The sequence below is a fragment of the Bombus vosnesenskii genome, unplaced genomic scaffold, assembly GCF_011952255.1.
Source record: "Bombus vosnesenskii isolate JDL3184/JDL3185 unplaced genomic scaffold, Bvos_JDL3184-5_v1.1 scf7180000013270, whole genome shotgun sequence".
NCBI lineage: Eukaryota > Metazoa > Arthropoda > Insecta > Hymenoptera > Apidae > Bombus > Bombus vosnesenskii.
This window is the reverse complement of record NW_022882928.1, coordinates 514,525-1,091,240: the sequence shown is the minus strand read 5'-3', so window position 1 is coordinate 1,091,240 and position 576,716 is coordinate 514,525. Positions and strand designations below refer to the sequence as shown.

The 576,716-nt window shown below is 46.5% G+C and overlaps 10 protein-coding genes across 22 annotated transcripts; 4 read left to right on the top strand and 6 right to left on the bottom strand.

Moving 5' to 3' along the window:
- Positions 1–105,347: 105,347 nt before the first annotated feature.
- On the top strand, positions 105,348–334,677 carry LOC117230934. 5 transcript variants are annotated; one of them, XM_033488865.1, is made up of 9 exons: positions 105,348–107,219; positions 147,908–148,229; positions 262,305–263,639; positions 277,647–277,824; positions 300,397–300,509; positions 319,645–319,891; positions 326,924–327,035; positions 329,504–329,845; positions 329,926–334,677. In XM_033488865.1, the coding sequence occupies exons 4-9, from the start codon at positions 277,663–277,665 to the stop codon at positions 330,510–330,512; spliced, it is 1,563 nt and encodes a 520-aa protein (XP_033344756.1). In that variant the 5' UTR covers positions 105,348–107,219; positions 147,908–148,229; positions 262,305–263,639; positions 277,647–277,662; the 3' UTR covers positions 330,513–334,677. The 5 variants fall into 5 exon arrangements, with proteins under 5 accessions (XP_033344756.1, XP_033344755.1, XP_033344759.1 ...); XM_033488864.1 differs by lacking the exon at positions 147,908–148,229; XM_033488867.1 differs by lacking the exons at positions 105,348–107,219; positions 147,908–148,229 and adding an exon at positions 165,002–165,392.
- Positions 334,678–342,017: 7,340 nt separating this feature from the next.
- Positions 342,018–344,764, bottom strand: LOC117231072 (tubulin--tyrosine ligase-like protein 12). The gene is made up of 2 exons (XM_033489143.1): positions 344,461–344,764; positions 342,018–344,351 (listed from the first exon to the last, which is right to left on the bottom strand). Exon 2 carries the CDS (start codon positions 344,328–344,330, stop codon positions 342,474–342,476), a length of 1,857 nt encoding a protein of 618 aa, XP_033345034.1. The 5' UTR covers positions 344,331–344,351; positions 344,461–344,764; the 3' UTR covers positions 342,018–342,473.
- A 598-nt stretch (positions 344,765–345,362) lies between these two features.
- On the top strand, positions 345,363–348,040 carry LOC117231071 (RNA-binding protein 34-like). Of its 2 annotated transcripts, none has more exons than XM_033489141.1 (4): positions 345,363–345,506; positions 345,728–347,134; positions 347,221–347,528; positions 347,612–348,040. In XM_033489141.1, exons 2-4 carry the CDS (start codon positions 345,772–345,774, stop codon positions 347,807–347,809), a joined length of 1,869 nt encoding a protein of 622 aa, XP_033345032.1. In that variant the 5' UTR covers positions 345,363–345,506; positions 345,728–345,771; the 3' UTR covers positions 347,810–348,040. The 2 variants fall into 2 exon arrangements, with proteins under 2 accessions (XP_033345032.1, XP_033345033.1); XM_033489142.1 differs by having other exon boundaries at positions 345,386–345,510.
- LOC117231077 (cysteine-rich DPF motif domain-containing protein 1) lies at positions 348,012–350,845 on the bottom strand. Its single transcript, XM_033489152.1, has 2 exons — positions 350,573–350,845; positions 348,012–348,445 (listed from the first exon to the last, which is right to left on the bottom strand). The coding sequence occupies exon 2, from the start codon at positions 348,442–348,444 to the stop codon at positions 348,034–348,036; it is 411 nt and encodes a 136-aa protein (XP_033345043.1). The 5' UTR covers position 348,445; positions 350,573–350,845; the 3' UTR covers positions 348,012–348,033.
- LOC117231074 (putative transferase CAF17 homolog, mitochondrial) lies at positions 348,489–349,980 on the bottom strand. Its single transcript, XM_033489148.1, has 2 exons — positions 349,820–349,980; positions 348,489–349,714 (listed from the first exon to the last, which is right to left on the bottom strand). The coding sequence occupies exon 2, from the start codon at positions 349,664–349,666 to the stop codon at positions 348,569–348,571; it is 1,098 nt and encodes a 365-aa protein (XP_033345039.1). The 5' UTR covers positions 349,667–349,714; positions 349,820–349,980; the 3' UTR covers positions 348,489–348,568.
- Positions 350,846–350,975: 130 nt separating the features above from the next.
- On the top strand, positions 350,976–387,949 carry LOC117231070 (unc-112-related protein-like). Of its 2 annotated transcripts, none has more exons than XM_033489138.1 (8): positions 350,976–351,498; positions 383,029–383,262; positions 384,151–384,419; positions 384,755–385,174; positions 385,758–386,186; positions 386,337–386,549; positions 386,613–386,849; positions 386,932–387,949. In XM_033489138.1, the coding sequence occupies exons 1-8, from the start codon at positions 351,360–351,362 to the stop codon at positions 387,130–387,132; spliced, it is 2,142 nt and encodes a 713-aa protein (XP_033345029.1). In that variant the 5' UTR covers positions 350,976–351,359; the 3' UTR covers positions 387,133–387,949. The 2 variants fall into 2 exon arrangements, with proteins under 2 accessions (XP_033345029.1, XP_033345030.1); XM_033489139.1 differs by lacking the exon at positions 350,976–351,498 and adding an exon at positions 361,278–361,296.
- Positions 387,950–388,044: 95 nt separating this feature from the next.
- LOC117231075 (testis-specific serine/threonine-protein kinase 1) lies at positions 388,045–390,147 on the bottom strand. Of its 3 annotated transcripts, XM_033489150.1 has the most exons (5): positions 389,771–390,132; positions 389,581–389,693; positions 389,150–389,323; positions 388,424–389,089; positions 388,045–388,341 (listed from the first exon to the last, which is right to left on the bottom strand). In XM_033489150.1, the coding sequence occupies exons 2-5, from the start codon at positions 389,662–389,664 to the stop codon at positions 388,168–388,170; spliced, it is 1,098 nt and encodes a 365-aa protein (XP_033345041.1). In that variant the 5' UTR covers positions 389,665–389,693; positions 389,771–390,132; the 3' UTR covers positions 388,045–388,167. The 3 variants fall into 3 exon arrangements, with proteins under 3 accessions (XP_033345041.1, XP_033345040.1, XP_033345042.1); XM_033489149.1 differs by having other exon boundaries at positions 389,581–390,132; XM_033489151.1 differs by lacking the exon at positions 389,150–389,323 and having other exon boundaries at positions 389,581–390,147.
- An 83-nt stretch (positions 390,148–390,230) lies between these two features.
- On the bottom strand, positions 390,231–391,515 carry LOC117231078 (40S ribosomal protein S25). The gene is made up of 3 exons (XM_033489154.1): positions 391,423–391,515; positions 390,742–390,834; positions 390,231–390,549 (listed from the first exon to the last, which is right to left on the bottom strand). The coding sequence occupies exons 1-3, from the start codon at positions 391,423–391,425 to the stop codon at positions 390,286–390,288; spliced, it is 360 nt and encodes a 119-aa protein (XP_033345045.1). The 5' UTR covers positions 391,426–391,515; the 3' UTR covers positions 390,231–390,285.
- A 212-nt stretch (positions 391,516–391,727) lies between these two features.
- On the top strand, positions 391,728–395,981 carry LOC117231073 (zinc transporter 7). Of its 4 annotated transcripts, XM_033489144.1 has the most exons (3): positions 391,848–392,031; positions 392,709–392,883; positions 393,291–395,981. In XM_033489144.1, the coding sequence occupies exons 2-3, from the start codon at positions 392,852–392,854 to the stop codon at positions 394,381–394,383; spliced, it is 1,125 nt and encodes a 374-aa protein (XP_033345035.1). In that variant the 5' UTR covers positions 391,848–392,031; positions 392,709–392,851; the 3' UTR covers positions 394,384–395,981. The 4 variants fall into 4 exon arrangements, with proteins under 4 accessions (XP_033345037.1, XP_033345035.1, XP_033345036.1 ...); XM_033489146.1 differs by lacking the exons at positions 391,848–392,031; positions 392,709–392,883 and adding an exon at positions 391,728–391,751; XM_033489145.1 differs by lacking the exon at positions 392,709–392,883 and having other exon boundaries at positions 391,851–392,031.
- Positions 395,982–396,133: 152 nt separating this feature from the next.
- On the bottom strand, positions 396,134–558,134 carry LOC117230936. 2 transcript variants are annotated; one of them, XM_033488870.1, is made up of 11 exons: positions 557,775–558,134; positions 545,183–548,774; positions 438,431–438,621; positions 436,988–437,177; positions 429,912–430,520; positions 428,763–429,676; positions 423,726–424,015; positions 413,441–413,789; positions 408,122–408,434; positions 399,548–399,757; positions 396,134–398,657 (listed from the first exon to the last, which is right to left on the bottom strand). In XM_033488870.1, exons 2-11 carry the CDS (start codon positions 548,699–548,701, stop codon positions 398,019–398,021), a joined length of 7,224 nt encoding a protein of 2,407 aa, XP_033344761.1. In that variant the 5' UTR covers positions 548,702–548,774; positions 557,775–558,134; the 3' UTR covers positions 396,134–398,018. The 2 variants fall into 2 exon arrangements, with proteins under 2 accessions (XP_033344761.1, XP_033344762.1); XM_033488871.1 differs by having other exon boundaries at positions 423,732–424,015.
- Positions 558,135–576,716: the final 18,582 nt, after the last annotated feature.

The following is a 576,716-nucleotide window of genomic DNA, read 5'->3' as shown; positions in this document are numbered from 1 at the left end:
ATTCGTCACGTCCGAATCATATATCGCACCATGGGAATTCGAAAAAAACCACTTAAAACGGCAGAAAGAATAATGGCAGGCAGCACGAGACACCCAAGAGCAGGCGATAATTTAGATCGCTTATCGAGATAGAAGACGAAGAGCATCGCGAAGGGAAAGGTGCGAACGCGTCGGAGAAAATGGAAGCCGAAGACCACGTGTCCGTCTGATTTCATGTATCAGTGAGACTTGCGGTCTCAGCCGTGGACACGAGTGTGTCCGATCTCGACCTGCGATACTATCTGCGTTTTCAACGCGCTTCGTTCCGTGTACCGTTTTCATTCCATCGTGTACAGCCATCGCCTTATCTCGTGCGACCAATCGGTTTTCTTCGGCTCGAAACACCGATAAACCGGCCGAACGCTTTCAAAGATGAATCTATTCCTCGGATACGTTCGACAGATGGAAAACAGTTATCGAGCTACTAGGACCTGAGGTGTTTGTCCGAGATAGGGACGCCAGACGATGATATCTCGTGGTGTAACGTGGCTGGAATGGGGGATGGGATTGAAGTTTACTTGCGATCGTATCTCCGCAGCTGGTTATTCGTTTTTGTACTCGAATGTACAGTAAATTGCGTTGTTTGTAGTTACGGGCGAAGAAATTAATTTTGGCTAGAATAGTGTTATAGTGTAATTGGCGAGAGAATCTGTATTTTAATCACACCCATCGGTATACAAATAATTCGCCATAAGCAAAATTTACATGCTAAATGTGCAGCCCAGATAAGAAGCTCGATCGTAAAGCTCGATCGTTTGCTCGATGATAAAGAACGTGTCGTCGGTTAGAGACGTCAAGTTACCGAAAGATTTTTCCCGGCCGGCGTCGTTTTCCCGGCGGACGTTCGAAGTTATAGTTAGCCTCGTAGCCGGTTACGAGGAGAGTTCGCGTGGCGCGTCTAACTTCCGGGGAATCGTAACTTCGTTACCGTTTCGTAAGCAGGCCGGAGTTGTCTCGAATTAGTCAGCAACGTTCCACCCCCGTGGGATTGAATTAATTGCTTTTAAGAAGTTCGCCATGCGCGTCCCGTTAAAAAGGTCTGACATCCTCGCGTGAGACAGCTCGACGTTGCTTCAGTCGTCGTCGACGAGCGATTGATAAAGTTATCGTCATCAAAGCCGGCAATTCATTCGATTCTATTCGCTTTTAAAATTATCATCTGATAGAATCTTTTTTCGAAGAGATATTGGCTCGAATCTTTGCATAGCTTGGGAAATCTTCGAGTATGTTCGAGTTGGTGAATATAAACGATAATGAGTTAACGGGTCGAGTCGTGAAAAGAAGGGCGAGTCTCGCAGGACGGCAAGGAAGAAGAAACGGAGGCGGTGCGCTATATGTTTTGTCCCATAATTAGTCATTAGACGTGGAGCTTGCGAGAAACAAGAAGTTCGTGATGATGATGGTGAGGAACACGCTACGCTACAAGCAAATTGCTCCATTTAGAAGAAACAAACGAGTAACTATCTCCTGGAGAAGCAAGAAAACTACGTGTTCCTTAATCCTCTTATCGTCGAGTATTGATCAAACGTCACGTGCTTCAAACATTCTAGTTTAATAAGCAATTCTCGACGGATACTAACGAACGAGAACACGTTTTGTAAAATACAGTTCTTTTTTTCTTTTCTTTTTTTTTAGAACAAACTGGAGCAGCTTTGACGATTCCCCTAAGACACGGGGTTGAAATCGCCGGTGGAAATTAAATTTGGTCGGAAAGAGATGGCCAACTAACAGCAGAGACGAGATCTGGCTGACCGCCAGACACGTTGGTTCACGCTGAAAAATTACTGCGGCTATGACAGCTTTCTTTTATCGCTTCCTAAGCCGAATTGCTTTCTTTCTTTTCGATGGTGATCGATCAAGACCGCGAATATGGAGTGGCCGCGTCCCTCCAAGAAAGGAGCAGAATATTTACCAGTTTCTTTTCTCCGCTTTTCTGTCTATCCCGGACACATGGGCCCATTATTTGTTGCGAAAGCCTAGCATTTTACTCCTCGTCGGCCCAACCTGTCTACTATCTTCTTTTCTCTCATTCGTGTTCCAGTTCTGTCGGAACTATCTATTTAACATTCATGAAAGACATCGTTAAATAAAGCGGAGGCAGTTTGTAACTGGACCGTGGCAAATCTTAAAATACTTGTAAAAGGTTTCGTCACAGTTAAACACTAATCCCACTCCATTCAACCTTCGCTCCTTTTCCGAGCCGTCTTTCACCTTTACTTTAAATAGTTTGACCAAATTTTCAACTACTCGTGTGGAAAGTTGCGACTTTTCCATCAATTCGTCCTCCGTTCAATTCGACGCGAGATGCACTTGCAGCGTATCAGATCCATTCTCGACCAGCTGCTCCGTCGTATCAAGATCAATGAAACTATACAAACTACGAGTCGACGAGGTTCTCAGAAAGATACCATCCTGTCCTCATCCCACTACCAACTCCCGAATCGGCCACCGGTATCGCACAGAGGGGCACGTTTGCTAGATTCGCTTGGACCCCAAATCGGATACGAAAATCGTGGGATGCGGTCGGTAGCGGGTTGGAGTGGGGTCGTAGAAAGCGTCAGGAACGATAAACGCTCCGGAAGAAGGGGTAGAGCCGGACTGGAGGATGGAGAACATGCGCGAGAAGGAGATTGATTAAAACGCTACCGGAGTTCGGCGTTTTCCTTTCACCGCTGGTTCCGTTTGTCGGCGACGCTGGTTTCGCAGCCTCCTTCTTCGCTTATCTGTCAACACTTACGTTCGTCGATACCACCGAATAATGGCTACAAAGAGAAAGAAAGAGGGGAGAGAGAGAGAGAGAGAGAAAGAGAAAGCAGGGGTTGGTCATTGGAGGCCAGCGAACCAACCCTGACAACAGAAGCTAGCCAGCGGCTAGATGAAAAAAGTTTCCGATCGAATCGAAAAGGCTTTATTATCGATCAGCATGGGGGCACCGCGCTCTTTCCAGAAGAACTTTTCCCACCCCGGGACTCGTATGCGAGACCGTTTACCCTCTGTAGCCAACCACACGGCCGTTGCTCGCCGAGTCGAAGCGAACGGTGTCTTTGTTTCTGGAGACGGCCCCTGGCGGTTTCCAGATTTCCAACACTGTCGTTTGGAGTTTCCTAGTTGATGGCGAATTGATATTGTTCTTCGACCGAAGGATTGCGTCCCCGTACGTGAACTCTCGGACTCCAGACACCTAAGCGTGCTATCTTCCCCGCCCTGCGCTTTGTTCCACTATACGCTATACACTTTTCAACAAGTATACCTCGGTACCAAGAGACACCTTATCTGGTTCCTTCCACGAACTATAATACATCAACGCCGACGCATCGATCAACAGCCGACAAAGGCGAGACCCTTTCCGTTAAAACCATAGCGGACTCGAAAATCTGGCCATCTCTGGTTCCTCAATTTTCCTTCACGTCCATCGAGGATCATCGATGAAAGGGATTCGCAAAAAAAGGCAGCCATGGGGGACCATAAGCTTAGTCCTCGGGGAAAACATTCCGAGGTTAAAAGCACGATGAATAGGTCGATCGCCTAGAACTTTGTACGCGAGACGGTTACAAAGTGGTCTCGCGAATGTTTGGGCAGTGGGGTGGAAGGGCACGGCGGATCGCATATATGCTCATCTACTTGGCAGACCTCAGCGAGAGAAGCAGCCGCGCGAATGAACCGCAAGTAGTCGTGATCCGACAATACGCAGACACGCGACAACGGGCCTCATTAACACCCCAGAAATGATTTCTTCCTTCTCTCTCTCTCTCTCTCTTTCTCTCTCTATATATATCCGTCTTACCTCTGGTTAATCTCTTCTGCAGCGCTCCTCCGGTTCTCTTCAGGCGTCTTCTCGTGCAGAAACGACGTTGGACCTTGGTGAATGTATATTTCTAGTAAATAATGTTGTTTATTTCCATCACTGTGTCCATATGCGAGTGCTCATCTGGAAAATGTACGTAGAGTTTGTATTTTACGTTTCCTTCCCTCTATCTTCCATTATCGCAGCAAAGGCTTTCGAGATCTGCGATTTTATAGGATGTTTCATGAACTATTAAAAAGAAGGAGGAAATTGTTTTACGGTTATTTACCGATTCGATTCGATCTTAAATAGAACAGGTGAGAACGAAATATATTTGTGCCATCCATTCCCATAATTTACCGCGCCAATTAAACCAAACTACCTAAAATACTTCCTTGCTCCTTCTCGATCCATTCGTCTTCTCGTGAAAGATCCTCGAAATCGTCCGTTCGAGAATTCGCTCCGGAGTCAACATCCACACCAATCGATACTCCTTTCATTTTTGTAATCGCTTTCGCAGTTTCCGTAATTCGGAACGAGCTTCTTTGTTTGTCTGGGGAATTAGCAGCGTCTGCTGTTCGACGACAGAGACAGCTCAATTTTCGTTCAAGCGCGAGGATGCTTTGGCGTCGAATAAAACAAGAACGGAGTGAGTGTCGAGCGAACACAGCGGAGTTCGCCGTGAATTCGAGACGTAACCAAATACCAAGCTCTCGCTCTCTTCTCTTCCTCTGTCCTGTGGGAGGGAGCAGCAATTTTCTTAATCCCAGTTGAGAGGCGGGAAAAGTGGAGCGGGATTTCCGCATCGCGAAAACCGTCAAGTCAGCTGATCAGACGGAGATGACTGTGAAATTGAAACGGCGTTCGACGATCGTCAGGCTAACGCCGCCGATCGCCCACCTGGCTTCCGGCCTATCTGCCCGATAAACTCTTATCTCTTGACTCCGCTCCACGAGAACCACTCAGCTGCCAACCCGTTTTCCAATGAGATTTCTTAAATAATTTCGCAGCACGAACAAGAAAACGTGATTTTCCGATCGCTTCCGTGTTTCTTTCCCTGTCGGGAAGAATATTCAGCTTTGTAATCTCCTAACACGGCTTTATGACAGTATATTACGTTTAGTTACGGAAATAAAAATAAAATACACATACACATACACATACGATACAAATGCACATTCATACAATTTTGCAAATATTCGAATATTTTCGTAAGCGACTATAGCTTTCTCTTGTTTCTTCAACAACGCGTGAATTGATGTACCGCTTGAAGCGTGATAATGGAGCAATTATAAATAATAATAACGGTAGAGGCGCAATGTCGATCGGGTTAAATGATTATTATATTGCGTGAATGGATGCAAATAGTCGAGCATGAAAACGGACAATCGGGGGTTGATCTCGATGGCAACGGACATATTTTCGTGGGTGTCTATCAACATTCCCGCGATGGGAACTGTGTCAAATATGTAGAGAAGCGAATGGACAGCAATCCAGGTCATCGACAGCTGTTCCCTTTGCGAGTCTAATATTCCAATCGACCGACCAGACAAATGAAACTGTCCTCGATCAGTAGTATAAGGCTTCAAGCTCAAAGGAATATCTACGATATCGAAGCCTACGGACGTGAATATCTCTTTCACTTTGACAAACAAACAAACCTGATCCTGACATCACTCGACCTAGTTGAACTTATTCATGCGTTCCTATCTTTTCGACCCATTGTACTTTCAAAGGAAGAATGTAGAACGCGTAAAAATTGTTCATAATCGAATTTAACGAATTACAGGGTGGCTTGATTGAAATATCCTTTTGACTGAAATTACCCTGCTTCATTTTACTCCCGTTTTGGTAGTTTGAGAACGCTCGAAATATCAAAGAAGCTTGATTATTGGTACAGCGGATGAGGAGAATGCGCGTGTAGAGCGCATGTAGTGTCAGTCAGAAAACGAGGGGCGCGTTGGAAAGTCCACGATCAAATATTCAACAGACGCTGAGCTGCAAAGTGCCAGAAACTCGTCCTGGTGGCGCTCTCCCCTGGGAGATCGTCAGGGAGAAGCGAAAATCCGGCCGGTCGTACCGCCAGCTCCAGCAGACCGACTGGTAGAAGAAATCTCTTCTTCGTTTCGCTCTCTGTCCGTCCCTCTGATATCTTCAATCCCCGCCTCGTCCTTTGTTTTCGCTGTCCGAGTAAAATATTAAGACACGAGAGGAAGGGAGATGCGGAAGTTAACGCGATGCCAGCCAGCGATTCGATTATCGAGATTGCTACGAGCCGCATGAGTTTGTGAATATCAATCTCACGAAACCGACCACCCGCTCCATCCCACTGTTACCGTTTCCTGTGGAAGTTTCACTTTTAATTCGCCTTCGCGACCATCCTGCGCGCTGTTACTCACCGCGACTGACATTTGATCCAATTTAACATAGCTGCAGTCCATGTACTGGGTGTTTCCAATCGAATTTCCTGTTCTTCGGACTGTAGTCAGTTGACTTGTATCGACTTGATGAGGTTACGTTTTTCCTATAAATAAATAAATTTTCCCTATAAGCTGCTTGCAGGTCAAGAAACTATCCTTGTGTTTAATGGTCGCAATTTGTAGATATATATTCTTAATATTACTTCTCTAAAGAGCAAAAGAATCAATGTCACAGACACAAGACATACGAGATTAAAATCAACAAGTCTCAGTAGATTATCTTACACTAGCCGCGATGTAATTTTCTAGAAACACCCGCGTATTTTCACGTATTCGAGCGTGTTACATGGAAATCGTTCGGAGGGACGAGCGGAGGAAGACGAATAAAACGGTGGGACAGAGCGACTAGCAAGAGAAAGAGAGAGTTATCGTGGTAGTGGAGATTAGCCTGTAGCCTCGACGGCTGAAAACGGACTCTGCTTTAAATCTTACATGAGGGACGTAATGTCAGGGAAATTCAGAGATGTGATCCATTAGCAACAGCGGCTCTTGGGCAAGGAAACGAGGGGGCGCGTGTCCCACGAGAAATAACCGTAATCGCTATTCCCCCACCGTATACCAGCTTTCTCTCTCTGTCTCGCCTCTTCATGGTACATAGTAAGACGAAGACAGACGAACGTGCACGTTTTGCTTCTCCCGTTTACATATTCACGCGAAAGGGGGTGGTTTCTAGGGATGGACCGCGTAAGCTGCCGGCTACTTTCCGAACTGCGGTAAGTAGTGGCGCTGAAAGTGGCTTTCGAACCTCCTCTTTCCGCTGCGATGCATCTATCGACCGATAAATGTGTCTCTTCGAACCATCCCTCCGGCAGGAATTCTTGAAACAGGAAGGTTAAAACTTTGATCGAAGAAATAATTCGTAAATTCGTACTTCACTTCGAATTGATTGAATAATATCAAATTTCTCAAATAATTATTATATTTCCAGTACTTTTGATTACAATTCCTCGGTTGAAAGATGTCTATTGCTTGATTCTAACCATTCTAACTTATATCGCAGATCTTCGTAAAGGTTTTTCCCTTCTTTCGTTGTAGCGAATTCGAATTAGAGTTGAGAAATCAAATTAAGAAACGGAGCGATTGAAAACACGTGTCGTCACAGCAAAGAAACAAAAGGGGGAAATTCCCCTATTTTTATTTCCATAAACGAACGTCTAGCGGATATTCTATCCTACACTCGCGTTAGGCGAGAGATTACAAAGCCCAAGATCCTTTTATCGAAACGTACCTACGCTTAAGGTTCACACTGGCACGAAGGCCATAACATTCCGCACGATATTCGTACAGTGGCGAATTTTGCACCCCAGTGAAGTCCTAGCTGACGACAAATACAGCAGCCAATCGTTTAATGCCTCTATATGCGTTTCCTTTGCGAGCGTTCATTTTTCGAGAACGGCAATCGCAATAGAATGCGGTTTGGAAATAAGAAAGGGATGCAGAGGGTGTGGGGCACAAGGAGGAAAGAAAACCAGAGCGAGTGGCGAAAAGGAACGAGGAAGTCAGAGAGAGAGAGAGAGAAAGAGGGAAAGGAAGCGAGATCTTTCGCTTTATGAACGATCGGAATTTAAATTGCTTTTCCACCTACCAACCCCCTTTCTTCCGACCTCTTCCTTCCTTCCTTGGCTACTGCTCTCTCGGGCTGGCGAAGTTTTCATTCCTTATAAATCCCAATACCCTTTGGTATCGGCCGCGAGAAAAAAGGCGGAGAGCAAAGTAGCAGTCGCGAATGGAATATGAAAATATTTGGCGGGGACCGGTGTGTTCTCCCGCCGCCTCTTTGTACCTCGCGGCTGCACGAACCTTGCTGCCGCTAAATTGTGCTCCTCCAGGGTGGGTTCCGCGTCGTTTCAGTCGAAGATCGTCGTGGTCGTTCGTGACGGAAACGACGTTTCCTCTCCAACTGTCGTCGATCCCATTCGCGACATCTTTTTTCCACAAATTGGAACAACCCATAAACGCATCGACCGTTTCGATAAATTCCCTAAACGGCTGTACGATGGAACAACCACAGCGGTGCGCTACGTTGGAAACGCTAAATCATCGTCAAAGGAACGAACGCCCGCGGCCACGCGATAACTCGAACCAGTACCGGTTTGACGTGGCCAAAAAGGAGAAGCGCGAAAGAACTGGCCGCGAACCGTGCAATTATAAACCGTTCGCGAATGTAACTTGCCACCGACAGAGCAACGTCTCTCTCGAACGGTTGGTGGTTACGGGGCGAGTAACGAAAGGACGAGGCTGGTTCTACCGTTTCGGAGCCTGGGGCACAGAATTCTCCGTTAGGAGACATCTGGTAGCCCGTAATGGCATTGGAAGCGGTTCGGAATTAGCGTAAAAATTATTCGTCACAGATCGACCGGTGTCTGTTTGTTTCCATACGGAGCGAGGGTTCGTCGTTTGGTTGAAGCGGCGCGCGACCAAACGCAACGCGACAAGAGGGGATGCTTTGTCGCTGGATAAACGCGGAATAAAGAGGCCTGTCCCCGAGAGAGACCTAGTTCCAGGGTGTTTCGCCTACCTGCAGCTCGCCGATACAATCAAAAGGAAATAGGCAGTAATACATTGGTATACAGGGAATCAGTGAGCTGAGTTTTTCGTCGGTATTAAATGCGGATGGCCAAACGACGAGGGATGGATCCTGGTGAGGCTCAAGGAACCGTAAAGCGGTACTAATTTCCGAGGTTTAAACCGATGGGCTCTCTGTCAGAGAGAAGCAAAAAGAGAGTGGCTCTGTATGGAGAGCGAAATGAGATTTTCTCTCGAAGGGAATGTCACCGTGTCCTTAAGATAAAGAACAAACCGGGCAAGGGAGCACCTGGCGAGCGAGAAGGCGAACACAGGGAATAAGAGGAAGAAGAAACCGTAGGGTGGTGGGGGAGGACTGTCCTCCCCGCTTTGGCATCGAGCATGCTGCATCAAGCCGCTGGAAACGTCCTAATAAAATCAGCCGAATTAATCTAATCTGGACGGCGATCCCTCAGGCCTCTGGCACAAAGGATCGCTGCCCTGAGCTAGGTAATTCAATATGATTCGACAAACAGTTTAACTGGGATTACGTCTAGTGTAACTGAGCGGAAATAATTGGCCCTGACTCCTCTCTTTTCTACTCTTGTCCCCTTTTCTCGCTGGTGAAAACTCCCGACGACCTTTTCCTTCTCTTTCGAATCACTTTTCTAACCGATTGTGTGGCTCGCCTCGACTTTTGCCCTTTAATAGCGAATTAATGCAGCATCGGAAGTAAAATATTTTAACAAACAGAAATCATAAACATGTTCTCGATATGGAGAGGTTTAGAAGATTTATGTGGCAGGAATGAACGAAAACGAGGGGAAATACTCTCGCTCCTCGACAGTTCTGTCTATCATGGATTACGGTAACCGAAATTTCTCTTCGCGTCTAATAATCTCGAACAAATTCTCAACTAGAATTCACTCGATCGAGGCAAACAGGAAGTTCCGGCGAACGAAAATTTATTTGTGCGTGATCTGCCTTTAAGCCGAAGGGCGAGTCTCGAAGCGTTGCCCGCAAAGCCAACTAATAATCCGACTTGAATCTCTTGTCCGAGATTTTCCTCCATGCGATCTTCAAAACGAGAATCTGTTGACGGATATTAGTTGGTGGGTCGAAAACATCTTAAACACTCCTTGCGACAAATCCTTACAATAAAAGAAAACCTGCGATAATCGCATTTCTCTAGCTCATTATGTTTCCACGATGAAATCTTTGAACTTTCTCCGAGTGACTATAACTTTATGCGTTGTATTCCTTGATAATTGTACGTAATTAATCGCATAATTATTAAGCGTCTAAATCGTGTACCTCGAATAATCGCAAAAAATTGTTCGGTGAGAGAGGTAACTGCATTTCCTGAAACAAAACCGCCTGCGTGAGAACAGCCACTTGTCGGTTGTTCAAACTTTTCCTTACCTGGTAGCTACTGCCCTCTGAGAACCAGCTGTCTCGTTATATTTCGCTCTAACGACCGCGAACTCTACTTGGACAAATATTTCTTCCTTTTTAACTGCCCTGGCTAACATACTTTTAGAGCGTAAAAAGAAGAGAAAGAGATTCGTCGATTAAAAATTATTTAAAGAGCCGATTTTCGTGGGCGTGAAGACGATCCGGGTCACAGTAAGAACCATTGTGAAACACCTTCGACTTCTTCGACTCGCGACCCTTCTCGTCCACGCCTCTTCTGTGTTTCACCGGTCAAATCTCCACCGGCGATCGATCGTCGTTGTTTGCCGCATGCAAAGCATGATATCTTAACGAGAAACGCAGCCATTCTTTGCAAGCTTGTTCTCCAACCTCCGATACGATCCCAAGAACACGTTTCACGACATTTAAACCAGCCTTGCCAAAGGTAACACCTTATACCAGGAAACCTTAGACAACCCGATGCTCGACGTACATTTATATTGCCGAATTGCGAGCCATTTCGATAGGCAGAAAGTCACTTGTGCCCACCATCGGCCGTTTCCATTCCGTCAATCCATCCTCGACCCTCTGTCAAACGAAAGGAGGATCGAACGACGCGAGAACACGCAATCTTGTCGACACGGAGCGATCAGCGGTCCCCGAGTCGAGTCAGGATCGCGCCGCTGTAAATCCTAATCTCACGACAGACTCCGTGCAGCTTGTTAATTAGACGTCCCGACGCTGCTTCGATAAATAACACCAGGGCTCCAGGCTGCTAATAGGGAGAGGCCAGGCTTCCATAGATAGAAAGCGAAAGTGAATCGCGGGGCGAAAAAAGAGAAAGTTGAACTTGGTTATGGGACCTAACGCCGAACTTGTGGCCTATTCTTCAATCGTATAACAGCTTTAGAGGAATAGGAACCAAATCTGCCAGTTTAAATAACATTAATTATACCTAAATCTGGTTCGTGACAATGCACGTAAGTTTACACGTGTTACGCGTAACTTTTAAAGTTATGATTTTCGCGTCGTAAAACTTGTACCTTCAAATTTTCGTTCAAAACTATCGTATCACTTATAAAGAAAAAATCACAAGTTCGATGTATTCGGAAACAACGTTCAACCAAGAAAAAGACTATCTGATCGAAAGAAGGACGAAGAACGCCAAAAAGTCGAAAGTATGGCGAACCGGAAGGCGAAACGCGGTTTGCAGGTGGAGAAAAGTTTGAGTAAAAGGTCGAAGGTGTGTAGCTGAAGCCGGCTGATTAACTTTTTCGCGTTTTTTAATCTCCGTAAATTATGTAGGGACTGGACGGTAGGTGTGCCTCGAGCGTCAAAGAGTGCGGTATACGCCAGCGGGTATATACCGGCCACTGAGTGCAGCTGAATTAGCAAGATCTATCTCGCTGGTCGGGGGTGTGGGTGGCAGATGCGCCTCCACCCTTTGACCCTGCTGGACGCGACACAGAGTTCAATTATATTTCTTTTCCTCGGCTCTTTCTCTGTTTAAAAAAAAGCCGGTTCTGTGTGAATCACCGTTGTGGAAAAATGTTTTCGAATTTTGCGGCGCGTACTTTGATTCGATATCGTCGATGTCTCTGTTTTTCGCACGCCTGACGGTCGTTGGAAAAAGGCAAGCGGGTTCTTTGAAGCGATTTTGAGACCGTGCTGCTCTGTGACGCGATTGCACTTTATGAACTTCTATCGCGGGGGTTGTTTTGTTTTAATCAGAGGGTAGTTTTTAATATCGTGAAATTGTTGAAGCTTCGTAAGATATTGTGTTTTATTAACGTTGGTCTCTATGAGATTCTACAGAGATTAATATAAGGTTTACGTATAAAGAGGATACCAAGGGCTTAATAAAACCTCTTCAATTTACAGTCATCATAACTATGGAGCTAAACCATCCAAGAATGTCTTAGTCTCCCCCTTCAACGAGGAAAAGCTCCAAAGATGTTCATCCAGAAAGATAAACAAGCCTATCCGTCTCGATAAGACACGACGGTGTTCTCTTCTTGTTTCTATCGTGCCATCGCTATTTCTAAGGGCCTTCTCAAGAGCAGAAGGGCGCCGTGAGGCAGAGAGAAAAATAAGTCTCCTTGACTGGAAGAATAATATTCGAAACGACGCGCCACCATGGCTGCAATGGTCCTCGTCAAGCCTCTGTCGCCTTCATATTGGTATTTACACGTCTCGTGGGAGTACAGGAATTTTCTTTTTGCACGATGAAAATATTTCGTCTACAGTACATGTATATTTCAATCAAACTCCATTTTATCGTATATTTACTTCACGAAAAAAATTACGCTGTGCTTCCAGAAGCAAGTGCTCGCAATTCCCCTATGTACTTTAGTCTTTAATAATTAGATGGCAATGACGAGGTTAACTTTGGTAGAACAAAGACTAAAATGTCTCTCCAATTGCAAAGAGACCTGAAAGCAAATTTAGCCTCTACACTTTACCCATTTGCTCTTTCCAATTATTTCTTCACCGCGGCGAAAAATCTAATTAAAATCCAGACAATAACTCGCCGCAACCCCACCGGATCTCCGCGAACCGCACAACTATTTAGCTTCGCCAAACTGATGATCAAACCATCGTGCACACAGCAAATGCGAATCACCGGGATAATCTCGCCGATACGGTTTCCCCTCCTTAACGAATGATCGCACTGAACCGACGATATTATTTCCTCGTAGCATCGCGAATCGGTCGTCACCGGGCAATTCGGTGCGCCGGTGGATTCGACGCAATCCAATAACGCGGGCCAGCCTCGTTTATCCTATTGCAATTACCCTTGCAAATGGCGGTCGGTGTTCGCCCGACGCAGGAGCCCCGCACGAAGTTTCCGCACGGGGTTTCGCGATTATGAAAAAAGGAGCAGTCGGTTGGATGTTATTAGCCGGTGGGATATATTCGGCGTAATAAGCCGGCTTGTTAGTTCTTTCTTATTTGAATTTACGCTCGTCATGGGAACTGGCGTAAAACTACGCGTAAGGGAAGATGGCGTCGCTTCCGGCGGAGAGAAGCAACCACTAATGCAGTCGTCCATGGTGACCGACCAACTTGCATTTCCAGCGAGTCCGTGACTCGTTTCAGAACTATCGTGGTTTCAGGTATTGCAAGTTAGCGGAAGTTATGCGTTCCTGGCCAAACTTATACTCGCAAACTAAGACACGGTGGATCATGAAAATTGATCGAGTCGATGGAGAGACGGTGGGCGTAGCGGTTTCGAGCTCTTCCCGGAATTGAGTGGTAAAACTTGTGGCTCCCGGAAACGCGTAACTCGCGATACTTCTGCTGGACCAAGTACCGATCACGCAGCATGTACGATGTGAATTTCAGATGGATCTCGAGGCAGGAGTAGTTGATTTGTTGCTATGGGGTCTGGGTTGAGTAATCGTCGGGAAGAAGGCGCTGTTTACCGTACCGCTAACCAAGAAAGGAGTAAAACGAATCGTCTATAATCTGCTCCCTTTCCTTGATAGATTTACGCGCTGCACGAAAATCTAAAGTAAATCTACAGTGATATATCGATCGAACGAAGCAGCAATTTTTATCGGTTACGATAGAACAGTGTTTGAAAATGTACTTGCATGCGCTCAATTCGCGAGCTGGAAGGAGAGCATTGGAGCAATTTCCAAGACAACGATCTCGCGATCGGTGTAAATATCGTGGCAGCCTGTTTATTGCTCGCATATTGTTCCTAGCATTTCTTTCCATCGAGGACATCCGCGTAATTTCCACGTTGCTGCGCTATAATGAAGGCCGTATAGATGTAGCATGTCTTTCCATCGACGCGATATATGGGACTGGCGAGCTTGTAATTTCAATCGCAATACGTCCCCTGTCTGCCATTTACTTTTGCAAGCGAATCGTGAATCAAGACGACCACCGATGGAGCACGATTTTCTCGCTAGCTGGTTGCTACGGTTCACCGTTAGTCGACAAGCAGGACAAACTCGAGTGACTATGTAGATATTTCCTTTCAACTTCTTGTGACATATAGAATTATAGCGGACGCGTTTTATGACGAACCGTCGTTTTGACAAATATATCTGAGCAATGAAATATGTATATAGATTCTTATAAATGTTATCCACGACGATTCGTCAGCGTCCACGGTAACCACAGCCTCGAATCTTTCAAGATACAGGCAATCTAACTAATTACCAAGATACATACAATTACAATTACTAATTACAAGATACTTCATACCGTATGTACTTTGGCTAATCGTCCAAAGGTAAGTTGCTCTTTTTTCAAAACGATCTTCGCGATCTTTATATCGCTACGTTTACAGTGGATGCTGACGAATTGTCGTTCAAACGTTCAAACACCGAAACGCATACATTCGTAAAAATCTATACATATTTAGTTGCTTTGACGTATTCAATTCGTTGAAGGACGCATCCAGTGTAATCATAGTTGAACCTTAATCTATTCTTTAACCAACAGCCATAATCGTCGTGCTGCTGACAGATACCAGTTTCATCCTCACGTTCTCGTGTTCACAGAAACGAGTCCTGACGGTCACGAAAACCAAAGAGTGTTCCCGACAATCTCGTGGGTCGCGGAGGAACAAACGAGGATACGTGTTTGCTGATCCGAGCCACTCGAGCGTGACTGAAGCGCGGGGACATTGTGCGATTGTCGCGTTACAAAGACCAGACGAGAGCTTAAGGCTGCCTTAGAAACGAATCTAGCTTTGCCGGCATAAACAGTTGTGACAGATGCCAGGTTATGTAAACAGGCCCGACCGATTCTCATGCATTGTGTCACCATGATCGGTCGGGGGGGACCGGCGTGTCGTTGCTCGACCGTTTTTAACCGGGCCACAATGCCGGGATTTGCGAAATACGCGTTCAGGCCGAGCCTAGACCCGCTCCTCGATCGCTCGACCGAATCAAGTTCGATCTGTTCCTTGGCTTTTCCACTTGGTCGATCGCCGAACGTGACACGGTCATTCGTGTTACAACGTTTAACCGCGTTTCTTTGATGTCACATATCAGTTTCTACAATCTCTCGAACATCTTAAAGAGATCCTTTGAGACTTGAGATGGAGGAAGCTTTTGAAAGGTCTTGAATTTGGTTGAGAAAAGGGATCCGGTACGTGTTGAAATAAATAAACGTTACAGAGGCGAAACATGACATGGAGATAGAGCTTCCTTGATTTTCTGATCTTAACATCGCCCTATGATGAAGCAGGGGAATTTTAATACGACGCGATCCACAAGTTTGTCAAAGTTTGATGCATGTGCCAAGGGTGTGATTATTAAGGCAAATAATATTTAAATATGTAATAGTTCTCAGTTTAGTGCGGTATATATTTGTGCAACTATAGGCTACTTCTAAGATTATGCGGATTACAAGAAGAATACAACGCGCAGAATTGGAGGACGTAAAATTCGAAGAACTCGCAATCCTCTACTTAAACGTTATTTCGCAACACGGAAGTGGAGACTTCTCCGTTGCACGCGGAAGAAGTAGTAATTCGAGCGCGATGTACTGCAGCAAGCAAAAAATTAATGGCACCAGCCGAGGGTGAGCGAAATGACGAGTTCGTGAGACTGATTTCAATTTGAAGGCAGCGGCAGTGCAATCGAATCCGTGGCATATGTTGCGCGTCGTTTACCTCCCAATTTCGCTGAATCACGCTCGATTATGGACATCTCAATGTTTCATATCTTGCGGTCGCCGGTTTCGCTGCAACGGACATCGAAAAAGAGAGAAGAAGGGACCGGTGATCGCAGAAAATTAGAGTGGCTTTCGAACAGGTTCTCCTTCGAGCTCGAATTTCGACAATGTTCCATCCGAAGCTCCAGGCTACCGAACGACCGGCCACCTGGCTTTCTGTTTCGCAAACCGTTGACCATGTTTGCGCATTATTCGTCGCCGTAAACATTCGTATCTGTAGACTTCCATTTATTCACCACATCGAATCGGCCAAGAAAGTTAGTGATTAACGAATCTTGTTGAACTGCAATCGTGATACGATCGCAAACCGAAGGTTGACTTCTTTCGACGAATTTTAAGACGAGGGAGATAACGCGGTTTTTCTTCGATTATAAAAAGCAAACACAGAAAGATATCATTCGCAAAATTCTCAAAATTTGTAGCAGGTGTCGATTAAAAAAGTACCAAAGATTGTAGCTGTCGATCGTACGATAACCACGCACTTTCTCCTACAACATCAAACAATTGGAGGGAGTATACGCGTGAAACTCGATCACCGATGCATCTCCACTTTAACTACCAAAGAAGCTACCAACATTGTTCGCGTTGACTCGTAACATCCTCCATACATCACCCAGGCTCTTTTCTACTGCCGCACAACCCAGTTACCCAACAAACACGATAAGAAATCAAGAACGAAGCCGGGGGCCGGAAGAATCCCCACGACCACACCTTGACTGCCTCTGAATGGCTTGGGGCCAGGCGTCCCGCGGTGATGTAACGAGGCACACGAGGCTGGCCCTGAAAATTAGCGTGATTTTCATGCTGCATCTCGTCGCGATACGCGAACGGACGTTCCAATTTGTTCGAGGCGAAGGGACTCGGGTCGGCAGCTGGACTCGCTACGAGCGGTGTAAGCGAGCGATAACGCCTCGCGTGGTTTCCCGTGAAGACGATTTACCACGTGGCGTTGGTGGATCGCGCTCGGAATCAAACGTTTCTTCCTCAAGAGGCTCGCGGGAGGCCATTCCGGGAACCGCGAGAGTCGCGATGCTATCGGTCCACCTACGTGGCCCACGGCCCACCGACACCTGCGAGAATTCGCACGGTAGGGATGGCTCCCGTATGTGTAATGTACATCGGGACCTGCTGCATATATGTATGTATGCATTACAGTTGCATACATGCATAAGTGATCGCGAATAAGGATCGCTCTAGCGATGGGAACGAGGCGTCTTTTACGGATTCGACTGTGGCAAAAACGGCGTCTTGTCCGTTTTTGCCACAGTTCTTCGAACTATATTCTCGATTTTCATATCTTTTCTTGCTGGACCTAAAGTACGCGATATTTTCTCGTTCTTATTACGTAAGTTTGATTATTCCGTGCAAAGCGCAAAATTATATTGCCGGACGTTGAAGCTTGTATGACCGAAATAATTCTAGCTTGTTATGCTTATGAAGGAGTTGTTTATACTGGCCCGTATTTTTGGAACAGAGAAGAGTAAACCATGCGTTTCGTTTGTTACGTTCGCGTTTATTTTCTAGAAACGTAGAAATGTGTAAATTTTGCGGCTTGCAAGAATTCCACGTATACGCGGAAGCGGAAAGTTTATCGAATTCCGTGGTGGTGCATGTCAAAGGACTGGGATTCCAGGGGAGCATTCGCGAGGAAGCAGCGTCCAGCCCTCCGTGTCTTTAGAATCAGCTTCTCGATACAGGTCGGTGGATCTTCGATGCGTTCATTGTATAGACAACAATGAGGCCGGGATCACGACGAGCACGCTAGAGTGACGATGTTAATTAAAATTTCAGAATGTTTTCGAGCGCGGAAGCGGCTCGAGATTCATAACACGCCAGCGAAGCCGGTGGATGCGACGACTCTTCCTGGCGACAAAGGATCTTCACGGGCCGTGCTCTCTTCTCTCCTTCAACGAAAACGTATTTTCATTCGGAGACGATCCAGCTTCCCGCTCCTTGTTTCAGACGCACGCCATTGTCGTTAATCGTCGTTATTGCTTCCCGTGGTTGAAGTTGTTAAACGTTTTCGTTGAGAAGATTGGTGGCAGAAGAAGAATAGGAAGAATATCGTCGCCAATTATGGGCAAAAAACACGTAGCCCTTTCGAAAAGGGATCATCGAGACGATCGGGGATTGTCCGCGTTCACGGCCCTTTATCGACGTTCCCATTCTATCGTCTTTCAGCCCTTTAAAGGCGGTGACTTGCCACTCTCACCGCTACGGAAGACCTCGGTTCGTCGACAGGGCTGTACTTTATGGGGGAACGAGCAATCTGTCTTCATATTTACCAATTTCCTTCTTTTCCATCGTTCTATCGACTCTGCTGGTTATCGTGGAAGGTTATTCGCGGTGTCTTTAGGCGAAAGACGCCGTACCCAATGACTTTGCGAACTTTGTAATTTAGGTTCACCACTTCGAGACACTTTCAGCAACCTCGGATCATCGCGACTTCTTCAAAGAAGAAGGGGAATTCTCGATATCGGCGAATATTCGAGAAATTGCTTGCGTTCGAACAAAAGTTCCTCCGAGGTCGTGCCACTCTACGGTTTCGTGAATAGAGAATTCAATTCAATATATGATAGAAATTCTTTGATAAGAATTACATCCTGAAATTTCGTCAGCATATTGAAACTTCAATCGTCGAACAAGCTAACCAATATTGACGAAGATTTCCCAAAGTCTCGATTCGTTCGAAAATAATAACTCGGATATTGAGTGATATTTTTCCAGTAGCTGAACACCCACGGAACCATGTGTACGAAACAACTCGACTACCGGAGACAGTCTTGTCAGAATACGTTAGCCTCGAATACGTTAACCAACCAAAATCTTTAATTTCGTTTACTATGCGACGAGTAAGATAGAATATGTGAATTTTTGCTTACGAAGCAGCGAAGAAGGGCTCCTCGGAAGTTATGTACGGGTCTGTCGGACGCACCTTAACGCCCTCACCGGTTCGGCACCTCGAGCACAGCAGGTAGTCGATCCATCGTGGAAGATCGTAGCGAGAGATTTCGAGGCGAAAGAGGGAGGACTGGCCTGGTTCTCGCGTCGCAACGTAACGCCGAAAAGAGCGTGCATAATACGGGTTCGGCATTGTCCTCCTCGAATGGAAAGGCAGAGAGAGAAACGAGAGGAGGGAGTTAATCGTATTGAAAATTCGCGCCCCGTGTCCGACTCCTCCCCGACCGGTCACGCAGTGACGAATCCTGACCGTAAAATCGCGGAATCGCTCACGAATTTACCGTACCAAGGATCGTTCCTTCCTGCTTTTCACGGAAAACCCGACCGTGACGCATTTTTCTAGTCGCTTCTGCTAGTACCGATGCACGGTTTTGTTCATTTCCCAGCTGCAACGTCGTTTTCCCCCTTCACGCTCGTTTTATCCGATTCACGTCGGCAGATGCCGAATTTCTAAATCGTAAATCGTCGACGAGATCAAAGTGCGACCAACAGACGCGATTGTAGACGGATATTCGTCTTTGGTATTGTAATTCGATGTGTATTGTGGAGGTGTTGGATCGATTGGAAATGACGAGCTTTGCAAGGAATTTGTTTCTTTATGGATGTATCGATGTTCTTTGTAGGATTTGTGCATGTCAGAAAGTTTCATCTCTGACACAAATATCATCGTCCATTAATATGATAGATAAGCAGAGGAGACCTATCATCATCGTCAACTCCGTAGGACTAAAGCAACGGGGACGATCGGACGAGGATTCGCGCGAATCGATCGATCAGATCCTTGCGATTTTTCCTTGTCGCGTTTAAGGACGAGCAGCCAGTCTACGAAGACTTCGGGAAATGTAGCGAGAATACGTGACCGGGCCACATCGAGAACTGGAAGAAATGGCGGCGCTCCTTCGCGAGATTGCCACTGGTTAAATTTCGAATTCGGCTACCGAACTCGCTACGTGGTTATCGCCGCTTCCAGCTGGTTGGATCGCGCCGCGGCTAGTCCACCCACGCCGTCTATTTAACAGTACCTACGCTTCACGTCCACCTTCTCCGGCGAATCGGGATAAAGGATTCTCGCCGAATTCAACGGATGGAGCTTAACGATACTCGATGCTTTACAGCGGATATCCAACCTACAACTTTCAATGGTTTTCGTTTAACTAGCCGCCTGTCGATATTTGCTCCGCACGCATCAGCTTCACATTTTCCACAGTTCTGCTGCTTTCGTAAATCTATAGCCACGTGATTTCTCATTTTATCCAGCTTCGGTGGATTCTTGATTGATTTAAAAGCAAATCTCCGAATTAATCTTTTATGATTTATTAATTACATGACAAACTGGAACTTTATTATATTTCAGTACATTCTTTCGTTTTCACGTATAAGATATAATATATCATTATTTTACGTTGTGATTTAATTCGATAGAAACGTACCAAGATACGTTTCTTCCTTCATACACAAGTAAAAAGCTTTCAACGTTAGGTACTTTCTGAACAATTTATTGATAAAGCAATTTATCGATAATTAAGTCAATCCGCGATCGCATTGTTGAAAAAGTGCTATCAAAAAAATGCAATGATAGCGAGCATCACGGGAAATACACGAAGTACATCGTCATCGATGCAAGTCCTTCAGACATGACGCGTATCAATCACAAACCATCACCGAAAAAAGCTTGGAGCGATGCTTTTCCACAAGACTCTCTCACGCGATCGTTTCCATTTGTTTTCCCCCAGCGTTTCGTTGGGATAGAAACGGAAATTCCTGCGTTCCGTCGACGAGGCACGCGTTTAAACGTGCGCCAATTGTACCGAACAATAAGTTGCATTTTCCAGTGCGCCGCGGGACCGCGATTCGGTGTTTGCCTTCCGCGGTACACGAGTTACACAGCGTTTCGCCATTTTCCCTCCATTGTGGCCAGCAAACTTTTCCACCAGCGAACAAATAACCGCCGCCGGTTTTTAATAACCGATTGTTCGAGTTGTCGGAACAAAAGCTCGCTCTGAGTGTTAATTGGGCGGCGATATCGTAGTAAAAGACTAAAACGTTATGCTATCGTACATTTTTAAATTCTTATTTTTTTGCGACAGTTAACATCGAAAGTCGAAGGTAGAAACTTGTGATTTCAATTTTCGTAGAATCGTGACCTCGAATCTACTTTCGATAGAAAACGAAGAATCACGGAAGAGTCGAATGCCGTTATCTCGATTCGAAGGTCAAGAGTAAAAGTTTTCGCCGAGATGTCCGATTTCAAGTTTCTTAAGGTCGCGGGCTCGGGTCCTATCGACGAACAAGATGAATAATCGATGAAAAAATCGGAAATTGTAACCTTGGAATCACAAAGATAAAATGAATCGTCGCCAATATTCTGGCCTAGAACTGTAGCAGATCGCGAGCCAGACTTCGGTATTGATAAATGGCGAAGGAAAATACACGAGTCCTATTGGAGCCGTCCATCTTCGACCGATTCAAGGGAGGATAACCCAACGCAGGCGTAATTCGACAATTTAGCGGACGAGTACGGCTGTGTCTCACGACCGATGTTAATCAAACGCAGGTGGCAAATGGCATCGATCGCGGAAGGCCGATTCCCATGCTAAGGAAATTATTCCCTTGTATGGCAAATTCCATTAAGCGTCCCTTCGATTAGGCGCACGACGGATGGATCGATCAGCGCAAATATGCCGCGTAAACAAGCCACGGATTTGCTCCCAGGGAATCTCCAGAATCCCTTTGCGATGGACACAACCGGTTCGGCGAACTGACCGACCGACAGGATCGAATTTCTGCGTACAGTCGATTCGATCCACAAGGCGGCTCTCCCATCTCGATTCGTTAGCTCTGCGGCTTTTCATTAACGTCGACAAGTCCTCTGCTGACTGTTTGCGGCTACCCCGTTCTGTTCGTCACTCCTCTGCCTTATTATCCGACGTACGAACGTTAATACGAAGATATTCCGCGATCTTCGTCGTGCTTGGCGGTTCTCTGACCGGAAGTATCTTCTTGAACGCGGTTCGTCTTCAAAAGCAATTCGATCGTTCTTATACAGTTTACCTTTTCGTCCATTCGTCATCTACCCTCGAATTCCAGGAAGAATGCTACGGGAATTCGTAGGAGCGAGGACGTCATCGTACCAAGAAGACGACAACGTTCACTACGTGACACGGTTCGTGACCAAAAGCTTTCGAGGTTCTCGTGTGTACACTTGATACCGCCAATCATGCTGATTGTCCTGATTGTATCCCTGAGCCGTTTGCTCGGCGTGGCCTACGCGCAATAATTATATTAGCTTTGATGGTAGGGACTTCGGCCCATCCCACATATCCTCCCAGGCTTGGTCGCGGTCCATCGGCCCTGACTGACTCATTAGCGATACTCCAGTCAAACAGAAGGGACGTAGATTGGCAGAATCAGGCCCCCAAATTTGCCGGGGGCCGGCAACAATCTGCGGTTACCTACGAAGGGACCTACGAGGATCAAAGACGTACCCCGTTTGTTCCTTTATAATGGCTCGTTTCGTATTCCAACGAGAATTTCTGCTACGCTTTTTGCAGATAGTAGCCACCATGTCATCCGCCAGAGTTCGGAACTTTTGCGGCTAATTTCAACAACGCGCTGTATTTTTTGACCAACTGGTACAGTATCTCTTTCTATCGCAACGCAAGATGGCAATTTTCTTCCTTTCTGTGTTTCTCTGTACATTGCAAGGAGACGCTGAAGCGTGTCCATTCAAATTCTTGGGTGGCCATGGACCTCGCGACCTTTCGCGCTCGTAGAATTTCCGTTGTCCTAGGCTAAACACTCTTCGTTCTCGTGTCAATTACTCCGATGCAAAAGTTTTCGAAAAAATTCCTTCATTCCCACGATATCTCTTAACGCAAAGATCGTTCCAGCAGCTGACCAATCAGGAAGCATTCCCCGCTAATCACTCGTTCAACTTGCTCCTATTCATAGAGGCGCGCATCTAACGAAGAATTCCTCGCGTTATCTCTAACACGCGTACACACGGTGTCCATAAACCAACGGCGTCCGCGACAAGCTTTAAGCTTAACTCGCTTGTTCTCCCTTGTATCGGACGTATAGGTGCGTTCCCTGGAGGATCGCCGACGAGGCCGTGTCCTTAGATAAATGATAGGACACAGAGGCGATGGCGTGCGCGTCCATAAGTCCTCCCCTTAACAGGAGAAGCTACTCGCGGGGCCGGATCGGCAACGGACGCGTCGATATGCGCCGTTTACAGGTGGACAATGCCGAATAATCAGCGAGCGTAATGGAGTGCGGCCAGCAGAACAAGAGGGGGAGGGATCGAGGTGAAAGGCCGATAGCGAGACTGTACACTGTACATTGTACACGCCGAACCTGTACAACCGGCCAATACACTGGCGTGCACACGCGTGAGGACCCGTTAGACGCGCACGGCATGTTATTACAACACGCAGCTCCTCTATCGTATCTCCAGTTCGCACGGCTCTTAGTCTCTAATCGCTGCTCTCGCATCTGCACCTCCGAGCCAGGAAGTGCGTCCATCTGGGACGCACCGTCTTCTCCCCTGCCATTACGTCCTCTCGCTTCGACTCTGTACCTCAATCGCATCCCTTAGATCCGAATTTTCGATCGTTATTGTCAGAGCAAGATGGCTACCGGCTATGATTGACCGATTAAATTCGACCGTTCGAATCGTGAACGTGTTGCAAAAATGTTACAAGTTTCGATTTTTCGGGTAATATAATATAAGACTTTTGAACGGAAGTAATCGTAACGTCAGGTTTCACATTATTTGCCATGATCATCGACGATATCACGAACCGTATTTATAGAAAGCAACAACCTTCAATCCGATCTGTTTCAGCTGCCTCTTCGTCGTTCCTCATTAACTGCTTTCCCATTCATTAGCCGCATAATAAATAGCTAAATAGGTGCTCGATATCTCGACGTCAATCGCGCAAAACTGTCCTCGATCAAGCCACTCGACGTTACCACGATATCTTTTTTAATTGGATTAATGAAATCCGAACGATTGGATCGGTACATGAAGCTTTTGTAAACCACTCCGCACGAAATAAGTCATAAATAAAACATTCGGACCCATTGAAATAATAACGACGATGGCAAACGTGAAATTAAAGATACTTTTAATAAGTTGCGCCGATTCACGACCTGGAGCGATCGAGCGAATCTTGGTTCCTCCTCGGCGTCTACACGCGATGCAGGAGTCTCTCCCTGCTGGGTGGGAAAGAATTACATTGGAATTCGACGATCGCCACCACGGCGCGGTCCGTTTTGTCCCACTCCGTGGCCACCACTTAATTTCCTCCTCCTTTCGCCCCTTCTTTTTTCTGCCGCCATTCTGGCCAGGCTACTTTTTCACCTCGAGACGGGGATCCTCTACGACCGTCCGCTGTCGCATTGTCCTTCGCTCGAGGAAACTTTAATTGGCCCAACGACAGATCGATTTGCCGGCATCGCTAACGAAATCGTTACTCCCACCGATTTCTATCGCGACAGTCGATCGATACGTCCTCCTTCTTCGCGGATACCTTCCGTTGGTTTTATTGGAACGCCACTGAAAACAATGGAGAGGACGTCTTTACCGCGATCGTGAAAAATTGCTGGTGCTAATTTGTTGGTGCAAATTGTTGCTGGAGAATAGTAATGAAGCGAGGATGAGAACGGTAGGTACAAAGTGTCCCCTTGTTTGAAAAAAATGGGATGACTGTTTAATAGAGAGGAGAGAATTTTAAACGAGCTGTTCTTCGGTCGATTTACTCGCGAAGACAAGGCGACAGACGTGAAGTATTAACAGGAGACGAGTTATCGGAAATCTTTGATACGATACAGAAAAGTCCCGATAAATCAATGGGTAGATTGGCACAAAAGACAGGCGTTCCCGCTTTTACAGCCGACGGTGCAGCCCGGATAAAGCTTTAATACAGTAAACTGAATTAAATTCCCTCTCAGATTTATTTATTCCTTCTAGCTTCCTTCGAGACTTTTCTAACGATGATTGATCAACAGGGAAACACGTCGTAAAAGAATCCCGATGCATCGATTCAGCGATGAAAGAAATACCTAGCAATTTAATCATGACGATCGTTTCATTTCAGTGCCAATGGAGAGTTTCAAAATATTTAATATAACACGTGCAATATGCACGCAAAACCTTTTCAAGTGGAAGTGTTGAAAGGAACCGATCGGATCTTACTTTTCTTATAGGATAAAGTACTCGTATTCGATGAACTTTGTAAGAGAAAAATTTCACAGGATGTTTCTATCCTAACAGAACCAGCTGCAGAAGATACATTTCTTAAAACACATTTACTTTGAACGATCTTCGTTTCTGCTTACCAAGCGAGCTATCCGTGTTGGAACTTAAAGTTCAAATCTCAGGCTTGCCGATTCGTAAATTACGACGCACTCAAGTATGCTCGTATCTGGAATATTTTCCCATAACGTTGTTATTCCAATTCCATGTATTTCCACGTAGCTGGCATTCTTCGGCGAAATTCCAACGGTATTCGAGAAGCGGCGAGCTTGTTCTTTTTAATGTCGCGACTGTCGCTAGCATCGAAGGGTAGGACGACATCTTCCGCGGCCGGTTGCCGAGCGTTCGCGGCACGTCGCGCACATCGATAACGCGCGATCGCCAATATGAATTCCAGGATGATCGCGTCGCAGAAATTGCTGCTTCGTTCTCGGTGTATCCGTAAGCACGGAGACCACAGGTGGATACGATTCGGGGCGGGTTAAAGGCGGCGTGAATGGCTCGTTTGAGATTACTTCGCGTTAATTCGCTGTACGGAATGCTCCATCCCGTACGTGTTCCGATAATAAAATCGATCGCGACCTATTACCCGGCTACGAGTTTACGAAGCTGTGACGTGTATCGAACGTGGCTGATTCCAGCTCAGAGCTTAAGTGGATCAACGGTCAATTACGAAACATCCAGGCTTTGGAACCTTATAACGAACGAGTGTGAAAGATCTCGAGGAATTAGTATGGAAATCTTCTAAAGATTCATCGGTTATTTGAACGCCAATAAATAACATTTAATTACCTCGAAAGACATTTTAAGATCAATGAATTTATCACGAAGCGGATTACACGCTTAAGCGAATGAGAATGCTTGCGCGATCAACTGTAGTTACATTTATGGGTACAAGTGGAATCTCGGAGATACGCCTACCTGAATAAGAATTTTCTGACCATCGTAAGATATTCATTGAAACGGAGTGAGTTTTACTCGAAACATTTCTTGGAATAACGAATAGTCGGTGCGACAGATGCGTGTAAAGCTTCAAGCAGATCACCGTGTATATTGGAAAAGTCACGTTCTACAGATTGTTGTAATATGAAACAGGTGCGTTCTAAGGATTATCGTATACCGTTGTATAATATACCGTTGTATACTATTCGTAAATATCGTATCGTATAACGTTACGCACGAGTGGAAGGTAAATCGGATTCACAAAAGATGCATAATCAAAGACTTAGGAATACACGCGGAGCGTAGAGAAAAAATTCGCCTGGAACGTTTTCCGCGCGAATCGACGTTACAGCAATTAGAAACGCTCAGGTAGATATCGGTTTCCGGGCCGTTTCTCGTTAGCAGTAAACAGGCAGGGTCGCGAGTCTAGGAGGAGGATCCATCAAACTCGGCCCTCGTCGAGACTCGTTCCCGCGTCCTCCTTTAATTAAGCGAATTAATTAAACGGAAAGCGGACCATAGTTTCGAAGGAGGCGGCAGCTCGCGAGGCTTCCTCGTTAGAATTTCGAAAGAGAGCCGTCCTGTAAAGGAACAGCCAACGGCATCGGAAGAGTAAATTCGAAACGTTGGGCGCTTTGTATTCTCTGGAATGAACGCGGCAGAGGCACGGCGGAGGGGGCCACCGGGAGGAAGAAAAAATTTGCGATAAATAGGAGAAAGGCGAGGGAAATAGAGGGAACGAGACGATGGTCGTTCGAACGAAAACCGCAACAGGGCTCGTTTGAACGGCGCCCCATTAACGAGGGAACGAAGAGCGCGCTCCGCGAAGTCATCAGGAAACTCGTCCCGCGCGTGCCCTTTTAATTACCGCGTTCCGTTTCCGAGAAGCAGAAGCACGGCACGCGCATTTGCATTCACCGGAAGAACTGTTTAGAAGTTACTCCGGCACATTGCACGGAAAATTCCACCACGGTTATTTAATGAATAAAATGAGAAACACGAGGGGGGCAGGGGGAGGTAACCCGCGAGCGAAGTCGCGGAACCATTCGCGTCTTACAACGTTCAGACACCGTGGAGACGACCGGACGATGGAACAGAGGAGAACATAAGAAGAAAATGCTACGAAAATACCGGAGGAATCTGTTCAGTTTCACAGACTAAGACGCGAGATTGCATTTTAATAGAAGTATTACCTAGAGCTGCTTGAGCGTCGTCGTTCACCTGTTCGCCCGGCTGGTAGCCGAACTTCTTCTCTAGTTGCTCTAGACGGAGCTTTGCGTTTTGTGGTTTCGTAGATCCCTAATAGAGCCAAGAGCGACCAAGTCGAGCGTAGATTGGCACACCGGCGATCATTGAAACGCGGTAACGTGCCGCGCTCCTCATTTAAAAACCGAGAAGAGAAGCTAGCAAGCAGCGCTGTAATCGGTGCAGGAGATTTTGATTTTATACCACCGGTTTTAACAATATCGTTGAACCGAAGCTTTCGTTACTCGTATTGAAAGCTTGGAGTCTATCTATCCTGCACGAATCCGAAACGGTGACGATTTGGAAAAAGGAAGAGAATCCTTTCGCAGTTGTTTTTAACGTTGGCGGAGTTGATGCGAGATATGAATTTTTATTCGTTTATTTCGCTTTACGTAACCATTCGCGAAATGTATGCAAACTTTGCATCCAGTCGCAGAACGTAATTAGAACGGGACGTGGTGGAGACTTACCTACGAAGATCTCCTGGAGGGTCACCAAGTCCCGAGCATTAGCGTGCCGCGCAGATTCGACAATTAGAGATACTTTTCCGCAGCATCGTAATTACGTTTGTTGCTGTGCTCGTTGGCCACCGTTCAAAACTGTATTCACCACTGAAAACTAGGTCCCAGTTAACCGTCCAAGCAGCTCAACGTCATCGTAGCAGCAAAAAAAGAAACTCGTTTTCACTATCGCACAACGCTTCGTTTAATCACATATTCGTCGAATTCTTCGATCATGAGACTCGGAGAAATAACCAAGTACGGAGGAACGAGCGTGGCTAGAGCTAGAGAGGACATTCGTTGATCCCCGACGATGATTAACTTGCACGAACTTGAAAAAGTTAACGAATCGCTGACTAGTGGGTTCGCGGAAAGAAATTCCTGTGTACTTAAGCGGCAACAATTCGGGCGGCCAGCAACTAATTCATGGGATTCGAAAGTTTATTTCGTGGTCGACTTAATTTCTGGCCGTTGCCTGCTAATTGCCAGGCCAACTTTTCCACCCGACCCGGGGGTGTCGCTGATCTCCCTCGTTTCCGCTCCACTGTTCCGCTTCCCGATTCGTTGCCGGACACGCGAGACTCGCGCACGCTTTCACGGGAAAACTTGGACGCGTGACTGCACGTAATCCCTCGAGTTTTTGGAAAACGCCTGACCAACCCTTTCCTCCGTTTCGAGGAACTCGAAGGTGATCACGCGATCACGCGTGATTTACTTTGCAACCTCGGTCACTACCCCTTATATCGGTGCATGAATCCCGAAACCTTGTTTCGTTCGTGGATTGATCGTCCGAAGAATGCTTTCAGGCGATTTCTTTGCCTTCTTCTTACTGTTTTGTTAGGAATCATCGAAAAACCATGCTGGACAGGATCAGCTCTTAACGCATCCTCTAAACGATCGTCTCTTTTATATCCTGTTTCCGTTCTCTTCCCACGCATTCTCTGGCGATAATCTTCGCTCGATACCAGAAACGTCCGCTCGAACTCGAAACTCGGAAACTTTTCGCCAAATCGCGGAAGCTTTTGTCATCTAACGCGATACGTTTGAGCGCGTGTCGTAACTCTCGCGTTCCTCGCGAGAAGGGCGCACGAGCCATTTGCCGGTCTCTGTTGTTGGGAGAAATGTTTCAGCCGGAGCAGCGCGTGGAAAAGTTTGATCCGGTGCTCGGGGTGGGATCGTAAAACGACTTTCACCGTAGAATTTCGGTTTGTCAGATACGAAGAAAGGGTGGTGGAGAATAAGGAAGGGAACAGCTGGCGACTTACGGTCGGCGATTTCGCGTCACGGAGAGCTGATTTACTGGCGACCGCTGTCTTCGGTTTGCAGCTCGCGGGGAAAAATTCCGCCGCGACGCGATACTCAGCTCCGCTGACCGGGAAGAGGAATGCGATTGATTCGACCATGTCGCGTTTTATTACCTCCAGGCGAAAGATAACGGCGAGGCAAGAACCGGCCCGATCCTTGAAATTACATTTCCCGGAATCCGTCGCTGTATTCTTCCCGATGGTTGCAGGGTATTTCGGTGGTCAGTTGGAGGAATCGGTGGCGATCTATTCGATCCGTGACCTCTATGACGGAAGATTCTCGAGCAGTCGGGTTTCTGACGTTTTTGTACGTCGCGATCATCCTAGTCAAACACTCCATTCGCGTGCTTTTTATTCGTTCTTTTGAATTCACTTATAAATGCGTTATTCGTATTTTGTATTCAAATACATACGTTCATTCCCTTTCGTTCGCTCCTTAATGACACTACTCGTATTTGCACTCATTTACTCAGCCGTTGTTACGTATACGAGTATCTTCATCTATAATTCTGTCGTACTTCGTTTCGTAGAAAGCAATAATCCTATCTACGTTCACTTACGCGACCGTTTACATTTATACGCGATAAACGCGTATCTCGATCCATTTTATTACTAATTTCTATGTAATATTTCATTTAGTAATATTCACTACTGTTCTTTCACACGATCGCAATTTACTTTTCTCTGTTAATCATCAAACGTAATATAATTCCGAATAAAATATAAATATAAAATATAAAATATAAAAATATAAATACGAATAACATGTACATGCGGGTACGAGGCGATTCCTTGCGAAAAGATAAGAACAAAATATGGAAGAAACTTTGTTAATTTAAGGTTTAGTTTTCGAGATTCAAACATAAATTCAAACGTAGATTCAAACATTCAGTCGAATAACGAGACCATCGGTCGTCTTCGATCGAAAGGGACGCGTTCCTTCGACCGGAGAAATAGATGACCGGTTTTGTAACGTCGATTTGATCGGGTGCTCAGGCGTGCTTGCTGGTGACCGGGGGTTGAAACGAGGCGAAGCAACGTAGGAATCGAGAAGGACGTCGAAACCGGCATACCGGAAATTGCTGCTCGGAAATCCAATTAACGAGCGTGCATCTTTTTCATCAGTCGATATATATTGGTCACATTGAAACGAACGCTTATGCTATTGGAAGCTGGTCGCTCCGATTCATGCAGATCACAGAGCCATCCGTGTAACTACTTTGGACTTACTTCCTTAACGTGCTCGACATGGTCGTCTCGAACCGCTTTAATTATTTTATACAAGTTAATTTGCGTGACCGTAGTCGCGTACCCTTCTCCAATTATCGATCAAGATCGTTTCGAAACTTTTTAATTATCCACCGATTGCTATTCGCGTAAGAAACTTACGAATTTTCAATTTCAGAAAGTTCGAAGAAAAGTTTAACTTTGACAGGAAAATCTTCGAAGGCATTACTACAATAATATTAAAATAATCATAAAAATTTGGTCACTGATTATTTGATTTCCCAAACGAATATTATTCTAACGGTGGAAAGAATACATTTATAAGTCTTTACGGCAAAATCGTAAATTACTTCGATACGTAAACATACGCGAACGACGGTGAAATATGACCGATCTTTCAAAGATTTTTCATCGATCTGTCCTAACTCACAGATCACAGCCTGTAACTATTCGTCCTCGCTCGGAGATTTGTCCTCTGCCATGTCGCCGCGTTTATCCCGGTTCCACGTTCGTCCATCTGCATTCCTGTTCCAGGCGTAGGCTGGAAACGGTAGCTCCGTGGAAGTTCCAGGAATCGGCGAACCAGGCATTCCTGGACGGCTCACGGGGGTTCCGTTCCATCGGGTTCTATCGGGATAAACCGTATGCTGCGGGGGAGTGAAACGGGCGGAGGAAGTGGAGAACGCGAGAATTCCTTCGACCATAGAAATTTTGCATTCCGAGGTCAGACCGCGCAATATCTAGTTCCGCGTTCGTTTCAAAATCGATTCCCTGCTGCTCCTCTCATCCAACCGCGATGGTTCCTCTCCCCCAGTGTGTAAACTGAACCGAGTCGGTCGAATTTTCTTCACGGGGAAAGATTAAAAGATCTATAGAAGGACCATTACATGGTCGAATTAATTCGAAACGTATCTTTTCTTCCTTTATTCGCGAACAGAGGTAGGTTGGTCAGGTTCGAGTTGGAGGAAAGCTCAAGGTCGTTGTAAGAAGATTCTTTCCAAGGGGAGAAAAAGAAATTCTTCTCTTAGTCTCTGATTATGAAAACAATCCCTCTTCCGCCGAGCCATCCCCTGACGTGGCCGCAGTCACCGGCCGAATCAAGCCGAGAAGGGCTGAAATAATATTGACGCAGTGTTTTACCTTCCTCCGGATCGAGCCTTCGTTTTCTTCGAACCGCCGTAATAAAGAAAGATCGGCCCGGATGAAATCCGAACTGCGTCTAACGGCGGCGAGAATGCCACGCCATTAATAATCCCATTAAACCGATCAAACACTGCCGGAATAAATCAATAATGGACTTTTATCCGCGAACGAATAATATTTGCATCCCCGCTCTACTCGTGTTTTCCCTTTTTATCCTTTATATCCTGTCTCGCTGTTCGCCCGTGGCCAAGTCGTTTCGAAATTTGTAAACTCGTCGCCAACAACCTCGGTCATTTACAATTAGTTCGCAGTTTCTCGAAATTTTTGCCGAGTTTTACGAAGAAGCGTGCCATCGATGGGGTAAAAGCGAACCGTCGACGGGGATGGGGACGAATCCGAGATGGAAGAAACTGTTCCAGAAGCATTATCCCAAAGCAAAGCTCGTCAATCTCAAGATAACAACTCCCAATCGCCGGAGAATCGTCTCATCCCTCGATCTTAAGATCTCACGCAAACAAGAAAGTGCTCGACGGGTTCCCCAGCCAGCGCAGCGGCGCGTCTCGAGGAGGCACCGCAATCGATTGCGAGCCGATCGGATAATGTCGCTCGTTAGTCGCGCAATGGCTGTTTTATTGGCGTCATATCGATTCGCAAATAATGAACGCTCGCGGTTTTTACCCTGACCGATCATTCGACTATGGAAACTCACGGTTCAACCACCGTATCGACTCTGAACCTCGCTAATCGCAGAAATGAATTTTATAAAGTGCGATATCGAGTTCGTTAATCATCGATAACCGCTCAACTCGGCCCCACGGAATTCCAGTATCGTTGGAAACGTAACTACTGGCAAGGATTCGGCCATTACGTGATTTAGCAGCGGAAACGCGGTTGGCCGTGGGCCGAGAGGCTGCCGGGAACGCGCGACGAGAGCTTAAAGCTCTATCTCCAAGCGTCCAACGCGATATGTGCAGCATTTCCAACGAGCAGAAACTGGGCTTCCTATTTTATTCTCGCTCTTTCTTTTTCTTTTTTTCTTTTTTCATCTTTCGAAGGGACGAAGGAAACTTCGCATTTGCAGCGTGAGTAATTTATCGTTATCCAGTGCCTCACGAGTGGACGCTTACCAGAGGAAAATTGTACGTGTGTATGTGTCACGTGTTTTGTATAAAACAGTTTGAAATTTCAATAACACTGTAAAAAGTATAGAACGAACGTAACGATACGTAGAAGAATTTGTTGATGAAATGGATAGAATTCGTTGGTGCTTCAGGCGATTGCTGGGTCATTGTATAACAAATGGGAAAGAGTATATGGCTAATTAGGCAACGATGATTTATGATATAGATTAGGGAATTTTAATGCTTTCGAGGGAAATCGGTGGATGATCTTTGAAAACCGACTGAGTAATGTAAAACGGCGTGTGGTTTCGATAATGGATTTTAGCGATATACATCAGGATGAATGTGGTTATTACGAATGGTTATTATGGAAGTGAGAATAAAATAAAGCTTATGCAGAGAGTTTTTTAAAAATCGGTTAAAATTTATGTACGTATGGATTATTTTAAGCACGAACCTCGATAATGGTACGAAGCGAAGCTCGTTCTTCAGCAACCATTCCCTCGGAGCTTTTTTTTAAGCTGTGCCGAACAAACAGAGTGGCGAGATAACAGGTCGAACCGAACGATTTTCAACGTGGTTGGTGATTAATCGGATTTCGCGCGGCATGTCTGCGAAATTTGCCATGGCATTTATCAAATTCCACCTTTAAAAACGGATTTGTTACAGCGCGGCCGGCTCGTCGTCCTGGCGAAACTGGCATAATTCATCCCGTATATCGGACCGTGCTTAATTGCACGTAACGTGACCAGTTAACGATTTAATTACGGCATACCGATTCATCCAAAACGGACGCGTTTTCGATCCTCGGTCGAACTCGACGACGTTCGATCGATCATCGCGAGTAGACAAGAATGTACCATACAAAAGTCGAAACAATTATTGATAGCGATACTCATTGGTCCATCAAACATATAAATAAGATTCGAAGTTTACGATTAAATTGCGACTCGTATCGAAATCAAAATCGAGATGTATCAGCTCTGATCTCTTTCATTCCGATGTTTCCTTTTTTTTTCTTTGTTTCGTCGAACCACTTGGCATCGCGGTACGTTTCCAGAATCGGGGCAAGACGATCTCGTTAAACCGAAATTTCCGGCTAATCGATTTACATCGATCGAAGAGGAGCCGAAGAATGGAGTAAGAACGGTAGAAAGCGTAGGACAGAGAACGGACGAAGGGAGAGACAGTGGTGAGTTAAGGAGGCGACAGAAAGTCGAGAAAATGGTAATAGACTCGATTACGCGAACGAGCTGAGTCGTACGCGACTCGATCCGACTTGGTCGCTTTGTTTCTTTGCATCATACGGTGTCGCGGTTTGCTGCCTGCAAGTAGATTTGTCGATGATGTTTACGAATCGCTGATACAGAGTGACGCTTTGCGCAATCATCCTGGGACTAAAAAGTTCAGACTGAGAATGTCTAGGAATATTCGTTATGATTTAGTGATACACATACATTGTTCAAAATAATTGTGGAATCGTTCTCCGTGTCACGTTGATTCTTATATTTACTTCAGGTGAATACAAATTTGTTTCAAGATTGTTCTCTTTAGTTTCTTTAATATCTTTAATACAATAGAAACGTTCATAACTTGTCCTAATTAATTTAAGCGGTACATTTTTTATTCGAAATTTCCGGAACGTCTCTACGTATTTTATCGATGCTTTTATACAGACGGAAAGTTCAACAGCGAGGAAGCTGAGCTAATTTGCCATTCAGAGATAGTGGTAGATAGATAGATAAAGAGATAGATGGATAGATAGATAGGGAGAGAGAGAGAGACAAGTTACCCCTTTTTTGCCTGACTCGAGAGGACACGAGGGCTACGTTTATTTCCAAGCCGAGTCCGTCGGTCGAAAATTGGCGCAGGGCTTCCGGTATACTTCCTTCCGGCTTTAACGCGTTATTAAGCAGGAAATTTCTGCCTCTTCCTGCCAGCTTCGCGACATAATTCATTCCTCTTGGTTTCCCGTCGGCGGATTCGCGTAATATCTCTTCTCCGGCAACGATCCTTCGAAAGCTTTCGTTTAACAACGTTTTCCCTGACGTACCGCCAACGAGATACGTCGATCGCGGCGGGATCGACTCTTCAAACGACATTTGGCGTTTCGAATCAATTCCGATACTTGTCTCTCTCTTTCTCTCCCTCTCTCTCTCTCTCTCTCTCCCTCTGTCTCCCTCTCTTTTTCTTTCTCGTCACGATAAAAGCTTCCTCGATACTTTGAAAGCGTAGCCGATCATTTAAATATTCATGCGAACGTGGAGGAGTCTTAAAGCGAGCGTAACCACCCATTGAAATAGGAAAATAGTTCCTTTGTACGCACAGACGCTGGCGAAGAAAACTGCAGACGAGTGCTAGTTCCCTTTTTACTTTGAGAAACGAATTCTACAGGGTGTCTCTGTGACAAACGATCGAAATTAAGTGTAACAGTGGAAATCCTATTATCGTTTATTTAAAATCCCTTCCACAGTTTCTGGCAGTCCCTATACCTATCGTTATACATTGCAAATCACCAGCTCTAAATAACGAGAAAAATGATGAAAAGTTCGTTTGCATGAAAATCTCACGATAGTGCAAATCTAGAAGCCCGTCCACCAAGCCTGATCCATAATGAATATACAAACAAATAATATTAAAACCTCGGCAGAATGTTTGACTATTCTAATATGCAAAATGAAGCGATCTATTACAATGAGATTAGTATCGGTAAAACCTGATTTCCGCTAAACATCCGCTTCGTGTTCCTAGAAATTCGGGAAACATTTTGCAGGACACCCAAAAAGTCAGCGATCACCGAGTCTTGTCGCCGGCCATTTTCCGTGGAAAAAAGCAAATTTTCCGGTCTCTGGGCGCGCAAGCGTCTCTCTGTCCGCCGCGAAACATTATCGAGTGCGTCTCCACTCTACTCTGCTGCTGTGCGGCACGTACACAGAAGCGCACTCTCCGACAACCGGATCCGAGCGAGTCGAATTAAAAGAGGGATTCTTTTGAAACGAGCACGCCAGCTTTTACACTTCGATCCCCTTTTTGCGCGGCGAGGACGCGCGCGCGGAACCTGCGTCGCGTGAATACGAGAGCCACGGACGCAGTGGCGGAATAAAAAAAAAAAAAAAAAAAGAAAAAAGAAGAGGAAGAGAAAAGAGGAAAAAAGGTGAGCTCGTTTTATTCCGAAATCGAAGTAACCGTTGTCGCGAGGTCGCCATGACCTGCCCGCCTTTTTCCCCTCCGCTTCCCCCTTTTTTATGCCCCTCCGTTAAGGGTGTCCATGCCGGGAATCGTCTGAATAGATGGAACGAGGGAGTTCAGCTTTGTTTCGCTCGATAGAGAATGTTAGGGTTTGGGAATGGAGAATGGACAGCGTTAGGAGGCGTGGCTGATTCTCGAATAATGTAACTTCCATTCTTTAGCCGGAGTTTTCATTCTCTATATATACAAAAATACTCAAAACGAATGTCACGATGTCTCTTACAAATGATACATTCGTTTTCAGAAAATGTACGCTAGCTACAAATTTCCAAGTTTATAACGTTCGTCGAACACGCGATTAAAATTATTAATTTCTATATCTACGGATAGCAAGAGATCAATACGGACGGAGTTAACCGTGATTTCTGCGCGACTCGAATGTAAATGCAGCACGAAGGCTCGTTGCAAATCAGTGTCTAACAACTTCCGAGTTCTGCTCGATACCGTACACGTGTTAAGATCTGCTCGAAAACGGGACGATTGAAAAGCAAATATATTCCCGTATTACTCGGAGGAAACTTAAAGGACAAAGCATAAACTCACGAAACACGAGCTCCGTTTCTGAACCGATGGGTGTCAGACTGCGAGGAAGATAACTCGTAAAGCCGCACGGTTAAGAAAGACCTCGACTCTCTCAATTTTCGTCGGATGATCGTTCGCCTAAGTCGCTGACTCGTGAGAACAACCTTGGGCAAACGTTCCGAGTTGAAAGCTTCCGCGCGGATCGCGACCGCGCGAACAACGCGAACAACGCGAGGAGAGCGTGAAGGGGTTCAAACGAGGGGCGGAGGTTGCGGCCGACTTGGCGAACGGATGCAAAGTTTACGAAGTTGCGCGGTCGTTAGTCGTAGGTCGGACTATCTCGCGTCGGGCTCGGAAAGATAAGGACTCGTGAACCGGCGCGGATGAGCGAACTTCTACGCGGAAACTTGTCCCGAAACAGAGGCAACGTCTCCCCTAAACGGCACTTGCCGGTCACGGACGCAACGTGCAAAGTTGTCATTTGGCTAGCCGCATATTTGTTCACCGACCGAGCGAAACATCGGCCTTGATAATCCTCGTCCTGTATCATCCTCGTGCCAAGCACCAGGAATTATCCGATCTTTATAGCAGCTCTCGTAGACGAGAGAGCATCTGTGGAACACGCGTCGTCTACGGTCCATGATATAGAGACGTGACGATGCGCTAGAGTTATAGAACTATCGGGAGACAAAGACGTCAAAGAGTGGGAAAGGTTGGCAGGAAACTGATTAAAAAGCGATCGGTGCGAGAACAAAACGTAATTAAAAGAGATTAGCAAACAGAGATGTTACGGGTCACCGTGCAAACATGTTGTATGTAATTATGCACCGGGCATTATTGCGGCACCGTTAGCTCTGCCAGGGCTTTTTGATTATATTTCCAGCGAGTATTTTCCTTGGACAAATACGCGTTATTTGTTCGACATTCGTTCGTTACGCGCAAACAATAAAGTCGGATCGGTTGTCGTACCGTCGTTGATATACGCGTCCAGTAATGGTAGAAGCCAATTAAAGCCGCTGCTGCGATTACGACCGTGTGTAAGCAATTTTTCCTTCTAATACGACGATGCAATACGCAGAGTCCAGGAAGAGTGGAATCGGGAATCAATCTTCCGTCGATTCCATCAGGATTTTCTCGAGTTTTCGAGTCTTTTGATTTCAAAGGCGCAAAGGAATTGACAGAGTGCGGCTCGTAGATGATCCGTCGCGCACATCGAAGAAGAAAGACGCGGAATGGCGTTGGACAAACGTCGGGGACAGCGTCGGAGAGGGTGGATTCAGTCACGTAACGTCGCGTAAACGCATTCACGTGTTCGCGGGTTTGATTCTGTATGGATAGCTGCAGGTATCCGTGCGCCTTTCCGTTCGTGAAGACGAAAGAGGGAAAAGGAAAGGAGAAACTGGGCCGAAGGGCGGATACGAGTGTTGCGCTAGTCGCCACGGGGGTTTTCACGCGAGAATACCGCCACTGGATGACTTTGCGGAGACATCAGAGGACACGGCTCGCCTTTGTGGTCGAGGGTGTCTTAAGAAGCCGGTGCCGACAAACGTCGGACAATCGATGGAAAACGCTGGGAACCATTCTCGAGCCGATTCGTGGCTTCAAATTGGGCCACCGGTCTTCTGAGAGGCCGCTTACAGGTGAAACGCACTTGTCAAGTTACGGAGTTAGAGTCCGCTGGTCGAGGTTTTTGAGGAGCATCGCACGGTACCGCCTCTAAGAATTTCGAATTGTTGCAAACACATAAAATATGCCCCGAGTGAAACGCTTTAAGCTTATTTCAGTCTCTGATCTCATTTACGAATAAAATAGCAATAATTGAAATGAGGATTTCAAAAATACACACATATAACAAAAATATCAGTCTTTTGGACGAATTGCTCCAGATGTGCAAATATCTGCGGACAATAGTCCGTAAGGATGATTTTAGTACGGGCCGAGTATCTTTGGAATTTGTCCCAATTTTACGGTGTGTATATCTTATACAGTTTATAGATGTATTCGAAACTCGAAGATTTATATCTCGTCCGATATTTCCCTTTTTCTCGCCTTTCCTGTTTAACCGATAAAGCGTCCAGGAGACTGAGGAAAGAATCGATTTCCTGCTATTGCCATTAAGTAAAACGTCGAAAGAACGTTCGCGCTCCAATGGCACAGGTTTCAAGGAAGGATCCGGCGAAAGGATCTGAAAAGGACCAACCAGGTCGGCTCGTAAAAGGGAACAGTCATCGAGATTCGCCGGCGAAAAGTTGCCAAGACCAATTTCCCACGGACAACTTGCTCGGATATTCGGCGAATATTGATTGCGTGTCAGCCCTGAGGCGTTTCGTGGCTAGTTTTGATTGCAGTCTCGCTCGAGCAACTTCTATCTTTTACCACGTTTCCACCTATCGAATATTCCCGTTACCTTCTCGCGAGAACAAAAGGGCTCAAACCTTCCGTTGGTATTTTTAACCACGTCACTCGCACGTATTCGTCTCCGCGTGGAAATTTCAAAGGAAGAGCCGGTATCTCTCGAACGAAACAACGTGTCTCCAGAGGGTTTTTCCAACTGATTCGATCCGACAACGCTTTCTGCCCATTGGTCATGCGATAGTAACCGGACGTGTGACCAGAATACCGCACGCCATACCTCTGCAGCCAGTTCCATTATATTTGCCGTAGCGGAAACGATACGCGTTCGAGAGGAGTGTAACGTTGCCGTGAGTGGTTTCGAGAGGCCTACTCCGTTCCGATCACCTTTCGCACGACCTTAAATTCACAACGCGATTTTCTATGTTGGGACACGTGTGTCTGTCTGGTAGTTAACTGTCGAGAGTCGCGTTAAAAGACAACGGGACACTCGATTATAGCTCGCTGCTCTTGACCATTGCAAATTTCTGTAATTTCGTTTCCGGTTTCTCATCGAGAAGCTTCTCGAGAATCTGCTGGAGAATGCGCGTAACTACGCTGAAATTCAAACAACGAAACAATTGGAACGTCATCAAAGGCCTCCTTAACGAAGGTCGCGGAACCGGAAGATGGGAAGCGATACCATCGCCGAAAGAGTCAGAGGGGAAACTCGTGAATGGAATTGAAAAGCCGCAGATGTACAAAGACTCGGGTTATGGATCTATAAAGGGTGCGAAAGCTACGATCGTTTACGTTAGGGTGCAGCTTCTGCCGCGTTTCGGTCCTCGTTATCGCGTCATGATCGTCGTTTAAACGCGAGAAAGTAGCGGAGGACGGAAATTGGTCGGGCGTGCCGGAAACGACATTTTTGCGACGCGAGAATCTTCGAGCAGCCAGCCGGCTAGCAGACGCTAGGAGAGGAAGTCCTTTTCGAGGATGGAGACGTCGCAGTGCAGAAAGTAGTGGTAGGACCAGCGTACAAGCTTCGGGGAAAATTGCCGCAGTAAGTTACATTCGTGTCCGTTACACGGCATCCCTTTTCTGTTACATTACCGTGACTTCCGACAGCTACGAGGGAGTAGGGGGACCAGGGCGAAGTATCATAGAATCCGACGACAGTGTATACTTTCGATTCTATATGTCGGACGGAAACCTAAAAACCTTCTACGAAGGGTAGAAGCTTTCCTAATAATTTAGAATTCCAGAGCGTGTCCTTCGTGCAAATATCGGAATTCGAACGCATCGTGTTATTCGTTCTCGAAAGAAGATCAACATCTCCATAAAATGCCGTGGTGTCGGCACGGCAAGACCCTCAGCGACGAAATAGAGAGCGATCAGGAAAAAATGTCGGGTTATCGGGCGGGAATTGGCCGTTAACCGCGTTCACTCGGCTAAGCTCGTGTTCGTTATCATCCGAGTCTCGCTGAAAGCATGGCGAAAAATAGCGGGGCAATTAGCTAATAAATAGTCAAGGTTGCGGGGGTGGATGCAGAGGCGAAGGGTGGAAATAACGACAGAACGTTCTAGCAACGTCGATGTCGGAGGTTATATCGTCCTGTTTGCCGACGCCGCGCCGCTTCTATACGACGATGATAACGTTAAATAACTCGTTACGAGGTCTTGCGCGCGCGCTGGCTTCGACGATAATGCGGCGGGGATCCGCGGAGGGGCTCGGAAAATCGCTTTGTATGGCTCGTTTCAGCTAACGCGCAGCTACGTGCCTGTCTGCATCGCGACGCCCCATAACTGTACATAATAGCGGCGGGGAATACGCGGGCTTCAATTAATATGGATATCGACGTTTCGCCGGAGTCACGATGACATTTCACCTCGGCCTCGATCTCGACCTCCGTGCGCCGACACGGCCTGTCCCTTTCCATTATCTCTCGCGTTCCACCGAGGACTCGGTTCAACGATATCGAACCGTCGATATACATACAGTGGCTCATGAAAGTATTTAAACGTTTGCAGAAGCCTTTTACAAATGTGTTGGATACGTTTGTGAGTAATACGCAACCTTTTGAAATTTTATTAGCAGCATAACGAGGGTCACGTATCGTTGTTACATCGGAAAGATTTGAGACGAATGCGAAGAGATGTATTGTTAGAAATGGCGAGATATTTGTCGTAAGCATAGATCATCGAATATTTAGGCAGTTAATTATTCACTAGATTAGCAAGCCGCAATGTTTAGGTATTAGTTACATAGCCATATAATCACTGTAGATTCATGTCTCACTACGTTATTAATGAAATTCCAAAACAAAAAGGAACTCTGCGTGGAAGCAAAGAATTCAATAAATAAAGTAGATGCAAGTAGGTACATACTTGCAAATGATAACTTTTCTAGCTGTACGCGCTTGATTAAAACGGAGTCTTCCCAAAGAATATATAAGTTTTAGCATCTCCTCGTAATTAATATTCAAGTTTATTCTGTAACGAGTAAAGCTGCGGATTTCAATCGTTCCTTTGTGCAAATCGATTGAAGTCGTGAAAAATAAAAGACGGTTAGCGAAATGGGTTAGTTGTAACCGACGATGCGAAAAAACAACATAAAGGGTCTTAATGCTTTTACAATTATATCGAATCGTCGTTGTTGCTCGTTCAAAGGCCCTTAATAATCCGGTCGGACATACGCGTTTTCAATTTCACCGACACAGTTATTCGTCTCTTCGCGTCATTTCTATACACGTGGACAGTTTTAATATTCCGGAAGAATATTATAACAAATAACAACGCGAAATCCCTGGAAATAAAAAAATTTCCGTCTAAATCATGAAAATGACAATCTCCTCTGTTCTATGTCGTCTGATCCGGGAAATTTAAAAGACAGAGGATATCGAACAAATGATCTTCGTTTAATACGACGATAATTCGAGCGTAATTCGTGTCGATGTGTCGCAAACGATCGAACATAGCGTGAAACACGAAGATCGAGATGGCAGCAAACTGATCGACCATTAAGCGCGACGAGATTGAATCTTCGAACGGTATCGGAGTTTTCACGCGTGCAAGAGACGCGTGAAAGCTCGATTTCCAGCGCGAGTCACGAATAACTTCGTTACCAGCGTATGCAAACACCTCCATCGCGAACATTTAAATTCTCGGCGTATAAAGAATCGAAATTATGGTCATCTATTTCTGCCTGCTCCCCTCTGCCGCGCCCGCGAATCCATGATCCATCGCTTAATATTTTACGGATAGATCGGAACAGTATAATCAAATATTTATTAATATTGGAAATTACAAATGCGAGAAGCTGTTGGTATTTCCTGTGGTTTGTATTTTTTTTTTTTTGGTGATTTCGAATGACGTGCAGAGAGATTCAATCAGAGGTTATTCTTCACTTTTACGACGCTCGTCTCGTTCGCGTTTCCCAAGAGTTATCGATTCGACCGCAGCCGGAAGTTCCAAACTCCGTTCATTTACTGGTGTCCGATGATGTTTCGATAGCGTTCGTTGATCTCATAAAAGACTAAACTTAGTCAAAGTCCTGTTTACACCGAAACATTCGATTACTATTTTCACTGAGAAAGAAAATATGGAAAGAAGAAGAAAGGTTCCTTCGATTTTTAACCTACGCAAAACGCAATGTCAGACGGTCGGTCTCGTTCGAGTTCATCGAACTTGCCATCGAAAGAAGAAAAACACGGTTGCCGCGAAACGTCGGTTGACGAATAATCGGAGGCACTCGAAAGACGCGAAGAGTAGCACACGGCGAGCGTTGGAACGGTTAGAAATAGGAGAATAGAAATCGAAGAGGACAGATAGAAAGGCAAGGGGCGAGGCTAGGATCGATGAGGAATCGAGAGTACGGTGCATCCTCCGATTAATATTGACGTACTGGCTGCAGTATCTCTATATCTCTATTGAGTATTCAGGGTGAGGCGACGCGTTTGATTGGCGCCTCTGGGGTCATTTCGATGGATGAATGGTTCCTCTGTGTTCGACCCTTGTGTCGTCGTGGCTTGCCGAAGGGTTTTGGCGAAAAAAAATAAATTAAAATAAAAAAATAGATTATAAAAAAACAGGGAAGACGAAGAGAGGGATGGGCTGGCAGAGAAAGTGAAAGAGAGGGAGAGAAAAATTGGAATGGAGCGTAGATAGGAGAAAAATTGATTGGCCCTTCAGGACGCGCGCTGTCGCATTCGCGAACGAGGCCAGGTACGCGGTGCGTTCGCACTGTTTGTCCTGCGGGCATTCCTGCGTTCGACTAATTTTTCCCCTCCCTTTCACCGATTTCATCCGTCACGCCGTTCCTCTTACCCCTCCTGCCTATTCGAGATCACGAAGAACCTCGGAAAAATGGGAAAAAGCCACGGGGAAATGGGAATTGGGAGCAGAATGTCGGTGAATATAGGACGCACCTGCATTGTCAGACGGGCCGCGTCGTAAAGCACGTCGCGCTGCCCGACGGAATATTTTGTCGGCGAGAAACAAAAAAGGGAAAAAATCGGAACGCTCCGCAACGGATCTTCTGGCTGTCGCAGCCGTGGACACGTTATTACCCGCGAAAATCGCGAAAAATTGCCACCAGAAGCATGGACGATCCGGTTTTGCGGAAATGTTTTTGTCCACATAACGAGCGTTCTCTTTATTCCCTCGCCCCCTCTCCGTTGTTCGGTCTCGATCGTCTTTGGGGAAAAGGGAGTAGTTCTTAAAGAGCGAGTCTCAGGTGCACCGGAGGAACAAGAACGCGTTTGGTGATCGTCGATGGGAAATATTCGGAAGAGCACCGGTTATCACCGATCTTATCGATCGTCTATCTCGTTGAATCGGTTTTTCCAGATAAACCGAAGTGTTCGGCTGCTTTCGTATGGACCGCGAAAAAGTTCCTTTGTATAAAGTCTCTATCGAAACTGTGCCGCGTATCTAACGCTTATGCGTGTAGTAGCATACTTTAAAAGTAAATGCTTAAATTTTGAAACGATACGGAAGCAAGGTAAGAAATGAGTATGATGCAGGTACGCGTGGTTGAGTCGAAACGCAAATGCTCGATCGGCAAAAGGATGAGCACCCTCTTTAACGAGGACAGGATTGCCTACGGTCCACGGGATAGCCAGGGGATGTAGGTAATTAGACATCCAGGTGTCCCCTGCTTCTTCGCCGCCCCACGAGCCAGGATCTTCGGCGCCCATTGTCTGTTTTCGCATTCACCGATTCGATCACGCTAGGCTAACTCCTCTAACGACCTGACGCGTCGTGTCATTAATGATTCGCCGAAATCGTTGATCTCCCGCTATTCCCACCGGCAGTGAGGGAGAACCGCAGGTGCGAAGACGCTCGAGTTTTTCCCCGCGTGACTCAACCGCAACTTTTTCTATGCGGCTTGTCGAACCGGTAACCGTGAATAAGCTGATCCTTTTGCATACCAGTTTGGGTACGAGTCCTCGGCAACGTTTAGACATCGCTGCTTCCATTTAGTCGGAAATTTCAGACAAAACGTTGTCGCCTTTCTATTCATACAGAGTACGATGGTGGTAGAAATATCTTTATCTGTACCGTTCCCTTCGCCTATGAATTTCTTCTCTGGCGTTATTCTATATTTATCCCAGGACAGCGCCAAGATTATGACAGACGTAGAAGAGTACGAAGATTAGATAGAAGTAGATATTTTTATTCATCATCATCATCATTTATGAATTTCTGCCCTGATGTCATTACAAAGGTAGACTTTTTCTACTCTCCCTTGCCAAAGAAGCTCCCCAATTTCCTACATAACACTATATCTGGGAGACTAATTTCTCAACCCTCGGTGAATACCACCCCAGAATCTTCCCATTGCTTCCCAGTTCCCTTAACAATTGAGTCGTCTTCTTTATATATCCCTGGTCGGCGTTAACGCAGCTTTGCAAACAGCATCCCACGAACAGTGGCCAATAACTTACCTTCCCCTCGGCATTCTGCGCGCGTCAAGAGAGCCATTCCCTTCCTTTTCATTTACCCCCGTCGCGATTTTTCCTTGGTGGCCAGGCGTTACTGGGGCCAGAACGACTGAAGAAAACCGGACAGAGGCCGCAATTTCTGACGACTACGCGATCACCGCAGGCTTCCGGCCGCGTTCGATTCACGCTTCGACAGCCACGTGGAAGGAGCGACGTGAAAGGGGCCTGGAGAGAACACACGGTCCCTCTCTCAGATCACAAACACTGGTCATTGTGGATAAACGACGAAAACACGTGGTTTCGGCTTCGTTGAGCTCGAGAGGTTGGAGCTCGTATCGATACAATGACTGGCGTCACGCTTCAGGGCTCTCGTCGATGCACCGCTGACCGAATGATCCGACCGTGATTTACACGGTGTACTGTGTTTGCACACTCGCGCTCTTGTACTTGGAGCAAATGTTTTGTCTCGTTTCTTACGCGAGAAATTCCTTTCTCGCGACAGTTGCGTTCGAATTAGTGGCGATCTGTTCGAGAATTACATCGCGATACGATTAACCTATGGCCGAGAAGAGGATGTTGTTGCGCTATCTCGTTAAAGACAGGAGCGTTCAAGTGCCTTAATACGAATCGAACATCGAGCGATAAACGGCTAATTATAGTCTCTGGAAACCGCGTTCTCTCACGGAACCGTTTAACTTACGCGAGCTGTTATCGCTAGTTAGGGGCATTTTCGAGATATCGGAGTTTCGCGGGTTGGCGTAACGAAACCACACGAAAGGAGAAGAGAACCACCTTTGTGTCGGCAAGAAAGAAAGTTAATTCTTTTTATGTCGGCGACGACGTGTACACAAACCAGTTCTCGGTGGAAAGGGGGGCGATCGTCTAAGGCGTCGGCAGGACACCTGGTCCGTCCGATAATGGCGTCCCGCAGATTCGTCGCAGTCCTTGGATCTAGTTCTGTCTGGAAGGCCACGTCCACGGTACAATTATAAGCTTCCGCTTGGTCGACCATCCTTCCCCACTCTCTCGACCCTCGTTCTTCTTCTTAAATTTGCCTCCCTCGCGTTCTACCGTTTGTATTATCTGCGCTATCCCAGGAGCCTGGGCGGGGCTCTCGGACGATATAATCGTCACGGAGCAACGAATTTGTAGCTAGTCTAGTAGGAACAGGATGAATTGAACCACTTTTGTAGCTCGCGACATTTTATACAAGCGGTTAGCGGCATAATGGACGTCGGTCTGACTGAAAACTACCGGTGACGGTTTTATCGAGACGAGAGAGACGTTCCTTTGTCCGGCGGATGCGACGACAGGCCGTTTCAGGTGGGGGATTTTGCGATCCTTTCTTCGCCGATCGTCGCTGTAGGACTCTAGTGGCGCTTAATGGTCGAAAAGTGTGGAAACATTTGTCTGTTGAATACACGAACATCGGTATCCCTTTGAAAACTCTAAATGTTAATACAGTTGAGAGTTTCTTTAAAGTTGATGGAAAGACAGACAGAAGACCGATAGCCTTCTCGTCTTTCCATAAATTCTCTTTCACCGATTCACCGTTAAAAGAGACATCGAGGGATGAGTGCGACGGTCGATGTCGGTGTCGAGGGCAAGGCCAAAGCCACGACCGTCTCTCGAATCGGCAAATCGAATCAGGAAGGCCGATTAATCGGACCGAGCGAACGTTAGCGGAGTCGAGTGTGTCTGCCCGGTCTTATTATTAATCTATGAATTAAGCTCCGTTTAATCTGCGGCAGGGTACGGCGAGCCCTTGGACGACTCTCGAACAAGGGCCATCCTCTTCTCCTCGTCTCCTTTGTACCTTCCGTTGTCGAGGCTCTCGGAGTCGCGGAACAGCATCTGGAGCCACTCGAACCCCTTTCGAATTATCCTCGAATCGGCCGTGTCAATGGAATCGCTCGGCCCTTTAAAGGGAGAGAATCTACCGCGAGAATCCAATTACGTAATATCGTGGCTGCGGTTCGCCGAAGAAGCATCCGTGATTCTCGATGACAGAGGACGAGCTACGGATGAAGTTGAAGGAGAAACAGGGAGAGAGAGAGGGTGAGAGAAAGAGAAGGAGGGGAGGTCCGAGAACCTCCGGTGAACAGCTTCAGCCTGGCAGCCTTCCTACCTCGATGCAGTCTATGGGACAAGCCAGATGAGAATAACGCGCATCTCACGCTGTCCTGACTCCATCTGCCTACGTGGGTGCCGCACCGTCTCCACCGTGCGAGCTGGTTTCCCGAGGAAAATCGCTCGATCGTCGATACATAAACCAGCTTAAGATCTTGCTCTAAGATAGCCAATTCCGCGTCTATTACCAAATTATGAGAATTTTCATTTTGCAATAGCGAAATTAGCTATCTGAAAAATTAGGTGACGCTCTCTACGATTTAGAATTACGAGTTTAAAAATTAACAGTACAACAGGTTTCGAGAAAGTTTTATCCGCACGAAGATTTAGTCTCGATGGTCGATTTCGTTTATTCATTAGACACGAAGAAGCTCTTACACAGAGTACGTGATACATTATACGAGTAGAGTGGAGTTTGGCCTTTTAGCAGAAAGTCGCCGATTTTTACGTAACGACGCGGGGCGATGCGGTCGAGGGTAGTTCCGCGTTATCGGCACCGTAACGCACCGTTCTCTCCGGCTAAAAGCACAATCGGCCATCCACGCCATCATTGGCGCCCGTTATCGTAACATCGGAGGATTCTGCTCATCGTGTAACTTCGATATTGCGCGTGCCACGTTGCATGCTTGTGCCTCGAACGCCACCGACTTCTTCCTGACAAACTACCCGGCAAAGTTCCAACAACTATTTCCCCATAAGGTTGTTTCGCGCGAAGAGAAATAGTTCGATGGAGGTATATGTTTTAGATGCGCGAGAGACCCTTCTCGAGAAAGTACGTCGCAGCACGAAATCAATCAAAGATCTCCGGGGAGCTAGCGCGAATTTCCATAGAAAATTTTCCAACTCCCGATCCAGCCGTAGAATAGAATCCATCGACAGCGTGTGATCGCTAAAAGTGACTTGGATTTTTCCGTTAACTGTCGTCTATTTCACCCGATCAAAGATCGTTAGACCATTTCGTTGTACGAAAGAAACTTGCCCGTTTAACAAGTTCGAAAAATCGTAAAATAGATCTTGAGAGAATTTTCACGAAGTAGAACAAGACGGAGAAAGACGAAGCGCAAGAAGATACGGTAATTAAATCGATATCGAGAGTCTTTTATGCGATATCTTTGCAAGGACTGGTGCCCAAGGGTAACGAGAGCGATGCTTCGAATTACGAAAGAAGCGACGCACGAATCGCTACCAATGTTATCCTCTTTCACTCATGCTCCGCTTTCCTCCCCAATCCCTGTAAAGGCTTTTCTTCCAAAGCCTTCTAACCAGCCTCCGTCGCGGATCGCGCCGGTTTTGTTCGATGCAGCCTCGGACACGCGGGAATCTTGCGCGGGGGCTTCGCTCCGACGAATTAATTTCCTTTGTGAGCTCTCAAAGAGCTCGTACTGCGGTTGCTTTCGAGAACGACGAGGTAGGAGGGGTTGATCGCGGAAATCTCGGAAGAGGACGCGAGGGAGCGTAGAGGCCCGAAACGAACCCTCCGACAGACAGGTTGCACCGAATAACTTTTAAATACGATTAAGATTGCCGCTAAGAGGATGATATTCCATTGAAGTCTGCCTATCTTGCCGCGGCTTCTGTCGATCATCGTGCGTTGAAATCCGATGCGATGGACTGGAAGACGGAAACCAGTTCCCTTCTTTGGCTCGCGGTTCCGCTCAATGGAAGCTTTAAGCAGACCTTCCTTCCCCGGGTAGATAGGTCGGATGGCTTTCTTTGTCGTAAGTTTTCGGAACGATGCTTTAATTTGAGAATTGTGATGTGGAAGCTTTGCGGTATTCCGCTCGACGGTTGTAACAGTATTTTGTATAATAGCGAGTATACGTTGTAGAGTCTCGCAGATTTTTAGACATCATCTTTTAACGAAGATCACGGATGGGCAATCTTTTGTAACATAGGTCGCCCAATAAGTTTGTATCGTTCATCTCCCCCTTATCCTTAGAATTGCCGAATGAATTATTCAAGTATGAATTATTCGAGATTTTGGACGTATGTTGTACCAATGAATGATTGCTGTTTTACATAACGGTTCACTATATCTGTTACTTAAGATTGTGGAACGTGGTTGTGGATTTTCTTAGAATAATCGTTGCTGTATCGATACGTCTCGTTTATAGATTTTTAACACAAGAAAAACTTGATATCATAAGATCGACCATCTTGCTCGTTCATCGTCCCGTTTTGATAAAACACATATTAACCATGTAAAGCGTACGAACCATTCGTCACGCGAAAAGAAGTGTCTTGTCCATGAAGTTACTCACAGCCAGGGAACGTTACTTTCGCTTGAGAAGCTATCACCGCGGATATTCGAAATCCAGAAACCGAATTCCCCAGTGAAAAGGCTGGCCAAGATATATGATATCGAGGCATTCGAGTGATCCCCAGGCATTGGAATCGCGGTTGCCGATACGGGGGTTTGTACGATCCCCAACAGCGGGGAAGAAGCGTTCCCGGCATTGGAACTCGCGAACGAGAGGATGTTAGTGACGCGTGGCTACGTCACGGCGCGGCGAAATTGCTTAATTTAGCATGGAACCCGGCGGCTACGGGGAGGACGAAAGGAGGAAGCGCGGAAATCGCGTCGAGAATGCGCCGCCGGCGAGCTTTAAAAAGCCTCGAATTGATATTGAGACGAAATTGGCCGAGGGAGAGAGAGACCGCGGCGAAATTACCCGCGCGAATCGTGCTTGATGGACTCGAGCTCGAAATTCGTCGACGATCAATTCTCCAGTGTGAAATTCATTTTTCCTACACAGGAAATAACGTTGGTAGAGAGTTCGGTGTATTTAATGTTTTCGAAAGGTGAAAAATTTTGTATTCGAAAATTCGTGGCCATTAACTGGACAAAAATCGTTCTCCGGATACGTGGCTGTTGCAATTTAGCCGATGAATTAATGATTTTGATTTAAAGACTAGTTTGTCCACTCATAAAGTGGGTATTTTTGTAAATACTTATTACTATACACAGTACAGCTAGGTATTTAAAGGTTTAATATTACGAAGCTGTGTAGCAGAATTTTATTTCGAAAGCGTAAATCGATGCAGAAGTATCCAACGAACGACGTTGTTCATTCGCTTTACGAAGATGTAGCGACTTGCAATTTCGAAACGATGGTTCACCGTGCGAATTACTCGTTTTCAAAAGAAAAAAAAAAAAAAAGAATGGAGAATCGTCCTCGACGATGTTGAAATCGGTAAAACAAAACATCCGCGAGAAGGACCGCGTTAACGGGGAATGTACCTCGTGGGAGTCGAATCCATCGAGTATCGATCTGTGGAAACGCTCGCGCGGAATAGATCGCGTCGTTGGAAGTCTGGCGGTCGCGGCGAAAGAGCGCGACGCGTTGAAATATTTCACCGGAAGTTGGTACGGAAGCGTGGCACATACCTCTCCTTTGAGAAGCCGGGGGAACGTTCGTCGTCGTGCACGGTTTATTCGCTCGCAGTCAGCCCAGATATCGGGAAAGCATTACGCTCGATGGAAGGATCGCGATGCTCCGCTGCAAATTCATAATTCATCCACGGAGGAAACGACCGAAAACGTTCTTCCGTGTTTACGCGCCGCTTCCTGTTTTCTCGGAATTAAGATGTCTCCTAAGACACAGGCTTCGATCCGTTGGGAATTTTTCACTCTCTTACTACGATTTCCAATTGAACGAAATGAAACATTAACGAAGCTCGCCATTTTCGATGGATGCGCGATTTAGTGGGGAAAAATTCCGAGGGAAGTAAAATATCGAAGCACGAGTTCCGTCGCAACTTTCGGATCATGCGAAGGTATCCTGGCTTGGCGTTACGTACGGCGCCGACCTTCCACATCCGAATTTGACGTCTGTAGCGTGCTTTAAACCAGCGTCGATTCATCCGCCGCGTTTCGATTTCAGATATCGAGCAGTACATCGCTCTTCTGGATTTCTTCCGTACCGGAGTTTATCATCCATTTCAATATCTCTTCCAATCTTCCAACCAACAAGGATAAATTTTTATTTCTTTTTCTGTACGATCAGCTTGGACGCGAGCAATCCTCCAAACGAGTTCATCAAGCAAGTTAGAAGGTTGGATCGCAAAAATTCGTTGGATCGATCTGCTTTTGAAAGCCATCGATTCCATCCGGTTTCAATACGAAGCTTTTGTCCATCGTGTAAGTATAAAGCGTGTAGCTATCTAAAAAGCGGCAAGAGAAAGCGCTCATTAAAGAGCAACGAAACGTTAAGAACACATTAGGACGCTGGAAACGCTGCTACGACCAATAAACCGCGACCCTGTCGATTGCAAGCGGGTGCGATGCGGCGGGGCTATTGCGAAATCCACCACGGTACGATAATCGGCTGATATCAAAGGATCGTTCTGGTCTGTCGGGTCAGCTGCACCTGTATCGATACATATGCACCGGACAGCGGTCGAGTTTTGCGGTCGTTCATTACGCATGAATCGATCCGTTCTGAAATGCCACTCGAGAATGAGCATGAGCCACGCGTCTTTAATTAACGATCGTTTAAGGCTAACCGTGTTGTCGACAGATGGGTAACTAGATACCGTCCACAAACTGGAAATAAAATCTTTTCGAATATGATAAATAAATATTTCTCCATTGTAAGAATGTTTCTTCGTAATCGATCGTTTCTATTACAGCATCGTATACATCGTATTCCATAATATAGCCAGCGTATTGTTAAAAACTGACGGGTGAAAGACTACCTTTCCAGTGTCGATATATCAAAATCGCGGAAATGGGCGAGAAAAAATCGACGTGTAAAAAGTCATCCACCCGGATGCACAGAACGAGACCTGGCAGGACCCTCAAGAAGGGAACTTGTTTTCAGCACGTTCACCCCTAACCACATCGACCGATCGAGCGAGTTCTTGCTCGTTAACGCACGACAGCCTTGCAAGAAAGGGTTATCGTTATTGTTAATTACCCGCTAGAGGTGGGGTTGAACATTTCCTTCGCTTCCGTGCACTCTGGCAACCTAACTTCAACCAAAATTAATTTCGCCCAGTCTCTTATGTAAATTGGACTTTACAGTATTTATACTGTTACAGTATTCGATACGCCCTTTCCAAGGTTCAAAGATCAACCGGACGATTTTTCACAGTGCAGAGAAATTCGAAATATTCCCGGAAGCACGGGACGGATTGTTCGGAGGCTGGGCGTAAATTAGCGAGGCGTTGGCCGAGATTTTTTCCTCTTTTCCTCGACTCCTTTGTCCCAGAGCTGCAGCCATTTCCCTGCTCTTTAGGTGGCCCTTCTTCCTGGTCGCTTTGTCGTTCAGGAGAACACGGCAGGTCCGTGCAACTCTACTAAAACGATTATCCTGTCGCGTTCGCGAGAGCAAACGAGGCCACAGCTCGAGCGAGAAGGGCTCCCTTTGATCGGCGCCTTAATGAAAGGATCGCCACGACGACGTCTCCGACCGGTGACCAAACTAGAGGGGAAACCCTCGGTTCTAAGGACCGAAAGACTGCCCATCGTAAAATAACACTCCCGACCTAACGACCTCTCGCCCTATCTCGTTTTCTTCTTTTTCTTTTTTTTCCTGCCCCGCCACGACTCGCGCACTGTATCGCCCTTTCGAGAAGCCAGGCGCCTCGGTCAAAGGCCCATACCCACTGGATAATTCGATAATGCAACCAGTGGGTGCGCGGCCACGCCACCCGAACAACCTTGGGAGTGGCGTGCAACGAGCTTTGATTCGAACGGTCTGAGATTACAGAGAGGAAAATTGGATACCGAATTCCTATGTGCAAGTAGTTTCCGATGCTGCAAGAAAATTAGCCGACCGGGTCAATTACTTCTATGAGAATAGAATCCGTAATCGTTCTGACTATCCATAGAAGCAGATTCGACGGAAGATGTGAATGATGACGGAAGTGACGGTGATCCGTTGGAAGGTTAACAAAGTTTCGTGCGATTCGAGCAACGTGCTCTCGAGCTGGAGACAAGGGCGTGCCGTTTGAAGCGCGGCCCTGACAAATTTCATAAACTCCTACTTAAAATCGTAATTATTATTAACCTCGTTAGGCGAAGGGCGCGGCGAAAATGAGAGACTTTCACGCAGCGAGGGAATAGTCCCCCGAAACGCGGCGTCGAAAAGAGAACCACGCCGTAGGAGGAGGTACGCGAGTGAACAGTTCCACGGGGTGTCTGGCGCGCGCGTTAAGCGATACATGCTCTCACCCTTTGCTTCTTTGTGCGGCGTGACAAAATTTAACGGGCCGCTCTTGTAAGCGCGCCATTAAACAGGAGGGGAGACTACCCCCCGTCGTCGTGACGAAAGCCGCCAATTTACGCTGTGCAGTAGCTACAGAGAACCGCTGTTCGAAGGGACCGTCGTGGATGCGGGAAATCTTGCGGGACATAATGGAAAATACGACAGGGAAGGGGAGTTGTCGGCGCCTTTTGCCTCGATTCGACGACCGGCTTTTCCCGGAAAATATTCCTCGCTAGAGATTCGCGCGCGTTTCTGACCGTCTGGCTGCTGCTTTCGTCCGAAACCGCAAGATCTAGCGCGGCTCACAGCGACGCGCTTCAAAGAATCATAGCCATCGAACAGGCTGGATCCATAGAAAGGTACAGGTTGAAAAATAACCCGGAGGCCGTGGATTAAAGCGACGAAAAACGACGCCGGGCAACGAGAGCAAAGCCAGGTGGCTTTGTGCGCTGGTGTGTCGACTGGAAGCCAGCCTCGGAAACGACGATACGTTCGAAGCTAATTATCGTCGGCTAATTAACGCGCATTACCATCGCTGGCTGGCGTGCGGCAGCGTTCGTTATCGCCGGTGCGCAATCAAAAATTTGGGCCACGCCGACGGCCGATTGCCAGCCGGGAGATGTAAATTGCAGCTTCCGTCTCTCGTTATCGTCGCTGCGTAATGCTATCTGCTGTCTCTCTCTCTCTCTCTTTTTTATCCTTCTCCATCTTGTGCCCCTTGTTTTCCTTTCGTTCTTTGCACTTTTTATTCCCTTTACTTTCGTTCCTTTTTCTGTCTGTTGTGCCCTCTTTTTTCGGTGGCACGTCCTGCCGCAATATTGCGTCGCGAGATTTATAGCGACACGGCCAGAAAGGACGCGGAATCCAGTGCGAATCGACGGCTTCTGCGTCCGTGCATCGAGCGCCGTTCGCGATATCGATATGACAAATAAACGTACGAAATCTCCCGTTTCGAAGCTTTCCTACCGCTATATCGGGTTTAACCAGCACGGATACGGACCCGCGTATACTCCCTGCTACCAGACAAATCCGGCCCGGAACAGACGCGCGCGGATTTCCTGCTCGATCGCTCGAGAACGATACGCTCGCGATCGTCCTGGAATTATACGCGTTAGCGCCACGGGATTTTGCGTCTATCGACCCTCGACGATGTCGACGACGATCGCGGCGTAGACGTGCGAGTTTCGTTCGCGTAATTTGCATTGGCCGATCGTTAAATCCTAATTGTACCTTACCAAGCACAGTTTTAATATACATCAAGTAGAAATTACATTTTTATACTTTTTTTTATCTACCTTAAAATATTTATTGGACTTCTCTTGGTGCAATTTTCTACTGAACGTTTCAGGGAAGTTTCTAAGCTTGCAAGCAGTCGCTTAATACGCCGAACGCGCGCCTTCCAGCCGATTACTCGATTTTTCCGTGTCGAGGTATCGCGATTGTCCCGCGTCGCCGCGAATTTTCCCCGCGATAATTAACGGAGCCCCGTACCAGGGAAATAAGCGATCGCGATCAATTACGATGCACGCTAACAGCGTAACCGATTTGAGGTTTCATTAACTCGAGCAAATTCGGCGCGCGTATTAAGCGCGCCTATACGCGCGCCACCCGTGTGCTTACCGCAGTTTCTGCCGGTTCTCCATTATTTCCGAGTGCTTCCAGCGGTAATTCCAGTCTGGAGAGAACGTTCGACTGCAATTATAAACGCGCCCTGCTGGATCGAATACGAATATGTCTGGGCTACCCCTGTTTAGGCCTAAACAATGAAAAGGTCCTCTAATTTCGCTCGATTCGATTCTCCTTTGCCTTATTCCGTTTGTAATCCTTCGTATTACTTCGTAGTAAAAGTCTTCTACCGTAAAATAAGCCTGTTGAAGGTCGCTCCATTCTGATCCGTTCCACTCTTCGTTAATTTCGTTAATTTCATTGCATAAATCGCGATCACGCGAATGTGAGGAAAAATTATAAGGCAAAGGGTCAATAATCGAGTTTCTTTGCTTATAACCTACGACATGGCCCTAACCCTGAACGGAAGTAACCCAGAAAGATGTTAACGCCGAGTTGTCGTATTTTCTCGGCTGATACGGCCAGCCGAAAATACGATATGCGAAGATTTACGAGGCGGTGTTGGACTGTTTTATTAGAGCCGTGTTTTTGTGTCAGCAGCCGTTGTCGATCACAATATCGGTCGTAATTATCGCCGGTGGCCGGCATTATCGAAACGTATGGTTCCAATGGTATTCGAAACCTGAAGGGACCGAGGCTCGAGTTGGCGCACGGTGAACGCGAAATTCGACGGGGGAATGGCAGTGCTCGGATATTGGCGAGTTCCTCTGCACGGCGAAATATTCTAACCGCTCGATGCCCGATCGAAATAATTCAGGGTAGACGAGGCAATAGCAGCAGCAGCAGCAGCAGCGGCTTTTAGTCGGAAAAGCTAGCATCGAGAGTGCGTTTCAACCGCTCTCTTGAAATTGTTGCGATACAGTACTCGATCAACAAAAATATCCGAGGAACGTTCCCGCTGATTAACTTTTATCTCTATAGTTTCTATTTGGATCTGCCTTTCCCTCGTTCTCATTTTTCTCGTTGACAGATTTTTTTTTCAATTTCTGATTCGAATGTAAAAAGTCTCTGATAAATATTAATGAAATTCTCGGATGGCTGTTGGCGGATTTATTTTGCCGCTGGATAAGCGTACGAATGAAACAAATTATCGACGGGCAAGCTGCTGCTTCGCAGCACGAATCTCGTTATTTTCGAACCTCTCCGGCTATTTATTGATATCGCTTTCGGATATGAAGCCATCGGCGGTAAAACTAATCGCTTTGTAACTATCCATATTGACAGTGTCCGCTGCAATTGCATCCGTAGAACCGCAGCTGCAAGGTTTTGCGATTATAATCCGGACATACTTTGCTACTCGCGATATCTTCGTAAGCCGCGAAAAGAATTGCACCAGGGAAACGAGTAGTGAGATTATAACTTCCTTTTACGTCACTCCGTGTTTCGACGTCAAAAATAAGCTACCAGGCAAAAACGGGAACATAGCGAAATCGGGGCAACTTCGTTCCGCGGAAGTTACGTCCTCTAAAGACAGCGAAAACAATGGACGATAGCAGTTTGAAAAGCTGCTTAAAAGGAACTTTAATTAGCGGCAGGGAAATGGAAAAAATTTCAAACAGCCGACAGAAAGTATTTGGTGCACGCTGCCGAAACTCGCCCGAAATACGTCCGTGACTATGCTCTCTCGTTCGAACGTTGCCAACCTTCGAAATAATCGTCGGCTGACGTGTATCGGCCGAGTTGATGTTAGAATTCGCGGCAAAATACGCGGAAAACTCGATATCGGATCAGTTCGTTTGTTCGACGAGAATGTTCGTTGTGCTTTATCCGCGAACTATTCCGGTCCTCTTTTTTCGTTTTTTCATGCATCGGAAAATCTGCAATTCCTTTTCGATTCTTTTTCACTTCTAAAATAGCTATTATTCTCCGAAAGAAAGAGGAATCCTCGGAAACGGCGAAACCTTTGTCTAAAATCAGGGTAGAGGAATTAAAGAAATCGAATATAAAGGGGAAAGCGTGTTGCATGGATACGAATGTTGAATTTCGTGACAAAGCAATGGGGTATCGCGGCAGGCAGCGACGACTCGTCGGCTGGAAAATTTAATTTCCAAGACTGTGAAGTCCTGGTAAGCGTGAAAAAAAATATGGCCTGGCAGGACGAGCAAAAACGAGGGGCCGCGATGTACGAGAAAGTAGCTGGCAATTTTCCGCCGTCGAAATACCAAAGACACGCGGCCTTCGTCGCCCCTTGCGCGTTCGGGAATTCCGCCGCTTCAAACGACCAGCTATAGATCTTTTAATATGACGCGACATAACCTTCTGATTGTGGCCCATCAATTTTTTATGTACTTCTCCCCACATGTTAACCAGCTATTTACCTCGGGATTCGAGGGTGGAGCACGCCTGGCCGATTCCACGAATTTTCTCTTCCCTTTCGTTTTAGAGGGGGTGGTAGCCGAGCAGAACGAATCACGGGGAATTTTATGGATCGCCATCTGCTTTGTACGGTTTTCTTTCGTCTTGGAAGCTAAGGATCGAGGCGGTAGAGTATATTGGGAGCGCGAGATGAGCCCGTTTTTCTCCTCCTCGAATCAATTGCCGGGGCCCGAACATATTTATTAGAAACAATTATCGGAAAAGAAAACAACAGGGTCGAACTTTAGCTGCCTTATTACTTCGCTCGTTGTTCGTTAGCCAGCTTGAAAAATCGCGGAGAACGTAACGACCGGCCGTAAAATTTCGTTCGAGCCCCAGCGAACGTTCTTCTCCGTGGGGTGAAACTTTCCATTCGTTAGGCGGGGGTTAGCTGCGCGAAAGGATTTGTTCGAGGAGATCGGGACACGCCGCTTGTAACGCTTTCCGCTAAGAGATCTACCCCGAGGAAAACGTAGTGGCGATCGTACGTTAATGCTTGCCGGGTGAACGGCTTCTAATCGACGATTTCACCCGCAAAAACTACTCCTACCGATTCCGTCTTGCCGCCATCCCTCGAAGAATCGCCGCGATAGAAAACAAGCTTAACGTTATTTTTCCCCGGAAACCGTTGTCCGTTTTTTGGCCGCTCCGATCGTCGATTTAATTTCTTTCGGGCCTGCTCGACCGGACTAAATCCTTTGAACTTTGTTGGCCAGCTCGCGACGACGTTTCGTTAATTACGCTTCGAATTCAATCAGTCTTCCGCCGAACGATCTCACAATCCCTCGAGGTAGACTTTCCTTTTTTTTAAGAAAAGAATTGTTTCCCTCTAACGAGCTGCTTCTTTTCTTACGCGGAACATTCGCAACACTTGGAAATCGTCTTGCGATCGAGATAAGAACGATGGCGGCGATTCCGCGCCACCGGAAAACCGCTTTTTCCATCGAGCGGTATTATCGGAAATCGTAGCAGTAATTACGCTTCGATCGACGACGACCGCGATTACGAGCGGGAACGGGTAATGAAATATGCCGAGCAACCGAGGAAAACGTCCTCGAGACGACCAAGGAATCAACGCCTGTCCATCGAAAAATTGATTTACCGTTGCACCTCCCCTCCGACTCGATAAAAATTCCGCGATGTCCGTTCGTGCCTCCAAGTAATTTCACAGGTGACTCGACTTCGCGGATAGGCAACGTTTCATCGTCGCTTGGTCGACGTCAGCCGTGAAATAGACGCAAATGGCGTTGCCTTCTGTTCGTTGACGCTGGAGCACGTGAAAATCGATTTCACCGGTGTATAACTTTGCTGGTCTCCAGATATTCAATCAAAGTGAATCGCCCTATAGACAAGGGAATACGTACTCGAGCCCTCGAAATTTCATTTTTGCCCATAAATTCCGACACGTCCATGGGGGAGGGAGGCAGGAAAAGGAAGAAAGAATGCGCAGTTAAACACACACGCTCGATTCTCGAGAAACGCTGGTGTAGCCATGGCAGTTTTATTTCGGTCACGTTTCGACACAATCAAATGTGCAGTCTGCGTTGGGGCCACCAGTACAAAAACAGCAACCTCGCCAGTCACCACCCCCCAGCACCGACAAATAGGAAAAACATCGTAGGATAAACTTTAGCGAAAGGGAAGCGAAAAGGCGGGGGTGGTAGATGGTCTTTAGACGCGCGAAAAATCCAGAGGCACGATCCGCGTTCGTTGAACGGCCAACCCTTAATCTGGGGAACGTTGGATCCGGACGCGGGGAGAGATTCGACTTTTCGCGCGAGAGAAACTTTCGCAATACTCCGGTGCGTTTCTCTATTCCAGCGACGCCCTTTCTGCGCTATCAAAATTTTCATTTCTCAACTTCTCCCTTGGTTCTAATTTTCCTCGATTCGCTAAACGAGTCAGCGTTTGCAAGAAGTCGTGCTTGTCTCTCCGCGTTGGAAGGTCGCCGACGCCGAGTGGAAAGGGATTCTGCAGCGGATATTTGTGATCGATCAAGCATAGAGAGGACAAGTTTAAAGAAAAAGGGACGACGTCGTTGCTTTCGCAATAGTTTCTTCGCGAACGTTCCTCCGCCGTCTTTTTCCTTTAACGAGGAAATTCTAGAAGTTGAGTAGGAAGTTACAAGAAACCAGGAAGAAAGAAGTTCCATCGAAACGAACCATTTCTCCGTCCGCGTTTCTTCGATTTTTATAAATTTCTAATTTAGGAATCGACGACTCGGCTTCGTACAAACGAAGCAGCGAGAAGAACCGACAGGCGGTTCCACTAAATCTGATCTTCCTGGGCAACGACCACGTGGCACACGGTACGAGCAAGTTATTACGCACTCGAGCGACGCCAAGCCGGCTTCAATTCCGAAGGACGTGTCTAATGGTAAAGCCTCTTACGAGGAATAATTAAACATAGTCGGTCCGAGCGAACAAGCTTCGGAGCAAGATCGAAGCAACCGTCAAGCAAAACGCCAAAGCTTGGTTGCAAGGCGCACGGCCCTCCTCCTTTTAAGAGGATTTCTCCCATTATTGCCGACTGACCGAACGGCCGATCGAAAAACCGTCAGGCTGATACTACGGCCATTAAATATTCAAGCTGGACGCTGATAATTAATTTGCCGGTCTCGTGAATTCGTAATATCGAACGAGCAGGTTCCCTGACTCCTTTCTAATATGCATAGCCCGTTGATGTGAAATTAATTTTCCCACGTGTCGTCCAGATTTTAAGCTGAAATCAATTTCGTGGAATATCTTCGATTTAGTGGGAAAAAGCGTAACGATGTTTCTACAATAATAAAAGGAAGAAACCTACGATATTTCAGCCAAGCGAGACCAAGGTGGAGCGGTATGAGAAAGTGGCGGAACTCGTTTAAACGTGGAGGAAGTCTCGAATCTCTTTCTGGCGAGGAGAAATTAAAACGTCGCGTCGCCAGGAGGAACCGACCGAGTCGGCAGACGCGACAAAAGAAAGAAACTGCGTCGGGAGGAGAGAGCCGCGTAGCGGAGTCAACATTAATTTGCGATCGACGTGCATAAATCTCCGTTAGGGCGCGCGTTTACGAACGCCGCGCCAAAGGGGGAGGCGAAACTCTGAAAAAAGAAGGAGCAGGGTAAAAAGAAGAAGGGTATACGGTGTTTACCTCATCAAATTCTCATCTGTCGGAATGTCGACGAGCAGAAAAGGAGGAACGAAGATCCGGCGGACGATCGACTCGTCCTGTTGGCGCAGAAAATTAACAAACAGGCGAAAAAGCGTGCGAAGGAAAGCAGGGAAGTGGAAGAAAGCGTCGGAGGAAGGAGAAGCGCCGGATAGGAATCGAAAGGGGGCGGAATAAACGAATGAATCGACACTTTGGTAGACGAGTCGAAACGGTGGCGATAAATTACGAAATTCATCCGTCGACAACGCCCATGGCGGATACCTCCTGTTCAAGTGGCTTTGGCTGGCCATCGATCCGCGACGATCGGCGCGACGATGAATCTCTAGAAGCTGGCGTAAGCTATCGTTGTCTAGCACCAGTTTCGCTATTCTACAGTTGCAATGGAAAAATTCGTATATTGGAAATCGTCCGAGAAAAAGGAATACCTTCGCCATTGTTAAATTCGTCGCATTTTCCCTTAAAATGAAACGTACCGTTTAAAGGCGAATTAACAAACTACGATTTACGCTACTACACTTTGGATGTGTAAAGCGTGAGGCATTTTTTGCTCGCTTCAAGACTCCAGCACAGTTGGAAAGTACGATGGACTATCCGGTCGCATTCCACCGCGCGAGTCCCAACGTTGACACGGTTTTCGAAATGTCCGAGGAAGTTGGTTCTCACGGTCGAGCAAAAGAGAGCATTGAAGAGGGCACGAAGGAAAGAGCCGATCTCGATAGACAAAGGAGCCATTCTCGATCGCTGTGACGTCGATAGGGGAGGAAGCTGGACGACTCGCGTCTTCCTCCGGGGAATAAAAGGCGCAGCACGTCGGAGATCGTCATAGCCAGTGAAAAATAAAGGGACACGGGCAAGAGTGTCCCTACAAGATAAATGAACCAGCTGGCGTCACGGGTGAAGGCTATGCGACCACTGAATACATTTCCTGTGCAGATATACAGGTAAACACACGTGACCACGGTGGAGAACCGGCATTTTGAACGCGACGTTCCTCCTGGTGCATACTTAAGCGCCGACGATTGCTATTTTCTCCCTTTCTTTCTACGAGAACGTCTCTGTTTCCGGATCGAGTACGTGATGTCGTATATCTTACCACCGGTAGTAGTTTAATTCAGCAGGTTAGACATTGAACAGACATTGAACTAGTGTCATTGGTCGAAACGGTAAATGCCATGTGTCTACCAAGAAGTCTATCCAACAATAAGAGGGCAAGACAGACGTGCAGCCCCTTATTTGCTCGATTTAAGGTACGAGTCAAAGGGTTGACATGGTAACATCCGATGGAACCGGCCTACGTCGCCAAGTCGCACAAAACTTACCTTTCTACCACTGAAAGTCTAAAAGGGTATGAAAAAGAAGGGCGGAGGAACGTTACCCCGTACCGCTATCGAATTACATCGCGATCGTACTCGTTAAACATCCCTTCGACCGGTCGAGCCCCTTATCCTTTCACGGTAACACTAATAATAATAACGACGGCCATAATAATAAGATCGTCGAGCTGCGTCACGAGGAGTCTTCCCGGATAACAACCCCCTTTCCATCTACCTGCGTCCCTCCTCTATCGAGCCCGCGAAACGAAGTTAAACGACAGGACCGAAACTCTCCAGTCGAGTGTCACGGGAATCGAGAGACGAGAGCGCGGAGGGACAGGTATCCTTGAGGGATGGGAACGACGCGAGCGACGAAGAAAAGAAAACAGAACCAACAAGGAGAAAGGGAAGAGAGACGAGTGACAGGCAACGGGGTGCTCGTGTCTATCTTCATTAGAACGTTCGGTGCATTCATCGTGAGGAGCACGGAGCAGCCGGAGCGAACGAGAGAAAGGGAGAGAGGGCAAACTCCGATGGAACACACAACAGAGAAAGAGAGAGAGAGAGAGAGAGAGAGAGGCAGAAGGAAAGGAAGGGTTAGAGCTGGCAGGTTAAACCGCGTATATTGTATTCGAATTTCGTATTCCTATTCCGTTAACGCGCTGAATGCTCCGCGTACCTAAACGAACTCGTACGTGCATGTATAATTTTACGCGATTGTACCGGGCTGGGCGGCATTGTGCTCCGAGCTCGGCCCCCATTGTACCCCGAGGAGCTGTCTGTCAAAACTCATAGCGTCAACCGACGGTGCTACTATTAAAGACATTCATACCCTGGTTTTTACGCCGCGTGCCTCCCACCAGGCTAGACCGTAACGCCGCCACGACCATATTCCACGAGAATAGAATATATTAACGGGTATGGCTTGTCCGTGGTTCCAGGGCACCGGCCAAAGGACCACCGGTACCTGCACAGCGCTTGAACGTTTCCGCGGAAGCGTAAACGTTTATTATAGGGAAGCGAGGCCCGTGTATCGCGACCGTGTTCCGGAAGCCGCCCCGTTTGGAAAACTTCCAGCTCGCGATGAACTGCACGACGATAGCTATCTGCCCGTTTATGGGCCAGAAAATGAATTTTTTCGGCCAACCCCTTCCCTCGATGGAGTTGATCGTGCATATTAATTTTTATTGGCTGGTCTCTAGATACCGATCGATGATGAAATGATTTCCAATTTCTAAAGTTGATCGTGAACGCGACGAAACGGTATTGATTAAATTTTTCGGCAACGACCGTGGTTCATCTGGGGGAGAAAAACGAAAACATCGATTATCAGAATACAGTTAATTCCGCCTTTAAAAACCTCTCGTCGTTTTATACGTAATTTGTTCAAGCAATTCTCTAACACAGTTCCACACACGCGACTCTCTTTAATACTTTGACGCGTCTCGTGCTTCAATATCGCTCTGTTATTATTTGGTCTCCAAATTATGAGCGTCATAACGCGTTAATCGAAAGCGTCCAGCGTAAATCCGATTAGTTTCTTACGCGATCGATTCGCCTATGTCTATGTTGGAATCTCCAACGAGGCGATATTTGGATTAGAATACACAAGACACAGAATACAGGCTCTGTGGCCAAAACAATGTCTGACCATGACCGTTTGACCGGGCTTGGAGATACGGTGGCCATCCATTTTCCATGGACGCACATGTGGGACTGAAGACGACGTCTCCAAGGAGGAAAAAACCAATTGAACTCATGCTATTAGCCATATCGGACAAGATTATTTCAGTATTGCTTTTTCGTTTCTTACTTGGACAAGACGTCGTTTTATCATACGCACCCTTCTTCCATTATTATCGTCTATCTTATAAATATTGTACTGTTTTTTTTTTTATTACGCGTTAATCATTTATTGCGTTCCCTGCGTTATCAATATTTTTGACTAAAATTATTCCATGTAACACAGTGATATCGTGATATATACAATCTATTTATAGCCATAATTATCATTTCATTGCATCGTGTCTGGGATTAATGATCCTTGAGCAACGTTGCACCGTAACCGACATTAGCTTGTTAACCACGGCTCCTGTGCTCTCCAGACATTCTTTGCGAACTTAGTTTTTATACTGCAGCGCGTTATCTAAGAATTGGCGCTCTCCTTGTAGCTGAAACCCATCGCACGCTTTATGGCCGATATAATTGGCTTAATCTCGTAAATGCTAACAATTTCTGCGACAAGCTTAACCTTTTCTCCGACTCTTTAACCACCTTTATGCGTTCTGCTCACACCGCTGTATGTAACTCTTAAAATCGCTTGCGTAATCTTCTACGAATTAATCTTTTTCTCTTCTTCTTTCGCTACGTTTGTCTTATACTTTATCAATACCTATGTAATCGTGCATTTTTCGTAACAAACAAATAATAGCGATAGAAAGAGAGGCGAAGTCACCTTTCGCTTTCGGTCGAGCATGGCCCTCTATGGTGAATCCAATAACGAGAGGATAAGCGATCGCTTATTAACGATTCAGCAATTTCTTTAAGTGGTCGCACAGAATTATCGTTATTAGCGGTCGGTAGCTGCGCGCCGTTAAAAAAGGACACGGTGAACGATGGTGTTTCTCATGGCGCAGGTGTTATCCGCACCATTTCTGTTAACGATCGTGCCCGATGCTATTTTATTATTCGTAAAATATTTGTGGCGCATCCGTAGAGACGGCCGGTGGTGGTGAGATGGCGAGGGTGGGTTGGGACGGAGGAAGGTTGGCGTGTTAATTAATTTTTATCGCGAATACGTATCGCGCGAACGATTGGAATTCTCCACTGTACAAACGCGAGTGCGCGATTCCCGCCGATGTTACTCGAATAATAATAAAATTGGTCCTGCTTCATCGATCGGCAAAATGTAATTGCGAATAATTGCGAAAGAGCCGAAACCTTTGGCCGCGAACGAGCCGCTTGCTCGAAACCCCGTGACTAATTAAACATCGCGCCCCGCGAACGCGGAAATAAAATACAAGCCCGGAGAGACTTTAAAGCTTGCCTTTCTCTTTCGCTTTTCTGCCCTTTTTCCATCCCTCTTTGTTCCGTGGCCCGATCCGTTGTTATATTTTCAACGTTAATTCAATTAATTAACGAGGCACCGAAAACCAGAGAGAGAGAGAGAGAACGAGTGAGAGAGAGAGAACGAGTGAGAGAGAGAGAGAGAAAAAAATAGAATTCGCCTGACAAGTAGCGTACTCGATCCCGCGAGCGGAGAAAAATCTCGGACAACGTATCGATACGAAACCGGAACGACGACTGTAATTACTATGATTGAGCGGATAAAACAATCGACGGCCAGGCTCGGTTACGGCCAGGGCCAGAGAGATCGATAGCAATTTCGTAAAAAGGCAGGAAAAGCGTGTCTCTTTGTTCCACGTTCGCTGCGCAAGATCCGGGAAGCGTAACTTTTCCACCTTGTCCTGTCACCCTTGCCCGTGGTGGGAATACGTCGTGCGGCTCAGTTTTTTATTAGCTCCGTTGTGAAATAAATTAGGGGTGAAATTATAAAGCGGCTTCCTGCCACGTCGCACCGCCCTCCACTGTTCCTTCGAACGTTCACCGACAACAGCAACGTACAGGCTTCCCGTGCTAGCTTTGCCGCGTTCCAGAGGGTGTAGCGAGGGAAGAAAGAAAAGAGGCGAAGACAGAAGGCGAGGGAGCACCCTCCGAGAATCTGAGCCCATCCATAAGGTTAACCTTCCACGCGATGCCGTAAAAAATCGCTTCCACCCCGCGAAAGGATGGGGTGAGGTCGGCTTTTCGGGGGCAGATCAGTCCCGGCCGCGAGCAAAGAGGAAGACGGATATTTCCTCCCGCGTTGCCTGCATCCACCCCGCAGGACACCGGTTATACGTCAATGCCGACGTGCGAGGGCAGGACGAGGCAGGCAACACCCTTCGAAAAATCTCATTTCGCCTTCTACACGGGTTAACACCGAAAACACGTGCTGCCGACTTATGAACTTCCATTCTTAATGGTTCATGAAATTGCCTTATATTTCACGTCCGGCAAACGCGGACACAGAGCGGAACGAATTTCAGAGGGTTGCACCGGTGTGGAGTAGGCGACCGAGACGAACGGCCGAGCTGAAGAAATATTTAAATTTCGCCTTCGAACATGGCCCACGCCTGTTCCAAGTTGCGTCAAATATGTATTTAACCCCGTGACTCGCCCACATGAGGTGTGGTGTTTGCATTCGATTAAAAGCCGTCTATTTTTATCGCGCGATGGCGGAGCGCCTTTGTGGATTCTTAGATGGATCGAAATTGTACGTTGAACAATTTCCAAACACCTAATTTTTTACTCCGATGTAGCGATACATCTGGGGAAACGCGCGGATTGAATCTTTTTCCTCGGCGAATGGTTGGAGCGGTGGTCGAAAAATGGATTTCAATGGCGCAATAATTTCGACGGCCGGTTATCGGTGGCCGATCGGTCGGCTGCGTCGAAAGATAATTCACGGCAAACTAATTTCACGAGTGCGCATGTATGACGGTGCATCCGAAAGGTCAATAAATAATGGCTAGATCGTATCGTTCGCGCCGGTTTATGAAGTGCCGTTTGTTTACCCGCTAAGCGTGTATGTCCAGATGAAATTCGAGCGTATCAGTTACCGGTGGACGCGGCCTCATTCCGACAGCCCGAATTATTTACCGCTCAATTTTTCCCGCCCTCGAGACCTTGTCGGAGTGGTGTAACGCTGGATCTATCCCATTCCGAAGATTTACCACGAAAACAGACCATTCGCTGGAATCCAAAGCCACGCCAAAGCGCATCCACGCTTCGTACAACCGTTCCAGATAGCTCGCGACTCGACGATACATCTTCTCTTGACGACGTATTGCTGATAATGATCAGCCGACGAAAAAACATCCAAACGTTTCCTGTGCTTAGTCGTTCGATTCTATAGAGATAAACTCGGTGGAGTGTTCGATACGTGCCGCGATACAGCTTTTCCCACCTTCCCGTGGTATTTTCGCGTGGATCGAGCAGCTAGCACGCGTGGCCGATTTTCAAGGGTCGGAAACGATATCGTGACCGTATTAAAACGCGCGGAACGCCATGAGACCGGCAGAAGACCGGCAGGAGAACAGCTTATTAGTAAAAAGCATGACAAACGACTGGTGGTTTACCCCGGCTTAGCCTCGTGGACCAACCCCAGTAGGGTCGTAACCGGCATGCAACACGGTGCAACAGTGATATATGGCGATTTTTAGTCACGCCTTTATACAGATATAAATCCCTCCGGTTAACGTGTAGCTCCCCAGATTCCCGTAAGCACGCGGCTCCATATCATTGGCCTGGCCGCCGTCGCCAAGCGACGAGAGAAGTCGTTACGCGGTAAAGTCCCCCTCCGTGGACTGGAATTTTCGCCGATTTATCGCGCCGATTAACTACTCTGGCCAAACCTGTCCGCCGTTGCTTTTTATCGACCGAAGACGGCCGAAGGCTTTGATACCATTCTCGTTGGAGAAAACGCGTGCTTTGCACATTAACGCGTTCATTACGAAGTTACCGCTTTGTTATTTCGTATGTATTTCTTTCCATCGAGACAAACAAAATGGTATTTGTTCGTTGAAACGCGAGAGGACGGAAATATAGTCGGCGCTCCATTAATGACTTTTGCACTCGTAAATCTCGGTGAAAAGTTTGCAGGGTTAACAGGCCGGAACGTATAACTCGAACGTTGATGATACGCATCGGAGAGAGTTGGTCAGAGTACATAATTTTTCGCGGCAGACCTTGAATCCGCCAGCGTTATAGTTTGGCCTAAACTTTCGCAAGCAACGCGAACTAGCACTACGAACTGTCCCACTTCGCAGCGAGATTCGAATTGCACGAAGCAAACCTCGTGTACCTTATCTGGCGCGACAGGATCCCCTTGCCGCGGCTAAGCTCATTAATCTTCAGGAACACGCGGTGGAAGGCAGCCGGAAGTCGGTGAAAACAACGGATCGTTGCCGCGATCACTGCGCCACGATCTTCGGCCGCTAACAGGCTAATTCGCTAATCCACGAGGGCTCGTCCTCGATCATCATTATGCGCGATTTGTCGGATAGTCCCGAAGGAAGGTGGAAACGGGACCGTGCGAGGCAATGATGATTAATACGCTGCCTCTTCAAGCGGCGAGCTAATCCTCGCTGGAAATGGGGCCAGGAACTTTAGAGTAGCGACACCGTTTGCGAATGCAACGAAGAGAGAAAGACGAAAGGAGACAGAGAACGGCAAAGAGTTAACGAGCAACCGTGACGGGTATTTGCGTGTCGAACGAAAACTTCAGGCCTACTAAGTGACGACCGGATGGGAACGACACTCCCCCGAATTTAAATACGGTTTAACATCTCTCCGGTGCTATTTATTGCGGCGCTTGGTGTCGATTTGCGACCGACCAATTATGGCAACGCTAATGGATCTCGAGGAGGAACCGCTGTAAATCACGAAATTGAGCATCGTCCAGAGTTTGCGAGGGAGCGACCTGGCTCGGAACGAACCTCCGGGCCCCGGGCCCGCGATCGTAAAATCGTTGTACCTAATGGTCCCTCGTGACTCGAAAGGAACAGTCTTGCTGGTCTGCGTCCTCACGCAGGTGTACGGCGTCGATTTTATGGCGCGTTCTCTATGACCGTCATTAACGTTATAATTAATGTTTAATAATGTGTTTAATAATTCACGTAAAGCGAGTGAGAAGGCATTGAGAGGCCAAGAACAGATAGAAATCGAAATCGTTTAAAAATCAGTCGAGGAAATTACAGAGATTGCATCATCGACAGAAAGCCTCTCGATATGAAGTAGATGTATTACGAGCGTAACCTTTCCGAGATAAATCTTTTCCCGAGGAAATCTGGCATGTACTTTTGGAAAGCGAAACGAAGATCGTAGCTACTTTAAAGAGAAACCATCTTGGCGCTCGGCAATTTGGAAAGGATGTGCTAGACAAATTTTCTGGGAGCAAAGTCTATAACGTGTCTCTTTGAAAATACACGCATTTAAGCGTGACGCTGTAACAAAAGTCTGGGAAGTGCAGCCCTTGACCGTGGGAGGTACTCTATTGAGCCATAACTTCGCATCAGGAGCCTGTCAACGTCCCGCCGTTTCGCTTTCTTCCTCCATTCTGTACTTCGAACTACAGAGCGTTACGTCAACGCGAAACACTCGCAACCTTGTCTTACAATTGCACGTTACCAACAGCGAAGATTATGACAAAGAGATACTTAACTCGGAGAAACGAGAAATCGATGGCTGACCCCAAGTTCTACTTCCATGGAACTCGTCTCGGTCTACGGGTGGTAGGGAGGTAACGATGTCACGGTGTGTTTTCGAACGTTTCAGGTAGCTTTGTTCGTAACGATTGCCAAGCTCGTAATCACCGTTCAATGCCCCGACACCGACTATAATGGACACGGTAGCGACTCCCAACTACGAGTGATTTAGGATCGCGGAATGAAACTAGCAAGGTTACGACGGTGCTGGATATTTTACGGGCCGAGGGTCATAAACGACGCGCACCGATCGTGCTACTTTCTTACCAGCGACAAAAGGAAAAACGCTTTGTCCTCGGAACGAAAAAAAACTTCCGGCTGTGTCACGCGCTCACGAATTTTTGGGGAATTTTGTGTACATTTTGTGTACAACGGGTTGATATACATACATCGTAGATCGCCCATGACAAGACCTCGAGTACACAGCTTTTATTTCTGCGCCAAGGAGACTTGGGAGAAAATGATCTTTCTCGTAAATAATTTATATTTCTCCCACGATTTTCTCTTGCGTTATGTTGATTCAAAGCTATCGCAACTGGTTACGAACGACACAGACAAGAGCGATCCGTATCTCCATCAATTTGACGTAAATGCTACAATTTACTACTTGTAAATATCGGACAATATGTATTTCCTTAGCGTCGGAAATAATAGGATTAAAGAAGGGTGAATAACAGCTGAAAACACGACCGAGGTAATTTTAGCTTGCAGTTGAAACAACGTACGATCTTTGCTCGCTGGTCGTTTCTTTATTTTCCAGAGAAAATTGTAGAGTGAAATGGTTGGATATCGAATCGCGGAATAACCAACGGTGGAAAGTATCGGGGATAACGAAATTGATTCGCCTATAAAAGACGCGGATTTAATTTTAGTAGAATTCGTTGGCGTAATAGCGCGCGGATTTTAAGCGGCACGTGCACTTTGTCGGAGGCAACGGGGCGAGTTTCCGCCGCGATCGTACGCCAACTTCCTCCGCGATCGTCTCTGTTTCGTTGAATTAACGTTTATTAGTTTTCTCGTGAGCGGAACGCGAATTCCGCCGGTTATCGTTTGGCTTCGACTGCGCTAATCCAGAGGCAGGCACGCGATGCACGCGGCAACTATTCCGAAATTTCAGCAGCTTCCTTTAATCTTTCGTTTTATTTGAAAATCGTTCCCTACTCGGTTCCACCTCGCTTCCATCTCGCTTCCATCCTCGATCCGTACTTCGTACCATGGTTCCACGCTTTAATAACCTCGCAAGCTCGAAAACATCGAAGCGACGACAGCTCGAGGCCGAGTCCTTCCGCGAAAACAATTTCCTGGATCCCTCCGGTTACCAGATACCGCTATTCGGTTTCAAAATCAACGCTCGTTTTCGGAAGACGTAGAACGGCTTGGAAAAAGTTGGGATCCCTTGTGCCATGTGCCTCGTCGTGTTTCGATCGCACAAGCACGTGGCAACCAAAAATCGCTCGGCGTTTCCTTTCAGATGATCTGTACCACGTGTTCCAGGACTCCACCCGAGGAAATTAACGGCTATTAGCGTTTCCTGTGGTCCCTTCAACACTCTCCTGAATTACAACCTTGTGGATTCTATAAATCAAGGCCAAACTCCCTGACAAGCGATTAACTCACGTTTTCTACCGTACGTTTCCTTGGAACGCGATCGAACTTTGGACAAATTCGTCTTGTCCATGTGTTACATGCAGCTACGTAATATAAACCGTATAAACACGTAGAGTGCGCAAATTTCGCGACACGAAATTCGTTGACTCGAGCAGAGGCAACGGCAGTGGCATTATTTTACAGGTTGAACCGGGCGAGCGGGCTTTAAAATAGCCTGAGAGGTGGGCAAACACGGGAGCCGTTCGTTTCGTACAACTATGCAGCAATGCTTTATCGGATAGGATTGATATACGCGACGAGCGGTGTGCGCTCGCAGAAACAGGATAACCAATTCAATGAAGCCATATTTTATTAATGCTGCCGGAGAGAAAATACTAAATCCATACAGTGACCTCGTTTGAATCGCGAGCGCGCGCGTGCGAGAAGGGCCGGGATCGTGCGCCGATTATAAAAGGTTACAAGGGGGGGCGGGCAATAGGACGGGCAGAGGAGCGAATCGGCGCGGAACGCGAGCCGGCTGTTGGCGCGAAATCGCGCGGCAAAAGGGAAACGGTGATAAAGCGACGGTGACGCTTTTAATTCGAACCTCGAACGGTATTTGATTTAGCCTTTTACCGACGGAACGAAAACTCCATTGCGGCCGTATTATTTCACGTGGACGCGCGAACGCGTTGTAGTTTTTACCTGGGAGCAACCTTTGTCATTAACTCGGTCGGCCAGCGATCTTTGTTCGCGAGCGGTGCCGCGAAAATTTACTCGCATCGAGCTCCATTTTTCCAACTTTTACACCAGCACGCTACTCGATCACCGGCTCGATAAAGATTCACCGCCACCTCTGGTTGGTTAACGATCGGCGATGCTCGACCAACGCCGTTCTGATTATTTTACCATTTCGTGATCCGGTGCCAACTTTTGCGTCCCTTTTTTTGCACCAGTTAATGAATTTGTAATAAACCATCGAGTTTCCCTTTAACAATTCAACTGACCGAACAACCTCGTGAACTCGTTTGCAAATCTGCAGATTCATCCGCTGTAAAGCGCAATTGCGTCGTAACTTTTTAACCAAATCCCAGTAACACGAGCCGCGGCATAATTAAATTAACGAAAGCACCGGCTGCAGATGCGGAAGTTGCTTGCTCGCGTTTATCCAGCCCGTTTCCGGGAGAATGATCGTCTCTCTTTACGACTACCACGTGTTACCACGAGGAGACGCCGCCTTTGGGAAGAATGTCCCGCGACGTTTCCTGGAGCTTCGGTGGCTGCCACCTGTCCCGAGATCCTCCGGCAACGAATTTTGGCTGACGAAACTAGGGCCAGAAGATCTGGAGATGGATACGGAAATTGGGGAAAATCTCAGACAGCCGGTGGAATATAGCGTCACGGGGCGCGCCACGTGCCGGATACGCGAAGAATACTCGCATGTTTACTCGCTCGACTATTACCCGAAAGTTGGAATATCGGTCAACCACGTTCCACGTTCCAGACAACTTTCTGTGCATTTTCCGAACCGAAACGTCGCTCGTGACCAATGGCGGAATACTATTGAAACACGAAGATAGACGAAAATAACAAGATTTCGAGGATAATGGCTCGAATGCTGATTCGAGTTTCCATGGCAGGGAGGTAGCCATTTGGTAGTTAATGTGATTTTAAATCTGACGATCAGGGGTCTGCCGTTGATTCGTAACGAGAAAATAAAGTCCGAGCATCGAGGCGGATAATACGATTGCGATGGATTAAGGTGCTCTAGATTTTCATTGTGAGCGCTCGGTGAGAGTTAGGTTTCGCAGTAGCCTGCCACTATTTTGAGGACCTATTTGTGTATACACCGGATTTGGAACATTATAATCTTTTCTTATACAAATGGGATTAGGGTCGAGTTTCGAGGTAAGGATTTAGAGGAAAAGAAGTCGTCGACAGATTGGACAGCATAATTAATACCGGCAGTCACCTGGCAGACGGGTGATCCACGTAGATTCGTCGTCCGATAGGTTGATCGTTTGGACGGGGAAACACGCGACACCTGCTTGAAAATAGCGCTTCCAGCGACAATTTTCTTTTTTCCATTTAGACGTACAAAGACACGAACCACATAGAGGACACTCCTCTGGAGCCGGGAAATATCGCAGGCGGGAAGAAGCGACGACGTAACGCACGTGTTTCTTTGACCCTTGCGGTTCGCCAGCGCTCGAATGTTTTATAAGGACACCCGTCGATAAATTCACGCGGAACGCAGCCGCACTCCGCCTCTGGGCTCGATAAATTATCCCAGGGATGACAGAGACGTTATAATCCGAGGATGTAATAAAAAGACTGTTCTTGCCGCCGTTACTTAGCAATAATTCGCGTCCGGAAGGTCCATAGGGGCGAGAAGGGGCTGTACCTTAGACAGAGACGGTACGATGAAAACGGGTCAACCAGGCTGGAGAAAGATGGAAGAAGAAGGATAGAGAAGACGAGGGTAACTAGCGCGGAACTCTGGAGGATGGAAAAAGGCGAGCAAGATGGAAGAAAAAAGCGAGACGAAGGAAAAACTAGGAGAAAAGGGAAACGAAGTTTTAGGAGGAGGAGACGAGACAAGTCGCCCCTGATGGAAGCGGCGGTGTCGGACAGATGTCGAAGAGAAGAACGCGCACAAAGCTGTGGACTATCGACAATGAAGAGCCGTCATGGATCCAGCCATACCAAAGAATCGGCGGATGATTTATCGAATCGTATTTGTAGGTAATACGGGAAAACACAATCGACCAGGGTCCCTCTATCCACGATCTTCACGGAAAAGGAACCGAAGAGGGTACGCGTTCTCGGTGAACTATGTCGAGCCATTGTCGCGTCGTTCGGCGATTGACCACGGACGAACGTCTTCCCTTCGATTTTTGCATCGAATTCCTTTGGAATTCTTTGGGGCGCGATCGATAGACTCCTTGGTGGATTCTCGCAGAATAGTCGTTCTCTCGAGTTTACGTAAACCAGCGAATCGGAAAGGAAGATTAACCGTAGGAAATCATGAAATGTACAAAGTCGAGAGCAGTCGATGAACGGTCGACTTGGTAATTGTTTAAAATAGCACGGGACTGTGAATTCGCCTCGGGGCGGCGTAGAAAACTCTGATTGACTGTTAATCGCGTTTCGTCGCGATCGTCGAGCCGCGGAAACGCCTGGGAAAACGAAATTCCCAGCCGACAGTCAATTATGAATCCGCGGCGCCGTTCATACAACCGCGTAATCTCGTTGCGAAGATCGCGCTGATAAGAACGCGGATCGCGGCTGATTGACTCGCGCAATGCATCCTTGATGAGTCTAGACACTCCGCTTCATGCCTCCGGCTAGGCTCGTCGCCTCGAATCTAATTAAAACGGAATATATTAAACCGTACTTTCTTCTCCGAGCCGATCGCTCGATCCGTTCGAATCTTCGAGCGGTAGCGCGTTGTTTGCCGTGGTAGAAACATTTGGAAGAAATAATGGATCGTCGTTCGTTCGTCGTCGTTCAAAAATTCAAACGCAGCCTACACAGCTCCGCTTGCAGACTTATCCGGTTTATCGAAGAATTCGCGCAGCAATTTAGGAACGAAGGTATCGATGTCGTTAGGATAATATCGTTTGTTCTACGCGCGTTCCTAAGAGTCCTTAATGAGGCTGTGGCACGTCTGCCGTCTGGAGTCTCAGGTATCCGGCGCGGTGGATCGACAGCGCAAGTGGCACAAGTATGCAAACTATGCGGACGAAGTTCTCCGTCAGCGACGATACACGACCGTGTCGAACGTGTTCCTTTCGCTGCAGGGGCAAGAGGTGTTTTAATGAAATAGCCTCGTTAAATTCTCTGCCGTACACGAAGACGGTCACTGCCATTTTTTTCCTTCCAACCGCCTTCAACCTCTGTTAACGCTTCCGTTAGCGACGTTTCCCTGCTTTCGGAGTGTTCTCGCTTGCGAGTAAACGTCCTAATGCGTTAGCAGAGCTTAGAGGAAGACTCGTTGTTTACCGAGAATGGGCCATTTTCGGCAGGATCCGACGTTTCAGCGAGAGTAGCCGCTCGAAATAGAACAAATTCGAGCGGTAAATACGGCCGCGTTTAAAGCCACGACAAAGTCGGTCACTCGACGAATGGCTTCGCCTCAACGATGTATAGGATGCCCTCCTTCGTGAAACAATAGCCGCGAGCAGGCGACAGTATCTCACGATAACGGTAACGACAATGGCGATACGCTCTTGCTATCGAGATTGCTGCGTCACTGAGATGCTTCCGTCCTCGCTGACATCTGCTCCGATAATGACACCTATTGGCGAATCCGATGCCATCCACTGCATTCCAAGATACTCCTCGAGATCTCATCCGACACATTCCTCTTCCATCGAATACGCTCGACGAAAGACGCGTCTATTTAATGCATCGAAGCGAGACATTACAATCGCAAAACGATAATTTCCAGAAGGAGTTGCACGAATCGAGACCGTACGTTACAGACGATTGTCTCGGTAAACAATGCTATCGTAGCTTAATATCGTGGCATTTGTTTCCTTCCTGCAGAAGGGAGGCCGAGAGACGACGAGACAGTGAGAATCCGGAGTAAACAGGGCGCAACGAGGTCGAAAACTTGGACCGAACTCCGACGAGGTCAGATATTAAAACAACTGCAGAGCCGGCGGGGTTAGGTAAACGGAAACTGTGACAGTTGCTTCCAAAAATATATGAAATTGCTGGCTCGGCTGCGAGAACTGCTCGCGCGAATTATGCGGGGATTATTAAGTCGAAGAAGGCAGGCTCGTTGAACCAGAGCTGCCTGTTTTTTAGCCGCCGATCTCTTCAACCAACCCGTCTCCGAGATGGAGACGCGCCTGGGATTCAAGGGTTGGCGGTTGGAAGAAAGGCAGAGACTCCGCCCTCTTCGGGACATCCAATTTCTCAAAGAAGTTTACGGCCATAGAAACGAGGAAAATTGCCCGTTATATATTAAAGACGTCTTTAGAACGGTAAACAGAACGACTTCCTGCGGGAAGTTATGCGACAGTCCTTGCCGGAGGATTATCAGGCGCGTCTAGGCTGGCTGCTCTTTGACGAAACGCCGTCGTCAACCCCGTCGTCGACGAGCCTGAGCCACACGGTTCCCTTGCAACGCTGGTTCTCCGCCTAATTTTCTACCCCCGGGCCGCGTTCTGGCGGTCGGTTGCGACGCGACCAACTTTTCGGCAAAAGGATATGAGATATCCGGATGAAAGGAATCCCATCGAGTCTGCTCGTTCCCCTCTTCGTATCACCATTTTTCGCCGCGCCATCGAATCAGTTCATGCTGTACCTTCGTCGTTGAAAGCGAGCCTCGAACGACTCGTATCGTGGCCAATTACAACGTACAGGCGGATTATCGAAGAATCGTTTGCACGAGTGACGGCGGTGTTGTTGTTCGATAGTTAGAGGGAAAATTAGGTGGCGGATAAAGTGGCCGCTCGAGGCTACTTGAACGCGAACGATATCGTTGCGACGCGGAAACGTCCACCGGTATATTCATGCTTGGAACTCTCGCTTTCTTTTTTACTCGCGCTTCCAAGTTTCCGAATTCCGAATCCTCGAGGAACGATACCCGGCCAAGGATACTCGACAAGTTCTCGAAAAGACGCGAGGGACCGATAAAAAGTCAGTCCGCGAGAAATTCAGGGCTGGCTAGAGACAACTTAAAGACTCTCGTTTTATAACGCCGAAAAGGAAGAGTTGGCGGTGCTGCAAGTGCTATTCCAGCCGAAGTTAAACGCTCGTCGAACGCGTTAATGGATGTTTTCGCGTTTTCTCGGCGACGACGAAGCAGCAGCAAGCTAACTGTTTTTCCATGATTTCTTCGTGGAGAACGCGCTCTCGCCTGGATGCTATTAACTTCGTCACGAACAGATCACTCTGGCACGCGAACGCTTTTCCACGTAGCAGGACGTTGATCGATCGCCCCTAAAATTCGCTGAACAGAACCAACGACCAACCTGTACTCGTTGCTCGCGAGATTTTCGCCACTTCGAATCGGTTAAACGCGTCTCGAGACGTTTCCTTTCCAAGAACCCAGTCGTCTATTCCTACGGATTTAAAATTTGAATAAAATCATCTGCCATCCACGGCTCGTGTACTCGATTCTCCTCCGACGGAAGCAACTACCGAGAGCACGTATCTCGGATCAAAATATTAGCCGCGTTGAATAGGTCACGGTGGGCGGTGGCCGACAGAAGGAGGAACCCTCGTAATATCGAAGTCGTGTAGCACGCGTACAAAGACGGTGCTCGGTAGGTCGGGACGCGGCGGTGACGTTGGAGCCAGCGGCAGCCTGACTTGCTCCGGAAGAATCCACGTAAACGTGGATCTGGAGCAAAGGGAAGGGAAGGAAGGGAGAAAATTGTAGAAGCACAGAGATATCGAGAAATCACCTTCCATCTCTGAACGCGACATATGAGATGTAGAAGCGAGAGAAGGTCTAGAGACTTGGAATTTTATTTACTGGTGCTACAGGCGAGCCGCAGTTATCGCAATCTCCAATTCATAAAGCTCACACTACGCTTATTCCGGGTGTACCTTTCTCAAATTTTCCATGAAGGTTTCATCATTCGGTTACACATTAGGGTAAGGTGGAATTATTCGAATCATCCGAACTTCGACGTTTCAAGAATCAACAGTTTGTACGCAGTAGCCAAGCTTGCTGGGTATTACAGGAGGCATTAGGAGAAGACGAGAAAATATCGCGTATCTTAGGTTGAGCGGGGAGAAAATATGACAAACGAGAAAACAACTGAAACGATCCTATCGTACTTTAACTTCAAATACAACGCCGTAGTTATTTTCGAAGAATTCCGGGCATTCCTGTGTAACTCGGCAATTAACTGGAGCAATGTGTGTAGGAGAAAACTCAGCGACGCGAGAACAAGGGTAAACCGAGGGAAGACACCTCGTAACGTCAGCCTGTCTGCCACGTAACCGCGATCAGTTGCAGCACGAGGCTGGCAATAAATCGTGCGGCAAAAACGAAGGGACGCAGTTTTCCCGACGCCACAGCCTGCTCGCGGACCACGAGGATCGGATGGCATCGCGAAGAGAAACGCGTGCACGGGGAAAGGACAGCGGACGATGCGTAATACGAATATAATAATTTATGGTGTATCGAAGTATCAGCGCAAGGTGTTGCCAGCGGCCCCTTCTTGCGCTGCCTGTTTCAACCCCCTTTCGCGTCGGCCAAAGCCTTCCTCCGCATTATCTACGCACTCCATACGTACAACCACGTTGAAACAGCTCGGCCTGACGTGTCTGCGAGGAAACTAATGCGCCTCTCCGGTGAACCCGTCGTCCTGGCTGATTCGGGATACCGGATGGATTTTGCTCGGATGACGCGAAAATCTCGTGAGCCTGGCTTTTGAATCCTGCTGACGAAGATTAAGGACTTGAAAGTTGGAGATCGCCGACACAGACACGTAGTTCGGATATTATTGCGAATAGGTTGATGCGTTAGTGGCAGATTTGGAGATCGCTTCAAAATTCATCACAGATTACGAACGCATGGTAACTGTAGAAAAATATACGATAAACCGTGCGATCTACGGGACAAACGGCAGTTCTCGTGTTCCGTCCGATAGGAATCTCCTCGAAATCCTGACAGCGCCCGAAAAATTACACGAATTTGAACCGCGTATCGGCCGTGTCTTATCGACGAACAGGAGACACCCAGTACATCGAGGTATCAGGCGCACCGCGACATCGAGTACTGATCAATGCCAGGGGCGCGCGACAAGGCCAGATAGAACGGTGAAATATTATTTCTGCGCGACGAGAGGAACGCGGAGGGGAAAGAGAGGAGTCCGCCCGCGTGTTGCAGCGACGACGGTGAGCCAGAACGTTGCGTATAAAGAGAAAATTGCGACCGGTTGCACGTCGATGGAGCAACGGGGATCTCTCGAAACGTCGCGTATCGCGAATCGAGCTAATTATGCGTGCTAAATTTACGACGGCCCGTAAATCAACAAGAGACTCCATCGCGTATTACTTTCATCCAGCGACTGTGTACGCGCACTTGGATGCTCGCGCGCTCCGTGCAAAAAACGCGCCATAAATATCGTTAAAACGGAAGCTGGATAATTGTCTGCTACTCGCTCTCTTTTACGCGGAATCCTGTAAAGTTCTGTAATAAATTTCGCCTCGAGTGTCGCCCGGCCGTTACTTCTCGCGCCGCCAAACGTAAATTTGTAAGCTTTTTCTTTTATCAACGAAGGCGCCAAATGGATAAAATTAGGCAACGTTAAAAAAAGGCCTGACGCGTTATTCAACTCGTAACACGCACACACTGACCGGTACATCCGGAATTTCGTTTCGGTCATAAAAATTTCATCAGCGCGCCGGTTCGCGCTGGTATCAGCGGGAACTTAGGCGCGAGCGTAACACGCGGCCGGAATTAATTTCTCGACCTCGGAATGGCTAATCTGCATATTACGAAATTAAAAAAATTCTCCACTCTAATTCACCCGCTGCGATGAATTCTAATTTGCGGATTCAAGCGAGCCGGCTTACCAGGCGTTTCTTTGCGCTACCGGAGAACTTGCTGATGAATCGTTTTCCGAGCGCGTGCTTTGTTTAATTCCCACCGTGTACAAAAGGGGCGATGTTTCGCGAGAAAGCCACCGCCCGCACCTTTTCCACGTTTCCCTAGCCACTGGATCGCGCAGCTATTAACGCGAGCAACCCCGCAGATCCACCGTCGAACGGTTTGCTGCTTCGACTCGCGTTACATCCTCGTCAAACGTTCATCCTCCTGCCCCAATGAATCTTTGGCTCGCGTTAACCAGCGCAATTTGCTTCGTAATCTCCGGTCCGTTGATTTATAAGCGACCCACTGACGCGTACGTATTGTCATATTCGCGGGGACGAAAAAAGGGACCGGGTAGGAGATTCGTTTTTCGAAAGCCTGGTTAATCCACGTCCATTTAATCCGTCGCAAAATTCTATATAGTTACATTTAGTCCGTATACGCGTTACACCCTGTATATAGAAGGAGGGTAATAAGTTACACTGTGGATTTCGATCGCTTCCCTATTCGCTTCGAGGATCCTAGCGGAGTAGCGTTTGATGTGATTCGACCGTTTGGGGATTTGGGATCGCACGCGACCAAGTAAGCCTCTGCAGCGAAATTGTCCGCTCGTAAAGCACGCCTTAATACATATTATTGGCGTAGCCACCGCTTGTTCCTGCAGTGATTTGGGGCAACTAGGGATAGAGGATAATAGAGTTGGTGCGAAGAGAAAGGATCGATAGGAGAAGAATATTTAGCTTCTGAACGATAAAGAGAATGAGTAGCTTGCGATAAGTTTTTTGCAGGGTGTATTTCCATGCCAGTGAAGTTGCACGTGATTTTTAATAAATTGTTACCACAAAGGAGAATGTAGGGGAGAACGTGGTGGATGATAGAACGATAAAACAGGAAGACTTATAAATGAGAAGTCTTCCGAGTACAATTTTCAAAGGATCCCACGACATGTTGCGTAAGTATGATCGACGAGAGTTGCATAAAAGATAGAATAAACAAGCGTTTCTCGTTTCCAGAGAAAAATATCCACGTAGAAAACCAGAGAAACGAGGAATAATCTGAAAATGTTGGAAGCGTGCAAACGAACGAACGATAATAACAACACGATAAAGGAGCGTCCTTCGTTGCGATTTCGGCCGCTGACTTTTACCTTGCTTCCGTTTTAACCGTATCCATTGCCGGCCGTTTAATTAACTTAATTCCCAAATAATTTATATTTTCCAGTGGACAGGCGTGAGAGTAAAGGGGCGCGGGGAAAAGAAGAAAGAATCCTACTCGTCGGACACGAGCGTACTCAGCTGGAAATTGGTTCGAAACCTGTTCGGAAGTATGTATGCCACCCACTGCTGCCCACTCTGCTTCTCTCCCCCCGTCTGTTAGCTCACGCAGGATTATCACGCGAACGACCGAGCCGGCGAACGAACGAGCCGCGAAACTTTATTTGGTTTATTACCCGCGTCGGTGTTTGCGCTTCTGCCTAGCGTCGAAATAGAGAACGCGCCTCCCGGAAGAGATATTTAATGCTTCACGCGCAAAATGGAACGCGGCTCGGATTATGCCGCGATTTAATCTGCGAATCAGCCGAGGAATTTTTTACGATACCTCGAGCGACCGGTCGTGTCGGGAACAGGCATCGCGATAACATCCACTGAAACCGTATGCAGATAATCATAAAGCGTTTCCCAACGTTTCCCGGTTGACACGCCATTTCGTGGATTATAAAGATTAAATATTTCGAACGTTATTGCGTTCGCGCCGAGCCGAGCCGAGTCGAGCCGTGCGCCACCACGCTATGAGAACGTTCGCTCGGATCGTCGACGCGATTCTCGTCGGTGGATCGACTCGATCCGTGCAATTTTTCGCTGAATGCATGCGAAAGCGTGTCTGCCCTGTCTATTACGATCGTTGGGATTATCGCCGACGCGAAGGATTGAATTGGAAAGTTGAGAGAGCAATTCTAGATGGGTCTGAATCGCTTGGAAAGAGCTGTGCTGGAAACCTAGCGATCTGTTCGTTAACGCGAGACAGAAAAGATCGACGTTACGTTGCATCGCTTGATTCGACTCGTTCGTAGCCGGCGATCGACGATGAAACAACGAGTCTTTGAAGTCTTAGGGAGTAAGAAGGTCAGCCGCGTGGAAATACGGTCAGTCGAGGAGTCGGCCGGAAGTTCAGTGGCGCGGCAAGACATCGCAGCAGCAGAGTAGTGGATAAGAGGACAAGTTGGAGGAAGAAAAGGGAATTCACGACTAGTATCCATTCGCCGTGGAATAGGATATAGGTTGTCGAAAGGAATAGTTTGTGCGCTCGAATAGTAAAGAGGTGGAAGTGGAAGAAGATTCAGAGAGGAGGGTGCAACGAAACGTAGAACGCGGTCGTTTGACTTTCGCGGAATCGAGGGGGATAGAGTGCTAGGAGTTCTTTTGTTCTTTGTTCTACTTCCAGTCACTGAACGTTCTTACGAACGGGGTGTCCCTTTCTACGATTTGACAGTCTGTTGGAAATAGTCGTCGATGCTGCTACAGAGAAATCAGATTGTCCACTTGTTTTTCATGTACTCGAATATTTCGCTTTATCGCATAAAGACAGTAAAATGGAGGAAACGTTGGAAGATAATTATCTCGTCTGACAGAAATGCCTTTTTAGAAATCTACAAAACGCATTTGTATTCCATCTTTTAAAAGAGATTTTCCGTAGCAAAGAGTGACAGCACGTTGATCGAATTATTGGGGGAACAGAAAGGTCGAGGGAAAGAAGAAAGCGAAACAGGGATCAAAGCGTCGAGGCTAAGGGGGTGAGCCGTCGGACGAGTGGCAATCGCAAGGAGAAAGAATGGCACTCGGTAGTTGGTCACAGAAAAACTGACGTATTTTTTCGTTCGCGAACAATGATCGCCTTAAACGATTCTCATCAGCGTTTTACAAGGTGAATATTCAAAAAAGCAGGCCTGTCGTCTTTGGGAAGACAGCTCCGCGGTTAAGAACTTGAAAGGCAGAGGGTGGAAGACTCCGAGGGCGATGGTAATCCGTCAATGGCTATAGTGGCCAAAATCCACCGGAAAAGCGACCGTTTAGACGCGACGCATTGTGCGGTCGAGCGATGGGATAAATTTAGCGTGAAAATATGAAAACTCGCGGACGCTCTTGTGGTCGTTCGACAACGGAACCATCGAGTGGTCGACGTTCATTGATCGACAAATAGTCGACGTACGGGGTGTTCCGAAAGTGAGGATAAGAAATGTCGTTCGTATCGACCTTTACTACGAATCGCTTATACCCAGGTACATCTCCTGGTACACTTACTCTAAGAAATACGAGAATATCGCGCGAAGTGCGATACGTACTCGAGCTTTCAAATTTTATAACGATTATTACGTTTCCAGATGAAAACGGAAAACAACAAACTTCGCGTCGATACATTCCACTTTCAAGACACCCTGTAGAAAGACGTAGCTAGGATTGAAACTCACCGGAACAGCGGAAAGAAGTCCTTTGACCGATCCCCATCGCCTGTTAATGCGATTAGGCGAGTGCGTGCTCTTTGTGAATATGCGGATTTTCAGCTCTCCGCGTTCTCTCGCATCTTCGATCCCGCTTCTGTCCCTCTCTCTATCGACCGGTGCAGTCACGTTTCGAGTTTAACGAACGCATCTACGTCTGACCGGTCACGGGGAAACACCTGAAACGACGACGTCGCTTCACTTGCTGTAAGTCTGATTACGTCGTTGGAAAAATTAGCTGCAGGGCCAGTGGAGCTGAACGATCGTTGTATTTGCGATTGCGCTAACCTGTACACAAAAACAGACGAACTTGTTAATCCTCTCGGTGTAAGGCAGAAAACGTTACGCGCCATTGAACCGCGTTCAACGAAAAATTGACATTCATTGGAAACTATTTTGGCGGTTGCAACGGTATCGATGGCGGAGAAGAAATTGAAACTGCCATCTTGACCTACTTAAACGGATAGTTTAGGTTTAATTGGAAAGTCACATGTACAAAAGGAGACGAGCGTCCGCTTAATCCCTTTCTTCCTCGAGGCTTCGAACCAAAGGAACTCTTACTTAATAATCCTCCGCTGAATGACCCTTCTGTAGCTCCTTTCCACCGTTCTTCCCCTCGTCGATCCCTTTCACGATGACCGTTTGCTTGCTCCGTTTCTTTTCTACCCTTGGCGATCGAGCATCAACCGTTCACGATTTCGCCTTGTTTCCCTCGCAGTTGTTTTCTTAATTACACGGAAGAAAGAAGAGGATCATTGGAAAGACGATTCCGTGGAGCAGGCTTAAAAGCCTGGCTCGAAGGAGGTCGTTTGGTAAGAGAACGAATTAATTAAATCCCCGTAGAAGTCATCGGAGGAGCGCTACCCCTGAAATTGGCCGGAACGAAAGCGTTCTCTTGGTTCGCCGCGTCGCGTCGTGCCGGCTCGACTCGGAGCCCGCCGGCACTGTTACGACGACTGACTGGCAAGCGAAAAAAATAAATAGCGATCGCGAAAGAAAACAAATGGACACGGTGAATCCATGCATAAACGTACGAATATGTGGGCGGTTGCTGTTGCCGGCCGATATATATTCTCGGGCCGGGTAAAAGTTAATTAAAAAACGTAATGAAACGCCACGAGCGTATCGCCAGGGACCACCGATAATTACCTTCCTCTCCCCGTTGCCCCGGCATCCATTTCTCTCCCTTTTCACGTTGCTTCTCGTTGGTTGTTTCGTTTTCACGAATCGCCAGGTGATCGTGTTGCACCGATGGATGTCTTCATGCGTGGCGAGCACACGCTCTCACCCTGCGTGAAATATATCGATGTAAATAATAAACAAACGCACGGATGGCGCCTACGATAGCGCCGCATCCCCCGTTTCGCTAATTTTCCATTCTCATCTGCCACGCGTCCTACCGCCCCCGCGTAATTTACCGACCCGACTAACTACCCGCTGCCTCGACACTCGTTTCCATTCTCCCGAGCATGCACCGCACATCTCTACCCAAACCAGCCCTCGGTCGTCGCTCACCTGCCCCGCTCAGCTTTAACCCCCCGTGCGTCGTTATATTTCCATCGTTCATTAACATTTCAACCGGCATGAGAATCCATGCGCCATCGATACGAACCGCGCGGCTGCCCGACACGCGTAATTCGATTTCCGTGCGACGCGAATAAAGTTTGTAGATGAAATAGACACTAACGAGGGCGCGGCTAATAGACGTTTCGAACGCGCCCCGCTCTGGGCCCGGTTATTCCGCGAATTTGTCCGATCCCCGTGGCCCTTCACCACCCCCTACAATCCTCTTTCAGCTGCACAACTGCGCTGTAAAATAATTTGTTGACCGTCTGTAAGTAAATATTTCACCTACACTCTGGTCGGTCAACGGCCACGGGGCTAACGAATATTTCGAAAAGCGACCACACTCTCGACGCGAACCGCGTATCGCGCGAAAATAGAACGGGAAAATTCAACTGGTTTTGTTTGACGATGACGTACGCTCGCCGCTGCGTTTCCACGCTCGATCCCCGCGTCGCGTGCGCGCCAAATCGAATCTCCGAAAGATTGTTCGAATCCTGAACCACGCTTGAGTGGATTGTCAAAGCGTAGCTAACGTTCGACGGTCTGCGAAGTTGGAAATTTGCGGCGGTTTAAGGTCGACGAATGCCGCATTCGATGAGAGGCGATTCGTTGTTTTAAACGTTTCGAACACTCGTTTCATCCGAACTTCTCTTCTCCAAAGAAAGCTTCTTCCTTTTCAAAGAAGAAACGAACGAAAGAGTGTTGTTCTTTTTGATGGCGCGTGGACGAGGTTCGCAATGGTCGCCTGCAACGACGATTTCCGTCGCGATTTCACGGTTTCACCAAGTGGACGAGTCTCTACGGAGCGGTATTCCGACGCCTGTTTATCGCCGGAGGGTGGCTGAGTGAATTAACCCTCGGCGAAACGGTGGCGAGAACGGTCCTTGAAGTGGCGAGGCCGCTGCTCGAGCGGTGGCACAACGTTTTACGCGCTAGGACCGGCTTAATTAGAAAATGCTTGACCCTCGTAAAGTCTGGACCGAGCATCGGACGCGTTCCCCACCGTGAGACTGCCATCAACGCTTCCAGTAACACCGACCTACGCGGTCACCTCGTGTCTTTCTGCGAATATTATAATCCCCCTGGGGAAAAGGATGCTCTTACGCCTGCCATCGTCGTAATTTCTTTCCCTACCGCTCGCTCGTGCACGTAAAGCGTTTGAATTCCTTCGTTAACGGTCGCTCGACCCTTTGCAAATTTCGTCTCTAAACGCTCAAGCCACACGGACGCGCGATACACCACGCTCTTCCGACCGTTTTCACCGGATGGTCGTGTCCGTTTCCTGTTTAGCGTTCGCACGGAATACGTCGTTGCAATTTGTACTAGACGTTGTTTGGCAATAGCCTGAAATGCAGGGTAGTTCTTATCAGGCGTTAACGCTCGTGAAATGCAAATTCTCGTTGAACGTAGAAACGTGTTGAGACGAAGCTCGCGTTCGACACTCGTTTCGTTACACCGTAAAATATTCGATTGTTTGGAAAGTTCGTAGTTTCTTTCGCCAACTTGTATCGCATAACGAATCGTTCGAGCGAGTAGAATGGTAGTTGGATATAAAGAGAACGAAGGAGAAATATTTGGAATTCCTTTAACGGAACGTTCAACTCTGCGTGTAACATTCATCGAGTATAGCAGTTTAACGTAATTTCTACAAAACTTATTCAAAAGTTATATGCAAGCGATCGTTTCGATCAACTAGGTAGAAATTTTCTTAACTTAATACTTGCTTAAAGATATACGTGTATATATAACGCGATTAGACGAACAGCTTGGACAAAAGGGATAATTAAAGCGAACGTTTTATAGGAGAAACGTAGGCGAGGGTTCGTCAAAGAGACACTAGTTCTCCGCGTAAGATCGACGTACCGTCGTCGGCATTGTTTCGAAGACGCGAAGGACGGAGACGAGGCGGGAATCGCGTTCTCGTCGTAGTCTCGCGGAACAATGGCATCGATAACAGGCTGTACGCGACCGAGATAATGCGAACGACTCGCGGCGGAAGTTGTGAAGGGCGGACTCGTGCGCGAGACATCCAGTTAATTACGGAACTACGGGGACAAGTTTTCCCGTGGAACCGGCTAGGAATCCGTCAGCTGACGCCACGACAGATGTCCTCGTGCCAGCTCGGCTCCGTGCCCGCCCCCTTGCTGCTTTCGGTAATTCTGACAATTTAGCGATTGTGTCCCGAGCATAATGGGGGCCCGGAGTTGGCTGGGACCCCACGAGCTGGGGGTGTGGCACGAGCCGCAACGATACACACGGAAAGAGGAAGAGAGAAGAGACGTCTCTCTCCTTATTGTGTTTAAAATCGCTCGTTCACGAAACTGCGCTTTTGTCCAGGCCAGGAAACGTGGGCGCGATTTGTCCTCCCTGACAAGATTATATTAATGCTCGTTATATTAAGGCAACTGTGCCCATTGAATCGAGGGACCGGGTTTGCCAAGACTGTATTTGGGCAGAGCACTGCTGGGAGATTTTGCGAGACGAGGGATAGGGTAATGGCGATCTTCTTTCGAGAGCAATCGTCCATAATCCAATGATCTACGAATGGAACTCGTATATACCTTGAACGCTCTTAAATCCTAGTTTAACGAACTTCGTACAGTGGCCATAAGAGGTATCGGCTTTTCCAGAAGAAACTTGATCGTAAAGTTTTCCGGAAAGGGGATGGCGCGGGCGATCGTGTCACTGTCACGGGGGTCGGTTTCGTGTGTCGCGGTGATACGGGCAAAGCGTACGTTTACGGAACTCTATAGCCAGCTCCATTGTCACCGTCTCCATCGATCTTTAATCCCGCGTTAGAGCAAAACGTATCGATTGTACTTTTGTCGTGCGACGGTCGAGCGAACGATCGATCCCACACCCTGCCAACAGTGCAAACGCCTCCCTTCACATTCGCATTCTTCTGCGTCCGTAGCATTTTCGGAGGGGCCACGGAAACGTGTCGCTAACTGCACTCCGGCATTATTAAGGACGCGTCCCGCGATGCCATTCCGTCGTTCGTTAGCAGCCAGACGCACCCTTCGTTCTCCGACGCCCTTTGTACGCCTTATGGCAATTTATCGGACCAGTCAATCCCCGGGCCTCAGGAATCTCCATTACGTGCCCCCCCTGTAAATTACTCGATATCGCGATAAGGCGGTACGTCTTCCCCGCGTCGCGTCGCTTCCAGAAATATCGGCGATCGATCATCGTGAACCGATCGTCAGCCCTTTCATTAGCCCGCGGAATCCGACTTATCGCGTTAACGCAGCTGCCATCGGCGGCGTCGCTGCATTTCTTACACCCTCCCTCGCTCTCTTTCGCTCGAATTTTTCGTTTACCCACATTCCTTCCTCTGTTATCAGGCTCGTTCGGTTATACGGCTTCTCCTTTTTCCACGTTTCGCCGGTTTCCACGGGGCAATTAATCGAGCAAAGTCTTTTTTCCCGAACCGCGGTTATTTTTATTGGCACGCCGCGCCGTTTATACGAACGTGCCCCATTTTCCGGAATGGAAATAGGCTGCCGTAAGTCTGACAAATTGTTCGAATCTCACAGCACCGCCGCATCGATTATTATTACCGTTGACCGTAAATAACGCGTTTCCCTATAAGTATATGAAATTAATAATTGTTTTTTTCCTGCCATCTCCGGCTAACGAGAAATCGCTTCATCGGAAAGCGATAACGAGCGAACGGTATTGCGCCAACTTTTCCATAATAATCGTTATCTGACTAACTTAATCTAACAGCTATTGCCACTGTTACACTGTATCGTTTGTGCAAAAAAGCTCGCAACAGATCGTCCGAACAGTCTCGGCCAAGAGAAACAAACGGGAAAACGCCGAGGGTGTTTAAGACGCGCGAAAGCTGGCGCGACCACGTTTTTCAAGCGGTAGGTAAATTTAAAGAACCACGCCGGGATGCCTACGGTTTCTTCGATTATGTATGCCAAGTAGCTATAGTGTCGTGCATACGGGACACGGCGCTGCGCGGCGAGCAGAGCCGTACTTCTCGAATCGCGTGTATATTTATGAACCGGAGGGCGTGTGCACGCGCCGCTGCAACGACGCCAGCCACCTTCTAAAAGAAAACAGTTATTCTGGAAGAGAGTCCGCGCACGATCCTGTTTACCGCTGTTTCCCGCGATGAAATATTTAGCGAAACATTTTCAGAAACAGCCGGTTTCGGCATGCTGGAAATCTCGCGCCGCCGCAACCGAACATCTGACGTCGTTCGTATTCACTAGAAGCGTCGCGAAAAATGACTGGTTATTTCTTAGACTTTGCAGGTTGATGTAGGACGTACGAAGCAGCCGAACGCCCTCGAAATCGTCGTTACGTGGATGTTTACCCACGTACGAGACTGCTAATTGAAAGAACTACGACGCGTTTTTCAGCCGAATGCAATCGACTCGTTGCTCGCCGACGGGAACAAATTAGCTCGTGCATTGGTGTTATCGTTGTGTACTTTTCGATTGCCATAGGTATTACGGCCGTGGGCTGGAAAAACCATCGCCGGTTGTACAGCGTTTGGGTTATTAATAACTTGGCAAGTAAATGTTTACGCGACAAACAGCGAACTTTACGCCTGATTCCTGTGGAAAAGCGATACTACGAAAACAGATCGAATGGCGTGGCACGGTGGAAAAGTTGGGAACACAGAGTGCAAGTTGGGGATTGAGAGAATCGGGGATGAAACGTACGGGAAAATATAGGATTTTAATTTGCGTTAACAAAGCGTCATCGGCTGACAAATAATAACTCTATTAATTATGTGGCAGCGTGTCCTTTGGGTCTCGCATCTAACACGCTCGACTTGGCCGATAACGAGTTCAATGATATCGACGTCTCGTACCCGTCTCGTAACCGACCGTGTTGGTTTCGACATTAACGTTTCCCCGTGGATGGCGAATACACGCGAGCGCGCGTAAATACACTGCCAGCAGCCCGGTCCTATTCGCGGATCGAATCTCCATTAATTTCGACGAGCCCCCGTTCCGCTGGAAGCCGCAACATTTTTCCGCTCTCTCGACGCTACGCCCCGCGGCTCAGTTAATTTTTTTTTTTTTTTTTTTACCCGGCAACGAGCGGTCGCTATTTTTCCGCCGCGAGATCATACGTTACCGAGAGGAACAGAAACGAACGGCAGAGGGAAAGGGCAAGAGAGAACATAGAAGAGAGGGAGCAGGACAGACGATAATCAATCGATCGTTTGTCAGAATCGCCGGCAACGATATAATTGATTTCTATAGAAAAATGATTGGCGGATAATGAAGCCGCGTTCGATTGATCCGATGCAAATATAGCGTCGTCGATCGGCATTCGGTTAAATATATGCGGGCGTAATTCCTAGAAATCGGAACTGTGATTGATAATATATTTATTCGAACAATATCCGCGGTTAATTAGGTCATAATTAGTAATGATTCGATAACGGATTCGGGATAAATTTGATTACGCTACAACAATTTTGATTAGTAAACCGTCGATACGCGGCTGCGATAATTGTTTGTTATGCGACGTTGACGGGCATCGATTTAAAAAAAGATTCTCTAACACGTCGTTATATCGTTCCAAAATTTGTACTATTTTCACTCATCTCTGCTATCTTTGCTAATTTTTCCTATTGCCTAAAATCGTCGATACACGCGATTCGATTACTAACGATCTACATTAACGAACACCAATGTACATCTCGATAAGCAGATTCGATTTTTTGCCAACTACGATCATTTGCCGAATTTTTCGTACAACGTGCCATTATCGCCAGCTAGTTATTCCGTCGTAAACGATGTCCGTGGCTGTACTGTCGGTTCAATTATGAGCCGTGCTACGGTTTCCAAATGACACTCCACGGTCCAGCCGCTTGTTGGCTCGAACGCGCGCGCCGCCGCTCGCGCTCACCGATTCAATCTGCATTATAACCGGCTGTTCCGATATGCGAGGCTGTGTGCTCGATACCTGCCCGTATGAACTGCGGCTACAAATAGCAAACTACGGGGTTAAAGCGGCAGAACCGACACGTAGCAACCCCCGAACTCCGATACGGGCATTACGCGACACGGATTGCTAGAATCTTCGATCAATCGAGCCGGCGAGCTCGTCGAAGCGATTCGACGTTCCAGATACGTCCAGTCGATTCTATGCACAAAGGCGCGTCGAAATAGAAATTTTGTGCCACGGAAGATCGATACGTTCGTTCCTGCGATCGTCTCAGTTTCCTTCGACTTTTCTTCCTCCGGCATGAAATACGCCATGCTTAAATCCGCGATATTTTATCGTCGAGCGACAAATACGAAATTTTCGGACAACTTTCGACAAACCTCTTTGTCATCGTCCACCGAATCGTTTAACGAAACTGCTGCCGGGCGTATGAAAAGAAACTCGGACTGTTTCGTTCCACGGAATCACGGCCAAAGAAAACGCGAAGCAGTCGGAGAAATAAACCGATGATCGAAACAAAGAGTCCGCGGGTCAGACAGTTTGCAGTTTCGAGACCGCGAGCAACATCTAAGCCAGAAACGCATAGAGGAAGAAGGAGGAAAGATGAGAAGTTGAGAATACGGTGGACGAGTATCCACGAGATGCGCGCGGCGCATCGAATTGAAACTGCGCTGCCAAATGGGACGCGAGTACAACGTGAGCCGCGTCTTGGCTCGCGACGGACTCTGGTAAAAGCCAATAATCCTCCAGGCAATAGAAACCCTTCTGGATATTCCGGCGTATTACTCGGGTTCCGTTCTCCGCCGACTTTCGCCGCGGCGGAACAATCGCGAGGCGTGCACGATTGCACGACTTTGTGGTTATTTGCGACAACTTTTGTCGTTGCCGGTGAAAGTTTTCACCAGGAATAATCTGTACAGCGATAGAAAAATCACTTTGCATATTTTATTTTGAATACAGTGTCTATTGTCTTGGCGATGTTTGTCAGACATAGAGATACCTCGTTAGAGACGATCGTTTCTGCCATCTTGATAAAGCGTTTTATTTGAATGAAAGACTGGTGCTAGCTTGCTCCTCAGAGTACGTGTATCTGCGAAATGAAAAAAAGAAGCAGTGGCTCGTTCCAAGTTACCGTACTTCCGCCAGAGAAACAAACAGATCGCATTACCGTTCGAAGCTGGAGAATGTTTCGAAGCGTTCTCATTTCTTCATCCGGAAAGGGAGTAGCGTCGCTTTCGTTCCAGCTTTCGGCCATTTGCATGTTCTCGCGACGTTCGAAAAAATATACGCGCCAATATTCCGTATACGTTGGAGATATGGGCGAAAAGTTGCCAGAGCAGGCACAGCCGAGATGGCCAAGATCCCGAGATTCCGAGAAAATGGAACGGAAACGCGGAACGGATGAACGGCGGCTTATCGATCGGCGGAGTCCGTTAATAGTTTCGCGGGCTGGCTGTTCCTTTCATCCGCACAGAGAGAGCTCCAGAGTCTCTTTCTTTGTTTTACACGAGGCATAGAGTACCGGAGGATGGCGATGATGCCGGAGGGTCGAGCAGAAGCGCACACAACCGCCACTTGTATCCATTACGGCTCGCGGAGTTATGAGGCCGACGTTTATTGGCTAACTTGTAACTCCTTGCAGCCAGTCTGAATTATTCCCTAGTCCTTGCAGAAGCCTCGTAAGTTTATTTCAATTTGGACCCGTCCCGTCTCCCCCTCGTCACGTTCCTCCTCGTCTCGAGCCCTGTCTTTCTTTCCACCGTCGTTTCCGCTCCGAGATTTATTACGTAGCGGCAGCTACGAATTTTCACGAGGTCAATGCGAGCTCTGGTCAGAGAGGGAAAAAGAGAGAACGAAGCTAGAGAGAAAATGGATAATGAAAAGAATATTATCTCGCGAGTCTTAATTCGTAACACCTTCAGGTCTAGGCGGTGCTTTGAATCCAAACGTTCTCTGGCTGGCAGTGGAACATAGGCAGCGTCGCGTCTCCTCGTAAAGCGTACGAGTTTAAAGCGAGTCGCGAAACAAAGAAGAGAATTTTTCTGGCCCGTGGATACACCGGAGGGACGTGGAAAGGAACGCGTAGACAAGAAGAAAATAAAGCGGAAGGTGTTAGCGAAACGGGAACCGCTATTATTCCAGCTGGTGGACTTGTCTGCGTGCCAGGTTCATCTCCTCTGGTGGGGAAGACAGCTACGCTCGTTGAGCTCAGATTGGATGGTAGTGCGTCTCTCGAGGGTTCGAATCTCGCCGTCCCTGAATTTCTTACAGGAAGTTTTTCCGAAAATTCTCCATATGGCGAGCTTAGGACCCCCCTACCTTTCGTATTATAAGACAATTAAAAGGCCATATACTCCCCCATATACTGTTAATTGTCCCACTCGTGGAGGTTTTAGCCGGTAAAAATCCGGTACTACCTTGTGTCTCCTCCCCCGCAGGGAACAAAGGTGTCTATGAAGATTTCCTCCACGTAAAAAAAAAACCTTTTTGACGGCAGGAGTACGAGGCTGTTCGCTTCTTTCGCGAGCAAGTTATGATGGTAAATGAGCGGGCAGAAAGGCAGAGAAAAAGAAGCTCTCACCCTTATAGAGTACCGTAACGGAGAGTGACACGGTGGCCTGTCCGGAGGACGGTCAGGTGGCCTGGGGCCGCGCTACCGCCGCCCGCCTCGGGCGATGACTAGCAGGGAGGCTAGCCTAGGGGCAATGGCCTCCCATAACGCCACAGTTAATCAGTTAGGTAGTTTACAGGATTGGCTCAGCGAGAGGACGCGGGAAGTGCACCGCCAGTAATTCGCAAGAGGTCCCGGGGCACTCCTGTCAAACGCGTGTAGATAGGCCATCGCGGAATTTTAGTCGGCAAGAGTCCGACACTGCTGCGCTGTTTCCCCAGAATGCAGCGGAGTGTCCATGAGGATTTCTCCAGGTACAAAAAAGGAAAAAAAGTTTATCTTCTCTAGAAGCGCATGCTGTATCTTTTGCCTCAATAACGAGACAGTGTCATGCATCATCCTCCCTTTTCCTTTTGTCGAATATACCGAATTTACGTCGATCAGCGGAGCGGTGTTAATCGAGAAACGCGGAAATACCAGGTCGGTGCGAGAATCTCGTCGACGCTTGTATTCCTTCTGACTTTTTCAACTCTTCAAACGAAAACCTTCGCCTCGCTAGGATTAGACGACGCCTGGGACACGCGAGGTAAATTCATTTCCAGACTCGCAGAGGTAATTACGCGATAATTAAACCAAGACAAAGAAAAATTCTCGGCCATGAACGTGAAAGACAAGAACCGGAACGAGCTCGAACGTCGTGTCGTCGAATGGAGAAACGTGAACTTCTATAACCTACTTTCCGTTGTCCATAGAAGATGTAAGAAACATAAGAGGTACCCGAGGAGGCCATTAATTTTGAAAGACATTATTAACCGCAAAATCGTTTAGAACGCTTTATACCTATCTTACGTTCAGGGAAGAACTCCCACGGGATCGTTAGTTACTTCTCAAAGATAAATATCCTTTTACCGATTTATTTTTCATTCGAAACTCACGCCCGAAAGCGACGAATAATAAATTTATAATTGAAGCGGAGAAAGATGTTTTCCGAGATTCTTCTCTCCTCTCTCTCTCTCTCTCTCTCTACCTCTCTCTCGCTCCTCGCGCCAAGGTATCTGCCGTGGCCGACAAAGATGTAAAGAAGTTCCTCGTCCATCCGACGATTCTTTGGCAAACGACTCGACAATAAAAACGGCAACAACGAAGCTCTTTCCACGGGAGAACTCGAGTAACATCAACGACTCTTTCTATCGTACCAACTCTCCGGTGCGGCTTCTTCGCGGTCTTTAACCGCCGCGATATTTTCCACGGCGAAGTTTCGCCGGAGCAGCCACGACGAACTTTTCCCCGAGTATTTCCGCGAGCGGCAGAGCCGCGAGTGCCACAATTATACGGTTTCCCTGGGTATAAAGCTTCTCGAATGAAAGAGGCCCTCCACGTCGTATGTCGCGGTGTAAACAGTTTGCAAGCAACTTTTTCACGAACCAGCCCATTGTGTCCCGGATGTCTCGCGATTTCATCGTCCAGTCCTTAGAAAAATCAACTGAAAGCCGAGATCGACGCTAGAGAAGAAGAAAGAGACACGAGATTTCTCGATGAAAGACAAGGGAAGCGGGTGGTCGTCGGGCGACCGCATTCACAGAAATATCACGAAGTTTCGTAACAACTAGGGGTTGATTCTCCGCGTATCTTGGCGACGCAGTCGTGAACATGCGAGTTTATCGTTCGTTATTAGCAAATGTAGCGCGTAAAACGAGGGTGCATCGAAAGGTTGATAAAAGAAGAAGAAAGGGGAGGGGCTGGGAAACGAAAGGAGACAGAAGAGAAGACGAGAAACGAGTGAATGTGAAAGAGACGTGAGTGAGAGCGGGGTGAGTCATGGATGAGGCTGATATCGTGTGCGCCGAATTTTCGTTGCTTCCACTTCGCTAGACATTGAAAAACTCGAGGAAGAAAACTAAGTCTCGGCTCGAGAATCAATTATGCGCCGGAGAATAAAGGGAACGTAAAGAGAGACAATCGCGTACATCCCTCGAGAGAGAAGTCCGCCCATGACAAGACGACAACTCGAGTGTAATTTGTTTCTCGTGGAGTCAATCGTGCTTCCTTTTTCTCCCATAAACTATCCTACAGGCACACGCGTCAGGTAGTTTCTTAATACACGAGTAAGATCGCAGAAGTCCGTTTATTCTGTCCGGCGTTTCCCGGAGGACGAATACTGAAACACGGATCGAGCATAACCGAGTACAATGTACAGAACGTTTCTCGAAGAGTGGCCCGAGCTTAACCAGGGAAACGCACCACGCCAGACGACGCAGCCTTCGCTGATGTCAGTCAATTTCTTGTAAATGTTGCAAAATCCTACAGCAAATAAGACGAAACTTACCATACGTGGTTACTCCAGCAAACCTTCGTACTCGAACGTACAACCGGGCTCTGATCGATCCTGTAGACCAGAGGAAAAGCACGGAAAAGGGAGACGTGACGCGGCCAATGGTCAGAAGATTGGCTGGGGAAAAAATGGCAATACCTCGGAGAAGAGCGTTCATTCGGTATTTTATCACGCGGAGGCCGGTCGGTGGCGCAGCAGACGCGCGATTCCAAGTCCTTGGGGAAGTATTCGGAGGGTTTGGCGGAGGAAATCAGTCGGGCAAGAAATTAAATATTACCCCGAGGAGCGAGGGTGAGCACCGCGAGTTTCGGTGATCGGGTCGCCGTGGAGGGAATTCCATGTCTCGAGTGCTGGCCACCAAAAGGAACGGTCTGGAAGGGGCAGCTTGATACCGCGATGTACGGGCTGTGTCACCGTATCCCACGGGTATCCAGGACAAATAACATCCTGACATGGACGCGGCAAACAAGAAACCGCTCTTCCCCCGTCCGGGCAACCCTGTGTCTCATCTTGGTCCCTTTAAAACGCACCTCGCTGCGTCTCTATTCGTTCGCCCGAGAAATATCGATTCGACACTCTCTCCCCTATGGTTTCACGTCGAAACGAGGCAGCTTCGTTTCGTGCCGGTTCATCCGGTTGTCCCGCGCCGAGAATCCAGCGTACGCAGTCGCCCTGTCAATGTGATCGATCGTCTTAGCCGGTAGTTTTTGCTGCGACAATTTTCGTCGGAAATTAATAACATCCTGCCGGTGATTTATTCTACGCAACAGACTCGCGGCCGCGCGACCATTCCGCGCGAGACTCCATATTAATTATGCGCTTAATTAGGAAGCTTGATTAATCGCACGTCGCTGCAACAAGCCGGCGTAAGCGAGCAACAGCCGCGAAACGGGTTAGTTTGTCGGAGAAAATTTGCAAAGACACGCGCGACCGACGTGAATTTTGGGGACGAACGATGGCGGAATGGCGTGGAATCGAGCGGAAGGTGAAAGAGCCACGGCGAGAATGGTGGTAGAGCGACGCGTTATCCGCACTTTACGGTTCCGTTGTCTGGCGGGTTTAACGGGCGGCTCAAAGCGCGGCCACGTTTAAGCCGGGCGACAGAGAGGATTCTAATTAAACCAGCCGCGCGGTCCTCCGTCTCCACCTGTGTAGTTGCAGTTATTGTTGTAATTATCGTCGACGCGTGCACTCGCAGCGTGGCTGTTGCCGCCGTTGTTACCGCTCTCGCTCCTCCCGTTGTTGTCGTTCTTGTTGTTGTTATTGTTTGTTGCGAAACTTCTCGATCTCGCCTTGGCTGCCGCGTTCATCCCTCGAGTCCCCGTGAGCTTGCGTTTATCGCGAGTTTCGGTCTACCACCAACTTCTCCTACGTATTCCGGTAACTGGGTTTGCCACGGCACCTCTAGTATCGTCGCGCTTCTAACTATGCTCGAATCGAGTCGTCCACCATGTGTTCGTCCCTTCGGCGAGCTGGTTCGTTGAACCTGCCATTTTTTTCGAACCGCGTGTTATCCTAAGCGCGCTGTGGCGTGTACTACTACCGTGGCGATTCAAAGATTAATTCGAAAACGAAAAAAATATAAAAATAGTAAGTTCACGTTTTTTGTTAAAACCTTTCTGTTCCAGAATTGTGAATACCGAATGGCACCACGTCGCGTTATTCTATACTCGCATCGCTTCGTATAACGCGTCAAGGAAATTTATCAAATCTCGAGAGGTATTCGCCGAGACAGGAGATCCTTTTTAACAGGCGTCTATCGCGCAGCTCTGCGTAATACAGCGAGTTTACATACGCGCGGACGTAAGTAACACGGTTTCGCGGGTTTACAACGTGTTTAGCGCCGTTCCGTCGCGACTCAAAGCAAATGCAGTTGACGAGCTCTTTGTCCCGAGATTGTACGCGATGTCTCAGCTTCCTTCGTCGCCCGCGCTCTCTCGCTTCTTTCTTTAGTATGGCGCAAAAGCTCTTTGACACTGCACGCAAAGAACGTCTTTCGACGCGTTCCGTACCACAAGCATAGATAGAAAGCGATGAGGCGTAGATACAATACGCAAATACCCAAAAATATCGTTCCTCGAGTTTTCGCGCCACGAGAATGTTCTATTCTGAAACCGGATTGCTCGTAACGACGCTCGATTCGTCCGATTCTCCGTTGATAAAGTTTGAACCTACGTTAACACTTTCGCACGAACTTCGTAAAGCGTATTCGGACTTGTTCATCGCGTGTAAAGGGAATTTCGGCCGTTTCAGCGGTAAATGGTTGAGGCAAACAGCGATGTTATTGTGGCTGAATATCTGCTGCACGATGCGACGTGGACAATTGTCTAAGATCTTATTGTTAGACTCGTAAAGGTCTCTGCTCTGTAGCGAGAATTCCAACGCTAATAATCCACAGTTCTTGCAAGCACAGTGGCTGTGAAATTCACCAGGCACTAAACCAACGTACCAACGACACTCGTCCGGCGCAACTTTTACGGTTTTTGAAAAGAGATCGGGTCGAGGCAACAAAGGTAGCTCGTGAGGGAAAATGGACGCGTTTCCACACGGAAGAACAACCGCGAAATTAATCGTGCGACGCTCGAACCTCGTTTTACGGCGTAGTCTAAATCGGCAGCAGAGAATTGCGAGCGTGCCGCGCGACGCCGATTGCGGCCGACGCGACGCTAAAAACTTTATCGCCCGGCAGCGTCGAATTGCATTAACTCCGTTCACCGGAAGCGTCGCTCTATATACAGCTTCATCGAATTCGGTGACGAATACCCAGGGGGAAAAGTAGCCCAACGGTGTCGGGGATAGGAGCACTCGTCTCCGTTTTCTCTCTTTCGACCATCACCGCTACCCTAAACCAAATCCCTCGCACGATCGCTCTGCGCGTCTTTTTTCTATCTCTTTCGTTTTTCTTGTTTCTCACTTTTTCGCTCCTTCCGAATCGCTCTTGTTTTAAGCGAGAGAGTCGGAGCTGCGGTTCTGACCGAGCGAAAGTTTTCGTTACTGTTCCGCGGTACGATCGTTACACCGGCCGTGTAATAGAATTTGTTGGAGAAGTTGGCCGCGCGAAATACCGTCTCGTAAAAAATCGAACTACGCTTACGGCGAACCTTGGTAGCCACCGTTTCTCTCTCTTCTCCTTATCGTTTGCTGTGAAACTGCGTTCGCCGAGATCCGCCCGATCCGTTTCGAATAGTTTCGCGACCCGAGTATTCCTTGTTGTCGATAAATTCAACGGCCACTGTAATCCTTTGTTCGTTACTTTCCCCAACTGTTCGCCGATCTACGGATTTTACTAAGAAAAAAGACCGGCGAGGAATCGTTCGTTGTTGCCAGAAACGGGATGATAGAATGATTTACAGAGACGTCGGCTTTAAACGGGGGAATTAGTGGGGGAAGGGTGTGTCGTCGTATATCCGCAACATCGATATTCTGGTTATTGTTACGATACGTTCTCCCGTCGCACCATTTTCATATTTTATTCTATCAACGATATTAATAACTTCTAATTTAAGGGAAAACCAATTTCCACGAGAATTAATCTTTCATCCGTGGCGCGCCCTTTTATCCCCACTCGCCTCCTCTTTAGGGGGTGGCGTTGCCAGCCAATAAAATTAATCTCGTTCTATCGACTCCCAATATGAACAGGCTTTCAGAAGACCGAAGCGGTCCCCATATTAAAATCCATCGTCAAAAAGAAAGCGATCTTCCTTTGAACGAATTCATCGTTGCGATAGAAAGACATTGCCACGACACGTGTCGGCGACACGGCTCCACCCGACCTGCCCATCGACCTGCCCATCGACCTGACAGCCAGTCACGTGGCTTGAATCTCATCAAAGTTTCGTTCTTGGCGCGAACACCGAGCACCCCCGCGGTGCCCAGCGGTGTTTTCCCTTGGAAGAGCGCGTCTACGCACCGCGGGATACCTTCGACACCCGCGTTCCTCGATTTCCGCAACGCAACTGACATTAAACGCGCTTCCTATTAGCCGCACTCGTAAATATTCGCGCAGACCGGGAGCGAACGGTTATTAAAATCGCGGGATCAACGTTAAGGACATTAATCACGCGCGTGTAAACGGTGCCGGCAAGCGGCTAACTCGTAGGGGATGGGGCTAACTCACGGCTAATTTCTTTCTCCAGGGGCTGGTCATCGAGGGGAAACGACTCGCGCGTGTTTCGTGGGCGGGGTGACGTAACGATTGCTCTACGAGCTTTATCGACGATAGAAGGCCAGAGATAAAGGACAGACGAATCAATTAGGGGGAAAGTTGACGAGCTTTATATCGTTTCGCCGGAGAAGGGTGCAAAGTAGCCCGAGTGCTGTTGTCGCTGAAGGATTCCGTGTTTCGAGACTCGTAACAACGTGCATCGACGGGTACCGAAGTGGTACTTTGTTTCCTTCTCCGTCGATCAATCGAACAATTAAAACGACGAGACTCGGTCGGATCGTGTGGGGTTTAATAGTCCTATCTCTACCGAGTTAAGTATTTTTTTTTTCTTTTTTAAGTAACCGTATTTCCACCGATGGTTCGCCTCGATGGAGGGTACTTCGCGGCTTTGTCTATATCACATTGCTCGGAGAATACGAACGTGAATAACCCTACCGAAAGACGAGGAGGAACTGCAAAGTCTGCCTGGAAAGAGAATATAATACCGTGTTACAAATGCTCGGCAGATTCTCGCGTTTCTTCCCAGCGTGCTCTTCTGCTCTTTGTGTTCCATCAATTTCGCTGCTCGGACCACACGCCATTAACTCCGAAATTTAAATGTACACGAACGTTTAAGCGCGACGCAAGTACCATCGCTCGCGCTCTCGGTAACGAATCGCGAAAGGCTTCTTAGGCGACGAGCTCGCGGAACTTTTTACATGACATCTGGCGAACGTAGACGCCGCAAGGAGAATTGTAGGCGGTAGTTGCTCGTGCAAGAGTCATAACGCGACATCTGGTTGGAATGAGCGAGATTCGAGCTCCGGGGGTGGATAAAGACGACGCGAAAGGAGGAAAGGGAGGTTAACGGTGGGGAGGGGGAGGAGTGGCGCGCGGTCTCGTCGAGAGAGTACGTAGTTTTTGGCGCATCTGCATCGGAGCACGAGACGGTTCACGCGACAAGAAGACGAAGAGAGTACCGACGACACCGAGACCGCATTATCCCGTGTGCAAGGCATTACGTTCTCGACGCTGGTACGTGTCGTACCACGAAAAACACCCCGTCTCCGTGCTCTCTCTCTCTCTCTCTCTTTACCAACGACTATGCCATGATTTTCGTAGTTTTACACGCCCTGCAGCTCGCGTAATTCGTTTATCGTCGCGCGATGACGACGAAATAATCGCCTCGTAACGTATTCCTGCGTCGTTCGGCGTGGCCGAAACTCGAGCCGCTTTTTCGTGGCTCTTGCCACGGCGTTTAATCTCGCGGTCAAAAGAGGAAAATATCTCGATCGTTTATGCACGGATTGCTTTCGTCCGTTTCCTTCTTGCGCGACTACGCGGCCCAGACGCCGTCTGACAGCGGCAATTCCGACGTCTCTGCGCACACAGAATTCCGTGGCCGGGACAGATACGCGATGCGCTCACCGTGCTGGAAACCGAAAGAATGCGAAATGAACAGGGGATTCCGTTTATCTCTCAAATAATGTCATCCGCTCCGTGACCGTTTTTATCGAGTAACGCGCACGCGCTCTCCCCGCGCCGACCGTACCGTCTCGCGTCCCGATTCTGTCACGGGAAACGTTACCTTCTCTCGGGAACATTGAATCGAATCGGGTTTACGCTATGCGTCGAGACGTGTGTCGCTGGTTTTCAAAGTACCCAATCCCTCGCTCGAAGAAATTCGAATTTAATTCTACGCGCGAGTCGAACGTTCGAGGACGAATCGCTTCTAATAACCACGCTTCGGCGCACCGCTTAAGAATCTCACGAGGCGTCTGCCGCCGATTCTCTTGGAGAGTCGTCTGCCGGCGAGATCGCTCGGATTTTTACGACGCTCGCCCGGAACAGATAACAACGTGACCGGAAACGCGGCATTTCGACTAATTCGAGCGAATGACGGAAAGCGAGATAACGGAAAATAGGAGAAAGGGTGGCTCGCTACGGACGCGACAACGGTGTGTGGGTGAGTTGCCAACTGTCGCTACACCGGGCCTCGTCGGGTAATCACGGGGCTAAACTTTCTCTATAAATCACGAAACGGTTCGCGGATGTGCCGTTTCTGCGGCAATGGACGGAAGAAGACGAACGGACGATGGCGGACGGGGAAGGACGCCAGTAGGGAATATAATGGATATTAATGTCGCTTCTATGCTGATTTCGCCCGTGGCCGTATACGCGCATCGCATCTTCCTCCGTTCTCGCGTCTCTTTGCTGCGAATTTCTGCATTCCCGAAGCATCGAATCCTGGTTTGCAGACTATTCGTATCCTATCGTTTCTCCCGTTTTCTTCCGTTTCTCCGCTATTTTTCATGCATAATTCTGCTTCTCTGTGCTGCCTTTTTCGCTCGACTGAAAAGTAGCTTTCCTCCATTTTTTCATTTCTTCTCGCGGCTTCTATCTTCCGTCCTTTTCCTCTACATTGTCTCCTGATTTTTTCACCTCCGTTTGGAGACTCGTTCGATTCGAAGGCCACGGACTCTTCCTGGGAATCCTTCCGTCGGGCGAGCTCTCGCAGAATTATGGACCTCCGGTTCCGAGAAAAGCCAGCCATCGAGATTTAGGTGAGGTACCTTCCTAACTACGTGTCACTCGATCTGCACTCGGCGAGACGACGAAGCTGCGCGCGCTCCGCAACGCCGACTTCCGTTCCCCGGAAACGGAATTATCGAGGCCGCAATGACGTAGAATTTCAATTTCGACGTTTTAAACCGAACTTATCCCTGCCCATTTATTTCTCTCCTCGCGCCGATTCTTCTTCCTCTCTGCTGTCTTCCGTCTAGGCGACGGGACGATAAATTTCGTTACCTTTGGAACTCGCCAGCCGCCGAGCTTTGTAGCCATCAAACGGTCTTTCATCGCGACGTAGAGCGCCCTCGCGGCACCGCCGCGTAATATCGTTCATCCCCAACGGTTTTCATTCACTGGCCAAATTGTGGCCAATCCACGGCCATTCGTGCAGCGAATTAACCTCGGCAACCTCGCGAGCGCCCTTAAACCATTTCCGCAAACGCTCAACTTTGTTCCTTGGCGCTAAGCTCGCTCGGGTAATTTTATCGTTCGTCTGCCAGCCAGCTGGCCGGCTTCTGCTCTCCTCCTTCGTGACAACTAATTTATTTGGCCACGGGAGAAAGGAACCGGGGGAAACTGGGCAGGCGACGGGAAAGGGACAGAGAGGGGAAACGTTGGATCGAAAGGTGGACTACCGCGAGAGAAAAGGATTGCTCCTCCCTCGCCCAAGGAATCGATCGAGCACTCTTCCAGATTTCGCTCCTCCGGAGCCGCTCTAGCCCGTTTTTGTTCCCTCTTTTTGCCCTTGTTCTCCCTCGATCCGCCGCGCCGCAGGAAATTTTCTACCCGCCAACCGGTTAGTTACAGCCTCTTCTTCTTTCAAGACGATTTCGTGGGATTACGTTATTCGAGTTTAAAGGACACACGGATTAAGCACAGTTGTTCTCGAACGTTGATCAGCGGTGAACCGGTGCGCCGGTTAATGTAAAGTATATTAATACCCAGGGGACGGACATCCAGGTGTATGTAGCCAGCAGGAACATCGCATGTACTTGCTAGTGAATCCTCGTTGGCGTCTGGAACACGTGTTTCCAGCCACCTCCGCGATATTAATTTATCCGAAGAACAGCGGGCGAGAGTATCGGCGAGGCGCAACCATGTCGGAATTTACATTGACGCGGATTTAGTTAATATCGAACCTGGAAACGAGTTTAATTAAGGCTGGTGTATGCGTACGAGCGTGGGTACGATGTCCCGGGACAACAGTCGGGTGTGAAAAAGTGGAAAAGAGCCGTCGTCGAGTTTCGAGAACGTTCGGATGTTTGCGGAAAGAAGCGTAAAAAAGGTTTTTGGTAAACACGGCGCCGGTCCCTCAACGGGCACGCGATCGCGTTTAATCCGAATAAAAATATCATGGCGAATGCTGTCAAACAACGGGACATTTTTATTCGGATTAAGGGAGGAGAGAATGGAAGAGAGGACGGATGGTTTGCGAAGCGTCGTGTAATAACATCCCCAAATAACGGTGGCCAAAGTTTGCCCGGCCGCTTTTGTACCGGTCTGTACGCGCGACAACTTTCCTGAATTATTGTTTCGGTTTCGCGAGATAAGCCTTTGATAAACCGTCTCGTGATAAATGTTCCTTCGACAGCGTGGCGACGACGCGTATCGCTGAATCGTCGATCGGCCGAGAACGGTAATGCGGTTTTTTCCGCGGAAATTGAAAAGTTTTCTTCCACCTTCTCCCTCCCTCCCTCCCCTCTAGGGGCGCCCGACCTGATAAAGATTTCGCTCGCTCGCGGCTCGAAGAACGCTTTGGGGCTCTGCCTCCGCGAAAGATGAGATATCAAAATTGTTTTAAAGTCCCGATCGAGTTGACGAGTGTCTGCGGAGGTTTGCGACGAGAAATCTTATCGACGATATAAATTCGCCGCGTTATACAGTTTTCGTTCCGATCGCTTCGAAAGAACCTCCATCCTTCGGGAAAAAATCCTGTCCCGATAGTGCGCGCTCGTTGTTTTTTATTTTTTTTATTTTTTATTCTTTTTTTTTTTTTTGCTTTATTCGAAGCGTTTAGTTGCCTCAATATTCAATATTCAATAAATCAATATTTTACTTAGCCAACGCGTGTTCGCCCTACCATCGGCACGCAGTGTGCGAAAAATTGGGCTCTGTATCACGGATTACGTGTATGAGCCATCGCTGTGCCTCGCAACCACCACCACTCTCCTCTGTTTTCCGTCAAACTTTCCGATAACTAATTCCATTAACCTGGTATAACGAGGCTGTAACTCGGGATTCGAAGGTGTCTGTTGGAAGGGCCGATTCCGGCAAAAAGATCGATCCATCTCTCTTAAGAGGTGATTGATTCGACGTTGAAATCCAGTATCGCGAAGCTTTACCTTAATTTTAATTTTTAAATCGTTGCGATCCATTCTCGGGTCAACACACACGCGGACCGTTTAATAAACCTCGAACGTGACGGAGAAGCACGCGAATCCCGATTCGAAATGGTAAAACGACGATCGAGTCCACGGCCACTTTCTCCATCGATTGGGGCCGTCACTGGAACGAGTTTCTTCACGGCGATGTCCACTCTCGTAGCCCGAGTGTCTCTCGCGTTCTTCCCATCGTAAATTCGACGTGCCGCCGTAAGGACGCGACGGTTTTATCCACGTTCAGGTGAGAGACGAACTCGTATGGCCGCGATTCCCTTGGACTTTCACGCGCGAGGTGGCCGCGACGCGTGGGCGTCCAACAGTTTTACGTTTATGGCGTGGCAGCGGTCGGAGCGCTTCTAATTGCCGAGCTTGCTACCGAAACCGCCAATAGGATCCGTAGAGCGGAAGTCGTAGCATCGAACGTCGGAAGAGGCGACCATAAACTGTAGTTTCTATGCAAACGACACGCGCAATGTGCCACTAAAGGCGCCGTATCGACTCCGCTTGTTCCCCGACGTTTGTTCGTCGCGCGCGCGTGAACCAACGCCGAGAGAAATCCGATGAAAATTCGCGGCAATTAACGTTGAAAGTTTTCCACCAGATTCTCAACCAGGTCGCCGAACACGGTCGGCCAAGTAATCGAACGGTCATCCCTCGGATTGGTCATTGCGACAGCGTTTTCTAATCGGCGACTGTTTGCTACGAAATCGACTTTCCCCGTTCTCCGCTACAGCCGTTTTTCATCTCTTTTTTTCTTCTTTTTTCTCACATCCATGTGAATTTTGCAGAATTGTTGCAAATATTCCACGAGAGCGATCGCAGTGACGCTTGGACGAAGCGAAAGCTCGGCGATCAACAGGGTGGCTTCGGGGGAAACGCGTCCCGAGAGATCTCGAAGGGAGATGGTAAACGAAGGGAAATGGTGAACGAGGGGGAGGAACGAAGGGAAACAAAACAGCGGAGAAGAGCAGAGGAGAACGATCGACGAATTCGTAGGAACCTTTTAGTCCCGGCGGGCCACGCCAGAACAGATTATCCATCCATTATTTTGGGGTGCTTACCGAGGGAGCGCATCGCAGATCGAGAGAGGGTCGGACTCGATGGAAAGATGTGGACGGTGAGCCGCGAAAATCCGTGTGGCGGCGCTAGAACGGTCAAGTTTTCGAAAGGACACGCGGCGGATAGATTTTAAACGCGTACGCCGCAGTCTCGTTATATTCCGGTGTGCTGCGCTCGATTCGTTTCCGTCGGTCGAAAGGATGTAATTAATATCGTCGCCCGGCTTTCGAATTTGCGACTGCGCGCAGTCCGTCTCGCTCTGGGCCGCTCGCCCTCTCGTTTCAGCCCGCGGCTTGCCTCCCTCTCGCTCTCTGTATCTCGCTCCGCCACCCTCCCGTGGGGGTGGCTCTCGTCGCCGAGGTTCGAGCCTCTCAGTCGTGCCGAGAACCCGCTTCGTTGCGGGATCACCTCCTCTCTCGGTGAGCTTACCTTTGGCATTCGCGTTCGCCAACACTTTCGTCGCGACAACAACCGCTCTGACCGGCCGATCGCGTGGCCCTCGACAGCTCGCTGGACTCGTGAATCTCTGGAAACCTCGTGTTCCGTTGTTGCATCGTTCGATTACGATCGCCGATAAACACGGTTTCGATTTCGTTCCGCGAGACCCATCGCGCGACGAGATGTTGGAAATCCCGGGGACAGGTTCGACTGGCGTAATTTGACGCGACTTTCGACCGAACCATATCTGCCGTTCGTTCGTACCAGCGAACCAGAGACTGTGCAGCGGCGTGGAAAGCGCCCCTGTTACCAAAACAGAGCGTAGTGGCCTGGAGTTTGTTAGGTGGGAACTCGACTGTGGCGATTTCGCGGATCCACGCCTCTCTGTTCCGGGTTAACGAAGACAGCCTGGCAAAGCGGTAGATAAAGCTAGCGGGGATCTTGCGCGACCTTTTTCCGACGGACGAGGAGCGAGCGTGGAAGAGAAAAAGTGACCGATCGATCCCAGTAATAAGGGAACTTTGCTTTGGGAGCGGTAGCGGCCCGGAGGGACGGTGGTGAATCCGTGGAAAAAGGATCTCGCCACCCTAAGGAGAAGAAAGTGGACGACCCTTCGTGGAGCTCGCGCTCCTTCCCCGTCTGCGAAACTCTTTTGAGGAGAAAGAACGATCCTCTCGGGAAACCGCTGAAGCGCATCGGAGAACCGTAAGAGACCGTTATCGAAGAGACCGGGAGCGTCGAAGAGCAAACGAGTAGCTTTGCCTTTCTTCTTTCCCTTTTACCTTTAAGGGATCAAATCGCCTGATCGTCCGTCGTCGTCGCCGATCTCTCACGATTTTCGTCCTCGCTCGCAGCCGATCGCGGGGCCCGTCGAACGGTGAATTCGATCGATCCAGTTCGGATCGTTGAGATTTCGACGTACAACTCGCACGACATTCGAGGCACGCCGTACGTAGCGCACAGTGGGTAATTAAAGATACGATTAATGGCCCGACAATTAAATATAATTAACTCGAGCGACAGGATACGCGGTGTTCGGCTGCCAATTAGCGCATTAGCGCCTTATCGAACATCGACCGATCGTCTGGCCACGTTGCATCCTCTCGACGCAATAAAATCGCCGTAGTCGACGGACCAGCCTAGAGTTAGACGAACGGGCAAGAAGAAAGGGAAGGGATTGGCGAGAGGTAGCGAGATCTGCTTTCGATCAGCGGATCCAGTGGAACGACGATCGAGCTACCGCGTAACGAGGATCGATTAACGGGTCTGACAGCTGCACGCGTTTCTCTCGACCGTTGTCCCATGTAAAAGCAACGACGATTCGTACGAACCTTCGACGATCAACCTGGAGATCGTCGAGCCAAGATAGAAATCTTGGAGAATGGAACGCGTCTGATCCGCTGTGCAAAGTCGGCGAAGGTTTTCTGTTCCGAGTCGAGGAAGAAAGAAACGCGACGAGAATAGCGGAACGAGTTAGGGGAAGACCTTGAATCTTGGAGAAGTTCAAAGTAAAGGAACGAAGAGACACTTTCGGAAAACGAACCGGATTACGTGGTCGAGAATAGAGGGAAGGGAACCCGCTGTCCGTCGCTGGTTTTCCGTGGAAACGTCGGCAACCCTGAACTTGACGGTTGCACGCACGTTGTTCACCGAACGATACGTCGCGAGATCCCATAGAGAACGAAGGAAAGTCAGCCAAGGGGAAAAGTGGACACGCCAACTGTCACAGCGAAGAATGCTGGCAGCGCAATCGTGACAAACGGGGCTTCCGTCCAGGATCGAAAGGTAAGTCGCTGCGACGTACGTACTTTATTAGCGGACAAGATTGGCTGTAGGCGCGCACCATAGCCATGCCGAGAGAAGAATCGGAAAAGGAAGGGGGAATGGGACGGGGAACAGACTCTCACGGGAAATGCCGGCGAAGCCCGAAGCAAAAATTTCTTTATGCGCTAGCTGGCTGACTTGGCGACCTTTCGCTCGTCTCCGAGGAATTTCTCGGTCTATTACTTTCTAACCCTCGACGACCGTCAGACTTTCCAGAGTATCGCCCCCGTAATAGCTCTGCGTTATTCTTTCCTTTAACCCGAGCCGTATCTCGCATTTCATCCTGCAATTTAACCATTCTCGCGTGTTCTTTGAAGTTGGACGAACCCCGTTGATTGCTCTTCGGAATTGCACGGGAGGTTAGTCTTTTCCCTTCTCCTATTTTTTCTTCTTCTTTTCTATTTCATTTTTTTATTTCGAAATTAACAAGACACAAGGAGAGCCGCGGTCATTCGACGATCGAATATACACGCAGGACGTGATGCGAAACGGCGATGCACCGCGTATAACGTTTATAGGCAAGTAACCACCTAAGCGCTAACCGTGTCTAACGCAGCTTAACTTGGATGATCAAACGAAAACTTCCCGCGCAGCGAAGTTGTCGGTAATTAATAATTTCGAGAACATCAAACCAGGGAGTACTTTCGTATTTACAATATATCTCCGACTAATTCGTATTCCACGGGGACCGGGACTCTCTCTCGGTTATGGGTACTTTCCAGGAAATACGTTTGCGTTTCGCTCTTCAAACAGGTTTGATTTTCCCCGCTCCTCGTCTTGCGCTTCGTCTTCCCACGCGACCAACTTATTCCCAAGAGAATTATTCTTAGCAAATTATTCCGTTTACTCGTATCGTTAAGCTCGATGATCGCGAGAGGCTGATGCCTCTCGAATCAAGTTTAACTCCCCTGACCGATCTCCTGCGGCAACGACGATTAATTATTTCGTCACCGATGTCGCTCTAAAGAGGTTATCGAATCTCCCTCGAGTACTTAGTAACTTTACGCTGGTGGCGCGAAGAGGGTGGCTTTAGCCGGTCGTAAAGCCGTAGAGAGGCTCAGATTTTGCGAGTCGGTCTGGCAATTCCGGTGCACCTGCGTCCGTCGTGCGCCGCCGGGGGGGCCAGACAGGGAAAACACTAGATACCAGGCGCGCAACAGAGAAACAGAGAGCGAGAGGCAGAGAGGCAAAGACCACGAGGAAACGGTTCGAGCGCATTATTAAGGACCTCGTGTCTTCGCTCATTACGCCATCCGAGAAAACCGCGCCGTACGTTCTGGCTTATCTCCATTAGGCGGACCCGAATTACGTAGATATCGTATGGTTTAAGTGCGTGCGGACGAGCACCGACATAAATACTTGTCCGTCCCCGATGAGACCGGGTTCGCGGCACCCAGACCGTACGCGGAAACTTTGTAGAACTGTAGCGTGATAAAGGGCGACGATTAAAGACGTCTTTAAACGTATTTCGATCGGGCAACTTTAACGAGAACGGTCGCTCTGATTGCCGCCGGGGGAAACGTCGTGGAATTCGTTAAGGTATCTCGTAACGATCGTGTTCGAAAGATTCGGTATCCTCGTGATATTACGGTTCAGCGACGCGACACTGAGCAACGCGACGAAATCAAATGGAAATACAGCTCGATGAAAAGGAAGGAAGAAAGAGACGCGTGGCGAACGACAAGGGAACGCGTAGCTTTGCCAAAGAACTCGGTACTCGTTAGAGCGCTCGATAATTGTTTATCCGTGCGGCTGTCAGCGTGATGGCGTGGCCGGCAACTGCAAAATAATTAATTAGAAGTCACCCAAAGCGCGTGCCGCGTTCCACGGCAGCCCGTTCGATTTGGATAATGCGTTTCCCGTGGCGTGATTCCGCCGCTGCTTTCCGCAAACCGTGCAATTTTTCGAGACACTCGACCGGCAGAAATTAATTTCGCGATAGACATGACAGACACAAAGCGGTGTGCAGCTTGCGCCAGACTAATTAGCAGACAAACGATAATCGAACGCGATTTCACTCGCGTTTTGCGTATCGTCTTTATTTGCGGCACGTAATGCTACTATAAATTATTTGAATCCGGCGCTCGGTTTTACACCTTCCAACGTAAACGCTTACGTACGCATTGGCGTTAATTAACCGACGCGTCCTATTTTCGTCGGATCTTTCTCGGAATCGATTCACACTTTCGAACGTATTTGCGTAACGCGCTCGTTAATATTCGAATTTTCCCGCGCGGGTAAATAGGAGACAGCGACACCCACGCGAGTCCTTCGCACACGAGGGGAACGATCGCTTAAAATTCCGTGGCCGTGTAAAGAAGCATGTAAATAGGCTCGTCGCGTGTGACTTACTAATTCTCGGCTCACGGTTCCATCAAAACACCACTCTGTTGCGATATCGAACACGATCTGCCGACACTGCGCGTATTTTCCCTTCCGGCTCACCTATTCGCTCTGGTCCCGTCGACGCTAAATTCATCAAATTTTTCATCGTCGGCTCGCCACGGATTGCAGGGAAAATCTGAGAAATAAACGGTTTCCACTTAAGCGCGGCCATCCAAGTGTCCGCTGGTTGTTACTCGGCTCGCTCGGCCGTTGATCCGCCCCGAGGTCGCGGCAAGGTGTAAAGACGCTCTTAATCAAAAGCTTCCCACCTCTGATATTAGTCAACGTCATCCGAGCTTCCTACCGTTGCCGTCGTAATTTCATACTGCCTCCGTGGACTCTCCGCGAGTTCAAACGCTAAGTTACCGCATAAATCATTGCTTTATCGCGCATCCTTCTCGTCAACGGTTTTTTAACGCGCCGTCGAAAGAAACGAATTAATTAGATATCCGCGTAACGGCGAATATAATGGGACACGCGGTGCTTCTGATCGTACTTCCATCCGCGCCGTTAAAGAAAATTCGCTTACGGAGGGAAAACGAGTCTCTTCGGGCTTCACGGAGAGATTTCACGGTAGCTCGCGTCCCCGAGACACGATAACGATCGCTGTTCGAACGACACGCTATCGGGCTTCGATTTCAACCGGCAGAATAACCGAGCTCGCGGGAAACGCTCCTGGCGGAACGCCATGGCGAGCAAAATGAATATTGGCGGAATCGTGTATATGGCAATATCCACTAACGATATCCACTTGTAAGAGGTGGAAGTTAGGTCGCGCGAACGAATTACGTTGAAAATTCCAGCTACCGCGTATCTGGCGAAGCGGCAGCAAATTCCTTGACAGAGAAAATTCCCGAAAAAGAGGATCGGCATGAGCGGGCATTCGTTCGAAAAGGAGGAGAAAGAAAAGTAGAAAAACGAACAGGAAAGAAGTAATTTGGGCTGTTGATTTTCGATTTCGGACAGCGTGCAATTAAATATCCCGCGATGGAAAGCAGCGTGGCGTCTGCCATTAGCGGAGAACCAGTCGCGGAATATATCCGCTAGAACGAGCGGCGAGCCAACGTACGAAAGGGAAGCCCGACGGAAAAATGGGAGGGAACGATGGCCCGGAAGCGACCCAGTTCTTGCTGCGTGGCGCGTCAGATAAATTGGATCCGAGCAGTTTTATCGTAAAACGCTCCTTCCCTGTTCTATCGACGGTGCCGCGATGGCCCGGTCATCACCGAGAAAACTTTAACTTCGGATCTCGAGGCTGGCTCGTCTGGTCGCGACAGCCTAGCAGCGATCTCCTTTGCCTCTCCGCTCCCTTCACCCTTCCTCTTTACGAGTCAACTTTCCTCGCCTTTATTCTTCCTTTCCGCCATCGTTTTCCTCGCTCTTGGCGATTCGCCGACCACGTTCCTTCCATCTTTCTTTCTTCCATACACTCGGACGCGTTCCTTCGCAGACTCTCTTTCGTCGCTCGACTCGCGCGATCGTTTCACGCCCCCGCCGCCCTCCACTTCCAACGACCAGTACAAATCGACTGTCCTAATTCTCGCCACCGTTGATCGCGTTTCGTCTAACAAACCAAGACTTGCGAGCTTGTTTTCGAGCTACTCTCTACCGGCTTCGGATAAAATATCGTCGTGTTTATTTTCGCGATCACGCGCGAGTTGGCCGCTATGATTCGCGCGTGTATATCGTGTTCGAAGGCGACCGCCTGTCTCCTTGTAAAATAGGAGGTCGAGCTGCGCTGCTGGCTGATTCTCGTTGGTAAAGGCCGCGCGTTAATCCAGCGCTAAGTATTATTTAGTGGCGGCGGCCGGTGACAAGTCGATTTAATTTATATCTCGCGCGGGGGCGGTCGCTCGCAGGAATACACGACGTCTCACGAAACATCCACGCGCGGCGGACCAACGTTTACGAGCTCGTCACGTCTCAAAGACGCCTTTGGAGGCGTTCCAACACCTCATCGTTCGGAGGTCAAAACCCTCGCTTTTATATCGCGATCGAGTCGGCAGGCACGAGGGAGAATCGGAAATTGTGCACGTCCCCCTGCGTTTAAATTATCCTTGATCATCTACCGAAACGCCAGAGACAAGAAATACAGCGGCGTCTGTTTCGCGAATTTCATTTCAAGCCCACTGTATTTTTCTCTTTCTTTTTATGAATTTTTACGCTCGTAAGAAAAGGCCACTGCCGAACGCTGGAGAATCAGCAGCTGCCACCAGACAGAACCTTGCGTTTACGGCGTTAGTTTTTGCGGGTCGATGGACGCTCCCGAACAGATCGCCGCACGCTTCCCGGTAATTATGCAAATAGCGTATCGATTACCGGTTAAATCGCGAACAAAAATAATGCGAATCCACGGTCGTCTCGTGGTCGCTTATCTCTTGATTCGTACCGAATCGACTACAACGTTGCTGTCGGATACGCGGAATTCTTTAAACGATGCGTTGGAAATTAGCGTGCGGACATTAGCGAGATTCGTGATATATCCGTGAACGTCGGCTGGAAACATAACGAAATGAAACACGTAGTTGCAACGGTTCGTTCTCTCCAACTTCCCTTTCGGACAACGTGTAATTTTCGAGGCATGGAAATGTTTTATAATATTATGACATAGACAAAGGCAACGAGGGGTAAGCTGAACGATCGAAACGGCGAAAAAGGTAGGTTCAACCTCCGCAATCAAACAACGATCACGCCCCTTAATGACCGAGTGACTGCTGTTACTCCTTCGTTCGTTTTGGGGGTGGCTCGTGGCACGGGGTTGAAACAGCTGCGAGTGACACCCCCCACTTGTACACATCTCGTCCTGCCGTTATTTTCTCTGTCTCTCTCGCTCTCCACAACCCTCTCTCCTCGTTTCTCTCTAACTTTTGCCGCTGTCAGAGCAACGCGAGACCCCAACTCGCCGACACCGCTATGCATAATTGCTGCGTCCACCACTATGCCTAACCCTCGCGGTAGAAATTTGCATTATCGGTGCGCCCCGTACTTGAGAGGGCGGGACGATGGATCCTCCGAGCAATCATTAAGAAATCAATCACACGCGGGCCGATTTTATCGCCACCATGAACGTCGTGTTCGCTGTAAACTCCGGCACTCTTCTTTTAAACGGGTTCGGATATTTTTATAGCCTCGTAAATCATAGAACGAAATTTCACGCGACCTTGAACTTGCAGTGGCTCAGTAAGCAACGAAAACCTTGCTTAGCTTGGATCGACTTTCAATCGAAAACGCGACTTGCGTATTTCTCATTTCGATGGAAAATCTAAAGTTTCGCGTTGCTTCAAGCTAAGCAACGGGCATTTCGTTGCCAGCAGCTCTTAGCGTTCTTAAGTATTTTGTTTGAAATTTACTTTAACTAAAAAATAAGACAATTTGAATAAATAAAGGAGGAAAGAAATTCGCGTAAATACCAGTTTTATTTACACAATTTTTGTATTTTGTAATTTTTAAGTGTACGATATACTTTGAAACAATTTCCAGGATGCAATCCTGGTTTTCTTTCGCGCGTTTCACGAAAGAAATGTGGGACTGAATGAACGTCGAGTGGCACTCGACAAAGGAGCTGCTGAGATAAAAATTGATGTCGAGTCGTACTCGACATAGGAGTGTAAAGGGTTAATGAACAAGCAAACGGCGGTCTGCGATAACACGATACGGTTCTCGCGCAGCGATTTGCGTTACGGTTCACGTTGCACCGTTAGCTCGCTGACAAATCGCTAGCGAGCGGATGTATAGGAAACCGGATTTCGAAAAGAAGCGGAGCCACGATGTTCTCGGGGGAAGCAGCTTATTCGAAAGCAAGCAGCAGTTCCATGGACTGCGCCGAAAACTTTCGTAATACTCGAGCGAGTGCCGGACCGAGATTACGAACGTTATTTATTTCTCGTCTGTCCGTCCTTTGCAATCGGACCCCTCGAGATTTAAGTCGAAGACGCTCGGTCTCTCACCGTGGGACGGTCTTTGTTGGACGATCGAATGGCGGGCAAGGAATCGGAACGAGGGAAACTCGGAGCGATCGCGTCGGAAGCGCGAACACGAGTGTAGAAAGTAAAGATGAATTCGGCACGACATCGTCGAACGCGATCGCGCAAAGACGATGGTATTTATGGAAATTGTCTGTGCGATCGTATTATCCAAGCACTGGCTTCTTCACTACTATGTTCCACACTTGTGAAAATGACTCGTTATCTCGATATATACTTCTGACTTTCTAGTTTTTCGTTAAGAACGCGCGTCTTGTGCTTCCGCGGCCATTTAATCCGCTGCTAACTCGACTTGCGACATCGTAACCTCGTCTTGGACGATCGAGTTTCTTTCGCTCGACTCGAAATCACCAGTTGCTTCGACGGATTCAGCGTTTCCTCGCATTCACACGCACGAAAGGATCGAAAAACTCGAGCCTGTAGAAGCGCAACGCGCGCAAGCACTTTGATCCGCGATAATAATAGTGTTTTCCCAAACAGGTCACGAAACTATTCGAAAGGGGTGAACTTTTTTTTTTAGCGGCAGAGCCCCCGCGCAACGCAAACGAAATCGAATTAAAAAGGAGTAATAACATTTGCCGCGGTCGTTAGGAGCAGTGCAAGACCGACATCTGTCGCTCGATGGGGGTCCGGTGAAACGTGGAGCGCGTCGATATACCCATAGATTAGACGCCTACGTTACAGTGCCTCCCCCATAGTTGCGCGATATCGTGGAAGCTATGCAGTGGCACCGTAGGGTAGCGCGGTCGAACGAAATGAAACTGATATGTATGGAAATCACTCGCATCTCTATGTATGAGCTGGAAACGTTACGTTACCGTATATAATACACAATTTTATATGTTTACACGCGTGTGTGTGTCGAACCGGGCATCCGCTCTGTTATAGTCGACGTTTTAATCGATCGATAAAATCGACTGGCTGAGGGAAACGGGTCGTCTAGCCGAACACGGTAGCTGCAAGCCTTTCGCTGCCGCTGGATCAACAAGTTCATCCTGCGCTTATTTTCTCAGCTCTGGAAAAACACGGAAATAATACGGTTCTCGGTGTGACAAGTTGATTCGAAGATCTAGCAAGTTCAACATGGAATCGCGAGAAGTTCCACGCTGCGGTTTCGGGGCTAGGAACCGAGGCGTTTTTGTTCCCGGAGAACTTTCCACGCTTTCTTGCGAGAAACGTGGCCGCGAGAAGCGACCACGGTGTTCGTTGCAACCTTTGGCACGGATTTTGAAAAATATTTCCTAGGCAAATTCGACCTCCGTCGAGAGGATCGATTTATCGCGCTGCATAAGCGAACGAGAAACGCAGAGAGACAGAGGAGCAGACAGAGGTGGGATTCGCCGATTGCCACGCCGGTCGTGTATGTACAAGCGGCGGGACGCGAACAATCGCGCACAAATCACCCGTAACCATCGCGCGCGTGGCCATCAACCATCCTGGCTTGCAAAGCCGCGATGGATCCTTGCATCGCGGATCTTTTGTCCGCGGACAATCCCGTCGATTCCCGGTCCCATGTACCCTCTCGGTAGCGTGTAAACGCGACAGGAGTGGCGCTTTCATCGCTCCAATTCGCGTGCTGGAATTTCAGTCTGCCGCCATAAATCAAACGCTGATTATTTCCGCGGCCGGTGTTCCGTGTGTGTTTTCGTTTTGCCGTGTGTATCCGCACGGCGTTCGGAAATCGCTTCCGTTAGGAGATTCGCCACTTTACGACGTTCCGTAAAACGCTTACGAGGTCGTTCCTGTTATGCATGCGATATCCCTGTTTTCCTTACGACACTGTTGCGATTCGATGGAATGGACGCGCGTATGCGTTCGCGGAATTCAACGTATCAACGGGTCTGTTTGCGCACCAACCGACAAGGATTTCTACGGGCCAGTTTCGAAGTTGCGCAAGATTGTGCGAGTTACGTTGTTTGGTCACCTCCCGCCAAGAATCTGCAAACGGTCGACTGAAATCTAGAAGACGCGATAGCGTTATTTGCGTTACGATAGCTGCCGCAGCAGCTGAATATATATACATACTTCTAGCGTTACGTATAATGCGACTATTTAGCTGGCGTAATTAACCGAGTATGTAGGGAAAATCTATCCGGCTCACTCTGCTCGCTTGTATACGTTTTGGGGTTACGGGGAAATGGACGAGGAACGGGAACGGAGCGGAGCGGAAGAGGCGGCGGTCGAAAAAAAGCCGAAACAATTTCGTCGATGGAGCGTGTGTAACGTATTGCATACGTTCCCATGCCTTTCCTGGTAGGATCGGTAAATAACTTTCCCGTTACTCTCGCTGCTTTAGGCAACTAACGAACGTGAAATTAACCGCGGCCACCCGGTAACCTGGGAAATAATCAAAGTAACGACGCTTGAATGCTCGAAATCGCATCGTCGTACGCCTCTTCCTCGTCGCCGACGTCCGTGGTATACACACGCTCGTCCAGACAGTAATTATCGACCTCGTCAAAGAGTCCCTTTAACGCGGTGGTACGCGCAATTAAGTGACATAAGCGACGCCGGCATCCCCGGGTCCGCGCGCTCCGGTCGATCCTCTTTTTAATCCCGCCGGGTGGTCCTTCACGACGTATTAAGAGATATCAAAGCCGCTAAATGATTTCCCCTCTACGCCACTGCCTTCCTACCCTCGAATTTTCGTATTTATCTTTGCAATTTTCCTTCTCCTTATCTTCCCTCTCGTTTCCCTCTTCTTCGCCTTTTTCTTTCATCGCGATCAGACGAATCCTGTCGTAAAAGGGTATAAAAAAGAAAGGATATACGGTCGGCTTGCCGAAATATCCTGGCATTCTTCTTGCTTTTACAGTCTCGAAACGACTGTAATCTCGCGTAGATGTGTAAAACCGTCTATCCAAAGTAAACACTGGTAGGCAGTGGATCGATGTTTCGTCGACAGGCTGCGATATCCCTATCGAGGCGAGGCGACGCGTATTCGCCTCGCTCCGTAAATATTGCTCGTGAGCCAAACGATTACGAGTTATCGGTTAGACAGGTCGCGGTGTCGACTATCGCCGTCTCGACGCAACGGTTCCCGGTAGTCCAATCGTTTATCACAGTTGCTACACATGAGCGCAACTTTGTTATCGGAGTGCAAACGCGCGCGTGTCGCGATATCCGATCGTTCCTCGAGGTGTTACGCTCCCGTTGCATTCCGATCTGGCCGTGTCGCTTCGAGCCGATCGTCCACCATCCGACCAGGATGACGTAATCTCGGTCCGTGCGTTATCGGAACATCGGGTCAGAATTTGTTACGTTGAACTCTGCCCTCCTCCATCGCTCTCTTTTTTCTCTGACCGGAGCTATTCGAGCGTGTCTCTTGTAACTTTCTGTTCCGATCTGTGGCGATTGGAATTACGGTTGGAGAACGAGTGCAATCGTTAGATAGTCGACGAACAGAAACAGGATCAAAGTGGGAAGAATACGGTTCGCATGGAAACTGCTTCGTTACGAAGGCGTCGAGGCTGGCGAACCCCACGACGCACTTTTCTTCTGGTCTGGCGAACAAACAGCTTAAATAAACGCACGTGATTGGATCCGATGTATGCGCATCTGGCTACTGAACGACAGGGGAAACAACCCGCTTCTTTTTTTTTTCTTCCTTCCCACCGAAGGAACACGCCCCGTTGGCCCGCTTTTTCCACCCCCTTGGAGTAGTCTGGAGTAGGGCACTCGGAAGCACGCGGCTTCTTTCATGCGCAAATTCGCTCACGGTGTGCCGCGACTCTCGGCATCCCCCTTTTAAAATTACTGCCGCCGACTGTGTCGCGCGATCACATTAGATTACCCATCCCTTCCGCGAGCCGCCACCCCTCAGTTGGCGCGGGCTTGCAACCGGGTCGTTTGTGCGCCGAACAAAACTACTTTGTACATGGATACACGTAGTTGCTGCGAATCGCGGCAGCTGGGTAGACGGAGGACAAAATTCCCTCTGGCTCCTCCTTTTCCTCTTCCTATTCCGAGAGGGCGCGATCGCAAATTAACGAAATACGAGCATTAGCGCAGATTGTCTTTATTTTTGCTGACGTCCGCTGCTCGGTTGAGGGGACTACGACAAATTCACGAAACTTTGGACCGCTCTAAGCCGGATAATGGCTCTAGATTTTCGCCAAGATCGTAGGACAGTGTAGCGAAATTTTCCTCGATCTTGGTTTCAATTTCGACTGGCAAATGCCACGTGACAAAGAATTTCGTCATTTTTCGAACGCGCGAAATCACCGGTCTCTTGACGCGAAACATGCGCGCCAGGGTGACGCGTGTCGTTGACTGAAAGGCAGAATAACATTGGATTACCCATCCCCATCGACGACGCCCTGCTGGCAGCCCCGTACTTTTTACACCCTCTTCAACTCGCCAACCACCCCGGAGCAGGCACCCCGGCGACCAAACGCGCGCGTGCAACGTCCATGTTTCTTGTGGCGCGTCGTGAACGAGCGCAGCAAAGGGAAAACAATCTTTGGCGGAAAACAGCGCGTCGAATAATTTATCGGTGGTGGGCTGAAGTTGCAGGGTGTACGAGCAGGGGCCACGACCATCTTGTTATCTATCACCCCGGATTCGCCCTGCTCTTTCTCCGTGTACCCTGTCTGCTACAGGCCTCTGCAAACCAACCGCCAGCGTATGTTCTCGGCCTGACAACTTGCCAGCTGCTGGTCCGAATTTTCCACGGAGAAAGTATTTCTTCTCGGTGCGCGGTAATTTTCGGAAACTTTGCAGGCGACTCGGGCAACCCGCCACTTTTATGTTGGCGAACTATAGCGGGGAAAAAGTTGTCGGGCAGCGAGCGATAAGCAAAACGAGGAGCTACGAACAGAGTTGGTGCAGGATTTTAATTCGGCCGGTAAACGAATGGATTTGGTTTTCGCGCGAGCTAAAAACCACGTTCGTACGTTTTTAATCCGAGTAAAAATTTGAGGACGTCGCGCAACTGGATTTGCTGTCGTTCTTCCAGTTGGCCGATGGCACGTCGTTTTAGAGGCGGTCTGTAATCGATGTTGCAGGCGTGAAGTTAGGTAGCGCGGTCGACTAGCGGCATTAACTTTCCGCGTAGGGTTATTTACCACAAGAGTTTGTGAGTCAGAGGGCGAAAGGGCGCGGAAAGAGAAACAGCGGGAACCGACGTAAACGGGAGAATAGAAGAGTGAAACGGCGATGGAAGATGAAACGAAATGGAAGACGGTAGAGAAAGACAGAGAATAGAAGGGTAGGTTGGTGTCGACGGTGTGCATTCCTCGATCTAGTTTCCTCTGGGGACTGGAAGGTAGGGTGGAGCGATATCGTGCAACAGAACTAATCAACGCGAGGCAAGAACGATTTCTCTCTCGTTCACCCCTGTCGTTTCGAATAAAAAATAGTTCCGACCGATAATATCGCTCTCGGGAAGATAGACTTTTTTCAGTTTCTCCCTCGGTTCTCGTCCCCTCCTCCAACGGTCTGTTTATTCTTCCAACCCGATACGGGCAAGCTGCGAATTCCCCGAAGCACTGAAACGACTCGTCTTAAAGCCGCTCGAATATTTTCACCTTTCGGATTAACCTGTCCGAGAGAACGAAGATTCTCGAGACTGATTAATCGGCCCCGTTGTCTGCCATCAGACGTCGTTCCTTCGCTCTCCGATGAACCCTCCACGCGCTGCATACCCTTAGCCACATCGCTTTCGAAAGCAGACTCCGCGATCAAAAGTTCCATCGCGTCGCGTTAACTAGGAAATTCGCTCGAAATGACGGCACGCGAATACGGGTCCAACTGGAAATCGATTTTTTATTGCCACTCGATCATCGTGTAGACGATTGAAGTGGGTCGCTGGGTCGAAACTTCCTGCTGGTTCTCTCCATCGGCCTTTCTCTCTCTCTCTCTCTCTTCTCTCCTATCCTTCCTATCCCTCTCGTCACTCGTTTAACTGACACATCGGCGTGCTTCTCTCGTTCACACGCTAATTCGTGACTCAGTCGGGCAATTAATCAAGTTCATTCGCATGGCGCTCGACTCCGCCGCTGCAGGTTTGGTTAAGTTCGTCGTTGCAACGGACGCGCAGTAACTCGACGATAACTTGGGCTCTCGTGGATGGAAGTGCCCCCAGGAACCAAGCAAAGCGTGGAAAACATCAAAAATGTTGCGTTCACGCGCGCTACTTCGCAGATACTTTGCCAAACAACTTCCTCTGCGTACTCGTACTTCCTCTTCGAGATCCTGCCTTGCCACTTATTTATTTTCATTCTTAATTATAGCAGCTTTTTAAGCACGAAGCGCTTTTGAATTTTCCAGATATCCGTCCAATGGTGAACTTTTTAATCTTTCGGTGTAATTCAGGTTTGAAGGAGGGAAAAATCGAAGAGACGCGCAGCGTAAGAAGTTAATACGAGGATCGTGTAAACAGGGTCGTAAAGTTGTTTGCTCGTGGAGATCTTCGAAACGACGTAAGTCGAGAGGTACACATATAAGTGGAACACGATGAAATAAATCAACGTTCAAACGTGTGTAAGAAGTCTGGCGCTAGGATACTAACAAAAAGTATGTCGTACAGAAACCAGTAACGAACAGAAACAGTTGTGTCCGGCGTTACAAAGATGGAACGAAGAGGATGATTGGAGTTAGGCCGGGGAGCAAGGGCCACGAATTACGAGGCCATAGGTAGCGGTGGAGCGTATATGAATGACGTGGCTGATCTCTGACATCGGTAACGTAGCTTTAGAGACACTGCAGACATCAGCTGCTGTTTCTTAAACATCGTTCAACATGTCAGCGTGAACACGCGTTCCTGCACCCGTGCACGCGTTCCGAGAATTCGACGGACCTGCTACACGACAGGCGACAGTCGATTAATCGATTCACCGTGACCTCCCACAACGTTTCTTCCGTTATCGACGTTTCACATTGGCTCGATTCAACCATCGACATTACTCTGATTCTCCTATTTTATCGTCGCAGCTGTAAGTATACGAGTTTCCTTTCGAATCTTCCGTGAACTTTGCGCAATCAAGAGACCGATACTTCGGCACGATAACTTTGTCGTTCGAAAAATTAAGCTTTTCTCCGATAACTCTACATCTCGTTTTTCGCATCCGGGAATTTCCATGCTCTTGGACGAGTCTGTGGTGGAGAGCGACGTTGATCGGTTTGATTACCGAGAGATTCAGCGAGGAATCGAGTGACCTAGCAACAGTTGGATACCTTTTTATCGCGAAAATTGTCGTATCGATGCGCAACACGGTGGTCGTTAAGATGATTCGCGTTAGTCCTCGTAATGCACGCATCCATTAACAGAACGATGCATATAATCGATGCTCTATCGAGGCTCGTTCGTATCGATACGATGGCCGAGAGACGGGAAGTCGATAGCGACGAGCTCGCGACACGCCAGGTAATTTAATCGTTTAAAAAGTTTCTCCTCGATCTCGAAGGAATTTTCTCGCGGCTTTGACGTAGCGCCGTCGAGACCGCCCGAGCCTGTCTCCTTAAATATTTGTCGATAAATCGAGAGAAAAGCCTGACAGGAAATTTTCCGCGTTCCTCGTTGTTTCGAAACAGCCCGATACTCGGTCGCGACAACCGAGTTTACCAGACATTTTCACGGAAAGGTACAAGTTTTACGAACGAGTCGAACGGATCGATCGTCGTAATTATTTGGTAGAAGCTTTGGCAAACAAACGAGCGTTCGTTGGGAGAAAAGCGAAGGAAAAGCGAACAACGAGCAGCGACTGCGGCAAGTAAGTAACCCGTAACTCGGGTGAGAGTGAAAAAGTTGGAGCGCCGTTAAAAATAACGTGGTCCTTCCTGGCCTGGCTGCCCGGCAAAACTATTGCCGCTCTTCATTCTGAGATTCCACGGGAACCGATTGGTCGACGACTAAATATACCAAGCCGCCGCGAGTATAAATATTTATAAAATAGCGCTGGCAGATGCTGGCTGGTTTTAGTTACGGCACTGGACTCGCTTTCCACGCGTCTCTCGTATAGTTATTACCACTGGCCGTCCTTATATTGGACATGTCGTGGATCACGACCCGCGTCGCCAATTTCTCATTCACGGGCGAACGCGTAAACTACACGGAAAACCTCTACGGTGTATAGAAAGTAAACGCGAAGTTTGAAATATGAAAAGGGGCGGAGGTCCGCTATTCAATTTCATCGTGGTCTTTTTATCGAAGCGGCAACTTTCCCAAAACAACTTGTCCACTCTTGGTCGACTTAGTCCCGTTCTCGTAGACTCGATGCAACCTGAACGTCCGGGATAACCAGGAGAACAGCTATCTGTTAGCGTTACCGTTGTCGCCGGTGCCGTTGCTTTTGGATGCTGTTTTATCGTGGGTGTGTGTACTCATTAATAATTTATGTTGGAGTAACCGTTACGTGTACCGGACGTGCCGTGTTCCGTCCTGACTTTACCCACGCAAATGCCGGAGCATCGGTGTACACGAATTTCAGATGAGAATTTCAACCGGCAGCCAGTAATTTTTCTTATCCAACAAACGGAGGTTATAGTCGATGGCAGACGTGGCTTCCAGCTGGGGAGCCACGAATTTGTTGCACGAATTTCCGAATAATTCAGAGACCGTTCTTTGTTCCAGTTTCTTAGTTCGTTTTACTTTTAGCTCGTTTTACATTTAGTTTTACTTCGTCGTGATCCAAGATGTTCGATGATAAGTTTCGAGGCTTAGGTTCGCGATGACGAAGCACAAGTACGAAACTTGTACGACACACTTATACCGCCTATTTCTTGCTAATTCTCTAATCAGCGTGACTAATCTCTCCAGTAGGTTTCAACTGGTTTCACTACGATCTCTTTTTTCAACAAAACGCCAGCTATCTTTCATCAACGAGCATCGCTTCATCGAAGGTCCGATCAGTTTTCGTTGTAGCATGACGAACGAAGTTTTTAGTCGAATGTATAATGCATTGCTCTGTGGTGTACTTTCCTTTCCAAAATAACCGCCGATTCTTCCGGATTCCGTCGTTCAATTCCGCGAACGTTTCCGCGCGATTTATTCGCACGCGGTTTCATCGGTCTTTCGGAGGCCTATATTTCATTTTTAATATCACGCGTATGGTTTGCGGCGATATATTTCAACACCGGCCGACCATCGCGTGGTGGAATCGCCCTTCGGATCAACCCGATTCCCGATCGCTTCATCCGCCAGTCGATTCGTTCCGACTCATTATCGATCGATACTTTCATCGCAGCTGTGTACTTCTATTTTTTCCGCTTCTCTGCTTCGGCACAGAAGCGATCCATCTCGTAAAAAAATGAGTAAATAATTACATAGGCAGTGTGCGTAATCACCTGTCACGCAACACAACGTTAAATTTCGTGGGAACGATAATTCGTAGGCGTGAAACGGCATAATCGCGCGTAATTAAGTGGTTTGCTTCTTAGCACGCTTTCTTGGACCATCGGTTCGTCGTTTCGGACACTCGTCAGCGAACATTTGCGTTTCTCCATGGAACGAGCTCACCCGTTTATTTGGTTTGCTCGCGAACGTTACACCAAGTACGTAACAGTGTGTGTACTTACACGACAACGTGTACGCGTTGTTCACGTATATGCGTGGAAAATGTAACAGCCAACGTTTGCCCGGTGCTTCGAATAACGAGCTGGCAGCTGGTGCTGCACGGAATCGATAAACACCGCGGCGAAAAGTCGCGATTGCTACGCGAAAACGCGGGCGTCTGCGATTAAGGTGTAGGTGCGATGTCGTGAAAATTCTCTGTTGGAAATCGATGAATGGTCTTCGGCAGTGGCAGCGTGTGATTATGACGTAACGAAGCTCGATTCCCCGGCAAAACACACTGCAACTCGCTTCTTCGTTTCCGCCTTTCGATCGAACCGCTCGCGACAATTGCCGCCAGGTAATTTTCAGCGCGTCGATTTCCCCCGATCCATGGCGGGAACAACGCAATTAACTTTGCGGGACTTTGTTGTTCCGAGAAATGTCTGTCACCGAGATCGCGAAGGTGGACGATTCAGCAACTGTCCGAGTCCATGGGGACGCTGATTTTCTTAATTAAAATCGCGAGACTGCCAAAGACGCGAGATCTTTTCATTTTCAAGTAAGAAGCGAACTTTTATCTCGTGAGAAACGGTAAATTACCGCTTGCTTCGACACAACCCGGATTCGAGTGTTTGCGACTTTCGCCGATCGTAAATCCGCGAGAATCTGCTGCGGCACGGCAATCGGATGAAATTAATGCTCGACAGAATAATTCCCGTGAATTTTTTTTTCTCTTTATGCTCGCCGCCCGGCGAACTTCCAACGCGAAGATCCTTTTTGTTCGAACTTAATCCCGGCACCGACCGGAGAAGGGAAGTTTTCTTCCTCCGGCTGCAGCCACCCCCGGTTGCAGAGAGAACCTTCGGAGACTTTAAATTTCGACTTCGCCAGCGCCAACGACCGAGAGTCGAGCGTTCAAACTTTTCATCCCTGAACCATTACTGGATTTCGAGCACAGTTTAATCTCGTCGTTTACGTGGAATAATCGCGAGACGCCTCGAGGATGTGCATTAAAAGTCATACTTTCCCCCTTGGAATTCCTCATCCTTGCCGGTCTTCCTCGAGTGCTTCGTCGTTTACGATCCTTCGGCTCTGTGCGTAATTTCGCCGAGGCGAGGCAAAACATAACAATCGAAATTTCAATATTTCGATAACTCGTACGATATGCGATCACCGACTACCTGCAGCGATTCAGCGATACTAATTTCCCCCGCGAGGAAACATCGCGACAAACATCCGCGCAAACGCAACTAGCAGCAGGCATAGGCGATTTTACGTGACACAGGACCGCCGTGTGCCCAACGAATTCGAAATTGGCGAAACCAAAGGCGAATCGCGGCTCCAAGCTTTCGACGTCTTCGTTTACTAGTTTTCCATGTTGACGTAATAAGAAGAGGGGTGAACGATCGGGGAACGTGGAAGGAAAAAAAAAAAGAAAAAGAAACACGTGATTCGAGTAATCTCGTTATTTTCAGTCGAACGGCACCGTAGCGAACCACGGACGAACGAAAGTTATTTCGCCGGTTACGACGTCCGTGAAAACCAGACTCGGTTAAATGGAAGCGTAATTGACTATGAAAAACAGCATCCATGGAAAATCGAGTGGATCTCTGCGGGGCTGGCTCGGTGTCGATTCGGTTTCGCCCGCTACGTCAAAGAATCGCGTTCCATTTTCTCGATCACCGGATCGTCCCTCCCTCGAGCTTTCGAATTCCAGCAAGGAAATGGCGCGATATTCGATTATCCGTGGAAAATTCGGCGTGATTGCAAGCTGACCGGAACAATGGCAATATTTATCGAGGCGCGCGATACGCTGCAACGTTTACAACGATAACGACGGTGCATTGTGTTATAATAATACATGCTGATGCATAGACGAGAGATAATGAAGGGCGAAAACAAAGACTCGTTCTACTTTTTCAGAGCGTTCTGTTGGACGTTACGACCCGCATGTCGGCGTTCGTTCTCGTCCAAAATTATCGACTCGTTCGACCGGCCGCAAAATTCTCATCCGCGAATTATCCGCAAAGGTGGCGCGTATTGATATGACTCCCCGATGCGACACTGGGCGCAATTAATCTAATGCACGAACGAATATCGGCGTTGCGCGCCAACGATACGAGTGACAATGACCGGTCCGCGGAACGGATAAGCCTGCAACTGTACCGTTTGTACTTCCGTACGACCGCACCCTGGCCGATCGCTTTGTGAAAGCTATCCATACGCATCCGTGATCAAGGTATCAGCGACGATTTTATCCGACGAAAATCTATGCCGAGGACACGCTGCTCGATTCCCACTCGCCACCCATTCGCCCACTCACCCAGTGGCGTGCACGGCTGAGCCACCCAATGCTGCCAGTAGCCGGCCACCCTTCTCTGTTCAACGAGTTTAATCGCGTCCTCTGGCGCGCAGAATCGTATAATTTTCATGGAACAGCTTCCGCGTTATTTGAACTACTTCAAGCCGCGTCACTGGCTGGCCTTTGTTCACTCGATACGGAAAATTCGATACTTTTGGCGATTGGAATCGAACGTTGGGAAAATTGCTCGCTGCCTTTACCCTGTCACCGTGGCGCGGCTAAATTGCTCTTCGATTAATAAAATATATGTCGACGAGTATTCGAGTGGGTGAAAAATTGCAGTGGCCGCGGTGAATATGGAGATATGGGCCGTAATATGTACGGCGTTTGACGTTTGCTCTAAGCTTGGCGATTTCTAGATTTCGCCGCGGTCGAGCAAGGAATCGATCTGTTATTAATTTTAACCGATATTTTCGATAACAATACGAACAACGAGGCTCGTGCCAATTCCCAGCCGCGCTCTTTCATTTTTCTCGCTGTTGTTTTAATCAAACTCAAACGTCGCTTTTTATAATGGAAAACAATTCCTTTTGGAACACCAGGCCGACGCTTTTTTCATTAAAATTGCACGTAACTGATCCAATCGACGGCCGTATGTAGATCGTTCTTGTTTCAACAATTCAACATATACACCATAATCTCGACTTGAATTTCTCGTTTAGATTGTACGTAGCATCGTCAAAGTCTCTTTCTTCGTCGACGTTTACAACTATAAATAGATATCTGTCAGCGAACGAGTAATAAATTCACGATTATGAGCAGCGTTTCGTCGAAACGAGGGGTAAAGTTTGCGACGGTACGTTGCACGACTCCGCTCTCCCCATGAAATTAATTTCTATTTTGCTGGTTGCAGCGGCACTAAAATGAGCCAAATTTGCCGAGCGTAGCCTGCGGCTGCGTCACGACCTGCCTACAGACGAGTGGCGAGTTTGATTTTTATCAAGTGTATCGAGCACAAACGGAGAGCCCGAGGCAGCGAGCCACCGATAGTCCCCGTGCGGCTAATGGTTTCGCGTGCGAGCCAAAAGAGGAGTAGCGACAGGATGTGGCTGAAGCCAGCGAAAAATCGCCAGGACCAGAATGAAATTGCCGAGTGCAACCTGCTACGAAGCCACCGCATCGCATGAAAATCGAACGTTGTTCGTTCTGCCAATGTCGCAGATGCGTGCACTGTACACCGGCCTCGTATATGTATCGTATATTATAGATATGTGCGTAGCGCGTATATGAACATTTGGTCCAGGCAACAAAAAGGCAAGTCAAAAAACTCTCGAAGCGGAACAGGCTTGCAACTCGATCTCTCTGTTTTTGTTTCCTCGTTGGCCCGGAAAATTCAACGTGACACACTGAAACTCAGCGAACGCTCGCATTCCAAATACCGATCCTTGCAATCGGAAATAATACACTCGCGAGTCTTTTTTCCCTGAAGGATACGCGTTGTCTCGTCGTCTAAAAATTCTTCGATGTTTCGAAGGGAATATGGAACGAGGATGAGAGACTGGGTGACAAAGAAAACTTTAATATCCGTCAAAATGCAGCGCGATAACATCGTGACCGGCGAAACGTTCCGATCGAATCAGACGCGGTCCGTTCAAACTGAAAGATGCGCGATATCGTGAAGCGAAGTTTTTCCTCGCGACGAGACAGAGATTTATTTCGAACGGACGACCGTACGAAGAAATTCGTTGGTGAATCGCGGCGAAATGAGAAGAAGCAAGATCGAGAGAAACGCGTTAGGTCCTGGAAGAAGAGATTCCTTTAACGCGTTTTCTCTGGCTCCCGTCAGCTTTATCGCTTCGAAGAATCGTAGCACCGTGTATGAAGGCTCGATGCAGTCAAGGGAACACCTACGCTGCTATCCAATCTCGCGTTAGTGGATTCGGCTTGTTTCGCGCTGCGATATGTTTCGAGAAGAAGGAACATCTGGCAAATAAAGCTGGTTGTTGCGCGATTGTATCGTCTCCGGACCATCCTTCAGAATAAAGTGGACCGTTTAAACGCTTCCATTCGATCTTCCCTCTTTCAGCTTTCCTCTTTCGTTTCCACTTTGTAGCGTGGTCGCAGACCGTCCTAACCGTTGTTGGAATTTCGCAACAATGTCGCACCGTCACGCTCCTAAGCCGTCAAAATGCGAGACGTCTGGACCAAGTTGCAAAGAGTTTTGACATCTCGCAACTTCGCCACGATATCGCGCAAAGTTACAAGATGCTCTGGGGCATAACGAAATCTCACAATTGCGTTCCACGTACACACGACGCGGTATGTCTCGACGTTGCAAACTACCCTAGGACAGTGTTAACAGTGTACGTTGACATCTATTTTCCTCGATGTATAGTTTATAGCTTTCCGATGCGATTCCATTCGCGGAGAATATCTTTTAATTTCATTAGAAAGCCGATAATAGATGCGCGTAGGTCGAAAATCGGTCGATTTCACACGGCTTTTAAATCATTCGCAGCGTCGTATCCGCTCGGGAAATCAGCAGCCGCCGGTGCTGCTTGTTTCTGTCGGGATTTTACGTATGTCGTTGTCGCTATCGGCGCTCGCACATCTCGAAAATCCGAACACGCGCACGGCGCAACGGCACGGCGTTAACGCGGATATTAATGTAACCGTGTTCGTGCTTGCAGGCCACTCGCGTCCCTATATAATATTCGGGACTGACAGTAAGTGCTAACTCGTCGCCATTTCCTCGGCACCGACCGTGCGGCGAACGACCACTATTCTCGAGCTACGAGTTGCAACTTTCTCTCTTGCTCACTCATAGTCGGTTCCGTCGCGTTTTCATCCGCGCCACGTCGTGTTTCCGGTATCGCAAAAAGAGAAAGAGCTGTCGCGACACCAACCGAAACACCACCGCGTTCGCTCGCTGCCGACACTAATTCTGTAACGAAACTGTTTGCACCTCCCTGCGAGCTTCCTTCCATCGCTGCCGCCAGTTACAACCTTGTCTCCGCGTAAATTTAGTCGTTCGTTCGTTTTGATAGTTCGGAATTGCCCTCTTTCCGAGTCGAGACGTCGCTCAAGTTACCACCTTCCCTTGGCCATTGTTATTCAGAAAGCGAAAAATGTACGTGAAATGGGAAAAAAATTTTGCTCTCGCGTAGATTCGTCTATTTTGCGTTCGTAAAAATCATGGACGAGTGAAATAGGCGCGTTCGCGTACGTCGCGAGTTCGTTTCATACTCGAGTTGCCGTATTCTCAATTATGTGAATTTTTCGTTTGCTTGGAACTCTGTCGCGTTGGCTTCATTTCGGTCAATTTTACGGGTCTTTCAGCGCGACGCTCGACTCGAATCAGCGCGTGCACCCGGTTTAGCTGCAAAATTGAAATTAACGATGGAAAAAGCTTGCATGAAAATGCGTCTGAAAAACGAGCAGCAGTCCGGTTCGAGTTTCGAACAGTGGCTCAGGAAAACGTAATTACGAGACGCATAACTGCACGCCACGCGACTTTCTCTCTCTCTCTCTCTCTCTCGCGATAATCAGCCTTGTTCTTTTAATCCGTTGGTCAAAGATTCGCTTCATTAGTCTCGCGTACCATTGACAAGCCTTTGCTCCTTGCTCGCTGTGTTTTTGTACCTCGTTTCCGAGTCATTCCGCCGAAACGAACTAACTTTTCGTCTAATTGAAAACTCTAGCACTGTTGCAACGAGGTAGTTGTTTAACAGTTTTCCGTTCGTTTTCTGTGAAAACGATCCGCGTTCAAAAGCGGCCGTTGCGGATTTATTTTGGCAATCGACGCAGCGTGCGTAGCGCGATGGTATAAAACGATGTAAAACGATCACCCGCGAGATTGCGAATGTTGCGACACAGAGACACGCGGTACTGTGGAAAAACCGACCGCGTTAGCCGTCGAATCCTTCGTTTCCTTATCTCGCGGCACACGACGAGTCTTCGCAAACGATCGCTCGTGCAACGAGAACTTCGCCGAGTTCTGCCCTTGCCGCGATTTCACGAGATTGTCGGCTCGTCGAGTTCCGAAATGTTTGCGATAACGACGACGGTTCGAGCGTGGCGTGAACGAGACGCTGCCACAGCGAGAGAGGTCAAAGCGATATCGAGGTGCGATTTTCGCAGCGTCGACAGAAGTCGTACACGATCGTTGAACACGAACGCGAGCTGCTTCATAGCACACGGCGAAACGAGACTTCCCGATACACTTCCTTAAGGAGTTTCGATTCTCCAGTGGCTTAACTCGCCTCTGCTCGCACGTGCCACGCTTACGGAATTCCTTTCGCGATTTTACAAAAAAAAAAGAAAAAGAACATTGCTTCTTTGTCAACGTATAAGTTCGTAACAGGCGACAAACGCGCCAGATTTTAGCGGAGTAACCAACTCGCTCGCGTCTTGCGGCCGTCGTAAGCTGTTAACGGTGGAACGACGGTCAAAAGAACTAATTTCCAGCAGGCTGAATGCATCTTTGTTTGGCGCGCGCGCGCGCGCGGTAGTTATGTTTTTGTAAATGGATTCTCTCGGTCCGCGGAAAGAATCGCAACACGCGCGAATAAATTCTCGACTGGCGGCTGACGCGGCCCGGTAACGAGACACGTTACACAGCGAAAGCAAGTTAGCCTTTTGTGCTCCGCGATGAGATTCATAAAATCTCGTCGTCCCTTTCGTTTCGCTGGTTTGATTACCGTCGAGGGATGTGCTCGCGAACCTCGGCGCGACTACTTTATTTGCACGTTGTTCGCGCTGCTATCGCGATGAGAGCTGGGGAAAAAGGGCGCAGGCACGCGGTGGGAGCGGGCGCGAGTATAAATCCGGACAACGACGTGAAACGGGCATAAATCTCCGGTTCAGAACAAAGACTTTCGCAGGCAGTGTTTGCACAGAGTCCGTTAGGCAAACTCAATGGCCGAACGCGAACGACGGCCAACGGACATTCGCGCTTTTTGTTCGTCCGTCCGTCTTCTTCCTGCCCTTCGTTCCCTTTTTTCTTCGGCCATGTCGTCGTTGTCCTTTGCCTCTTCTCGCGCATCTATCTGGCTCCATGAGCGCGGATATTATTTTCTCTCGTCTCACCCGCGCCCCTCTCTCTTTTGCGTCCGTTCGATGCGGTTAACAGCGCGAAACGACGATTTCCAACAAAGCGTCTCGCATCGACAAACCTACTACCAAGAGCTTCTCCCTTTTTCTCTGTCCACCGTCCTTCTCCCTTCGATCGCCAGTCTTTCCAGCCCAGCCTCTGCGACTCTTTTTTTCTCGCACTCGTTTCGCGACACAACCTCGGACGCACACGTGGCGCACGTGATAAAATGGGGTAAGGCGGTCGATTTAAGAACCACCCGAGCCGCCACTTCCCCGACAATGGGCTGTTTAGTATCCCCCTTCGTTGCAATTCGTCCTCTCCTGTTTAGTCGCGCCCCTCCAAATTGAATTGTCGTTTCTTCGAACGGAGAAGAGCACTTCATCCAGCTTCCACGAGCGATTCCCGGCCGATGGAAAGCCTATGCGTGGCCCTGTCTCGTGGTACTCGCTCTCGCGCCTTTTTCCAGCCCCGCGTCACCTACTCGCGTTCCTTTATTCGTTCCATTTGGTTGCCTTGCGGGGAGAGCGGATAAAGCGACCGCTCCTTCAATTTGCAAACGAGGGTGTATCTCGAGGCGTTGCGCGCACCTCCAAGCCCAACAGGGCTGTATTCGACGGTTAATTTAGGTGTTGTGTTTCCTCGGGGAGTCGTTTACCAATGTCGACTTGTCTTCTCTCCCCTTAGGTCATTCCCATCCATACGTCGTTGAAAAATACCATCCACGATGGGGCACTGAGGACGACGAGACCCATAACGCGTCGCGCGATACTTTCCAGCTTAGTCGCTCCGTTCTTCTGCTTTTCTATTTACACGGCCGCCATCTGTTCGATTTGACGAGACTCTTGGGCGGAATTTAACCCGGCGATCTCGTCGTCGTCTGGGCAAAATCCTCGCCTTGTTTCGTTTCGCGATGGATAAGCAGCGCAGAGAAATGACGAAGCGTTTGAAGCACTTATCGAAATGACGACGCGCGGATCGATCTTCTCGACACGCGTAAACATCTTCGAATATCTGCAGCGCGATCCTTACGTCGACTCGTGTCTCGTATTATTCGAGCTCACCCTATTTGCCTCTTAAGTGGCGCGTCCACGCCACGGGGCTCACCCTCCTAAGGACTCGTCTCGTTGCTTCCCGCCGATCAAATGGAGTTGCGTCGGAAATGTCACGCTCATAATGCCACTCGACTTTGATTTGATCTGAACGCCAACGAAAACCACTTATACCTACTTTCCCTTCGTTACGGGCAATCTTACGTCCCAGGAAACGTACTTTGCGTCCTGTGGGAAGGATACGGTGAACGACGAGGCGAGACACTTGATAAAAAGAACAACGCCATACGTTTACTCCGACCCTGCAGAAATTGTTATCATCCCGAGATATCCGCGACGCGGTAGATCGCGCATTTCCTAATTTCCCGACAAAGCTGTGCTTATACGTGGAACGAGAGTAGAAGATCCAAACGAAACCACCGCAGGGAGTAAACGTTAAAAGGGAACACGAAGCCCGATGAACAGCTCGGAAGTGGTTGTTCTGAAACTCACGGCACCGCTCTAATTTCAGCTCGGCCTGTTGGAAAGGAAGACGCGAGAAACGGTCCCCGCGACCGAACTCTCAGCTCGACAATCGTGTCTCGAAAGAGTGTCGTCGCAGTGCGTACGTCGCATTGTAGGAGCTCATTGTAGGAACGCATTGTACGCGAGTTTCTGTTGGCTTCTCTAATGACTCGGGACTGTCTCGCGACAGCTTTGGGTCCCGCCACCAACGACGCACTCACCGACCGTGATCCACTACCTCCAGACTCTCGCTGGCTCTCTGTTCAACCCCTTCTTTGTTTATGCGTCTGTCCTAATGCGGCCGCGTAATGGCGGAGTTATGTTTTCGGCGGCCACACACGAGACACCCTGACGCGCGCCTCGAGGGTGTAGCTCTCGTTGCCAACGAGCCACGAAATTCTCTAGTCGCTATTGTTACTTCGCCGAAAATTATCTTCTCAGAATTCTGCTCCGGTCTAGCCACGTTTTCCTCTTTGCACCGTCAGACGTTCGTTATCATTGCGGTCGCTCGCGTCTCGCTGCGCCGCCAGACAAACGCGAGCTTCGGCTCGTAAACGTTTGTCACGGAGCCGAAGCGAGCGCGTGCTTGCGTCAGGTAGACGAATAGCCCAGCAAACCGTTTCTACGACCGCGTTACCTAGATTCTTCCTCGACGTAATTAACAGCATTCGAGTATTTTTAGCGGCAGACGAGTCTATCGCAAAATGTTAACGCTGGAAAGCGCATGTCCGTTTCTCAGGATTTGTATTATTTTTTCGCGATTAGCTCTTCCCCGCGGACGTTCGTTTTCGTCGCGTTGTCCCGGTTACGGCCCGATAAACCAGAGTTTCCACCGAGTTCGAATTAAAACTGTAACTTTCCATTTAAATTGCGCACGCGGCCAATCGCGCCGCGCTGAATTCCACTTCGCCACGGCTAAATTTGAAGCCGCCCTTGTCCCCGCCGCGGGCAACCCGCGTTATTTTGTCCGCCGTCCTCGTCGCGGATTATCACCAGTAATAATAATCAATTTCAACAGCGAGGCCCTCTCGGTCGGTCGGTCGCTCGGCTTTATTTGCCGCTCGTTGTCGGCCTGACGACGCCTACGATAGAAAACGAGAGCGTTGCTCCGTGGCAGCTCGCAAATCTTTCGTTTCCGGCTCAACGCGTATCCAGTTAAACGACACCATCGCGGCACCGCGGACACGGAACGCTAACTCGTTCTGAATTATGCCCTGCGTGTGACACCGAACTCCGCGTCGTTTCGTCGCTCGCCTACGATCTTCGCCAAGCTACGAATATAGACTACGGAGATGTCGTCGAACGATCAAAATTTAACTGTACCGAACATCGTGTAACAAGCATCACGCGTGCACGTGACAAATGAATACGACGCAGGTTGCTTATAGCTACAAGAATTGCGCGCGAAGTTTAGATTTTGTTGAAACCAGAAGCTGAGGATCAACGGAGGTTAAGATCGATTACTCGTCAGAAGATACATCAACAAGCTACTCGTAATATCGTAATTCGAGAAAAAACAAATATTACGAACGCTTTTGATTGGAATACAGAAATGTCCATGGTGTACGTGTCTCGTTATCAATCACGCGACTCGTTAAACATTGATAATCCATGGCAGTATTTCCCGACGACCTAGATAATCGACGTCGAGTGGATTAAATTCAGATTAAGATCACCGCTTTCCACGGCAGCAATTATAAGGGTACGTATTCCTTTCGGATTATTCTTTTGCCGGTGTACCGCGATGCTCATTGTCCCGAGTATTAAAGAGAGAATCTGGAAGAAGGAAGTGGCGCGATTTCCCCGTTTAAGTTGGTCCCAGTTCGCGGAGAATGGCTCTCAGCGCTTAGCAACCGAGTAATTATTTTATAAATATTCCGCTCATTAAGGCGATATCGGTTCGCCGATTCCAGCTTCCTTCTCTCTTAAATAACTTCCCCCCGCTTTCTTGCTTCTTCGTCGATGAATCGCAGAAAAGATTGGCAAATCCCAAAAAATTGTATTATCGTGGTACTTCTTGTGCAAGCTAACGAACGAGTCGTCGCGGACTTCCTTCGTTTTCCGAACACAGCATGTGGTACTTTCGTACAATACAATTTACTCGATCGATACTCGGCCATAGGACGACGAGGCATATTTTCATGCAACGCAACGACGCGTATTTCCTTCGATTCACGCGGAGGAATTAGAGCGGAGGATAAAGGCGATTCGACCGTTCGAAAGTGGATTAGAGCAGCGAGTAACGTTGGAACCAGAAGAGTCGACGGATGCGGGCGTATTATCCATAAGACACAATGTCGTAACGATACTTTACGCCTTCCAGTTCCGTACGCGAAATTCCTCGTTCCTGGGTAGTTTCGAGTTGGCGAGCGGGAGATTTCAATATCCTGCCCTTTGATACCCTTAAAACTCGCCACGTTCAGTCTCCAGATATCTCCAGATACGATCCAATTCCCCGAATAGAGGGCTTGAAACGAATGGAGGTAGATACACCGAGTTACGTGGCCTCAGTCTCTTCCTCCGTTTTCTACCTATATACTTGGCGAGTGCCAGCTACCTTATCGTCCCCGACACAGCTTTTGCCCTACCTATGAAACACCTGAATCCGCGATCAGAGATTTAGCTCGTGGTAAGAGGCATCGGGCCAGCATCGAGGACGCGACCGAATTTATTTCACATTTAAATAGTACGGCGTTATTATTAAACAGGTGGAGGGTGGCGTACCGCGTGCACCGCCACACACAATTATGCAACGAGACTTAGAGGTTCGAGGGATGTAGGAAGACGCGTTAACGGAAATTCTAAAGGGAATTGGGGAATCGGTTGCTCGCGATAGAGAGATGCTTCGTGTAGGTTCGAATGGCTCGATTCGATGCCGCGATCTCTCCGAAGGATTTTTGATTTGGGTCAAACATTCTCCTGCCGATTCATTTTCCCTTTTCCGTTGATTCCATCGGCGTCGATACCTTTACAACGAATGTATCACGAATGCATCGGCCCAAGTCTGGTTTTCGTCGGTCGGTTACGACGATACATCCATTCCGTCGTCGAATCAACCGAAAAGATGTACCTTTACTGTTCGAGGATCACCGAGAATTTCACATCAAAGTGTTCGTCCATTGAAAGGCTCCGACTGTTTCCATCGTTTAACCTCGATCCACTTTCGCCCGATGAAACGGCCCGCGAGGAAACGGAAAATCAGTAGCGAGAATCGAATGGGAGTCCAGTGGATGTAGCGGCAATGGCAGCAACGAAGGGCGAGAGAGGGTGGTGGTAGTTGGCCAGGGTTACCGGGCGAGCTAACTTCGCCGTCGTTCTTGGGGGGAAGGAGGATAGTGGCACCCTTTGTCGGCCGGCGGCACATTGTTTCCAGTGGCCATAAATCGTCTCGCGACTCTCCCCGCTAGGCTCGAGCTTCCTTCCTTCTCACCCTTCGCTTAGAGAGGCCAGCATCTCTTCCTCCCTGATTTTCTTTACCGTCGTCTAGCTCGATCTACGACGCCGGCCAGGAGGGTGAAACTCGCGTTGCAACCCTCTTTCCACTAAAAGCGGTCTCTCCGTTTTACCTTGACCGTACTTGTTTACGCGACAAAACGTGAACATCGCCGAGTAAAAACTTTCTTCGACGAAAACGCCCTCCGTTGCTTTTAATCCGTTGCTCTTCCATTCCCCCGTCACCGTTTCCTTCGAGTCTCTCTTCAACTCGTAGCCTTCTCGATATCGCCCGCACTGTTTCCCGTATGCTCGTATCCTCGAGTTGCAGCGTTCCATACACCGTCTAAATACTTACACTACAAAACATCCCCCCATGGCAACATACGTTGGCTCATGTTCGTATACATCGTCAGGCCAGCCGAGGCTAACCTCGCGTTAGTCTCTCCGACGCCATTTCCTTCAGCTAGCGTCGTCCCTTAGGTGGCATCGCGGTTTCTGCCAACCTTCCATATACGGCTTTCTGCTCTTCGCCTGTTCGACGTAACGTCACTTCTTTCCACCCCCGGGGACCAACTTATCGACTTGGAAACAATATCTTTACCTACGGGAGATCTTCGTATCGCCACTATTTACGTTGCTTACCACCTAGAACGCGTTGTCGACGACGACCAGCTACTTCTCTTTCTGTTCTAGCGCTCTGCGCTATGTCGACTCGCGTTCGTTCGAGTCATACTCGTACTCTTGCACATCCAACGTTTTCTGTCCCTTATATCGTAATGCGTATTTAGTTGGATTATCCGATAAAATATCGAGTCACGGAAAGCGTGGAAGGGAAACGAAGTCATGAAGGATTGATAATTCATAGCTGTTCGCGAGCGAGGATCCTTATCTGGGATTTCCACGTTTTCAATAGCGAACAATACAGGCAGAAGGCTGTTTGCAGAGGCGCGTGCTTGTTGGGGACGGCGAATCGTGCGACTTAAATCCGGAAGGGTATTACGCGCGGTCTCTTCCCTTTCGTTCGCGTCCCACTCGACTTGCCACTCGAGGGAATCAGAGTCGCGAGATAACGCCTCCTCGTGCAGCTGTTGCCATAAGGGTTGCGTGAACGTCTCGGTCAAAGTTATCTCGCTATTAATTCGATCGGAGCCGCTATCTACCGCTGTCTGCTCGCGTGGATCACGATCATTTTTCAACCGGCGTTTCGTCGCTGAACGCTTCGATTCCGCTTGTGGAAATTTCTGGTCGGAAACGGTTTCGAAACGATCGCTCGACTGGCGACTGTCACCCTCGAAATTCGCTCGCTTCGATGCCAGGGAAATTTATCGAACTTTCGTCATTCGATTGGATGGCACGGTCGTTTCGTTTCTCTGCCGCGAATATAAGCTTCTCTTTTTTACGGTTAATCCCAGCCATATCGAACATTTCTGGCGTGCTTCTCCGTTAAAGAAAGGAAAAGAAGAACGGGATGAAAAAGGGTGAATTCTTGTAGAAAACGAAAGACGATTCATCGACGTACATCCTTTGCAGGAGAAATCGAAGTTGCATTCTCTGGTGCAGACAGACGCGCAAACTTTGGATTGGCTGTGATCCAGTCGCATGGTTTATTAGATCTCCCCGCGGGCCAGCCAATCGATGCATTTCGATATTGTAGCCGGAGATTTTATTTGCCTGCCTTTAGACGCTCATCCGTGTAACATCTTCCATCTTATCGAACCGGATTTCGCGGAAACAAGCACCGACGTTCCTCTGCACGATGGTCCAAGGAAAGCGTAGCGATTTTTCGTTCTCGATAATCGCGGAGAAAAATCGTAACGACGATTTCCCAGCTTCTGTCTCTTCGGTCTCTTCACTCTCCCCGACTTTTTTACCAAGATCACAACTATCCCCGATCGCTCTGTCTTCGTCACGCGAGCCCACGTCTTTGCTACGCTCCGCTTTCTCCTATAGCAACCCCTTCGCGTTCATTTCCTCCCACGGGTGGCCGGATGCGGAACCACTCGGAAAGGCGATCCTAAATTTTCTGCCGGTCGGTGGGTTTCAAGGAGATGAAACCAAGCAGGACCCCGGCATAAGAGTCGAAGGACGACTCGGTGCGTAATCACAGACTCTGCCCTCGAAAGGGGTACACGAGCGTGAACGCATACAAAGAGGCAAGTCGACCGAACTTCCTGGACCGTGAGCTGTCTGCCTATGAGCCGTTACACGCTTATGGTCCCGCCGCGGATATGCAAAGCCGGGAAAGCCAAGCGGGGACGATCAAACGTGTGCGTGTAAATATTCATTTCGACGACAGAGAGAGGTGGAGAAAAAGAGAGAGAGAGAGGGAGGGTTGCGTGGTGAATACGTGCGAGTTTAGCAGGGCAGAAGTTGGCCAAGGGAGGGTCGGCCGACGACCGAGGGCTTAGATTATACCGCGACAGAGTTTGGAACCGGCCGTATTGTCGGGGATCTCTGGGTACACAGAGATAATGTCGAAGCAACGAAGGGTTAGCGGTTGTCCTACATGGCGAACCGTGCGACGATGATCTCTAGCGACTCTCCGTGGAAGGGTACACCGGTCGTCCTTCGATCCTTTCCCTGCCACGCAATCATCTTTCGACCCTCGGCGAGGATTTCACCCGCAACCCACTAATTGAAAGCTTCTACCACATCCGCGAAGAAAGAAAGAAGGACCGGTGTGTAGCTGAGTCTCGTTCGACCGACGTAATTGTTTCCCAGTAGCGAGGAAAGCGGCTTTTCCTTCTCGTCTGTTTTCCCCTGTTTCCTCTTTTCCTTCCTTCAACGACTTCTCAACAAAGACGCCAGCACGCCTCCGGTTGCAAAGCGAAAATCCGAGAGGGTGGCGAACGCCGGCAAAGCGTATCGGGAGCGTAAACTCTTCTTTAAATTTCCACTCTTTCTTGTATACTCTCTCCTTCCGCCGAGAGCGGCCAACCGCTTTGTTTCTCGCGGTACAAACGATTCCACCCAGAGAGCTGAAGAAATCGATATAACGACGCGTCCAGTGGGTCGCTGATTTGTCGCGTGAAAAAAAAAAGATAAGCACGGAGAGGATAATCGAAGATTACCAGACAGCCGGAGATATCGTTTTCTTTTTTTTTTTTCTTTTTTCTGAATTCTACCGGACTTCCCCGCGAAGATTTTCGAAACTCGAGTTCGAAGCAAGCCGTCAACGGCGGAGAATAGACGGAATTTCATGGAGAATCCGAAGGAACGTTCTATCGGTCTTTGGGTGTTGAATGGAGAAAGAGAAGTTCTTCTATTCTTCGAACAGGTGACGTTACTTGCGCGAAAAATCCGCCGCGAAACTTTTTCCTCGCCGCGGTGAAGGTACTTAAAGTCCCGTTAGATCGCGCGAGAACGACGTGGAAGTGAGTTTCAAGAAAGTTTTCTCGAATGACCTGCCACGTACACGATCTTTCTTGTGCACGCACGCGTGTGGCTATTGTACGCTGTGTTTGCCATTAGAAATGAAAGAGGGTAAAACGCGCCATAAATTTCCAGTCCGTTTCAACTTTAAGTCCTTGTCGAATAGGGGGGAAATTTTATGCATTCCGAAGTCGAGTGCCTGTGCCACGTTCGCTGCAGGCAAAAGAAAATTCGCCGAGTCGAAGAAGAAGGCGAAACGTCACGTACCAAACCAGACGAAAAATCCTGAGCAAACTACTACTACCACTACTACTATTACTACTGAGCACCGAAAAACCGCACCGTATTTCTAATTTTGCCCTGTCTGAATTTCTAAATGGAGCCGTGAAATACAACGCGGACAATGCTCGTACTCTCTCGCGCTTCCGTATCGCGGTTAAGCAGGAAGAGTCGCGCAAAGAGCAGCTTCGAAATTGCGAATCTGGAACGTGGTTGGTTAACTGACGTAGAATCGTGGGACGTGGCAAAACCGCGCGACGCTCTGCGAGTATGTACAAACAATTGCTACACGATGGACAAATTGCAGCGGGCCGTGACCGTAGAAAAAGTTTCAAGTTGAAGCGGAAAATTCAAAACTGAGAGATCCATAATATTGTGCCTTGGAACACTAACTGTGTTTCGAGTTATAAGGTCTAGAAGCAAAAGAACTTTGAATATGTTGTCATTGCTGTTCCTTGTAATCTTCAGCTGCGAGTGCAGCTGCGAGTACGTACAAACTATTGCTACACGATGGACAAATTGCAGCGGACCGTGACCGTAGAAAAAGTTTCAAGTTGAAGCGGGAAATTCAAAACTGAGAGATACATAATATTGTGCATTGGAACGATAACTGTGTTTTGAGTTATAAGGTCTAGAAGCAAAAGAACTTTGAATAGATTCTTATTGCTGTTTCTTGTAATCTTCAGCTAGAGTTACACAAGAAGGTTAACTTTCTGTGGTGACATCCCTATGAAATTATTATCGTTTCTTCGATTGCTATCGAGACATTGAGCGAGCAACGATTAAAACCGGCACACAATATCTTTGTATTTGTACTTACACTTATTTTGATACATCTGACTATTACAAATTGATCCACTCGTTGCTTTATCAAGTAAGCCTACACGTTACGATCAACTGAGAATCTTCGTGCTCGCGGAAACGCGTAAATGGTGATGGCTTGTGCGAGGGAAACGCGAGAAGAAGCAAAGAGCTGAAGGGGCGACCGTGCTACCTACAAATGAAAACATCTCGCCCCCGTTTCATCGCGCTGCGCCGGGAGGAACGTGTCCCCGGGACACGGGATACTCGGGAAGGAAATTCCAGCGTCGACTCTCTTCTGTGTTGACGAGCACCACGAATAGAAAGAGTGGAAGAGAACGAGGGCAAGAGACGTCCACGGGGCATGCAAGTTCGTGCAAAGTTGACTTAAAAAGTCAAAAGTAGAGAAGGGGAAAACGAAGCGAGCCAAGTGAACGAGGAAGAACGAGGAGCGGGCGAGCGTACAGCCGCCGTCTCTATTGGAACAAACTCTTGTTATTCGAACAGAAACCGCTTCGAGCATGGTATATTCGATAAAATTCACGGCACTGTGCTTCGCTGCCGAAGCAATTACGCTCGCGCTTACTCTACGCGATCTTTCCCAAAGAAATCTCTTTTACTCTTTCTCTATCCTCGTTGTTTCGAGTGTCCCCTCGATCGAACGGGAAACTTCAACGAGCATTTGTACGTAACGCGATTGTTATATTTTCTTCTTGTTTCTCTAGCAACAACGTTTCAGCCGGCAGAGAAACTTGAGGCGACGCGGCGCGTCTACGCAGCTCGCAATTAAATCTCCACCGTGAACGATATCGCGCGCAGATAACGCCGCGACGTACGTCGCATGTTTTCGCCAAGTGTCGCGACGCATTTACAACGCGTCGCGGTTACGAGCGATAAGCCGAGTTACGAGTTTCGAATGGATGGGCCCGCGTCTCTGCAGCCTCCGTTACCCACGATCTGCTAACCGAACCCGTGCTTATCAACCAAGTTGCGAATAATAAAGATACGCCGGTTTGCGCGTCGGTATCGCGTGTGTACGTACCGCGTTCGTCGTGGTCTTGCCTCTGTTTGTCCTTGTTGAAAGCGATTACATCAAGGCTCTTAATTAATGCTCCTTATACGAAACATTAACCACGTCTTTCAACGTTACATCGGTTCAAAGCCCGTCACTCTCGAACGCTCCAAAGCTATCGAACGGAGGCGAAAGTGTGCGTGTCTACAGATAAGATATCGCGATTCGAAAGATTCGAGGCGTAAACGCGTTCCCCTTTTCAACTACTCCCCCTGTTAAGGTTCGTGAAAACGGACCGTCTTTGGATATAAAATCCGGCCTGTTCTTTGAAATCTCTTCGATATTGCAGAAACAAATTGCTCGATTTTGGTAGAAGGAAAGGAAAACGTATCCTGTTAGAGCATGGAAACGTTGGTGAAACTGATCAGGTGTCTTTCGTAATAAACATAGACGCAGCCGGTGTTGAAAGAGGCTTGCAACGAGCGTGTTCGACTCTTGCATAATGCAGCGGCCTCGGTAATGCACATTTTAATTACGTTAGGTATGGAAGGTTGGGCCGTCAGCCGCTGGTATATAGAATGCGAACACTTCTGGTTTAACGGCTACGTATCCGCCCATTATCGGTCCAGCTACACGGAAAATCAAATTCGGATCCGCATTAGCCGGCTGACGAAGGTTGCGCGCGAAGAGAGACCTGACCTCGTATCCAACCCGGTCAATGTTCCATTGCACCCGGTTAGTTCCACTTTGTAATCGCGTAATCGAGTCAAGCACTGGGAAAAAGTCGCAACGTGGCGGTTCCAGCGGCGGGAAAGTCACACCGCCGGAAATTCTTAAAGGGGACAGAGCGGCCAAGCTTTCGCGCACAGCCTCGAAATCATTTTGTCCAGAAAGCTTTCGCCGCAATCCCGTTGTATTTTCTGCAAATTCCAGAATTCCCCGGTAAACACCTGGATTGGCGAAGTAATTAACCGCAGTTGAACGAAAAGTTTCGTCAAGTTCGGTAGAATGTAAAATCGATTCGCGCGTAAATGCCGCCGTTCCCAGGTAAACAGCGTCGGTTTACCCAATGCTAAGGCTGGCTTATAGTCGGCCGGATGAATAATTAAGCGATGGACCTCGTAATTCTTAACGCTAACCCTCGCAACCCTTTCTGTTCGTACCTTTCGTGTGGCTCACGGTAGCCGGAGTTTCGCCACGGCGCACGATCAAATATTAAAATCTCGGCGGCGAAAGGCCGCAGCTTTCTACGACTTGGCCCGTGTCTAGACGCGAAGGGTTGCTTCCAGGAAGTCGACGCGGCCGATTCTCGCGTCTCCCTCTTTCCGCACTTTAATTTCTATTTATTGATTTTCACGAATGACATAAATTTCCGCTCGTCAGATAAATTTTCGCCCTTCCACGGAATCTCCCAGTGGACGAGTTGTTCCGTGTTTGAATCGTTAAATTTCAACAGATCGAATCTCTTTAAAGCTGTGATCGTGTTCTCTCTGGCAGAAGCAAGTAGACGAAACTATTTGGAAAGTTAGAAGAAACATGTGAAAAGCCAGATTATGGTCAGCTTAGCAAATTGTTTGATACGACGCTCTGTCGCGCCTTAAAATAATTCCGCTTCTTTTGCTGTATGTTCTTTTCTCCTTTTTCAATCCATCTTCGACGCGCGTTCTCCCTCGCCAAGCTGACTGCGAATGGTCGCGTTATGATAACGCAGCAACGCATCGAATCGTGAACGGAAGAGAGTACACGAGCCACGTGCAAGCAACCATAACGGAGATTAGCCAAAGCGCAGAACGCGTTAACGCAGTGCACCTAAATCGAGGGTTTATCAAAATAATTATGCGTAGTGGTGAAATAATAACCGAACTGTGTTTCTTGCTACTGGTTTGTAGAAATCTGAAATTCTCTTTAACATGCTTAAAATAAACTTACCGAAAATCTTTTACCGTGTCATGCATAGAAACTCGTTTATACAACTGAATCTACTGTAACAAGCTTAATGTACATAAGTACACGAATAGTGCGTGACACGAGCACGTGACCATTAAGCAAGACGTTATCGTAATACCGCATTAGCGCGTAATACCCAGTGCGGATATTATAATAAGCGGCCCTCAAGAATTCGCTCATTACACGTCCATAAATCTTCTGCCTTGTTTCGTTCGTTCAACAACCATTTTCTCGTATCCGTGTTACGTGGTGTGTTTTACCGGTTTAAGCACGTGGTAATGCTCCAACTGTAGCGACATTTTCGTTAATCACATTCGAAACGCGAATTCGACTCGACATTCTGTCAATGACTCATCATTGGAAGTTGATCCTGGCGTTAAGCGGAGATGGTGAATTTAATGAACTGTAAGCCGTGCAAGGACTGTATATTTGGAGTTGCAGGAGTAGCCGGTTCCGCGTGTATCGAGCAAGTCCTACGGCAGAACCAGGCCGTTCATAGAGAGAAGTTAGCCCTCGTAATTCAGAGTTCACGAGGCATTAGCATTTAGTGGCAAACTGTGTACACTAAACACGGATATGGTTTCATCACCGACGCTGTCCGTGTTAGTATCTGTATTCCACGATTCATGAGATGAGCTATCGGAAGGTCGTTTATGGGTTGCCACAAGGAAGGTCGACCTTTGGTACGGCCGGACTGCCTTGAGTAGCTGGATACAGCTGTTGTAGCGTTCTATCGGCGCATCAAATGCCGCGTTAGTTCTCTGAATTACTGTAACGGTAACTGGCTAACGCTCTCCCCGCTTTCTATCACCTATACGGTGTTCAATAACGAACACGTTCTCCTGACAGGCAGACATCTACGAGTGTTCCGTAGCTCTGGGCTTTGAAGCTCGACACGATTTCACCTTTACATGTTGCATGATCTGAGAAACGAGAAACGCAAATTTAATATTCCCGCCAGAGCGTGAACTGTCCGATAAAGCGGCCGGAGCTGACAAGCTAGTTCTTCGTTAACGTCTTTCACGAAATTCTTGAAACAAGCGCGGACACCAAGTTCGCCCCATAAAACCAAATTAATCCGGATGGACAAGGATATTCGCTCGGGTCGCGCAGCCTCGCAGATCCTCGCAATGGCAAACACACGGAGCCGCTATATCATCGGACGCGCGACACGTCAACACTTAGTCCCAAACTCTCGGTCTACGAAATGCGAGAGCGTTTCCGGCGGATGACGTGTCTCGTTGCCGTGGAATATTGGACACGGAAGTGCAGCCAGCCGGTATTTCGCGAATTGCAAAGCCAACCTAGTCGGAAGTCAGGCTACAACTTACCCTTTCGCCACAATGCATTCCCTCGGGGCAGCTCGTAGCGTCGTTGCGTTTTCGTCGGATTTTAGGATTCCCGTTTACCTCGTTACCATCCGCCACTTATATCTCGAACATTGAAACGAATTTTTATCGAGTGGAAGCTGAGCGTTTCGAAATGCGCTGCGTTCGGTGGAAACGAAGAATTACGTCGTCGTCGCGAAGAAACCGAAGTTGAAACCCGTTCCAACTTACCGAAAGACGAGAGAACGTAGTCGAGATGCGTGCAACAGGGCCGTCGCTTGCTCCCGCCGATCTCTTTCCCTGTCCTACACGCTGCGCCGTGATCCGGCGACCGACAAAGCTCGCGTATCGCGTGATTCGAGCAACGAAGAGCAGTTCTCGGTCGTGAAACGTATGCCACTACACGCGACGCTGAAGAATTCGCCGTCGAGAAGATTCCCAATTCTCTGGCGAATGCTTTCGGTTCGCGCAGAGAAGCAACCATGAAAATATTGCATGGCAACAAATAAGAACGTGCTTCTGACATTTGTGGAGTGTCCCGTGCTCGGTATCCAGCCTGCGTACATTTCCCTTGCAACGTCAAAGGCAACGAGTTTGACCTAGAAACAGAAACTCGAGCTACTTGCCACTTAAAAAAATTTGCCAAAATTGCTTCATCGACGACTCTCTCGTCGGAACATTTGGCGAGTTTCTGCGCGAGTAACGTTTTGCTGGGTAATTCGATAAAAGTAGCGTTCGCTGTTCATCGGTTAGGAAACCGTACGCAAGATTTCACGAGCCAACGATGCCCGATTGCGTGAGGAAACGGTTCGTTCTCAAACAGGAATACTCAATTAATCTTGCAACTCGAAACGAGACCGAAGGCCGTCAAACTCTTTCCTCGAGCACAGAAACATTTTACGTGATACTAATTAGTTACGGGAAGTGGAAACCATTAAAGTATCGGTCGTGCCACTTGAAGAATTTCTTCGCTTAACGAAGCTTAATTAGTCACCTCATTATCCTGCCGCGCGTTCCACAGGCCTTAACTTCTTATAACGTTCTATTTTAAATTTATTTGCCGAACGGCAGAAGGCGCGACCAACCGTTCGGTTTCGGCCTGGGTGTTCTCGATCCGCCGCGACGTAACTTTCTACCGGGGACAAATTACCCGCCGAGTCTGTCGATCGTCGAGCAACCGAACATATTGCTTTCTAAATTTATCCGGTTACGAGTGGATCTCTGTTAACGAGATCGCGTCGTAAGCCAAACACACTTTTAACCGCCACTACATGCTGGGTAAACATCGTGTGGTATGGATCAAAGCGAGTCGGTCTATTATTTGCCGGCATCGGTAAACTAACGCGACATGGCCAAGGGTGCCACGTAGCCATCGATCATACTCGTAATCTCGTAGATGTAAGCGATCAGATGGTACAAACGTTTTAATTAAACTCAGCAAGTTGTCCGTCGAAGACAAATATAGGTGGCCGTGCGTTAATCGAGAACGTATCTCCATCGTTCTCCCCCAAAACCAAACGATAGTTTATCGGCTAAGCGTTTTTTCTCCGGCGTTTTAATCTTACGGAAAGCATCGGGTTCGGGCAGGCAAGTCGAAATAGTCGATAAGGGGCGAAACGTTATCATCGATCGAATCCGTTAATCAAGATAATTGTCTGATAACCTACACGCGGTTTTAGGCAATCTTTCGGCGTTGCACTTAGGAATAATTGCATTGTTGTACGTCGCACCTCGTGGATAGGAGCCATGTTGGTTTTAGTGTCGATGCTGATGACGCTGGCCAAAGGGAGAAGGGGAGCCAGCAACCGGGCAGGGTTTCGAACGGCTGGCTGATCTGATTATGTTAATGCATAGCGGACTCTCGATTGATAATTGCATCGGGGATCGCGGATGCGGAGAGCTTGAATGCCATTCAGCCTACACTTCTCGTTCCCGGGAGTGATTATCTATGCTAAACGCTTGGCTCGTTAATCGTCATACGCTCGAAAGGACAGTCATGTGCGTGTGCTGCGTGGCTCTTTTTTTCGCTCGCAAACGTTCGATTTATCGGGGTGCCTGTCGCAGCGGACAATCAGAGAGAACCGTACCATCCTGCGTTTCGTTCCAATTCGTCGGCAGCCGGCAGCCGAGCTTCCGGAGAAATAATCTATCAGCACTTTGCGCACATGTCATAGCCGATAGAGATCAGAGCTCTAACGTGCAAGAAGTTACTGTCCTATTACTTACACCTCGTCGTTTCATCGTGTCTCAACGTCTCGCGCAACACCTGTCGTTTCAATTTGTCTAACGACGATCCGAGGGTGCAGTTTGATCCACGTTGATTCAACGCGCGTTTAACGAAGTTTTGCACGGCCGAATTTCTACGGATAGAGGAAAGCTCCGAACTTTTGTTCCCATTCGAATGACAGTCGGCCATCCGCGACGTAATTGCGGTCAGGATTTCGGTGACGATTCGCGCGTTACGAACAAAAATGGCCGTGAACCGGACCGTGCCGTTAACGAGGAAAGAATTAAAAATAACGGTGACCTGGTTGGCTCGTGCGCTACCGGGACACACGCGAGCGCCGCGTCTGTGCACGCGTGCCAATAAACGGCAGCTTTATTGTTCTGGAAATTAGGGGAATCACGAGTAATGCGGTCTTTTAATCGCACGCTGCATTGCGGAAAGTGCGCACCGGACTTTATCGCCGTTTTTACTACTCGCGCGACACCGGCCGCGAACTATAATTTAAATTTCAATCGGACTTCAGCGTCCGCAGAGCGGCGCGAATTACGAGACGCTTCGTAAAACAGGCAGTGGAACGACGAAATATACCGATGTCGCCGTTAGTGGTGCCATAAACGCGGAAACTGCGCACTATCCCGTCCGAAAATTATAGTAATTGTCGCTAATTTGACTGTTTAATTAGTCAGCAACGCGACAGAAGTATGCGCCGGAATTTGTCAGGGTTCACACGCGTCCGGCCGTGATACGCGCGCGATCTCTCCGGGATGACGTGTACGCGCATCAACTCATCGTCCCCGCGATTATTTAAAATTCCAACGAAACTGCGATTGCTGCGTCGGTCGTGCTTTAATCCGTCAAGCTTCCGCGTCGGGTCCATCCGCTGCGCGAGTTTGGAATTCCCGCGCAACCGAAGATATTTCCGGAGCTACGGCTTAACTGCCGGAAGCCCGTCCGAACGAAACGTTTCTTGGAGGGCATTTTCGACCAGAATCGAGGCTTTATATTTTGCGTTCACGGAAAAAAGAGAGCCTTAACATCGGTGAATGACGTCAGAGGGGACGTTGAAGCGGAGAAAGAAAATAGTATCGGAGCGACACACCATATTACGTACCGCAGAGGCCAATGTTGTATTTCGCAGGGTGCAACTTGGTTACCTCGGTTGCATTAATTTACCCTTTGTACACAATTCTTTTTTCTTTTCCTCTTTTTAGCACGCTCGATCGGTCAATTTCGAATGCAAAAAACGCTGGTGAATCGAAGCAATCACTGGCCGACAATGTTTGCGCAGTTAGGCTGACTATGCGCATTGTTTTTGCGTTCTTTGTCTCGCTTGCTTTTCCCGTTCTTCTTTTTTATCTTTCCACGTACAGGCGAACGCGCGTTCGCGTGCACACACCCCCGCACACGGTCACTCTTTTTCTCTTTGTATCGTTCTAGTTTGGCCGGGCACCGTTTATTCTACTGTTACGGGCTGTTTAGCCGAATCAATCTCCCGGCAGCACGTGGCTCCACCGACGCCTCTCACCCCCACCCACCCCCTGCTTCGGTCTCTGGCCGGGGGAGGAAATAATTAAAAGTTAGTGTTTACCAAACGAAAGCAATCGGTTGCCCATCAACGGTAACAACTGGATTCAATTATAAAACTAAACGCGCCACCGCTGCCGCTAGCATCGCCGCATGCTCCACCCCCGTCTGCTGACCGAATCGAAGGAAACTGAACGACGCGACGAATCGACGGATATTTCCATTACTGCAGAAGGTAAGTCGAGGGAAACCTGTTAGACTTTCGCGAGAAGACGCAATGGATTTCTGATCCATCGCCCAACCCTCTCCCTGCTCGTCCCATCGAACCTCTTTAATTGGAAATCCACGTGACAATGGCACGCCTTCGTCTTCGTCCACCTTCGTCTCTCGTCTTTATCCCCTTTGACTCTTCTTCCTTCGTTTTCTCATCCTTCTCGCGTACCCTTTCTATGCGACTTCTTACTCTGATACTACCAACACCACCACCACCACCACCACTGCCACCGCTTCCTTCATCTCCTCCTCCTCTTTATCCGTCACTTCTTTCTCTTCTTCCGCTCGGTCGAGAACGAGAACTCGACTTTTCTCTCGAGAGAGGAAAGTCCAAATCCGAGAATCTTCAACGACTCCGATCTCCGACGGCCATTCAGTCCGTCTCGACTCAATCTCTGGCCGTCGAAGATTACTGGAAAATTTCTCGTTTCGTTCTATCCGCGCGGCGTTAGGTAAACCCCTCCATGACGGCGTTGCTTTTCTTCCAAAGGTGAAAGTGTTAAGACGAGAACGAGGAAGAAAAGGAAGTCACGTCGGGGAGACTTAATCTCCGTTCGATCGGGTAGATCTCTAATCTGCTTTCGAACAGTGATTCACGACTTGGAAAGGGCGTCGGCTAACTTAAACAAATTAATTGGAATGCCGCAATCGGCTTTTTCTTCTCTGTAATCTCCCTTCTTGTCTTTTCTCTATCGCGCACTCGATGGCTTTTTGTCGTCGTTCTGCGAACAAATATCATAGAAATCATCGGTTTTTCTCCGTTTGGTGGAATAACGCGTCCAAGTGGTTGGTGTGCTGAGGTCATCGGCTTAGATCGTTAATCTTGCGATGGAAAAGATTGCTACGATGCTGGTAGAGAGAAACGAGATTGGACTGCTCGTCGATAGACTGCGTGCCAACGATCCAACCGCGTTCTCCCAAAAATCTAGCGGCGTGTGAATTAGGGTCGAGAGTGAAGGATCAAAGGACACGTCCAATTATTGGCTGTCGCAAACCTCGAGAGAGTAATGGTGGGAAAAGTGCGTAAATCTATCCCTTGCTGGAAATCTTTTCCTTCCTGATTGTTCGTCGGTATACAAACAGGAAATCCAGACCGGAAAAGCGAAACTTTTGTCGTTTCCTTTTTTTCTTTTTTCGGCTGTAACGTACGTTCGAGAGAAAAACCGTTGATTAACCAAGAGAAAATTGAAATTGCGATGTTTCGATTTGTTTTCTCTCCACCTGTCGTGCCCGCATCACGCGAGTTTCGGGTTTTTACGATTCTCGTCTCTCGGTAAAGTTTGTTCAACTTTTTCACCGATGTAAACGGCACAGAGCGTTGGAAAATGCAAGAAAATAAAAGCGAAGAGAAATAAAGGAGAGCGAAAAGGAAGAAAATTTTTCAGAGAAAAAGACCGCGACGAAACTAGAACGTGGATACGTAATATTCCGGGATCGCGAAATAGAATGAAACGGAATAAAAATAAACGGCGACGGGGATTACAACGGAGCGATACGCGGAGCCGATATTATGCGGTATTTAAAACTCGATTATTGAAACGCTCGCAGGCCGAAACAGCAAATCCATTTACCCGATTCCATCGGACACAATGTTTTTCGTACACACGGTCAAACAAATCGTTAGTTATAATTCGAACGGTTACGCCGCCGCGTGGTTTACATACCGATCGCAAACAGAATTCCGATTTGTAATGTTGGAACCGGATCGAACGATCGTCGGCTGCATCAAACGAACGTTTAGACTGTTGGAAAATCGCGTCGTGATGCGTTCTAACGAATGAAAACAGGTAACGCGGTTATTGTAGCCAGGCTCCGGGCGAAAATATCAAACGGGCGTCGCTAACGGAACAGCGCAAATTTTCCATCTTTAAAGGGAATCTGTTCAATGCTTTATATACGCTCGCTCGTTCGCACGCGTCCTGGTTTGTCAGATTCGAAGATAATTATAACAATGGCGGAATTCCCATTTCTACACCAATTCGTGGCTGTGAATGACAAATTACTTATTACCATCGCTTCCGTGTTTCCCCGTGATCATCGGCAACGACTAAATTGCGACCCAAATTCTCCGGCCGACTAATTGAAACGGCTTCCTTTGAAATTTACCGTCGAATTTCCTTTGCAGAATTTGCTCCAGCTCGCCTCCTGCTCCCAATCCCCCAATAATATGACACGGACAAGGTAAACGTGAGCACAGCTCGATGCACGATCGGTAGCACATGCCACGCGACAAAGAACCGATAGTCGATCACGGCGTGTCGATAATGGGCCGTGTATTTGTGTGCTCGGTAGAGCGAGAAAAGCGTGGGTGGCGAGAAGAATCGGGCCGGTTAAACCAAACAGCAGAGAAAGAAAAGGAAAAAGGACGGAAGACGAATGAAGTACATTTCTAGTGGAATGTACTGTTTACGTACATCGTAACACGCTTTCGTGTTACCGACTTTGTACTTCGTCTCCTCCTTGCTACGCTCGAAATTCGGAATTTCACACTTCCGAGTATATTATTGTCTTTATTTATCGATATACGGCTGAAGTCTATTAATGTGCATAAGCTGAAGCCTGCGAAGTTAGACAGCATATACTTCTTACGATCGCGGTTATACTCGATCGAACAAAAAATCCAGAAAATGCTTGGAGAAAGCGAAACTCTTGGAAATTGGAAATTTACGTTCCTAGGAAAATTTGTCTTCCTAAAGTAAATGGCTTAGGATTTATCGATCATTTTCTGCCGGATACGGGAGAAAGAATGACACCGCGAGAACCAGTTTCGGGTCGAAACGTGGCCACGTGACGTCGTTATAAAAGTACGGGCCTACAGATCCGTTCAGGATGGAACAAAGATTTTCCTGGCACGTGTACTTCATGAAGAAGATCGTATCGCGTATTATACAAGAAAATGAGGCCTCGTGGTAAAGGACGGTCGATGAGAGCTGCAGGTTCACGTGGCCCCGGCGACGAAATAACGAAAACGATCGATCAAGCACAGCTTCTCCGGTACGCTGGCTCTTTCGCAACTTCATGCGAAATATCGCAAAGTTGCAAAGACTGGCTATTACATTTGGCTTGATAAAAGTTTAAGAAAAAGGGAGTATCCTTTATATTTTCCCGATGGTATCGATGGCCGGCTCGATACCTCTGGGAGCAGTCGATACACAAAACGTTGCAAGTATTTTCACAGCTTCGCGATGTCGGACGTAGTATAGCTTTATTAAAGTAAGAATAAAAAGAGATCGTATCGCGTTCCCTGTTTCGTTCTCTTTCTCCTTTGGCCGCTTCTTTCATAAAGTCACGAAAGAAACTTTTCCAATCTCACCGTTACAAATACCAGGTTAATCTACAATTGCTCTTCCTTTTTACGCAGACGGAATTGCCCGGGAAAAGGAAGCGCAACTAGATTTTTTAGACCCTTGTACGTGCATTCCTTGTTGTATTCTCTTCTTGATACCTCTTTCAAAATTTTTGTTCTTTTCAAATGGAACGAACCGAATTGTAGGTTAGATTATTTAAAAGACGAGAATCCATTGTCTGGAAATCGAGATCGTTTCCACGTGCCACCTAAACAAAGCGAGATTTCTTTCGAAAAGGACGAGAAGCGGGGCAAAAAGAACGATAAAAAACAGTCTGGTGATCGATGGCCGTCGATTCAAGAATGCGTAGCATCCATAGCCGTTTCTTTTGAGGTGGCTCATTTCCTTCGCGAATTCTCTGTCGTTTTCTGCTCCGGCGAGTGGGCCGGGCTTGGGAATGTCGCTTAATTTTAGCGCCGCTAGAGAGAACGAATGGCGGTCTGTGATCTCTGCGGGACATATATTTTCAAGTCGACGGAACGCGTCGAGTGTGCGCCACTGAACCGCAACGCCACGCGTCTCCGATGTTATCGGTCTGGTCGCCGACTGGATATCATCGGAAAACTATAAAATTTACCTAGCGCCGCTCAATCTTCCGTAGAATCCGCGAAACCACGGCGTAATTTATGCCATATGATTTATAACGTGTAGTTTACGAGTCCCGCCATTCTCGCGCTACCTCAAATCCTTTCAAACGACGGCTCGGAATGGAATCACGTGCGTTTGGCACGCCAAGAACGCTTAGACAAATATTCCACATAAAGCGGTGTATGACACACGTTTTGGAACGTAAATGCTCGTTACCGCGATACGATGAATTGCCTGAGAATTGCGCGGAAAACAAACTTACCTCCGACGATCCTTTTCAACGAGATGTTCAAAGAATAAGTTTATTCGGTTAACCAAGTGTTTACGCAGCGTTCCGCGTTGAATCGAGTTGTTAAGAAGGTCTTTGATTCGGCGGCAATGTAGTCGGAAACGCAATTGTTATCCGGTTAGGTGGTAAACGGCGGAACAAGTTGAAGTAGCGCGGCGTAAAGGGCGTCTGTGGTTGAGCGGGCCGAGAGAGAGGCGACGAGTGTCGCTCGAGGCGGACCGAAAAATTTGAATGCTCGTCGCAACAGCTGCACCGAGGAGCATCTGAAGGTGAGACAGAATGCCGAAAATGTTGGCCGCGTTAACGAGCACCCGGGGAGACGTCGACGACAAAACAATTCCGCGGGGAATGCGCCAGCCCTAACTTTATTTATCGGCCGGCCGAACGTAGCCGACGAGGATCTTGCGAGGCGTGTCCCGCGGACCGCGTATCAATCTCTCCGCCGCTGTCTTTGATCTGCTAAAATAGCCTGAGCCGTTGGCAGAGGTTTAACGCGCGGCGAGCACGGGGTCGACGGGGATTCAGCCGATTAAACCCGGCCACCACGGAAAACAGAAAAAAATACCTGAGACTCGCAAGAACCGTGCGTTGCGAATACGAGCGAAGTGAGACGAAGAGGACTACGTTACAAAATTTAGAAGATCGTCTGCTCGAACGTTTATTAAGAGACAGAGTGTCGCGAGTTTGCTGTATAATCGACGACTATTAGTATCAAGATAAGAAGAATAGAAAAGAAGAATCTCCGGTATAAATTATCGAGAAATAATTTTCCTCGTTTACCGATACACAGAGAATGGTTTATTTCGCGTTCTCGATCGAACAGTTCCTGATACCCTCGCAAGCCGCAAGCCAAAAGAATGAATCAGTCTACGACGGGGACAAAACCAACAGGGGCGGTGAGGGCGCGGCCAAGGAAGAATAAGAAGAAAGGATCGAGCGTGTTCTCGGTAACCGGCTTAGGTCGATGCAATTTTCGCAAGGATCCATTAAGGAGCTGGCTGCAATTAGTGGGTGCCTTAACAAGGCCATTGTCGCCCAAACCCTTCGCTGTCTTCCGCCAGGATTCCCTCTCGGCCCTTCTATTCGGGGACCACGCGATTTTACTTGCGGATTTAATTTGCCTTTTTCGTAGACACCCCCACCCGAACGAAACGTCCGTCAAAGGGGTGGCTGTGGACGAGCTTTCAGCCGGGATCCAATGGGTAGGATGGGTAGGGTTATCGGTCGAGCTATATCGAGTTTCATTAAGCGCATTGTGCGCCTGCTGGGGGTGGCTCGTCACACAGGGGTTGGAGGTGAATGTCGAAAAGGAACGGCGGGGGGAAAGGGCGTGGAAGGGTTGTCACGCCAACCAAATGACCTCTGCTGTGGGGGGGGGGCGAGGGGTGGAAAGACCCGATGCTCGTGGCAAGCGGTAATTTTCTCTGTTTACCCCATTGTTAACGTACCGTGGCCAGCCGTGTGCGACGGTGGCGCGATGTTGAATTAAAGGTATACCTGTGCAACGGTTGGACCTGCATTTGCATGCGTTTACTCTAGCACCCTGCGTAAAGTGATCGTGCTAAGTCGACCTCTCCACGCCGTTATATCGTTCGATCATATTTTCGCTACACGATACAATTCCTGCAAATTCGAATTTATTAAATCGTCGTCATTCTATCGCAATGGATCTGTGTATATTCGAAAATGTTGTATCGCGCATGCCTATCCTCGTCGAATTTAAAATACAAGCAAATGATGGTAACGAAGTAGAAATACGGAGTTGACGGTGCAAAGCGAATAGAAACGAGCAGAATATCGTAACGTGGCGATTCAGTTGACGAATCAGAGGCACGATCGTCGGAGCTGACGAACAAAGGGAACAAGCGGCGCGTGGCGATAGAGGTTTTTCAGAGATTTCACAACGTTTGTATAAAGCAAAGCAGATGAATCGCGGAGCGCATCGTGGGAAGAAATCTCGGTAATGGGTAAGGAGAGCGAAGTACCTGCTGCGTTACTCTCAATGATGATGGATCTACTTATATCGTGCACCGCGTCCCGGAGTGGATCTCTGCTCCGTGTTAATGGGTGGTGCGCCATGAATGCAACGTTCCTTCAGTCGTCGTGCGCTTAGCGAACGCGTATCGCTCTAATTGTGAACGATAGTGCACCGTCGTTTGCATCGCTCTACTTGTCTACTTTGATAAATACCTCGGCAGATTCGCTGTATTAAATCGCGGAACCACGACCGGTCGTCTCGATAACGATAATCGATATCAGCTTAGCGCCGCTATTGCTCGATAAATAACGTAAACGTTCCTCTTAATTAATTCTTAGCCATCTCGAACGCGGGACAAACATGCGGCCGACCATTCTATCAACGAATAACAAGTGCACCTGGCGCGAATCACGCTAATAGAGAACGACGCCGCTAACAGAAAAGCTCTCTGACGCGATTAAAATAAACTCCACCTAATTGTGACAGGTGTTCGTTAAACTGACGTCAAGTTCCGAGAGATTAAACATCATCGCGGCTGAATTAACAAGCGGTCTGACGCGATAAAAATGAATAACAACGGCCGCGAGACCGTACGAACGAGCGACATTCGCTGGTATACGCCGCGCTGGTTGATTGTATCAATTAGAACTCGCCCTGAGCTTCTTTACACAATTAATCTTAACGCAAAGTTACTACCGCAAAACGAGCAGCACGTAATTGTCCGAATGACGAGTGAACAGCTCGAGAGACAATTATACGGGCTCACTGGTGCCGCACCTGAAAATGTTGCTTTTTCCACGAATTAAACGCGACCGAGTCGAGATAAAGAACGACGCACGGCATGTATGCCATAAAGAGAGCGAGGAAATGCGGAACAGATTTTACGACTGTGCTCTATTATCCAGCTAGATAGAAGGTGAACGACACACCCACGCCGAGCACATTCCTCGGCGAGCTCAATTAAAATCGCGCTTGCTTTTCTCCCACAATGTAAAATCCAATTTTATTTCGCGATAGAACAATTTCCACCGTAAATCCTTCTCCTTTCTGCTAAATGGGCTTCTTGCGCGACAACCCTACGGTTCGTTCGAATATATTTGCAAATGACCGGATAGCTGGGGAAAAAAGCCGACGACACGCACGTTTAGCTATCATGGAAGAACGCACCACGCCATGCTGAGTCAGGATGTCTCTCGTGGCGATGGGAGCTGACCGCGGCTGGTGGCGTTAATGGATTTGACAAGATTGAATTATAGGCCGCTTCGTCGCCGGCAATACGCTCGAAAAGGGATCAGGCATCGGTTCGCACATATCGGCGGCCCATTCGAAAGTAATGGACCGATCCTGGAGGGAAAGATTCGGCGGACACGCGACCGCTGTCGATAATTGCTCGGTGTCGAAAATTCCGCGTCGATATTTCGATGAAACGTGGAAAAGCGCTGGAACCCGAGGGGGGACTGTAATGTAACCAAGCACTTTATTGTCAGAGATTTCCTCCGTTCGAAAGGGATCGACTTTACGCGATCACGATTCCCATCTCAATGGAATTTTTCAAGTTCCCCGGCTTGTCGAACCGAAATTTACGGAGTCGAAGCATCGCTTGAAAATACGTTTTGATATAAATCTAGTGATTCCTGACGCGCTATATTAGCTTGCTGCTTAATGGAGAAGAAATTATTTCTTAGGAGCATCTGGATCAAGATGAAACGCACCCAAGGAAATTAGAACCTTTCTCGGTAATTAGGAAGGCCGCGTGCAATTTCTCAACGAGACAGAAGGTAAAGGCACTTGCTTAAGAGAATGAGAGCCGAAGCACGACATTCAGTAGCAGTATTTCAGTTACTTTCATTAGAGTCTCGCCTCCGCGAAAGGCGTTGGGAGATCGGCCAGAAGAGAGGCACTCTGACCTCAATTGGCCTCAAACAATTTGCCTGTTGAATTAGTCTTGCCAGAGTTCTGCTTGGTAAGGCCTCGATACCATATGCGTGCATTTCGGCTGCATCCAGACCTTACCGATGTAATTTTCCTATTGCATTAAATTCTCGAGTAACTCGTGTCGCCGTTGTCGCTGAATCGCCACACAGGTTGAACGAACGAAAATTATCGGCTCGTTGCATCTTAAACGAGGAAGTTAGCGTATCACGGCAGCCGACTTCCTCGCAATTCCCCGACAGAAAAGGAAAAACATCGTAGCAAATAAGATGATACTAGGAGCGTAATTGAATCGTCGTTGAAGACGCAACACGACAATGCCACCGGAGGAGATTGGCACCGTTAGCGCTGTATCGCTTCGCGGCATGCGGGTAGAAGCTTATTATTGTTTGATTAACAACCCCAGGAGTTTGTGATATTTCATAAGCAAGCAAAGGGTTGCGCAACGAGATTGGATGGCAAATGTACACACGTACATATACAGCCGCCGGCCTAAGCGCAACGCTAGACGTTTGCGAATTTCCATCCCTATTTCTCTCTTAACGTACGAGTACGTAAACGTAACGCATACCATCCCACCAAAGGTACACAGACTTCCGTCCTATTTTTGCCTGTATCACTGGCAATTTCCCGCGATTTACCACGTCCCTCTTTTCCTAACATTAATTTCGATCAAATTCGAACGAAACGAGGTTACGTTTCGACTATAGATTATAAAGTTCGTTGCTAGAGTATAAATTTTCCTGTTGACTTCCTGTTCGCTACTTTTTTTTCCCGAATACGCTTCGTGTAACGCGGTAATCGATTTTTGTACGCCAACTAGGCGCAGTATAAACAAACGGTCAATGCTGTAACCAATTGTAAGTAGAACATGTAAACGAATAAACACGAAAATATCAATAAACAACTTCGAAATGTAAACAAACAAAGCTTAGAATGGCAATTCTCAACTGTTGTCAAACCAATTCTACAATGTAGGCAAACGAATAAACTCAAAATATGAGCAATCGTGTTAAGATATGTGTAAATGGATCTTTCGAATCCGTAGTTGCAGCATACGAAATATGTAACGTCGGTCGGTATGTTACATGTCTATGCATAGAGTAGTGTAAAAGACTAAATGGAAAATCGTACGATAACGGCGGTTGCACGATGTGTATTAAATAAAATCTTTGAATCCCGTGCGAAAATTGAAACTAGAAACCGTAGAGTGGAAACCATAGCGTTGCCACTGCTTTAGGCGTTTTCCTTTTCAACGACTGTAAAGTTAAGCGAGATGTTACCGAGGTCTGGCGCTGGATTTCGCTGGTTGTTACTAGCTTCGCTCGAAAAGACCTCGTTTCCTAGCTACTTCGCTCTCGAACGTTTCTATATTCCTAGGAAAGTTGCGCCATACTTGAGCTCGCAAAAATCCTGCCAGTACACACAGCTACCACGGCTGTTTCTTCGTGTTCCATCCGGCTTCAATACCATTTTCGAGAGTCCTCCACGATTTCTTTCCCTTCCTGGTCCGTTTCCATATCTAGGGCACTCCGTCGTGAATCGCGACAGTGCATCGACCTCGCAACATCAAACCCGCCACGAGGCTCGATCTCCCGTGTTTCTCTTCGGTCGAGCACCCAGACTCTTGAATCTCGGACATTAACGCTTGGCAATTTTGTCTCGCCACTTGACTACTTTTACGTGACGCTTAAAGAGTTTACACGCCGGTGTAACTTTAAAAGTCCTCGGTATACATCTTCACGTTCGCATTTGCGCGATACTGAATAATCCATAAACGTCAGACCGTGACATTCTTACGGTTGTTTTCAAATTTGAACTCTCGTGTTCCAATACTCGTGCAGTTAACGTTGAGAGAGGTACGAATAGATCCGATAAAAGCTTCTCTAATCGCGTTGACGTTGCACGGTTTGTCGCAATAATTCACTTGCTGATAGCCAGAGGGGTTTGTGAATCACGAAGTACATTCGCGGAATGATACGGTTGAAGAAACCGAGTTCGCAGATTTAGGGGAAGCACAGGTATTGTTAACCAACCGGTGGATACATTAATTCTACCTTCTTTCCCTTCAAACGAAACCATTGGTCCCTTTAGGGGAGTATGTTGACACGAATTAAATACCAGTGAGTGACCCGCGACACGGTCGTTTTCTACACTTTGTGCCACAATCTGGACGCTTGGGAGCAGCGAATCGTTATTTTGCCAGTTTAACGAAATAATTATAAAAGCCTTTGAGGATGCTCACCGGCTACGAACACATAAAACCGTTGATAGACCTATACTCGAAAGTGATAAAATGTGATTCTCTTGCATTTCTACAGCCTCGTTTTCATCCAGAAACCTTTAGATCGCACCAACGATAACAAGTTGTATATTTTGTGATTTTGTGACTGCAATAGAAATCGGGAATGAACGTCTCGTCATAAATGTATCGCGTATACGAGAAACAAAAATAGTTTTGACACATCGTTAACCGTTGACTGAGCGCGCACGCCATGTAAAAGCTCATACGTATTGCGACTTATAAGAAGCAGATTGGCAACGAGCCAGAAACTATGCGGTCGATGGTTGCTTTCAAATTTATGTTTCTGTAATATCCGCCATACTTTGGCTCCTTACCCTGCGTTCGAATGGTCTTTTTGTTCGTTCGCAGACCACCCCAGGTAAATTGACGTTTCGCGAAAGAAAGTTGCACGGCAAAGAACGACGTGTTTCGTGGAACACGGATCGCGTTTACATTGTCGATGAAACATCGATCGAGAATTTCCACTTAATTCTTTTACGCCGCGTCGACGTCCGTCATCAATAAAATTGCGCAGATTTTTCATAATATTCGACAGTGAAAAGTATAAACACCTGGCAAGTTTCTCCCTATCGACAAACGGAAATCTGAGAAATGGAGTTACACCGTTTCTCGATCTCGAGTCGTTAAATATCATTGGAAAAGTAGGTCGTGTCGCGAGAATAAGAAGAATCGCTTGCTTCTTAGAAAATAGAATTTCTGTGGAAAAGCCATATCGGTTCTCGAGAGGCAAAAGGTATATCGAATTCGCAGCGATAACGAGTCGTCGATAAAATAAATTTGACGTTACAATTTATCGATACGTTCTCGTCCTTTCGTCATTTCTTCCTGCCCCTCCCTTGCCCGTTTCTTAACACAGGCTGAATACAGTCGACGCGAAATCCTTCACGGTGCCGCAAACTTCGGCAAAGAAGTACGCGGCTACATGCACACGATCGACTTCCTCATAATATTATAGAATCTCGAGGGCAGGTAACGAACCAAGTACTTGTCCCATAAGTAAATCAGTGTAACAAGCCGGTCTATCCACCGTTCGAGCGGAAGCTCGCAACGCTTCGAGCCGGAACGAAGAAACCTCGAACTTCTTTCATCACGCCTCAGCGAGTTCCTGCAATTCGATTTAAGGGTCGATCCCGTTTGAATCACGGCTCCGACGACAAACGAAATCTGGGCCGATGACGAATTTAGAATTTCAAGTGCCACACTGACTCTACAATCTGAATACTTATGACACCGCAGAGATTTTATAAGGTATTACGATCACGGTAAATAATGCTCTCTCGAATCAAGCTCTTGAAATGAAAAGCTGTACCATTTACGATCGATACCTATGTAACGATACCTTAAAAGGATACTAGAGATTCTAACGATTCAAGATTAATCGCGAGATTAATCGCATAGCCTCATGTGGCCTTTTGAAAAGTTTGCCAGGACTGCAGGACGAGCTCGATACCCTTCGGAGTGATAAGAATAGAGCCGCAGAGAAAATCGAAGGAAAGACGAAGGCGAGGTTGAAATAAAATGTGAGGCCATAACTATCCGGCTCCGTATATCTTTCGGCAACGTTATCTATCCCGGTGGTTAAGCCAGACGCAGACATAACGCCCTTCCTTGGTCGTTGGTCGGCTTAATCCGCAAATCCCAGGGACATGTCCCGATCCATTGGCCCGGATATCCTAGAACGGCGGTAAGTAAAGATCCGAACCCTTTCCCTCTTCCCTGTTGATATAACCTTGACTCGTCGCCTGGCGCCAGACTGCGAAAATAAGGTGATCGAGATCGGTGCGCCTTCGCTTGTAACCAAAGGACCATTTAAATCTATCGAGTTGAGTAATTTACGAAGACATCGCTTTGATCCAATCTCAAGGGGTGCATCCCGCGTGGATCTTTACCCTTTTAGCGCCACCGTTTAAGCGTTTGCGTCAAATTTATCAAAGGTTATTCGCCTGGTAGGAGCAGCACGAATGCTCTGTACGCTCGCGATCTATTTCGCGATCTAATTTAAGTCACCCCGTTGACTTGGCGTTACTTACGACCGTTAATAATTGCCGTTACAACGTCCAGAATAGATCATCACCGTTTTGTGGGGTAAAAGAGTTCGACGCGACAACGCAACGAAACTTTCTGTCGGATCAACGCTATATTTGATAGCGCTTGGTAGCGAAAAATATTTCAAGTTATATTTATTCAGATATGTGTAGTTTTGTGTACTACACTAGATTAGCCGCGTAGTAATGACACACATATATGAGTATGAGTGTGTTGGAGTGTGTGCGTGCACAGCGTCTCGTAAGACAGACGAATACAACTGTTCCGTTGGCAGTGTGGTATAGAAAATGACGAGGGAAAGAAAGCGCTGAGACGCGTGCAAATATGTATCGACGAAGATCTTGTAAATCACATATTAAATAAGCCTGAAACTATTTTGATATCAATTGTAAGTGTATACATATAAAGTATTCCTATACATTTATTTCGGCGATTAAGATGCATAATTCTCAACGATATTTGATACAAATTATCTGTTTCGTTCGGCGCTGCTTTGCGATTCACTTGTACCTCTGAAGAATACACCAATGTACGTAAAAGTCGGGAAACTCGATTCGAAATGTAATTTCAATGACGGGGAACGCTTCCTCTTAAACGTGAGGAATACCTTATCAAGCAGGAGAACTGCTCCGACGAAACGACGCTTCTACAGTATATTCGACCTAATAACTTTCGATTGCGAATGCAAAAGACCTATAAGCACTCGTGGCATGTACTTACCGTAACCGAGCAAGTTTACCGCATGTGCGAAGTTTCTCGATCGATATTATCAGGAAACTTGTCGATGAAATTAATTGATGCTAATACCGTAAAGAGAGCCACGTCATGGTTATTAGCTGGAGAAGTCGCCCTAATGGCATACTTTGAAGCACTTGAACCGCCAGTCGCCGCCAGTAAGATATATTTTAGTCTCATTCCTCATTCTCTGTGCGTCGCATTCCGGCGAGCTAAGTACCCGGACAAAATCTAGCGAACGCTAGTTCTAAGCCTGTCGTTTAAAAATCCCGATTTTCGACCCTCTACGATCGTTCTACCTTCGTACCTACCAACTAGCTAACGGTTTTTCGTAAATAATCGGTGGATGAATAGAAAAAAAATTCACGAAAGAAACGAAATTCGAATCAGGAGATTAAGTGGCAGTTTAAACCGCTTTTACCGAACGATGTCATTTCTTTGCAACACCCGAGCTAATCTGCATAATAATATCGGCGGCGATTAAAAACGTCTACGTGTATCCGCAGGGGCTGTAAATTAATATTCCAGTGAACTTGAGCAAGTGGCTGGAAATACTCTCTCGGACGCGGCAAGAAACTCGCTAAGTCCCGAGGGTTTCATTAAGATATTTCGACCGAGCAAACGAGCCTTGCTTATTAGAGTTTTCGGCATTAATTAGTATACGACAGAGACGAACTTTGAGCGCCATTTGTTTCGCGTAACAGCCCCTCGTTACTTTTCGCTTCGAGTCGTGCAAACGCGTGTCATTATCCGCCATTACCAACGACTTTCTTCCCGACGTTAAAAAGCATACTTAACGAGCGTGACTTAACACCGTCGCCTTTCCTATACGATGGCCCTGCACACAGACGGAAATATTATCAGAGCAACGTTGAGTTTTGTTAAAACGAAAGCCTTCGGAAATCCTTGGAGTTTCTTCGAGCCAGAGCCGAGTTCAGTCAGTCGGCGAATCGATGGCTTTAATTAAGGAAACGTCTTACAACGGGATGGCTAGGTGTGGCTAGGTTAATGCCCTAATGTATACGCCACCTACATATGCCTGTATTCATATTCGTACATGCACGCGACACGAGATTACACTCACAAAGGACGCCGCAGAACCGACGCATTTCGAGCTGTTCGCAATGCTCCTTACAGCAATCGACTTAGCAGGAATAGTGCTTTCCATCGTGGCATACTCCGCCGATTCGCGCTATCTGCAACGGTAACTTCTCCTACAATCTCAATCGCGATGTAATCCTCCGAGCGTGAACGTGAAACGGTAAGAAAAGGAAAATTCGGCAAGGGAAAGGAAAAAAAGAGAATAAACGGAGTTTTGTGAAATGAATTGCTTATCGACCAACACCTCGCGGTGGCCTATAAAAGTCAGCCAGGTCCTATCTATCCACCGTACAATCTCCCGTTGCCTGGAGGCTCTTACATCGGTTTTCGATCGTAAAACTATTCCGCGCTAGATTTCCTGATTTTATTTACGCTCCGTAAATTGAATCGTCCTTTTTTTTTTTAGCACTGACAAAGGATCGTGTAAATTCGTTTACATACGTACAGGTGAATCGCTGTGTATTTAGATCGATGGAAACACGACCATTCGCTGGCTGTCTAGCGATAGCAAGGTACGATTTTATCGACTCTATCTACGTAGGAACATCGCCTTCAGTGACGTTATTCGACACTCAAATTCAGGTTTCCACGGAATCGAGTCCGAGAGCGATTTAATCGACATCGACGGCAGGCAGCCGATCTGGACGAAGCCAAGCAGCGAAATTGGCCTGCATCGGGGGCGATCAACAACGGTGCGTGAACGACGTTGTACACGCATTTGACACGCACACCAAGGGGTCCCGTGACGTGTCGTACCGCCTTGTTTCCCACGAGTCTGTTGGAGGAACGGGGGCAGCGTTTGAGGAAGGACGGAGAGATCCTGAGAGAAACACATCGAGAGAGAGAGAGAGAGAAAGAGAGAGAGAGAGAGAGTAATCCGCTTAGCTCGTCCGCGCGCATGCTATGCAACGTCTCTCTTACATTAGAGAGAAGCACCACGAGAGTGCATGTAACATGACCGGAGATATCGAGGATGGAAATAGAGAAGTCCAGTGCGGCGGAAAATCGTGGAACATCGTGATTTGCACGCGTGTCATACGCCTCTCAGAGACGATGATTCATCCAGAATACAGAGCAAGCTAATTTCTAGAGATTATGACGCTTGGAAAGATCTCGTCTGTGGATAATTACGATAATTGCCCTTAAAGGTGCGGCTTCTCTCTTTGCTGATTTTCAATCGGTGCGATGTAGCTACATATACGTACGTACATGCACGGTGTGTATCAAAGGAGGAGAAATGGTTACATTGGCTTCGTTCCAGTTGTCGCAATTTTGTATCGTACGCTGCCGGACTAGTGGCGAATTTTTTTTTCTTTTTTTTTTTTACCGTGTATTTAAGTCAAGGGAATGATGACCAAAGGGTTATCGAGGGGTCGCGTTATTAGTGGACTCAATATCCTGAATCCAGTCCGATACCTTCGGGGTATTCCACGCAGTTTGACGCCGGATATGAACGACCGATGTCACGTCACTGACAACGATAGATACGTTACAGGCCGTATTTCGACTATTTTGATATCTGTCAGTCGGCACGCCGGAGATCTGACACCTGTCGAAATTAATCGAGCATAGCGAACACGATCGATGAGAAATTTCTTCGAGTAGAAACGATTTCCAAAACGTAGTACACCGTGTGTTTTAACATTCAGCCTTGGCATACCAATTTTCCGATCGAATTTATGTATCCGTATCTCGGGAGAAAAGAAATATGATAGCATAACACCGGGTAAAGGTACACAAAGAAGCAAAATATCGAGCGAGCTACATCATACGCTATCAGTGATAGGTTAAGACTCACGTTCGGACCACATTGTTCAGGTGTTTGCTTCTGATAAGCTAGGTTATATGTTTGCAAATATGTATAACCAAGAAGAACAATTTGTAATGAATCAAAGACAATTTCATCGTTTCTGTATTCAAATAACTCTACAACGTTGTTTCTAAATGCATATCTCTCGGATTTGTCGCCATTGTCGTGGCGCTAGGTGCAAACGCCATTAAATCGTATTGTTCTTTTGTGCTATGTATATTTGATGTACAATACACAATCGCGACGCATAATACTGTATATAATTATTCCGTACTCATCTCAATAAAACAGACGTCTCGAAATCACGATGCATTACAGTATTACACGATACCACGAACAATTACAAAGTGATCATCAAACACTGTATTATATTGTACGTAACTGTGTATCTACATGGGAGTACGCATGCGACGCACCTGCGATCCGTAGAAGAGAGTTGGTAGCAACGCGAGAACGCAGGAACTCGTGTTTTCCGTTCCATCCATGTTATATTCAACTGTTCACAAAGGTTACGATGGATCGTAAATACATTTATGCCGCTGCGTGCTCACACAACCGTTCAACCACGTTCGTTTATATACACGCACACTATCTAATGTTTCACAGTTCGACTACACGGGACACGGTATTCTAAACATACGGATCGCGTAAACATACTTCGACGTCTCAATTAAACTTAAGCTTCGCTACACGAGCGCGCGTCAATCGTGCACGATTTCACTGGAAACCGTGGTGGAAGTAAGAGTCGCGAAAGTCGACTCGAAGCCCTTCGAGTCGTAATTCACGCCATCTCTCGTCCTAAAAAATAACGATTCGTCGTTTAGTTCGATAATAGTTTCGCGCTTTCTACTACCGTAATCGCGTAATTAATTCAACAGATGGGAAATAAGTATGTGCGACGTATAAATAAGAGTGACCACGACAAACGAGGAGGATGGAAAGCATTCCACGGACGGCGTAGTGGCGTAGGAAATGAATAAACATTAACATTACGGTGAGTTTTGTGATTTTATTGTTCGCAGCTTTTCTGCCACCATGATGCATATGGCGTCATGCTCGTTTTCGAACGTAGCTGCTTTTATCTCACGATTCAATTCTATATCTGACCTATAAACCCATAATTAGACTTCGTGTGCACAATTGCACGTTAAAATAAACATGACTTTTTATCGTACATAATTGTACGTTTCTCATTTACTTGTTTACCTTCCCTGGGAAATGGCTCTCTGGAAACAGTTCGATATTTATCCGTTTTCATTAAGTTGTATTAATTAATTTCCATCTGCAAGAGGAACGGGAGTAAAGGGAAGGGGCTGAAGAGAGAGATGGAGTTGATATCAAAGTTCAGGATTGCTATATTCCACTTCCCTTGTACCCGATGTGAAATCTATTTCGCCATAATTATACAATACTACGATAGCGTATATATATCGTTTAATTTCTCGTAAGAAACAGTCTTGAGTCGGTTTGACTCTCGAGTAAAGAATTAACATGAAAAATACAAATTACGTGCATATGTATATACATATACGTAACACCGACTGTGTATCCGATAAAAGTAATGGCGGTATTCCATTGAGCGTAATTCCGACGGTAAATACTAGGTGGGAAGTCAACGATTGCGTGATAGTCGTGATATCTGCCACTAGACTTTCATCCTCTGTTCGATGTACACGAAAACGAGCGCGGGTAATGGATCCATTCGTGGCATGTAATTCGAGTGTTTCGCATTATCCACTGCAAACTCGTGTTCGTGTACATCAGCACGAACTGCATTCGGTGCAATGGGCCGCAACGTGCAACACAGCCTGCGCCAATGCATTGATCTTGAATCGGTAAACTGACTGGAACTGGTCATGAATTCCCATGATTCCGCGTCGATACGTTTTATCGTACGTAGAAATTGTTTTCGCTAGCTAACGACCGTCCGTCATGAAATTTCTGTGCTCGTAAGAAAAGCCATAGGGTGAATACCGAAGGGGGCTGATTTGCATGAAAATGTTCCGTTCATGATAGCTCTATGACCCGTATGTATAACGTATAAATGCGAAATTACGACCAACTGTATTTTATGACCCCCCCCAAAAAAAAAAAAAAAAAAAATTCCATAAAACTCGCTCACGTTTCTGTTATTGGATTATTTGATTTTTTAATTTGCAACGAACCACTGTATGAAATTTGTTCACGATATTTCAAAAAATATCGATGGTCAATCTTAAAAACGTATAAAATTTCCATACGTTCTGATTGTATTCATATCGTGCAAATGAAGTCTATAATCGTAGTATAATTCGGAATACATTTTTCTTAAAACGGTAATTTCCCAACGTTCGATTCGATGTTTAGAAATTACCTGCATATCTAAGGGATGCTAGCAATTACCCCGCGCAACTATAATATGCCTTGTATGTATGTAATTGCTCCGGGAAGCGAGAAAGTGAATATGTCCGCAGACGTGTAACATTTAGAGATTACCTGGGTGGCCTTAATAATTGGCTAAAGGCATCTTATAACGCTATATATTACGTGTAATCGCTAAAACGTTATTACTGGAAAGTGCTTGAAATATCAATTTTCCACAACCTCCTCGTATCGAAGATTGATTAAATTTAAAAATTATACTTATATATAATGTATACAAAGGTTAATGAAACATAATGAAACTCAAATTTACTCCCACTTGAGATCTAACATGAAAAACCTAACGATAAAATGTTTTTGATTAGAAAAGGCGGAGGAGCTTGGTGAAATCGAAGGACATTAAAGTCAGACTAAAGCGAAGCGTGGAAAATTAATCCCTTGCGCAATTGCGCCGTAAAATGGCTGGAGATTGCGTTTGTCTGTCGTAAGGGGAAGGTGCAAATCCGCGTGGGAGATGCTCGCAGGTTCGGAATCGCGCAACCGTGCTTTCGCTCACGCACGCGAACATAACGCACCCCTGGTCTCGCGCCGTCGTAGAATTTGCATATTTATGACTGTTTATAATGTATAATTGACGGGAATCCGCATACCATCGGGCTAAAGCTACTGGGCTGAAGGCTACACTGCCTTCTGCGAGCCGCCAAATCAGATTACCGGCTTTGCATTTTGGCTCGACCTCGGTCACCACCACCACCGACCGCGACCTTTCCCCGTCTCTCACTTCCTCTTTCTCTTGCTCTCCCTTTCATCCAAAACTCGGTCTCGCGACTAACGCATTTTTCCCCTGAATATTCTTCGGTCCCTGTTTGCCAATTGGCGCGAGGGCCAAACCACCGCTGATTTCTTTCTTTCTTTTTGCAACTTGGTCGCCGGTTGAGGGTGCAATTAAAACCGACGCGGCGCGGCGCGTGCACGGAAGTGGTTAAGGTCTTGACAGAGCCAGGTCGCTTTTTCACCTGTCAAGTGCCTCATGGACAGACGTGAATTTTACAGCCACGCAATTATGCAAGAAGAGGAACCGCGCGATGCCCAGCTGCCACTCGCGACTCGTCAACGCGCGCGAGCACAGCCTTCACGCTCTTAAACGTGATTATCAGGACGATGAATTATTCAGGAAGCTGTCGTATAATTGTTTGTTGTACCTCGTCGAGGTAGAAGACTCGTCGAAATCTTGGACGTTGCATCGTGTTAATTTATTTTCGACCTCGTGTTTCGTGAATGAAGATGTGGCTCTTTGTTGTTGCGCTGGTCAATCTTGATAATGTCCGTCCAATCCGGAGGTGGACGCACCTTCGTACTGTCCTCCAATCAGCTTATCCGGATAAAGCGTTGCGACAAGCGGCTCCGACAAATTCACGCGTGACGTTAGATCACCGTCCGACATCTCTTCTAACACAATTGCTCTTACCATTTCACGGTTTCCTGCGTTGCGGTTTAACTCTGGATTCTCTTTGACGTTTCTCGAACGTTGCATTCTCCGCATTAGATCCTCGCGTGCCAGCAAAAAGCTTAATCCATCTGCAAAGGAATCTTTGTTTTTGCAAGTTCGTTTTCAGCTCCATTCGCAGCGCTCGAGAATCCGGATAAAGCTGCTATCGTTCTTCGCGTGGAGCTCGCGAACCAAGCTCTAAAATACACGCGATTTCGCCATTGCTGACGCGAATTTCGCGAGTAGGAATCAAAGTTGCTCGTCTTATTTCACACTTACTACAAGCGAACTACAGTACAAAAATACTACGTCTCCTTTAGTTCGAGGCGCACAACGTTCTTGATAAAAGGTCGCAGGCAGCTAATTTTCTGGTTAACGAGAACGACTGTTTCGTACGCGTGAAGAACGAGCTTACGCGCCGTTCTCTTTGCAATTTCTGCACTACGACCGCTGTAAAGTAGCTTACATCGTGTCCGCGCTCGAAAACTTTAGCTACGTAACCTCTGACATCACCTACTTTGCTAAAGCGCTTTCTGGCCAACCAATTTCTGCTACCTCATCCTCTACCGCGTTTCGCGGTCTCTTCCATTGCGCCACAGTTTGCTGGCAACCTGAAAAATTTTTGCACTCGTATCTGTAGCGCTTGTTCTGGCTTTCACAGCTAAGAGTGTGTATTTTTAAGCGAACGTGTTTCCGGCGATACTTTCAAGTTTTCGCAACTACCTATCAAACACGGCGCTTAGATTTTGAATGATTTATCGTTGCAAATGTGGTGTTTGAAATTTTGTCTACGAGGCTGAGGTTTGCTCCGCGTGAAAATCCATTGCTACGAAAATAAACGCTACGAGACAAAGATTGGTAGAACTACAATGGATGCAAAATTGATCATTCAAATGCGTCAAGATGAAGAACGCCGAGTATTTCGTGCGACTCTCTCTATTCAAAGGTAATAAAACGGATAATAAAATACAGAATGGCCAGAGGTAGTTGATGGTATAACAAATTTTCATGGCTAATGCCAGCACGCGCCCAAGAGTGTGTTAAAAGTGAGAGGTGTAAATTTCTACATCGAGAAACACGCATAAATGTTGGAGCATACAAAGAGGAGCGAATGAAATGGACGTGTACGTTATGCCGAGAACAAAACTTTTGACGGTCGAAATCGTTTAACAAACATTTCGCGATAATGGAATTTCATAGCCGATTCATCGTCAGTGCGTTGCAGCGGTGAATTTTTTTGTACTTTTGTTTCAATGAAAATTAATGGATAACGCGTACGATTCGACGATCCTGAAAATGAGCATAAATTTCACGACATTATACATGTAGCAACCGCCGCACGTTCCGCGGATGCAATTCACCGCATAGAATCGCGGCGTAAGCTTGTGCAATCGGAAAAAGCGTGCGTTAAAGAGGAAACGCGTGCGGAATGGCAACGAAAAAGGGGAAACATGCGAATTGAATAGCTGGCCGAAGCCATGCGTGATATAACGTGGCGACGAGGTCCGAACGGGACACGACAAATGGCTCGCCATTTGCGAAATAACGCATCGATAAACCTGCTGGCAAAACGAACGTCAGAATCGTTTCCTCTAGCCGTTTCAGCTTCGCCTCGGCTTCGAATTCGCCGTCGATTCATTTGAATAGGAGGGTGTGGTCACATCTTTCGAGCAAGAAAATGCTCGGCATTTCGTATTCATCCATAAAGACCATGACTTCCCAATGAGAAGCGCTCTTTCCGGAAACGCTCTTGAACTTTCATCGATCGTCGACCCCTTGCCATTATGTGAACGATTTCCTCGAGTTTTGCTTTCTGCCAATAACTCCAATGGACCACCGAAAATTTCCCCAACCTTTTCCGGTGACATAGTCCGAGCTCACGTCGAGAAAATCTTTGCTTCTTCGCCCTTCTTCGCCCTTCTTTGTCCTTCCTCGCTATCTCCTCCCTCGCGGTAACGTCGAAGTCTCAGGAAAATTTTCCAGCATAGCCCTCTTTGTTCCGAGAGGTCTTTGTCCAGCCAATGGAAATATTGGCCGCCAACCAAATTGCGTGGCTCTTCGTGTCGCATTCGGCAGTACGAAGGGAAGGAGTGGTACAGGGAATCGAAAGAGTGCTGCACGCTAGCGAATTTGAAAGAGAACGAGAGAGGAAGAGAGGGTGGCAACGGGTGAGAGAGTCAGGCTGCGATACGGTGAGAAGGAAGAGAAGGGTGAAGGTTGCACGAGGTAGACATGGGCGTGCCAGGCACTGTTTGGTCTCCAGAGAGAATAGAGAGGGTGCAAGAGGGTCTGGTTGCCGGAGAGTGACTGGATAGATCGGCGTCAAAGAGGGAGGCTGATGTATATGCATGCTACTCCTGGGTCAACGGGATGGCCCGAATTACCATAAACACGCTAGATAGTAGGCTAACTGCCGCTGTACCTCTTCATCCTTGCCCATTCTCCACCCTCTCTGACCGTCTACCTCTTTCGATTCATCAAACTCCGTCACGAATTTCTGCACTCTCATTGTTTACTATCGAGACAAGTTTCGCGTTTTCATAGCCTAGCACGCTGTTTATCCCTTTTACGACACGTTGCACTCCATTGCGTACACCTTTTTCATTATCTCGCTAACTTCTGACAACATTTCCATTTCAATTTTAGAAAAGTTTCCGTTACATTTACCGAGAGAGCAGTCGCAGTATTTTAATGCTCGTGTTCGTCTCATCGTCGACTCGTACCTATAGAAAAGTTAAATATTTATAAACGTACAACTCGCGAAATTGTCAGGTTATTACAGCTTCCAAATTACAGACTTCGATTATATATTCTATCTGCCGAGTTTCACGATCATCCGACTCTCACACTGGTAGCCTCTATTTATCGACCTTTGCCGTAGCAGATTACAGGGATCTGTCTCCTTGGTGTTTCTCTCAGTATGCCGGGCAAAGGGCAAGGACAGCCTTTAACGTGCCGTCAGCTTTATTCGTTCCACGGCCGCGTTTGATCGATTCTTCCGTTCGAAGTCTCAAACACCTAGTCCAAGTTGTTCTTTGAACCCTCCACTGACCTGTAATGGAAGAGAAGATCCGGTTCTTGGACCGTGGACTTTTTCATGGTTCGTGGCTGATATCGAATTTAATATTCGCTTCGTTTGCGCTGTCGCGTATTAAAAGCAGGATCAAGTGGCAAACATCAGAAATCGACAAGCTGTTTTACACGTAAAAGAAGAAAACTCTGACGGACGAGAAAATTCCGTGAACGCAAATTCGAGAAAGTAGAGGATAAAACAACGTTCCAATGGACGCGTTGTTCGCGAAACGCTGGAACGAACTGAATCTGCATTGGATCTGGCCGCAAAGTTTATTAGTAGAACCGTCCGAAGTTGTCTGTTACTTTCACCTTGCAGTTGCACGTCGTTGCACGCACAAATCACCCGGCGCCACACTCGATCGGTTACTTTCCCACAGGAATCACCGACCGAACGCTCGCGAAACAGATAACACGATTTGAGACTACTCGGAACCGCAGAGAATTCGTTCGTTCTCCACTTGGCAACTCTGGTTCTCTACAAAACCAAGTTGCACGACGCGGTCACTTTTTTTTTATCCCTTTCCTCTTTACGATTTATTCGATCGAGTTCACGTAAATCTCGTCGACGAAAATGCCGAAAGATATTATTAGGAATAATTCCGCGATATTATGGCGCTTCTTCGACAAAGCAATTAGCCCGAGGATCGATAAACGCTGTATCCGGCGCGATGCCAGTGACTCGTGTGTCATTCGAGCTTTTGCGGGCGGAAAAGATAGTCGCTTTGTAATTCGTATTGCCGTTGAACGCGTTTAATACAGAGGATGAAGCAAAGCGGAACCATTAAAAGGGTAGTTGAAATGGCAGAGCAAACTTGCCAAACGTTCATTATCTATTCGCTAGTTGCTTCGGTCCTGTGTTGTCCAGAAATCGTTTCCCAGCTAAACCGATCGCAGCGTCGTATTAAAAACGCGTTCAAGGTCCTTGGTGAATTCTTTTGTTTCGCGATTAACTAGTGACTAATTAAAGAGAGCGTAAGCAAGCAATCGCCAGTGATTACATCTTTTCCGCGTATCTCGAGAAAACGAAGACGGAAATTTCGCAAGGAAAAGTCCAAGGTCTCGACGGCGCTCTCGAATGTTAGTTCGACTCTTGGCGGAAAAGCGCGAGCAGCGAAGCGTGTAGAAAGCGTTTCAACGATGCCTGGCGTTCACCAGATTCTCGGCTGGGTCAGGAAGGGAACTCTAAGGAATGCAATTTTCCTCGGATGTACTTTGTGCTTTCCGTCGTTTTCACGATGAACTTTCTCGTCAAGGCCGATTACCAAGATACCGAGGCCACGATCGATATTGCGTTCGCGAAACGGCCACATTCTTGCACGGTCAATTTCGATGATCTATCGACCGATCCTTGCCCTTAACAAATTTCATCCAGCTCCCTTATTTATTACCCGAATTCGCGATCGAGAAGAACAGTTAAATGAAGAACGATTCACAACGTGAACAATCGTTCACAGTACACTTGTGCTTTAGTAGCCGTGAATAGTCTTGCAAGGGATCTTCGGAATTCAAAACGGCGAGAATTTCATTCCACAGTCTCGTTTCATAAAATTTCACGTTCACGGACGTCTTCGATGGGCTCCCAGAAGGACACTCGAATCGCGACACCTTGAATTGAATATTAAATCAACGCGCACGACAAAGCGCGACGAACTTGGTATTATTTTTACCGAGAGATCAGGGTGTTTCCCATCTCTTACTTTCGCGTGAGAATTAGCGCGAAAGAAGATGCGCTACCGAGATGAAGTTGTTATTGGTAGAATTATTTTAGATTAAACTAAGGGAATAAAAGCTCGGCAGGTCTAGGTAGGGCGAAGAAACGAGAGGAGTAAGCTTGAAAGACAGGAAACTCGGAAAAGCAGACAACGAGGAGGCAGACAAAGAGTCTGAGACAGAGCCTACCCGGATAAAACCGCGGCCCCCTGCGCATATTCTCCGGACGAGTACGACGAAGAACGAAAGACGAGAAAACGAAACGGCGTGCGACGGAAATCTGATATCCGCGGGGGTGGCAAGACTTTTTAAAGTTATTTAAATTAAATAGACTGTTGGGAAGGTGGAAAAGGCACGAGGGAGGGAGGAGAGAGGAAAAAAAAGAAATGAGAGCAAGGAAACGTGGAGGGTGAGATAAGGGTTGATTGTAAAGAGGGTAAAGGTCGAGGCGAAGAGAGAAGAAACCCCGTCGGTATTGATAGCGACAACACCCCCGGATAAAATATAACGCGCGTCTCAGCGGAGGGAATTAAAAGGTGTTTCTGCCCCCTTTTAACGGCCTCGCCATCGTCCTCCGACTCGAATACGCAAAAAGCCAGACCCCTTCGAGGTCGATGCCGGAAGAGGGTTCTTCTTCCCATTGAACGCCGCTGTCGGCTATCTCGGTTCTCTGTTCAGTCTTCCAGGATGGAAGAGAACAACAGATAATAACTCCCTTTATACTTCTTAGCTGGTACATCCTTGGGAAACGCGAACACCCATCAACGTTCACGAAATTACGATCTCTTTGGCCCTATTTCGATACTTGACGAGTCGTGGCTTTGTTCGGTCCGTAGATACCATACTTCAACTGTATTAGAAGTCAGGATTGATTTTCGCGAGACCTTTGTATCTCGCCCTGCACGATCCGTTGTACGTCCCTCGTGCGACTAATCGATTTCACCGCGTCCATTACACGCCGCTGGTGTACAGACTTCGTTTCGTATGCCTGGGATTCTCGAGCCGCCGGCAGAGTTCGTAAACTGGTGTATGCTTAGCGATCCGAGTAACCTGATGGATCGATCATCCATTTCCACCCACTCCATCCCTCTGTCGGCGTAAATAGGATGGTATTAAGTTCCCAATAAAAGTGGGAACGATTCGAGAACGGCGTAATTCAACGTAGATCTCGAGCTGCTCTCTAGAGGCTAGGCCTCGCCCCAATCCGTAGAGTTCCAGTTACACCAAAGTTTCGGCGGCAATAATGGACGCTGTCGGCCCGAAACTTCGAGTATTGTTTTATCGCTTTTAATACTCACCCTTCGGATAACGCAGAGCAGGTACCTATCGCCTCGTCCGACGTTCCACAGCCCTTTCCGCTCTTCGTCCTTGCCAACCTCGCCCTAATCCCTACCCTGTCTTTTTCTATGGCGGTGCTCCGCGATAAGTGATTTCGTATGCACGAAAGCGGCCCGAGGTTCCCTTAATTTTAACGCTCGTAAAACCCGACCCGTGACTCACGATTGCTCCGACAAGCAGGCAATTTTTCGGACCGACTTCTTACACGTTACCCACTCGGCTTACTTGATGAGCAGTCGTTCGTGTACTAATTTTTCGCCAGACAATTTATTCCGTCTCTCCGGAGGTGTCGCGACTGTGTTCTAACAAAACTGATCGTTAAGACAATCAATGCGGGACGGAAGAGCGAAACAGTGACGCTTCCTCTGAGCTCGTTCGAATTCGAGCGAAGAAGTAATTAAAGTTGGCTTTCCTAATTAACGTTGCAGTATCCACCGTCGTTTCTCCGTAGCATCGTTCCTAATTGCGCATTGCAGCACACGGCTCGATATGAGCAGCGACCTGACGAGGAAGGCAAGTGAGACGAAAGGAGGACGATAAATCAGGTGTAGCGATCAGCCAGCAGCGTGACGAAAACCAGTCGCTATTATCGCAGATGCTAATCAAATAAGATCCACTGAAAGTGCCAAAGTACCATTGAAAATTGACCCCATTCCAGCGTAACTGCTCTGTGTGTTGGTAATCGCCGATAGAAAAGCTCATCGAGTAGCGCTTCTCGATGGAATCTCGCGTTTGATCGCGGACATAAAACAATGGGAGGTGAATCCTCTCGTATTAATTGAAAAGCCGCGGTGGGGCGCAGCAATGAAGGGACCGAACGCGGTCGGCGTTTCCGCATTACGCGGATAATATTTTGTCCGGAAGCGGCCGGGTGAACGTCACCGACGCCGCTGGCCGTTAATTTTCCCGAGTGTAGACCGAAAGGGCAAGTGCGAAACGTGTGTGTGGCCGAGAGGGCAAAGAGAATAGAAGAGAAGGAAGGACGAACGAGCGAAAGGGGTACAGGGGACCGGGGAAAGAGACGAGTCGGTAATTTATGGTAGAAGTTTTGATATACTGCGCATTTAGGGTAGAACTTTAAAATATTAAAATAGCTACGGCGATACGATAGAGGCTTGAACCGCGACGGGAGATTTATCATGCGCGGGAGATATCGTCGTGTATAAAGGTTGCGACACAACAGCAACACCCACCCCTCCGACTCTCGAACGCTGTCTCTGTTTCTCTAACAGTAGTCGACACCGTGACACTTTGCCGTACACTCACACCTACTACTTCTCCTCTATGCCCATGAATACATCGCTGGGTTTAGCTTGGTTCGAATGCGATTTCGCCCCCATCGTGTCTCGTCGCGGAGATTCATACACCCGTGTTACCCGATTCATCGACCCTCCTGCTAGCGCGTGATATTTTAGAGCCGAGGGGGACCCCGAAGCACGCCCGTTCCTTGACCGATACCGCGATCTAGACGACCGATCTCCAACGAGAGACCTTCCGTTCATAAATTCACCAACCCGTGCCAAGATATACGCTTTATGAATATGCGTCGCCGTAGTTGCTCGATAAGGAAAGGTCCCGAAAACGACGTTATCACGGTGCACGTCGTTGCGTCCTCAATGGTATTCTTTGCGTGACGTTTCTCGTGTCGGACGGCAAACACAATGACCCACTATCGAACCGTATCGGAATTACTCGTTCCAATGGAAAAGATTCCCGGCCGATTAGTTGTCCGAATGATATAGAAAAGTTGCTATATAGTTGGCAACATGTCGCGATGAAAGAGTTCCTTCGAAGAAGAAAAGCGTAAAATTACGTAATCGATGATCATCGACGGTAAGTCATGAATCACGTGGCAAACGACGTGACCTACTGCCACGGTCTTAGTTATACGCGCAACCCTTGGTAGTGTATGGTACAAAAAAAAAAAAAAAAGCAGCACCCTCGAGGAACGTAACCCTACTTGGTGTAGGGTACGTGCGGGCTGAAAGTGCAAGCCAGAACGACGATACCGCGCAGCATGTGGGGCCGCATATGGCGCGTGGCTTGCCATTGTTAAAGGCGCGGCTTACCTAACTGACTTTACGGTTGACCGTAGTTCCAGGGAGAATCCAAGCTGTCCTCCTGGGGCCCATGTGTGCAAGGTGTCCTGGAACGATTCATCGATAACTATCGTTGGTCGCAACTCTCGTTACGTTTTTACCGCGTTCGTTCTACGCTGTCGGCAACGAGTTCGAAGAATGGATAAACGCGTTTGCTGCTGAAATGCTTTCAATCGTTTCGCTGGAAGGGACCCTTTAAAAAGTCGGATAATTTTTCGTCGTTACGTAACGTTACTAGTATCTGGGTTATCGGAGTAACTCTCCCCTCGAGAGGCACGTACGAAACGAACGCGTCGAACGGTTTTGTGATTTCGTTAATTAAATCGATTCATTTACCCGTGAATTCGTTATTATGCAACAATCTTGCCAGCAGCCTCGCCGGGCCAATTCGTAGAGAACGATCGTTACCCCGATTGTGTGGGGTGTTGGAACGTTGGAAGTCGGAGTTAAGAGAGAGTAGCATCGCGAACAGTATTTACCGGCAAAGAAAATCGTGCTGCCGTTAGTTGCAGGGACGCGCGTCGGGAATTCCTCTTCGACTTAATTGCGTACCGTGCATCTCATCAGCGAGAAAGACGGTGGATCCAACTCGGGGCGCTTGGGAAACTGTACCAGGAAACAAATTGCAGTTTTATCCAGCGATAGTTTTCATTTCTCGCGAATCACCGATCGCTCGGGCGAACAATGCGCAATTCGACGCGAAGCTTTTTAAAGTTATCTCCCCGATGGCGCGGAAGGCGACGCTGCCTGCCAGTTGGAAAGTATGAATACTAAGGGGTGTCTGTAATTCACGGGGAAGGACCAGCATAGCAATCAGCGATTCTCTCGAAAAGGAGGAGGAAACTAGGACGCGGGACATTTAAATTATGCATTCCTCCTGAAGAGGAGGAACTCGATAGCGGTGGGAACGAGATGAGGTGAGGAATGGAAGGAGGCGGTGGTAGTTGGAGAATCGAGCACGCGGCAGCTAGAAATCGCGCTTGCATAACGGATAAGCCTGCGAATCGATATACGCGTCGCATTCCCTTTGCCTGAAACTCAACAGGCTCCGTGGAATCGCAGAAGCTCGAAGCGGGAACGCAGTCGAGTGCATCTTGTTGGTCGATTATCGGCTACGTAACCAGAGCGTATTTAACTCGTTACCGAATCCTCAAACCGCTGCGTGCTCCTCCGACGTACAAACAAGAGCGAGCGTTCACCAGGAATGACGAGAAGAGGGGCTCGAATAATCTCGAACGCTCCACTTCGTTCTTCGGTTATTCTGCGCGGCTGTTTCCGTTAATTAAGAGCAGTACGTAGCTTGGCCGCTCTCGCTCCGTTGCCTCGCAGCGCAATCGCGTCTCTCCTGTTTCCGCCGTTGGATAAATAGGTGTCCACTTTCAGGCATTAGGAATTCCCCGATGTCCCTTGTAATTTAATCGCCGATACGATACGATGCAGGATGGTTACTCGATAAACACACGAACCGCGTTTACGAACCGACGTAAAAGGCGTTCGAGTAGAGGCAAAAACTTTAACACGATGGCGAAACGTCTATTTATCTACGACTGAAAATTCAACTTTCGTGTCGTGTATGCTCGAACTGTTCCCGTCTCTTGGCCTGACCAGCTCTGTTTTGATGGTTAATGCACTTAACTTCCGGATAATCAAACGAACATTGTTTGCCGAGTTACGAAACGCCGTACCATGCGAAATAGAGTTAGAAGCCGCACACTGTGTGCAACCGCGCATATCCTTTGGGACACCGAGAACCGGTCCATCCGACAAGCTGTACGTCAAGTACATCACAGTCCGGACAACCGAGAGGCGGTGGGACCTGCGGGAACCTGAGGATATTTGAAAAGCGTCCTAGGCGTCCCCCTTCTACGCCAAAGTTCCGACTTTCCTCCACCTCCTCGCGTCTTTTCTCTTCCGTTCGCTGTTTGTACTTTCGGCCGCTCGTTGGCTTTTCACCGACTGGCTTAACTCGCGTAAACCGAACGACGATAACTCGTTTAGAAAGGTCACTGTCACAGCGCACGCGTTACTCGCTGGTTTACGCGGCTTAATCGCTAGAGTTACGCTTGAAACCGCGTTGAGTGGTCGCTCGTAACTTACCGGAAGTTTGACGATACAATTTAGCGGTCGGATAAGTGGATTATGGAGCGTTCCCTGTCGCTTCCTGGCGATTGGTTTCCTTTTGTATCGCAGAGATGCGTGACGTACGCGTGAAAATAAACGATATTTCATTTGGATCGAAAACTCGATGATCGTTCGAGCAAGAAAGAGGAACAATGAATGAGAGAGGGTGGGACAGGAAATATTTGCCAGTATTATATAATGGGAAGATAGGAGGAGGAAGGAAAAAGGAAGTTAACGGGAGGAGGAAATGGAAAACGAGCTCGTTTATCGGTGTGAAAGGGAGCACGGAATGGCGAGAACAGATTGAAACACACGGTGGCTTTATGGAAAGCAATGGGAAGGGTGCGTGTATCAAGCTGGTTATCGATAATCGAAATTATCCTGAATTATTATTAGTTTGTGAGTTGGAAGCGATGGCTCGATCTGTCCCTTCTACCGGATTCCATTAGATTATACGATACTGTTCCATCTATTCGGTCAGGAACGGTCGTCTATTAGCTAAAATCCATTTTAACCCAACGAAAAGCGAGCACGCATTCGCGCGCGCAGTGACGCGACCCAACTTACGAGCGAGTGGATTAACGGAGAAGTAGGTTGTCGGCGAAGTTTAGATTACGTCGAAGTTGGGCTCGAGCTACGTTAATTTGCGCCAAGCGACGATTACAATAACGTCGCTGATCTCTCGAGATTTCGGCCGGCAGGTTTCCGCGAAATATCGCGCAAGTACGAAGTGTTGCGGTCCGCGGCTGTTCGTAACTTGCGCGCTGTATGTCACTGACGCCTTTGCGAACTCAACGATTTCAGCTAGCTACCAGTTATCAGAAGTTACCGTCTCGCCTCGATAACAATCACGCTCTCTCGTCATTTACGAACCGAGTTCTCGATCGATGGAAATATTCCGCTCCCCGAAACATCCGTTCGTGCGGAATCGGTAACGCGAAACAAAGGAGGAATATAAAGCGGCGGAGCGTGGGTTGAAATTTTTGAAAAGCGTGTCTCGAAACGGTAATAACGGAGCGCGGGCCTGTTTTATATTCCTTCCCATTGTTCCCGAGCGAAAGATGCGTTCCGCACGCCATATCACGGCAAATTCGTTCGGGCTCGTTCCGGCGGTGAACGGTATGGCCAATCCGACCGCGGCCCTCGCCGGACGACAGTTTAATACGCATCAAATGGTCGAGATGCGCTGCATGGGGTAGTAGAATGAAAAAAAAATAGGCGAAAGCATTCCCCTTGGTATATAAATCGCGATGGCGTGCAGGATGACGCGTACGTGCCGACTTTACACGGAACGCGAGCCTCGATTGGCGTTTTGATTTGATCCCGAACGTGAATTGGGTTGAACTGGCTCGAGCTGGCGTATAACACGGGGACACGCGAACTCGTGGCGTCTCCGAGACGTTCGATGTCTTGGAAGGCGCCGCTGGCTCCGATCTAATGGAGACGTTTCCCAGTACGAGACTTGATTTACAATTCGATCGGACTTAGCAATAAGTTTCGTCAGCCGGTATTACCTGTCAGGTGTGTCAGCGGACCGATTGCCTCGACCGCTATTTTGTCGTACGATCGATCGTCCTAGCACCCCTAAACGAGCCGCTATACCTGCCCAGGTGGAGAACGGATGCCGTTGGCATCCAACAGGAACTCGATGCTTTTGCCACCGGCTAAACTTGTATCGATAATTCACGTTAGCTTCCACTCAAGTTTCGCGAGGCTTGGAACAAGTACTTGTCGCGGTGGTTTGGACGGTATGGCCGACGGAAATTTACTTCGTTAGGAATTCGATTGGAACGTTCTTCGACGTTGAACACGACGACGACGCTTCGATAAGGCGCATCGTCGGTCGATAAATTTTTGACCATCTCGAGTCGGGTGACATACGTAGCCTGTACGATATACCGAGACATGTTGGAGTATTAACGAGACATTCTGCTACCCTGGATAAGGTCTACAGCATATCCTGGCCATGCTTTCAAGCTCTTATCCTCTCAAAATTCTGTTAAGTCGCCGATTAAAATGCTAGAAGGTACAAAGTTTGACAGTTAACCGACCTATTTTCACGATACTTTTATTAATTCATTTAATGATCATACGATACAGCATGTGCAATGATTAAAGCACATTTATGATAGGATGAAATTGAACTAAAAAATTCCCAACGGAGCTGAGAATCGTTCCCGATGCAATTGACACTGCAATTACATAATTGTTAATACAATTGCACGAGTGAAACAGTATTTATAAGCTCTCGTTACTGCGATTTGCGTTGAAAATTCTACGTGTTGGGTATTGATATCCTCTCTCAAACTCTCCAAGCCACGATACGATAAAAAACAAAATGTCCTCGTAGTTATCGTTTCCATTTTCGTGGCAATTTTCGATTTCCCCTTCGATCTGCAACGATTTCCGTCGATTAAAATGCACGCCAACACGTCCAGGACCACTGAACGGAAATACGATCAACCTGATGGATTAGGTCGCTACCCAATCCAGCTAAACTCATTCCGTTCGAAATTCAAGCGCTGAAAGGAAAATTAAAATCTCTCTGCTAATTTGATTATCGTTCGACAAAATAAACGTACGCGTCCATACCTCTACGCTCTTGGCCAGTGATTTTGCTGCGAAAAACGTATCATCGAAGTTAGAAAATAATTACTTTATACGAGCTACGGATATACACGATGTAGTACAGCTCTGCGGCATTCAAGATGGAAGAGGAACGAGGAGGACGAGAAACTCCTTTCGCAAAATTAATTCAGGATTAACATTGACCTCCCGAGTTTCGATCGGTGGTTGCGGCCATGGTGGTGCCAGTGGTCACCGGGATATCAACTATGAAGCAGACCGCGATACAGAAGCAGCTTGGTTACCGTGCACCGTGACCCCTGTCGTTGTACCGTGTCACGTGCACCTACCACACGTGGTTGGTGGCTTGTCAGTTCTGCGTTTGACAGCGTACACGTGCTAGCTTTTCTCGTGGATGTCTCGTAGCGTGAAGTACGATCACAGCGAACGCGAGAACTTTCAACGAACTCCTGACTCCTTCGAATAATCTAGAATCTCCGATTTACAAATGAATTGTTATGGAATTAAAGCGACAAAACTTGGATGTACCGACGTTTAATTGGCGCCTGTTACACGGAGCGCTGACAATTCCCGTAGCCGCGGAGATGTTCCAAAATAATGTCGGATTTTCCCAAGGGACGGTGGGATCTAAATGGTCGGTTTCGAGAGTAACGGAACAACGAAGGCAAAGTCAGGATGTCCCGATGGTTACAAATTTTTCAAGAGAGCCACGCAACGAAAGAGAATGGGAATTTTGGTGCGGTGTCGCGGCCCTAGTGATAAATCCTGGTGAAAGATGACCCTCGGTGCTCCTGGGACGAGGATTTCCTGGCGCGCGAAACCGAGTCCTCGTGCTGTCTAGCCTGAGGGGTGATGGCGTGGGGGTGGTGTCGTGGGCCAGCAGAGGAGGCTTTTGACTCTCTGCCAAGAGTCAGACACTCGCCCTCTGCTCTTCTGGCATCCTGGCATCGCACGCATCGGGATTAGCGACGTACAGGGCCAGACTACGTTAGGATTTATGAGTGAAACTCCGCTTGACCGCGGCAAATGGTAGGAGGTAAAGAGAATGAAAAGGAAGGATGAAGGAGAGACCAGCGCGGATAGGGATCGTGGCTTCGCCGAGAGATGGAACCGGAGAACTCGTAAAATTTGGCATCTGGCACGGCTGCCTCTGCTTCTGCTTGCCTCTGTTCATTCCTACCAATGTACCTACTTCTTTCGCTCCGGTAGGCTCGGAATAGATTCCCCTCGGAATGGGTTAGCTCTCGCATCCTCCGCTTTTACGATTGGGAATCGGAGTTCCGGTGTTCCACGCTGTCTGAAGTCAAGTGGTCCTGGACGAACGTCTTTATAGACTTTCTTCTTTACCTCTTCCTCTTTTCTCCCTTTTATTTCGTTTGTATTTGGTGCTCTAGGGGACCCTTCTCGAGTATACATATACCAATTCGAATTAACATGCACACTCGAATGTTTTTTCTGCTCGAACCCTGCTCTCCTCGTTTTAGCTCTTCCATTTTCTATACTCGTAAGGTTTTCGAAATAACCGGACTGCATAACGCTCCTCGACGATGTTTCGCGACGAACAGTCTCTACCGAAAGATATCGGAGTTCTCGCGGAAAATTCTCGCGGAACTCGTTTCTCTTGAATTTCATCCTTCGCTTCTGCCTCTTTTTCGCTTTCGAATGTTCTTCGCGGTGTCGGCTTAAATCGAGCCGCGGCCACTTCCATTCTGTCTCGCGCGAACTCGATCCTTTGACTCTTCTTCTACTTCGATTTCTCTCTTTTCCCGCTGAAAGCGACTTAAAGACTGCGCTGGAATCCAGAGAGGCGTTCTCGAGAGTCTTTGCTTGTAAATCGTAGCGGCGCATAATAGACAAGCGGCTACAAGTCGAAGCACGGCTCGTTTCACGGCGCTCCGATCGTGTTCGAGTATTTCAATCGCTTGTTTTACCTCGAAAGGCATATTACGATCTTCCGATACTCCGGTAATACGTGGCTAGTAACTTGTCGTACGAAGCAACAGAGGTCGGAGGTCCAAACGCTCGATCGCCCGATCGAGGTAGATTATTCCGCAACGTGACTGATTACTCGCCGATCGATCGATTTATCCAGCCACCGCGATCCGTTCGACTGAATTTTATCTTCCGCGTTTACGATATTCCTGGCCTCCAAAAGCGCTTCGATGTTCGTTAATGCCAGGCAAATTCCGGCAGTCGTATCTGGTTGCAACGTTGAAAAACGAGACGTTCGCGTTGCCACTGTGCTACAGTAGGGATAATTCGTTTAAAACGCCTTAACGAAGTGACTGCAACTATTAAGGCCGGTTTCAATCATCGACACTTGCATCGGCCATCTGTAGATAAAATCTTATCGTTGAAAAGATGACGACATTAATTGAAGATAAATTTTAGAAGCGTGGAATTATTCGCGACATCCGAATCACAACCGTCGATCTTCGTCCCGGAGCTAAATTTAATTTCGCTGTCTCGAGGATCGTCGATCAGGGGATAATTTAACGCGTTTGAAGACTCGTGGGCGGGGAGGTCGTTCGGTAAGATCGATGGCTCAGCGATGGACTGTCGGAGAGAGGATTCTAGAAAGCGTACAGGCCACGCTTATAACTTTAAAGTGTAAGATACACGCACGAAAGCGTATTTACCCTCGTCACCGTGTACAAACATTCGCATATAATTGTACGCCGCGCGACTCTGTCTTTCGCACGTATAAAGTACGCGTTTACCTAGGTTTACGTTCGCGCGGATGTTCACTTACGCGCTAAGTGGCGAGACACGAGCATTCATGCCAATTAAATCCATTACGTGTGAATTCAGTGAACCATAAGTTACTCCATTTTCCTTCCATTTACGGAGAAACTCTGTTGCCGCTTGCTAGAAACGAGCGAGCATAGTCGCAACGCTGTAGCAAAGTAAAGAAGCCATTCACTTCGATCGTATCTTAGCCAACGATTCAAAATAGAATTACGAAGTTCGTTCGTTCTGGTATTAAGGAAGCAATGAAACCATCGATTCGAGATGTTTCGAGATCATGCCGAAGCGTTACGTTTTACATCGGCCCCAATTGGTCGTTCATTTACGACGGTGAACGACCAAAGGGCGTCTACTCCCGAGGAACGTAAACCACTTTATCGCGATCCTATGTATTTTCGCGAGCACTGCGAGATATCGCGTTTTAATCGAGTCTCCTAAATCTCGGAGGAGAATCATAAAACAGTTACGTCGCCATTAACCTCCGCGAATTTAAGGAAATTATCTTCGTTTAACGTGCATCTAACTGCGCTCATCACGATGGAAGCGATGTGAATATCCTCCTCTCGCTTATTTATCCGGCCGAGCCAATATATAACCTGTTTCCCGAAGCTTCGCTCCGTTCCATGAGCCTTTGACACCAGCATCCAGCTTAAATGGTTGATCGCGAGCCAAATACTTTCATCCGGCCGGCGTCGTGCGAACGTTGACGTTAATTACATCGAACAGCACGGTATCTTGGCGAAGATCGAAGCATTAAGCGCAAGTTTATCCATCGTCGCGTGATGCGAAAAAAGAGAGCATGGGGAACGTTCGTCTCTCGTGTTGCCGAGAGACCGGAGGGAAAGCGGAAGATGCGGAAACATCGGCACGGGACGTAGGTAGCTCCGTAACCCGAGCACGGCTTCCTGGGAAATGGTCCGTGAGCCTTCCTCGTGTATATCACAGCGTGCACATACTCGCGAGCTCACCGACCACGTACAAGTCTCCACGGAGCGTCTTATAGCTCGTGTATCTTGCGTTGAGACTTGCCACATCGTCGACCGTGCAAACTGCACACACTGGCGTAGACACTCACCGAACACCATCCCGAAGTAGTACGCGGTTACACTCGCTGGTCTACTCTCTGCACTGTCTGTAAGCATACGGCTGTAAGCGCGCATAGGAATACACGAAGAAATATCAAGGGACACGGCGTATTTATTCGATATGGAGTTATCGATGACTCCCGCCACCGGGGGATGCGGCTATCCCGGTTTCGTTGGATTCGGTATCCTTGGAATATCTGATAGGCAGCGAATAAAGGGATTGGAAGCTGGAAGTTTAATATTCTGACGAGTGATCGTGACTCGGTATAGTGAGAGAACGGAGAACGGTTCCTTAACGATTCCGAGAGCCGGAAGCTCGGAAAGGGTAGACGAAAGGGTGAATTCCGCAATTTTGGAAGTCTACGAGCCAAGAAGGTGGCGAACTGCTTGAGAAAGTTACAGTGGAAGAATCAAGTTGCTGGAGTGGCCGGCACAAAGGTATGCGCCGGCTCCTCAGCGGTCTGACGATGAGGTCCTCTCGATTCGAGGAGCAATTCTCGTGAAAGGGAAGAAGCTTAAGTAACGTCTAACTATAGTAAACGTTTCCGATGTGTTCTGTGGTTATAATCGGGTCTCTGTCACGCCAACAGCGATTATTAATTACACCAGACGGTGGCCAGCGACCAGCTGACCCGGATTACGTACATAGTCGCGAAATTACTTTGGACGTAATATATTATACGGGGAGATATTCGGAGCCTCAACTGGAGGCAAATGGCGGTGTAAATATAGCAGAACGTAACGTTTATAAATCGTCGCAGTTTGGTCGTACCAACGCATTATTCGTTTCTCGAAAATTCATCAAGTCGAAACTTTTTCAAGGCTTCGTCAAGGCGTTGAATATCGATAGTCGAATTAATTAATGAAAATCGTACTATACGCGAATGTTTCGATATTTCAGTAAGATTTTGTGCGGGCCGAGGTAGCCGGCTGTGTCGAGGCATCTCGGCTGGTGCATGCGGTCACAATGTGCGACACAATACGCGTTATATTCTCCTGCTGGGACCGGGGTTTATTTGCACGCTGGCCTTGTTGGTTTTTCTGATCTGTTTTCTCGCGTACGGTCAGTCATTTCCGTCAGCGAGGGCCAAACTGAAGACGGAGCCAGTGTTCTGCACGTGTACACGTACGCAGAACGTGTTTCTCGGTGTACGTGAATCATCCTACCATTCTCTGGCTCTTCCATTCTCGCCCTCTCTCTCTCTCTCTCTCTCTCATTGCCGATGTATGCAAATCCTGTCTGCGAACTTGCTAAGTGCATGCGCAAGTGTATTAGGAAGACGATAAATTGTAGATCGAGTCAAGGAAGTGTTACGGAACTACGGGAAGTTCCGCGAAATTGAGTCAACCCTGGTATTCCGAATTTTACCGATAACCGTCGTGGCGTCGATATCTTTGAGTACTTATCTATGTTGCGCCCTTCCTTGATAGCCGTTTGAACGGAAGAACGCACCGTTTCAATGAAACGCGAACGACCGCGACACAGTTCGGAAGACGCGCGAAATCAATCGCTTCGTTAAAAAGCTAACGACGACCGCGAGCTCGATACCATTCCGCGAGACAAGGACCCTCGGCCGTAGAACGCATTGTGTCAGAAAAACGGCTCGTAGATAGAACGAACAAGATTGACAAAAATCTCGAGATAGAGCCACGAAAAACGACCATCCACTTCCATCGATTCCTCTATCATCGGCCAAGTACGAACGCTTTAACTTCTTCCTTTCGCGCCATTGTGCACGGCGCTCTTTAAAAGTATTTTACCGTCGTTCACCATCTACTATTGTCGTCTCGTACATACGTGCCACAGAGCCCGTGTGTACATGCCAGATATAACGGTCTGTCGCGTGTAAGTGCTATGTGCATGGAAGTCGCGCAACCGATTGAAACTTGCCGACTTTTCTCATCGGGTGGACGTTCAAACAGAAGCGAGCTTATCGTGGATATCGCAGAGAAAGTTTCGAACAGAGCCAGCTTTTCATCGTACACCCTATCGAGCATCGTGTTATCGCGATATCGACAGCCAGCGCTTTAAATTCCCGAAACGATGAACACCGGTTGCGATGGATCGACGTTTGCCCTGTAACACATCCGTTTTCCTTCTCGATGACCCGATCCGTTTTCGAACTCAACCAACGTTTCACCAGGGGATCCTCGGGCAAACGTTTTTTCACGTTCCGCGTACAGATTCGCTTGATAAGAGGGAGAAAGAAACGAGATAAAGCTAGAAAAGAGTCGGTAATTTACGTAAAGATGAACGTTTCAGTTAAAGCATATCACAAAGAGTGAGTGAGTGAGAGAGAGAGAGAGAGAGAGAGACTGGGGGTCGAGGAAAGTAATTTGCGAAGGTTAGTAGGAAATCCGATTTACATTTAATGCGAGACGAAAATCCCGCGGACTCGAAACCAACGGACAATTAATGCGTTCCGCAGGTACGCGGAGGGAAAAGGATCGTTAAAGCGTGAAGCTTTCGCCCTCGAGAGAGCAAGAGGTACGCAACAGTAAATTTGCATCCATTTCGAAATACATGTCGGTCTGTCGGTTCGAAAGGGACGAATGGGGGAGAGGAAAGGGTGTCGGTGGATAGCGCGCGAAACCTCCCGCCTTTTAAGGGGAGACTACTCGGGGAATTGAGTAGAAAAGAGGGAGCGCTTAATCGGCTTTAATTGCAAACATCGCGGCGTTTCAGATTCCCGCGAGCATTTCACGGTTTTGAATCGTTGCGCCACGCTCTAGCTAACCCTCGTGTCTCCTTCCTTTTTTTTCATGCTGCTGTTTTATTCGTTCGACAGCCGCGATCCGAGCGACGTCTACCTGCCGCGCCATTCTTTCTGCTCTCGATTTTTCTTTCTTTTCGTTTTCCAACAGACGAGCAGGCAGACGAATTGTCGCGCGATGTTTAAACTCATCCGCGATTCGTATTAATTTATTCGTACGCCAAGGGACGCACGGGGATGAAATTTAATCAGACGAGCATCGACCGACACGGCTATCGAAGAAAAAAGCTGCTTGAATTACGCGGTATTCAAACATTCATCGTGGCACGCGTGTCCGAGCGCTCGTGCATCGACGAGAGCTTCACGAAATATCTTACAAATAATTATTTTAACGTACCGCTGCTTGTTACAGTTGTAAACTTCACGTAGCGATAAAATGGAGAAAACGGACGAAAATCTCGTGCACCGTGGAACGGGAACCGAGAAAGTTTCATTAACGTTGAAACGTAGTTTACGAGTGCCTAAGCGTTTTCACGACCGAAATGTGCTCGTGATAAAACACTTTTATTCGATTCGAACCTTTTAGCCTAAATTTCGACGATCGAATTAGGGAATAGAGTTTGTAAGAAGAATATATTCGTACGTAGCAACGCGTAAACCAGCGAAAAAACCTGAAAATTTCTTCGAATCGAGACTCGACATAGAGAGAGGAAGATAGGAAAGAAATTCTGTACTTTGCGTGACAGTGAACCGAGACGGGAGGTCAAATTCGTCAGCGAAAACGCGAGTAGGAGCATTTTCTTGGACGAATAACGCAACGAACGTTTGTCTCGATTTAGTCTGCTTATACGAGATACTGTAAAACGTGAATCGAACCACGTGTGGTGCCAAGAAAGCGGTAGGATGATGCGAGCGAAGAAGAAAAGGGAAGAAGAATAAGGGTGGAAGAACAGAACAGCATTCCACCTCTGCCCCTCCTGGGGGAAATCACATGCTTCCAGGTTTTATGAGTACTCCCACTTTGTTGGCGACCCACGGGAAAGCCTCTCCCCTATCTTACCCGAGACCCCACTTCCCCCGAACAACTCGTACACCGTCTTGCTTCTTCCCCGCGTTTTTCTTCCATCTCGTTTTCCCCGTACCGTCTCTGTCTTCTCTCTATACGTTTTGGTGTTTGCGTTCTTTCTTCCTTCGCACTCGCTCGTCTCTCGCGGGAGTACGAATGCTTGATCCTTTGTCTTGCCGGATTATGTCGGCGATACGCTTCGATGTTTAAGACGATCCTTCTTCTGGCCCTCGCGAAGCAAGGGGGTTCTCGTAACCGCGACAACGTAAAGCCCGATCTTTAGGACTACTCCCCTAGGTGAGCGACTCTCGGTGTCATCAAAGCGGCGTGGTTTTATGCGAGAACCTCGGAACGATTCACTCTGTACCAGAGGCTTACGAGTAGAACGCGCGGCGGCTTTTACGTTCTCCTGCAGGCAAGAAGTTGAAGCGATGTTGAAATTAAAAATTCTTCCGACCCCGGACGGTATTAATAATTTCCAAGACGTAAGAACGCCGCGTTACCAGCAAGGATCTCGCTGTAGATTCTTCATCCGACTTTTAAAGAATATTGTCTGTGCAACTAAAGCTAAATGCACGTTCGCCAGCGGCTTTATAAAGCAATAACACGACAGGTTAACTGGAGACGGTGATTAACGTTGCGATTAATCAGCTCGTTCGAACGCACGCGCCGATTACCAGGCCTTTTATCGAGCGACGCACGAAACACAGGCGTCACGAACCTGCATCCGTACGAGTCTCGTTGCGCGCATTTCGGGAACGTTCGATCGCGCAAACGATAGAAACTCATGCTGACGAATCGCCAACATTTCGTTTAATTTAATTTCAACGAAACTGAGTTGCCCGAACGCGAAATAAAACATTTCTCGCGCCGTTCTTATCGATTTTCCTGCTGATATTACGCGAGCAACATAGAGCATGTTCGGATACCGTGAAGACAGCTGGCGCAGCCCGGAGAAGGGCGGCGATAGAAAAGGGTGGAAAATGGAGACGGAGGCCACCTCGATGGCATACCTACGTGTACCTACTCCATCTCCAGCGGGGCGTACAGACCGACGGCTAGAATATCGATTGACTACCGTATCCCGATAGATAGCGCGTTCCGGCTCTCCGACCGATTCCACTTCCTCACCCTCTTTCACCCTGCCTGCACGCTCTTTCAGGATTCTTGGGTTGCTCATGCATGTTGGTCGTTCACACCCTTGCGTCTCTGCCGCCCAAAGCCTTCGCCGTTCCGATGCTATTATCACCCTTCTCCAACCTTCTTTCTCCCGCTTGCATCTTCTTACGTACACCCGACTACGTTGCTACTGGAAGTTTGAAGCTCCACGCTCCGATGTATTGTATCCCGAAGAGGTGCTTTACGCGTCCTCTTCTTTTTTTCTAACCCCTCGTTCTCGTCTTTTTCGGCTGACTGGAAGCAAGCGCCAGCCCTTAGTCCGTTTACGCCTTTCCTCTCGCAGGATCTCTGAAATCAAGCAGAACATTTTAACGCCGTTAGCTTTTCGAGCTTTCGCACATTTTTCACCATTCCGTCTCGCATGATCGGCTCGCGCAAGTTCACGATGCCTGTCGAATTTTCCAGGTAATGGACAAAATACGTGGAAAGTAGAAAGGCAAATGTTGGCTTTTCCATAGATGTCGAGGATGGCTGGTAGAGACCATTCGACGAACACGGTTCAACTTAAGAACTTAAGTAATCGATCTCTGGGGCGGTGAGTGCTGCTACGTTGCTACGCTTTGAAGATGGGCCTGAAAGGAACGTTAATACGTGGGAACGTGTACATCGACCCTTTAATTTTCGAGGAAATTCGATCGCGCTCACTGGCCTCGTGAAATAATTCATTGTTTAACGATGTTTGCCCTCGCTTCCATCAGCGTGTTTTAATGAAAATTATACACGGCAAATATTTGAGAGGCGCGTTCATATTACAGTCCCTCTGACACATTAACGAGATATTTTTTAAGAGATGTTTTTCATCGAGCAACCGCACCCCACAACTTGTCAGCTTGCGCGCGTAAAATACGCCGCCCACCCTTTTGTACCGTAGCCCGTGCAAAGTCGTCTGTATATACACGCAGCATCCACGAGCGAAGTAGTTTACTAAAATCTCATCTGGCTTATCGAGTCACGCTTGTTCCGTGCGTCGCGATGTAACCCGCGCGAGATTCTCAATTCCGCCTACGTCGTAATCGTAATTTCGCGTTTTTTAACCTCCGCGAAACGCGACGTGACTCGCGAACCGTGGAACAAAAACGACGAGAATTCGTCTCTCGATAGAAAGTTTTCAAAGCGCTACGCGAATAGAAGCTCGCGGTGTTCCTTCGAGTAAAACCAAGCGACCGCTTTTCATGCTACTTTCTAACCGTACGTTCGATCGACGAGTGTTTTATCTCGCGTCGTCGACAAGAATTTCAACCGTATTTTCCAACTTTCCTGCGCGAAATAGCGGGTTACAAATGGACACGGACGGGTTCTCGCGCGCGCACGCTTCTCTTCGCATAGCAAACGTTTACGAGTTCGCCACCTTTTTCCGCGGATACATTTCCACGCAATGATATCAGGGCTACGACACGGTCGAGAATAAAGAGTTATAGCATATAAGTCTCAGCCGTATTTTTCGTTCGAAGAAGCAGGATATGCTCGGCTTGCACCGGTTGCGCCAGGATTATCGTTCGGACGTTTTCCGTCGGCGTAGTAGCGGCGGCCGATATCGGAAATACGATACGTGTCTTGGTTCTCAGAGAATTCCAGATCGAAAGTTGTTTCGCGCGAATGAAAGTCGCAGCTTCGATGCGAGAACGACAGACTTGGAATATCCAAAGATACAGAGGAAAGGAATGCATATCGTTCTCGTCTGGCCGGAATTATCTTTAACGCTAGGAATATTCGGATGGAACTCGGTGAATTCACATGTTCTCTTTCGTACGACCCCTCTAAGATTCGATCGCTTTCGAGTCTGATTTTTATGCCCCATTACCACTCGGCTGTCTCTTCGAACTTGAAACTCGAATCAGCGAGCTATTGGAAAAACCCGTTCGTTCGAAAATTACGATCTCCATCGCGTACATTCGCTCTCGCGGTGGCATTTTTCTCAGCTCGAATTCCAGCTTCGCCGGGCCGTGGTATTACGAATAAGCATCGAGAAGGAATGGTCGATGATCGGCATAAAACCACCAGCTTCACGGAATTCCCTTGCTATGCGGGGGATTCGAACGACGGCCTTAAATTCGGCGAAGTGGTTCGAAGTCGATTGCGAAGGGTAAGTTTGGATCTCTGTTAAGAGGTGCAGAAACAGAGGTGTCATTTCGACGGAACGTCTTCGATAAACGTTCGAGGAATTAAGAGCGGTCGGACCAAGGATGAAAGTATGACGAAGGTGCGAGGTGGCAAGGGGTGGGTGAGTCGTAGGGAGGATGGGACTGGCGAGCGTGCCTCGAATCGCTTATGATATTGTTCCTCCAACCCCGTAGTTCCGTTCGTTTCGCCTTCTTCTTCGTCGCAAAGTCTGCCCCGAGCTTCTGTTCTCTTTCTATCGTCGGCTGGATAGGATTATCTCATAAACCGTGGCGCCTTTTTTCCTCTTATCGAATAATCAATGTCGCCTGCAGGCAGGGAACACGTTCGCCTGACTGGCATTTTCAAGCGGTACCGACGTGTACCGCTTCGATCATCATCCGATCTGCGAACTATATTATTCTCGTTCAAAGTTCTTGGTCGCTCGCCACAAATCATTTAAAGTTTCATCCACCACGACGTCCAAATGCTAGTTTAGATCGACTTATCGAAGGACAGTGTCCCGAAATACCCGCGATACTCCTTTATACTCCTTTGATTAATACAAAATGTACCCAGTGCGGCAATTTTTAATCGGCGTGCACTGTGTTCTGGCCGGTGGAGGCTGGTAAAGTCTGGAAAACGAGACTTTACGCAGGGTTGACGCGTATAAACTTTGGCACCGTCAACTTCTCAGCCTCGCGTTTCCTCTTCTCGCTCTGCCGTGGGCTTTCAAAATCACTGCGTGCATAAGTCATGCTGCTCAAAAACTTCCGCGTCACCCTTGCCGGCAAAAGTACGCAGAGGGGTGAGGGTCACGATGGATCGCGATAGAACAAAGCTCGTGATATATAGAGCGCGTGGAATTATTTATACAGACTATTCCGCATCGAATCAAAGTCTATTCAGGATCCCCACTTTTCTGCAAATGATACGCATTTTTTCCCAGTTGCGATGTATCTTATACGAAAGTTGAACGGTGCAGGATATTTCCAGCCCCGAAGTTCAACGACTCTCTTCCCCTACGCTCTATCCCCTGAGCTCGCGCGAGGGCTGCGAATATAAATTAGGCGAGGAGAGAAAGCCGTATGTTTTAGACTACACGGAAACGTTAGCCGGCTTCGTGCGCCACGAAGGACGTATCCGGAACTGTAGCCTGTCAAACGGGTACGAATATTGAATTCACGTGGTAAGGTGGAAATGCGTTCTCGAGAAAAATTGCGTCGGACGGCGTGCAAGTTAATTTACGGTCTGATCCTCGAACGAGTTCGAGCTTCGAATTGTAGTCGCGCGGCGCCAAACTAATCGACCGACACGTCCTTCTCCGCGTATCTATCGAACGAGCGAGGCCGGTTCTCTCTTTCTCCAACCCCCTTTGTCCGCCATCTAACTCCCTATCGCCTTCCGTTGCGGTGTCAGTCGTGCGAGATGGTGCATAATCGATGAGTAACAGACAACTTCGCACTTTCGCGCGATATCGCCACGCGGGGAATCTACTCGCCGCGTTACACTGTCTTCTTCATTCTCTCCCATACACTTTTATCCCGTAGATTTTCATGAAAGGCGTAATTTTCATTAACTGACGTAGCTTCTCCCACAGAGATCGCTGAATGTCGGATTTAATAAATCGAGTTCGGAGATGATCGTCACCGAGCTGGTTCCCCTTTAACAATCTCCTTCGCGAAAAAGAGGAGGAGCTGCGCGCCGAAGTTGCTGCACTAGACGCTCGTAAAATATAGTTGTTTGAAAGGGCAAAGGAAAAGCGAGGCTTCCTTTCATTTATGCGAACCCCTCGTGATAGCAATTAGTAATGGTAATGACCAGGCACGTGATACCGGCGCATAATTAATCCTATTCGTTAACATAATTTTGCATGATAACCGTCTGGCCGCGAGTGCATCAGTCGGGCCGGATATCTCGAGCTAACTCGCTAGAAGTTATCTCGGACGAAGCGGTAAAAAATTATCATGTAAAACAACCCGCCAGCCTCACCGGCTGCGAAACCTTTGAGGCTCGTAGCTCTTTAGATTCCCTGTTTCTTTTTCCTGTTTTCCCTACATCCACGCCGTTTTGTTTTGCCACTGGTCAATTTTCTCTGGCCGTGGCCCGTGTATGTTTCGTGGCTCGTTTGCTGGCCATTCGACAAGAGACGTGTTGCATCGCGATTGCATTCGACAAAGAGTCATCGGTTCTCTTTCTCCACTACGTCTCTGATAACGCCTTTGTGTCGTTGCCGCTCTGTTACGGAGTTCTTCGGCCCGATAAACAATGTCTGCGAATGGGAAGCAAGAGGGACGAAAAATGTGTGATAGATCGTTGCACGCGTGACGCACTCCGCGCCACAAACGTAGCAAAGACTCTGTTGAATATATGCATTATAACTCCATATGGTAAGTTCGTGGAAAGGAAAATCACCATCTATCGTGTTTTGAGGTTGTTACGTTTTAACACGCCGAGGCGTTATAAACGCGAGGAGCGGCGTTTTTATGTTTGCTTCGAAGAAATCTCTCGTTCGTGTAACGAATGACTAAATTAAACCGAAGAGGGATGAAACAGGTATAACAAAGTATCGCGGTATCCTAAAGGTAAATTATTACTTTGCTATGCCGTGCGCACTAAATTATGCGAAATCGATTATCCACGATGCGGAGGATCCACGCGCGTAATCGTCCATAAACAAAACATCAGCTTTGCGTCCAGACGATTACGCGAATTTACATTAATTCGATGCCGTAATTTGACGCGGGAACAGGTTTCCACCATGTGCATCCCATCATTTTCTACCACCGTCTTTCATGGCGCTCGAGCAGGTAGCGTTCGCAAGAAATCCACGGGAAGAAACCGTTGAAACAGTAGAGCAGCGTGACGACGAGACGTTACGAATGAGAGCTACCATCTACGAAATGGCGTGGACCTCGTAACGACGAAATGGACGAAATGAAAAATCGTGACGCTATGCGGAAGCATCGAGCTACGTTTATGTATTGAATCGCATCGGTGAAAGCGCTGCGAGCAGCCTGTCTGGAAGGTGGATGTCTGCGCGTCGCGACGTCCTGAAAGGACCTCTCGGGATGCATCAGTCCACGCAATGTCTGCCGATTGGTCGAAGGTCATGTAAATGAAAGTGTACGCTTAACTCGAGCCTCGACAAGGAAAGGGGCGGCTTTACCAAAGGGGGAAATAACAGTGAAAGACGGGGGAGCAAGAGGGGCTGTAAGTTCGTTGCGAAAATGAAATTACCGCACCGTGAAAGCAGTGCTTTGCATGAAATCGGAGGAAGAGAGAGGATCGCAGACGAAAGAGTAGAGAAGAAAGGGAAGACGATGCGACAACATCGTCGGTTTTCTTCGTCCCTTTTCTCTCCCCTTCGCCTGTCCCTGGCCATTCTAGTCCCGTTGGCGTCGAATAAGTGAATTTTCGCATACTTTAGACTTTTTCAAGAGACACAGGATGCGGCACAGGTCGACGTTGTCTCCTCTCGTTACCATCGAACACCAGACGTCTGCCTTTCCTCTTTGTTCCCTCAGGATCGCGCCGATATAAATGTTTTCTGCTCGGCTGTTTGCTCTCCGAGCCGATGTTTGTCCTGCCAATCGCAGCCGCGTCCCTCTCCCCGTCACCATTTTCCAGCTGGCAAATAAAGGTATTGCGAAACGTCGTTCGAGTCGCGCCCATATCGAAAGTCGAATTCGCAAACATGTTCGAGATAATGTCACGGATAGATTGCCGAAGGATCTCGTGGGTCGACTGCGAGGATAATGCGACGGGAGTGAGAACTCTGATCGAGGAAGGACCCTCGGAAAGACACGGTCGGAAGGATGGTGTAATCGAGGGCGACTTTGCATTTTATATTTTCCAATTTGCAGCGAGTTGTCTGGGTCGTTCGAGAAGACGGCCTTTCCTGTCCTCTCCGCCTTATCCCAAGATCGCGATAACGGTCGCACCGGGAATGGTAGTTAGAGCCGCGAATAGAAAGCGAGAGTGAACGAGAGACACGCTCGAGCGAACGAGGAAAGAGCAAGAGAGTTTGTTAGTAAGTTTTATAGACAATCAGTCGACTCGTTAACTGGTAACTACGAGACCCCTTTCCGGCTGCGTTCCACCGTGTTATTTCCATTCGCCTCCTGCTGCCACTCTCCGCCTCCCTTCACCCCCGTCTTGCAGACGTTAGACAGGCCATTCTCGGCCTATTTGACGCTCCCCTTGTCCCGTGAGGGCAACCCTCTCCGATGTTCCGCGCACGAAACTTCCATCCAACTTTGCAACCTTGTCGGCTATGCTAATGTCTCGGAATTACCATACCGCGACAACTATGCGAAACAAACAAGCGAAAAATTCTATTCCGAGTCGACGAGATATAAAAGGGGATGTCTAGTTGTTACAGTGCAGTCGTGTACCGTACTCCCGATCGATCTTTTTCGCTTCTACAGGCCGAAAGATTTACAGAGGCAAGCTTTCACGCTCTAATTTTCCTCCTGATTTTCTTAACGAAACGTCCAGTTTCACGGTGATAGATTTACCATCGAACCGGCAGACGATCCGACGATAGCAATTAATCGTGATTAGACGATAATACGCCGTCGTGACGCCGCAGATTCTTTTACCGTTGTCATCGTTCATTGTTCCACCAAGCAACGGTCCATAATGATTTTTTTTTCCTCTGTTTACCCCGCTTCTCGTCTGTTTTCGCCAAGATGAATCACACGAGGTCTCGTTCGTCGGATGGAAAAAAGGCACAAGCCAAGAGACGTTAGGAACAATATTCGGCGCAAATGGATACAAACGAGGTGATTGGCCCCAGCCAATCCATCACCGCGTGCCTCCTCGTTCCGCTCAACTTTTTCCCCTTCGCACCCTCTGCTTGCTTCTGCTCGTTCTTGCTTTATCCCTCCTCCGTTCCCCGTCTCCTGCCCCTTTTCTTCTTCCCGTTCTTTCTTTCTCTCGGGGGAAGAAGGGTCGCGTGGCTCGAAATAAAACACATCCATCACCATCCGTATGCAGTGTCTGTCGATAAACAAGCACTGAATAACGTTATGAAGCCGGCCTTTCTCTTTTTCCACGTTTCTATAATGTTCGATGGGCGAGCCACGGCTCGTATTTACGCGTCGCCGAAACAATGGGTCTCGGCCGCGGAATAGAAACGCGTTTATCGCTTTTTGATGCATTCGTCGTTAATGCACTTGCCGCGTAATTTCGCGCTCGCCTTGTGGTTTTGTTCGACGAAATTCACCCCTCGCCACGATCGAAATTGATTCGCGTTTCTTCGTCGCTCCACCCCCGTCTCTTTTTTACCTTTCGCCCTCTAGATGGTTGGATAAAAAGTGGCTGCACGGTAAACATCGCCGTTTCCGTGGGATCGAGCGGCGTCGTTGCCGCGAAGGGACAGGTGGCATTTTCGACGAAACCATGAATTACGGGGCAACGAAACGCGAACCGTAACAACTTTACCTGGTAGTTAATGGTCGGTTTTACACGTGGTGCGTGACACTCGTGTCCGCGTTTACGCGCAGTTCGCGCGAATGATTTCTCTGCGTGGTCGTAGCCCCACTCTCCGGTGCGACCAAGCGCCACGTTTCACTTGCTACGGACCGGCCTCGTGAAACGGCGGAACGAAATAAAATTAACGAGGATAGATTTACGATGGCAGCTTCCCGTGGCCGTTTTTCAAACCGGGAAACGGTATCGGGGAGAACGGAATTGCGAGAAGTCCAAGTCGTAAGTCGTAACAGTTATAAAAGGCTGATTTCTTTCGTTGGTTTCACGATACTCCGTGATTAACGCGAGTGTTAACGGCGGAAGGTTTTTAAAAAATGGACGAATCAAGATCATCGTTAACAAGGAGAATATAACAGAATTCTAATTATTATCCGCGTCTCGCGTAGGCCACTCAGCCTTTCCGCGGCGGAGCAAAAGTTTCCTTTAAACGGTGCGGGGTGAGTGGTGAATTTTTTATCCGCGGTCCGTTCCCGCTAAAGCAACAGTTACGATTAACTCCGCCGCAAAAGTTCATACGCGGGCCGCTTCACCTTTTGGGAGACACATTTCATGATAACGGCGCCGAGAAAAAATTCAAATTTAATTTGCCCCGGCCGTTGTGCGAGAATTACGCGAGCCCCGGGTAAAAATTAATTCCACGGGAATTTCAGCTGCAAAGGGCGAAGAAAAAAGTACCCCTCTTTTTTCTAGTCTTTTTTTTTATTTTTTCTAGTTTCTTTTTTTTTTTTTTTTTTGTACGCTATTTCAACCCGGAGGCGGGAATCCAGCCAGTTCGATTCTCCGACCGGCGAAGTCGGGATATTTCGCGTATCGCGGCCGTTATTCGCGGTTGATTTTCGATTAAAATTCCTCCGACACGTAACGGGCTTCTGGTTGCGAATAATCTGGGTCGGTCCACGTGGGATCGTCCTTCTACCCTCTGTCCGCGGCATTGTTTGTTGTTACATTCTCGGCAACGCGAAATCGCGATAGGCGCGCGATACTCGCCGGTTCTCGCGATTTACGAGTGGCAAAACACGCGAGCCGCATTGAAGTATTTCGATGCAAAGTATCAGATAGCGTGACAAATCGGCAAACCTGGATTTAAAAAAACTCGCAACACCGTGAATCGATCGTGCAACGGCGATTGTAACTCTTGAAAACTGGCCGCGATAAGGATCCCGGCTACGCGTAAATCGCAACGAAGCAGAAACCAAATAAAGGTGAAGAAATCGTATAGACTGCACCGCGTTGGTTAAAGTACTCTCCGTTTCTCTAACGAACAAGGACGGAAATTCATTTGTACGATCGGGAAATCTGCGCCAAAATGGGTAAGAGCGTAGCACACGTTATTCAAGGACGGTGGATGTAAATTACGAATTCTCGGAACGGTCGTTTTACTCGATGAGAAGACCGAGCTCGATTCGGGGTTTGGTCGTACACTCTTTGCGTTCGCCAACTGTCGCAGATTCGGCAACGAGTTTACGTCCGGATGGACACGTGCCGACCGCCCTCGCATTGTAGTCGAAGAGAACGAGGACGACCACGTCGCAGTGGTCCGCGAATTTACCGTGATCCATATCCCTCGTGATACATTCTCCGCGCAGATATGTAGCCCGCCTCCTGGTCGACGAACGGGAACGTTAACCACCGACGGTGTCTTTCTCTTCTCGAAATTCCCTCGGTTTCCTCGTTTATCCCCCTTTTACGTTCGCTGACAAGCCCCATCTTCTCCGTCTCGTTGCCCGTTGTCTCGCGGCAGTTGCCAGAGCAAGAGACGGCCTCTGGTATTTCAACGAGTACCCCTGGCAAGCATCGCATCTCATTTACATGCATTAAGGAATAGATCACTACCGCGAAGCGAAGCGGCGAGAGGAGGACAGAGACGACGCAAGAGCCACGACGATAGGCACGGCGAGTCGCGGGGGAAGTTTTGTTGCCTTGTAACCGTACGTTGCGCGCGTGTATACCAAGCCCCGGGGAATGCTCGAATGAAATTTATATCGAGAGAAATACGAATAATTTGTCACGAGTTCCCTTTGAATTTACTCGAATTCGCTCGTTTGTGTACGTACGCTTTCTTTCGAACGAGTTTCGAAAAACCGTACACCGCGTCGCTTTGCCTTCGCGTCGAAGAAATCAGGAAGCAACCGGCAAGTTTCGTAATAATCGACAGCCAGGGTTCGTGCGACGAACGGGCGGAGAAACCGTCGCGCCTCGTCTCCAGTAGACTCTCGAGCACCGGGATAAATAAGATCGAATAATTTCTGGATTCGTGCTAGGCGGAGCGCGACAGAGACACGCTCGATAGAATCGGGGAGAGAAGCGTGCCCGGCGTAACGAAGTTAACGTACACACAGAGAATCACGAAGGGAGGCAAATCGAGAGACAGACTCTTATTCCGAGAGGAGTCGAGCGGCAAGGAAGAAACTTGTTCCGGGCTACAGTCGGCTCTATTGTCGCGAATTGTGCCGTAAGACGACCGATTCTCGGCAAAGTGACTTCCATCGTTCCGTGCAGCGAAGATCGGTAACGAGCTCTCTTGATTCCTTCGACAAAAGGAGCTGCTCCTTAGCCCGAAGACAAAACTTTCCTCTTTCCGTCCGCCTATTCCTCTCTCTGTGCCTGTATGCCCTTCCGTGTTCCGCGCCGACCGACTCGCGAAAGAAAGGTGCGAGTCTGCCTCTGCGTTTACGTAATTGCGAAAACAGCCTCGAACTAAGAAGTTTCCGTGCCGTTATAATTGGCCGATCGACCGAACCCCGAGATGCGAGAACCAGAGACAAAAAGGGGAAGGGTTGGATCGACGCGGGGAACAACGAGGAACGAACGAGGATGGGGAAGTTAAGGAACAGGGAATGAGAGTAGAAGGGGATGGTAGATGGTTGAAATTGCAGTTAAAACAGTGCGTGCAGACGCTGGTGTTCGATGCTCTGGCGCGGCGCAAGATACGACTACTCGTGCCGGGCACATCGTAAAGACATAGCCGTCGAGAGTGTACGTTTCGATTAAACTTCTCAGACGGCAGGAATTATCGCTGTCGCGCGATCGTCCTCGAATATAATTCGTACGTGATGGTTATACGTGTTCCTTTATGCGGCTAAGTTGGAGAACAAGCCACGGGCTAACGCACGATCTACCGGCACACTTTCGGCTATTACGACCCTCGTAATGGACACTGTCGATGAGGTAACGACCGTTCCATCGAGCTGCAGACAGCCGCGATTCTTCTCCGTACGAGACATCAGACCGTAGTTGTACGCTATCGATCTCCTCCGTCTCTCTTACCTGACATCGTTAATTTCTTCTAGTCCGATGTTCGCTGAACTGCCGTCAGCCACGGAAAACTCGATTATAATCGTGTCTTGGATGGTGAAACGCGCCACACCTAGGATTCCCTGATATCTCCTATTTTCGAATTACCATTTTTATGGCACGATAACGTAGATCCTGCGGCAGAAGGCTCCCTCGTGCATATGCATGAAGTTGAAAAGCGGAATCGTACTTAAGGGTACCGCGTTGTTCGATTTACGAGAATTATCGTTCGATCGTGATCTGTTTGCGCGCGCTACTTAAACGTCCCTGTAAACGAGTATAGATACTAGCGTGAGACCATCGAAGAGAAATCTTCAGCGGATTTTCAACAGCCACCGTTCGACGTCCATCTTACGAGAATTAGAATCCGTTCCGTTTATCGACCAGATCCAACTCAAAGTTCATTTCACCGAATCGTGTTTCGGGTCGTTCTTCTCTTCTACTGCACTCCGGCTAATCCTCACTGACTACGGTGGATTCACAGCGGCGATACTTTCCCCTGTCTTTCCGTTTTTATGGCGTCGCGCTGTCTATTCTCGTGGAAAACGGAATAACGCCGGGAACGGAAGTCAATTCGATCGAACACGTTACGGGAAAGCTAACAACGGCATATCGGCACTGGTTATGGTTCGCGTGGGATTGGTTTCATACGCGTTCGAGGACACTCCAACTCGCTCTTCATTCTAGAAACTTTTCAGAAGCTTCTTGGTTGCAAGAGAACGCGGTAGCCTAGATCGGATTTTAACGCTTACGTCTAATCTTTATCTTCAAGAAGCTAACCAAAGCGACACGGAACTCTTGGTTTCCTCGATTAGTCGGATCTTTAATGGCGATACACGGTCTGAATGGCGCTTGAAGATCATACTCGAGCTCGTGCACAGGCGCGTAAAACTCGCCGGTTTACGCCGTTAATCGCGGTTTTACACGAACTCGAATAGCCCTTGAAGAATAACACCGGTGAAACTGCTCTTCGCGGTCGTGCGCGTTCTCTCTCTCTCTCTCTCTCTCTCTCTCTCTGACATTCGTTGGCAGGGAGATCGTTTGTTAACGGCGCGTACGCTCCATAACCGGATAACCGGATTCGTACTGTTACGATGTCGGCTTACGTCAGGAGGAAGATACTTACTTCACGTCGGTAATAACGGCTGGCATAATAGATACTAGTTGCCGTTCACCTATCTGTATCCTGAATAGATCTCGTATAATGCCGGTTGGGTTGCGGCCGATACTACTCGGTTACCGTAAACCATAATATCTCGTAATGGTAAGGCGTGGGAGTGGCGTATATAGCGATATCGAAGGGGGAGTGCGCGAAACGAGAGAAGTTCGTAAAGCGGATGATGCGATGATAAAGGTGAAAAGAAAAGATCCCGATTCGAGGGGTTAGGTCCTGGGGTGAAAGAACCTCGAAAACGGTCTGAAAAAGGTATCCGAGATACTTTCTTAGGGCGTGGAGTCGGGGTTTTGCAGTTTTTTCACGAAATTTGCATGCGATCTAGACACCTCCGTAACTGCGAAGGCAAGATATTCTGAATAAGGGATCGACTTGTTCGCGCGAAAAAAGGTGGAGATCTCGGTTCTAGGTGGACGCGCACCGTCTCCACGTGGGATACGATCCAGAACGATGAAATATTCAGGAAATTCTTTTCGCTTCTCGGTCGATCCGTGCATCGACGACCGATCGCGGAGATGTTAGGAGGATTTCGCCTAGTTCTCAGCACCAAGCAACTTGCAGATACTTTATAAAGTCGCGCAGCTGAATTAAAAAGGTGTATTGAAATTACAGACCCTCTGTGCTCTTGCTCTTTTGTATGCAAACTGAAATGGCTATCGGGAAAATAGCGCGTGAAGAACGTGCGAACGCGGGAAACCGGATTCGTTTGTTTTTGGAAAAAAAGGCACGCGGCAGTTCATCGTGACGAAGTCACGGAAGCGCAAAGAGCAACATTTTTCGTTGTCCGCGGAACGGAGAGACGTGACGGTGCAACCTGAACGTGGCTGGACAAAAAAACACATGCGCACGCAGACACACGGCATTCCCGTCGAAATTTTCGTACCCCTAATTTATGGGTCTAACCCGGTTCCCTTTTGTCGTCGCCACCCCCTCGTGTACTCGGGCACGAGACTGCTCCCGCGGTGGCAGTTCCGTCGCCCTGGGGATTAAAATAACGCCGCGCGTGCCGAATCTGCCCGAGAATAACGCGGAAATAAAGAACGGTTGAATTAAAAATTAACGATCGGCTGTACGTCACGCATCGAAGGAATCCTGCGAATTAAATTGCCTTCCATTCTACCGGCGAAAAGAGAACAGGGGTTGCCCTGTGCAACGCCTCGTACCACGTCCAACCCCTAAAATAAATCGTTCTTCCCCGGTCCTTTCCTATTCCTTCCCCTTCCCTTTGCTCGAACGCGGACGATCTTTACCTGCCGAACGACCGAAACATCTGCATCGGAGGCGCGAAAGAGCGGCCTTTCTCCGCGCCAATCGAACGATACACCTACGAGGCCAATTAAGACATCCAATTTACGGAACTGCCTTAAAAGGGTACTCGGTGGAATCGTTCGGCAGAACGTACGATTATCCCGGTGGAAAAATGCGCGGCCGGGCTTTTTATCCTGCGTGGCGCGGTTCGTTAGTCGTTTCCCGCCTTTAAGGGCTGTGAATAAAGCGAACGATAGGCCAGCAGCGTTACCTAAAATTTTCTTTCCATCCAGCCAGACGTGGGAGGAGGCGAACTCTTTAGGAAACCGGTGGGTTCTCGAGGGAGCTGGTTAAATTCAGCCACTCGCGGAAGGAGACTTTCATTGAGGTGAGCCAGCCAGTGGCCGTTACCGCGTCGGATTGCACGTAGATATGTATATGCAAGCGGGCGAAGCTCGAACCGGCTGAAGCGGAATGCGCATATGAAATTTACAGCCACTATAACGCAGGAAATGCGCCCCCGGCCACCACCCTCGCTTCAGTCAGCCAGACCCGAGCCTACAACCGTTCCGACGTTTCTCCTCCGCCTCTCTTCGCCCCGACTTCTCTCCTTACATTCCACTCTCCGGTTCCGTATCTTTCCTTCTCTTGTCTCCGGCAACGTGCCCGGCGACGACGTCACATCTGCGGGATATTTCTCCACTGCCACGCATACGATCGTCAAGAAAACGTCGAAAATTGGAGCGGAAGGAACCTGTCTACCGCGAATTGTACATAACTGGACAATTTTAGATAATTTTATATTTTGCTGTATCATACAAGCTCGCGTTCCGAGCGTACGTTTGCCAAATTACAATTGCGCGATAGTCGTTTGCCAGTCATTGATCGTACCGTCGGGGATTGCACTGTCCGTTTTCGCAACTTTCGTGTTTTCGCAGTGTGTTGTCTGTATTTATTCTTCACAGTTCTCCGACTGAATTTTTCAAGCAGTTGGCTTTAAAATGCTGATTCCTCAGCGACATCGGAGGCGCGAGTTCAAGCGGTACAAATGATCCTTCCGCGCCCAGTTGCCGTGGTCGACGCTCATTTGAAATGCGAAATAGCAACGGGAAATCTCCACAGAGCTAACGCGTCTATTCATTTTTCATTACGATCGCTTAACGTCACCGCTACGTCCTCGCACCTCTTGTATATCTATCGTTTACGTAATTTGTTTATTTGCATTTCCATTTGTCCTATTTACGTTTGTGGCTGTTCCTAGCGTATATACAACGTAACGAATCAAAGTAAATTCTTTGTTCCTGTAATTATCGTAACATTGCCTTGCAACCAACCGATTTTACGATTTTACGATTTTACGACGTGTTCACCAGGCTGAACCGAAAAAGCGGCACATGGACGAACAGACAAGCGCGGAGGATTTGAAGACTCGGGGGAGGGTAGTTGTAGGACGAAGGTCTCGGCACCTCGTAACCCGCGAGAAAGTCAATTGACTCCCGCGGGATTGAGGGATTTACGGTAAAGACAAGCAGAGTCGTAAAAAAGGCGAGGCAAGGGAAGGTGGTTGCCGCGAAGGCGGGCGGCGGCATCGTAAAAGAAAGAAAACTTAATATCCTTCATGGTTCCCGTAGGCTCGACTATCGCGCTAAATCTCGAATCCGGTGCGCGACGAAATTCGTTTCTTTGTCGAGATGATGAACAAAGCGGGAAACAAGGGAGGACGAAAAATCAATTTCCCGTCGGTGCCGGTTGGAGCGTAATCTCGAGCCAAACGCGACGGCCTCGGCATATTGGTTTACGTAAAACGACGAGTCCTTCGCTGAACGGCGAGGAGGCAACGATACGCGTAAAATCCTAAACCTCTTAGCGGATGCAAGATGGTGGCCGCAGAGATCGAAAGGGGAGCGCGAGAGCTTTCGACAGAAATTTGATTTTCGGTATTTGCATTTGCGCGCCGCGTTCATGCCGCGTTGGTCACGGTTTCGCCTTGCTGTGGGATTTGTTTCTCGAGCTACGAGCGCTATTACGCGACGAGTGAACCGTGTTTTCTCGCAAATAGTTTAAAGTAAACGCGCGCTGCAACGCACCAACTCGAGAACGTTCGCCGCGTGCTTTGCCAGCCGGTCCCCTCTGCCTTTATTCCTCGTCTAAACATCGACTAAGCGTTTTCTCGTTTAATTTCGCGAAACTTGCCGACGAACGTGTAGCGCGAGTCAGAGTAATTTTAATTCAAAAAATTAAGAATAATTTTTCAATACGACGAATACTCTGAATTTCTCTTGGAAACGTTCTGGCAACGGTTAACCGGATATTCTGCTTTATACCTGACGTGTTTCGAGTAGGAACAAAGGCGTGGACGGGCGCAGATTACTTCAATTCGCTCGGGAACGAGTGCTGGTCGGACGGGAAGTGAGAATTCTCGGAAGAACGAAGATCTGGCGCACGACGGATCTCGTTCACGAGCTCCGCTTTCTTTTCCATTCCATGCTATTGGCTGGGTGTCGGTATTTTAACCAGCCGGCTCTAATCGTCGCGTCCGTCTGTCAGCACCTCGTAGAGAAAAGGTCAGCACGAGCTCACGAGCGCCACGATGATACGACGAAAACCGTCGCCTCGTGTCGTGCTCGGCTGAGTAACGAAGTCCTCGTGACCGTGGCTGTCGTGGCGGAAGAAGCGGTCAGCTGTCTGTCAAAAATCGGCTTCCGCGAGCGTAAAAGCTACGAGAAGTGGCGGATCGTCGCGTCCTTGAATTAATGATGAACACGAGCTATTCGAGTTCCAGCCAGGTTGGCTAAAAGCTTTCTATTTTTTCCCTGGTCGAAGCTTGGCCCAACGCGGGGCGAATAAACGATCCAGGGAAAAATTTTGCGTCAGAGCGAACAACGAATCGGATGGAAGATACAGCAACGAACAGGAGCTCGCACGGGTAATTTCATCAGGGTCGTACGCAATGAACGTTCAGGGGTGCGTAAACGAGAACCAGGTCCTCGTAATAAATCGCGGCCCATTACAGAGTCATCGCGGGAAATATTCGACCAGTCGTAAATAAATAGCGCGGGATCGGCGGGGCGCGTGCATATTACCAAGCAGAAATCGTATACCGAGGTCGATCGGCTCGTAAGATCTTGGCGAAATAGAATCCTCCGCGCTTAAACCGCGTTTTATGGGACATGGAAGTTTTATACGCATCCCTTTATCGCAGGGCGAATAATTTCGTTGCTATATGTAGATCGGAATTACATCTGGATTCGTATTCCGTACACGGTCGGAGTTACATCGTCCGGCAAAGGAAAATAAACTTGAGCGTGAAATTTTTATTCCGTCGGCCTCGATCCGCTTCGTTTCGGCCAGCATCCGAGCCGATAGCCGCCTCCACTCGCGCTTCGGTTCTTGCGGTTCGTTCACCGAAATCGTATTATCCGGCGTGTCGGCTGCCCGATACATCTGGCTCACTTCGATTCATCGAATTGAAATATTCACAAACCGAAATGGATTCCACCGGTCGTTCTTTAATATCCTTTGGTTCTAGATGGGGAACTGGCGCGAATTCGCGCGTCAGAGGGAGCCTGTATTTTTAGCACGGATTTAGTGGATGCGGCTACATTAGCGATCCGGCTGAGCCAGCCGAGCTTCGAGACCCGCTTTCAGTTTCATCGGTCCATTGACAGCTGGTTGACGAGGCGTTTCAGAGGGTGCTTCACCATCTAAATATAATGTCGCCGCGAACGTTCTGACAGCTCAGTGACACGCTCGCTGTAGATAGAGTCGAAAGCTAAGGGAGACGGAGGCTAACGTCTGCGGAGCCGATGGTCGGGCTAATGCGTTGTCAGATGTTGCATGCGCCTACGCTCCTGCCATTCCTCTCGCCGCGTCCATTTTTTCTGCCGGTGGCGCGCGATTAATGCCACCGATTATGGAGGAAGAATAGCCCCTCGTGGCTTGGAAATTGATTCCCGACAGATGCTTCTGACTCTCGAATTAATTTCCGCAGCCTTGTGTCAACGAAGAAACGACGGGGCTACGAACCCGTTATCCGCGGCTCGTACGAGATTTATGCGCGGTAGATGATCGCGGCGATTGACAAGACGGGCGTCGTGACGTCGAACGAGGGAACGGGACGCGTCATCCTCGAATAATTTGTCAGAGTCGTGGCGATACTATAATTTCATCGCGTCTCGTCATTCGAAGACTTGAGTTGGCAATAATCGTTGGCTATTTGTCAACGAACGTCTCCTCCTCGTCGCTCTAACCTTATTCTCTACTATTCGGCAGCGGAATTTTTACGGAAAAAGGCTTCGCGTCGCTGTAACGAGAAGAATCGGAGAAACCATCCGGGAATGTTAGCGTTTTACGGAACAAATAGTCTCGTTGGATAGGGTTTTTATCCTTGAGAGGGAAGTAGGTAGCGAGAAAACACGCGCGGAACAAACGAACGTAGAGCGAACGAACATCTTGGATAAATTTTGCGGTCGGATAAATTTGAGCGTTTCGAAAGCACGTTACGCACGAGTTTGCCGGTAATCAGTTGAAGATGTAATTAAGGCCCGACTTCTGGAACCGTTCGGAGAAAGAGAAGGAAGGCAAAGCACGGTTTCCGTTGGTGCTCTTGGTAATCGCATCAATCGTAATTGGCCGAGAGTTTAGCGCTTAAAGGTGGCCTGCCGCGTTCATAGACGTCTGGCTACGCGGCACGGAAAAGCCGATTTGTCGGTCAACCCTGGCGAGATCGATTCCGCAGCAAGGGAAGAAAAGTAATGCCGTAGGAAGGCGACTTTGCTAAGGGGGCCATGACCTTTCTCTCTTTCTCTCTTTATTCGCTGGTTCCAACTAGAAGTGTCTTATACGTGATTGGCTGCGTTATTTCCGAGCCATCTCGCTCCAAGCTCCTGTCCGGTCATGCGCTGCTGGATGTGTACAAGGAAAATTGGAAGAGCTTTCGAAAAGAAGCCAAACGGTTGTAGAATTCGCTCCGCTCGGAGCCAAGTCGCTCGCCCGCTCGCTATACTCGCATCTTCTTCTTTCGCGATTTTTCAATTTCCGCGTATTTCTCGAATCGTACTACTTCGATGTGTTTACCCTTCACCGACTCTTGCTCTCTCTCTCTCTCTCTCTCTCTCATTCTATACACGTCACTGTTTGCCGAAGTTGCGACGTCGAGGCAGAAACGGAGACGAAATGGGAAAGTTTGCGTGTTTATTCGCCTCACTTGTCCCGCCTAACGATTACAACTAGTAAATCGCTCGCAGTTACTATTTTACCGAGTATTCGCGCGATCTCGATAAGTGCATTAAAGTGACTGGCTGCAAGTAAATTACCGATTTCCGATAGACGCGTTTATCCCAAGTTTTAGTCCTCTTCAAACCACCACCCCTTCACCCTTTTACCGTGATCCTTGCAAACATCTATAGTCACATCTTATTGCATCCGTCCAACTATTTCCCCAGTTAGCTTCGACTCTGAAACACATTCCTTGGCTGCAGGTTTCCTAGCATGGGGATAACTCTGGTTTATCCAGGGAAATTGAAGTCGTTATATTCATCTCGTAATTCCATTTCGCTAACTGTTTGCCAGTACCGTGGTGAACGTTTATACGACTGCCTTGGAATTCCAATCATCGAAAGCGTGCTGCTTCATGTTCCGCTTTAATATACCGCGCATCCGGTTTTAGCGCACGAAAATTTTCGAGTTTCGCGTCCGTTGCACCGAGTGCTTGCGGACCTTGGTATTGGCGTGAACCGCGAACGAATTTCGGCCAACTCGGCGAAATCTTCTAAGAAGAAATAATCCAGGGATTCCTTTGACCTAGATTCCGGAGCTCCTCCCGGTGGATGGTCACGTATATCACGTCGATATGGTCAATTGGCACGCCTCGTCGAATTCCATTGTCTTCGGTGGCAGGCGAAGTTTCCTCGCGACTGTTACAACTCCCTTCGTACCCGTAGCTTTCAGCAGTGGTCGTAGTTTAGCCGGGTTTCTGGCGGAAACGTTTCGAGAATTCCCGGGGATTTTTCGTGGAACGTGAATCGCGGCTTTAAGTACAAAACGTCGATAATACCCCCGGTATGGCCACGCCGTCGTTCCACTTTTCTTTGCGTCCAACAAGAACGAAGAGAGAAAGAAAGAGGGAAAAAGGAGGAATAAAATTACTCGAACTCAAAGTCGAGGTTCTGCAAAGTAGACGGCGAAACTTCTTCTCCATCCACGCTGACATTTTCCGACGAACGAAAGTTTACTGTCTACTAGTCCCGCTTCCTGCGACGCCTCTAAACGATTTTAAACGGACAGAAAAACGTACAGATACCCACCTTTCGACATTTTACGCTACTTGTCTTCTGCTCGAGTAAACAGGACGTTTTAACCGAACGTTAATCCACCATCAGCCGTAACAGTACACTTTCCGCTTCTACGAATTGGATTCTCGTGCAGAGAGAATTAACGAAACGGAACTTGATAGCATTCTTATTGTCGGATAAAATCTGAGCTATGCTTAGCAATTTCCGCGACGCGACCGTGAATTCGTCGGTCGCCAGAAGTTCGATAACGATCTCGAGCACGCGTGAAACGTTTTTACTCGAGACAGGTCGGATTTTAACACGGCACCACTGCCCGCTTACGAACCGACTCGCAGAGGCTCGCGTTAGCCTTCACGTTAGAAGGAACGTTTTTGCTGCCACTCGTTCCCTCGGGAAACCGGCGGAGAAAGTTTCCTAGCGTGCAACTGAGCGAGTGCTTGATTTAGAATGCAAGAAACACCTGTTAAGACGTCCCGTTAAAAATTAAACGTGCGACCCAGTCCCATTTCTCGAGTCGAAACGTCAGTAGTTGAAAGAGAAAGGTCGGCCTTGCTATAGGTAGGTCAATAACTTGCTGAATCTTTTTCCACCGTGAGAATCGAACGAAGGAGATTGTTTGGCGAAAATTGAATTCCTTTGGTCCGGCTGATCAGCTTACTTGGAGAAACAACGGAAGGAAAACGCGTTCCCGCGGTAGGATGAGCTTTCGACCATTGTTTCCTGCTCGGCCAGCGGATGAACAGAGCAAATACGCGAGCTAATTTACAGCGATGTTTGCTCGAAAATTCGCGCTGCACCGCGAGCGGTTTGACGCGCGGTTGCTTCGCGGTCGTCGCTCTGAGGAATTTCTGCTCGTTTGCTTAAAAATTCCATTACTCCAGGTCGCTGTAGCCAGAATTCTCCAGGCCGCTTTGTTTGTTTTTATTAATTAAAATCAAACCGACCCTGTCTTCGTTCTAGATCCGATCAAATCGGTTCACGACCTTCGTAAACGTTTACGTGATTTTAGGCAGCGACCACGCTGAGCAAAATTGAATTTTCCGTTGCCAAGATAAATCGAAATTTCGAAATAATACACGGCGGGATGGCCCTGGGAACCGGACCAGACCACCGAAAATACAAACGATTCTATTAATTCGTTACGCGAAATTGTTCAATCCCGACAGCACAGTGCAAGTAGAAGACGAGGGAAAAGCGGAAAAACTCGGCGTGCCGATGCGGACGAGTCTTTTATTACTGCATGCATTTAAATACAAAGCATCTGCCGGTCGACAGCGGTGAGCTTACCACTTGCGTAGAATTCATCGGATGTACCTGAAAGAAGCTCAGCGCGAGCCGTGTTGCGTGGATGCTCTTTGTGCAATTCGCGTGCCTCAACCCCGGCTGCGCCTCCAACCCACACGCCCCCGTTCTCTTCGTTTTCCCTTCGTTTCCTCTTCGTTCCTTTCTACGCGACGTCCCGACGTTATTTTTCTATCTTCTGTGTTTTTCTTTTTTTTTTTGCGGCTAAGTATTACGAGTAGGAAGAGTCGGAGGTGGAGCAGCACCGGAAGAACGGCCCAGGATCTCTCGTTACATAGGTAGAAACTCAAAGAAGCTGCGGTACAGGCGCGAGCCATCGAGCGTACGAGCGGGCGGAACGAGCACGGAATATTCCACGAGCGAAGGAACGCCTCGACGGGGATGATCCGCGTTAATAAAGATAAGAGTAACGCCGTGCCGGTTCGCTCGCACGGGGAGAACAGCGAAATTAAATGTTCGCCGGCCGCGTCTCGGATTCGTAACGAGCTGCTATTTTTTAATAGCGGGACGAAACACGGGCTACGACGCATTGCCGCGGAAACGAGCGTGGAAATTGTTGAACATCGCGGATTGAATTTCATCAAGAGGCCTTTCAGCCCCTTAGCTCCGAAGGTTTTCGTTGAATGGGGCTCGTTCCGGATTACTGTTATTATTTTTCGTTTATACGTAATTCGTATACGAACATACAAGCGACACGTTGAAGAACTTTTATATGGAAAAAAAATATACCGAAGAACGAGAGCTTCTCCTTAATATCTTTCTATTTTTTTACGTTTCGTTGACTATTTTCTCGTTTCAACAGCGACATCGAATTTCGTTTCGCTATCCGTATCGAGCTTCCACTATCCTAGCGGAACGTTCGAGGAGACCAATCGCACTAATCCATTTCACCACTCGAATGCTTACTCGAGCGAGCTTTCAAGTGTGCGCGCGAGCTAAGCCGAAGGTTATGGTATCTGTATCCCCGGTAATTCGATTGATAAGGCGCAACGGGTCGATTATGCGAGTAACGAAGCTCGAAAATGCTCCACGCTTTGTCCCGTGTCTCCGTTTCGATCCTTTGAGGATCAGATCCTCGTTAGATCTCGTTCCTTTCACCACGTTGATAGTGCAAGATGGCGTAGTCGAGTTCGTACGACGCGCAAAAAAGCCAACTAATTACGTACGAGCAGGGGAAGGAAGATTAATCGACCGATTCGCGTAAGCGCGAACGTTTTAATCGCCGTCGGTGGAGATATCCGAGAACAAAATCATTTACCGCGATGCTGATCGAACCGCGTGAAAGAAAAAATAGCGCTGACGGAGACACGAAATAAAAAGTAATTATCGACTGTGTCACTCTCGAGGCTCCGAATACTTGTCTCCTCTCTTTACACGGCCGATCGGTTAAAACGAAAACGAATGAGATGAGAAGTTTGAGAAAAAGCACCGGTGTACGGCTGTTGCTACTGCCCCTCCTCAGCTTCATCAGATATTTCGTCCGCTTCGAACCATCTGGTTCGAGTATTTACTTTCGATTTAATTCCTACTTTCGACACCTCGCAACCTTCCTATAACGTGCGTAGTATAAATTGTAGCCTGTTTCGCGTAGCAAAATCAACTTGCATCGTTTACCTGGAATTATACCTGCAGAAAGAAACAGGTGACTCACATGGCGTCACACGGTAGCTACTTCCGCTCGAGCATCGAGAATTCCAGCATGGTCAGCGTTTAGACACGATCTGTAACGGATGTAATAGAATCACGTAGACGATTCGCCGTCGAACTTGAATACTCGTGGACGCGCATCCACGTCCCGAAGGTCACTGCAAAACAGAGTAACGCGATGCTCGCAAAACTGCTCGTAACGTAGTTAGCGCGGCAGAGTCAACCCATTTGCCGCCGCTAATAACCCGGCCCGGCTGAAACGCGAGCTACCAGTCGCAGGTACAGGTTAGCTCGTTCTACCTGCTGGTCTCGCGTGTTCTCACGTGCTTATCGCCCGTACACCGTGCTGGCTATCTGATCCGCCTACTGGACCTACCTCCGTTCTCCGATGTAGACGTCAGGCCCATCCGCTGCTATCTGACGGCTCGATGGAAGCTGGATCCATCGAATGGAGTCTACGAAGGTGTTTGACGAAGCTGTCGTAATTCGAGGGTCTCGGGTGTTACCGAGGTGTCGAGTTAATGAAACTTTCTTAGCACGTCGAACGAGAATTTTGTAAGATGCGAAGCAGAACGTGAGAGAATGCGAGAATTCAAGGTTAGAGAATTTTCACCCAACGAAACGTGGAAAAATATTTATGGGCGTGTTGCGTGAATTGCCTGTACAGCGTAGGTGCAATGGAAGTGAAGGAAAAAGCTTGATAGAGTAGTGTTTGAACGCTTGTTAGCGAGCTACCGTGAGTCTACGAATCCACCTACTCCATTCCCCGTTTACCACGCATAAAGAGACACACATGAGATGGTCGCGCTAATTACCAGCGCATAGATCACGACAAACCTCGCCGTGTTTCACTTGGCCGAGTAACAAGTTAATTAGAAACAACGTCGCAAGTCTCCAACTTTGTATCGTTGCATCTAGTGCTTGTCGATAAGCTCGTGGTACCATTAGCTTGTATTCTATACGGGGCAATAGTCGTGACTTTCGAAAAGCTTGAGACTTACAGGAATTTGGCAGCGGTGCCCGAAGACAGCGGATGAAGAACATTTTCTTGAAGCTATCGCGGCCATTCGTATCGATAATACTCCTCCGAATCGATAAGGCACTTCTAGCCTGCAGCTTATATGCGGCCGTTTTTCGACCATAACCGATAAGGCGAATCTTCCTCGACGAAGGGTAGATTACCCGAGGCAGAAGCAGAGGGAACTCGGTGGTCGTGCGAGTCGATAAACGAAACGTCGCTCTCGACGTACGCGCGTTTTCCTAGCTGAAAGCGTAACCACGTTACGCACGCTAATGGAGAAGCTAGACTCGCGAATTCAACCGGAATGTCTCCGGTCATCCAACAGCCTCGCCGAGCGATAGCTTCGAGATACACTTAAGGCTTAATTGAATTCCGACCACCGGCAACTTCGGACTCCACCCTTGGACCCGTGCTTGCCTAAATCACATTGCCATTTACGGACAGGATGAAGCGAGGAAGGAGGAAGCGAACTCCCACGATCGATGAATGAAATCGTCGTTCGCCGGAACCGTCGTATAACGAAGATCGACGATCCTCACTTTTCCTCCCCCTGGCTGGCGAACTTGCGCGACCAGACCGCGGCGAATAGAGGAGTTCCCTGTTCTCCGTCAGGCGTGGTTGGCCTCGTGATCGGTGCAATTTACAATCGTACTCGAAAACGTACTAGAATTACCATCTTCTCTGGAGGAACGTGGGATTAGTTAAGATATTCGGTGGAACTGTCTGAAAGAGGGTGGTTGGTATTGTTCGTGGAAAATCGTGAAGCCTGAAACGGAATAGGCCAGCGAGTACAGTGAAAGACTACGTCTCACTTTCGTTGCGACGTTCGTGCAGAAACAATGTCCTCATTCCATTTCTTTTCGATGTCGCCTTCGCGTACGAAGATCGATGGAAGAGTGCCATACGGCTATCGTCTCTCTTCATTCGATCTTCCCAATTCGTGTACAGAGCCTCGAAGCTAACTTACAGAAGGATCTCAAAGTATTGAAAGGGGACAGTCGAGAAACCCTTTGAAACCCTGCAAGATTATGTCTCAAGGGGTGGCGATTTGTCGAGAGCGGCGCGAAAGGAGTCGCGGCCACCCACTCGCAGCTGTGTCGAGATAAAGAGAAGTGGTCGCGGTTACTTCCGCTTTACCCGCGCGACTGTAAACCACCGAGTAAACGTGTTGCTTTCATTGGCGCGATAAAAGGTTATACAACAAGCGGACCAGCGCGAAAAGGGGTGTCGGCATTGACTCCGGAGGAAAAGCACCGGGAGAGTTTCGCTCATTAGCGACGGCCGAGGAAAGAGAAGGTGAAAAGAGGTGAAAGAAGCGCGGCTTGGCTTTTCTCGGCGTTGAATGCCGCGCGAGTTAGAACGGCCGCGTCACCCTTCCAATCGACCTCGTGATTACTTATTAATTACAGAGCGAGAGCAACTAATCGTTCCGAAGATTCAAAGGGAAGCCCGGCACCGAAATTGGAAGTGGACGAGCGTTATTAGAAGATTCATTCTCGCGAGACCAGCCGGTGTGAGTCAGCAGGATATTTCAGGGACGAGGATAGTTTGCCAACGACATTCCGGTCTCACGCTCGGTTACCCTTCGACGATCTTGTCCGGCGCACAAGCGGACACTCTGTCGAAAACGAAAAGCTCGGCGAACTTAATTAATTAACGCTTCCGCGATGCATCGTTTTAACGAGGCGCGTGTCGAAGATAAATTCACCAAGTTTCGTTGAAAGTGGCACGGTGGTACTCGGGCGCTGAAAGAACCCGGGGCTATTATCCTTGGTTTCACGCTGGTTCGTCTATTAATTTCGATTAGTCGGCTCGGTAGCTTCCATTCTCCGACAGGGCAACGTATCGTGGATCGACCTTTTTCTTCGTCCATTCGTTCTTCGATTTTTATCGCGTTACGAATCGAGGCGTGGTTATGGCGTTCTGTTAACTGCAACTTTCCATCGTTGACCGATCATCGTCGGTCTATACTACGATAAACACGACGTATCCATGAAATGTAGGTATCTTCGGCAGCGGAACCACGCCACGGCCACGTTCTTCTTCTTCCTCTTTTTCTACTTCTCTTAACGATGTTCAGCGAAAGAATAATACGAATCCCAGAAGGTTCCGCTTCACGATCCACCTTCTCCTTTTCTCGTTATCCCCGCGGCTTTTCCCTTTTTCTCCACCGCCCCGTTTCTCGTTCGCGCGGCACAGACTCGATTGTGTTTTTCCTGCAGCTGCCTCAGCCCGCCGAGAAACTGCCGGGTACTCTAATCGCGTTCCTCTGCAACGCCCTGTTTCACGTTCCGTGTTCGATTATGCGAACGTCGCGTTTACGATTGCGGAAGATCCAAGTCCTGAGAAATTTTGTTCCCTTCCGCGCGGTGGTTTCCAAATGAGTCATCGTGTGTATGCGTGTGTATGTGCATTCCGGTTTCTTAGTTCGCATAGGAAAAGAGGATCGAAGCTGTTTTTCCACGCGCGTCAAACGCGCGCGCTTCTAAATCTCACAAAGCGGCAACCGAAGGAACCGTCGTAGTCCAACGCGAGGTGCCTCTTCCGAACGATAGCAACGTCTTGCTATAAAATCCGAAGCATCCTGCAAATATATCGCAGCGTCTTTGACGGTTCGAGCAGAAGAGGAGCGTTTGGAAGCAGCGGCTTTGAGCCGCGAGAATAAGAGGAACTCGCAGATTCTGACGTCGAGCGTGTTCACAGACTCGTCAAACGTTTTCTCGTCGCAGAATTTCCGCGTGACCTGTTTGCCTGTCTGCCCAGGAGGTCGCTCGCTTTGAATACAGTCTCCGGTGTACGCGAGAGAAGAAATGGAAACGAAATGGAGGCGAAATTTCATTTCGAGTAACGATAAACTCATTTCTTGCTTAGTTTTACGTCGTTGGCTAGTTTATCCCGCGGAGACGTCGTTGCGCGTTTCGTATCCTTGTCGAACCGTGACATGATCGAGAGAGGAACAGCGAGATGCGCTGTAAAAGCAAAGCAAAGTGTTGGTTTACGTTCAGACAGTAAACGCTGCTCGTCTTGGTCGAGACGAAGTTACACGTTACACGTTGCCGGGCTGAGGTGCCTAACGGAAACGAGCGAGTGCCATTCTTTGCGAGGCCATTTCGTTGCATGACACTCGCCCGCCGTGAAACAGCCTATCAAACGTTTTATGACACGGCCCTCTGCCGTCAGGCATTGGCGCAATTACGCGTGCACGGTTTTGTCACCAAGCCAAAAGTCGATCGGCACAAAAATTGAATGGCACGGAATCCCAGGTTCGCGTCGCTTTACGACGCCAGATGAAATCGACGGGTAATTGATTCGCGAAAGCCAAAGGCCAGTATCGCGAGGATTTTCATTCTACTTTTACACGCCTCGGCTGCGAGATTTTGGTTCCATTGAGAAGAGATTCCTTTCGCGAAATCTCTTCTTTCAGAGCGAGCCTCGCCGCTTGTATGAAGTCTCGGGAGAAGAGGCGGGGGAATAATTGATTCGGGAATAGTTGATAAAAATAGCTCGACGCGAGAGCTTTTCGCCGGCGGCGGAGCTCGATCCATTCAAATCGGCGCGGTAGCAGCGGCTGTAAAGATCCGATAGGGAACAGACAGCGGAGTCGAGAGAGATCCGATGTCCACGGAAGGCGGCGAGATGCAAGTCCGATAAGTGAGAGACGCTTAGGCGAAGCGAAACGAGGATTATCCAAAGTCCTCCGTTGAGTCCCGTGGGATGCTCGCCTCCACCTTCCCACCTTCGCTTCGGCCCGTCTAGACGAAACGTGGTAGCGCGGTGGAAAGGGTGAAAAGGAACGAGCTGACCAGTCGAGAAACCAGTGATCCACCGTCGACACCTACTCGCTCGTACCAACGAACGAACCAAGTGGACGAAAAGTGGCTCGGAGATTCTGAAACGTGAACGTTCGTTGGGCTCTCGCGTTCGGGGCAGCGACCACCGAAAGCCGGATCCGGAAAGAGAAACGTACCGAAGGGAAAATAGAGAAAGAGAGAACGAGTTTCCCTGATAGATTACGCCGATACACCGACGCCCGTCGATTCGTTCTCCGAATAGAGATTCTCGGTTCTTTTTATTTGTCCAGCCTGCGCTCGTTCAACGCCTCGCTAATCCCGCAGTTCGTTTCGGCCGGAGACCGGCCGAGGGACAGCTGGATCGGACTACGCATTTCCGCGGATTAATCCGTCTAGACGTTTCTTCCGATCGTGCCATTGTCTCTTGCAAATTTCATACCCGATTCGTCGATTATTTATTGAAACGGACAAGTGGAGGTGCACTCTTTCCATCAACCTCGAATCCTCCATACCCTAACACAGAACTGCGTGTACCGTGTACCACCTGTAGTGTTGCCGCGAAACCACCGGAGTTTCCATTGTTTGGCAAATTCTCAGGAATGTTGTGAAATCGAGTAAATCCGGTATTAACAAACAAATAGAAAATATAAACAAATAAACAAGAGATGAAAAATACAAACAGACGAAATACAAGGTAAATATCTAAAGCATACAGTGAATATAGTATCGCCGTATGTTACCTATTTCTTCCAACTATGAAGTTGAAGATACTTTGAATTTGGCGCGTGACGTATTAATTAAATCATCATCGATCCATCTATTGATCTCGCGATGAGATCAGATGCAGTACGTTATCGACAGGCGAAGCGAAGACGACGTGTCGAGAAGAAGCGATCGATGCCCTCGTTGTTACCCTGTTCGCACTTTTCCGTGTTTTCGCTGTGTGCCACGATGTTCGCAGCTTTTTTCCACTCGCCGCGTATCCATACGCCGAACGGAGAAGAAACCACGCGAGAAACTAGCAGAGCTGATCCTGCTGAGGCAGCATCTGCACTCTCGCCGCGTGAGCACCGCTCCTGTTAGCGCGACCGGCCTGAATTCACCACGTTGCAGATCGTCGAGTACAGCCTCGAGATATCGTCGCGCCGCATCGAGTGTATCTCGTCGCCGCGACAACGATTCATCGCGGTAAAAACCCACGTCCGTCCTGCGTCGTTCGTATTGTTTTTCCAGGCAACTCGCGATAATAACAATAATGAAACAGCAACAGATTGTAGTAATTAAGAAGCGGGTTTCTACTTTACGAAGCCGCGCTTCAGAAAATTATGGGTCTTTAAATCGGAATATCCACCGGTTGACAAAAAGTATTTCAACACTTGCCGATTGAAAAGTTTTATGTCCGTGTTGTATATGATTATGGAGAAGCGTGATGCCAACTGGACCAAGTAAATGGTCGATGACGAACGATCGTTGTCGTTTTAACGACAGCGTGGTGCGAGCGAGCGGGCCACTTTTTGCCGGAACAAAGCCGGTACTTTTCGCGGTAATTGGAATGAATGGAAAGGTCGATGAAGCGACGGAAGATCGTCGCGGTGATTCGAACGAGACGAAAAAGGAAGCGGGTCGTGACTCGATTTATAGATTCGAAGGGAGAGGTCGAGCGAAAAAAGCGGCTAAGATTCGCTTTAATTTCACCATCTTCGAGAAACCGAATAATCGTCGCAACCAGCCAGACGGAGCTACGATCTCGATCGACCAATTAATTTCACGACGCACACCGACACGGCTGCGAGGTAGCCTCGACAACTCGGACTTCTTTCACCCGCGAAACACCTGTCCTCGAAAGCTGCAAAGATGCCATTACGTGAGCCCCGATGATGAATGTAACGCGTTCATTCTCGATTCGCTTTCGCTAAATTGTACGGTGAGATTCGACGCACGTCGAACGCAGTCTTTGAATTTTGCAAAAAGCCTATCGCAAATCGATTATATCGCCCTCGTTTTGATGGAACGAATCAGAAAGTAATTCCATTAAGGTTCTTCACAGCCACGCGTTCATTTCGCAGGAGTTTCAGGCGCGATAAAAACGATATCACGACGCTTGAAAGCCAATCCGCGGTGATCGGGAGTCGTTCATTGACAGGCTTCTCGCTACTTTTCCCCTTCCAAACAAGCACCAGTGTTTCTTCTAAAGCTTAGCTTTGACAAGTTTTCGCCGAAGCTCGGAAATTTCTTCGTTTCTGAAACGCTGGCGTGAGTGCAGCTTTTACTTTGCCCTGTTTATTTCAATCGAGAACAAACCCGAAGATACAAGACCTTTCAAGAGAAAGCTAAACGTACATTTTCCTCTATTTTATCCTTGCAAGCTTCTTGCACCGCCAATTTAGAAGTCCCGATATCGTTTCTTGGGAAGAGCTCGCGGGAATTTTACGCGAAGCATCGAAGAAACGGGATCTACAGTGGCATCCCGTTAAGCCGCCTAATATTTTGTCACGATCTCGTTTAATGGAAGTTTGAGAAAGGAATTAACCCGATTTCAAAGCCGCATATTCCGAACCGAGGCAGTCTAAACGTCCACTAAACAAAACTCGTTGGATGTGGATGACGCGGCAACAACCAAAATCTACTTTTCATCGGTCTGTGCCCCTAACCGTACTAGCTTTTCTCATCGAGTTAAACCAATCTTTCGACTTTCAATTTTTCCTACACCGACAACAAGAGAAGATACAGCGCAACACGGTATCGCGTTCCTGTCGATCAACCCGCGGTAACAGCTCGGAGAAGTTAGCCATATTAGCGCTAAGTCGAATCACATTAAGAATTTTCTAACGTTACAGTTTCTCGCTACGAGATAATGTCAGACGCGATACGCATTTCGTACGATGTCTGCCGTTATTAAAACTTACATTAGAAGGTTTCGGGCCATTAACTAGGATCGTATAGACCTCGAGCTTGGCATTTGCCAAAAGTTCAGCGACAGGGCGGAAGCCTCGAAAGCATCCAACCCACGATCCTCGCGATAAACAAGCGTCGAAGAAGCAGTGTAAATTGGCTGCAGTTGGTTGACAAGAGACGAGAGGGGCCCGTGAAAATATTCGAGGTCCTATTAGTCTACGGAGAGTCGGTCGGTGGAGCGCGTCGCCGCGGTTTCGTACGCTGCCGCTCGAAAATACGTTTCCAGCGAACCGATCCGATCGTTTAGGCAAGCGGCGCGCGCGACCCGGGCCTCGTTAGTTCCGGAGAATTCGTCTTTCTTCCGCGCAATTACGAGCTCGCCTTGGAACGCGGGCTATTACAAAGCCGGCTCGTTTAATTCCCGCGGATAAATCACCAACAGCCCCGAACCAGCTCGTTTCTTTCGGCCGTTCGAGTCCCACCGCGCAAGGAACGTGCTGCTGAAAGCCATTGTCTCTCGTTCGTGCGTTGGAGAACAGAGGACAGAGCGGTCGATGGTGGCACGCTCGCCAACCATTGCTGAGAAAGTATATGGAGCGTAAGAGAAACGTAACTATTGGACGTTTTATTGTAAATCGTACTACTCGGTACAACGTTCGATAAACTCTGGCGGCACGATCGGAACGACAGGTTCTCTGACCTCGTTCCAAAGTGTTTCGAATAAGCGACTGATCGCGTCGGACGTTCTCAGTTCGTTATTGGGCAAATCGGAAGGCAACTCGCAAGGGAATTCAATATTCTCTCAGTTGCTGCTAAAACTGCACGTCGTTTCGAAAATTCCTGGCATAAATTGTATCGATGAAAAGGAGGAACCAATCTTCGATCTCACCTGTGCGATTGTCTGCCCTCGTCTAATTTCTGAACACTTTTCCCAGTTTCCATCGATTGGATAACATCTGGAAATAGCGTGCAGTTGACACGATCCGCAAACATCTCTTTCCCTGTACGTTATCGAGCCGCGACAGCAAGTCGTTCCACGCTGCTTCGTTTTGTTTTACGTCGTCGATACGTTCGATCCTCGAAAACCGACGCGATTCGCCTCGTGACTTATCTCCTTTTAACTTAGCTGCCGTGCCTTTGGTTAACTAATTCCATTATCAGGCCAAACCGTATGAAAGCGAGACGATTTTGAAAAATAATCGAAGGAAAAGGAAACAGGAAACGTTTTTGGGGCTACGAATCGTCCAAATGGAAGCAAAGATGGAACACGGTCGATCGGTCACGGTATCGATGGATCGCGGGACGCACGAACTTTGGAGGAAGGCCGTGGAAATTTATTACCACGCAGATAGCGTCGCGCGGCCTGAGAAACGGATTTCCAATAATTTTCCACAATCTCGTGGACGCTGGCAGGCAACGTCCGCGCCCGTGTCACGCGACCGACTCGATAGCTCGATTCCGTGAACGTGCACGCATTCGTCGAATCCGGGACGCTCGTAAAACCCTGATCGACGGTACGAACGGGGAAACTCGGCTCTTATGTCGTTTCCAATAACTTGTCGGAAACGCGCGCGATACTGGATCTGGATATTTACACGTTGGAAGTTGTACACGACTGGACATTTGTACCGTGAAGAAAGAAACTTTCCGAGCCGGAATGCGTCTGTCCGGATATAACAAGGATCTGGCGAAGCGATATCGGCCAACTTGTTTCGAACTTTTGACGTGACCGTTCGGACCCTGTCCGTTCCTCGGTCCGACGAGCTTTTCAACGAATCATGGAAAATTGGGTTGGCCCGAGTTTCCATCCATCGAACGCATGTTGTGTTCTCCGCTTCGGGACTGGATTAACGTCAGAGCCGAGCAACCCGTGCACTCGCTGCACTTCCGACGGCTGCCTGCAGCCGAATACGTATCGATGGAAACGTCGATCATCTTCTGTCTCGTTGCAAGTTACGCGCTCGGTATTTCGCGATGATGTATCCGAATTATTCCAAGGGATGGTGTTCAGACGCTTGGCAACTCTGGAAATTCAGCGAATTCTACTCGCGTTGTTTTCGTCGCGCTTTCGATCATCCGTGGAAACGGAAATTACGCGGTATTAGTGCGGTATATCCCGATAAGCAAGAACCAAAGGAATGGAAGGCGAACGAAGCGATTACCAGTGGCGGTCGGCAGACACCTCGGTCGATTTTCCAGCGATATCGGTTATTGCGATAATAGTCGTCGCTAATCCATCGATTATCGTTAGCGTGGCAATAACATTACCGGTTTGACAATAATTTGATATATCACCATTGGCGTATCCCCCAGGGGTGGCCAGAGCTTCCGATTCTACGCGCGCCATCCCCCTTAACCGCTAACAGACGGTCGACTCGATTGCTCGATATCGATCGGCACCGCATCAATATTACGCGCAAACAGGCTGCTCCGACTGTTGCCGAATTTATCTGCACGATTAATAAAGCGCTTAATCACGCGGCACCGATACGATATTATTGCCGGAAAATTGTTTCGCGGTGGTCGTACGGCAGCGGACTATCCAAAGAAGTCGTCGCTAGGAATCGGCGCGAGGGAAGGTCGATGTCACGGCTCGATGAATCCTCGACGTTAGGATAACGTCGCATTATGCAATTACGTCGTTGCTCCGTGACACCGATGCGCTCATTGCGTAACAACGATTATTCGTGTTGAGGTTATTCGATGTGTAACCAGAGAAAACTCGTGGATAAATTGTAAGGTAGACAATATATTTAAATAGAAGTGTAATTATAAGTAAGAATACAATTTGAGCTGGTCCAGATCCACACGCTAGCTGTGTTACTGTTTATGGTCTGTCTTCGTCGCAGTCTTTTGTCTACACGCTGTCGATGGCTTCGGTGCTTGAGAAAACTAAAAAAGACCAGATGTAGAGTTTTCTTAGAAGTGGTGACCACTTGAACAATTCGAAACCGACGACATAGCGCGACAGGAAAAATTGCCGGTCGATCGATCACGCGCATTGTTGTACATTTTTGGAAACTTATTCTTGAACCCGATTTCCATAATTCTCCTTATTATCCGGCGCTTTCGTCGCCGAAACGTCCACGTTGTTCGACGATCTCGTACATACGGTAACGTAAACTGCGTTGATAAATCTCGCCACAAGGATACGAAGCCTCGGCGCTACGATACGACGTAAAAAGCAAACCGAAGGAACATCGGCTTTGAATCTCGGTTTATCAAATTCCGGCGAATGGGAGTAGATCACGGCAGACAGATGCCGGTTTTCCGTCGGCTCGATCGGTAATAAACTCCGGCTCTCTTTGCTCGCGGAGAGTTACCGCGCAACAAGGATATCCGTAATTTATCGGCGACTTTTGCGTACACCGGTGAGATTTGCGATCTTCATAAATCCGGCGTGGAAACAACAGGGCGGAAGATGAACGCACAGATATGAAGTACGGGCGTGCACGGCCTAGCCGGTGCAGCATCGATAAAAATACCCGGATATCCGAAAGGCGAGTCGAAGATCGATGGCGCGGCGGCTAACGCGGCACGACCGTGTCATCTGTTTCGGTGATTGGTTGCACGGCGAAGAAATTTCATCGGAAAGCGAGAAACGAGAACGACCGCTGGGTTCGACGCGATACGATATATCGAGCGGAGACAATGGGACTCTGCTCGCGTCGGGAGATCGCGCGGCGGGCATCCACGAGAGGACGGACGCAGGAAGAGCGTGATAGAGCGTCGTGGCGAGAGAATAATGCAACGATGGCGTGATAGAACAGCGACGACGACAACTGGGAAGCGGAGGGTTGTCCGGGACGGGCGGAGAATGGAAAAATTTCTTGGCCCCGCATTATCATAGAGATAGCGGGAAAATTCAGCTGGGAAATAATAAAAAAGAATTAGAATGGGTGCCAAGCGCATTTCCATAATTCGATGACGAGACCTCGGAGAAGCGCTCACCGCGTGGTGCTCGGCTAGCCGACCGAGTCTCGGCGAAGCTAGCTAACGATGAATAATGCTTCCGAATGCGAGAACCGTGACGTTCCCGGGAAACATCGAATCGCTTCGAATCGTTGTTACGACGTACTTCGTGTCGTGGCGCCGTACAGCTTCGGACGATGCTTTATCGTCCAGTGGAATAAACCCTTCAACGTGGAAGAATCGCGGAATAAAAGATACGCTCGCTTCGAACACCGACAGGAAGATTGCAGCTGGGATCGATGCGTCTAACTTTCCACTTTGATAACCTATTAACTTCGACTGTGAATAGACGTGCCTTTGCAATCGCGAGAGGGAACATTTCTATGGAATACGGAAGAGGCACTCGTACGAGGTTGTAAAACAGAATAGACCGAACTGAGAGAGCGCAAACAGGTGAAAATTCCTGGGAAATAGGAAACGGGCGTGGAGGGATACTCGGCTGATAGGGGATCCTAGGAAATTAGATATCGAGGACAAAATGATCCTAGCTTCGGTGTCGAAGGTCGATTACGCCTAGGGTTACCCTCCGCGGATGGAAACCGCAAGCGAACAGATAGCTGCTGGGGGTCGGAATACGGTGACGATCGATCCTCCAACGACTCCTCGTGTCTCCGTAGAATCGCGTAGAATAGACGAACCACGCGTGTGTATACTATATACACGAACCACCGTTGTCCGCGCTCTCGATCAAACCGATCTGACCGGGCAAATAAAATCCTCGCAGCTCTACAACGATATTTTTTTTTCCTTTTCTTTCTCGACGCGCCATTACCATCACCCTTCGTCCTACGCGTTCCGTAATGCACCTTTCGTGTCAAGCGAGGACCAGCGTCAAAGCGTCAAAGCGGCAAAGCAGGAGCGATCGAGTCCACGGTTCCATCGACGAAAATCACGCTTTCCATCTTCTTCTCGCGTCGCGGCCCATTGTGCACGGCAGAAAGGGCTCGCCATCGGCGTACGAGCCTACCTGCTTCCCTTGGGATCGAAGAGGATCGAGATATTTATTCGCGATCAATAGGCGATCCCTCGGCAGAAGGGTTCCCTGGTCAAGGTTCCAGGGTATATCGGTTAGTCGACACACGGCCGGATTCGACGGTCCGCGCGTCGAATATAATCGCCGGCCGGAATCTACAGGATCTCTGACTTCAGGAGTAAATAGTGAAAGCTCGAAAGGGCGAGGAAGGATGGCGAGGAAGGGTGACGCGGACCGGTGAGAGCCCGTTAACCAAGAGACGACCTAGGAATACTATACGTGAGTCGAATCACCGGATGAAGGGGATGAAAGGAGTTTCTCAGATAAAATCGGCACGTTCCACGGCAGAAACGAAGAAGGGCTCGAGGATCTCGTTACCCCTCGGCCGCCGACTCGCTCTCGAGATTCGGAAACGCTTCTTCGCCGAGACGGAGATGCTACGGACAGATACGCTGCGGGGGGACGGGCAAACGGCCGGAGCTATGGAACCAGTGGCCAGAGTCCCCGTTACCGCCTCTACTCCCCCGGGAACATCTCCGATTCACGGTTGCGACCGCGCCGCGTCCGGTCACGTAACCAATTATTCAATAAATGGAATCCGGGCTCGCGGCCACCGAACCACCACCAACCGCACCGAATTATTTCGGATACGTTTTGGATTATACACGACTAATTGCTGGTGCACCGTCGAAGCGTTGAATTTTCAATCGCGAATTTGAATCTCTCAGATTATGCATTACGTATAGTGGACAACGAAAGAGAGACAGTGGAAATTGAATAGACCGATTAATCGGAGCTGGAAAACGTGTGAAAGAGAATAGAGGAGAAATAAGAACACCCCGGTCTGTTCTCTGTCCAGGAAGTAACGATGGTCCGCCTATCGGGCCGTGTAACCAGTCGTTTAATAGCTACCGCACGCGGAAGCGTATTATACAGCGTTGTTGTGTATTATGCGAGAAGGTCCAGCGCAGAATACGCCAGCCTTTAAGCATTCAGAATTCCTGCACGAGGAGCGTGTATGCGCGTGTACGCCGCGCGCCTGACCGAACCGGCGAGCACGCGGAGGGTGGGCGATCGAAGAAGCAGGAAGAGGAACGGCGGGGAAAAAGAAAGGGAGAAAGATCTGCACGCTCGCGAGGAAGTACGTATATGTAGAGCCCGAGCTCGTTAAGCACCACCGACTTCCATAACATTCTTCCATGGATATTCCATAAAGGAGCGCGGCGTATCGGCTCCCTGCCGATGTTCCATGCCCGTACACCGCAAGACCAGGGTCTTGCACCCCCATAGAAATCCATTCTGTCGCGAAACCGCGTAAAAATCGTAACGAGCCACTTCCGCGGAATCTGTTGAGGGCTTATTAACGAGCGCACGATAGTCGACGCGTTTATCTTTCGCTGCTGCGCGCGCGTCCAGACGTATTCCCCTTAGAATCGTCGACTCTGTCGCGATTAATACACACGCGCGTTTTACATTCGCACGGACGCGAATGGTAGATTTTTTGGCGGCCTACCCCGCGCACCTGCCGCTAAATATGGCGGCGTGTACGCTGCGTGGAATGCGACGGAATTCCACTGACCGGAGGCTGGAGAGTACGCTGCGGTCTCGAAGGCCACAAAAATGTCGCACGCCAAACGTTTTAAAGTTCGATTTGTCGGCCGAATCGCGGCTTTCACATCGTCGTTTCTGCTGTTATTTACAAGCCAACGTTCCATCGTTACCCGTACGCTTTGGCGCTTTTGTGCAACGCTACGTGCGTTTTTCATTCTTTCTTTGCGCTCGTTAGTCCGCACAAAGACAACTTTGTCGTCCGAATAACTTGGCTAACGTCATTCCCGGTATGGAGGTACGCAGAGCTTCCAAATAGCCAGATTTTTTTACCAGGGCAATTTTTCTACCTTTGTCCCGATGGGCATTGTCGATTCGCTCATCCGGCTACATCATCTTCGATCGATTGGTTAACTATCGGAAAAATTGCACGAGGCGTCTGTAACGAACGGTGCACCTTATTCTACGATCAATGGGAATAAAATGGACGTGGAAAGGGACGCATTAGCCTATCAGGTTTACCCATCCGTTTACCTGTCTCACGATTCCTGTTTCCTTCCTACCATTTCTTTCTCATTCGCCATGAATCTTCTAGTTTACGACCAAGGAATATTCTAATGTAATGGTTAGCCTTCGCGTTAGAAAGTTTATTTGCATAGAAATTTCAAATGAAACGCCGGCCACGAAGGCGCCGTTCCAACGCTCCTCAGACTACCGGCCATTTCCTTGAACAGAGCACAGACTTGTAGGCTGATTATTAGGTTTGTCACGACGCACGTCGTACGGAGCAGCGGTCGCCGCTACCGATCGGATCAAAGACGCCAGGCGTCGCGCCCACAGGACAGACAGCCGGCTTCCACTCGTTTGATCTTCACCGGCTGCGAACGGAAGCGTGGCATCGTGTCGACAAGCGTGTCCCTGGCATACGCGTCGGTAAACTGACCGTCTCGTTGACTTCTCCCACGCCAAGTAACACGATCAGCACAGCGTGGCACGCGTCCACCATGTTATTTCGACGAATCAAGAGGCCATGCGGATATTTTTCGGCTATGGTGTCGCGTGGCCTCAAGAGCGCAACGAATCGCGTAACACGCTCTTCAAAGTCTCGTTGGAGGGTTTCAACCGAAAAGTGTGTGACGAATGCTCGCACCATGATCCTACAATACCATTTTGGTCGAGTACGAGCGACAGTCGAAGAAAGATTACAACTGTTTAACAAGAAATAAAGAAGCAATTGAAGCGGTGGCAACCGTCGACGTATAATATCCGCGTAAAAGCTTGTGTACGACGTCAAATTATCGACAAACGATTCCCAGGATGTCGATGAATAGCGGACGGAAAAAAAACGTCAGGAAATATTTGCCAAGCCTCTCCCAATGGACGAAACGTGGACGCGACGGCGTGCATGGCGTTTGAGCACGTTCGAGCGATTGGCGCGAACGATTCGGTCGGTGCCAGATTCGATTAGTCGGTGACAATGAGCGCTGATGATCCCGCGTCTCGACGCGAATTGTCCTGGCACAATGGAAACGACCTTAGTGGCATGGGTTCGCTCGCGTGGCAAGGGTCTGGCGAGGGTTGAAATCGGGGGATGGCAACGCCACGGCCAGCCAGACCCCCATAAAAATCCGCAGCATATGTCCCTAGGCTCGAGGACTTCCTAGCCAGCCCCATGAAACCATTGTGAATCCACCTGATCTCCGGGATTGCACCGACCATACGTTGCCTCCTAACTGCTCCCTCTCCCCCTTTATCTCTCTTCCTCTCTCTCCCCGGGCATTGTCACTACAAATACGGCCAGATACGTGCACATGTGCTCGCATTATGCGCGCATAGGCGTGTGTGTACCGTGCGCATCGTGCGACGTATGTACACGCGCCACGTCCGCGGGGGCAACTCCGATTTTCCAATTACCGGTCGCCGTATGACAATTGGGAAATCAATTGGCCGGAATGGAGGAATTTTTGTTTTCATCGGCCGCGATTAAACCGACAAAATAACCGGACCGTTCTGTGAAGAGCGGTCCGTCGAGTGGCCGATTAAAAGCGGAAACGAGCTCGAATCGGCCATGATATTTTTCGCACACGTTGCGTGAAATTACCACGGCGAATGGCGTTTCCACTACGATACGGGAAAATACGAAAAAATATCGTCCGACGATCCGACTGGTATCATCGAGGCGCCTCTCCAAAGGCCAGCTACCATTATTATCCGCGCGTTTTACCATACGACGCGACAAAAACAGATCTTGACTTTTTGCCAACGTATTTGTCGCTAATAATGCGTACGCGATACCTTTTTCAAATTATTCATTGAACTTTCGACTGTTTTCTTAATAAGCCATTTGGTGGCCACGCGATATAAAATGATCCAAATGCCAAGCATTCTTTTAACGTGCTTGTAAATTATAACAGCAGAAAAGTGTCTCGTATATCAGTGACTAATAAAAAACCAGAGTTAGTTAGAGAATGAAAAAGGCTGGACTTTTCTTCCTAAGCGAACGCAGTTACGTTTTTGCGATCGGTCTGGATGCACAGCGAGTATAGAGAACAGCGTGCGTGTGCACGGAAAGGGGAAACAGATGTCCTTTCGCACATTAACATGCATGACCGTGCCGGACCGATACCCCACTCGATCAATTGGCATAATTAATTGCTGGCGGCCACGGAGCCCGAGGTCGGCACGAGAACAACGAGCAGCGATCGTTCGAGCGGCAATAGGATAAGCCGGCGAGGGGATGGGATAATCTGAAATCGAGAAAAAGGTACAGCTTCCACTTATTTCGAATCCAGTGGTGTAACCGAATAATACTGCGCTGTAAAAAAAATTGTCGTTACAATTAACGATGCATCGACGGAGAAGCGTTCAGAAGATTTTCCGCTGTGTTTAAACGACCGCCTCATCCCTCGGCGAAGGGTAGCAGGTTGACTCTAAAAAAAGCTCTACAGCAATTTGTAACCGCGTCAGTCCGGTGGAACGTCCTGACAGCTATGTCGCAGCGCCGTAAAGGCAAGTATCGTTTCGACAGCTGGATACTGGCATGTTCGTCGAGGGTGAGTCTCGTCTCTCCGCGAGAACATTACTCGCATATGGCGACCGCTTCGCGTCACCTGCCGTTCTACTCCGCGGAAATCACGTGCGGGTCGATCATTTGAATAATTGATCGTCCATTCAGAACGGCCGGAACGCGCGTTCATTGATTTCGCTTAATGTTCCTGTTCAGATTGCGGCGGTCGCTTCCTCGGTGCCTCCTAGAGAATAGCCGCGTTTATGTACGGGGGTGTGTCCCGTGAAACGAGAAATATATTGCCAACGCCGATCCAACGGAATGGAGGGGAGAAAAGGAAAGAAACGGGGTCCTCGTGGAACGAGCTCGTTATTAATACATTATCGCGGCACGGTTGCCCGCTCGTCCGCGTCCGTTCGCTCGTTTTTTATCCCGCTTGGGCGCGTACATATTTCACGGAGCGTGGAGTTAGCTAGACGAAGGTCCGTCCATGGCCAAGACGAAAAATAAAGGAAGCAAAGCGGCGAGTTACGCTCTTATGAAATTTTTAACGAGCCCGCCGCCACCGGCGGAAAGTTGGATTATAGGTAACTAAGCGAAGACAATGATGAATGGGCGAGGAATCGATGAGCGGAATATTAATAGTAATGCGAGTCCGCATTGCGGTCGCGCGAGGAAACTTTCCGCCACCTATCCCGACGAAAGAATCTCTACGAACGCCGCTCTATCTTTCCGCACGCAATTATCGTCCCGCGTTTTTAATCGAACTCATCCTCGAATCGCCACTTCTCTTAATCGATTTGTCAGAGTTTGCCAACTTCGTGATGGCGGTTCTTGAATTTTGACGAAGGCGTTGAAGGGCGGTCGTATGCCGTCTGCTTGAAGAACAAGCGAATAGCGTTCATTCGGCTACGTATTTTAACACGTTGAATCGCGCGTGGCAAAGTTAAAGTCAACACGATGATACACTGGAACGAACAGTCTACGTTTGAGAAATGATGAGATTTATATTCGTGCGTACTTGTTCCAACGAAGAGGAACGAGAAATTTTCCAAAATGACGAAAAAATACGATTCTGCTAGAAATGCATTCAGCGTATTATTTGGGACGATAATAAACCACGGCCGGTGGTGCACTCGAAAATTGCTACGAGTGCGACGAATTCGACCATAAATTATGCTCATCTAATGCAAATAACGGCGGCTAATAAAGAGGAATGGATCGAAAAGTGGGCTAATTGGCCCAGATCCGCGGCAAAGAATCATGACCCAATTTCCTTGGCCAGTCGGGCAAAAAGATACGTGTCCTTCGCGGTCGAATCGCAATCCCGCGGGCAACGACGCTCTATTCCAAGAGATATAATTTCCGAGAAATTACTTGGGACACATAGAGTGACGCGCCAGCGTGTCAAAAGATCGCGTGGAAAAGCAGGACGAGCTTGAAATGTCTGCGGGTGCAGAAATAGCCGGCCATCCAGCGAACGTCTTCGATGGCCAATGCATTATGACGTCTTTTCTTCGCTCGTAGAATATTCAATCGAGTGGGAACGTCATAGACGCTGTGTTCGTCACGGCTTATGACGCACCGGATCAATGCAGGGCATAAATGGTCGAGTCGTGGAACAAACGTGGTTCAAGCGATGTTTTTCGCGTGAACTTAGACGTGATTTACGTCGAACACGATAAAGTCGAGGCTGGGTTCGAACGAACCTTTACCTTTCCATGAAACGAACAGCATCGAACGAATATCAAAGTTCAGGCGGATAGAAATACGAATCTCTAGAAGTTCGACATTTACGTTTGCGATGAGCGAACTGGAAATACAGATGAAAGATCACGGGAGAAAATCACGCGGTCCTGACGAAGCGAGCAACTTAAACGTCCTTAAACGAGGATCAAAGGGAGCTTCCCTTGATGACAAAGTAGAGGCCAGATATGGTTAACGAGATTTCGAAGGTTTATTTGCGCGGGTTGCCTCGTTCCAAAGTTTTCGGCCATTTCGATGTAACGTAGTGGCATATTTCGAATCGACGAACACGAATCGAGGGAACGTACAAGGGAAACAGGGAAGAACTTATCAAGAAAGAACTAAGAAGTCGCATGATCGCTGTGGGCTTAACGACTCTTAGCTTAGACGAGGGAAAAAGGGCGCGGAGAGGAGGAAAACCGAGAAACTTCGTGTCGCTGGAAGGGACGAACCGTCGGTTCCTCGACGTAACAGCGGGCTGTGTTCTCGTTAACTGCACGCGATTCCTTTTCCTCGAATCGCCTATCTCTCTGAAATCGACGTTCACCGTTTCGCCTCTTTGGTTTCAGTTGGAGCTACCGCCGCTGGAATAATTGCCAGCTATTACCGCGAATCGCCGATAAACCCGGCTCCGAACCATAGAATCGAAGTTATTGCGGTTATCAGCGTTTTGCGAGGATTAAGGGCGACGACAATGAGAGAATGTCGATGTTACTGGGTTAGCGAGGCGTCGCATTTATTTGCACGTGGCGTTTATTTGCACGCCGCTCCGGGCAAACAGAGCAGGAACGCGACGAGAGACGAGACGATACCTTCCGCGCGACACGTTACACTCCGTATTTAGATATCGTTAGAACAAGTTGTCAGAACCAGTTCCTAAGATCCACGTAGGTGGGCCAGGAACGAGCGTAGTGGCTCGAACCAGTGGTCCTAGAACGACGAACGCTTGGCAACACTGACTCAGCAGGTAGATTCGACAAAGTACCTTTTGTCTACGCTCGTGCGTTCGTCGTGTTCCTCGGAATCCTCTTCGGGGCGACTCTATCGCTTCGAGGATCCTCGTCGAACGAGATGCTTTCGAGGGATTCGTCCGAATTTTGCCGTGTTCCACTAATCGGCCAAAGGAAAGAATGTACAAACGCCTAAACGTTTGACCAAGTGTTTCTCGTTAGTAGACGTGGAAGTAACATTCTTAGGTCGAAACATCTTTCTTATTGACACGCGTCAGGAATTCTCGATTGCACGTGGAACAATGGCACTCCGTGTTCCTGCTGCCACGATGACAGGTCGAAAGACACGAAACTAAAGGCGTTTGTCTATACGTTTTATCCGGGCAATCGCGTGTGTCTTTTTTCCGCGCGATATCAAGAATCCGAGACATTGTCTGGCTCATCGCACCACGTCGTAGAACGAGGATTAGCCGGTCTTTCTTACGGTTTTATACTTGCCACAGAAACCAACGTTCGTGTCCAGGCTTCGGAGCTGCGACGCGGTTTTATTGGCTCGGTGGCGGCGTGTTCCACGCGGAAAAACAATCGAGTGCCACGCGCGGAAAACTTGGCTCGTCTTAACTGCCAAGAGCCAGCGCGCTTCCTCGCTGCTTTTACCCAGTCTCCGACTCCTGGCAGACACCTCTTTTGTTCCTCACTCCCGGAGATTCTTTTTCCCACAGTGCCCGACGCTTCGACAATAGAAATCGCGCGAGGTCGCGACCGCTAGGCCGTTTCTTCGATGTAGACGATCCACGTCGCTCTCTTTCAAAATCTGCTCCCTTTTCGTCGCGTTCCAGAATCTTTCCCTTTCCTTCTCTGTCTTTCCACCGATGCAATCCGGTCGGTGAAACCGAGAGAAACCGTGGTTCTGTGTCGCGGTAATTTTGTCAAGCAGAAAATGAACATCGAAGGTTCTTTAACTTTAGTCGTCTTTGGATTTCGTTCGCTGGATAAATGATAATAACTTAAGAGAGATGCGGAACAAAGATTTAAGGAAACTTCGTGGACATAATAGAAGGAGGTTCTAATCAATTATTTCTGACTCCTTCTGACTGATCGGAAGCTGATCGAGCAGCAAGGGAGGATTGATAGTGTGGCAAGTTATTAGGTCAGAACGAAAGTTCTAGCTGATTGGTTTTTGATGTTAACGGAAACGAGCTTGCGTAAATGAGAAGCAATTAATCATCGACATCGGCTTCCTGTTTTCCTGTAATATCGCTTTTTCGCCGACTTTTTGGCTCCGCTTTGCCGAGAAAAAGTTCACCAACATCGCAAAGTACTTCCACGCAAAGAAACATCAACTTTCGCTCTCCGAGATGCTGAGAATTAGTTGTCATTACTTTTCCATTTATCCCCTTGTCGTTTTCTCGTCCGATATCGTATCAATTACTTTCAACCATAAAAATGTCTCCACGCGTTGTCTCCGATTTTCTTTACACGTGGCTCGGTCAAACGCGTGCAAAATCGAACGATAGCGGCCAGATGAAAGCACCTGTGTTTTGAGAATATTCGCGACTCGTGGCGACGAAAGTTCCGTGGCTCGCAGTATTATAACAAAAAAGAGGTTAATCTTGCACAGAGCGCGATTCACCGTCGTCACTCGCGAACAAACCAACGTATATTTAAAGTCTTTGAAATATGCATCGCGTCTCCCGAGATACCTTTGTGCGGCTATATGTATGTCGGCAATTCTCATGTTGCGATATTTACGCAAAATCCGATTACGATTGAAATTCGCTTGTATATTCTTAGATGTTGCAGGTAGTCGTACTCCCGCCTGCTTTCTATGCGCCAGGTATTAAGGATATTCTCGGTAAACGATCGATCTTCGTAGAAAGTTCTGGACGAAAGGTCGACTGGAATATTAAAGTTTCATTACTGTTGTCGATTCGTTTCCGTTCTTAATCGCTGCTGATTACGGATGCATGAATCGCGATACGTGGAAAGGTTATCTATCACCCGCCGTATTCTCATCGGATCGATGCGGTTCTCTTCTAAAATACCAACCAGCTCGAAATAAAGTCGTATTCATACCGGAAACGTCAGGCGAGTCGAACGAGTTGTCCGCCAATCTTGCAAGATGACACGTTTCGTTACGGTCGCGAGCAATGCCATTTCGGGAATCCAAGCGAGCACGCGATCGATCGACGACCGACAACGCTATATCCAGGCAAGAGCCCCCGGGACCACCTACGCGCGATGCGGAAGATCGATGTATTCGCGTCTTGTCGCTTATTTATTTCTGACCTGGTCACTGTTTAAAGAAACATTAACGACACTTGGATACGGAAAACCAGGCTGTGATCGATTCTTCCAGTATACGAGGAATGCTCTGTCAGCCGTCGCTTGGCAATTCCATTTTCCGCTACCTCGAAATCGATAAAACGTACGATGGAGCGTACGGGAGCGCGACGAAACGACAGCAAATACCGGGAACAGGTCGGAATTGGTCGTTGAGAGACGAGAGGTCGCGCGTATTTTTGAGAGCGTCGCGTCAGGGCTATCGCTGACGGATATTCGAAATAACGACGTCGCGGCCAGCCTCCACGGAGTACATTTGGCCGCGACACGGCCGCATCGTGTCGTGTGACGCGCTTTACTCGACGCGTTCTGCGGTCAGGCCGAAGCCTAGCGCGGCCATTGTTCCTGCCCTCGTACGTCGTCAAAGCTTGTCAGCTTAATTATAGGCGGGCCACCGCGTACGAGCCGTTGTTCCAACGCGCGACACGCATGGCTCTCCCGTCATTGCGCCAACGATCTGCGATTGACGTGGCACTCTCGCGATGAACATCGCGTCCGTCAAAATGCTTATTATTATTACGATTACCAGAAGGGCGACGCACGAATTAATCGGCACTTGGCCGCTGTGCTGGATCCGCGTACGAGCGATCAATTCGCGGCGACGATAGCGTCGATTTCCGTGAGACCAACGAGATTCACGAGAATGACGCAACCAATCTTCCATGCGCGGCCGTTTATGGTTTCGAACGCTCGTTACAAAACGATGGAACGGGGCGTGACACACTTTGCCAGTTTCCAGGCTTGCGAAAGTTTCTTTCGAAGTCGCGCCAATCCCGACGAGTCAATAGGCTCGAAGAAAAGCGCCTTTCGTCGACGTGTGTACGACCAGGCATCGGTGAATCTTATCAAGATCGGCCCCGCGACACTCAAAGGTACCGACTCAGAGGAACCACTTGGCGAAATGGTCGTTGGTCAAACAGAAGTCGACCCAGAAGAAGTCTGAAAAAGGGCCGAGTGGACTGGTTTAACCGGGTCACAGACCGACATACTCGCTTCAGCCGCAGCGCCATCCGACAACTTCCGAATCCAAAGTTTCCAATCCAACCCTGCCGTTAATTAACAGATCCTCCTCCGATTCCAAGACAAACGTCGCGTGTGCTTACCGTGAAAGTCGTGGAAACTGTAGGATGGACTAATGGCACGAGAGTTGGAGCGGAACAAAGCCAGGAACGAGTGGGAACTGCGAACGATGTACGGTACCTGGTCCTTCCAGACGCTCTGTTCCATCGCGAGAACTCGCGGAAATACGCGGTGTGCGGGTGACTCGCGCGTGTTCGCGTGGCGATGTACACGAGGCGCTGATACTTTGTCGTGGCAAAGAGGAGGCGCACAAAACGTTGTCTCCAGTTTTAAACGCCTCACGGAGTATATTTAGCCGGCTCTGTCACTGGCAAACGACGGTGTGCGCCTGATCCCGCTTTGGGAGACAACTCGCGACGTTGTTGGCTTGTCTCCGAGAACGCGTACGCTCCAGCGAGCTTCTCGCTTTCGTCGACTCCGAATGTTCGTTGTAGTTAATTCGATCGTGCTTGTTTAGACTCGTCCGATGTTTCGTCGTTTCATCGTTTCACCCGTTTACGATCCGCCGACGCGACAGCAAGGGATCACGAGAGTCAGGAAACAGACGGATGGACAACGTCGTGTTCCTCGGGACTATTACTTAATAGATCGTTCAGCTGGCAGTCGGAAAGCAGATACGTTTACAAATCGCCCCGTCGCACGGAACAGCGGTAATACATTATTCCCGATTCCCGGCCGACTGTCGTCGATCTCGCGGCACCCACGCAAATAGCTACGCCGCTGGACCAGTCGTTACAACGTTCATTACTAAATTGTACGGTATTGACACGGTTAGGCGAGCGGCGCTCACGCTCGCGTCCACGCGCCCGCCCATCGTCGAACCTTGCCAGTCACCGAAATAGCACGATGAAGGCGAGATAAAGTCAAGCTTCTGCGAGATACACGCGTAGAATGGAAAAACCTATCGCGGAAGGAACGTTCAGTGTCGCGTTTAATAGATTTAAAACTCTGTTTGATCTTGATCTTTGATGTCGAACGAGACAAGAATAATTTCGTGGATAATTAATTGGATCGTAAGACGAGGACTATTATTAACAGTAGAACCATTATTACAATTACGAAAGCAACTGGAGCGATCGTCGAATATTCCGAATAATTCTAAAGAATTCCATTTCAAAATTATCGTCACAGTGACAAAAGAATTCGTGTAAAATGTGCTCGCACGGAACAAGTTATTTAAGTCGATCGTCTCGAATATCTAAATTCGTGTAGATGTAGCTACCCGTGACACGACCGCGACAGCTGGACACGCGTATAACCAGCCGGCTCCTAGTTTCCACGTATCGTCATCGATCTTCGCTGAGATCGCGTCGCGGTGCTCCTCTGTTTGCCCGCGTGTCGGTGTGAGCGGAACGCGATCCTACAGATCGGTGGTGTGTACATTTGGATCGACGACTGCGTCGCCATGGCGTCGGTGATTTACGCGCGAAGCGGAGGAAATGAGCACACTCTGATCCACGGCGATTCCGTGTAGCTTTCTGCTTCACGCGATAACGTTGTTCTTTCTGATAACGTAGAAGCAACAAGAATCCAGCGTGTCGGATTCCAACTAGAAATCCTTCTTTCCACCGACGCATCGATCCAGCTGGGTTGAAATCTTCGATGCTCGGGCAACGAGGCGTCGCCGCCGGATCAAAGCTTCTCTTGCTTTTCACTTGCCACTGTACCACGCATCGAGAATGAGATCGATAAGAAATTACGTTAAGAGGTAGAGAGCTCACTGCGAAATTCGGCGACCGCCTCTCGCTGGTATTCACTTTTGAACGAGTTTGCAACAGCTCCCGAGATTACCCATATATCGTCGTTCCGCGTTGATCTCCGCGTTCATAAATCTACTTTAAGCCCGACGGAGGAACGTGCCCCGCGGTAATTTCGTTCCGGGTACGTCGTCGCGAACTGAGACGTCACGCCGCCGCGCCGACCTGGCAGCCTTTCCACGGAGAGCTCGGCTAACAGAGACGTCCCGATACGCTCGTCGGAACCGTGAAAATTGCCCCGTTTACGAGTATGGTTCTCAGTGATCTCTTTTATTTTCTACCTGATGCTCACCGTAAAATCACCGGTCTATGAAGCAACGTACCGATTATATTGTGCGAAAGAATGAAACGAAAGTTATAGCGGAGAACAAGACGAGAATGGAATATTTCTCAGCCAGGGATTAGACGTTTATCTCTTAGCATCTGATCCCGATTCGTTCGAAGAGTAGCGAGTTGTCGCGTTCCTGCATGACTCGTCGAATCTTGTCGCCCGACCAATTCACGCCGTACATAGCACGCCGTGAAAGAATCGCAAAACGAGATCACAGCGCGTCGAAAACGCAGTGTCCCATTCGACGAAACGACGAGACGTTAAACGAACGTAACATTGACTTATGCGCGTGGTGTTGCTGGAAGACGCGCGTCGCGATTCGTGTGCGCTTCGCCTAGCCTTGACGCGAATAAACGCGCGACTGGTATAGTGGTCGCTTTGTCCGACGAAGAAGCAGCAGCAGCAGCAGCAGCAGCAGGAAGAGATACAGAACTGGCGATATTGTCGCGCGATTTGATCGACGAAAGGGTCAATGGAAGGATCCGTGGTGTATCCGTTGGCGCGATACAAAGCGCGCAATTGTAAACGTCTCGCGTAAGGTGTAATTTATTTGAAGATTAAGTCGCGAACGTTGCAAGCGCGTAACATCCGCACTTCCCGCACGAGCTCCATTATCCTCCGCACATCTTTCAATGGAAGTACGGAAGCTTGTCGCAAGGACCAAGCGCGACTATCACTGGTCCCGGTGACACGACAACAAGTCATGGACCCGCGAAGGTGGACTACGGCGTGAAACGGAAGGAACGTTGATTTATGAACGGTAGCCGGTCACAGTGTGTACAAGTCTCGTCTAATCGCTACAATACCCGCTGGCTGTTGCCTCTGTGCGCCATTGGAAGATGACAAACGCCGACCGACAAACACGTCGAACGGAACACAGCCGTATGGAACGACGTCGTCCCCAGGACGGAATCATTAATCCTTCTAATTGCCACTCGGAGGCCACGCCGTGTTTTTCTTCGCGGTTCCGGTCTATCTTTTCCCTTCGCTATCGGTTTCTTTCGCTCGGGTCTCTTTCGACCCGTTCTAACCGCGGAACCGACGAGGACGAATGCTGTCGAGGAGGATGGGGGACGAAAACAAACCGTGGCTTCTTTTGACCGATTCGGGTGGAAGGGAGAATTAGGGAGAGCCAGGGATATATACTATATACCCGCAGCTTGGTAACACATTCGGTCGACAGATGTAGGATTGTTTATTTGATTAGCACGGCCATTAATCAGAAAGCCCGGAGCCACCCTGAAGCGGAGGTGCGTCCTATTAACGAGCTATAGGAGCGTCTGCCTTTCTCTTATTGCAACCAGAATACCAGGGGAAAGCGAGTGGAATCTACCCTGGCCCCGCCAGACAGATATGAAAATGCTTTTTACGTGAATCGTGCTTCGTTTCGAGCTTCCTCTCGATTACGCTCGCGTGATGTCTCGCTTTGTCGTTATGGGGGGCAAGACGCCCCTCATGGTATATTTATCGCGTTTCTCTGATAAATTAATACGCGGATGAAGATTGGATTGGATAGGAGAGTAGATAGCTGCTAACAATAATTGGCGCTCTATAAGTGGAGCAAGTCTCGATTAAAAATCGATATCGTGGATAAAGTTTAATCAACAGTCCCTCGTGTTTTTATTCGACTCGCATCGTTGGAAATGGAGACGCACGAGGTTTCCAAACGAACGACGTTTCCAGATGTCAGGAAGCAATCGCGTTCCATTAAGTTTGAAGCGCGCGGGCAAACATTCGATCGGCTTTAATCCAGTTCGACGCATAAATTTAGCCGTTTCGGGGACGGCGGAAGCGAGTCGTTTTCTTCCGAAACTACGGCGCTCGTTTGCGAACAGAGACGGCGCGCACGGCTCGTTAAACGACAGCCCCTATATTTACACGACCTGATTCTCGACCAGCCACCACAAGATTCGACCGCAACGAATCCGAATCCGCCGGTTCGTCGGCGCGACGGGACGCTGCGGTTCGCGCGGAATTTTTTTCCGTCGGTGGTCGCGCCATCCAGACGAGAAATCGAAAATTCTACTGCACGGTTTCGTGCTACCGTGAAAATCACCAGCGTTCCTCGTTCCGCGGCTCGGCGCGGCCGCCAAAACTCGATTCGACATGTCCGAAACTGCATCGGTGTTCGCTCGAGCCTGAAATTCAACGTTGTCTCTCGTTGCTTTAGCTATTGCTACGTCCCCTATGAAGAATGAATACATACTTGATAAAGGTACGCTTTTTAACGTTTGAAAAGCTCGGTGTTTCTCTTACGGTTGCTTCGATGGATGAAAGCGGCTAAAAAGAGCGGCAGGAAACGCGACTAAGAAGCTCGCGGCCGACAATTCGAACGAGTTTAAACGGAATCCTCGAGACACGGAACACGAGGGGTGGAAAAAGGTGGAAAACGCGGCAAGGGCTGGCGAAGACTGCAAGCAGACACAAAGAACGGCGTAGCACGGTGGTTAATGAGTCGTCCAGTCGCTCTTCTTAGCTTTCTGTTCGCGTGGACACCGAACGAAAGCCCCGGGCTGCCCTTTGCGTCCCTTAAGACCAGAAACCTACCCCCTTGCCGGTATGAGAACCAACGGAATCGTGGACGAGGAAAGCAAGGAAAAAGACAGAGAGGCCGGTTCTGTGTCTGAGGCTTATATATCTGCCGGAACTAATTGTCCCATAATTCACTCTGTCCGGCAGTAACGTTGCTCTCTGCTTATCCGCCGCTGCTTCTTTCCTTTCTTCTCTATCTCCTTCTTCTTCTTCTTCTTCAGCGCCTCCTTCGTCTTCTTTTTTCGTCGCTACTGCTGTTGCCTCCTCTTTCTTCCTTGTTCTTTCTTTCGATTCCAGCATCCCCCGTGTACGCAGCAGACATTTGGCTTCTGCCTCGTTGTCTTCCCTCGCGCACCGCGGCTACACAGACACGACCGTCTCTGTTTCCTGCTCGGTGTCTAGACCGATTATTCTTCTCGCGGATCTACGCTCCAGTCACCCGATTTTATACTCCTCGAATCCGATACTCGATAACGTTTAATCTGTGTATATATCCATCCATATATATGTGTTTTCAAGGCGTTAATTTGCAAGCGAATACGGTGTCAGAAACCGTAATGCTTGAGGTGGAACAAGACGTTTCGAAAACTTTGTTTCGAAATTGATTTCGTTCCTTGTAACCTGCAAAGTCTTCAGCCACCGGTCCACAGGCGCATCAGATTTTCCGTAAATTCGCCATTCGCTTCGGAAACGCTATCACGAGCCGTTACTTCCGTGAAGCTGGCCAGACGACCGACGCTAATGCACTTTTGCGGCTAACTGTGGCGCACAAGGCTCTTCCTTACCCAGAATGCCACTTCCTCTTCCTCCGAGCCACCCTCGGACAATCTAAGGAGAAGCGTGTCTGCTGTTCTCGCGGCGCGCCAACAGACTCGACTTTTCTCTCCGACGACCCGTACGATCGATCGGCTTACTCTGCCGATTGACCAGTTTGTTTGCTTTCGTTAATTCGTCGAGCCACGTACGGCCAGTAAAGCCTCGCCGAAAATGCAGAGCACGTTGACCGCGCGTGGCTTCTCATGACGAAAGCGCCACTTGACCGGTTCACGGATTAAATCGTTTCGCCGTTAACTCGATTTCCGCAACGTTGAAACTTCTTCAACTCGCGTATGTGATAAAAGTAATTTCAGAATCGCTGTAAAAGGTAGCAACGGTGAAAAAATACAGCCTTGAGTCGTTAAAAAAGCCAAAGTGGTCTCTACCTCTTGGAAACTTAATTTTCTGAAACACTTCACCGCTAGGCAAACACGTCATTCCAAACAATACGGCGGAATAACTGACGAAGCGCGTTCACGAACGCTCTTGCTGAAAAGTGTGCCCAGTTCTACGTTCCGAGGGCTGCTCTTTCCTCACGGAAGGGGATTAAACTGGTGTCTCTGTTCCACCTGGGTCTCGTGCAGCCTGTCCTTGAAGACCAAGTCCGTGACTCCGTCAAGTTTCCGCGAAGTTCAACCGACGACCTTCCCCGATGGACGAGTTGTCCAGAAGTAGACGCGGCGGACAGATACTCATCGTTCATCCACGGCGTATGAATAACGTAGAAGTTTGCTCAGCGTGGAGGGAAGGCGGACGGGGATCGAGGAAAGGACGGAACTGAACGCTGGCCACGTAACTTTCATACATAAGTAAGCGAGACAGGACTATGAGGCCAGCGATCTCCGGCGGAGTTTTAGTTTGCGCTGCAGTATTTTCTACGGGAAAGTGGCAGACGCCCCTGTTCTTCGCCAGCGGTCTTAGCTCGACGCCGTCATCCGTGAAAATATCAAACACCGAGAGACGGAAACGGTCTGACACGGCCGTTCTTCCTTCTTCATCTTAATAACATTTTTCTACCAATCATAACCGCCATCTTTAATGGAACGCTTTGCCGTGATTGTACAGGCGATTCTTTTTCGTTTTGCCAGAAATATCCCAGAAACGAACGCCGTGACTCTTTTCTATCCTGTCTAGAACAGGCTGCGTGATGCTGTTCCTCCGCGACTGTTGCACGCGACACAAATGTAAACATCGGCCTAATATCGTACGAGCGCAGTCGTGTTCGCGTCGACGTATGTACATCGTGGCCTACCTGTCCACAGGTAACGCGCGCGTATATTCACCGTGAAGCGCGTACGTCTTCCTTGCGCGGAAAGAAGATCCTAGCGGCTCTCGCCAGTCAGCTTCTAAGGAGGACAATGGGATTAGCGTTCGTTCGCACTGTACCTCTCGTGTCCGTCCTTCGAGAAAGTCAAGAACGTTCGCTTCCAAGAGCTCGTATCCCAAGGTCTCTCTCGGTGTGTTTCTTTGAGAAACGTCTCCTACCTCCTCTTCTTGCAGGATCTTCTTCCGAATGAATTTTTCATAACAAAGAATCGCGTGCATCTTAATAACTTCTGTCGCTTTGTGTTAAGATCTTTTATTACGAAAGTTAAAAGAGTTGAAAGACAAACTATCCACGTCGATTAATCATCCCTCCTCCCCGTCCCCAGACGATTTACGTATCGTTACGGTTTCGGGTCCATTTATTTCACGAACTTTCCAGACGAAATCTTGCACCAGGCCATAGAGCGCGATTAATCTGAGCACTCGTGTCACAAGCTCGTAGTCCACGTACGTAGCAGACACGCATACGCACGCTCCGACAATACGCGTTGGTCCGTCGGGTTATTACAACGACGTAACACCGATATCTCCGCGGAATTTCAAACAACCCTAGGGCTCGATGCACGCTAGGTGCGAGCTCCATGTTCGCGTACGTACGTCGACCGAGGCAAGAGGTTTCCTTTGAAAACAGAAGGAACAATCTCTAGTACCTGGTAATTCGTTATCACGCAATCTCGGATCTGTGGAAGCTGCGAATTCGTTGTCGTGGTTTCTCCAGTGGATGATACGTTGTAGCTGGAGATAGTAGAAAGAAGATTCTGTGTTTACGAACGGGGAATCTGCTCCGCGTGGCAAATAACAACGAGGAAGTTAAAGAAAAAGAGGAGGTGGAATGGAACTCGTTGACCCTTTATCGCGATAAAGGTCAGAAAAAGATGATTAGACGGGAAATTGGAGGTTGGTGGACGATGGAACGCGCGAAGTTTCTTGAGTTCGAAAGATGGAAAAGTCGCTGGTGTTATTTATAGCGAAATTTAGTCGCGAAATCTAGCTGCAGCTGCATACTCCGGCAACGCAAGAATAATATCTTGATTTATTCCGACGACGCGATGGGTCTGCGGCGCGAGCAAACCGAAGAAAAACGGAGGACCAGATGCCGGTTCGGAAAATCCTCGATTTTCTGCTTCTTTTGTCGCAATAAACTTTTTCTCCAATCGACCGGCAACGATGGGAGGATCGAGCGAACCGTAATTTTTACCACAAATTTGTCTCGAGGTTGTCTGAAAATATGAATGCGCACGGCGGAAGAGTTTCAAGCGAAAATTGAAACATGTTTGTTCGATTAGGAGCATCCTCGATAAAATAGAAGAAAACGAAGTGACAAAAGATTCAGCGTGCTCCAGGAACTTTTATTCGAACCAGAACCATCGACGTAAAACTCTCCTTATTCCTGACAGGGTACTTACTCAAAGCTCTCGAAGAATAGGAAGAAAGTCTGGAAATGGGATAGCCAAGGTGATAGGCGTTATTTCTCGATGTCGCAGATTAGACTGACAAAGTCGTCGAGATGCGAATAACTTCGTCTCTCTCGTTCTCTCTTTGCTCGATAAGAAGCTTCCTTTGGTCTATCGAACGACCGCGCGATTTTATGCATGCGTTCTCGGGCCACTTGAAATTCCAAAGGAAACGAGTGAAAATTGCAAAAGAATAACTCGATTAATTGCTCGTCTCCTGTTATGTCCGAACAAACTTCTCCGCGATTGTTATTGCCGCGGAACGTCTATCTCCGAGGTCGGAGAGGAAAGAAAATCTCGGAGACAAAGCTCGGTGGAAAGAACAGGCTCTTCCACGTGCATCTTTAAATTTCCCTTCGCGTTCCGCCGACTACGAAAGAACCTCTCATTTGCAAATACCGACTCTGCCGCCGATACAACGTCTTTCTGTTACGTCTCCTCGAGATCGTTTGCTTTTTTCTTGTTCCTAGGCAATGCAATGCCTGGATCCCGGTTCGTCTTTCCTTTGACGAGTGGGAAGCGCGTCCTCGACCCTGTACCAAGCAACGGTTTCCTCGATTGAACGGTAAACGGTATTTTCCTGTTCCGAAGAAAAGATTTCTGGCTCGTGTGGCGAATACGCGTCGCAACGCCATCAAACTGCGAAACCGCTGTATCCGATCATCATCGTTCCAAGAGATACGAATGGAGACCAGTTGTGACACGGTAGCTATCGTGCTAGCTGTATCGGTGCGCCTCGAAGAAGACTAAGTTGCCCGACTGGCCGGGGTCGGGGTCACTGACTGAAAGATAGACGTGGCCCGGAGCCACGCGACAACCATATACCCCGGTTCGTGTTTACCGTGTGTCCAAGTCTCGCACGCTCCTGTCGAGCGTGGCTAGCAAACCGCCCGCAGACTATGCTGAATTAACTAACGTTGCCTCTGATATTCCTGCCTGCGGAACTCTCGAGTACATACTCGTTGCCGACGTCGTGATCGAACGATGATTTCCTCATAGTCGGGTCCCTTACACATGCATTTTCCCGTGAATATTGTTACGGTAACGTTCCACGTTGCTTCGAGTGTTTGCAGATCTTCGCGAAACATTAATAAGCTTCGTGTTAATCCGTGACGACCGCTACGATAAATACTGCAACGATGTTCTTTTATGTTTCAGGTAAGCGAAAACGGAGATCTGACAAGTTGCGCTGCCAAGTAAGTGTCGAGTAAGTAACTGTCGAAGACGCGACAAGCGAAAAGGCGCGAGAGCGTATTAAATTCGCGTGGGAGGACCAAACGGGTATCATGCAACAGACACCGGTTATTAATGGACCGCGTAACTGGTAGAACGCGATCGGCCGTACGGCGATCTATCGTACGATAGAAGGGAGAAACGAAGCGTGTAATTATTCCGACCAGCGATTCGTAGCGAGATCGCTAGCTCTCTAATGCTTTAATAAAGACGCGGCGTGACGTTCCCCTTGTCTCTGCCACGAGGAAACGTCTTATTTTAGGAAACGATGCCATGTGGTAAACCGGTCGGCCCCCGGGATATCCCACTTATTCTCCTTCTGCATGAAGACATTAACACGCGAAACCGGTGATTACCAGACTAGACAGCCGGTGCTGAAACAGAAAGAACCAATCGGGGGATCGTGCAGACGCGACACCGATACTCGTCACATTCCCGTTGATAATACCATTGGTCGTTGCATTGCGTGGCCCACGATCGACTAGGGTGTGCCTATGATCGGAACTCACGCAACACGAGTATTTATTAAAGCTACCCTTAGCCTCCACCCCCTTCTGCTCGCGTCGTTTCCTCGAAAAGCGAACAATTTCGATACCATGCTGTGGAAACCGTGACTCGGTTGAATCGTGTCTCCGAGCAAACACTATGTGTTCGTCTCTTTTCATCTTCTTCGTGTTGCGCTGTATATAGTTGGGTTAGCGGACGGTTCGCGTGCGTACGAGTACGAGCACGGTATCGAGAGTAATTAAGCGATTATCTCATCCGGTGTAGACGCATCGCGCCGTAGCATCGCGTTCCAATTGCGGACAAAGACCAATAAAGGCTACGTTTTTGTTCCGGCCGTTCCTCCCGGTGCCGACCTACGCGATGCTTACTAGCCACGTTCGTCCGACTCTCTTTCTCTTTTTCTCTTCTACGCCTTCGCGTTTCACTCCGACCTTATCTCCTCTCTCTTTCTGCCGTTCGGTTTATCCTTTCTATTTTCTACCCTGCACGACTGCTTTCAAACTAGACCTCTCTGCGGATTCTAATTCCTTTTTTACGCGGCTCCCTCCATGCAGACGAAGATAACGCCATGACCACGCTGCTGGCTGTAACGAATTACAACGCCGGAAAGAAATATTATTTCTGCCGCGGAAACGTCCATGCCGGAATTCCAATTACCGGCCAACGTTATTATTGTATTTTACTAGGCTCGCGCGCGTTCCCCGGACCAAACTCGGACCCGAACCACGAAAATTCTCGAATTTTTCTTTCGGCGACCAAAACGCCGCCGCTTCGTGCGTAAACATTCCCGATAGAATTAATATTCTGCGAAAAGTTTGTTTTCGAGAGCAATTTGCGAAAGTAGCCCTGCTTCGCGTACTCTTTCCTGGCAATTTTGCCCGCGAGATCCCCACACCCTCGTTGAAAAGTGTTCTTTTTTTTTTTTTTCGTTGTCTGAGAAAATAAAAATTCGCGGGAAACATTATCGTTGCGCGAGCGAGCGTATTATTTCGATATTTACGCACGTAAAAAATGTTACACAGCTTGTCCGTAAACAGCAACGCTGCGTTCCTATGTTTATCGCATTCTACACGCTGTAACTTTTGGCGAGGATGAAGGGCGAGAGAGGATAACCCTCTTCGGGCGATTCTCGAAAATATGACACAGGACGCATAAATTTTCGCTAACCACCGTGCTCGAAACACAATTTCTCGTGGTTTATCGTTGCGGAAGAGCGACGCAAGAATACATCCAGTCCTACAGCTATCTAACTCAGTGCTATGTATACAAAGTCGAACGAGATAGGATCGGAATTTTTTCCGAAAAACAATGTGAAACGCGTTTTCACCGTGATTGTGGGTTAACCGGTCGCGTGCAAGTCCGTGCTCGAGATCGCTCGCAGCCATATCGTGTCGTTTAAGCGAGAGATACGTCTTCTACCGCGCGATACCTCGGACAACGTGGGCTCTCGAGAAGCCCATTAAAATTTTTCTGACCGGACGCCGATGACGAGGCGTCCGTAGGACAAAGAAAAATCAGTATCGAAGACGAGGTGAAGCGTGGAACAACAAGCGTTCTACTCTCGCCTCCTTTATCTCCGACATCTCGCTTCCGAGAGACTTTCTCCGCCTATTCGCGGCCTGGTGCTACCGATCCGTTGCTTTCGATCCGAGATACACTCCGACAAATTACAGCTTGCCCCGAGCTGCAGGCCGGGAACAGTCAACGTCGAACCTGATAATGTCATTATCGCGTTACGGCAATTCCCCGATTTTTACCTGGTCACGGAAACGATCGGTCATGGTCCCGGCTAGACGATGAACCTGAAAACTAGAATTTTCTTATTTCTCCGCGGTACCCTTCTGGACACGCCTACTTCTGGGATAACGTGTTACTTCTAACTGTTACCTTCTTTCAACATCCACCACTTTTCCTTTTGAGAAATTGACTCTAAACACAAGGTTGCGTCGATTGTCCCGTGGCAGACACGCTTGAAATCGCATAAACACGCTCCATAGGATGTACAATATGATATATAATTTTATTCGCAACACTTGCAAATTAACAGTTCTTTATTCGGAAAAATTGTGTTGATTTGGACGCGCCTAGAGAACACAACAGCTAGCCACAATTTTAGTAACGGCAAGTGAAAATATTTTTCGTCTAGGCGCGTCACCTGCCCAAACTAACCGAGAAAGCGGAAAGCATCCGATCTGTCGGAAAGAATAACCGCGAGACCGAACGTAGGAAACACGAAACGCGCGGAACTTGCAGGAAGCGGGAAATCTCATCGATTAAATCTGTTCGTTATTAATCGAGCGTGCTGTGACTGGCTCGCTCGCTGGTCAATGTTCGGTCCGTTCGGAGCGTCCTTCCTGAAAGGAATCGGCGTATCCGTGTGAACTTCCTTCCGATCGTGTGCAGCAGCTCGTCAACGATAGAACGAGATCCGAGTAACGAGAGGTCGAACGCGTCCGCTGGTCTACGGCAGACAAGGAGAGAGCTGGCGAGGACAGCAGGTCGAAGAGAAAAGTCAGGCAACCGGGAAGAAACGACGACAGAGATAGTAGGACGAAGAGAGAAAGAGAAACGAGATCTAGTACGCCCGCCATATGTCACGGGGTCCTTACGTAGGTATCCTGCACGGTATCTTATCTTCCGCTTATGGCCGCGAGAGTAATCCGAGCGGAAGACAAACGCGCACGAAATAAAATCCAGACCGGTTCGGACCAACGAAACGAGACTTCCTTACCTTCTGTTACCTCCTGGCCTGACGAGAAAAGGGAAACGTTGCCGTCCGTTTCGAAACTACCGCTTCCTAGTCGGAATTACGAGTCCCCGGCGCTCTGTCGACCCGATGACACTCTCGGATACTCGAAAGTCGTCCAGGAATTCGTCGGAAAGAAATCGCGGAACACGATCTTTCTGGAGTGAAAATACGTGCGGTCCTCTATCGATAAAGTTCACGTGTTATATGTTCAATCTGAACGCTGTCTCGTAACGTGTCCGCAAGTTTCAACCTTCCTCATCGCATTCACATTCTATTCTTTGATTTTCACTTCCTAGTTTATCGAATCGTTTACCATTTATTGCGAGGTTTAGAATTTCTACTAATTAAATCGTCGTGTATCACACACTAGATACTAGACAGATATCGCACGACACGATCTAACCCGAATATCAAGCATTCTGTAAGTCGCGCAACGTGTGAACGTCTGAGTATCTTTCTCCCGGACTCTAGCTCCCAGTAACATCATTCTCCAGGATAGTCCTCGACGATACAAATTATCGTGCTCCGTACAATTCTCACACGAGCCACGAATTACGAAGGAAAACGAGATCGAGCCGGGATAAACGAGACTTCGTGGAATCGTCGACCCAGGGCCGGTTGAACCAATTCGTACAATCTCGGCCGCCAAATCTGAACTCGTGATAACCATACGCATCGTGTGGAATACGAAAACACGAAGAAACCTCTTCCCAAACTTCCGTTATGGGTTACGACACTTTTCAAAGAGCGAGACGCATCTTTCCCTGGCCGGCTAACGAGAACAGGATGTTATCGGTGCATCTCATTAGCAGGAGCAGGCAGAGAAGAGATGGTCTGGTTGTTGTTCGAAATTTGTGCAGCCGACACCTGTTCCTGTCAAGGAAGCCGGAGCTACGAACTTTCCACGCGTCGCTCGTTTCGCCTCCGCTCTCTCGGTTTCAAACCGCAGTCTGTCGAGGACAGTCGAGTAATTAGCGGGCCGAACAACTCGAGGAACACCAGGTCTTTAACGCGTGGCCGATCGATTACTACTCCGTGACTGTCACTTTCTCGGAGACAGCCAGTGAAAAACTGCCAGGTCTCCCGGTGACGCTTCGGCAAACTACCCAAAACATAGACAGAGTTACACAGAGCGAACAAACGTCCACTGAAATACACTAGCAATTCCATTGTAAGTCGTTGGATCTTTTTCTCGTTTTTTTCATCAACGATATTGGTTAAGGTTCGTATTTCGTCGCGGAACGATGTCGCAAGGAGAAACTGTCTGCTCCTTTGTACTCTTTCTCAAAGAAATCCTCGCTGGTCGAATTATGCGTGAAACAGTAAGGCGTCGATATTGTATGAGGATGGCGATTGGTAAGTGGCTGGCTACGGAAGAGAGCGAAGGACAGTATCACGGTGGAGTGTCCTCGATGGAAGATTCTTTGGGAATCAACGAGTCGCACGTGCACGCGCGGCCAGTCCTCCTCGGTCACCAATGACCAGGAAGAAAATTACAAATATCTGACCAGCAGGAACTCGGGAACGTGCTTCTCGCCCGAGCCGTGGCATTATCGTTGTCGGTGTGTATACTCGGTCGGTCTCCGTGGTTCGCACGTTTCGCCCAGAGACAACGGAGAAGCACACAGGGAGTTCGGCTATAGAATGTTCGTATATTCGTACTCGCACGTGCGCCTTAGACGACGACGACGATTCCTTTTATTATACTTTTCCTCTTATTGCGCTGTCCCAATCTTCCTCGCGCGTTTCACCTATCGTGGATCGACATGATATTAGATATGATTTAATTAAACGAACTGTCTCATCGCCGAGAAAATTAGTAAGTTCCAGCCACGGTGTTTCTTTCAACGTTGCGACCTCGTTGTTTGTCCGATTATACGAAGTTTCCATTGGTCGAATGGTCTTCTCTTGTTTAGTGAGAGTTGCTTCGCGCCAGGCATTTGTCTCGTCCGTTTTGAGACTGAATGCGCAACGGAATCGTTGGATTCCGTGGCGTCCTGCGATGAAAGAAACAGATGCGATCGAGGGAAATTACTCGGCAAACACGACCAACGATAGGACGCGACATTATTTTAAACGCGAATAAAGTCACTGTGTCGCTCGGGTGTTTCAACTAGTTCGGGTAATGAGTAGAACGAGTAGGAGCTTCCGACCTGGAAATGACGGACCTATTGTTGGCGGATTGTTGGAGAAAACGTGCGCCAGATAACGGAAAAAAGCGGGGAAAGTTTCGTTGCGTGTCGTGGCTGCGTATCGATGTGGTCCGTATGGAAAATCGAAAAACGGCGCGCAATCCGATCAAATGGAGTCTGTGCGTCGTTGTTCGAACGGTCGATCGATTCGGTCGAAAACGAAATTCGGTGTATCCGGACTCGTGATTTCGGTGGACGTTCTAAAAGAGAGGCGAGCTGCCACGGTCCTCGTTCACTCGCCAACCATCCAGGTTATTCCAGGGATAATAACGGTCATAAAAAATAATAGGGTTCGAGGTGAATCCTCCAACAGTCCGGATGATATTTAGAGGATCTAATGATACCGAATTTATGGGCCAGGTGTGCCGCAATCCGACGCGATTTCAGCGCGAAACATCGTGCAGAGGTACGGTCAAAAAAATAAAGTTAACGTTTGATCGCGTTTGTTTCATCTTCCATTATATAAATCACAAGCGAGTCGCGTCGTCGTAATTCAGTCCCTTTCTCTCTGTGGAGTCTTACAGACGTGACAAAAACGGAATTGTTCGCGATGGATAAGCGGTCTGTCGGTCTTGCAGCGCGTGTCCTCACGTACGCGACCGGCCAATTCTTTTCGTCAGGAACGTCGAGGAGGTTGATCCAAAACCCTCGAAGAAGAGAGTTCAGAATATTAATGGCGTGGCCCGTGAAGGGTGTAGCGCACGTACAAGACGAGTTATCGCCGAAAGAAAGCGGTCGTACGTGGCGCTGGAAAGGTAGACTTGCTAGAAACACGAATCTTCCGAGACAGGTAGACCGGATCTTGGTCGGTTCCTTATTCTTTCGCAGGGACACGGCGTCGGCTCGTCCGTCTCTGTGTCCAAACTTACCCTTTGCAACGTATTTGTTTCTACTTTGCATCCGTCGATGAACGAATATCCCGAAAATCCCTCGGTACTTGGGAGGAGTCGAGAAAGTTGTATTTATTGCGGAATAGACTGGCCTCCGGTAATCCTTTCATAAATAACGAAGTATTTACGTAAGGTTTCCGGGAAGGTGAATGGACCGGCGAGTTTCAGATTATGGCCAGCCACGGTCGTCTTCCACGACAATGGCTGCTCGTGTTTTCCGTTTCCTGGCCCGTTCGGTGTCCGCCTTTCCTCCGGACCCTCGTCCTGGCACGAGCCTCTCCTTCGCGCGTTCGCTTATAAGGCATACGCGGTGGCCGTGGATGTGCGCGAACGCGACCAAAGAGGGAACCTTTTACGGGCTTTACCGTGGCATAAAGCGTTCGAATAGACCGGCTTGACTCGAGAGTTTCTTCCGTTTGCTCGCGTTTGCACGGTCGCGCCAAGCTCCGTGTGCATGCGATTTTATCTACGCACACTCGTTTGTCGAGATTCAGACGAGGCTGGAATTCGACGATTCGATTCGCAGAGCGAATTCGTTGCTGGAATGTATGAAAACTGGGAAACCGATGGAAGATGGACTATCGCACCGGCTGACTCAGAGCGAATGTAATCGAAATCAAACCAACACGAAAAAATATAGGAAAATACGTAGTTTTACGAGCGAAACAATAACAAGCTGTTCTCCTTTCGCGTTTTTTCGTATTCCAAAGTACAATATGTGGCGAGTTACGTTGCGTAACTACGATATCCCATTTTTTCCAACAACTTCCCATTACCCGTGAATATCATATTCGCGCGATTCGTTTTATCACGCAGGAGACCACGGTATCGGGCGCATAATAACGTTCGATCGGTAGAGTATTACGTCCGCATGAGATCGGGCTACATTCTGCCCGACGCAAACTCAATATTTACCGTCCGGTTCAGCCTGGTGACTTTGGTCGGCGCAGCGTCAAGCAGCACTCGAGGACTCTTTAATTAAGTTGGATCGCCGGGATGGACAATCAACATCGAGGTTCCCGCGGTTCTCCCGTTGCTATTATGAAATTTGCCGCGAACCCCGGGAAACTAGGTTGGCGGAACCGACAGCAACAACAGCAAGAGAGAAAGAGAGAGGAAGAGAAAGAGAGAGGCAAATCCCATACCGGCCGGAGCGGAATCGTGTAACAGCGTGTACGCGCGTGCGTTTCGGCTTCGGCCTTGGGAACCAGTCCACGGTTTTGTCACGCCAGCTACTTCGTTTGTTCGCCGTTTCTCTTTGGTCAGGTGCGCGTCTGTCCTCTCCTTTTGTTCTTCCGCTTGCTCACTTTTCCTTCTTTTCTTCGCCAGACATTCTCGCTGGACGCCAGCCACTTTCCACGTTGCCGCTCGAACGATAACTTCTTCTGCAGTTGGAGAAATCCGCTTGTTGTCAATACTGGCACGAATCCTAGAGATGACTGACAGCAGGCAAACGAGCGAACGAACGGAAGCGTAATTCGGCCAACGGTTCGAATATCACGCCGACGATAATTATGCGCGGCAAGAGCTGGCTGCGGGCTCATAAGCGGCATGTATCGACGAAATTGACCGGGATTATTCGCATATCCCGGCATTTCCAGGCCGCGTCCAGATACGAGGATATTCGATCGAACGTGTCCGCGTTCGAGCTTTCGTCGATGATAATTGTCTGGCGTTTCGCTCAGCTCTGCATTGCTCGTTACGACGATTCATTATCGAAGGAACATGGCCGTACGGTCATCGACGAGAACCAGAGAAACGGTTCGCTCTCGAGGAAGAATTCAACGAAATAGAGTCGCTGCTTCTCCGGATAGAAGGATAGACGAGCGATGGATTAAACGATCGTTTAGCAAGCTGACGCGAGGTTCGGATGAAGGAAGCCGCCAGGGTGGCGGTGAGATACCCGAAAAGCCAGGATCCGATACGAGCCACGAAAGGTGACGGCCCGGCAGGAAGGTGCCAGGACCTCAAGCTGAGAGCATAATGAGCGACCGGCGAGTAATGAAGACCGCTCAATCTCCTCTCGGAGCCGCGTGCTGTCTCTTCAAAGAACATACTCCCGTTCCCTTAACTCCGATCTCGACCGCTAATCCGTTTAATCTCCGGATAATTAATGACCGTAACGCTTTAATAATTCTTGGCCTCCTGCGGCAAACGTGGTAAGCTACACCGTTTACGTCGAATGCAATCGAGCAAGTAACGTGCTACGAGCTTCTTCGAATACGAATTAACGTTCGAACAAATCTTGTCATAGCGGTCGACATTAATTTGCATTTTCTCGCAACTACGCACAGAATAGTTAGCTTTCGATGTTTCCTCCGCATCTGTTCTATGACTGAAGAAACTCGAGTTTTGGATGCAGGTGTTTTCAACGTTTCCTCCGGACACGACGCAAAGGGGACATCGAAGCAGGCCCCTGTCATCGTCCCAGGAAGCCGTTTACCGCTCACAGTTTACACAGGATTTTCGAACGAGACGGCTTTATCCATGTACAAGACGCGTTTACACCGACGCCGCTGTATGGGGACGTGTTTGTAGACGAGGACCCTGCCTAAATGCACTCCGAAATGTTTGCGCAGACTCTGTTGTGGTCTTTTACGATGAATTTCTGTATATGCAAATACGACAGCCCGCGTGGTAGCCGAATAAACGAGAGGCCCTGCGAGAGCGTTATTTCCATCCGACCTGGACGACGCGAAGCCGTTTATTACGAGCGGAATCCGGCACTCTTGTTCGCGTTACGAATCGCTGATTCTTGATCGCTTTCGACGGATAACGAGGATTCGCCGTAGCATTTTAAAGCTAACGCAACTGTTCCTTGGCTATCAAAATGCAGATCGAGAAAACGGCGAACAGATGTGTACATGTAAATGAACGATATCCCGATACGTGGAAAGGATACGCTTTGCAAATTTCTCTTAGAATTGTTTAAAAGGTGAAATAATCAGACAGCGAGAAAAAAAAAATGGGTGAACGCAAAGGAACAAGGAGCGTACTGTTAAAACAAAGTACACGTACGTGTAGACTGAAGAGGTGTGCGTCTTCAACGAGTCGACGTATTTCAACAATACAAATCTGAGGGAGTTAGAGCGAAGCGAATATAGGCATCGGAGTGGATCGAACGAGCCGGCATACCTGACCGCCAATTATCTCCGCGTCTCACCCAACTGTTCGCCTCGCTGCCTGTTGTTTTTCGGACGTTTTAACGGAGCTCCACGGTCAAACACCGGCCTGCGAAGATAATTCAGATATCATCCCTTCGATATATCTGGCAATCCCGGTGAACGAGGATCGACCCGTCGACGGTCGAACGAGGGGATGCCTTAGGGGCTCGCGTGCCAACTGACGTCTCCCAAAGCGGACCAGATTATAAACTGCGGATCGCGGACCAACCCCGAGTGCGAGTAGGACCACTGCATCAGTAGCCTCGCTGGAAAAACAAAGAGGGAGGAGCATGGTGCGAGACCGAGCGTGAGATAAACAGGTTTTCCGTACGAAACTGGGAATTCCGAGACGAATTCGGGATGGCTGGAGAAAGAGGGCGAGCGAGATAAACGCGCGAGAGAGGCAGGAGGCCTCTTTTACTTGCCAGGAGCCTCCGGTTCCAAAACCCCGGAGCTACGGCCGAGGGATTAAAGCGTTAAGAGAGCACGCCGATCCCAGTGACGGCGAGGCGCGAAGCCTCGCACGCTCGAATCGATCTTCAGGGATTTCTCCTGCGTGGCAGGGCTCCGGTGTCCTCGATCATGGGGACGAGACAGGCTCTCGAACTCGGATTCACCGAGTGGATGGGCTTCTTCACGGCCGATTAAGTAGCGACGCTCGTGTATCGAACGAGTCGGCGAAAAGCTTCGTGGAAATTTCGACGTTGATCGCAGCTTTCGAATCGACAGATTCTTCTCGCGCGTTTCCCATCCTGATGATTCTTGACGAGAAAAATTTGCGAACTGTGGTAGAATGAGCGAGGAGAGAGGACACAGAAGGAAAAATTCCGCACTGCGTAAACGCTCGATCGTGGAAGCTCGTTTAAGAGAGGATTTAGTTGCTTGTTAGCTTTCTAAATAACGTGTGGCGAAGATTCGAGCGAGAAGCGGCGCGCGGTAGGCGTGCAAGAACGATGGTCCAATTAAGGATGTGCTGCCGGTTACTTTCGGTTAATCCGCGTGAAGAGCGATCTCCGGGCCGAAACTCTTAACTTCTAGAAAACTTTCCGGTTTCATCGCCCGGCGAAACTCTACCGCTTCTCCTCTCAGCCGCGAAAGCCACGAATTACCCACGGTCGTTCGGTGTGTACCCGCGGGAGAATCTCCTCACGACGCCTGGCATCTTTAATTAAACGTAGCTTTAATCGTTACACCTTCGAGTTTCGTTACACCGTTGCGTCCAACAAAGTGCGCGACAATAAACGTTCTTTCGTTGCAAAGACTAGTCTGTGGCTACAGCGGATGCATAATTTCCGTTCTAACGTATAAGACGCGTCTGAATAGCACGCATTCATAGAAATCTATTACGCGATCAATTCTAGAAAAATTGCAACTAAATTTTATTCAATGTCGTTGTCAGCTTCCTCTTTTTATTCGGTACGACGTCATCGCTTGATATATTTTCAAGACCTACTACCGATTCGTTGATCGTCAATGTTTAAGACCTTGGTGGATAGTCTGTACGTTCAATAAAAATATAATCGTAGAAGAATACATTTTCTTATCCCGTAAATTTAGAGCCATGTGTACGCATATTTCGCTGCTTTGACGTATCAAATTCGTCGCATACGTTCGCTGTAACCGTAGCCGAATAAACCGGGCCTCGAATAAATGCTGACCTTTCAACTTCCAGCCTTCGGACTATCCTAAACTATAATACGTACGCAGTAGCAAGGGCCGTAAGTATTGTTGCACGGTCGACCATCGATTAGGCCTCCGGATACGACGTGCAACTGTGACGAAATCGTCTCGACTCGGTCAACCAACTTCCCAGAAGGCTCGCATATCCGAAAACGGATATGGAGCCAGCAAGTGACTGGCAAGCGTTACGAACTCACGGGAGTGCGGATGCCCGATTTCGTCTGGAAACCCGAAAGCATTGTTCTCCGTGTTCCGGCACCCCGTTGAGGCACTCATCGCGTCCAAAGCTCTTCAAGACGTCCTCCGGACTCTGACTGATGGATTTATGAATTTACGGTCACCCCGATCCACAGGGGGTTAATTGGTGGCAGCGTGAAGCGACCAGGCCGGAATCCAGAGAAGAAGAGGAAAGCGGCGACGCGGTGGTGCACGTGAATCTCCTTTCGTTTCGCGAGCAACCGGTCCTCGCGATAATTGCCGTCATTTCCTAAGCATCGTCAAGGTCGGTCCTGAAACCGGCTCGCCTTTTATGCCACCATCTCGGGTCGTTTTCCCGGCAGACCTTTCAGCTGGGTCATCGTAATCCTTTAACGACTAGTGATTATGATTCATTAACCGTTTCGTTCTGTCCGAATGGCTTCGCTCCGAGAATTAGATCTCACCGAGGCAGAGTTATAATTGCTCGTCCAATCTTTCGCCATCTGGACATGCCGAGTGTGACAGAAACGTTGTCGTTCGGATCTCTTTCTGCGAGAGATGGCGCACGATCCAGTGGGAAATTAACACGGGAAACGGATTTATCGGAGGATTAAAATGCTTCTCGGAGGTTGTTGGCCATTACGAATTTGGAATTAATCGAACGAGTTGAGAACCGTTGAGAGATCTTCCTTCGAAAGATTGGATAACGAGATGCGTAAGTTTCTCCTCGTTAAAGCGGCGTTCACACCGAACGAACATGGAAGAACCGGTCCTCGCCGAAGTTCGTAGCGTTGGAAACGCGTGGAGAAAAAGCGACGGGGCCGTTTCTAGGTTGCAACGCCTAGCATTTCCATGTCGAGATAAGCTAATGAGACGTACGGCGGTTAGAGGTAAACACGCTTCAAGTTTCCATTCCACGTAACGCGACTGCCATTTCGGCTATTGGACCGCCGATAGCGACGCTCGTCGAAAACCGACTTATCGTCCATTCTGGTCTGGTTTTTTGCTCCTTCGCCTACCTAGCCCCGGGTAAATTTTTTAATTCGTCCGGTTTAGTCACGTGAAACGCTAGAATACTTAGTACACTTAGTATAAATAAAGGCAACAGAGTTACAAGATATCAAGCTCTATGCTCCAAAAAAGATTAGATGGAAGAATTCGAGAGAGTACAACGACAGTAGCGTTTCGCAAAATTCAGCGTACGAGCTGGAAATTTTCGGTTACGTCACGTTCACGTCACAGCGTAACTCGAAATCCTGGAAATAAATCCGCCTGTTCATCACGAATCCAGCCCCTTTCAAGCCCCGTTTCTCCTTTTTTCAAGAGCGAGAACAATGGAAAAGCGAAGGAACGGATCTAAACGCGAGGCGGTGCATCGCATTTTTCTTGGTATATTTCCCGAGCGCGTGGCAACCGGACGTTTTGAAATTCATCACGAGAGCTACTTCATATAACACGGCGGAATGAATTATGTCGCGGCGTATCTCGCCGCGGTATCTTCGTTTTTCTCCGGTCGTAATCCTGGCCAGGCGCACGTGCCGCTGAATTCGAGGTTTAAATTCGCGGCGACGTTTCGAGTATGCGACCGCGGAACGTACGAGCTGCCGGCGCGTATCTCGCCGTGAAATAATTTCGCCAACGTGGCACCAAACCTGCGCACGATCGCTTCACGCGTTCCACGGATATATTAACAGCCACTTTGCGTCGCGCTGATTAACCACCAGTATTCCCAACTTTCCTTTCGACCGTTCGCGAATTAATCATCCGCCACTATCAACTGAATTCTAAGTATCTCGACGCGCTGAAATAGTTTTCGGTCATCGTATTTCGATTTTAGTCGTCGAGAAATCGAATTGGAAAACGCGAACGATGGATTGTTCGGTTCCTGGAGATTGCTTTACGACGACCTGGTGAAAGCGGAGATAGATCGCCGTTCCTCCATCGTCGAAGGCAATAAACACGGTAATAAGCAAAGGTCGAGAAATTTACGTCGCGGCCGATTGCGTTCCCCTTGGACGTTCGAGTGGAAACCGTTATCAGGCCAAACGAGTAGATAGCGAGCACTACGAACTCGATGGACAGTCTTCGCGTTTATCGTTGTTCGACTACGTTCGCGCGGCACTCCGCGGACTGACGACCCCTGCCAGCCGAAGGTATACGCAATTTATTCCCGGGCGATAAATCATCGTCCACCTACGTTCGTAATTTCTTTTTGGATCATAAATCAGTTGCCCGTCGGAACCCATACGGAGACGTTCGCGTAACCACCACTGTGCGTGTAGTCACGATGCGTGTAAGTACGATGCGCGTAGATACGGCGAGCGAAGAACACGTGGAAAGAACAGCGGATACCGGTGCATCGGTTACACAACCTGTCCGCTTTTTGCCAGCATCGCGAATACTCGGAACGAAGAAAAATCGCAACTGTTTCGCGCGATGACCGTTTATTAACACGTCAACCAGAGAAAATTCATGGAATCTGGCATACTCTTCTAACGGATCTCATATCGCAGATGTCGGGAAGAGTGAATAGTTTGTTTAGTATTTTTAAGCAACAAAATTTACGACGATTCAAGTTACAAATGCTATTACCGATCGAAGGAGATAAAGAAACAATCTCAAGGGGAGATACGATCTTTAGATAGAAAACGATTCTCATCGACGTTGACAAAGGGGTTAAAGAAGCCGCTCTGTAAATGACCGGGAAGAATTACCAGAGGTATACCGCTCGTAACTCCATTAATATCAATTTTATTGTCGCGATCAGGGTAGCGCGTGCGCGGGTCGTCATGAGTCAGGCTGTTTATAGCGACGATATTTTAATGATCCCTTCTCGTCTCGTTCACGAACACGACAAACAGTTGGGTCAGCGTTCCGGTTAACACGGTGCCGCCTTTGAAGATCGAACAGCATCGGGGAAAATCGTTTCGGCGTCGACACGGGTTCGGGACAGCACGGCTCTTTGTACCGGTGCTGTTTAATCTTATCGACGTTCCCGTTATCGTCTTTACACGATCTGGTACGATGTCCGTATCCATTGCTGTGGTAATCGCGTTCAAACGTGAACGTGGAATCGGTCCTGACTCTCCACGACGCGTCCCATGTTTATTTAAAAGCAGGTAACGATCATCGGTGGTAATCGAGAACGTTGATCACCTCGCTCGAGCAAACGCACGCGGTCTGACAAGGAGTTCGTCGACCGATAACGCGTCGATAAGTTTCACGACGAGTTTCGGAAGAAACCGTGGAAAGTCGGTGAAAAGCGCGGTCGAATCGAACTCAGCGAGTATACATACTTTGTGATTCGAGAGTTTCGTGCTCACCGGCGTTGTTTCGACTTTCCAGCACCGGCGAAAGAATGTCGTTCGAAGGTATTAGCGCTTTATCGCTGGTTTTTCCAACGAATTTCCGAGAGCAACGAACTTCACGTTGCTCGACGCGGTTATCGCGTGTTTTTGTCGAAAGGTTCCTCTCTCCAGAGATACGACAAGTTCCTCGGTCTATTTGCCCGGCTAGATATACCGGCTATCTCGCGTGTTTTTGAGGAAGGTTAAACAAACTTCTGACGCCCGAAAACCGACGAAGATTACCCGTGTTTGTCGAACGATGCATCATCCCTTGCAAACAGACTGCGCAATCTTCCTTCACTATGGAATCTACTGGCGCGGCTAGCCCGAGAACCGTATTTGTTCGCGTTAAAACTCTTAACCAAAGCATCGATTTCGGTCCGTCTGTCGAGGTACGCTGATAACGCTCGAAAGTTTCCGCTGTCCTGGTCGTTTTTGCTAATTTTCGGAAGAAAACGAATATTCCGCGAACGATCTCGTATACAAATACGCGCTACCCTCACGAATCGTCCTGTTACGTTGCCGTGTCGAGAGAAGCATTGTCGTGCCTCGCGAAGCAAGACGAATCCTTCCCTACGACGCAACGTTCCTACCGACGATAAATCGCGGAACAGAGCACGGCAACGACCACTTACGGTACCACGGTTTCCGTCAAGCCGTGTCCACTTTCTCACGGAATGCATTAACGCCTTTGCAGCGACACGCAAAGGCCCGTCGACGAGCATCCACTCGGCGTCACGGTGCACAAGCTCCAGAAGGATGTTTAGCAAACACTCGGAAAATTCGCTGCATCACCTTTCGGCTCGGCGTTCGGCAAACAAGCCTCGGTTGGAGCGCTTCCAGAAAAGCTGTCGCCGCTCGGAGTAGGCGCCGGCGTCCGCCCATCGAGCATCGTCGACGAATAATCTGCGCGAATCTGGCCCGGCTCCGCGGAATCCGATCGCTATCCGCCTCTACCCGCTCTCCAAAAGACCTTATTCGTTTCTTTCGCTTCTTTTTTTCGACCGATGACTCTTTCCATCAACGTCTGCGGTCGACGCGCGGCGGTTTAGGTACAGAGAGAACGCGCGCAACCCTCTGGCAAAACGCGGGCCATTTACCGACGAACAGGTCGATGACGAGTACAATATCGCGAGTAATACGATAACCACAATGGACTATTTCGGCATCAACCTGTTTCGCAAAGCCCGTTTGAAGTTACCGACGCCAGGCGCCGGGGCCACTCTGCTTCCCTTTCGCAATCCACCGGCCCGAACGAAAGGATTTCTAAATACTCGTTGGCGGTATTTGCGGATGTCCGCCGGTAGTCCCCGCTAGGCCTCGAAATACCGCTGCCTGGAAGCATGCAACCGCCGTGAGAGTAACGAAGGGCGTATGAGGACAGGGGATGCGATGAGGATAGGGAAAGAGGGAAAGAGAGAGATCGGATGAAAAGGAGGAGCGAACAAACGACGGGACCTTCTCTCACGGGGCGCCTGCAATCCGATCCTCAAAGCCCATCGGGTAAATACGCCTACGCTGGCCAGGCGTAGGGGAGGGGGTTTGGAGAAGGAGCGTTTAATTAATTCCGTTCAATATGCCGGTACACCGCTGGAACATAGCCGGCAATTCCGGCTGCGTTTTCACGATACGTCCGCCTTGTTGCGTTTATATGCGCGTAGGAGCGCGTGGCTAAGTGTTTGGTCAAAGCAAGCCGCCGCCCCGGCTCTCTAACCGCGCTCGTACGCTACGAGATGATTGGGCATTTGCTCGATGGTTTCCGGAAAACTTGGAATCGCTGGAGAGCGTTGTACTTTATTCCGTTAAATCGACGTAAATCGCGATTGACAACAACAGAGGGAACGAGTGGTAGTGCCAACGACGCCAGTTTGGTATTCCAACGACGAGAGCTCGCAGTCCGGCCGTAGGAAGATTGCGGGTGTTCGCGATAGGAGAAACGCTTAGCTGGCCATGCTCCTGACCCATATCTTACGCGTGAGTTCCGTTCCTCTTTCACACGCCACGCCACGCTCGCTATCTCGTTGTCAGTGTTACGATAAGCTACAGATGTTTCGTCAAAGAAACTTCTGATCCTCCCAAATCCTTCGCGAAAGCCTACGCGAACCCGAACTAGTAAAAGAGCTTACAGTGTCGCGCGGTGAATCGACACGCGATAGACGTTAAATACAGACTCGTGGAAAGAACAGACAGCAAAATCATCCGTATTGTTTCGAGCTAAACGCTCGCCAGTGCAAACAGCAACAACGCGCGTCACTTTACTCGACGACTTTGTTTCGTTGCAGCCCCCGCGGAATTACCCCGACACGGAGAGTCCTGTCATTGAACCCGGTGAGCGACTCGTCGGCGCATTGTGTCAGCCCGTCGACACGAAACAACCCCCGTGAAGGCAGCACGGGACGGTGGAGGGCACCACGGTACAGGCTCGTAGCGAAGGGCGTAAAACCACGGAGAGAAGCTGGACTCGTTGCGTGCACCCTCCTGCCTGCGTGGTGCAGCTTCTTTTTTTCCAGGCCGAGTCACCGTTGTGTTCACGCTGTAAAAGGACGACACCGGTTTCCATCCTTGTCCGGTGTAGCATCGCCACTCCACCCCTTGGCGATCTCGCTTTCACCCTCGTGAAAGGAGTCTGCCACGCAGAATACGAAGAAAGAAGAGTCGCGACCCGAAGGAGTGGGGGGTTGGTAGCGCAACGCGACGAGAGTAGGGAGACCAGGCATCGGATGGGGGTAGCTGGCAACGTGGTAGAGGAAGCTTTCGGTGGGAACGGTGGGGGCAGAAACGAAACGAAGCCTCCGAGCGGTCGGGCGAAACGACGAGCAACAGTGTGCCGCGCGCCGCTGACAAGCGAGCGTAGTTGTTGAGAGTCTAGTGCGAGAGATAGCGCGTGTCTTGACGAGTTGGAAGGTGTTGCAGGGTGGTGAGACTGGCGTGCAGGAACGTTTCGTGTTCGGTCACGCGGGTGCGTTCGAGCTTCCATGAACACATGTTCCGCAGCAACGTCGGAAGCGCAAGGGGACAGCTGACACCGGAGGATACGAGCTCGATCGTGCCCGTGGAAGTCTTCGGCTTGTGCGAAACGGTGTGAGGTTTCCCATGGTGGGTTCCGTGCGTATACATACTCGACGTGTCTACGAGTGAGAGAAGGGAATGATCGACAGTGCGAGGAATAATAGTGTAACGTTGTCGACGACGGTGGTTCTGGTTGATCATCGTGTTCGTTGACAGCGTATGGCTCGCGATCGCTCGACCCCGTTGATTCGTCTACCGTGCAGATTCGTAACGACGCTTCGGCAAAAAGAGCCGCCGACCGGTGACTTCTCCGCAAACGGAACGAGAGCACGATCGACGAGCAGGGACGGTCGTCGACGGGTGATTTCGAGGAAAGTGATCGTTGCCGTTGAGACACGCTTACGGTGCTTCAGTGATTCGTGAGAGCAAGCGACAGAGTGATCGAAATTGGCGCACCGGATATATCATTTTGCGAGTAAAGAAAGATCGTTGTGTTTGCTGTGATACGAGTGGTGCGCGGAGAAGCAAGCTACGAGAAGAAGGGTGTCCGTATTTTCGAAGGAAATGCGCTGCTAGCAAATCGGCAAGGTGTCGCCCGAATTTTTGAGGTAGGCATCCTTCTCATTATTGCTCTTTGCAAGCTCGAAATAATAGCTGGTGAAAGCGACGACAGAATATGAGAACGGACGGGGCTACAATTATTCGTGAAAACGTGCGTGAGTGGTACGGTAATTGCGTCGGGAAATGGACCGTATCGTCCAGGTTGAAAGCCCGTTACGCTGAAAACGTAGCTTTCCGAAGTGCGTGCAAATTACGATCGGTGTATATCGCGTCGGCACGTGGACCTCGACCGATACAGAAACCGCAAAGTTGCCACCGTTCCGTGAGATTTTTCTCCCGCAAGAGGATTACCCTGGATACCATTCTAAAAACCGGCTGTTCCGCCGGATATCATCCGGATCGTAAAGGCCTTACGATCGTGTCGGAGCACGGAGTGGCACTAGTCGTTGGGCAAATCGATTTTGCCGTCCGTCGGATTCGCTCGATGTGAAAATTTTCCAATTTATCCGTCGTCGGGATCATGGCGCGTTACGCAACGAGTACTTTATTTCAATTTAAAACGCTTCCGTCTTTCTTGTAACGATTGCGTCACAGCGACGCGGAGTTTCGTCGGCGTTCGCGAATTCGACGAGTTCGCAGCGCGAGCGTGGTATCTCGCTTGGATCCGGAAGACCGACATTTTTCCGCGGTTAACGTAAAACGATATCTCTGCGAGCTGCGGATCCAATTCAACGTGAGACGCGAGCGGACGATGGCGCACGAAAGGAAAAACGAGCGAAACGGTGAAAAGAGAGGCGGAAAGGTGGAGGATATAGAGAAAAATTCCGCGAGCGCGTGTCTCGTGGGTGGCAGAGAAAGGCAGAACTTAATGCAGCGAGCAAACAAATAAAGCATCTCCGACGGGGATTGAATAGAGTCGACGTGCCACGGAGATCGATATTCGCGACTCGCAGCGAAACGTCGAGCGAGATTAACACACGCTACCGCGGAAATACGCGTCGACGGTCCCGCGCACTCTTTCGCGTTTTTTCGTCGTTCTCTTCTCTTTTTTCGTTTCTGTTCCTTCTCCGACGAATTAAATCGGCACCGTCGTCGGTTCTGCTTGTTCGGCCTTTTCAATGGCGAGGGCTCGTGTTCGTTCACCTGTTGGTTAATTTCCATCGAATCACGGGTATGTTTACTCTCGATTACACAGCATAATGGAGAATTTTCATCGCGATAATTAAGCGAATCCAGGGGCCACGCAGCGCCGGAAATGCGCTCGTTCCATTTGCGAAATTACCGGAACCGTGTCTGTCGGGACGAAGCACTAGCATCGTGATACTTTTCGGACTGGCAACCGTTAAAACGTGCTCGCCGGTACGCTCGAAGAGGAACGTTTCCGCCGCGATACGATTTAAACGAGTTACGACGAACGACGCGAGTTGCTCTCTATGCGCGCGAGGTCATGCCACCGAACGAACGCAGATGAAATTAGAAATAATCTCGAGACTCCCACGAACTCGGTCAGGATCGGGTGGTGTAGCGAGCACGCCTGTCGCTGACAGTTATTAGGAACTTATGGGGCGAGAGTTCACGGCGAAAATTCGAGCCAGACCAGCACCGGGGGAGTTCGTTTTCTGTTCGAGACGCGGCACGGTTTATTTTGACTGCGCACCAAACCGCGTCTCGACCCTCTGCGAACGTCGCTTTTTCTTCCCATCACTTTGCGCCCGTTTCTTCTTCGAATTTCGATCCTCTTCCTCTTTGCGCGTATGTCTTTTTCGAAAACGATCACGCGCCGATAATTAAAGGCAGAAAGAAAACCGTATACGTATGTATCGTGAAAATCGTTCTAACGTTGCAAAGCTTAAATATTGATGGACATCAATGGGTCTCTAATTGCAGACAGGGTAGCTCGATTGGAATCAGATTTCCAAAGGCGATCGCAGTTGAAAAAGTTGCTGGTTCATATATACATACAGTAGAACAGACGATACCGCGTTAGCTAAAATCGAGCCGGAAATATAAACTCGTTTGTGTTCGTCGCAAAGCATCGTGTAGCGCGTTAACACTAGAACTACCGATAGTTAACAGCAAACTATTTTGTACCAAAACCAGTGAAAATGGTCTGGTCTTTAAAAAATACGTAATAATAGAATATTTGTATATTTATTGATTATTACTTTCTTACAGAAGGAATTCCATGTTATGTAATATATTTTTAGTATTATTAATCCATCTGGGACTATGATCTCTGAACGAGGGTTGACAAATTTATAAAATCGTAGAACCAGTCATTTCGACTGCTGTGATATTTCTAACGTTAGGTCCAGAACCTTCCTGATAACTGATATCATCGTATTGAACGATACGCAGTGAAAATTTTAAAAACGCGTGGGCAAATTGTACAAAACGAGGAAACTGTTCTATTGGAGTTCGATAAACAGATCGCAAGACCCTTTTACGCTTCGACAAGTACCAGTCATGTTAACTGGCATTGGTATAAGTAGCCGTGATACAAAATTATTTTGAGTTTGATTACATAAAAAACAAGATAAAATTCATTATATTGTTCTTTTAGTTATCGTTGCGAAAGTCGTTGCATCATTGCGAAAAGAAATATAACACGAAGTAGGAATTTTAAAATAGAGTTCTAAAACCATTCAATTTGACTGGTATGGTAGTTCTAGCGTTAATCCGAGAGAGACGAGCTCGATGACCGCTTCAGCATCTAAATCTCTCCGCCTTCGTTTCCCTGGCAAAATCATGGGAAAGTTCCCGTTGCTTGGCGGAGAGAAGGCGCGTCATAATCGAGCGTCAAATTCGTTGAATAAATCCACGGTTGCGCGTAAATATTCCACGATGAACTCCGCTCGAAAAGACGAGCTGGTCGCGCTCTTGGCGATGGATAGTCCATGGGATGGGCGGCAGATGGAAGCACATCACGGCCGGTACACCATCGGGCCACGCGGGTCGACTTTTCGCTCAGAGCCACACGTTCTCTTCGATGACGCAAACAACGAATACCGAAATACCACGACGATAGTCGTTATCGCTTTGTAACGTTTGAATTGTTCTTTTTCCCGATAATACCAATTGCCACTGAAACTCGTCGGTCTGACGCGTCACGCAGGAATGTTAATGTTTTCTCGTTTCTAGAACAAATACCTAGCTAGATAACGGTCGAAAGCTAAACGACTCAATTGACAACGCGAGGGAACGAACAGCGCTGCCCGAGCCTGCTGGAATTCCTCGTTTCCGATGATTCGGTAGAACAGCGTTGGTAAAAAATACGAGACGTTAACGAGCCACCAGTTAAAGGCTGATAAACCGACGTTCCAGTTGCTAAACGCTGCAACGAAGGTTCTCCGATCGTAAACTCGGTTTCAAGCGAAATCTTGCAGGGGTTACCGAACCGGCATGCAACGCACAGACGCCGGCGACACCTGCTCCCGCACCCTCGTGTCACCGAATACCTGATTAGCGGGGGAGGACTCTCTGGAAGTCGGTACCCTTGCCGGAGGGTCTCGGTTTAATAAAGCACCGCGCCGGTGAGAAACGCGAAACACGTGCGTGCAAAAGTTCTCCCCATGGGGCGTGTAACGACGTTCCACGGCCGAAAGAGGAAGGAAGGAAGGATGGAAGAAAGTTACGAGGGTGGTTACGAGGACGCACGAGTGGAGGAAGGTGGCCGGGAGTAGTTTTAGATGTCCCGTTGCCTTCCCTTCTAACGCGATGCTTTACTCGCAAGCGGTGAAATTATACCGATAGATCCGCGTCAAATGGAAATACGATGGCGTTGGTTCGCGGGGCGCAATATCGGTAATGGGGCCAACGGTTTAACGACGGAGTTTGGCGAAAGTGGCCCGGGGTACGCCGTACTCCCTGGTCGCTCGCTAAACTTGGATATTGGAAAATTGAGTTAACTTATGCCAGAGTAGAACGATTTTCTCCCGTTACCGTGTACGGCCATGATTTTCAGCCGTACGGCCTCTAAATTCGCTTCGCCGGATTCGTTTGATCGCCAGCGCTAAACGATATATCCACGACGACGTAGAATGAATCCTGCAATCGAGAAGGAAACGAAACGAAACGAGAGAGGTGGGAACCGACGACCCTCGTCGTATTTCGCTGCTTCGTATAACCGCTGACCGAAGAGGGTGCGAACTTTGTTTCTATGGGCCGCGAACAGGGGAGTTTCGCGACAGTTTCGAGGGCTGCGAGTTTCTGGGAGGCTGAACACCGGCGTTCCACGCTGGCGACACTCGTGACGAGAGTATCGATGCCGGTTGAGAGACGGGATGATCCTGCGAGATTGCCGACTGTCATTTTAACCCCCATCGCGCATTCTCTTCTGTCTTCGCGTGTCTACAAACACTCTCTGTCGCTGTATCATCGGCAAATCGATGGCGACTCGTCAAACTACAAATATTTAAAGAGCACTCGACGCGCGGAATCGTCGATGACTACGCGTAATGCGTTTCATAAATTTATCCCGAAACTCGAGCGATCGATATCGATGATCTCGATGCGATCTCGCGGGAGAGAACGAACGATCGCTAGACACCGCAGTGGAGATTCCTACCGATTTCTTGTTCCACGCTTTTTACGCCGTGTCGTTCGAAGACGATACGAAGAAAGAAATCGCTGGTATTAAATCGCGAAGACTTATAGGACACCGTGACAAACGTCGTTTACACGCGCTTTATTTACGACTCGCGTCGTCTACTTGCGAATTCGCGCGAACGCGGATCGTTACGAGGGAAAATTATAGCGCGTAGGCGGCCCGCGTATTTCCCGATGCCCACAGATTTACGGATCGTTAAGTCTTACGAATTTACACGTTTCTTTCCCCCTGACCGCTATTTGCGGCCATGCCCAGATTTTATTGTACGCTGGACGCCTACGCTCGCGCTTACGTTCACAGGCGCCGCTATCGATCTATCCCGTCGAGGATCGATGATATTTCTTATCTTCGAATACTGACAGACGGTATAATAAATAGCAGGTATAGTTCTTTCTTCCTAGCTACGTACATGATTCGGAATATAATAGAATCCGTCCATTTTGAGATAAGCGGGGATCTTGGCTTTTTATTGTTTTTACTGCCACGAACTGGAAGAGGAAAATTTCCAAGACGGGAAAGAAGAGTCGACGCGGCGGAACGATCCTCGGGTACAAAGGAATCCAATGAAAAATTGCCTGGATGAGTTCGAAATATCCCATCGTCTGCAATTCGATGGGGTTGAAAGCGGAAGGTGAGGTATCCAAGAGAATGTACGATTTTCCTGGATATCCTCGATTCGACGTCGGGTAACGTGTCTGGAAAAGGACAGACGTTTGGTGGAACAAAGAGAAGAACTGTGCGTGAGACGGTACGCATCGCGGCAACGCGTAACTCCGACGGATCTTGGGAAATGTTACGAACGAGAAAGATCGCCCGCCAGGGAATAGCGGTGGGCGCAGAGGTTATTTCTGAATTGCGAAAAACTTTTAATAGCTTTCTGATAGCTTATTGGCCTTATAAATACTTCGGTACCTCGCGTCCTATCCGACTGTCGGCTCTTCTTCTCCTCGATCCGATGCTACTTTTTTCTCATCTCGTCCTCCATTGTGTGTCCACCTCTGCCCCTAGGAGACCTAAATCCCGAAGAAACTGGAATCCCCTGCAGAAGAAATTGTCGCCATTATTTATTTATTAGACGGGACAGATCGCGCGCGATGCACCGCAGGTATTACACGAGTCTAGGAAGCGGAGCGGTGAAATATTACACGCCAGACACGCTCCTCGCAGTCAGGGTCGCTTTAAGCCTTTTCACGCGGCAGGTAATTTCGCGTCCGCACCTATTCAACCTCCTACCCCGTCGTAATCTGGTAAAAAGATTACGATCTTCTAACGGAGAATTAATGCCGGGGGAGAAAACGACGGAAGCGTTCCATCAAGAAGAACGAGGCATAAAGGTTGATTAGTTATTCGATTAGAGGAATTATCGGTGTTTCTGCCTTTCAACCGGTAGTTCCTCGGTACAAAACTTGCCTCGGTCTGGCAGCTTTCCCAACGACAGTTTCTCCCTTCCCTCTCTTCCTCTTAAAAGAGACACAATCCCACGAAACAGTGGCACTGAATTAAAAAAAAAAAAAAAAAAAAAAAAAAGAACAAGGAAGGAAAAGAAAGGAAAAATAGTGCAGGTCAGGCCAGACAGAAACGAACCGGAGGATCATCGAGAGCAGCCGGTGTCGCGCGGCCGGAATTATTAAATTCGTCGGTGTCCCCTAATTAAAAGCGAACCACGGCCGATTCGGAATCGCACGAAAGTTAGGCGGACAGCAGCAAGTGGAAAGAGCAAGAGACAAAGGGAGAAAAAGAGAAGAAGCGGAGAAAGGGTTGGTCGTTGCACGCGCGCTGCCATCGCAGAAATAATCGAGTGCTGCGGGCGTAGCCGCGCCCTTCGCTCGACCCTTCGTTTCGTAAGCGCACCGCCACCCTTCCTGCCGTCCGCGTCCACCTATAAATAACGTCCCTTACGCACGTTGCAGCAATTTTCTCGCGGAGATACCGCCGGAAACGATCCCGGCTGCATGCATAATCATAATGAGCGGGGCCCGGGCGAAAATTCGGCTGGAATAATTGCGCGTCCGGGCCGGTGCGCAAGGAACGCGACTGCCTCGTTATCAGATGATACGAAAAATGCTCTCGTGCGAGAGTCTGCCCTCTCGTAACTCGCTAATAGGCATTGTCAGGAGCCGTTCGTGCGGTTAAACATGGCCTCGGTACGCTGGAATCGCGCGCTGCCTCGGTTCTAGCTTCGAAATCGCGGCAGAGTCGCGGTTAGACAGGAGCAAAAACCGTCAGTGGAAAGTTGGACGTTCCGCGCCGGTAGTCGCGCATTAACGCGCACTGGTAAATGGACAGAAAATGTGGAATTCGCGCGACAGGCGTTCCAGGCGTGGATCGATACGATTTTCGTTTATAGCGCGATAAATATTTATTACACGCCAGGTGTACTTCGCTATGGGAACGTTTTGCGGGGACATAAAACGTACCTTACAGCGTGTGATCGAGCTTTTTGTGGCGCCTCGTGGCGTAGCCAGCCTCTAGTCGCAAAATAACGATTTTCACGCGAATTAACTTCTTCGCTTGTTACCACATGTACTGTATACCTTGACGTCGCACTCGTTCTTTCCAGTCTTGAAAAGTACCTACTCGTTGGACTCGTCCCAGTCGCTCCATCTTAATTTCCATTCATTATACCAGCCCGATCTCGTTCGATCAAAATAAAGCCACTTAAGGTGCAAATTCATCAGCCATTATGGGCGATCGCATTATCATACGCGCGACGAGGCTCCTTGGCGACACAGAATGTCGCGCGAGATAATAAGCCGGTACACGGTCGCGCCAGCGCGAAAGGGTTTCATCGTTGGCAACTTGCTCTTGGCAATTATCGCCAATTTCAACCATACCAGTCGCGCGCCAAGGAACACCTATTCCGATCTTTATTCGCGTGGTACAGCGAGCTTGCACGTTCAGTCTCCGCGAGTCGCGTCGTTCGGTGTGGTCCGACCAGTTGAAGCCGGTAATCGGCGATCCTCGTATAAACGAGCCGCGAGAAAGAAGGGAAGAAAGAAGGAGACGCGCGTCGGTACAACGCCGCTGGGCCACGGGGAAGGGAAGATTAACATAGAGATGAGGTCGTCTTGAGTCTTTTCCGCGTGAGTTATGTTCCCGTGACCGTGCACCATGGCTACATGCGCAAGTCTGCTCCTTCTTTCTCCCTTTCTCGTGCGTGCATGACGTAGCGGAATTACGTTGCATTAAACATTGCGTCATAGAACACCGGAGCTCCTTTTATCGTCGTCGACTAAGAAGAAGCGCTCCGGGGGATGATATGTTTCGCTCGTTTCTCGCCAGCAACGCCAGACGTACCGATAACTCGGTTACCGTCCTCCGGGATTAATTGCCACTCCGGATTAGCTCCGCTGGCGAACGAAGAAAAGAATCGTTGAAACGGACCCATACTACGCGCTGAATTGCAGCGAGTCGCGAGCTCCTCGAACGATTTCACGGGACTGGGATTCGCGGAGTCGGTGGAAATTTTCCATCGGTCGAGCAGAGTTTCGAAAGAGTCGCCAAGAATGGTAAATCGGAACCGCGTGCCTCGAAGCTCGGCGAAATGGATCTTCAGCGTGGGTCGAGCACGCCACGCGTCGTTCGCGAGGATAACAATTGATGGCAGACTCTGGACGCGAGAGAAAGCGGACAAATTGGGAACGCTGTGGGTGGAGAATATCGTTCAAAAACGTTCACCTTTGGCCTTTATGGTCTCTCCGATGATATTCCGAATCCGTGGCTCTTTGTGCTGTCGAGAAGATACTTTTAAACCCGTAAGTGTTCTCATGACAGAGAGAAAGGCGTATATAGATGGCTGAACGAGACGACAAAGTCGACACCATCGTTGGTATTAGTGGCGTGCCGGCTGTTTGCAAACAGCAATAATCATCTTTGTGACGTGTATCGGGTGCAGCTAGGCACTGCGTGTATCAGGAACAGGGAATGCGTGCGTTGGTAGAGTTTGTATCACTTAACCGCTGGCGGTGGATACGGAGCTCGGTAAGCGAAGCTAATGCTGAAATAATGCGACACTGTTCGGTGTTCGCCGCGCGTATGCCAACCGAAAACGCAAATGCCAGTCCCCTGTCGACAGACTGTACGCCTACGCGAGCCGATTTCCGATCGTGCGCTTCGACGCTTTCCACAGCATCGGGCCAACGCACCGTACACGTTTCACGTTCTTTATTCTCAATTTCAGCCGCAGCCGTGCTAACTCGTGCGACGATTTAGTTACTTTATTGTTTGCAATTAAACGTTTGCTTGTTTTTCCTTTTAACCATCGACAGGAAATTATTCGGTCGTCACTCAAGACAGAAGAAACGTTAGGCTTTCTCTTTCCTACCTTTTCCGTTCTCGTTCGTTAACGAGCGTATTTGCGCAATTACCACGGAGACCAAACGCACTTGCGAACCGTTGTTTCGCTGGAGAACATCGAACGAGATTAACGCCGTTTCTGCGGTTCTCGGAGCGGAAAGTATTGGATTCCTGACCGCTGTAATTGTCTGTTGGAGCAGACACGAGCGAAGGAAGAAACGCGTCACTGAAACCGTACTTTACGCTCCAAGGTCCGCTCTCGTACTTTTTTCCCATTGCCTGCAGCTTATAGCAGTCGCGATGAACTTTGAAGCTCGTCGAATCGACGTTGCTCGTAAATGTTTCAAAGTTCTCTGCTCTCTCCGCTGGTAACGATGGATGCAGCGATGAAACGAAATACCGTACCGGAGCCGGAGAGCGCAACGATAATAATTAACGCCCAAAGTTTCTGGCGTCGAATCGCGCGTCAAAATCTCGAGACGTTCCAAATTAATCTCGTCTACTTTCGCCGTCCCTGGGGAAACCTCGTCTCTCTCTCTCTCTCTCTCTCTCTCTGCTTCTTTCCTTCTTCCTTTTTCCACCAAAACTTGTTCGCGAAAGGCTAAATTATGGATCAATGAACGCGCAGGCATTTGTCTTTTCCATAGCCTCTTTTTTAAACGATTATACGAAAATTTTGGTAGTTAACAGTCTCGAAAATAAATTAACGCAATTTCCGCAACGTTGCAAGGTTGCGTTTGATTCACAGTAATTGGTTATTTAAGCGATTGCTAGAACTCATTATCATCGGAACGAGCCAAACATCTTTATGTTCTCTACAAATTTCCAGTCGAATCTCCGTTTCGTCGTTGAATTTTAACGATCGATTTTCTGAATCTTTCAAGATGCTTCGCGTTTAATATATGGCGATTCGTTTCGTAAATGAAAGCTGTTCGTTGTCCAACGAAGTACGTTAAACGAAGCCACGGTCAACTATAAATACGAGTCACGGCGACATTCGTTTCGGGAAAATGGTGAACGTGGTGAATTTCGGTGCAAGGGCGGCAACGTTATGAAATTTCGCGCGACGCGGTTCACGAAATCTCGCCCCTTCCCACCGAATGTCCGCTATTTCGTATCGCGACCACCGTTCTTTTTCCATGCTACCGTTTCAGTCCCGTCACACCGCGAATATATTTTCCTGCGTGTCGCTCACCAACGCGTAAGGTTCGTCGGATTTTCATAATGAAATTACCACGCGTGTCAGTGGCGCGAAGACACGGTTTTACGTGCTCGTTTTGGGCCATGGCCAAGACCATCCAGCAAAAGTCACTCAACTCTCGTCATTTCATCACGGAGACGTTAAAAAATCTCTGTTTGCAAAAGAGGGAGATGGTCGAGATCGTTTGGTTACGTTGTATAATTCCAAACGACGCGGTTTTGTCCAGATTCTAATTTATACGCCAACATAATCTAGTTACAGAAACTTTCTCCACTAGCTTTCAACGATCGTTCCGCTTCGAATTTTTTCACCGCGTAATCCTCTTATCGCTTCGACGCAGCGGTTTATAGTGACACTTAATTAACGTGATAATTACTTCTGGCCTGTTCCTGCTACTATGCACATGTATCGGTATTATTTATTCACTGGCCATCGCCATACTTCCAAATCGCGTTTCTCTCCGTCAAAATTAGCCATCGCTAGCTAGGCTAGCCGCTGCTCTATTCGTATTTATTAGCGTAGCGGGTGTCGGTACAACGAGCGTGAGCCGGACTGTGCGCTTTTTTTCAGGAACGGCCACTCTCGAGCGCACAATTTCATTAGGACCGACGTCCGCTTTCCTGTTTTTCGCGCATCATTTCTAATTCCAGGGCCCGGCCGAATTTTCAGCCGCGGTCCGGCTCCAGTCCAGCCTTGGACGCGTCGTTGTTCCAGACTATTTTGAGAAAGAGGTTGTCCCTCGTGGCTCCTAGACGCGACCGGCGAGATTTATCGCGCGAAATCGCGCGGCGCACTTCCAATTAACCCTCGAATAAATTTTTGCTTCAGCCTCACTTTTTTCCCCGTCAACGATGCTTTCTCTTCTGCTTCGAAATACAATGGATGACATATTGTTCTTTGCCGCGGTTCCATTGATCGGACGCCAAATTCTCGATAATTCCATTTTACGGCTCGTAACTTGTCCTTAAATTTATCAAACTCGGTATCAGATATTTTTCTTTTTTTTTTTTCTTAGAATACAGAGACAGGAAAGAAGGTAGGGTAAGGGTGTTTGGTGGCTTTTACGCTGGTGGATATCAGACGGTGTTTTTCTATCTGCGAAAAGCCGCAATCCCATCGGGCTTCGTCGGCCGACGAATATTTAACGCGCGGAAGACGCGGTTTCCTGTTCGCCTGGAAAATACCGATAGGCTCCGCGAGACGGTATTGTGCCGGTCTCCGCCATTCAATTTCCCCGTCTGCCACCACTCCCCTATCTTGCTTTTGTATATTTTGATCCGCAGACCCTTCGTTGCGCGAAAAGCTCGTCGTGCAGGCGCTGGTAAACTACATCTCTCGCGACGTTCGGTTTCTTGGCAAATTGCGCGAGGTATTCTTTGTTCCAATCTACGGTGGCGCAAATTTCGCCGACCACGATTTTAACCTCGCGCGGATACAACGGAGGAATTCGAAATTATTCGAAATTGTACGGCGTAATCGTATTTTCACGTCGAGATTCCATCGGTTGAGTTTCGACGCTCGTGAAAACGCGAGAACAGAATGCGATCCGTAGCACGGCGAGAAGCGGCGCTGGAAAAGCAGCGTGGCGACGCCGTAAGGGATTGTATCGGGCAGAATTAAATAAAAATCACGCGAACTGGAGATTTGGTGAACGCGGAACCGAGCCAGAAATGAGATGAGCGCTTCACGGCGCTCGCTTGGCTGCTCGTCCGCATTCTGCTCTGCATATGAATGAGAGGAGAACGGAGGTCGAGAGCGAGCAAGTGAATGCTGGAGAAACGGAGACGCACCGTGGGGTTCCAACGTCGCCAGCGTCGAGCTGGAATATCGGCCGAGCCAAGAAACGGAACGGAAGGAACGCTGCGTTTATTAAACTGAGCGCGGACGTGTTCCTCTTTTGCTTCCTCGACTTTATCCACCGACACGGCGCTCCCCCCTACTTCCCTCTATTCGATCCACCTCTCTCTACCCATTCTTTTGCCTCTGGTCTAGCTACGCCACGTGCAAAATACTGGCCCGACACGCTCTTCATCATCGATGCCTTTTTCTTTCCGCCGTTTTCGTCTCTCTCGCTCTTCTGGTTACACCTTCGAACGAGCCCTAACTTCCGTGCAAAGTCGTTTCCAAGCGAATGTCAACGACATCGTGGAGCCTCGGTCTGTTTCCACGCTGCTGTCTCCAACTTTGCTTTCGTACAAATCATCTAACCTACCGAGGGTTTGTTTGGAAAGGGTTGCTGGATGTTTCCTTTTCAGTTTTCCTAAGCTGGCGAATCGAGTTAAACGTTCGAACGATCGTCAGTCGAAACTTGCAGTATGACGGACGAAGGTTAATAGGTCCCCTGTTTTGCCAAGCCCTAATGGAGTATTTTTTTGCGTCTCGTTTTCGTGAGTCATTCCACTTGTCGACTCGAACGAGCTACCAGCGGGCAAGTGTTCCTCGAATACGCAAACGGCTTGAGAAGCGTAGAGTTACGCCGCAGCCGGTGTCCACTTGAACAAGAACAGTCTCATTATACGAGAAACGGAGAACCTCGCTACATTGGACTTAGCGCGTGTTAAAAAATACGAAACTCATCGCACAAAGTACTGCCGCGTCGTGTCACCCACCCACGGAGTTTCCGGCAGGCTTTCACCGTCAGCGTATCGCTACGTCGATTAAAGAAAGTCAGAGTGCATGAGGGGAGGAATCAATCAGCGAAATCACGCGTTGGATGACGAATAGAGGTGGCGTCGTATCGGCGGATCGTCTATTCCGTCTCGATGATATACGCCGTGTATCCTCGGCTAGAACGTCGCGGCGTCGGTGCTTACGGGGAGGCCGAAACAATTAATCAAGAGAATACAATCGTGTGTGCCCGGACGAGGGAGGAGGAATGGGAGGTAGCGAGCAGACGAACCGCTGGCGTGACTGATTCATTATGAGACTGTAATTAAGTCCCTGTATTAGCATACCGACTAGATGGAGACCGTTCCACAACCAGTCGGCAGCGGCTGGAACGACTTGACCCAAAGGTGCTTCCTATGCTAACGAGATACCTCCCCCATGGGGAGGGGTTGTATAGACGCGTGTGTGCGTTTGTGCATGCGGTGCGTAGAAAAAATAACACGTTTACCCTGTTGGCGCACGAGTTGCACCGGTCAAGAGTTTCCCCTCTCTCTATTCTCTGGTCAGCGGCCATTAGAACCGGCTACCAGACGCGTATCTCTTAATTAGCCGGCGAAATCCACTCTCCGGCCGCCGCTGGGAGCCTGGCCCGTTATCAATTTAACCCCCGGCCGCGAACTTTCTCGGTCAACCGGCATTTCTCTTTTCTTTTTCTCTCTCTCTCTCTCTCTCTCTCTCTCTCAAGCCTGGAATCTCCAGTCTCGTGCTCCGGTTCTCCTTGCTTCGCCTAGACCACCGCCGTAGCCACCGCCTGTTTTCCCTCGACGATACCCGTTGCTAACGAGTTTATCCGACCGACGGCCCAGCGCTGTCCCTTCCGTTCCGCAGCTTCTCTTCGACGCTTTCTTTTTTCCTCTTCGTCCGTTCTTTGCTCTCCGTCTTTGTCTCTCGTTAGAAGAACGTCCGGTTCACGTACGTACGATCGCTGTTCCACCGAATAACGAGATTTCCGCGAAGCGCACGTAGATTGTTTTCCGTGCAGGCGTTTTGCACGGCATTCCAAGGGTAGACAGGTGGAACATCGAGGGTAACTCGGTTTCCAGGGTTCCGGGGAAAACGTTCGACCCGCGAACAACTCGGGCTCGGAGGAGAGAAAAAAAGTGAAAAAAAAGATCGATGCCGCGCTAGTTGGAAGCTACTTCTACACGCGAGAGGAAAAGAGGAAGAATAAATTACGAGAGGCGGCGCAGCCTTGGGGAGGAGATAAAGCTTCTCCCACGTGCCGATTAATAGTTCTGTCAATAAGATTAATCGAGCGTTGATTTTCCATGTGGTTTTCAGCACGCTGAGGTGGAGGATGGAGGAGCTGGAAACGCTGGAGAGCACGGAGTGCCCTGAGTGCCCCGGGCCACCCCCCGAGTTCCGGTTGCCGCCACCGCCTCGGCCACCCTTCCTCACCGACGGCACCTTTTGCTCGGAGGAGCCCCTCACCGAGATCGAAGATTGCGTCGCCATTCCGGTAAGTTCGATTCCTTCGATTATCCCTGCCGTTACTCCTACAACGTTTCGTGAATTCTCGCGAATTCTCCAATCGACCAAAGCCATTGTTCGATCATTGGCGAGCGATCGTACGAAAACGTCGATGTAGGATTCTTATCGAGCTCCTTACGGAACTTCGTACGATTCGTACAACTTCGTACTTGCACCTGTAAAGGAACTGTGCCGCGTCGTGGCACATCACCACGTTCGTTAATTCTTGATACAACCCGCGCCGTGCATTCGTAACTCTCCTGTTTGATCTTGAAGTCTTACGTTGGTTTGCTTCGGTCATCCATCTTTGAGAAAGTTGGCGTACCTCCGTCACCTATCAAGTACTCCCCGGCGTAATCCACGCATCCGAAAGTATCTACTCGAATATTCCATTTTAGCTTCCATTTTGTATCCTAACGGTGAACCGTGAAACGCGAGCAAGGCAAAGTAATCTTCTCCTCGAAAAGCCATAACCCAGGTCGATGGAACTAACCGGCGGCCACCGGAATCGGGAGTTTGATGAGTCCGGTGGAATAGAAATTCCTGAATAGGGCGGTCGAAATGGCGGAACAGGTGGCAGAAAAGAACCGGTGGAAGAAAGAGCATGGAGCCACGGTTGCTCGATTCATATCGAAAGGACGGGATTTTAAGGCGGGATAAATTCCGGAACTCCTTATCCGACGCCAGCAAATTGAATCGGGAACGTGCGGGGACAAAAACGAGATCTCGCGCTGTCCTCCTCTCTTCTTCGTTCGTCGTCGTGTAACTTCTTCCTCGTGAGAAATCATCTCTTGACAAAATATCCCTCTGGAATTCGGCTCTCGGCGATAGAAGTTCTTAAAAGAGAAAAACGACCATACTCCGACTGTACGATGTTTAAACGTTGAAATAAGAAAGGCAACTATTAACAGCGATCCGGGAACACGTATAGCAGTTCTAACTTTCCGTCCGGTTGGAAACGATTCGGAAGATGAGGAAAGAATTCCAATTAAAGTAGTTCGGCCAATATTCTCCACCCGTGCACCGTACAGGTAACTTTCGAATAAGTTGCGACGCGTAGTTTGCCGCAACCAGCCTTTACAATTCTCCGTGGATCCCGTGGACACCAAAAGGCTTCATTTTTCCTCTTTCACAGCAATAAATCTTGGCCAGCGGCTCGATTAATCCCCGTCGCTCGTTTTATTATCGTCGTGGCGCGACCATTCCTAAGGATTCTTCCGTCTTGAAGAAAATCGGAGAATCGGTACGTGATAGCGTACGAGTGATACCGACCGCGGTTCGTTCCTACCAATTAAACGATTTCTCCCGACTCTAGCTCTATACTTTTTAACGAGGTAACTCGTTATTAAAATATACCCAAGTTTTACGACCTCCCGTAATCCCCGCACACGTTCTCTAAAATTTCATTTATGCGAGAGACTCTAACGGAGCTTAGTGTACGCGTCGCTCTCGCTCGTTAAGCTTTATCGTCGAGCAAATCGGCCTGGCCGGCGACACGGAACGTTGGGAAAAGAGAACGCAAAGGAGAATCAAGGGTAGAGAAAGGAGAGTAGGATCATCGGGACGGATGTTAAAAGTGAGACCAGTTGGTTAGAGTAATCGGTTCGGGCTGCCGTTCGTCCGGTCTGTTGCTCCGGATCGAGAGGTAGCTCACGGTTTGCTCTCTCGGTGCACCAACGAAAGAGGGACGGACGATAGAACGACGCGCTGTTTCTGTTATTGTCTTTAGCGGCCCGTTAAAAAACTGTATTTACCCGTGACAGGCGCCATCGGTCTGCCACCGCGCCTCCTCTTTTTCATCGTCTTCCCCATCCTCTTCCTCTCTCGACTTTTTTCCTCGCCGCGTGGCGAAGACCGGTGCACTGGTCGGATAAAAACGGCGCGGGCCTATTAATAGAGAACACGTGTCTCGGCAGCGTCGTGAACTCGGGGACCCATTATCGCCCGACGATTTTACATCATTACGCGTAATTGGAGGATCTGCCGGCCGCGCCGTGCCTCGAGATTTATCTTCCGTTTCGTTTCGATTAAACGGCCTGCGGAATCTCGCGGGAATTTCCAGAGGGAAAAACCGGCGAAGCAGAGGACGGGACACGGGACGAAGAGGAAGGACGCTGGTGGTGTGACGAACCAGGGAAAGGCGGAGAGGTACGATCGTTTTAATCGCGAATCGGTTCGCCCGTAAAATTCGCGTTATTTACAGCGGCGAACAGCGGCCATTTATAATTTCTAATTTCGCGCCGGCCGCCTTCTATTAAATCACTTTAATATCGGGCCAGTGTCTTGCAGCGAGCGAGAGTTTAATCTAAAATAATTATTTAGCGGCACGAGGTAGGCGACCATCGGGTAAGCTACGCCAGCTTACGGTTGCCCTCGCGCCGAACGAGACATCCGCTGCTGTGCTGGGGGCAGGGGGTTGCCAACGTTTCACAGTGCACATGCAAATCCCGCGAGTTTCGAAGGAAAGCCCCGCTCTGGTTTTTGCCACCTCTCGTCTGGCTTTACGGGGTGTTAAACGCATCGGGCGTCCTTAATTGAATTCTCTCGCTCCTCTCTATCCCCCCGCCACATCCTCTCGCGCCAGCAGTAACTACCGAAATTGCAGTAAACATTTTGTCTGTCCTCCGACGCTCCTTGACCGAGCTCCTGCAGCTTCCATGACGCGACCTGGAAATTAGAACGACGAGAACCCTCTGTCTCTCGTTTCGCCACCGTCTTAGTCTTCCCCTGCGCGTTCCAACCCCTCCCAAGACGTTCAATCTGCGGGCGTGCACTGGGAGGCGTTGCCTTTTCAGTCCTCGGTCTTTAGCTACCAACGATCCGTCGATTTGTTCCGAGAATTATATTACGATTCTCCCTCTCGACGATTCTTGCCTGCCCCGGTTGATACCCGCGAACGAAATTACATCTTCCTACGCTTAATATCAAAGGATGCGTCTTGTAAGGGAAACTTCGAAGAAGCTTCGTTTGAGAAAAGGAGAGAAAGAAGTCGTCGTGCAGGGAATCGTCGTAAAGAGCGTAAGAGAATTGAAAAGATGGGGATACAGACGGAGGACGAGAACCGGATGACAGTAATTAAAAAGCAGTTGTCGAATACAACTCCTGTAAGTCGTTTCGAGTTTATTACGCGATATTTAATAAGCCGCTTCGCTTCATGCTTTTAGCCGAGCGTTTCTTCTCCATCTTTCATCGATGGCTCCGTCAGGCTTTTCTACTCTATCTCCACGTATATATAGCGATAGTTCCCAGCGAATATTTTCAGAATTAATATCTTCTTCCTTTCGCGTGTTCGAGGATGACAATGGTGGCAATGACGGCTCTCTGTACGCGAGCAACCACCAGCTATCCAGCGTTCGCCTCTTTATCAACCACTGTGAAAAATTACGTTAACTCTCCGGTACAATGCGGCGGTATAGTGCAACCAATTGGACTCTGCGTTTGAATTACGAGTCGCGCGAGATCGCATCCGCCACCGTCTGGCTACGAACAGCAGTGCGTTTAAGGACGCGCGGCTTCGAGACGCGCAAACGGAGAAAGTTGAGCCGGCCGTTGTACCAAGAAAAGGAAACGAGAAGAAACTGCTAGCCGCAGGTCGCGGCGAGATCGGGGTCGCTTCCCTTTCGGCTAACCTTCGATCGAGGAGCGGTCACATCGAGGGTGGAGGGTGAAAGGGGTGGAGCAGGGAGGGTGGAAAAGGGAAAAAGTCTTGGGTGATGGCGTTTTTGCATCGACCGAGTCTCTTTATTACGCCTGGGAATCCGCTTTGTTTCTGGCGGTGTGCTGGGGGCGATAGGTGGGGGACGAAGGGATGACAAAGAACAGCGTGGCAGTGGCGAGGCGGAAAAGCGAGAAAAAGGACGCGAAGAAAGATGAGAAGAGGGGGGGGGAGGGAAGAATGCCCGCGTTCCCCTAGGCAGAAGTTTGCGCGGCGGCTAAGCACGCCGAGAGGACTAAAAAGTGAACCAGCCTGGAAAATGGGAAGAAAAGGGGTAGTTATTGCCGATTTCGCGGCGGCGGCAGCGGAGGTGGGCTATCCTCCGGCTGGCGCTGTATCGTTGCTGCAGCTACGGTTAATTACAGCACGAGTGGAATTGGTTTCGTTTATCGGGCAAAGCTCGATGGAACGTATCGTCATTTCGAGCGTCCGGATAGCAAATCGATGCCAGACGTCGACGTTCTCCTCCTGGGTATCGACAGAGGACCCTCGTCCGGATTATCTCGAACCGATTGTGTCTCTTCCTCTTCTCTTTCGTCGATAGTCCGGATTTCCTGTCAGTCTGTTCGAGGACTCGTGGCCAGGGGTCCGGCCGATTTCGCTACTGCAATAACCGACGCTCTACCATGTTAATTTCCACGATTATTTATCGAATTTATTCGCTCCACTTGGACGACTGTTTCACCTTCTTATTTACAGAATGATATGGAAATCCTGAAGCCGTCTAAGAGCAGATGTTTCGCTGTACGATGATCAAATTGAAGCACGTGAGACGCTCATGAACATGGCCATTGAAAAATCACAATATCGTTGGGGATAGAGTGGAGTCGGTAAAGCAGGAAGCGAAATCCTTTGATCGCGGCAGAGGTCTTCGGTCGTCCTCCCTTCTGGTCCGAAGATTCCATCGCACAGAGGATAAAACCTCGGGGCAGACAGTTACGCGCTTTGTTCCAGTGTATATACAAAGCACCGATTTATCCTGTTCGTTCCGCGGCGCACGTAATATTTTCCCGCTTCGTGTGTGCCTCTGCATATCGTTGTACCTAGGAATTTTCTTTAGCATACTCCTCTCCGCTTTTCAATCCATCCGCCATCCTCTGCGCTTCTTCTGCGAATAACGAACGTATCTCATCAAGATGTCACAACTAAATCCTCCGCAAAGAGAAACACGCGATCCTGCAAGCTTTTCCACGTCTGATGGTCAAACGAAGTAAAAACACGAACAACGTGCAAGAAAATAGACCGCTGTGCCACGTTGGACAAACGTAAAAGTCACTTTTCTCCTGCTACCGAGCATTTATTTTTATCGTCGAGTATCCTCCGATCGTCGCGTAGCAGAGCAAAAGGTTTGATAAGCGAAGAAACGCGATAGTTGAAGAAATATCTCGGCGCAATAAATCCGGCTCCCGTGTAAACCAGTTGGTTATTAAATGGCTATTAAACGGAAAGCGAGCAGATACCCGTGGCGCGAACTACGTGTTCGTTATCTCGGATTAGAGTCGATATTAAATGGCAAGTATCGCGTCCGTTTGGGCTACGATCGAGCGTGACGTAATCAGCGAGCGTGTAAGCGCGTAAAGTACCGGTTGAAACGTCCGGTATGCGCGCGCACGTACGCGTATCCCGCGAGCGCGTTAAGTTTGGCCGGAAAATCGCGGTAAATCATCGACGTCGCTGCATACTGCGCGTAAATCACCGATTAATCCGCCACGGCCCACCGCGTTATCGGTCTCCTTGCTCGTTCGACGGTTTTCGCGTTCGAAATTTCGATCGATTTTGCAAACGATAAGACGTACGAACGGAGGAGCGTTCGAGCAGAGTAGGTGAACGGTAGTTGCGGGTGAAGAAGCGTCGGAAGCCCGGGGCGGCTGTTTGCACGGTAGAACCGTAGAAACATCGAGGTAGAACCGACGAGAGGTTGCTGTAATGTGAGCGTCACGCGTCAAGTTAATCTTCTGTCGAGAGACGAGGAAGATGTACCAGGAGAGCTGGCTCGACAACGTGTTTAGATAGCGTTGTTGTTGTTTGTCTAACTCGTTGGAAGGGAAGACCTGTTTTTCGACGATAGAAGCTGGTCTTTCCGGGATTTCTCTAGGTAGGAATCACGCAAGAATCGTGGCACGCTTAACGAACCGATGAACCTTCCCAGCACGAGACGAAACCAATCGTGACAATTTTTTTTAAACAATCGAACAAACAACTTTTTTACAGTCACAGCTTTCTCGTTAATATCCTTGAAATATAGAAATCCATAGGTATAAACGATTTTGAGATAACTTAATGTTGGTAGAGCTATCTAAATACGATTTCAGCTTGCGAACTCGAGGTAAGTCGAGGACGTTTAACGCGGTATATATGGTAAGGCTGTGTGTCGAGCCTCTTATTCTTTCGTTAGGCGTAGGCGACGAAGAAGGGGATCGACGAGAGCCCTTAGCCGAGATTCTTCCCGGCGGCTGATATCGCCTCGCGTCGTTAGCCCCATTATTATATCCGCGAATAACCGCGTTCCGCCCGATTCCATCGCTGTTCACGGGTTTTACTTCGACATAAAAGCCACCAATAACCGTCCCGACCGCGTAATAACATCGCTCCCTTGTCCTTGAAAGGGCGCGATAAATCGAGCGCGACAGCTACCACCCCCTTTTCCCACCAAGATAGAATCGTCTTGAAAGATCGGTGAGTTCGCCGGAATAAACGCCGCATGATAGAACTTGCTTGTCTCGGTTCCAGAATAAAGGAGATTCTACTTAAGAAGATGCGGTTCAAGTGGTCGTTTCTTACGGAACTGTTTAGTCTGCGGCAATGACTCTCGTAAAGGGACTCTGAAAAGTGTTACGCGATAATCTCGATGGAACTCGAAGAAGAGCTTAGGAGATATTTAACTCTCGGAATATGAGAAATATAAACAAAAGCGAACTCGAATACGAAGAAAATTTCTCGTTGGAAGAAATGAAAATTCTAAGGAAGCGTCTAAGACGCTGGTCGTTTCAGAAAGATTTCTTTCGTTGCGTGTACTGTGTGTATAGCTTTAAACTCGCCGGTTCTACCAGTCCAGGCATAGAAACGCGGAGGTTCACAATAAAGATCGTGTTTCACACGAATGCTCGAACCATCTATAACTTTCTTGATTTCATTAAGATAAGAGGCAAATGGCGAGGGCTCAGCTTCGTTCATTGGAAGCACAATTTAACGCTAAAGAGTAGTAATGGAAGTAAAACACCGTGGTAAAACTTCCACTAGATTGTCGGATAATCTATAGATACGAGAAGTTATCGCCATAAGCGACGTAGCATAGACTATGAGGTAAAATCCTTCTAAACTCGTGTCGAGTATCTACGGGATTTATAAATTACACGCTTTAAGGTCTCGTGCGTACCGCGCTACTCTACGACCGAAAGGGTGACGTTCCTGCGCATTCGTTGCTTCAAGAAAAAAAGAGGACATGGTTTTCCCATGTCAAATAAGGACCAAACAGTCGATTATAATTAGATCAGAGAAACAAGACGGAATCGTAGAAGACGCCAGACACGAGAAAAGTGTGCAGGCCTGCGTCGACTCCTTGTCGTCGCCTGGCGGCGTGTTTACACAGCACGCTTCCGTGGAAACGAGCACGTGAAAACTTTCTCGACCTTGTGAACGAACACGGGTCACGACCAACCCTTGGGAAAAATAATCACTTTTCGTTCCGCGCTTCCGCTTCGTTCGCTCGTCCGATAAAATGCAGAACGAAAAATTTCTCCTACACGTTTTACACGAACAATTTGCCCGCGACTGAACGCACGTCCTCTGGACGACGTGAAAATTTCCTCGAGAACTCGTTTCGCGTATCCATAATTCAGCGGAAAATAAGCAACGGGGTGTGCAGCGAGAGAATTTGCGGTCAGCGAGAGAATTCCGGCGTTAACGGGGGTTCGTCGTCGTCGGATCGCTGGCAGTCCAAATGTTGACGAGGTTTACGGTTTCTCCAGTTTCGCGGGACGAGCCGTGTTTACGCGTATCCGGAATAATCAAGGACTGGTCGGGGATCGTAACGAGGGTGTAGCGAAACCGCAGCCGCTAAGCCGTGCGCTCCACCGACCGACATGGACTCGGTTCGCGTGAACCAAACGACCCTTTGCACCCAGGATCCACATCCCTGGCGTCGTTAGTCGTCGCTTCGTACCGGGTCATGCGGAAAAATTTTGCGGGCTTCAACCCTTCGAAGCTCTGCGGTCCATTAAAATCGCTCGCGTGCTAAGGAACCTCGTGTTTCGAACCGATTCCTTCTGCCCTTGTGCTTGTTAGAATTTGCTGATACGCATCCCGTGTTTACGAGTGTTTGCAGGGTCCGATGGTGAAATTCACGCTGCTATTTATCGGCGAAAGTGCGAAAGGTAGCCATTACGTAAAATTGGATGAAAGGCCAATAAGATCACGCAAGAGAATTGCACGTGAGATTTTCCAGGAAGTATCTTGTCCAAGCGGAAGGAAGGAGGATGAGAGAAGAATAAAATCCTTAATTGGAATGATAATCGTGAAACGAAAACGTTGACGGACTTCGCTACAGGATAACGCAAATAAGAATGAGTTGCATGAGAATAGAGGTTTGAAAAAAGCAATGGAAGACATTCGTTGTCTAGACACGTGTCTCTTAATCGCAGCTTGCGGGGAGATGCGGGAGAAAACGGACAAAACGAGAGCAACGCGGAAGCGTGGCGCGCGTCAAAACGTGCCAAACGGAGTGAAACGCATTCCGAAGGGAAGAAGAAGAAGAGGCTAGAAAAGAGGCGACGTTTCTGGGAATCTCCTGAATCTCGTGGAGAATGACGATGGTAATCGCGTCGCGCGAACGTCGTCCGCTTCTTTTCCCCGAATGCTCGAGAAATAAAAGCATTCGCAGCGCGCCAGAGTCAACTTCTTTCCGGAAGGATCGTCGTCGGTGAAAAACGATTACCTCGTTTTCTCGTGAAAGTAACCGCATTGGAATACTTTGATTACGCTTAACGCCACGCCGACTGTACTCGGTTGGTTCCGCGGTACTTACAGCGCATCGTTAACGATCCTGGCCCTAGGTTACGTCTAATGGCATCATTAACTCTTAATGAACACTTGCGCGAACTTTAATGACTAACGAGCTACCTCTCTGTCCTTAGAAATTTCTAGAAAACTTGGATTTCTTGGGCGTGACGATCGACCGAGCCAAATGCGAAATATCCCCCAGGAATGTTAAATCTAGGCTGAAAGAAACATTCTTGTCGTTGGAATAGGAACGGTAGCTTCGTTACATTTTTCTCAACCTTCGTTTAAGCGACGATGAAATTCGGAACGATGCGAAATCAGCATCGGTGACAGGGTCGAAGAAAGGCCATACCTTCATTAGCCGATAGCAGAGAACACGGCGTAGAACAATATCGTTTCGACGCGCACACAAGCGAGGTTCGTGTTTAATTTTCCGACCGGAAGCACGAACGCGTCCCATCGAATATGCCAGCCTCTTCTCTATCCCTGCTAATATCTAATTCCCAGAGGTTGCGGTAAACGAGACGATCGGCGAAAACAAGTGGCGAGGGCGACGACGAAAAGAGGATAAGGAGGAGCTTTGTTCCTCGAAATCCTCGAAAGTTCCGTTCACGCTCGAACGACGCCCAACTTCCTTCGTCACAGGCGGCAGAGACTAACGAGGGGCTGCTCGGTAACCGTACCGACGTTTCTCCAACGTCGAACGATTAATACAATCGAGCTTCGTTTCGAATCTTCCTTGCGAAAATATTAAATAAATTAGATAGGACATTCCAGACGAGTCTGCTAAAATCTAAATCGACTGTCATCGGAATAATAACAATGACAGATGCTTTAATAAATTTTCCTAGATTTTTGGAATTTTGCACGTTGTAAGCGTTAACTAAGTAACTGATAGTTAACGAGAGAACGGTTCTATCGGATGTTAAAAAGGATGGTGGAATATATTAGTCAGCGATCAATTTTCTCTCCGCGATGTTCCCATTTCTCGGGTCTTCGTTAAAGTCGTGACCCGAGCTTTTTTGTTTGAAACACAATTTCGCCACGTTGCAGACCGCCTCGGTTTCGCGCTTTAATCTCGCGGCTGCCGGCCGAGCATCAAACGAAAGGGCGGCTTAAACTTTAATACCGTTGATATTCACCGCGCTCGCTCCGTTTTCATTCGCGGTTTGGCCTTCGTGTCACCATGGCACAGATTCTCCGGCGGTTCAGTGCGAAAAAGGCCGCGGTTGCCCGGGAATTAATGTCGCGTCGAACTCCGTAAACGAGGCTACTTCGAAACTCCATGGAGAGTTCCGCCGCGGCGAGCACGAGACCGCGTCATCCATTCTCGGCTGAACGCGTTTCCTCCGGGGAAAGCGAGAGTTCCTTGAAAAGGGATCGTTTCCCAGGGCAAGGGTATCAAAGAGCTACGATTAGCGAAAAGCTGGGTTATTCCGGGCTTTTCCGGAGGGAAGCTTCATGACTCGAGGCAACAACGGGACCACAGGTGATATCGTTGATTCTGTTTCGCAGCTATATAAATTTAAATCGACCCTTCCAAACTACATTTTTCTTTTCTTTTTTTTTTTTTTCTATTTCTTCGGCCCGTGTCTTTGAATGGATAACCTCCTTTTCTTGCTTTAACGATGATAAAGTGGGAGCCCTTCTAGGCTGATGTTCGAATATGATGGATAGGAGAAAGAATCCTTTTCTCCTATCTTTGAACTGGTCGGCAATGATCTTGCTAAACGCGGCCAATCCAACGAGAAAAGAAAGAATCGAAATGTGCGGTGCAGGGGTGAAACGCGGGGAACAGCGGAGCCATAGCTTCACCCCGTTCCGATTCAGACACCGACATCGTCTGTCGGGGCTAGATTAAAGGGTGAATGTATACATTCGATGAGAATCGTGTCCCTGGTCGGCCTAACGATCCCTTTGGCGGCTGCTCGAATGTCACACACGGCGAACCTCGACGTGAACGACGCGGAGTCCACCCCTCGAATCGTCGCCGTTCGTGAAAAAGGAGGATCCGGCAGCGACAGCTACCGTTTCCTTCCTCGGATTACTTCATTATCGGGTGCCGCCCACCTACCCGTTCCAGCCGAGCAAAAAACTTTCTAATCCCGTCGACGACAAGAATTTCTCATCCGATATTCGATTCTTCTTGGAGCTGGACACGGCAACCGCCCCTTTCCAACGGAAAATCGCGTCGTTCGTTCTGGATCTCGCGAGATTCCAACGTTCTAGTTTCCCCTGTCCCATAGACTTCGAATCGATGGTAATTCGCCGTTTCCTCTGAAAGCTGAAAATCGCGAATTCGCGGTCGCGTGCACGCGTCGATCCAATATGCATCAGCAAACGCGCGGGATTCTTGTTAAGATCAATAATAGCCACTGGTTAACCGGTTGTGTAAGCCGCAGAGCTTCTCACTGATATTGACACAGGTAATACACCGTTTACTGGGTTAGTGGATCGATAGCGGTGTAAAGAGCGCGTCTGGTTAAGCGTTTCGGCGCTCGAAAGCAAACGAATCCGGCGATATCGCGGGTCTACCGTCTACGAGAAACGGTTCGCCCTGGCAAGGCACAAGGTGGGAGAAAATTACGTGTTGCGAGCAACGAACGTGAAAGCTTGTAACATTGTCCACAGGGATCAAAGCTAAAACCACGCGAACCTCTTTGTGAAAGGATGGCGCGCAAACAGTTTGGGTGGCTCTGGTTCTTCCGTTGCTGGACGAACAGCTTCTCGAAACGAACCATCGGATCGATTTCCGAGGATGACGAGACGAGTCTCGTCTTCTCGTCCTCGTCCTCGTCCTCTTCCTCTTTCTCTCGTCCCGCGGTAGATAAATTTCCATGGTGAACGGAGCTAGCAGAGATTGACGTTGAAACGATGAATCAGCGGGGACGAAATTTAAATAATGGCCACCCCGGCGGCCGACTGACGAGACAAGGAGAGGGTGAGAGAAAATGATGGCCGCGTATGCTGCCGGTTCACGGTGAGCAGCGCGAGTCTTCCCGATAAAACTGACACATTTTAAATCATTATGAATTACGACTCGATTGTAAGATGGCAAAGGGAAATTTCTGAATGTATTTTACGGCTTAGAACGAGAGATCAGCTAGCGAAACGAATAATCGATACCCGAGATTAAATGAAAATTCCCTGGAAGCCACGCGTAATTTTCACGGGAGATTGCTTTTTCGAATAGTTTGATATGTCGGAGGAGTAACGAAGTCGAGGTGTCGCCATTGTGGGATTCATTTTTCGATCACGATCGAGGGTGTCACGGCGAAGAAAGGAAATTCTCGGCTTCGCCGTTTAATCCCGCGGTTCGGGGGAATATTATGTGCGACGCCCGAAATGAAACAGAATCCCCGATAAAAGGGAAATTGGAACTTTTCCTAGGGATCGATGGGCGTCGATCTTTCGCAAAGAAGCCGAACAAGCCTGTAAAAACACGCTCGCCCCTCCTCCTTTTTCCCTTCTCGTTCCTTTCTGTTAACCTGAAAACCGGCGAATGGATTACACGAAAGAGTTGCCGCGAGATCGATGAGAAAAGAAGCGACCGAGAAAGGTGAAGCGCTCTATTTTTCACCAGAAGGATATTCGAATCTCGCGAACGAATATTCCACCCCACTCGAGAACGCGAGTTTGGCTAAACGCTTTCGCCGAGCTTTCATCGACTACAGACTATGGCTTTCAAGTCGCCGCTTCACCGACTTTCTTCTTTTTCCTACTTCGTGAGTCTACAACAAACGAGAAATTAACAGAAAGAGGAGAGATTGCAGGAGCGTGCATCTTCGCGAAGATTTCCATTTCCTGGCAAATAACATCGTTCAATTTACAGACTGTTCGGCTTTCTTCCCCTCCCTCCCTCCCTCTCTCTCTCTCTCTCTCCGTTCTTTCTCTCCCTCGGTAACCTCGTTCCGACAGTCTACGAGAAGAAACGGACGCGAAGAGGGAGAGAGACTTTGCATGGAGAAGGTTCATTTGTCTTCGATTCCCGGTACGCACCTGTGAATAGAGACTTACCGCTCGTTATACAGCTTACCGATACAGAAAGCCAGCCACGCACGGCAGCAACCGCGTTTCCCGTAATTTCGTTGCTCGCGAGCAATCGCCTTTGACGAATTTCGCTGGAAACGCGACAAGCGAAAGACCAGCTTCGTTACCGTTTCGTCAGTTTATCATTCTCTGCCTGTTACGATTATTTTTATAGCGACGCGAGGGCAATGACGGGAAAACGAATGGACCATCGGATGAAAATGGAAGGAAAAGACGCGGTAAGAAACGGATGGTAACGATAGCACGGAAGATTTAATCGAGCCGGCCGAGATAACAACCACGGGCTGCGTTAAGACAGAGGTATAATTAATTCGCTTAGAGGCGGACTTATTTTCCCTTAGCGAGTAAATATTCCTCGAAATAAAGTGGGAAATATTAATGCAACGTTAGCCGATTCTCGGCTCTGGCTGACGTACGAGATAACGAGCTTTTTCCAAATGAAAATTTCATCCCACTGGAAGCCCGTGTCTTGCGTACGCAGCCGCTGACGCAGAATTCAATCTTTCGCTACATTTTTCCAGCTACCCTGGAATCTCGGTCGAATAATATTTTTCCACAACAGCGAGCCGAATTCGTGACTCCGCTCTCATTCTCTGCGTTACGAAAGCACGCGAAACTTGCTTTGCGAGAATAACGCGTTTGAACGATACAAGAAGGTTATCGCTCTTCTGTTCTGCTCGCGTCCAACCTAATAAAAATCGCTATCGATATCCGACGATGAGCTCGGCGAACTCGAGCGTCGAAACGTCGACTTTCTTTACCCCCTTCGAAACTCACGAACGTACACGCGGTAGGATAGAAATGCTGGCAACCTCGATTCCAGAGGTTGAAACCTCCGAGGAAATGGAGAAAGGAGAAACATTGTTTGCCGGTGGAACACAGAGCTAACTAAGTTGCCATCTTAACGGAGTGACTTAATTGAAAGGAAAACCTGGTTGCTCGAGACGCCATCGTCGAGCAGCAAATTTTCATTCTCGTCGAGACAGCCGGCGGAAAAATCGGCCAAAGCCCGGAGGCGTGCGCGATAATTCCGACTGCTTCGGACGGCGGCTAGTCAGCCAGAGGCAACAGAGACAGCATTGTAAAAGGAGGCAGAAAGGGTGAGTGGGTTGCCGCGGAGCGTTCACCGAAGCGGCACCGCAATTCGTTCCGTTTCGAATATCAAAAACAATTCGCCCCACGGGTGCCACGTGGCTGGCAGAAGGGTTAGTGGATCTTCCTAACTGTGACGGGATAGGGTGAGTAGGTTTTAGCCGAAATATCTAACAGGGTAGAAGGCGAGGGTAGGCCATCCTGGAGCGTCGCGCGTCCTGAATGAAACGGTAGGCGATATTAAAGCACGTCCGGAATGTTGCTCTCCGTGTCGTTAAACACTCCTACACACAGCATCCCCCTGTCTTGTCTTCTCCACCCCGCGCTTTCATCCCCTATGATATTGCGCCATTTCGGGGGACCAGATATTATACGCTTGGAATTGCCGTTCCGCGAGCTCTTCCAAATAATGTGCCATCTAATGGCTGAAACGATGCGGGCGATAATGTCGAAGACTGGAACGATTCGAGTGTTGTTTCGTTGCTAATCGTGCATCTACTCGATTCGACGAAGGGTCGAAGAATCGACGAAAGTTCTCTCGTTTCGAACAAGTTTCCCACCAATAAAGGAGATTCTCTGCTAAACGTAGAAGTAGGCTGGTGAAGCATGGCTTTGAAAAGGAAATGAAGAGGCAAGATGTCGTCACGATCAACTGGAAAGTCGTCGTAAAGTCTGCGTGAAGTCGTCGTCTTCGAATTTCATTAACGGCGAAATGATTTACGAGACTCATCGACGCGTCGATATTAAACCCGCGTTCGGAATGTTGAGATCCGCGTCGGTTAAACGCCGCTCCGGCACATAATCTTTGTCATCTGCCTCCCTCTGCGAACGTGTCGCCCCGGGTGTTTTCCAACCCCGACGGAGGCGAGGGTAAAGAAAAAATGGCAGCTCCTTGGTCGTCGATTGTTTCCAAAAGGAATTAAGAAGCTCAGACTCGATTCGACTTCGATATCCCTTCGAAACGTCGTTCATCCTCGCGTATCCACGATGATTTATTCATACGTTTCCCGAGTCGACTTCAGATATTTTAAAGATAAAACTGGGAGTCTCGCGGGCCGCGTACCGAGAATCGACTCGAAACTCTGGTCCAGTGACAAGCACCGCGAAGAACGAGGGCATATTTATGGAAATATTCAGCAGCGACTGGATTCCATTCATCATCGAGCATATCGACAGCGAACGTTCGTCGAACAGCTCGAAATAAATACGTTTTTATCAACGACCGTCAACGGGAGGATCGACGTGCAAATAGTTGCTGGCGTTTGCGGCAAATCGAGCGAGAGGACGCAAATTAATCGAGGCGCGGCGCCTCGGCGAAAACAACGAGTCTCGTGGTCGTTTAACGTTCGTTCCCGTTTGAATCCGATCGAAGCGGCGGGCTCGCGCCAGTTGTATGACATTTCATTACGCGCATCAAATATTTATGAACTTCTTCCGTCGCCGGCGGGGAAAACAACGGTAGTAAAACGCGCGTTGTTTTATTGAGACGCGAAGAGAGTAGCGTGGAAGGCGGTGTAACAGAGAATAAAGACGGAAACAGAGAGAAAACAATGAAGCTGACGAAGAGAAGAAAGCGCGCACGGATTTTACGCGTCTGTTGGTTCGGCTTTTTCTCGTCGCGACGAATCCGCAGAGATAAAAGGGGACGACAGGGGATGGAAGGAGGCTGGCAAATAAACAAGAGCGCTCCAAGTACCGACCTTTCGTTCCGGCCCGAGATAAAAAGGGTTTCTTCCGATCATTCGACCGCCTGGAAGCTACTCCACTCTCGCTTCTCGACCTTCGTCTCCCCTCGTCAACGATCCCCTGCTTCTTCTGCTTGTCGGCTAATCCGTCGACGAAAAACGGCCGGTGTTTCCCGTGGATGCGTAAGCCGTGGAGACGTTCTTTTCCATCGGATTCAATTTCGATATTATCTATAATAAATAATTCTTTGGCAACGGCGATGTCGCATCGCGAAGATTGTAGGACACGATGCGAGGAAATCGTAGAAAACTATCGATTCATCCTCCTTGCAAATATTTTTTCTCGCAGCATCGAGACAGTTGAAAATGTTTCGCAAGCAATTTTCTCTGCAAATTACTCATCGGCGGAGGGACGAGACACGCAAGGGAACGACACACAGTCGGAACAATAGAGACGCGAGCGTGCCGCGTTCCCCGTGGATAAAAGGAGCGATCGATGTCGGACGGTGATTGGAAAACAATAAAGAAGAAACGGAATGGAAAAATAACCGGGAAATATTTGCTCGATAAATAGTCGGTCGGCAGCGGGCCGAAACAACGGAGAGCGACCGTGTACGGGACGCTCGACGACCACCGGAACGAGAATCAAGCTCGTGCTTGCGTGCAATCTTCGTCTGGAAGAGGGTAGAGCGTCGAGCTGATTGGAAAAGACCCGAGGCGTATACGAGCGAGACTGTTCTAGGATTGCCGCCGTCCTGCCAGGAATCTCTCGTCTGGTTTTCTGCTTTGCCCGGTTTTACACAAGACACCGGTTATTCTTTCTGAATTACGAACTACGTCGCGCAGTAGTATAGACCCGTCGGTGGGCAGACGAGAGCGGTAGCAATCAGTAGAATATGCCGCGAATATCGCAGACTTGGTTAGGCGAGCCCATCGTCACGAAGAAAGAGCTCACAGAGGGGGAAAAAACGGAACATCAGCGATTCAACGGGGTGCGTTGGACAGAATCGTTGCTCTAACGAGACGATTTTCAATGGGACAATTTCGGCCAGCGACACGGCAACAAATGCACGGTAAACGTGGCGATCGTGACCCTCCGGGACAACAGGAATCGGACGAGCCAGCTCGAGAGTCGGTCGGCGCGATCGTTGCGGCTCGTAACGAATCGTTACGACGAATCGCGGGGACACGTAAACTCTTGGTAACGCGATGGCGTAACGCATGCAAATTCCTGAACAAATGCGTAATTAGCGTGTCCCAGTCGAATGGAGACGTGTTCCGGTGACGAGTGGCGACCAAGCCAGACCCCATTCGGACTGTATACGGCCAGCAGATAGTTGTTAAATCAACGAGAGACGATTTTCGATTGACCGATCCAACCGGTGCCGTCGCGTCTGCTCTCGTCTCTCGCTATTGTTACGAACGTGCCGTTCATGCTAATGTTTCCCCTGCAAATCGAATGTTTTACAGACTCATGCATGTTCATACGCGCCAGGGGAACATCCACGCCCTTGTTATGCGCATATTTATTTCGTGGCGCTGAGATTTAGGGACCGAAGGGATAGCGGATGGCGTAATTCCGCGATAGTTACGTCGATGCGACACCTTCGCAACGCGCGGGTCGATTTTTGCCAATCGTAGTACGATACCTCGAGTCCCGTTGGAAATCGACGCGAGATCTGAAAAGCGATTTCGCGACGATGAGCGAGACTGGCGTTCGAGTCCTTCCTCTTCTAGCGATGGTGGGAAAAGCTCGGTGAAACTACGATGTACGTTCATCGTAGCGTCGAACGGCGAATTATACGGGGCGCCGCGAATCCATTAATAACCGGAATCAAGTGAAATTCAAACTGGCCGCGTCCCGCTGCTGAATCACTCGCATGATAAATGAGGAGAAGCTTTTTGGAAAGTAGCGGTCGCTTTAAGCGGCGGGCATATACGTCACGTGAGGTGACATTAAAATATACGTTACACCGGCCATGAACGGTTATTTATATCCGGAATGAACTGTGCTTTTCGAATCTCTGGCCCCCTTTTTCCACCCTCGAACAGTGGACGATACGTGCACAGTCCGACGAACATAATATCCGCGCTCTCAACCAAAGAGATCGCATTACGCGATATCGATTCCGCAAGACCGAGAGAACCGAGAAACGCTTCCTCTCCTTCTCTCTCCCTCTCTCCTTTCCTCTATGGCCCTTGCGAACCCTCAAACTCGTCCCTTTTGGCCTGTTGTTCGGCCTGGCTTCATTAACCACGGCACGCTAATTAATCGAGAGACTCCGCCGCGGAATCAAGATGGCACGAAACCGTTTGTGTCTGTCCTCTGTGTGCTGGCGCGGGGGCAGGCCGAAACTTCGATGGAAACGAAACCACCGAGGCGCCCTTGCGTCGCCGAATGATCTGATATTCCCCTTGACTCTACCTGCGACGCTCTCGAGACCGAACGATACCTCCTCGCTTTGATTTCCAGCGTTGATCGTCTCGCGTATATACGTTCGTCGCTCTGATAGCTTCCGAGCAGATCCGACCGGAGGGCAATCTGCAACAGGCACGTCTAATGGTTATGTATGCGGACCTTTTAATTTCTATCGTGGGACCTCTATACTCGTTCGCCAAACATTGCAGTTCGTCGGAGAAACGATCGTGCAACCGGTTTCCGTTGCTCGATCTAAATTTCGCGTTCGATCCGTGGGAAACGACGAATCCGTGCGTAAAACAACGAGGCCCACGGTCGACAACGCGATGCAACGTCCGTGTGTCGCAATGCAAATTAAGCGTACCGAGTAATAACGTGCTCTCGTCGTTGTACGACCGCATTTACTGCTCGACGACGAAGGACATCATAAACTGGTAGTCATAAAGCAGGATGAACGTGTCCCGCTCAGGGCATATGCCGACTTCCAAGAATCTCCAAGTAATTTTCGCCGTTGAAATGGAAGCGTTCGCTTAATTGCTTCGCTATCTGCTTGCGACATTTTCGATGTCCATCTCGCACGCTGTGCTACCTGTTAATTTGAAACTACGTTCCGTATCACAGTCAACGCTGATCCGCGATATCTGCGAATTACATGTGCGTGCACGCGTTGAATTCTTCAGCGTCTACGTACAACGAAACACGCTTTGCTCGTTCTAATCGTAAATTCTTCAAAGCCTCGGCGTAAATATTATCATTGAAAGTTACGAGTGCCACGAAGAACTCGTAAAACACGCTTTATCCTCTGAACGAAACGCATACAAAGCGCTCTTAGAGTCACCATGAACGATATTCGGCCAAGTAAACGCAGCAAGTTTGTAACTCTCTGTCACGTTCTCATCATCGCGGCGCATTCCTCAACTGGCAGGATAGGTTCGTAGATAAGGCGCTGCTGTCTGTTCACAAGGCACCGAAACGTCTCGCGCATTTACGAGGAATTTCAAGGGACTCGGAAGAGGATAGAGGAAACGGACGACGTCGAGGTGCATGATAGTTGAAATCTACGATAGCAAGTCGAGAACACAGAGCTAGAGGAGTCCATAAACGAAGATGGAACTATATCGTAGTCAGTCTATCGCGGTGTGTGTATGATGGAATTCTCTAATCGATCGATCGATGCTGTTACGTTTACTTCTTGTACAGTTAGCGCGAACTAATCAGTTCCTCCTTTCATAAACATTGCGAAACTTTGGGAAATCTGGATCTAACGCGTGTTCTAGATCGACTGGAGAACGTGAGAAATCTTAACGTTATGTTTCCCAATGGTGATGCTATGTTCTGCTTTGCTATCGTTTGTGCAGCCTATCACACAGCGTTGCAAACCGCGGCGAGAGATTTCTTGGAGTTAATCCGATAGCAAACTTTCGGGCCTAAACCCAAGAACCGTCTGAGAGCCTTGATTTCCTGAAGTATAATTCGACGAAGCGACCCTTCTCCCGAGTAGTTGTTTAAGTAGATTATGTCGGAGATTAGCGAGTTTACCATTCGACCGCCGAGTAGACGCAGATTTCCAAAAGTCTCGTCCAGGGGAACAGTCCTGTTCCTGTTACAGATCTGTCCTGCTCTTTCTTCCAAACGATAGTAAGTAGCTAAACCGAAATTAATCGACATTATCGGCTATCGATGAGAACTCTGGTGACTCACTTTCGCAAGAAGTCTAGTCCGAGATGAAATCATCGGGGACCAGTCACCCTTAGCCCTGCTTCCGAGTTCGACAACCGAGACGCGTTCCCAGCCCCCCGCGATACGATTCCATTGGAAACGCAAGGTCGTTATTGCATTTCGTAGGGACACGCGCTCCACTATGCTCTAGGATTCCATTAATTGGATCTGGAGTCGGGTTACGGGTTTCTGTACCGGGCGATGCTGAATCAGAGCAATCGTAAGTAGCGTGTACAGCGCGGAGGAAACGTATGGTTTCCCTGCGGGGAGGGTATCGTAACAGCCTGACAGCGGCTTACGTTCCACCCCGAGCCTAACAACGCTATGTGTAGCCTTTGTCCGCGGTTTGATTACTCTTTTCCTCTTAGTTCTCAGAAGCTCGTAATTACTTGTCGCATTTTTCCGTACTAATTGGACGTCCAGCTTCCAACTTGATATAGCCCTTGTTCTACTGTTTCTTCCCTATGGCTTGCACGTAGTTGCACAGAATGAAAGATCGTGGACGATCGGTTGTGAAACACTTTCTATCACCGTATTCTGGTCGTACGAAAGATGCACGGGTTTATCGAATATTGCGGAGACGCGCGTATGCCGATCGCATGGACCTGGAAAACTTGGCGGCTGCGCGCTGGTATCTGTTAACAGAAATTCTATTTCGTATCTTTTTCACGATCCACAAGTTTCCCGTTTTCTGGTTAGAAAGAGGAAAAGAGAGGCAGGCCCTTCGTTCTGTCTGACGGTTCGCAGTCTTACGGTTTTATCGAACAGGACGTCGCCTGCCTGCGGATTCTGCGTCAGGTTCCGATAAAAGTGAGTCGATCGCGAGGAGGGAGGAAACGCCTGGCCACCTTCGCTTTTCTCCTCTTATCGTCCCTGGACGTACGAACCCTTGGTACCGTTTCGACGTCGTAGCGTAAAACACGAGCATTCGACGGACAATGTCTGGAAAGGGAGGCGCGTCCCGAAATCTCGGGAGGAAATCACGTTCTGAGTCAGACGATACATCATCTCCGTTGGCTTTATTTCCTCTGCGTGAGGAAAAACGCGACGCAGAGTGGTGGAGACCGGGTGTAGGGAATTCTCTAGCCGGCTGCTAAGCTCTCGGCTGAATCCATTAGCTCACGCCATTAATATCTCCGTAATGATGAGCGATGAGCCACCGCGAGAAGGAAGAGAATCGCGTAGTCGAGTCGCTTCTAAGTGCGTGGAAGGGATGGGGTGATTCTCGACAAAGAGCAACTTACATGCTCGCGCGCACGGGCAAACCGCGATCCTATCGAGACTCTCACACATACACTCATCAACGAAACCTTTGATAAATGCTGCTTCTCTTGGACCGCTGCCAAACAACACGTAGCACAATATTCCATCGCGCGTATACTCCCACTCTCGGCGAGGCAGTCTACTTATCGATGTACATCGAATCGCCACTGTTCCCGGGCTCCTATGTATATGGAAAACAAAATGGAACGACCCGTTTGCTCCGCACTGCTTCCGAGTCTCTTGAATTTCTTGGAACGATTTTAAGAAGGGAAATAGATTTTTCCAATTGCAAAGATTCGCAAGAGGACATCGTTTCGCCCGCGATCGTCTGACGATCGAGCGCATCGCTGGCGCGTCGCCAACCCCCGAAACATGCGCGATTCGAGTATAATACCGAGCGGGCGGGGGGCCATAGCAGGGGTAGCTTATCGATACGCATTAAATCCACAGTCCCAAAGCGACTGGTCGTTCTTTCCATTTATCCAGCATCCCTCTCCAGCCACGCGTCTCGCACCTCCAGGTCAATGAGTCTCGTACTCACAATACGCATCGATCGATTCGCGCGGATCTCGCGACAATGGCCACGAACCGACGAAGAAAGCCGATAGAATGGCACCGGAAATCTGACCCACCGCCATGGAAATTCCAACAAAAATCACTTTCCCTTTTCATCGGAGCTGCGCGTAAAACGCCGCCAGCCGACGCCCTGCTCTCTGCCTCCTCTTCGCGTAAACCAGGCACGTGTCGCGTGTGTTTTCCAAGGGCCGCCCTCGTCTAGGCGCATCTCTCGCGGAGAATGTTAGACGACGTTACACGCGAATCTCGTGTTTTCCGAGCTGGATTCTCGCGCGCTAGATTTTCTCGTTGATTCGACTGTCGCTATTCGCGTGTCTAGCGTTTGACAGAGAAAAACAATGGTGCAACGTTTGAAGAATAAATCCGGTTTCACGGCTGCTAATACGCCTTTTCCGCTATTACCGCATCCGCATAGTACGAGAAACGGTATTTCGTCATACGGCTTTCGACCGTGTCGTGATTACACGCCGGTTTCGTAACTGGCCGAGTTGCTATCTTTGTCGAGGAAACGCTAACGACGTCCTGTTGATCGATCGGTAGCGAGAAATAGTTATTTGCAGTTCTATTGCAGAGATGGCTTTTTAATAATTTGAACGCTCATTAAAAAATCCATCGAGGCCAATGATCTGAACGACCATTTAAAAGCATCCAATAACCCTTCGAAATATCGTATCCAGCCGAAAGTGAATGCAACTTCGAAAAAAGCTGTGTTCGCGTACAATCTTGTTGAAAGCGAGGGCATAAATCAATATCACTAAAGTTACTATCAACGAAGTTCCTATAACTTTTAGCGATATCAATGATTCGTTGAAAGGGTTCGGTGGATGTTGTACAGCTTTCAGAGCTGGTACACGCTTTTAAGATGCTTCTAATGGCACGAATATTTCACCGCTATTATTCGTATTCGCTCTACACTTTTCCCTATCCTAACATATCCTAAAATACAGTGAACGAAGATCGTAAATATTCATTACGAAATAAATTAATACCGGGACAATCATAAATCGCACGATTTACCTAACGAACGATCTGTTTTGTTTCCAGATGATCGATGCATCCTACCACACGAATCCGTCGCTACAAAGCACTGCCCTGATCATCACTTGCGCGGTGGCGGTGCTCCTGACGGCAGCGATCATGTCCGTCGTTTTCTGGAAGTGAGTACAAATTCTAAAATTCTACGAGTTTACAAGTAATTCCGATGACGGTATAGAACGACGTACGACAGGATAGAAAATAACAAAGCGCTATGTTTGACGGCGTGAAACTCTTCAGGGTCGCGTCATGGAGGAGCTTGTGACTCCATAGTAATAAAGACTAGGTTTCATTCCGGCTGGGCATCGTAACGTGTTCGAGGTTCGAGGTCGTTCGGGTTGTAACCATATTTCAAGGGTTCGAGTGGCCATTCAGAAGGTGAAGGAGGGACAAGAAAACGTCTGGTAGATGGCACAAAAAAAAAAAGGAGGAACGCGTCATTGACATTCGAGTGACCATTAAATTAGCCAAAAATAGGTCATTTCGCTTCACTGCCTTCGCGTGTAAATGACATCGTTGCTTCGTTTACGAGCAATCTGCCAAACCTACTCCAGGCTCCCTGTCGTTTGTCTCGTTTGTCATAGAAAATTTGCCAACAGCTAATCAGATAGGCTTCGCGAATGCATAGTAAAAAGAATCTAAAATGTATGCAGGAAGCGGAGCTAATTGCCATTCCAGTGAGCGTTGAATTATCGAACCATAGCTCGTTACCATCGTTAGAATTGCTTAATCGTGTTGCAACTACAGCGGTTACGAAAAAATATACTTTTCGCAAATACTTTCGCAAATGTACCTACTTTTATTTTACAACGAAACATTAATTTTTTTTATCTGCCTTTACGTTTAATCTTCATACGAAACTGCTACTAAATCAGATTTAATCTAATTAATACGTGTAAATGCGACAATAAATACGATAGTCGATTAATTTTAACAGCAACTGTAAGAACAGCTTAAGTCGTCCGACATATGTCAGCAACGACAGAATGCGATTTTTTAATATACTCGAGGTACGTGTGATAAAGTACACCATACCATATTTGTTGACAAGAATCATCTTAGAATTGCAACAATGTTGAGAAAGTCGGATTACAAAGAAGCCTTTCCTCGACGACGCGGACAAAGTGCCAAAGAAGGTAAAGCGCACTTCAGGGAGTCCGAAATTAGCCAGAAATAGGGCATTGAAGGAATGGCGTGCGTCGAGACAGTGTTACGCGCCGGTAACGAGAGAACAACGTTACACTGATAATTTCCGACACGGTGCGGCGGCTGTACAGAACTCCCTCGCTTTTGTGCCCGCGTAAGCAAGTTGGCCGCAGATCCGCGCGACTATCGAGCCTCGTACAGGGAAGAAATATGCATTCACCGCAGAAACGCGGCTGCGAGATTTACAGGCCCCACTTTACCTCCATTCGGACATTGTCTCTCGTTGCTTTATGCGGCAAGTCGTCCGCTCGACGTAGTAAAATATGAAATACGACTGGGAAAAAATGCTCGCAGGGATTGGGACGTTCTCTCGCAGCGGCGCGTAAGAAAGCAATTTTCAGGAATAAAGCGCGAAATTTTGTTTAGGTCTAGCGTTTCTTATTTTAACCTTCCCGGGCGATCCTGCTTTTATTACAAACTCTTATATTTCAAAATCATAGGTAAAAATATAATACGTCACATTTTCCCTATCTCAGACAACAGAGGAGAACTTTGGAAGTTTCAAGACGTTCCAATTCCATACCGAAGCCTTCGAATTAGATACGCTTGGTGTTTATTTGTTCCGCGTGTTTTCGAGACATTCCCACGATTGAAAATAAAATCAGTCGAGGTATCGATCGATGAAAAAGCCGGAACGAAATGAGTTGCTTGGCAAAGAGGTACGACGACTAATTTCGCGTGCACCAGGAGAGTCGCCGGTAAAAAGACGCGGCGGGCGATGATGCCACGATCGATGAACTCTGGCCGGGAGATCGGCAGCGGGCCAAGACGATTTTGGATCGGACAGAGGCCCGCATTCAGGATTCACCGGTGGCGTGTTGTATTTTTATCGACACGAACCTCTCGAAGGTCCACCGGTCGTGACAATGCCGGCCCTGTGTGCTTCGCTATTCGCGCGGTTATCGTAACGCACATTCGTTATCGTTAGCTCTCTGTGATATCTCTGCTGATAGTTCTGATATGTGTGCTCCTATTCTCCCCTTTTCCTCTCTTCTCCAGAAGTCAAGAGATTCTTCACGCGTCAAATGTTTCTGAATTCTCGCGAGTGTATCATTTGTTACGAGCAAGACGAACCATTGCGTTTTAAACCGGGCTCGCACGAGCGTTGAAACGACGTCCATTGTGTAAATGTGTATATCGTCGTACATCGAAGTGACGTACGTTCCTGGCGTGTGGGCTGCATCGTAGGACAGTATATTTCTACAACGAACGTCACGCGACGAACGTCGCGCCGTTTCAACGCTCGTGTGTCCCCGGCCTTACTCGGCGATGTAGGTACAGCGATGCAGCTTTTTATTCCACAAGGTTTTCGCGCTCGATCAACCGGACGTCCACGTGGATAATTTGTTTCCACGCCATTCGAAAGCAACGTCTGTTTGCACAACCGCGTCTCTGTTGTACCCCGTTTTTTCAATTTATCGTAATAGCCGGCCATTATCGTAGCCCACAAGCGTGGTATCTCGAGTGTTACCGCTCCGCGACTCGCCGACTCTCGGCGTCGAGTTGCCGGACTTTGTGGGTGGTATCTTCCTCTACATTGTGCTTGGAGCAGCTTCTTCTCCTCTACTTGACGGCAAACGGCGTGTTCTGTCGCCTCGCAGCATTTCAGCTCACCCAACGCGCCGAACGACACGTGCATTTCCTCGTGTAATAAACCTTGCTAATCTACCTGGTGTCTCCAGAGTTAACGTATATTATTCATCTCGTTTCTACCGAATATGTAAACGATAAAAATTCATTGGAGTTTCTTAATCGTTCCAAACGTACGTAAATGTACGTAACGCAAGAATAGATTTATACAAAATTTATAAAAGACACTCTAGCGATTGTACTAAATAACTTTAACCCTAACATCGATAAACTACAGACTGTCTTTTTTTCGCATTACCTCTATTGGGCGCGCGACGTTATAAAAAGCATCCCTGTCCGTACTTGACCTTTTACCATGTATGGACGTATTGTAGTAAAAGTAATGACAACCTGTGTCCATAAACCTGTAAACACAAGATTGCATTGCCTTTTCTTCCCTGCAGCGTGAAAGTAAAACTCGCCTACTTTTCCACGCAGTAGGTCACCGTTTCCTTGATCGAAATCGCGCGTGTCTTTTTAATCACGATCTTAGATAGCCGGTGCACGAGTATAGGAGCGTAAGAAGCGCAGGGACGGGAGAGCGGAACGCTCTCGGCTTGTTCGTGTTGCAGGCAAACGCGGAGAACCAACACGACCACGCGTAGTTTGTATGCTAATCAGAGCCGTGTTCACTCCCATCTCCGCGTTCTCCCTTCTTCGTCCCATGAACGTTCGTTCCGTCCTCGCTGTCGTCGTAGTCGTCGTCGCTCTTTCTCTACGCCGCTATGCTATTTCCTGCCTGACCCGATGCGTCGTCGCAGTCGTTCGGCCGATTCGCGATAATTCGACGCCGTTGTTTTAAACGGCCACGCGAACCGGACGATTCGTCGAGAACCGATTTTCTCCCGCTTTTAACCATCCAACCTATTCCAATCGCTCGCCGCGACAAATTGTAAGTGATGTAACCGAGCCACGATATCAGTCGATCAGCGTCGGCTGAGTTATTGCAGAGGCAATTATTCGATGGTGTTGTAGCTTGCAGTGGATCGAAGACAGTAGTAGTCGGTATTATTTATAGCGACAATTGGACAGAGGCTGATAGCAAAGGACGAAACGTGTCCGAAGTCGAATATCCTTTTCCTGGTAATAATGGAACATATTTTTGTCGTTAATCCTGAGGTGGATGTTAAACGTGTTGGTTGGTTTAATAAAGAGACGAGTGATACAATTATAATAGTCAGTGTATATTAAAATCACTGTACAAGTACAGAGATAAGATCGTAATCGTCGCTCGTTCAATGCTATTGTTCAACTCTACGCTCGCTATTTGACTGTATGACTCGCTATAATGACTCGTTATAATGACTGCCCTAAAGAGCACGTTCGTCTATTTCTATCGACCGGTGTTATTATAAAAAGTTCAAATGTAACTCCGGTTGACGATTAGAAACAACGGCGATAATATTTTGTTCGTTCGTTTACCTTTGAATCTAACAAACTAAAACAACGTTGGTATTCGAATGCACAAAAATCTCTCCCTATTCAAATCTTCCACTGACAATCCAAAAATGGCTTCTATCTAGACACGACGAGTTCGTTTCCATTTCCTCTGGCGATAAATATCTCGATGAATCGCAGCTGATGGAAATTTCGCAATAATAAAAATGTTGTTGTACACGCGACATAAATGTACCAATGATGGAAGAAACGAGCGCGTTACGTAACCGACGCAAGGCCGCGCCATAATTTTTATTCCGATGTCGTTGACCGATCCAACCCCTAGTCCCGACCGCTGTATCGGTCTCGTCTCACGCGGAAGCGCATTCCGGGGACGACCGCTCGAGGATATCGATACCCGCGGCCACGGAATAGTCCCTCTTTCCCTCGTTTATTTTCCTTATCCCAGCCTTGGAAGAGAAACGGCGTGGCAAGCTTTAAAATCTGAAAGAAATGCCTCCGTCGCATCGAACCCAGCGAACGAGGGAAGGGGAATTAGGGGGTGGAGAAGAGATCCCGTAGTCTTTATTTAACCGGCAGTCTCCCGATGCTACGAGGTTCCTGGCAATACCTCTTCGCCTAATCTAACCTATATTTTTCAGTGTTTCGCCCGAGCAGCCGACTATCGGCCGCCTTTGCGCACCTTTTCTGCGGTAACTATCCCTTATGGAACGAAACTACGTCTAGACAGAACTCTACTCGTAACACCTCCATTTCGCGTAAACGCGCCGTTGCGTTCAATGCTCGCTGCGAAATCCTGGTGAAACCTCGCGCCAAAGGGCGGCCGTCTGAGGAAAAAAACACACCCCTATATAGCCGTTAAGGGGTGATCCGACACTTAAAATCGGATCGAACTGCCTGATACGAGTCCCATGGAACTTTTTTTCAGCTGCCTTTCGATGTTACTTTCCTCCAACGACTTCTTTGTAAATCGATGATAATCGATTCCAATGGGATTCGAGTTATGATCTTCGACGAGGCTTTGAATCAGACGACTGTAATCCTATCACCGTACCTTTCCAGTCAATGGCTAATGTTCGTTTTCTTCGCCAAATCGGATCGTTAGAGGAAAATAGGATTTCAGAGGGTCGTTCGCTAGGCAGGAAAAAGCTTTTCGGCGAAACGAAACCCGCTTCCTCACGGCGTGCATACTCGTTAATTCGAATCTTCGATTGGCCGGGCAGAAATTGCACCCGTGGTAATAACGATAAACATCGGAGGGTTGTTCCGAGGTCGAATTGTCGCGCGAGCCAGTGGCGACGAACGCGATGCTGGAAGCCGACGGAATGGAGAAAAAGGGGCAGAAAAAGACAGTCCAGGGGACGGTCGGTTCAACGATATTTCTCAGTTGCGCGGTGGGAGGGTAGCATTACTTACGTTCCACTTGCCACGGCACAGATTCGAGAGACGATGTAAACGAGAAACAGGGAATCGCGAGAACGAGGAAACGGACGGGGGCTACTCGCTACTCTTTCCTCTATTTCCTCTTTCTTTTTCCTCTATCTTGCTACACCTTCTTGGCCCTCGCTTTGTCTCCGTAAGCCACATTCGGGTCACCGGCGCAACGCGCGCCGGTACGCTTTAACGATCTGCATTGCATGAGCACTTCGCTTTCTCCTGCCATCTCTGTACAGTTCGTTTCTCCGACGAGGCGAGAAACTCTTCTCTTCCTTCTCTCGGATGTTCTTGCGACCCACTGCACCCAACCCCCGCCGGTGTCGTCACAGTTTCGGCTTGTACACGATGCCTGACAAACAAGCCCCGGTTATTTCGCATGGCAAACAAGCGGTTACCGAATCCCTTTCCATTCCCGTTTTCGGTGGCGCGCGCGTTTATTTCGGGGAAATCCGATTACTCGCTCCATCGGGACGTACCGCGCTCGTTCTCGCCGGAATTCTCTCGCGAACCATATCGAAAAAGCGAGTAACGATACTATAGCAAATTTATTAAAATCCCCTAACGAAATCTATGCCTCTTTTGCTTGAAAGATTGTTTTGCGCTGGCTAGTTTCTAGCTATTTGGGTCGCGAAACATCCCCTTTTTTTCTGTGCCTGTTTTTCGCCTAAATCCAAACGTTGCGTCGCTGCGACCGTACGAATGTCCCATGTGAGGAAAAAAATACGCTTGCCCCCAGGGACGCTGTAGGGGCTGATGCCAAGTCGCAGAGGGGATGCAGCACGCACACACTATACAACAGTCAGCAATTATGTAGAGTGGCCGGTGTCTGAACCGACTCGGTCTAGTTGGCCGCTGCATTCGCCGTGCACTTACTCGTCTTCGCTGTCGTCGATGGCCGACGATGGCGTCGTTGCTTGTTAACGTTGTGCCTCGGGTGTCTTGGAAACGTGCAGTCCTTTCCGCTTTTCTCTCTCGCGTTTCATCCCTCTCGATCGCAGAGGCAGAAGGACACGGAGCTGGCTTCTGTTGCGAGCCAGAGACATTGGTAAGAAGTGCACGTGCAAGAAAATCGCGGGATGCACTTACGGATATTACCGGGGAACGCAGCCGGTGTAAGAAACGGGGCGAACGTCGCAAGACTCGTTGTTAAAGGGACCCGGCTGGCAAGAATTAAATCTTCTGGGAAACGTACGCGTTCGCGGTGTAAATCGTCGTGACGCGTTTTGCTGATTCTGCGTCACGTCTCGAAAATCTTTCTCCTCGATGGTACCCGAGGGCATTCAGAGTAAATTAAAATGGAACATCGAGCTAATTGAAAGCGAGGAAATCGAGAAGGACGTACTTAAAGGGATGGACGATTTACTCATAACAGCACCGCTTAACAAAGATCCTGCTAAATGAGAGGCGTCGCTATTCGAGTTGCCGGGAAACCTCGCTCGTCGTTCCATGGAACACCGGCTGGTAATTAAGCGAAGACAAAAATCCTCGTCACCCACCGCCGATTCAGACGTTTTTTCTTCTGTTTACCCGGGAATTAGTTGCCGTTCCACTACTTTGGGTCGCGCTTTGAAGCTTGTTGTCTCTGCCGCCGCTCGTGTTTTCTCTACGCTTCCCCCGGTTTTTCACTTGCGTTTGTTTTGGTACGCGTCTCCGATATTGCGCGTAATCAAGGGCCCATTGTGAGCGTTCTGCGGGGCCATTACACGGACGTACACGAAGGTACGAAACGCGGCCAAGTCCGGTGCATACACGCGTAGCTGCACGGAACGCGTACATCACTCGATAATTTCGACCGGGCCTTCCTCGACTTGGACGATGCCTCGTTCAGGGAACAGTGAATCATGCTCGTTGTTTCTGTATATGCAGAGCGGCGGATACCCGTGAGGGGGAAACGGTAGTCCATGGGTAATTTAACCCGTGCCAGCCCTGAATGGGTTATAATTGGTGATGACAGGCCGTCAGGAGAGGCAGCATTCAACGCGGCGAAAGTGTCGCCCTCGAGGATGAGCGCGTCGTGCCAGACGTCGGAGACACCCGCCGGATTTCTCTCTGTACGTGTGGGTGACGTCGATTCAACCGGGTACCGTGGAAGGTTACGATCCCTGAATGGCTTGTCAGTTTCTAGACGCGAGCTGTTCGCGGTGTAATCGCCTCTGATGAGGTCCTCTCTCTCTCTCTCTCTCTTCCATCGTTTCTTCCCCTCTTCTTGTCTGCGATCCATCTTCATATTGCCCGAATCGAAAGTCTATTACGCTCCACTTTGTCGACGAGAAACAGAGGCTTTGAACGATGCACGGATAATTCGATTAGATTGGATGGTGGAGAGCCAATTCACGGAAGGTAGTGTTGAGAGGTAACCGTGGCCCGCGTTATGAACGGATTCTGTTCCTGAAACGATGCACCTTATAGCAGCTGTTCGAGCTGTGGTGCATCGAGCACTTCCTCCGTTCCCTTTGTAACTGTAGCCCTGGCCTACGGTCGGATTCCTCCATTGGTTAAGCGAGTAGACATAATTCCATTCTAGCAGTGATATGCTCGCGAACGCAACGTTCGAGAGAACAGTCAGGGTTTCTCATATCTGTGATCGAATACGCTTCAAGGATCGCAAATTACCACGGTTAAAAATCCATAATCTTGCACTCCTCTAAGAAGTACCTACGCGTAACGTTTAAACACCAACGATGATGCCATCAATGGAATACGCTTTTAACGCATTAATCGACGTAAACAACGAGGACAATGGGTCCGCGAATAGCGAAGGAGAGTGAGAATCCCTGGAGCAGCGGAGGAAACACGCCGGACTACCATCGTTCTAATCCCATTCCATTGCAGCTTCGCAGTCTGGAATATTACCCTAACTAGCTATAATTACGTCATCGTCATTGTCTCCTCGCATACATCGGCATTGAATGCTAGACAGCCGTTTCTCCACCAGCTCCGACCCCTTCGCGCAGGAGGTCGTCTCTCTGCTTTTCGATCCCTTGTCTCTCTCTGTCTCTCTCTCTGTCGGCCTGTTCTGGCTCATTTGCAAGGGCCAGCGAGGCTGTACGTGCATAAATGCCGCGCGGATTTCCACGGTGCGAGCCCCGTTTTCGACGGTTGCTGCCCGTTGCAGCCGAAATTGTAACCTCCGTCCTCTCTTTCGCTTGTTTATTCCGCGCACCTGTGACTCTTGCGGCGGAGCCGTTTCCACACACTCCATTCACCGGCTGAATGTGTGTAGCTGGCTCGTTACGTTTTCATTCGCGCACTCGACGCTTTCGCGCGGACGGTCGTTCACCCGGTGACTTTTTTTTGTCCCCGGCTTTCACAGCTCGTAATTGGGGAAAGAAAATCGTCAACCGCCGCGCGGAACAGTCGACGAAAAAAGCGTCGAGTGTCGCGGAAAGGAGCTCTTCCTGCGAGAAAGCAACGGCAATGACGTGGCGGAACACGGAATCGTACATATGTAGCCTAGATACTTTAGATTATTATTTTACGTCGTCTCGTGACCGCGACTGCTGCTTCAAAAAACCTCTGTTCTCACGTGCGAAACGTCACTGAACGAAAAGTACGAGATGTCAGATGTCAATGAACCACGATAAATACGAACGATCATCGGATGCACTTAAGTTTCTACAGCCTTTGCGTAAATTCCAAACTAAACCGCTCTTGAGCCTTTCGATATTCGTTTAATCGTTTCTACGGTTCACGTCACTTTCTGCAAGTGTGCTATTACTTATGAACGAAATTGTACGTGTACCAGTAGCAGCAAGTGGAGCAACGTGGAATTCAGATTGACGCAGCGCGCGTTTCGATCAGATTCGAGGCCGTACCACAGGGACATCCATATTCATAGACGGGGCCAGGGATATCCGCGAAGGCGCCGATCGTCGACGGGCCAGGAAGCGCGGTTGGGATGCAGCTGCGCGTAGATGGTATTCGTCCGCTTGCATATCTGGCGCGGAGTGCATGCTCGGATGGCGTGTAGCCCTGTGTTAATACAGAGACAGGATCTGAGCGCGCGTTAATATAAGCCGGTCGCACCGGCGTCGATTAGTTGGTGCATGCAGCGACGCGCGGCCGCTCTAATGCGACGTTACGCCAGTTATGTTATGTCGAGTATGCGAACCGCACTCAGGGGAACGCTGCACCCGAGATGGAGCCCCATAGAGCGTCCTGATCTGCCTGCACCGCAGACTCTATGTGCTGCGGACAAGCACCGTACGTCCAATACCAAACTGTATCGGATGGTCCGGCCACCACGAAGGCTGCGCAATTGCATTTCGCGAATTATTGGCGTATCGCCGGCAATTTCGATCCTGCACTCTACTCCCTGTGCAGAATTCGAGGCCATTGGAGGAAACGTCGAGACAGAGGCGAGCCGGACCACCGTCTTTCGGCAGACCCGAATTCCTTTGGTTATCGAAGCAAACCTCGAGAAGGTCTCGCTTCCCTGCCAATTAGGCAAGAATGGTTCGTATCGTCGGCTCGTATTGTCCATGGCACGCTGACTATATCGTCTTCTTGATATTCTCTCGTAAAGTAATCCGTGGACGACGTACATAAAAGGAACGCCGGGATCGGAAACGTCTGAACGTTTATTTGTATTATCCTGTATTTTGCCGATTATTTCGATTGAAAATCAATTTGTAACAATATGTAAAAGCGACGAATGAACCGCCTGGTGCTTCATCAAGAGTATAGAGAACGCGTTCATGGATGTTTCCCGTTACACAAGTAGCTAGTAACGAGTTTATTCGATTTAGATTCGTAATATATAGGACGTTGATTAACGGTAGTTGCCGGCTACGAGTCCGCGGAAAATTGGCATTTGTCGCGTGCACGCGTTTACAGCGACCACAACTGCGCGACAAATGGAAATTTGACGGGAGTAGTTCTTTGGCAAGTTACTGATTGAATTAATGCCGAGCGCCTGCTTCGAATGGAATTCGATTACATCGGTAGTTGCACCTCATCGATGGTGATTGCGGCGTGGAAAACACTGCGTTCGATCGCGATCGCGCACGCCGTCGAAACCGTTTCTAGGTCTTTCGTACGCTGCCGAGGGAAAATTTTTCACGCGAGCAGTGCACGATAATGGGAAGGGGGAAAAAACAGGGCGAAGAAGGAAGCGACGAGTAAAGCGGAAAAAGGGAAGAAATAGGAAAAACGGTAGAGAATTGGTGGAGTTTCATAAACAGAATTATGCTAACTACTCGTGGCAGCGAGGCGAGATAAGACGGAAAATCGAATTCAGACTGAGTTGAACCTTCTCGAGAAGACACTCGCAAGTTCTCGTTAATGCAGCGTTCCTCGTCTTCCAGCTATCGCGATGCTGCTGCCGCTTACTCGATTTCTCTCGTCTCTTGGAAAAATGAAAGGGACCGACGAGCCGAAGTAACACGATCGTTACGGCAACGCTGCAAACTAGTTTTCCTATCTAATATAGTTCCTTGTGCTGATAACTCTCGGCTGAAATTGTTTTCACTTTTTGGGTTAATAACTTGTTTCAACAGCGTCGGAAACGACAGGGTTTTCCAGGGTACTTGCGAGTACAAAGCAATTCCGGTTGGTCTCGAGAGGGTGACGATTCGCGCAGGAAAGCATAAAGATAGAAATCCTCCGGACGAATTAAAGACCGCGCGGACGGCAATACTGACGAGCCTCTTAATCTCTTCGTCGCTTAATTATTCCCTCACGTAGCAATAATGAGAAGCCGTGGCAGCGTACCTGACCTCGTTCAAAGGAGATCGTCATTTAGGCCGGTCGTCGGGTACCAAGCCAGCGAGAACAAACGAGATGGAAGATCATTTAGAGGTGATTTACCTCTGTTGCGGCGCGTCCAACTTACCCTCTGGTTACGGTCTATTTAGTAATCTCAAGAAATACAAGCGAGTGGAACGACGTTAAGAGGGAACAACCGACTCGCCTCGACGTTTGTTACTTAAATTAATTTCACGAATTTACATCAGTGGCGGGTACAAGGAGACTGCGAAGTGGCGTCCGATTCGTGGAACTCTCATTTCGTCGTTGAGAGTACCTGCACGAAGATCGAATCGTGCATATTCTATGAACGTGAAAGTGGATCCGAAGCATGACAGCGCATTATTAAAAATTCTAATTAAACTATAAGCTGGATAAAGCAGCGCCACTCTGCCGCTTACATCGACAATGTGAGCGCTGTCTCGAGTTACGTCGACAGATTCAGCTTTAGCGTAGAATTGATAGATTCAAGGCGTACGAAAATTAAATTTCTACGTGGCGGAAAATAATCCTTACGTAGGAAATTGGTTGGTGAATTCTGCACCCTTTCGATTTCGCTTCTCCCTTCTACGTTCGTGATCCCTCGCGATGATACCTTCACGAGGTATCGGCATCCTGCGAGCCGAGAAAGAGAGAAGAAAGCCACGCAACGTAACGGGTCCGGTCGAGCATCCTGGCGCGAAATAAAATAAAACGGATATTAAAACTGGCGAGAGCTAATTTCCTCGCCTTCCCAACCATAATACCCGTTCTCCACCTATCGGAATACCCTCTTCCTCTTCTTTCTTTCGGCTTCTTTCTCCCGATTTTTTCCCTCTTATCGCGCCGCTAAGCTATCCATCGAACGAACGCCTTCTGAATATTCAGCGGAGACCGGAATGGCAGGAGGAGAGAAATATTCTCTGGTCGAAGGGACAGAGCCGATGCAACCGATCGAGAGAGAAGAGGAGGGGCGAGGTGGTGCGGGACGAACAAATCGAATTCGAGGCTCGAGCATGACGAGTGACAGGCCGCTGAACGTACGCTGCAGATGCGATTAAAGTCTGCCAACACGTCAACGTGATGCTCCTGAAATGCGAATTCCCTTCCAACCAACCGCTCGGCCCTTGACCCATATTCACGCAGACACGAAGATTGAATCGCTCTCGTGAAAATCCATCGAAGTCACCCGCTGATAAAAATCGACGTAGCCTCGTTGATATACGATATCTGGATTTTTATTAATTTCCATCCGCGCGTCAAATATTGCCGCGACAAGAATGCCGGAGCTGACAACAGTGCCGTCAGAATTCCCAGAAGAAACAGGCGATCGCGCGAGGGATAGCATTAAAGCGAGCATCGAACGAGAAAAGATTTATCCAAGTAACGTTCTCTAACGTGATTTACCTCTCTTCGATCGTACTGGCCTTGAAATTGCCACGATTCCACTGAAATCTCTCTGTTTGTTACTGGACTGTCTCTCTTGTAAAACGTGTCTCATCGATCGACCGTACAAAATCAAGAGAAAAGATAAGCGAGAGAGGAAGAGTATGGGTGAGAGGAAAGGAAAGCCGAAAAGGAAACGGTCTGTTCATCCGACCGCAATCTCCGTTCGGAGGTAGGAGATCCGCGTTATCCTTCGAAATCGGAGGATGATGCTCCTTCGGGACGTAAACGGTAATCGGACACCGGGAAACGTATATGCTAGACGCCAGGACATCCGATACTACATCCATATAATATTGCCGATGCTTTTAGCCACGACAAACAGTGACCTCGTGCACCGTGCTCGTCGATCATCCCTCTCACGCGCCCCAACCTGCCCTGTAGACGATAGAACATCATGGATATTTCGATTCTCTCGTTAGAACGACGTTAATCTTGTCTCGAATATCTAAACAAAGATCAGCCTGTAGATTCTTTTAGTTTTAAAAGGTATCGTAGACCTGTCGGAGAGTCGATCGTTTCGAATTCGAAAGAACAATGGGAGAATAGTTGCAACAGCCCACTTGGTCAACCTTATCTGTCCGAAGATGCTTGAAACGACGTTAATGCCTTTCGTCAAAGGGGTCTCCACTTTATCTACGTGCCTATCTTCTGGTAATGCACAATGTGCCTGGTTATACCAAGTGGGGACCACTCGAGGGACATTCTACAACTGCAGAGACGTTTGACGTGACTGCACACCTTCCACGCGAATCCAAGTACCTTTGAGATCATTACGGCGCCATCCTCCGTCCTGTTTCGACCCGCACTCGAGCTACAGCCTCATAGTCAGACGGTTGGTTAATCAAGCTCCATTTCACTTACCAACCCCCTTGCTACGCCGCTCCCTTAGTATCTCTTCCTGTTGGGCGGCAAACTCTCGCTCGCCTTCCCGTTTGCCAACTTCTCCGCATCTTCAATGACCCTCGCACCTGCCACCGCCTACCTATTAGACACATCGGCTTAGTCGCAAACCACCACGTTTATTGCTTGAAGATCGGACGATCCTTTAAAGATGGTGAAATCGAGAAGGTACTAAGTCCGCTCTAAGAATTGTTCTACCGAGCTAATTCTCTAACGTTCACGCTCTTTCTTTGGAGTCAGATTTATAGTTGCGAATAAGCGAGACGCGTATCGGACTTGCTTGAAGTCGCTATAAAAGCGAAGGAAACATGCAGGCGTTAAGCGACTCGATAGAAGGACAATCCGCACGTTTTTCAACGGCTTTCCACCGGACGGTGGTGAGGAAGGCGCGAGTCGGTTGTATTTGTTCGGCGGCGGGCAGCAGCTCATTAGGTAAATCCGAAAAAAGCAGGGTAAACTCGGGCGGAGGAGCAGCACGACGAGAAGTACCTTAGCACACAAATTTATTCGTAAACTTTCGCAATTTAAATATCCGCGGTGTTTCAATCAAGCGGCGCCGCACGTTGCGGCACGTGCGCGTACACACCTACGCGCCTCTGTATACAGCCCTCGAGATTACTTTCTTGCCCCTTTAGACTTTCATCGACTCCTCACCCCCTGCTCGCCCTTCCTGGTCGGTGCTCGAGTACCAGCGGCAAGAGATTTTCGTGTCGGCGCGTTACGCCGTTAAATATTAAATGGCATCGCGAACCCACCGTCCCCTCGAGAACTTTTGCAACAGCTTCGGAACTAGCCTCCCTTTCATATTTTCTATTCCTCCACTGAATTCGAACATTTTTCGCCCCTATGCACGCGAGCAGCTCGAGAAACGAAAGAAGGCGATTCTCCTCGATGCCACCTTTGTCCCCGTGTTATCTACGATCGTCGGAGAAAACGGCGGCCCTGGTCGTTGCACGACGTACACCGTAGCCATAAAGGGTCGTCCATGCATGGACGATCCCAGGGAGGGCAGTCGGAGACGCCGAGGACCCGGATCAGTTCGTGGACGATAACCAACGCGTGGGAGGTCACTTGACCGGACGGAAATAATGCCTCCACCATGGTAACCCTTCCTGATAAGCGTGTGTACCGTTCTACGACCGTCGCGATAGCGGCAAAACAATATCCCTGCTTGTACAACTTGGACATGGGGGTCGGATTTGGTTTTGCACGACGGTGTACGCGTACGTCGTGCCTCCAGAGATAAATCGTCGGGATTTATGTCTCTCCTGAAGGGACCATAAACTTTGAAGTCTGATATATCGTTTGCGTACGGAAGGATCTGACACGTGTAATTAAGTTTTTGCACGATGATACGTGTACCGTACGGACGTTGATTTTTAAGTAATTCTCGGAACGAAAGGTCGTCTGGTTTGATTGAATTTCCTACGGACGTAGTGTCGACGGAGTGTCATTAGTACAAAACGTTCTACGGTAGTCTAACTCGGAAAGGGTAGGCGGTACCCCGTATATCCACGAATAGCAGAGGAGCAACGATATTACCGACTGGGAAGAGGAATCCTGCGGGTTATGGAAGGTAAAAGGATATCGGTGGAGAGAGGCGGGGTATGGTAAGTCGTTTATCGAGTCGACAGGCTGGGGCTGGATGTATCTATGCGCATTGATATGCAAAATTTGTAGTTTCGAGAAGCTTACGAGAAACTGCGGCGGCGAGTAAACTTCAAAATCCTATGCGCTTGTCGGCGAGGGTCGCTACACCGAGCTCCACGAGCTCGGGTTTAACCGGTTCGAGCTTCCGGTTACCAGCTACCATGTACGCTTACCTTCGAACGGATAGCAATGATCGAGTACCCTTCTACGTAAAAATCTGGTTCTAAATATTCTGTTATTTTTGCAAGTGTCGAAAGTACCGTAAGTTGACTCATCTCTAATAAAATTCTTCCTTTGCATTGCTCCTATCAGCCTCAATTTCCAAATCTGGTTGATTCGATCAGCGATAAACGGAGTCTTTGCACGGAGAGGATCTCTTTGTCTATTCGTGGAGACGACAACGAGAGAATTATCGTGCGAGTTTGCAATAACCACGCGTTCCTGGATACGCGCGACGCGTAATATGGCGAAAGAGCGAGCCTTGAAAGCAGGCAGAACGAAACGAAAAGCGCTATCCAGCTGCACGCGTCGGAACCAGATAGAAACATAGAAAAGGCAGTTAATTAGCTCGAGTTAAAAGCTCCGCTTAAACGACCTATTCACTGTTCGGTCGACAGAAAATTCGTTGGAGCTTGAAGCGCAGCTCTCCGAAGGAACAGACCGAGGATCGAGGCGAGAAAGAAGCTGATCGCCATTGAAACGCGTTTCAACGTCGCACGACCTCCTTACGCAACGCGGAATCCCTTTATTTCAACCCTCTTTGTTTCACGCTTGTGCGCCGTCTACGTTTTCCTCGAGCTTCGATGCTTTCTTCTTCCTGCTAGCGCCTAGGAAACTAATCGCGAAGAAGCTTCTCCGGTAGAACCAAATGAAATCCATTCGGAGATGGCCGATGGAGCGTCGTTGAGAGAAAGCAGCAAAGAAATGGTTAAAGAAAATGGAACAGATTTCAGACTTAAATGGAAACTCGTTACACTATTTATGGAGAAATATAAAGAACGGGGAGAAGCTAAAAGACAAAAGCCAGGGACTGGATTTTGACCGCTCCATAGCCCACCGGAATTGATTAGAAACGCCGGAAGTTTCATCTGTTTCTGTGGAAGCTGTTTCACGACGGGGAACTCCGGTTTGAAATTCATCAGAACGAATCCCTGCGCGGCTCTTCGACATCCCCAAAGGGCAAATTCGAACTTTGCCTGTTTTATATGGACTACTAATTAACGGGTTCCCTAGAATTTTCCAGAGCGAAAATCCAACAACTCTGATATCACGAACAATAACGTCGACGTATGTGGATTTTCGCAAATCATCATAGGTAAGAAAAAATGGGGAGAAACGCAAACACGAGTTTGCGCGTGTCCAACACGATCACCGAGGGATGGAGGGAAAGCTCTTGGACGAATGCGTGCGCGTATACTCGAAGGGTCGACACTCCACAAAGCGCTTTATGGTCCGTTATACGACCGCAAGCTCGCGATACCGTGTTTAGCACGGGCACGGGATCACGAACACGACTAGCCTATTCCAGGTGCATTCAACGGGCCCAGTGTCTCTCATGCAATATGCGCTTTACGACTCGCCTTCTCTGTGATTCGTCGAACGACAGAGTCTTTGAAATGCCGTAATATTCCGACAGACGCACGCGATATCCTTGACAATTGTTCGAGTAATCCTACCGGCATAGAGATTTCCAGCATTTACTTCGAGTCCTACACGCGCGAAACAAAGTAGTCGCTGCCTATTGAACGTTATTTAACCACACGTCTGAAAGTATAGAGCGAGGCGAGATAAGTGGATGAATCCGTTTAGAAAGAGGGCGTACGATTGAGAACCAAACTGCACGGGGTGCACCGGGTGCCATCGTTTCCACGTGCATTCAGTACGCAGCTTTCATCGGGAAACGAAGCAAGTGCCACAAGCGTGCAGCGATGCAACGAGGAGAGAGAGCTCACGGAGCGTGTTGGCGGTCTGCGTGCGTTAAGAGCATCGCTAAGTGCGGTCGCGCTATGGCTGACAGTCGACGGCATTAGGCAAATTGAAATCTTGCCGGCAGAGGAAGCAGAGGAATACCTAGTTTACGCTCGTCTCTCTGTCCAGACCCGGCTCGGCGTGAATCTGCCGCGATGGTTTCAGCTCCCGGACCGTGGACCGTGAAACACGAAGCACATCAAACCACGAACGTCCGCGAGGAACGAACGTCTGCTCTGTTGCGGCTCGACCTCTGCTTGCCACGAGTTCTCTCCGGAACCGGAAGAGAGGTCTCTCTCGCTCGCTCTCTGGGTTTCTCATTTAAACCGCCTTTGCCTCCTGTTTTACGACGTAACTGGCTCTTTGCCCGGGCTGGAATAATCTTTTAGGGCTCGACCACCTCTCGAACTAATTTTGTTTGCTCCTCCCCCGCCCCCACGTTTTTGCGACCTTCATTATACTACCCGGCTAGGTAACTATCCTGTCCCTTGAATTAAGACCAAAATCGTGGTCGTTTTTCGGGAAATACCTCCCTTACAGCCTTTACGAACAATAGAGAAAGCAAGGAACGACTTTCCTACGTCTCTTATATTTGTTCGTTCGATCAACCTTTGGCCGTAAGGGAAAAAGATCGAGTAGTTCAGTAATTAAATCGCTTATTTTACCTTTATCACCTATTTTCGCGTAATACATACAGATATACTACGTTCTCGGTTCGGTCGAGCCATTCACCTCGACGACCTACTATTGAAAGTGCGCCACAAGTTGTTAACCTTAGTTGGTGGTTTAATTACATGGGCAAATATTATCGAACTGATAGAGTTAATTAGATAATTAAAACTTGAAGGGTAAACTACTTTGCCATGCGGCGTACCCACGCCAGCGTATACGTACCAAGGTCCATCCATGAGACGATCCTCTGTTCGTATACGGGTGCGCCTCGAAAGATGGAAGGCGAGATTGACGGCGCACCGCAAATCGAGCTTCTTCCACGTCCCACCATCCACCGAAGAACTTTCCGTATAGACGGAGATGAAAGCAAGATCTACCTGGTCACAGGCCGTAATAGAGGTATCCTTAACGAGGAATTCCTGGATCTTGTTTTTTTTACGAACGCCGGTAAATTTGTTCGCCACTTTCTGGTTTATTTCACCAGCAAAGGAGATTTCGTTGTAATTCCAAGGACGTTTTATCATCGCTGGCGACATGTCTGTGGAAAGTTTACCTATGCCGCGAATATAGCCCAGATAAAATGAAATATCAGACAAACCCTCGAACTATATATTTTACAATGACGCGAACCGCTTCAAGACCGAAAACAGTCGCAACAAACATCCGATTAATCTGGTACGGCGATGGTTAAACGTAACCCAAAGGAAGGAAGCAAACGCAAAAGCGAATCGATGAGAGCCAACCGAGTAGAATATCAACATAGCTTTTCAAAGTATGTCGACTGCCGCCGGTGTCCTCGATGTCGCTCGATTTTCAATCTGCTAGAAGCGAAGTGAAATCGTGATATTTCACTTGCTTCCGATTTTCGTCTATTCGATACCTCTATTCGCGTTTGATAAATCTTGTTCTCTTGCATGAACAGGATGAAACATTCGAGTTAACCTGAACATTTATGACACGTCTATCTAGTCGGTGATCTACGAGTGATCGTGACCGTCAATGACACTGCCCAGTTACCTTTAAATTATCTCGACCATTCGACTCGACTTATACTATCTATTAACGATACGACTTGCAAGCAACGTCTATTTACTCTTGCAGCTGCTCGAGACTGTATTTCGCGTGTCACTAGATGCCCCCGTCATCGAATTGCATCTAGTCCTCGCAATAAATTGGTATACGAATCACATAGCATTAACGGTGGTTATTGGGTTTCTGTTGCAGACACAAGCGGAAAGTGCAGAACCTGTTACCGTGCAAAAGCGCAGCAGGAGCTGCAGCGGCCGCAGCCGCAGCCGCGGCCGGTGGTCGGAGTCGAGTGCTGGCTGACGGACAGCCACACGGTGGAACCGGCAGCGCGGGTGGCGCGGTGCTGTACGAGGACCTGCCGGAAGCGGTGACGCACTCGCAGCTGCATCACAGACAGAATCACCTGCCCAGCCATCACCCTAGCCAGGCGCCCACGATCGAGGTACGAAATCCCGATCAGCGACACAGCCTAAGGGAACGACAGCCGCAGCAGTTACAGCGTGCGCGCGCCCCGGCGCCTCATCATCTCGACTATCTCGACTACCGGGACCCGAGGGCGATACTTCGCGTCCAGGACAAGCCCTCGAGGGCGGTCTTAGGCGGATATCGAACGCCACGAGCTCTGCTCGCCAAGTCCCAGGGTGTTCCACTTTCGATAGCCACGCACACGCCTTCCTCGCGATGCATCACCGCGACCAGTCCGCTCTTGCAAAACGGCAGTAACGTTCTTCGAAACAGTCACATGCTACTGGCCAGTCAGAACGCCCTGATCACCAGCCAACAGCCTCTGCCCCCCACTCCGACACCCGATGTTCCTTGTATCTCAACTTGTTCCAACATCGAAGCGAACCTGACCAACGAGAATTATCTGGCCAACAGTTGCGTATCACCTAGTCGACCGATAGATTCTCGTCTTCCCATCACACCGACCCACCGACCCAGACTCCAAACACCCTCGGATCGTTCTCAGATATCCGTCAATTCCTCCGGTCAGACGCAACCTGTTCAAAGACTCGTATCTCGGGATGACGCTTCGAACGGCAGAAGACCGTCCGTCGATTCCGAGGGATATTCGTACATCGATTTCAAAGACACGGAACTGGAGTCCACGAGGTACGATTCGAGAAATCACTCGGAAACGATAAGCGCAGTCAAGGTGCCCAAGTTGCTCCGTTCGTCCTCGCCCAGGTCGAACTCGGTAGATTCGGACGGTTACTCGTACATCGTGGACTCTGGGTCTAGAAAAGCGCCGGGTACAGCCAGAAGGATCGTGGCCGAGGGCACGGAGGAGGAAGTGTGCCCGCTTTGCACGATGCAACAGATACACAACCTCCTGAGCAAGCCCGAGGACATCTATTTGAACGTACAGACCACGTGACACATGTCTTTCGCGAGCGACATCTTCTTATAGAGACTGCTCTGTCTCGGATGTCTGTCCCCGACTAGTTCCAAGCATTCTCGAACGTCCCGATCACGGGAACGAGAGACGATTTACATATCCCGTGATATCGTTGGCCACGATCATTGGCCGCCGCGTTTTCCGTATAAACTCGTCGTAGGTACGTTGCATCTTAAGGTAGTCTAGTGTCTTTCCGGGTTCAGCGAACAGATACAAGTGACACGAGGCGTGTTCCTCTTAGACGAGCCACCGCCTCGACGTTCTTTCTTTCGTTTCCATTCGCGTTTTCGCGCCAGAGTACAGTCGTCCTTTTTCTTCCGTTATTTTGCATTCCACGAGCAAGAGAGCCGCCGGCCATTCCGTTTCACGTAGATTTTTCCTATTTGTTTCGTTCACATTGGCCGGCCAAGCTCTCGTTCCTCTTGCTCGCTATCATCGATGACGAGGCGAAGACACTAGCGCCGACTAGTCAGTATTTATTTTGTTACGCGACCGTGCTTGCACAATCTTATTTAAAAATACGCCGTAGAGCGAAATAAAAAAGGGGGTGAGGTAGTATAAATTGTAAGGGGCTGGGAGGGAAGGATAGAAAAGAAAGCTTAAGGGATAAGAACCGAAGGCCTTACTATCCACCTTTGGTTGTGTGAGCACGGCGTCTAGATGCACTCCATGGTTGTAAATAGATTAGATCGTGCAACTGGCAAATTGTAAATAATACGCACAGAGTGAGACAGAGACTTACGCGACAGCGAGAAAGAGAAAGAGAAATCGTATATTAATATAAAATATTAAACAGATGGTGGAGAGTCCGTGAGTAACTGTGCACCCGTGTGAACGCAGTTATCGGACACGCTTGTGTTTCTCGTTTGTATAGACGTTCGGCAAACGATTATCGCGATTAATTATTATCGTCGCGCAGATTATTATTATTTATTGTCGTTACGTATTATTCAATTACCGTAGCCGGTGTACGGTAAGCTGTGTCTTGTAAATAACTTCCGGAACGGGTTCGAGAAAGTAGAATTAAAGGGAGAGATAGAAAAACAGCGAGAAGATACGACAAACAGAGAAAGTTCTGTATATATTGAAGTACTGAGAAAAGGAGGAGAGTTTGAGAAAATAAAATTACTTTACTGAAAAATTTGACGAGGAGTGGTTATTGACCCGGTCCACAATCCCATCCCATCCCCCGCATCCCTCGTAACGCGCGCTGAATCTTGGTCGATGGCGCGAATCGCACGATAATTTACGGGAAGAGAGAAGGAAATCGATGCGGTACGCGAAAAATCTACGCTAGATTCTCGTGGCAGACTCGAAACGACGCGAACGTAATCCACGCGACAATAGAGACCGCCGGCTATGTCTAATGAAAAAGATATTTTCGCGCGCGGACCTATCGTCTCCCGACACAATACACGTGGACACGGAATAACCACTTCTGTGTTCAAACTTTTTCTAAAGGGAATGAAAAATGTACGTCCGGTTTCCCTTTTTTAGAGGAGGTGAAAGGCTTTTCCGCGTAGATAAAGACGCGCGTGAAGGACGAGGATGGAGAAAGAAAGAGAACAAGAGGGACAATGAAATAGAGTGAGACGTCACGGGCAGAAAATGGCAGACGGGAAGCAGAGAGGAAAAAAGAGGCCAAAGGAAAGCCGAAGAGAAATCAAGGAAAAGATTGACAAGTTACCATTGTGCCGCGTCACCGTTGCCTCTCCGACCGATTGCGCAACCTCGAACCTCTCTAATTTCGCAAATGGAGTCCGCGCCATGATCTCTCCCTCGAACGTAATTTAATTGTTCGAATACATCTTCCGTTTGCACTTGTGGAACCCGAATTTTGACAGTTCACCTTCGAAAGCTGTGCTTGTTTCTGCGTTACGTCCAACCGGTGTCGAAATTTCAAAAATTCTTTTCCTTTCGAATTTCCAAATTTCGATTCAAACGTAGACCGAGCGCTGAATAACAAAATAATTTATGCAACCGACAGTCGAACGACTTAATATCCACCTGTTGTTGTCTGGATCGCTAGTCGCGATCGATGTCGTGCCACGTCGTTAACCAACGAAGCTGGGGTTGTTGGAAGCTATCGAACGCAATGTTTCGATGTTCGCAAACTCGGACGTTTCGTTTCGAACGACTCTTCCATAAAAGAATCTCTCACGCTCTCGAAGCTAACTTAAATCATCCTTGAAACCTTCGATCGTTCGCCCACCTCGAAACTGAACGATCTTTTTTCGTTAGACCGTGTCAGATAAGCCAATAAATATCCAATCTTGAGGCTGTTGGCCCTCGATTCTCTGTCCCACCTGTTGTTGGCTCAATTACGCCGCTCTAATCCATATCCTGGCACGTCGTTAGGCCACGAAACCGCGCTAGCATCGTAGCAATGACGATATAACGATGGCCAACGGGCAAAGGAGGGATTGAACTTAGGAAGCTAATGCAATTGTCACCGTAACTAACAATTAGCAGGTTACGGTAACGTTCCGTGACCACGATATCGCTATCGTGTGTTCGTCCTGCCGTTACCTGGTCAGAACGACGGTCGATCTTCATTTCGAGGAACACGCTTGCGCGAATGTTCGATCGAGATACACCAAGTTCAATCGTATCGAAGCATCGTATATTCGAATCGTTCGAATACTCGACGTACTTGTCCGCGAAATCGTGTACGATCAGATCGTTCGGCCATCGAAATAGTGCTAGATCGGTCAAAATTAATGGACGTGTGGTCTCAAAATTTATGAGATTCGTTACGTTTATCGGGACGACGCGACGGAACGTCAGGAAATGGAAGTGGTCCGGTTCGTAGAATCAGCGGGCTGACCGATAGCGTCGTATTCTTCGAGTATATCCGGTAATTGGAAGAGATGCAGTAAATTAGTCGATTAGGGGAACGCGTTATCAGGATACAATGTGACGGCTAGGTGGATCAGACGCGCGATGAGCAGACACACGGAGAACGTGGGGCAGGTTAGGCGCGTTAGGGACAACCCATTAACCTCCGTGCTCCACGCTATTACGGCACGGACATATTGCTTCCTGCTGTTGGATACGATGGCTTAAGCCTCTATCTCAATCTCACTCAACGTTCGTCCTTCTCTTTCTCGTGTTTTCTTTTGCGCCTCCGTAGCTTGATCTAGGCTTTCCGCTTTCACTCTTTATCTATAATGTTTCATCTCTTCGTAACCCTTTCGTTTCATCTCTTTTCCGTCCTCTTCTCCTCTCTCCCTCTTTTCCTCATTCCCTTTCGTTGTATATAGTAAAGGCATATACGAGATTCCTTATATTACGCGAATCATGCGGAAAGCAAATTTATGGCTATTATTCCACGAAAGTGTTTACCGTTCGCGCCGATACCATAGCCGATCGGCGAAACATCCAAATCGTTTCCACTTTGGAAATAATAACAGGCTATCCTTACAGGGGAAATTGAAAGCTGCCGGCTGAAATCGATTATCTTTTCGCTTTCGTTGATTCCACGCGAGTTTCCTCTTCTTCTTTCTTTCTTTCTTTCTTTTTTTTTTTTTTTTTTTGTATGTTCCTTCCCACAGAAGATTCTCGCAGCTTTAGGTAAATTCGAAACGGCGAGAGTTGCGCGAAATTTACGTGATTCAAGGAGGAATCGGTCGATTCACGATGCGCCGCTATTAGAAAGAACCCTCGAGGTACATGGTGCGCCGGGGCCATGACTCGCTAAGGGCGACAATTACCTTCGTCCGGAGCCGCCGTTCTAAACGAGACGCCGGTAATCGAGTGATCCTCTTTCGGCGACGATAATATCGCCCCCCTGGAATCTGTATTCAGAGCAAAGAGCTTCGGGCGTTTGCTCTGCCCGTCTATCATCCGGCTGCATCTCGATCGCGCCCAGGTTAAATGTAATCGCGATCTCACAAGAGATCACGAGCCGATTCTTCGCACCTTCTGCTATGACTTTGCAAACTGTGTTAATGAAGATCAACTGCGAGGATGAATTTCGAATATGAAACAAAGAAGGTAGAAGTATTTTAAAGCAACTTGAACTACTTTTCACGTAGTCTGTTATCTCGTTCAATAAAGGTACTTTTCGTGCCTTTGTGGAAAAAAAGCTCAATAATCGAGTTATCGAGTAGTCAGAAAGGCAATCGAAAGAAAGTTGGAAGACGAAGGGCAAGACGCGTGATTAGGCGAGATGCGAGTAGACAGACAGAAGGACCAAGGGAAAAACGCCCTCGAGTGCGCGGTATACGGCAGAAAAGGAAGCAAAAGTAATAGAGTGATCCTCTTTTGTGGCTGATATCGCCGCCCGCGGGACTTCAATTCATTCGAGGGAAGCTCGCCGGTTTCGTTTGCCTTGGCTCCCTCGTGATTCCCTAGATTACCGGAGTAACTCGATTTCGGCGATTCGAGGTCACGGGGACGACGAGTTCGTTCCGGATACCCGATCGCAGAGCGTTCAACGCCTTCCATTTTCTTCGCGAAATTGCCAAGCAATTTTCGGGCTAACAGGCAACCAGGCGCTGCGTGAACGTTGTCAACCACTAATTTGCAATATTCCACGCGTTCCGTGCACGAAACGTGGCTCCGTAGATTGCAAAGAAACCAGCTCGACGACGACTACGTACATATAGTGGCGGAAAATCGGCTCCATCAAATTTTATTAGGAAGTACTTGGAAAGTGCTTGAACCTCTTCACGCTATTGTCTTCTTCCGCCATCGTTGCGTTGTTACAAAGCAGCGCGATTTAACTCTTCCAACCACTCGACGTTCGTTCATACCGGAACATCGTTCTTGTGTCCCGTAAAAACTTATAAAGAGAAGCTGGAAACTTTGCGAGCGAGAAATTTCACTTGGCAAAGTTACGTTTTCCCAATTTGTCGACCGAATACGTTATTCGATCCCTGTTAACGCGTACAGTTATCCCCTCATTAGGTAGAATTCACCGGTGCACGAATATCAGATCTCTGGAAGTTACCTATCCGGAGATCTCTGTTTCAGGATTTCAGTATCTACGTTAATAGAAAGTAAAGATTAAATCATGCGATGCCATATCGATCAGCTCGTCACAGTCGCTCCGCCATTCTTACTCCTTCAATTCTTCGTCGAGTTGAGCGGATGATTCGAGGAATTAATTACTGCTTCCAAGTTTCTTGAATTCATCGCAACTTTTCTACGTCGTTGCAAGGCAGGGCGATCAGATTATGTTTGCCCGACAAAGTAGTTGGAGAAATAAAATTAGCGTCCAATAAAACTGACGTCAAGATCGTTCTTTATTATTTGCCCAAGCCAGGATCTTCGTCGATTTAAGGATTAACTTACGACTCCCTCGCTTCCGCGTGGCTCGCACCGAGTCAGCGTTTCTTCGATCAGGACTCGCCCGAAGGTACAGCTTGCGTGGATGATCTCGGCGGTCTTTAAGGGCAAGAACGAGTTAATCGTCGAGCGGAAACGCAATGAAACCGTGTTACTACTATTCTCCCTGGGACTCTCGTTTCTCCTTGCGATTATTACGCTCATTTTAGTAGACATTTAGTTTGTCACTTGAAGTAACCTTTAACATGTACCCAACACATTGACTAAATATCTTCGAAATCTGCAAAGGTATATACGTCGATGGCAAGTATTCGTTAAAAAAATTTGCAAAACTTTGTAGAGGATTGATCTTTTTGGATATCACAAATACCAGACTAACTGTTTGTGAGCAATTTATTAAAGATATATATACTGTCTATAAAAATTGATTTGGCACAAAGCACAGGTCCAGGTATAATAACTCTTACGAAATAAATACGCGCTATCTCAAGAAACTCCGTATATACGTCTGATGCGTCTGCATGCTTATGCTGCGATCGCTGAACTTCTTCGCTCGTCATTTCGTTTGTTTATTTATACTGGTCAGGGGACAGTCGGAAAGACCATCGGTGGTGCACGTATCGCTCGTTTCTTGATACAACGGAATTTTCGTGACATGCGTGTGATTTTCGTCGCGCGAAGAATCGTCCTCTCAACACACGCGCGTAACAGCTTTAAAAGCAAACGAAAAATCTGGAAACGCGATAGGTTCTAATTATTTTTATTCGCTATTTTTCACGACAGATGTTGGACGTGAAGGACACCAACAGAGGCGTATTCGTATGTAGCAGTCCTGGGCCTGATCCGTACACGTCACAGGACCTCTACAATCCTGTTTACGAGGAGCTCAGTAACGGTAAGTAACACAACGAATGAAATTCCTCGGTTTCAATGGTTTGCGATATTCCAATCTGCGCATCTCAGATTGATAAACGTCTTAACGTTCCGCGTATAAACGTCAATTACACGATCTCCTTCTAGATGAGACTCAGCTGTGAAGACTTTGAGGAATTGCGCGCGATCTTCGGGCTCGATCCTGCTGAGGCAGAACGTAGGTAGAATTCGAGTGCACCGTGTCGCCATTAATCCACGATAGAAAGTTGAATCTGGGTGTTCTTTGCTGTTGGCTAACACTGAATTGCAAGCTTCTTCCAGCTCTTCTTCTTCTTTGCCTCTCGATTAATCGCGTTGTTTACCTTTCCTAACTCTCCAAGCTAAACCACGATTCCAAATATTGGCGAGGGAAAACAAAGTTCACCCTCTATTCCTCTAACTTTCCGAGAGTTTTCCTCGTTGCTGCTCGTTGCCGAGAGAATTTTCTCTCTTCGCGTGACACGGTTGACGAAAGAACGCTCGATTTATTCGTCGCTATCATTTTTCTCTGCTCGCTTATCTCCCAATTAATTCGACGAACTGTCGGCGATGAAGTTAGCCGGGTCGGCGTCTAATCTCCGTCAGAACGGAATCGGAAGCTGTTCATCTTCTTCCCCGTGTATCTTGCTCCTTTCACGTGGCGAGTATCTTGATAGCCTGGTCCTCTGGGTGTCGCGCAAGGGATCCACACTACTCCACATCTATTCCTCCGTTCACCGCCCGACCTTCGGTGCAAGGAGATAAGCGTGACACGACCTCTGACTTATATTTCCCATTAGTCGGATAGCTAATTAGCATGGTGATGAGACTTTCGACGTTTGACGAGGACGGAGTAATCGAATACACTACATGCTGCGCGACTCGATGCGCCTCGCTTCTAACTTATTGTACACTCACACACGAGCATACGCGATATTATGCGAGATCGTATTCCTGCGATGCCACGGAATAATTTGTCTTGGTTAACGTCACGCGGGGTGGTCTCTTATCTACGCGGATCCTTTTTCATTAAAAAGTTAGGTCGAATCTCATCGGAGACCTTGGCTGTTTTTGCACGGCACTCGAATCGCGCGAGCCGATGGAGGAACAGAATGTAACTGGCAGCTGTTGTTCGAAGGGAACGTATATATTTTACGCTTTCGAAATGATTTCGCCCGACAACGAATACCACTTCGCTTCGCGGAATTCAAGTTTCATCCCCCGGGAAAATCCTAGTTTACTCGCTATCGCTTAAACCGATGATAAATACGCCAAGATATAAAATAACGGAGATTAAAAGTGCAACCGCAGTAATCCGTGAAGCGTCCTCCAGTTTTTCCATCGTTTTCTCATCGTTTTGCTCTCTTTCCTCTGTATAAATAAGGACGTTGTGTGTAGAAAGAAACGAAGGCGATACACCTCCGATGTCTCGAGGGATCGTCAAACAGAAGACTGTAACGTTGATTAGAGCGAACCGATAAACTTTCGTTTAACTTTAAGCGTCTTCTCGTTCGTGCTCCCCTCGCGCTTTCCTTTTACGAACCGAAATATCTCGCTATTCTTCGCGTTCCTTCGGCATGCCAATCGAACACTCTCGTTTTGTACGTTTCGCTTTTCTTATTGATAATCGTCAACCGTCAAGTTTATCGAACGTATTGCGCGCCTTCCTGTATTGTTTCACATTTTTGCGCGAAATGCGCTGGGTCGAACAAAAAAGAACGAAAAGTGGAGAGAGAATGGAAACGTGAAATTGGATGCACCGTATATAATTGAAGAGATGAAAATTCAAACTCGAATAGCGACGTAGCATTCTAGCAGCTCGTTAGTTAAAATAGCTGTTTTGATTTTTAACCACCAAGCTACCCCTGGTTCCTTCATTTTTTAATAACCCTGATATAAACGACGGTTATTCTCGTTAGCGTCGAACTGATACCAAGTACCCGCAACAATACGATCGGTTAACAATCGCGGAGGTAACGCGGTTCAATTATCGAGTGTAAAAGTAGAAACCGCGATCGACCGAATAACGGAAGAAAGAAAAACTTTGCGTCAAGCACGGGCATAAGAAAAGAAACAGAGACAGACGCGTTCGTAAACACGGCAAAGTGTCGATCGCGTCGCATGCATCGTGCCTGCTAGATTGTGTTTCGACGACTAATGACGACAGCACGCTTTGCTTTCCGTGGAGACTTTCACTTAACAACCGCCCCGTTACCAGCCATTCTCCCGGCAAACTTGTCCTCGCATTTAAATAAAACAACGGCTACGACAATGGCGGATCTTTCTAACTAATTAATTCTGACGCCGATTGCCCAGCTGAGTACCGAAAGCACGGCAATTCCACTTGATTTCCACACCGGATGATCGTAACTTTGACACGCGAAAGAGATTGTCTGTTAATTAATTAACGAGGCGTCTAATTAATTATCGTGTTCATGCCACCGATACTTATGAATTATTCATTCGTTGCAGGGGACCATCCGGAAACGGACGAGGAGAGCGAGCTGAACGCACGGAATCGTCTTCATCATCATCACCGCCATCATCATCGGCCCTCGTCGTCGAAACCGGCGAGCGAGGACGAGTTTGCCGAGGACGAGCTTTCCGTGGGTGAACCGTCCGAGGCGAGGATGCTCACTTCGACGGGTCCAACCTGGGGCACCTGTCCGGCTGGTGGCAGGCCACCGCGAGAAAGACGAGGAAGGAGCCCCAGAAGTCTGGACAGGCATAGGAGAGACAAGAATCACGATGTTGGAGAGTTCCACGAGGGGATGCTGCTGGACGCGTTACTGCAGCTCTATCCTAGCGTCGCGGGTGAGCTTTTACGAACTCAAATTGTATATTACTTGAGTACAGGCTTCAGAGACGCAGCTAACGTTTGCAAATAATTTCAGGTGTAGCTGGCAACCGATCGAATAGCAATCAACGACAACAGTCCGTCCCATCGGTGGCCCACAGGTTACCATATTTCGTGCCACCGATGCCAGCGACGCAGGCCCTCAGGGTTGAGGAGAATCCGTACGAGAGTGTGCCGGTGCTCGGCCCTCTCCATCATTATTCGAGCCAAAGCAGAAGCAACAAGGAGAGGTCTCGCAAGTCAAACGACAAGTACAAGTACTCGGCGCAATACGGGGCCGAGTATTACGGACTACAAAACCAGGACACCGCTGCCGTATACACGCAAGTAGGTGGCGAATACTCGGACACCTACTCGCAACCCACAGACCGTCTGTATAACGACGATAAGTACACGCAGCCGGTGTACTATGCGGCACGCGACACCAACCAGATATCTTCCGGTAGGCTGTACCAAGGTCAACCGGACAGTAGTTTCGGTAGCGACAGTGGTTACAGTCATCACACTTCCGGTACCACCGGAACTACCGGCACGCGCAGCAGTAATTCAAGGACGAATCATAGGAAGGACAAGCATCGAAATTCTCATCATTCCCATCATTCCGCGGACTACATCGTGTCTTAATGTACGTGAAACGAAAGGCAAAGAGGAAGAAGTCTGCGAAGAAGAAAAAGTAGAGACAAAAAAAAAGGAAACTTAGATGGTAGTTCGATCGTCCGATCGAAACATGCTTGTAACACTTCTCTAAAAGGTAGTGACCTTGTGTTTTCTTTCGCGTATTTATTTTGTAGATTGTTTTTTTCTTTTTGTTGTTTTTACTACGAACGAGAGTATTTTATTTTTCATACACGAGACGGCGTGTCATCTTTCTTTTTTCTTTTCTCGTTGTTGCGCGTGATATATAGGAAGTATTTTAATATTTTAAGAAACGTATCGTTGAATATCCTAGGGAGTACTTTAATATTTTTGGTCTATTGTTGGTCTGTCCTTTGATTTTTGAAAGTACATGGAAGAACTTTCGAACAACACGGAGGAGATATCAGCAGAGCAATAGCAGGAGACTATATAAACGCGACGATCATATTATAGGAAACAGAACATTAACGGAAACAGTGATCTCTTAGTGATTTAGTAAGACTATTTAACAAATTATTTGTAATGTAATGAGACTCAGGCTGGTACCAAAGCTACTAAGTAACTTCGACTTTTTAGCCTTCTAGTTTGTAATTTATACGAAAGTAGAGATGACTTTTAACATTGACGAATTTCGTGCGAGACGTGCGACTACCATCTTCTTTTTCAGCGTCAGACGATTCTACAAATTAGAATCGAAGGAAAGAAACGAGGCGAATGATCCGATTTACTGCCGAACCGCAATATCGATATATATAATACCGCGAACACTGCCCCCGATTAAAGGGATCAGCCACAACTGGTTTCATACGACTAATTTGATACGACGCGTTAGTAGTATAATTCGTCCCACGCGGGCACCTCCACACACATAACATCGCATCAGATTGTAAAATAGCATCTAACCAACACTTTCAAACGCGCACTTAGAGAGAAACAAAAGACTCGTAACGAGTGTCGTAGCCATACACGCACACTACAGTAGATTCACCAGAGTAACGTTAAACATTTAAGCGTACACTTAATCGAGTTGCAATTTTCCTTCGTCAATTACCAAGTTACGATTATAAGTCGTACACCGGACAGTGTGAAACGCAGGAACGTGTAGGCTTTTTGAACTCGGACGATCAAAGGGAGCACCTACTTTCGCAATGCCTGTACGAGGTCGCGACGCGTACTCAATCAGAAGGACCATTAGGAAGAAAAAGAAAGAGAAATAGGAAGAAAGAACGAGAGGTGGGTTTCGCGGAAGCCTTGATGCTTCTGCAAAGAGAATATATAGTGTTCCTTCTGCACAAGCCCTTTCTAGCTCGTCCTACATTCTCAAAGCCGAATCCCGCGACGAAAGATAATCTGCAAGCCCAGAGACAACGGTTCGTCGTGTGTCGCGATGTATCCTTCTACGACGGATCAAACTGTGGTAGCCGGTCGTCTTTTGCATACAGATGTAAAAGGATTCTTTTCATGAAACCGAAATCGTATTTGAGGAAGCGCGCTCGCGGAAGGAACGAAAGAACACGCGTCGAGCTACGTTAATAATATTCTCCTTAGACTTGATCTCCTTTTGCTCTTTGCCCGTCATAAGAAACGATTATTTTTCCCTTTGTAATTTCTTATTAACGTTCGTTCGCGCGTCTTCTACATTATACACGCGTATATCAGAATCGAGGCTCTTAACTGCCGGTAGTCGCACGATTTTCCACTCGCGATGCACCTCGATCACGCTGACAGAGAGACAGACCAAGGTGAGACGGATAACCAAGGAACAGTGTTCTTATTAAGCTGTACAGGCACACGCTGGTACATATGCATATATACAGAGAAACAAGCATAGGTATACATACTATAGGTGTAAGACAAACGAATAAACTATTCGCGAATGACCCCGTGTAAATACTATATGCGAGAAGCAAAGGGGGATGGAGAGAGAAAATAAAAGAGAGAAGCGTCCGGATCAGTCCGGTGTAGCATAGCTGTATCATATCGTTATCAAACTTTCTCGCGTGTGCGTGCGTGTGTGACGTGTATGTGTGGGCGAACGGCGAGCAAAATATCGAAGAAGAAGAACGAAGATCGCAGAGAGAATCGATTTAATATATAAAAATATATAATTTTTAAATTATTTATAACGAGGAGTGCGTCGTATATTGCCGAGGACAAGTTGCACGAGTACGAGGTGACATAAGAGTGAGCCGGCAAAATGCGAGAGCAAAGAGAGAAAGAACGAGATGAAACAATGGCGGAAGCAAGCGATTCTTTTAGATTCTCGCCAATCTCCCTTCTGCTTCTTGATACTGTACACTCTTTAGATGCATGTAGGGCGAATACCTCACGACAAAAAAGAAAAAGAAAAAGAAAAGAAAAGATCACTCTGTTGTAAATATAATTTTATATGTACAAGCCGGGAAATGAGGTGTGTGCTTAGCGAGCACGCTATTGGACACGTTCGCCCGGGGAGAAAGCTACCCTCTCGACTACCTTTGCACTCTCGAAATCTATCTTCCCTTGTCTATTCTGTAAGATTGTATAACCACTAACCACCTAGCATACTTTGCAACCACTATACTTTTCGTGATTCTCGTTTCTCCGTGCATTAATCTCCATTTGAATCTGGCGCAACAACAACAGGAAATTTAAAATTCTAATCACCTGATATTCGGTGGTATTCGGCCGTCCCTCTTTTCCACGCGATGTCAAAACCGCGAAAAACGCTGCACGATATCGATCCGCGAGAGCAGCAGGGATACGCGAGAGGGAACGAGTTCACGGGCGAAAATAAAGGTGAACTGTAGGTGGTGTTACACGTACTTATCGCGAGGGACGAAAGCGCGCGACCAGTCACGTACGATCAAAGATGCGTACAATCAAAGAGTGCAAAAGAGAGAGAGAGTCAGGGGAAAAGAGAAAGGAAGAAAGAAGGAAAGAAACGCGAAACGACGAGTCACGTTTGATCGGTTCTCGACGTGGAAACTCGCGTGAAAGGAAAAAATGGGCGCGCACCACACAACTAGAAGAAGGACACAAACGCTTTTTGTACGATTTTACGTCCATGTTAGTCAAACGTTTTTCAAGACCGTTTTTTATATATACAGTATATAAGTATATATACACGCGCGTGTACAGTAGGTACGACGAAACCTAATTTATTATCATTGTTCTTATTTAACGAGACAGGGATATGCCGTTTTATCCCGCCCTGCAATTCTATATTCGCTACCAAGTACTTTGTCGCAGTCGAAAATGTTGTTGTATTGACATTAACAAAGAGCGTGTAGAACGTATCGATTATTATTATTATTATTATTATTATTATTATTATTATTATTATTATTATTATTATTATTATTGGCATTATTATCGCTGTTGCGTAACGCGACCATGAGAAAAAGTGAAGACTGGGGTAGTTTGACTTCGCTCTTTCGTTTTTTCGTCCCTTGCGAAAATTTCGTTGACCGGCCAGCTAGTACGCGAGAACTAAGAAAAGCGGAAGTACTTATAGATATCTAAGAAAGAAGGGAGCTGAACGAACGAAAGAGCGGAAGAGCACTTTCCCTTTTTGAACGCGTATACGAGTCGCGAGATTATTAATTTATTGTTACGTTCGAACGGGAGAACGGAGGTGTCACGTTCCTCCCCTTCAATCTCGCTAATTTTAGCTGCGATTTAGCGATATAGGCAGAACGGAAGAAGAAGACAGAGAAAAAAAAATCATAGGCACTAGAGTACCTCGAAAGATAACAAGTAGCACTCTTGAAAGTTAGCTTGCACGGACGTTCTCCTTTTCCATCGTGCCGCCTTGCAATTTAACGACGAGGAGGAAGCTCGGAGGGGTGAATCGGCGGGTGAATAGAAAAGGGCGAGAGATCGATCGTCCGAAGGGAGAGCAGATGAGACACGAAAGTCGGTGAATCGTGACGTGATCGTGTAAAAGAGCACGCGAAATCGGCCCGATCGATGGGGAGAACACCAGCTCGCAGAACAGGGTAACTAGCTCTAACATCTATCTCTTACATCACTTAAGAAAGAAAAAAAAAACTCTATCACACTCGTTCACCTTATGGTATCACAGGTTCACTCTAATCACGAATGTCGGCCAAGGCTAACTCGAAACACTATCACACCTTCGTACTAATAAACGATTTACTATTCAATTTCACTCCATGTCTATGTGATTTCACCCTATCCTTTGTAAGACGTCGCTCGAACGAAATATCGTATCGAATAACTTCGTTGAATGATCGTTGAACATAGGTGTAAGAAACACCTGGTGCTGATATTTAAATACTAATCGATCGGCGGAAACAAACGCGCGTAATGTACAGTAACACTGAATGGCAGAGATAACTCGATCGTAAGTTCAATTTTGCGCGCATATTTCCATTAAGCATGCATCGGTTAGCGTGAATGTAAATTTCATTGAGAAATCATTTGTCACGGTATAAACTTTTCATCATTCTCGACGCATTTACCATAGAAAATTCCACGTTCGGCCGAGAACCACGCGACCGAAAATCCAATCAAAAATTACATTGTTATCGGCTTCGAGATCGAGTTTCGAAATCGTCGAATGCTAGAGCGAAAATTTCGCGTACGCGTGAAAGCTGCGGAGTGATTTTTCATCGGAAAAAAGATTCACTGCGATCTAATTAGATATACGTTTCTACATATCATCTCCCCCCTCCCCCACTCTTTCTCCCCTCTTTCTCTTCAAAAACAGTCGAAGAGGAGATACGATTGCGACGAAAATGAAGCTAATTAGTTGCGGATGCACCCCAATTCCCAACGTTTGTCGGTGTACGCGCAATCGCGACAAACGGAAAACACAATAATTATAGTCGTATCGAAACGATTCTCGTTGCTTGCAGAAGCTTTTTAGAAAACCTCGGTGTTCCAGGGGAATAATATTGTTTTTTATGTAAAAAGAGAAAATGGCTTCTCGAGTGGGAGAAAAATCTTGGCGGAGATTTGCCTGAAGAAAGAAGCGCTTAAGGAGCTCTAAAGGGAATGAATTCGCCGTGAATTTTCATTGAGATTTCTTGCCATCAACTTTGAAGCAATGAAACATTATTAATTAAGGTAAGAGCGAAAGAAATTAATTATCGTTCCTTAAGACAACGGATGACGGGAAATCTCGCGGAGCTTCGGAAAATGAAACGTCCAGGGCTGAAGGTGCGAGAAACGGCCAGCTGGATGCAAACAAGAACCGCATGACTGAGCAGTCGCGATGATCGATATTAATGAAAATCAGACGCGATGGCGGAATAGCGTGAACGTACTTGTACATAAAACCTTGTTTTCTTCTTTCAACGCTTGGATTAATCATAACTTCGCGATATTTCTCGGCTTAAATTAAATTTTGCCAACGACACCAGAGCGCTTTGTTCTATCCTAAGCTGCTCTTTAATTAAATAGTTGGTAGTTCGTTGAGAAACGTTTCTATATAAATTAAACACGGTAAACTCTTCGAGTCTGATATCGAATACAAACAGCGTGGAAATTTTGTTTCCTCGATGTTCCGTTTTATTCCCTTCGTTTACAAGTAGAATTTTCTTCTCTTGATAAAATTTACCCCTTGGTCAATTCTTGGTACTTTGTACGAGTAAATATAAAGGATCTAAAAACAATTCCACCAACCGTTTCAACAAAGCGGAAATAATTTCTTTAAGAAAACGAACGCGAGGATTTGCGGGAGATGTTGTTAACAGTCGTTGACGGAGGAAGAATCGAAAATAAGCTGGAATGGAAGGTTGGAAAGATACGATGTAAGATAGACACGAAGAAGGGCAGAAAAGAAAAATATTACCATCGGGATGGGGAGCGGAGATGAAATTAAGTGGTCGCGATTCTCCGAGAGGAAGAAGAGAGGGCAAAAAGAAAAACACGGAGAGGGAAATCTCCGGTTGAAGCGTATCTTTGCAGGCTTTCAGGGACGAAAGCTTCTCCAGGCGCGGATTGGGGTGTCGCGCTAGAACAAATTTTCGTATGCAAGGGTTCTACGTCTTTAAAAACGTTCGGTCACCGTGGCCTAGTTTTGTCTTTCGTATTTTCGTTTTTCCTGCTTGGAAGATTAGAGACATCGGTCCAGCGTAGGACAAACGAGGGTTGACCCGCAATTAACACGCGGCCTTCCTTCTCTACGTGTGTATATATCCAGTGAATGCGCGCATCTCCGCGTGTTGACCGTGGGAGTAAAGAGCGGACCGAGATGGACTCGCTGGAGCAAGTACGAAAAAAGAAAAGCCAACGGTGACGCTAATTGCGCAATGGCCGAGTAGTAGCGACCCTTTAGAGCGGCTTTCTCGCGTACTAAGGAGCTAGCTGAAAAGGAAACTGACGAATGCAGATGCTTACAGACCACCTTGCGGTTCACTGTACTGGTTCTGGCCGTTTCAAGTGCCTCGCATAATGTAACCACCGGTGTAATGATGCTTTCGTACACTTCCTCGCGATAATCACTTCTGGGCCGCGCCACGGACACGAAAACGCAGACTACGTTATCCTTGTTCGCGTAAGAATGTGATTCGCCTTAATGTAACCGAATTTCCCGGAGATCCTGAAAGACAACTGAAATCTTTAATCAACGAAAGAGAAGTTTCGTTTGATACGAGAAACTTGGCGTTCGTTCTCGTTCGACGATTTTGAAAGGCGAGTCTCGCCGATCCATCGCTTTAAACGAATCAAAGAGCAAATGTATAGCACGCGACACAACCACTGGCGTTTATATAACCAGATTCAGGGAGAAGAAGCATCAACAAGCAGGGGGAACTTGGATGAAACGCGGTGCAAGCGTGGTTTAATCCCCGGATTTCGGAACGTTTTAAATTCCAATTATAGATCGAGAGGGAAGCTCACGCGAACCACGTCGCTCGTATGTGTAAATATGCGCTTCGATTGTCCGGTTGGTCAATAAAATGCTGTATTCTGAATATATGTCTGGCAACGGGGGCCGATGTCACGTGGGTGGGAGGCACCGCTAATAATTAAATGCCGGCCGGATTGGTCCGAACGTTGTTTTAATCCTGTCATTACCCACAATGACGATAGTACCTATGCCGCGGTCATTCATTGAGGCGAGTCAATTACGGGAAAGCATTATCGAGTTTCGAAGGGTGTAAAACGGAAATAATGATATTTTGATCGCGACCGGCCTACACGTGCTTTCAGATCGCACTCACCGATGTAAACCCCTTTGTCAAAGTGACGAAGCAACAAAGAATGTGTGCACGGTCAAACGCACCGCTGATTTATGCACACCGACAAATATTCGTCAACGTAATTCGCCAACCGATCGAATCGATTGATTGATTTAATGAGAATTTCCTGCGAAATAAAGAAGTCCAGTTCGCGTCCTCTCGTTGATAAAACCGTTCAGGGGCGAGTATTATTTCGCTAAATTCCGTACGCGAGATAAATTCGCATCACGTTCACCGAAATAAATGTCCTTTCAGATCGTTGACAGTTAACGTAAAAACTGAGAACACGATAATTCTATCGATCACGAGTGAAACTATTTGAATGTAGAATTCCGTGGATAAAATATTGTGATATACGTCGACACGGCTTTCATCACACTTCGCTGTTTTCCTCTCGAACGAGACTCTTCTAGCGCACAGACCCTTGTTTTTATTGATATCGCGAGGAGATGATAATTAATAATAGTACGATGCCTACCGGTGGTACGATCCGTATAAGGTACATTGGCCGTGATTTATGGGAGCGTAATGAAGCCTGTTCCCCACAGGAGCCTCGAGAACCGAGAGGATATATGCGGTTGAAGACCTACCAGTAGGGATGCGAAGGAACGAACGAAGGAGGAACGCTGGAAGATACGTACTTCCTCCTTAGGTGCAATAACGCGTGTCGGATTAAGGAGAGAGAACTCCATCTTTTAAAGATGCCTGACATTGTAAATCACGCATCGTGCATGTGTAACTACCCGCTTATTTTCCGGATGAAGGGAGACTAATGTGTCCAAAACGGCGTCTTTCTAAATTGTCCCTTACATGTACAACATTTTGCTTAAAGACGCGTCGTTTAAATTAATTACGATTAAATGCAAGAGTCGCATTCGTGAAATAAACTAGATGAAATCGAATTAAATGTTGACGAGTAATGGTACAAGCCCTTTTAGAGTAATAAAAAATACAACGACGAGATAGTACATAATAATTTAACGATATAAAATTCGTATTCGTCGTCTTCTGGCCTGTATGGGATTGGTATCGAATTGTGCACGTAACACCAGGTAAGGCAGCGACGTTTTAAAGAAATGTTTCTCTCAAGAGAGAACAGTCGGAAGAAATTGGTTTGACGAAAATTTATGCAGGGTCGAATGGCCGGACACGACATCCACGAAGAAAGGTACGCCGTGCGGCTTGTTTTATATTCCGTGGTTGGATAACACGCAGCTCCGTTCCTTCTTTTCTAGATGGCTCTTTTTAAAAATTTACAACGACGTTGTACAATCGACGTCCCTTCCCTTCGAATGATACCAGAAATAATACGATGTACATCTCGAAATACTATAAAAGTTTCAATCGATGGGGATACGTCGGTTCGCTTCAGATATAAATCAAACATGAGCGTTAAAAAATTAACAGAGCACGATGATCTCTAGCCTGGCTTTCGGCAAATACGAGCACGAGTTTGCAAGCCGAACTTTCGGTGTTCGTTCGCGAACCGAGCAGTTAGGTAACGCGTTTCTTCGAGCATTAGCCAGCAAGAAAATTTACATCTTCAAAAACGAAAGGATCGCGCGATGGGCGTTCTCAACGATGCGGTACGAAGGTGATAAAAAAGTCATCTCAGAGCGGCGTGTTCGCCAAACGAGTTGGCGAGAGATACTTTTTATGGAGTTGTTCCGCAATTTCCTCTGGACAAACTTGCCCGTAATGGACTGTATGCGTCATACTTATTCCGCATGAAATAACAATTAAACGCATTAATTAACAATAAACGAGGATTTCAGCACGTCGTGCATCGATAAACGCGGGCCACTGGCACCACGTTCCTCAAGACATAAAATCCAACCCACCAATATAGAGTCGGGGCTGCATGACCCCCACGTCGCCACCAGAATCCGCCTGCAAAGAAACGAGCATTGTCGAATCCCTCGTAACAAGATAGACTACTTTTAACGAGCGCAACTTCGCTGCACCGCGCAACCCAATGATATTTATCGCGCTGGGAAATTCGTGTGCTTCTCTAATTACGTGTACTTGTTTATTGTTACATTTTCACTGGCGGTTTTTCGTGTTTCGCCTCTTCTATCTACATCCGTGCAATTTGGAAAAGAACGCCGTTGCCTGTTGCACCGGCAGCCTCGAAGATCTCGAACTAATTTTGTGGTGGCCAACTATTTTTAGACGACTATCAGGCTGAAAGTTGAAAAGACATTAAGTAAAATGGAAAATTACTCGCGTTCTTCGCGTCCGCGATTAAGCGTATTCTTTTCGTCCGAGCAGAAAGCCTTCGAGCTCATTCTCGAATAATTATACCAGCCGCACCGCTAACCGACCAAATTCTTCTTCGACCGGGCGAGAAGGGTCGAAACCAAATTACCAAATTACCCGTTGAATTGCGCGGCAAGAAACACGAAATTGCCGGTCGAAAGAGGCGAATCGACACTCGCAACGAGAGAAATAACAGGCCGATGTGCCCGCTGGAAATAAAAGGGCCAACGCAACGGTCGTTTCAACTTCTCGATATCAATCTCGTTGACGAAGAGTGTAAGGACAGAGGGGTGAAACAGGGGTATCAACCACCAGATCAACGGCGTCGGTCAGTCTGTCGTTACGACAAAAACAAAAGGAAAAGATGTCGACGAAGTAACGCGCGGCGAACGTACGAGTGTAGGAAACGGAAAGAGAAAGACTCGCGAGGGTTGAATTGGACACGGTCGCGAAACCACTCTGTACCTCCCGAACTACGTGACGCCCTCGTTATCGACGTCCCTATACGCAGAACTCATTTGCTTAATTGCCATGATTACCAGCAACGCCGACGTCGGAGAAGCCCGCTATGAGTTTCAGTAGAAGAAGGTGGCCACTACTTGGCCACTTTTCCAACCTATGCGATACGTAATTCACGGAAACGAATATAGGTATAGCCATAGTTCACAGACGTATGTAAGTGGTGCGACTACCCCGCAGACGTAACATTCGGGAATGCAAGGTACGATAGAACGGAGCCGACTACCTGGAGCCGCACGCACTAGTCCTCATTGGAGGGAGGACGCCCAGTGGAGGGTGAAATATAATCGGTCCGATGGAAAAAAAGAACAAGAAGAAGGATCACGACATAGCGTTCAAGCCGTGGGATTCTTTGCTTTTTTACCTTGGCTTTGCTTTGAATGACGTGTCGGCTTTTTAAAATTACGAAAAAAAAAAGAAAGTAAATCCTACGAAGCATTAAAGCGTAAATTATTTTGTACGATCGACCGCGATTAGTAGACATTGATCAGCTTATTGTGCTTATTGTTGCATTTGCTGAAAAGTGTTCACAGAAGATGTTATATAATTATTTCTTTAACCATCGCTACCTTTTTTTAAACTTTGCTCACTGGTATTAAAAGTTATGTAGCTATTCCAGATCTATGGGCTACATTATGTATAGCCTGACTGAACCATAATATTCTCTGAGCGCTGTTTTACATCGATTTTCCGTCTCGAAATACATTTTCTTTATAAAGTAATTATAATTTAATATCCGCTGAATCGTATCAAACGAAATACCGTAAGTAAAATAGCTCTACGTTATCCGAGTGCGTAACAACATTAAATTCGAGCGTTGATACGTTTGTATAATTGCACGGGGCGAGCTTTGTACTAGAAAGTTCGGAGACAAAGCTTTTTCAATTGAGTACAGGCACCGCAAATCTCGTTTCGAAATAACCAAATAACGAACGGAACGATAATTAACAAAATACCATGGCGTAAGCTCATTGTTATCACGAAACGATTGTCAGTAAAACGTGATTCGACTACTAACGCCGCAGAATGAAATAAAGAAATAATCGTTGCGGTTGATTATGTCGTCGCACGCGAGACGAAACTGCGGATTAATATACGTACGTAAAAATATACGCCGGTATAAAACTCGTCGTACTCAATAAAAATCTACTGATAATCGTCGATTGAAAACAAAATAATTTGCATAAAAAGTATAGGCAAACACAGCAGGTAGCAGTCAACTTTCTGGCTACCATTTGAAATCCGAAGGTAAACGATAAAATCGTGTCGTCACGTCGACAGCATAAAATAACACGATAAAAAGGCTGCAGCTATGTAAAAATAAATGTACACAGTAGGAAATAGAGCGACGAAAATAACCGAGGAAAATACAAGCGCTGGCTGAATTTATAGATCCGATGCAATTTTTTTTTCTGGAAGTTTGATTCTATATTTAGTACATCTGGAGTAATTGAAAAATTCAACATAAAATATTAAACAAATAATCACAGATGGATGATCGAAGAAATAATTAAGATCGACTGTGTATGCTTCAATATATCGACCTTTATTACGTATTCATTGTATTTTCACGGGAAAAATGATATCGCTAAAAATTTGGCATTATCGTTATGAGTATCTTTCTGCATTAATCACGCACTCGTGGATACGCGATGACCAAAGTGGACAGTCGTGAAACTGTTCCAATTGCTCTCTCGTTTATTATTCCATTAGGTACTACAATAGTCTTCCCGTTATAGCGTCAAGTTATGGGAGCTGCAAATTATTTACGGAGCAAATATACCCTTAACGTTCGCATATGCAGATTTACTGGATCTACTTCAGCTCATTATCGCATACGAAACACGGAACTCTCCTGCTTTGAATAAATAAATGTGTTTGGCCACGATGCTGACCACAAAAAGGATCGTTAATAGTTTCTTGATATTTATAATTCGAGCATGCACTTAGGCAACTGTATTTCGATTTATGTATAAAGAATTTAATCCTGCTGTAGGCACAAATCGTGAAATAGTTCCACATTATCAAAATTCAAGAACAGGCATTTGAATATGTCGTTGTAAAAATTTGGATAATATTCGCATGCTCGTTTACAGTCAGGTGCAAAGTTAATCTCCAATAACATAGGCTGTATCGTATCTTCTTTCCATTCGAGGATCAAATCGATCGCGTATATAGCCCTACTTTGTGGGCTTTCCGCAATTCCTTTCGGTGGTTTCATCGCGACTGCAGCCTCGAAAATCTCTCTAAACATGTGCAAAATTTTTGGCTCGACACATTCCTTCCATGGAAAGTCGGGGTACTGCCTCTCCCATTCCACGATAAAGTCCGCGCACTTTATGTGACAAAGTGGTATGTCTCCTGAATAATTCATAACTGTGAAATGTTGTTCGTACACGTCGAAATTATTTAAAGCGAATTCCTTATTCGCAAATCTCAAGAAGAAATTTTTGTAGACGAACACTTGTAGAGGTTGTACACATTTGAGCATTACTACGTATCGTATGTCGAACTTAACTTTTCCGATTTCCGGTCTGTCGTACAAAACGGGATTTGTAATATATTTTTGCGCTATCTTCGGACCTGTGCTAGGCAATCGTAATATATGGAACAAATTTTTCGTAACGTGTGTATCTAATCCTCTAGCTAGATTCCAAGGTTTACAAATCCAATGATTATCTAAATTCATTAATTTCCTCCGTTCAAAGTATGCAACAAATTGCACTAATTCTACATTTAGGTTGTATGTAGTTGGTAACCAAGTTGGATAAGTTTCGAGTGTATTGGGATTGAAGCACTTTTCACCTGCTTTTCTTCTACATATAATCGACAATAAATCTTTAACAGTTAGAACATTTTCAAATGGAAATTGGTTTACAAAAACGTATGGTGATTGTGTGCTTAACCTTTTATAGTCTTTGAAATGTGAGATGTACCATAAAATATCTGCCTGGTTTTCATCGGCCACAATTTCAAATGCAGGGTCATTTAGATATTCATTTACATATGTATATTCTGAAAAAACTTTCAATTTCGTACCTTTAGCTCTTTCAGGAGAGTTAGAATCCACATTTTCTGGTAGACTTTCATGAATACGACCTGCCAAAAAGTATTGTTCATCTGGTTCAATTTGCAAGAAGCTTTCTTCGATAAATGATATTTCTATCCAAGGTAACAATAACGCTTTCTGTTTCCTTTGGTCTCTTGTTTGCCCTTCTATAAAATTTCTTGTAACTTCTTCATCGTAATCAACATCTTTTATAGGAAACAAAAGTGTATAAGTAACACCATCTGGTAAATGCAAGAAAGGCACTGTTCTAAAGTTGGGGTTATCACTATGATTTATTGCTGATCCTACTTCATCCATAATATACCAAACTGGCATTCTATCCTCTATGGAACCACTATTTATAGCAAAAGATTGATTGTACCTCCACATTTCATTTAATACAAATTCTATCTTTTCATCTTCCTCTGCATCTGTGTCAAAACCCATTAAGGAACACATACGATCTAATAGATCTGGAATAGTTGATAAATTTTGCCTTGCATTGTTAACATCATATGTCCATGCATGATCTATCAAATAAATATTGTTTGGATCCTTAACAGCAATGCCTTCCTTATGACAAACAAAGAGCTTCCAAATAGGATCCTTTGCACCCTTCTTATCAGTACCGTAATCAATCCTCATTAATTGAAACATTAGGCCTGAATCAAATACCTGGTACTGAAGTTTTTTAAATAAAATGTGCCAATATATTCTTGGCACCCCAGAAGATTCTAATTGAGGTTGGTGCGTTTGAAGAAAAGTATTAAATAATCCTACTCCGTCCATTGTATACAACTCAAATATAATCTGAAACATGGAAAATGCAGCCACATGATTCTGACACTTTATATCTGGACAAATTAACCTAGTTCTATAAAAATTATTACAGAAGGATACAATGTCAATGAAAATTTACCTAAATCTTCCTATCGATAACTATAGATATATTAATTTTTGAAGCGAATATTTATATAAATTCTGAATCTTACAAAATCACGAAAATACTGTACAACATAACCTCTCCTTTCACATTGAAACAACATTTACATATGTGTAAATGTTATGATTCCAATGGTGTCTCTAATCATATTTTAGTATAAAATATTTGCATTTATTTTTTAATTGAATCGTTTACTTTTCGTAACAACTTCGAATATACAGAAACATTCGATAATTGAACAAAAAGAGCGCACAAAGATTGTACCGTCGCAAACCCCACTGTTTTTACACCCAGAGTTTACCACGAATCTTTGCAGCTCGCCGCGATCGAATAGTGTAACATAATTCATTGTCAAATATCGCTGAAATAATATATTTAGATACTAATTTAAAAGAGAAACATTTTTATTTTTGGCCTTTTTAAAATTAATCTTTCACCAACGTATTTGTGACATCTTTCTGATTAAAATGAGACCAAACACGATATAATTTGAATTACATTTACTTATTCATATGTATTTAACTATCATTTAGTAAGTAAGCAAATATTCTCCAAATTACATACGTTGTGTTTAGTGTCATTTCAATCAGAAAAATGTAACAAATGTGTTCACAAAAGTTCCATTGATCATAAATCAAAAATAAAAAATTTTGATTTTTGAGTTAAAGGTTTAGCGTGTTAAGGTCTACCAAAGCTTGTGGCTATGTAGAATACAATTGTTTCTACACCTGCATACTTGCAAAACTTGGGACCCGATTTTTGTGCAATTGTCTAATGTTTCCGTTAAAAATTATGAATGTAAAATTGCAATTGGTTATTGGATTCATAGGGAAATTGCATTTAAAGTAAGATATAGAGAATTTTGTTTTTCGTTAATACGTTGACATTCAAAAATGAGGTATATAGAATATTAATGGCTGATTTCGTTCTTCCTGTTGGCGCTTAAAGTGTGTTCACTCTGAGCCGGCGTATTGAGAAGTGAGTTTTTCTTTGGCGGCCTGATTTGTATACATATAACCGTAGTGAGTATTTAGTATTATTTCTTATTAAGTATATTAATAATAATTAATTCTATTAATGGCTATGATTTAATTATTAACTTTCTGTATTAACCTATCTTTGATTGAACTACTATATAACGTGCTCCTAAATGAATCAATGATCTTAAAAAATTTAAATTGTTTGAAACAGAATAAGGACAATATGTGCGTGTAAGGTTAATTATTTCTTCTATCTATAACAGGATAGCTGTTGTTTTAAACGACGACATAAGGTTTTTTGACAAAAATGGTTAAATCACAACCAAAGGAAGGTAAAAATTTAACTTCCAAACACTTACTGAATGTACCAAAGGATGGATTTATACAAAAAAATAAAAATAAAAAATTTAAACAAATACCAACTGGAAAAGTTCCATTAATTAATGGATCAAAGAAGTCAAATAGTAACAATATGAAAAATAATACACCTCAGAAATCTCCAGAAGAAAATAAAGGACTGAGAAAGGAAGATGTTGAAAATCTGCAAGAATTTTTAAAGAAACAAAAAAAAAATAAAAATTTTGGGGAGGTCAAAGAGAATGATTCTATCAATGAAGGAATTGTATTACAGGATAGCATAATTGAAAGTACTGATGAGAGTGAATCATCTGATGGTAATAAAAGTGAAGAGGAAAAAATCTTACCAGATATCCTTGGTGCCAGTCTAGCAGATGATAGTGATGAAGATGATGAAGATTATGAGGAGGACAAAAAAGTACAAGTAAATAAAGGTGTAAAAATGTTTGATGGAGTAAGATCAAATGACAGCATTGTTTCCAATGAAGACAAGGATGATTCTATGACTGAGGATAGTGATGATGAGGTTGATGATGATGATGATTACGACGATGATGAGGATGATGAAGAAGAGGAAGAAGAGGATGATACAGAAGATACAGAATCTGAGAATGAAGGAAAGACTGATGGATCTTCTGTGGGTTCTCTAAAGGTACTTCTGGGAGATAGTCTTTCTGAGGATGAAGATGACGAAGACTTTGATGATTTTGACGAGAATAACGAAACTGATGATACAACTGATGAAGATGAAAAATTTAAGAATGAAGGATCAGGTCTTCTAAAAACACTGGTGGCTGACACTACTATTGAGGATGATAATGATGATGATGATTTTGTTCAACCAACTGAGGATGATGAAGATGATGATATAAGTGATGAAGAAGATGAAGAAGAAGGAGAAGTAGAAGGAAACAGATCATTAAACTCTCGTCAAGATAAAGATTCCTCTTTAGGAGACTTTAAAGAAAATGAACGAACAATTTTTGTTGGTAATCTCCCAAAAGATGTAACAAAGAAACAGTTACAGAAGTTATTTAAGCAATTTGGGAAGATTGATGCTATTCGTTTAAGGGGTAAAATATCAAAATCCCTCGATATACCTAAACGAGTTGCAGCTATCACAAATGATTTGCACCCTAAAATGAAATCAGTTTATGCATATATTAGATTTGAATCTGAAGAATCTACTAAGAAAGCTTTGTCCGTAAATGGAAGAAAATTTGAAGGAAATTATATAAGAGTAGACATGTCTATGAAATCAAATGACAGATATGAAACAAAAAAAAGTGTATTTATAGGAAATTTACATTTTAGTAAGTATAATACAGGATAAAAGTAATAAAGATTAATTACATGATTAACTAATATTATGATATTATAAAAATGCTATAATTTTCAGATGTTGATGATGACTCAGTTAGGAATCATTTTAAGCGATGTGGTGAAATACAATCTGTGAGAATAATTAGAGACAATCAGACTGGAGTGGGCAAAGGATTTGGATATGTTAACTTTAAAAGTGAAGATGCTGTTGCATTAGCATTAGAACTAGATGGCACCACAATTTTAAATAGAGAAATTAGAGTAAAACCAAATATTGACCAAGATAAAAGAACAAAAGGAAAATATGGAAAGAGATATTCTGCAGAAAATAACCATAATTTTTCACATAAAAAATTGAAAAATACTGCAGGTGCATCAGTAACAGTATGTAACATTATTCTTTAAGAAATATTTGATGTATCTGTTAAGTTTTACTATTTAATAAAATATTAATTTACATTTTTCAGATTCGTAATAAAGAAAACGCTGTAAAAAGGATAACAAAAAAACAAAAGCTAGAAAAAAAAGAAACTAGCCCACAACAAGGAAATAACTTTCAAGGTCAAAAATCTGATGTAAACAAAAAGAAAAGTAAAAACAAGTTTGACAAAAAGAAGAAACTTTTGGCTGAAAAACTTATGGCTAAACCAAAAAAATCAAATTAAATAGCGGCATAAAAAGTATACTCTTAAACATTTTCGTAACAATTCAATTTTAATTCATATATCTTATATACTAGCGATAATGACAAATTGCAACCTGTCATATCATTGTGAAGTAAGAAAAAACATGTAATCAAAAAGATTTAGCATTTTCAAGACTGTTATCAGTATATATTTCTCAAATGTAAAAGAGTAGAAACAAGTATTTAATGTTTAATAAAATATTTTTATGAATCTCTTTCTTTCATTAAATTTTTTACTTTGGAATGTAGTTGTGATGGCAAATTTTGTATATTACATAACGCGCATTTTAAACAAAACCGTTTACCGAAATATATACTACATTCTAAACATACAGGTTTTTTGCAAAAATTACAATCAGCTCCTAATACTAAAACTTCTCCTTTGTTCGGTAAACTAAAAGGATCTTTCATAATATAACATTCTTCTAGATAACTTAATTGCCGCGCGAATGGTGCTTTGATGCCCTTGAAATTAAATCGTTCTTCTAATGAACAACAAGAGCACCTAAATATTTCATTTATGATTTCTTTGGGGTCTTGAACTGCTGATGTTAAACCTTGATTGTGTCCGATAAAATGAGCTTCGTCCGTAGATGTACTAGCGACAGATTCCATCCTATAAAGTAACATTGATGGAAAATAATCTATCATTTTTCCTGACAATATATTTATTTTATAACCATAGATTACAACTTAGTATATATATATAAACATTAACTCGTATTTAACTTAAAAACATTCATTCTTTTTTATTAATGGAAACTTTCTGCAATTCCTGCGGCCACCAAATAGGTTTTGATACTCTTAATTTAGTATCTGATATAGTAAGAGATTGAGCATTCAAAGATTCAATAATTCGCATTAAACCTAATCCATACTGATTTTCAATTCCTCTAAATTTACCTACTATATTGCCAGACTCATTAATAATTTTATCATCATACGAAAAAGATTTATTAGGAATTTCACTAAATAATAGAGGCATTAAACGTTTTCTTACAACACCAGTATGATGAGTACGAGCTGTAAGTTCCTGACCAATGTAACAACCTTTATGAAAACTAACACCATGCAAATAATCACAATTTACTTCTAGTGGCAAAGGTTTTCCTGGTGGTAAATCTTCTACACCTTCAGGAACACCAAGTTTATATCGAAATGTTTTGTAATTGAAGTCATTAGTAGAATGTAATGCATCTGAGTTTAAATGTCTTATTATCTTTTGTCTTTCAATTGTTGATTCTGCTAAAATTCTGATGCCTAGATCAGGAAGTCTAGGATCCTCATATATCATAATATTATCAACTACCTTGCTTACTTTATTATTAAGAGTACCACATGGAAATATTAAACCTTCAAGTTTTTGTTTATTACTATCATTATATTTGTTATTCATATATCGAGTAGGATCAAAGAATGCCCAAACATTTATATTATCTCCTAAATGATCTATATCAATTTTTTTTCTAACACGATACATTTTTAGATGTCTCTGTAATGAATCTACAGCTTGTGAATCACATTCAATATAATATACATTATTTTCTTGGCTTCTATAGATAATAACATCATACATTACTCTACCCTTGACATTTAGAAATAATGCATATAAATTTGCTGCCCCTTCTTCAAAATGCTTCATATCATTTGTAATTAATCCTTGTAAGAAACTTGAAGCTTCATTTCCCTTAACCCGCAGTATACTCTTATTTTTTAGCTGTTCTAAGATTCCAGGTGAAGATTCTGAAGAATCGCATCTAATAAATTGCTTTTGTACCTTTCCAAGTTTATTCAATTTGCACAATGGCAAAATAAATTTTTTGAGGTGTATGATCATTGTACCAAATATCACCAGAACAACGACCAAACTTTGTACAAATTTGACCTTCACGAAAGAGAAAAATTCACACGCTAATATAATATTGTTTATCACATTCTAACCTTAAATTATATTTTTTATCTTTACTGAGGAAAGTATGGATAATCTTACGTTTTTATTTCTGTGATATTTCACACAACCTCTCTGTAAATATGCCGTTATAAAACTTTTGTTCAAATTTATTCTGGATATTTCGATTGCTTTACGACTTCGATTCGTAATTTGGTATGGTAAATCAAATGAGTAGGTAAAAGAAGAACTCTACAGTATACCACAGACTACACAAACTGCTTGTCTACTAGCGCTATCAGAAGCAATTGAACGAAATATCGAACGATATTACTGCAGATAACATAAGGTCAAAATTTTTAATTATTATTTACTGATTTTGACTACCTGTCTAATTTTGTTTCGGGAGTTTAGAAAACGAAGATTCTTTCGTAGCTAATGACTACACCGATTGACTAAATATAATTTCTATATTTACTATAGCAAATTGCAGAGACAGTACAGAAACACTCCGATTTTTCTGAAGTCGATATTTCAGAGCACACACGATACGAGATCCTATAAGATGCCAAGTCTATTTTATGCCTTGATACATATCCAATCAAAATAGACTTTATAGATTTGAAAGCAATATTGTGTATACGTTACAAGATTTAGGCAAAAGTAAATAAGGGGCTGAATATATTAAAGCATTTTAAAATACCACTGTATAATATATGTTTAAAAAGTTCGTTTTATAATCCTTCTTATATCTGGTATCGAAGTAACCGTATATGTATGTATGTATGTATGTACAACAGCTTATAATGAATCACATGCATAACTTGTTTCAACCATAAAAGATAAATTAATTACCTTATTCGAAGGGAGAACTGGAGCAAGTACTTTTAGGTATACAGCATTTGGAAAATGTAAAATCTGGATAAAGATCCATAGGATTCTCTGGATTACGGTGTATCGATATGGTGGAAGAAGGCAACGTATCGGCGAAGAAGGAAGGGAGAGTCAACGCGAGCACCATCCACGAGAAGATCGAGAAGGACGACGAGAACTCAAAGGCAATGAAATAGGAAAGGAAAAACGACGAAACAGTAAGGCCACGGTGTGTCTGTAGACGCGAAGGGAAAGGAAACCGAGTTGTGTGACGGGTTACCGCGCGACGTTGTCGGGGGGAGAGATCTGCGCGCGCATTCCAAGCGCGCTACTTGTAAATAGTTCTATTCTCGGCAAGAGAGTGTAGCCGAGCCGAGAGTGTACGGTCGACACCAGTCGAGAAACCAGCTGGGACGTGAGGCTAACGTTGGAACGCCTCTATACAGAATTCGGAACGAATTTGTGCGAGTCCGATCAAAGCAACCAGTGTATCGCAAGTGCGTACACTAGGCCAAATCGAGTTTGCTTAAGAAGTCGTGAAATCCATTGATACTGCTAGATTAAATACAACTCGTTATTCACCGAACGACGAATAATTTTGAGGTGTATTCGCGGTCATGTCAAGTGCCGCGAAATCATGATTTTCGCACCTTAGAACGAACTTTTCTTCTCGAAATCGAGTGTCTGGAGCTGAAGGTGCATCGCGTTAAAGAACGTGTTGGTTTATAATTCGATATTTTTAACGTACGGTCGCCCGAGATCGGGAAAAATGTATTCCGATGGTCACGAGGTGGACGGCAGCTGGGTGCTGCGTGTTTATGTGACCGATCTTCAAGTGGAGAGAAGCTTACGAGTAAAAGGAGAATTGCACATCGGCGGTGTCATGCTTCGACTGGTTGAAGATCTCGGTGAGTCTTATCGCCTATTTTTTAATATCTCATAGAAACATCTCAGAGATCATTTTCTAATCGACTAAAGGGGGAAAGCGCGCGGGAATTGAAAATTCAAATGATTGCTGACGATTAATTTGTGGCTTGTAATAGGTCAAATTGTCACGTGACAACCTCAGGATTATCGTACGCAGGATCGTAGAGAGGCTAGATCTCTGAAGGCGATAACTTTTTGTTAACGAAACATCGTTCCGTACTCCATTTTTGAAAATATCGAATCAACGTGGTGTTAGGACGATCAATAGACCTTTAAGCGGCGGAATAGCAACAAGTTGCGGGATTATTAGCGTGTCGTTACGAGGACCGCGACTGTTCGAGATGTGGTCTCCCACCATCGAAGAGACGACTGAAGTGTGCACGGGAGTGGAAAAACTGGACGGCCGAACTAGTTTCGCCATGACGGCGGACGTGTGGACGCGACCAGCGACTCCTTTATATGCTAAAGGAGCTCCCACAGCTCCGTAGAGAGACGAAAGACACGTGAGACCGGCAACCAATTCCTATGTCTGGCCGCACGTAAAACGAACACCGTATGGTCACTTTCGTCGTAGATAAGCATAACCTAGTCGGTGTCTTATTCCCTGATGAATCGTCGCAGAAAGAACAACTGATTCTACGAATACTTTGCTCTTCCTTTTATTCTTTAAATTGTGTTTCATGGTCTACACGTTAATTTGTCAGGATCTTTAGGCAAAAATTCCTCATTTTAGATGATGCTATATGAGAACTACTGTCGGTCAATACTCCAGATAATTAACCAGGTTGAGAGTAGGATAGTTTCGGTCTCGACGAATTAACCAATTTCGATCAATTGAGCGTACCGTAACCCACGTATGTACGCATGGCCGAATAGACGAGCGAATATATCGTAAGGCACGTTGGAGTCTAGTTCCAGCTGTCCTAAAAAGATATCGTGCAATTTCTGTGCAAATTATCCGTGAAATTTAACAAGTGTTTGCCTTTACATGACCAATTTCATCGATAAACGCTCGATTATTGCTATCAGCTTATATCCAGACAACACATAACTTCGAATGAAATTGGTAATTGGCTGGAAGAATTTGTTCAGTAATGAAATTATCAGGCTATTGCTCGATGCTTGTCTTAATAGTTAAAATAACATCTACTCGTTAATTTATTTACTCAACATCGTTTATACAACACAGTAATTTATACTTAGGGCCGATACTGGTTTCCCTTTTCCATCCGTTTGCTGCTAATTGCAAACAAGAACAACCGCTGAGCGTATAAAATTTTGATACGCGTTAGTCCATCTTCTATTAGCCATCAATGTATTTTCAGCAGTGTCTTATGAAGACGACATTTCCGTCTCTCTTGCCCCTTCGATCACGCGACAAAGAACGAGCCAGGCTTATTTTAACTTGCTGTTTCTTTCATCCGATTTTTCGAGCCGGCCTCTACTTCCACGTAGACGATCGTTTCTTCGGTCCCAAAAGGGATCTTCAACATTCTGCGCTCGTCCGGCCCTTTATCCCTTCATTAAATCTCGGCCTGCTATCCCTAACTAAGCTTTACGTCTTTTTTATACCGATATTAAGTCAATCGTCTTTCGTGATTTTAAGTTCATATGTTCCTCAATTTACACTGGAAAGCGATTTTTTGATTAGGTTTTCTAGATATTAATAATTGTCCTATGCATGCGCGCTTTTACGTGGTTCTTTAACTGTACCAAACAATCGAACGCTTTTTCTATAAAATCCGGCCACTTTGAAACGTGGCAAATGACTACTTCCGGCAAGAGAAGATTTAAACTATGGTTTACTCGCTGCTTGTACGACAACGCGATAACTCGTATCTGAAAGATATGCCTTTCTGTGTGTAATGACGATAATTTCACATGAGTGCCGATATATCTACGCTTCGGTCGACCTAACTTTCCGCTCTGACAGGTATAGCATAGTTCATATCGATCGAAACAAAACATTTCGAGTCGTTCTTTCAAAAGATGCATCTTTTTTCTTGGAACAGAGCGTCGATCGCACGTTTTCAAGCACCGAAACCAAGATCCAACGGACGAGGAAAAAAGAAACAGGTAAAAAAAAATCCAACAGCAAAAGCTTTTGTTAGGTGGGCCTTCCTTGCCCTTCCAGCTTGACAGGTTACCGTAGTTGTACAGGTGTTGGTCCAGCGCTTCCAGCAGCATCTTGCCAGTACCATGGCAAAACCCTATGTAAATATACCGGGTGTCCCAGGAGGAGACCAGATTCGAACTCATTGTACGGAATCACGTAGTAGAATACTTCGGCGCGGCAAAAGGTCGACATTCTTCGAGAGACCGAAGAGAAATGCACTGCTACGCTTGCATATACGCGACAACACGCTCGTTCGCCACTTAAACGGATGCGAGCGCTTATAAATGGCGCGTTTAAGCTCAATACAGATACATTGGTGTATAAGTTACGAGATACTTCCCGTGGATATCTTACGATCACATCGGTCGACTGTTTAGAACCGGCATTAGAAAAAAATTCGGCTAAAATTTATATTCCCTCCCCGGAACGATCGCCATATATTTCCCTGGCGTTTCGGACAGCGAAGTAAGACACATGCTATGTGTATTTTTTCCTCCCTCGAGAGATTTAGTGTACTCTGCATGTAGAATACCGCCATTGGAAAGCCACGACATTATGTTACATGGTAGTCAACTGTCGCACGGCTGTGCGGTGACTTCTGCATTCCATTGAAACGAAAACGAGAGGATTATCTTAGAAGTTGGATCGATATAACTTGAAAGAAAGGCGTCGCGCTGTTTATCCGAATAATTAACGTTCGTCGGATGGACACGTGCGTATACGCTAGCAAGGGAAAAGGGCGAAAAAACTGGAGGACTCGAAAGTACCGTACATCAGTAAGTCGATGACAAGACTACATTCTTCTTGCGTCGCTTCTTCGAAATCGAAAGAGACCCTACGGCGTTGCCACTGCAACCGTCATCTTGGGAGGCTACGATCCGATGAGTCGCTCGCTTAATTAACGAAACCGATAAGCGTCGACTTCATTATGAAGATTAAAGTCGTCTTGGAACGGCCGATCCCACGGTCCGCTCAGATTGCCATCGTTCTCACAGTTTTACCTGTGACCATTTTTTCCCATGCAGTTGGAAGTTGCAAAGAGACGCAGCGGGAAGCCGGGGAAAATTCTTAGCGTACGATTCCTTCGCATTTTCGTTGGAGAATCGGTAAGGTTTAAGGTTGTAGAAAAGCCATCGCCGGCATGGCCGTATAGAAGAAAGGTGACAGGCCCGCAGGTGCCAATGTTTATAGTTGGTTACGACACGTACCATTCTGTAGGAGTCCGGGCGGCAAGGTAGGAAGAAGAAAAACGCGAAGAGGTCGAAGAGGAGAGAGCGAGAGAGGGAGGCCGCTAACGCGTGGGCACACAAACGCCACTCTCTCAACGTAGATTTTTAGCGTTTACTCTGATCAACGACGAAGCCACGGAGGCAAAATCCGAACTGCGAGACTTATCCGAGAGCCACTTAACTCGAATTATCTGCTCGGCTTACGTGTACAGGTTCGGATTACCCGCTTCGTAATTTTATATTCCGGCTACCTCGTACGGTATGGTAGCACGGCCTTCTTACGAAATTGTGCCTGTCCGAGGGAAACCGACGAAGCATCATTCTGACGTGCGGAATCTCCATCTCGCGTTGGTGGTTTCTCCTTCAACTTTTTCATCGCGTGCGTGTATATTCGAACGTTGCATAATAGATTTTAATTGGCATTTGTCGATTTCTGAATTCTCATCAAGTCAGTTCGAGTTTCTTGGAAACTGAAGAGACGCGGATGAGGTAATTTCTCTGCTAAACGGAGTCATCAAATCGTTAATTTTCTGTTTCGTTGGGTCGCAAGAATACTACGTTCCTGACCATTACACGATTTCGATAATGTTGTGGAATGTTAATATTACCACGTTGCAATGGCTAAATAAAAAAGATAAGTACAGACAGGCATTTAATCTTATGTAATTGCGTTTCCTAATTGATTTACTTGGACTTTGCGATTTATCAATTTATTTCTTGATTTAATACAAAGCAGGCGAAAGAAGCGGTAGACGATGTGATATATATGTAACGAAAGGACAGGTTTCGGTAGGATCGTTCCTTGGCCGAATTCTCCTCGGTATGGTATCCTCGTCCTCGATACCGGTCATTTCTCTCTGCTCGTTCTCGTAGTTACCAGGTGCGAAAGAATCGGAGGCATTTATTGTAGTGCACCCGGACCGTTTCGCCATTTCGAGGCAAGGTCGCTCTTACGGTACTCGCACGAGGCGCGCAAGCTTCTTTTATCTTGGAAAGCCTTCGTACGATCGATGCCACCTTCGTTGGCCGACCGTGCCGTTAACACATCGTCCACAATTATTACCGTGCATCATTTGATCGATCATCCTACATTACCGTTTTATACGCGTACCTCCGTATTATTCCAGTATACCGTACAATCTCTGACGATACGACTGTCGAAATCGTCTTTCATAAGACATTAATCGAGCCTTGAATGCTTGCCATTTATTTTGTTCGTGAGAGACAGAGGTTTCCTCTATAACAACCTGATTACAATAGTAATCCATTCACAAATGCGCGCAAATGCGCTACGAGTCTTAATCATGCTATAATTGGATGGTAAAATAACGAGGAGCTAACGCCAAAGGCGAAGTTCCGATGACGTAACAAATAATAGTGGATTACAATACTATACCATACCAGGGAAGAGAAGTTAACGTCTGACATTGCTTTCCTCGATTCCCATAGCTGTTCTATTCGCGCTAAGTAAGATAGTTTCTATCGATCTGTACGTACCTATGCAAAATAGTTTCTAACTGGTCTCTATCGCTATGTGCCATATCTATGTAACATTCTTTCACGAATATACTCTGTGAAAATAAACTTTATCGTTTGCTATTGCCACTGGCTTACCATATATCCTCAAAGTGTCCAAGTTATCTGTTTGAATATGGAAAGGAAGGAAATGCGAAAGATTCATCGCTTCTTGGACTCGTGATAATCTTATTTGTTGGTGATATAGGATCGGAGCGATACCACCAGGGCAAAACTCAGTCCTTCCTTGGAAGAGACTTAAGAAGATTAGCTACTTGCGGCTCTCTACACGGAATTAAAGGTCGCCGTATGGAAATTCTACTCTGACCGCGTTATCAATGAAACTTCAGTACGTACATAGAGATTGTGGAAGACGATGCGCTCAAGCGTGTGTATTTCCAACAATTTCTAGCTTTCCGACGACAACTTTTTCTTCTAGCCTTGATCTGCCTGCGAATGAGATTAACTAGCAAAAACACGATAAATGTTTTTGAATATTATCGGTCATCCTTCGACCGTTAAGTAGGTAAGCTAATGAGTTACACGTTGCTACTCGATTACTGAGCTTGTAATAAGTCGCCGCTGTGGGAATAATCATCGGTCGTGCTAATCGAGGCGTATAGTTGAACAATTTCTGCGACTGCTCTTCTAAACGCTCATTGTAGAGGAACGAAATAATAGAAAGCAATGAAAATAAACTTGTTTGCAAGGAGACCATTTATCATGGAACACTTGCAGCAATTTCTGTCCGAGAAGCGCGGGCTATCTTTTTTAGACGCCTCTTTCGTTGCATCTGGTGACTCACGCCGGACTATGATACATACCTTATTCCAGTTTTAAGTAACACGACACTTACGGTGCAGTCCCCGGGAACAGGCCGCGATATCCGCACATTTCTCTCTGGTATGAATAATTCCCTAGGGCGTGAGCGAGTCAGTTTTTAGCGTTTTACAGTCGGACGAACATGCTCGACGGGTTTTGTAATTGGCGGCAGGCTGAATCATCCGCGAAAGAGGAGTCCTTTTAAATAAATTGAGAACGAAGGATACTCCGTGAACTCGTCGTCGACTAATTATTCGAGGAACTGAGACGACTCTTAGACAGATGCTACTCCAGAAATATAATTGCGTTCAATGTAAAACAATTCCGCACAAAGAAACCAAACTTCTACTCTGTTTGGTTTCCGAGCATCTTTGACTTGTAAATGAGCTACTTCGTAGCACAAGCCTCAACTCTCCCAGTTCTAAGCGAATGTTCCAGGCAAAGTTCAATGTTAAGGACATAAGTTATATAACGGCTTTTCGTCTGCGACTCGTTCTTTTCTGCAACGTCGCTGAATAATGTACTGAATGTATGTCTGCGAGACATTGTTATAAGATAGTAAATCCCAATGGAAGTTTCGCAAGTTCAATAGTACGAGCCATGGTTATGGTAAGTCTAGCCGAGTAGGGTTTTCGATAGAATTTGTTCACCAGCCAGTTGGCGATGCTCCAACAGAAACGACCGTAACGCAAAAAACTTGAGCCAGCACTGAGTCACCGGGCAGCTGTTGATTCTCGAGTATTTATCATTTTTCAGAATGTTGGAAAAGATTTCATTATCTATACGCTCATTGTAATGTTACGAACATTGGGGGTTTTTATTAAAAATTGTTTCATGCGCATGCTAAAATCATAAAAGTGCGTGTTCTGGCTGATGGACGAGCAAAGTGTTGTTCGTCGTGTTCTAAACAACGGCAGAGGATAATTGTTGCATACGATATTTGTCTTAATCACAAGTAGTTAAGAGTGGAATTACAGTGCGAATATAATGTGAAAGTGGGAAAGACAGCTTGTGCAATAATCGCATAGCAAAGTTTATGTCTATAATACAATGTCTATGACATAACATTCGCCTCAGCATTGCGTCATCGGTAGATCATAAATTTCTTACTGCATTCTTTTAAATTCCCGGCGAATCAATAGTTAAACTTCAACGAATGGAAACTTTAAACTGACTGAACTGTTCGGTCAAACTTTATCGCGCGCAAAGGGTAGAAGTATGCGGAGAAGAAATAATGTCGGTAGCTGCTCCCGAAACGCGTTTCTTGGGATAAGATAACCGTTCCGTACTGTTTTCGAGACACCAAGTGAATGGATTCTAAGTCATTGATATCATTTATTTTTGTGTCACATAGTCTGAGTATTTTAGTTCATGTGACACAGAGTTCCACAAACTGATAAATCTATTTTAGGCTTTGTTCATATCGAAAATATCTCTATTTATTTTCATCGATTACTTTATGCGTTTCACGAAAAGTATTTTTCCTTGTCTGGAAAAAGAACCGCAAATATATCACAGGAAGTCATTAAGGTATCTAGAGAATCGATTCGTTATTTATGCGGATGAAATAAGCGGCACATTTGACGCTGAGCAACTAGAGAATGATCATCTCTAAATAGAGGGAATAATTTAAAGCGATGATCAAGAGCTGACAAAAGAAATTAGAGGAGGAAGTTATCGTTACTGATGAAAATCGACCGAAACCTTGGCTGAGTGACTTCATTATTGTGGTTTGTCAGCACGACGGACAGAACTTATAAGGCAATAAATCGGTTCAACGAATTCACGACGACCAAGAAAGAACTGATGCGTAAGCAGAGAAAGATAAAATTCCATATATGCCTTTACGGGAAGCGTGAAACAATCTTTTCCAATTTTGTCACATAATTTCGAAGATACTCACGACTTTTGTGTTACGTTTTATTCCGTTAACGTGATTGCTCGGACACGCCTCGAAGACCTACCTGTAACATAGTCAAGGTCATTCCTTTCCGGCAAGAAATACCAAAGGAAATTTCCTTTTGGTTAGATGCAGCCTTGACTTGAATAATGATGATGCGATCAAACAGACCACACCTCTATTAATAGGACTTTAGCGAAGTCTAATATTTTAGAAAATGGTCCCTCCGATGTCTCAATGTGTAAGACCGTGATGTCATTTAAAAGCAAGCAGAAATATTCGTAATCGTTATTTCTGCAGTATTGCCTACAATTTAGCTATGAGAAACGCCTATGAGAAATATCGTTAAAATAGTTTTTCCTTTGAATTCTTTTCTATGCTTACGCATAGTTGGCGCAGAAACACGCGAGTATTTCATTCAGTTTATCTGTCCAGTGGGGTGCCAGCAGCAGGCTTTCGTGCGACCTTCTTCTCGGGACTGGTGCTCTCTTCTGATGGCGCCTCGAGCATGGTATCTCGAAAATAAAGCAACGAAAAGCGTGGATCGTGAAGTCACTACGTCCGGTCGCGCAAAGAAAAAAAAGGCGAAACGAATACTTTATTGCACAGCAATACTAGCTTCTATCGGCTATAAAGTTATATCAGAAAGGTCGGCCAATCTTTTCGCAGAAACGATTTCCCACTGCACAGATTAACAAGAAGTGCTTCGATGAACGTAATCGGAGTACAGCACTCGTAAATACGCTCCACTGCTTTCAAACGACAATTCATTCGTGCCTAAGCTTCGGCGATTAATATTAAAATTGCGATTAATTCTCTTTAATGATTCAGCTGAGCGCGAAGAGTTGCGAAATGTTGCGTACAAAGAAGACAGCGTTAATCGCCATTGTGAATCTTCCGAGTACGAGTTATGTTTGTACTTTGCTGATGTGTTAACAAAGCAAATTGTCGTGTTTTATTTTCGTGTCGTGCCGTGAAAAGTTATCGCGGTGAGCTACCCCGATGTCGAAGGGTCTTGATACGAGGAATCTCGGAACACCCGTTGTTTGGGTCCATTATCTCTATTTTTTTTTTGACCCCTTCGGTGCTTAGACTCGCGCTCTTTTCAGCTGTAACGCCGAAAGAGTTCCAAGAAACACTTTTACGTGCTCATAAAAATTTTGATGTTCCTTCGAAACACCATCCTGACTGTTGCTCGCTACACTGTATTGTAAGTTTACTAGATTAGAAACTCGAGAAGAACGTATATAACATTACGCGAATGCCTTTCTTTGTGTTTGGAAATGTTTTCCTCGATCTATTCAATCGGATCTTCATTCTCGATATTCTTCTTAAAGCCATTTTTCCCATCCACTCAACTTTCTCGACGCCTCTTTAAGAAGTTACGTACGTAATCGTTCGTAATCCCGCGGTTCTCATTAAATCTTCGTTGTTTCATGGTCGTTGTCAGGATCCAAAAACTGGCATGGCCTCTGTATTGTTCCTCTGTGGACATCTTCGAGGCGTTTCCACACGGGCCCCAACGGAGAGACGTGAAATGTCAGGCGTGGGCAGTAGCTGCCTTTTCGACGCGTGATTTCAGCTCCCTCGACGAAAGTGCGCACACATCTTTCCTACGGAACTATATAAGGCGAGCTTTCTCCGACTCGTTTTCGAAGTTGCGACTCCGTCGGTGACTTCACGTCGAATTTACGATACAATACGTGTGCCAGGAGCGATCTCAGGCATCGCGTTCATCGTTATCGAGCACACGATTACGAGAGTGAACGGAAATCTCGAGTGGCTGTTGATTGGCGCAAGGACGCAGAGCGTACAATTTGCAAAGGAACACGCACACGAACAGACTGTGTCGTGGCACGAACATGAGACGTGGAAAGTTGATTGGGAGCGCGAGGCCAATGAAATAACCGCCGACATCCCTATACCCTCGTGAATATTTCAGTAGTCGTCGTGTAGTCGTTTTCAGGATGCGACCGCTAGCAAATTGGGGCGGCTTAACGAATGAGGATGCAGGTGTTGCTACAATTGGTCGCACTCGTCTCGTAGCCTTCCGAGAATCGAATACAACTATGTTTTCTTACTTTTGGAAGCTCGCCATGCCTGGCGCCATGCTTCGTCTCGTCAGATTAAAATAACGTGAAATAAATTGTATAAATCATCAAAAGAGGATACTTAATCAATGGAAAGATTGTTCGAAGTGAGTACCAGCCTGTTCCGTTTGAAATTTATTCGTCCAAACGAACTGCTTCCGCGGCAGCAATAAACGGTGATTTAATTGAGGTCTCGTTCGACTCGCTTCGTCTTCCTCAGTGGATACGTCGTGGATTGCATCGATCCTGATGGAGTATAAGCCGGCTCTCGATCGTCCATTGGCGGCACAATTATAACGGATGTGTTCTCCATCGTGCATATTACGACCGACATTCGACACCCAGTCAAACATATCGAACGAATGGAGTCGCATATCGTGACACGCGTATTTGCGCACTCCGGAATCCTTCTGTTTTCCCCTATACCCCCTTTTCAGAGCCGAGAAACTTTTGTTTTCCAAGAGTTCGATCTGAAAGTTTCGAATAACTTCAAATATTTGTATACGCGTACAGTTTGCGTTCCTTGAATGACGACCTTTGCTAATAGAATTCTTGTTATTATATTTCTTAATACGTATCATGCAATTAACCGAGGTAACAGGCTGTTCGTCTAAGACTAATTTGAATGCGATCATTGTGTGGTTTTTCAACGTTTACGCTGCGCGAAGGCAGCTCGTGATCGGATCCATGGGGATCTATGGATGGTAAAAAACGCGTGTAAGGTTAGAAAGTCACGTGCACTCCGGTTGATCGGTTTTATTCGACCTAGCAAATCCGCATGAACGGATCATTGTTTGTGTTTCCTCGGCAACGACGCGTTCTATGCTAAATATACGCGGCCGTTATCGTTGCTCGAGCGGTGATCGCGAATCGAATATCCAGATCGATGCCGAGCATTGCGACACCTCGTGGTCTGCTTCGATCGCCGTTGCTCGCTCGTGCGAAACGATATTTCAATTTCTTTCGTCGACTTCTCTGGCGGCGGGCAAAATATACGAACTTAATTTCGCTGGTTTTCGACACCGGTGGTCTGCCGGCCTCGAGAACCGGTCGATGTTTAACGCGACGAAGACCTACCAGTCGATTATCCTGCCATGCGACCGAATCGGTCGAAATATTACATGTACTCGACCGAATCCCATTAATGGCAGGAAGGACGATGATTCATGCGCACGCGGTTCCATCTTTCACCCTATTCGCTGCGTGTTTTTGACGCTTGTCACGGGTTTTGCCGCAGAATCGCATTGCCTAAATTGCATTGGCGATTAAGCCGGTACTCCGTGTACTCGAGCCCATAGCATCCCTCCATTTGCCTCGCCAGTCATAATCGCTACAGTGAAAGATAGAGAAAGCACGATTTGCAAAGAACTGTGTTCTATCAACGCACGCGCTTATCATCTGTGGACAAAATTACGTGTATACAAATATTTCATGGGCTTTATACTTTCGTCAGACAATTATCTTTGCTTGGTGTTATCGTCTCTAAGAACTTCGGACCGCTCCCGTTCTTGCGTCCGGAGACGCAAACCGAGCGCATGACTCAAACGTCCGTAATTTTGCACAGCATCCGCACGTGTGCGTGGACGCACGCCTACCTATCTGCGAACACGGGAAGCCTGACCCCTTGGAGCGTCTTAAGGCTCAATAGGAAATAAAAGCGGTCGGCGACAGAGAAAGGCAAGGCATACGCGAAAGAGGAAGAGACAATGGTACATTGTGCGTCGACCAGCAGGAACACGCCGACCTGGTGTACGCATCGCATCCGTTTCTGATCCGGCGCACACGCGAGCTCGCGTAGAAGCAGACTCGCTACTCACAGTTTAAACATAGCACGTGACGTCAGTGATGCTTGCGATCCCGTCACATTTGGTTTCGTAACTCTTCGCTCTTCTGTTGGTCCACGCGTCGAAACATCCGCGAATCACACTCGACGAATCTGAACAGGATGTGTAGCAAACTTTTGCAGCGACGAAAAGAATTATACAGCTTTGACGTTCTGGATACGTAGAAAATTAAACTGATCAACTTTATTTTTTGTAAACTTTCCAATTTTATGGATTTGCATCTTCTGCATAATAATTTATTAACTAACAATATTAGTGGGTCGACAGAGGACGAGGAATTCGCCAGAACCTTATTTCGTTAGAGAAATTAAACATTGTAACTATACTTTAACCTTCGACTTTCTTTCGTGATACGAAAGGGATGATTTCACCCATTCCTGGTAACTCGTCTTCTTTTTTCGGTGTGTGAGTCATTGCCAGTGGCATCGATCAAAGCTCGCTCCTATCTTCATGTTGTTTCTTTCGCCTGTTGTTGTGCTCCAAAAAAGTTTATCGATCTTGAGACGATCTTCACGCGAGATATAGAAGTAATCGACCTTTAGGATGAATGGCGTCATTGATTACGCGAGCGAGAACTTCTCTTGCTAAGCTCTTGGAAGTTACGCAACGGATGTACTTTGTTATGGAGCGATGCATTTTGGCGATGCATCCAGCTTGCGAAAATATCTGATGCTGAACAGCGTCGCGACAGACTGGTCTTTTGTCACGTAGGACGCGTCAGTGACTCTCAAAGAATCTTTCCCCAAGTATTCTAGGATTTCTAGGTTAAAGTACAATGTCCATGGAGTTTGTCTTTAGTCGACTTGCGTCGTAAGAGCGTGTGACAGAATGATGAAACGAATACTGCGTTGCGCCAACAGCTGTTCGTCTAGTTAAGGAATTGCTAATGCAATTACACTGTCGTCGTAATTCGTAACGTTATTTCGATCTCTACGACGAACGGATAGAACAGAAGGAGATGTAGCGAAAATTTGTAGAAGCCGTAACTTTATTCGTCGATAATATCTGACGCGGCGAGTGCGGTAAAAGGTGTAATGTAATTCTGTCCGGAGGAGAGTCGGCAGCCGAGAAGGCACTTTGTATGGCGGGACATAAAGCAATCTCGTAGCTCGTACGATTTGAATACGACAGCCAGCCGCGAGATTCTTCGCCACGGCCTTGCAGCTTTAGGTGCCTTACACGGACGAGGTGGTATTCGCGCGGATGTTCGCTGTACGTCTTCGAAATCTACGTCGCAGAAGAGAGAAACAAACGCATCGGTAACGCGCGAATGCTTTGGAATATTTATTTTTCTCGAAAATACGCAACCGGACCTTGAAACACGTGACAACTGGTATGGGTCGCCGAGGTCTTGACCGTGGCACAGATATTGCTTAAAAAGTTGCGCGTTCTTTTTTTAATCGAAATCAAAGTATCAGAGCCCTGTCACCCAGAGAATTTTACGATTCTGGTTTTGCCAACAGTTCCGCGCGCTTGTAATTTCCATGTTAAAGAAGATACTTTTACCTGGTCCGTTTCCCGGTGTTTTTCATTCAAAAAATGCTTGCGCGCGAAGATGCCAACGTCGCGGGGAACAGAGTTTCTCCCTGCGTTGGCAATTTCGTTGAGTGCATACTCGTGTACTCATATGCGGCGATCGAGTCCGGTGCGAGATGCATGCTGCATTCCTAGCGTCTTGGCAATGTGCCCAAGTGCATACCTGGATTACAGTCGTTGATTTTACCTTTTTTTTCTTTCGCCCTATTCTTCCCCCTTTCTCGCAATCTCGCCGTTTATCTCGGCGCTGATACGATGCACGCGAAGTCGTTGCACCCTCCTTATGATTCGACTTTGAGTTCCATTCCTCGGCGAGGACTCGTTTCGCTTCGTCGATATTATTCGGTGCTCGTTAATGTAAATCGTCCGACAATGATGAGTCGATACTTTCAGCTGTCGCAACGTCGCTTAATTATTCGAATTCGTTATGTTTGTTTGAAATCAAAACAAGTTCGGTTTGAAGCGTTGTAATGAAGACGCCATGGCGCGTCCAACGTTCCATTGTATCTTCGCTTGTTTATTCGTATGGGCTATCTAAATACGTCTGCGTATCTGTTCATTACATTCAATTTTGCGTCACAGACTTCAATAGCCGTGGTAATTTTCGTATATCGCTAGGTCGATTCGATTTTAAACGTTCCAGTTACTAGCGGCAGATAACATACCACTTCTTAACGCTTTTGGACGATCTGAAAAGGTGTTATCAACTTGTATCAATATTATGCTTTACTTATATCGCGGCTTGTTCTTATCGCGCGGAATTCTTCCTATCATTAAAGTTGAAACCTTCGCTTAACACGAACGTAATATTCGCCTTGCTAATTAGCAATGTTGTACGGAAATTTTGACGATCGTTTTAAGATCCATGTTTGCCCGTCTATTTTAATTCACATGACTGAAAATTACGATTATAAAGTATCGTTCGGACTATTTGCAAAATAGCGATATATATGACAAGTACAAAGAACATGGAGCGAAGTTTGATCGGCCTCTAGACATCCATATTCATACGCAGGGACTACGTATAGAAGACCACATACGCGGGACCTGTCTGCCTGTATAGCTGGAAACGCGTAGGCGAAACTTGCCTGTTGGTTTCCATTCACTCGAACGCCTTCGTGTCCATTCATGGTGTTTAGTATATAGTATGTCGACTCTTGTCACGCATACCACTTCATAACTTGATAGATTAGAGACCAAATTGGTTTCCAGTGTCTCTATCTTGTCGTTAGGAGACCGACAAAGAATCGATAGTCGGTGATAATGGACACGGGGAAAGATACAATCGTTACGATTCGATAGATGTAATCGGTCGTATTCAATTAAAGGAAACAGAAAATTAAGCAGGAAAATGATTAATTTATTTATAGCGTATCCTAGGCTACTTGTATCGTTCTAGCGTCCGGTGGCTGAACGTGTACAAAGCCCATTATATGAAATTATCGAAAGAACGTTACACGTCGGTGTATTTATAGAAGACGATAATTAAGTACTCTTTTACGAAAAAAGTCTGAATGGCGTATGAAAGGCTAACGACTGACAGTGATACATAGCGAAGACAAGGAGGGTAATAATAGTCGATAAGTCACTGGAGTTACAGTCGATTGGCGCGATGTGTGCGCGTTGCATCATTGCAAGATCCCTGTCCATGTCCGTAAATTGCGATTTTCTCAGCCCACATGTGAAGGATTCGAGCGACACTGCGATCTACGTGCTCCGTTTCGCTCGCATCGGCCGCTTATTAGTTTCGTTTATTTCCATCTATATACACGTACGCGTGACCAATGTCCGCGTGTAAACGCTGCGCCGGTTCGCTGGCCGTTTTATTATTTACGGTGATTGATAACGCCGATAGCGTTTATGTGCGCAGCTTATCTACCCACGCGAGACAACGATCCTCATGTGCCCTTGCAATGTTTCGTCGACGTCTTCATTGAAGTCCGACTCAGATATATTCATTCAAGTCATCCATCGCAAACATTTACCGAGACACATTTTTTTCTTCGATAATCGAAAGAATTGGGTCCAAGGAGAAGATTCTCGAGATCTCGCGAATAGAAAGATTCCAAGTACCGCCTCTAGGTAGGCCAACGTCCCTGGAATAACAACTACTCGAGATCCGACCTCCTTCTAGCGCGGTTCATTTACAGGTTTCTCGCGTAGGTCGTTCGAAGCGGCCGGCATCGGAAACGATAAACGTCCCGAAAGATTTACAGGAGCATGAACGTGCACGTGCGTAAATGCTCGTCTAAGTCCGTCGATGCTGGGTAATTACTCACGATCGATACCGGTACAACAAGCACGGCATGGAACGTTGCTGCTTCGGCGACCGTGCAGAAATCAGTTTGCCGTTCATCGCGATCGTGCCTCCGCAGCGACGTTCGGTCACGAGCTTTCGGAGTATCGGGATGCACGCTGCGTCAACCAGCCAGTTATCTGCGTAGTGACTCGCTTTGCAAATTATTCACGGCACGCGTATTTCCGATGCAACGCGTCAACGTGTTAAAGCAAGCACAATAATATATGCATGTATGATTCATAGAGATATAGATACGAGTTAGGATGAAGAGCGTGGCGAAGTTGCGAGAACTGGAAATCGTCTCTTTCGCTTCGAGTTGCTTTCTCTCGCTGTGCAACAGTGGGAAATTAATGGAGCGCCGGAGCAAAGAGTGTTAAACATTCTCTGGAGACGGTGACACACGGCGTGCACTTAACATAGTCGCTACACGCGTTTGAGCGAAGCGTCGAGTTAGCAAGAAGCGCGTGGCTCGCGTATGAAAGGGATCCATTCATCGCGATAGAGCGAAAGAATGCTAACGAGATTGTATAATTGCTGGGAGTGTGATATATCGATGCACCGCTACACGACGAAACCGGTAAGCTGTCTCACCCGTGAATGCACGCAAGAAAAATACGGAATCGCAAGTTACCACTGCTTCCGGAAGTCAGCAATCAACGCTCTCTATCTTAGCACCTCTTTTTTTCCACCATACTTTGTTCCTGGAGGGGAAATATGTATTTCTTGCGAGAGTGTCGGGTAGATACTGTTTGAAACAGGTGTTTCATTTCGTGTGAATTTCTAGTTTCTTGAATATCGAGTAGTTCGCTTCGTCCATTTCAAGCCGAGTAAGTAGATGCCTCGGTGACTTTACAGCATACATAATAAAATTCTTCTATCTTCGCGATAGTGAGTCAACATGGCCGCGGAACGTCGAACCTTTGACCAGACTCGCTGCCATTCGATCTATCGACTAACTTAGGTAGTTTTCACAACTTCCTCGCTATCTCCTTTCTCCCATTGTCTGCTACTGTCGAAAACAAGCAAACTAACAGTAACAAGCGTCGGCTGCCAGGAAAAAGGAAACAACCTCTTGGGGAAAACACGAGACGGCAGGTTCGCGCAGGCGACATAGCTCGGCTGCTGTTGCGATTCGCTTTCAACGCACCGGAAACGGTGTTACAGGGAAAGGGGAGACCTGACGTCAGCGGAAGTCGATGATACTCGCGAATGTGCAGAGTTAAGGATGTGCAGCTACGATAAGGCGACCGGAATCCTTGTAAATCATGTACACGATGATACCAGCGCGAGGCACGACGCCAAGTTTCCTCTTTCGCGTTTTTCTATGCGCCAGCAGGAACGCTAATATGACTTTCACCCGTTTAACGGAAGCTGCAATCTTGAATATGCGAGAGATTTAATAGACACGTATACCTAGCTGGCCAGGCACGCAACTTATTTTTTCTCGCGACGATTATTCGTGGAATGCCCGATACGTGGCCTATCGTAAAGCTACCGGCATTCTTTCGACTTGACACGGAGCGTATCGAGCTTGTCGACTCGGTCGTAAAACTTTACATAAAGCCTGGCGAGACGATAACTTTTCGCCAGAGGTAGGGGAATACAACGTTTCGAGCTTTGGTTATCGCGACGGTCGGACTTCCATAAAACGTTATTCCTCCAAGGTCATTCCATGCGAAAATAAAGCAGTCCGACGTGGCGTGGCTTTTCCAGCCGATCGATCGGCTCGTTCGACTCCTCCCACGTTATTCCGATATTCGTGTGGAACCTCGCGTACAGAGACAGAACGTTCCTACGTCTACCAGCCACCCCTTCGAGGGACGACGACGAGTCGGTGAAAAAATTATAGACGTCTGCCGGTTTGCCGAGACTGTGGAAAAAGCTTCCAACGGTGTCCAGGCCAGGCTCGTGTTCGATCCGCGTGGCTCGAATCGAGTAGTTTCTTTCTTTTGTCGGCCGATCGGTCGAGTGTGGAGACGGTGGCGAAGATAAATTGCTTTCGAGCAGCTCAATCACCGGGAACGTGGCAAGAACCGACTTCTCTCCGCCAATATACACCAGAAATAGTTAATGCGTCGACAAGCTATATTTCTCCGCGTGTTTTCTCCCCTCGTTCCGCGAGAAACTAGGCCTCTGCCGCAGCCGCGAAATTAACCATCGTCGAGCATATGATTTATGAGACACCCTATAAGGCACTAAATTTACATTTATAAAAGAAACCTGGATAATTTCGAGTTTTTCGAACATGCGACACGAGTATCCGTATTGAAATACTCGTGCGAACTCGATCGATCGGTATCTCGTACATTTACCATTATTTAGGAATTGTTTCACTCGGCGCGATAATATGAGGCAAACATGTTCGCTATTGATGAACGATCGTCTCACTTAACGGACGTCGTTCAGCGATATTTGCGACAATGATCAGCATTACGCATCCAGAATTCGTTCAAGATGGAATGTAGGTGCGCAATAATCTGCTGTGCCAGTCAGCGCATAGTATTTTAGTCGCGTTTATGTTTTACGAGGTCGATTCGACGAAACTGTATATACTCGCATGCATGTGTTTCCTAAAGACGCAAGTTGGGGGGAACACGGTTTTACTGGCCATTGCGAAATGCAAATCCGTGGCGCCAGTTTACACGGTCGTCACTTAGCCACGTTACGTCATCCGCCGCGACGTCCACTGAATTTTTCCTCTTCCTTTTATACCGATTTCGACTGTGTTCGCATTCTTTCGCGTTGCCCATACATGTCCCGATAATTCGTTTAATTGCATTAACGCCTTACGCGAGCAAATTTTCACGTTGTTTTCTTGTATCACTTGACAAATGGCGAAGTTGAATTCGGATGGAAGGCGTACTCCGATTCGTTTCACTCTAAACCAAGTAAGTCTCGATTCGCAGAAGCAGACTATTCCCGTGGCGTTTAACGTGCGTAGGACTGCGATACCTTGAACCGGAAACGTCGCAGGCATGTTGATTGCATGGAATATATCAATCCGATGGTCGCTGCGCGTCCATTCACGAGCGCACAAGCGCCACTCGCGTCCGGACATCACGATGCATCAGAGAGGCCGACGATACTCGCATCGAAAACGGATACCGCGGACAACTTAATTAGCCAGTCGACGTATGATTATCTGTATCCACCTAGCCAGTATTCTGCCTGCTTCTTTTTGATTTGCAAAAACTGAACGACCGGAGCGGTCTCATTATGGTCATTAAAATTCTTTGGACGAGTCCACTCAAGGATCATAAAATTTACCGGTTGCCTGATTAATATACCTGCATATAAGACACATATTACCATGTACAAAGTTCATCGAAACGAGTTCGGCGCGTGTTTCACGATAAAATTTCTGATCGGATGAGAGGACACAAGTGAAAGTCGAGGTTGGATCGTACGAAAGAAATCTTCCTTAAGAGTAAACCACTATTGTTACGTCGCTGGTGTATTTCACAAGTTCGCAGGGTCTCCCTCGGTGAGTGCAGCGTCGTTTCAAGAGGCATTCAGCGTCGAATTATCAGAGCGAGTCGGCGCTTTTCGATGCAACGGAGCGCATCCAGTAGGGAACGACAGAGAGCAGATTCGTCTACAATGGCCCAGGGCGACGAAACAATCACCGCGTCCCCCAGTTCTTCGAGAAAGCGAGGAAGTCGCGCACAATGAAACAAAAAGAGGAATAACCTCTCTCGCGGCCGTACAACGTCGACGTCCCGGAAGTGCGAGCCGGTCGTGCCTCATTACCGCGTGCGTTTCCCGTGGAAAGACTAATTGCAACGCTCATCCCTCCTCCCTTCTCCATCACCCTCTTTCTCTTTCTCCTCTATGCTGCCTTCTGTGCCATCCCGCAATATCTCCTCGCTCTTTCCTCCTTCTATTCCTTAGTCGCCGTTTTCCGCTCATTTTCCCTTTCACCGAACGCGAACGGGAAGCAGCGGGAACAAATCGTGCGTTCGTAACGAGGCCCCGTAGACGAAGGTCGACCAAGGATGAAATCGATTTGACTCGCGCGATCCTCCCCCGGAATTCTCGGTTCCGTCTGATTCTCGACCAACGAAAATGAAAGCCCGGCTCGCAGCACTGATTGGGGGAGAATACAAATGGCACGGTAACGAGAGAGTAGGCACGTTCCGGGTTACAAGATCCATGCGACGGCGGTTCCTTGGCCGATTGGTCAAGCGTGCAAAAGAGACGCCGCCACGCTGGGTGCGAATACCCAGCCGATTCCAATAATAGTTTTCTCCAGCCTGCCCCCCACTCTTTCACTCTTTCTGCAACCCCCTTTTGGACCTCTATAAATATCATCGCGTGACCCAGTTTTCTTTAGGGGGAAAGAACCAGAAATGTTGCCATAAACCAAAATGATCGTATGACGCCATTTTCTAACTGGCTAATACTGGAAGTATTATACATAGAAGCGAATGCCGGATTTCGCAAAGGTCGCCCTACCGAGATTTAATCCACAGTTTTTAAACTCTGAAAGCTTAATAAAGCTATATGGTTGCTAGGAACGACGTGTTCGGACAGGGTTGACGATTACTCGGATGGCTGACGAGACGCAAAACGAGTCTGGTGACAGCGTGAAGTTTCCATTTCACCGATGACCTCTTCGGAACGCAATTTCCATAACTCGTCGGGACGGGTTCAGAACGTAGACAGTAAACGGTAGAATCGTACTTTTGTTTTTCCCAAACGAATTTTTAGGCGATTACGAACGCATCCGGAGGTACCACACGAATTAAAATCCCACGACGTGGCGTCAGGCAAAGTTATTTCGATTCTGCCGGAAGTTCCACGTCCTCGATCCTTTCTCCGATCGACCATCGATCGTGACCGACACCTCTGGCATCACAATTTGCCGTGATGGCCCATTGTGTGTCCGAGAACTCGGCTGGCGCTTTACACGCCAACGGGACTATCTTATTTCAGCCGAATGATGGATAGAATCTGACATTCACCCCGTTATTCACTGGAATAATCGCATCGGCAGAAACGCATCGATCTAGCAGAGTTTGCAGCTATATTCGAGCCGCTAGTTTCAGGGGGTGGAAAGTTGAAAACGTTTATCCGTGGCGAATATTTCGTTCGCGATGGGCAACGATCTGTCTGGTCGACGAGCCAACGCGGGGTCGTTGTTCTGTCATTTATTGTGCTCCCTCTCGCTTCCTACCCCTCATTCTCCCTGTTCCACTCTATCCTCTTCCTTCCTCTTTCTCTTTTTCTGTCCTCTCGCGTACTCTTCTCTCGTCACGCTCAACCGCTCCCTTCGGCTTCATCTATGTAATTGCGTGTGCAGCGTCACTCGCGAGATCGTTGTCGCCGGCGTTTTCGCTAGTGTTTCTTTTATTTCGTCTCCGAGTTTGCGAACTACGTGTTTGCCAATGGAGAAACGATCGCTACTCGAAGACGCGTAACATCGGGCACATCGAACTCGGAAACCGTCGAATTTATATCGACGATTCGATAGAAACGAGGGCTTTGAGCAGCGTTTCACGGTGTCAAGGTAGTTCGCTTAACGAGCGATGCTTTTATCCGCGGCAACTCTTTTCGACCTTTCACCTCTGGTGAAATGCCGCGTGGGCAGTCGCGCATCTTCCGACTCCACGCTGCTCGGTACGAGAAAGTGAATTTTTCTTACTGGATAGCCACGTTCATGGGAACGTAGGTGGGAAATCGCGGAACGAGCATCGAACCTCCTCTATTATGTGCAAATAACGTAAATCGGCTTATCGCTGGTGAGAAAGCGGAAAGTGTTGTTGGAAATTAAGACGGAAAGATTCCATGATAAAATGTATAATTGGAAGATTGAAAAAGTTCATTGACGTTTCTGATCGAGCAGCTGATTTTTATCAACTCCAATGAACATGATCGTAAATCAACGGCCTGATTAAACACGATTGAAAAAGAGAACGATTTAATTTCGTCGATTGAATTCCAACGTCTGTGGCCCGTGTAGATTCTCCGGGCTAAAAAGTGGTTCAATTCGTTAGACACACCCGCATGTATCTGCTCGTGTTCGTGCCAAAGGTCAACGAAATCGATACATCCCAGCAGCGTTATCTGAAGTCACTTTTTCCTACCCTGTACACTGTTTCCACCTTTTTTCTCAGCCACGGATAGTGACCTTCTATGCTCGACGTTTATTACTCGTTTTATGTATCGCTTCGTTATTTTGCAAGACAAAGGCCAACTACAACTGCACTATCACACTTATTATTGCTAATTCTTCGAACTGCATGCACATCTATCTCTCCTACGAATAAATCAAAATGGAGATCTTAAGATTGTTCGTTCCAAGATGTGTTACTTTATGTTGCTTATCCTTTGGAATCCGTGGGATCCGTCGGATCGCAAGTCCAGTCGTTCGTCCTACGGGACCAACGCGGCGTTATCGATCTCCGTATAGATACGAGATATCGAACGAAGGGAGTGCTCTGTCCTGACCCGATTTTATCGTTACAGGCGGACAAAGACAGGGGCCACCCACACTTATGAAATTCCAGCACAATCTTGCCTAGTATCGACGTTTAGCTCGCGGCTACCGTGGAAAATCGCTTGCTGGAGGTTTTTTGCAGCTCGCCTTGGAGCTCGCTCTAAAAGACTTATCAACTGGTAGAAAAACACCTTTTAAATATGTCAGTGGTCCTGCATTGACCGTAACGAATAAACGAACATGATATCGGAGAAACTTTTTAATGACAGAAAACGTCGAACATTGACGTTAACAAGATGTTATCTACGCGTTCGCCTTCCAAGCGATTCTAAAGAATCATTCTTTCGCCTGTCACGTTCGCGTAGAGTCAACAGAGATGCCTGTTTCGTAACGAATCGTAACAGGTCTAGCGCTTCTGGTTATGAAACCACCGTGTATCATCCTCCCACTGTACTTTGTAGAACACGGAAGATTTATTAAACATAGAAAAACGAAGCAAAGTTTTATCAAAGGCAAATAAACGGAGAAAGAAGTGTGACATGCGCGACGAGACGAGACGGAACGGGTCGAAAGCACGACGTTGCGCTTGTAACGGAAACAGTTACGGCCTTGACTCGTTAATTAAATTCAGCATACATATTCATTCATTCGCTCGGAGGAAGTCCATACAGGTAGCGTCATCGTTGTGTTACCAGTTGCTAGTTTCGTTGGACGATCGGGTGGGAGGAGAGAAACGCGTTTGACGCGTGTCGTGCGTCACCAGGCGCTAACATGTTTTCGTATAAGCGACTTATAGTTTTCTGGTCGATGCCGAACGTCCATATAGGACGATTTCGTGCCGTTCTTCTAAAAACGGTGGACAATCCTAGACGCCACCCTTTTATGGCCGGGACAGGCGGTCACGCGTCGCTTGTTTCCCTTCTTATCGGGTCGGTCGCGGCCACGTTTTCCCAGAATAAAATATAAAACGATCGATCAACCACGACGGGAACATTTTTAACCAAGCACCTGTTGCACGCGTCGCGACGACGGATTTATCCATGTGGAAGTTTCTTAGCGACTGAAACTTCCCCGCTCTGCTGCTGAATTCTGTCGTTTAACTTATCAAGAGATTAGAGGATGACGAAGAATCTCCAACGAGGGGAAAACGAAGTGGAACGGATCTTCGTTTATCTGGTAGAAATCTAGATCTTTTAGCAACACGAATGTTTAAACGCTAAATTCGCTGGTTTCGTTCCGCTAGAACGAAGAGCAGATTCGATGATTCTCTTTCAACGAGGTCACAGATAGACGGCTGATGGCAAAAGTGGATCGAAAAGGGGGACACAAGCGGTCGTTTGATAGACGATACGCATCTACGCGTGTACGCGCGCTGCGTGCGTAATTACGAGACCGCGTACACGCCCCCAGAAACGTCAGATAATGCTTAATCGCGCGAGTTATTTAAAGCTCCGAGCCACACTTGAAATTCGAGGTCTATTTAGGCGCGACGCCGTGCTCCTCTTCCATGGAAGAGATGACTGCCTCTTGAGACACGACGCTACCATCCTCGACACGCCACAGGCTGCATTATGCTGATCGCAACCTTGGTCATAGCGTACCAGTTGCGTGGCTTGAACCTGGTCTAATACTCTTAGTGTTTAGCATCGTGGCGGCAACCAGTTATTCTTAGAAGTGATATTTGCGATCAAATATCGAAGTGAATGGCAGCGCTCGTATTAGATCAACGTTTCCTCTTATGTACTTTCCTAATTTATTACATGGTTGCGCAATAATTACGAGGAATAATCACGTGACTCAATTTTACTGTTTGCTACCGTCCTAATAAGAAAGGTCATCTAACCATACAAACGAATTAACCTCCATTGTTCCCGCGTAAAAAGCACGACATTTATTGCAACTTGTATGTTACCGCTCGGAAGGAGGACTCGTAAACCGCGGTAAAGCAACTGCGCGCATACACGCAGATAACTCTAAGATGGTCTAGCAAGCGTTTCGAACATTCATTTTATTATATCACGAACCTTTTTCTCACGAATCATCCGACTGTATCACTCCGAGTCGCGTGAAATGGTCGACCGATCGTTCGACGACCCCGGCTTGCTCATTGAATATGTAATTTCTAATTATCCGATGATCACGGAAAGAGACGCTTCCTTTGATGGTACTCGTCACGGGAAAAGGATTTGTACGCGCTTGCTTCCATACTCCCACCACCGATACTTCGGCGTCGAGCGTTGGTGTTGCGTTACGGACGCCGATTCTGGATCGACGTGACGAACCATACAAACGGATTAAACTCAGTTAAAGGCGTCGGGTCTGAGTCAGTGCTTATTTTAGAACAATTAAGGGCCGGCGATAGCTCGGCCACGCCGCGAACCAACTCGTGCATTAACCATGACGAAAGGTTTCAGCGTGACAACTGCACTTGGCGGCGTTTGTGGTCCCCACGCGGTTGCATAATTCTCGCGGCAACCGAGTCATTATGTATTTCCAAGAGAATTCGAGCGACTCCCTGGTTCGGGAAAGTCGATTAACGGCGAGCACGAGACACAATCTGAACAACGAGTACTGGATTTAAATAGAACGCAACAGGTACAAGCTGGTCGATTTGCATATCTCTCACCTTCGTGCCGCATTGCGGACACCGTGCAGAGAAATAAATTCACGCCTGGACTGACCTGTATCTAATCTTTTGCCTTTACATGGTTTTTGATCACGATCGATTCGCTCCATTCTCTTTTAGCCTCTTTATGCGATCATTCCGGTTTTGATCTTTATTTCTTGTCCTCGAACATTAAATTTTACCAGACATCCGATATGAAGCATGACTTGTGGCTTGAGATTAATTGTATCAACCGCCAGGGAGTTTCATTTGCCAGCAGATAAAATCGTAGACGAGGGCGGTTCTCGTTAACCAAATCCACAGGGAGACGTCGGTGGCCTCCCCCAAGCGATAGCATTCGGAAGGATCGTTTCGTAGTCCCGTCGCTTTGATTTCACAGTCATCGTTTCGAGATTCGTCGGCAAAAGAAGCGGCGCCACGTTTAATCGACCGAGGAATCAAAGGGGCGTTGGTACCAGGCTAGGACTTGGCTCGGCTTGGTCTTGCAGTTTTCTGCGAACTTGTCTTTGTGGTTCGCTCGAGGGTAACTCGACGACGCTCCAGCTCACCAAACAGAACTGCAGGGAGAAGCAGTCGCTAAAAACCGCAAAGGGGTTGCTCGACGAATCTATTCGCACGCGTTGCAGGCACGGATACGTCTCAATTATATGAAAATTCCTCGTGAATGGGCACGATCTCCCCCTGTAGATACGTTTTATACGAATACTTGGTTTTACCTTTATAAACCAGATTGTACAATTTGTGAAACCACATCACGTATATAAAGCTAAATAAATCTGTGACGCGAGTCTTTTCAAATGTCCCACGTGATAGATTGGATCCGCCCCTGAACTCGTACTCCAACGCTCGTCCTTGTTGACAGAGCCGGCACTACGCGTCCTTCTGGTCCTCTCTTTCTCCCCTCTCAATGGCCCACATTTCTTTGCACAATTGCAGAGGCACAGAGGGTGGCTGCGTTGCCCGGGTCCCCTTGGTTTTTCGCGCAGGAACTCGGCGGAAAAAAGGGATGGAGGGTCCTTTCAGCGATGTACCGGGTCGCACAGCATTGTGTCACCATCACCGCTCGGTTCTCGTGCTCCCATTATTATATCATAATATTATATCGTGACTTCCGTCGAGGATCGTTTGTTCCGCGGAAAGGGGTGTTATGTGTAGCCACGTGCACCGCGGGTTTTGTCCCCTTATTAAGCGTTCACCCCGGTGCTGCGCGCGCGCTATGAGCAGCGCTCTGCTCGCGTGTTCTCCTCCCTCGTCTACGTTTACATAGACCGCACGTGCTCCAAGTGCTTTTCAATATTTACATGTATATTAGAGCGGCGAGATAATCCTGTCGCTTAAGGAGCTCTAGTATTTTAAAAGAAAACAATTTCGGTCGTGATAAAGCTACGATCCACGCGCCGCTGAAAGGATTACGCTGGGGAAGCAGAGAGCGAAGATGAGTTCATCCATCGTCGAGGAATTATCGAGGACGCTTAACGAGGTGTATGTTACGGACACGTTGCACGTTATGAACTGTTTGGTCAGCTGTTGACACTGTTCTTTGTGTTCGGGATCAGTGTTGCGAACAGTCGCGGCTTGATATGCAACGAGCGACGATAACAAGCACTCTATACGAGTCATGTACACAGGTATACGCGACGTAGGTACCTATGCAATTCGATGTAATTATCGTTTCGTCACAGGTATTCGCTGTATCGAGTACGTCGAGAGAATCGTAACCTCGGCCTAGTTTTTTCGTTACACTTTTCATTGTCTAACGACCTCCTTTTAATCGTTTGCGAAAAAGCTGACAATGAGAAACTGCCCTTTAAAACTTAAACTCGACGCAATGTTAAACAGGAGGAAAACACGAACAACTTATTGCCAATCCATGTTATGCTAATTTCATAAAGTGCACGACCCATTATTGATTCGATACTAAACGGCGAACAAATATAAAGCAATTAGAGGGGACTAAACGAGACCCGACACGAATTACCATGCTTCTACGCTGGTTGTCCTCGGTGTTTTATTAAATCGAGGGGGACACGGTCACGTATTTTTGAGCAAAAGGATTCCCCGGGGCGCCGCGCCGCTCGTCCGTTTCGGCTACAGACAGCCACGGTGATAAATTTTCAGCTAAGAAGCGGCCTTAATGACAGTGACTCCGTTCGAGTGGCAATTCCGCCGTTCTCCGGCTCTTGGTCCGACGCCGAGGGTAACGTGCAATTGATTCGATCGAAGAACATTCCTCGAAGCAGGTACAAGTGCCGCGTGCAATATCAATGCGATCCCCGCCTAATTATTTAAATTACTCACTGCCTTATAGAATTCTTAATCAATCCATGTCAGACGTGTGCTCTTCCGTGATCGAGCCTCCTTTCGCCTGACGCGGTTTTCTTTGTATTCTAAATTCGGTTTAAGCGAACGTTTATCCACTCGACACGAACATTCGTCGAAATTTTGTTGTATTTTCTGTTGTATTCTTTCGACACTTTTCTCGCCACTGCCAAACGAGCTTGATTCGCAAACGAATAGGAATTTCGTAGATCGTTGGCAAGCCACATTTCAACGGAATCTCCTCGAAACACGCGCGTTTCTCCGGAATTATTCCGCTATGTTGGTTCTCGATTTACACTCGGCTGTATTTACTCGACGCTCCAAACGCGGCTCTACTGAAATAGATTCACTCACGACCGCCACGAGGAATGGTAGAAAAGCAGCCGGATTCTGTTCCCTCGTCGACGACTTCCTTCGCCCGATTACATTTCCACTGTTACCGTAAGCTGTCGATGCTTCTGCTTTAAATAACAGTTTAACTCACCGTTTCTTTCGAGATTCGTACAATTTCAGTTCTACTTAGTTCATAAATTCTTTACGGTTCGATAAAAACAACGTAGGCAGGAAGCAATTAAATACTATGAATTTAGAATTTTTATTCCGTAATCTATGCCGGAAATAATGCAACGGAATTTCTAAACGACTTCCACGATTACCTAGTTGCCAACATCCGTCGCTGCGAGATATTTTCGTGTAAACGAAAACGATTCATCCGAGAAATGGATTCGAACGTATCCTCGTACGATGCGCGTTTCCGGTCACTGGTACGAGCAATAAGGCGACCTGCAAGAGGTCGTTTTTCTCGTTAGTGTGTCACGGTGCCACTCCTAGCGGTACACCGCACACACACACACACACACACACACACACATCGGTTCTTCGTTGTTATGCAAAGAACATTTTCTTGTCGTTGAATCAGCACGGTTTCTTCTCAACCAGAGATCCACGCTACATCGCGCTCTTACCGGTCTATTGTCATTCACGTGACTCGAGATGACAAAATGTGCAGATATTACAGTTCCACAAGTGATTCGTTTTTTGAGAGTGATCGAGCTCCATTTTCCAACGTGATATTTCGCCAAGTGCATCGGCCGGTCGTTGCACCGTCCGTTGCACTTTTCACGGTTGAACTTCCAGGTGGAGCGTCTCGTCGTCGCTAAATGTCATTCGTAACGCATCCTTGCAAATGCTAGCGTAATATACGGTAACGTTCAATTCCAGGTCGTTGCCTCGGCGGCAAATAATCGACAATATGCTCGCTCCGTTACCTACATGCAGTTCCAGCAATTTTAAGAATTACAGATTAACAGATGTAAAAAAGAAGCTTTCTAAATCTTAAAATATCCGAATCTAAAAACATTGCCAAGTTTTTAATATTTAAAGTGGTAGATATACTAAATTGTTGGACGATGATGTAAAGTAGGGATCATTTGGTCTCATGTACAAGTTCAACGTTTGAATAATGATAAAAATCAATGTTTGTCAGACTGTTTCGTAGTCAGAATTCCTCCTCTATGCTGTATCCAACAAATGACCGATTGGAACGGGAACTTTCAGTATTCGTATTGTACGCTACACAACCAGTGTATGATCGTCTAATTGAATATTTTATATCGTGACAGACGTCAGTTAATATCTTGTAGTTACAGCTCGGCCACGATGGTGCTTCCACTTCGCGGTAGCCGTAATGAAAGACAATGCATACTAAACGCGTCGTAGGTAGCTGTACCGGCGTGTTGTAACATCGCTGCGAGTCACAAACAACTCGACGAGCGGAATGTGGCTCGCAAAGTTGGCGATTTCAAAGTCATTCCCTTCGGCATTCTCCTCGGTCTTTTCTCTTTTAACGCGAGAAACTCGTTTTTTCGGGGCGGTATTGCTTCTCGAGCTTCTTTGTTTCGTCGCTTTCCGCGAGCGTTGAAAATCGCGTGGGTGGTGTCGAAGGTCCCGGAGATCTCGATAGGAGAGCAGCGTGGTCTCGCGGCGAGTCCTAAAATTCGCGAAATATTTATAGACCGCAGCTGCACAATCGCGTAGCTTTGTAGTCTCGTGAAGGCGAGCTTCCTCTCTTCGACCCATTTATATTCGTATCTTCGTAGCTGATGCAACGTAACGGTGCGTAAAAACCGCGTGGCACTCCGGGTCAACGCTGGAAAAGATCATCCCATTAACGGTACACCCGCGACGTCCTTTGAATTCGTCGCGTGCCTCGCGACAACTCTCTCGCATAGAAAAGAGATATCTAGTTAGCTCGTGTACTCGACGAGAAACCAGGCAACCTCTATGCACTATGCGAATTACGAAGATGACAAGAAACGAGTACTCGTTTACTTCTTTTCGGGCAACTCCAAACAAGAACTGTAAATTACCATGTAAATTTATAGCTCGGTTTGATTACGCTACGAAGAACGCCGACTCTTAAAAGCTTCTGCACGAGACACAGACTCGTGACGAGAAAGAGAGCTCTAGGAGCTTGACATCGGTACATTGTTCTCGCTTTTAGCCTGCAGCAGCTGAAGTAAGAGACTCTGTTTCTTTCAGATGCAAAGACACCTTGTTGGACAACATAGAACACGCTTTTAGCGTCCACAAATCTTAAAGAGCGTCGTTTAAAAAAAAACAATCGAATACTGTTCAAGTCACACACTCAACTCAAAATTCACGAGCCTCTACGGTCCGATTCACACCCTGGAGAAACGATACGCATGTCACGTAGACGGTTCCACTTTCCCCAGCATGTGGTTGGTAATAGTCACTTTAAACGATGTTCAGACGGAGAGTGGTAAGGATTTTGGGGGTCCGAGTCGTTAAATCAGGCAAACATGGAACGGAACAGCTGTGAAAATTTGTTTTTCAGACAGGCATGCATACACGTGTGTCTGTCGCGCATATTTCCCGAAGAGCAGCAGAAACGGACCGGTTTTCTTCGGTTTCAAGAGGCGGCGAGGGATGAAACCCTTGAGCCAGCCGACACCCTTGTCGACGTCTTCCCGTATACAAGGGGTTGTGTCTCGGCTTTGGTACTCTCTCTGTCTCTCTCTTTTCTCTTCTCTTTCTCCGCGATTGTGAGAAGTGGGCCGCTCGTGCGAAAGAATGGACACAAAAGGGACGGGGGTGCGCAGTCCGGGACGAATATCTTCGACTGCGCCTATCCGTGGATGCGAGTACGCGTTTGCAAAGTTGTGTGCTGGATTCTCAAAGCTTCATTGTAACCGCTCCTCGCGAGAGAAACACGAAGAAGATTGCTTGTGCGAGAGCCGCGACGAGTTCACAAGCGCGCACGACCGGCAATCGAAGGGAAAGAAAAGAAGAGGCCGGCCTACTCGACATGCAAGAGGAAGAAGGGCGTGTGCTCGAATTGAGCCGTAGGTTTCTGGCCGCGTAGAAACAAATGTATGTACGAGGAAACCTTTTGAAGCGAGAAAGACGCTCCAGCCTCCGGGCATCCTTTTATGTCGCACCCCATCGGCCGATTTTATCTCCGCAACAGTTGCTCCGTACACCCGAGGGAGCGTAATTAGTGGATCGCGACGGATACCTTGACTCTCGGCAATTATGGGGGACTTCGACGTTACGGGGAATAATAGCATTTCAATTCACGATGGGTTGTAATAGCGGGACAGCGTTGGCAATACGGTATAGGGTGGAATCGAGCAATTTGTTTCGCTAAACTAGCCCATTCCGATTCAATAGAGCTATCCAAATCACCAATAACGTTCCGCGTGATTATCGTTTAGAGAAAATAGGGAAAGTCACGCGAGGATCGTAGAATATTCCAAGAATTACGACATGGAAATCCGATAACCGGTCTCAGTAATAATTCCATGGGACAATAACGTAAACAGGACGCGCGATAGGACCCAACCACGTGGTCGTTAAGTCCGCTGTGCGTAAATCATCGAGCGTGCACAGGGCCCGGATAGGAAGCGTCGTGAAACTCTGACGCACATGTCCCGGATACGGGGTCTGGGTATGACGTGGAAAGAAAAATACAGAAAGCTGGCGCGCGCTCGCTCGCTCGCTCGTTCGTTCGCCATACCAAAGTATCGTGGCTCTAACGAGGATAGGGGTTTAAGGCTGCGGTCGGAGACTTGGGAAGTCGTACATTCGCGACCGCAAGAGAAATTAAATCTACCAAGTTATTGCGCGGAATGTTCCAAGTCGTCTCGTACGAATGGCGAACGAACGACCGAGAACATCGAGTATTCTCGGACGAAAAAATAGAAGGAACGCGCGAACGGTGTTTCTATGTTACTGTAAAGCAAGAATTTATAAGAATGAAGATTCTAACAGGTTGCTGTAAATTTGTTTCAATTTTTCTTGTTCATTGGATCGGATCTTAAATAGACCCATATCTATGTACGGAGAACTTTTCCGCTGTTCCATTGATCAATGTTCTGATAGATCAATTGAGAGGGGCCCATTATCGTTGCTCCGAATCTCCATCCGGAGAATAATCCCCCCCGATATATCCCACCCCAACAAAACATTAGGGGTGTTTTCTGTTTCCGGAATCGCGAGACGGTCAAAGGGGCCGATGATAAAGGCAATAAACACGCGTGTCTACGACCGCCATCTCGTTGGATCTTCATTGATAAATTGAGGTTGGTTCGTCTCCCTTAAAGAAGCATTAAACAATCGACCCCCTCTGACCATCGGTTAACCGAACATGTCCATCTTCGTAATGCCGTGAAATTAGCCATGACACGTCCAGATAAGAACGAAATAATTCTTCCAACGGCCTTTTCAATTTCCTATTCTGTTTGTTGTATGCAGATATCGCCATGGACTGGTCGGATCACGCGTTATGGTGGCCCGAGAGGAATCACTGGCTCACCAGAACGAGAAGCACTTTGGATCAGTATGGTGTTGCCGCGGATGCGCTTCTCCACTTCACACCGATGCACAAAACTCTGAGAGTACAGTTGCCGGACACGCGTTGCCTCGACTGCAAGGTCGACTTCTCCGTAAAGACGTTCAACGCCGTGATTAATCTGTGCAAGGAACTTGGTGAGTCTTTCCTCTAGGAATTCCTCAGAAATAACCGGCACCGTGGTCCTATAAGAAGATACGATTTAAAAATTCAAGGTTTTATTTTTTTAAGATTTGAAACGACGACTTAAGTGTTTCTGAGTCGGTGGTTAATTGGCAGCGAGACGTGTAAATCGGTTTGAAATTTGAAACTTTTGATGGTGTTAAACGGTCGCTAAGGTCGGCCGTTTTAAAATAGAATTTCAGCATAGGCGGCCAGTTCGCACGACACCTAGCCGTGATGGTGCTAATTGGTCCTGATAATAAAATAAAATTGTTAAATTCCCAGTCACGCGAAGGTCGCGCCAGCCTTCGTGTCCGAGGCTGAGCATGGTTGTTCTAACGAGCAGTTTTTTTAATCAAGGAAGTGGTTCGCCGCGATAATGAAGGCATTGTATCGCGCCGCCTTGCCTTACAGTTGCAAGAAGAATTCTGCCGAGAAAATATTCTTCTGTAGGGCGGCACGGTAATTAATCGAGACGGTTTCACAGTGTAACAAGCTCTCGCACCACGGGAAAACGACGCTCGATAGAAATTGCCAACTCGTGAAATTATTTATCCGCGTCACCGCGACGGTTATTACGTCTCGTTTCTTGTTTTTTGTCCACATAGTAGCGGACAGATGACCTCGCCGATAGCCTCGTGTCATACTCATAAATAGATATGGTAACGCGTGAGCTCTTACGTACTGTCGTTATTTTCTCGTAATAGAACAAATTACATATGGTAAAAAGCATATGCAAACCGTGTATCATTGCAAAATAAGAAATATATGGAGATTAAGACACCACCGGTTGTAGTTACATCTTCGAAAGATTTCGACAACGCGATGTTTTTAAAATAAATGTTTCCTATTGCAACGTTTAGGTATCAGACATCCAGAAGAATTATCATTTTGCAAACCGCTTGAGTCGAATCACTTGAAATATAATTTGAAAGATCTTCCGGCGAAGAAGAAAATCGAGAATCAAAAGAACGGCCATTGGAACGTCCCCGCGGACACGAACACGTTCATTCCAGTGAGTCAGAGTCCCAGAGGATCGACGGGCAGTCTGGACCAGAGCAGCCCTTTCATGTGCGCGCCGGTCACACCCAACAACAGAAATCACAGCACGCCGATCAGCTCGCCCGTCTCGGTAAGTACGAATCTCTATACCGAACCACTAGTTGTGTGTATCGTGGATCTGGTCGATCGATAGGATCGGGAATATCAGAGAGAGCCAGACCGGACCTGTTATGGTAATAAATAATCCCCGATCGACCTGATTGCCACGGCTATGATTTATCGATATTGGCCTATCATTACCGCTTACGAAGTCGTTCATCTCAGAAAACTAATTTGCTTCTCGCGAGCGGCCCGTTTTTCCGGCCGGCGGTAGTCATTAGATGTATTTATTGCTCGGCTGCGAGCACGATCTCGCCTGTGCTAACGTACACTCACGTTTCGCTCTTTTGCCTGCGTTTCTTCCAGCAAACCGGTACCTGGAAGAGGAACAACAACTCGTCGGGTTTTGGTAGCACCGGATCGTTCAACGCCAACAATAGCACTATGAGTCTTGAGGTATTGAACGGTGGGCTGTCCGAGTCTCTAGCCCAGAGTCCGACCACCATCTCACCGGAGGTACGGGCAAAATTGATCAGGCCGAAGAACCTCGTGGAACGCGCCAGGATGAACGTGGCCTGGCTCGATTCGTCCTTGTCGATCATGGAACAGGGAATACGCGAATTCGACACCCTGAGGCTGAAATTCAAGTTCTACTCCTTCTACGATCTGAACCCGAAGACGGACGCTGTCAGGATCAACATGATTTACGAGCAGGCCAAATGGCAGCTGCTCGCCGAAGAAATAGACTGCACCGAGGAGGAAATGCTCATGTTCGCTGCGCTGCAGGTATTTTTCTTACCGTTTTGGGTCTAACGACGACGACCGAGCCTTTTACTCTTTTCCGTTTGCGAGAATTTGCGCTGTAGCACCGCGACGGCCAGCCGCTGCGCAATTGTTTACGCGGCTAACGTTTTCACGATCCAAACATCCGGCGCTCGCCGACCGGATCGATCTATATATATCTACGTCCAGAGACGGTCTTGGCGAGCGGCAGACTGAAATAGCTGACGATGACACGAGACATCGCAGCGGAGGATTCGTTTCTAAAATTGTGGAAAGATCGGCATATCGGGACATCTGAAAATAGGAACGCAGAAAGTAAGAAAAGTTTGCTCGACGATCGTACGGAACGTTTGCCCAATTAAAGATACTCGTCCGCCTTTACGATAAATCGCCTCCGCTCGGTTCTATCTTCCCATGCAAATCTCGTTTTCTTAAACCGATTAACAAATCGAGAAAACATTGGCATCATCGATCCGATACACGCCTACCGGTTTCTCCGTCGTGGTTATCGGATTAAGAAAGAGGAAACTCCTATCTAAGGTAGAAACGCGGTGGACATTGGACACATTTGTATTCTGTGACGCAGGTGCAAGTGAATCTTCAGGCGAGCGTACCGCAGCCGAGTTACGACAGCAATGGCGCCTCCTCTCCGGTCGAGGACGACATTGATGCTGCCTTGACGGACCTTCAAGTCACTTTAGAGGGCAGTAATATTAGTAATGGCCCCAGCGACATCACCCAGGTGCCCGAGTTGTGCGACTACCTTCGCTTTTTGAAGCCGAAGCGTTTCACCTTGAAGGCATTTAAGCGCTACTGGGTCACGTGCAGGGACCTTCAGCTGAGGCTATACAAGAGTCGGGAGGAGACGAATAGCACCGAGTCGCCTGCCCACGTGATCAATTTGCGTGGATGCGAGGTCACGCCCGATGTCCATCTCTCGCAAGGTCGTTACGGGATCAGGTTGGAGGTGCCCAGTGCCGAGGGCATGACCGAGATGTGGATCAGATGCGACAATGTGAGTACCACCCAGCCTCCGCCCTCGTCCACGCCGACGTTCGCATTTGAAATTTAATTAACCTGCAATTAGCAACCGTTAGATCAAGTGACTTTAGCGGCTTTACCGTCTCTGCGTGGGAATTACCGAGTTCTCTGTTGCTCGTTGCAGGAACAACAATATGCGAAATGGATGGCGGCGTGCAGATTAGCGGCGAAGGGGCGTTCTCTCGCAGACGCCTCTTACGAAAGCGAGGTAAACAGTATCACGGCTTTCTTGCAATTGCAAAGGCCCGCCCCTGCACCTGCGATCAATCCCAGCGCTCTTGATATTGTGCCCGAAGATTACGTCGCGCCTAGATTCGCAAAAAAGTTCAAAGGAAAGGTAAGTTACTTGTTTCTGTAATTGTTCTCTTCGGGAATTGATTTCTTTTTTCTATATTCGTAGCTGGTTCAGAGGATTTTGGAGGCACACGCTAACGTGAAAGATCTGCCTCTAATCGAGGCTAAACTGAACTACATTAAAGCGTGGCAATCTCTTCCCGAGTATGGGATCTCTCTGTTTGTGGTTAGATTCGCTGGAAAGAGTAAAGACGAACTGTTGGGGATCGCTAATAATAGGCTGATGCGGATGGAGCTGCACAGTGGCGATCACTTGAAAACTTGGAGATACAATACGATGAAGGTGAGCGGATTTATCTGTATATAACTGTTAAGGACCTGGTATATGTAAAGGACTTTGTACTATCGGCATCTTATTTACACAGGCATGGAACGTAAACTGGGAAGTAAAACATATGATGGTTCAATTCGAGGAAGAGAATATTATCTTTGAGTGCCAGTCTGCAGACTGTAAAGTCGTTCACGAATTCATTGGAGGATATATATTCTTGTCGATGCGATCGAAAGAGGCGAATCAAACGTTGAACGAAGAGATGTTCCACAAACTGACCGGTGGATGGGTTTAGATACCAGAGGAGAAATATTTCATTCGATAAACCTGCGACACTTATCGAAGTGTTAAATTGTTTGTTATTCGTGAGAATGGAAACTCTGATCTGAGAAACAACGCCATACGTTGGCTGACATTTGTAAAAAATACTTAAATCTATATTTAGACGTTTTATTATAGTATTTGTAAATAGAGAAATTGTATCGTCTGTATACAACTGTTGCTCTCGTGATGAGTGCATCTTTTATTTCACATAGGAAATGACTTGTTCTTGGCGAATTAATTATTCGCTCGAAGTACGAAATAAAAAGGGTGATTCATTGCAACCTCGAGATAAAAAATCGTTTGTAAAGCAACACGCGCATAATAGCGAGTTATTTTATATTTTACAAATGAAACACGCACAAAATCGACCAGAGTAAACCACGCCTTCTGTACACGCGATGCTGATAATCCAGGCCACGAACGGATTAATATTTTTACAAGGATAAGCATGTTATATTTGAGTTGCCCTCTAAACTCAACCTCACTAGATAATATCCTTTATGATTTTTTCGATCGCCCAGATCAATCTCTCTCAGGCAAAATATACGTGTACGTGTAGTTTTAACATGAGAGGGTGCTATGCCGGGCGAGATTGACACAGAAGCGAGGATATATTAAATCGTGTAAATTATTTGTTGTTTTAGTGTAAACTATATATATTAAATATATTTACTTGTACCGTTACTTATTACTTACTTATATTATGTCACGTTACCGAACGTGTAATAAAAAATTATAGTTTTGTATATTAATAGATGCTAGTTGTACAATAAACTTAATTATTATCATCCTCTTAGATTTATTCCCGATTTATATAGATCGCTATTCATGATATTATGCACTATTAAAACTGTGATATTCTTTATTAAAAGTATGCGTTATTAAAAACCATGTATATATCAACAATAATCAGCAATGTAAAAAAAATGTATTATAAACATTCGTGTGTTCGTCGACGTTCGACGCACGAACGACGCTGGTTCATCCTTGTCGGTCCTATATTTCTTCATTCAATGGCAGACAACTGTGTATCTTTTCCCGCATTGTCCGTAGCCTTTACGATGGTACCATGATTTTGATTCTCAGTATTCTTGAATGACGGTAATCCTCTTAATACTACGGGTACGTTGCAACCCCCTGCAGCCCCTGCTCCAACTAAATTTCCTCCGCCTCCACAAGTCTGGTACAATGTAAATTATAAAAAATGTGGACGCATAATGTGTTGGAAATTTTATATTTGTTTCTTATTTAAGATGAATCACCTGCGCGTGAATAGGCGGTGCTGAATGTACTAATCGACCAGTAAGAGATCCAGGTTTCTCTTTCTTCGTGCGTACCCATTCATGGCCTAGAACTCTTTCTAGCGTTAGCCTCAAAGTAATGTCCGGTTCCAGAATATGTTTCACGATACTCTTTGCCAGTGCAGATACCGTTTCCCGTACTCGGGATCGAAACATCCAGTTCCTCGACATCTGATCCTTCAATAGTTTCTTTAGGTTCGAATCGTCGAAGGGCATGGAGGCGTTTAGCATGATAAATAGGATTATCCCAAGGGACCAGACGTCGGCCAGTTTTGGGTTGTAGGGGGTACCGGAAACAACTTCCGGTGCAGCGTATGCCGCAGAGCCACAATAAGTCTCGCTGAGAACGCGTCTACCTTCGTGATCAACGCAGAATCTCGCAAAACCAAAGTCTGCAAGCTTGACATTGAACTTCCTGGATAACAGAATGTTCTCACATTTAAGGTCACGGTGGGCGATATTCTTCCCGTGGAGGTAGTGCAGACCGGAAGCCATTTGTCTGAACCAAAGCTTCGATTGTTGTTCCGGTACAACACCATTTCTTTTTACAAAATCCAGGAGGTCGCCATTGTCTGCATAGCGCATGAATATGAACACTCTTGGACCACGCTGCAATATACTATGCACCTGTAATTTTTTTTACCGATCGTTAAATAACGTATTGTTCCGTTAGCATTCTGGTCTTACTTGAATTATATGAGGATTTTCAATCTTTGTAAGGATTTCGAGTTCACGAGGAAAGAACTTGTTGAGGAAATCGAGCGGTGCTTTTTCTTTGTCGAATATCTTACAAGCTAATCGCAATTTCTTCGAGCTCGTTCCGTCCACATATTCCGCCAGGTGTACGGTCGCATACGAGCCCTAACATTTACAAAATTCCAGTTTGCCTCCGGGAATAATTATACGATAATATAAAAAGAATTCGGGTTACAAAAAATAAAAAGTATAAAGAATATATGCTCGTCCTACGAAAGAGATGAGAACGCGGGAACGTTTGAAGGAACGTACAGAGTTTAAAAAGAAACAGACGACACAATATTGCAGAGCAAAAAGCAGGTAGAGGGGAACTGGAAGAGGTTAACGAACAGGTGGGGAATAGAGGGTTAGGGATAAATAACCTGTCCGATTTTTTTGCCAATAAGATAGCCCCGCTGCTCAAGAGCGTTCACCTCCGAATTTCGGGGGCTGAGTTGCGTGGCCATGCCAGTGGATCTTCATTGGACTTCGGATCCTGATAACAGATAACTGGTTCTTCTTCTTCGTTACACACCTCTCGTCTCCTTTCGTTTCTTCGTACAGATAACTTACTTCCTTTTTATTCTGTATCGTGACAAGTTTCTCCAACTTCCCCCTTCGGGGCGCCTACCCGTATCTTCTTTGAACGTGATTCAGTCAATTTTGTCGCCAGAGATGTAGCACTTCACGCTCCGCAAGGAGCCGGAGCACGCCTCGCTGATTATCACGTCGATGAACCCGAGTCGGGGAACCGTTCTGTCATTTCAAATGGCTGTGTACACTAGAATTTTGAGCGTCGACACCAGCTTGTACCTGGTACGGAACGGGGCAGAGGAAAAGATCCGTGTCTCATTCGAATACAGCCATAATATTCAAAAACAACAAACGATCGATTCTCGAGAATGATTTCGCCATGCCTAGATTCGCTTTAAAAGTATGTTCAAGTCGCTTCTTATACACGTGGTATATTTTATAAATATATTTTTTGCTCCTAACTTCGTTATATACATGTTAGATGTGAAATAAATCAATATTTGGGTTTATTAAGAATTTTTATTAAACGTTATTATACATTGCGTAAAAACGAATTACGCAGCCGGATCATCACCTTTAGTGGTACGTGTGTAAATAAGTTGTGCATGATGCTGTACAACTTGCTTAATAAGTCCTTTTTGTTGCAATTCAATCAGTGCTCTCCTAGCAAGTGAACCACGAATTTTTAACCTTTCACTAACAATGGAGGGTGTGATCAATTTGTATTGTGGCACTTCCTTGAGTAGTTTTTCATATGTGCCTTTGTCGAACAACACCTGATTGTTTAACTTATCACGTACTTTTCCTTTGGACCACTTCTATAATAGATAAAATTAAGAAAAGATTTAGGTATCTATCTAGATTTATTCTTTTGAACATATTTTTTTATAAAATAGTATCAGTCTCATTAAATCAGCTTTTTACTTCCACTGTTCGTCAAGATTATAAGTTTACATCATTTAACATATTTTACAAATTAATCCATGACTTAAAACAACTATCATACAAACCTTCTTCTTGGCTTTGCCACCAGATCCACCTTCTTTTTTCTTTTGTGTTTTTTGTGGCTGCTTTGAAGACCCCTTAGTATCCTTTTTCGGAGGCTAAAATACGAAACAAAATTAGATCAAATGTTCAACAAGATATAAGTATTAAGAAACGATGTTGGTTATTAATCAGGCTCATTAAATCAGCATTATACTATCACAGAAGCAATCAAGAATGAGTTTTTTCATCATAATGATTTATTAAAGCAATTATTAACTCTAAATATAGAATAAATAATGTACTTTATAATACTGTTTTTTCTTTCAATAATATTTCAAAGTGTCAACAAAACATAGGGTCAAGAGAAGAGGTTAGAACTGCCATGTTTATGAAATCAAAATAAGTTCCCATTTTGTATAATGGACATAAATTAATTTCGATCCTTTGAAACTAATTAAACAATATTCTAAGTAAACAAAATCGTCTTAGAATGAAATATCCTATTTGCACTGTATACACCATGTGGATGAAATCGCTCAGAAAGGTTATCCGTGTATTCATACATTATACATACAAAACTTTCCAATTAATTTTCAAAATGATAACACTGCACTACACAGAAATGGGATCTTTAAAACATAGATGAAATTATTTTATGTAAGTACTATTAAAATAGAAATAAGATCTTTCTCATAAATACTCACCATGATGGCCGTCGATTCAGAAAGAAAAGGGAAGTGAATATATCGCCATCTTGAATGCGTATCTCATTTAGTGCCCTCTACTTTACTGCGTTAGTCAATGTTACTTCAAAGATATTAGAAAATTTAAAAAGTAACTGAATTATGGGTAGATAAATTAATCATTTTATTGAAATTAATTTTTTCATTGCAAAATTGTTAAGATAAATTCATGAGATATATCATACGTATTATAAGTGACATTGAATTTATGTCAAATCTATTCTGTATTTATTCAATGATTCTAACCACTACGATAGAGAATCAATAACTTCGCGTGTGGTATGAAAATGGTAAGAGTGTCAGATAATTCCCAAAACACGAAAAAGAAGTGAATGTCAGGTCTACTCTGTCCTTAGTCAATGCTATCGCTGTCAGTCACTGTCGTCGTCACTGACCACGACCACTGAGGAGTGGCTGTAACGTGTGAAGTATGGCGCCACGCCGTGTGTTTTTAAGTCCCGGTTTTTCATATCTTTGACCCGCTGACAAAATGTATTCGCGCTAAGAATACTTTTTGGTGTCATTTAATTAACAACGAACGTCCATTTGTATTTAGTTTTATACAAGAAGGTATTTTTTTTCTTCTCTTAACGTTACCTTATGTGGGGTTAAGATACCTTTCACTGTTCGAAACTTAGTGTCAATCGTGTTTTTATTCTGTATGTGTTACGTTACGTACATGTCACGTACATCTTTATTATATTACTGTATATGTAACGTTAAATAAATACAATAGAACTCCATTTGTCTAAGTGAAATTTTAGTTAATGACTGATTAACTGAACTTTTGTTGGTTGAATTTATTTATTTGACTTTGCACACCAATTATATGAATGGAGAAGAGTACTGGGTTTAATTGTTGAGTTGCTATTCTATGAACTATAATCGTATAAATTGTTTATCCCCTGACAACTTTTATACAGGTGAATGGAGTTTTATTGTACTCGGATGGAACAGCTAAAATGTTGACAACGTGGCAATTCATCGTAAACAATATGTTTCATTTAGGAAAATAATTTCTGACATCGTGAATATATGTGACGAATAGTTAAGTGAGAGTATCGTTATTCAGCTGTATGTTGGTCCGTGCATTGTCGACATATTTTTAATTTTATCGTGTGAATATTTTTGTTGAAGTGCAAGATTTGATTGTATTTCGGTTTATAGAACATGAAATTATTGACTTTCTTTGTATATTATGGTAATTTTCGACGCCTAGAATTAAAAGATGCTAGTTTTAATTTCAGGAATCTAGCGGTCCCAAAGTTACATGTATGTAAAGTTGAGCGTTTTAACATATTTTAAGTACAAGTTACTTTGACGCCATATTTACTTCTATCCATGATCCGTCCAATCATTGGAGTCGCTGGCTGTATACAAATGCACGTGGATGACAGCCATTTTGCCGCGGGATTTTGAATCGTGAGTCTTGAATGAGGTTTCAATAATACAATAATAATATTCGGCGAAGTTCAGTTTATCGTTCATCTGTGCGGGCCAATCAAATGATGGATAAAATGTTGACATAATAACCTGTAAAATATGCTAAAAATGTTCAGTTTTATATATACATAAATATTGTACTACTGGATTTCTAAAGTTAAGACCTGCATTTTTGAATTCTATGTGTGACTATCAGATGTCAAAAAGAAAGTCAATAATTTTATGGTTACCTAAAACCAAAGTTAAGCTTAGGATTTTTTGTTTAAATGTTTCTGTTAAGATATAAATACAATTAATTAGGAAAAGGTTCATTTGAAAAGACTTTTTTTTCGAAAAGTATAGTACAAAAGTTCATTTTATTAAAAAATGACTTTTTCTATTTTTAGGATAAGCTTCATTACTGCAAACAAGCTTGTACCAGAGAAAATGCTTCCACTTTCGCACAAAGATTCAAAGAATCTTGGCAGCAGGATAAAGGAGAAGCTGTTGGGATGGAAACGTTTAATATTCTCTGATAAAAATACCAGGAATTTATTTTTATTTCTTTTATTGAATTTATCCTTTGCCTGTGTTGAATTAATGTATGGAATATGGACAAACAGTTTGGGTTTAATATCAGACAGTTTCCACATGTTCTTTGATTGTACTGGTTTATTATTTGGCTTGGCTGCATCAGTTATTACAAAGTGGAGAGCAAACGAACGATACTCCTATGGCTATGTTAGAGCAGAAGTTCTGGGAGGATTTGTTAATGCTCTGCTTCTGTTCTTTATTGCTCTCTTCATTATGTCAGAAGCTGTGGAAAGAGCCATTGAACCTCCAGAGATAAAACACGAAAGACTTCTGGTTGTGTCCATTATGGGATTAATAGTTAATTTAGTAGGAATGTATGTATTCCGTCATGGCCATGGACACAGCCATGGAATGGGACATGGTCACTCTCATTCTCATGGAAGTCATGCACATTCTCACTTGAATCATAGCCACAGTCACGATCATCATGATATTGAAATCGATCCATCGTTCAGTGGTACAAACTCTCAAATCATGAAAGGAGTTTTTCTGCATATCTTAGCAGATACTCTTGGATCTGTGGGTGTAATTATATCAGCAGTGCTGATGCGCCTGTTTGGCTGGTTTATAGCTGATCCAATTTGTTCTATGCTGATCTCAGTATTGATAGTTTTAAGTGTGCTTTCCCTGATGAAAGACTCGTGGGAAATACTGATGCAAAGGCAACCAGCTGCATTGGACCACATTTTACCACAGTGTTATAACAAGGTGACTCAATTAGCTGGGGTATATAGTGTGCAAGATCCACATTTCTGGACACTGTGCTCAGATGTGTACGTTGGGTGCTTGAAATTGGAAGTTGCCAGAACAGTAGAGCCTAAATACGTTGTAGCACACACACAAATGATTTTCCAAGCAGCTGGAGTAAGGCATCTAACTGTTCAGTTAGATTATGCACCTATGTGATCTATGAAAAGCATGCATGTCATAAAGTGTTCTTACAAGTGCTCCAAGACTGTATCTATTTGTGGAGTTTGTCAAAAGCAAGCAAGAAACATTGCACTCATGCAAAATATCCTTGCCATTTTAAAATTATGCAGATATCTTGTTCTAAGCAACAGTGAATATCATCTTGGGTTACAAATTATTTAAAAAATTTGTCGAAGTTAAAAGAAAAGAAAAAGAAAGAATAATAAAAATTCGCGACTCAGGATATCGATATTACTCTTAAGGATACGCCAATTTTGTAAAATTAGTGCATTTGATTACTTGCATCCATCACGAACGAAAATCATTGATTTCATTTCTTTATAATTCTGTTGTAAATATAGATATTCGTACTTTTCCATCAAATTGCAACTTATCTCTGTTTACAAGAACTTTAATTCTGTACTATCTATCGACAAAAAATCGCACGTCATGTTTTGTATTATCTACCGAAGTTTTTATATTAGAATGCATTTAAATGCATTTTCGAAGATCAAAGCTGCATTAAATTACATCTTTTTATCTTTGCAGGGCTAATTTAAGCCATAGCTATAAAAATGTTTCTACGTCGTCTTTGCATTGATTTGTATACAATTACTATTCACGGTAAAGTTTAAACATCATGGTCAATTGTGCGCAAAATGAAGGACAAAGAAAAGATCATATTCGCACATAATTACGGTGGCCATAACCATATACAGACAGCTACAGACAGCTAGTCACTACTATACAGAAAGTGTGAAATATACCTTATATAAATATAACTTTACAAAGTGTAATATAAATCGATATTCTTATGTCTAAACGAAGTTGTGTTTTCCTTATAATTTATCATATTTTCGACATATTATCCGCGTTAAGTAGATTCATCCCATTTGTATTAAATATTTACGAATGGTTAACACGCATAGTCAGTATATTTATATTGATGAAACATCATTTCTATAAATATCCGATAGACAAATTGCGAATAATATCAAAATACCTATAGCAATAGGAAGATTCTTAAAGGTTGAAAATGAAATTTTCTTCGTACATTTCATTTAATCGCACATAATTGAAACGAAATGAAGCATCTTCATTTAGAAAGTTTCATATACCATATTTCGCATTCACGGAAAGCGTTACCCATTTATTTTCATTCATGTTGTAATACATCTTTGGAAAAGTGATTATCAAATTAGAATTAACGACAGATTTGTAAGCATAAATTTTAAACATGACCAGGACATTCCATTATAGTCAAGGTATATTATTTGTATACTTGAGATTGTGATGATGTAAGCCAAAATATAGATATTGATAAAATGGAATGGAACCTCATAGAAATTAATAAGAATACTTAGTAAGAACGTAGAGAGGAATTTTTCTATCAAGTTTCTGTATCATCTTATACTGAGACGAACGCATTATTTGCAGCGCTATTCGATGAAACTACCACGACGAGCTATGTAATTTCTGAAATGAAAGCCAACGTTGTTACGTTTTATTAACACAATTGTATAAACGAAAAATTTTGAAGAGAATATCTTCGACATGAGCAAAGTGTAAATAATAAAGAAAAATACTTATAATAATCTTTGATCTGTCTCATTTACGGTCCTTTTACTAGTAGAACCTTTTTGTAGAAAATAGAGAGTGTTTTAATTTAACATAATTGAGGCCATTAGAAATACTCATCAACAAGAGATATGCTGATTTCTATATAGGGAATAACATTTCTAGGAAATTTTCAAACACATATTACATTTATTTGAAGGATATGTATACACATATAAATACATAAATATTTATAATAAAATCGCTGAAGCTGATTCCACACGATAAAACGATCTTGAATGCATTGGACAACGTGCGCGCGTATGGTGTCAGCTTCAGTCTTCCGCCGTTTGAATTAGTTTATTCCTTAAAACGGTCTCGCAAAATTTAACAGATCGTACCTTCGATAAGGATGCTTTCGTGTCTCGTGCGGTGTTTTATGTACATAGCAAACTATCAAAAATGAAAAACTGTATGGAACTGTCGTCCCTGCGAGGCTATACCTGGCTATCTAAAGTGGACGATAAAAGGGAATCAAAAACTTCGGTTTCCTCGCTAACGGTACGAAAAATCGAGCGAACACCGTGGAACTGCTTTTCATGTAAAGCTGAACTGAATCCGATCGAACTTACTCGTTGATCTGTTTCACGTTAAACTCGTTTTTTTTTCTTGCTTTTTATTATTATTGTTATTATTATTATTTCGTCGAAGGTATATGGCAGTATCGTGTTCTTTTCGTGGTTTCTGCTCGGTATTGGCAAAGAGATGGCAGAAAATTACACCTTGCGTTCTAGTTCGGCGATCGGTGAATAAAAATCGTCGTATCGCGCTTATCCTAAAATATAACGAACTCGTGATATAATACCGATAATCGCGAATTAAACTCTACGTTACGATTTGGCAGTTGTGTGTTTTTACTCGCAGAGATATATATTTTTTGTTGTATTCTTTCTCGTTCTTCGTTTCCTTATTTTTATACAATATAATAGCCATCGTTTTCTATTTAGCGTGTAATCGCATAATTCGAAATCCGAGGACGCCTCTTTCTCACTGGATACGTATTTTCTTTCTACCCGCTACTATAGAATATAATTTATAAAATTTCTTCAAGTCTCCAACAACGCGCCATCCGGTAAAGCCATTTCACTCTTGGATCGTCGATTGCAATTCAATCGATCGTAACATTTAATAATCGTGATCAGAATATACTAATAATCGTAGGAATAATAATAGTAATCGTAATAATGGCAATAATAATAATAATATATTACTCTGAATCATATTTTACAGTCCATCTAACAACAACGAACGTATCTAATTGCAACAGCCTCTTTTTTATATCTTTTTTATTATTTGTTTTTAAATATTCTCTCGTTAGTACGTATGCGTGTGTGTATACGTGTTGGTCTCGCGATAAATTTTTATCTCGTTTCGTTCTTCCACCATTTTTCCATTTCCTTACTTTCTCTCTTTCTCTCTCTCTCTCCCTCTCTCTCTCCTTCCCTCGCTCCCTCAAAAGAATACACTCTATCTCTTTTAAAACAAAGATCCTATCTCTACGATCTCGACATTTTTCTGCGTTTAACGGAGTATCTAGAATAACATTCGAGCGAACAATGCTATGATCTATGATCTATACCGTTAGGAAAGTGATGATGTGCAGAAAAGGAAATCACAGTAAGACGAAAATCCACAAAGTGTCGGCTTCATTTCATTCTTCCCTCGTTCTCCATTTATTTCCTCCGTTGTATGAGTAGTCTTTTTATTCTACATGCCTCTTATGGCTAACATCGTCGATCTCGTATCTTCCTAAAACTACGCGTTTACATTCTCATCCTAGACATCCTCTTAGCCTCTCAATTTTTTCGATATCCGTTTCACCGGATCGCTCATGGATACTTAAGAATCACGCGCAATCAATATCTCTCGTTTCTACTTCGTACGTTTCCATTTTCTATACTTCGTTCATCTACAATCAAATTCCAATCGTTATTTTTCTATGGCCACGTTCTTCCATGGCCAGACAATTAAGAAGCTTCCGTATCGTTGATAACCAAGGGTGTTCCGACAATTCTTCACTTTTTCTTGCTCTTGCTGCTCTTCTGCACCTTCGTGATCTTCAATCTACAGTTTGATCCACCGGTGTACACGACTTCCGCCCTTCCTCCTTCTTCTATCGCGGCAACCAAGGCCTTCACGGACTTTACGTGCACGTCTTTGGCGCTGATCTCCAACGAAGTACCTGGGAACCGATCTCTTACGCATTTCCCGATACTGGAAGCCTGGCTCTCAGTCAAATCCACTCCGTCCAGGCAGAGCCAAGTCAAGTACTGAAGATGAGTCAGGATCGTCTGCACGAACACGTGCTCCATCTGCACCTTCTTCGCGCTGTCGGTCACGATCAATCCATTCGCCTTTAAGAAGCTCAGGTTGCACAGTTTCAGGTATTTCGCGATCTGCCTCATCGTCTTCTCGCTGTCCTCCAAGGTAACTCGCCAGAAATTGATCCTCAAGGATTGTAGGTTCCTAAAGTGAGAGGAGAGGCAGGCGAAGAATTGCTGCAGGATCTTGTCGTCGATGAAGAGCAGAGATCCGCTGCTGCCTCCTATAGTGGATTTGTCCAACGAGAGGTCCAGCTCGCTGAGAGCGGTGAAGCCCGCGAGGAATGGCAATAGAAGAGGTCCTCGTAGCGCCAGACGATCGTTCACTGTCACCTGGAATCAGAAATAATGCTGTGCACCGTTTTGTTCACGACAATTCTCGTTCCTTTCTTTTTCGGTTACAGGAGAAGACCGTACAGGCTGTCGAATAACGAAGACGAATGGGAATTTCGAGGGTCGTTGCACGAATTCTGATCAGTCGATTCTCACCGTAGGGTGAAAAAAGGAAGGAAAAATTTGGAGGAGCCGCCTCGAGGAAACGTTGCCTCCCGTGTGTCTACTTTTCCAAGATTTACGTAACGAATCGAAGAACGCAATATCGATCGTCGTAGTTGGCTTTACGACGTAACAGAATGGCCGAGACCAGTTCCCGGAGCAGCAGGAATAATGTGCAGCGGTCAGGATGACCGCTGGCCAAACCACAAACGAATCATCGTCGGCCTCGAATTACGAATCGGCTGGTTCCACTGGACACGAGCGTCTCGAATGTGACGTTTCGCGTCGAATCCTCTGGCAACTCGATACGTCGGCTAGAGTTCTCAGTTGAACGTAACGCGTCGTTACCCTCTTGTTCTGGTATACGCGATACGAGCATTAACACCGGAGTCCCTCGAAGCACTTTGAGAATAACCGAGAGGAACAGCAGTTGCTTTCAGGTCGTCCTTACAATGAGATATCGTAGTCTGCATTTCGATACGGTCCAATTAACCTCTCTATTTATGGCACAAAGAGAGAGAGGCCACTCGAAAGAGAAGATTCCTCGAGAAGAGAGAACCATCTCTCATTTCGAACGTCTAACCATCGGGGAATCAGTTTCGTCGACTCGTTAAAAGACGGCCGATGATCTAATTCGTAGTTGCGAAACTCGCGGTGAAATCAGAAGTCCGAGCTGGATCCTTTTCATTACCCTGCGGGATGGTGGCCTGGAAAAGAGGATTACTTACTTGAAAACCGGCCAGCCTGAGGAATACAATTGCGGGGCAGGCTGGAGGCGGCGCGGCTCTCAGGAGTTCGGCCCCGGCGTCGTCTCGACGCCCTAATCTTGCCAAAGGACCCTCGTGCACGGCCAGATGTAGTCGGGCGTTGCAAAGACTTAGCTCGCGGACGCTCGTATATCTGAGCAGCTCAGAAAAAACTGCTAGGCTGTCGGATTCCTGCAACATCGATCGTATCTCTCATTGTTTCCATATCCTTCGATTTGACAGTCCAAACAAAAAATTGAATTTCTATTTAGATGTTCTATTCAGATTGCTCAACCTGGAGAATCGAAGCTAAAGTCAGAGTCGAAACTAGGCTTCGCTACGATTACAATTTATCTTTGCCGAATCGTAACTGTAATTCCAAACGACGTATGTGACACGACGTCGCAAGACAAAGGGGTAATATCAGTGGAATGTGGGAAATCCGCTCGCGATTCGCCCGAAGACTCTTTGATCCACTGATAGACAGCGGTTTCCATTATTAACGTAGGCTGCTGAACGACGTTAAACGAGAAAGTGGTTTGTCTAAGAGCGTCGCGACGCCGAAATCGCTTGCGGTATTACGTAACCTCGGCAATGAGACGAGAACAAAGCGACGTGTGCAGACACGACGACTTCCGAGATTACAGGATCGCACGGGTTCGCTGCGCGGTGCAAGATGAAGCTCCGACGATAATACGAAAGTTAACAAGCTACGACTAATCTTCAAATCGGGTTTGCGATCGCGTCCCGTTGCTCTTCGTCGTGTTACCGCTCGAATAGCACGTACAATACGATCAACGAAAGATTGGAACGCGAAACACGAGAAACCCTACGGGTACGAGCGAAACGCGGAAGTGTAAAATCTCCGGTGTAACGATCTTCGTCGAGGACATACGCGTGGGAAGTGCATTCGGCTTTTCAAGATTCATATCGGAACGCGCCGTCTGGAAATAGCGTGACCCAATTAGACGACACAGTTTCCAACAGAGACGTCGTTAAGCTGTGCGAAACGACGTGCTGCTTCAGATTGATTTCGAAGTCGAACCTCTTCGATTCGAACGGCTACGTTCTACTTTGCCACGGTTGTTCCCAATGTCGCGATAGAGAACTAAGCGTGGAACGGAGCGTGTACCCTATATTCGGGCGCGCGATGATCCCTCGGGGAATCTCGCGTGGCTTGTGAAAAGCCAGGACGAAAGCAACGAACAGCGTGGGAGCTTTGAGGGGAAATTACGTTTCGAATGGAGAGGAATCGTAGAACGATTGAAAGAACCAATATTTTATGGGAGATTTCGGGCCTAGAGCGGAGTTTGTTCGTTGTTTGGACGCGGTTCAATGGGGCTGAACGAATCGATACAGAAGAATATTTCATGAGGGTTAGTATGCCGCCTGAAATACGTTCTCGCAGACGAGCCGCGGTTTAAAAATGTTTACTCGATAATCGGCGCAACAAGTGTCGCTCGGTATTTTAATCGACCGCTTCTATTTCATCGGCCTTGCACCGAAATTAATCCGTCTACGGTGGTAAAAAAATTGTGTCGTTACCCTTTACCGCGAAACGTATTAGCGGGAGCGCTGGGTGCTTCCCGTTTCACGTCTCTTCGTTTTCTTGCGAAACGTTTTTGTAGTCTTGTGGTCGCTTTATTCGGTCGAATTACTCGATCGTTTTATTTCTTTCGAGGTTTCACCGGGTTTAAGGCTGTTAAAATTCACAAGAAACGCGAATTCGTACGTCTTTTGGAGTTCTTCCGTCTCGCGCTCGATTCCAGAGGTATTCGGCTCTTTTTCCGCGTGAAATAATTTCACCGACAGATCGCGTGATTTACGAAGGTAGTTTTCGTGAGGAACGCTCGCTCGGCTTGAATAATGCTGGGAAAATTGGCCGAAATTACGACCAGCGCAGACCAACTGCCGGCAGAACGCGATTACACCTTGCTTCTCGGCCAATATAACGAACCTCCGCTACTTGTCGACACGCCGGAGAATTTTCTTCGTTAAGTACTTGCTAACGAAACAGCAATCCCTCAAGAACCAGTGGAAGCGATTAAACCGACTAAATTCTACGAATTTCCAACGTTTAAGCTTCTAAAAGACTCTTGCTCGGAATACATGAAAACAAACGATTACCGTCCAGAGATCAAAGTACAAAAGGCTTCCGGTCCACGAATTTAAAAACTCTCGAAATACCTTGAAATACAAAGTCACGAAGTAATCTCTTTCGCGGAGAACGTTTCGGCGAATCACTTCTCGTTTGCTTCGTACTTGACATCATTAATGATCGACGGCTGTTTTGCGCGCTTTCGACGAGAAGTTGCGACTACCGAACACGGCTCGCGATCTCGTTCCGTCGGTGCAACTTTTGTCACGAACGTCATCGGTGAAAATCACAACGAAAACGTTCGAGCCCGGGGGACGCGTTCATCGTGGAGAACGATGGTCGTGTTCGAAAATTGTTTTTCGTCCGCGGCATCGTTGATACCGTGCCATACATAAAACGGCGACGGTCCGGTCGAGTTCGATGAAAAATACCAGAGTGGCCGCATAAATTCAATGAATCGGCTGCCGTGGCACGATTCTTTTTAAATGGAAATCATCCCGGATCGTGACATGCCGAACAATAATGTCGCGGTAGCGGCGCACAGGGACAACAGAAGAGAATAGAGAGGCTGGAGAGAGAAAGAGAGAGGACTTGAACGAGCTGCATTGTTTATAATCACCCTCGTGCGTTAAATTAAATCTGGCCGGGTTCGTTCCGCTTCATTGTTTCTGCGCGTGATATCATCCATCCACCGGTAGGATTTTACGGTTGTACAATTTATCCTGGATATTCTGCGAATTACGCGCTCCCCGAGATTCCAGCCCACATTTCATCCACGATCACCCCCTGTGCACGTTGCTGCACAGTTTACCCTCGTTACCAATGCGATTAAATGTCAGCGTTGCGCTATCGGTCCGCCGATAAACCCATTCGAAAACTAAGGACAGGGACGAGAAATCTAGAACGTTGGTTTTTATCGGCTGCAATTTCAAGACAAACTCGAGCTTGCGCGCTTTTATCTCTTTTGACAGCGATCGCGATACGACGAGCGACGTTTGTCGAATATGAATATCGATTTGTACTCGATGTCGTAAAGTAAACCGAAGTCGGAGAAAGATAAGCCGCGAGGGTTGTTACGATTGATCTCCGGCCATGTTTTTCTCAGACGAGCTGTTCCCGTTACCGGGCAAATTCTCACGTTGTTTTGAATAAACGTTTCACAGGATCGCTTTGCATAATGGAACGAAGAGGAGCGAGATACGTCAGACGCGGCGGCATTTCCATGGAGATTTTCAACGAGCCCCATAGACGCTGGTCAGGATCGTGGAAAAGAATGTTCGAGCGGAGGGAGTCGCGCTAGAATGGGATGCCGCGTAATTTATCGCGGGCAATATTACCGGCGACGTTGAGCGGTCTGGAAAACCTCGGGGCCCCTGCGCACTCGTATTTTATGGCGTCTGAGAATCCCATATTTCGACTATACTCTTTATCTAGGCGAATTTAAACGAATTGTTTCTGGATCGAGTTGTTACACGAGTCGAATGCAACGAGTATCAGAAATTTCACGATGCCGTGATTCGATCAAAATTGAAGAACGATAGAAGATGAATGACATGGAAATTAGAAAATCAACAAGAATGTACTTGTCATTTTCTTCTCCTGTGATCTCCATTTATAGAGAAATTTAACGTTGCTTTACTTATGTATCTCTCTGTCTTTACTTTAGCAACTCCAACTTTGGAAACTTTGGAAAGTCGTAGAATGCGTGAAATATTCCGCACTTGATTAACGTTTGATTAGCGTGACAGACGCTGCGTGTAAGGAAAAGGTTATAAATCATCCAAGCTCGGACCGCGTCACAGGTGGATAATAAATAAGAAGATGTTTGAGCGAGCGTTTCCGAGTAATGGCCAGGTCGTTCCACTCGGCCGGCAATGATCGATTTGTCCACTTAATGCGCCATTTCTCCTGTATTCTATTTCCCGGGGAAATTGGTTACGGAACGATGTAGCTGCGTCGGATGATGCAGCGATGCCAGAGCTGGCGAGTTTTGCCGGCAGATTTAAGTAAATTGAATCACACGGACGAGCAAACGGCAGCATTTTTAATAATGGAGAATCCATTTGGCCGCGTCGCGAATATATGTCTTGTTTGTCCGTCTAGTATTTTGCTTCGATATCGTTCGCTTTATTTAGCCAAAGGCGAAATCTCGCTCGTGTCTTCTTGCTTTTAAATAAATCACATTTTTCGTGATCGCGTCGAGACGCTTCAAGCGTTTCCAACGTCCGTACACCCCCGTATGTGTTTGGACACTTTCAGAAATTGATTTCAATACACTTTGTCCTCGAGGTATCAAAGAACTCGAGCCGATCGCTCCGATTCGTTTATTCCACGCAATCATTAGCGGCCTTTCCGACGTGCAATTTGAATAAATTGGTCGCGAGGACGTTGCATTCGGAATAAAGAAGTAGCGGCTACGAACGTAAATCTCGCAGGGAACAACGCGTTGCACGTTTCCTGCGGATAAACTCGTCTTATCGAAGAGATGCATTCACCCTCGTTTTCTTCGTATCAATCTGGTTCGAGCCCAGTTTGGGTCCGCAAATTTATCGTGAAATACGAATAGAAGCGAATGTCAAATCGTAGAGACCGCAAGATGTCTCGAGAAAGGACAAAGAAGCAATGAGAAGTCGAACGAGTAATCCCGAATTTTATGGTAATTCCGCGGTAGACTCTTTCAAATTCTTCCTCTCTTACGCTTCTTTTACGAGCTTCGTGTCATGTATGTGTGACACATATGTAGGTGCATGGTATTTCATACAGTATAGTGGTATAGATGGTTTTTACGATTGGTCATATCGTCATTCCAAATTTTCTACTTTTTCTTCTTCCATTTGCTCGTTCGACCTTTCACGATAAGAAGAGGACAGAAATCTCGGTTTTTTTTATTTTCCTTCTCGTTCTTCTTTTGGTTTTACTATTGCGGTTTCTGGTACGCCTGCGACAAATAGAATGGCGGATGGCATTTTATACGAGAAGACGGAAGGCAACGAAGAAAAGGAACAAAGGAGCTCACGGTGGTTGAGTCTCGAATCGGTAGTAGAAACAGGCTTTAATGCTCAGTCAGTAGAAAAGGAGCGGCCCCTACCAGACGTCGCGTCGATCGGATAATTCCTACAAAGGGGATTTTACGGCGTATAATTCTTTCAGTCCGTCTGACCGGATGGTCAAAGGCAGCTCGTGAATTTCATTCTTGACGCAACCTGCATAACGATAGGTTTCCAATTAAAGCGGAAAAGTTATTACGAGATTCAGTGAAACGACTCGGTGTTTCGTCAGTCCGTTGACAGCTGAGCTTTTCGTACAGCCAATATCATCGTCTATCGCGCGGCAAACATTCCGGCATCTTTGAGTCTGCGGTAAAAATGGAACGAATGTTTGTCGAATTCTTGTTCTATTTTAAACGTCGTGAATGTGGGTGTCGCGTTCCAGCGAGCTTCTACTTAAACGTTGCTTTCAGCGAGAACAACGAGTTCGTGTTTGAGGTGAACGTGATAAAATAGGTCATTCTGTATTATTCATGAAGACGTTTCAGACGGCCGAGGTACTTGGAAACATTAACTGCTTGCTAATTAGGGGAACGCGCTGCGCCCACAACTATCGACGATGAGCTCGTAAGCCATTTCCATCTTCACGTACGCTCGCATTAGTTAACGAAGTTCCAACCGAGACTAAAGCAAACAGGATCCATTGTAAGTCGACGACGTGACGTTCTACGACGCGAGGCAACGACAAAAAGATCAACGATATTTCGCGTCGATGCCACGGCTTAGCTCTCTCTCCTTTCTGAAGAAGATCGAACTTCTCTTTCCACGTTGACTCCTCCCATAGCAATTAGTATGCGGACTAAACAATACCCAAGTCACTTGTCCTTTATCTTCTCTACTTTCCTCGGTCGGCCGGTATCGCTGATAATTAATTACCCACTTTAGGATAATCCTCTGGCGCACCTGCTAGGATTATCTCGCGGTCGTGTTCTCTTTCGCCTCTGCCGCTTTTCGGTTGTCTTGCCCCTTTCGCGAGCCACTACTCCTACTCGTATCAGAGACAATGGCTCGTCGCCAACAATGGCTTAGGCGGAGATAGAACCCCGGGAGAAGGTTAAGAGGTTCAATGGAAGGAACCGAGAGAGAAGTATTTATGTTATATACTCGGCAGATATATGTACACACATAGAGGGGATACCATCGACTAGGTGCGACTAGATGAAGCGTTTTATGAAGCGAAAAGCGGAAAGGACGAAGACAAGGAGCAAGTTTCGCTCTTAATTGACGACCGCTTCTAATTAAACTTACCACTGCAACGCGCACGCTTCGTCTCAAGTAGAACGATCAACGTCCATCTCCGTGGAAGCGTGGTGAAAGTAATTGCCATCGAAGACACCTGTTGTCGTGGCGAATTCGATGCATCACGTTTCTTATTGTTAAAACTTGCCAACGTTGTTTCATCGGTTCAGGCTGGTCGTTGCCGAATAATTCAGGGGGAACGAAGAAACGGCAATGGACGATGAAATTGCAGTAATCGACGTACAATTGCTACGCGTGGCCAGTGGTTCTGGACGTTAATCAAAGCGCGGTGTGAAAATAATGCGCATCAGGGACACCTGTCGGTCGGCTCCCCGACCGCTAGCCGGTCGTTTCGAAATCTCGACGTCATAAATCTGATTAGGTGACGCGTTTAGGGAGTGCCCTGCGTGTAATCGTCTGTGGAACGTCCAATCTCGTTGGCGTTTCCGCTGGTTTGCGAGGGAAATCGTTCTGTTCGCCGGCGGTGGGGGAAAATCGACGAAAATTCGCGCATGAAAACGGTTGAATTTCCTGTTTGTGGAGCGCGTCGTTTCTCGTACTCGTTTCCGCCCGACGGTTTCAAATCGTGTCGTTGCTTCGCGTCGAATATGGCTAGGACGTAGCACGAGCTGGGAAACTCGATGGAATTTCCAGCAGATCTGTCTTGCGGTGTCGTTAAAAATTCCAAAGAAGAAGAGCACGGGGATATGCGCAAATCCCTGTGACCTCGGTTCCATGGCTGGAAACCACAGACTTCTCGAGTGATTCTTTTTACGAGCCACCAAGTTACTGTTAGTAGACCCCGGATACCTCGTCAGTTCCTTTTATGGATCCCGCTTTGTTCGTAATTCCGTCGAAACCTCGAAAACGTAACCGCAAAACTCCGTGTCCGTTCGTTTAGTATCGATCGCCTGATCCTTACTTTTTCCGTTTAATTTATTCTTTTAAGACGAAAGCACGCACAGAGAACGTGCGGAAGAAATAAAGTACCATGAGTCGTAGAAAAACGAGCGAATGCTCCGTGTGAAATCCCATTCGATAATATTCGTAGCTATAATATTAGCAATTCTTAGGGAAGGAAAACGTGCAAAAGTTCTAATTTGGAATCGAAGTAAGTGCCGCGTGAATTCGTATTCTCGAAATGACGCGATCTAACCTCACGGAACGCTGAAAATTTCACGGTTTCCAGTTGCGCGTACACCTCGTTCTTAACAGAAATTACGTTCACGTTGGTCGACCACGGGCAGATCGGTAAACCGGCAAAATTATATCGTTTCGATTTACTCGGAAGTCAGCTGGTATTTACGCGGAACGTTAGTTTCTTGTGCGTTAGCTTGTTGTGCTACTTTAATACGGTAAGCAGTTTTCTATGTTATTGCGTTATCAAAGCGGTAATCGACGCGAATAAAAGAATGCTTTGCGGCATGCTCACGGCTGGTATTTCAGATTTAAGAAGGTTTGAGCGGCGCCGCGCGTCGGCGGAGCTTACAGGAACTTTTCAGACATTGTTATTGAGACGGCTAGTTGGAATCCTGCTCTCTCGTCGGACGCGGTGGTCGGGACCGTTAGGCAACTTTGTGTTGCATAGCTACGGCCAGCTGCGCAGCAGCACCAGGATATTACCAGCTAGCACTTTCGGAATTGCAAGCCACCGACCAGGAAACGGGAAGCCCGCCGCTCGAGAGGTTCTTACTCGACGCCCCCACCCTTTATTTTTCCCCTCTTCAACTTTTATGGCTTTCCCCCGTGTCGGTTGCTCAACGAATACAAATCAGCGCCTTCTGTTCTTCGCGAATTATCGCCTTCTTGCCAATTTACGTTCTACATGTAGATTTTCTGACTTTTACATCACTCGCTGGCTAGAAAGTACTTTAATATAAAATACACAGGTGCAATCCATACGAGCCTTTCCAAGATATGATGCATACGATTAATTTCCATAAATAATGATACTAATGCGCTTATTGAATGTTCCAGACGACGATAGAAACACGTATCGAACCCGAAAATCGAATACGACGATATGTAGTTTAGATGTAGAATTGGTTGATGATATATTCGGTTATTAAACTATTATTCTATAAAACAAAAAGATAGTAACGTGACTTAACATGGTTTCTACCTGTGATGTTCACGTGTAAAAATGATCAAACAACTTCTGCACGAACTTACCTCTATTCTGAAAGTCCAACCCTCGAGACTGAGCAGCTTAAGGGTGGTGTTCCTGGCGAGCGCGTGACACAGCAATCTGGAAGGATGATCGTCGAGGGCTAGCCGTGGACTGGCCAGATCTAAGAGCTGAAGACAAGGCGCTTCTGTTAATGCAAGAACCAATGGCATCACGTCCGCTGGTCTGGATGCACCAGCAGCCCTTAAAGCATCCAAATTGCGCGCCCTTCTGATGGTCTCCCCCAAGCAGCCCGCGTCTAATCCGCCGAGCAAACACTTAGACACGTTCAAGGACCTCAGCTTGCAATTCGGTTCTCTGGGGAATTCGATAAATCATCGCCGATTAGTTGAATACTCGCGTAATTCTCGACTGGTCGACGTTGCTGTCGCTATTCAGTTTGCAATTCTATTTCAATAAATTAGTAGAGGGAAATTGATATTTGGAAAATGAAGTTTTAACGAGCAAAATGTTAATGACAAGCGAAGGAATAGAGAAGAAGGCCGTAAGGAGAGTTGACAGAATGAATAAGAGGTTAAAAAGAGGCGGAGAAAATTGGTTACATAAAAAGGAAAGTGGATTCTCAGTGTCCTTATGACGCAATTGGATTGGATTCAAGTTCTAACGAGGATTCACTCGGGGGTTAATAGTATCGGTAATTGGAAGGATCGTGAACTCTCTACGATAGGAGAAATGGCGAATTAGCATAGGAAAAGTGGACCAATAATACGAGAGAGGGCTAACAGGGGTTTCCATTACGGCTGTGAGTTTGCCCATAACGGAACAAGAAATTAAACTCGAACGTCGATACAAATCTCTAGTTCGCAATCTCGCTTAAATCAGTGACCCACATTCCACGAATAACAGCGTACGATCTACATTAACAAATAGTGCAGCGTAATTTGCACGGAATTATAACAGACTCTGTTCCATGTTGCCCGTTTCGATATAGGGCCACAAACCGGAGAAAGAACTGTGAAACTGAAGAAGGAGGATTTAATCAAAGCAACTGACAAGCTCGGTAATTACGCAAGATCGATGATTACACCGGTCTAACGGTTGGTGGGGGTGGCACCCATTTATTAATTGAACACAGATAGACTTTTAATTAAATCTCGCTCGCGCTGGCTGGACGGATGAAGTAAAAAAAGAAAAGATCGGCGAGGAAATTAAGATTGTTACAAAAATGGAGGTCTGAAGTAAACGCAATTACGGCCATAGGAAGCGAGATAACGCGGACCCGTCTGTGTTTAACGAGATCGATTCCGAGCAGCGTTGATTATTCGCCGGTACGCTTGTAAATTGAACAGTTCCCCGACAAATCAGATCATCCATTAACACGTGCTCGCAATCCTCCACGCAGATGTGTCTGACTAACCGATACGTCTCGTCACGTCGGATTTAATGCAATCGAGCCCACTAAAAGTTTCAGGCTCCGGCAATAACTCAATGAATCAGACTTATCGGCCCACAACAGTTCCACAAGGGTTGTACAAGAATTCCATTGTTTCTAGAGCGGTTCTCTCCGTTCACGTTCACGGTAACTTTCGTCCAGAAGAAACCTTACCACGCGTAGCAAGGGACTGCGTATACCTGCGTTTAATAGGGACAATTGAAGGAGCTGGATCGTTTGGATCGGTCGGGATCGCGTCTGGATTTAATAGTATCCATTCCTCGGAGGATATTTACTTGGGCTATTAGCGCGGTGGCATGGCTTGGTAGCGGCGTGCACAGCTAATGGCGCGCCTTTAATGGTATCCGGCACAAGTAAATTGCAGCGAGTGGGCTGGACGTATCTATCGCAGGAAAAATATAGCTTGCGAGCTGGTACGTGCCGGTCGTGCTTTGAATCGCCATCGAGAATAAACATTTTATTCAGACCGCTCACGGCGGATAAGCTACTCGGCCAATAAAAGTGATACTTTAAATCAAAGCGCGTATCGACCACCGTTTTTCTCTCGATTTCAACCGCTCGGTATCGTTCTCTGCTAGGAAACCTCGCACTCTGCCGTGAGAATAAACGGCCGCCAGGTAAGCAATGGATCACGGGCTACGCGACGTATTTCGGATATCGCGCTTCCTCGTGCGATTGATTTTTCTTTTGAGCGTTCCGTGTAACCCTTAAAACACCTTTGTAACCGCGAACGTAAAAATACTTGGATAAATGAATGGACAATGGAACACCGTGGTTTCTAAACAGTTGAAAGAACTGTTTCGGATTTTCCTTTTGAACGTTCCATGTTCGAGACACACCTTTGTAATGAAAACAAGAACGAAGGTAAAAATATTTGGATAAATCGATGGAAAGCGGTATGCGATTTTTAAACGGTTGCACGACCCGGTGAAATCCTTTACAAGTTAAAATGGAACACTCAGCGAATTACATTTACTCGAGTTTTCCAGTGATACGTTTTAACTGAATGAAATCGCGAGTCCCGTGGAAATTCGAAGCAACGTGAAATAGTCACAGAAGAATTTCTCTAAACGAATAAAGAAACAGCAGAGAGTGAATGTGCAAAGAAAGCAGGAATCGATAGGTACACTTAGCTATTGTAAGTCGTAAACAAGTTAATTGCAGCAAGCTAGAACTTGCAGTCTTCCTGTAGTTCCCTTTCAACTGCACTCAAAGAAGATTGTCCGAAGTTACGGCACGGGCCGCGTATACCTGAGCAATCCGGATGCTTAACAACATTAACTGCACCGCGTTTCGTGCCATACTTTTCCACTTTTGCCTTTTCTTCCTTCTACCAGAGTTCCTATCAAACTCAGTTACCGTGGAAAATTTCGATCGAGCGAAATATTTGATATAGAGCATAAATTTGTAAAAGTTTTTAAACGATGTTTTTAATTTATCAACGGATTGTACGTGCTACCACCGACTACATTCAACTGCTATGTGTTTTAAAATAGCTCTTTTTATTTATGTATGGTCGGATCGGACACTTTTAATTGCAACGCCAGCCGAGGCGAAACACTGTTTCGCTTTGCCATCTGGATTCTTCGAGTAGCCTTTTGACTTGCTCGCGTTCCCGTGCGTTACAACGAATTGGAAACACGGGTTGCGCACGCGAGTGAATTGCTTGGAACTCGTATGAATAGCTGGACGATGTTTTTAATTAAAAATACGGAGCGGCCCGTCAGATGCGAGTAAATTGGACTTAGCCGAGAAAAATATTTGCGAGATTATTTCTCCGTGTCGGTCTGACTCTTTGCCATCGAAAACGTGTTTCCGTTAGACCCTGCGACTCAGCGAGTTACGCGGCTGGAAATGATCAAAGCGTGTCTTGCTCAGAAAATAGACCTAATATCATCGATAGAAATTGGCGCAAAATTTCAACGAAAATTCAAGGATGGACAAATTCCTCATTCGAACGAGTTTTAAGAGACTCGATAAAAATGTCAAACGTTGAAAGAGCGCAGAAGCGAGGCTAGATTCCATGGCTGTTATGTGTTGTGTAAAAGCCGATGAAACAAAAGGAAGGGACAAAGCAAAGGAACAGGGTGTAAGTTATTTTTCGCGTTTCAGGGTTGACGCCTGGAGGTTCGTTCGTAAACGGAGAAACAACGAGCCTGAGGGCCGCGACGCAGCCGGTCGACTTCCGTTTCGCAGCGTGTTCCAACGCGCCACGTATCGCGCCGAAGCTCGCGCTCGTAAACGGATTCATAAAGAGCGCGAGAGTGTGCTTTCTTCCTGGCCACCTTTTCATCAACGGGCCACGGAACAAATGGTTCAGGCCATGGCCAATAGAGGAAAAGCACGAATGCCTGTCGCCGTTCCTTTTACGACGATTCTCGCACGACGTTTCTAGTTTCTACCTTGTTCCTCGTTTCGCACTTTCGTTTTACGGCCGCCTTGAAGTCTCAACAACGACACGCGTCAAATCAAAATGGATTCCAGCTGTTTTGTGTAATTGAACGTTCGAACCGTGTAATCCGTGTCTGTCCTCTATCTCTTCCTCTGGCATTCGTGTTTTTTATATTTTTAGATATTATATCTGACAAAACCGCTGAAAAAAGAGAAGGAAATCACGAAATGAAATTCATAGGTGAATCCAAGCACGAGATTAAAAAGTATATGGCTGTGTAACACGGCGGTTTCCCGCTGGCGTGCTCGATATTTGAAAAATTTTCGGTATCCGGTTTATATAACGTTGCGCAAGGAAAACTGGCAGCCGCGAGATTATTCGACGCGGTTATACCGAGAATTCGCATGAAATTTCCCCTCGCAGCTGGGTCGTCCGAATTATGATGTGAAACGTGGATGAAAGAATTCCATTGCAGGCTGTGTAATGGAAATACAGAGGCTGAAAGGGGGATTTGTCGAGGTCACATGTGTCTGAACAATGAACGGTCTCCAGGTGACGCGCAGGTGAGACCTGAAATTAACACCCAGCACGACGAATGCTGCGGGCAGGTGACAGAATTTCATTCGAAAACTCTTTGGTGTCGATAAAACCCCATAGAATCTCCAGCGAGCGTAACACGCTAGGCAACCTGTATGCCGATGGATTGTTTGCTCTGGCAAATATTGTTTTTAGTTTCGAGATATGTTGGCGAAAATGTAAAGCGACATTTATTCGAGAAATTTCAAGCGATATTTTCCGAAAACCAGAGAGACGAAAGGTGGGAGGAACTTTCGCAATTTCAACGACCTTGCAAGAACGATGTTGACGCAATCTAACCCCGTCGCTCTTAAATTTCTCGCCTAACAATCGTCCATCCTGAAGGGGAGAGCACGCCCTTTGCGGAAACTTCCCAGCGGCAGTTCGTATAATTTCCTGAATGGCCACTCTCCTTCGTCTCTTTAATTTCCATAACTCATTTACCGGCTGCTGGAAAACCAAATCTCGAAAACTTTCCTCGAGGAACTCAGCGCAGCGGTTCGTACCACGGCCTACGAAGTTACGAGACGTCTGGGGCCAACCCTAGCACTACCGGTGGTTTTTCGGTAAGTCGTAAATGAAAATTCTGGAGTTTGCAGTTTATTTCAATTTTCCTCTCGCCAGTATCAAACGTGAAGCAACCTTCTCTCGCAATTAAGTAACTTTACCTCTTGCATACAGATTTATTCGACGAATCTCTAAATTTAATTAATCACTGCTCCGACATTTTCACCCTTTTTGAAACTTTAGATTAAACAGTTATTTCAGAAACGTCTATCTTTTCAACAATTTTTTAATTTGCTATAATTAAAAGAACATTTTCTTTTGATCACGAGTACTTCCAAGTTTGCTCGACAACTATCCAAGTCCTTGTTCCTTTAATTAATTGGAGATTAGCCCCTGAAACGTCCACCTATTAAATCACACGAAGATAGTCCTCACCTGATAGCGTTGAAGATCTCGTGGAAGCCAGTTCCTTGATGACTGCTGACGTCGCAGGTGGGTAACGGATGTAGCAGCGGTAAACGATGACAGAGCACGCTGTCGCTGTTTCTTTTGCTACTCCCGTTGCTGTCCCTGTCCCTGTCGTTCTGCGGCAACGGACCGTTTCCGGTAGCGGGCGCAGGACCAAGGCCAAGCCCAAGAGGAAGTCTCGGCAGTGTAGCGGGCCTTGTCAAACTGCCATAGGCTGCCAACGCGCCTCGGGGTAGCGACGAGTAGCAACGGTTTAGGGGTAGCGTGCCAAGGGTGCTGGACGCGCATCCGCTGCTTCCAGAACCGGAACCTGAACCTATACAATCACACGGATCTTCTTAACGTGGATAGATCACTGAGATAAGATCGAACGACGATGCAAACTTGGTCGATCGCATCTTGAAAGAAAATATGTCAGGTTTAAGATCGAGTTAGTTGTAAGGTTGTGTTCTAGGATGTTGGTTCTATATTTCGGAAGGAAACGATTGCAGGACTAGCGTGAATATTTGTTATACGTAAATAACAAATTATCTGCAAGAATTTGCAAGTTTGCTCGATAAGTACGATCTTCCGAGGAAGTTAATTTTAGGCTTGGAATGGAAATAATTGTTGTGTTATAAACAACAATTTAACATCATATTCAAGTACTTTCGACGCTAGGGCAATAACGATGCTCGTCACGTGAAAACCACGGCCGGAAATCGCGACATGCTATGATTTGTACAAAGTGGCCGATGTTAAAGCAATTTGCAGATGAACAACGAGAAACACTTTATCCTGTAAGGAAGCTCGCAAGATTGCACAGGGTTGGGTAAACCCTTCCGACGTCTGCATTAGACGACAGCCCGGGTAGCGGTGTCTTTAAGAGCGTTCAGCCGAGTTTACTGGCAGTAAAGCTTGTGCCGCGTAGAATTAATATAAACGAAGTGTATAAGCGAGAAGGGAAACGTGGTCGGCTAGCACGTTGCCAGGCGGTTCGTAAAGTAAGCGACAGGCTCGGATCCGGACAGGAAGTGGTTACGAAGGGAACTCTATTAAGGGCCCTCCTCCTTCTCCGCATCGTGCCCCAACGCTCTGTAAGATAATGGCTTCAATGACGAACAATACGTCGCACGGTTGAACGCACTGCTAGATGAAACCGTGATGCAAGTGTGGCGTGAAGGCGAAAATTTACGGCAAGCTTCCAAAACATGCGTTCCAGGATTTGTATCCTTTAACAAGATTCGCCCTTTGCTCGTTCAATTTTATATTACTGTATCTTTCTCGATGTTCGTTCGCGAACGAGTCATTACTGTAAATTGGGTGGAGCGTGCGGTCGGCAATAAAAATATTCCAGTTTACAGGCGGACTGACTCTTGTTTTACGACAGGCTCGTCTCGTCCCCAGTTTACCTGCTTCTCGTCTCGTCCCCAGTTTACCTGCTTCTCGTCTCGTCGATCGTATTATCATGAATGCTAGAGAAACTTTATCGCGAAAAGGCTACGCAACAGCTCGTGCTCAGAATGAAAAGCATAAAACATTTACGAGCTGGCTATAGGAGAACAATGTGTATTCCGGAAGAATTTATAAAGTCGACTGTTCGCGACGAGCGGGTCGTGCGTGATAAAATTTTACGCGAGCTCGCATTCCCCGTGTTGCATTTTTGAACACCTCAAAGCGATGATAAATACCGCAGTAATCGTAGGCTTTTTTATTTTCGTCCTTTCCTCACATGCGAACTACATGTAACCATAGCAAAAATTCGAATTAACATTAGGACGAAATATGTCACAGGTGAAAGGTAAGGAATATTCTCCATGCACTCGACTCCACTACGATCCCTGGAAACGTTCAAACCCGCCAGGGGAACAAAGATGGGAGGAATTCCAAGGGATAAAACCACGTCTGAGTCACAGATGCGATAATCTCATTATATCCGCGGGCATTTTCGAGAGCTGCTGGCCCGTGATAGCTTTAATTCGTCCCGGATTTGCAAGGAGTTACCAAACTCCTTTTCGGATGTGGTTTCACAGAGGCGTACGTGGCAGTCACGAATCACTGGAAATTCAACGAGAAATCAGCCACCGATGAACTCTGCTTGGAATATTAATTCCTGTTCGGAACATCCACGTAGCGTGTTACCATGGCGTGACCTCTCGCTCTAAAACTTTTTCAGCGGTCCCTGTCGGTCGAAATTTGGTTCATCCTGGCGTGAGTTGCGAAGGAAGGTTGTAGCGATATTTCCGTTGGCTTGAAGAGGCTCCTTTGGACGCGCGACGTGCGTCAGAGGAAAATGGAAAATGCCGCTTCGAGCCAGGAAATGAGACTCGCCGCTCGCCAACTTCTAGCTAGGAATTCCTGACTCTGTCTGCCCTCGTTACTCGGTCGTGTTCCGCGCAGGAACAATTAGCAACGACAGGGCTGGCGAGTAGCTCAAGGTAATAACTAACCGCGGAACGCCGATGGGATTCATTATTCTTTACGAGCTAGCGAGAATGAGAGAGAGAGAGAGAGAGCGTTGTTTTAAAGCATGATCATTCATACGGCTCTTCGAGGCAGCTAGTATCGCGGCAGCTTTTAGAGCAGCAAAGTGTGCGTGGTATAGATAGTCTCAAAACGTTAGTTTCTTCGTAATGGAAAACTGGTTGGAAGTTGAAAGTGTCAATAGTAGACACGGTTTAGCCAGTCGTACAATATTCTACGTAATTTTCGTTCCTTTTGAACCCACGTTCGACCCAGTGAGAATCGAAGCGTCGGTTCTTGCAGAAGAAAGGGGAAAAGCGAGGCGACAGAAGATTTTTCGAATGGGTACGCGTTTAGGTGAAAGACATCTTTTTGCCTCTTGACGAATCGTTTTAACGCGACGACAATCGCGTCGGTCGTATCGGACCTGGTGTTTTTATCGCGAGACTCGACGACGAATTTACTTTGGCTCGCCCGCCATGGTAACCCGCGCAAAAACCATTTCCCGTTCTAAAGCGTCGTAATGGCCGTTTCCATCGACCATGGCACATTGGATAGAAACGTTCTCCCTCGTTCCAAACCGATTTAATTCCGCTTCGAATCTCCGAGGCGCGATCGAACACTCATTTCTCCGAGTTCGTTTAACCCTCTTCTCGCCCCGCAGAATTTGTTATTATTTCACAGAACGTGCGAGAGGAACCACGCTTTCTACTATTTCATTCTATACTCCTTTCCCTTTTTTAAATTTCGCTCTACATTCTACAGGCTGTTTCAACATACTTATTCTTCCGCCTTAGTAGCTGATCTTCTAAAAACTTCATCAAAAATACGAGACTCTTGGAAAAGCCCAGCTTCTATAGGATCCTCGTTATCGATGCACGAAGAAAAATAGACGATCCAGAATCCTGGAATGGGAACATTTGAATAATCGAACGCGAGGCAAAGAAACGACCGACCGCTCGGTTAAGTTTCACGTCGACCGCGTTTCCGCCGACTTTATTCAAAGCGCGCCGTGACTCCTCGGCTCCGCCGTCTCCGGTTACGCTCGAGACGCGTGCACAAGCAGCGGACACGTAAAACGCGGTCGCGTGTCCGTCGTGGATTAATTACGTGCAGTAACCCGTTGGAAACGCGGTTGAAACTACGCGAGAATCAGAAGCTGAGAAATTCTCGGATACCGAAACTTTACGTTACAAGTGTTAACGTTCAAAATCGTGAAAATTCAGTCTGAGGCGTGTAGATTGTCGCGAGAAAAACTCGTGCACGTGTCGCGGTGCATATACCGTAACGCTATAGTTACACATTAGAATTAAATATAAATCGGTACGGAGATAGAGAGGAGATTTTAATAGAAATACGAAAGAAAGCGTATGCAACGTTTTGTTTTCATATCGGTCGATGAACGGAAAACGTTAATAACACGAAGTTTCGCCAAGATCAAGAAGTCGAGTATCGCGAGCAAACATCGAACGCGGGGATGGAAGTGCGCGTGATGCAAACGCCTCGGTGTTGTTCTTCGATGATGTCGAGGAGCCCGTTAATAGTTCCGACCGGTGCGCTTCAAGTTCTTCGAGTTACCAACTGTTTATAGTAGGTGGTAGCCTGGCTGGATCGATCGGGAATTTATTACAGGCAGGGGCTTACGTTTTCGCGGTAAGGGCGCTTTATTAACCTTCGATGTAGCGCGTAGCAATCGAGCATTGTAAATTTATCCAGAGTAAACTGGTTTTCGATCTTTGCTTGTAAATTTCCTACGATCGCGATTGACACGAAGTTAAACGATCGTACGATGCAGCTTCAACTTTGAAGGCGATGGTTTGCCTGTCGTAGAGGGTTAGATCAAGCATCGCGATAAGAGATTCGATTTCAAGTGGAGTAGCGTGCTTTTTGCACGCTGTTGGCCCTATTTCACTAAATAACCACTTAAGACAGATAATGGAGGCACACGCGCGTATTAAGGGCTTCCATTCGCTCGACGAAACTGGAGCTTGACCCATATTATCGAAGAACATTACGGGTTCTCGTTGCATCTAAATTCATTCGCGCTCGTGCCGCGCTGAACAAGCGCAATGGCAAAGAGAATAATAAACGGCTGGGAACATCTTTTCCCTTCACCCATCCGGGCGAATTTTATTCTTTTCCTCTTGGATTTCATTAAAGTCGAGAATAGCTCGCCAACGTCACGGACAAACCAGGATAATTACGTAATTCGTTAAAAAGGGCAAAGAAAAGGAGGAAAAATAAGACGCAGAGACGAAGCGCACCGATTCTACGGAGCGTGAACGTCCGAAACATTCCGCGTTCGGCATCGATCGTACGCGTACGTGCATCTCTTGTTTCCTCGCGGCTTGGCGAGTTCTCAAACCTGGAAATAATCATTATCGGTGCGCGCTACTTACGTTGACCCAAATGTCAATCGACGACAACGAACAGATTCATTCAATTTCCCCGGCCGATGAGCGTGCTCTGCGATGCAATTTCGTAGCGCGACAGCTCCTACTCCGAACGTGCAATTTACGTTTCATATTCTCCGGCAGCGAACCGGTTATACCGTCAGACGTAAACCGTTTTCCAGACTGCGCGTTTCCCGTCTACCTTTTAAACTTAGTCGAACGAGACTTTCCTAATTACGTTCAGACGAAAAAGTCTGCTCGCTACGGTTAGTATCGGCGAAACGGAAGATCGGGCCGAACTCGAGAATCGTGGATCGATGCTGTAGCCAAATGTGTAAAGGAAACGAACAGTCTGTAATGGCTACAGGGACCATGGTAGTTGCAACGATACTGGAATGCTTTGATGCTTTGTCTCGGTGCACGAAGTACGCTGACCTACAAATCAAATTTCGATTACTCTTTGAACAAGTTTCGGGAATCAATCGCATTTCGATTCGTTCATCGATCTAAAAAGTGGCTTTTATACAAATAAATTTATTCCTCCTCGTAATCATGGTAATCCTCTTAGACCCTAGATACTTTGAATTTGTCGAAATATTTATTTCCATATAAATACAATTAACGATTCGTTCAAATAAAATCGTGTATTTATATAAATAAAAATAATAATGAAATATCGTCTTCTGTTTATATCTCTTCCATCGATACATGCGGCAATGCTTTACATTTTTCATTTGTTTCTCCCAGATGAAAAATTTACCAAACGTGTTCTTCGTATTTTTTTTTTTTTTTCTTTATCGCACTCGTACCTCTTCGTGCACTTTACAATAATTTTGTCCACACTAATGGCTCTTTATTGCCGTATATGAAATAAAGAAATGACTAATAATAATATTTCTATCGAAGAAATATTTCTATATATACGTGGAAAGCTGAAGCGAGCTCGTTCATCCGTTCCCGTGGTTATATCGTTTTTCTCGTTGCTTGCTATCGGCAGCTGAATCCAGCCGGGCAACCAGAAGCGGATTGATTAGAATCCCGTAACGGGAGCAAATAGGCGTGTTCAGCTGCGGGGCAGGCTTTATTGAGATTCGAGTGCCTGAAGAGAGATTGGAGGCCGCGTCGTGTAGACGTTCGCGCCGACGATACGCTCGTAGCTAGAGGAAAGGAAAACTGCGAGATTGTTGATACCGCGGATACCTAAGTGCAATTTTGAACGGAGGATACAGACAGAAATCTCGACAGGAACGAGGTTAAACGGGTCTAGAATCATAGTGAAAACGATCCAAGAGGTAGATAGCTGATAAACCTGGTTGATATCGCGATGTTGAAATTGCAACCTGGAATTGTTCACTGTGATTCGCTGGTGGAAAATAATGTTCGAACGTATTGTGATCTCACGCTGAGTTACACAACAGAGATTCGATTTTCATAATTATCTTTGGACTCCGGGAATAGAGTTACAGCGTATCATTTACCGAAGGTTTCTGATAGATACACATATATATGATTATCGAAGATCGATCGGCCTTTGTAAAAGGATCCGAATGGGCAGATAGTCGTTGTATGAAAATCGAAATTGCATTACCTTGTAACTTGTAGCGTATCATTTATCTCTGTACAACGTGTTCAGTTTTCCATGGGTTATTCTTTGCGTGTTTCCCTATCGTGTAACGAAAATTCGTCGAACATTCGTCGAAAATAATATTGCGCGAGATATCCTTTTGGGAATCCACTTGGCGCAAGTAAAATAAGGAACCGTCGAGAAACAACGTCGCTTAGCGAACCGTTTTCAGTTGTTTCTCGTGTCCCGCGTATTTTCCCTTTCGCCGGTTTTCTGTATCGTTCTCGAATGATCCGAAAGGAAACTTGAAAGGAAAGAGAAAGGAAAAAGGGTAGGATCGATGAGTTCTCTGGAGAAACCGTCGAGCCGAAAGATTTGATTTGTCTACGACTCGGTTCATAGACACGGCGCCGTCGCCTCGAGAAAGATTGCTTTCGGGTCGACCTCGAAGCGGAAACGGAATCTTGAGGGACTGCTTTCAACCAGTCAGAAGTAAACTCGATCTTCCTGTTATTCGTTTAAAGAAAATAGGGAATGATCGAAGTTCCGAGTGTCCTCGAATTGTCGATAAAAAATTCCTCCGACAGTATACCGGGAAAATATTCTTTACAATACAAACTCGACGAGAGGGAAACGAGCTTGGCAATTTGCAATGCACCGATTCAAGATCTACGGCCAGAAGAAACACAGCTACTTTAAACTCTCGCGATACCTTGAGCAGATCGATCGGCAATTTCGAGAAATCTCGTTTCTGCCTACGGCAAACGAGGACAGGGTGCTTCTGGGATGCTGGTTCTCGCCGAGAAATCGCCGCAGGTGTTTGTAATTGCCGGAGCTGCGAAGGAGCAACAACATGGTAACTGGAAGCCGCGTATACATGCCAGCGTGTTTGCCGACACCGGTCGCGACGATAACATCAACCGCGAGACGACCGTTTGTCGGAGGCAACCAGACGAGATAGGCGCTGGGGATAGTTCGAGAGACGAGAAATGGGCCCGTGAAAGCAGAGAACACGATTGTTCCAGGGTAAATGTTTGTTTTATACGCTTATTGCGGTATTGTGTACGTTGGGAAATTTTAGATAGAAGCGAATCGCTGACAATGATCGAGTTTCTCCAAATAGCAGTTTCCCGTCATTTCAGCCCTGTTGCGATTCTAATCTCATTCTCGTTTCGTAGATCACCAAGACTTTTAATATTTTAAGAAACGCCTTACACGCAAACTTAAGAGATAAGAAAAGCACCATCCAAAATGATTTAAACGACGCAGCAGGGTTGAAATGCGAGATGCGAAAAAACGTAATTAATAATATTTGCGAAACGGCGGACGAAGGAGATGGAATCTTGCGATCGTGAACGATTCACATAGCTCTAGGAAGAAGTGTATTACTGTTTCGTGAAATCCTCTGGCCCTGTTCCTCACAATGAGATCTGACGACAATGCAGTGAGAAATGTTGGGACGGGTCGCGATTTTAAAGGCGTCTACGAAGTACTATCGTCAAGGGTATTCATGCATGCGCTCAAAGAGAGAAAGACGGAGCAGCGGAGTGAATGTGACGGAGGGATCGAAGATAAGGGGGTGAGGGTGGCAGCGAGAGAAAGACATTAAGAGGCTGTTAAGAGGGAAGGTTTGGACAGGGTGTAACAAAGGGCCAGAGAGGGTCTGGTCGGAGATGATTAATACGTTATTTGCGAGCGGAAATTCACTTGGAAAGTGTCGTTTGCACGGAGCTCCGTGTATAAACCGGTCTCGAGGACGACCGTTCATCTTCCTCGAGAGAAGACGAAGGGTTGTTATTATTCCTAGGAAAACGGGCCAGCGATTCGACGCTCGTTCAAACTGCCTGCGATTTTTTTCCTTCTCGTTTCTGCAAACAAACGACCGCGATCTAATCGAAGGAGGATTCGGTGAAACGATCACGATCCGATCGTAAAGTCTACTCCATCTCAATTGAAGGTTTACACGAGATTCGACGATTTACCGTAAGCCTGTTCCTAATCGACCCTCGATCGTTCAACTTCCCACTGATAATGTCCTTTCTCTCAGCCTTGTCTTCAAGAATACTCATTATTCTGTCGTTTTAATCGAATTGCAGATTACCAATCTCTAGAGAACCTCTATATCTTACATAATTCTTTGCGATTCCACTCGTGTTGTTTGCAAAAGAATCTGCCGGAATGGGCTAAGCGAGATCGATCGTCCGGATCACAGAGAGTTAAATAAGAGAACAAAACTAATTCCAACGCAAATTGGAATACTCGTTGTATTCGTTATCCGGGACAAATCTCCGTATAAGAAAACTCAGTTCGCTTTACAAATCGAAGGAACATCCCGGTGGACGATCCTTATGATTCCACGTATCCACGCTCGGTAACTTGGGTAAATGGTATGGTACAAAGTTGGAAAGGACTGAAGTTTCGTTCTCCGGCTTTATGGAAAACGCCACGGGAACTTTCGCGGTCCGATTTGCCCACTGCGGGCCGGAAACTGCTCTAATTCCAACTTTCTAATTCCGGCACCATAGCCGGTTAATGGCGTTCGTGGACAGTTCGTCGTCGGTTTACGTATTGCGGGCTTTCAACGGTTTTATCTCTCCATCTTTACGAGTCGTAAACAAAGTTCCCATGATTACTCCACTCCACAATTATTGCAGTTTAATTGTTTATAAATTATCAATTCTTTTCCACAACGATATAAGCGAGTGAAACGAACTTGTGTAGTGAAACGAACTTGTGTAGTGAACCGAAAGTAACAATGTGCGTGGTTGACTTTCAAAGACCGTCTTCTTTTACGATCAACGGGACGTACTTCGATTTTCCTATGAAGACGATGTCTTCAAAAATGAAAAATTATTCTACCGCTAGTCGACTAATTATCAATTCTTAATTTGGTCCACGACCATAGGTTCGCAGCTTCCCGTTTGCCACCTCTAATTCGATACCACGCTGTATTGGCTTCTGTCTAAGTGCATGCGGATCGCAATAAATCTGGATGCAGCGTGCCAGCGCTATCATGCAGATTGGCTTTAATGGCGGCCGATAGTGGAGCGCGTTTAACGAAGTGATGCGTATCAAAATTTAAAATAGCGATTTCCAGCGCCTTTTCCCTCGTGATCGAAGAGATATGGACGAATCGGTCGATCAAACACGAGCACGTCGGACGTTACGAAGCGTTCAGGCCGCGCGATCATTAATTCTGGTCGCCTTAAGCCCCGAGACTTCGTTGAGCTTACGCTCGTTGATTGAGTGACCAATGAACCGTACTCCGTCAACTTCCTAAGCTTCCAATCCGTTGGTCAGCCCAGTCCGGAAATCCATCGCATCGATGTACGCACGAGTGTTGTCCGATACGATGACCCATGGATCCTTCTATGATTTCGTTCGATTTTTTGACGCGCGAATGCTTTGCTAGGTACGCGAGCGAGCTCCTAGATAGACGAAAAATAATAGCCACGAATAACGATGCACCGTTACGGAACTATTATTAAAAGCTCGGCCATATCCGTGTATTAGAGCAGGACGCAGCTCGGCAACGATTTCTTTTTTATTATTTGAAGTTTCGTCGAGCCGGATACGATCCTTTCAGTTGGCTGAAGCTTGTGTAAACGGAGCGTCGTCGAATGTCGGAAATTAAAAGAGACAGAAATGAAAGTCGTGTATTCCAAATAAATAAGCGTTGCTGGTATTTCTAGAATTTTTCAATTTACGATCCAGCCAAGCAGCGTTGGATGAAAACATAAAAAGAAAGAATCAGAACGTAAAGTAAACAAGAAGAAGAAGAAAGAAAGGAAATAAGAACAGGAAATCAAAGAATGTGAAAGAAAAATAAAAATGAATAACGGCATAGTTTTACCCATACTGATTCCAGAGCTGGATGGATCCTCGTTCTTGGCTCCCCAGCTGCCAGCCAAATTTAACGCCAGCAAAGGCCTCTCCTTAAGCAGCTCGGCGACCGAGGCCAACCCTTCGCAGCCACAGCCTAAATGGGGCAAGTGCAGCGCTTGTACTTGAACGCAGCCACGAAGAGCATCGCAGACCCGGGACACTTGCTCGCCGGACAGATTCATGTCGAGGACCAGTCGTGCCAGGCTGGCTGACGCGTGACTCAGTCCACGGCAAAGGGCGTTCACCACGCACTCCAATCTGGAACACAGTCGATCGATGCCTCTGTTCGTTACAAACGCCTAAATCGTTCGTTTAAAGCCGTCGACCATAGGACGGTACACGGAAATTGGCCCCGAATCATTGGACATTTGGTTTAACCCGATTGCACGGCTCTGTTTGACCCGAGATCATTCTCATTTACTCGCGGACGTGGAAGCGTAGATTCGAATGGAACGAGTAGGTTTAAAGGGATTAAACAACCGCGTTACGGTTACTTGGTTTTGGAACACGATGGTAATCGACGGAGCATGTTGATGGTTCTGGGTTTTCCCGCGGCCACTTTCACCGTCTTATTCGCGAAAAACGTCGAGAACGCGGCACCGTGGCACGAGTTAAGGAAGCGTTGCAGTTTTCCTGCTAACGTTTCGCAAGCATTGCAGTTTCCTTCATCAGTGGCTGCTTGACATACTGCTACCAATACGGGCGACTGCAGTGTTTGCGAAATGTCAGCAAAGAAGCCGAAAATATGACCGTTGAAAGCGAGCGTTCCAGTTTTCTCAATTAAAATCTCAACAAACTTGGTCGAATTTTTATGAAAAACGATTTTCTTGCAACGGTACCTATACCTTTCGTAAGTTGTTAGCTGTTCGTAATTCTCGAGCGCAAACTTATGTAAATTTGCTCGAGTGTTGAAGAACTCGGCAACAGTGAATAGATTTATGCGCGTGTAATATTCGCCACTTCTGTCTATTCGCCATTATTTCGAGAGGTTGGGACGCGTACGTGTGCAACAGTTATGCAAAGCCTGGCCACGGTTACTTCTCCTCGGAGAATTGCAAACGAGTCTGGATTTCCTTCAGCATTGTATGCTAGTCGGTAAGCTCGGTTAGGGTTCTTACGGAGAACGATAAGCGATACGATCGAGACGACGTTTATGTATCAGAAAGAAATTTTTATGCAGCGTTGCGCGCTCCATTTGCGGAACAGTCGAAACGATGGTGGAAAATAAACGAACTGGATCGCTATAAATAACGTGACAGTCTTCGTTTACATATTCATGAACATTATTTGGCAAACAAAGCGACGCCTTCAATTACACGATATTCCTGGAATTAAAATAAAGTGGTCTGTGTTTTCCAAGTTAATTAAAATATCCAAGCCCGTTATTGTTCCGACCCGATGTGATTTTATTCGACGATCAAACAAATCCGTGAATCGCGCGACGCGTGTCCTACATTAAAATACATAAAAAAAAGTAAAAAAATAAACCGCGCAAACGATGAACAGGCACACTTCCGATGACCTCGTTTCTATCGCTAACAATTCACGCCCTCGCGAAATATCTCTACGCTTAATTTACTAACTCGAACTATCACCGCTGTATTTGTAGGTACAGAGCGCGTCTGACCAATCGTGTCTGCTATCACTCGCAGCCACTGATGGCTCGAAATATTCCGACAGCTGTCACTCATTCTCGCTACAGATAGCTTAGTTAATCTCGGTCGAGATTTCACGAAACTCGGTCTCTTCGTCAACGTCAGCCAAATCGTGATCGTCGACTTTTCAGCAACCTATCGACGGTTATATTCCTTATACGATTTTCTTGACGAAGATTTCTTCAGAGTTTAGACAGCGTTCTTCACTTAACAGTCCATTCAGTCTCGTTGAGACTGAACTCGCCCTGGAGGATTTGTATTATTTACACACTGCGTTAACGCGGCTTGTAACGTGCTATTCACCAAGGAGGAAGATCGTGTCTCGATATAACCAGCGCGAGCAGAAAATTTGTCGTCTTAACGTAACTTGTCTATTTGATCCATTGAATTGTTCGAATAACTTCAACGTGGTTTTCGATAAGCGAAACGATGCAGAAAACGATCAAAGAATTTTTCCCACGAATATTAATTCCTCGAACAGCCAGAACTTTCGGCAAGTTCGAAAACTCGTAGAATTCCATCCGCTATCGAGAAGATCGGCTACCGTTTTTCTAATGTTTTCTCGGTTCAATTGGATCAGACGAACGAGTGGAACAGCGTAGAATTCTCTAGAAACATCGAGAACGAAATTGCAGAGCAATCGAGAGAGCAGAACAAACCGTAAAGTACATTGCGCCCTCTTTCATGTCGCGACTCGTGTTTCTTTTTCCGGACGATTCCTCTTCTGCTACAAGTCTCCGGGTATTTCTTCCATCCATCGATCGAAATCGGCGTTCTTTGCGGAGCGTTTGCCTGCTAGCGAGATTCTGACCGAATGTAGAGTACCTTCACTCGATATCATATTGAGCAGAGCGGTTCCGGCGGAAAAGAATAGAACGAAGGCAAACGAACGGTTGGAAAAAGCGAGAAAAACATTCTCGATGCGCAACAATGAGTTTGTCGGGTCGAGAATGTCCCGCCTCCGGGCAAATAGCGGTTAAACGATGCCCTCCTCGTGCACCTCGTCGCGTGTTTCAAAGATTTTTCTCCGGTATTGGTCCTGTTTAGACGACAGAGACGGCGCGGAGAGGAAAGCAAGTAATAAAGAACGCGACGGCGCGGAGAACACGTCAAAATTGGAAACAGCAATGAGCTCGGGATAGAAGGGATGGTAGGAGGGTTGAAGGGTAAACCAAGTACGTAGAAGACTTTGTTTAGGAGTAGTCGGAGAAATTGTACGGGAGAGGGAGAACAGACGCAGGATTCAGCAGGGAAAGAGGCTGGGAACGAGATTAAGAGACCTCGCGATTTGATTGTAGTCTGGAAATTGTAGCCAAGTTTTTCGTAAACGGATAGCGCCAAAGCGTTTCGTCGTGGAAATCCCGCTGCGAGAAAAATTATGAATTGTCATCTTGAGGCAAACTCTTTCGAAAAGCCTTCGAAGAGTTTCAAAGCGCTGCGACAAAGGCAAAAGGAACAGAAGGAAGCGCCAAGGGGCCAGCTAGTGGAGTAGAGCCTCTTTTGCTCACGGAATTCGTAGAAATATAGACTTTGAAGGAGATAGAGACAAGACTGGAACCGCGAACGAGAGGAGGACGAGAGACGAAAAGAAGTCGAAGAAAGGAGGTTCGGAGGTAAGGAAAGCAGATAGAGTCGCTAGAGAGCGAAGAAACGCGAGAAAAGGAGAAATATAGAGGACTGGTCCGACGTTCGACTATGAAAACCATCGTGCCGCGTCCTCCTTAATTTTTCGCCACGGGTCACGAAGCCGCGCCCCTTCATGATCCTCGAACAATCTCCCCAAAAAGAAGGAAAAATATCTCGAAGCCTCTCTCCTCTATTCTTGCCGCGGCATATTGTTCCGCCACTTTCTCGACTTTTTCTCCGCCACGACTTTATGCAGCCCCTCTCGACGGCCGCTCATTGTTACCCCGCTCTTCTTGTCACATTTGGGGGAGTGCGTTTGCTCGCGAGCTCGCGATCGTCGTGCTTTGAATATCGAATATCGGCCTTTTCGCCAAGGGGCCACGCGTGAAAAACATCTCTGCTTCGCAGAAGAAGATCCTCGAGTTTCGTTGGTCCGAAGTTGTTTGCGGGAGGACGTGTTAGAGAATTGAAAATTTCCCAAGAGTTACTCTTTAGAATAAAAATCTTGCTCGTCTTGCGGTAGCTGTGACGCTCAGTGCGCATCTGCGTCAAATTTATGCCTCGAGTTTCTCAGGTTTCAACGGTTTCACTTTATAGAGAAACGACAAAGAACGAAAACAATTTTACGCAGCTGGATTCGAATAGGCAGATTCGACGGATATTCGAGAATTATTGTTACGGTCGAACGTAATTCTGCAGCGCTTCCATCGCTTTCCACCGTGTAGTTTCTGTTCTTTTCCTTGCAAACATGCTAGAAAGCAGAGCATCTGACACGGCCAATGTAAACGTACGCGCGCACACACGAGCAACCAGAGCGGTTATGTAAATGGGGACTCGAAGCATCACCACCCTTCCCGTATATTCGTACTTTGCTCGCTGGGTAAACACGCGCTCTTTCCCACCCTCCGATCTCCACGCTCCGAGCGAGGGTAAACGTCTTCTTTGCTATCATACGGAGCGAAGTAAACTTTTTAATTTACTTTCTGACCTTTGCGCCGTACGATCGATGAAAGAAATTTTGCAGAAACGATCCTGACGACCTTTCACGATCAAGCACGTACATCAATCCTCCGTCGTCTATAGGATGTTCTTTGAAACTGTTAAGTATCGCATGTGCAAGCATAAATCGATGAAGATCCATAAAAGCATCCGAGTGTGTTTATAAAATGTGTAAAACCTGTTTCACAAATCTCTATAACGAAGGTGGTTCCTTGGAACTTCTTTTCGCGCCGAAGATGAGTAGGCGTTCGTTATTAATAGCTCTAAATGTTTCTCAGTCTGCCTTAGAAAAGAACCCGTCGAGACAGCTTCTCGCTCCGAGTTAAAAACTGATCTATTTGTTCGTCCATGTACACGTACTTTCCTCGGGCAAACTTTTTTAATCCACTTTCCGATATTGCTCGACGTTCGCGCAAACGGGCCGACGGTTTTTTCGCTGTCAGCTTAACGAATACTCCGGTACGGTTACCTTTCGGCACCTTTCCGCGTGGTAACCTTCCTACGTTTCGCGTGCGTCTTCTTAAACCGTGTTTGAACTCGCACAGTTTTAGAAACGCGAAGCGAAAGCTTCGTCTTTTGATTTTTAAACGTCTGAACAATCGCCAAACTATCGCCGCGAAGACGGACACGTCGAGCACGTTCTGCGATTGTCACACATTTTGCAAGAAAATCGTACAGGGAGAAAATTAGAGAAATTTCTAACGGGAAATTAGACAGAGACTCACCTATCGTGCGCTGCTTCCTCCAGACAAGTTATAACCAACTCAAAGTCGTTCAGTTTCTTCTTGCTCAGGACGCTCTTTAAGTGTCCGGCCAACTTTTGCGCTTCATCCGCGGGGAACTCTTGGCCGAGAAGCGACGTGATTCTCACGAGCTTGACACTCTCATTTCCAGCTAGAGCTTCGAAAAAGTCGTCCAGGTATCTGGGATCGGAGCCTCTCTCCACTTGGAACACCACCTCGAGGGCCTCGAGGGTGCAAGCCGGGCTCTCCAGGATTCTCGCCCATCCTTCGAGTTCCAAAGGCGAAGTGTGGACCAGCGGTGCTGGAGGTCTCTCGTTGGGCGCGGGACCAAATCCCGGCCCTGCACCGACCAATCTACACACGGCGGAAATGTTTCCATCCGAGGCACCGGCTGCTTTCAGCAACGAGAAAACTGCTCTGGGTGGTACCTCCAGCGGACACAATTGGTTTAATATTAAATGCGTCTTGGGTCCCAGTAGTCCAGCCAAATGGCTGATGATACCCGATGGCAATCCCTCCAACTCCCTTCGAAGAATATTGGCGTATTGAGCTACTGAGGTTAAGTAGTAAGCTGCCAAGAATTCGGCTACGGCCATGTGAATCGGTGTGTACAGGTCTGATTTTCGTCGTTGCCCGAAAATCAATCCTTTGGTCAGGAATCCCAGTCTGGTAACTTCTATACCACCACCTCTAGCTCTGAGTTCAGCCTCGGTATAGCAGCACCTGCCCTCCCTCAGCGCAGCCAAAGACACTTTTCCAAAATCCTCCAGTCGTTTTCTGCAATGACCTGGGATCTCCTCGTTGTAAGGTACCGGTGGATCGAGGCTCCTCTTCACGATACACTTGACGGCTGCTTGAACCAGCGCGCTGGTTTCCGTTGGTAAACTTCCAGAGTCCTGAGAAACGAGAGAGCAAGCTTTAAAGCGTCGACATTTTTACGAGTTCTCGGAGCTCTTGTGCTACGTCGAACACACAGACAACGCGAGATCGTTTTTATGGCGCCCGGTAACGAATCGACTCGGTTGCCCAACTACTCGTTCACGATTTTTCCGCAAACTTTAAACGTCCCCTTCACCGCTCTATGACTATCCTATCTTTATTTTTCCAACCTTATTCTGTATCGATATATACCTGATAGAGACAGCAGAGCATAATCCAGCCGAGAGGATGCTGACCAAGCTGCTTGACGGCCTGTGGTTGTACGTTCAGCGCTTCGAGGAACTCGCAAGCCTTCTCTGCGATGTCGTTGTGAATGAAATACGCCACGCAGAGCCTCTCGACGTGGGGCCACTCAAGTCCAGCCAGATGGATCCTTCTTTGAACTAACGGCGACAGTACGCTGGAGTTGCTGGGCGAGCAAGTGACCAGGATCCTCGCGTCGGGGAACAAACGTCCCTCGAGAAGGTCTATAGCATCGCCTAGGGACGCTCTGCCCCCCACACACTCGTCGTATCCGTCAAGGATAAACAGCACACGGTCCTCCATTAAATGCAGCGTGCGCCATACTTGCGCGACCGCGTCGCCGATGGCTGCCGTCCTTGGGAATAATTCTCGAGCCAAGTAATTGAGCACAGGACTGCCTCGAAGTTCACGGAGAGGGACGATGAACGCCAGAGCCGGACTATCGCCTTGTATCGCCCACTGATGAAGAAGGCGGAGGCAAAGGGTCGTTCTTCCGCTTCCGGGGCCTCCTTCAATGGCCACACGGCGAGGTGCCTCTGATACCGTGCCATCGCTCAACTAAAACAGTGGATACAATTAATCGATCGAATATCCATATATTTCTGTTTCGACAAAATTCATTTGCTATTTTTCCTAGGTCCGACTAAGATTCAGTTAGGTTTGATACTGTGCGACCGCTTAACCGAGACGTAGATGACGCTCGATCGAGTACCGATACCGTGCAATTTGTCAAAATTCGATTCTTCTGGATGCAATGAACGCAAGGAATTGCTTTTCTATCGGGTTCCTGTTACAACAGTCGAATAGAATTGTATTTGACTTGCATCTGCTAAATGGTAGATGCGGTTGAAGTTAGCAAAATTACAGATAGACGTGGTTCTGATTGAGAGAAACGGTCGATCCATCGAATAGGATTAGTGGTTCACGCGAGAGCTTCCAACTTCTAATTGGTAACCAGTTGGAACTGGAGAAACCGAGGAGTATCCGAGAAACTGGTCACGAAACTGCTAACTTTTCTTCTTACCATTGGTCCGCTTGTCTATCCTCGGCGTACGAACTTCCGGTATACAAACTGTTCGTGATTCGCCGTGCCTTTCATTTCGTTCTCTTTAACTTCTATCTCGAACAGAGATAAAAGGCAAACTTATCTGCCTGCGAGACTGATCTTTGGCTAAGTCTTCGACGATCACCAAGCTGCCCTCCCCTTTTTTCCAGACACCTCGATGACGCTAACGAGACTTGGCGACTTTCAACTGCCACGTGGCACGATGTCCGACACGAATCGATAAAATGGAAAAGCAAATTTCCCATATAACGATGGAACTATTCTCTGCACGGCCTAGAAACGGATTTAATCAGCGTCTGACAAAATTGTTTTTCGCGCAGCGCTTTGTGCACACGGCCATTGTTCCGGGGATGCGCGTGCCATGGCAATAAAGGGAGAAAGTCGTTTGTACCGTAATGCCGTAACAATTGCGAGTCTGCCGATCGATCACGCGATGAGCTACCCTTTGTAGGGCAGGAACTTGCTTACGGGACCGATTATCAGAGGACAGAATCGCGTGTTTCGAGTTCCATCATCGTGCATCGACTATCGATCAGAAATCTGTCCCGATTGTTTACCGATCTGACTCGATCGTTCATCGCTGTTTACGAGCTCGTTAACCCTGCCATTTGTGTTGCATTAAACCGTATCATTGTCACGTAATGTACTTGAAAGTTGTACGGAATAGTTTCGAAAAGTAGACAATATATCAATTTCGCAAAAGACAGAGAGATAGTTGCGAAAAGGTTTTGCATTATGGTTTAGAGCCACGCCCTCGTTATCGGTGAACGTCATCCCAGCTTGTCCTAGATTATAAAGGGCTCTATGATCATGGTACCCTGCTACGTAGCTCCTTCACCACAGGAGGCTGTCGGTCCGAGCTATTATCCCGTGATTTTAGTCCCTTTACGGTCTGTTGCTTGAATCTTCCCATCCCTTTCGAAGTAGATCATACGATCTGCTGTATATTATTATTTGATGCCTCTCTCGTTTCAACGGATACTGTATCCCCGAGGCTGGCTGTATTCTAATGCTCGCTTCAGCTGTTCAGTTTGAACGGCTGGCTAGGTCTACCCTGTGATTTCATCGAGCCTTCCTCTTCTACTATTTCAGCAGAACGGTGTTCGACCGTAGCCTCCTTATCTCTACGGTCTTTATAGTCTCTCAGACCTCCCGTAGCCTGTTATTGCGAGTCCTCCATTGCCGAGGGTTTTGGGATTCTTGACTTGCCGTGCTTTATTGACCGGCTATTTCCATCAACGCCAGTGAACCTCGTGATTTCAGCTCGTCTAATCTGTTTATTTAGCCAGCTTATATGTATAGTTAGAGTATATGTATAGAGAGTTAGCCAGCTAGAGTATAGTTTGCCGCTTCTAATCGAGATACTGTTGCATTCACTGATACTATAGCTCCGTTAGATCTTGTATTTTGTGCTCTGGATGTGACCATAGTTGGTAAACAAACAAATTCGAATTACAAACAAGAACACTTGCAATGTAGACGGACCACTGAAGAATGTAAATAAACAAATGTCGAATTTTGATTCAGATGAAACAAAGGTTGTTTGCTCCGGTACTTTCGTTCCAATGTACAATCGTTCGCACGAACTATATTCTCTAAAATTATTGGGATATTTTTTCAACCACATCGTATTTTCAGTGCATTTCGAATTTCTTAGAGTTTTCCACTGTTGTTCTATACCTAGTCAATAAAATTATAAGTTATACTAAAATCGTGGCCTAAAGGATACACTGAATAGCAAATCTGTTATTTTGTCGTACGTGTTTCGCTCGTTCTTAGCGATCGTGTGTCCGTAAATAAGCGTGGAGATGGTCTAGCAACAGTACTCTTCGCTTGAACGAGCAAAAAGGAGACAACAGATGAAAGACGAAGGGAACAATATCTTCGTTTTACTGTTCCGAACGCGAGTCCCAGATGAAGATGCTATTGGCGCGAGTAGGCGTGTTTAGAGACGTCCGTGGCAAGCATCGAGACAAAGAAATTACTTCCAGCTGGCCGGATCGGAGAGCGTTCGTCGCTGCGCTTGTCTCGGGCGCCCGGGAAAATGGAAATAATATTCCGGCAGACGAACATTGAGGCCTGGAACGTCGGTGATCCGGAAAGACGTTCTTCAAGACGGCGCTTCGCGACGTAAACGCGCTCATTATGGCGCCGTGCATTCTTTGCACGCGGGCACGCGATAAATTCTACGCTTTAGTGGAATTTATCGACCCAATAATTCTTCCCTTTCATTGCTTACAGCAATGCTGACTCGATAAATTGAATTGAAGATTCTAAATCGGAAAAAGGAAGAATTCGATTCTCGTTAACTAAACGATTAGTCTTCAGCTTTTAATTTCGTTTCATTTCTTTCTACGTTTTTATACCGTGCTGTATTGAAGTAAAGAAAGAAACTCGCAGAACAGGGTCAGAAGAGCTTTAAAAGCTTGTTCCTTCGACGATCCGCTTGTTCTCCCTGGCACGTTTGTCGACTGTACGGCACGAATTCGTTCGTGTTTGGAGGGTATATCGGGCTTGCACAACCTTGACGTGGCCATGTGTCTGCCGTCACAGCCTGTTCTCGCGTTCTCGCGATACCGAGCCTCGAATGGCACGGTTACGAGGCTCATTTTTCCACGTGCACGTTTCCAGGTGACGTGGCGCATTGTTTGCGTTTCCTGGCTCCGTTACACGCTCGCGTTATCGACCTCTTCAACGTCGGATGCTGCGAAACGACACACAGAACTGTTTGCGAAAAGAGTAATTTCATCGTCAGAATGATCTATCGAGGCCGAGGTCGCGACGCTTTTCGTCTCGACTAGCTTACGTCTTCTTCGCGAATTTTCTTCCTTTGACGTTCTTGCAGTAGCATTTTCGTTCGATGCCTCTATCGGCACAATATAATACGCGGTATTTACACAATGACAGTGAACGAGAAAGTAGAAGATTTATCACACCTAGGTGAGTGTATTACAGGCCGAAGTGAAATTTGAAAAATCGAGACTTCACAAGTGTGCTACGTCTTTGAACAACAAGTGTCTCCACGTACCTGCTTAATTACAGATCGGTTCATACCCGAAGATTCTAACAGTTCTGTAACACGAAATTGCGAAAGCTTCGAATCTCTGATTGGCCGAGACGGTTACATTTATTAATTACGACGTCTGATGAACGAAGCGAGCGTAATACACCTGATGTCTCCTATCATATCCCGCTAGTTTTCTTCTCAATCCCGCGAAACAGCCGATCAATACCGTTTATTATCCGTACGTCGAACGAAAGTGCCATTCTGAAAACAGATCATAAAAGAGTCGCACGTGTTCCATTTAGACATCACGTTTTTCCAACCACGCAGGTCGGCTCTCCGAAAGATCGAAACAGATAGAGCGACGCTGAGATCTTTCGGTTACACTCGAGTACGTACATATATCCGCAAGATAAGGAGATTCCGAGGCGGACGGATACATTGTGGCTTCGATAAATCTTTGGTTCGCGGTGCTGCCGGCAGATACTGCCGGTATTAAGGCCGGGAAGATTGAGATGTTAAGCGGATGGCTGAGTCGGTCGCCTCCGCTATTTCCACGTTGGATACGTTCTCGTGCCGTGTGTACAAGTTTCCTGGTAAATTGACAGGCTGGCTCCGGTGATCGATGCTTCGGCTGTCGTTCACGCCTACGACCGTGCCGCTTTGATTGCAGTTTGCCGAAAGCCCAAGGGGCCTTGTAGAAACGCCTGCAGGCGGAGACGTTGTATCGATTGAATTAAATATGGTGGAACAGTTTCGCTACTCTGGGAGTCTCGAGTTTAACTCAAGTTGATTCAACACGAGTGACGTTTAAAAGAAATTCGAGTTTTTCGTCTTAGATATTATTTTGTTTGATTGAACGAACCAAGCGTGGGATGAGATCGAAGTACAGGCGAAATTAAAATGGTCCATTGAAATCGAAGCTCGATCACTGGACGTCCTTCGGGCCACAAAGGTAGGCGGTGTTCGCGCGCTTTGTCAGAAGTTATCAGCATTGTCTGGTTAAAAAGCCTTTCGAGAAATGTTAACGAAGCGAAGCTTGGCCATCTTATCGAGCCACGACAGAACAATGCCTCGTTACGCCAGAACCGGACGAATGATCGCGCGCTTCTTCACGATTTTGTTCGCCGCATCTTCGAGGCGCGATTAAAACCTTCTTTATTCGAGAACCGAAGGAGCTATGCCTCTGCGACGATACTCTCGACTTGATTCGACTTCATGTTATTATCGGGAACGACATCGGAAAGAGTTCGAGTGGGCCACCGTCTTCGAGTGGGCCACCGTCGTCGACTGTTCAACCCCTTCCGAGAACGTTTCACTCTCCCCCAGTTGGGAAACGCTTCTCGATGCTTCCAACTTGCAAGAAACGAGATTGTCTAATTTCTCCCTTCAGGCGGTTTCTTTAATTGCGTTGAAAATCTCGGTTCAGGAATATTTCTTCCTCGATCTCACGCGAGCTTGCACTCTCTCTCTCTTGAAAATCCTTTTTATCATCTCCGTCTGCACTTGTCTGAGGAAAGCACTTTTTGCGCGGTAGAAATGTCCGAGATTCTTCTCTAATTGCCAGTCCTTTGCCCGTTTCACGATCAACGTTTACTCTGCCCTAGATTGCTCCGTCAAACACACAGTCTATTTTCTATCGATGTCTCGATAATATCTCGATGTTTCACTGCAGTACGATTACCTTCTCCATCGGATACTTGACTTCTAAATTCCGTGCAGAAGGGATTTTCGATGGTACGAGACAGGAACGAAGGCTCTTTGTTCGATTGTTCAAGAATTCCCTTGATCAGCAGGTGAAACGTATCGAAACTTCCTACGTGAAACGACGGCTTTGCCCGGAGAGAATTCATCTTTCATGGTAACAAACATCGACAGACATAGCACGGCGGTTCCCAGTCAATTCACGATGGTTCGTCGAAAATCCGGAAGGACGGCTCTCCTTCTGTTTCATCCTCTTCTTAGAGCGATTTAACCCGGCCCCATCGTTTCGCTCGATCTTCCTCCGTTTTGTTTTTAGACGCAATCCGTGTCGTTCGCTCGAGACGGACATTAGAATGCAACATCCACTTGGATATCCGTGCCGAACCGTGAACGAAGAAACTCGAAAAGAAACGGATTTCCTGGATCGGAGTAAAACGTGGAAATACTGCATACGAATAGAGACAATTTTACGACGTCTCTTCTTTGTTCCTTTAATACCTATTTTGTCTGCCGTGCGATGGTGTAGTAGAAGTTAAAGAAACGTCTTTGATTTCTTTGATCTTTTGATCTTAAACGCAGACTAATTGACAGAGTAAGAGCAAAAACAACGGAGTGGAAGTTTGCCGCGATTCGTCACGGAAATTCGACAACGTGAAACTTTGACAGCGAGGGATGCGGATAGGTAACTTGGCTTTCACATATCGCGAAGTTACCGCGGAAAGTTTCAGCGTTCGACGGAGAAAATCGTGGTTGCATCGCCGGCTGTCCGTGCAACTTGACTTTCGCAATTACGTAGTCGATATCATGCAAATGTACAGTGGGCGGCAGGACTACCCTGTCGAATACGATTCACGTAGAATGTCATCGTCTCTGCATTCGGAAAACTTGCTCGCAACTCTACAAAAATGATATAGCCTGGCCGTGACACCTATACATTTCCTTGTTTCGAATACTTGATTTGAATTTTATTTAAATTTCCAAACATCCTCAGCGAGAAAAAATTAAAAAGTTAGAATCGCGCGAGTGCACGAACCGAGGTAGATAATTCAAGTTCTACGCGTTACAACGACAAACTTGCAGCTTTCTTCTTATCAGAAATTTCCTCCCAAGGGATTCCTCCGCTTCCTGTTTCCCCTTCCCGAACGTCCATCGCGTTAGAGTCCGCGAGAAGTTTTACGACCGACGTCAACAACCGGTACGTCGCGTCACCAGAGACGAAGTAGTTTCCGCGGGATGATTTATAGCACTCACCCTAACCGGGGCGAAGATCTGGTCGGGCTTGATGTTCTCGAGCCTGTGCTCCTGTTCGCCTTTGTGCAGCAGCTGCAGGTGCGGTTGAAAGTGCGCCGGACAAAGGGTGCCAAGTGGAAGAGGCGACGCCCATGCCGGCAAATGGGGTGGATCACGAGTGCCTAGCTCCCTGTAGAAGGACTTCAGGAATCTGCAAGTACCAAGTTCGTTGTGTTTAACCGACCGACCACGTGCAGAAACGCCACTCCACGAATTTGCTTAATTCCGCAAGCATCACGGGCTAATGGAATGTTGGCACAACGCCGATGACCGTTTCGCGTCGCCGTTGCATCGAATACAAACCAAATATGGTCGAATGTGATTCTTGAATTACATCGATCCCCGAGGAGATTGGAAGATGTTGATTTTGGTTGAGTCGAAAGGGATTTCCAGCGTATCGTCTAACTATGGAGAAGAGCAGTCTCTTGAATAAATGCGAAACTTCATAGTTTCGTTTCTTACCTTAAACGATAAGCAGTAACTGTCTTCCCTCTAAAGTTAGTATACGCGTGCTTATAGAGAGGAGTTGGAAAATTCAGGAAAGATTAACACGCTTCGGCTTAGCCTCGACGGGGTTTTATCATTTTATCGATTTGCCAGCCAAACCAGGGATAAGAAGCCGTCTGGCAGACTCATTTAATTCTACTTTAAACTCCTGGCCGACGACAAACTGCTTTCGAAAGCTGGCGCGCGTTCTTCTTGCTCAACTTTTTACAGCATCCCACTAAAATTCCAATTAATTCGAGTTACGAGGCGGGACGCGGCGTTACAGTGGATCGCTTATCGGGTGACTGGTTAATTTCCCAGGCGACGAAACCGTAGTCGCGCTAAGTGGCAACTTCGCGTTGAATGATGCATTCGTTGTACCCAGGTAAGATTGATGATCTTACGCGGAGCCCATAGCAAGCTGATCAAGCGTGGAGAAAAGGATTGGACAAGGATAGGGGCGGGGATAGGGTTTTACTGCTTCCGGACGATTTCCCCGACAGGAACAGTCTGCAATTTTATGGGCTCGCCCTGCTGGGACGCAGGTGGCCCCGTTCGATGACGATTACCTTCTTATTTATATTATTACCTATCCGTTTTATTGTTCGCGAGGATTGTGAATTCTTGTTTCGATCGGAGTTACGATTCAAAAATTGCGAAACGTCATTTAGATCCGACTATAGTTCGTCCTTATATTCCATTTACTTGCTTATTTATGAATCAACTGGAATAAATAAAAAACAAATATTCCATCCCATTAGTGTATCCCAAGAATATGGAACATCTCGCAGAATTTCCTTACAGAATCCAGCAGCCAGTGGTGAAATAAACATTTTTCACGTCTCGTTGGCCAGCAGAAGGTTAAATAGCGTGTCTCTGAGGAGAAAGAAGAAGAAGAAGAAGAAAAAGCGAACTGACCTTAACAGTCTTCCCAGGGGATCCCTTTCTGGGGACGGCGGACCTCCGATTCCACTTCCGGCACCGAGTCTTCGCGAGGACGCACGTGCGCTCGATATGTATGCAGCCGGCGCAGGGGGCGGGCTGCAGGGCGGACAACAGACGGGGCTGCTACCCCCTGGGGTCGAGAGGGTATAACTCCTCTCCAATTCCTGAAACAAAAGAAGAGAAAAGCCGCTTTAGTAGGTCCCTCTGACTGCTCGCCCCTTTTTTTCCTAGCTGCCAGTGTCGTTTCAATATGGCGCCATTTTATCACGCGTTTCTATTGCCTGCTACGCGCCGCAGAAACCACCGGTTGGTTCTGCGGACTATCCCGGATAAATAAATGTCGTTGGAAATTTATCTCCCCTGGCGTCAATTTTTTCTTCTTTTTTACCAGTTTTTCTTGGCGAGTAAGGTCGAAGGCGTCTGGTTATCGTTGCTGGATTAAAGAGGATGTACAGCGTTCGTTATTGGAAATATCAGGAAGCAGCAAGGGTCAAGGGTGAGCGAAATTTCCCTCTCGAAAGCGGAAGACTAATGGCCGAAGCTTGCGAGCAAGCCCGAGCCAACACGTGGCTCATCGACGCTGACCGAACGCAATCGATTACCCAAGTGCTGAATCATCGTTGGTGAAAGCGCCACGATTAACGATTTCAAGCATCGATTATTGTTAACAAACTAACAACCGCACAGGATGTGACGTTTTGTCGAATAAGGTTGGATAAATCGAGCCGAAGCGCCGTTGAATATAAATTACCGAATATATTATATTTTTAGTTATACGAAATTGTTCAACTGTTCTTTGTGAATCAAAGAAAATGTAAAGGAGCGTCATGTATAAGTGTTTCGATAAAAGTGCCACATAGTTTTATTGAGAAACGAATTCATTAGGTGGAGTGGGAACGAACGATAATCGTCGGTGTGTCCTGCGGCATACGAGTACGTTGCCGCGTTCTTTATCCGCAACGGTTTTGTTCCCGAGAGAAGTCGAGAAATCGTGCGGTCACGTCGGCGATCAACGTGAGAGTAAAAAAGAGCTTACGGTTAGCGATAGTGGCCGCCTTTCAATCGTAACGCTTCTCGTCGGCTACGTGACCGAAGATAAGTTGATCAGAACGGAGGAAAATCGAGAACGACGACCGACGTCCGTTTCGCTTTTTCCCGTTGCGGCTTTTATCCGGAGACCAATTTTCTTCTCGCACCGCAAAGACACGCCGTAACGCGCATTCCACCCCGTCGATTTCCCCCTTTCTTTCGTCGCGCCTTCTTTCGTCTTTTTTTCTTTTCTTGCCCGGACCTACTTCTACCGATATCGATTGGTAAACGCTCCTCGAAGAACGAACCACAAGGACAAAGTACAAGACAGATCCATCATCCAATTTGTTTTTTGTCCCACGTCAACAGACCACCCTCTCTTTCTCTCCCTATTTCAGAACAACTTTTGATCTCGCCGAGTTTTACCATAGAATAAAGTTATCTCTTTATTTATTTATTTATTTATTTACGCGTTCTACGTAATATTAATAATTATTGGATGCGTTCCATACTATTTACTTATTATTATTTCAAACAGAGACACAGTCTTTGTTCTATCGTTCGCAAAAGAAACGCAAATTTTTAACAATCTGCTAACTTTAACTAACTTCGTTGATGTAAAACGCGATGTTATCATTTTCTCCGAGGATCCGCGTACGAAAAGCGAGTAGCAGGATGAAACAACAGGCAAGGAGTAGAAAGTGAATGATCAAACAGCCGAACAACTCTAGAAGATGCGCGTAGAACTATAGGAGCGCATATGCGTTTGTTTGCCCAAAGGGAAGTCGAACGACGAAACGATAAAAAAAGGACGACTTATCGAATCAGCATGAAACACGTTCGTCTGCTCGAATGGAACAGGACCGGGTCGACGCGGTTTAACTGTTTCGTCGCTGGTCTGGTTCGATCGTGGACTACTTTTCCGCCAGCCTGAACGAAGATATGGCACGCGGCCGTTTCGCAGGTACCGATAAAAATGCGCATTGAGAGGGTCGCGAATCACCGGCGCAACTTTCGGGTCAAGCCCAAGCACCAGGATGCAATTACGGAGATAACGAACTGCATTCACGGCGTTTCTATTAAAAAACTGTAAAGACTTTTAATTAAATGCACGCGAAAACGGAAGCTCGGTCGCAGCGTTGACGTCTATTCCCGCGTGCAATTTTAACGAGTATTGCAGTATAGTGAAAACAATTAAAGTCGAATATTCTATTCAGATTAGATTTGCTCGATTATCCTCGAATCGAGGCTGATCAACGTTGATCGACGCCGTTTGGAAAGACTGCGCTAGCACGGGCTCGATAATTAAACCCTTTAATCGCATTATTCTTGGTTATTAATCCCGTTCAGTGTGGTAGCTTTCTATAACGACTTCCGTCGAGCCGCAACGTTGATCGATCAAACTAAATAATGGAGCTTTGTGGGATCTTTCCTCTGCAGTTTCGAACAGATTGGGTAATACGCTGGACGAATTTAATCCGTAAAAATCAGTCTGCTATTTCTTTCTATTCTCTCGAGCTTTTTAATACAAAAAAAACACGGGTCTCTGGAAGGATAAAATTTCAAGCGAGGTATTTTTGTTCCACTACGTAAATGTTTCCACTAGGTTCTTTGATTATCGGTTTGCAAGTCGATTGTCCCTTTTGCCGATTCACCGAGCCACACAGCGAGATCGAACGATGTTCCGACTGTGTGTCGGCTATTGCCTTCTCCTCGACTTTTTGTCGCATCTGCCGCAGAGCCGCAACTCGTCCCAAGCGGTCCGCTTCCTCATGACCTCGATATCCCGCAGACTTTTCCTTTCAGACTTATCTCGAAAGCTCAGTTTATTCCAGGTCCGTGAATAATCCTCTGGAACGCGGCAACAACGTGAAAAATTGCGCTCCCCTTATTTACTTTACATCCCACGCTTGATCCGCGACTCCTTTCTTGTCACGGAAATTCTATTAACTTTCCGACCCTCAGCTGCGATCTTTGAAACGCCCCACGTATCGCACGTCATCGAGAATTCCCTCGCAAAAATTCCTCTTCTTCACGCTGGATTCTCGTCTTCGCCAGTAAATATCGGCCGACTCGCGGAACGTCATCGGCAGATAACGCACGGCCTGTTCCAGAACAATGGCTCGGAAACTGTCTCGGCTGGAAGCTCCATGACGCAGTCAGAACAGGCGAATGGTAAGGGGCGACGGGGTGAAGATCTTCGAGAAAGCCAGCGGCATTAATTCGAGGTAATTTCTGCTGCAGACGACAAAGGGCTTCCGTGCGTTCGCCGAAGACGCGCGTCGCGTTGGTTGGGCGCGGACAAAGGGTTTCCCTTCGAGGATTATGGGAATCACGCGTCTTCGTGCTTGTTAACGGTATACCTTATACGGAGTGCTATACGTCGCAGGTAACTGCGGGGCAAATACGTCATTACGACGCTTCGGTCTCGAACGATGCCGCAGGAGAAACGCCGAGTGTATCTGATGGAGCGCCCTCGATTGTCTTTGCCAAGGGACTTGCAGCAATTTACAATTAAAGTCGCGTCGGGGAAAACCGTTTCACTGCAACGTTCAACCATCTCCCAGTATCGAGAAACTCGGTCCTGATGCTCGATGAATCTTCCAGCTTGCTGTTTCATGTACGTTCGCGAAACACGCGGGATTGACTCTACAGAGAAAATGTTGTTTGTGGCATATCTTTTTAACTCACATGTTTTGTAATATTCTGTATAATACAAATTTACAAGTATCGATCGTCACGATTACGCGGTGCTACCGATAAGTTCACGTTCAAACGATACTTTCGACGCGAGACTCGATGTTTAACGTTACGGTTTTTGAAAGAAATTGCAGCAATTTCGGAAGGTTCAAAATTGTCTGATATTTTACGGAGCCATCGGTGTAAATTGAATGAAGGCATCGGCTTCGCCGAAGGTTTGCTCGTTCATTCGCCCCGAGGGTGTATTAAGAGCTTTCTTCGCGGGGTTGCGAGCACGATCGCTTCGGGGAACGATTAAATCCTGGTCAGACTACGATGTCCCACCGTGTTTCGTGGATTAATTAATTTACGAGGAAGCCGAGTGTTCCAATAAAATTTAGGCGAACTTGAGCAAGCTTGTATTAACTTTGACATCTCTAAAGTAAATAGTTACGTTACACAGAGTTCCTGATGTTATTTCGCGTTAGCCAGGGCAAACGTTGGTCAAGAGGTTACATCGCAAAATGGAAATTTTCTAAAGTCACGTTCGCCAAGTCGTGAATTTCGTTTATTTTACAAAATTGTTCCGCTTAAACGTTCGAATACGATTACAGGTGAAAATCGTTGTATAAAATTCTCGAGTTTTTGGAAAATTTATCGATTCACCTGCGGGGCGACTTTGAAGAATGATTTTGTAATCGTCATTAATAACGGGCGTCTGCCGGCTGTTAATTTTTCATTTCCGGCTGGCAGGGCTTCCGGTCAAATAATAGCGTGCTTCGTGCCAGCTATTTCGTTCGTTGTCGACGCTCGGAAAATTGAATTACAACTGTAATTGTAATTTCAGTTGGCAATCCTGTTGAATGATTCGAAATCGCCACGCGATTCCACGCGGATGAAATAAAGATCGCAGCCGGGTAATTAACAGCACTTTGAATGCGATCGATGCGACGAAATACCCACGATTAATCATCCCGAACAATTTAATATTCAATCCGGCAGTACGTAATCCTGGCTAAAAATTGCCTACCACGACAGACGAGTCCTCTTCAGGGGATTACGACGCGTATTAAGCTATAAACGTTGCTTCAAATATCCACTTCATAAACCCTTCTTTGCTAATGACAGTATGAAAACGGTTATTACCTACGGTGGTAAAATTGCCCGTTTATTCGACCGAAAATTAAAGCTCTGTGCGTCTATTCGCCGTGCCATTTATCTACTAAACCAAACCGCCCTTGTTTATCTATACCACTCCACTTTGCCGAGAATTACGTTCATCGAATCAACGATATACCGCATCGTTCCGGTATAGTTAAGTAATTAACCATTTTCCGGGAATACATTTTACGTGTAGAACAAAAGATGATTCTCGTTGCAAGGAGGAGAACAATGTGGTTTTGCGAAGCAGACACAATGCTGCGAGGAAAATTATGGCGGTGTACTATAGCATGAATCACCTATTAAAATCGTCGAGGATGGTAACAAAAGGGTAGTGGCGGGCAAGGGGAGTCCAAGGGGGTTGAAATCGATGGACGAGCGCGTCAAGGGAACACGACGACCCGATCCCGAGGAATCTCTCTCCTCCTACGTGTTAAAGTTCCATCACCGGCGGAAGTTAATTTAATCCTGATCCAATTAAACCGGATATAACGCTAAGCCTGTTGGTGGGTGCAGTTGGCCGCGTGCAGTTAACGTGCCGATGCTAGCCGTGCCAGTTAACCACTGCGTAAATTGGAAATTGGCCTCGCCGTCCAATAAATATCGGATTAGCCAATAAATCGGACGGAAAACGACGATGCGTTATATCGCCGGGGTACAACGGGGGAGAAAAGGGGTGAATTGACGTCGGTGCCGTTTCTGCGCGATGGGGGACCAATTTCATCTCCGAATTTCGCGCGTTGAATCGCGCGGTTTTAGCTTCCCTGATTTTAATAGGTCATCTGCTCTAGCAATATTGTCAGGCGATTGGCTACGGTAGAATTTTGCATAACACGTTTCCCAGCGTCGGACATTTGTGTAACGCGACGAAAAAATTGCATGAATATCCATAAAACTGTTTCGGGCGGAATTTGTGTACGGTACCATAATAGAATATTCAGACTTATCAAGAGAACAGATAACCGACCCTTTAAATATTTAATACGAGCCGGTTTCAAACATCACCGCCGTAGTCGCGATGCTCGAGTATCGTCGCGCTGCTAATGAAATTTCACGACGCGTGTATACGATGATATAAAATAGAACGTAAGTTATAGACAAAAATTTTCTACGACTGTTTGAGTGTTTTTACCGAGTTATTCTATTCTCTGGCGTTGTACGAGATTCCATTGTATTCGGAGACGAGCGTAAAATGTTACGTATATGAAATTACGATTGAGAAAATCGAGTTTCGAGTAACCTACTTTCCAAAGGCAACTCGCAAGAAGCATAGTATATAAATATTGCGATAAGAAGGTGCGAGAATCTGACGTGCTTCATAAAATTCCTTTTTCAATGGTTTCTGAATACCAGGCCGCGAATTCACAGATTTACAGACCGATAGAAAAAAGTAGCTCGATACGCGGACTATTTATTATCTACGACGTTAGCATCGATTTTTTCGGCACGAAGGGGCAGGCGGATCGCGTAACCCACTTCCGGGATTTAAAGTATTTTTCAGAACGAATCTCGATTTACGCCGGGTCGTATCAGACTCGATTTATACAGCTGAGCGTCGAGCAGCCCTTGGTTATGGACACGTTACGCAAAATTCGCGTGGATACGGCTACATCGGGAATATACCAGTCTGAAAGTTCTGTTTGAGCTTTATAAAGTTACTTATGAAGTAAGTTGTGTTTTTACGAGGGCAACACGCCGCGACAACATTTGCTGCACGTAACCCTTGCGCCAGACGTGCTACGTGCTCATTTTCTGTAACTGCACGTTGCCGACTGTTTAACCAAACGTCGTTAGCTTTAACTGCACACTCGAGATCAGTTTCTCAGTGATTGTCAATTACGGAGCTGATATATTCCTTTTAATAGTTTCTCGCATCCAACTTCTGTCGTATTTTCAAATGTTACATCATAAAAAATGTTGCAAATAAGTATTCACACTACAGCGGTTTAAAAAAGTATTTGGACATTTATCATAGAAATGATGTACACTGTGTGTGTCGTATAAAACATTTTGAAATTTCCTTCGCGCTGTAACAAGTCATTTTCCGTATTGAGTCTGACTTTATCCGACTCTAATGAGTTATCACTATATCGATGAAATTTGAAACAGATGTGCAAGTGCTAAAGATGGTTCACACGGTGTATAATAATTGACTTTTGAGTTTAAACGCTTTTGCGATCCCTACGAAGTATACACTTGCACTGAATATCATGTAACTTGTATACAAATTGTAATATCTGTTTCAAACTTCACCAATACGTCCATGACAACCGGGTCTCGTTACAGTGCAAAATGTAATTTGAAAATGTTTCGCATAGCACACGTAATATATTCATAAAAGGTTTCTGGAAATTCTCGGATATTTTCACGAGCTACTGTATGTGTTTCCAAAACGAATGCCATTCTTTCTACTAACAGTCTGTCGTAGTAAAATTCCTTGTTCGACAGTCGATCGATGGGCCTGGGATGTCTTTGTCGTCGGGTCTCGCGAATTGTTTTTCGAGCGCGAGCTTTCGTTCTGACGCATCTCTGCTCGCGTTCTTTCTCCATTCGTCAAACTGCACGTATGCACAGGTGATACGTGTATTCGTGCACGTTGGCAAGCAACTGGCGGATACGTGTATGTGATTTAGAAACACTGGTATTTATGCACTGTCGAGACATTGAGCTGGCCAAGCAGCGAGCCATCCGAAAGAAACGGCATTTTTCAACGTCGCGGAAACAAATGAGCCGCGATACAGGCCCACCCACGTTCCCTATACTCGAAGTGGTCGTGCAAGCACGAAAAACACGACCCTCCGCTTCGCGATCAACGCTAACTTCGCACTAACGCGTTATTGACTGCGAAACGAGAATCGATTGCCTCTAATTTGTTTCCATTCGTCGAATAAATTCCACCATAGGAAAGAGATTAAGCTGATATTATTAGAAATTTTATCAGAAATTTCGCCAGGAAACGAATCACAAATTACTCGTACGTGTAGTAAATATTTTAGAAACGAATTTATTCATTTAAATTTAGTAGAAATTTAAGAACTATGAGTCATTTTATTATCGTATTCGATGTAAAATCGTCAAATCATAAAGAGATACATTGTAACCTGTAACTTGTTAATTCATTAATATTATTAATTAGTAAATTACCACGTGAGAGAGCCTAGGCAAGTGTTCCGAATCTACAAACTACATCCAACAAATACTTCGTTGAAACTGCCTAAGCGATAGAGTATCTCCATCACAGGGAATCCAAATTGTCTCCGAGTTTCGACAAATATCACGGTTAAGGTGTGAAAGTCTCTGAAAAATTGCTGATATCCTTAATAGTATAAGTAGGCAAATGAAGGGAAAAATAGCGACTCTTCCGTAGGCTTTATCGCGAGCGTAACAACCGCGTTACACACGAACGTAACTGCAAGCGTCGTTTACCTGTAACCGAATCTCTGTGCACTCCTCGATTCACGAGCCATTCGCTTGGCTCACATAATTTCGTAGCAGCTGAGCACGCGGTCGTAAATATCGTTTTAAACGCCGCGGGAATCTATTCCTTTATCGGAAATTGGGACAAAGTCGTTGAAATAATTTTTCAGCACAAGATACATCGCTGTTCCACTGATAAAATTGTCCCACATCTTTTCGAATTAAATATCCTCCGTGATGGAGATTCATCGTAGTGCCTTGGTACACGTCGTTGTTAATAGAAAATGCAAGAGGAACTGGATATCTTGGAATCAAAGAAACAACGACAGAGATTGCTTCTTCCTTCGTTTCTCGAGGAGCAAGTGCAAAGCGGACGGAGAGATGGCGAGGATGGCAGGAAAAAGGAGTAATTAAAGAAAGATCGCAGTTGAAATTATTACAGGACCATTCGATTAAGCGGCAACTCCTCCGTCCTCGGAGATGGAGTCTTCGAAATTAGCGTTAACGAGTACGACAATAAGACGATTTTAATTATATCGGAGAAAGGGTTGAGAGACGGCGGCGTTCTCTTCGATTTCTCGCGATCAAGTAGTAGAGATAATAAAGTATCGTCCTTTCCTTGCTCGGGCTTTCTTTCTCCCATGAATTGTTCCAAGATTTACTGGCGCGATTCTTTCTTCTGGCGCAGCCTCGGTCTTTAATGAAGATCCGCTTTTCGCGCCGCCAGCGAAGGAACAGAGATTACGCGGGAAACGTGCGGGATATTAATCGAGAATTGGACGCGAACAAACGATCGCAATTACGCGAACATCGTGGAGCAAAGGCCGATAAGATCGCGGGCAACCAGTTCGGTCGTTATTCGTCGAAAAAAGTCGAAGGAACCGGAGGTCGATACTTGGAGCCACGGTTCGTACGCTTTCTCGAGGTATAAAGGAATTCTCGGTTTGTTTCCTTTCGATTAAATCACGCCGGAGTTGAATGTAAATTTTGCCGAGCGTGCTCGTATCACTTTACAACTTTCATCGCGATATACGAAATTAATACGCGCTGAGAGAAAGAGAGAGAGAGAGAGAGAGAGAGATCCCTGTGCCGATTCGCGCTTCCGAATCGCAATGCAATAATCGCGAAAACAGGTCGTGCCGGCAATAAAGAGCGAACACGTACGGTCGACCGATTACCATTGATTGGTCGCAATTTACAAGGGAGTCGTGATTTTGAATAATAAAAATATTAGCAGAGAATCGGTGGAATCGCTCGTTGTCGATGCGATCTTCCCCTCCTTCTGTTTGCATCCCCCTGGAATAATGGCCCGTAAAGCGGTCGTATGACAAACACACCGATCGCTCCGCGATTTGATCGTCGTTATTATCGTAAATTTGCAACCGGCCTGTGCGAGGCGCCCGAAATTCGGAGGCCATTAAATAGTGGGCGTAAATCGGTCGCCTCTCGTCCCTCGTCATCGTGAAGCCTGTCGCGTTCCGCCGATATTTCGGGGCTCGTGAATTCGATGTTCGGTACAGAGCATCGCCGGCCCTTTCTCCACACCTTGCCGCTCTCTAAATATTCATGAACAATCTTGCGGTAATCCGCCTCGTTGTGACGTGATTCGATGCATCCGAGACACGCGTAGGCGTTCGTCCTCGCGCTTCGAAGCCTCGTCCGGCACCGTAATTGTCCGTGGGACGTGATCGAAAGACCAACGGTTACAGTTCCGAGACAACGCGCTTTTCCATCTCACATTTTGATGCTGTACATAGAGATTTTTCAGTCTTTTTATTCTCTACACCGTTTTTCCCTTCCTTTCGACGAAACGTGAGGAACTTTACACCCGTCGATTCCACTTTAAGAAAGGAAGCTACAGCACACGGTACAACGAAGAGGTTTTCCATTTGAAACGCGTTACATTTCCACATTTCATTATAGTGAACTTGCCGGCTCCTTTACTATGCGTATAAAAGCTCATCTTTCTTCGAGCAAGTACTTACCTGCGTTCGATATTTACTTTTTACGAAAGCTCTTTCTCGCGCGCACCCATGTAATAACCCTTTGCAACCAGGTCACGGAATTTTCTCCGCCGTACACACAGCCGCCACATCCTTCGACTACAACGGAGGCAAAGCTGTACATTACACCAGAGGAAAGGAGCTTCGTATTTTCCGCCAGACATCTCGCGTGAATCTTACCCAAGGAGAAGCTAACCTAATGGACGAGCAAGCTCTAGCTCGCGAGCCTGCAAGCACATTTTCACATACGTGGAAAACGCACTCTGCGTTCGCTTTATGCACCGGAGTGTAACTTGACGCACGTAACCTTGATTTCTCGAAAGTTCTATGGCATCTTCTCCCTCTTTGCTTATTAAGAAGCACTTCGCAAAAGCTCGCGCCGCATGAAAATGGATCTAGTTTGCCTGCGTAACCTGTTTGGCTTCAACTCGGTAGATGCACCATATTGTGTACTCTGTTGTACGTTATATAGGTGGAAATGTCACAGTAGCAATGAGAAAGCGAATTAAACACGCGCGGAGTTCGAGCTTTGAAGAAGTATCTTCCGTGAGATTCGAAACTTTTGGCCGGAAGACATGCTGGAAAACCGGGAAACTTTCAGAAAGTCAAGCGTGTCGATGTACGAGCGACTATGATAACTTCCCAGAGATGTAAAGATCACGATGTTGTCGGAAAGTTGGTTCTCGATGAGTTTCAATGATTTTCAGTTGCAATTGCATGTGGGAAATTTTGTTACAAAGAACAACTACGGCGGGAAAAGGGAAATATCGAGTTCGCATTTGTGCGAATCGAGATCTGTGCGAATCGTAAGCAAAGCTCACTTAGCTATTGGCAACATGATCTCATCTTTCTTAATTTTTATACACATCTTGCACCTTTCAGGATATCAACAAAATTTCTTTTCGCTCGAAATTATTTTTACCTGGATATTCTTTATCTTTTCTCTTCCACTCACAGACATGTATCTCTTCTCTGATAAAAATGTTGCTGTACAATATCTCTAATCGCTGACTAAAAATTATCGAAGTACTTTACAAGAACTGTTCTTCGTACATTGTTCGTGCAGCTACGAAGAACGGGACAGAAGAGACGAAAAAATTGTATGCTGTTAGAGAAAGTCTGACAGCTGTTGTAATTGTCCAAGCTGGACCAAGCGTACATCAGTTACGAGCAGCACGGTTTATGCGATGCTTCCACGAGCGAAGCGGAGCTCTCTGAATTTCCTCGAAGATTCCTGGAGTTACGACTTCTCCGAGAAGCTTAATCCCCGAAGGAAAGGAAGTTGCGACGGTAAATACTGGGAGTGTGCACCTTTCTCTCCCTATGCTTCTCACCGTTTTCTTTCCGACCGGCCCAGATACATAGAGGGGAAAAAAGTCTGACGAAGCTGGAAGTAACTTTCTGCGTATCCTTATCCTCCCGAGACGAGTCAGTTTTTCATCAAAACCTTTTAATAATTTTGTCTGTTTTAAACGAGATACGCGCAGCTAATGCGTTACTTGCATAATGCAAGCCGTATCGATTTTTCCATTTGCAGCGCAACGCCAAGGATTACGAAGCTTTACATCTTTGAAAATTTCCGCCAATTTACGCAGCCAGCGTTGTATTAATATCTGGAAAACTCGCGAACATTTTCGTAGCGGAATATTTATAAATTTGTATATATTTTTTGACTGAGACGCGATAAACGAAGCCGGATTTCACTCGGAGCTTGCTTGGACGCAACGGGAAAAATGTCGAGCACGTGAAAAGCGGCATCTGGGTCGTCATCGGTTCGGCCGGCATCGAACGGCCCCGTTCACGTATCCATCTCGTTTTCCGCGTCGATTTCCTTTCGTAACGCAAGGCGCGTATGAATCGAGGATATCTCTATGGTAATGATCTCGTTATATTTCCATGCATTCAGCTCGGCAATTCCTCGACGTAGAAAATTTTTCGATTAATTAGTCACTGTGCCGGTGAAAATTGCACTGGGACGGTGCCATCACCAATGGTCCACATTTTTGCGAATAATTACTTGGAACGTATCGCTGGAAGGATCGCGACGTATTCAAGGTTTCCGTATATCTCCAATTTCACCTTCTATTCGGCTGCCTGGTTATATTCCACATTAATTCCTTCGATTTCCATAAATTCCAACGTTGCTTCGATATAAGCAGCGCTTTAACGCCACCCGATACGCGCTTCGTAATTGCAAGGATCGTAGCAGCTCGACCGATGGCACTCGAACGGTGTTCGTGATTTTGCCAATTACCAAGAGTGGCTGCAGCAACGTTCAACCATCGTGTAACTATCTATTAAAGCGGTCGAAGGTTCCGAACGCTCGGAAGATCACGGAGCTTCAGGAAAACGGAGCAGCGTTTCCTCGCAGCGCGTTACTTATCAAAGCTCGAAGGCTTTTTAAAAGCCACGAAAGGACCGGCACACCGAGTGTTTGACGTCGGTCGTTTACCTCGTTACCACGTTTGCTCGGCTTGAAATGTCAAGAGGCTGCCAACTGATGGCTAGAACTCTACGCCACGTAGTATGCATACGTACGTGAGCAGTCTGGGTGACGACGTTCGTACAGCCGCGAGAGGTTCGCAGTTCTTTGGCTCACCTTCGGCAGTAGTTTTCTCTAGCAACGTTTCCAGAAACGTCGTTCGATCGACTCTTTCGACGACTAGGAACCTTCTCTCGTTTCTCTCCTCCTATCTCCGAATGAACGAGATCACGTCAATCGAGTCGGTTTTATATCTTTCACGTTTTGAGTTTACAACAGTTTGAAACTTTTGATGGACTGACGGAACACTTGGACGCAGCCTCCTATCGTCAGGATCAACGTTTATCATTTCGTTCCTCGTAATTCTTTCGGTAGAAATTCCCTCTTCATCCGTGGATAAAACCGATTATGTACATAGTAAGTGTTTGCGGAAGAACAGGGACGTCATGCGGAGAGACTCTTCGATTATTAACGATCGCTTTAAGTAGATTCCTTTTTCAGCGGGGTCGTGGCAACTGTGATTGGTCGATGGTGAAAGCTCGAAAGGCTAACAAATCCTCTCGAAAGGGACTGAAAAGACGAGATTACACCGAACGAACCTGCACGAGTACGGTAATCGGCCGCACTGCGTTTATCGAATGGCTCTGTGGCACTGCAAACGCGAGGGAACAAAGGGAAATCAGACGACCCACGACAAACACTCGTAAGAGTTGTGAGCCAAAGATTAAACGAAACGGGAGCTAACTGAACTTCCTTCTTTGGTGGATCGATTGATCGTGAAGTCTTTGGAAAAACACCGGGTCGACAAATTTTATAACGAATCCGAGACGATGATGTTTGATGAAACCATTAATTGCTTCGAAGCCACAAAGTATCGCGCTTCTCTTTATTTACTTATTTATTGATTTATTTATTCATACAGGTAACAGTTTTTGGTTTAAGTATAATCAGCGTGAACCGACATATATCAACGTATAATAAAAATATGAAATTAATGATACGCGATGACAGAGAAAAAGTACAACTGGTGTCAGTGGGTTGGTGTGCTTACACGTACGATTAATATAATTATCAGAGGCATAGTTCGAGGAAATGAATGTAGGTGACCGATTCGCGGAATACAAAATGGGTGTGTAGCGGTCCCACGAAATCCACAAATCACAGAGTCGATCACTCGAGTACCACAAACCTTTACAGCGTCTTCTCACCATGACGTTAAGTTAAAAAATAGAACGAAATGAAGATGAAATGTTCAGAAAGGAAGGAAAGACAAGGATAGATTTGGAGGATGACCGTGTCACTGAAGACAGTAACGAAGAAGCGGCAGAACTTTCTAAACAGGTTCACACACGACGAAGACAAACTCGATCTCTAACTGGTAATCTCGTCGCTATAATATTGCGATCAGAGTGCCTTAACTCAATCTGTTTAAGAACAGTTTATACGGAAGATTTCGGATACGTCGCTGGGATTTCCAACTTATGGCAAATAATTGGAAGGTAATATGGAGATAAGGAGTTTCTAAACCAAAGACTCGGTCAAATTGAGACTTCCAGTTACGTTGAAATTAAAGTGAAGCACGGGAACGTTACGTAAAAGGAACCAGATATCGGCTCTGCGGTCTGTACATAAATGGCAATATTATTGCGGAGCACTGCGGAAAAATATGAGTCCGCGGATCGATAGCCAGTGTCCGCGTCTCGTATATCGAAATCGTAGACGCTGGTTCGCGGTCTTTCAGCTCCGCGTATCGATGTCCCCGAGCACCGTTTTTTCGCTTCGATCAGCTTCGTGTTTGCGTTTGCGCTGCCTCGTGCGCCGTCAGAGTTTCAACTTTTTTCCAAAATTCCATTTCGCCTGATGCCTTCCAATTGTCCGAAAATCCCAGCGAACTACGGACGCGAGATTTTCGTTCGAGTTCTTCCAACGTTCGATATTTGCTTTCAAATTTCATCGGAGTCGACGAAACCACGACGCTGTGACTGAACAACGGTTAGAAAGTTTGCGTAGCTACGTTACTAATTCTCGCTGATCGTTGATAAAGGCCTGCAATTAATCGACACTTTGCTGCCTGACCGACAAACTGGCTATTGATTTCGATGGTCCTATCGGTTCGGTGCTTTCACACGTTAATTGTCGGTGTCTCTGATTTTCGCGTTTTCCACTAAACACGCGTTTCAATCGCGTTTTGCGTTTTTCGAAGCAAAGAAACACGATTGTTCGAATCGCTTGTCACTTTTGATATTTGATATTGCTGGATCTAAAGTACCCGACATTTCGTCATTCTTCCGTTGCTATGTTAAAGATCAATGGCGTCTCATAACATACAACGAGCTTCATTATTCCGCGTAAAGTTCAAGATTGAATTTTAAGATCGCTGCCTCGCTGCAATTCCTGAAATCATTCGGTCGAACGATTTTCCTTTTACGACAAAGTTCTCGCGTTCGACGCAGTATTATTCCATCGAATGCGATATTGCCTTCGTAAAATCGAATTACAGCGATCGCGCGAACAACGAGGCGGAGCTCGTGACTCTGCAATCCTCGACTCTACGTGATCGTACTTATGCAAGGGCGTTGTCAGCTTCCTGATTGCATCTCGTCTCGTCCAACAACGATACAAAGAGCGAATTAAGCGCATTCTGTCGTCCCGCCACGTCGAATATCGTTTTTACCTTGTCGATGCGTTACGAGCTCCGACTAAACACACGTTGCATCTCGCGGCTACGAACCGAACGACACCTTATGCATTATTTATCGTGCATCTCCCGTTGCACGCTAAGGTGTTAAGTTTCTTCAACGTGCTCCCGTGCGTCCTCGTGACACGCTAGACGACTGTTATTGAAAATGGAAAACTGCCTGTCCTCGAATTCGAGGACGTTTCAACCTGGCCGTGTTCTTTGTGTTCGAACAGCATAAAATCATATAAAAATACGTATCGATTAACTTTCTGGTAAGATACATATACATCTTCATAAATTGTTCTCTCCACGTGCAAAAGAATGACAGAGATATATATAAAAACTTAATCTTAATAACGCACATTGGCAGTCGTATTTAGAGAGTGGGCAGGGTAGTTTACACACGCAATCAGCGAATGTTCGATTTTCCAACGGATTCTGTTGTAATCGAAAGAGGATGCAATCGCGAGAAATCGCTTCACGCAGTGGATAGCGAACGTTTGGCGAATTTTTAATTCACTTTCGCCATCGAGTTGTTCCGGGATCTCATTTCAGATAACGAAACTTTCCGTCTTTGCGCGTACTCGTTTAACGAACTTCACGACGATACTCCGTCTTCGAATTTTTCACCCCCGCCCTCCCTCCGTAGTTTGACTGGAAAACTTCCCGATCGCCTTCGACGTTTTCAATCGTCCATTTTACGCCATTAAAACACCTAATAGAATCCATTCATCTTCGTCTGTCTGATTTTGCTTTTTACTTCTGTTTAGCAACGTGTCGTATGGAAACGCTTCGATGCTCGAACAATTTTCTTTGAAATATTTCTCTTATTCATATATATATATATGTCGAAGATGAAAGAACATCGGGGTCTTTCCTTTGCAATTTTTGGGAAAATCGCCAATACTCTAGTCTAGATCTTTTATTATAGCTGTACTTAAATAATAAAACTTAGAAGTAGTTGTTTATGATTTAATCCGATTACGTTTGCCCGAGACTTATGACAGTAGGCTTGGGGGCTCGAAGTGACACATCTGGTCGCTAAACGTAGCCACAGTCACGGGATGGCCGTTTCTGCCTAAAAGAGGTATGACGTAGTTGTATAGCTCTCCTTAAAAATAGAGTTGACCCAAGGTATGTACATTTGCTATCCTGTTGACCGTATATATTCGTTATTGGACCTAAGATTATTGTCATTAACATCTCGAGTATCTAATCGTCACGGTTAATTGTCAAATTCTGTAATGGTCATATGATCACCTTGCGAATTTCTTGTTATATTTATTTGGTGACTAGGTAATCATTGTTATTATAATATGGGTCTTTAGTGAGAACTTGTTGTTGCGTGGTGAAATTGTTTATTGCTGGTGAACTTTATTCTGTGATAATCGTATTTGCGCCATTGGCTATCATCTGTATCGTATAATGGAAGAATGGCTAATCCAACTGAAGGTTCTTAAACGCTCCTAACCGCAATGCTAACTCGACATATGTATAATTTTATGTGCTGCGCTAGGTTAGATGCATAGTAGAAATACTTGTATGCTAGTATCAGAGTGTGGAGGTATGTGTGTGCGCGGCGTCTCGAAAACAGATGAATGTAAACTGTTCAGTCGGTTAACAGTCGGGTATGGAGTGCTGAGACGCGTGCAAGTGCGCATCGGTGAATATCTTGGAAATCGCTCATCAAATAAATATACAATTATTCTAATATTAATTTCAAGTGCAAATTTAGTGTTCCTATACTATTATTTCGGCAATTAAGATCCACAATTCTCAACAATATTATTATTAAATATTTCATTTACGACAGTAGTTGGTGTATTTTGACGAATATAAGGAAAGGATGATCAGGCAAAGTTTAGTTTAGCTTAGTTTAGGTGTCGCCGATGTTGTCGATAATTGGTATTGTAATCCAGAATTAAGTACCGGCACGAGTTGCTGGTTATGTAATTCCCCTAGCTAGTGTCTGTGAAATTCATTACTAGCTCGAATCTTACATCGTTCGTGAGTCCCTAGAGGTTTGTAAAGGAACCAGTTGGGCTTTGGTCCAAAGTCGAAGACTCCAGTTTAGCGGCAACCAGGAGCATCACGTATCTTAAACTTGCAAACTAGTACTCGGTTTCGCCAAATCGCGTACACACGTTACTTGTCTTACTTTCTGCAAATTAAATTTACTCCGATGTCTTATTTCCTTCACTTTGCTATCGAACGACTTCAAGTTCGAGAATTTTTTAGACAAATGGTGAAAATTATTTTCGCTATTGCAGGGATTAGTAGCCTCGATTCTTCTCGTAGAATGTTCTCACGTTCGAGATCGACTTTTCCAATCATCGATTTCGGGGGTGGTAAATCAACTTCGTGTCCACGTGGTTCCACGAACGTGGACACTTGATTCCGTGAAAGCATTACACGAGAAACTCGAATGTGTCACGACTAAGAAAAATACTCGCGCGGTAAACCAGTTGAAGTAAGATTTAAACTCTTGGAACAAGTTCGTACAAAGTTCCGCAAAGTTCTGCGTGTTATGCAACGATGTTCGAAATCAAACAATACATTAGAAACTTGAAAGTTTCAGCAAACACGCTAAATTCTCTATACCTTGTCCTTTTCTCGTCCCTTGCATTAAAAGTTCACATTCAAAGCCAACATCAACCCCTTTTCCTTCTTCCTTTTATCGAAATCAAAACAAGAAACATTCGAGCGAACAAAGTATCAGCATGGGGCTGATCTACGAGTTCGATACACTGTCTACGTCGACCTAAGGTGGGTTGGATGACAAAACGCTCACACGCAGCAATATTTTCGGACCCATAACGAATGGAACGGTAGAGCCACCGCGCAATACCTGGCCCGTTCAACTTGATGGAACCCGATTGCCAGGCAAAACACTATTTCGTGCGAAACGACGACGAAGCGGATCCCCGGAGCGGGTCACGGAGTGTTGAAGAGAGAGAGTGGGCCGGAAGAGGGTTAGGAAAAACGAATCGAACCATTCGACGTTCCTCTCCCGGCTATACACTGACAAACCATTTCATCGAGTTATGCGGCTCCCAGCTCGCAATCGGAGTAAAACGTTCTGTCATGCGGCACTCGATAAGCTCGTACCTGTGAGCGCTATTTACGCTCGGCCTTTGCCGCTTTACGACACGTTTTTTTCTCTCTGGTTTGTTTAACAGCTCGTTTCCAATGGGGATTCGATGAGCGTAAGCGTTTTTCGCTCGCGTGAAATTGATCCTTTCGAACGGTAGTTTTGCTTTATGTAGAAAAGTTCGATGGTAGAGGGAATATATAACCGTTTAATTTAAGAAGATCTCGTGGGCGTTCAAAAGCGGGAATTACTTTGCAAAGTTTTCGTTCCTCTCGATTATCTGGAAAGTTATCAAGAGAAGCTATAGCGGTTACGACGAGTTTCGCCCGATAGTTCAAGTTTAGTCCGCGAAACGAATTAACGTTCGAGAGGCGTTCAGCGATTCGAAGTTGCGCGAACCACACGTTTAGACGGCACACTTCTGACAGCAATTAAAGCGCGCAACAATTTCCCTCGAATTAATCCGAATCGCAGCCTGCGTGAAAATCATTAATATTGCCGGGCCGGCAATCACCACTAATGAGATCGTGCGTCGCCCATCGTATTCTCACTCGTGGAAAATCTTCGTCTTTTTTTTTTTTTTTTTGCAGCGTCGCGATGCTACTTCTCTCTATCCTTTTGCCATTGCTGTTCGCTATTTCCATTGTTGGACTTTTTTCACGTATTTGCTCTAACTCCTTTCTTCCGTTCGTTAGGTTCTTTTAATGCCGAATCTCTTTCCAATATCTTTTTGCTCTACATTCTTTGTTACGGAAATTCCTTCTTTCACGGTTCCTTTTCCTATTTTCTGTTTTCGACTTTTGCAACTACTTCTTTTAAATGTTTCATTATCCGATTTCTCCTATATCAACGATAAGAATAATTAATAAACCGATGTACGATAGTTTGCTGTAGCTTGAGACAGAAACCTACGAAGATGGTCCAAATATTTCATATGAAAAGAAGCCGTGAGTATTAACGAATTGATCAGTGAAACTTCTTTATTTCGCGGAGGCTACCGTACTATTTCGAACACTGAAACATCTCTTCAAGTACTCGAGCCTGTTTCGACATCCGTACGTATCAATTTTCAGCCTGCTCCCTTCTCCTTCGCAATTCTTACGACTCTTACCTTGTCTTCGAGCGTTTTCAACGACTTTCCATCTTCTTCGTTCTTCCTTCTTTTGTCCCTGTCCCTCACCAGGCCATTCAGGCTCTTGTAAGACAATAGACGACACATGTCGTTGGTCAAGTCGGGCAGTCGGTTCTTGCAGTCGCCACACTGGAACTTCTGCTGCGGCATCTCGCACGGTGGCTCTCCGGCGACGTCGCCGCGGAAGACCGAAAGCTCTCGCGGCTTCTGCCACTCTTCGTCATTTTCCTCGTAACTAGCCGGGGCTCGAATCAACTTCGAGCGCCGGCCACTCACGTTTCCACGCAGATTACACGAATTTTCTTCTCCGCGCGTTCCCAAGCAACGATTATCGACGGACCAAATATCGTTCGTGTTTCTATCAGTTGTTAATTGAACACGGTTCACACGAACGAAGCAATCGGTCGGCTCCTTCACGGTTTTAGTTCCTAAGAGTAACATTGAAATTATTGGAATTTGCTTGGTTGAAAGGGTACTTGGTACTTGGAAATGGTCGAACAAAGTTTGACGCATTCTCCGCGAAGATGAAGAAAGTCCTGTGTGCATAGATCTTTAAAGACTCTACTCTTAAGACGATTTCCAGAGTTGGACAAAGTTGCGGATCGTATCGTGTATAAGAGTAGTAGGAAAGTTTCGTGACATGGAGAAGGACGTACGATCCTTCCAGGGTGTCTCAATAGCGTCTTTCCGTCGGAGTGTCGCAGTCTAATTTTTTAATCGGAATCACAAAGATTTAGTAAATAAAGATAAGCGTATGCAGGTTAAAACGGATCGTCTCGCTAAAGCGTGGTATCCTATCTTGATCCGAAATTAATTATCTAAATACATCTGCCGGAAAAGCGGGAAACACTACAGAAAAAAGTAGAACTACTTCATAAAATCTAACTGTAGCGTTGCTGTTATATACTGTGAACGCGTGTAGCAAATTCCAGGACTCCGATTCTTCTCTAAAGGAGGACAGTAATAGCGAACCTTTCCAAACAACAGTCAACGAAGAAGAAGAAGAAGAAGAAACATGGTCGTTGCAAGTCGCAGCATTACAGAACTCTCTTCTAAACGGAAGATTGCCACGACTCGCTCGAACAACCGTTTCCAAACTCATGTTCGCTGAACTTTCTTCCGTGTTCTAGCCGAATAAAACTGAAACTGTCCGCAGGGGGACAGAAGATCTGTGGCGAGGAAGCAGGGAATTCAAAATGGAGAAACAGGTCCGGAGGATCGAGCAGACTTTCGATCACGAGAAGAATGTCGTAACGCGTCGCGTATTAAGAGCGGCTGGTCATAGTTCGCTTCGAGAATACCGGAGCGAGCAACGCGTGAAATTGGGGCGATCGAAAGAAGCTGCTCCTTGGCACAGTTTCACGGGATCAGCGGACAGTTTCCACTTGGTTTTCACCACGGTACACAGACCCGTTTTCTTTCTGGCCTAGCTGCGCTTTCAGTGCCGCGTCCTCTGCCCTGGACATCTCCCTCTTCCGGTGGCCGAATGAAAAATGAAGCGGCCGCGTTTGTGCTGGTATTTTAAGAAATCGGGGACGCGATGCTCCGGGGAGCTTCGTTCGTTAACCGCGTCAAAGCTTCCGTGGAAACCGGTGCAACGCGAACGAACCGAAAACGATCGAGCGATTATTTATCCACCGAGACGATCGTATCTCCTCGTTATTTGTTTGTTTTATCGTGGATAGACAAATGGATAAGATACGGTGACATACGCGTGGAAACACGACGACGAAAAAAATCGAACGACGATCGGTGAACGACTGGCGAGAGGCATCGAAGCTGGGACCGTCGTCGTTCTCGTCCCGAAATGTTTAAAAATATCCAAGAGGAAGGTGGACGAGGTCACTCGGACGAGACGACGCGCATAGCGTTTAAAAATCGACGTTCCATTAGCTGCAATGAAGAATAGCGTGGAACGATCGTATCGCGAAGCTGCGACGTTCGATCGTTGCTCGATTAAACGTTATTGTTGTACAGGCCACTAACGAGCTGGTGATTTATTGATAATGTAATTCCACGATTAGCTGGCCTAATTACGTAAATAATTCATTCGGAACGTAGTAATCTCCTCCGTAGAATTAATTATCGATCTTTGACACGGACGCCTCGCTTACATCCACTATTTTCCTCGTATCGCAAAATGTTTAATTGGTCGATTGTTTTCGCTATAAACTCGAAGGGTCCTCTACCGTGCAACGATATTAACGCGATATTATAATGCGATGTTTCATGCGTTGTCGATACGATTTCAGTTACCAATGTTTCCACGTGGGACAGGTTTAGTTAGGAATAATTCTATGGTTTTAACAACGATTCGAATCTAAATTGGTGGAACGAGGACGCGTGACTGAAAATGCGATAGAGAGCTTGTGAAACGTTTCGACTTGGTTTCGCGATCATTTTACCGATTTAACGACGTCTAATTGCGAGTTGTTAAATATTTTACAACCACCAAACGTGCTGCCTTTTGAACGTATGATTTTTACGTGCTTAGATCTCTGCACGAAATAAAGACAAGGCAATAAACGACCTATGTTTTACCGCACATGACGCCTAGGCCTTAGGCAACCAGATATCCGAGTATCTATTTTCACATTTCTTTCGCCAATTTTCTATTTTCTAGCAGATAATAAAAACACGTCTGTATTTCTCAAATGGTGAAAAACATTCACAAGTTTACCTAAAAAGAGAAGAATGACAAATATAAATTATGCGCCCACTATACCGAACTACCGCAAATTAGAGTGGAAGCGAACCTAAATGGAGGTCATCGTCTCAGGGTGATAATCGTTGCCGTAGCAGCAGTGGCTAATAAAGACGAAGCTTCGTCGTTGTTAGCGCGATGTGCACGCTGCAATACAAAGAAACAAATAAAATACCGAAAATGGGAGGAGAACAAAACGATTCAGGCCACTCGCGACCCAATATTTATTACTCGTGAACAGTTGTAGCTCGGTTAATTGAATACGTCCACGCTGATTTCTCGTCGGTTACGTCCCCCGTTTTCGCGAACCTGGCTCTCTTTGTTTCTTCTGCTCCCCTCGGAGGAAAGCTTCAAGCACCGTAATTGGATTTGCTGGCAATTAAATGGCGGCCACCCCTCGAAGGGAGGCCAGTTTATGGTTTCTACAGGGTGGTCGCGAGAAGCGCGCAATTAATGTCGAATTAGCCCTAGGAGCAAGGTTCGATCTTTCTTCATATTGCTCGAGTATCGCGGCTCGAGTCTCCGTTCTTCGGAAGGGTCAGCGAAGGAAGTTATTCGAAAGGATTAATTGGTTTGCTCGTAACGAGGGCGAGTGAAGTGGAACGATAACGAAACCCCTGTGGTGTTTCGGGGAATCAAACATCGAGAATTCGAGATCAATTGACGAACCTGTCCCTTATTTATGATTTACGTTCGATAATGAAAAACGATAATGTCATTTTTTTTTTTTTCAAATCAAGTACACAATTTTGGTGTTGACAGAAAATCGACGATGGCAAAGGACAATTAATACATTGAATAATTATTACGGTATAATTATATGATATAATATATGTAGACAAAATGTTTGCAATTTATATAATTATTATATATTTGCAATTGACTGCAAATGTTGACTGCAAAATTAATCGTTTCGTCAAGCTGAGCTGGAATTTGTTGCACTTAGTGAATATCATAACGATTACTCTACTTTGGGTACATTATATACAGTGGCTATAAACAATATTTGCACATCGTTGTATAACGTTTAATGTAGCAATATAGTACGGCAATTAGGTGGAACGCGTACGGCGGTACTTTCATTTTATTACGCCTGAAAATTGTATCATAAATGCAAGAAAAATTCGCAACGTAATTATCAGCGACGACGAGAATTTCCTGCGAAATTGGACCAAGTTGCCGGTCTCCTAAAGAAAACACGGCTTCATGGTTGGTTCCACGCGTGTCGAGGAAGCGTTTCACAACGGCGCGCCGGGAAAAACGAAATTGAGCGCGTCACTGGCGAACAAGAGCGTCGGCAGCTGTCCCCGGAGGAAGAGAGCGTCCCGGCGGCAGCGTGTCAGGTATAATGCAATCTCTCGCCTTATCCACGCTTCTATGAGAATACGACGAGTCTAAGTTTATTAGAGGAGCTGCAGGTTCTCTGCCTCAGCGTAAGATAAAAGGATTCGTGCGAGGATGCTACCAAGTGCGGAAACTCTGATGATAAATCGTAGACCATGTTGCGCAGATTCTACTATTGTACGATTATACTTGAACTTTATTCGCATACTTCACACCTTGTCGTCTATTACGTGTGTATATATTATTGAGATTGTATAATTTTGTGTGCTAGACCAGATTGGCCGCGTATGTGAATATGAGTGCGTGGAAGTATGTGTGTGCACGGCATCTGTGGCAGTTTCGTTGGCAGTGTGGCATGGAATTTATTCAATAAATCTAAAACTATTTTAATATGAATTCTAAGTGTAACCTTAGTGTTCCTTTACTTTTATTTCGGCAATTAAGATCCACAATTCTCAATATATATCAAGACAAGGAAAAAAATACCATTGAGGAAAATATACTATTTGATCTCGATATCGATGTACAAATTGAAGCAATCGATGTTGTTTCACCGAAAAACGGTGACGGATAATACAATTGAATATACGTTCAGAGACGGGAATCATAGTAAATATAAACGACGAGTTAATAAATTACGGTAATCGTTGGGATTGCCACCGGCCTGTGTCAACAAGGGATCGTCTATTGCTGTTCGATGCTGCTCTTGGGACACGTAAAATGCCGAATGATTTAGGCTCCCTCGAGCCGTGAAGCGGTACGCATTCAATCGACGCGACGTTATCACAGGAATTGCGGAAAATAAAGCTTGTATTTCTAAATTACATTTTATTCTCTGAGTCATGAAATTTCACCTAGATTACAATGAGCATCTAAAACGGTACTCGCGACGCATCTCGGCGAGATATTCCTTTCTAGAGCGGAATAACGTTAGCCAGGAGTGTGGCTTCAGGACGAGGTAAAACGAAGCGGGAGATTGCCACGGAAAGAGGGGATTATTAGCATCTCAATAAGAAGGAGAAACTCCGTTTGACTGTAACAAGGCACATGAATGCTCGACTAATATCCGTCGCGGTTCACATAGCCGCACTATAATTCTGTCGCCAGAAATTGCTCGAACAATATCGTTACTCTCTTCTTGACCACAGTTCTAAATGTACGGTATCCGGATTAAAATCATGGCTTTCAAGTGGTTTGCAGGGTGGAAGTAGAGGGACGGAAGTATGCTTACGATCATTTCATCGCATTATTCATTTACGAATCGTTTATGACAGTTAGCTGTGTGGTTTCGGGTTCTGGACAGCTAATGAAATGAATTTCAGATGGACAGATATCGATTTCCACCTTTTACAGTTTGCAAATTCGTTTGATTAAAATAGAACGACGGGTCTTTGCGTAACTTGCTGAATTTGTTAAATTTCTCCTGTTTTCTTTTATCGCATTATTGTAGGTCTATTGAGAAAACCAGACAATTGAAACGTTTTGTTAGATTTTACGAAGCTACGAAGCACCCATTTGCCTGCTGGAAGCATCCACGTGAATTTCCCAACCGATCTACGTTCTCCGGAACACAATGAAGCGATCGATAAACGAGGTGGTTGCCGCTATCGCGATAAATTCGCTTTTCCGTTTACGGTCGGATCTCCAAGTTAGCTCGTAAATACGAGACACGAAAACTTATGTGCGAAAATTCAACTACCTGCAAAATAGAGTGTTCAACGAGGTCCCTCGACCTATCGCACTCGCACGCGCTCACGGCTAATTGATCAAATTATTGCTGAAAAATAGGCTTCGTCTCGATTCAAATTCCTAACTCGAATCCAAGTACGAATTTAAATTCTCAGGACCAAAAATTCAGATTTTCCAAAGCAAATGTAAATGTTATTCCACATCGCACGTGTAAAACTTCGATTCGCTACAATCCTCGGAGACAATTCCGAGAAACAATTCTTGGAATTTTCTAATTCCCAAGAGTATCTTTTGCAAGTAGGGTAATAACGCTTTTACCATAAGAGCATAAAGTTGCTAATTCACATGATTCCGGGTAGCACGATGATATTACCACGATAACAAATTTTATCTCGTCTTATTCCCTTTCCTACCCGAGTCCCTTCATTTTCTTACGAAATATTTTCTCGCCCGGATAGAAATTATTACGCGCGAAAAGCTTACTCTATCGCGTACGTAAAAATGGCCGGAACTGTAGGAGTCTGAGTAGAGCGCGCGCCCGCTCGCAGATATCAGCGAACATCCCGCGATTACGGCGAAAATTCCCGTCGGAAGCTCTTCGCGGTGGACTTTTATCCGAGTTTCAAGGTAAGCTCGTGTTTACAGTACGCCGCTGGGAGCCGTACGAATAAATAGAAGACGGGAAAAAGCCGAGTGAAACCCGGGAAAGCGGGATCCGGTCGTTTTCTGGACCGATTTCGTTTCGATGAGTTGTCGCTCGTCAACGTCAAAGCAAAGACCGTCAGGAGACACGTTGGCGAACAGCTGACGACCGATTTTACGTCACAGCCGCGTGACTCGTTAATTATCAGCAAACAAGCGATTAACAATTCCAAGCGTTCTTTGTCACGCGAACACGAGTGCGCGTTCGTGATTTCAACAGGAAAGAAAGCGACCAGGGAAATGAGATTTTACTCGAGATCATAGTTTGTTTGTTTAGAAATTAAAACGGAGAAATGAAGTCGGAGATGAATTTTAATGAGAAAGTTTCTTTCTCTTGTTTCTCTTTTGCGTCGAGCACGCGGAACATTGCGGCGGAAGAGCGTTTTTCATGAAATGATGTTTTCCTTTGCGCGCTAGGTTTTATGTTTTTAACCTACTGCGGTGAACTCGGGCGAATTGATACAGAAAAATCAAATTAAACCGTAACTAGTATGGTAGATATTATTTCATCATGTAAATGAAAATATTCATAAATTTCCTCTTAAGCGAAAGACTGCGGACTCCAACAGATGCAACAACAATTCTGAGATTTGTATTACGTTTCTGAAGGGAATCTCCGATTTACAAACAAGTCAATTTGAGTAGCCATTTCGACGAAGAGATTACTGGCATTTGTATCGTAATAAACTTCCCTGTGGCTTCGTAATTACTTCAGTCTTTGTACTTCTTGCCGTGATCTTTAAGGCGGACTTCGTTGCAAGTCGTTGGAAAACGTTACCAGGAAACGGTCGTACCGCGATTTCTTTATCTTTACAAAGCTTATAACCAAGCGTCTACCCGCCAATGGTTTCACCGAGGCTGCGTTCGATTTACCATGGCACGCTGATCAATGACGATTTTTCCGCGAAGAAATGGGTCGCGCGCGCGACTCGAGAAAACTCGACACTCGGCATTCACTGACGTAATCCCCGAAGTATGTTTAACCTCGTCGATTTGATCGTTCGCCGGTTACACAATTTAAAATCCTCGATAAAGTTGGCATGATACTCTTCTGATCGAGAATGGCGAGAGCGATTTTTCAACACCAGAACCGCCAAACCAGTCAAAACGAATCGTTTTTGATAAAATATAGCGTTAAAATTTGCAAACTTCGTGGTTGCGAGCAGAGAATTTTAGACGTTTAAAATCACAGTGACGAATTCGAACACTGGCTGACATCAGCGTTGACTGAAATCGCAAGGTAAGATTTTTGCTTGTCGACTCGAGGGAATCGATACTTGAAGGGAGACAAAACCACATATCTCGTGCAACGGTACGACGCGGAAACGATTCGGCAGACGATTTTATTTACGACGCTATTCCGCGGTCGTCCACCGAGAGGCGAAAGATTTTACTTACATTTTATGTAGGTCGTGCCGATTTCACCGTAATCGCCTTTAGATCGCTGATTTTATAGGGGCAGATCGCGGCCATCGCAGTGAGTTCCCCTGCCCGTTCCTCCCCGACAACAAAATTTATTTCAGCGCAGCTAACGGCGAATAAAACGCTACAAGCCTGTTTTCCAATAAAATTCCCAATCGTTAATATACTCGATTAATGCCATATAAATTTTCCCATGCGCTTGTTTAATCAAGGACCTTGCAATTTCCAAGTTCTGCACGAGTAAAGAAGAACCACTCTTATTTTTCCAAACGAAGGGAGTTTGCTTCGAAAGTTTCAAATTTATTATTCAAACTAGAAAAGTACGAATTTCCGCGCCGACGAAACGTCCAATCAGCTCCAAAGCCTGTTTCACGAAAAGTCTCGTAAAGCGAGCTAACATTATCGGCAAGGATCAGCGAGCACGCGTTCAGTTTCCGCGATCCTTTCCATCCCGAACTTAATAATCTCCAGCCGATGGAAACGCGCGGCTTTTGCCGCAGGGTTTACGTTCTAGCGAGAATTTTCGGAAAAATTGAGAGCGTCGCTGCGCTCGTAATGCTACTCGTCGAACGCGGTTGCATTGTGCTCGTTTTATGCGCGGTGTCACGTGCGGATAAATGGACGCATTCTGAAATAAAAGTCGGCGTTCGTGTGGCCGAACGACGAGAAGCGGGCACGAAAACTGGGGAAAAATCGGGGATGCCGCTCGTTGCTTGTATCTTCCGTATCTTTATTATTTCGAGCCTTTATTGTTGGAATTTCATGGGACCTGTTAGTTAGACCGAAAAGGACGAACGTATTCGGACGAGAATTTATCACTCCTCGGGGACGACAGGCTAAAGCGGCCCCGGAAAGTATTTCACTGTCTAAACGGTGCGTCGCTAATGCTGATAAAATGAACGTACGAGCGTCGCGTCTTTCATATTTGATAGAAGATAGCGGTATCATGGTGTTATTAAACCATACCTCGGCAAGAAGCTGGCGCAAAACGTTGCTGAATAATTAACAAGGCTCGGCCGACTAACGAGAACTTGGACAGAAAATTGTGCGCCAGTTGTGCCAGCCACCTCTCCTCCCACCAACGACACCGAAATTCTCCGGTGCAAGCCCTCGTTGCACTCGTTACAATTGCACCCTGGTGCATAATGCAAAGAGTCGGCTTGTTGTAAACTGCGTTTGGAACTAGTGACGCGACAAAGCGTCGTTGAATACCTATTTCTTCTTTTACTTTATTCGCTGAAACTTTGTGGAATTTAGTGGAAATTTATGCGCAAGTGGGATAGGTCGACAGACGAAGACTACGAATAGGAAGCAGATTTAGACGCTGGCAGTCAGACCAAGAGTTGAACGAATTTAACTAGAACTAGAAGTGGAATAGGTCGACAGGTAAAGACCACGAGATGCAAGTAGATTCTGACGCTGGTAATCGGACAAGCACGGTACTGCGCGTGAAATAAGGACGATATTTCCATACTTGTAATAAATGGCACGTTCGCCGGATAATTTAATATTATGTACTTTGATGTCTACGTTGATCGATCGATTCTTATTTAGATACGAATGCAGTAGAAAGTTGCAATGTAAACAGTGGTTGCACGAGACACGAAATACTTTCGATCTAGAAACCTTTCGATTCGAGCAAATACAATGCAAAAAACATGGACGAGTTGTAGACTCACATGGCTGATTCGACGACTCGAGAAGCACGGGAGAAACTCGTGTTAACGATAAATCTAGTTGCTGGTGTAGGAAGTCGTAAATCTCTTAGGCACACGGCGAAAGAAATGAAAATCATAGTTCGATACTTTCTACTCGATAGAGTTCCTCTTCGTTTAGATCCCGCCGGCTTCCTATTCACGCTCAGCTGCTTCGCTCTCCTACTCTCCTCGTCCACACTCCGCCGTAAATTCGATCAGAGTAGCGGCATAATTGCAGGATTGGATGAGCGCGCGAGCGCGTGTGGTTTCATCGCGCGAACGTTTCACGCGGTAAGAATCCTACTCGAAAATTCGACTAACGACGAGAAGCAAGTCTAAACGAAGCAGTCGACGCTGCAAATTAAATATATAGTCTGTGTGGAGGATACGGCCAAACAGGATTCGGAAGCTTTTACCGGCTGGTGCAAACTTTGCTTGGGTAATTTGCAAGAGCGGGCTTGAAAACCCGATGAAAATCGGATGAAAAGAGGATGGAAAATTCTGTCGTTGATCCACGAGGATAATTCAAAGGAGAGAGATTTTGTTGTCTCGCGTAAATACAGTGACTCGCGAAAGTAGAAACCTATAATACATTATGCGAAACATTTCGAGATTTCATTGGCGTTGTAACGAGACCTCGCGATCGTCGATTATTTTCTTAAGGTTTCAAACAAATTTGCCTACGTACAGGGAAGCTACAAAACATTTATTATAAATATAGATCTCAAATTACAAGAATCACAAAAATGTTTAAACAATCCATTAGTAAGTCTCGATGTTTGTTACCGCCACTCGGATTGTATGCGAAGATTGTTTCATTAAATATACAATTACGATAAATATATCCTACAACGTTATAGTTTTTTATGGTAAGTGTTCAAATATTCTCGTGATCCACTGTAAGTGGACTCCAGAGGGTTTCGTGGCTGGAAGAGTGCCTAGAGTTAAGCTTAAGAGGATCTGTCCGCCCTGGGAGTAAAGAGTAGGCGTGTTCGTGTGGGTAGAATAAGGGAATATTTTCAGGAACCATCGGTCGACCCGAGTTGCCATGAAGAGGCTATTTGGTAAACTGACCAACCAAGTGTGCTTGTAATGCAACCGTGCGCAATTAGTGGCGTAATTGTTTGGCATGACTAAGCGTACGAGGAAAAGGAAAGATCACGAGAGCGTTAATTTTTGAATCATTATCATCTATAACAGGTTGAGCAAACGTACAATTGTACGACAACGAGAAAAGTTTCCGATAAAAACGGCCAATCGTTGGAGGACACGTTCGCCGATACGCAGAGCAGATTCGACGGAATTTCGCGTTCGGGTTTCACAGAAAGGAAGCCACGGAATGCGTAACACGATCGTCGTCGGAGACTGGTTGCTTTTTCAACCGCATTTCACTTTCAAATACCTGGGATTCCTGAATCGCGCGAAACCAGTGACGTCTTTGACCAGTTCGCGGATATCAAGTCGAAGTTTCCTATACGTTTGACCACCAACTGCTCTTAAAAATCCCCGGACCGGCTTCGATTCTCGGCCAACGCGGTTTTCGCACTGCCGTACGGGCTTTCGAAATTCCCAATATTCTTCGGACCATTCAACCACATCGAGGTGGTCGTGTGAGAAAGTGTAGGAAAATCGAGACTTCACAAGCACCAGGATATTCCAACGCGACTCGATTAAGTATGAATCAGAATATTATTACAAGAAAATCTTCCAAATTGCACTATTACGACGCACAACTAGCTCACGTTCACTCTCCCACGATCTAGTGTTGCACTGCACCACGTTCGACACAACGAAAAGACGTAGCACGGAAAGTCCTTCGACCTAACAACGGTCTCGCTAGCTCGAACACTGAATGCACTTCGACGATAACCAGGCGTTAATCACGAAACGCAAACTCCGAACGAAGAACCACACAGATCGGCCTTGAAACTGTTGAAAGAACGCAGTAACCATTGGTCACGTGATAGGACGAAACGATCGCGGGAAAGAAATCGATTTCTCGCGAGGTACGTCAGGCTCTCGCGACGACGATGGACCCGGCTCCACGCTAACCTCGAATGTTGTCCAATGCCTCTCTCTCTCGGTCGGCGACTCGTACGCTGCCCGATACAATCTATTTACGAGTAAAAGCACTCGCGTTGCATGCCAACGCGCGGCGGGCACTGGCGTGTGCCGCGGACACGAGCACCGGAGGGACAAGTTTTCGCCACGCACGTGTACCGAATCGAGACGATGACACATCGATGAATCATAGCGAGTCGCGATTTGATGGTCGTTGCTGAACATGTAATATTTGCAGATCGAATTCGTGGCAAGATCATGCTTCGTCTTCCGACGAATTAATTAGGCGAATGAATATTCCATGTTTATAGACGCTTGTAAGAAATGCTGATCAATATGCAGGTGATTTTTTGGAGATACACGCAGAGATACTATAGAGAGATTTACGAGCGAATGTTAATATCTCGGGGCTTGAACCTATACATTAAAATCAATAAAAAGACGTCATATGCACGCATGTATTTATAATAAAAAAAAGTATTTATTTTCCTGTGCAAATTCACTCTCTGAGACCATTGACACCAATTTGACGAATTCATTTGATCAATTTATCAACCAGAATATATTAAACCCATCAAAATATATTAAATTATGGATTTAATCAATTTATGAACCAGCCTGTATAGCATGTTCCTCGAAGTGTTCTAAATAAAACACGAAGGTATTCTTACAGTTGCTCCCTGCCAACAGACATTATTCTGGACTCGCGAGAGCGCACCTATGAAAATTCCACTTCGTAACATTAACGATACTCGAAATAAACCGTCTTCGTCCGTGCCATACAAACCCGAGCTCCGTGCACTCGGACACAAGACGAAGTGTACGCGATGAAATTTAGGAGAACGCCCGCCACGATGCACTTAGGGTATCTTTAAATATTCTACGAACGTTCTTTCGGCGATGCAACGGGAGAACGTCGTGGAAAGCCATAGAGTAACCGTGTACTCGCGCGAGGTACGCGCTCTGCTTGCGGTCGACTTTCCCGCACGCTCTTCAACGTCGAAGTTCACCGGTCTGAGACGTGGGCGAACCGCGCGGCGCCCACCTACGTGTCTCGTTCGCGACTTCCACTAACCTAGGCCAACGTTTGCTCGCGTCCTGAAGCTGGCCCCGCGTCTAAACGCCTTCTTCGAGCCGCACACGCAGCTCGCCCCGTCTCCGGACGATTTGTCCGCGTCGACGTCAGTCTCGTCGACGGGCGAAACGCTTCAACGACGACGTGCAGACCTCGCTGAAATATCGAGAGTACCCGCTGCTTCGATGCAAGTCGGGTTAATGAGCGTTTGGAATTTTGAGGTGAACGATCGAGAAGATTTCTGAGATTTATGCCACGCGTTGCTTTAGGCTGTTTTGGTTAAGGTACGAATGGCGAGCGAGTGGAAACGCCGCGGCTGATTGACGAGATGCTTCGACGTTTCTCGTTTAGCTTCGATGTTTCTTCTTCAGCTTCGATACTTCCTGCTTAGCTTCGAGGAATTTTGTCAAGAATTATGTATCGTAACGTTGAATCCGCGAAATCTAACGAGGAACAGTCGGGACTAAAGTGCATGGAAGTTGGTGAAAGGATGAGAACAAATTGCGAGTCGTGGAGTGACGAGGGTCGGTTTTACTGCCGGAAATGTAAAAATATTTTTCTAGAAAATGCACTATGCATTTTACAATTTTCAGATCACGACAAATTGCTGTATAGTCTTCTCGTTGCTTGTAATCAGAAAAATTCAATAATTATATCTTAGAGGCTAACAGGACGGTTTCTCGTGTCCGATCGTAAAATTACATTAAACTGAGAAAGTTAACGAAAACGAATTTATCGCGTTTTCCTCTTATAATCTACGTATGCTTAATTCTCGCATCGAATGAAAAATGAGACATAGCACGCACTTTTCCACCGGCTTATTCCGGGATGATTCTTGCGAGAGGTGCAAGTCGAGTGCGAACAAAGCCGCTTTCATTCAACCTTCGTCACTCGCGGAAGCGCGTAAATTTATCTTGACGCGTCCTGGCGACGTTTATGCTTCTACGCAGTGGAAGCCCGGTTATTGACAGAAGTAGCGAGCATTTGTTGCCCTTTCGTTTTATTTTCCAACCCCTTCTCTTTTTTTTGCAAGAGAGAAAGAAAGAACTCGAGTACGTTTCGGAACGAGCAAACAGCAATAACGAGCCACGATGTATACACTCGGTTGCCTTTTTGCCCCAGCTTTGCAATGGATACCACTCCGAGCGTACGAAGACGTTTCTATTTTCGAGCACCGTCGCGTCAGTCCGTTTCCGCGACTGGCTGTGTTTTACTTGCTCGAGTTTCGCTTCTTTGACTCTATGCCGAATTATCGAGCACACAGGGAATCGTTATCGCCAATTACAGCTTGCGAACCTTTTTCGTGCTACTTTCGAGTTTAATTACGAAAGAATCGTAAAAAGTAACGAGAACGAGTGAATGTTAAATGTTCGAGGAAACTGGAGATGGAGCAAAAAGTCCGATATTTTAGGAGAAATTTCCTCATATTTTCCGATAAAGAGCTTAAATCGACCAGAAGGAAGAAGAATGTGTGCAATAATCTGAGAAATGTGTGATAAATGTAATATTATAATCACCTACGACGATATATATGATGCTGAAGCTGTTCTTAGTGGAATTTTTAATGTCACAGACTTTGCCTACTTGTTCGTTTCCGCGAACTATTAAACAAGAATACGGCAGACAGCGGGAACAGCGTCTAGTTCTATTAAAAGCGACATTTTACAGCGGGCCACGTGATTCACAATGTTCCCGGAAATAAAGGTGATATGCAAATGCGGGAATAGCATAGTTATTCTCGCGCACGGCCGCGCCCCTTCCTTCCTCCTCCTCTCTTCGTTACGTCGCGATAAATATTTCCGTGAATTCCACCAGAGTGTTCGTCGTATGCGCCGAATAAAGGGAGACAGAGGCGGGGGATTAAAGACAAATATCGATTGGGAAAGATATGGGAAAAGAGCGAAGCGATGGATTCTAATCGCCAACTGTACGTACACCTCCTCGATTTTGCATCGTAGCAATTCCATATCCCAAAGCAAAAACCTTCCTACAAGCGAAACCTGTCGCGAAAACTTCCTATATAAGCCATATAACGCTTTCTACGTTTCGATTCGAATTTTCCAGCGATGCTCTTCCGATTTGCGTAACAGGATCCCGTTGAGAATGCGCGGCGATATGGCCGGGTACACGTGAGTCCCGCGGGACGAAAACCTGGCGACTTGCCTTTTTCACTAGCGAAAACGCGTTATTGCACACGATGCACGCGTCAGTCGAAGAGATTCGCGTCGCGACGAACGAGCTCTATTTGATGCGACGCGTGAACCAAAGATTCTATCAATTTTTGACCGGAGATGTTTGTACCTGCGTCCGCTCGAACATGTTCCGACACAGAAGAAACGACACGAATTTTTTAAACGAAGAAGAATTCGATGGGAAAATTTTAGCATCTTGAAGGTGGAATTTTTGTGGAGACGCTACCGCTTTCGAGACGCGGTCGAAACAATCTTCCTTATAAATAATCATTAGCCGAAGTTATGGTTCGTTAGGGGCGACGGCGGAAAGAAACAAAATCCAGCCACCCCTTGCAGTGATGCATAATGCCTGGGGAGAGAAATAGCTTCACAGTAAGAGAGAAAGAGAGAGAGAGAGAGAGAGAAAACGATCTTGAATTTCATTAGCGAGTATCATCGTTTAGGCTGTCTCTAATCGACATCCTTTGACCTCGTATTTATGCAAATGAACCGTAAGGATGCCTTCCAGGCGGAAGAAAATTATCGATGGCTTCGTTTCCGCCGTTGGGAAATTATCTCGCCCACTGGATCATCGGGTTCGACGAACGCAATTTTCCTGCACGATGAATCTCCTATGCAGCCACCCTTTCTTTTCGTCGAAATAACAAAATCTAGTAGAAATCCTATTCAAGAAGTTATTTTTCAAAACACTTCACGAAAGAATTGCGTCCGGCTTTCCACGAATAAAGAAACCAGCAAGAGAGAAAAGTTGAACAAAAAACTTGTCAAATGCTAAAAAAGGATTTAATCGAAGAGTTTGCAGTTCCAACGTTTAAATTGTATTTTCATTGAAAGAGAAGGAGAGGAGTGTAAAGGTAACACGTTTCGAAAAGTAATTTGATTTCCATTGATTTTCTGTTATACCGCCGAGTTGCTGCTTTAGTTCTCAAAATTTCACAATTTCTGTCAAAGGAATGCCCGTTCAATTATTACGAACAATCGCTTTGTATGTAATCCAGCAAACTTTATGAACGTAAGCACGTTGATCGCGTGATTGCTCGCTTGGTCGCCTGGCGTTCATGGCGTTGACTCGTTTGTGAGATGTTCGTTGCGAAATTACGCGCGGTAGTAGTCGAAGCGGCCGGCGGAAATCGCGTGGAACATGGCCGCGGTTTCTCACGTATGCGCGCGCGTTTCCAATTAAACGTAGATCAATGCCGATGTCGCCGTGTTCGTAATTGATATAACGTGCAGGAGCAACGTTATCGCGCGACCATTCGTACTTATCGGCCGCTGCCAATCACCACTTTCATCCGGGTCGTGTCACCTGTCCAGTTTTCTACAGGACCAGATTACAGGATCTTTCGACCTCGGCCAGGAATATCTTCGACAATCGAGATTCCTATTTCTCCTTGTCGAGAAATTTATCACTCGAACAGATATCGATAGTAAATCACAGAATTGCTGGTTTCGCAATTTGCGCTATTTTTAAATGAAACGAAACCGGTAGCTCGTAAGAATTTGTCGAATATTTCTATTTCGATAAACAGTCAGAGGAAAATTGCGCGTCGTGTTAAAAATGAAAAAGAAGCTAAAGCAACACCGTCAGTTTCCACGCGAGACGAAAAAGAAAGACTCGCTCACCGTGGCGGTTAAATAGCGTGGCTTTAATTGTAAATTTAATCAACCGTCTGCGCTTGAAATTGGAATTAAAATTGATAAGCTTCTTTCTCCGAGTGCAATTGCGTTTTTCTCGAAAATCGTACGCTAGGAAAGGTCAGCAACGTGGAACGAGGAAACAATGAAGCGAGAAGGGTGAAAATTAGGTTTGGTTAGGAAAAATGCTTCCACTCATTCCGGTTATTTCAATGTAATTTACTGCTAAAACAATTTTATGCTAACGTAGCTCCGGTGTAGATGGATGCTAGACGGTGATGTTTCCTTCGAACATCTTCGTTCTATCTGCAATGACGAAACGATCGATACACACGACCATCGGTAACTATTATCACTGCAATCGATGAACGTATAGCTTGCTCTGTCGCCTATCGTACGAGATTACTGTTCAAACAACAGGTGGTTCTGAAAACGGCAATTAATCGAAGGAGGCTATAATTTACGCTCGTCGACAGGTTTTTGCTCTTCCCTGGCCTCTTACTTTGTGCCCTCGCGAGAACAAGAAAACGAAGGAAATTATTAATCATCTCTTCGATAGTTCTTCGATCTTCGACGTCGTAACGATCGATCTTCCAAAATGAAGCATCAAAATGAAAATATCAAAGATGTGCAGGATATTTCTCGAGGAAGCGGATACAGTGCGTCGCGTTAATTTCAGCAAAGGTCTTTCGCCAGGCGAATAAATCTGTCAGCGAGTGAAATGGGCCAGAGGAAACGCGTTTCCTTTGAAATCTCCGAGAGAGACACGAGGAGGGCGGCGAAAATTGTCAAACGATTCGGAATGGATCAGAATCGCGAGCAGCCACATATGAATCGATGTCGTACGACGAGATCGAGTTATATACCGGCCAGGCAAAAACAAGGCGAACACGACGTGGTTACTGGCAAACAGCCGTGAATTGAAATTCCAAACAGCCGGATCGTTACTCGCGTATTTCTAGTCATCGAGATCTCCTCAAAATACATAAGCGGAACCGTGTATAAAAGCTTAGAGAAACGCCAAGACCCGAGGAAAGGTTGTCGAGTGGATAAAACTATCGATACGTTACACACGTTACAGCCACGTGTCTAATGTGGTGGTGCTTCCCATTTTCCGCAGAAATAAGGAACCGTCTAGACGAGCCTAGGTTCGATATCCTCCTGTCGAACCCCATTCTTTTCTCTATAATAATAGTCGATCGCGTAAAACCTCGCGTACGTAAACGTAAATCGCGCGGTGCTTCCATTATTATACGACAAGTGGATGTACGTGAAATTTGTCTATCCCTTCTACTTATTTTCTTAGGACGGTACCGTTAAAATTCATCCACTTGTAATGGACATTTAAAATCGCGCACTGTATTAGCATATTCGATTTTCTTTCCATAACAGAAACGAATAGCAGTGAAGATAATAAAAAAATCATTGATCGAAGACTTCCTCGTAAACGAATCTTCGTCGAGAAAAGAATTAGATAACGCGTGCTACATATTCTTATGTCAAAAGAAGCAAATGATGAGAAGAGGAAGAAGTTGAAGCAAACCCAATGGAAATGGAAAGAAAATCCGGAAGTCGAAGTCACGTAGGTAATCCGGGTTTGGTCCGATCATCAGGAAGCGAGCTAACCTGGGGTGTACTCTTGCAATCTGTGAACATAGTGGAGTAGGTTTCGGCGCGGACGACCGTAGGATTTCCCGCAGGAACATTATCATTTTAGCCGGCGGAGATTGCGGCTCGATTATCGATTCGAGGTGGCTCTCGTCAAGTAATCAAGCGTCGGTATTCGAGGTTGCTCTTTCCTTTCCGTTTTCGCTTGCTCTACCCATCACGACTTCCGCCGCAACGCCAATTGCTCTAACGAAACGTAAATTCTCCTTTTGGCCCTCGTTTCTCCGGCATCCTTAGCTCGTTAGCCACGATTGGAATTTCTGCGAGCCACGTCGTAATCGAGACTTGTTATATACCAATTGCTAATAAAAATTGCCACAACGTGGCGAAGCTCCGAATATTATTTCATTTGGATGGATAACGAATGACGAAATTAAGGCGAATATATGTAACTTTGGCACGAAGAATACGTGTTTCGATTAATATTTAAATGCATTTTATGTAGATACTTGTCAACTACGTTTTTACCATCGATGAAGGAGTAGAACACGCGGTCATAATTATTTCGTGGTTCAGTATCTGCAACAAGAACAACAGAGGAAGAAACAGCTATGGAGAGGGCGAGTAGAACGCAAGCTAAAGTTAGTGGGGTATTTCCAGCCAGAACACCGACCCAAAGCTCAAAGTATAGAGCCACGGTTCGAATGATAAATGGATTTTAATCAAACGCGTTCCTTCAACTGGTCGAAGGCAGTTTCGATCTGTCGCTTCAGCGCATCGTGCTCCCTGGGCTAATGAAATCTTGAGCTCGTTACACGATCGTGAACCTCGACTCGTTCGAGGAATTGCGCGAATATGCGCGTACCTTTATCGATGGACAAGATTCCTTCGATCGAAAAGGTTTGTCGATCTCGATCGAGCGTGTTTATTAATTTATCTGTTTAATTGTTGATTTGCTTGTTTGACCGTTCCAATGGATGGCAAATTGTACGGAAACCTTGGCGAGTTGCGAAGAAAGCAACTCCCTACGGGCCGTAGCAACTTCGTCGACGAGTAATATACTTTTAACTACGTCGTTTGCTTTGTAAAGGCAGCGTGTAAAAGAACAATGCCCTTTGCCGTGAAATTCCGTGCGTCGAGGATAAGAGGAAACGTACAAAACGTTAACAATGGAGGGAACAATAACGCGAACCACATATAGTGGCTCTTTAAGTTGATCTTTTGTAAATTTGTTTCAACATTCAAATGGCCTTTTCATGGGGAAGCATGGCCATTCAATGGGGAAGCTTTTTCGTTTGATAAGGAGCTTTCCGGATAATAAACGGCAGCTAGTTAGCTTAAATCCTATCATTATTGCCTTTTGACGATTCTCCGCTAAACGAATTAAACTTAATATTCTTTGCGATATATTTAATGAAACGTACGTACATATTTTAGACGAAATAAGGGATATCGGTCGGAAAAGCTTGAACAACGTTTCAGCATAATATAATGAACGAGAAATATATATAAGTGAAACTTTATCAACGACAATAATTAGAATTACAAAATTGCGCGTTGAAGGCATGACGTGCTAAAACCTGAGACTCGTTAAAATTCCTGAGATCCACCGAAACGTCAGAAACTTCGAAAATTAAGGAGAGAAGCTAGACAGGTTGGCGGAAATGATTCTCGAGCTACGACCTTCAAAGGAATAGTGTAAAGAGAAGGTGAGCCACGTGGCTCGTTCTTCAAGGAGTTAATTACGTTTAGCTCGTTCTTCGTTAATCCAGTGGTCGTTCGCGTCCGAAATTTATTGCCACGGACTCAGCGGACGTTTCGCGGAAGATGTTCGTTTTAATCCATGTTTACGTTAATCTCGTACGAACGAGCTTCCGCGTCCTTGTTTGTACGCGCGTTCACGTGTGTCGAAATAACACCGAAGAAAATGATACTGCACGGACCGGAATATCTCTCAGACGTCACAGCGCTATCACGAGAATCATTCACGCGAAATTTTCAGCCTGATCGAGGAAAGTAGAACGAACGGGCGAAGCAGAAATTCAAAGGCGTCCTATCTTAGAAGAAAGATCGATCTGACTTCGCTGTCTACGTTGACGCGACACTTTGCGCAAGATTAATGGTTTCGGAGATGGTTTGAGAGGTTTAGAGATGAAACGGACTGCTGTTATATTTGAACGATCGGAACACTTTGCCGCGTAACATTGAGTTATGTAAATAGGTGTTTGAAATGTTAAATTTCACATAGTTATATCGCGAAGAAACGAAGAAATAGAAGGAATACTAAATGAATAGGAATACACGTGATATATTCGTAAAATGTTTCTACAGGTGTACGAATACTTTCCCCAAGTACTTTATATGGCATATATTTCGCACGTCGTATATTTAAGGGGCCGCTAGATGAAACTTGGACGAAAGGATTCCCATATAACGCACGTGTCGAACATTTGCCATCACTTTGTTCCACGTGACACTCCATTTACTCCTCCGCGTTCCACCATCAAAAGAATTATACCCTCGTGACTTTTCCTTCGCCCTCGTATATCATACCATATTTCGCCACGTGCTTCGTAATTACTATGCAGGAACACGGACTGAGAATTATATGACGAATCCCATTTAGTGACCGGATGCGAAAGATCGAAAATTTAGTACAAATTCCGTCGATCGCTACGGTCCTCTAGTTTCGTTTCCCGCAACGTTAATTAATCGTGACTAATTCCCCTGAACGTGGCGTTCGCTGGTCGACAGATAAACCACATTTGTAAAATCGCGTGCGATTCGTGTTGGCGCGTATCCGCTACGGATTACCGACATCAAGATCGACCCAATTGATTGGCCATTCTTGCACCCATATGCGATCGCAGCACCTAATTGCGCTGAATATCGATACCGCTCGTTTCGCGAGGTCGCGGTCTTCTTCATCCTCTGCGCGATTCTACTTAGAGCAGCTATTAACATAATTGCTCTCCACCAGCCGCAGAAGCACGGAACATATTAGCAATTAGAACCTCGCGAAAATCTTCTGCGTTTCGAACGCGCAACACGATCAACCGCGTGGCTTTTTCGAGAAAAAAAACGTGTTAATGATCTCGTTAGGGATTGTGTCGATAAATGAAAAAAATGTCTTCCTTTTTAAAGGTAGAGGAACTCTAAATGGATATTTCGTATTCAAATGGTACTCTTACGGAGGCGATTGAAATGGCCGCGAGAGCAAGCGTAATTAGAAAGCCGAGGCAAGACGCAACGAAGAATGGACAGAGAAAGTGCAACCATCTTCGGTTAAAATTCATTCGGGACGATAATTCGAGGCAACAGGTTGGCAGCATTGATTTTTCGCCGTGGCCGTCGATTCCCGTGGCTTTCGGGGTCATTCTCGGCTCTGACTCGAGGTGACAGCCGAGCTACATTTCAAGGCAGATCGAGGACATTCCGATGAACCGCAAATTATCGACTTTCTCATGCTATCCGCTAACTAACACGAAACCAGCTACGAGCCTGTCAAACTACTCGCGCACGAAATGTGTTAAAAGTTACACGATGGCACGAAGTGTGTTTCTCGAAATTGCAACTGGATCACTGTTATTAGACGCGTGGGCACGGAGACACTTGCCGCCTATTACGGCCGAGCTGATCTCATTGAGATCAGCTTCCAGCTCCATTTCACGGGGCCGGCAATTGATTAGGTGAGTGGATCACGTGAGCTTGGCTTAAATAGGATGAGCCGCGGCCAATGGCGCGTGATAGGACAATTTCCTCGTTGTATTTGTGAATAGCATATCGAGAATGTTGAATTGTAATTTTCGTTAACGATAGACATAAAGTTAATCTGATATTTAGGCTATTTTCCTGAGTTATTTCAGAAATTCTCATTCGTATTCAGGTTAAGAAGGAAAACGGGGTTCTAGATTCTACGTCACAACATCGAGACAACACAGAGAGGAGACGGGACTCACCAGAAACTCTCCGCTGCCGAGGCTCTGCTGCGATCCATCGGGCGTGATGGCTAAATCGGCCACGATCGACGTGGAGAAGCTTCGCCTTGTCTGATGATGACACTTGTGCGGCCCGTTGATTCTCTGGGTCGCGTAGCTGGACACGTTGTTCTCGTTCAATTTCGACGTCCATATCTCTTCCTCCCTTTGCGGCGACTGGCTAATGGTTCGGTGCTTCGTGAACCTTGAGATCCTCTCCGTCTTCACCCAGTCGTGATTAGGTCGCGGCTGTCGAGTAATCGTCTGGAGAGATTTCATAGCGTTAAATCTCGAGAAACCATCTTCCATAGCCGCTGCCCACAGATGATCCGGAAGATCCTTGGACCCGCGTTGAGTTTCCACCGACTGACGATCCGACGAGGAACCCAAGCCCGATGTGGTCGGAGTGTTAGGAAAGAATCTTCGATAGGTGTCCTTTGAGTCCTCGATGTCCGTGGAATAAAAGTCACCGTCCCGTGATTCCAGCGATCGATTGTTCTCGTGCAGGTTCAGCGACGACCCGATACCCGTTGACGTGGTCGAAGTGCGGAAGAACTTCGCCTCGTTCGCGGACGTCCATATCTCATCCGTGATCGACGAATCGATACCAGTTGAAGTTGTGGGAGTTCTAGGGGTTGGAATCGACATTGTTTCGATATTTCCTGTAAGGACACTTGCGATGGAACCAAAAGACGCGTCATTCTACTCTTGGTTGCATCGCCTTATGTCGCTGTGTAATACGATCCGCGATTGTAATATAAAATTGTACAATTAATTTCTGTACAACAACGAAACAGTTAGAGATTGGGGTCAGAATCCAGAACCTCTACCTGTAAGAGAGGTTCCTCTCCTTCCACAGCTCCTCAGGATTGGTGGTCGCATGGCCCATGGCAGTATTCGTGAGAGTGGAATGATGATTGGCATAGGAACACCTCTGAGGGAAACCCATACCCTCGTCAAGACCAGCCGCCCAGAGTGACTCGAGGGGTAGGTCTTGGGTACCAACCGAGGTGCCCACACCCCTGTTGCCGCCCGTGCCCGCCCCGTGTTTCCCTCCGTTCGAGGGAAACACCCTTTCGGCACCTTGAAGGACGCAGCACATACTCGTGCCACTTCCTCCACCACCGCCGATGACGCCACCCTCCTCCGCCTCCGACCCCCTGGAACCAGAGCTTTGCAGGCAACCTATTGTGACCGAGCTTTTAAGCTGCTCGCAGGCCTCGACCCCTTTTTTACGGGGCTGACGACCTTTCCTCCGTTGGCCTCCCTCTGAACTACGCTGGCCTTGCCAGGCCTGATCTCTTCAGGGTCGACCCTTCATCCTTCCCTCTCTCCTTGTTCTCTTCCTTTGTCCCCTTTTTTCCCTCTTCTATATTTTTCCCGACCTTTGGATTCTTTGTTTGCTTAATGGATGAAACGTCCAGTCACCCTCCTACTCGAATATCGCAGTTCTTCTTGACGTTGCTATATTCAAGTGGACAGCAAGGTAGGCGGCACCGTATCTAATCGAATAAGAATATGATCGCGTCGTTGCAGAGATTTTTCACAAAACCGTGAAACCCACGCATAGGTGGAAACAATACCGAACGAACATAAACTAGCGTCTACTTGAACCATTCTCTTTAATCATTCGAAACACGACTATCTATGACACCTGGCATTCGCGGCTTTCTCATCTCGAAGTCTTCTCGTTTTCTTAGCGATCGAACACTAACGAAGAGTAACGAGACAGCCAATGACGCCTGACCGCGGATCGTTCCACCACTGAAACGGATCTGAATTTCCCGATCGATCGATGCGGCGGGCGCAAACAGTTCGTGCGAGCAAATTGAAAGCCGCGTAATTCGTTATTTACCGACGTTGTTGTCCGTTGCAATTGATCCGAACCGCGAGATGATTTATCGGTGTTCCCTGAGGCCCTATTCACCCGATACACAGAGCCGACAACCGCGGCGACCAGTCTCCGCAAAGGATTTACGGCTGATGTGGCCGAGTCTCGGGCCACCAGGTCGAACTCTGGCTACCTGACTTCCACCGAGGGGTGGAGATGTTGATATGGCAAGGTGTTTGTAGTCTATTCGAGGGGAAACGGGTCGACTGCTTTGGGGTTTGTTTTCACAATACTGTTTACGACTTTTCGGCCCCTTTTCAAAACCGGAGACGCCCCTGTTCTCCAAAATACAGTGGCTGACGAAAATATTTCAACGTTTGTCATCAAGAACTTTTACGTGTTTATTATGCGCGTGTGTATGTTGTATAAAATATTCCAAAATGTTTCAGAAAAGACGTCTGCGGACGTTGGAAAACAGTACTACCACTCTGAATCGAGCATTCCTTACGAACTTTTTACCAATTTCGAACTTGAACAATTTTCGAACAACACGATACTTGGTCGCATAAATACTGTAAACGACGTCAGAACGGACAGGCACGGTGTATTATCTGTCTTTGGGAGCGTAATCGAACGGAATTGGTGATATATAGCGAGACCACGAAATTCGCTTTTACCGTGTCCGGTGCGGCTGATGAGGATTTACGAGGTAAAAATGGCCGACGAACGAATAAGGAGCGGAGCAGGCTAGGAAACGAGAACTAATGGTCGATACTCGAAAAGTCGGATAATATCGCGGCGCTAGCATTAATAACGCGCTTACCAGCGTTACGCTGATAATTTGCCAAGCGTGTACGATCGCTCGTTCGTATTAGTATAAATTGCATCGCACGCGGAGCAGCGAACCGTTATCCCAGGCGAATTTGCATTTCGCTGGGTGTCGAGAACGACGAAGGAAACGTACACAGCAGCGTCGAGATTCGTCGCCGGCGATACCCTCTCGACTCGATCCGATTTTTGCATGCCGAACGCGCGTGTATTCTATACTCGCGCCGTGCTCGATACGCGAACGATTAGCGAATTATCGAGTCGTGCATCGGCGCACCGCGCGTGATTTGCATTCGATCGGGAAAACCGGCCGAACGAAAACCGACATTCAGGACGAGAAAGCGAGAAACCTTCGTTTAGAACGTTACGAGTCTCGTGAGCTTCGAAGGATGAAAAGATCTGCGTCTTCGAATAAACGATATTTTAATTTATTTAATTACTTATTTATTCTTGACAGCAGGATCGGTCATGTCGATAATGCGCTGAATAAATGAGAGATCCGATGAAAAATGGACTCTGAATATCTTAGCTTTCTCTTAGTCTCTCGGGTTATAACGTACATCGAACAAACGCTCGACTCGTTCTTCGACGCTTGGATGAAAGGAACAGATTAAAGGGATATGAATATTAAAATGGAAACGGTCTGGTCCAAAAATTCGGTCGCGAATCTCCGATCTACGGTGACCTATTTTATTAAGTCAGCTTTTCATGTACGATACTGAATACAGTTACGAATATACGAAGTGTACACGTACAGAAGAATATTAGATCGCTCGGTGATATAATCCTTTTTCATATACGAGTTGAGTCCCTTTCATCGATTTTTAGTGGAATTCCCGAAGGACTTGTGCAGTCCTAGCTTGATAACTTCGCGAGTTCTCCGACTCTCCGATACGCTGACTTCACGGTAAATTTTCCTCGGTCTTCCATCAAGGATACTTTCCATTCTCGGATTTTCAATATCCGAAGAATCTTGAAAATGCCAACTGACTCGAATACACTCCTATTGTCAACTGTTCACAGAGTGAAACGTACACGAATCTTGGCACGCCGTAACCAAGATTCGATCGCTATCCGAGGATCTCAGGAATTGTGTAGTATCGGTGATATCGGTGACGAAGATGTAGGAATTTCCGATTGTTGTGAAGCACGCGATTTTTTGCTTTATGAAATGGTGGAATCTCAGGAATCTGGTGTTTTACATACGGTGATGTACGAAAATATTCCAACACTTGTAGACACCCTTTATGTATAAGGTGTGTATAGTATTTCTGTCACAGGAAACATGTTGAAACGTTAGTGAGATTCTAGCAGAGTCGGATTATCACGATTATATTCATAGAGTTTCAAACAGATCTGAAAATTTGTATAGAAATTAGAAGATACTTAGTACAAGCTCGTACTTCGCTGTGACCGTGAAAGTATTTGAACAGTCAATTTATACATTGTATTATAATAATGTAGCGCTATCTTTAACGCTTATTACATGCCTAGAATACCTGCTCATGCCGTGTAATAATTTTTTACTAAATACATATTTGCGACAAATATCGCGCACATAGGTTTTCGGATTCGTTGGAAATTTTATCAATATGATCACGGCAATAACGTGTCTCAATTTCAAAATGTTTTACACTCACACACACGTACATAATTATACGTAAAAGTTTTCTGCGATAAGTATTCAAATACTTTCGCGAGCCACTGTGCACTGTCATACATTCACCGAGGATTATCATTGAAATTTCAAAGATGTTCCAATTTTATTCATTTTCGTGTAAGTGGTCTCTATTCTCGGGGAATAATTTATTAACAGGCAACGTCCTATTGCGAGGGAAAAGAAGGTAAATCCTTGGAAGTACAGCAAAGAAAAGAAGGAGAAGGCTTGAACGTTGAAGCAGAGAATATGGTAAAGCACGACCTCGTTAAATATTTATAAAACCGTCGCGGGTTATAAGTAAAACGACGTATCGGATAACTCGTTTCCGCGAGCTGTGTAGCTGCTGGCTCACGCGTAAAGTCATGATTTCCATTTAATGTCCCATGAATATCGTCCCGTAACCACCGAGAGACCTGGCACGACCGCCATAGTGCCACACTGGAGATCCAGCTCTAACTTTTATCAGCCACGCGGCATGTAGATCACGCACGTATCCGTGTTACACGCAGACGTGTATTGCACGGCGTTTGGTCAACGAGATCGATGGGACTTCCATCGAGGATGTACATGGCCCTTTTAACGACCAGAGAAAACTGGATTTCTGATGTTAGTGGAAAGTATAGGGCGAATGAGAGTACGTATATACCGGGTGTTTCACGTACGATAAGCACTACCTTTCTCAAGAATTTCGATACTTGGCTCGATTTGTAGCTACGGTATTCGAAACGTGTATTTAACCAAAGTCTACAAAACAATGTTAAATTAATAATTCGAAGCACTGCTACCTTTTTGCGAATCACTAGAATATAAATTTAAATGAATTACCTACTAAAAGACACAGCAATGATATATCGTGCTATTAACTGTATGTGTTAGAGCATATATTCACTGTTCAAATATCACTGGTTATTTTAACACCGGAAGATTTTTGCGATTATAATTTCTCAGCAAAATACATCTGATGAAATATAAGCAAACGTTTCGAATGCTGCTGTATCTTAGGAAGGATTTGAAGAACGAATGTCATGAAAACAGTTCGTGACAATGAAAAAATGATAGAGACAAATGAGGGTATTCTGCACAACCACTTTACGTCACAACTGAACGTGTAACGCAATTGTATCGCATGTGCGAATACTTATGAGCAGCGAGAGAAGTTTCCGGACCAATAGCCTTTAAAAATTCACGATACTTGGCGATAAATATTCCCGCGCCACTTAATCACAGCGTCGGGCGTCGTTGGTTGGCCGCGTTTTCAATTTCCACGAGCACCGTCCATTTATTTTTACCCCGTCGCTCCTCTCTCTAATCGTTCGCAAAACATGATCGATGCCACCTTCCCTGTCAAGCCGATGTCTGAAATATATCGGCATTTCCGTAGTAAAAAGTCGTGAATTATTTATAGAGCCAAACGACCACGAAACCACCTCTCGAAAATCGGCTGTCAATTTCATCGGCAGCGATGGTGTTAATTAAAGAAGAGGGCAGAGCCGGATCCAAATGACAAGACGTTGCGAAATATGGATTTGTAGATGCATATTCTATCTACAGGGTGAATCGCAAAGAGATACTACCGTTCGTAAGCGTGCTAACACGTGTAACGTTTCAAGGGAAGCAGTAAAATTAAAAGTCAATGTAATCAGATAGCGATGGATTACACGTCGGGTGTAATAATTGCGAAGAAACCAGGCATCGCGGATTCATCTATAATTTGGTAATTAAGATGCGTCTCGTTAAAAATGAGCAAATGTTTGGACGTGGAATGGTGGAAATGTGACGGGCAAAAAATCGACAGGAAATCACGAGCAAGGAGACGAAGGTGCGCGGGTGCTCGTAATAAAGGCAATTTCTATGGAATTCCATAGATATAGGAGAGTCGAGCGAGCGTGACAGAGCCTCGGGTAATTTAAATCCTGAAAGTTCACCATGGGCTTCATGCATAATATTTCAAGAGAGGGGAAGATGTCGCGACGGGAGATACTCGTGGTACTCTTGGAGTACGGAGACGTCCGGGCAAAAGGAATTGCACGAGGACCAGCTTTCTTGTCCTCTCCATTCCTACTCTTTCTCTATTTCTCTCTCTCTCTCTCTCTCTCTCTCTCTCGTGTTCGTTGTTTTAGCCAGCTTCCTGTTTCGTCGGCAACGAGGACATTTATTTTCGCGTTAGATCCGATGGAAACTCGTTGGTTGGCGGCGGCGTCGCGAAAAATACACTTGAATATTCCTCGCAGGTACTTTACCTGTTCTACCTACTGTCTCACTGCCTTTTATTTTCGCCGGCGCGACGTGTGCGTTCTCCGCTCTCCAACCCAGCGTTTCTCTACGTAAACATTCGCCTTTAATTTTTATACCTTGTCGAGCTCGAATCCCAGGTGGCGATCGCGAGAGTACGACGAATGAAAATAATGTTTAACGTCTCTGGAAATGACGTGGATATCCGAGGTTCAGGATTTCGCCCGAGTGTGCACGTCCGGGAATATTGGGACGAGTGCGCGAAGCCGCAGAAATTCGCGGCGAGTCTCGCAGGTGCTAGCGGTGCGTTCGAGCGTTTGAAAATTGTTTTTTGCCGACCCGTTTCGGTCGGGGCTCTTCTACGCCGCGACAATGCTGGAAAATTAAAGCTGGAAACGAGTCACGCGTCGAATACGTGTCGCTCGTTGACAGCGCGAGTAATATCCAGCTTCGTAGCGCGCCACGTGCCACGTGGTCGACTGAAATACATCGGGGACCTTGGAATTCTTGGCAAACACTTTGAAACACGATACGCAGGAATCTCTTAATAAATTACGGAAGCAGACTTTTCTGTTAGAAATGGAGCGGAATAAAGGTAGCCGTAAGATAGAAACGCGACAGGGCCTTTTTCATGCAGTTTAATTCGTCCTAGTTCCAATTTATTTCGGGGTGAAATGTCTAGGTCGGGATACGCGCGTAATGGATGCAATTGAACCGCTTTAAATCGCTTTAATTGCTGGTATCACCAGCGGCTCTCCCGATATAATCACGCAGCCCTGACGTTTTCGAAATATACAGCTGATGAAATTGCGCCGGATACGAGCCACGCGGCCATTAAATTCTGGGGAAGAAAAGGGGGGAAACACAGTTCGATTTTCATCCCTACATGTGTTTAATTTCATACTAATCTTATTTTATCGAATAATTTCATTTTACACCCATGTTCTCTTTTTTTTTTTTGCTCTTTGACCGAATAATTTAACTATCTCTCGGAATATGTGGACGTGAAACGCACTGTTAGAGTAGGTAAGGTATATTACAGTTTGAAGGAAATTGGTCGTGAAAGTAAATTCCCATTTACGTGTCTCGATACTTTTGTTGAGCATCGATAGCATCGTGTCGTTTGCAGAGACAGTCATAGAGAGAGAGCGTGACTCATGGAACGATGCCCGTAGGTGGAAGTGCTCCCGTAAGACCTTTATCGGGGCAATAGTCGGCCAACAACTCGCAGTTATCGTCAATTGCGGCGGTGAGCGGCGCTGATAGGGCTGGGAGAATCACGGGAAGCGGCGGAAGAAGGCGTTCAAGCCAGAAGAAAACCCGTAAAGGGGTAATGGCCGAGTCGTCGTGCCGTCGAACGATTTGTCTTCAATTACGGACAGGTGAGCAAACGTCGATAGGCTACTGCCATATTCTTCGTGAAAGCGTAATAAACGCGAGGAAAAACAATAACGCTTCGTCATACTGGAAATAGAAACTACTATCGTGCTATGGAATAAGCATTCGGGATATCGTGTATGTTGCGCAATATGTAACATGTGAGCAATACCTCGGTGATTGTTTTAACATCTAAAAACAATGAGAAACGTTCGCTGGTTCACGAGATGTAACATTTGTATTTTATCATCTCGTACCTGATTATCTTCGCAGGATATCATAAAAAGCGACTACTTTGCATTTATTCGCCTAATCGACGAGAACGCGAGAAAATCATGACAAATTCATCTCTTGATTTCGATATCGCCCGAACAACTCAGGTTTGGTTTGCCGAAAATAACTGACGGATCTACAAAATTTTATAAAAAAATATCTGTTTCGTTGGTTGGCAGCGGAACAACTGGAAAAATTTCAAATTTGCTTTTACTTCACGAAACGCTTTTTATCGCGTGAAATATTTTACATTTATAATTCCATCGGTTTCGCGTCGGAGGGCAAAATTATTATTTATATTCCTATGAACCTGACCTGAGTTTTACGACGCTGTCTCATCTCTAGCTGTTTTCTAACGCTACAAGTGGAAGGTCGTACTGCATTCGCGAGTAACGTCGTACCTTGTGCGTTAAACCTTACAATGTCGTTTCAGCAAGATTTCATCGTCAATTTTTCAAAATGTCTCGTGTAATGTACATTTGTTGAGTTGCACCACTATCAACGCCAAGCAGCGATTTAACCCGACAATCGAATAAAGGGACGATCGATTATTGAATTTTCATCGCGAAATCAAAGTCTGCTGGTTATTTGTAGATATGGTGAGAAAGGGTGAGACAGTTCGATCTAATTCCCGTAAAATACACCGTTTGTTCGAATTTCAACCGCGACACCGATCGAAACACGAAATGTATGCGCGAAATCAACGCGACGGATATTTGCTCGTAGCGTAATTTCGCTGCAACAAACTGCAGCCCCTCTAGCCATGTTACAAGTTACCAACTGCGTTACCGTTTCCGCCCGTACCGGGACCAGATAGCGCCGGCAATTGCCGATACAACTATTACAATATTCAAGTCGTGATAGTTACGGCGTTGCCACAAATTTCAGCTAATAGCTCTTCGTATAAAGGGTGAAAGAGAGATGGAGACGAGAGAGTGGGTTAGGGAGAAGAGATTCCGCTATGTATCGTGGTTGTCACGCGCCACGTGTTGCTCTTGGAAAACGTCGCTGGCGGTATCCGCGAAACGAACAACGATGCACGCGCATAGTTAGAAACAACGATGAAAGGGAACGTGTGTTTCTTGGAAAAGTCACTCGATACTGTTTTGTTTCGTAACTAATGAACTAAAATAAACTACTCGGTGAAAATAGTTGAAGAAAAAACCAGAAGATTTCGAAACAGAGAGGAGATATAAAAGATTAGGAATTGTCCGATAAGAGAAGCACGAAAAATATGGTAAAGTTGAACGGACTAAATCATCGATCGTCTATTTTCAATGATCGATGACGACACGCAGAGGATAAACGCGAGTAGAGCTGGAAGATCGGTTTTACGGTCGGAAGGAAAGGCGAGCAACAGACCGAGAGTTATGGTTTTCGCGTTACCTTCGCCGGAATGCTTCGTCGTGTTATCGTCGTTCCTGAAGCGACTCGTAAAGTACAAGGTAGGTCGGTGTACCTCGTCGCGATAACCGAGAACCCGGTAACGAGCGTGCTTGTCTTCTGTATCGTCCATTGTCGAGGAAATCGCGTACATTCAGTTAATTGTCTTTCTCGAACTTCTTACCCCTTGACTGTCGAAGTCGACGTTACTTTTCAATCACTTCTTTCCGCAATATTAATAAAAACAGCGAGCTGTGGTGTAAGCGAGGCGAGCGTCCAAATGATAATTTCGCTCATTCGCCAAAAAACTTACAGAAGTTGGAAGAATTGAAGGTGGTACTCGAACCGAGCCACTCGAACCAGGTGGAAGGAATACGAGGAGCACCTTGTAAAATTCCAAGTAGTCCAAGCACTTTAATTGCATGCAGAAGTTGGCACTCGGTAAGTTTTGAGTAGCCTGGAAGAGCAATTACGTTCGGTTGGCGGGAAAGTGGCTTTTACTTTTAGCTGGATCGATAAAGCGCTCGACGACCTTTGTGCAACGATTAGTCGCAAGCGAGTAATCAATTAGCCATTTAACGTAGCGCAGGCTGGAAAGGTCGATGGCTAGAAAGATGATGGACAGGAGACGCGACGGCGAGTATCTATAACAAATTCTTTGGAGAAACGTCACCTGGTGCTCGTAATTCGGGCATTATTCGAACACAAAGCTATACAAACAAGGGAAATATCGTACAGCGAGAGGGAACGCAACTGTCCAACGTATTTTTGGTCGCAATTTTCGTTGGACTCGACTCGACTCGACTCGGTTTTTTCCATTTCCTGAAAAATTGAAACACGAATTCGGCGACATTGGATCCTATTCAATTTTTCACCAGGGCGAATATCGAAAATACGGCCGATCTCCTCGCAGCAGCATTGTTTTTCGTTGTATGGCTGGCGTAGTTGTTTTTCCCCTGGCTGAAAAGCTCGCGGCGAAAACGAGTTTTCTCCGAGCGAGCGCAGCGATCTCGCAATTCTTATTACGGGGGCTCGTATTTCCCCTGTTGACGTTTCCTGTTATTCTTGCCATTTCCATAGATACCGAGCCGTGCCTTCAACCTTCCCTTTTAACCGTGCGATCTCGTTCCACCTTCGCGTCTTACGTATTCCTGTTTAAATTACACGGCGAGGAACTATGCCACGTATTATTTTCTTTCAACGACGAGATCACTAAAACTACGATTCCAAATTGTGTAATTCGAATACCTATCAGTCACGGATTGGTCATTTTCCTGCAGTTGGATACTCAGAAAATTGAATACAAATATTACGAAAACAAATTCATCGAAATTCTCTGCGTCGCTAAAGAGCCGTGTATATTACGCAAATATTTACGCAGTAATTCAGAAATTGAATAAAGCTGGCCGATCTATCTTGTCGATGCTTTTTATTAAATTCTCTGTATCGTGGCTTTTATCGGCGGGGAAAGCAGCACGGAAAACAAAAGAGAAAATAATTCAAAGCGCGCATGCAATTTTCTGGGGTGTAATGCGTCAGCGATAAATAATCGGAAATCCCTGTGTGTCATGGCTGCATCCTGGTAGCAGAGGCTACGTTTGCACTCGGTAAACCCGGCTGCACCTTTCGCGATCCAATTTTCCTCGTTTCGCCCCTTTCCACTTTCTTGTTTTCCTGCCTCGAATTTTCAGGCCAAATTCCGACGGGGAAACACGATCGTGTTCAGTCAGAAGATCCAAGGTCCGCGAGGATGTGATATCGAGAAGGAACGGGATTTATCAGACCTTGCCACCCCCCTTTTCTGCCCCGGAACGTCGAAACGTGACCACAATGTACGAACCGATGCTCCATTAGGATTAGAAGAAAATCGTGGATCAATCGAGGACGAAGCAATTGCGTTGAAAACGTTTCCACGCGATTACGTTTATCATCTACAGTATGTAAAAATATAGGTAACCGATCGGAGAAAATAAGCCAACAAATGCAAAACTTGAATAAACTGTAGCGGCACACGAGCAGCTGATAAAAAAACTAACTACGACTTCCTCCCTTAAGGGGGTGTCCTGAATTAGGATGTTCTAAAACAGCGTCTTTTTGTGATTTTTTTTTAGAAGGGAAAGAAAGAAATGAAGTTATTGAATTTTGAGGGATGGTTCTATATATATTTAACGAATACAAAAAAATTTTTTTGAAGTAAAATAAAAATTATAACAGGTTTCTAAGCCTATTTAATTTAATTTAATTTAATAACGTCAAAATTTAATAACGTCATTTCTTTCTTTCCCTTCTAAAAAAAAAAAAAAAAAAAATCACGAAAGGATGCTGTTTTAGAGCATTCTAATCCAGGACATCGCCTTAAAGCATATAAGGGCAAACCGGACCTCTTCTTCTCTTTACAGATGGCATTTTCATACGGCGGTTCTCCACATTAGCAAATAGGAGTTAACAACCATGAAACGCAACCTCTTTCTCAAACACAACTGGGGTCCGCCATGCTTATGTCAAAATTAGCAGTGTAACTGCAGGCTAAGTTGACTGACCCATCCCCTGCCCGTTTAGGAGAAGGGGCCGCTATAAAACAAATAGAAGACACGAGGAAATAGATTAATGTACAGCGTGAACAGGCATCTTAAACGCGTAATAAGTGTTAAAGATGGTGAAAATATTGAACGGAAGTTGCATCCCCAACTATGTCCCCAAGACGCGATAATAATCGCAGGGATATTACATGCTAATTCGCAATTCCGCTGGCTCAATTAGCCACTAACGATCGCTAATTTTCTCTCAGCCAATTAGAATTCCGACGATCCTTGTTCGCTTTCCTCGTCGTGTTCCCTTGTCACGCCGCCGTTTACTGGCACATAATCACTCAACCGCTAGGATATCCATCCGCGGACCGGAGACGTAAGTAGATCAAAGTAGTTTCACGTCGCACGACTTCGGCCCGGGTGCAAGTTAAGACGTTGTTCACGAACCGAGAGAGCAACTCCAAAGAAGATTGCTTTCGGTATAATCGCTTCGAAGCCAGTCAGACGTCGATCAGAACAGCTCGAATTACATAAAAGTTTCTTGGACCGACGCGAATTTCCCTATTAGCGTCGTCGTGTACTCCTAAAATACCTAACATGTAAGAGTTTCTTTTTTAAAGTCTCGTACAAGTATCGGTGTATTTAAGTACAACCTCTGTGTACGTAGATGGAATGATCGAAAATTTGTAAAAAAAGAAAGAAAAAGAAGAAAAAACACACAGAGTTAAACGTTTCAATTTCCTCTACTTAAAAGTTCTACAATAGAATTCGTAGCAGCCGAATTCGAGTCTTTACCGAGGACAGCTGCCATTCTATGTGTTTCCCACGAGAAACACCGTAAACTGGAAAATATAAACCTCTTTTATCGTCGTCATTTGCTTTTACAACCCGATTATACAGTTCCGTGTAATTGAGCTATCCAACCGGACAGTTTTTTCTAAGCATTCTATTCGCTGTCCACGTTGTCGTTGAAACAACCGATGTACTCGTTTTTTCAAGCGAACAGATTGCAGTGATTAGTCGGCGTGACGCAACGGTTCAGCGGAACGTCTTTAAATCGCGCGTCTCGGACTTAGCGAATGATTGAGCTTACAAATCGGAAAGTAACGGTTACCAGGGCGTGCGCGTTCATTCGGGAAGCTAGCGGCTCGTTAATCACCGGCTGTCACGTTGTTCGGAGACCGTACTGTCGATTACAGCTTGGCACGAATCTTGTTTTCGTTCGCGAAACGTGCACGCGCGTACGTAGCCTGTTTTGCTCGCGAACGCGACACTCGTAATTGGATACAGCGAGTCCTAAAACAAGTCGTAAAAACTTTCTTCTTCTTGTTCCTCGACTGGTGGTTGTGACTCCTGCGAGCGGCGACCTGTCACGATACCAGCCAATCTCGAAACGTCGCGGAGAAATTTTAATCATTCTTTGACGGAGTTGCGAAAGTTTGTCGGAAGAATGGGATACAGCGGGAAGCGGCGCGATAAATCTTTCATCCTGTCGCTGCCGCGAACCCGCGAAACTTTAAATTCTCATTCGTCTCCGCGGATCCCTTCACTTAGGACGACGAGCCAGAAACATTCGAGGGGAGAGTACGATGGAAACGCGTGCGTTTGATGTATTGCCCTAACTTCGTGCCTTTGTTCTCTCCTTCGTTCTTTCAAACGCTAGTTACCGGATTCACGAGCCGTTCGACGGCTTCCTGAATTCCGCTACGACCATGAATAATTTATGGTAGTTGGTAGAAAGAGCTAAGTGCGCGAAAATTCCACTTGCAGTCGTAAATGTTCGATTATTAGTTTGGATATTTGCCATTAGACTCTGCTAAACGGTGGTCGATGAAGGTGTTTATATGTAAACGAAACGTGTCTTGTCGTTAATATCGTTCGTCGATATCAGCTGTAACAAAGGTTAGTTTACTTAACTAACTGTGAAATCTCTGCATTGATACTGCGTCGAACGGTAACTCGCAAGTGACGTTATTAAAATGTTCCTACAACGAACGTATTCGGTTGTTCGAAAAGTTTCTTTCGCTTCATGAGGTGATAATAGATGAACAACAATTTCTGTTTTATATTATTTTATTGAATTAGGTATGATCCATTTCGTTCTATCTCTATTATTACGTTCGCGCATAATTCAATAAACTAATATAAAAGAAAGAACATTGTGCGTGTATTATTGTAAAAGAAACTTTTCAGACAACCTAATAATTAATTCACGGATCGAGATTATCTGTTTTAAATCTTCATCGAGGGATTAGGAACCGAGGAATCGCTTGGAATATGTTCGATGACGAGGAAACAACGTTATCCGAGATTTATGTGTCATCTTCTGTACTTGTTTCCTTGCTGGAGGAGAACCTGACACTGTTCGATTCGGGTTTTGATCATTTTTCTCACGAGATATCCTAAAGATATCCTTCGATTCTATTTTCCAAAATAAAAGCATCATGAAACTACGGGCCCAACAAACGAATCGATCGTCGAACAGTTCGACGCCTTTGTGCCGACCAAGCGTCTTCCCGTTTAATGGAGTTGCTCGCGCTATCTATCACACGCCAAACGCAAGCGGTGCTTTATCTGACGCTCGAAAGAAAAAAAGCGAAAGAGAAGGGAAGTAAAAGAAAGAAAAGGAGGACGAGAGGAACGAACAATGGCCGGGCGCGGAGAGGTTCTCCGCGACGACAAGAACATAGATCCATAATGGGCCGAATCGAGTGTTCCGACCAGGTGGGGTCGTACAGATGGATTTCAGGGTAAAAAAGGCAAAAGGACGAGCCGGCTGGTTTTTCATCGACCCGATACAACGGACAGCCGTACGCGATTTCCCGCACATTCCCGCGGGACTCGTGAAAACATCGAATACGACGCCTCTCTGTTGCGATAGGAATACAATAACGATTTCGCCCGACCGTCGTACGAGATTTCCCGATGAAAACGGGAAATTCGTTCTTCTTTCGCCTGATTCGCGTTATAGTCATCGACAGGGGCTACGGTTACGGTGGATTCACATTCCGAACTATCAGAAGCGATTGAACGAGATACAAAGACACTACTGTTGAAAGTCTTGTCGCGATTGTTGTTTAAAGAAATTGGTACTTTTCTTTCGATCTAATAAAAAGGAAAAATAAAAAACGACAGTACGAGATTCTTTTCGTTCGACGGATTTTAAACTGCCCCTCCATCAAAAAAGCAAGTAGATGTTTAGCTGGATCATCGAAGCCTCCCTGCAGCGTTTCTGGATTCGACAAACATTCAACACCGTTTTCAATCAGCGAGGCGCGCCAGGCATTTTAGCGCCAACGTATCCCACGTGGTAGTTGTTTTAATTTTTGCTTTTCCAATTAATCATCGAATGCAAACACGCGTCAGCACCGCGCGATCAACGGCTCGTGGTTATTACGATTTTCACTGGGCGCGACATTTTCTCGTGCGTGAAAACATTTCGCCTGTACATCGATAGAGCTGCGTTATCGTGTTATTCTGCTATTATTCCAGCTGTTTAAAACGATATCGTTTGTTATCCACCGTGCGTATAGCCGGCTCGGAAATAAAAGCGATGGCACGCGACGAGATCTTTCGTGGAATTCGCTGGGAACGCGGCCGGATATCACCGCACGAACCGCCATGAATTCGACAAGGCATGGAAAATGTATCCGTCCTTGTTCTGTATGGAAAACAAAAAAAGGTTTGAAATTGCAGGTTTTTCATTTTCACCGGCTGACCAAGATAACACGTGACACAAATTTTTTGTATCCTTTGGCAAAACGGGAACTTCACTAGTGAAAAATGTTCTCTTTACACGCGACCGCGGCTTCGACCGGTGATAAATTAATCCGTGTACTCTGAATAAAAGCACCGGAGAGAAACTGGTACCAGCGATACGCGAAACGGATCCTGGGCACGACGCTGAATCCCTGCGAACGACGTTCGTCCTCGAAACTTTCGCCGAGCAACGAAATGAATTCATTTAGAACTCAATTACAGAAAAGTGGATTCGACCAATTTCAACTTTTTCATTTAAATTCCAATCTGTAAACGTTCACGCGTATCTTTCCTTTTTCCTCAAGTTATGGTTAGCAATTTGAACTGGGTCGAATCCACGACATTTTGTGTCTGTGCTTTAATTCTCCACATACATGTACAGATTCTTGTAATTTCCATATAGCTTTCCAGATTCGTTTCTTCAAAAGTCGCGTCTCGTTAAAGCATCGATAAGATCTCCAAATATTTCATACGACACGGACTATATTCGACGATATTCAATCATCGATATTTCTTCGGAATTTTATAGTAGCCGTCCGTTTATGGCACGAACAGGCTCATTCCCTTCGTTAGGAAATTCCGAATTCCATGTCCTCTCCGAGTTGTAAAGCTAACGAGTCCGAGGTCAGATAAAAAAACACCTGGAAAGGACCAGCCGGAAGGACACGATGGTCAGACGAAACCCAACGGCTGGTAGGGAGAACCAGCAACGTAGAAGGACAGTTCATCATCGGACATCGTACCGTACGGTTGAAAGACTTCACTCCCAACAAGATCTTACCACCGTCGTGCATCACATCACGCGTTACGTTATACAACAAGTTCAACACAGTGCTGGATTACTCTGACACTCGATACATTAAACCTCCTCCATCTTGAGCGTTAATTCATTCGAGGTACGCGATATCGACCGATTGGTTTGACCTGACCGGTTGATCTACCGATTAGTCGATAATTCGCAACAATATTCAATCGATGACTACTTTCGCCAACCTGTATCCCATATCCTGGATAGCTTGTATTCACGTGAGATTTGAATCTCGCAAAATCAATCTACACTCTTTGGCTTGGCTCGTGCGAAACGGTAAACGGGTCTCGTAATGAGAAGAACGATCTCGTGGTTGAACCGAATAGATGCTCAGTTCGCCAGGTAATCTCGAGGAACGACGTTTACCCTGGGAACTCGCTGAGTAATGGTAGCCACGCGGACGGAGTTAGATTAGATGGAATATAGACCGAACGAGGCTCCATCTCCTTAGTGGATCATTTGTCCAAACTCGAAACTCCGAAATTCCTGGCAGCCGGTTCCTTCTCTATTAGCTCCGTTACTTACCTATTCATCGTTAATTTTAATCGCTCGTTCCCCGCGGAATACACCGCGGCAGCTTGTTTCTGCTGCGAGTTGCGCGGACGAAAATTAATTGTCGCGAGTAGAATCTCCCTTTGGTATTCATCGTCAGCTTCGTTCCCTCGCTAGTGTTCGTCCTCTCATTTACCGACTACCGTTCTGTGCACCGTAAGGCGAAACCGTCGAACGATCGTCGTTATTGATATTAACGGGGTGATATCGATTAAGAAGATGCTACAACGGGAAGCCATAAATTATTAGTGAAACGATTTTGCTAAAGGATCTAGTGAAATACAACGGCGCGAGCATTAAAGCTTCGCCGATTATTCTTGCTCTGTATGTAGTAAAATATCTGCTCCATTAGCGGGATTATAAAGATACGAAAATCTTCGATCGACGTTGTAAATCACTGTGTGTTTTATCCAACGGAACTGGTTTGTCCGGCGATCTCGGTCGGCCTAGAAATCCGCCTCTTTCACTGTACGAACGTTAGCTAGGTAAGAAAATTGGAGGATAAAAGAAAAAGACGTTGGGAGAAACGGCTTGAGAAAAACCTTGCGAATCGACCGGTGACGTTCGATGCTTCGATTCGTTAAATTACATTACACTGCGAATTCCGCGCGAAGTAAGAAGCTTGCGCATGGAAATCCCTGGCGGATGAACGCTCGGCTTCCTTTTCCTCGTCGGCCGTTGATTTCAATCGTACGATCGCCTAACGTCGACCGACATTCGTCGCAGTGCACCATGGAAAATTACTCGCAGGGAAAAGCCGGGCAGAACGTCTCCTGTTTAATACGCCTTCGATGTTGCTTCTCTAAGGAAAGCCTCGGCTTATCCGCAATAAAGTTTCTCAGCTAAGAACTAAGACGGTCTCGCGACGCCATTTAATTTGCAACTCGACTGTTTTATCCAGCTCCGAGGAACGCGAATCGAATAACTGGTAAACGCGGGTTTACCGTTTGCCGAGAAGAAGGTGCTCCTCGTCTTATCACTAGTGCTCTCCTAACACCGACATTTAAGAAAAAGCTTGTCAGGAAAAGTATGACGCTGCTGAAAGGTCCGATAATTTCTACTTTTAACAGAACTACGATATTCGATGTAGATTATGAACTCTAAATTATGCACGCGTTGCGTCGATACATTAGCAAACTTTAACGTGCAGTGGAATCGAAACGACCGTAGTTTCCGAATCGGGCAACGCAACAAATTCTTCGTCGGGACGGGGCCGCAACGTTATTGGGCGTCGGGTGCGGCGAATGGCCTCGCTGGTAATTAACAGGGTTACAAAGCAATTGACTAAAGCGCGCCGGCGGATGTGCATTTACTAAATGCATTCTACGACCGATCTTGTCCGCTCCCACAGCGGTGGCAGCTGCGTCTGGCGTCTACCTAAAACTATGCGTCCTGGAACGTTGTGCCTCTTGCTAAACCAGATTCCTGATACCACCAACCATCAATGGCCCTGCAAGAGACGTCTCGAATTTACCGTGCCGAGTTCAGCGATCGCGGCCGCGACCGTGCACAGCCTGTTTGCCACGCGCTTAAATATTAAGCGCGACACGCTCGAACGTGGAACGCGTTAAAAGCGTTCTGTACGGCGAACGCTTTGACGAATCAAAATATAGAACCGTTCGATCTCGGCGAGTCGTTTAATAAACGATCAATGTCGTTGAGCGTTTGATCGATACAAGTTTCACGACGAGGAGTCAGCTTGTGTTCGACCATGTTAATTGAAATAGTCGTATCTGATCGAAAGATGGTTTAGAGGGAAATGGCCTTTAATATCTAACGATCAGATCGAATTCGTATACGTTGGAAATGTAAATTGTTGCACCTTCGATTTCAATGCAGATGCGACTGTCTTGTTTAATACACGCGCGGATAAACTGTTCCTCTGCTATCTGGCAGCAACGACTCGATTTAAACGAAGGTTGCAGATACACCGCTTTTCACAGTATCGTCGTTTCATGCAAAGGAAAAAATGGCGGTGCGATTTGTTCGACGGTGGTCATAATCAACGAGGAAACCTGAGACACAAAGGACTGTGCGGCTTGAGCGCGTATTTAATTAATGTATTCGATACACAGAGTGCTATATGTACAAGTTGGATACACGTTGGCGAAACAAAGCCGACAAAAGGGAGGCAGGAAAATGGTGTTTACAGAGCACAGTGAAAAATACCTGTTCGCTGAACACGGGTCGTCTCTACTTCGGTATTAACGAAATTATTGCGCTACGAGCAGGATAGTATTTGCAAATTACTGGGTCGCTGGAGCTCGCGAATGAACCGACCTCGATCCAGCCGTGCGCTAAGGCCATGGATTAACAACTGCAAATCTGAATCTAACCTTATCTCCGAGTAAACTAAACACGGAGTTATTCTCGTGGAGAAGACTTTGCTTATTCCATTAGCAGGACGCGTAGATTACGCTGGCGCGACCTTTCGCAAAACCTATTCGACTGTTCGTAAAGTATTCGCAGCTTTTGCGTGTACTAGGTAAATCATTTGTAACAGATTTATTCCGAACGTAGAGTTAAGTTATGTTCGCGTATATACTCTGAAATTCGTGATACAATCGAAGTCAGGGAAGATCTATGACCGAAGATAAGGGAAAAATAAAAAATAATAAAGTTACGCGCGAGGCTTGATTTTGGAGAAAATCGAATTTGGAAATTCCTCGACTATATGTACCGGGCTAATTTTTGATCGAACACGATGAAATTTCATTTTGTCGTAAAACGGAGAAAGCTTTGTTCTACATTTCCGATTTATGTTCGCGCGTAGAATAATTTGTTGGTCGATTGTTTCGCTCGTGTCTAGTTAGGACTAAACAAATTCGCCATTCTCTTATCTCGAGCTATAAAGTTTCTCCGGCTTTACTCGTATCGTGAACTTAAAAGCACTGTGTATATCGTCGAGCGAAGGATTACTCGTCGAATAAAGCGATAATAACGTTCGAGTTGGATGGAACGGAAACGCGTGAATACGCTCAGTTAGCGATATTGTAAATCGCCGGACGAGAGGTGCGCGCAAAAAGAAACGTACGTCTTCGCCGATGCAATTTCATCGGCGTGAGGCAAAAGCAGCGAGAGAAGCAAGGAGCGCTTCCTGCCGGATAATGGAATGGCTTGCCGATGTTATCGCGAGGAAGCGTGCAGCTGCTGAATTTACGAGATATCCTACGGTGGCGAAAATGCGAAAGCAACAGTTATCCCGGCTCGGTTGCCCCCGGGAGTTCTGGTCCACGTGAACATCGAGGCTGCGGCGCGCCGTTTGGTGGAACAAGAACGAAGAAGCTTCGGATTATAGTAAGCCGCGATCGACCCCGCGGCGAATCAACCGCAAAAATACCGACCAGCTTTTAGAAGCCACACGGACCTCGCGACGAGAATCGATGCGACCGGCTCTCGTAGCTCTTTGCGGCTTTGCGCCTCGCGGAACAGAAAATTCGCGTGGGATTCGTGGCCGAGGCGGACAGATGCGAGTGTGGACGAGACGAGAATCGAATTGACCTGAGGCGGTCCGCTCGGGATCGGAATTCTTGCGACGACGATCGTTCCTGCCTACCCGGAGAAATTAAAAGCGGACGACGCGATGGTATTCCCGGCGAAAATCTACTGGAAGAGAGGCAAAATCGTCGTGGCGCGAATATACGTATGTATTTACTCGGAATATATAGGGTGTCTCTGCAATTGTTATTCAACGGGATAAGGAATAATTCGCAGTGAAAACATACGCTGAAAATATAGAATAAATTTTTCGCCCGTGGGAAAATTTTATTCTGTATTTTCTACTTATTTTTCACGAGAAATAATCCACTACCCGATCGTACCACGAATGCAGATGGACAAAGCTGTGTATCTCTCGTACTAGGTTTGAAGATCTTCCAGTGACCTGGACATAAAGATCCGAAGGAGCCACTGGATAAACGATATTTTTCACGTGTAGCAACGATAATTCCCATTTCATCAACATGCATATTCATCGTTCGTAGTCTCGATGCTTGTCCAACGAGCAAGTTCCGTGGCGAAATGGCGCGTTTAAACGATCACCGGTAGCCCCGGCAAGAAAGAACTCACTTTCTTTCTCTATGCGATACCCCGTTCAAGAATTACGAGGCCGATATTCGAAGCACACGGAATTACCATTTGAATTGCAAAAAGCTGATATATAGAGGCGGCAGGCGCCAGATAGAGCACGCGAGTGGTCGACTCGCATAAATTTGCAAATTGTTCGAGCGCCGTCACTGTACACAGACGGATCAGTTTCGCACTCGCGTTCGCGTTGCCAGCGCAAGAGTAATCCAGGAAACGATATGCGTTTCTACAGTTTCGCGTTACACACCGAGCCAAGCGGATTAACGTATCATTGTCCCGCGGCACCAGGCTCCCGGAACAGTTTCAAACTGCGCCGAGTATACATCCCATTCTCTTTCATGCTCTCTGCTACGAAGCTACGTAGGAGAGTTTCGATGCCCGTTCCATTTCGTTCCTACGCGTCCCCTTCTCCAGCTTTCTTGTCCACTGGGACCAAAGGGTCGTCGTCGTCGTCGACCTCTTCGTTGTCTAGTCCAAGTCCGACAAGTTTGGTCGAACGAAGTTTCCGATGGAATTTCGACGTTTCGTTAATAGGAGCCCCTGCGGACCGCGTAGTTGCTCGTCAAAGCGATCCAACTCGTAATCGAGTTTCCCATTTGCGAAGAATCCAGACGCGAGGCTGTCTCTTTTCCACAGTTACTTTTCCGTTCTTTCGCTGGGAAACTAGAAGAACACTGTAGCTTGTGATCGGTACGTCATGGAGAATTTAACCGAACCCTACTTACGGGGTTACACGCGAATGCTCGGAGAAATTAACGAGCCAGAATGACCAGAGAGCATCAAACCGCCATATAAATGTTGGAAAGCCCTTCTCTGTTCACAGGAGTTCATCAATTATTTAACAGCGCGAAGAATAATTCGCGGCCAGCGGAATATCTCGAAAGCTAATAGAGCCATGAATCCTCGATTATTCATGCAGCGCGTCCGCGGCTAATGTCGCGCGTTCGAAAAGTTACTTCATCGAGCAAACACAGCCACCAACGCCTTCGTTAACCCCGTAACAAGAGACGGACAAGAAAAATCCAGTTTACGGGGAAATTTCCGACCGCTTTCGTCGAATGTTCCGTTAGCCCAATTCGAAACTTCTCCAATCGGGCAATCGGCTGGCTCGTACGTTCTTTCCAAGCTGCATCGAATGTTTACGCAACGAGCAACTCTGACTGAAACAAACAGGAAGTTCGCCTTTGGCTGTGGAATCAGCGTGCTCCGAGAAAGATGCATCGTTTTGGGGCCGATCGCGTTTTATCCGAGACCATCCACGGATAAAACGTGAATTTCTTTGTGTACCGTGTATGTGCGTGCTTACGTATCTTTCTATATAGCCCTCGCACACTCTTACTTAGTTTTGAATCGCGTTGGAAGCGCGCCTCTTACGGCAAGATAAAAGAAACAAGCTAAGTGTCACGCGGTAATCCAGACTAACGTCGAGTGCCAGCTAACAAGAGCTCCAGAGCTTTCTGCTTGCATTCTCCTTCAATCTTCCGTTGGCTTCTTCCCGACCTCTCCTTCTCCGCGTCTTGGATCGTCTCGAGACGAGGAGGATCTTCTTGGAAATGCGTTTAAGATGGAAATTTCGGGAAAATTTTGTGTGACGAACGAATCGACTTCGACCGAATTTTAGTTAAAATAATCGTGTGAAACAGTGGAAAGAACGCGCATTGGCAACTGACAGAAAATTTCTCAAGGTGTTGAGAAATCAAGAGAGGGCAAAATCAAGCACGGATCCAGAAAATACCTAATTACCACGCTCGACGTCTAATATCGATAGACGCCGCGACGCTGCATTCTCACGCGCCATTAACCGGCAGAAAAGTTACGATACAAGCAGCCCTCGCGCCGTAATAACTCGTCGCTCTAACGAGCCGGCACTAACGCTTAAAAAGTGCATCGCGGCGCACTTTCAAAGAGGAAAAGTTCGCTTTCTACAAAGAAGTTTGCGAGGGCGGACTAGCTAATGAAAGCAGAAGGACGAAACAGGACATCGAATGCGGTTAAAAAATTAAACGTCAACGGAAAGTACACGAAAGATGCTTCGAAGATTTTGCCTATCGTCCAGACTATTTGACTATTACTTTCCTCGAACGAGAACAGTAGAAGCGTTTCGGAGTCCTCTACAAATTAATTGCGCAAGGTGCTTTCCGCTTGCTGCTGGAATTTTAATTAAATTTCAAATGTCTTGTACAGACAACTTACAGATATAAAGAGTATCTTTCGTTCTCGAAAAGATATTGGCACACCTTTATTTCATTCGTCTTCACACACGTTACGGCATAAATCCTTATTAACCCTTGTCCGAGCGACGCAGCTCTTCCCCCGCAAAAAGGAGATCGACGAGCATGTGCCAGCCGTAGATCAAGAACCGGCGCACTACTAATACAATGTCGACGTTATATCACGACGTATAGCCGACCGTGAGCAGAAGATTACATCGCCTCGTTGTCGTCAGGCCTCGTCTCTGATACGAGCATTTTCCGCGGAATATACGTAGATACTGGGATAATGCGCGACCGAAGAACAGCTTGGTTGTCAATGCAAAGGAGTATAGAACATTTTAACGTGGAATTGTTTCCTGTCTCTGGAGGATGAAAGTATTTTTACACGTCCATGATACTAAAGTAACCGATACGATCCATCGAGATCTCAGGTTTGATGGACCGAAAGCGATAGATGGTGCAAGTCGATGTTTTAAAAATTGCACTTATACAATCACGTATTTTATCTTATGAATATACGATACAGTATTTTACGAAAACTAACAGTGGCCTGACTTGCGTCACAATGACTCTCGGTTCTGCATCTTTCAAATCGCATCACGGGCCTTTTATCGCTTCCTCGAATGACCGCAAACTTTAGGAAAAATTTCTACCAGGTTACACGATCCTTTGGAAACTCTCCGCCTTTAGGTCGTCCTATTCAACGTTTCCACGTGGATAAAGTTTATCTTGTTACGTGGTGCCGTAACGAACTGGTTAGAAATTACTACTCGGAAAGTCGCCGACGAACAATGTGCCGTTAATACTCGCCAATACCAACTCGTCGATCGGGTTCTTTGCTGCAAAGAAAAACTTGGCGACGAGCACGAAAGGGTGGAAAATTCGCGACGAAAGTTTCAACTTTTCTTGGCTGAAGCAAGTTTCTCTTTTCGTTAATCGACGTTCGTACGACCGTTTCGAGGCTCGATCGTTTCAACGCGATATCCGTGGTGATCGGCAAGGGCGAACGCTGCCATCGGCTACCTGAAAATCACCTTTCTACTTGGGAAAATGCGCGGGGAAGTTTCGCGCTCCGGCTAATCTCGGCCTTAATTGAATTTCTCCACCGGATTCGACTCGCGTCCAGCTACTTAATACTTGTGGAATTTCTCGGCCGAAAGAACGAGTAACCAGCAGCCTAGAAAATGGAACACGAAATGGAAGAATCGGAAGAATCGGCGGGAAAGGCGAGAAGCAGTGGGGGCTTTTGATTCGCGCGATATCAGGAGAAAGACGTTAACCTCATCTTGCAGCTCGTTTAATAACAATTTCCTTTTCTTCTCTGCAACGATTCCACCTTTTAACGACGCACTTATATAGCGAATTCTTCGAAAGTTGTCCGGCGACTCCACGTCGAAGGAGGTTCTTCCATGAATTACACGTTTCACGATCTCTTCTTTGCAAGTTGGAGCGCAACACGGCTGCTAACAGCGCGGTACTTCAGTCCCAGCAGTGTTACGCGGGAACGGTGCAGTCGTTTCTACAAAAATTAAAGGCACAAAGTACTTGGGGGATATCCGCGAACGTAAAATAAATCTCCGTTGGTAAACAAGCAGCTAATCGCAAATAGACGACGGAACGCTCGTTCCTCCAGGGAAAAACTCTCGAATCTCTTTCCGTAATGGTGTACAACAATCGGTAGTTTTCTTTCCTCGGATCCGGACCTTTTAAGCGGCATTCGTCGAATGAGCGAACATCGACGGGGCATCGTTCCGTCAGAGGATCCTGATACCAAGCAACGAATACGTGAGAGACCAAGAAAATACGAAAGATATTTGAACACTTATCATAGAACACTTTATACGTATATGTCGGAGATGACATTCATCCTTTCTTTTGCAATTTTTGAGAAGACCCCCAATACTTTCGTCTAGACTTTTCATGATAGCTATACTTAAATAATAAAACGTAGAAGTAGTTGTTTATGATTTAATCCGATTATGTGTGCCCGAGATCTATGACAATAGGCTTGGACTCGAAGTGACACAACGGGTCGCTGAACGTAGCCACGGTCACGGGATGGACGTTTTTACCTAACAGAGGTATGGAGTAATTATATAGCTCTTCGGGGGCAAAAAGATGCAGACTATGCAGAAGGAAAGAAGAAGACCTAAGACATGTAATAGAAGAATGTGAAATAACGGGAGGACCAGAAGACATAGGAAAAACGCTGAACGAGACTGGAGAAGGTTTAGCAGAACTGAAAGCAATAATAGAGAAGAGAAGGGCAAACGACAAGGAGGAGGCATAACAAGGAGGCTAAAGACCAAAGTGATAATAGTTTTCAGTCATTGGTTGATAATTTATAGTTCCTAATGCTTAGTTTTTAGAGATACAATAAGCAAGGTAGCGCAATAGGATAGAGTGGAAAAGAGAGTTGGAAACCGAAAGTTCGTCCAAAGCCGAAAGGCATCGACTAAACAATAATAAATAAATAAATAATAAATATATAGCTCTTCCTAAAAATATAGTTGACCAGAGAAAAGGGTATATAAGTGCAGTTCCACTTGGACTGAGAGAGCTAGTTGAATTCTACTTGTACTGTGAACAAGTAAGTTGAGTTACACTTGAATTGTGGACAAGTAAGTTCAGTTCGACTTAGACTTTGGAAGAAAACGCATTTGCTATCCCGTTGACCGTGGATTCGCTACTGAACCTAAGATCATTGTCATTAGCATCTCGAGTATCTAATCGCCACGGTCACTTGTCAAATTCTGTAATAATCATATTGGTACCCGTAAATATCATCTATATCGTATAACAATAATGGCTAGTCCAAATGAAGATTCGTTACACGCCCCTAACCCCAATGAGAACTCGACATATATATAGTACGTGTTGTTACGTCCGGTGATTCTTTATGTTTGAGGCGGCCACCAGCTGTACACATAGAATTAAGCGTACCGCAATAATCCTAAGGAACTGCCATAAAACGAGGCTTCTTGATTTATCGTTAAAGCCGTCAATTGGCATAAAACATCTTCGAGTCAACAGGTTCTTTGTGGTTATTGCTCCAATAGGTAGAAATTGGGGAAACGTGGCTTTTCCACCCGCAAGCGACGAATGGTGGGGCGATTACCAGCGAGTAAGAGTTTTCCTTTGCAACAACATCGTCACCGGATTTCACGGGATCTACAGATCAGTCGACATCTCTTGACTGATTCATCGACATCAGAACAGTCAACATCTCTTTATCGTGTTTACACCAGTCAATCAGCACCAACGTAACTAATCTTCTTTACAAAGTTGTTGGAAATATATAATATCATAACCTGTTAAACTCAGTGTTATACTCATTGAACCAGCCCTATTATCCTAATCGAAATAGGGGATCGATCCGTTCGTGGCGTCGATTATTCTAATCGCAACGGGAATTTACGACTCTCGTTGACGCGCTTCCTCGCGATCGCGTCTCTCCGCGACTGATCGAATAAACACGTGTTATATACATTATTTTGAAATATCATTACCATTGCGATGAGATGCGACTCTCGAGATTATTTATATCGATAACGTTTAAGGCTAATCTGACAATGTAGGTGAAAGTTGCAAGATATTTACTACAATTTTTATCGTAAGCTTTTGTCGCGTTGGATCAAGAGACGAATAACACATAGGGATGAAAGCCGGAAGCCTGGCGGATGGAAACATTGCAGGATTTTATCATTTATACGAGTTCCAATAGGCGATCCGACTCTTGTATCGGCCGTGTTTCACAATTGACAAGCGACAATCGTGTTTCGCGTTCACTGGTTGCGCCAAGCGTTCAATCTCGATTGCGAAAGAGCCGATTTCGCGAATTAGGGATGACACTGCTGGTGATTCGTGAGCGATCGCTACTGTGAAGGGTGCAATTTCGTCGTCGCGACGTACTTTCCGCGGACGACTATCAATCGTTTTTGATCAGCGTACCGTGAGCACGACAGTGTACTTCCCGTCGCGAGCATAATTATCGAGATTGATATCCATCGAAGCTTGCCGCTTGTGTTTGACGGAGCAGCTAGGGTTGAAGGGTATGCGCGTCGAAGATGAAGGTACACGTAACAGCGATTCTAATATCGATTGCTTTGCCTTCCGGCGGATACAGCAGATTGGAAAGTATCATTACGCAAATGATGGCCTGTAGGCGGTGGAGTTGGAAATTTAAAGACTGATAAACTTGGTTGATTCGATCGAGTAAATTCTGTTGGTATGTGAACCGATTAAAGGCATAATCGCAACATCCGTGGTTTCTGATTAATATGAATGTGTGTAGCTACAGTCGGCATAAATATTCGTTTGCGTACCTATCGTACTCGGCGTGTTCGAGTACTGCAGAACTCTATTTATCTGAATCAGATTTTAGTTAATGTCCGATTAAATGAACTTTCTCTGGCAGAATCCACTTATATGTACAAACGAGAACTTGCACTATATGAACGGAACGTTGTAGTTAGCAGGCAGTATCGGAGGACTCAATTATATGAACTTTAATTATGTGGACTGTTTGTTCTCCGATAATTTCGTTTAAATTGGAGTTCTATTGTATAGATAAATCAACGAACGCGCGTATGTACGTAAAATTGAAATTAAAAGCACAGTAATTAATACATATAGCGTAACAATCAACGCCTTTCCTTTCTTTCTTGTCTTGGACATCGGACAGGAAATATGTAAGCTACATACAAATACAATGTACAAAATACAAACAGATACGTGTGGATTGCGGAAAGGCCGAGTGTCAAAATCCATTAAATTTCTCCGGTAAATAGAATGCTTCCATTATCAGTTCTGATTTTCTTTTTATCATAATCATTATGTGGACATTTTTGAACGCGAGACGAATTAAGCAGCGTCCCAACGTTTTGTCGTGTTCGCCAATAGAAAAGCAGAGAATGATACGTATACCTGTTCGCAACACGGCGCTGATATCAACGTCATTCGCGGCTGGAAGCAATTAAGAGCGACAAAGTCCTGCGTCGACGATACTACCGACGACAAATTGTTCTGGCAGTGGAACGCGTGGAATAACCGGTTCTTGCTAACGAAAAGTCGTGCAACTCAAACAGAGACGAACGAACCGAACAGAACGAAATAAAACAAAATAAAAAGAGTTTGAATCGATGCGATTCAACAGACGCATATAAACGCTGAATGAAAAATAGCGAGTATACGCTATTTCGCGATTATTTACTAATCGCGAATAAAGAAAATGACGCGACAGATCGAGGTACAAAGATCGCTTTCGACGACTGAGACGTACAGCCAATCGATGCTATTGCCAATCTGTCGTATTATATGCGTAAAACGTTGAACAACTTGCCGCGTATCTCTGGCGAAAGTAAGAACAATTGCACGCGTCGATTCCATGCGGACTCGAACGAAAATGCGGGAAAAGCGTGTTATCGTGCCGAACGAGACTAACGAACGCATCGTTTGTGCCCGCCGATTGTTTTAAACAGGCGCAATGAACCGACTGTATAGAAGAAAAAATACGATTAATTGCGCCACCAATCCGCTACAGTTTCATTCGTCCAGCCGCGTTATTGATTATCCGTTCCATAACTGAATTTATAGGGACGGAGACGGGCAAATCCACGGAGTGGAAATCTGCAACCATGTAAATCGAGTACGTCGAGAATATCCAAATTGTCCGAAATATGATGAAAATATTCCGGATGAGTTTTACTGGGTATAAACTTGAAAAACAGCGCCAGGAATATATGCTAAAACAATTACTTCGACATGGTTTATAGCACGGGTTTACAGTACGGGTAATTATTATCCCAGCTATAAAGTTTCCATGCATCTCTCATAAACCTAACAATAACACCGAGATGCGAGATCCGACGCAGAGACTAAAACAGAAATACGTTTTGTTTCTCCTGTTTCCTCTAATCTGAACGCTTTATTTGCATGACAGGTAAAGGTTCTGCTGGATTAGACTGCGTTCATAGACAGAGAAACACGGGCATTAGGCTAGCGGCCAACGAGAACGCGAAAATCCATATGCAGACGCCGCGTAATATTCGATCGTAAATACCAGCGGCGTATAGAACGCGTTGGCTTAATTCGCTCAGAATGTTTACGGTCACGCGATATTCGACTGGGAATCCATTTGGACGCGGTTCTGTCTGATCGACCGAGAACTTTATGCCCTGTTGCGAATGACAAACTGCCCAATGGGAAAAAATGAACCGCCGTCGAAAGAAATATGAATGGCGCTGACCGGTCAATCGAAAACGCGTTAATGAGTCTGAAAAACAGGATCACGTGGACGCATCGTCGATGTGTTTTATGCAGCCTGCTGAAACGTGGGAAACACGAAAGAAAAAAAAGAACGAATGGACGCGTAGCACGTTGATCGTGTATTCGATGGTGGCGCCCGAGGCGATACATTCTACGTGATTATTCGTGAAAAACATACATGGCCGTTAAAATTGTTCCTTTCGGGATACAATATTTACGGGCTCATTTATTCATACGTTTTCCCCATTCCTATATTTTCCGCCGATTTACGTTCCAAGATCGATCGTGTCCGATAATATCACACAATAAGTTTAATTATTCTGTGCAAATGTAGTATCGTGGACAAATGGCCTAAGAAATATCGGGTGAACCATAAACAATATCGCGAGAAAGCCTAAGTGCTGACAGGTCCATCAATGTGTCGTCGGTTCTTCGATCGAATAGTTACGTGGAAAAAAGACCTACGTCACTATGGCCACGGACGGTTGCGGAAAAGTTGAGAAAGACAAAGGGATGCTTAAGGGAGAAAGACGAATTAACAGTCAGTGGTGAGTTGAGAAGTCAGAGTGTTGTCAGCGTCGTCAAAGAGAGTGTGGTCAGCGTTGTGAGAGACTGTGGTCCGCGTGAAAGAGAGCGTTGGAACCGTGGTGACGAGTGTCGTAAATTAACCATTTAATTGTCTTAGTTATACTGTATTTAGTTCACGTTAAATAACCATCGTTTCTCGTTTAATTCATTTTAAATAAATAAATAATAAAATCCCACACAGAGACCGCATTCTAGGATGTTGAGATTTAGGTAGCTCGAACGCAACACAAATAGCGTACAGAAAGTTCACTCTTAGGGGTCTAAAGGACTGAAAAAATTTGCCAGGGACGGGCAATCCGTTTCACAGACCAGGAGGCTGTACCTCAACGCGAGATTTTAATGGAATCGTTAATTCAATCGACCTCGAAGAGCCTTGGTCAATATTTACTGGCGCCGACCGGATATATCAATCCCTTTTTCTGTCCACGACGATTTTCCTTCTTCTTCGTCCCTTTCACCCTTGTTGCAACGTCCCGCCCGTTTTCTTGTCAACACCTAGGTAAACTCGCGTTCCTTCATTCGTCTGCTGTCTTTTCCTCGGAAATTTCGCGACAATCGATCATCGACGACCGAGAGACTCGTGCAAAAAGAAAACATAGAAATAGTCCAGTTCCGCAGCCATCGTCGACCATTTTCGTGCGCGACCTCGATGGTCATTCGTGTTTTGCATACAGATCCAGCGGTGTAAAAAGTAAGAGGGAAAGACAGAGCGATACAAGCGACTGGGGACAATGTTTTCCCTAAAGAACACTCTGAATTCTGTCTCTTTGTTGAGATCGGTATCCATTTTGCAGGAGGCGGTATCCAAGGGCGGAAAGCGTTCGTTCTACCGCGATAACGCTGTCATCTTCCTTTATTTCGCGCGGTATTTTTTCTCTGTCTTGCTGGGTAAAGCAATAGAATATTTCGCTCGCGCTATTTATGCTCGCTGCACAATACACCGCTGTACAATCACACCCAGAGGTATTCTTTTGTCTCGATTTCTTGAACCTCGTGTAAAGGCTTCTTTCGCGTGATCCGACAGAGCGAAGGACACTTGCATCGTCCTCCGAGTAGAAGAGCGCATTTGCAGAAGGATAACTAAAAGACGTCTTACATTTCGAATGACAGTGACACGAAGAACGCGAAATCTTTTTTGTAACAAACTCGTAAACACGTCCTTGACCTCTGAATTTATCTTGGACGCGCTGCAAAAAAGAACATCGCGCGATATTAACCGAGAGGAGTCCATTGGAAGTGTAAATCGGTGGAAAAAGGAAACAAATCGCGCGAGTACAGACTGGCAGCCGCGTAAATCAGACACCGACACGAATCGCTTCGGTTTAACGAATTTATTTCTAGCGGACGTGCAGGGGCGCGGCGAACGGAAGCTTATTCAAGGATTCGACGTTAAGCCGATTCGAGGACTCGTAATCTGACCAGCATCTCGGCCGCACCAACCCAACCGATCCGATCTAATTTTCGAACGTGTCTTCTCGTCCTCGTAATCCTGGATCCAGACCGATTATACACTCGGTACAAATTTATCGTTACAAACGGCAACGACGACGACGATTGCGACGATTACAAGGATGTGTTTCGATACCAGGCTGACTGAACGGATAACGAGGCTTCTTGTACAACACTGACTAAACCCGCGTATCCATGAGCCGTAGGAATGTGGGTCAGGTACGCAAACTTCATACAATCGAACTCCCGCCGTTGCTTTCCTTCCGCCAATGTAAATATCAGCTCCATAACGGAGCTGGAAACTTTCGCATTAGCCCAGCCCAGCCCAGTTTGATCTTCCCGAGCTAACCGTTCGTTTATTTTCTTTGCCGATTCCCTGATTTCGTAATGGTTTGTTTTCCAGCTCTTGAATATATACGCGGTATATACGTAGTTGAAAAAAGGAAGAGTAATGTTCCAACATTGTATTCGAACGTATTCCTTGTTAGCGTTTTTTCACTGGAGAATGTAAAATATCGTGCAAAGTGTTAGAAAAAATTGGTAAATCCTGATTCGTGCACGAGACGTGTCAGTGACAAGCAGCTTAAAAAGCTCGGAGTGGCTTGAGAATATAAATCCAAGCTCGCCGATGAAAAAATTTTAATTACAATACTGTTGTTTATTCGAGGCAAACAGGATGTATGCTTTATATATCGGCCTTTATATCTTTCAGTTGCTACGAATTCAGCAGTTTTACTCGATATTTGCTAACCCGTAGGAATATAAACTTCGAATTCGCGTTATCGCGGCGCAAAAATAAACGTCATGGCGGAGATAAAAGAACCACGCGAGTGGAAATGAAAATTTTCCAGCGGTGCTCGCCCGTTTTCGCGTATCCGTCAATGCTTTGCAATTAATCGATCGTACGAGTTTCGAACGTTCCGCCTCGATGGCCGTTCTTTCGGCTCTGCCTTTCTTTGATTTCTTCGTGCTCGCTCATTGCTATTCGCATCGACGCCCGGCGAGAAAACTTTGCTTCGAGACTTACGGTTTCGTTGCTTATCTCGAGCTCACGGCTCATCGAACTTGCTCCCTCAGAAATACTCCTCGTTCCCCGATTCACCCCTTTCGTTTGTTCTTCGCGAATCAATTTGGATACAAATGAAAACGAGGAAGAAACCGGTGGGACGAAACTTTCGCAAGAACCGAGAGAAAATCTACACTGTCGTCTGGCGAAGTTTTAATTAAAAATTTCAGTCGATCGTTTTTCAAAGATGAATCGCTACCCGTCGGCCGCGAATATTCCGCGATATTCTGTGCAGCCTACGTGGAGGCTGCGCCACGGCCGGAAATTGCGATTTCATCATCCAATCCATGCAACGAGCGACACCGTTCCTCGTTTATCTAAGAACCGTTCCGCTTTGGCTTTGCATACGCGCCATTCCATATTCCCTGTCAGCCGCGATGAACGCCATCGACTTATCTTCTGATAATTTGCCTTCTACATCTGCACGAAGATGAAACAAGGAATTCCGAGAATTTCGCTTTACTCCACGATCCAGTTCAATTGTAGTTTTCTGCGCCCTCAACGACTACGATCGAACACACCCTGCGATTTCTCCTTGTACTCGAGAAAGATGGAGAAATTGTACAAAACACGAACATGACGTCTAAACGTTGAAAATAAACGTAGAAACGTACGAAGTATGTAAAGGTGGTAGTGGAAAGCAATCAACTTTTCGAATGGAATCGATCCATTTCTGGTGGAAAGATGCGAACGGAGAGTCGATACGCCGTGTTAACCGGGCAAAGACAGACAGTTCGATTCGAAGTTTCGAAGAAAGTTTCGAACGGAATCTGGAAAGCCGCGAAAGTTGAAAAGGTCGAAAAGCGGAGTTGATCGCGCGAGGATCGATGTGCAGAGCAAGGATCCGGGAAACCGGTCGGAAGACAATGGCGCTAGGAAAACAATGGGGTGCTTTCGGTAAGCTCCTCTCTGCCTCTGTCGGCGTATCGTCTGCGAGGGCCATTCACCGTGGCCAGTTTAACGCGCGGTTAATCGCATGCAATTAACTCGTTACTTGACCTTTTAATCAAATTTTACCATGGCCTGCCTCGATTTTCCAATTTCCTCGTCTCTCTAGCAACCCCTTCTTTACTATCTCTTCACGAAGTCGAAGCTCTGCACTCGCGTGAATACCTCCGTTCTTGGAATCTTTGTAATATCTGTCGAACGTGAAATTCCAATTACATTTTTCGGCAACCCGGGCTGGATCACCGAAGGAACCGATCACATAAGATACCCACGGGGTATCCGTGATATTGAAATTCGTGAACGGAATATTTGCACGATCTAGTCGATATTTTGCGGTTTTCATAATACTCGTTCTCCGAGAAATTTCCAAGCTTCGTTACATCGCTGTTCGAACAACCGTGCAACTTTCCACCGAGACTGACAGATTTAATAAGGAACGAGTCGGTCGGTGACTCGAGAGAGAAGCAGATCTCGTCGAGGAATAAATCAAAGTCGCGAACAAAGTACGAAAGGATACGAAACGAGATCGTTGAGCCGATCTCGCGTGATGGATATAGCTTGGGTGCTGCGTGATCCGTATATCTTCGAACGAGAGAAACTTCCGGTTCCGTTGAGTGCGAAGATTTAACAAGTTCTCGAGTAGCCTCGGCGATGAACACACCTGGTTCTTTGGTCAGGAGTGAATCGTTACGAGCAGATTTAATTTATGGCTGGCAACTTTCCTGCCTTTGCTCCGGTGTCACCTACATCAAGAAAGGAAAGGGGAAAAAGAGGGAGGAGGGGGAGAAAGGCTGGGGGCGAACGTCGAATAAAAGTAATTACGGGACATTCTTTCCTTTCCAGGCGAGGATTTTCATTAGTTTCAAGGCGATCCTTTTTCCAAGAAGATTTCGAAAATCGTTTTATTTTCTCTGACTTTCACCATGAATTCCTCTTCCATCCTCCTCCTGCTCTGTTGCTTTAATACTCGTTGATAAGGGAAAAAAGGAAGAAGCAGGGCCAAAGTTTCACGGGATAAAGTAGGTTTTAAAATAACTGCATTTCGTTAGAAGGTTATCAAATTGCCACTTATTAAGCGAGAGCACAGTGGGAGGAGCTTCGAGTTAATTTAATGGCACTCGGACAAATCCCTGGCGCGATTATCCGGTGATTACGAATTTCCTTAGAAATTCGGTTGTAATGCGATTTCTCTTGTACGAGCCAACTTATATTCGGCTGCGCGAAAACCGTTGCCGCCGCGAGCCCGGGACGAATGGCCTGATTATCCCAGGCTCGTCACTAAGGATAAATCAAATTCAAAGTTTCACGAACACGGCCGGGCAACTTTTAACTGGCTTCGAAAGCGGAACGGCAGAAAGGGGGGAAAAATAAAATACAGAGAGAAAGAACGGAAGAGAAACGGCGGAAAGCAGAGGAGACAGGCATCGGGAGTCTAGTCGATTCGAAAGATTTAATGCAACATCGTCGATACGTTCGTAAATCTTGACCGTGTAACGGGAAAAACTCTGCAACGACTTCTACTGCTCCTGACTTACGATCGAGCTCCTCGTGGATCCTTGATCCTCGACGCGCTATCTCTCGACGAGAAACAGAATAAACGGCAACAAGATACGTCACTCGCGATTCGTTCACTGTTCGCACAATCCGACAACTTTATTACTATCGTACTCTGCAACTGTCACGATCAATTATCATCAGGTTGTTGGCCGCTTGTCACGATCACGATTCGTTCAATTCTTCTCACACGACACGCACGTCGGTACCGATAATTTCGATCGATCTGCCGATGTCGCGTTTATCGGCTAATGCAATTTTCTGTTCGCGCGCATCCTCGCTCGACCGTACGATCGCCGACTAATTAATCAAAAATTCCCCAAGCGTCGATTAATCTCGATCGAAACGGTATCACCTTCTTCCCGTCTCGATATCGTTCGACCTTGCCCTATCAACGACCATCGAGACCGCTTCAAACTTTTCAAGTGGAACAAGATTCTTTTTCAAATTCTGTTTACCCTAGAAGACTGGACATTGTTTTCAGTTCGCTTTACCCGAGCTACTAGACGTTGGATACTTGTGTTCAATTCCCAACGAGGCTGACTCTTTAAAAGATTGACTCTCGCTCTAGAAAATTATGCGTTTAATTTCAATGCGAGCCTCTCATCGCGAGGACACGATACCTGCGAGCCAAGAGACACCAGCGTCGCGGCGAACTTACGTTCGTTTCCAATTAGTTTAACACTCGCTCTTGCTCGCGCACCACTTGCTCCAGCTTCGTCGATTAATCTTTTCAATAGGTGACACGGAAAGAATCACCTCTGACACGGATTCAAACGTGACTGGAAAAGAGAAAAAAAAGAAGAAAAAATAATTGCCAGCTCGTCTACGATCGTGTTCTTTTCACGCGTACTTCGCCGCAACCTTGCGCCATGCACGTCGATCGATTAATTACACCAGGTTATCGGATTCTAGATTAGAGCGCAAATATCAATTCGGGTACTGTCCTTAACCCTTGCGTTCTACTATCAACGAACAAAATCAAGCAGAATCGAATTCCAATATGGCCAATAATCACGTTGGTGTCATCGCGCGGTCGTCGTTTGAGCGAGCAAGATCGACCTTCCACTGAATACCAACGATATCAAAATTCACGAACCTCGATTTTACAGCCCGTCCTTTTTTTTTCTACTTCTTTTGGACTTATCGACACACTTTTTACGGTTCGAGGAGGATCGTTCGATCGAGAAAGGATCGATGAAATATATAGACAAGAGTCGAGGTGCGATCGCGTGCTACGTTCCCGAAGAGAAACGATTCGGTGGATCGATCGATGGATCGCGATCTACGAGCGCCTTGGAAGGTCGCGTGACGCGTTCGCCGGGTCGCGGGTTGTACGTGGTCAGTTCAGCGTCGTGGAGCGCACTGAATCTAACAGCCCCACCCGCTACGAGGAAACTCGACGCCGGGCGTCGCGTAGATTCATCCCCATCGGTTGCCCGGAGCAACGCCGGCGTACGAGGGAAGCGACGCGACGCAAGCGTCCCAGACAACCCCGAAAGGCCCCAGACGACGCGCCGCAACCGGTGCGTACCGAACCATCGCCGGAGAAATCTTCGTCGCGTTCTTCCTTTCATCTTTTTGCGATTCTTCTGCAGCCACACGCTGCGTCGCCTTTGACACAGGCCAACAGATACATACGTCTTTTAACCTATTAGCTTTGCTATCAGAGGCGACAATTTCATCTTTGTCGTCATGAACAAAATCGAAGAGCAAGAGAGTACGGACATAAGCCGCTAGATTTTACCTCTGGTACCGCTTCTCTTGTTTATGATTGTTTAAAAATTACTTTTTATAGAAAGTAACGTGGGAACAGAGAATAATAGTAACGTGTCACACTATAGCGTCCTACATTCGTCATTATAAACGTTTCTGTAGATATTTTCTGGCGATGAAAATATATCGAGACAAAGTTAATAGAACGATACTTCTGAGAATCGAAACAGCTGGCTAAATCGAAAATCTTAAAACCTTCACTTTGCTGCTGCTATTTCTCAGCTTGACTGTTATCAAAGATACAAGTAGCCAAACAGGATATCCCGATTAAATATTTTCCAGCGATTGGACACGCGTGTCCGGTTGTTCATCGAGGGGAACGTTGTTCACCCCGATCCTGCCGCATTGATGCATCGAATCGGATGCGCGTGATTTCCCAGCAATGGCACGACGCTTGTATCCGGATTACGCGGCCATCTGGCATCAGATGAATCGTCGATTCTCCGACACAGGAAACCAACATCTTTCGGTCGCTCGCCCTTTATCGCTGCCTTCTCGGCGCGTGATATCTACTCGGTGGACGTTCTTCGAAAGCTATTTAACTACGAGAGACCTGGAAATTCCTAGCCATTCGTTTCTGTCCAAAAAGCAGCTAAATAATTCTCCGACAAAAGATTTCGGGCTCGATGAAATTTCTGACCGAAACAATTTCCCTTCCGTCGGCAGACGGAAAACGTGATCGGGCAACGCCGAGACTTGCGGAGTTTCGTTAGGGGAGAGGACGAAGCACCGAAGGACAAACGGCTCGCGGACCGCCAGCGTCAGACGCGACGATATTAATGGAGACTCGAGTGCACTCGCGGCGTGCATGAGCTATGGGTCTGCCGGCGGCACCGGCGGAACGAGCCTGTTGGCGTGTTTTGATGCACGACCGGCCGCAATTCAATTATCGATTTCTGACTTCGGTTCATTCGATTTGATCCCACCGAATCCAATCCAATCCCTGCGCTGGCTCGATGCCGTTGCTGTAGCTGGCAGGTGGTCCACGACTCGCTTCGTTCGAGGCATCCTCGCATCGATCATCGTGTCATCTCCGCTTCGTGCAGCCGCGGTTGTCTTTAATTGAGCGCTCCGATATCGAAAACTTGGCGTGTCGGCCGCGTCGCGTTCGCGTTTCCCTTATCTGAATTCGATCGGTCGGTGATTGGAATTTTAAAAGCGAGAAAGAAACGATTTTATACGAGACACGCGCATACGTAGTACTGCTATCGAGAAGAAAGTGAAGTCGATGATCTGAGCGACGTTCTCGTTCCATCAATAATCGAACTTCGCTAGAGGATGATGACAGATATGGAGGCTCACTCGTCAGCTTACGAAAGTCTAAGGAAGTCGTCGACAAACTGATTAGCTGTTATCTGTCACCGACATGTCGGTAAATCGATACAGTTCAGTTTCTTTCTGGTAATCTTGTATCTTGCTGTTCGATGACACTTGGGGCTCGGCTATCGTGTTTCGCGAGTGAGTCCGTCGAATGGTCTCCAGAAGATTGCAATTTCTCGCGACCCCTGGTTTTACGTTCGCCAAATTTGTTTAACGAAACTAGTTATTGCTTTGGAAGGGTGACAGCGCCCTTTTACGCACGTATCGCTGCTAATTTAAGGGCTGTTCCTCTGGATAAGGACAAATTTGAATTCAAACTAAAAACACATTTATTGGAGGCAGGTGCGCCAGCGAGGAATACAAAGAGGGTGTTGAATGGGCCACTGGCGGTGTTAACTGATGACGCTCGAAGCAGACAACGACGCTGAAAGGGCAGATATCGTTTCTCGTTAAGAATTTGTCCAACTCTCCTTTCTCCTACTCGTAGAATGTGTCTCTTCTTTCTGAAATTCACCCTAATGAAATGCGTTGTCTTAATCTTAGTCTTAGTTTTGTCGACGAATTATGGAAAACAGCCGTGACAAGTTTCTCTCTATTGTTCTTTAATGCCGTTTCTAAAGTACGCAGGGTCGAGTTTCTTAGAAAGCAACAAACTGGCGTAAATACACGCGGCAGTTTTATAGCCGAAAGCGGTGTGTGTTAACGACGACTAAAGGGCTGAAAAAGACGCTCGTTCCTGACAACTCCGTCCTTCATCGAACGATTAATATCGTTGCTGCCATCGTTAAACGACCAGAAAATAGCGTTGCAACGCGAGAAGGCGAGATTAGTTCGCTGGAACTTTGGCTAACGACGATAGCGATATCTGTCGACCGTAGCCGCTGCTGCATGAAAAACGGTTGATGCACGCCATTTGCAAACGTGTTATTATTTCTTGTTATACGAACCTCTGAAATGCCAAACTGATCAACTCCACCTTTTGTGGTGTTCTTTGTCAATTTCACATTATTCGGACACGTAATTATCACCCGATGCCTCAAAAATGAAATTTCATTTTCGAAGCAGATGAAAGGTATTATCGAATGCGTCTACGTTCGTGCATTTTAACTGCGTGTTAATAGGAACTGTTCGATACGATGCGAAATATATCGTGTTGTGCTTCGTTTACGCTCGGAGATTCCGCGATCTCGCTGTTGCGAATTAATCCGATTACATGTACATCGTGAAAGTTGGCGTGTGCATCGTGTCACATTGTCACATCTGCAACTTCGCAATCCAATCCAACTCCGGCTAAACTGGCATTCTCAAATACATGACATAGGCCGCTCAAAGTCGTAGTATTTTAGGAATTTGAAACTGATCCTGCACGCTGGAATTTGTCATATTTCATTTGAAATACGACTGTTTCTCGTGTTTTTGAATTCCATGTGTCCTGGTGAAGAGATCGATCGGCAATGAATAGGAAATTGTGTCTCTTTTTGCAAGCGATAAATCAACGCAAATAAAATCGCGATGCATACAGGACAATAGACAATGGTACGGGATTCGTAGTTTTAGCTGGAACGATCGGATAATTCGCGAAGAAACACGAGAGGCGAATCAACGTTAAGAATCAACACGATAGCGCGTCGAAATAAACATTACTCATTCTCCGTGATCGGCGAACCAGTGAAAGTTGAGTTTACATACTGCGCGAAGACAAATGACAGTGATTATACTATAATCGTCGTAATCAATCTCAACGCTACAGCCGACAGTATACGATACTTGATATTACACGCGGAACGGCTGACGATCTGACTTCTGTAGCAATAAACGATGAATTGTTTCCCTGATGAGAAGCGCGTAATGAATCGCGCTTGTCGATCGAAACGGTGCTACGTGCCTTATCGAGAAAACGAAGAACAAGAATGGAAATCAGAGTCACGATTGCGGCCCACGAATACAAGGAAGAAAAATAAAAAGAAAGAAAATAGCATCTGATAGTCTACAACGAATGGATGAAACGTGGTGACTAGTTTGGCGCGAAATTCTCCAAGCGACGTGGAAACGAGAAGTCGAAACGGGAGGAAGAATCTTATTGCCTCGTCGTTCCAGTCCATTCCGGTCTTTAAATAGTTGCGTGACTCTGTTTCTTAATAACCTCGTGGAGTTTAAGTCAGCGATGGTAAAGAGACGAGAGAGGCGATCGTCCGCTTTTCTGTATCAGATCGTATCAACTGATTGCTCGATTTAATACGAATATATTTTCGATTCTGTGACCTGTACATACGTGCATACATATGGATACCCGTGGCATTGTTCCAGCTTGACAATTTTCAATTTCACGAGACTCATCCGTGTTTAAATTGCTGGTCGATGTATCGTCGAAGGAGTGGCTCTGCGACAGCCTGGCAGGAAAATAACTTAGAGCGGTTCGCGCTAAATAACCTTGCTCCATCCCCTTATCTCTAACTCGTGACACACCCTATGAATACAAAACGTCCCATCTGAAAAACAGTTCGCTCGGCGAGATCCAGTAGGAGCGGCTCTTTCCTCCTTTCTGGTGAAAGGACACGGTACACGAGGCAACAGGAAAATAGCGAGAAGAAGGGGGGAAAAAGAAAGATAAGAATAAAGAAGATGAAGGAGGAGGAGGAGGTGGAGGGTGGGCAGGAATATCCCGCATACTGGATCGTCCAACGTGAATTATACGGGCACAGGACGTAACGTTTACGCGCATGCCTACGTAAATACATCGTACAATTACCTGTGCAGCTCGCCACATGCACCTGTTCTTTATTTACCTGCAGGTAAGCCGTTTTTTGTCGGCATGACATCCGATCGTAATCTACAGCATCCGGCGAATACACCGGGAGATCGTTTCTTTCGTGATCGTGTTTCTATCTCTATCCTTCCTTCTTCCCTTCTCTCGTTCGCGCTGTCACGCCAGCAAAGTGGAATCGTTATTCCACGAATCGCTTTATCGTCAGGGATAACCAATAATTTCCGTTTTCCTTCTATACGTTTGCCCGCAAAAGATTCAATCTCATCCCCGATTTCCATAATTTTGCCATAATGCGTTGAGTAATAGGCACGCTGTGCGCGAATCACAGTGTCATTCGCAGAGATCGAGCACGTTCTTACGGTAAATGAAGCGAGAACGAAAATTCTGTTCAGATTTTCGACAGTATCGTTTCGTAAAAATATCGATAAATATAATTTAGAATCAGAGACTGTATTCTTTTTTCTTTTTTTTTTCAAGTTTAGCACTGATAATTCTTTGGAAACTACGCGTAGACCAGAGTATCCTGTCTCGTTTATTTCCATCAAGATCGGTAAATAAATAAATAGATCGTTTCGAGTTAATCTGAATTGCGATTTTCCCTAAAGCTCGATGGAGAGGAGTCTTATTTTCTGACCCACGAACGAGTCCTTTCGCGTCGAATCCCGCACCAATGGTCGATCAGCAATTTTCTGCAAACTTATGACGTTAACTGCCGCCTCGGAGAACCAGCTTGTTCGCAATCTTAGCTTTAACTAGGCTAAACTTTCCAACTTATTGAAAGTTTACCATTCGTTAAATGGCTCGTGCTACGGTTCAGACATTTCGTCATTGGTTTAATTCAAACGTGCCATCCTGTATGTAGACGATTAATACACATATGGGTAGAAAATAAAAGATCAAAAGTTATAAAAAAAAAGCTACGTAGCATGTATTTCGATGGTTGCGAGATTTTTTACGAATGGCAGAGTCCTTTGTCGATGAAACCAGAGAAACCGCGGTAATGAAAGGTAATGGATCCTCGTAAAAGAATGCGCGCCACGAGTGAGCAGTGAAGTTTTTGCAAATGGTAATATTCGAAGCCGAGTGCTACTCCCAGGTTTTTCGTTTCGGACCACGGTGCACGCACAAAAAACAAGAAACTCGATAACGAAGATGGATGCGTTTAGAACTAAATGGTGCAGGCACCGTTGCCCATCGAAAGTTGACCGATCGATTTTCGATTATCCTCGTCACGTCTATGAAACAAGATACAGGAACTTTAAAACCCGAATCACTGTATTAAAACTTGTCCATCTTACAAAGATTTCGTAAGTTTTCTCGTAAAACTGTCTTTCTTGAAATTATGTATAAACGAAGAATGTAATGGCTAATTTACAAATTGGATGATCTAACTGAAAGTTATCGAGAAAGCTGCCCCACGCGAGTAGACAACCGCGCGTTTAAACGCATCGATGCGCGTACTGGTTGCATGCACACAGGGGCGTTCAGAGAAATTTTCTTCGAAATTTGTATTATTTCAGCTACTAAGCCCAAGTTCGTTGTTCCAAATTTCCAACTCTCGTTTTTCTTTAAACAGCCGAATATTCTGCAAGAATGCGTCGCGCACAGACGATAAATTTCCCTGATACATACGCTGAGAACGAACTCTATTCTGCACAGTAAGTGTAAGCGACACTGCATGCACAGAAGTCGTGAGAAATTTTTAATTCACTCTTCTCGCCTACGTCTGTTTTATTCTCGTTCAGAATCTCTTCTGAGATATACGATACCTCAAACTCGATAACATCCAGTTAGTTTTCTTACGATTCGAGATCGTCGGACGCAAACAGCGTCTGATATCAGAAGCGAAAACTGCTCGGACAAAAGCTAAGCTAGTGAGTTCGCGGCAGTTTAGATAGAAATCCGTGGCGCGTTTTCGTCGAAAATGACGGTCACGGTGTGAAATTGTGGCCGACCTGGTGAGAAAAAAAGAGCATTACGGACACAAAGAGGATTTCGCGCGTTCCATGCCGTTTTACGTGGCTCGATAAGCGGAATGTGCGTCTGGAATTTTGCGCTACCGTTGTACACGTTTAATGGCACGAAAAGTGGAGTCGCATAAAGAGAGCAAACGATGGTATTTAATGGAGGAGACGCTACGAACATAGTTGGAGCGTCCTGTGAAAACAAATATAACCGCGAGGTGAACAAATCGCGATCTCGAATGGAACGGACACCTACAAAGGAGCTACGATTTATTCGGAAGCACGCGTGACAAATTTTGTGGAAAAGTTATCCTTCCTCTCTGCTATACGTAGCTGCGCACAGAGCTGAAAGCTACAGCCGGTGTTCCCTCTGTTATTCTTGAGTCAAGTTTCGATATTAATGTCGCCGGCGGTAAATTTCCTTGTGCTATACTACGGACGAATGATACGGAACGCGTAAACTACATTATCGTAATGAAATGGAGTAGCTGAAAGGAGACGGTTCTCTTTGAATTCAGGGACGTCGGGGAATTTGTTTTCGCCTGTTCACCATTTTTCACAAAGAATCGCTAGCGTCTGTCACCGGTGGCGCTTTCATAACCGGTAGAAAAAGTGTGGCCCCGTTTCCCTAGCAGGGAACTCGCAGGGACATGGCATAACGACCAAGTAAAATTATTACGACCGTCTCCGATGGTATAAATAATAATGGAAGCTCGCTGCTTTAATTAAGAGAAATACATTTCACTCGCGTAATTGTCCGTATCCTACGAACCGTTTCGAAATAATAAACAGCAGCCCATGCTTGTGTATAATTATAACGACATTTAATACGTACGTAATTAGCGATACAGTTTATGCGCATAATTATCGATATTCCTCTGATGGATTTCCCATTCGCGATTCGGCAACGTATTTAAAAATCTAGCGAAAACGCATCTTCGTTTATTATATTGTATTTATGCTTGAAATCTGCCGTTAAAGCTATTGTTTAAACTAATTAATCACACGTTCACGGAATTAGAAATTCGCTAGTTCGCATGTAGCAGATTAGATGTAATTAGGAATTGCGATAATATTCCCAGAATTTTAACAAGGTTTCATTAATGCTTCTCCATATAACGAAGAGCCGAGCTAACAAACAGTGCGAATTCTTCCTAGTGTGTAAATAGCAAGCAATCTCGAAAGCAACGCTGCATGAACAGGAAAATCAACGGTCAACGTATAACGAGGAGAGTAAATAAAGCCTGTTCGAACGAGTGTGCAACTTCCTCTGTCTTTCATCTTCTAGACACCTTCGAACGCTGTGCAGCTCCTACAACGTCTTTACGACACCCCCGAGCATTTCCCTCGTAACATCTCCACGATCGCCTTACGAATCGTTTTCTTCCGCCATTCTGCTTCTTGAATCGTCGAAAGCATCGTCGTAGAACATACGCATTACTTTTATTCTTCGTTCGGTTAATGAAATCAAATAACGTTGGATCATCCCGCGGCGAATCAATTTTTTAACGTCGACGTCAGTATTTTGCTTTCGAATATAATCTATGCGCAATTAAGGAGAGTTTAAATTAACAAACTAATTAATTAATACACCGGCATTGGACACAATATGAACAACATTAAAAGCGCAATTTGTAAATGAATATTACGATAATAATGATTAATTTGCGCATATATAACAACCACTGATATTGGCAGGGAAAAAGAAAAGAAAGAAAACAGAACTGAGAAACGTAAGTACGAATGCTAAATAAATAGAATTATTAGAATAGAATTTATTCTCATGATAGAAATAAAGTTCCCTGGGAAAATTGATGAAACTGTTGCCCCTAGCAACACAGAAGGGAACAAGGAAAGGGAATCAGAATGGAGGTGGTATTATTACCGTCGATTCAACGTCGCGGTCCGATCGTGACTGTGTCTGTCTAGACGCCATCTCGTCAGCTTCCCAGGGGAGCTGCTCAATATTTATCCGTCCATCGTCTTGGAACACGGTGAAATTCTCACGAAGACCGTCTCCCGTCGTCGAATCGTCGAAAACGTGAGATCAAGCGGAACGATCGACGTCTGTCCTCGTGACGAGATCGGTGGCGAGCAACGCGTCGCGTTCCTATACCTTTTGCAAATGTTTGCGGCCTGTGTCGACGACCAAACACGATTAATAGGATGCAGCAAGGGAGAGCGTAATGTTTCTGTTTGGAAAGTACGAAACATCGGTGCGTCCCGTCGTGGGAAATAGTACGGAAATTGTAAATGTTTGCTTAATATCGGAATCGAGGCACGGCAGAGGATCAACGAATAGGGAGATTCTGTCGGCGTTATTCGACGCGGGCGTAAATATTTGTCCATACGTTACATCGGCTTTTTACGCTTGTAACACCGCCGCCCAGCCCGAGCCCGGAAACGCCTGTGCAAATTTCCAGCCGTTCACTCCGCTAACCCATAATCCGTACAAAAGAGAGAACGCTTACGAGCTGATCGGATCGAAATAAAAACATCGGTAATTCGTTGTTATCGCAGCACCGCAGGAAATAATCTCCCGAGGAATTAAGCGCGATGAGAATTTTCCAGCTGTATTTTTTGGGAGTATTTTACAATTAATCGCGAACGCGGTTTGTTAAAAATACAAAGCGCCACGAGAGAGGTCACCATCGTCGGGAAAACGAATAGATACCCCAATTCGAACACGTTTCGATTTCTTTCGCTTCCATTTTTGTCCGTGACCAAGTCCTAAATGTAAATTTCGACCGCGTCGTGACGTGCTGGCTATGAGTCGAGAGTCGAAAGACAAAAGAGGATGAAAGAGGTGCGAGGGTATGAGACGATGTTAACGGGATTTAACGTTGGCGCCACGTGCCCGGAAATAATTCAACCACTTTCGAGCCGACAACCGGTGCTCGTACAAATCCGCATACGTCATTTCGACGCTTTCACGATGCCGTGCGTGCACGCGTGAATACAGCTACGCAATGATCCAGTCTATGCACCGGCTTGCACATCAGCTCGCCTATGATATACGATACAATGTCACGAGGTATGCAGCTACTGTTGGTGTTGTTGCCAGTCCCAGGGGCATACTAGCTTCGCTCCTGTCGCTGCTATGACCGTACATTTGCACTCAGACTGAAGTACATTGTACGTGCGATCAACACGCGTGACCGTCTGCAATGCATCTAACACGTGGCATAATTGAAAATATCTACAAATGACCGGACATCTTAGCGAAAAATGAAATAATCCTCTCGACGTATGTACGTGCGTACTTTCGAACAGTGTTCAAAGTTATGAAAATCCTGGTATTTCTCGTTTGTTCGTGCATTAAGCACGTTTCACACCACTTGTTTACGTGGCAACTTAACTACTTAACGCGCGCGAGAAGGTGCTAATTATTTCGTTCGAAGCAACGACGCGTATATCTGTCGCGTATATCTGCCGGTTTTTGCAATCAGCCTCGGCGGAACAAGCGAATGTTAGGGAATAACTTCCGACTTCCGTTGCACGTGACGCGAGCGTATTATCACCGGCACATAACTCTGCATCTCCGTGCATGCGAGGAGCGGCCGGCTTTTACCAGAAATTCCAGTACACGCGGTACAGATAAGCGTGATAATTCACCGTCGTCGGTACGAATCCTCTTTTCCCTTTTTTCCTCTGTTCGCTACGCCTGACGAAACCAGGAATTGCACGTAAACCGTGAATATTGCGCCGGTGCACCACCGCCAGACAAATGATATCCCCGCTACGATTTTTCTCCTGTTATTTGACCGTACTGCAAACGTCCGGAATAGTTTGGCCGGGATCATTTAAATTGGGCAAACGTAGCAAAAATACGAGCTGAAAAATCATCTAATCGAAAGATATTTAAAAGATTCTAATCGAAGCATAGTGATATATAACAAATTCTATAGGATGTTACGAAGAATCGAATTTTAAGCTGAAAAATGTAATTTTTCACAAGATAAAAAATTCCAAATAAAGGAAAATAGAATTGAAATATACAAAAATTCATCGCTATAAACGTATATTACTATAGCGTATATTATTAGAGCCGATATATATTTATAGGCAAATTCATGGAAAACAGTTCGGATCTGGTAATTACTTTTCATCCTTGCCGCAAATAGAGCTTATTATTTTTGTAATATCTTCGCTCCATCGTACACACAGTCTGTTGCACCTCAAAAGGTCGTTTTCACGCACGTTCTCCCAAAACCAAGCCGATTTTACGTAGCAATTTCCAAACGTTTCAACGTGACCTATTTCCATGGACACAGCGAAATGAAACGTAAACTCGGCTCGATTTCACCGAGCCCTTCCGACAATCCCGTATGCCGATCATCGTTATTTAATGGAAATATGTAACAAAACGAGGCGTATCAGGTCTCGCAAAGGCTTCTGATGAACAGCTGCTAGAGTATTGCGTTCTCATAGCAGCGCCACGTTAATATTATCATGGAAATGCATGCTAGCCGTTACGGTGACGAGCTTACGATTCGCACACACCCTACAGAAACACGCATTTACCGTTGACCCAACGAGCGTCATGATATTCTCGCCAGTGCAATTGCCAAATAATCATCGACAATGCATGCAGAATGTTGTTCGCGCAACTGTATCTTGCGTCTTGCGTTCTTCCTCTCGTTAAAAAAATACTCTCGGAATAATGGCAAGCGATTCCAGCCGTATAATGCGTTGCATTATGCGTGCACGGGTTATTGTCGAATTTGTTAGCAAGAAATTTCAACGAACAGAGAATTTCCAGATGCTGAAGATCGAGAATTCGTTGCCTAGTTAATACAGAAACTATTAACTCGAAGCGATTGCTGGGATGATTACGGAGTGATAAATGTTGGAAGGTTAGTCTGTTAAGCATTGTAGTCCAGAAAAGGTGTATCAAGTGTTGTCGATCGTTCGAATCGATCAAACAATCAAGATACCCGATAGCATGCCTCTCTGAACTGCGAATTCTATACAACAGTCGTTTTATTTGTACGCTGAAATTCAGATAAAATGTTCCTTTAAACGGAAATATTATAAACTATGAAACATTTGGTAGTTTGGAGAAGGCATTTTTGGGATAACGATATCGCATCATTGTGGCAACTTTGATCGCGTTAAACGACACAGGAATTTTTCAGAGGCCTCGTATCCTGTTCCCTCGGCTTTCCTTCAATCTTCCTTGGATATCCTCTATCAAGATTACCGGACCCTAAGTTTCACAGGGGATGAGAGCACCTTTTTCTTGACATCGATGCGAACGCTTCTGACAACTGATTGATAGTGTATCGAAATAATCTTCGGCAGGAAATTACCTAGAGGCGAATAAATCGAACGCTGAGGCTCCGTTGACATTTATTAGTATCACCTACATCCCTCCTCGATATCGAGAAATTTTCCTTTACCTAAAAACACAACACTCTGAAGATTCTTCGAAATATACCGCCGGTTCGTATACAACACGTGCAGCCCGAAGAAAATTTCGCGTTACGTATAGCACGCGACTATTTTATGAAATTTCACCAATTAAATATGTATTCACCATGGGAATCCTCGTAAAACTTTCGTCGAGAAAGCTCATAGAGAGGTCTACCTCGAAGTAATTTCGCCCGATACGAATGGCAATAAAACACTTAGTTTCAATTGTGCTTGGTCACGAACGACGAACTCGTGTTTGCGGTTGGGCTAATTACAGAAACTAATTAATTTTACTCGAAGCTGTCGCTTCCAACAACCCTATAAAGTGTCGTGAGTAAATTCAACAACGCGGATATTAACCGAAAACGCTGTTGATCGAGACAAAAAGAATACACGTACGCATGTAACGAACCAAGTATTTCTACGAATCGACGATCTTAACGTACGTTCGATCAAGAAGATCGACAAGTTCCCTCGAGTTGAGATACAATTTCGATGGAAATTCCGTGCTCGTTTGGTGTCTTCAATTAGGCTAGAGGAAAGTGGAGTCGCGACGTGACTCGATGGAAGCCAGAAAGTCGACATAAACCATGTCGGTTGCCAGTGTTGTTGCTTCGTAACAGGAGAGTCCAAGACGAGAGAAAGAGAGAGACAGAGTTTCAAGCAGCACGAGCCACGAGCTAATTAAGTCTGGTCGAAACCACTGCCGCGGAAGCTTTATTAAGCCGCCGCCGGATGTTTGCTCGTAAATTCTACGAGCAAGCACGTTCCAATTTCCGAATTGGTTCGCGATGCGGCGCTTCGCGGATCAACGACGACTCGCCGGATATGCAACTGGTGTAAAGCCCTTTGCGTGATCACGACACCCCAACACCGATCCTTCGAGATTCATCGACCTCAAGAATCTTCAAGGAAAGAATCGAGAACCTTCGAAATTTCGTCTGTTTTTCTTTTTATTATTAGTCGAAAATGCTGTTTTTCAGCGGCCTCTTTCTATTTACGTCTGCAGTTCTTATTTGCAAAGTGCGCTGCAACGTGAAAACTTAGAAATCGTAAAAATGGTAAAAAAGGAACAACCACGATGGATGAAGAAACAGAACTTTTATTCCTCGAGGTCGAGCCGTACTTTGGCTAAAATGTTGGTGACGTAAAAAAAAGAAGAAGGACAGAAGAATAATAAAGCAGGGGTTTAGTAAGAAAAAGGTTTATGGTAGCATTAGGCCAACGCAGAATCCCTTTTTCGTTTCCCGCAAATTTCATAGCTATCCATCAATCCGTTCAAATAGATTGGGATAGATGACCAAAAGCCAATTTCCAAGGTTCGTAACCGAAGATTCGTTAAATTCCACTAAACTAGAACGTAACGCACGAAATATTTCGCATGATAAAACGGAGATTTCATGGTTAAATTTTTGAAGAACCACGACGCGAATGCCAGTTACTTTGGAGGCAATAGATAGACGAGTATGTACAGTTAGGTATATCTTTCGACTCCATATCATTTGTCCAACGGATCTTCAAATCTTTCTTCCATCGACTCCGGCTCCAGAATTTCCATAATACAGTAATACAAACTACTATCTTCTACGGTCGAGAATCATCGTATCGAATCGACCAGTGACGATACAAATAGAATAAAAATACTAGATATCTCTTGCTGAAATTATAACTCTAAGTTTGCAAAAATTAGAATCGGCTCTTGCGTCTCGCTGCGCGTCCATTCAAATTTTCTATAAATCGATCTTGTCATGATTTTAATCTCATATTATCTAAACTATATATTACGACGATGGAAGCGCGCAGATAAGCTGGTCATTTGAAATGTCCTATTATTAGTAATATATAGCGTGAAATTTAATGGGTTTCTGCCCGTAAATAAATAAATAAACAACAATTTATAGAGCTATGCCTTGGACAGTCGGTTGATCCTTTTTTAGCGCGATAACGTCGACGTCCTGCGGATTTTATGATTTACCGACACGCCCTAAATACGGTTCGCAATCTCCATCATTGAGAAAAAAGCATCGGGGCCATAACAATGTTCAGCGAACGTGAAAAGCGCGAGAAAACCAAGGGAACGCGAAAAAAACTCGAGTCGAAAACGCGTGAAAGCAAAAGGACGAGACCAACGTGTCGTTAGCGCGATAACGATCGTAAAAACGTGGCGAATAACAGGACAGCCTGTTTTCCGAGATACTTTTGTTAGGCCGCCAACTTTCTCTATCGTCGTTCAGGAATTTAAGCGCATTCCCAAAAATTTCTGTGATCGTCGAACCGCCTCAAATCGTAACTACTTCCGCTCGTAACGTTACTGGCGTCGTTGCATTTGAAATTCCAGTGCTTAATTCGATATTCTATTTATCGGGGGAGCCTTTTTCTCAAGTAATTGCACTGTTTACGCGTAGAGCATATTCCTTTAAAGGTTTCGCCAGCATTCACACGCAACAGCAACAGACGAGCTGCTTTTATTTCGCGGTTTATGACATACTATGAAGATTAATGGTGGCCATTGTTTGCACCACGAGAGAGTTACCTCCTTGGTTTCTTCGGAAAAACGAGTAGAACAGAGGCAGCAGGCGAGAGTGAAAGATAGGATGTTAAGCTTAACTTTCTGGTCCCACAGTAGTGTAAAGAATGCGACAAACGACCTTTCGAGCAGCTGCACGTATATCTTACGGTCTCGAAGATTAAAGGACTTTCAAACAGGTTATTTCGATGACGTATATATCTACAATCTCTGTCGTTCTTTTCTCATTTTTCTTTTTTTCTTTTTTAAAAGAGTCGAATTCCATGCGATTTTTATGCAATTTTGGAAAGCAATGGTCGATCGAAACTTAAAAAAGAACACGGTTGTGAAAAAATGTTGCCATAGTAAATAAATCAAACGGAAGCTGTCATCCGTGAGTTTCATAAATCAGCGATCTTTCAGACCTGGGAGCGCATCGGTGACGTAGAAAAACGGTAAATGGTACGAACGATGAAACCAAACGCTTCCGCGAATTTCCGACGCTACCTGTAAATCAACCTCTCTTTCTCGTGTCTATATAAGCTCTTGTCCACTAGAAACAGGTTTTTAATTTGCACGTGTACAAAGTACTCGAGTACTAGGATACCTGCTGATTCCGTATGAAACATGACAATTTGTCTGGATTCGTCCAAAAATTTAATTGCTTTACGAAGAGCTGATTGAAGCTCAAATATACGATAAAGGTATACAATAAGTTGATAGAAATTGTTTGCGAGAATTATAGAGGAAAAGATGAAATGTCCCAATGTAAATCTTTAAATCAGAAAATCTGCTCCATTCGTGCGACCCGTGTCACGTGTCTTCCATGAATCGTTCGTTTTACAAGTAACGGAACACAGATTGCCGATTTTTGTCGGCGTAATTATTGAGAAAATGCAAAACTGTAAAAAATGTCACTATAAAGGATGAGATAAAGTTAGGCGGAAAGTTGAGCGATAAAATTCATCCTCTGAAAAGATTCTACTCGAGAGATTCTGCTGGGGGCACTCGCAGCCACTAGCCAATCTCCCAGCTTATTCTCGCGATAAATACTAATTAACTCTATGCCCTACTCCGCCATACAATTCCCCAACCGCCAGATAAGAATTTTCCTTATTCCCTTCTTATAGACTCTTTATTCCCGGCTGCTTTCGCCGGGTCGCTGCGGGGGAAATTTAAGGCAGCGCAAAATCGCGTACCCGCGCTTTTATTTCTGTCACTTTAATCCTCTTAAACCTCGGATAAATTAGAAACGAGAGATACACCGACTAAAAGCAGTATTTGCACATCTACTTTTCCTGTAATAACCTTTCCCAGGGAAGGAACATATCGGCGTAAGTTTTGCTTGCCAACACTACACAAACGGGATCCTCGGAACATTTATTTCTGCTTTTAAATCTCGCTAGTCGTACTGTGAATTTTATTTCATTCGCATCATAGAAACATCGACATACTGTAAGTTCTTCAATAAATAGGACGACGAATAAGCGCCGTAATACTTGTGGACGATGATTATAATACTTACGAAAATGAGGATATTTTTCAATTAACGAAAATTACAATTAAGCGGAGTAAGATCGTCTAATACTTGTTACGTCCTCGAGTAAGTAGATTGCACCGAACCCCGCGAGTTTACCTAACTGCACGCGACCCGGCCGCAAAGTCCGTGTTCTAATAAACTTCGGAACGGAGCAAGTGTGCAGCCAAGTGTGCCAGCTGCACACAAACCGAGCTGGAATACACGAGGGACGAGCGCCACTTCAGGAAATTGCGAACCCTTTTTAAACTGGCTCTTTCATCGTCGCCGCGTTTTCCTTCTGATCCATTATCCTCCATGCATTATTCATTATTAAACAACTGCTTACTCCGTTCGGATAAAACGAAACGGCGCGGCGACTTGAAAAAACGAGGAACGCGGTGACGACGGGGCAACTGGAGCCGAGCCACGAGAAAATATGTCGTCCTGCTCCCTTCTGCTCACCTTCCCATCTCCTCTCGCTCCTTCTGGTATAACGGATCGCCGCCGCCTTGAATTTAGATGAATTTGCGGTGCTCTTGGGCGGTCCACGCGTCTTTGGAAATTATTTAGAGCCTCGCACAGCCTGTTCGCCCAATGGAATATCCTTGTAACACGCATACATACGCGTTCCTGGCACGAGATTTAAGCGTCGTCCTTATGTAAAGCCTCCAAGCCAAATTCACTGTCCGTTTGTCTTCCTTGGCGCGCTTCTTCGTCTCCAAAATGGAGTTTTGATCGCCGTGAATGCGTAGATTCTTTTCCTGGTTGCGTAAATCCTTCCTATTCCAAAGAAACTTATTTCCAGATCGAGCTGTTAGACATCGGCTGACTCGTAACTTGCATATGGCATGACGAAGAGGTAACGCGACAGATGTTCCGAACTGCGTCATTCGTTTTCGTGCAATTCAACCATTAATCCGCTTCTTTTTATCCACCGTAATTTCCCTTAATGTGTTTGAGTTTAGACGTTCTTTGGATATTAGATTAAAGGGATTGCAGTAAAGTTTGAAAACACGATAAATGTTTTTCGCTCTCTATACTATCCAGGACCTGGTGGTTAAGATATCGTGCAACATCGTGGAAAGTTGAAAGTTTCTCGATGAACTCTTTCCTGAAAGAATAAGGAACCGTTTGGGCTGCATCGCAAGTTGCTGCTAAACTCCCGAGAACTCTAGTCCCTGCCGATGGGGTATTTAATTTTCCGGCGGACGAGCGGACTATCCCTTCTCGTTTCCACCGAACCGTCAGCTCGCTCGATGAAAACCGATGCCGCAGGCATTGAAATCGTTCGACGACTCCCTTCGCTTAATCAGCTGAAGTTCAATAAAAGCACGGGCTGCCGGCGGCCGTCCCATGCAAAGTGGCCTGTTGTTTCGCGTGGACGCGTCCCTGGAAAATTTCGATCGAGTTCGCCGCGCGTTGCATACTCGAGACACGCTCCGCGCTTCGTTGCGGAAAATTTCATTTTCCACCGAGCAAAGCCCCCCGGTCTTCTTCGTTCCCTTCGTCGCTGCTGCCGTGCAACGATCGCCGTAAAATATCGAAGAGCGGATCGCGGAAACATAAGTGGAAGGTGAAACGAGCTACCAAGTCGCATCATCCTGCTCTCGCCTCTTCTTCGATCGTTCATCCATCGACTGTTCGCGTTCTCGTCTTTTACGACGCCAAGTTGCACCAACATACACGATAGCTGAGAAAAGTATTCAAACGTTTTTCGCAGCCTTTTATGAATGCATTATGCGTTATTCGGAACATTTTGAAATTTCATTAGCACCGTTATGAGACTCGACTATCGCGATTTTATACTGGTAAAGTTTGAAACAAATCCGAAAGCGTAGATAGAAACTACAAAATATTTAATGGGGGTATATATCTCGCAGAGATCGTAAAAGTGTTTGAACAGTCAATCATCCGTTATATTAAGGCTTCGTACTCTGTATTAAATTTTTACTAAATTTATGTTTACTGCGAATAACTTGTACATATATTTTCTGCATGCTTTTCAATTTTACCGGTATGATCATGATAGCCGTGTTTCATTACCGTGCTAACGAGATTCTAAAATGTTTCCTATATAGCTTTCTCTGGTGAGTGTTCAAATAACTTTCTACCACTATACGCTACCCTTCGAAAGTGGCCCAACTCTCATACCTTCATGCAAAACTCTGGCCGAAGACTCCCGCGAAATACGTCCCTCGGTGTAAAGTAAGAGAGCAGCGTGTACAAAGAACTCCCAAGAAACTTCGTTCCGTTCGATGCACTTGGTATCGTGAAAATCGGTTTAGAATTTCGTCGACTTCGCTGTTATCGATCCGCCTTACTTCCGGCCGTGGAAGCGCGCGCGATACAACGTCACAATCCGACTTGTAAAAGGTATTTAGATCGCTGCTCTGGAAATTCAAATATTCTTACGTTCACGACGTTATCTCTTGCGTTTCAAATTGGAATTCGAGCAACGGAGCCGTGGTTTCAGCAAGACTTTTTAATGAAACACGTTCCGAGAGCCGGACCAGGCCACCGAGAATAAACCCTCGAGAGACCCTTGATCGACGAGTTGGAAACAAGACGGACACCATATGGCGATTTCAGCCACGCACGTCCCCTCCTGGAAGGCTGGGCATTTTTTGGGGGATCGGCCGTCTCACGAGGAGGAAATCGACATCGCGTCAAACACGTGGCTAAGTTGATAATCTCGTTATAAACGGTCGACAAAGTCTGAAGCTTCTTACGAAAGTCTAATAAATTTAACCTGTTTAGGGTCAGCGGCGATGGGTTAACGTAACATTCTATTTGTAATTTTTGTTTAATCCATCGATGACAAAGTCGATAGTTTATTAAAATGATATTGTAGAATCGAAGCGAAAAGAAAAATAGCGACGACGGAATATCGTGCGAATTCTTGGAATTCGATAATGTATCGAAGAATACGAGTTCGATGATCGATTGAAATACCAAGAAGTTGGACCACGAACAATACACATATATCGTCTATTGATAAATTGGATAAAGCAAGTTTGAGGTAGATCAATAGATCGTGGGACGCGTACGTGTTTCGAATAAAATTTGTTAAAAAATGGCTAGAGGGTTAGCCGCTAAAACGCACACAGTATCGTTGCAAAGAGTACAATACTCGGAACCGAGAAGGAGTTATATCGTGAGCGCAATTTCGAACGTTTGGGAAGCTCGAGAAAAATTTCTCGAGTTAGATCCATCCGAAGAAAAAGGGACGGATCTAGAGAGAAAGGGGGAATTCACTGTTCAGCCGATCGCGGATGTTGCACGAAAATTTGCTATACTTGCATGTACCTGCTGATAAAAGATTCCAGCTAACGCTGAGCTTGCTTCTGTCTTTTCTTATCCCGTTTATGAATGCCACCGATTTTATTGTCCCCTTTCTGACCCGCTTCGCTTTCGGAAACTGCAACAACGAAACGTCATGAATTTATGATTTCGTGTGAACGAAACTAAGTCACGCTGGTGATTACATCGGTAAACTAAATATTCTTTGCACGTGACAGCTTCGATGGGAATTGGATTTCGATGTTAACGAAAGTAATTACGTAAATGTACGTCCAATAATTGAATTTTCAACGAGACCTGAAAATATTATAACCTAAATTCGGAATCGGCGAGAGTGAAACCACTGTTGATACGATGAATATCGTAATTAAATTTAACGATGACGATGAAATCCTTGGAGAGACGTTCGAGCCGTTCTAAAAGCTTTGGCAAACGATGATTTCTGATCATTTTAATGAAATTCGGGTTACTCGAAGGTCGTCATACCTCGTGTCAACAATCACGCGGAAAGTATTCGGAATTGTTTCAAGGATGGACAATATTATTCGAATATCATTCGAGTTGATGCAGAACACACTGGTGTGCACGATAACTTATACGTTACATCGTGAAAGGGATTTCCAACACAGGTTAACAATAAAGTTATTCACGAGGCAAGCCAGAAGACTATTCAAAGGAATCTAGCTATACCAACGTCGGTAATCCCGCATAGCTATTGGGGTTACGATCACAGGATGTCAAAGTCGAGGATACGCTTCGTAACGTAGTTCCTATATCTCAGCCGCCGCCGCCGCCGCCGCCGTCACAAACGCGCTCTCGTTTCTCGTAAGACCGATGCAAAAACGCTGTTATACGTTGAACTGGTTTCCAGAGATACACTGTCTCCCGATCTTCGTCTTTCTTTCGCCAGCCTCTGCCCTTCCCACCACTATACAGCGAAGATGTGGAGAAACCGCAGGTACTCGAAGAAGGAAGGAAAAAGAAGAAAGAAGTGGAGTGAGACGAGCAAAAGAAGAAAAGAGAGTGTAAGAGGGGACAGAGTCGTGAGAGATGAGGATAGAAATGCATGGTGCTCGACATTCCACGGACATCCTTCCTCCATCTTTGAACTGCCTACTTTCCTTCTTATCCCAATTTTCCGCTTCTTTTCGGTCTATTTTACGAGAAATTATAGGCAGCTGTAGAAGTGTAGAGAAATTTAGGTTTCTCGCTTCATCGAAAGTCCAGAATCTTTATCCTCTTTACGGTAGATAGCGGAAGAAGGAAAGGATTACAGGTACATTGTAGCAGCAGAAGTGAAAAGAAGGGGGAAATGCGAAGTTTCTAATTATCGATCAGGATTATCGCTAACAAAGTTTCGCAGGAATTAAAGTTACAGAACCAGGTCGGATTTATAACTGTCCCGTGTAATTAGCGTTTATGTAACTTTATCTCGGCTGTCAGATCCGAGGACGCGTCCTTTGCGTGCCAGCCAAGTTTCAGTTGATACGGGAACCTTCGGAGATCCGCCGGTATCTCGGAATGTCTGAAATTCGAAATAACGCCGGTGGAATGACGACGAAATTTCCAAAGGCAACACGGAGATCGCTGTGCAACGTACAGCGAAGTCGAGTGATTTATTAGAAACCGGAACGTCTCACAAAAGCCAGGAAAATCGCGTGGGTCTACGATAAACGCACTGTTTAATCCTCGCAAGATTTCGATGCTCAAATCGAATATGCATCTAGCGTATACAGAGATACGCACGTAGAGATACGGCGACATTTACCTACGATCCCCATCAAACGGATTTCTATAATCATCCAGGATCTGTTTCGTACGAGTTCCAACTTGCCCCGGTCGATCCCTTCGTTCGTATAGATTCGCCTCGATTGCCAGCGGATGAAGAGTTATCCAACGATCAGGGATACACTTGCCAGGAAGCCATAATTTCCACGAATATCCGAAATTGCGTCGACCTCGATCGTGTCGATCGGATCGTGGGCAAAGCCCAAAGTCACGTGGCATTTGGCCGCAACAAGCACCGCGTAATACGAGGCAGACTAACCATAGGAACAGCCTAGCGAGGCTTTGGATACACCGTAAACACAGATGTTCGCGGAGGGGTTACCTGGTGGCCAGAGAATTACGTATAGATCCCTCTATGTCTCGGCTAAGTCGTGTTCGATCAGTGACGAACAACTGCAAGATAGATAGAGGGAGATGTTGAGGGGAGAAAACGTGAAAACTCGAATCACAGTGCAGCTGCTTGCTATGTAATTCCCTAAAGCTGAGCGAACCCCCTAAAGAATGTTACGCATGACGTTTGATTCAGAGTGGCAGAAAAGGAACGGTATTTACAACATCGACGCAGGCAACCGCCAATAACAAACACCTTGACAATTTTTGAGCGATGAAATCGTATTTCATAAGACTCGTTATTTCCTGGCATAGAAGAACGATCGATTCTGGTGTCTACCGTGTCCCAACACAGGCTTGCAGGCATATCGCCGACGAGCAACCGGCAGAATTGTTGTCACTGCTCGGTTTATGACTCTAATAAACTATAGGAAACTGATATAACTCGACGATGGCCGTTTGTACTTTCATGTACGGACCGGCTATCGACGATCAGGCAATTTATACTCTGGCTGTTCGTTACCCAGTCCGTACACGCGCCAACTCATAAGTCTTCTTCGTCCACAGAAATCGATACGTCGTCGGGCAATACGAGAAGATCGTGTGTCTTAATATCGTAATATCGTGCAACAACGCCGTGTAATTCGCTACGAATCGATCGTTACGGAACACGTCAAACGTCGAGGGTAGTCAAACATCGAGAAGTTACCGGTTTTACAAGTTTGCGCAACGTTCCGTCGCTTTCTTTCCCGATAACCGCCGTTAAAATTTTTCGTATTCCGTCATTCTCCGTTCTTTTCACGGAAACACCGTATCGAAGGAACTCCCTTGGACTGTTTTGTCACGGCATCGGGTACTTTCCCATTGAAATCCAATGAAGCGACGCTTCGCTTCGAGACGTTCACTGTGCATCCGAGCTCCGAGCCCACTCCAGGCACAGTGCAGGTGTCATCCCTTTGTCCCAGCCAGTCGATTTCTAAATAAGTCCGTGCCCTTTACCCCGAAGAGCTCTCCCGTTCGATTGCGCCACTCCGCTCTATCGTTCCTGCATCGGCAGAATGAGAAGCGACGCCAACTTTTATTGTTTGATAATTCATTATTACGTACGAACTATAATACGTTCAACTTTTTTCATCGGACAAGAAATACATAATTCATGCTTCCTCTATTTGCCGTTCCGTGAAAAGTCGTGAGAAAAGTTAGCTAATAGGTATTAAAAATATTATAACTCAAACATCCCACGCAATTCACCCAATTCGGTATTTTGTTCTCCGAGAAAATTCGGCAACTGTTAATGCGCATATATTTGATGCTGAATTATAGTATTTAGGTTTCTACGCCACCGACTTGTGCAGCTTTTTTTAATACATATTTCGTATGGTTTATTTAAAAGTTCATCTGGCGTATTAGCTAGTAATAATGTTTTAATTATTTCATCGAGGGGGAAAAAACGGGACTCTCAAAGCAGTAGATTCTAGTACAGACGTTTTATGCGAGAGAACGGTGCCCGTAACATCCTTTCCCTTCGTTTTTCAGGCTTTTCCTCGCCGTCATTCAAAATACAATCGTTATATATCCGAGCACGAGAAGCTTCCTCCATCGAGAAGGGGAAACGAGTTGAAAAATAAAGTATGATAAATTTCGCGAGAACAAAAGCACGCGCGTTTGTAGAACGCGAAAGGATTAAAGGTTTCCAGGGAAAATATAAATTTGATAATAGAACGTTTTATCGGGAGTTCAGCCGAATAATTTTAATTTTGTCCAATTGATCCGGGATAACGGGCGAAATATTTAAAGGGATTATCTATTATGCACGGTTAATGGCCTGGACGAGATTTTTTGTCCCGTGAAACATGAAATGCTTCGATCACGAGCAATTCATAATGAATTTCGCGTGGCATATTTCAACGTCCCTCTGAACTTGTACAGAGCCTTCAAAGTGCGAGTAATTTTAAAAGGAACTATGGCCAAATATAAAAGGAATTTGAAAGTGAAAATCTCTTAGGATAATTTATACACACTACAGTATCGATAAAAATTAATCATCGGAATTTTATAAACATAAAATAATAAACGAAGCATTGTATGATGTAAGAGGTAATCGTTCGAAACGCACAGGTCCTCAACTTTCCACACCTGCCTCTCCTTTCACCCACGAAGAACGCCTCAATCCTCAGCCGTGAATTCTTTCACGCTTCATTGGCATTCGATGTTTCACCTCCGAATGCCTGTCGACTCGCGGTATTTGCGCTCCGCATTAGCACTCATATTCGCATGAAATTAGATACACCGCTTTAACTATATGGCAAAGGATTTCTGGTAATACAACGCTAAGTCCAGAATTCTCGCAAGTTCGATAGACTATGATTTAGTTATTCCCAATTGTTCGATCGAATATGCATCGTGCAGGGAAACGAGGTAAACCGCGATATCTCGATTAAACGATCAATCCGTATTTTCATCGTGGAATAATAGTATCCTGTATGCTTTTTATAGTCATATCCCCGTCACCAATTAATTTGTACCGGGAATACGCGTGCACCTGCATACATAATTTTGGCGCAATGCATCAAAATCAAGCGAAGATTAATCGAGACGCACACTGTCAAAGACAGCAGCTGGTTTATGTATAGCACGTATCCTATCCCGATCGATAGTTTGTAGATCGATTTGTGTACGTTCGTCGCGATTCTGTAAGTCGTGAAAGCTTTCCCGGACTCGAAACAACGAATCAGCGTCCTGTGCCTGTGTGCAGTTACAAACACGGTTTGTAAGGGCGTATGCACAATTTACAAAATATCGACGTTCGAAGCGAGAGCTCTGTGTGAAACGTGTACTATTCGCGAGCTGGTTTCGCTGGGTAGATTTTTGGGAAAAATAGCTCGAAACGATACAGGACGAACTTTACAGACCACTGCAATCATTTCTATACTTTTACCGTGACCCATTGTTCGACTGAACGAAATTTTTCAAAAACAGTCGTATGGAACTTGGATCGAACAAATCGAATCGCGGATATAACGTCTGTTCGATCCTTTCCTTCGTTAAACCAAGATTTTACAAACGAAAGACGAAGAACTTACAGTTAATTCCATAAACATCTGCATCGGGACTCTCTTTGCTTATCCCATTGTCAAAATTATCAGTTCAAAATACTTGTTTCGTTGATATAGATTACCCAGATATTTTAAGGATATTAGTGCATTATGAATTCTATATTGATTTGGGTAATTCCATGTCCTATGATAATTATAATTATAAACGTATCTACTATTTGTACATAAGACATTACACGATATAAATACGTGATTAATCAATGTAACATCAAAGTAATATAACGGAATGTAAACGTTATAATAAATTCAATGATGCGCCAATACTTTTTGTAGCCATCGTAAATAAACAAATTCCGCAGAGAGTCGATTCCATTTCCGAATCGCGCAACCGTGAAATTATTGAAAGCAAGGTTTTCCATTTATCGTAGATTGACACAACGAAGCCGCGGTTAGTCAAATTCTCATCGAACGTCCCTATATCCATCCGTGCGATATCCGGCGTGCCCTGCGAATCGTCCTCGACTGGCAACAATCTAAACTCGCGGCGCGCATTACAGATATCGCGTGGGAATCATAGCAGAATTAATCGAGTCATAATTCGTACGGGGGTTGCCGGTGTGTATCGTCGTCTGGTCGCGAACAATGCAGCTGCATTCGAACCCCCAGATATGCATAGCTGGACGTAGCCAGCCTCATCGATATGTAAGCGTGCATGGACACGCGCGTACGTGCAGAAATGCATACGCACGCCGCCGTTGACGGGCGTACACGAACGTTTCTACGCATACGGACGCGCGTCGATGTTCTCCAGCCGCCTCCTCGATCAGGAAAATTTACGAGCAAACGGTCACCCGACCTAATCCACGGCTCGAATATGACGAGCAGCCTCGTCGAGTTTACGTTCGCCGCGATATTTCCTCGTGAATTCGATCGACACACCCCTATCCGCAGACTACTTTCTCTCCCCGATGCGATGCCACCGTCGGGACCATTTATCGTCAATTTCGCGCCATTACCGCTCTACCCCCAGCCACCGCTCGTCTTGTCATTTAATTTCCCAAATCACTGTCTCCTGAAAATTTTCTCTTCGAGGTAACCAGGAATTTGCCCGTCGTCTGGCAATTTTCGTATAAATTCGATCAACCTGTTCTGTCTATTTTTTAGAGAAGCTTCTCTTGAGGCAAGCGAAGGAAAGAGGCGCTTAAGGCTCTTTCGTTTTCGTATTATGTTTTTCGCAGAAAATTTCCCGCACCTTGGACGAAGTATAGTCGTAAAGAATGTATTTACGAATAATCCTACGCATAGACATAAGACTGTCTAAATAGGCTTATGTATATTCGCGTCTCGAAGCAGAATTAAGCAAGGTAACGTGACTCTGAGCTCGCGGTTCGAATTGCTCGCTATTAGTTCCATGAAAATACATCCCGGTCTTTCCCTTTCTTCGTTGCGACGATATATACGCACTTTTAATCACTGTTTTTATCCACTGTCTGAACAGTCCTGAATTTACTGCGATCCGCATTGTCCGTAAATCACTCGCTTACTTCGAATAATGGTAAAAGAAGGCGTTAAATGTGACTTCCGTCTGAACGACACGCCGGAGAACGAAATTATGGCTGACGAGAACGAGAAATCGCTACCAGTAATGGCCGAGATTCTTTGTAACGGACCGATAAAAGAATACGAAGGCATTTTATCGGACGTTTGGCGATGACAGCACCGCGGGAGTTAATTGAGCTCGCGTATATACGGAATCTACGTTCGCTTATTACGTCCCGTGGCTAACGTCCTGAAAGATCTCTTATTAATCTGTCCCATTAACGCCTACCACTGTGAATGCTGCCTTAATGCGCCGTAAAATCCACGAAGTACGGTCGGTCCATGATTCGTTACGTCACGCGAAATTTCAACAGGCCCGGGGAAACATAAAATACATACGAGGTGGCGAATAACCTCGTGCGACAGAGCATTATGTGAAAAGGTGAAATTTCGTCTGATTCGCCATGAAAAACGATTTACAACGACGGACAAGTTGTTCGCTGAATAGAGGCGGGTGAAAATTAATTTACAGTGTCCTTGAGCAGGTCGCCGACGAAAAAAAAAGTAGCTCGGAGCCGAAACCTCGTTAAGGGCGAGCCTCGCGTTTTCTCTTCTCCGAGACGTACTAGCGCGCGTGCTACAATTTATTGCATCTTTCTTGCGCGTTAAAGCGTACTATGAACCGCATATCTAATGCTTGGTTCCCAGCACGGCTGAATCATAAATTGTACGGTCCTCTCCGTTCCTCTCGCGTCTTTCATGCACCACCAGTTTCTTACGCGGAGTCGTGTCTCGAGATCGTGCACCTTGAAGAGTAACCACGAGCAACGACTTCCACGCTCGCGATACGTACTACACCCTTCTGAACGATAATTTCCGTTATTCTTAGTTTCGCTTGTTTGGGGATGCGACATCCACGCACACGCCCGTTCATAAGCATTAGGGTAGTTTTGGAAAGTGAGGTAAGCCTCAAGCAGGTAGATATTATTGGGAAATTATCAAAATCTTGAAGAATTATTATCTCGTTTAAAATTTCGGATTAAGATGCTGCGGCTCGTGAAACCATGTACAGAAATATATGAAAATATTTTAGTAGCCAGTTTTAATAACTGTAAGTAATCTTTTTACAACATTTAATCACCTTATAAGAGACTTTTAAAAAACTTATACGTTTCGATCTAATAAGTTGTTTTCGTATTATCATATTAAAACGATACTTCTAGTCGCAAAGTGGTATCAGAAAAGCAACGAAAATATCTTAGCGTGTAAGGGAGATAGTACGTACAGGATCATTAAAATCGTACTCGGTCCTTTCATACGGTTCATTAATGTTCCAAGCAAGATTTAATCGCGGTTAATTATTTTCTAGCGACATTTCCCAGTCGATAACGCGTAGCTTCCGAGGACCGAATTAACGCAAAGGGATCTGCGTATTCGTGCAGGTTTTGCGTAATTAGAGACAGAGAGAAGACCAGAAACTCGCAACTATGTATTTTCTATTATATGGCGGTTTGCCAACCGTAACGCGGTCTGTTTACGCAATTCGGTCGAAATCGTGCGAGGCGAAATTTGTGAAGTTCGAAATCGGCGTTGCACGCCAGATTACACCGGTCAGCTAGTCGGCGCAAACGGAACACCGTTCGAAACGAGTAAAAGAGGCTTTGCCCGTAATGACCGTTCCGCGTATACGCGATCGAGATAAAGAGCGAATCGAACATATCTCGGTTAATTCCGACTTGTAATTATTGGAAGAACCACTGACTCAGCACGCGGAACACAATATATACAACCGATGCGAAATGGTAAATGTAATTATTGGTTTGCTGTCAACCGTATCTTTCCAGCGAAGCTTATCTCGTTTCGAATTAAAACGGCCGAGTTTACGCTACTGGAACGATCGAGATAGTTGCGAAACCGTGCCCGTGAAACATCGTTGATTCGTGAAAATCCACGACCTTTCTCTCTAGAACGCGAAACCGATTAAGATCCTGGAATCGATAAAGTCAATCGTGCACAGATACTATTAACGCTGGATCGTAATAAAGCTTACGTTTAACTACTCGACCGTGTCTCGAATCGTACGCTGTAATTTATACTACGCGTGTATCACGTTATTGGAAACACACCTTACTTATGGCAGGGGAAGATGGTCAAAGGTGCGAAACACCTTGCGCTATTTAATAGATCTTGCTATGCTATACTATACCACGTCTATAGAAAAGCAAAGAAAGAAGCGTAATAACGTTGGTTTCTTATCACTCACCGCTTTCACCGATTCGTAGTCTCCCTTTCGGAGCAGTTCCATCAGCCTCTGCCGCTCCATCTCCTCTTTCGTCACGTACACCTTGTTTTCCTTAAACCTCGCGTTCTGCACGTTCTCGTAATTGTCGCACAAAACGTTATGAAAACCGATCGGTCTCTGCTGACCGACATATTCGATGATCTTGCCGAACGAGTCACCAGCACTGTGCTCCACCGAATCTTTCGGTAAATCCTGCTTGAATTGAAGATTCTTCACTAACACTTCGTTCACTACCGAGCCACGATCGTCCGTCTCCTTCAGGTTCGTTCTTTCTCCTTTCTCGGTGTCCCATTTTTCAGATATCTCGCTGGTTTCCTTAGCATCGTCCATTGTCCGATCCGACGTCTCGTTCGATCGAAGACACGCGTCTTCGACCTTGAACTTTGCCGCCTGCCTTTCACTCTCCAGCTCGTCCACCGGAATAGTGGCAGTCGATAGATTGCTGTTCTCCCGCGTGTGACACGATTGGCTTCTGTCGGCCAGGTTCCCAGAATCGTAAGGGATCTCGAAGTCCTCGACGATCATGATCGGTTCCGTGACCTCCCGTTTTTCCTCTTGTTCGTTGCACTCTAACAAACCAGTTGCTGCGGATCGAGATTGCAGGTTCGTCGTCTTGATACCCTGAGGGGAACCGGATGAGTGAAACGTGACGAACGTTCTGGCAGGTTCGTTTTGTTGGTCCCGCTTCGTGCACGTCGCCGGTTCCTTCTTCTTCTCCGGAGGACCTCCTCTCGATCTACCATTCGGCAGGCATTGCTGAATCTTCAGGCACTGACTCAATCCGATCTCCGGGTATCTGCAAACGGATGCTTCGCTCTTCTGATCGTCTTCTTCGATAGTCTCCAGGTGTTCGTACCGCAACTCACCGACCCGTTCGTAAACCTCCGCTTCTTCTTCTTCTTCTTCTTCCTCCTCCTCGTCGTCGTCCTCCTCCTCCTCGTCCGCCTCTCTCTCTTTTTCGTTTCGTTCGTCGAGCATAACCGCTTCTTTGGGAGGCGACTTGAGATCTGATCGACCGCCTGTTCCACCTTCGCCATAAGCAGAAACCTGCAAAGAAGGTCGCAGGATCGATTGGAGGTCATCCACGTGAATCACCTGAGGCTGCAGGCTACGCTCGTAAATCTTCTCCACGTGATTCGGCGAAGAATAGAGCGATCTGCTCGGAGACTTTTCCAAAGGACTGCTGCCCGCCGATCTGCTCTTTGCCGAATTTTGCTCGTTCAACTGTTGCAACGCCGCGTATACGCGACTATTAGGTTTAAAAGTGGATTGAGGCGAATCGATCGGCGAATTCCTCGCCCGATCGTCCTTCGAGTCCTGAGAACAAGGAATCTGGTCCCTCCTCGGCACAACCGGTGGCTTTCTAGCTTCTGACTGTGCGATGCCGCTTTGAAGATTTCTCGGTTTCGTGACGCGGGATTCCTGCTGACCTTGAAGAGTCCGGACACGCGCACCAACGGCGCCGTAAATAGTTTCCAGCCTCGTCTGATCCACCTTGTTGTCTCTCTTATCTTGAAGATACCTAGAATCGGCCGATTCGCCGGTAATCCTCAGGGTATCTCGTGTGGGCCGATCGACGCTCCTCGAAACCTCCATCGATTTACAGGCAGCATCGGCTGGTTTATCACCGGCTCGCGGTGAATCGCTCGTGAGAGCCGGGCGCCTACTTTCTCCGTCCTTATTTGGTGAGATCGGCTCGCCTTGGTCACCAAGGTTGCTCGGGCCCTTCGAGATGTTGTTCCCTCCACAGCCTCCTCTCGCTCTCTGGCCTGTCTCTTCCTTAACGAGCGCTCTCGTCGCACCAATCGTGCTTTGATCGTGATTCTGAGATCGTTTAAACGACGCTTTCCTGCAGGGGATAACCGACGATGTGCCGCTGCTCGTCGCCACCGCGGTCGTGCTCGTGATCGTCGCCGCTGTCGAACCACCGGTAATGCCGGTAGCTACGCTGCTTACTCCAGATATCCTGCTATGATCAGACTCGTTTCTGGTCTTTACCAAATTCGTCAGCCTGTTGTCGGCCGCGCTTCTGACGCGACAGTTCTTTTCGGCCTGGTAGATTTGCGACGATTCTCCTCCAATGCTATCCGCTTGACTGACTTCGTTGGTGGATTCTAATCGTCTGGATCTGAAGCTGGAACTCAGGAGTCCTCTTTGAGGAATTCTCGAACCGGTAGAAGGGCTGATGTCTCGCGATCTACCTATCACGCTGTTCGGCGCGCTGAAGCCGTAATCTTGTTGCTTGCTTCGGTTTTTCAAGGCGAGGTACTCTTTATACGTGCCCCTACTCGTGTTCACGCCGACGTTCACTTTGTCCACCTTGCGTTCCAGTTTCTTGTCCGCGCGGCTAAGGTCGTCGTAGCTCGACGACGTTCCGTTCAACTTGTCCCTTCCTTCGTCTATCGATCTGGACCTCGAGTCTTGACGATATCTTCTTTGACTCTTTTGATCGGCGCTACTGTTCGATCTGATCAGTGGTTTCTCTCGAGACACCGAGAAATTCTGACTCTGTGTCTGATTCAACCACTCGTCCACCCTCTTCTGAACTTCGCCTTTGCGAAACAACACCTCTGGAACTCTGATACGGCTGGTGTCCACGGTCACAGCCACTGGCGAAACGCACGAAGAGGAATTGTCCTCGGTCGGAGACGATGGAAGAACGTGTCTTACGGATTCCTTCTGCCTCTCCCGGGACCGCTGTCTCACTTGGGTCTGCTGGTTCACTTTCAGAACTGGTTGGGGTTTCTCCCGGCCCGGCGAACACTTGGGCTGCATCCTCGTCGCTAAGACTCTCGATTTTTCTTGCTGCTGTTTCTTCTGCTGATCCATCATGACAGCCTCGAAGTTCGACACGCTGATACTGCCGACGTCGCTCAAGTCCGACGATCTTCTGTAATCGAGATCCTCGTACTCGTCCAAGATGTTGTTCACCGATTGCGTGTCGATCGAGCTGATGCTCTTCGACTTGTTCCTGACTACGCTCTCGTCGCTACTCGAGTAACCGTGGTTCTGCTGTTGCTGCTGTCGATCGTGACTCGGCGGTCGTTTTGCTCGTTCTTTCGGTTTCTGATTCTGATACTTCAACACGGCGTTCTCGTAGCGTTGCAGAGGATTCTCTAAACCCGTTTCGATCGCCTCGTTCCTGTTTCTCTTTAAAGCTGGCGATTGCTTGATCTGTCTATGCTGAGCTAATTCTCTCTGATTCAACATCGAACTCTTCTGTAGCATCGGGATGCTCGGCTCACCACCGCGATACTCACCCTCTTGAACGATCTTCGGTTGAGCTATCGAACGGAAAGTGGTGAAACTCTGCACGTTCCTCGAGCTTAGAGCCGGAGCGGTGGCTTCTTTCGTCAGCTCTCTCCGCGTGATATTCGATCGAACGCGGCGATGGTCAATGCCCGGTACCGTGCCATCCTCATCGGCGAATGGAATGTTGCCGCCACCGGTTAAGGTCTTCAAGATTATTTCATCGTTCATTTTTCAGCGGTAATGCCAACGTACTCGCATTTTCGAATCTCTCAGGAAAAGTTCCTTTCTTCTTTCTGCCCTCCTGCAACGAACATTCCCGTCAAATTACTATGCATTACACGATACTTATACGCTGTTTAATATTTTCGCTGTAGACAGTGTACGAAATAACGTTAATTGCGTTATCCATGTAAATTAAGAAACGAAATTTTGCAACACAATTACTCAACGGCACGTCATCCTTTTAATCCGAAGTGAAAGGGTTAAAGATGGAGAGAACGCGAATGGCAAATTGAAAATGTTCGTTTGAAATTCCGCTCTGAAATTCATAATTCAGAGAGACGAATAGTTTTTGAATATTTGATGATACGATGGCACGAAGACACAAGCTTCCATAAAACGGTTCTCCCATCGGCTTCCGGTTAAGCGGCAACCGCACGTTCTACCAATGGCGGAGTATCCGGTAGTTGACCGATATCCGGTCGGAATTAATTCGGTTTTCGGGCCTGGGGCGCATTAGATATTGTAATGGTCGGCCACGTGCTCGTGCGTCGAATCGTTAAAGACCATAACGGCCGCTTGGAATTCAATGTACCTGCTCAACCGTTGTACGCTGAATATTGACTATCGAGCAGTATATTTACGCTCGTCGCGTATATTTATATCATCGATATATCAAAAGATTAGGTCCACCTTATGAATTCATAAATACGCTTTCCGTAACATAAACGACTTGTTAATCGTTCCACACGTTCATTTCAGACATACCCGTTAATCGTTATCAAAACGTTTAGTCAGGAATTCTCCCACGGGGATAGTACAAACTAATTCCTAATTATAATTTAATTAGCCATGGATTCCATTCGAGTTACACACTCCAATTGGTTAAACTCGTTTGTTTCTAAATTGCCTTTGTTTCGTCAGCATAAATTTCCAGCTACTTATTTCTCAACGACTACCCGCTGATCGTTCCAAGAATTCCAGACAATTGCAGACAAGCAATTCCGACTACATCGATAGGATCACAGGGATAGTACGGAGCAAATTCTCAAAAATTTCAGCGATAAATATCGAAACGTCAAGTCCTGCTCGCCATGGCAGATTAGTTTCAATTCACGCGAGGGAATAGGATCACGAGCAGCGTAAATTGAATTAAACCGACGTCCCATCAAACGTATGTACTCCACACACCGTTCTAACGTTTCCCACGCGGCCTCGCCTCAAGGATCTCTCGGCTGGAGTTCTACTTTTAGATCTGTTCATCGAGATATCGGCCGTGGGCCACCGCGTCGCCGGGAGATTCGTGCGTAGAAATATGCCTTGTTCGCCCGTGGCCCCGTTCTCTCTCTGAAATTGACCCACAATTAAGACGTCGACCGCATGCTGCCTCGAAAATCCGACCGAGAGACGCGATTACCAGTCTCTTTCTCTCTCTCCTTCTCTTTATCGCGTTAACCTGGACCGCTAAACGACCAACAAAATCATTTCTTCCGAGACAATGCGCGGATCTGGTGAATAAAAGGAACGAAAAAACGGAAGAGAAAGAGAACGGAATGAAACAGAAGGTTCGTTGTAATTGTCATCTGGAAAAAATACATTCCAGCGGCGGCTGGAACGCGGCGCTCTGAATGGCGGCGTTCCATCGTCGTCGCTGAAACACGGAACGATACCGCAAAAACCTATTTTTCAGATGCACTGACCCGGATCTTAAATCTACCTCTGAAACCGTTACTGCGATCGCGTTACGCGGCTAATAACCGCGACCATCCATACCCAGTACTCGCCTGTTTCAATTCTGTGATAGTTCGCCATTGGTATTCGTTATTAACGAATTTTTTCTCTTTCGTCCAGAGCACAGGGATTGCGAGCTCGTAATCGAATACACCAACTAAACTAGCGTGTCTCCGGTAAATTATATAAAATACGGCGGTACGGGTGAGAAATCGGCAAAGATTCGATTCGCGACGCTCTAATGCTATGACGAACGGAATTAAATATTCCAAGCGCGTTGCGCTGCGATCCGGTGATCCTAAGAGTGAAGCGCGTAACGAGATACATCAAGGTGCTATGATTATCACAAGATGATATTTTCATTTTCCAGACATATTTCCGTTTTGCTAATTGAAGTAGCTTAACCGAAAACGGTACACGCTTTTCCAACGAATATTAATTCACATTGAGAATACGTAACGTAACGAAGAAGGATCTGGGAAGTTAAAAATATAATTAGTTGGATGAAAAAGAGAAACGAGAAGAAACCGCCACAAGTGGATGACATATGACTTGTTCAATTCGGTCCACCGGATCGGTGTAATTTGCGTCGCAATTGAAATCTAGCAGACTGAAACGGACCGGATCTCGATTGATGTCTGCCAGAATCAAAGAGTTAGCTGGGATTTAACACGATTCTCGGATCGTTGGCCGTGACTGGTTAGTATCGAAAGAAAAAGCTGCCGCCTCTAAAAAAACTCGAGGATTTCTGGTTACAGCAACTTTCCTTGGCATACATTTGCATGAATTTCATACCAATCGAGAACGTCAAATCAAACTAGACAATTTCGAAGTTTAAAAACTGACGCTCCAATGGATTCTGACATGTGTACTCTCTTGGTTGGGATCGTAAGAAAGAAAAGAAAAAAAACCTAATTAACATCCGATGTTTGTGAACGTCGAAATACCACACACGAGCATTTCCACTGTCTCGTGCCGTACTCGTTCGTATCCAATCGACGAGACTCGAAGTCGATGAATCGAGTAGCGCGCACGATTCAGGGAGACCACACACGAGTCGACGCCTTGTGTTTCCTCTTGCATGTGCCTCGGCGAGGAACGATCGCGCGTGAACGAATACTAATTATACGCGTGGACGATACACTTTCTTTGCACGGCTAACAGCTGATCTTTGCACTCGTTGTTAATTCGCATAACGCGATGCACACTTGTTACCATCGTGCAACGAGCCTACGCGATCGAGGCCGCGTGGGTTTGGGATACTTCTTTGCGTAGCTGCATGCACGCTTACCAACACGCCACCGTTTATGCCTTTTCTTTTATCAGTCCGAGAGAAATTAAGGATGGATCGTAATTATGGCAAGTTACCGAAGCTGGCTTGCCAAAGATAGTTGTGAGAATTCCAAATGACCAAATAGTATCCGAGATGTAATCGAAATAAATGATAAAAAATAATGATAAATGACAGGATAAAAAAGAAAAGAAAAGAAACGTCTCACTTAGAGAAAAGGCAACTGTACCACGGGAATGCTTCTCGATTTATTCGCTTCCGGACCACCCGGATTGCATGGGGTGTAAATAAAGACACCCCTATCTATCGAGGAAGCGTTTTTTAACCGTTGTACTTATGCTGCTGCACGGACCTTTAAACAGACATTGTTGGAGCAGTGCCAATAGCAGCGGAACGTCTCCGAGAGAACAACGTATCTGCTCGATTCATCGACAACAACGTCGAAAGACTCGCGTGCCTTCTGAATGGAACGGGGCAGGAATGCGTGAAGAGCAACGTGGGCAACTCGACCGTGGCACCGATTTTCTAATGGGTTAATAATCGTTGCAAGCATCAATCGCGAAAACACTCGTAAGCGTTAGTTTGGCTCGTTAAACCAGCTCGTTCGAGTGGCTTGTGCACGATGCTTAAACCTTTTTGACCCGTCAATTGATCGCGCGACGAGACCTTTAATCTCGTTTCTGCTTCACCCTACGTTGCTCTCTCTTTCTTTCACGTTTCTACGTCTCTATCGTTTCCCCCAATGATTCTGAACGAGGAATTGTCTCGACTGTGAGACCTGAATGTATAAAACGCATTATGTGCAAATTCGATCGTGTCACGAAAGCTTTGCGTAATTGCGTTGATTCGGTGACGTGATGACAGACAACTCGCAGTTGTACGGACATCGCACTCCCACTCGTGAATTTGATATCTGAATGAAAGGCTCGGCTTTTCATGCGTTAAAGCGTTTAATCGTACTACCACTTCGATGTGAAAAGCTTGTCCCTTTCTATAGGTACGACCTTCTGAGAGGATTTTTTCTAATAAAATTACAACGAAGAAAAGGCAAAGGAGAAAACCATCACGCGGAGTATCGAGATTTCGTCGAACATGATAAACGAAGTTTTGGCACGTCAAATGAAAATGAAGACTTCGTGCATCTCAAAAAACCCGCAGATTGACTTCACCATATCTGCATGATAATGTCAAACCATTAATCTTTCTAACAGATTGATGCTCACCTACGTAACGTCAGATAATACAACTCCTCCGCGCCACTTAATCACACACGCATTTCTGCATACAGGGTGTTACTACAATTCTGCTGCAACTCGAGCAGAAAATATTTTAATCAACGTGTAAAAGATCATATCGAAATATAAAGTGAGAATTTCTTATCGGAAGATTGCATTTACCCGAATGGTTTTAATTTTAGATAATCTTATATATAAGAAAGGAATAAGGTCACAGATGCACACGATTGGAGCATAAAGTAAAAGGCGATGAAGTGTGAAATAAAGGACCGAGGAGACAGAGTGCATAACCTAATTTCGAACAAAACGTGACCCTAGTTGTTCGTTCATTCAGAAAGGATCTGTTAATGAAACACCGTGTAGATTCGCATCAAAGCACGAGCGGCCACAAGAGTCTATGATGATGGAAGAAGATTATATCCGCGTAATGGTAGATATTTTATCACTGCATAATTAAAATATATTAGCGAGAATTCTCTTTTCTGTCAGAATCGGTACAAAATTCTATGAGCCACGGGAATTGAAATTTTTCGTTCCGAATTTGTGAACGCCAGGGAAAGACACGTTTGGAATATCAATCATTTCACAAAGACCGGCGATGTAACCGAGGTACCATTATACCGAAGTACGTGATATGGATATTAATGGGAGGCAAAAAAATCTCGCCTCGAGGATATTAAAAATCGTAGCCATGGAAGATGAGCATCGAACGTTTCAATATTCCCTCTTTAATACATCTCGTTATAAAAGTTTCATTACATCTTTAGGATTTTTAATAGGGAACTCGATCCTCGCGGATATAGATACTGAACATTCAGAAGTACAGAACTGCGCCAGCTCATGAAATTATTCAAACACTTACCTCAGAAAGTTTTTATGAATATATTATGAGCACGGTGCAAAATCTTTTGAAATTTAATTTGAAATGTAAATAAACAAATGCAGAATATAAGTGAACGATTCTAGGACCTAAATAAACGACCTTACAAAATTGAATTTCAAAGTTAGTACAAACACGTGAGCAAAAGACATGGGAGAGAAAATAGGGAGAGCCGTTCTCTCCCTATTTTCTTGGAAAATCTAGAAAAGTGAGTTTCCAAGTTAACGATGCCACCCAGATTCCTCGGAAAAAATCGGAATAGATGTATCGCTTCTAACCTTTCGTCCCTATTCTTCTCGATGGTATCCCAGTGGTTCTCGAGAGAACCTTCTGAAAACACTCGATACCCTTTCACGAGCTCCTACCCTGCTCCTCTACCATGTTCCTAAGCCGATGGGCTATTCATGGCCCTGACAAGGCTAGCCTTTGAGGTGTATGACCTGTGCAACTGCACCGAGCGAACCACGCATAGAAATGCCCCGTGAAACGATTGCTATTTCTGTTCATATCGCGATGCTCCCTTTGATCGTTGCTTGCTATTTATCATATGCCGCGTGGTTACAGTGTAACGCGCGGGTTCCTGCAATTAAGAAAAAGATTCCATTCTCCTTTGAAAGAGCGCCCCCGCGATTGAATTTTGCGACACACCGTCCGTGGCCACCTCGCTCTATTAAGTCTTCCTTTCCCTATTCATCGTTAATGGCTTGCAAACCTCGGAAGTAGCGGATCCTTCACGGTCGCTGATTAACTCTTCGTGCCTGACTCGTGTACCTCGTGTTGTAAATCAACCAAGGCTTGAACGTTTGTAAATATTTATTGCCAATTGCAGCTTGCTTTTTCAGGACTTTAAGTACGGTTACGTTTCCATAAATCGTTCCCTCGAAACGTAAAAATATGACAAACGTAAATACAATATCGTTACCCGTACGATACACGAAGATAAGCGATCCACAAACTTTCTAAATTTTCTATAAAGTTTGTATTAAATTTCCTTCAAATTCCTACAGAATTTATTCTACGCGATCGCCGCGCATCTGAAGCTCGAATAAAATATTAATATTGCTCGCTGACGGCAGCCATATTCGAACGGTTAATGAAATCTTTAAGATTGTTCATAAAGTACGGGAATATGTTTTTAATAAACGATATTAGAGATGGAAGTCAGCTTTTTTTTTTTTAATTTTAAAGTCTTTAATGATAACTGTAATAAGAAGCACTCTTTGCGACTTTTTTTACTTTGAGCAAAGATTCTCTCCACGTGGGGCCTGATTCGTGGCCCGCAGATGTGGTCCCCAGGGGCCGTACTCCTGTCTTCTCTCTCTTCTTCCCCTCTTCTTCTATTTTTTCCCGGCCTTACAGAGAAACGGGTCGTTTTTCTTTGCAAATAAACCACGTGCCCATTTCTGACAAGACAATGTGCGTTGCCAACTCGTGCGAGATATCGTACCACCGCGATGCGAAATAAGTTTTTTCTTTCGAGGGTCCTCGCTGTACGCGACTTATTTATATCCTTCGTTATTGCCCTAAATTTGGACCAGCTCCTCTGCCGCTTTGTGACGCGATTGGATGAGAAAAGAGGCAGCTTTATTCGTGAGAAATGTTTCGCAACGTTCGAAATGATGACCCTCGATCCACGACAGATGTTTAAAGCCAGAATTCAAAGGCATTCCACGCTCGGGGTGTAATCCCTATTTTCACAACTGTACGTGATACAGATCCTTGCGAGAAAAGTAGATTACGAATTTCCCATTGGTCGAAAGAATTATCAGTCTCGCAAAGAGAACTCATTGTAATCGATTAGAGTTCATTGGCACGTCCATAGGACTCCGTTGATTGAATTCAACGTCGTAACCATGCAAGCTCCCGCCATCTGGCCAAGGAAAAAAAATTTAATTTCGTCGAAATTAAGGAAGGAACGAGGTACAACGAGCTTTCGTAGGATTTCGTGCAGATACAACGTTAACGAAGGCGTGATTCCACGATATTGGAGGCAATAGACGTCGTCGAAAACGCTCCCACAGACGTTCGATTCCTCGGAACGGAGCAGCCTGCCGGCTGCTCGTCTTTGATCTCGCTTTTGTACCGGATACACTCGTTACGAGGCGGCGCTCTCTCTTTTCAAAACCGAGCGACGCGACGCCGTGCCGGGCTGCAAGTGCATTCACACGAAGATAACCAACACGAACGAGCGGCGCGCGGCCATTCTCGTCGCATTGTTCGGCTCATTCGGAGACTGATAATCGCGGGGAATATGAATCGGCCCGTGGTGAATGTTCGTCCAGCTTTATCGTACGGCCACGCACGCTGTAGTGCTTTGACCGTTCGTTATTCGTGGCACGAGCCCCGGTTCATCCAGTAATTTCGCGTCAATCGTTATTTTTCCCGAATCCCTAATGACGCTGGTAATTCGAAAATTTATTCCGGGAACGAGGTTATCACAATACGAAAATGTTCTCGATTTATCTCTTGAAAACAATGCTCGAATAAATGCGCCAACGTCCGAACGAAACTTTCAAATCCGCACTATCTAAATTTATCGGATTTATTAATACAAAATATCGTAAAGTATCGTACAAGGTGTTTTCAATAATCATAATACAATCGAGAAAAATAAATCGAAAACATATAATAAGATTACTTCAGGCTTATTTTTCCATATGGAAATACATATTTTCGGAGACGATCCGTGTACACGAAACGCATGGACGTAAACATTTCGCAAAATCCATTATAGCCGTAATTAAGCGGGATAACGAGCAAACGAATTTATCAACGCGATTATCAGCTTGTAAAATCGTTAAGTTTTAACACAGCATTCGTGTGACTATACGGTCGAACGATCGAAACGAAACAAAACCGAAAACGAACCCGCGATAAGTCATCACCGCGCCCATGAAACTTTCTTTGTTCGCATTTTGCGCGTTAACCGGCTCCGCGTCTGCCGATCGTACGAGCGTAGTACACCCACGCTCGCCCCGTCATTCGATCTTCGTATCAAGCTAGAGGGGATTCTCTCTGCGTAGGATTCTGTGAATGATACCGTAGAACGACGTGAAATTGTCGAGAACGGTGCATACTACGATGCCGCGCTGCCTGTATCTTTAATTACTGTGACACTGTCGATTACTACTAATATATTGCAATATCATATCAGACAGCTGACGATTAACTCAGCAAACGCACGGATCTTTACCGCGGATATTCAGGCAACGTTTCTGGCGAACATTCGTTCTTAATGAACGACTATCGTTACCTACTACTTTCCTCAGATTTAAAAATCAATTTTATATGTATCAACTTTAGTTAAAGTTCCATCAGTCGTTCTACACGAGTCACAAACTTATCGATGAGCTAAGAAAAAGAATACTGTTGCGAATTCTCGACTATAGAGCAACCGATCAGGTCAAACCGATCGGTCGATATCGCGTACCTCGAATGAATCAACGCTCAGGGTGGAGGAGGTTTAATAGATCGAGTGTTAGTGTAATCTCTAGCACTGTATTTGTTGTATAAAAGTAAAGTGTGATGTTATGAACACAGCGGTGGTAAGATCTTGTTGGGAATGAAGTATTTCGCCCGCATAGTACGATGTCTGATGAACTGTCCTCCTACGTTGCTGATTCTCCCTACGAGCCGTTGGGTTTCATCTGTCCATCGTACCCTTTCGGCTGGCCCTTTCCCGGGGTTTTTTTATCTGACCTCGGAGTCATTATGTTTACAGCTCGGGGAGGACACGTAATTCGGAATTTCCTAAAGAAAGGAATAGGCCTGTCCGTACCATAAACGGACGGTAACTCAAAATTCCGAACAAAAACGAAGTGTTCAAATTTGCGAATTACGACACTTCTAAAGAGACTCATAAATCACGGGTGGCGAATCTACTTTCGAGTACGAGCATTATGCGAGCATGTGTAAAGGCATGTAGAATGTACAGTACATACATACCTAGCGTGACGCATTCGCTGGGATCGGATCTCTCCTGCCGACTACTCCCGGTAATCGACTGTGGCTACGTTATCCTGGCAATTTCTGGCTGCGCTAGCAGAGCGTAATTTCGTCGTAGCCGGCATTAACCGGTGGTGCACGTTGTCAGCCACTCGATGCCCTGCGCCATCGGTGATTCCTGATTGCACACCGAATGGGTCTCGCTATCAGTCCAGCGCCGCCAAGTCATCCGCTGATTTGTGACAACAGGTATGTACTACGCGACTCGACGCGTGATAGTCACGAGAGAATATCGTGATGCACTATCGGGCAAGGGAAACAACTCGTAGAACACCAAAGTAAGAAGACGAAGAAATATCACGCCTGCTCGTTCAACCGATAGACCCTCGCGTCTTCTTCGGCGAAAACTTTTGCACAGAGACGTTTCGATTCGAAAGGGAACAGTGCAAGAATCACAAGCGTCGCACTAACGCTTCGTCGATTTGAGACTCGCGAGACTCACCAGACTACTTTTCCATCAAAGTACAACTTTTCATGGGGGTAACTTCAAGTCAGAATAGGACATTGGCTCGAGGTTTCGAGCACGTTCGTGTATGATCGTACCCCGAGTAAACACTGTGATTTAACCGGATAGAGATTCACCGTGCGCTGATTACATTCCTTTCGTGACGGGCCTCGCACAATCAATCACTGGCTTCTATTTCTGCCGGCGTCTCAACCGAGATACCAGCAGACCGCAAGCATCGTTCGTGGAACACTTCAGCCACTGTGTTATTTATCGGCGTGTCTTCCAGAATCTTTTCCTTCTGCCAGCGGACACATCGATCGTGCAATTTAACGTCCCCGTGACGCTCTCCGCGTATAGATGATGTTTAACGATCGTCGGTACCATTTCTTTTTATCCGCTCGAAAGCACAGGTTTTTCGGCAACCACTGAAATATCGTTGGAATGTCTCGTAACTCTTTCTTTCCGGTGTTGTTCGTCGGACACGTCAGTCAACACGATTAATCACACCGTCGCCGAGTCGAACTTTTCACGGGCGTCTAATTGTGCAACCGGACTCACTATCAGTCCGACGCGACGGACTGACAGTTCAAACACTGTTATCAGCCGCGGGAACGAAGCAGTGCACGCAGCCTATCGCTCGATGCTATGCCGGAACGACGCGCCTTCTGTAAAACGATCGTCGAACATTAATCACCATGGTTTGGTGAGCGTGCCAGGCTTCCGGTTTTCGCGCCCCTTCCACCGTCTATCGAGCAAACCTGTGAAGATCGACGGGTATCGTTGGTTGTCGTAACTCGTTCGACGAAGAGATGCGTTCGCATTGAGAAACAGAAGAGGGCAATTCGTTATGGACGAGTTGCAGCCCGGAAGAGGATCGTAAAGAACGATATAATTTATCGATACGAAGCTACAAACTACAGTATGTACTTATTATAACCTAACGAGCAAGGGTCATTTTTTTTATCTCTCAATGGACAGATAAAAAAGGAGAACTCGGTTAGGTATCAAGAGGCAATAAAATTGATGGTAATAAGCGACAGAGAAGAAAAAAGGGAGAAGGAAACTGGAGGAGTATAAATTTTGACAGCGTTACGATAGAAAGGTCCCGGTGGAATGGACGAGGTTAAACTCGAGAGAGACAATGAATTTTGGATTATGTCGCGGCGCTGTTAAAAGACGACGAAGAGATTAAACAAGCTTAAGGAGCGACAGACGAGTCGGATACCCTTCTTAAGAAATTACCTGAGAAAGATCTTGTAAGCGGGGTGTGATCTTAAGGGCATTAAAATAATTGTCTGCTACTGTCGACACTAGAGGGGCGAACTCGCATATTTCACTTCATAGCGACGTCGTAGAAATCCACTGTGGAAAACATGGCTCGTCACGGTAGCTGATATATGCTCTCGTGTATTCCACGGGAAAGAAAACAGAAACACGGAAAGAGAAGTTGTTCAACGAAGAATGAAAGAGAACAAGCTGGAAGACGAAACGGAGCTGCGAACGCAACGCGACAACCGGAGACGCCTCGGGTCGAGAGAGTTTGAATAACGCGGCTGAAAAAAACTGTCGGTAAATTAACGATGCTCGCAATTATGGATGAGAAAGGAATAATACTTTATTTCAACGAACAATCACCTGCGCGATGTCACTAAGAAAACCGTACCACATATTATCTCCAGACTTTTCACAGATATATTTTTCTCAGAGGAATATCGCTCGCACAATGGAGGAAAAGATCTCTTGATTTTATCTCACTGCACTGATACCTCACGAAATTGGTCGGTGAGCCGATCTGTCGAAAATCAAGACGCAGGCGCGATGCACAACATCGATCCTCTCGATCGCGCTGGCGCGGTAAGACTGCCGCGTGGATCGGGATCGTGATCGAGGGACGACAAACAGGAGCGGAGCAACCGAGGGTCCGATTTCCTTAGGGCCCCGCCTTCGATGTGCCATAGGACGATACGATATATTCGTAGTTTTTGTTGAAACCGTATTGTTGAATTCTAGAGAAAGAATCAAGCTACGGATGTATAAAATATCGCAGCGTTACGATCAACAGTAGAAGATAATAATTCTTGCTGGAATTTCGAAAACCATATTCTCAAGGAAAATGTGCGAGTTTTATCGCAGAGTAGCTACAATTCTCGATATTATTTTTCTTCCGTGGCTCTTCATAAATCGTGGTTCGTGTCTTCAATTTTATAAACGTAGCTCGTGCCCATAGGAAAGAAGATTCTTTCAGCCAACAAATACGAACGAAAAGAAGGAAGAAAATTTTTGTTCGACCATAGTCAGGGAAGACGAATGAGATCGGGGTGAAGGCATCACGCAACACATCGCGCCGTAGCATCGTTCAATTAAATTAATGAAACGTCACAATTCCATCCCTCTGCATCGATACCATCGAAACAAAATAAAACTCAACCGACAGGCGCGACGTTTTAACGAAATTAAACTATCACCGCTCGAGAACCGATAAGTCAACAATTCCCGAATGTCAACAGCGACTGTATCGTTGATCCCGCTGCATCGGTGAGCACTAAAAAAACTGCACGCCACCGAACCCAAAAATAAAGCGAACAAACTATCGAAGCTACCACTGGGTAAAACCGATTCTGAGATGAAGCGCCGTCCACGTTGCTCCGAAAATTCCACACAGTCGAAAATCAAGTTTGACCGGCGGTGGCCACGCGGCCTCGAGCCCCTCGATCGTGCGAGAAGAGTGACGAGCACGAGGAGCTCGTGACGAAACACCGAGTTCCCAGGTAGTCAGGCCAGGGAATGTGGCGAAGCTGGTTCCGATAGGAGACGGAGGTGCCCCAGCTGCGTACCACATGGGCACATACCTGCAGGTATGCGTGCACTAACACCAGCCATCAAGGTGCATACACAGTGACTCTTGTGAGCGTCTCCCTCATTAAGAAACTCGACTGGTCCACGGCGTGGACGATGTTTTTCGCACACGGACAAAGTTCAACGCACACCATCGAACGAAAACGCGTCGAAGGGCAACGAATAAGGTCTGACGCTACGAATCGAGTCCCACGTGGTTTCTCTTCTATTTAATCTCGAGATTCTTATTCGCGGTCGCGCCTCGAACGCGCTACCTGAATTTCAAGCTTTTTTGTTTCTTCTATATCTTTTTCTTTTTTTTTTGTTTCTCTTCTTCTATCTCGTTTTTACGGCGAGGTATACCAGCAGGATTTGTTGGTTCATTTTCACTACGATGTTAAGTTACATGAGTGAAACGAACGATTACATCGCCAGCGGGCAACTGTACGTACATATGAGAAAAGGCGACCTCGCGGATTTATTAATGTATCGCGCGACGGAAGTTCGTAGAGTCGTATTACTCGAATGGGAGTCGCGCGTGCATATCGCACGTTTTTCACGTGAACTTGTGCCGCGCCTATTCACCGATATAAGCTTGTAGTTTATTCCGGCTCGTAATAGCCGTACAACCGTCGCTTTTCCACCCGTGAATCGAATTATGAGCTCGCCACCGCTTGCATAATAGCCTTCACCGAGCTTTGTACGCGACTTCGTTCAGCCCCTTAAATATTCGCGCTTCTTAATTAATTTCTTACCTCCGCTGATTTTAATTTTCCAAAAAACATCCTTCCAAAAATCTACGAATTTTGCATAAGGAATATCTTCGAAAATTTCATTTCCATCTCACGTAAGAAAGAAAAAAGAAAAAGAAAAAGAAAAATCAAGAGAGAAACATAAAACACCTCTGGTCGGTTTTTCGTTAGAGTTTTATCTCCATACAGAAGGAAACAGGAAGCAACGAGTTCAACGAGAGGGACGTCACGCAAAAACGGAAATTAATCCAAGGAAGAACACGCTGCATCAACTTCTTTCGCCTGTTTCCCGTCGGTAAACAGATTTTTACGATCGAGAAACTGGAAAGCATTGTTTCCCTGTATAAGCTAATATTTCCTGTGAGAGACCCGGCGGCGACATCCGTAAAAAAGCTTAAATGTTCTTCATCCCCAAGTAAATCGTGCAGCACGAGCTGCGAGTATGTTCGCTACGAGCACGGAATTGTTTACGAGGGAGTTTAAGGGTTGACGAGAAGGGTGGTGGCGCATTATGCCAGGGCAAACGACAAACCACCGAGAACGAGAAGTTTCCTCGTTCCTCGCCAGTACTTCCGTGAAACAAGCCTTCCACGCGCGTAGCGTGCGTTCGCCTCTCGCTCTGCAGGTACCCAAGGACTCTGAGACTCGTCGTGTCGCCGTTGGAAAATTCAACGCGAATCTTAGGAATTTGAGCGCGGGACGGCGCGAGATTAGGAACTAGTCAAAAGTTTACAGGTTTACCTACCAAAATTGACGCAACTTCCCAAGCGAGCTTTTAACTGCGAGCTTCAAGTTTGCGAATTAACACGTTACCTCTCCGTAAACACGACCTATGAAACTTTGTCTCGTGTCCGGCGACACTCGTGCAAATAAACGTCTTGAGGAGGGCCGCTTTCAGAGAAAACGTTGTTGCTTAGATATGCAAACCGATGCACGTAGAGAACGATACATAGAAAGGGCATTTGGAGTATGTACTAGAGAACAAAAAACAGGATGACACGAAAAAAGAACAGAGACGTTGAGACCGCCGGTGTCGATGCTTGAGAAAATTCTGAGCAAAACTTTCGCCATAGTCTCCTGAGAAAGGATTTCGTTTGTCTCGCTTTCTCATTGTAACGCTCAGGTTTCTCGCTGCGAAAGTTCTACGAACTCGCAACGCCAATAGCTGGAAACTTCGCGCTACCTTTTTACTAATTAGGTAACAAAATATATTTCCTCTCTTGCCAGCTGCAGACGTTGCAATGCTGTAGTCGTCGAAAGACGACTGTGAATCATGGGTGTCGTATTCCAGACAAAGCGACTACATCGATGATGTGATTTCGTCGAGACAAAAGCAGCCTCGAATACAGAAACACGTCAAACGGCGTCAATTTTCAATAATCTTTTATCCATGCTTAGCATCGCTGGTTTCGACATTTCAACGTTTCTCTGCCGGACTAGGCACGATTCGAGGAATTCCTCGGTCAGACAGGGAGGATATAGTACATAGTCCTTGCCAACACTGGCGAGAACGAGCCGATGTTGCGTGAATCGTGTTGTTCGCGGCGTTAATGCAGAATTCACGTCGGCAGCTGCACACGACAATCTAGCTGCGTAGTTCGAGAGAACGTTAACTGGCCCATTGCGCGGCGCGGCGCGAATGCAAACGCGCTCGCCGAGAATTCTCGAACCGCGTTAAAGCACGCCCGAAGCCAGAGGAATGGGTCAACCCTAGCTAAAGTTGAGAATTTCGACTACCTCTTCGCCTCAAAAATAGTTATTATATTATAGAAAAATAGTTATTATATTATAAACGCTATGCGTTTATTCTACAAAGCGATCGCGAAAATTTTTCCCGAAAATCATACGCGATCGTCGACAAAAAACATCACCAAATGTTATTAGTCTCTGGAAATTCCAGATTTTATTCCGCAAACGAAGATAATCATGTAACTAAATTACAGAAATGAAAGTAGAAAATTAGAAAGACGAATTAACAACTCCGAGGAACTATACCATGGCGATTTTTTCCGGATAATTATTCGAAAAGTTTCGCGATGCCTGTTTCTGAAAAGCTACCTGATCCACTCGCCTTTATTATCATCGAAACGTGAAATGTCGAGAAGCACTGGCCATCAAAAATGTGTAATTTCTAGATAAATGTGGTTTCGCCCGTAAAATTACAGGGGACGGTTCAGTTAGTGACGTGTATTTTCTGCAACCGGTTTCCGGATGCGATTCCAAGCCTTTTCAGTCCACCGAGGGTCGCGTATTACCGCGACTGAAACGAACGGCCATCGTGAAACCTCGATGTTTGCTTGTCTCAGGAACGTTTTAGCACTGCTAACCTCGAATCTTTATGTTGATCGACGTCTTGGTGCAGGTCGAATAGGAAAATAACTACGACCCATTAGATCCGCTACGTTTTTCCTTCCGTCTAGCAAACCGTTACGAGGTCGCGCAATTGCGATTCGGTTTTATAGCTCGAATTTCAAGACTCGTCAGATATCTTCGTGTCACGTCGCTCGGAGAACGCGTTGCGGCCACTTTACCGCGTCACAGTGACATTAGTATCGCTTAATGTCTCGATACGACTGATGATTATACAGAACTAGTCTCTGTCGTGTTCGTGGTAGGAAAAGACGCGAAGTCAAAGACTAGAGTGACTCGATGATAACGATGGAATTGAAGTAGGTGCGGTGTTCGTGTATTTAAAGTGGAGCACAGGCGCAAAAAGCGCGGTTGAGCAGGAAACGAACGATGGAATTATTGCGAGCGGAAACTGCTCTTCGAGGCCAAACCTCCAGAGGTCGGGTTCGCTCTACAGCATACTTTAACGATACTTTATGATCCCCTTTCCGTTTCGTGATGGAACGTTTCGAAGACCACCGCGATAATTGTTCGGTTACCGAGAAGGAGAACAAGAAGAAACAGAGAATAACCGCGAGGCTGAACTAAATCGATAGACTGTTCATCAAGCGGTATAAATATTGTAACATTTATTTCTCTCGAGAGAGGAATGACCGTAAATGGCAGAGAAATGTAAACCAGTCTGGTGGAATTACTGGTTAAATTTCACAAAAGCCGCGTGTTCTCCATAGCCCACGGCAGGTACCGCGTCGAATTCCTCCGTGGCGAACAACGATGAAGGAACGCCAATAAACTACAATCCGGCAATAAATAACTAACCGACGATATAGTTGATTTCCGTGCAACTCCGTCGCGTTAACCAGCTTCCATTAGAGTTCGTTGAAACTATTCCCGGTACGGAAACCAAAAGGCAGAAAAGCGGCTAGCCAACGACTTTCCCCGACAGTTGTTTGGAAATTTCCTGTAGAAACCAAACGGATGGTGCTCAATACACGCGGATACGTAAGGGCTGACGACCTGGTTGAAAATAGGGGTGCGTGTGCATACAGGGCAGAAACTCCTAAACTGCCTTAAATTCCTTGCCTTTGTCCTCTGTGTAGGCGGCTTTTTGAGTGGCTATATTTTAACGCAGGATCGGAACAATAAGCCGGTCGACGAGCAGAGAGCCCAGAAAAATTGCATGGCAAGGGCGGGAGATGCAGGGGATGAAAAATCAGAATGTCAGAGAGAAGGAGAGAGGATACGGTAAGACAAAGACGCAGCAGGCCAGCCGCTAAGGATATATTCATGGTGTTCCGCCTTTTGTCCCCGTGATCATATTGTGCGCTTGGATCCTGTACCGAACGGAGCACCAGATGTGCGCCATTGCACAGCCAATGCAACGTAGCGTACATCGGCTCTGCTAATTTTGCAAATACGACCAGAGAACACAGGGGAACGTAGCTTTGCAATAGTAATTGCCATACAGCGCTTCAAATGAAGTTACATACTTATTCACGCTTATGTATGGAACGGTGTAAAATTAAATTTGAGGAGAATATATTGATGTCAACAAGGGAAGAACTATACAATCGCTATACACTAGCGTCGTTTGTGAAATAGCAAGCGATCTTTCATCGGTCGTTTCTTCTCTCGTGTATAAAATAAAAATTTTATCTAATTTCATAAATCATTGTACATACGTAGTAGAGAAATACGGTGGAAGCTCTTCTGCTTCTATAATTTTCTATCATTCGTGTAGAATCTTCTTGGAAGTTTATACGGATAATTATTTGTAAATTAAAAGTGAAACCAGTTTCGAGGGCGAAATAGATGTACAGTATGCGATGCATAGACACGCGGTTGCGTGCAAAGGAACGCCAAGTTGATACGGCCCTGTGCACGCTAGCCGCGTGTACTCGCGGTATTTATCATTCGAACGTGACTTACCTTTACGGACGACGACGTAGAGAAGGAGGTAACAGCCTCTGCGACTCATCCTGATGCGTTTCCGGGAGAAAGGGCCGAGAACAGGGGTTTATTGGTCACGGATACGATCCAATGTGTGCAAGCTCGACGATATCTCGATCTACAAACACACGGTGACCATTGTTAGAAAAGAAGAAGCATCGGCGATCGGAGCGCCAACAAGTCGAGAACAGACGAGATTATTCGCATTCGAGCGAACATTTCGCAATGATTTCACTTGCAAAAACGGCATCTTTGATCAAAAGCAGAATAGAGTCAAGGCTAATTCGAGGCAACGAGTGACTTCGCTGCACCAGTTAAATGGTTACACTGTTGGATTTTTATGGTTAGGATTCAAGTCAGACAGATTTTTTTCTAGATTGCCGAGAGGATTGCTATGTAACGCAAATACAGAATATTACCTTTTATGCGTCGAGCTATTAGTTGTATCGCATTCGGAATGAAATTCACGCAAATTCACTGTGTCACAAACACGATGTTCCATCACGACGCGCGCACTTTATAAAATCGTTGCTTTCACTAGTGGCCACCAGAGTGTCAATATTGTTTTAGCCAATCAAATCGATTATATCATAGATGAGGTTCGTTTTAGATAAATCAACCAATTAACGTATTTTTCTCTGACAATTCAAAGTATCGTCGGGTGCCATCTTATTGTTAGTGTCATTTTTGTATTTATGGACACGTCACGAGCCGCGATCTGGAGTAACGTTACGATATCGTTTGTGGTTAGAATAAAATTAAAGTGAACTTGGATTTGAATTTGGAACTTTACAAACTTCAGTGATCTTCGTGCTAAAATATCCTTTTTGAAGCTGAGAATACATTCAAGCAATGTTTAGTTATGTGTAACGAATAACAACAAACTTCATATTTTACACTGTACAACCATAGGTAAACCGTACAATCGCGGATATGCCATGCAACTGAGGATAAGCTGCATAGGAGGGTAAGTCAATTTAATTCTTTACTATTAAATTAAAAAACAATCGTCCGAAAAAGTTCTCTTTTACGAAACGGAAGGATACTATTATCCTTTTAAAACAGCATGAAAACAAGGGATTCACTTTTATCTCAAAAGCTTGCTGTCGTTTCAAAAATACCAACACCCATCGTTTCCGGTGACCCGAAATGGCAAATCCATCTACCTGACACCACTAGGGATACCACGTTTATTTGTTTTTCTTTAGATGCTTGTCGAGTAGGCAGCTTCGCTGTAGCTTCCATTCCTAACCTCTAGGCGTTGCTCGATACTATCGAGAGGAACATAAATATTTAGCGGGTGGTCCATATGACACAGCTGGAAAGGAAGAAAATTCTCGAGACTTCCGTATCATATAACATGTAACCTTGAACTTTACAGGAATCATAGCATTAATCATTTCGCTCTGTCCATGCAAGTGGCCGTAATGACCGATCTGTTCAAGAAATTGCTCTGCATGAAACTCAATTGCAATGTTGATCGTATATATGAACGTATAGTTGGTTAAATTACATCTTCCAAAGCAAAGAGGAAAATGTTTTCGCGTATCGTGTAGGCGAAAGTTATAACGAGAATATAATGCTCTTTCTCGCTGTCGAGTCAGCTGGACGCTCGTTAGAATAGCATTTAAATAAGAACACGGGTCCCGCGGTGATCAGGTATCGTGGTAATTGGTAGAAAAGCTGTCTGACCCGGAAGCCGCGATCTCTTATCTTGCTCGTCTTGACATTTCGAACGCCCCGTAAGCAGAAAATGCTTCACGAAAAGAAATGCATACGCCGCGCTTTGAGAGGGCCGACATGACGACCATTGTTCCGTTTTGCACACTCGTTGCCTCAAGCTCCTCTATGGTCAGTCGAGTATAGTCAATCTGGAGTAGCCCGAGGCTACCGAATTACAATGGAGAAAGAACCGCCTTTCTCCGGCCGTAGTCGACCACAAACAGACATCCAAGTCGGGCACAGGTGCATGCAGATAACCGAACCTGTACAATGTGCAGCACACAATCGCTAGAACTTACGTAGTTCTCCTTTTCCCCCAGCCACATACTTCGTTATCTTAAAAGCGTACTCGCTGTACAGCCAAACTTCCACGAATCTAAGAAATTTCAAGCGGTAGAATATAAAACAAGTCGATAGGGTGTAAAGCAATTTTTTTTTTTTTTTTTTAACAAATGAATCAACGCGTATTCTCGTATACGTGTTTACGAGGCAAACGTGGAGTAAGTAGTAGTAACTTTACGGCAGGAAAATGTAATTAGGAAGTAACTCGGAGACATGAACGAATAACAAAGAATTAATAAATTCATCTAGCGCCCGCGGGTGTATGGAGCCATGCGGGGGAACAATAAACAGGAGCATATTTGCGCGGAAAAATATTTGCAATGTAAATTTCGCGTGCGCAACGCTGTCCGCGGTAATATAGCTAAAAAATACGAGCTACGAGAAAAGTTGGACTAACAAAACGTGATGTTGAGCGCTTTTATTTTAAAGCAATACGCTGTAGGTGGTGGAGCGTTTTCCTCTTAGCAAAAAATCGTTCTGTTTGTGCATGCACGTATTGGAAATTATTAACAATTGGCCCATATGCGTCGAAAGATAAGTTGGTAATTATTTATTTGGGAAATATTCGGCACAAGCTGGGAAAATGCAATTCAATTAAATATGAAAAAATGTATTGGGAACGTCATTTGAAAAGAATAGCCAATCAAATAAATAAAGGACGAAACTCGATGAAATTTCACATTTTCATTCTGATGTATTTTGCATGACATATGCCATAAAATATTAACAGTTCGTCAACGATGACAGGGACGCATTGCAATGGCGAACGGTTTACTCAACGGAAGTATCCTGTATCGGTTGTACCATTAAGCAAATATGATTCACAGACGAAATGAAGTTAAACGCGGTTGACGAACAATGTTGAAAGGATAACAACCGACGTCTGCTTTGTCGTTCGAATAACAATGTCCCCTTGTAAAATCCTGGTTATGTGGATGCGACGAGGAACGAAAATAAACGAGACCGAGGAATGGAGATCCTGTGTCGAGCGGACGTTGAGATGTGTGCAATGGTTCGATGTATGAAGGTGGTAGCCATGGCTACCTGTCGCCGAGAAATTGCACGTTTATGCAGATGTTCCAGACACCGGAAAAAAGAGCGACGTGGAAAGGATGCCGCGAATCGGAATGCGGCATGGTTTTATCGATTCCTTCCGACACCCGACAATCGACCAGTCCTGTCATGTAAAATGAAAACCACCTGACACCGGGAGAGGGAGGCAGCAGTAAAATATTTCTTTGCCTCTTCGCGATATCAAAGAACTCCTTTAAGTACGGATTTTAAAATATCTTTCGATACTGTTTGCTCTATCGTATCTTTCCCTTCTCTTCTTTTTCTTTTCTTTTTTCAGAAAAAAATTAGCTAAACCGATAAAACGTAAGAGCTAATCGTAAAACAAGCACGAGACCTTTTTTTTATAGAAGTGCTCGCGAATGTAGTACGAAAATAGCGTTTTGTTTTTCCTCTTTGCGTACAAGTATAATTGACTCAAATTAACACAAACGAGTTGCTGGTATTGTTCGCCGATGCACGCCTACCGATTTGTTGTTCCGTGAAAAATTATCCGTTCAAAATAAAAAACAAAGAGGAGGCAAGGAGAGAGAGAGAGAGAGAGAGAGAGAGAGAATGGTGAAGGATGAACAACGATAGAAACGGAGGGATGAGAAAATCAATCCGCGAACGCGGCCGAATTGTCCTCTACCGAGCGTGATTAGCGCGCGTTTTAGCCCTTGGCGTGGAACAGGCCAGATGAATCTCGCAACTAAAACACCCCCGACGTAACGAGCATTTATTTTTATTCGCCGTGACTAAGCGCGATGCACCAGAAATACGTGCATTCTGTATGAATATTTACATTCCGCCGCCCCGTATAAATAGCACTCAGCGGAAAAAATGGGTTAAAATGGGAACACATCTCCCCGCAATAGATATCAACCGGAAACGTTCACAAATTCATTCTCCGTGTTCCGCATTGCGTATAATTCTCATCGAACCCAGCAGGCCAAATCGTACATTTCTCCCTAGATCGATGAATTTCGACGTGTTCACATTGAGAACAGCCTACTAATGGTTTAACACTGGTTTTCATTGCTCGGATGAACTTTGATCCCTTAGGGTTTGTTTCCTCTGAAAACGATGCTGATCGTTAGAACGTACGTCGTATAGAGATCGATCGATGCCTACTTTGTATTTGTTATAATTTTGCAACGATTCCTGAGATTTCTTCAACTCGTCTATTACGTATTTCGTGTCCTCTGCTTCCATTTGGGAATTTATACTGTCACCGTACGTGCTGACGCATATCATCGTATGGGACTCGTTCTTTTCGGATCTCAAACTAGCCTAAATAGAAAATTCATCGTATACAAAGAAGAGACAGGCTCTTATGAAATGTATTTCTATTACGTTCGATTGATCCGAGTTGGTAGGTTGATCAGAATATTCAGGTTTCTTGCAAGATAAATGAACCATCCCAAAGGGATAGATAAAGAAAAATGTCAGGTTGAGAAAAAATTCTGCTGTCCTATGGAGAAACATGTCGCGTTAGAATCTAATTTCCAAATGTGAAAAATGTTTGAATTAAACTTAGGCTTCATTGACTCACCTATTGCAAATCCTGACAGACTTTCGACCAGTGTCTGGATGCACAGGTTGCCCATATCGATTAAACACGACGCTCTTTGATTTTAGATCCTTTTCCAAATATTTTCTCATCTTGTGTGTCTCTAGTAGAGTGTCCAATCCCCAACGACTTACGACTGGTATGCATATGCCGATGATCCACTTAAAGAAACCTGATGAAAATTCTCGTTTGATTTTTGTAATCGAAAGATCAGATTTATCTTTTATAGTACCCAGTAACAGTAAAATCAGTAGCAAAACGATCAAGACCAAGCAAACAAGCGTAATAACGTCAGGCCAAATTGAAGAAGGCTCGACTTCGCTGTGCGTTCGGTTTCGACTATTGATAAAAAGTGGGCCTGGAAAACCGGTAGTTTGATAATGTCCCTTTGTCACAGGCCGACAATCTTTTTTATCGTGGGCGTCGGACAAACATGAGCATTTGCAGTGTCCCACGCAAGAGCAACGATCCATTTTTCGTACTTTTATCTCCCTCCATGCTACAGGCTCGTCGTAACGACTCAAGAGTATTACTGAAGATGAAAAAGAAACGATTAAATAGATCTCTTTTTGCAATGATTTATTCATTTTGAACGAAAAAGATAATAAACCGTCAGAAAATTTCATAGACTGAATCACGACATTTACCGGAGCAAGAGAATTCATTTAACGATAGTCTACCGGTGAGACTCAAAGCTACTTTACGATCACGATGGGACGAGATTGTCTTTGTCGCGCTCTCGGCGTTCAACCATGATGCCGGAACTCCTTGTGGACAATCCGTAATCCGTGCTCGATAAGAGAACGAATAGGAGCCTTTGTTACTAATCAGCATCGTTATCACCGTGTAATTAATTGCGGTATTATCTACATGGACCTCGGTGAGTTGGACAGACGAGCTGAAATTTAATGAAAATTGTCTTCACCTTCATTAACCATGAAAATTAGTTTGCTCGCGTTAAGCTCGAGATATTTTAAAGGTAATGTGGCATGTGATACGACAGGAAATGGAGGCTATTGTCATTCCAAGAAAATCTATATCCAAGTGGAAATGTTTCTGGGTCGTGTTCGACGCAAAGATTCGATCATTTTTTAAAAAATACTTGGGCAATAGGTGGCCAAAATTTCAGTGGAAACATGTCTTAAAAACGATCATCACCTCTGGAACTCACCCGACTTTGGGAAGGGCATTGTAGTCGTCCTTGAGTTCGATGTCGATCACAGACACGTGCAGCGAATGGTACTCCAGAGCGAGGAACTGGTGGCTTCCGGTTCCGTTCACCTTGTATTTGATGGCTTCTCTCGGCACCCGAGCGAAATTGCTCAAGAAGTAGCAACCAGCTCGCCCAGACTCCCGTGCTTCCTACCAGCACGTGACATTAGATCGAACGTGTACCTTTCGATAACACCCGACAGTTTACGGAAATGTTCCGGCACCTCGGGAAATATTCCACCCACCCTTCCGTTTCTAATCCGTTAATAAACGAGGCCGCTTACATTTCTCGAAATCCATCGTAACGCATACGTTTCAAAAATGTATGTGTGTCTCGTTAGTTCCGTTATAACTCAAAAAACAATCTCGTGTATAATACGTAACTATATCGGCTGAAATGTTTCGCGTAACGCGGATAGTTTCACATAACGTTTCACGTGCAATAATATGAATCATGTTTATTTAGACGAAATTATGCGTACTTGGTATGCGCAGTTGCTACAATGAATTCACTCACGTACTGTCTCGCAGCTCATATAGTGTTTTATGAACGAACGCATTAAATTCGTGCATAATAATTACATTAGCGTAGCAAATAATACGGTCTAAACTCCCCCTTACATGTCATAGTACAGCACATAACAGTGCATGTGAATTAGTCATTTGAAACAGTTCTGGTTAGATCTATTTCCCTTTTTCAACTCTATACAAGTTTAGTTATTCAACGATATTTGGATAGGACTGAAATAATAGATACCCGAAGCATTCTAATTTTCGGTATTTTAATAAACTGGATGTGATGTATGTGTGGGGTTAGGGTGTATGTGTGTCATTTGTTAGATATCCAATCGAATATTTCACAGGTACTACAAAACAAACCAAGAATACGTAACGCTTAGCTATCTGTAAAACTGATATCGTAACTCTTTACGTGACAAGTAACTAGGGGCTAAAATCATTGGTAGAAAATAAAAACGACAGTGGACAGGTTAATATTAATATTGCTTCGTTTATTACGCTTGTCATACGTACGATGTCGTGTCTCCAGTAGTCCAATGGTTGATTTTTCAAACAGGTTCCACTGACACGTTCACACCGACCCGGTTGAGCAACGAATGCAGTGAATCCCACACCAGCTTTATCACACTCGTTTGCATCCTCGTTGATCTTGTCTGCCTGCACCACTAGGTACTCGCTTGACCATCCTGCACAATTTAACCAGGACTTTCTCTCGTACATTCTAATAACTAACCTGTTCGGTCTTTTTACGGTATTATTTTCAAAACCTTCAGCTTCTGAATACTTTGATCTTTTGCCAGAAAGCGTAGACGGTACCAGCAAGCGATCTCTCGTGGGATTCAAATTGTATTCGATGTTCGAAGTCGCTCTCACATCGTTATAGGTAAAAGTCACCGTATTCTCTTTATTTCGATAGTATTTATCGAAGGTACCCAATCTGATGAGATAAACGTCCTGTGTAGCGTGAATTTAATGACTCCAATATCTCAAACGTACTTCATCTCATTGTCGTTGATTAAATTTACCTTATGATCGAACCATTTGTCAAATCTTTCCACAAAATCGATCCATCAGACATAGCACGTTTCATGTAAATTTGAAGATGTATCTTATGGACTACTACAGGTTCTTCCAACTGATACACCGAGTACCTGAAAATTTTCTCACGTCATTTTACTCTTTTATTTCGACGAGAAGAGGCTAGGCGTCGAGGAAGAAAGAACATTTTGAAACGAACCATAGATCACTGAAACGTAGACAATGGGCGGATTCTAAATATTTTAATGGATCTACGTTAGGAGGATGTCTGTGATCCGAGCAATCCTGGCCGCCCCGAATTTGCGGTTCTTTCAATCCATTTTCGCCAGACGATTTTCTTGTAGATTCCGTGTTTTTCGTCTCTCCTTCCTTCGCTGAAAATTCATCATGATTCCTCCATTTGATTCTGTAATCTACATTCGAAGGTTGAATCTGCTCCTCTTCCGATAGCATAAGTAAATTCCTCTTGAAAGGCCACTTGCTCTTCGCTTTTTTCCTATTTCTTTTGTTCTTCTCCCTCTTTCCCTTCTTCGTCTTCCTCTTTCGCTTTCCCCGACGTTTCTTTTTCAGATGCTTCGCATCCTTCTTTTTGCCACGATTCTCGTGTTCCCGTTTCTGATTTGCCGAACGTGTATTACGTACAGCCGTATCCCTTTTTTCCTTTACACCCGATTTATTTCCGCAAACATCGTTGTCCTTTCTCGACGTCTTTTTCCCGTTCTCGAGATTCGATTCGAGGAATTGGTCATCGACGTTCTTACCCACGTTCTGCGGGAAAGATTCCTCTTTCGTTGGTGTTTCTTCTTGTATATTGGCCAAGTCGGCCGAGTTCTTATCAACCTCCAAATTCGTCTCGAATTCCTGTTCATTCGACCGATCTTTCCATTCGCTCGCCACCGGAGCATCTGCTGTACTCAGCAGATCCTTTTTATCGCCTAACAATTTTCGATCATTCAGTTTGTCAGAACGTTTGAACGGTACCTCACGTTTCAGGTCATCGCCTCTTATTACAGAATCGATTATTTCCTTTATTAAGTTACGATTCTCCCCTCTCGAGTTATCTTCAACCTCAGAGTATTCCGACTCATCGTTATCCTCCGAAGATTGTGTACTGTCTTTGATACGAGTTCCTTCTCCCATCACTACCACCGTCTCGGTAGTCGCTGTTCTTTGTTTGCTGTCCGGGGCCGAGAATTCTTTCAAACTCCAAAACGTACGATTGTCAGGAACTATGATAAACTTCTTCAAATGTATCAAAGTACGACCAGTTGTGTTGCTCGAATTCCCCGTATCAGCCACGAGTTTCTCCAACTTTCTCACAAAGTCCGAAATCGCCAACATATTCTTCTTCTCGATCGACTCCTTGCTACCTTCGTTGGCAACTATACCTTGGGGTAAATTCGGCGAAGCCTGAAGCGCTGATTCCGCCTCTAATTTTGGTTTTGGATAGGACATCTGCGCCTCTATAACGGTTTCGTTGGAACTAGTGAGCTTCGTTGTCGTTGCTACCGTTGTTGTTATCGTTGTCGTTACCGATTCCGCTGCTATCACTATCGGTGGTTTTGGATAGGACATCTGCGCCTCTATCACTGTTTCGTTGGAACTCGAAATTATCGTTGTCGTTTCTATCGTTGGTGACGTCACTGCTGACTTTGGCGTTTCTGTCGCTGGTTCTGTCGTATTCGAAGAATCGTCGATTTTAAGATCCTGAATACTGAGAACCGTATTTTTCACCATGGACCCTTGATATTTGTCAGGAACGATGGTAGTCTCGGCTAAATCAAACTTCAGCGTGGTACTATTCAGTACGTAACAGCCTACTTTCTCTACATCCGCAGCAGCGTCTGGGTCCCCATTTTCGAAATTATTTTCTGGCAAATTAGGCTGGTCTAAGGAAACCTGAGGCGAATCGTCCAGCAATTCATCGCTTATCTTCTTCGAACTGGCTTCGTTCGAAATCAAGGCGACTCGATTTCGATCTTCCACGTTCAAAGACTCGTCTTGCTCAGCGCCAGCAAACTTCTCGCGTTCCTCCACTTCAGTTTCCTTTGGAACGCACGTGGCTGATGCAAAGGATTCGGAATTCTTCTTCAAACGTTTAAGACTTCTCTTCCAGCTGCTGCTAACCTGCAACGATTGCTTCGACGATGTCGAGTCTTGTTTCGTTGGATCTTCGTTAGGTTCGATGGATTTCTTTTGCAAGTGGATCAGTCTTTGTCGGGGATCGTTTCTGTACCTGCCGGCATTTCGATTTCTAGCGCGCATCGTATCGAGAAAGTATTCTCTGGCTACCGATCGATCGTCGACTTGATCAAGAGGTGCGTTCAGAGACGATTCAACGTCATAACCGTTCGGCAAAAAATTAGCATTGTCTGTTCCATCGGAAGCGAGTGTATCCGACGCGTCAATAAAAGAATTCGCTGACTCTAATGGAAATCGATTGCCGTAGCTATTCGCTTTTCCATCGTAGATAAAGTCTTTCCTGAAAAATTCGGGCTCTGCGTTGAAACTGATGGACACTGGCCGACCGTACGCATCGCTCTCTAAATGAATTTTTCCAGTAAATGAAATGTCGAAATCTTTCCCATGTCCGCCCTCCTCGTTTTCAGCTTCGGCGTTCTCCAAATTGTCTTCTTCTATGGATCTCATCTGACCTTCGGTTCTTAGATCCTTCGGATATCTATCGAATTCATTGAGCAAACTAGAGCTATCGCTCGCCTGATTATAAGAATTATCGTTCTGCATATCGTCGGATATCTTCGAATCATCGTCCGTTTCTTTTTCCAAAAGATCTCCCAATGCTGGATCTGAATCGTAATTTACACCTGCAGAACCTTCCACACTGTTATCGTCATCAGCTTGTTTTTCCTGCAAAAGTGTTCTGTCGTTTTCATCCATCTGTTCTCCGGCTAAGAAATAATCGTAATCACTCGACGACTCCTGCGAGGAAGGGAGCGATTGCTCCTTGTCGTCACCTTTATTTTTCTTCTCCCGTTTCAACGCAGACCTCGTGGCATCTCGTTTCTTCGACTCCTTATGGTCTTTATCGCGAACCGATTTTAAACGCTTCCGGTGTTCAGACGCACCCTCGT

Bases quoted from the DNA above. Each gene is read 5' to 3' on its own strand.
- LOC117231077 (XM_033489152.1), bottom strand. From the start codon at position 348,444: ATGGAATCTGTCGCTAGTACATCTACGGACGAAGCTCATTTTATCGGA.
- LOC117231071 (XM_033489141.1), top strand. From the start codon at position 345,772: ATGGTTAAATCACAACCAAAGGAAGGTAAAAATTTAACTTCCAAACAC. The intron at 347,135-347,220 runs GTAAGTATAATA...TATAATTTTCAG, and splicing joins TATAGGAAATTTACATTTTA to ATGTTGATGATGACTCAGTT. The intron at 347,529-347,611 runs GTATGTAACATT...TACATTTTTCAG, and splicing joins CTGCAGGTGCATCAGTAACA to ATTCGTAATAAAGAAAACGC.
- LOC117230934 (XM_033488868.1), top strand. From the start codon at position 277,663: ATGGAGGAGCTGGAAACGCTGGAGAGCACGGAGTGCCCTGAGTGCCCC. The intron at 277,825-300,396 runs GTAAGTTCGATT...TTTTGTTTCCAG, and splicing joins AAGATTGCGTCGCCATTCCG to ATGATCGATGCATCCTACCA. The intron at 329,846-329,925 runs GTGAGCTTTTAC...AAATAATTTCAG, and splicing joins GCTCTATCCTAGCGTCGCGG to GTGTAGCTGGCAACCGATCG.
- LOC117231072 (XM_033489143.1), bottom strand. From the start codon at position 344,330: ATGGACGGAGTAGGATTATTTAATACTTTTCTTCAAACGCACCAACCT.
- LOC117231075 (XM_033489149.1), bottom strand. From the start codon at position 389,664: ATGGCCACGCAACTCAGCCCCCGAAATTCGGAGGTGAACGCTCTTGAG. The intron at 389,324-389,580 runs GTTATTTATCCC...TGTAAATGTTAG, and splicing joins TTGGCAAAAAAATCGGACAG to GGCTCGTATGCGACCGTACA. The intron at 388,342-388,423 runs GTGATTCATCTT...ACATTGTACCAG, and splicing joins CACCGCCTATTCACGCGCAG to ACTTGTGGAGGCGGAGGAAA.
- LOC117231073 (XM_033489144.1), top strand. From the start codon at position 392,852: ATGACAGCCATTTTGCCGCGGGATTTTGAATC. The intron at 392,884-393,290 runs GTGAGTCTTGAA...TTCTATTTTTAG, and splicing joins TTGCCGCGGGATTTTGAATC to GATAAGCTTCATTACTGCAA.
- LOC117231070 (XM_033489138.1), top strand. From the start codon at position 351,360: ATGTATTCCGATGGTCACGAGGTGGACGGCAGCTGGGTGCTGCGTGTT. The intron at 384,420-384,754 runs GTAAGTACGAAT...CGTTTCTTCCAG, and splicing joins CGATCAGCTCGCCCGTCTCG to CAAACCGGTACCTGGAAGAG. The intron at 385,175-385,757 runs GTATTTTTCTTA...TCTGTGACGCAG, and splicing joins TCATGTTCGCTGCGCTGCAG to GTGCAAGTGAATCTTCAGGC.
- LOC117231074 (XM_033489148.1), bottom strand. From the start codon at position 349,666: ATGATCATACACCTCAAAAAATTTATTTTGCCATTGTGCAAATTGAAT.
- LOC117231078 (XM_033489154.1), bottom strand. The intron at 390,550-390,741 runs GTTTGTATGATA...TATCTATTATAG, and splicing joins GTGGCAAAGCCAAGAAGAAG to AAGTGGTCCAAAGGAAAAGT.
- LOC117230936 (XM_033488870.1), bottom strand. From the start codon at position 548,701: ATGAACGATGAAATAATCTTGAAGACCTTAACCGGTGGCGGCAACATT. The intron at 424,016-428,762 runs GTGAGTCTCTGT...ACTGTGTTCCAG, and splicing joins GAGGAAGCAGCGCACGATAG to ATTGGAGTGCGTGGTGAACG. The intron at 398,658-399,547 runs GTAAGTAATCCT...TTCTGATTCCAG, and splicing joins TCAGGCTGGCCGGTTTTCAA to GTGACAGTGAACGATCGTCT.